Source organism: Alligator mississippiensis, chromosome 2 (assembly GCF_030867095.1).
Source record: "Alligator mississippiensis isolate rAllMis1 chromosome 2, rAllMis1, whole genome shotgun sequence".
In the NCBI taxonomy this organism is placed as follows: Eukaryota; Metazoa; Chordata; order Crocodylia; family Alligatoridae; genus Alligator; species Alligator mississippiensis.
The window spans coordinates 208,420,371-208,997,086 of record NC_081825.1 but is presented as its reverse complement, the minus strand read 5'-3'; the positions used below and the strand labels follow the sequence as shown (position 1 = coordinate 208,997,086).

The 576,716-nt window shown below is 42.2% G+C and overlaps 2 protein-coding genes and 1 long non-coding RNA gene across 7 annotated transcripts; 2 read left to right on the top strand and 1 right to left on the bottom strand.

Moving 5' to 3' along the window:
* Positions 1-127,537: 127,537 nt before the first annotated feature.
* KIF18A (kinesin family member 18A) lies at positions 127,538-225,050 on the bottom strand. Of its 2 annotated transcripts, none has more exons than XM_019477090.2 (17): positions 224,986-225,050; positions 218,149-218,501; positions 217,197-217,354; positions 215,251-215,355; positions 211,955-212,065; positions 204,867-205,064; positions 182,105-182,281; positions 181,162-181,236; positions 180,751-180,857; positions 172,969-173,131; positions 168,801-168,965; positions 161,822-161,943; positions 159,004-159,242; positions 136,728-137,205; positions 135,815-135,919; positions 133,481-133,590; positions 127,538-128,569 (listed from the first exon to the last, which is right to left on the bottom strand). In XM_019477090.2, the coding sequence occupies exons 2-17, from the start codon at positions 218,480-218,482 to the stop codon at positions 128,430-128,432; spliced, it is 2,787 nt and encodes a 928-aa protein (XP_019332635.1). In that variant the 5' UTR covers positions 218,483-218,501; positions 224,986-225,050; the 3' UTR covers positions 127,538-128,429. The 2 variants fall into 2 exon arrangements, with proteins under 2 accessions (XP_019332635.1, XP_006260732.1); XM_006260670.4 differs by lacking the exon at positions 224,986-225,050 and adding an exon at positions 224,824-224,979.
* A 37-nt stretch (positions 225,051-225,087) lies between these two features.
* Positions 225,088-459,956, top strand: METTL15 (methyltransferase 15, mitochondrial 12S rRNA N4-cytidine). Of its 4 annotated transcripts, none has more exons than XM_014602159.3 (6): positions 225,088-225,176; positions 228,035-228,315; positions 336,919-337,055; positions 438,584-438,775; positions 440,733-440,911; positions 459,406-459,956. In XM_014602159.3, the coding sequence occupies exons 2-6, from the start codon at positions 228,052-228,054 to the stop codon at positions 459,849-459,851; spliced, it is 1,218 nt and encodes a 405-aa protein (XP_014457645.1). In that variant the 5' UTR covers positions 225,088-225,176; positions 228,035-228,051; the 3' UTR covers positions 459,852-459,956. The 4 variants fall into 4 exon arrangements, with proteins under 4 accessions (XP_014457645.1, XP_019332636.1, XP_014457647.1 ...); XM_014602161.3 differs by lacking the exon at positions 225,088-225,176 and adding an exon at positions 225,231-225,271; XM_059722721.1 differs by lacking the exon at positions 225,088-225,176 and adding an exon at positions 225,386-225,508.
* Positions 459,957-477,682: 17,726 nt separating this feature from the next.
* Positions 477,683-508,668, top strand: LOC132248402 (uncharacterized). Its single transcript, XR_009459584.1, has 3 exons — positions 477,683-477,834; positions 482,079-482,142; positions 507,667-508,668. It is a non-coding gene; the product is annotated as an uncharacterized LOC132248402 (long non-coding RNA).
* Positions 508,669-576,716: the final 68,048 nt, after the last annotated feature.

Here is a 576,716-nt window from a genome sequence, read left to right as displayed (position 1 = left end):
ACATGGGGCAACAAAGTTCAGAATTGTTTTCAGCTGATAATATGGCTAATGCAGTCCTGCATTAGAGAAAGGTAAAGAAAGGTAGGGAGCCCAGGGTCCCTTATGTTATCCAATGAAACAGATGAGGCACTTGAGGTACTTCTTAAATAGGATTCTTTTCTCTCTCTCACTCACACTATTGCTTAAAGTTGCTGATCAGTCGTCTCCCAGGCTGTAACCAGAATGGTGTATGTCCGAGTTCCAAGGATGTTCTTACAAACTGAACACAGGAAAATACCATTCTTTTTGTCAGAACAATTTTAGCACATACACGCAGGCATATTTTCCTTCTTATTAATCTCTTTTCCTCTCTTCTCACTTTTCCCGAATGCTATGAGAATGGTGCTGGACCTTAAATGAAGACAGCAGTTTTTTGTGTAGTATATAAACTAAACCCGCAATTTACCTGCCTAGAATTTTAGGCAGATGTGGTTATGCAGCACTACTCAGATTCTTGTATCTCCCTCATCAACATGACATCTGATGAGATAATTTTGTGGGTAACTGAGCAAAGCATGGATATTTTTTCCAACATGGGGGCACAAGCGTATATAACCCATAATCCAGCACACAACAGCATTCCAGTTAATTTAACAATGTAAAAGCCAAACATTTTTCATGGAGGATCCGGCACCATAATTTCCAAGTGTCAAAGGTCACATGAAATACCTCTTATGTTGTCTCAGTCTATTTCCTGGCATAGACTTGTAATCTCCGAGAACACATAAATGTTTCAGTATTAGTACCAAGAAGCCACATGAGGGAGCATTTGGAGAATTGAAATGCTTTCCTTGTATTAGTGTAAATAAATGAGAGAATCAAACTAGATATTTAGAATTTAAACAAATGTAGGAGTTATCACCTCATCCATTCACAACTCATGTAAGAATTCAGAGCATGTGAACCTTTCTGAAGGAAGAATTTCCAAACGAAAGTCATTTAATGGTCTGAACCATGAAATTTATTCTCTCAGCCAAATTTTGCTTTTGATTCCAAAAGGATAATAAGTACATTTTTAAAATTTCTGCTTAACGGAAAAAAAATGCATTATTGTCTTTGGATTTCCTCTGTCTGACCACAGAACTTGTACCAACTTCTGTGATTTTACCACCAAGCTCAAAATATCTTTTTTGTGTTTTTTAAAGTTCCCTCTCCCACAGTAGTGCATTTTGGAAAAAATCTCAGCTTCCTATGTTTACAAAGTAAATTTATAGTGCTCAGGCTTATGAGGTATTGCTGGAAAACACAAACTTAAAGGTACATAACCAGAAAGAAAACACAATCACCCCCAAGCTTATTCTTTTTTAAACATGATTTTTCTGAGTCTAACCCATGATTTTTTTTTTAACCTTCAAGGTTGTTAACTTTGCCAATAATCAAGTTCAGAGACTCTTAAAAAGTGTCAAGGTGCACTTCCTAGAATGAAGTATACTCTGGAAAAATACTGATTTCTGCAGTTGCATTACAAGAAGTGATCCTTTGAAGCACTAAAATTGTAGGAGAATCACTACACTGCAGCATATGGTTAACTAAAAGAAAAACCTAACAGAACACTTGGATCAACTTCACAGAACAGATCTTTCTCAGGCATCTGACTACCCTACCCTACAAAGTTTTGTTATTGTTGCAATACAGCTGTTGCATGAATAGAAGATGAACACTGTAACCACAAGAAGTGTGTATTTTATCATCACTGTTGTCAATAATAGAACTCAGAGAGATATATGAACAAAAGTAATTTATTCGAGATTCCAAATATTTCCCTACTAAGGCAATTTTGAGCCTCCAAAAAGCTGAACCAAGGAACAAACAACAATGCCAATGTTACAATTGTAATATGACAGGTTCACATGTGTTATGAAAACCTGCTATGGCATTTGTCTTAAAAATGTGCCTCCCTCAAGAAATACATAAATAGACTACCTATCCCTCTTATCTTGCATAGCCTGTCTCATAAATCAAAGCCCATGGAGCAAAATAAAAATCTAGGATTTAAAAATCAGTAATTTTTCTGTCTTTCCCATGCATGTCTAACACTTTGGTAGAGCACCAAATTCCTTCTCTTAATAAACACTGCTAATAGCACAGGAGGAATTGACATTCAATTGCTATAACTTTTCTTGAGGTTTTCCGTATTTACTGGTTTACTTTATTTTTTATTATATGAAATCATCTGATCACATTTATTAAAATGAAGCAATCCTGGAAGACTGATGTTTGCTATTATTCTCATCTCTAGAGAGCCATTCTTTGCAGCGCCAGTAAATTGTACTTAAAAGGTAAATGGTATTATAGTGTTAATTTCCAAGTGAATTATTCAAAAAGTGCTCCATATGTCAGCAAGCATCATTTTGTGGAACTATATTAATGTCTTCCTTAAATACAGTTCTCCCTTTCTAAAAGCTGTTTTATAGATCCAGGAAATATGTCTGGTATGAAGAAGTGCTTATTGTAAAGGATGTTTTAGTCGTTGTGTTCAATTAATGAGAAAGCCAGGATGGAGCCCTATATCAGAAATAGCTTAATAGCAACAATCCGTTGGGACGCCGGCAACTTCACACTTTCAGGTCCTATGCAGTTATCTACTTGTTTGTGTATCTGACCTGGTTGGTACACCACACTTCTGTTGGGTGCAAGGGATAATGATTCCTTGTGAAAGAGCTGTCAGCAAGGAGCTGATAAGCTGAAATAAACCTTTTGCTTTCAAGCAGACATGTCTGAGGACATACTGCTTACAAAGTGCCTCCCACTTTCAAAATCACCTGAAATGACAAGGACAGAAAAAACAAATGTTAGCTGATGACAGCAACTACATTTTAATAAACAAAAAGGCCAACCCCCCAAATTCCATTTTCACTCTTCAGAAACAGTGACCACTTACCCGTCATAGCTTTCCTATATTCAGGGAGTTGCAAGAAGATGCAGAGCAATTAGAAGCCTCTGCAGATTTTTCCATGTTGACAGCAGTTACTGGGCTGTGCTAAGTGACTGGATAAATGTTAGCTTTGGCTTCATGAGACAATGCAGATGCTTTGAAAGCATAGAGCAATATGTAAGCAGTTAAGTATGAGTAACAATAAAGCTCATTTTCTATTTTTCTCTTCCTCAGTTCAAAAGAATCAAATTCAAGTTCTTTTCCGTTCCACACCCCATTCAAGAATCCTGTAGAGCTGAGAGTTAAAATGCAAGGCAAAAATAAGGCAAGGATATTAAAATGCATGTGAAGTGGCTGTGCTGCTAATGACACATAAATAGTAGCTGTCTATCTTTTTATTTACACTACAGAAGTAGTCAGGATCTTCAGTCAAGACTGCGATCCTAATATATTGTGCGTTATACAACAACATGGTAAGAGGTAGAAAGGCAAGAAAGAAAGTATTATCTCTATTTACAGAAGGATAATGAAGCATGGGGAGATTATATGACTTGCTTAAAGCCTACAGAAGGTCTGTGGCAGAGGTAGGAAGTTAAGTATGAGTTTAGTACCTGCATCACAGGACTCTTCCTTCTTGATCTACAGTGGTCTTTTCTCCCATTCTCTTTTTCCCCACCTCTGCTACCATGCTAGCAGTTCCAGTATTGCAAGTGTGATGATGACCATCTCTTTGCTGACACATGGGGACTGAGCACATAACATCCAGCACTAAAAGCATCAGCTGTCACAGCTTGAACTAAAGCTACATAGCTGAGGACCGCAGTAACTCATAAACTCTATGGATTGGGCCCATGAAAAATGTGAAATTCTTAGTTGCCAGTGGGTTACACAAACTTTATTGGAGCTATTGGAAGGCAATTTAGTACTGTGTAATCTGAGCCATTGGCAATGCATAGGGGGTGCACATGCCAATCTGAGATTGGCAGTGCATCCCCTGTGAAAAGAGCTGCTGACACTACTGGCGGTGCCTGCAGGCAGTTGCTGCTTACCCTCCCTCCCACCCACCAACACTGCTGCAGCCTCCTGCAGGAGCTCCCCACTCACTGCCACCATGCCCCCACTGCCAACATTGCTGCTGCCGCCTGCAGGTGGTCACCCGGCCTCCCCTCCCCCGGCCTCTGGGGCATGCAGCGTTCATGATCTGAGCCCTCCTCATTCTTAGTATTATATTATAGGAACATCAATAGGTCCCTATGAGAATCAGGGTACCATTGTGCTAGTACTCTAAAGTTAAAGATAGTCTCAGTGTTTTCATTCCAGAATGACAGCAGCAGGAACACTAAAAGAACAGCCCAGGTCATGTCCCTCCTCTTTTTCCAGGTCCAAGATTACCACACACCCCAGCTTCTGAGAAGAACAGTTTCAGGTCAAGTCTTACTTAACTCTGCACCCCTGAGTGTAGGGCACACTCACTGCTGACAGAAACTTCAGCGAATTTAACTCCCACTCTAACAAGTCTTTACTGAGCATGTACAAAATGAGATTTTTCGGAAATGCATAACTTGGCCAAATTTCAGCAGATTTTCATGAGGGTAGCAAAAGAGGCGTCTCTACCACCAGGGCAACACTTCTGCCAAATTTCAAATCCATGCTGTAAAGCATAGAGGCACTAGATCTTCTCACTGAAAGAGCTCTATGAATTTTTTAACAGGCAAGACAATGTATTTTCCTCTACTTTCATTCCTAGCACTTGCTGAGCTAGATTTTTTTTTTACATAAATTTAAAAAAATGGAAAAATCAGCCTGATGCAGGCTGGTATGGAAGAATTTTTGTCCAAATAGTTAAAAGTTTTGCAAACTTACAAGCAGCTGAAAACAGGGCTTTATGCTGGGAATTACAGAAAAAAAGTCTGGAGAAGACTTCCAAAGGTTCTCTAGTAGTTTAACCACTCTAGCCTTGCTCCCCTCTCTGCCCCCCCACCAATTACTTAATGAGGATATTAAGTCGAGAAACTTGAGAGAGTCCAGAGGAGAGCCACGTGCATGATCAGAGAGCAAGAGAATAGGCCTTATGAAGAGAGGCTGAGAGCTATGGGACTCTTCAGCCTGGAAAATCTCAGGCTCAGAGGGGACCTGGTGACTGCTTATAAGTACATAAGGGGTGCGCAGCAGGATCTGGGGGAACGTCTATTCACCAGAGCGCCCCAAGGAAAAACAAGGACCAATGGTCATAAACTCCTCCAAGGCCGTTTTAGGCTGGACATAAGAAAAAATTTCTTTACTGCCCGAGCTCCCAAGACCTGGAATAGACTCCCTCCAGAAGTGGTGCAGGCACCTACTCTGGACTCATTCAAGAAATGTTTGGATGCTTATCTTGCTGGGATCCTTTGACCCTAGCTGACTTCCTGCCCCTGGGTCAGGGGGCTGTACTTGATGATCTTCAAGGTCCCTTCCAGCCCTAATGTCTATGAAATCTATTAAATCTATGAAGTAGTATGGGACACTGGGCAGCCTCTAGGGAGTCTTGCTTCTTCCCTCCACTGAGTTTGACACTGAGCCACTGGTGACTCCTCTTTCAGCATGTTTATCTAACCAGTTATGCACTTGAGTTTTAATAGTCTTATCAAAACCTTATTTCCTTAAGAATGTTGTTGTGATGCATTGTCAAAAGACTTCCTAAAATCAAAATATATACTGCTACCCTCCATCTGCAAAGTTCACTACCATGTCACAGAAGCAAAATAGGCTGATTAGGTATAAATAGCTTTTGACAAAGCCATGGTGGCTGTTACTCATCACTTTGATAGTTTCTAAGTGTTTACAAGTTGATAGACTGATGATAGGTTCTAATATCTTTCCAGGTATCATAGTTAGACTGTCAGATCTCTAATTCCCTGGGTCCTCTTTTTTCAAAGACAGGCACTAGATTAGCCCTTTCCCCATCTCTAGGGTCAAAAGGCAGCTGTACTCCCAGGGCAGCTGCAACACACAGCCAATGGCATCAGGGCAGGCAGTTATTTTTGGGCCCAGTCAAGGAGGTGGTACCTTGGACTACTGCCCAAGTCTATTACCCCCTTCTCCCCTATCAGTTATGCTACTACGAAGGACATCGCCCAATCACTATGAGTTCTTAAAGATAATAGCCAATGGCTGTGTAATTATTCTAGCCAATTCTTTGAGTACTCTAGGAAAATCTCAACATTATTTGAAAACATTCCTTTTACATTCAGTTGAGTACCTATACTCCTATTCTTAATGCTAATTATGGTAGTCAGCTGACAGTTAACCTTTTATGTAAATACAAAAATAAAAAGGTATTAAATACTTTAGCCATCTCTGTATCCATTATTATTAGCTTTTCTTCCTCATTCAGAAATGGACCTACACTTTCCTAGGTGTTTCTCGCACTTCTAGCATATTTATAGAATGCATCTTGCTGCCTTTTATGTCTCTTGCTAGCTGGTTTTCAATTTGTTCCTTGACCTTTCTGATTTTGTCCTTAAACGCTCTTACTATACACACCCAGAAATATGGCCATGTTTCCACTTTATGTAAGATTCTTCTTTCAAGCCATTAAAGAGGACATGTTTTAGCCAAACAGGTCTCTTGCTACATACTTCCTCTCCTTCCTTTGTGTCAGGACAACATGGGTTATCTTAATGTTGTGTCAGTAAGGAATAATCAGTCCTTCTGCAATCCTTTTTCTCAAGGGAACCAGCATACCTGTCTACTGAGTGTGGCTAAGCATCTTTTTCTGAAGTTCAAGTTGCCTTCTAACTTTAGATTTTCTACCAGTTCCTCCCCTATTATCATTGCTATCTTCTAAGGCTATCTATACATTCCATACAATCAAAAAAAGGAGGGCCGGAAAAGACTTCAGGAAGCCATCTAGCCCAACTTTGTCCTGAAGGCAGGAAAAGCTTATCTAAATTATCCTATACAAGGGTTGGTCTAAAATACATACCAAACATTTAAATAAGCAAAGAGGGAAGGATTAGTGCAAAGAAACTAAACAGTGGAAGCTTAACTGAAAAAAAATGTCTGAAGGTAGAATTTGAAGGAGAGAACATTGGCAAACAGTGAGGGAAGTGAGATGGGAGGGTGTGGAAGGTGTGAAGTGAGATGGGAGGGTTAGGTATGATGACCTTTATCTTACATATTATCCTTATATGTTCTGTTTCATGAGTTCACTTTTCTGGAATGAATCTACTTATAAGTGCAATCCTTGGATCGTGGTCTTCAATGCCAATAATTACCAGTTAACTACTATTCAAGTGTATGGACAACAATTGCATAGAACCAAGGTGAAAGTGGGTGGAAAATGGCATATACATAAACATAATATGTAATTAACATATGATGATATGTTTTAGTGTAGTGGCAGACAACATTTTTGGCAGAAGTGTCACAAATTAGCCCTGCACCCTCCCCAAAAGTGACTCTGATCTCTTTTCCCTGCCTGATCTGCTGCTCTACTTTCTGTTCTCTACACTGTGCTCCCTGCATAATCTTCTGCTCTGCTTTCTGCTTCCTTCCCTATCTGTCACTGTGCTGCCTATTGATCTGCTGTGTTCCACAGGTTGGCCACCCTTGTTTTAGTGGCATACTCAGGAATTTGAATTAATTTATACCACTGCAGGTTCATTCTATCAGATAAGATGATGCATGTACAACTCCCCCCCCCCCCCCCCCCTCCGCCCCCCGGCAGAATTTGTACCTTAATGCGGTAAATTGTTACCTAGGGATCACTAAATCCTCCATGCCTGACCTTATTGCAGTATATCCATTCAAACAAACAGGAGAAGAAAAAAAGCAAGGAATGTATTAATAAAAACAGATTTAATATAAAATAAAAGCCCACAAAAAAGCAATTATTTGCACATCAACCTCTCTCCACAAACCAAAGGCCAATAAGGATGCCTGGCCATAATACCAACACACTTTCCAAATATGACAGTAATGTAGATTGTACTTGGTCATGTATGTCAGGACCAGAACAAGGGTAGACTAATCAGAGGATAGCCAGGAGTCAAAAGCCAATCTCAACAGCCAGGGGTCAGAAGCCCTGTATAAAATACAGGGGTTTAATGGAATGACATACAAGGCAAAGGTACATTCCAGGACAGAAACAGGAAGATGAGTCTTGGAGACAAACAGAAGCCATGGATAGTGCAACATGAAGCAGCCTACTTCTGTTTCTCTGTAAGACCATTTCATAGTCAAGATGCTTTTTGTGTCTTATTTGCTGTTGGTCACTGAGGATTAATAGTCAGACAACAGAGACATGAGGATTAGTCCTCCTACCTGTGTGAGAGGAAAGTCATCACAACTAGCAGTCCAATATTACTTGCATGTATGCTACCCTTCATGGAACATGTAGAATTGATCAACAAGCGGCATAGATTGACTGTAAATTTCTGTTGAAATCAATCTGGTTAATTCTGTAGTAAACATGATCAGATCTAGGATTTTGAAAAGCGGGGTGGCAGGCAGTGTGGTGCATCATCCATCACATATAACACAACACTTTCTTCAGATAAAAAGAAACTAGAAGCTTTGCTAATATGTTAGGGACTGAGCCTATGCTATTCAGTTTAAGAACAATGCAGAAACAAATATAACTTTATTGGAATGTGCATTAATTCTATGTATAGAAACTAGGCAAATATAATCAAATGTTGTGTCTTTAGTCTTGTAGTCATAAGAATTAAATGAACATTATTTTCAGATTCATAAAACTAAATCTAGACTTCCTGAGCTTCATGGAAAGTTATTTCCACATGTAAGTTAATTGTTTCATAACTAAGTTTTTAGTTAGAGTTCAAAATAATCTGCAGGTTCGAGAAATAGGAACTACATTACCAGGAGCAGCTTTAGAAAGCAGAATTGAAGAAAAACTAGCTTAATTAGTGGAAAGTTAAGACCATTAAAAAAGGTCGTTAACACCTGTGGAACGAAGAGTTTAGTAGGCCATAAAGTCAAGGGACTCCCTCATTGCTGCCTGAATGCTGCTGCCACTGCCAGTCAATTAATTTTAAACTTTGGATGGACCAGGAATCAAAGATGAGGTCTGTATGGGGGAGGATGTGACTGCACTACTGCATCCTCTCTCCTCCCACTGCACCCCCGTGGATCCAGCACTAATAGTAAGGGTAGCATTCTCTATTCATTAAATTCTGTTAGCTATTTTAAAGATGCATGGATGGAAGATTTTCCCCTGTGTTGTGTTCCCTTAGTGAAGAGTTGGGGAGCTCTAGGGTGCTTATTACTAGTGCCTTTTTCTTAATCTACCTGACACCTGCATATGTTTGAGAAGTTAAAGGGCTAATCTATTTCCTGAATATGGTCCCTGAGTGAGTTCACGTGACTCCCAGCACACTCCTGATTCCCCTAGCATATCAGATATATGCAGAGAGTTGGGAAAAACTGGCATGGAAGTAGCTTGTATTGGCTTTCTGCCCAGCAAAGAGTTCTCTTCTGCCAGGGGAATTCTCTGCTATTAAGTTACAGCTGAAATCTGGACCTTTTGTACTGCCTGAGTTGTTCAAGGAGGCAGGTGAATAGCACCAGATTTGATTCAGTGTCCTAGACCTTAAATTCTGGAGGCTGCAAGTGAGAGAGCAAGTGGGGAGGAAAAAAACCCCTGTTCATATCCAGCTCACTCTTCCCCTCGGCAACCACTCTCTGCCACTGTATGACACAGGATAGGCAAGATGGACCTATGGTCTAATCCAGTAAATGTCAATTTTTATGTTCTTATGAACAATTTTTAATTTTCTATTAATTCTATGAATTCCGATCAAACCCTCTTCATCTCACCCCTGTTCATTTTTACAGGCTTTTTCAATAAAGGAAATGTAGTTTTATCATTATTACTTACAATTTTAGCTGGCAAATAAAAAAACGTATTGGGATTTCCCCCCAATTTTGTAATAAATATAATCCGTGCCTGGCCTTGTCTGTCAGTATCAGAGGTTCCTTCCATAGTAAACTTTTCTGAATTTAAAATAAAATGGGCAAAAACAAAGCACAGATGAGAAGAAACCTTTTGGTTTTCCCACACACTTCTTATTTTTCCCCTTCCTTCCAATAAAATAAATCAATTGCTGTGTAGGCTGTTCTGGACATAGTGCAATTTACAGCTGTGGACATTTTGTTCTAAATAGCTCTTGAGTTTGGACATATGGGACAGCATCATCTTAAGTGGAATCACCAACAGTTTCACTCACAGTGTTAAAAACACCAGCAGTAACTAACCCTCTGGCACAAGTGCCTGACTACCAGAGACAAAGACACAGCTGTTTCCCTTTCAGAATTAGTGGACATTCAATTCCCAGTGTCCCACAAGTTATGCGTTCTCTAGTAGTATCACTTCTCGGCCGTTTGGCTAAAATCACGTGTAGACCTGGGCTGGTATAAAATGGTCCATCCAAAACAGGACACGTACAGGAGAGTTCTTTGGCAAAGCCAATAGAAGCCCCAGTGACTAGACATTAACTTTTAATGGCTGGAAACAGAAGATCTGGAATAAAGAGACAGCTCTGTACAATGCTTGGCTGCAGACCAGCCATGGACAAAGAAGAGGCAGGATAGAGCTCCTCCAGATTCAAATTAACTTACAGTTCCCCTGCATCCCAGGATGCTTTGCACTACCGGGCAATCCTCTCCCCCTCTCAGGGTGGGCAGACTAGCCTTGGCCTAAGCTGTCTGCTCCAGCTGAGCAGGGAGGCATGCTCTAGCACCCCCTGGCTTCTGGCCTGAGCCACTGCAGGCATGTGGCTGCATTTCTGTATTCAAAAGTGAATGTCTGTTCACTTGCTTATCAGTTTAATCTATACAGCTGAGACTAACCTGTGAAGATTGAATTGATTCAGCCTCAGGCTTTTTGACCATCTGTACTTAGCCCTGGAGAACAAAGTATATTGTCTGGGTGCTTAGCACCTTCTTTTTTCATGTCCTTGTGTTACAAGAAATTTAGCTGAATTCACAGATTTATTGGAATCTGACAGGGGCACCCCATGAGTGCTTCTGCTATGGCCTTAAACTTGTAACCTCTGGGCTATCTGGGCTAACCATGCACCTTAGCTTCTATGAACTGTACATTAAATTAGTCTGGGCCATACTAACCTAAATGCCCTGCATAGTGAATTCCAGCTGACCATGCCATTCTGGGTTTGCTGTGGAAAAGCTTCCTGCATTGCAGTTAATTTTGGCTTCAATTACTTCCTTTTACATGTAAAGCTCCTTCAGATACAAGCCTGGTGGGATGACAAATACACTGCAACTCAAAAGTTGAGTCTTGGAGTTACAGGAGCCATGGGACTCACCCTTACAAAGAAAGAATGCCTTACCTAGGGACGATGCATAGGGGGTGTACGCGGGTGCACGTGCACCCCCTGCATGTGGCGGTGCACCCCCTGCAAAAAGGTGCCGTCGACACTGCTGGTGGTGTCTGCAGGCAGTCCCTGATCACCCCTGGCTGCTGCCGGCAGCGCCTGCGGGTGGTCGCCAACCCATGGTCGACACTTGCCACCCCTTCCCCCTGCTGCCGACAGTGTTGGTGGCATCTGTGGGAGCTCCCCGCTCACTGCCGCTGGGCTCCCACCACAGTGCTCCTGCTACTGCTGGCACAGCCATGCCCCCCCCAGCTGCCGGGGGCATGTGCCGTTCATGGCCTTACCCTAACTTAAAGGGGTTTCAGAAGAGGATGTGTCAGTACTGGGCTGTATGTCTATGGGTGTTAACCTGCTGTTAATCTTTTGTCATACTGAAAATTGTCTTCTCTTGTTCTTACCTATTATCCTGTTTGAAAATAGAAGTACTCATCTCTTATCTACCACTTGCTTAGTTTCCTTAAAAACCACTTACCATAGAATCATAGAAAATGAGGGTTGACAGGGACCTCAGGAGGTCATCTAGTCCAACCCCTTGCTCAAAGCAGGACCAGCCCCAACTAGATCATCCCAGCCAAGGCTTTGTCTACCTGACTCTTGAAAACCTCCAAGGATGGAGATTCCACAACCTCTCTGTGTAACCTGTTCCAGTTTACTACCCTTCTAGTGAGAAAGTTTTTCCTAATATCTAGCCTAAACTTCCTTTGCTGCAACTTGAGACCATTGCTCCTTGTTCTGTCATCTGCCACCACTGAGAACAGTCTAGTTCCATCCTTTTTGGAACCACCCTTCAGGTACTTAAAGGCTGCTTTTAAATCCTCTCTCAGTCTTCTCTTCTCCAGACTGAATAAGCCCAGCTTCCTCATAAAGCGTGAGCCGCAGTTCCCTAACCATTTTTGTTGCCCTCTGCTGGACTCTCTCCAATTCATGACCCCACTACATCCTTTCTGTAGTGGGGTCACAAAACTGGACACAGGACTCCAGATGTGGCCTCACCAGTGCCAAATAGAAAGGAATAGTCACTTCCCTTGATCTTCTGGCAATGCTCCTACTAAAGCAGCCCAGTATGCCATTAGCCTTCTTTGCAACAAGGGTGCACTGTTGGCTCATATTTGGCTTATTGGCCCCTGTGACCCCAAGGTCCTTTTCTTCAGAGCTGCTGCTTAGGTAATCAATTCCCAGCCTATACTGGTTTATGGAATTGTCCCATTATAAGTGCAAAACTTTGCAGTTGTCCTTGTTGAACCTCATGGGATTTCTTTTTGTCCAATCCTCCAATTTCTCTTTGTCTCTCTGAATCCTAGATCTACCCCCCACTGTAGATACTACTCTCCCCAGCTTGGTGTTATCTATAAACTTGCTGAGGGTGGACTTGACCCCATATTTCAGATTGTTGATGAAGATATTGAACAAAACTGGCCCCATACTGACCCCTGGGGCACTCCACTTGATACTGTGGCTGCAAACTAGACATTGAGCCATTGATTACTGGGGCCTGACTGATCTGTACTTTCTTAGCATGCTTGCAAGAAGGTTCTGGGAGATCATATCAAAAGCACTGTGAAAATCAAGGTATATCATAGCCTGTTCTCTCCTTGCATCCACAGAACTAGTCATCTCATTATAGGAGGCAATCATGTTGATCAGGCATGAGTTGGCTTTGGAAAGTTATACAAGGCATGGTATGACTTGCCCTTGGACTGTTCCTAATCACCTCCTTCTCGTTCCAGTGCTTAGCAATGGATTCCTTCAGGACCTGCTCCATGATTTTTCCAGGGACAGACATGTGGCTGACCAGTCTGCGGTCCCCAGATTCTCTTTCTATGCTTTCTTAAAGATGGACACTATATTTGCCCTTTTCCAATGATCCAGGACCTAGGGGTGTGCAAAACAGGTTATATTTGATTCAGATTTGGCCTGAATTGGGGGCAGTGATTTGATTAATTGATTCAGATCACTGTCTGTGATTCGATTGAGCTGAATCTGAATCTGAAGATTTGATGCAGATTCAGAAAATTAGCAATTTGGCCATAGACACAGCTTTAAATGTTTTTTTTTTTTACATACCTCGAGGTACCAGACATGGCTTGTGAATGCTGTGATGTGGGAACGTCCCACAGGAGCATGCCCCCCCCACATGCTTGGTGGTGAACACAAAAGTGGACTGAAAGTACTTGTGGTCCACATCTGGGTCCACTGCCGAGCGTGAGGGACCCCCCCCCCCCCCGTGTGCCCCTCCAGATCGGTGATCAGCCACAGGGGAATCCCAGGTGCCCCCCCAGACCCAGGAAGCACCAGTCGCTGAGCCAGGGGGGAATAGAGGGCCCCCCCCATGTGCTTCCCAGCAGACCTGGAAGTGGACTGGAAGCATTCTGGGTCTGCTGCTAAGCACACTGGGGAGCCCCCTGCACTCCCATGGGACGCTCCATCTGCCCTAGGATTGCAGCATTCACAAGCTGCCTGGTGTCTTGAGGTATGTAAAAAAAACATTTAAAGCTGTGTCTATGTCTGAATCACCAAATCTTTCCAAATCTCTCTGAATCAATTCAGAAGGTTCCAATTCGATTTGGGGAGATTAAAGGGTCTCCTGATTTGATTTGGATTTGGAGATTCAGCCACCAAATTGGGCTGAATGTCCACTGAATCAAATCAGGGACTGAAGCTTTGCACAGCCCTACCAGGACTTCCCCTGATCACCATGAGTTTTCAAAGATAATGGCCAGCAGCTCTACAATCACATCAGCCAATTCCCTCAGCACCCTCAGGTGCATTGCATCTGGCCCCATGGACTTGTACACATTCAGCTTTTCTAACTAGTCCCTAACCTGTTCTTTCACCACTGTTGGCTGCTCACCTCCTCCCCAAATTGTGTTGCCAGGTGCAGTAGTCTGGGACCTGACCTGACCTGTGAAGACTGAGGTAAAAAAGGCATCGAGTACTTCATCCTTTTCCACATCATTTCTCACTAGGTTGCCTCCCCATTGAGTAAGCGTGCCTATACACGTGCAGGAAGGCTACTCCAATGCACTGGAATTACACACACATCATAGAAGACTCAATTAATTGAGTCTGCTGGAGCATGGTAATTAAAACTGAGGTACAGTTTTCCTTCTCATAAACTGTACTGATTTGCCTCCATATTACTATAGTTGTTTAATAATTTTTCTTTTAGTAATAATTTCTGCCAGTTTTCCTAGAAATAAAATAAGAAAAAGAAATAACTAATGTGCTATTTAGAAGTTCCAGCCCTGGTCTTTTTAAAAGATACTGAAAAATACAGCTTTCAGTTCCTTATACTATATAAATGTAGTAGTTGATTACTATAAGAGAATAGGTTTTGTCCACAGTTCAGTCACTTCATGCCTAAACTCCTTCAGAACTTGTGGCTGTATAACATCCAGTTCTGCCATCTTGTTTCATGCTCTTAATAGTGTAGACCCTTTTCTTTTGGCTTCACTATTTGACTGAAACACCTTTCCAATTTGCCATTTACCCATATATATATATTTCTTTTCTTTCTTTTTTCTTTTGTGATTAAGTATATGCATCTCTTTTGAGACTATTAATGGATGCATGCTGATGTTATTCAGGTTAAATACCCAACCACTTCTGGGTGTTGCTAATCCATCTTTTCCTTTTTTCCTTTTGCCCTACTTTAGTAGCACATCATCTTTTCCCAGATTACCTCAGCTTCCTGATACAAGTTCAAATATTTCATCTTCCCCAACACTCATCATTCCCTTTCACACTGATTTCCTACCTACCTTCCAGTGATAACCCACATTCAGTGCCAGTTCTACATTTCAAAACCTTCTCTCATCTGCTGCTTTCAAGATTCCAATTTCACACATATAGATAAAAATCTTCAAAGGGAGATTAACCTTGTATAATAAACTCTGAGGAACTGGCCAGTCCAAGTCTTTGATCCCTTCCCCCACTTCCACTGTAATTAATTCTTTGAAGTGATGGTAAGCATACATCAGGGATTTTTTTTTAAAGATCATGTTGTATATGGTTATGATTGAGTGTGTTCACTAGGGAGGAGTGCTGTCAACGTAGGGGGTACATCCCATTAAATCAAAATGACTGACGCTCCCCCCTTCGATCTTCAAAATGAGACCTAACTACTAAGATCAATCAGTGGCTTGAAAATGAAAAAATTATATACTCCTTCCAAGCATAAACTACTATCCAAAACAATATTATTTCCAAAGGGAAGGGAAAAGTTCCCAAAATGTACTCCAGGCATAATGAATATCCACGTCCATTCAACATAATTCATGAATAAAAATAATTACTGTCTCAAGTTCCTGTTAGTTAAAAATGTTCTTGGTTTCATAAATGGTTTTACTGCATACAGCACAAAATTACATCATATAAAATTAATACAGTCTCATATCAAATCCAGATTACATTCAGTAACGGAGATGCAAAGATTAAGAATTATTACTACAAGAAAAGACAACCCAAAGCTGAAAAGTTTGTGTTGTAATCAGTCCAACAAGAAAAACTCTATAGAGTTGTTTAAATGCTTTGGTGGTTTTCCCCAGCATAATTTGATCCATAAGGACTTTTAACTGAATAGACTGTATGTGTAGAGTGTTTAATGATTGCATTAATTAAAAGAGACTGGACTGTGAATGGTACTGGAAGTTGTACATCTTATTGCACTATATAGTTTTAGTGACTAAAGTTACCAAAAGGTCGTGGGGAAAAAAAAGTAAAGCTCTATGTTTTAACGATGATTCCCAATACAAGCATCTCTGCAATATTCTTCCCACATCTGCATAGAATTACGAGGGGGAGGGAAATATCTGTGAAGGTGAGGGATTACTTGCTAGGATTTACTATATTTTTTAATAATTTCAACACTTTCCCTAGAGCGTGTGAAAGCCCATAGTGCAAATTATTTGATCCTTGCTATTGTTTTTAAAGCAAGCCATGAATGCCTGGAACCTATTGTGGGATTTAGTTTTCTACATGTTCTTGGGATCCAGTTCTTTCACTGTCTGTTCACAGACAACATTGCAGTATATTGACACCCTTTAATACCTTCAGAAGGTCAATTAAGCCTGTAAATTCTGAATAATTAGCTAAGGAGAACCTTTTGCAAATGGGATGAACCAATGACCAGCAAATTTCCTGAAGAGATTGATTTTTAGAGACCTTGAGAAACAGCTACAAAGTTTAAATGAAATAGGCTTTGTCTGATAATGCTTTTAAGATAAAATAAAAACATAAAGGAAGATTAGAAGCACAAATAAATAAACTGTATTAATACAAACCCCCCTACACATCAGAGTACTAGCAACTGTCAAGCTACATAAATCCAATAGAGGTAAAACCACAAAGCGATACTTCTGTCAAACAGAAAATTAATCCAAATTCTCTTCAGAATTCTACCCACTTAGATTGGCAATTGAGGTTTTTTTAAGGGATTCTGACAGGAGCCTTTACTGTTCAGAATTTGTTTCCAAATTGGAGGAAATTATATAGTGATGCTAATTAAACAACTGAAGAGGAATGTGATAAACAGGGCAATCTGGGCTTTTGGTTGTAGCCATCTTGGTCTAAGGACATAGGTAGGCAAGGCTCTTTGGGTAGATGCGATATCTTTTATTAGACCAACTGAGTAGCTGGAAAAAAGTTATTTGAAAGCTTTTGGGTGCAATCACCCTTCTTCAGGCATAGGGAGTCTCTGCTGTTCTGAGACTTCAGAGAATGAAAGAAACTAAAAGTGTGGTAGGATGTCAGCGAGAACGTAAATAGGTAGAAATAAGGAAAACAAAAGGTAGAGCAGGGAAGGGGGGGGGAATGAGGCGAGAAAAGTTCTTCTTTTAATCGGTGATGTTCTCACAAAATACAGGTACAACATTAAAGATTTTATCCAGCTAAATAATCTACTGGACCTGTACAAAAGAAGTTAAATCCACTTTATTAATAAGATAGTTTTTTTTTTTTTTCCAGGCTAAACTGTCAATGCAATACGAGTCTTTCTGCAATATCAACTCCCATCCCCAAAGGGGAAAATTCGGAAGGTACGGAGGTTACACTGAGTTCAAGTAAGCATTCAGAAGATCAGATGGAAAATGCAGATTCATTATGTAGGCTATTAATTATGTGGAACTTTAGCAACAAACCCCAGAATCTCTGGCACTGGAGATAAACAATCATCTTAAAGTAGTGGTTGAGTCTTAGACTCTATAAAATAGAGTAGCCACAAAAGGGGAAATGCAATTCACTCTGCAAGCCAAGTGGAAGTGGGGCAGGCAAGGGAGGGAAATAAAACAAAAAAGGATTTGAACATTTCAGAATTTCAAAACTGATTCAGTCATTTAAAATGGTGAAAGTCTGGCCAGGCCTTACTAACCTCCAGCCAAGAGAAGGGGCTCCCTTTTGCTTCCTGTCTGGTTGCCTAGCAGCTGACCTAGGAGAGACGGCAGCTGTTAAATGCATTCCCTTTCCACCCTGATGCTAAAACTTTAAAAGAAAACTATTTAATATAAAGAGAGCTTTTTTGCCAGGAGTATTTCTTCCAAATTTTCACTGCACTGCTACTCATATGAAAAAGAAGATAAATAGGGTGATACATAGCATCACCAAAACCATGAAGAAATAATGCCAGGAGACTTTTCCTTGCCTGTCCTCATATTAACTCAAGAACCTAAAGCCAAGGAAATGTTAGGCAGGTAGGGCTAAATTATCCCTTAGAAGCAGAGGGAATGAAAGATAGGCCAAGATCAAAAGTGATCAGTGAACATAAGGGGGGAGAAGCCCAAGAAGGCTAGCACCTCACTAGTCTCAAATATATCCATGTGAAGCACAAGATGCTTTATGAGAGGAAGACAAATATGGAGCAGAATCACCATGCACAGCCTCATCCCTTGTAAAACAATAGGCTAAGTGGATGAAGATCAAAATTCAGATGAAAATGAACAATCAAATTTGCCACTGCTCTCTCCATTCTAAAATACTAAATTTTGAGTATCAAACCAGGATTGTTTTGAGAGGGTGCTATCACAAAGAGATTTCTAAAACAGAAATCTATATTGGATAAAAATAAACTGGTTCATTTTTTTAGCAGAATGAATAGTCTTTGTAGTGGATTATCATTTTAAATAACAAGGTTAAAGCTGCCACAAAATACAATGACAGGAGCTGAAACCAGGTAATCTCTGCTGCTTGATAAGATAACATTATACCTTGAGGAAGGACATTCATCTATTGTTAGTGACTTTTTCGCATTTCCGAACTTCTCCCCCACAGCTCCTGATGTTCTCATTTAATTTCCAAGTCATCCTCCTCAGGCCTTAAGATCCTTTTACAAGGCCTAGTGTCAGACCTTCTGTCTGCAGAGAAAAGATGTATAAAACAAATCATACCCCTATCCGAAATTACTGTACCAGCAAAAGCTGTGCTAAGTATTTCAATTCATTCATGTGTGACATGCGTTCATTGGCACCTAAGTGCGTATACAGATTGATAGAATCGTTACATGACTTAAAATAAAAAATATATGTCTGCCAATTACAGCAAAGAGCATTATTCATTCTACAGTTTGTTCACAGAATACTTTTTTCCCTAGGATGGCCAAAAACAGTGGAAACAAATGAACAGTTTGTATGTTAGCAAGGATGCAGGATGATATATGCAAGAAACCTTCAAATTCAGCTTCTTCCACCCTTTTCTGTAAATATTCTCAACAATAGGTAGCTTAAAACATAAATATTTTATATGCTCTTTTATGCAAATAAGGACTTTATCACTGAAACAGATACAAATATCATCACGCTGACCTGATGCCAAATATTTGCTAGCAAGTCCTAGGGCCCTCTAAGAAGATTTGCTCTTGATTTGCTAAATTCTGAAAGAGTTCTGTGGTATTTTAATTTTGTCCTTCTCCTCTTGTCATCCTTCAGTCCCATCTGATTTACTACTGATGACATGCAATTGATTATTTAAAATCTTGCATGATGATGTGCGGTCTGTTAGCCAGCATCTACAATTAAATATACTGGACTTTTGTCCAGATAGATCTATGATCTATCCAGGCTTGACAAAGGGGTTATTCCTAAAGTTTTTGGTACTAAATTACTACTTTTCTCAGTCCCATGATGTACTTAAATGACTACAACCTTCACACATGATGGAATTTCTGTTTCCACAGTCTCCTTTTTTAAATAACTAGTTTAATTTACACAATGAGAAAACTACCAGCTAATTAGGTTTCATAGTAAAAAAAGCAGGCAAGTATGGTGTGAAGTACGTCAAAACGGGTATTGCACAGTTCAGTTATATGCAATATATTTTGGCCGCTTCTATTGACAGGGCTGATTGTGGGAAATCAGGCTAAGATATCTTGCCCTTCCTTTTCCTAGGTGATTAAATAAACCATCTTTGGAATATGCAAGTCAGCCAATCCTGGGAAAAAGGAGTAGGAGAGCAGATATAGCAACCAGAAGACCTTTGTAGGAGAAAATATCACAGGAAAAGATGTTTCCTATTTTTTGTAAGTTAATTAAATCCATTTAAAGCTGTTCATGTTTTAATCCAAGAAGTTTCTTTAAAAGACAAAAGACCCACCTTTAGAATGTTATTTGTGTGGTGTCAATTTGATCTGTCAAAGGAATACCCCCCACAAAAAAAAATAGCAGGTCAAAATAATTTTTTTTTCACTTGTCTACATTATCCTAGATTCTAAGACCTCCTCTGCACACCTTCCTTGAAAACATTATTATTTATCATTTATATTATGGTAGCACATAGTGGCTTCAGTCAAGTAAGAGCTTTACGTTACTAGATGTTGTCCAAACACAGAGAAAATGACTCCTTTATAACATAAAGAAGTATCAGTCGCATTTTACAGTCAGGAAATCAGACAGGAAGATCTTGTCAGAGCCAGGTATAGTATGGCTAATCTGAAGCTCACTGAATCAATGGAAGGACTTCAATGAATTGTGTCAAACCAAAAGTCTAGGTTTATGGATTCCCAGCCAACCCCAAGACCTTTCTTTGTTTTCTAGGACAGGACATTTTGCTCCTATATTCTAACATCTATGAAGTTTTAGAATATTTTTGGAATGTATGCATCTTCGTGAAAGATATGAAGAAAATAAGGAAAAGAATATATATAAATTTAATTTTCCTAATGAGAACAAGTGCTATTTTTAATTACGAATGTAGTTATGATATATTTGATTGTATCTAATGAATACATTCATGTTGCCCTTTTGGGATAGCTTTGAAATTCAGGCCGTTTGTTAATTGCATGAAATGTAAGCATGTCACACACTGTGTACGCTGCATAACACTTAATCCAACAAAATGTGTCATCCTACACCAGTCTAATAAAATATGTTTGCTACATTCATAATAGTATTCATCTCCCGTAGAGAAGCTGACTGTTTTCCAACCCAGTGGCCTCATTCTACTATCTCAACTCAGGCAAATTGGATTAAACCAGGCCCTCTTATAATATAAAACTTCTGTTCTATTCTACTGCCTTGAAGTTTTCTTGGTCATATGCTGTGTGTTCAGAGTTCATGAACCCCAACAAATTGAGGAATATCAGGATAATAAAACAAAATGAATAATATGTGGGAATAAAAATTTCAGGTTCTTTTAAGCTATTTAGCCTGATATGAGAGTTTTTTATTTTTTATTTTAATTTGATTTTAAAACAAAATTATGCCAGGATCTTTTTAAAAAAAATCTTATGTATACTGATCACATGATTAATAGATAATAGTGTTGTTTTGCTTTGTTTTACAAAGCAGATCTCATTCAGATCAGTATAAAAATAACAAGATCCCAACGTTTGGAGATTGTTTCTTCTCCACTGAACTTTGAAGGAAGCTTTGTCACTTACAAAACCAAGCCTGGGGTGTTAAGGCTATAAATACCTGGGGTTATGTGGTGGATGTACAGACATAAGGGGATAGGCCATTGGCACTCTAAGAAAGGGATCCTTGTATCACACCCTGAGCCTCAGTACCTACGCATGTAGGAAGTGTATGACTACCTGGTAAGTTCAGTACATTTCACATCACGTGCAATGAGATCAATCTGACATAACGGATATTGCTAAGGTCCTAGTTTCAGCGAACACAAAAATTCAAGCTGGGATTCACCTGTGACTGTCGGGAAAAGTGTTACCTTATGAATTATTCATAGTGAAACTGAGAAAATCCTCTACCCTCAAGCAGATTTTGTTAGTTAGCACTTTTCATCTGTAGCTGCACAACAAAATCCCAGGCTGAATTTTTATGTTTCTTGCAACATGCTTGAGGAATTCCTCTCTGTTCACCACAAAAGCATTTTTCAGAGTGATAGTATAGAGCAAAGGAGGGTAAAGGAAACACTGAAGATAATTAAAAGATGAAAAAAATGAATAAAATATCACTAGGAAAAGTCCTACTGTTGTATATCATGGAAATCAAGAGCAAAATCAATACCTCAGGGGCCTCTTTTTTTACCCCTGTATTTTTTCCTTATGCAGCAAATCCACTGTTTGAATATTTGGAAATCTCAACTGATGTAAAATCATAATAGTAATTAGATTGCATACTATCACCAACTTAAGATCTCAGAATGTTTTACTAAAATCTCTCCTCCCTTTAATTACCTATATTAACGTGTGTCAAATGCTTAAACTGATGCACACAGACTTGCCATGACAGTGGTTGCAAACTGCATATCTGCACATTGTAAACATCCAGTTATGCATTTAGCTGTCTAATTTCACTTGCAGAAGTCTGATTTTCACAGGCACTTGCAGCAAATGTCTTATGTAGTTTTACATAAATAAAGATGACTACAGAATTTCAAAAATCAGGTCCTCAGTGAATTGTTAATAGTTATATTAGTCACTGAATCAGTCTTGAAACACAGTCCACTACAGCCACTCAGTTGCACTACCATCCTGTTAATGTCCAAGGGGCCTCTGTGCAGCTCACACAAAATTCTTACTTTTCCACATATGTGCATTCTGTTAATAATCATAACTATGTGACAATATGAACAAGTTTAATTTAACTTCCTTATAGCTCCTCTTTTATGAACTTGGACAGGATTTCTTTATCATAGATGATGGTGTCAGAGCTGATTTGAATCAGTGCCTTGACACAGTGGAACTTTCTAGCACAAGGCACGGTAAGGCAGGGGAAGTCTCGGCATGGTGAAGAGTTCCGGCGTGGATAGAGTTCCCGCCGAGGAAATGCAGATTTGCATAATGTGATTGGCTGATGTTAAATTATTCCCATGTGGTGGCTGGCAATTGGCTTGCTAGCCATATAAAAGGTTAGGGGCATTTCCGCCCTAGTTGGAGGACTCCGCGATTCCTCCTGGAGTGGAACTCCGGCAGCTTGATCACCTGCCAACGACTCCCCGCTGCCGAAGCCTTGCGACGTATCCTCCGTGTTGCATGCCCGAGTTAGACCCGAGCTACCCAGTCTACAAGAGCTCCTCGAATACCGATTAAAAGAATAGAATTGTTGCAACTACAATTGCCTGCGCTGCCACAACCCCAGCTAGCGTTCCCAAGGACTCCTGATCCTCTATTCCCCCCTCGGCCCCCTCATGGCATCACAAACAGGATCAGCAGGATCAGGATTAGGATCGACAGGATCGGAAGCAGGATTTGGGGAAGATCTAATGGAGCAGGAGCTAGTGAGAAGTTGCCCCTGGCGTAGCGGGAGACGCCACGTGGCCAGCTCCGAGGAACTAGGCGCCCACATCGCGTATCACCAGGCGGGCGGAGTGGGTGAAAGGTTTATCGATGGCTACCTTTCACTGAAGGAAAAAGGAGAAGAGGTATCGGAAGTATGGGAGGCACATCTGCACCCCGAGGCGTTCGGGTGTGTGATGGGCAGCGAGAGAGTCCAGTTCAGGCCCCGGGAGAGAGGGAACACTGCACCCCTCGCCAGAAGGGAATCGGGTGACATGAATCCGGCTCTCAGCCAGGAGTTCACTCGCTGCATGCAGCTCACACGGGAGGGTGAAGAGCCGACGACGGCTGACCGGTTTAGCCCCCCGATGGCGCTCGAGTTGAGAGGCCATACGAGTGTAGCCCCAAGGGATAAAAGAGAGAGAGTATTGGATGTGTTGCTTCGCGCTGTGACAACTTTGCTGCAGAGGAATGCAGACCTAGAAGCCCGACTGCTAGCGGCTGTTCCAGCGGCATGAGAAGCGGCGGAGGAGAGAAGCCCAGAGTCAACGCCACTCCAAGATGGCGCTGATGAAAGAGCGAGTGGCCTGGAACCGGAAGAGAAGGAAGGAGCTTCGGGAGAATCATCGGGAACCTGTCCGGCGACCCCGCCCACTGACGCAACGTCGCTTCCGGCAGTTCCGCCTCCTTTCCACAGGGAGGGGGCAGTGAGCAGAGAACATCCGCCCCTCTCCACAGATGCAGCGGCAGCTTCGACAGCGGCTACATGTTCTGCAGCAGCAAGCAGCCAAGTGTGGGAGACAATCCACACTACCCATCACACTAGAACCTGGACTGAGCTACAGGAACTGTGTAAAGAGTCGAAGATTAGGCCTGATGAGACCTTAGCTGTATGGTTAGGATGTCTGGTTGTGGAGTTTGGATCCGACCTGCTTGATCTAGAAGAGGCTAATTTCTTCACTCGACAAGCCTCGTGGAGTGGAGGACACGCCACCGATATAGAGTGGCTAACGTATAACACTCACTGGCCTGTTCTGCTCCCAGCACTCGTCGTGGGTCAAGTGGATCACAAGCCCCATGTCTGGCACGAGGGTCGTCCGGCGAGGATCAGTGCAGAGCAGATCCTGCTGGTGGTGATAGGAAGCTCGTACGGTTCCTGGAACCCCAGGGAGCACGCACTGGGATTGACACCGACCCAGCAGCGGAGACCATGGCCGCATCGCCATCTGCAAAACCCTGGAACTGTTCCAGTAACTTTTGACAGCATAGAGGCTTGTGTTGAGGTGTATGGAGGGAGAAATGATGTGTGTTGGTCCACCGTCCTTCGAGCCCTCCTCAACCCGTTAGCCAGCCAACTGGCCTGCAGCCTTTTGCGACAGCTTCCGCGAGTCCAAGCGCTCATGAAGTCAGACACAGGGACTTCGAATGACCCAAAGCGAGTGTGGCAACCACCGCAGAGGACGAAAGAGGAGAGGATTATGTTTGGTTTCCTATTGCACCACTCCAGACTCACAAAGCGACAGCTTCGGATCCTGGGAGATGAGGGTCAATGGCAGTTGGCCCATGAGTTGGGTTTCCAGTGTCCGAAGGATCTAGACGGCGACTCCGGAGCGTCCTCATCATGTTAGGCGTTATTCGTGACGGTGCATTTGGGGGCGTGCGAGAGCCATCCGGAGCTGAGTCAAGTTCAAGCACCTGTATCATGTGCTTGAAGGAGAGTGGGGAACCAAGAAAAGAGATCTGATTACCTCTCCATATGCATAGTGTTATATAAGTTGATTAACAGTGTCTAAGAATTCCTTTTTCTACGGTTGTTTACCCAAGGTTCGAGATACGTGTCAGAAGCGGATCCAGAGAAAGAAAGAGAGACGCAGAGGTCGTCTGACGTGTGACTCTGCCATGACACCTATTGAACTCCTCGTGATTGAACTTTTTGTGACCAATATATTGATGTGTGTGTATATGTGTGTTGGTTACTATTTGGTTCGATACGTAGAGAACAAACTATTGTCATTGTATACTTTTGTACAAAGTTGGTTATCTTTAAAAAGGAGCGATAATTTGGATGGTGTGCACATGCTTCAAGTCCCAACTGTGTCTTCAGCAAGGGGGCATGTCAGAGCTGATTTGAATCAGTGCCTCGACACAGTGGAACTTTCTAGCACAAGGCACGGTAAGGCAGGGGAAGTCTCGGCATGGTGAAGAGTTCCAGCGTGGATAGAGTTCCCGCCGAGGAAATGCAGATTTGCATAATGTGACTGGCTGATGTTAAATTATTCCCACGTGGCGGCTGGCAATTGGCTCACTAGCCGTATAAAAGTTTAGGGGCATTTCCGCCCTAGTTGGAGGACTCCGCGATTCCCCCTGGAGTGGAACTCCGGCAGCTTGATCACCTGCCAACGACTCCCCGCTGCCGAAGCCTTGTGATGTATCCTCCGTGTTGTATGCCTGAGTTAGACCCGAGCTACCCAGTCTACAAGAGCTCCTTGAATACCGATTAAAAGAATAGAATTGTTGCAACTACGATTGCCTGCACTGTATATGACTCTACAGTGTAAGTAAAGCCATCTCTGTTTTTCCAATTGATACGTGTCTCGGTTGTGCCTAATTCCGCTCCGGTGATACAGAGTACCCATCTTCCCATCGCGGGATCGCAGCCACAACCCCAGCTAGCGTTCCCAAGGACTCCTGATCCTCGATTCCCCCCTCGGCCCCCGCAGATGGCATGTATGATTGCTAGAATATAGAATTATTTTAATTAAGAGAGATGTGTAGACACTGATTTAAATTAAATCTCAGTTTTATGTAATCAAAGCTCAGAATGTTATATAACCACCCCCCACTGGCGGCATATTATGTAACCCGCTGCTGCTCAGATGGGATGCTCCATCACCCCACCAGTCTGAGTTCACCAGCTGCACCTGCTGCACAGTAAGTAGTTTTTAGACCAGCATCTACACATGCAGCCATTAAAGTGCAGTAACGCTGTGTGTGGACTGACTTGGGACTAACATTAGCCCCAAGTCAGTCCACGCACACAGTGTTACTGAACAGTAAACACGTGCGTTACTGTGCAGTAACTAATTTGATGCAGGGATCAAATTTGCACCCAAGTCAGCATAAGTTGCCATAGTTACTGTGCAATACAGGTGTTCACATGTAAATGCATGCTTGTTCTGCACAGTAATTTTCATCTACTGAGTAGTAAGCTAAATTACCACACAGTAAATGTGCACATGTAGTGTTGTCTAAATGCCTTTATTGGATCTAGCCCTTAATCTATCAGTGCCTAAGTTCCAAAGGGGATTTGCAAATACAGAAGCTTGGACGGCAGGTCGAGGTTCTAAAATTGAATGATTCTTTTTCCAACCTTGTGAAGAAAAAGAATTAAAAGCACTTCTTTCTTTTATTGTTCATCAGGCATCTTCATGAAAAAAATAACTAAATGTAAGTTCAGACATCAAGGTACAAGATCTTTGATAGCATGTTTATGTCCCCTCTAAGATGTCACCCTGCCCCGCCCTCTCCCTTATCTATATACCACCTTTGGACATCAGAAGGAAATAGAGATTTTCCATGACTGATTTGCAGTTGATTATTAGGCTATGTGGAGCTGTCAATTATTGAATGTCCCTAGCATAATTACATCAACCTCATCTGGTGAAATATGAGTGCAAATTACTTCGCTTAATAGGGAGATTTAATTGAGGTTGTTCTCCATTATTAAGTGACAAATGTTCCTAGAGACAGTTGGACACTATATATTTAAAAATGATGCTCAAGTTAAAAAAAAAAAACTATTGAAAGGGGATTTTGCATCTCAAAAGATTTTAAACATGGACCTCAAAGCATTGCAAAGCAGGCAGGGAAATCAGTATTCTCCTCTTCACTGACAGCTACAAATGGCTGAAATCCTTAACCATGGTAAATAAGCATGGGTGTACCGCTTCATGAATTAAGGTATCAGCCAGCCAATTATCCACAGAAATAACATTCTTCCCCTCTGGATGGATTCTGCTCTTTTCAGTGATAGCAACTCAAATGTCAAACATGTAGTAAATGCTGTGAGGCAAATGTTATTTGCCTCCTTTTTCCTTTCTTTTTTTTAACAAAAATGTTTAGCAACTCTGTATAGCAGCTTGGTTATTTGACAACACAGTTCAATTTCCTGCTCTCTCCACCATTAAGAGGGACACTGCTAGAAAGCATTGCTTTCTTTGCCCCTTGGACACCTTGTATACAGTATTACTGCTGACTTCATTTAATAAACCTCAAGAGAATGTGTGAGAGAGAATTATAACAGAAATTTCCCAAACTCGACCATTTTACCCCTATAGAAAATATCATCATATTTAATTTACATACATCTTGATCTTTATGGATGCATTCTAGCTTTTTTGAAAGAAATTTAATTTACATTTTGCTGATATTGTTTATCAAAACCATTTTAAAATTCTTAATGAGATTTTTAACTGAAATTCATAGTCTCTTTTTTACAAACAGAACTTTTAGTAAAAGGAAAAATAAAAAAAAATTTTGTTGAGAATTCTGAAAAGTTATCATAGAAAATTTCACCCAGTATGGAAGAGGTCCATTTCAAACCCTGGAAACACCATACAAATTTCTTCATAAAACCAAAACATTTTTAAAAAGCGAGAAATTTAAAACAACATCCACAGTAGCTAATATAAGCAGTCCCCTCATATAATTCAAGTCCAAACTCTCCCAAGAGATGAGCCATAAATTATTAGCACACCGACCTGGCTGTATACTATGCTCTGAAAGTCAATTAACTCAGGTTCTGGTAGATCAACAAGGGAGCATTTTCCAGAGGCAGGTATTCTATATTGAAAACACCCAGTACCTCCAGTCTCCAGGAATGCACAGGTATGAACTGTTAAATGGAAGAGTCTTGCTCATCTCCAAGAGCCGCTCTAATTAAAGTGCCCACAGAGTCTCGTGTATTCAGCGTCCCATGCTTCAAAAAGGCAGCGGGGGTGCTTTCACTAATTCTCATTCTATATACAAGACATGGAGGCTGCTGGAGTATGCTAATTAGCACGCTTTAGCAGACTCAATAAATCGAGAGACCATATTTGCACACTAGGGGTGCCTGTAGACATGCAGGGATGCTGCTCTGATGTGCCATAATTATAGCACATCAGAGCAGGCTTGATAAATTGAGTCTGCTCTGATGTGCTATAATTACGGCACATCAGAGCAGCATCCCTGCATGTCTACAGGCACCCCTAGTGTGTAAATATAACTGGAAAGGCTCAAACCTCTTAAATAGCTTTAGATTAAGTGAAGTGGCACATGCTACTTTTAGCATGAGGGTCAAAACAATGAGGTAGTAGAAAATAATAAAGATGACTGGTCACAGAGTAATCTGGACTGCTTGGTAAACTGGGTGTAATTAAGCTATGTACATCTCAGTATAGCCAAATGCAAATATATAGATATTTTTATGTATCTAGATGGAAAAGCAGGAAGCAACTGTGACCACCTGAAACCTGAGATACTGCACCTGCCTTGGTTCAAGGTAATTTGCATCATAACAGAGCCTCACAAGAGAGCTGAGACTCCTTACCACAGAGGTGGGCAAAATGCAGCCCGTAGGCTGGATGCGGCCCACCAGGGCATTCTATCTGGCCTGTGGGGCCCCTAAAATATTTAGAAAATTAATAGTTATCTGCCCCTGGCTGCCTGTCATGCGGCCCTCAAAGGCTTGCCAAAACTCAGTAAGTGGCCCTCCACCCGAAATAATTGCCCGCCCCTGCCTTACTAGCAAATAACAGCTTGCCCAGGGGAGCTTTCCATCTATTGACTCCTCTGTGAAATCCTGTGAAATATGAACTTTCATTTCTACCCAAGAGAACTTTTACAATCTTTTCTCCAATGCCTGATGAAGGGTGTTTGTGCCTGAAAGCTTGCAACTATTTTGCATTTTTTTGTGCAAAAATCTTGCTGGTCTAATGAAAGATATCACCTCTACCATGAGCCCTGATTGCTCTAGATATTTTTATGGAATTTAACATCAGAAAGAACTGAGGATTGAAAGAGACCTTTTGGGTCACTGAGTCCATTTTCATGCTATTATAGGAACCATGTCATTTAATCCCATATATAATATCCCACGCTCTATTTTAAAATGAGTTGGGGGTTTTGCCTCCTCTACTATGGGAGAGTTGTTCTAGAATCTAATTCTTCTCTTGGATCTTTTTCTAATTCCCAGCCTAAGTGGATACCTAGCAGAGGACAGCCAGTAGAGCATCTCTTCTAAGTTCCTGTTTACAGACATTTAGAAAAAAAAAAACCTTAGGCCATAGATAAGAGTGGGGGATTTTATTATCCTCAGAAGCAATGACTCTGAAAAATAGCTGAATATTATGGTGGATAAACAGGTGACCGTGAGGTCCCAGTGCAATGCTATGACTGAAAGGACTAATGAAATCTTTGGATGTATAAAAAGAAATACAGTGTAGGTAGATTATATTACTTCTCTATGTATTTGGTGCAGTGCAATCACTACTGGAATATGGTGTCAATTTCTAGTGTTCGCAATTCAAAAAGGATATTAAAAACATAGCAAAAGTTCGGAGAGAAGTTGTGAGAATGACTAACAGTGACAGTATCAAGGAGTGAGACTTATCTTCCCATATTTACTTGCATACCACACTCAACTTTTCCTGAAAAAATAGCCTTCCAAAATTGGAGTGTATAATGTAATTGAGAAGTTGATTTTGTGCCCCAAACAGAAGCATGCAGGTTCTAGAAGATGGATGCTACTGCTTTTCCCTTTCTTCTCTCCAGGAGCTACAGGGAGGGGCAAAGTCTAACAGGAGCAGATCCAAGGGAAGGGTGTAGTGTTATGGTTCCAGTCCACTTTAATTCCTGTTCCACCCACAGTATGAAGCCAACAGCCCAGCAGGAGCAGCGGCAACATTTCTGATAGGGGTTTTATAGTTAATTGGCTCATTATAATCTACCTGATTCCTGCTAATTGCTCTTCCATCCACATGAGTTAATGGCCCTTACTCCTTTTGAATGGTCTCAATATTCTACTAATTAAAGTATCCTTTCTTCAGCAATTTTGCTGTGTGGTATCTATGCCTGGACTCTCTCTTCCTGTTTCACGGCACTGCTTTAGCTCTTTCCAAAATCTTAAATCTGCCCCTGAAGTCCAGTCTTCAGCAGCAGCTACAGTTTCAGCTTTTGACTGAGTACTCGAGACCTGTTGATAATTCAGCTGTGGAAGGGTTAAAACTATACTCCTCCGCCCCCCCCCCCCAAGCAAGAGGCATAACTCTGGAAAAACCTTTTTATCCTTCATTCTTTCCAAAACAAGGCATGTATGTCTATTTGAGGGCATGGGATAAGTGAAAAAATATGGTACCTATCCAGGAGAAGGTTAAGGAGTGAATGGATCATAATCTATATCTATATGGGGAACAGAAATGTGATAATAAAGAGATCTTCAACCTATCAAAATATTACAAGATCCAATGATCCAAAGCTGAAATAAAGAAAATCAGCCTCAAAATAAAGTGCAGATTAGTCATCAGAATTTTCCTTTTCTAGCCTTAGAAATATGTAAACTGGAGAGCAGATGGAAGTCAAAAAGTACTTCCCAATTGATGAAATTCTTTGTCAAAGCATGGACAAGTTTTGTTACTAGATTAGGACAGTGGTACTCAACCTTTTTGGCCCATGGGCTGGATAGGCAGTGCTCGGTCCCTTGATGGTGGCCTGATCTGATGGCCTGAGGGGAGAATGGGGCTGTGACCCAGTCCTGATCTTCCCCCCAGGCCTTGGGGGGGGGGGAGGGGTGTGGCCTGGCTGCGATCCAGCTGTGTTGGGGAGAAAGGGGCCTGATCCTGGCCCTGATCCAGCCCTGTGGGGCTTGGGAATTTGACAGCAGGGGAGGGGTGGTAGTATTAATTGCCACTGCTCCCCCACCACCAAATTTCCCAACCCATGGGGAGCCCTATGGACCAGATGCCATGTCTCCACAGGCTGCATATGGCCCACAGGCTGGGCATTGAGCACGCCTGGATTAGGAAGACATAGCTGTCATTAGGACCCATTAGTGGTTAGGCCTGTGCCATCCCACTATACTTCCATCTTATCCAAATTAAGGTTGAGCCAGTTTGCTCTTGTGTGTCTCTACTTTACTGTGACATTTGGAAAGCAAGAAAACTGCATCACCTGAATTTAATAACACAAATATCATCATATGGTTTGCACTGCACCCCAAATACTTCACATTCTCTTGTGACTTTACATACACATTGGTGATAGAATAAGACTGTTGGATGCCCTATGAAAACTCAGTCAAAATGGATGAGCAGTTACCAAATACTAACCTCTGAGATCTAGCTGAAAGGGAAAAACAGAGCCACTGGATCAGTGACAGCTTATAGCCAAAAATATGAATTAAACCCACTTACAGTTCTATAAACTACAGCAAGGCATTTACCTGTTGTTTGTTGCCTTAAAACAAGTGATAAGGACCTGGGAACTGAAAGGAATCCAGCTGAAGTCAAGACTGAATCATAACTACCATCTCAATAAATGTTATCAAATGGAAATGTTAAAAAACAAAGGGTAGCTGTCAAGATTATTAATGTCAAATGATAACTATATTAGCAAGTGCTAAATCTCCTCTTATGTAGTGAGTAGGTGGCTTCTTGTCCTTCTAGAATGAATCATTAATGACAAAATACCTCCTCTATATATTTTACTACTACACAATAATAGGCAAATTGTATTTTGGGCCATTAATGTATGTTTCCCCACCCCCTGCCCCCCACCTTTTCTTAAAAAAACAAAAAGGAGGGGAAGGAGGCCAGAGACAGAGACATTATGAATGAAACCGTAAAAAATAAAACAAACAAACAAACAGAATTGGCTTTCTAGAAGTAGCCATCATTTACAACAGACAGGTAGTCACATTATGTCACTCTTCCATCTTTTATTGTAGCATCTTGGGACAGACTTTAATAACCCAGTGGGGCAGCTAAATGATTTTAAAAGGTTACAAAGGTACAATATCACAGGAGGTATTGATTCAAAGAAAAACATACTAACAACTTTTAAATATACAATCTATTACTAACCCTTAGATGTCACTATAGAAGGTCTCATGAGACTTATTGTCCAATCATATCATATAATAACTAGTAGAATTATTGTACTCAACAAGTAATCATCAATGGTTCAATGTCTATTTGGAAATAGGTATTAAGTGCTGCTCCCCAGGAGTCTGTCCTGGGTCAGGTATTGTTCAACATTTTCATTTATCAACTTGGTGCACTGTAACCAGTGGCATCCCCAGGGCTCCATTCTCAGACCTGTACTCTTCCATGTGTTTATAAATGATCTGGACTTGGATGTTATAAGTGGACTGGCTAAGTTTGCTGATAACACCAAACTATGGGGAAGTGCAGCCACCCTAGAGGATAGGCTGGCAATCCAGGCTGACCTCAACAAGCTTACAAGGTGGGTGGATCAAAACCTGATGGCATTCAGTGCTGAGAAATGCAAGGTGCTCCACCTTGGGAGAAAACTCACACTACACTTATAGGTTCAGGAGTGCTACGCTAGCTAGCACCAAGTCTGAAAGAGACTTGGGGGTCATGATTGACCACAAGATGAGCATTAGCCACCAGTCCAATGTTGCAGCCAGCAAAGCAAACAAAATTCTCGTCTGCATTTTCTGATGCATCTCAAAAAGACCTAGGAAGTCATCCTCCCACTCTACTCAGCCTTGGTGAGACCACAGCTGAAATACTGTGTCCAGTTCTGGGCTCCAAAATTCAGAAAGGATGTGGAGAAGCTTGAGAGAGTACAAAGGAAAGCCATGTGAATAATTAGAGGACAAGAGAGCAGGCCTTATGAGGAGAGGCTGAGAAACATGAGACTCTTCAGCCTGGAAAAGCATAGGCTCAGGGGTGACTTGGTGGCAGGGGGTGTGCATGAGGAACTAGGAGAACATCTGTTCACCAGGGCACCTCATGGGAAGACTAGGTCCAACAGTCTCAAACTCTTGGAAGACTGTTTTAGGCTGGACATAAGGAAATACTCTTTACTGTCTGATTCCCCAGGGCCTGGAATAGACTCCCCGCAGGTGGTACAGGCACCTAGTCTGGATTTCTTTAAGAAATATTTGGATGCCTATCTTGCTGGGATCATTTGATGATTTTGCGAGGTCTCTTCCAGCCCTAATGTCTATGAAATCTATGATTTGGAGGATGGGATTGAGCTCACACTTAGCAAACTTATGGATGGCACCAAGTTAGGTGGAATTGCAGGCACTCTGGTAGGCAGTGCTAGGATTCAGAATGACCAGGATAGACTGAAAAAATGGTCCTTAATCTATCAGATGAGATTAAACAAGAACAACTCTAAAATCATGCACTTAAGGTGGAATAATTGCATGCACAGATACAGACTGGGAAATAATTGTCTAGGCCGCAGTACTGCAGAGAAAGTCCTGTTACAGTAGACTATAGAATGAATATGAGCCAACATAAATCACTAGGGACCTGGGAAGCAAGCCTTATGAGGAACGGCTGAAAGAACTAGGGTTATTTAGTTTAGAGAAGAGAAGACTACAAGGGGTCTAACAGTCTAACAGTCTTCAAACATGCGAAGAGCAATTTTTGAGAGAATGGAGATAGGCTTCTCTGTATGGCAGTTGGGGACAGGACTGGAAGCAATAATTTCAAGCTGTAGCAGAGGAATTGTAGCTGGAGATGAGGAGGAACTTTCCGACTATAGGTAGTCAAGTGTTGGAACAGGCTGCCTAGGAAGTTGTGGAATCTGTGGCCCTGGGAATTTTTCAGTTTTTTCAAGGTTTTGCAGACACTTGGCTGGGGTGGTTTAGTCAGGGTCATCCTACCTTGAGCAGAGGGCTGAACTAGATGATCTTGTGAGGTCCCTTCCAGGCCTACTGTCTTATATTCCTACGATCATAAGAGTATCAGTGGCGGTGGCTGATAGCACTGGAAAAGCATTTCCATAAAAGCACACTGAGATCATTGGGGGAAAACATTATGAGGTTGCCATGTACAGATGATTCTTCGGAAGAATTTCAGAGATTTAAAATTTATGGTTACAGAGTTATTGCCTTTCATATCTCAATATCCACCACTATGCGGGTTGACTTTGCTAAGTAGAAAGTTGCAAACTCTTCCCTAGTCAGTACAGCCATTGAAATGTCTTTTAAATGTTACAGAATTAAGTGAGAAACAAGGCAGCTAGACATTTGGAATGAGAAGCCCATGCAATTTGGGTGCGTTTTTAACTATAGTTTTAAAAGTATTGCACCATCCAATTTGCATTATGTGAGTGAGCAATATATTGAAAAGGCTGTGACCTTAGACACAAGCAGCATGCATTTCATTACAATGAAATCAGTAAGACGTAATTATAAATATTCAAATTTATCATAGCAGAGTAAATACAATACGCATAGATTATACCCAGCCTGGAGTGGTTATAGAGTAGGGCAGGGCCAAGGAATGAGTGAAAGCAGTCTATACCCCTGCTCACGGGATGCATACTTGTGCTCCCAAACATGCAATGCCTGTAGATTTAAGCATCACCGGTAAAGCTACTTGTACTGACTTAGTCTGAATCCCCACAGGGGCAAAGGGGCCAGTTCAAAGCCATGATCCTATCTCATGAATTTGCTAGCCAGTACAGTTTGATTTGCAGTAGAGAACAGCACATTATTTTAAAGGGTGCAACAACAACTACTACATCCACAGTCCTTGTGGCACTGAGCCTACCAATATGCAATTCTGATAGGTACAGCTGTGTGTGCGCTTCCCCTCTCTCACACTCCTTCTTTAATCCAAAGCCACAGTTTTCTCTGTGCCATTGTAAGGGAATGGCTTGTCCAGGATACCATGGTAGAGCCAGCATTCTGGACACTGAGCTGTGATAGTTCAGCTGAGACAGGAGCTGCCTTTTCAGAATTCACTCTTGCTGCCAACCTGCTGGGTGCTTTATCTGTTTGAATACATAACATTCCATTAATTGGTATCATTCTGTGTTATATTTCATTGTATTTCCAGATACAGGTACTCCCTTTGCTCACTCTAAGTGAGATCTGATGTGGAAGTATCAATCACAGAGTATTGCTTTGTTAGTATGTATGATATGTTCATACACAAAAACTGACACACTGCAGTATTAGCATAAAACTCACTTTATTTACAGCATTATCTCCATAGAATTATTTTCATTAGGCTAGTATAAATGCAGTACATGTAAATACATTAGCAATATTGTTCTATTGGGAATAAAATGACCTGTGCCACCCTATGATTTAGACTCCAGGAGCAATATTGATATCCCCACTCTTGTTATCAAGATTAGTGGGTTCTGACTCTAGCAATATACCTAACTAAATACCATTACGTTTGTCATTTCTGATATTGTTGAAGAGTGTCTGACTTCTCTTCAGGAACAGGCTTATAACTTTTATCCACTTTATTTCATTACCTGTAATGGAGGATAAACAGAAACAAAGAATAGATTGTAATCCTTTTTAAAAATATGTCTTTATCGCAACCGTCATTTTATTTTAACATCATCTCTTGACATGAGATCATAGTGCTGAACATTGCTGAAAAATGCCTTGGGAAGGGGCAACTGCCCAGAGTAAATGGGTTTCTAAGCAGATTCAAAGAGAAAGATAACCAGCAGCGAGACGTACATTAGCGGAATAAAGCTAAAATCAAATAAGGATTAGAGGCAGCTGAATGGTCCTCAAACAATTCAACATTTTAACTGCTTAATTAAAAAATGGTTTTCATACCCAAGAGATTGTGTTGTATTGTAGCTTATCTGTAGCAGGCACAAGATAGCATAGCACAATGGGGCCCTAGTCTGCTAGAGGCCCCTAGGTGCTACTATAGTACAAATAATAGCAGTAATAACAACATTGACAGATAGTCATTGTGTTACGAATTCAAAGCTTTGAAAATGTATACACCATGTCTGGGCAAGAGACCCTGGTCTTGCAATAAACTCTGCAGAAGGAGGTCTTTCAATAACAATGAGGCTCCATCCATGGACAGAGCTTTTAGCATACTGTGCTCATTGCAGGATGGCAGTAGGGTGGGGGGAAGAGTCTAGGATATGACCATGAAACAACAGGGATCAGATGTCAATTAGCCACAAAGAAGAGCTTGTTTAAGCTTGAGACACCGATTTTTTTCAAGGCAGAATGCTACGTATTCTCAGCTTAATTAAATCACAAAACTCAAAAGACTTACTTCATAAAACATAGAAGATATTTATTACAATTTTATAGATTTAAAGCTCATTAAGATTTGGAAAGTTCATTTTAAGTTGTCTAGGTCCAGCCCTTGCAATGCACAGGATATTCCATTAATTTCACCAGAAATTTGTCCCACTCTAATAATGAAACCTTGATTATGGCCCTATGCAGTTTATGAATACACACGCACACACGCACGCACGCATGCACACACACACACACACACACACACATAAAATAGCCATTTGATTAAAAAAAGAAAAAGGAAAAGTAATGCTGTGTATATATAAAGAACTCTAATTCCTTTTAATTAGTTTTCATTAGACTAGCCTGCAGTGCATAATCCATTTTCAATGAGCTTGGAATTAAGACCAAATCCTGTTCACTTTACCCACATGAGCAGTTTCATTGACTGAAATGAGGCTAATTCAGATACTACATGTACTGGCTTAGTTTGAATGAGCGAATGATGTACTTGCACTTTAATGGCTTCCATACAGAAAGGATAAAAGACTTAATAGTACAGTTAATAAAAGGAGTTCTTTAGTTGGATAAATGATGGATGTCTAGTTTCAGCCTCCTCACTGTCTCAAGTGTGTGCATGTGCCCAAGGGAGGCAGTGGGCGGGGACTGTCATACAGGACACTTAGTAAATACTAAACATCTAAAAAGTGAGCATCCATGTATTCAAGCAGCAAAATGTGCAAAGTGCATTCATATCATAGCAAACGTATGACTTTCTAGGCACAGAGTACCTCCAGATTTTATTATTCATGGATTCATAGATGTTAGGGTTGGAAGGGACCTCAATAGATCATCGAGTCCGACCCCCTGCATAAGCAGGAAAGACTGCTGGGTCTAGATGACCCCAGCTAGATACTCAGCTAACCTCCTCTTGAAGACCCCCAGGGTAGGGGAGAGCACCACCTCCCTTGGGAGCCCGTTCCAGACCTTGGCCACTCAAACTGTGAAGAAGTTCTTCCTAATGTCCAGTCTAAATCTGCTCTCTGCTAGCTTGTGGCCATTGTTTCTTGTAACCCCCGGGGGCGCCTTGGTGAATAAATACTCACCAATTCCCTTCTGTGCCCCCATGATGAACTTATAGGCAGCCACAAGGTCACCTCTCAACCTTCTCTTGCGGAGGCTGAAAAGGTCCAGTTTCTCTAGTCTCTCCTCATAGGGCTTGGTCTGCAGGCCCTTGACCATACGAGTTGCCCTTCTCTGGACCCTCTCCAGGTTATCTGCATCCTTCTTGAATTGTGGCGCCCAGAATTGCACGCAGTACTCCAACTGCGGTCTGACCAGCGCCCTATAGAGGGGAAGTATCACCTCCCTGGACCTATTCGTCATGCATCTGCTGATGCACGATAAAGTGCCATTGGCTTTTCTGATGGCTTCGTCACACTGCCGGCTCATGTTCATCTTAGAGTCCACTAGGACTCCAAGATCCCTTTCCACCTCTGTGCCACCCAGCAGGTCATTCCCTAGGCTGTAGGTGTGCTGGACATTTTTCCTCCCTAGGTGCAGCACTTTGCATTTCTCCTTGTTGAACTGCATCCTGTTGTTTTCTGCCCACTTGTCCAACCTATCCAGGTCTGCCTGCAGCTGTTCCCTGCCCTCCGGCGTGTCCACTTCTCCCCATAGCTTTGTGTCATCTGCAAACTTGGACAGAGTACATTTGACTCCCTCGTCCAAGTTGCTGATGAAGACATTAAAGACTATTGGTCCAAGGACCGAGCCCTGCGGGACCCCACTGCCCACACCTTTCCAGGTCAAGACCGACCCATCTACCACGACTCTTTGGGTGCGACCCTCTAGCCAATTCGCCACCCACCGGACTGTGCAGTCATCCACATCACAGCCTCTTAACTTGTTCACCAGTATGGGGTGGGATACCGTATCGAAGGCCTTCCTGAAGTCTAAGTATACGACATCCACCCCTCCTCCTGTGTCCAGGCGTTTCGTAACCTGGTCATAGAAAGAGACTAGATTGGTCAGGCACGATCTGCCCGCCACAAACCCGTGCTGGTTTCCCCTCAGCATAATTTGCCCTGCCGGGCTCTCACAAATGTGAGCCTTGATAATTTTTTCAAAGACTTTACCAAGGATGGAGGTGAGACTGACTGGCCTATAGTTGCCTGGGTCCTCCTTCCTCCCCTTTTTGAAAATGGGGACCACGTTAGCCCTTTTCCAGTCCTCCGGGACTTGGCCCGTGCGCCACGAGCGTTCGAATATTCCCGCCAGTGGCTCTGCAATGAATTATGTAACATGTTCAGCTACCATTGGCCTTCCCTGTAGAGTAATTTGTTGTCCTCCAGCATCCCAGGATGCACCACTCCCTGTCCTCCCCCCGCCCCTGCCCTCCACTCCCACTCCAAGGAGTAATCTATCTACTTGCCTAACTCTGTTGCTCAGGGAGGTAGTACTGACTCCAAGGCGACACCCCACATTCTCCCCAGAGTGGGTATGACTCTGGCCCATGTGGCACCCCTGAGAAGTTTTCCCTTTGCAGCTCCTATTGTAGGACCTCAAGCTTTGGTTTCCGTGGCCCTCAAAAACTCCCTACAATGGACCCCAGTTCCCCCATGAATCTTCCAGCACTCTTGTTCCTTGGTCTCCCCACTCCATTTCCCCCACCCCAATCCCTCATGATAGGGGGCATTAAGCCTAACAGTTATTATGAAAAATATATATTGATGTTTTGGAAAAGCACATTAAAGGTACTGTGTAGAAAATGAAGGGCCCAAGATCTCTCAGAGGTCCCCTGCACCCCCTCTTACCTGGAAGAATGTTGTCCCAGAAAGTAGTCTGCCAGAGCTTACATGATCTGAATGGCTTGGTGGTGACCTGGAGGGCCACTTTGGCCTGGGCACCGTTCAAAGCATCAGGGACTTCCCCCACTATGAGTCCTTCTAGAGCTGGACCAGTTTCCAGGAAGGCTTCCCCTATCACCTCACATATATTGTGAAGATACAAGCAAAAGCCACAAAGCTGGGAATGTTCTTTCAGTCTGAGTTAGAAGCAGAACCCCAGGGACTTCCAGCATACCTTTATGTGCCCAAAGGTGCATTCCACCACCATCTGATAGATGCTCATCCCATAGCTGAGGAATTCCTTCCTAGGATCCAGCTGGCCAGTGTATGGCTTCATGAGGTACAGGGACAGGAGGTAGGCTTGGTCCTCAGTGATCAATGGGGGAATGGTCAGCCTGCCCAAACCCATGGTGGGAGGACCAAGGGTAAACTCTCCCTCCCACCTTGCCCCCAACTCGACCATCCCTGAGAAACTGGACTTCCTTATTATGCAGCTGTCACGTACCTGGCCTGATCATCCAACACAGATGTTAGTGAAGTGACCCCAGTGATCCAGATGAACCAAGGCCCCAACTACTCAAATATGTTGTCATATACTTTGTACATGGCCATCATTGCCATTGTCCACCCCATGCCTAACTGGCTGGTGATGGAACAGAGTCTGTCAGTGTTCACCATCTTCTAAATCACCAAGGCAATGCATCTTTTGATGGACATGGGATGCTAAAATTCAGTGTCCTGGACCTGGAGCACAGGGACAAGCTCAGCACAAAGGTCCATGGATGGGCCACTGAGCATCGTGATTCAGATGACACCAAGCTGGACGGAGTAGTAGATAACCTGGAGGGTAGTGCTAGGATTCAGAGAAACCTAAACAAATTGGAGGATTGGAGGACTGGACCAAAGGAAATCTCATGAAGTTCAGTAAGGAGAAGTACAAAGTTTGGCACTTAGGACTGAACAATCCCATGTACCAGTACAGGCTGGGGGTTGACTGGCTGGGCAGCAGCTCTGCAGAAAAGGACCTGGGGGTTACAGTGGACATTAAGTTGAACATGAGCCAACAGTGTACTCTTGTTGCCAAGAAGGGTAACAGCATACTGGGCTGCATTAGTAGGAGTGTTACCAGCAGATTGGGGGAAGTGTTTATTCCCCTCTATTCAGCAGTGGTGAAGCCACATCTGGAGTTCTGCATCCAGTTTGGGGCCCCCAACTACAGAAAGGATGTAGACAAATTAGAGAGAGTCCAGCAGAGGGCAAACAAAGTGGTTAGGGGTCTGGGGCACATGACTTATGAGGAGAAGCGGAGGGAGCTTGAAATTACTTAGTTTGCAGAAGAGAAGACTGACGGGGGGCTTTGACTTTAACTACCTGAAGGGTGGTTCCAAGAGGATGGAGCTGGACTTTTCTCAGTGGTGGCAGATGACAGAAAGGGAGCAATGGTCTCAAGCTGCAACAAGGGAAGTTTAGTTTAGATATTAGGGAAAACTTTCTCACCAGGAGGGTAGCAAAGAGCTGGAATGGGTTCCCAAGAGGGGCTGTGGAATCTCTATCTTTGGAGGGTTTTCAATATCTCGGGAAAACAAAGCTTTGACTGGGATGCTATAGTTGGGGCTGGTCCTGCTTTAAGCAGGGGTTGGACTAGATGACCTTCTGACGTCCCTCCTAACCTTAATTTTCTATGATTCTATGAAAGTTTTGTCCCACTGCTTATCATCCCAGGTTCTGAGCAAGAGCTGCTCCCACCAAACCAATGTCACTAGAAGTGACCAGCAGTGATGGGCTGGCATCTGATCCCAGGCCCTCAATGACCCAATTTCCATGACATTGTATAGTAAATCCTGCAAGTGGGCCAGCATGATGCCCATGGCAGCATTGCAGTCCTCAAAGGAGCACCTCACCAGGGCCAGGAGCTCAAGCACTCTGGAGTGCCTCTGGATTACAGCAGTCAGGGCAAAGATTTCTGCCATCTGTCAGCTCTAGAAAGCCCCTGCATATCCATGACAGATGGAATGGTCAGTCAAGGAAGGATTGAAATTCACATCCTCACCTTACCTCACCCAGTCAGTGCTTTTGTCTGTGCTCAGCTGTTTTTGGCTGCTGTAGGAAAAATGGGACAAAATTGACCCAACACAGCATGCTGGGATGCTTGCTTGCTGACCTTCTAGTGGTGGAGTGTGAGCTATGCATGTAGAGTTTGTAGTAAACCTTGCCATGCGACTGCTTAGAACACATTCTAGCTTTAATGCCACATAACATTCCATAGATTTAATACTTCCACAGTATCCTGAGTAACAAGGCAAGGAGAAATTTAAATACAGAATGTGCCTGGTGGTATCCATAGGGGATAGTAAATAAAACCCTCCAGCAACAGAGCAAACAATCCAGAGGACAAAGGACTAGAAGAAACAGCTCAGTTCTGGGAAAGGATGAATTTCAATAAAGGACAAATGGAAGTTTGAAATGAAAGCATGGAAAGCTGGGATGGAGCTGGAGTTAACAGGCTGAAGTTCAATGCTGGCAAATGCAAGATGCTACACCGCAGGAAGAATAATCACAAACACAAATACAAAATGCTGGATGGATGGCAGCACTGCAGAGAAAGATCTAGGAGTCTTAGGAGATCACAGACTCAGTATGAGTCTTCAGTGTGGTGCAGCTGCACAAAAAGTGAACGCAGTTTTGGGCCACATCAATAGGAGCATACGGTGCAAGAAAGACACTGGAGGCAATTGTACCTCTTAGCATTGGTTAGGCCGTGCTCTTGTGTTCTTTAGAAGCTGGTTAACAGTGACAGACTCTCTTCCATCACCAGCCAGTTAGGCATAGGATGGACAATGGCTATGACAGCCATGTACAAAATGTATGATGACATATTTGAGACATTACAGCCTTGGTTCATCTGGCTTGAGGACCCAGAAGAGGTCAGTATTGTGTGCAGTTTTTGGCTTCACATTCTAAAAAGATTATGGGTAAGTTAGAGAGGGTCCAGAGGAAAGCTGCAAAAATGATCAAGGACTTGGAAGGCAAGTAAGTTATACAATGAGAGGGTGAAGGAAATAGGCATGCTCAGTTTGCAGAATAGTTGCTCAAGAGAAGATATGAAAGAAAGGCTGCCATAAAGAAAAGGAAAAATACCTTTTCTCTCTTGCTACAGAGAGCAGATGCAGTCTGTTGGCTTGAAGCTGAAGCAAAGGAGGTTTAAATGGAATATCAGGAAAAAAACATCTTCACTGTTAGAACAGCGAGGCAGTAGAAGTTGTTAACTTCCGTCACTGGAGGTGTTCAAGAAGAAGCTGGACAACCACTGGGCAGGAATGATCTAGGAATAGCTATACCTATGGTACATTATGCCCCATTCTTCTGGGCTTTACTGGTCCAACATGGGTTCAAGAAGGATTTTTTCCCCTTTTTTGTTACTACACATATTGGGGGAAGGGAGTTGTTTGTTTTACCTTCTTCAGAAGCATTGGGTGTTGCTTCCACAAAGGCTAGGGATTTTGACTATCATGTATCAATACTCCTGCTGAAATGAGGGCCTTGCTCCTCTGCTCACGATCAGACTGATCACCATATTTGGGGTCAGGAAGAAGTTGAACCCCATGGTCAGTTTGGTATGGACTGTGAGGGATTTTGCCTTCCTCTATAGTGGGGAGTATGACCCTCTGTTTTGGATCTCTCAAGTGTATTTTAATAATCCTCACAGCAGCAGAACATTGGCCACCATTGTCTCCCTGATTTTTCTGTGGATGGTTAGGGTGTGATGCTTTGTGGTTGCATCATGCCTGACAGTGTAGTTTTCCTAATAGGTTAGACCAGTCCACAGGTGAAATCTGGCCTGTGGAGCCATGGCATCCAGCCTGTGGGGCTCCCCACTGGTTGGAAAATTTGGTGGCAGAGTAGTGATGGCAATTAATACTCCCACTCTTCACCCCTTGCCAAATTCCCAAGTCCCAAGCTGGAATGGAGCCAGGCCATGCCAATTTGGGGCCAAACTATGCCCTATTTTTCTCATGGAGGTGGGCCACACCATCTTCCACCCCCTGTAAATGGATAGGGATAAGCCATGCCTGCTACCCTCCACACAGCTGGGAAGGGGCCAGGCCAGGCCCCCATATTCCCACAGAGCCATGCCATGTCCTCTCCCCCTGCATGGCTGGATTGGAGCTTGGTCATGCTTTCTTCCCCCCATGGGAATGAGCTGCTCCACCATGTGGGTGGATTGGGGTTGGACTGCATCCCACCCTCTGCCAAGCCATTGGAAGGGGCCCTGCTGTACGCTCCACTCCAGGTGCCAGATCAGGACCATGGCCAGATCCAGCCCATAGACAGACTGGGCACTGCCCATCTGGCCCACTGGGAAAAAAAGTTGTGTCTCACTGGATGAGACAATAGATTTGTTTGGATAGGGATGGTTTGGATAGGGATGATCCTGCCTTTGGTGGGGTGTGGTATTAGATGACCTCTGAAGATCCCTTGAAGCCTTCCTTTTCTATGACTGTAAAAAATAAGGGAGACAGTAGCTGGGGCCCTAGCCTGATTCTGCTGAAGTCAGAATTTGTCACTGACTTTTGCCAAGACTAAGGCTGATTCTTTGGCACAGTGTGTTACAGCTTACAGCAGAGGTTACCAACTTGTGGCTCACAGGCCAGATCTGTCCCATGGAGTTTTTGGATCCAGCCTGTGGAGCAATGGCTTTGGTGGGACATGGTGGCAGGGGCTCTGCCTGCAATGTGCTGCAGACTGGTGTTAGGGGCTGCAATGGATTCTGGCTTAGATCATAAAAGAACTCACCTTAATGGCCTTTCAACCATGGCTGATCTTACTGAAGTAAGAAGGCTTCACTGCATAAGCAGTGGTCTTGAACTAAAAGTCCAAACTTAAGGAGAGAAATAAACCGTAACTGTTTTAATCTGTCTTGGCTAGCAAACTGCTATACAAGACAGAAGCAAGCACTTCTCCAGCCAGCTGAGTTACAATCCTTAACATGAGCTGCAATTAGAAACCTCTTTGAAAGACTGTTGGATTTTACTATCGTTACAACGTAGTGGCAGTTGGCAGATTTCAATAGATTTGGGTTTGTAGAAGTCCATGGAGGAGGATTCCTGTGTTAACATGGGGTTTATTGCAGCATCAAGGCCTTAATTGGTTATTGTAATATATCAGAGCACCCTGCAGGTTCAGGTATAAGATCCAAGGCCCATTTAAGTTCACAACATTTCTGCCATTAATTTCAATGAGGCTAAAACTTTACCCTGATCCTTAATTCAGTGTCTTCCTTTGGAAATAAATGTCATTATTTTAAACTTGGTGATGTCCTAATCAGAAAGTATCCACATACATTGCCATCTTTGTCAAGATGGCGGGCAACACAATGAACAAACCATTTTTAAACAGGTGTCTCAAAGTAAGTTGTACTTCTTCAGGGATGATTACTTAACGTGGCCATTATTCAAACACCATGAAATCATAGCAACCACCCACCGAGATCACTGTGTATGGGATACACCAGCTCAAGGCCTCCAAATGCTTGCATACGTTAACCCTCATGGAATCACATACGAGTAACTTATTACAGATTAGCTAGAAATAGGAACGCATTGTTCAAAAAGGAATTTGTCACAACACAAAGCTGAGCTGTGTTGACTGGCTGTCCTTGAGTTTAACGATTGATGGGAAGAGAAGAGAATAAAAACACTTATTTCTTCTCTCAGGAGAAAATTCTCCAAGGGATTTCTAAGCAGAGACATGAGAAAGTACTGTAAAACTTAAAGTAGTACCATAAGTCTACATCATGTTATCACTGGGAAAGCCAAACAAAAATTTTAACTGAAGTAGCTCCTTTTTTTTTTCATTTGTATTATAATAGTCTCTGGACATTCCAACCAGCAAGGCAATGTGTAGACACAATCTTGCATTTCAGGAAAGGAGTCTGATTGGGAACTAACATCTGGACTTGTGTTAATGAGATTTTTGGACAGATAAAATGAGCTTAAGTTGCAGGTCTAGCCTTTAGGTCCTGATCAGACTTCTCTCCTAAAATACAAGATTATGTGCTACAGTGCCTTTCTGGTTGGAATGTCCAAATTTAACCCTATTTGCTTATCTCATTTTTTCAACCACTGTTGTTGGTTTTTTTCAATTTTTTGATCAACTATCATAAAATTAGGCTTCCAAATAAAAAATTGTATTATTAGTATTAGCTAGGTCAAAATTGATTGTAACTCATTAAAGAAATATTTTCAAATTTGTCAGCAGTGCAAGAGAAAGGGTGCACATGGGGACAAGAACAGAATTGTATTTACTACTATCTAGTGCCATTACTGCCCTCCTAAATACATCTCCCAATCTAAACCTCTGGTCTCTTGAGACACAGAGGTGACTCATTTTATCCTGTAACATGGTTTAAATCAGGGGTGTCAAACTTGTCTGTCCTCACAGGCCAGATGAGTGGTGTGGGATAAGTCCACAGGCCAGATGAATGGTGTACAGTCAGCTCCACAGGCTGGATAAGGCCTACAGATCCCACCCCGCTTCTGGTCCAGGACCCAGCAGAAAGAAGCCCAGCATTCTGGGTACTTAGCTGCTACCATGGGTACAAATCACTGTCTCCAGTTCCTTCCCACAGTGCTGTGGAGCTCCAGTACCACAGCTCTCAGCCAGGTGCTTAGCTACAGCCAAGGGAAGGCCACCCCCCTTATCAAGGTTGCAGGACAGATGACCCAACTCTGTGGGCTGGATCTGGCACCCAGGCTGTGTGTTTGACACCCCTGCTTTAAATGGATGTCTGAAACCATCAGGACTTTCCTGAGATTTTGGGAATGTAAAGATTAAAACCAACTTTCCCAGGTTTTAATGAAAGTATAGCATGAATACAATAGTTTCTAATCTACCCATTTCAAATTTAGCAAAATTTCCAACCTACAAAAGGACCTTCCCTGATTTTCAGCGTTTGATTCCCATACATAAAACTTTTCCCATCCAACTTTCTACAAACCTCCTCAAATTAAACCCTAAAACTTTTGTTTCAAATCTGCCATCATATCCCTTTAATTAAGGGTTCTTTCCTAGTGAAACAAGAATCTCTCTCAGGATTAGTAAATATACCCCTGCCTTTATTTCTGCTGTTTCACTCTCCAAACATGGCCATGATATCTAGAAATAATTCATCTGGGTGGGGAGGGAGGGGGGGATTGCTGGGTCCACAGGTGACTGAGGGGCTAAAAATAGCCCAGTTAGGATTGGGGTGTGGGGATGGGGAAGGGGTAGGAACAGTGCAGCCCTAGGGCTGTGGCAAGCAGCTGAGCTTTCCTAGCCCCAGGGCTGTGCTGTGAATGTGTACAGGTATTCATTGGCCCAGGTTAACCCATTTGAGATTGGGTTAATCCAGGACAATCTAAAATTAGTTAATCTCTGAGGTGAAATACCTTTAGACTGGGTGCACCACTCCTAGGGTGACCTAAGCCCTGTGAAGGCCTGCATGCCCAGCCACTTATATCCACCTAAGAGTGGTTAGAGCGACCTAAATGTAATGCCTGTACAAACCCAAACTAGCTTTTTTAACAAGCTTGTAAGCACCATACCCAGTGTCAAATGCTTTCAGGATCAGGTCCAAGACAATATAAACATAAGGGAACAGTTCATGCAAGAAAAACTGTAATAAAGTTATTAATGAGGAGGAGGAAAAGATGTCTGGATGAAGAATGTTTTAAGAAACAGTTTAAAGAAAGAGACAGAGCACTAAGGCAAAAAGAAGTGTATAAGAATTACAAATAGAGGAAGCTATATAATAAGAAAAAATCACATAACTTCAGGTGATTGATTAGGAGAGTGAAAAATATGGTAAGTAAGTAGAAATTAGGCCAAAATCAAATTTCACATAGGTGAGAATGAGGTGCTTAGGAAAAGAGAGGCAGTGAGGGGAGTGGTTAGAGCATAGATTTGTGAGAAGTAGCCAGTGGTGTTTGGCGAGAAGTGGCCAGTAGTGTCCCTCAGAGGGTGGTGCTTAGTTCAGTGATTTTCAACATCTTTATCAATGATTTTGATGTAGGGGTGAAGAGCTCATTGGCCAACTTTGCAACACCAAGTTATAGGGAAGAGTGGTTACACTTGAAGATAGGCTACAGATACAGGTGGACCTAGACAGGCTAGCAAGTTGGGCAGATTGGAATCAAATGAAGTTCAACATCAGGAAATGTAAAGTGCTCCATCTGGGTTCAAAAAAGCCCCTATACAACTACAGGCTTGGCAATACCAAACTGACTAGCTCCACAAATGAAAAGGACCTAGGGGTAATAATACAACACAGTATGAATATGAGCCAGCAGTGTGACACCATAGCCAACAGGGCAAATAATAGCCTGGTATGAATCAATCAATGCATCTCCAGCAAAACTAGGAAAGTGATTCTTCTACTCTACTCTGCATTGGTGAGACCACAGCTAGAGTACTGTATCCAGTGCTGGGCGCCGCACTTCAACAAGGACATGGTAAAGTTCAAGACAGTACAGAGCAGGGCCACCTGTATGATCAGAGGAGCGCACAACAAACCATATGAGGAAAGGCTGAGGGACCTGGGACACTTCAGCCTGAAAAAGAGAAGCCTGAGAAGGGATTTGATAGTGGCTTACTGCTACATCAGGGGTGTCCCAGGGGGACAATGAGAAAGGGGCAGGATACCCATCCCATGGCAAGGGTCACAGCAGAGACAGCCCACCATGACACCAAGAAGAGAAGCCCTAAGAACAGGGCAAATTTACCCGTAACAGGTACAGCTGGGCCAGATGAGCTGCAGGGGGGCGGAACACCCGCGTGGTTCATCAGCCGCTTTTCTCTGCAGCTGAGGCCGGCGCGGCCAGTGACATCATCTTAGAACACCACTCAGCTGGGATAAAAGCCAGTGGTGGGGAAACAGTTGGGGAGACAGCAGGGGAAGAGCTGCAAGCCATCCCCACCCCCCCGAGCTGACCAGAAGCCTTCTGACCACTGTGGGAAAAGGCCAAAGAGGGATCTGGCAGAGGGATCCAGGATCCATTTGAAGGGGTATATCACTCTGGACAATGAGGGAGCTGGACCTGAAGTATATGCCAAGGGATGATGAAGGCATCGGATGCAAGATGCATGAGTGGGGATCGAGCTGAGGCCTCTCCCTGAAGTTTCTGTTATTTTCCTGTCTTTCTTTTTCATTTAAATTCCAGAGGCTAGGAGGAAGGCCACAGGACACATGTCTTGGACTGAGCGGGCTGGGACCACTCGGGGACCCTTGATGCCAATAGGCCTGACCCCCCACAGGAGTTGCCTCACCATCCAAGTAAACCCATGTGGTAGAGAGGAGAACTGTTGCAAGCACTGAGGGCCAGATGGAATGAGAGGGATCAGGACATAACATCCTAGTGTGGTCAGACTGTCCGTTGCTCGGCTGACCCAACAGGCTGGAACATGGATGGAGTATAGGGGAGATGGAGCCCCAGGAACACCTGCTGGTAAACCCCCCCAGTGTGTCCTCTCCCCTAGAAGGGAATCCCACAACTGAACATAATATCCAAGACGTGGCAGGAGAGCATCAAGGCATCCCTTGGGAAGAACTTGACCAGACATTGTGGCAACAAGAGCAGCCTCCACGGCAAATGCTGGGCACTTACTCCAGGGCCACACAGGAAAGGCTCCACAGGAAGCCAGGTATGTACAAGCGGGGTACATCAAGGGCTCGGTGAACAACTATTCACCAGGGTGGCCTTGGGGAAAACCAGGAGTAATGGCTATAAACTCCTGGAAGACTGTTTCAGGCTCAACATTAGGAAAAACTTCTTCACAGTTAGGGTGTCCAGACTGTGGAATAAGCTCCCTCCAGAGGTGGTGCAGTCACCTACCCTGGAAATCTTCAAGAAGAGACTGGATGGTCACCTCACTGGGGTCACCTGACCCCAGTTGTCTTTTCTGCCTGGTGCAGGGGGCTGAACCCAATGATCTTCTGAGGTCTCTTCCAGACTTGCAATTTATGAATCTATGAATACGATGACTTCAGTAGTATGATTTTGATTTTAAACAGAATTATAAGAAGATCTGAAATGGGAGCATTTTATGACATCATAACAGCTATTTGGAAATGTCTAACTGAGAAAGGTGCTGTTTGCCTACTTATGTCATGAGGCAAAGGAAATAACAGCAAACCAAATTCACTTCCATCAAATTAACTCCATGGGTAGATTGATTCTGGCATTTGTGGAACTTGCTTTCTTCATCACCATGAATCCTATTCCAGAATTATACCTTCTAAACAATACCCTGTTGAAAGTAATATAATTTACTACATCACAGAACTTGTTAAAAACTGCGATTTCTGTTCCATAGAAAATTAAAATATTTATAGAAGAGTGCACAAATGGCAAACAAAATGCTAAAATACATGAAAATTACAAAAAAAAGCTTTTAATTGAGATACTGGAATAATGTTGAAACATTTCATTTTTATGTCAAAACATAAAATATGAAAATATACTTATTTTATACTATGTACTAATGAAATTAATAGTTCAGTAGCAATGTCAAGAATAATCAGAATGATAAAGTTTAAATAATTTGCTTCAACTGTTTTCGAGCAAAGATTTCATTGAAACTGACATATTTATTAATCCTCAGATTTTCACAAAACTGCATTTCCTAACAGAAAATTTCTCCGTTAACATTTTTTCAATTGTCCCTATGTGTCACTGGTAGGTGTTGTAAGGTCTTGGCCCCTTTCTGGTTGGTGCCTTCCTCCCTAGTGAAGTCAGGGTGAGACTGCACCCCGAGGCCACCTAGATGGTTCCAAGTGCTGCCTCTATTCGCTTGCCACAACTTTGATGTTGATTGATGGGGGAGGCAGTTCACTGTCGGTGGTCTCAGAGGGGTTGTGACCTTGGTCTTTCTTCGTGAGACTCTGAACATCCCCTTAACCCCACCCTTACCACATCCATGGCCTGGGAGGACTCCACTCCCTGTAACCTCCTCTGGGAAGATATCTTCTCACCCATGAGGCCCGCCTTGACTGAGGTCGGGTCTGTTCGGCTGTTAATCTCTCCCAAGTGGATCCTTTGTCTTTGGGCCAACCTTCAGGTAGCTAAATATGCCCCAGCCTGGGGTGAATGATACCCTAGAAGACACTAAACTCAAAGAGATGTTCAGCATCTACTGATAGGGTACCAGGGACTCAGACCGCAGGACCCCTCTGCCTTTCTGGGACGGGAAAAGGACATTATGTCTGTTTCTCCGAGTACTCTTCCCAGGGACCAACAGATTAGGAGTCAATTACTCCTGAACCCACCACCTGGTGGAACTTGCCCCTTCTCCGCCAGGCTCTGGGCCAGTCGCTGCCTATCCTCCCTCTTCACCAGGCTGCCCACAGTGTTTTGCCATCTTTTGCTGGCCTTCCCCACTGTGGTACCTGTACTCTCTGGAGCAGCCTTGTCTTCACTCTGGCCCATGAGGACAATCTTCTTCTCTCTGCTGGGACCTTCCGGTGAACTTTGGCTCCCTGAGCCCGGACTTGTGGGCTTTCCAGCTAGGCTTCTCTGGTCGGCACTGGGGCTTCTCACCCCATGCCCTGCTTCACCATTCTTACCGGGCTCTACCGCCCATGTCTCTCTGCCAGCGTTTCACCTCTCCCCAATGGCGTCCCACTCCTTGTCGCCCGGCTCCACCATTCACCTCCCTCTGCCAGCGTCCGGTCTCTCCCCTCCAGCGTTCTGTCCATCCCTGCCCAGCTCTACTGTGTGCTGTTCCCTGCCAGCATCGGTCATTCCTCTCCTGGGCAGCTGCATCTCTCCCCAGCTGCCTTTTGATTATCCCATGCTGCCGCCAGGCCCTGCTCACAGGGCTCACCGATCCACAGGCTCAGGCAGCTGTGGAACTGCCAAGCCGACATTGGCATTTCTCCGCAGCTGCCACTCATCCCGGCCCCTGCTGTGAGTATGGGTGCTCATTGGGTGGGGTCCTGGGACATATTGGGAGGTGGGCTTCTACCTCCCTTCCCATACTATGACATATGAAGATGCAGCTCTTTTATTTCATTAAAGGGGGGATTCAGAGATTCAGAAGAGTTAGGTGCTAGTAACAGTTATGTGTCAGCTTTTCCTTGGGTAACTTTAACTTACTCAGCTTTGGCAAATCAAAGTTTATCACTCTATAACATGTGTACATTATTTACTGAAGCCATTGAAAGGGTTATTTTTTCTGTGTCCTGGACCAACTTATTTCATAGTTGCACTGACTAACTTTATACATATTCCCGGAGCATTTTAAGAGTTCTAAATTAAATTTAAAAAGTATAGAACCAAGCTGTAATGATAATTTCATATAGATTTACAGCTCATGTAGGGGTGTGCAAAATGGACCCCATTCGATTGGGATTCAGATTCGGCTTGAATCAGGGACAGTGATTTGATTAATTGATTTGGATCACTGTCCCCGATTCGATTCAGCTGAATCCAAATCCGAAGATTCAGTGCTGATTCAGACAATCAATGATTCAGACATAGACACAGCTATAAATGTTTTTTCTACATACCTCGAGTTACCAGCAAGGCTTGTGAACGCTGCAATGCTGGGGCAGATGGAGTGTCCCACAGGAGTGCAGGGGGGCTCTCCATGTGCTCAGCAGCCCACCTGGAAGTGGACTGGAAGTACTTCTGGTCCACTTCTGGATCTGCTACCAAGCACACTGGGGGGGCCCTCTTGTACTTCTGTGGGATGCTCCATCCACCCCAGCATTGCAGCATTCATGAGCCACCTGCTACCTGGAGGTATGTAGGAAAAACATTTAAAGCTGTGTCTATGTCCAAATTGCCAAATCTTTCTGAAGCAATTTGGAGGGTTCCGATTTGATTCAGAGAGATTCAAGCGTCCTCTGATTTGATTCAGATTCAGAGATTTGGCCACCAAATTGGGCCAAATCTCCACCAAATCGAATCAGGGTCCAAAGCTTCGCACAGCCCTAGTTGCATGCACTGTATGTGTCAAAAGATATATAGTGTTTCAGTTACCCACATTTCTTGAGCACTCTCTTAAACATGCATGGACTCTTGAAGCATTTTCTAGTCACTAGAATTTGCAAAGCAACGTGAACTTAATAGATTAATCATTTGATAGATTATGTGAGAAAATTGTGCACTTGAGGTAAACAAAAATTAACTTCAAGAGCAATAATAAAGACAGTACAATTTCTTCAATGAATCCCACATGGGTAGTATCTCCTCCCACCAGAGACTCATCGATTTCACAGGAGCACTGAATGCCCTTCACCTTACAAGTCCATTTTAAAGTTCCTACCTATGCAATCAGTGGGACAACAAAGGTCAGAATCAGAGCAGTCTTAATTCAAATCTCAAATGCTAAGGTTAGCACTGGATTAGACTATCTTTTCTTAAGCACAATATTATGTAACTGGAAGGAGGATCTATATCATTCATCTGAAAGATCTGGTATTAGTCTGTATTGGAAGCCAGGCTACTCGGCTGATGTCAACTCTTGGTCCAATCAGAAATTAAGACTTCTCATTATTATAACAAAGTCTGATTTAATGTGCAGAAAATATATAAAGGCCACAAGGGAAAATGAGACAACTATAGACTATGTATTATTTATGGGTATAGAAAGGAATAAATATGCATAATTCAAGAAAATAGGTAATGTATGGGGGTGGGTTATTGAGAGTTCTGTACTTAAAAAAAAAAAAAAAAATCCTTTTAAATGAAGAGAGATTATTTCTTCCTCTATGTGTGTAAAGACAAGTTTAAAAAGTGTGATTTGTTTGACTATGAGTCATCTCTTCAACATTTGACGGATATGAATCAGATGACCTTCCCCTGGGAGCATATGTTGAAAACAGACTAAAGTTTCTGATTGTTTAGAAATCTTCAAAGGCAGTTCTTACAGGCAGCAAGATCATCTTCATTTATTGTACTGCTTTGTCTTCTCCTTTAACCATAGTCAAAAAGTTACACTGATTTATTCCTCTAGGCTGGGGCAAGTTAAGTACTTTGGAGATGCTGTGCTGGATCATGGGATCAGAAACTATGGAAAGAGAAGGATTCCTGCTGAGTGTGTTAATGGTCAACATGACACTGGTGTGCTAAGATAGAACATCTTGGAACACAAAACCAAGAACACAAAGCCTGGGAACATGTGAGCAAGCAACTGAACTGCCCAGTGAAAAGTTTTGATTTTCAATTCATGGACAGTTCCCAAGGACATCCTCATTCATTTAAAAAAAAAAAAAAAAAAAAAAAAAAAAAAAAAAAAAATTCTCCATGCACCTCACAGATGATAAAGTTAATTTCTAACCTCTCCTGTTTCTCTTGGGCATTTTATTGACCTCAGAGCAATCTCAATAAAGACACAGTAAGGAGTTGTTTTAATGGGGAAAAAGAAGTACCTTAAAGGGTCAGATTCTATTTTACCTGTTGAGTATCAGAGGGTGGAAACAGACATCACCTCTGTGCCACCATAAAATTTTTTATGGTGGCACAAAGTGAAAGCAAGCAGACATTCATACATTGGCAACAAAAGATTGGAGGGTATCATTTTGCTAAAAGATGGGAGGGTATGGTGGGACATGTGCTACCCCCAGATTTCTGTGCCAACAATGAGTTGTGGAGCACAGGGCTGCAGCCTGGCTGGAGCCAGGGCCTGGCAGTAGTGGTGCGATTTCTGCACTAATGCTGGGACGTGGGGTTGCAGCTCAACTGGACTCAATGCCCAGTAGCAGTGGGGGCAGCAGTGGCACAGAATTCTGCCTCCCCTGCCCCACTACAGAAGTGGGGCAGTTGTGCCTGTCACGGCGGGGTCCTCGCGGAGGGCCGTGATCTCCTTGAGGCCCTCTCACCGCGCTACTCCGGCCCGAGGGCACCCTCCATTCTCGCCCGCCACATCTTGATGGAATATATGCAATAGGGAGGCTGCCTTGTGTTTCCTTGGGCCTGTCAGCTCCTGGGCCCCTCGTGGGTCTCCCCGTACAATGGGCGCTACCCAAGCGCCCTAGCCTTATGGGCTATGCGTGGCTCCTACCAGCCCATAATACCATGCCTCAAGCCTCGCAGATGTAATGGACGTTGTTCGGTCTATACGCCCGCTTCCCGGGCCTCCTCTCTCATGCCCAGCCTCTTGCTGGGACTCTCGCCTGGCCCACTCTGGGCCTCCCCTGCCGGTGTGGTTCCGCTCCGGGACTCTCCAGTGGGCCTCCGGTCCTATGGGCCAACCGCACGGACACCCTCCCTGACTCTGGCTCCCTGCGCTGCTACTCCCTGTCTTCTCAGGGGCAACCGCAGCGCCCTGCCTTGGTCTGAGGGGTATTACTGCACTAGCCTGGGCCGGGCTCGCTATGCCCGTGCGCCCACACTAGGCTACCCAATAATACACAAGGGCGTTCCCCCTCTCTGGGGGCTCGCCGTGCCCACACTGGGCTACTCAATAATACACAATGGCGTTCCCCCCCTCTGGGGGCTCACCGTGCCCACACTGGGCTACTCAGTATGGCCCCGCTCTCTAGGGCTGCTCAGTATGGCGCTCCCCCCTTCTCTGGGGCTCGCCGTGCCCACACTGGGCTACTCAGTAATACCACCCCTTTCCTGGGGCCGGGGGCTATGTTCCCCCCCACACGCAATCCGGGGTCTCGGTCCCCGTCCGCAACCTACGTGTTGCGCCCGCGACCCACTGGCCGCGCTCCTCGCCGCCAGCTGCTTGCACAGTGGCGTGCAAGCTGCGCCTTTGGGGTCTATGTTCCCCCACGCGCAATCCGGGGTCTAGGTCCCCGTCTGCAACCCACGGGTTGCGCCTGCGACCCACTGGCCGCGCTCCTTGCCGCCAGTTGCTCATACACTGGCGTGCGAGCTGCGCCTTCCCTGGCGCTAGGGCACCCCACACTCTCTGGGGTCCCTGTGATTGAGGCCTCCTCCAACCCCTACAGCCTCGCCCAAGCCTCCGGGAGTAATAACACAAACACAAAGCAAAACCACAAGCCCCTAGGCTGTAACACAAACGCAAGCCGCCTGGCCATAACTCATCATCATAGCTCAAGCCTCCAGGGCTATCATGAGCTGTACTTGCCACATCCTCACTCTCAGAGCTCCTGCCTCCCAGGCTGCTGGCAGAGAACTGCCAGCCTGGCCTCAGCCCTGAGCTTTATAAGGGCCAGGCCCTGCCCCCTACAGGCAGCTGGCTCCGCTTGGTTGCTCAGGCAACCTGCAGCTGCGCTCATTACCTGGGCCAGCCTCAGCTGGGCTCGCCATGTCAGGCCAGGGCGCGCTCACTTGCTCCCTGGCAGTTCCTCCTTTCTAGGAGCAGGGGTACCAAGGTGCCCTGCGACAGTGCCTCTCCACTATCAGTACTTATGTGTCTCCTATGCATTCATATCTTCTGTTGCACCACTAGTAGTAGTAACAAATTGGGCCATTTTACTACCCTCTATGTCAATTCTTTTTTAGTACAGAACTCTCATGAAGGAAGAGTTTGGGCAGTGTGAAGCTGCCCAAGTTCTCCAGCCTACCCAGGGCTCCATGGCCTTGAGGGACCCAATCCTGCATACCCTGGGAATTCCCAGACAGGATTGGTCTCCTCAAGCCTTGGAAATGCCTGCCTTCCTTTCCTCACTTAGCAGACATGTCCCTCCAGGGTAAGAGGGGAAAGTCAAGGCTTTGACATTGGCATTAGCGATGTGTAGTGGGTGCACGTGGATGCATGTGCACCCCCTGAGCGTGGCAGTGCACCCTCTATGAAAAGTTGCCACTGACACTACTGGTGGCGGCCCACGATTGCTGCTAGCTGCTGCTGACATTGTCAGCGGTGTCTGCAGCTGGTCTCTGATCACTAGTCAGTGCTCACCACCTCCCCCCACCACCGCTGACAGCACCGCAGCTGTCTGTGGCAGCTCCACACTTACCGCTGCCATGCTTCCACCACTATTAGTGTTGCCGCCGCCTGCCAGAGCTTGCCGTACCCACCAGCCACCAGGGGCACTCAGCATTCATGGGCTTTGGGATACCTGTCTACAAGTGGAGGTTCCCCACTTGCAAACACACACCCTGTACAGTGTTCAGGGAAGTACTTCAGTGGGGGATTTCCCTGCATGCCCTAAAAGCAAGGAGAGAAGGGAACTTCCATAGGGCATTTGCAGTCCATGCCTTGTGCTGCTGCCAGAAACACACAGAGACCTGGCACACATTCCTGGCAGCAGTATAGAGCACAGGCTGCAAATGTGGAGGGGTGGGACACACCCCCTAGGGGAACATCCCCCTCCTGTCTATTCTTGCAGACACATGCAGGGAAATCTCTTGCAAAGGACACATGTGTCCTCAAGTGCAAAGGAGAAAACTCTCACAGGGGTTCCCTTCAGAACACAGGGGATGTATCTGCAAGTGGAGGTCTTCCCCTCTTGCAGATGTTCCCCAAGTCCAAGTGCAGCACGTGGGGATGTTTGTAGACATTCATGGAGCACAACCAATTGTGCCATGACACATTGTGGTACAGGTAGTTGTGCTCCACGGATGATGTCTTTTTCTAGCCTAAGTGGCATTTGGGCATCTTAATGTGATCCTACCCTACCCTGACAGATCCCCAGAAAAAAATGCCAAAGGTGGTGACTCCTCCTGTTCCTAACATTTTTCTATGACATATTCTTAAGGGTAAGAAACATAGTTTAATGATTTTTAGGCTCAGGCAAAGAAACTTTGACTTAGATGCCTAATAGGAGCTGAATTTGTCCCTGCTATTTTTTGCTGCCTACCACCCCTCCCTGCCCCACATCAAATTTTTACTTTTATGCTTTGCTAAAAGTTAATGCATCGCAGTCAATAATCTGAGTAAAGGTCAGAAGATCAAAGCTTTGGACTGACCTGGTTAAAATCACTCTTCAGACAAGCACAGCCTAGAGTGTGCAAAGGTCTTTAGCTTCATGAGGGTCTCACAGAAGTAAGAAAGCAATTTTTACTTAAAAAACCACCAGTCCCAGACCTTTTCATACAGCTGCATCTTCTCACTGTAGAAAGACAGATGCAGTTAGTAACCAAAGAAGAATTAAATTCTCAGCTATTCTGAGATCCACAATGGACCCTTCTAGCTCTGCTGCTGCACATCTGGCATCTCTGTGGCCAAATCATATAAGTTCTCTTGTACCTCATCTGTGAAATAGACAAATCCATTCCTTAATATGTATATTGATAACTTAATATACATGTGTGTGTGTGTGTTTGTGTGTGTGTATAAGAGAGAGAGAGATGATCTCTCTCTCTCTCTCTCTCTCTCTCTCTGGGAGAACCTAAAAATATCTAATTTGAAAAAATAAATAAATGGTCAAAGCAAAGTAAAGCATTGTCTCATAAAATGAAGGAAAAAAACCTAGAAAATAGTAATAGTAAAATATACTTACAGAAAACAAGAGGGAGATGATGAAGTATGCATTTATAATATGAGGTTACAGAGGATAAAAAGACAAATACAATTTTGAATTGTATGTCACAGCAAAATGCATTACATAAAGGAGCAGAGCGAGACTCCAGTACAGTTTCAGTGAAACACCTTATTTCTCCAAATGTATTAACAAGATGGAGAGGTCAAAGAAGAGTAACAGACATGGTTAGGAAGCTAGATAGGAGGGGCTAAACATATTGGCTAACTACAAATGGTCAAAAAGCCCAAGGCTAAATCAATTCAATCTTCTCAGGTAGTCTAAGCTGCACAGAATGAACTAATAAATAAATGAGCAGACATTCACTTTTAATTCTGAAAACACAGCCACATGCCTGCAGTGGCTCATGCCAGAAGCTGCGGGGCACTAGAGCATGCCTCCTGCTCAGCAAGAGCAGGCAGCTTGGGCCAAGGCTAGCCTGCCCACCTTGTGTGTGGGGGAAGAGGGGCTGTGGGAGAGATGCAAAGCATCCTGGGATGTTGGGGGACCATGAGTTAACTTGCATCTGGAAGGGATCTGGGACAGAAGTTCAATAAACCAATTTAACATAAATCAGTTAAGTCTGATACTACATCCATCCAGGTTTATTTTAAACCAGTTTTAGCCATTTTGAAAGCAGTTTATGTGCACTGAATTTCTGTTGTGTTACAGATTTGAACTGGTTTCTGATCACTTATACCAGCTTGTGCATAACTTTTGTCCCTAGCCATTAGGAAATATTGAAGTCCAGATGGTGAAATTCTTACTCATGTTCATCATCACCAAGGCAAATCCCAATCCCAGTCCCAGAAAGACATAACCTTCTTGCAGATCAAACAGCATTTGCATTAAACAAACACCATCTCATCTAAGCAGTGTTTCTGAAGATTAGCTGAACAATGAAACTGCTTGTATGAGTACAAGTTCAGAGTGAATGCAAGGGTTGCATGATCTAGCATTGTGTTCAGTTTAGCAAAGAACAGCAATGGAGGCCACATAATGTTTAAAACTTGTAACCACTGTGGAGGGGAAGTAGTACAAGAAGACGTAACTAGCAATAATAGGATGCAATTAAGAAAAGGGAAATTTTGGCTGAATCTTACAGAGGAAACTTCCTAATGGCAATGATCTCCTAGTCTGTGTCAAACTCTCAAAGGAAATGGAAGCAGCTACATACATAAGAATTGTAAAAATAAACTAGACAATGCTCTGGTGATAATTCTCTCTGAAACAGCTTTTGGCAAAGAGATGTTCTGAGTAAAAGGCTTTTCCTACCTTAGAGGTCACTGCAGACAAAGGAGGGAAACACTGAGTTTACCTTTAATGATGAGGGGTGAAAAATATTGGTTAATGAATTATTGTAAAGGAATTATCAGAGATTTTCCACTGACTCGCTGACACGACAGCAAACACTATTAATTATTCAGCTCTGACAATTAATGCTGCAGTCGGTCCCAGCTTGTCCCTTTGTTACCTTCTCTCCCCTCCTTCTTGACAGTTCCTAGCAGTGTCCCAGCATGTTGCTGATAACCAATGAGGTCTAACAGGAAGCCAAGGAACTGAGCACTATAACAAAAAGGGGAAATGTATATAAATATTTTACAACTAACAAAGAGATTTCTTGGCTAAAGATTCAGGAAATCCAAAATAAACAATTTAGACCATAAAGATCAGATAACAGACTTTACCCATATTCCAGACCCTTGATACCATTTTTCACATTATTATCTCCCCTCCACACCCTGCATGGCTTGTTGCCCTGTGGGGTCAGGCCAACTCTCAGAATCTTAATATTGCACTGCTAGACAGGAGTGTGTGACACAATTGCACATATACAAACACACAAATCATTTAGGTGCATACACACACACACTACCAGCTCAGGCACATACACATCCAAACCAGCCTAGGCACATGCATACCTATCAGCAGTTCAAGCACATACACACTACACACTAAAAATAAGACAAAAATCAATTCCTGCACACTCAGTACACATACAGATCACTAATTCATATATCATGCATACAATTATATATATATACACACATACACACACTCACAACCCACCTACACATACGTAAGTTCCTAACTTGGATGGTACAGTATGTATGTGTGTGCTTGGGGTACCTAGGATACTTGGGGGAAGGTTAAGGTGAGAGAGAGAGAGTTGAAGTGTAGGGAGTGAAAGTTGCCAGAACCGGGATTAGAACCAGTGGACTAGAGAGAAGCTGACTGAGGAACTGAGGCTTGGGTTTACTTAAGATCAAGTGGCCCCAGGGTTACTCGAGGTCACTGGTGCATGGGAGGGGGGGAAAAAAAAAAAAGAGAAGCCTGGTGGCATAGAGGAGTCAGTCAGGAAAGAGAGATGGAAACCTGGGAGTTTGGGGCTGTAAACTGAGGCAAACAGCTGAGAGGTTTGGGGGGGGGGGCAGCTAAGTGGTGGCAAAGAGGAGACAGCCAGGAAATAAACTGAGGCTGCTCAGGGGAAAAGGCAGTGGGGATAAGAGAGTGGCAAAGAAACAGAGGGTTTAGAGGCAGAGAGGAGCTCAGGACACGTGTTAGAGGTGGCAGTGAACCAGAAGAAGGAGAGAGAGAAATGAAACAGAAGTTAGAGGGGCGAGGAGCAGAAATTGAAGCAGGGCTGAACCATAGTAAAGCAAAACCCAACTCAGGGGTCCAAATAACAGGCTTATTAAAAACAGACAACACGCCACACAGCCCCATGAAGTTATTGGTTCCCACACGTGCACGCACACACACAAGCACTTACAATGGCAGCAGGAGAAAGAGACTCAGTGGAAGGGTTGGAGTCCAGGTAGGGAAGAGAGACAGAGTCCAAGTCCTTGGTTGAAGAAAGGGTGGGGGGTGATAGCTACCTATCCAGGCTGGAAAGGGGTCTTTGTCCAGTAGGTATTGTCCAGAGGGGGATCACTGGCAGGGGATAGGTGGTGTGGCACAGTGCTGGTCCAGATGGAGAGGGCATCCCAAAGAGTCAGTCTTCACTAACCCTTTTTATGGGGCAGACTACCTCTGATCTCCTATGGGGAGGGCCTGTCCAGGCAATGTCAGTCCTGTTCCAGAGGGCTCCAGGTGTTCTTACTGAGCATGTGCAGTCTTGGCACAATGGTGGGTTGCCTCATCTTTTGTTTCTTGAATGCTGAGGTGGTTCCAAGGGCTGGGTCGTTGGTTCAGGTATTGGTGTTGATGGTTTGGTCATTCAGAGGGAGCTATTTTTAGACCTACTGCCATTGTCTCTCAAGCACCCTCATTCATCCCCATTCATTCAGGAACCAAGTTACATAGGAGGGGTAGGTGTGAGTCATGGGTTACACAACCGGGCCTGGAGACAGGATGGAGACTTTACAAACAAAATGGAAACTTGACATGACTTATGCTAACTTACATATGTAGGCCTAAATCATATAATACCAGTAAAACAGTAATATAGAACAGTAAAAATCAATATAAACATAATAATTATACATAATTAAAATATGTAAAATTAAAATTTGTTTTTTCTCCTTATAAATATGAGAGAAAAATATAAATAAGGAGAAAAAACAAAACAAATACAACTCACTACCAAAATAAAATGCTGAAGCTTATCCTATGTCTTAGCTCACTTATACTTATCTATAGGGAATACAGAGGGAAAGAAAAAGTAAAAAATGGTTGGGGAAGGGGAGGGAATGCATTTTAGAAGAAAAAATAAATAAAAACTGGGGGTTTTGCTACAGATTCCCCCTCTTGACATCAACCTTACACAAGGGTGATGTCACTATATTGTTTGAACACCATTGTCCAGCTATATAGAAAGGAGGTGTGTCATCTTCAGCTGGTTCGAAGTTAAAACAAAACTTAAGCAGTTAAAAGATATTGAAAGAGAAAAACCTTGGGGGGTGGAAGAGAAAGAAAATAACATAACGAGGTTGATTTGAACAGTTACAATGGTATAGTTGTCTCTTTGCTTATTAAAATATGACTTCGAATGCAGTTTTTACACGCATCTTGTTATACTGATATTCTAAATAGCATTTAAATCCTTAAGAGAAGTACAGAAAACAAAACAAAACAAAACAACCCCCCCCAAAACAAAACATTTTGACATCTTATCAGATAATTTAGAGTGGGGGGGCAAAGAAAAAAAAACAAAACAAAATACACATAACCTTTGATAAATATAATTTTGCTAATCAAATAGAATTTAAAACTGTATATGAATTGCTGTCCTTGTTTCAAATATCAGAACAAATTTCTAGTCCAACCAGACGGAAGTGTTCTGGACTGGGATCCACAGACAGATTCGATTTTTAGAGGGGGTATTGCCAATGGCAATAAACCTTTATGATACCTTTATGATACTCATATGTATTTAAACTGTGACAACTTAAACCAAACCCAACAAACAAACACAAAACATAACAAGACAACACAAACAGACAAGACAATTTTTTTGTAATTTTTGCCATGGCTTAGATAAGGAAGATGCTGCTAGTGGTAATGAGGCCTCATGGTTTATCAGTCACCTTTGATTACAACGTGGTTTCTGCAAAAGAAAACAAACACACACAAACCTGCCAAGGAAAACTCCTTGCAGTGGCTGATTATTCATATTTACAAATGTACAATTCTGACATGTGCAGTGGCAGTGCACACATCATTTTCCATTCTTGGGGTGCTTTTCTTTTATACTGAGAAAGTGGAGCAGCTACCTGCAGGAGGGTGGCCATTCTAAGTTAAGGACTTTTCTGGCCTTTTCCTGCCTCAACATTGGGGTGGGCACTGATCAGCCTGTCCGATGCATATTTTCCAATGGCTCAGAGCCGTTCCTTCCTGCTGGCCAAGAAGGGTGGCCAGAAGGAAAGAGAAGACTGTTCACCCTATTCCTTGAGGGTCAGGTGATTTATTGAACAAGGGGGATCCCAAAATTAATTGCTCAGTGAGATTTTTTTTCTGGACTTCCAACATCCCAAGTAGGTATCATCAAGAAGATAAAGGCTACCTGGATAAGGGCCAGTTGTGATACAAAGCCCTGCTTTGCAGAGCAGAGCTCTATTGAAATAAAGAATCCATAAGGATTCACTGTGCACAAGAACATAGTACTCACTCTCCCTTCACACCTCACATCTGGCTGATGGAGAAAGGAATGAGACAATGGCCAATGCCCTCCCTTGTGATTCTGCTTCTGCTCCAGATGGTGTTTAGCAGGAAGTAATCCCTAAACTCAAGATGAACACATCCATACCTGATCCCTAATATGTGGAATACCAAGGCAAGCAATACTTGAACTTCCCCAGTGATCCATAAGAACAAGTGCTAGGTATAATATGGGTTTTTATGTACCCTGCTGCATTAATTATACCTACTAAGTAGGCTTAGAACAACTTTCACTTTATCCTGATGATCATTTTTGGAAACAATTTTATGCTTGTTAGAATTTATTTTTTGCATATATGTCCTTGGAAAATGGCTTTTCAAGCTGATATCCATTCTTAGGCCTCTCTTTGGCATGAAACTCTGGAACCAATTGAAGGGTACGCTTTCAAAGCTTTGTGGCTGGTGGCAGGGCAGGGGGGAGCTGCATGTCCCTTTGCACTGAAGGAATCATGCAAATAAAGCACAGTGCAAGGCTTTGCAGACCTGCTAAATGTACATTACACATGGAATGTGTAAAGTGTACTGCACATCCATCTTGTGAAAACAGGACCCCTTTCAGGTGACAGCTCAATGAGGAGTCATTCTGAATAGAAAGGCCAACAGGATTTATCTGAGAAAAGAAAAAAAATCAGGCTGGATATCAGAAAAAAAATTCCTAATAGTAAGAACTCAACAGTGATGGAGTAATCACAGCCAAAGGGAAATGGCACAGTCATTTAAAAGGGTCATTTAAAGTCAGCATGACAAACATCTCTACCAACTCTCAGTTAGCATTCAAGAAGCACAGCTAAAAAGTACCTGCCAAAGCCTTTTGCCACTCATTTTGCTTCTCTGTTCCTCCTCTCATGACTAAGACTGGCAGAGAAATTCTTTCCTCTTCAGCACCTTTCCTTAGAAGTTACAAAGTCCTTTTCTCTTCAGGGACATCTGTGTGAATTTGTCCATACAATAATCACCAAAACAGGGTTGATTAAGAACACAGAGAAAAATTGGATTGACATCACTGGATTTAGACCTCCCATAAGATAACATAATGAGACATGTTCCACTTAATTGCAAAGAAGAAAACAGATAGCTGACACCTTGTGAAAGCAAATGCTCTCTTTTGCCACTGGGTATGGACACACGTACATTTGAAGCAATTTTGAAAGGGGAACATTTCAAAAGGGCACCAGTTGTTACATTCTAAATGTTATGTGAGGACAAGCTGGGAATGATAAAACTGTAGCAAAACTTATCCAACCTTAATTCTGCTTCATTCAGTATGTTCCAAATGTCCATGTGTCCTTAACCTCTCTAGTCAGTCTGTCATCCAAGCTTTCTATATCTATATATACTCTAACTGCCTGATACAGTGAGAGAGATGTCTCTCGTCAATCCACTCCATCCAAGCCAGCTTGCATATCTAGACCACCCTTTTTTTTCCTTTATCTAAGGCAGCCATCTTGTTCTCCAAAACCAGATTCCCCCACTTACTTTGGTAAGGTGACCTCAGAGATCCCGGGGATTCAGCTTCATAAGTGGGGAAACCTCAACTTTCCCCAATTACCAAGATGCACCCTGGAGATCCTGGGAGCTCATCTTGTTAAGCAGTGAAAGTTAGTCAGGTACTTCCAAGGCTTTAGGGGCCAAATGCTGCACAAGAATTCCCTTAGGGTGCAGGATTGGGTCCCTCAATCCCCAAGGGAATGTAGTCATCTGTTGTCCCAGAGCATCAAAAGATGATGTGCGTTTTGCCCAATGAAGTGGAGCAGCTGTGCCAGGACACACCTCCAGTGGAGTTTTGAGCTCTTCTTTAATACATGATTTATTGAAAACATGAATAAGGGCTATGCAAAGCTTCAGGTACTGATTTGATTTGGAGGAGATTCGGCCCAATTCTGCAGGTGAATCTCTGAATCCAAAGCAAATCAGGGGACCAGTTAAAAGGTCCCCGAAATTCTCTGAATCAATTTGGAAAAGATTTGGAGAGCTTCAGTGATTCAGGCAGTCCTTGCCCGCTGTAGCAGGGAGCTGGACACGGACTCCATGCTGGTAAGTAGGGGATGGGGAAGGGAGAGAGGAGCTGAAGGAGGGGGCAGGGGACCCCTGCCAGGCCCCATCCCCCACCGGCTGCCCCAGCCCCGACATGACTGCCCCACCTGGCCCCAGCTCTCGACTCTTTAAAAAAAAAGCCCTCATTCACCAGCTGGTACCTGGTGGGGGGGCAATCCCCACTGCCCCCAACTGCCTCGTGCTGTGGGGGGGGATTCTGCCATGAGCTTCCCAACCCTCACCCACTCTCCCAGCCCCCCCCATGACTTCCCCACCTGCCCCAGCCCTTTAAAAAATAAACAAACAACCCCCCCCTGAACTCACCAGATGCTGCAACCTCCTTGGGGCTTCTGGCAGCTTGTGGCAAACCCCCCAACACAGCGCAGGGCAGTGGGGAGCCATGGGGATTGCCCCCCCACCTGGCAGGAGCTGGTGAGTCCAGGATTTTTTTTTTAAAGGGCTAAGAGCTGGGGCAGACAGGCCAGCCAGGGGGGGTGCAGGTCAGGGGGCTCATAACAGAGCCTCCTATGTGGTGTGGGGCAGCGGGGGGCAGCAGGAATCCTCCTCTGCCTGACAGCACCTGGTGACTCTAGGCTTTTTGTTTTCAAAGAGCCAGGAGCTGGGCCGGGCAGGGTGGATGTAATTCGGAGATTCGGTTGATTTGGCAGCAGCCAAATCTCCGAATCATCTTTGGCTGAATCAATTCAGAACAGTGATTCGAATCACCAAATCAAATCACTGTCCCCCGAATCAGCCAAATCTGAATCCAAAGCGAATACTAGCTGCTTCACATATGCCTAACACCAATGTTTTTACTGATGGCTAATGGCTGCCTTTCATCCTGTATTGTCCTTTCAGCTGTGCAGATTGGTATTTCCCTCCATTCAAACTAACACTTTTTTTTCCAATTATAAGAGCCTCTGTGGAGTGGGAGGAATATAGGAAACCATAGAGTAGCAAGGAGATGGACAAGATTCATTCATAGGGGTTTTCCATTACCATCTTCAGGTGTTATTTTTAATTCTGTATATATAAATGTTTGCTGCTTAAAAACCATAATAAGTACTATAATGTCAAGCATCACATGTTTGTCTTCTGAGGGGGATATAATAGGAGAAGTCTACTAGAATTCCTACCCTAGGTCTTGGAGTCAGCTTGGATCAGGGATAGATTTGGATCTAGCACATGTGAGCAAAGTTTTCACAGAAAGATAAAACAGATGACTTTCTTTTGCCATCTTTGCAAGCAGATTAAAGATTTTCACATGCAACTTTATGGGTTTTACAATCAACAAAGAGAAGCCAGTGTCTGACAGTCAAGGGAGGACTTTTTATTTAGTCTTTTCAGCTCTGTAGAATGTTAGATTCAGCCCTCTAGGGCTGTAGCAGCCATTCACTCTCAAATCAGGGGAACTTAATAAATGGGGTGGAGGTGTCAAAAAGGAAATCTATCTGTCTATGAAATGATTGCATTTGGAGCTGTACTTAGCACCTGTACATTATATTCCATCTTCAAAAGCATGTTTACTGACAGAGTCGATTAGTTCTCAAAAACTCTCCTGTGAAGTAAGTAGGTAAGTGTTCCTATCCCTATATAACAGTTGGGGATACAGACAGAAGTAAGGTAACCTGCAATAGTGAAAACACTCATGGGTGTTTTTTGGTTGTTTTTCATGATGTAAAAATACATTTTTTTAGTTCTCTGCTTCTGTTTCACTGGAAGACAGTGTGGCAATAGTAGAACTAGCACAATTTCTAGATAGTAAAAGAAAATGAGGGACCAACATAACATAAAAAAATGTGGCTGGCCCAAATAAAAAAGTGATCTGGTCAAAAGTGAAACATCTGTGTCTGGCACTGGCACTGACACTATCTAAATTTGGGAGGCTATCAGAAAACAAATATATGCCATTGAGGGACATATGTAGACGAAATGGGGGCCCTAAATTGAAGTGGTAGGTTTAAAAAACCCTGCTTCAATGTAGGGCTGATTAAACCCCCATGTCATGCACACACCGCGCTGACTTACCTGTTTCTCTGGCAGGGAGGGGAGGGTGAGCTGCTGGCAGGCAAAGTGGTCCTTGGGCTGTGTGGGGGTTGGTGCTTCCCTCTGCGGCAGCAGTAGCACCCCGCCCCCACAACCCAGGCAGCACCTGCCCACAGGCATCCAGCTTGGGCAGTCCCAGGGGGTACCACAACCACAGAGGGAAGCACCAGGCCACCAAGCAGCTCAGGCAGGCAGGCAGGCTCCAGGGATGTGGGGTGGAGAATAAGGCTTGCCATTTTTCTTGGGTGGAGCTGCTTTCCCGGGCTGCTGCCAGGCTGCCCGCAGGGCTTCCTGCAGAGCCACTGAGCTGCACAGAGCCTGATGCTTCGCTCCACGGCTATAGGGGCGTTATTTAAGGCACGTTATGCCGCCGAATTTTCTGCAGTGGCTGGAATTAACACGCAATACGCCACCAAGGTGTGCAAACACTGACACCATGAAAGTGTTGCAAAAGCATTTAGCCCTCTTTAAAATGTCATGCAGACACACCTCTTGTTTTGCCTACAGACAGCTAAGATTTCTATTGCTGTTCATCACTGTAGTATCTGATGGTTTCTATATAAAAGTCACATATTCTAGATTTAAAATGATAAAGAAAGAAGTAAGAATTTTACTGAATATTACTCACGCTAACTGATTTTGTTTCCCAAATGGAAATTCAACAGATTTCTTAAATAGTGAGGACCACCTCCTCCACTGCCGTTAACCAGTCAGGATAGCTGATTAAATTCTCATATATACCAGATGAGGGGCTGGTCTTGTATCCTTTCAAAATAACTTTCTCATTCTCCTTAACAATTTCAGGCTTGAATGTCTAAACTGCAATGCTCCCATTCTCACAAAAATGCCATGAATATTTCAGAACAACAATCCTGCAAAACCAAATAAAACACTGCCACTTGTGACCATCTCTGAGTCACAGGAGCTGACTGTGTTTCTTATACTGCTAAATTAAAAAGGAATACTGTTTACTTTGGCCAAGCAAGGGCGAAATGGAGAGAGAAAAGTTTTCAAAAAGTGTGCTTAATTTTCCTTTATTTGCAAGAAAATGGTATGATGCTGCCTTTTCAGATTTCTCACTAGCAAATAATTTTTATTGTGTGAGGACTATAAATTATATTGTCTTCATCATCAGTGTTTGTCCAATGGTCTGTGCTTTGGAAAGTTTTAGAGATATTTTTTAATTCCCAAAGATTAGCAAAAGGAGCCACGCTATAATAGCATGTAGCTCAACTGAATGAAACAGTAGGTATTTCCCAGTTCTAAATTATATGACTCTATGAACCTCAGACCTTTACTTCCTTTTCCCTGAGGTGTAACTGTCTTGATACCAATTAAAGAGACCATAGCTTCAATTGCTTATAAAATTCTATTTGGAAGTCAGCAACAGTTTTATTTTAATGGTAAATCCAAAGTTAAATTTCATTATTGCTTTTCCTCAGTGAAAGAGAAATTACTCAAATCAAAATTTATCTTCAAAAGAGGGCAGAGTTGTTCCCACTGTGTTGAATGTCTATTAATAAATTCTTTATTCTTCAGTCATACCACTTGTCATTTGTCTTCCTTATCAAAAGATAAGGTCTAAACAGCTACACTACAAACTTCTGGAAGGCATATGCCTAAAGGATTTCATGCATTCTCACCAATTAAAATATTTTCTACCAACAATCTATGCGGAAAGCATCAGAGAATAGTTAGATCAGGGACTTGGAATGAAGTCTTAGAGTACTCTTCATGGATTTACTGACTTACTCTGTTGCTTTGAGCAACTTCACCTGTCTTCCTTAGAGTATATTATGAAATGGTGAAAACTAAGACATACTGCATCTACCTCAGGGGGCGATTGTGAAGTTTAAAAAATGCATGTTTGTAAACTTTATTGAGTCCTTTGATTGAAATTCAACATTCTATGAATTAAATCTTTGAACAACACATTTAGTTAAGGAGATTTAGTTCAGCAAAACCCTTTAACTCCCATTGGTAACAGCTGCAGAAACTTCACAGAGCTCACTGCACAGCAGCACATATGCTGCACAGCTGTAGTGGATGCAAACACCCCCTAGCACCACTTCTGGATCCACCCGTGGTTAAAATTGACATATTTTTTTAAAGAGTCTTAGTTTTCTTGGAGTGGCATTTTCTGTTGTGAAATTCCCAGCCAGGTCTAGTTTTCAGTCTCCAAATAATGCAGCTATTGAAGGGTACAAAATCTGCACTTCGAAGGCAGTCTGATCAAAGGTCAGAAGACTGGGAGCTGATGCCAGGAGCAAATCATACTTTTTTGAGTCACTTGATCAAGTCATTCAGCCCCTTTGGCTGCCTCCATTTCCACATCTGAAAAAAAAATTAAAGGGACCAGTAATCCTTCACCAGCCCTACAATATCTATTTTTAACATTTTCTGTATATGCGTTAGGCAATGTCATAAGTCATTCCCTTCCTGATTGATCTCCTTGCCAGACTCCTGCTCAATATGAGATAAGGGCAAGATTTCATAACCAGCAACTTTTTCTTTTTGCTGAACATAACAATAGAAACGATATAATAAGTATAATGAAATTAATTGAAAACCCAATGCCCTTTAAAACTCCACCACTGGAGATTGGAAAAAAACCAGAGAGAATTGAAAAAAATGAATTGATATTTGTCCAAGCAGGCCTTGGAACCTGTCTGGAAACTGATCATAGGTCACGACAGCAAACTAGTTCAAGGATGAAGTGACTATTTTTAAATTTAATTTTCTGAACACAGGTGGAGACACTTCCATTTTAGCTTCATGTATATAAAGCTGTAACCCCCTTCAACTCCCTACAGCTCCAGCCCGCTTACTAGAATAGGAAAAAGCTTCAGGCAGTCTGGCTGTATTTCTTACCAACTTATTTGGCTAGTGCAAAAACCAGCCCCCTTGATCCATAAATGGCTACTAATTGGAGCAACAATTACCACTTCCTTCAGCGTGGACCTTTGGCTTCTTTTTACAAAAATACTGGCATGCTGTGCTTCTTTGTGGAAGAAGATATTTCCTAAAAGCTGCATGTTACACAAGGTGCAAAGGGATTTAATTCTGTATTGATTTGTTTCTGAAGCTAAAGAAACGATACAAGATGTATTGTGTTTCTTCCTTTGTAGCATGATGCCCTTTTAAATACTTCTATTGTTCTCAGCACAACAACATTTACAAAAAAGAAGTACCCTTTTCTCACCAAATTATTCCATGTGTCAACATAATGCAGCATATTTCAAGGAGCCCTGCTGTCCAGTTTGTACTGAAACCCCCTTCTTCCCCATCACTGATACAGGTTAACTTAGACTGTAAAACAGATATAGTAGTAATGCATTACCACATAGGATTTACATATTTTCACAGGATAAGAATAGTGAATCCAATCCTTACTATTTTACTTGAATAAAAGCCCTGCTGACTGGTAGGGTTGTATTTGCATAGTAGGCTAACAGTTTGGAGAACCATAGAAAACTGACATAATCATTGAGCCCAAGCCAATGGCATCTCCTTTAAAAGAAACGTTTCTAGTAGTGAACCTAGTAGTGGTCCCTGCTCCAGTACTTCCATGTTTGGATGGGGAAGTAATGTGAACAAATCCCTACTTTCTAACAAAAACCAAAAGGAATAGTTTTTCAGAGTTCCCCAGAGCATCTCTTTAAAAGGTATAGCAAGAACTGCTGTGCAGTCTCTTCTTACTCTCAGAAGACATTATTCTCTGCCTTATTCTTTGCTCCTTTGCATTATTATAGCACAGAACTTTTACCCCTAGCTTTCAACTGCCATAATTTAGCTCATTATGTATTGGTGTGTCACTCCCTAAACAGCTGTCTCTTTGTGGGTCATCTGAAGAAGGGCTAGGGAATCAAGTTTAGTTCTGGCCTGTGAATAAAGAAACGAATTAACCTCCTATTTTAATGAGCAGTTATAAAACTTGGAACTTCGCCTTTGAACAGCGCTAGACTATTACAACAGCTTTATTGCCTATATACCGAATCTGGCTTAGTACAGGGGTATTTTCAATTGGCATTAGGGTTAAAAGTTGAATTAATTTCCATTACCTTCCAGGATAAATCACTACTACCAACACGTGAGAAATTCCATTCAGACAACCAAACTCATATCTCTGCCGCAGACTTGACTTTACACGTAGTCAATTTTCCAGCTTAGTGTTGAACTGATAGGTCCACAAATAATTATGTACAAGGTTGGCTGTTGAAAACTGAAGCAAGGCCAAGAAGGAGAAGCAGGAAATTTGCATGAGTCCCACTGAGTCCCTTGGGAAGGTCAGAAGTTTCCTGCTCTCTTTTCAATAATCAGCATAATGGATGCTTAAGTAAGTTATCTAAGTAAACAGAGTTTTACACGGGTTGCAGGAGACTTGCTTTCTGAACTAATAAACATATTTTTATGATTTAGAAGCTTTTCTTACACAACTTGGACTTTGTCTGATATTGTGAAGTAGCTGGAGTCATGTGATTCTTGGTGCTCTGAAGTGTCTGGCATTCTGAGTGCAATGGTAAATGTATCAGCTCAGAGCAATGTAGAAATGACCTCTCAGTCCCTGTAGCAGACTGATGGGGCTCAAGTATGGCAACAGAATGCATAAGGCATTAGCAAGTAGGGAGCAAATGCCGATGCCACAGTCAGAAAGAAACTTAATATCGAATACAGACAAGGAAATGATACTGAAGCAGGATTGTATCGAATTTACTTAGGAGAAGGTTAGAGCCGGGGACTTGGAGCGTACCAAAGTGTTTAAAGTTTAATAAAGTGAACCTGTAACTTTGAAGACATGAAGCAATCACAGCAAGCTGCCTCCAGAGGTCATGAGGTTGATGTATGAAGTTCAGGCCTAATCTTCAATGGAAAACAAGACCTACTTAATGGTAGGTACACCTAAGTCAAGTCATCTAGAAAAGATGAGGCAATTTACAGTTTTTATGTGAATTAGCAGGTCTAGTTAAAGTCTTTAGGGAAGCCTAATCACTGCTTGGACTAGCTAACGCAAATAAAAATTATGAAGTGCCTTATCTTGGTTAGTATTTTACTTTAAGTTAACTAACATGAGTTAAGAAAATGACTCCTCTCATAGGCTGCATTCAGGGAGGTTAGGGGGAGGTTAGATTGGGTTAAAATGGCCACCCAATCTAACTTAGTTTGCCCAGGTGTGGACCTTGCACTAGTTAGGTGGATCTAAGTGCAAACTGTACAGAAGTTGAGGACAGCTAAATCAATTTAAAAATGGCTAACCCAACCTAAGTTAGCCCTGCCTTTAAGGTGCACTCAATTTAGATTTGGTCAGCCATTTTTAAACCAATCTAACTGGCCTAAACTTCTGTAAAGTAGTCAGCAAAGCCCAAGGGCTAGAAAAGTCCAGCTGCTGGCCCCAGCCCTGGGTCAGTGCTTTTCCTACCCCCCGCACCCCCCCCTCCCCACACCTCCAGATAGACATTCCCACCCCCAGCCCACCAAACTCCCCATTCTGCAAGCTACTTCTGATGCTGCTTTTACCAGCATTTGCCAGTGTTGCGAACCAAGCAAGTAAGTCAGGCTAGGGAGACATGGAAGGGTTGTTTTTCTGGGGTACAGGGAGCTAAAAATATCCCCTGGTCCTGGGGGTAGGGGAGAGAGCCCCCAAGACTTCCCACAGACCCCATGAGCCCCTATGATTCTGCCATACCCTCCCACACACCCTGCTAGACTCCAAATACCCCTGATCCCTCACACAGACTCTGCCTTCCCCCTCAAACATCCTGTGGAGCCTGCTTACACCCATAATACCCCTGCTAGCTCCCCCATCCTTTCTTACTTTAGATTGGGTGGCTATTTTTAACTTGATTTAACCTCCCCCAAATCTCTCCAAATGTCTGAGTGTAGCCATAGTGAAGATTACAGTGGCTCAGTTAGCTATAGCAAAGCTTTATATGGATAATACTGGCCATTACTTGTCACCTGGTCAAGGTAGAGATCTCATCTTCTTACCCATCTGTTTGGCCCTAAACAAATACATGAGAATAATATAGAGGCTAATATTAGGGAGACCTAGTATACATTTAGAGCTCTGGTCCTGTATGGGTAAATTACTGTAGTCAATTTTTTCAAAGGTGGCAGGTGCCTAAAGCTTCCAGCCATTAACTTCAGCTGTGAATAGGAAAACATAACTGCTTTTAAAGTGCTTTCAGCTTCTTGGATGAATAGGGATATAAGCACAGATTGTTCTTACTACCACCTCCAATAGGTTTGGCACAGCTATAAACATACCAAACACATGCTTGTGAATTCATACCTACAGGAATACAGAAGTGGTTGGTGAAAACTAATCATATTGAGGTTGCTGATATTGGAGTATCAAGCAATCAGGGACATGTAGGCTGCATCCAGATGAGCAGGGTTGTGCACTTGCAGTGGCACCAAGAGTAGTGTCACAAATTTGTGCCACTACTATGTGCCACAGCACATGCCCCTGAATGTGTGCTTTGTTGTGGGACACATTGTCCTGCTGTAGGCAAATTGCCTTTGCTGAGCTCCTCCTGACTCCCAGTGTGCTGGAGCAGCCAGGGCACAAATGGAGCATAGAGATGGTCTGGCTGCTGGCCAGAGCATCTCACTGATGGACCAAGCCTCTGTTTGTTCTGGTGCACACTATTGTAGCATGCACTGTGCCACTTTTTCTCCAGTGCTTGTTTTTGCTACTGGGAAACCTTGGTAGCAAATTTTGCCTCTGTGCTGCAAATTTGCAGTGCAGTACATGTTTTAATGCTCCATGTGTGCAGTTTGTGGCACTACAAAGAGTTTTGTGGTGCCACAAACTGCATACCCCCGGTCATCTGGATGGGGCCCTATGGTACAATTTAAGGCATGGCGCAAATATGCAGAGGGAAATGAGGCAACAGCTACAATAGCTATGCAAAAACAGCCTGGAAAATGGCAACACTGGGTCAGTTTTAATTTCAAGCATTCAATAATCATGAGTCTGCTACCCAAAAGCTATGAGATTACCTTAAAATCATGACAGTTCTATAACATAATAAATGCCGTCTTCTTCCTTCTTGTTTCTGAGCCTCCAGGGTACACCTGAGTCTAATTTTCACTTTTTAAAAAATTATTCTTATTTTTTGCAACCAGGATAACTAAAAACTTGTTCCTTTTAAAGAGAGCAAGCAAACAGATTGTCATGTAGTCTCTTGACTTCAAAAGCTGGAGCTTTAAGAAACACTAAAGAAAGTATTCAGAAAATTGGTGAATGTAATTGCAGAGCCAGTAGGTATTAAGTTTGAGAACTCATGGAGGTCAAATGAGGTCACAGATGAATGGAAAAGGGCAAATGTAGTGTTCATCTTTAAAAAAGGGAGGAGGAAGAGGATTCTGGGAATTACAGACCAGGATCATTTGACCTTGATACCTGGAAACACTATGGAGCATATAATCAAAGAATCTATTTCTAAGTACCTAGAGAAGAACAAGGTAATTGGAAACAGCCAACATGGTTTTGTCAGGAGCAAGTCATGTTTTACTAACTTGATTTTCTTTTATGACAAGTGGCAGGCTTTGTGGAGGGACAGAAAAGTGACTATGATATATCTTGCAAGGTTTTTGATGTTGTCTCCTATGATATTCTCATTAGCAAGCTAAAGAAATATAGTTTAAATGAAAGTGTTGTAAGGTGGATATAAGACTGGCTGAATCTTTGCACTGAAAGCATAGTTCATCAATGGCACAGTGTCTAATTGGGAGGAGGTACCAAGCAGGGTACAAATATTGACTGGAGAATGCCTGGATAGGTTATAGTACTGCAGCAAAGGACCTGTGGATTATATTGGACTGCAGGGTGAATCTGAGTCAAGAGTGTGTTCTTATTGCAAATAAAATAAAATAAAATTTTAAAAGCCAATATTGTACTAGACTGTACTGTCTGAAAGTCAAGGGAAGTGGTTCTTTTCACTCTGTTTAGCACTGATGAGGCCTTACCTGGAGTACTGTGTCCTATTTTGGGCACCACACTTCAGGAAAGATGTGGAGAATTAGAGAATCTAGGAGGGAGCAACAAAAATTAATAGAAATCCAGGAAACATGAATTACGAGGAAAGGTTGGATAAACTGGGGTTATTTAGACTGGACATTAGAAGAATGAGAGATTTGAAAAGTCTTCAAATAAAATGAAGTTTTGTTCTAAAGAGGACAGTTGTAGACTTATCTGTGGCCAAAGGGGACAGATCAAGTAGTAACACTCTTACATTGCAATAAGGGAAACTTAAGTTAATATTAGGAAGACATTTCTAACTGGGGTGGTTAAGCATTGAAACAACGTCCTTGGATATTTTAAGAGCAATTTAAACCAACACTTTTCTGGAATGATTTAGACATGGCTGATCCTGCCTTGAACAGGAAATTGGACTAGATCACCTCCTGAGGTCTCTGCCAGCACCTATTCTATGAAATTACACAAGATTTGCAATTAAACTAATGAGTGTTGTCAGCATCACTGCAAGTTAATATCACAGGGTCAGGTGGCAAAATTGGCCACTGGAAGGCCAAGAGTTAGAGCCAGGTAGTGGCAAAGACAAAGATGTAATGAAAAAAGAGGAAACTGTTAACACATCTGTCTAGATCCTCACATCCATGCTATATCTAAATATATCATGGCAATCGCCTCAGCATAAATTCAATAAACATTTCCCATCCATATCCATAAAACTCTTGTCCAAATGCTCATAACTTGTTACTGCAACATCCTTCTCTCTCTTAACAAACACAAGCTTGTTCCATTGTTATCCATCCAGAATGCAGCAAAAGTAATTCTCCTAGCCTGTCAGGGGCCACTCCGCCCTCCTTACATTCATCACATCTAGTATATCAGATATAAGCCACTGGCCTTTCCAGGGCTATCCAATGCCTATCACCTCTCATTCATGATCTACAAGTTCACTCCCAACTGCTAACTACCTCCGGAGCCATGTTCCACTGTTGGCTTACTAAATTTACAAACAAGCAGCTTTGTACCTTTGTCTATGTTTTTCCTGAATGTGAAGGGCCATAAGTATCTGAAAAATCTTATTATTTCCTTCAAAACACATTTTAAAACTCTTATTTTATTTGATACCTAGAAAAAAAAGGACTAAATATAGCATAAAACCTTAAAAACTCTATCTGCAACCTTCCATTTTCTTTTGTTTTATGCTTAGATTATGAGCTCTTTGGGGCAGGTCCACAGTAATATAAATATTAAATAAGTAAAGACACATGCTGCAAAGCAACTGGAGGGCTGCAGAATAAGATTATGTCTTAGTGATATAATACATAGTGTTCTATGATTTACTATAGCAGACAGACACGAAGAACAAGGCCTTGGCATCATAGTAAGCTGAATATAGTGTAAGTGTGTGTGTATGTGTTATGTGGCTTTAAGTCCTGAGATAGTTGGATGGAAGTCACTACAACATTATAATAGATACCAAAAGAAAATGACAATATTTATATTTTATTTGTTTGGATATGAACCTTTTCTCGAATGCTGGATCACAAACAATGGAAAACAAATAAGTGCCAAATGTAGCAAAAGAGTCAATATTTGTAGTATCTGGTCACTATTAATTTCTCTGTCTCTAATTAGGAAGTTAACTTACTTAGTCATCACAATGGCCATTAAACCAGTGGAGATCAATCTTTTTGGCAGGCATGCCACAAATAAGTACCACACTTTCACCAAGCGTCACTCTGATTCTCTTTGCCTACCCAATCTACTGCTCCACTTTCTGCTTTCTGCCACACACTCTCTGACTGGTCTGATGTTTTTCTTTCTGCTTCCTGCCCTGTCTGGCACTGTCCCCTCCCTGAGCCACACACATGAGTTTCCTGTGCCACTTGTGGCACACATACCTCAGGTTAGCCACTTCCTGCCTAAAACCATAAAGGTTGTTACAAATCCTCAACTTAAAAATGACTTTAAGTATTATTCAAAAAGTGATGGAAGCTATCATACTATTTATTTACTGATGCCTTAAATATCTCTGCGGTGTCCCAAAAGTGTTTTTCATATTGAACACACTGTTGAATATTTTGCACTGTCATAAAGTTGGGTAACAATGATATTACCAGTAAATGTCACTAGCTCAGGTGTGCATTTAAATATATATTCTATATTGACATGTATGAATTTGGAACCTACTAACAGTAGATTTCAGTCATGTAACTTAGCTTCCATCAGACAACACCCTACAGCTCGTTTAGTTCAATTGCCAGACATTCCCCTTAACCTTCCTCCCCATTTCCATGCTCTAGCTCTTGCAAAGCTCAGATAGGCATGAACAAGAAACATGGGAAATAAAACATGATGGAAGCAGAGATAAGTTTTTGATGAAACGTCAGACTCTGATTTTCAGTATGCCCAGAACATCATTGTTGTTTGGATTTAAGGGTCACTTTGGCTTGGTTTTTGAATGTGTGTTTCACATGTGTGTTAGGCACGTTTCACACTCTCTAAAGTTCTAAGGTATTTGAATTTATGTTTCTATGGTTTGAGGCCATGATTCTGCTGGGGTCTATGATATGAAACAAATGAATGATATGAAACAAACAAATGTCTGGAAAAAATATTCCTGCTGCTCTGGCCAAACCAAAGAACTCTGTTATCTCAGCCGACTGTGCTGTTACGCACCAAATAAGGATTTACGCATGCCTTGGTGGAAATGAAGATTAGGAGACAGCAGTGCTGAGCAAGGCAATGAGCATGCTGCTTTGTTACTCATAACCAGTGAGAGTGAAATACACTGAGACAAGTGAGAGCTGCAGGCTACTAAAATGTCAAGAATACCATGCCTTGAGTATGTTCTGGGGAAACTGAAGACCTGGATGGGAGAGTAGTTGGGCCCTGGTAGAAGTAAGTGTGTATCTGTCCGTCACTGGCTTTGATGGATATCCCACTTTCAGTCCTAAGGTTGGATTCTCTGCATACTTAAGTATAGTAGCATTCTAGGTAACTGTAAGGGTGGGTCATGGAAAATTGATATCAGCTGCTGTGGCATTTCACAGTACAGGATTGCCACTATGTTTGGTCTGTTCCTCATTGTCTTGTCAAACCCATTTTCCCCTCTCCTCTAGAAGGCTCAAGGCTTAACCATTTTCAAAGCTCTGTGTAATGGTTTGCACCACATGGGGAACCTCTCTGTAGGCACGTTTACACATGCAATTAATTTGAAGCAATCAAATCCAGTGCTTATCGCATCAGAGTTTATTGCTCCTGGGTGCCCCATTTGAACGTGCACCCAGGACCACAACACACTGAGCCAGGTGGGAGCAGCTCTAGATGGCAGAGGGTCCTGAGGTGTAATGCTGCCAGCCTATGGCTGTTCCTGCAGTACACTGCAGAGGGGCTGGGTGGGGCATGAGAGTACTTCAGCATGGGGATTGGTGGTGGGCAGCCCCCATACTGAATCACTCTCGTGCCCCAGACAGCCACGTCAGCATCTATGTGGGTGTTGCTGTGGAGTAAAAAACATTGCAGCAGGATAGTATTTGTATTTACAAGTACTATCCTGCTGTGGAGTTTATTAGTTTACTGCAGCCTAATAGGGCTGCAAGTGTAAATGCCAAGACATTTACTGCGGAGTTAATTAGGCAGCTCCACAGCAAATGTCTCATGTAGATGAACCCTGTTAGTGATAAACAAAATAGATCTGGTCATTTTGTCTTCCAGCACCCCCTTTTGCCAGGATGCAGAAACCTGAAACATCAGGCACATGAAGACCCGGACCTGTGGCTTGAGACTACTGAAAAGGCAGGATATAGACATCACAATGAGTTCAATGACTGAATGGGGAAACCCTGCAAATTAGTTAAAGAATGCTCTAAAGTCTGGCTATTATTTGGCAGGCACAACACAATCCTTACAAACAGCTTCAAGCTCCATCAGGCATGTGTTAGGCAGAGTGCCAGCTAAGACCACAGATCCTGATAAACAAAAGTCTGTCAGTCATGTTGCAGACAAAAGAAGCCAGCAAGCAGGCACACTTCTCGACAACTAAGGAACAAAAATTAATCCCATGCCTGAAAATAGACTACAGTAGCTTCTGAGACATTACCCGATCCACAGAATACAGACCAGCCTAACCACAGTAACACACACCAAGGTCCTTAATATCTTAATTTTAGATCCATAACACAAACTGGGTCAGATCTCTTCAGTTAGGGAAGGGAGCTGAATTTGATTATCTTCATTAACATAATGCTCTTTTTAAAAATAAATGCACAAGAAACTGAGGTAAAGCCCAGGCTTTTAGCAGTAATTTAAAATTCTCTTTTACTTACGTGCCTCTCCGTCCTCAGTGTATTACTATTTGCATACAAACACACATGTGCCTACATAACATTGTATCAATCAGATTTTATAGCTAGAAGACAATAGCATTGGTATTAGACCAAAGTTTTCTTTTATTTAAATCCAAGGGTGGCTCTGGTCTCATGGAATACTGGGGACTAGGGCTGTGTGAAATTTCACTGAGTGTTTCATTTCGAAGCTGTTTCAATGTGTTTCGAGCTCAAAATAGTAAAATCGAAACAAAACAAAAAGCATCGAAACAGATTCAAAACAAAATGAGGGCACTCAAAACATTTTGAAAGTTTTGAAATGTTTTGAGTTTCGAAGCAGCCTGGTGGTGGGAGGTAGGGGAGAGCTCTGACAGAGCTGATCAGAGTGCAGCCCTGGCTCTGCCTACCTCCCACCACTCAGCTGCGCTCCAATCAGCTCTGCCAGCCCCACCGAGCACAGCCTGGTAGCAAGAGGCGGGGAGAACCAGGAGGGTGCTTCACATCCCATCACTGGGCTGTGCTCCATGAGGCTGGCGTTGCCAATCAGAGCGCAACCCAGTGGTGGGAGTCGGGCAGAGCTGGGGCTGTGGTCCAATCTGCTCCGCCAGCCCCACGGAGCACAGCCTAGTGGCAGGAGGCAGGGAGAGCCTGGGGCTGTGGTCCACCTCCCATCGCTGAGCTCCATAGGGCTGGCAGAGCCAATCAGAGTGCAGCCTGGCAGCGGGAGGTGGGCAGAGCTGAAGTTGCGCTCTAATCGGCTCCGCCAGCCCCACCACCAGGCTGAGCTCCATGGGGCTGCAGAGCCACTCAGAGTACAGCCCGGCAGCGGGAGGTGGGCAGAGCTGGGGCTGTGCTCCACCTCCTGCTGCTGGGTTGAGCTCCATGGAGTCCAGGACTGCGCATGGGCTGTGCCCAGTGCTGGTTCCAGGTGGCAGGGGCAGCTTCCTGTCATCTGGCACAGATCTGAGGACCCACACCCCTGGGAAGAGTCTGGCACAGTCCCACAGCCCTCCCAAGGGTGTCAGCCCCCAGATCTGCGTGCTGGATGACAGGAGACTGCCGCTGCTGGCAAGTGTCATGAATTTGGCTTTCAAGACTTTGAGGTGTAGTTTTTAAGAAACCTCTGCACCTATCTCCTTGAAACTTGGCAGGATTCATGCCCTTAGAAGGGGCTACCATCTCTGCAATTTGCATCTGAACCAGGCAACAAATGACATTTTAGGGATTTTCATGATTCCCCATTATAGGCTATAGGCAAAACGTCAAAACGAGTCCAAACAGCAAAACAGTTTCGACAAAACGAAATGGAACAGCGTTTCAAAATGAAATGAAACAACAGAATGAAACACTGTCCCTTCAAAATGGTGAAACAGATGTCAAAATTATGGTGTTTCACACAGCCCTATTGGGGACCTTCCACATAATTTAGCATTTTTTTCCTATTATCTTCTCTTTCTTCACCCTTTTCCCTCTGTCACAATGACTATCCTTAACACATAAAAGGTCAGCAATTCCAGAGGCCATCAATGCTAATCTGACAACAAAGAGAGGTATTCTCTTGCCTCTTCAACATCCTAGACCAGTGATTCTCAACCATGGTACCCCAAGTTGCTGTGAGTTCCTTTGAATGGTGCCACAAGGTGCTGGACTATATTAGCACTTATAGGTATGCAATCTTATACATTATTCACAAAATAAGCCTAGAAATTTCAAATAGGAATCCATAGAGTCAAAAATATTCTGCTCTATGGTGGTCTTCTGAGTTTTTTGAAACAGAAGAATTGGTCTATTATGTTTCTGTAGTCAAAACATGAGTGAAATCTAAAGCTGGCATTTTCCAAGGGGTGCCTTGAATCTAAAAAGGCTGAGAAGCACAGCCTTAGACTATAGTGTTACCTTGCAAAATACTTATGTTATTAGATGCCTGGTTCCAACTGCCAGCATAGAACAAAAGCACACTTCCATGCAAGCTCTTTCTGGGAAGTTTGACCCTCAAAGGTCCAGTCCCCCATTCCACATAGACCAGAAAGCCTGCATGATTTGGAACTCCCTGAAGCACAGAAACCTGCTTTGAAATAGGATCTCAGAAAATGGTCCAAACTCCATTGTGGTCCCAAGAGTACATCTAATATTTGAGCAATACAAAGTTTCTGAACTTCTCTCCTATCTCATTTCCTTCATGATAAAACTATTAAATCAGTTAACATGCAAAATAGTTTTTTCTCTACTCCGTAAGTTACAAAGCTCAATAAACAGAAATAAGATATTGCTACACAGCAATCTTGAGTAGTAATAAACCTACTGTTATAATCCACAGTATCTTAAGGGCTGGTCTACTTGGGGATATTGACTGATGGACATATACCGTATAATTGTACTGCCATAGCTCTGCTGATATACCTTATTATGCAAATGCTGTAGTCTAGAATAAGGGTGCCTTTACTCTGTCATGTAATTATACTACCAAAAAGTCTCTTCTATTCCAGCTACAACAATATAGTTAAACCACTACAGCTCTGCCAGTCTGCTTCCCATAGGAGTCCAAAGGAGAATGAAAAGAGATTGTTTAGGGGATTTCAAGAAAATCCAAGATCCACCACTGTTTTAGTGCCCCATGCAGGTCAATCCATGTAGTGCTCAATCTAGCATCTATCTTGCTGCAAAGGGAATGAAAGCAACAAGATGAACAACTTTTGTAGATATACACCAGGCTGTAATAAAGTGACCTGTGCCAAATGCCACTTACCAGGAACCCCTTTTTCATAGAGCTTACAGTCTAAAGGCATAAGGAGCTTCCCTGTGGGCAGGACTCTTGATGGCTACAAGGATTTTTATTCTTATACTAACAGAGCTTCCTGATGCCCCATTCAAAATAGTTCTAGGTACAATATCAGCTCCAAAACAGAAAAACAACTGCTCTGACAAACTTAAGTCAGAATGCAGTGCTTAGAAGATGAATTATAGTGCCTACTTGGGTAGAACCGTGTCTGAGCCAAAAAATATTCCTGTTTGCTGTTTGGAAACAATACACCTTGCAGTGTATTTATAATCAGAATCTCTTCCAAGTAATGTAGATCTTGTCTCACTTTCTCAGCACTAGAGACTGGTGACATCTGAAAGCTGGTAAGCAAAGCTATCGCACACCAGAACGTGCAGGTTCTACTCACTGCCAAGGTCAACCCAGATAGCTCTAAGGGCTAGAAATGCTTGTGTCCTGGTGGCTACTCAAATTACAGGCACATCTGATCTCAAAAAAGAAAAGGGGATTTTCAATGTGCTAAGTAGAGGGACAGACTAGAGGTCACCTGCGAGTATTTCACACACTAAATATCTCAAATTAACAAGTTTCTAAAGTTTACATATGTTATTTTGCTACATCTTCCAAAGAGCTATTTTGCCAGCAGACTCCTACACAGTAACTCTCCACAATCTTAGATCAGTGCTGGAGAGAAAAAGTCTGCTTATAGGGGTCAGGTATGTCATTATGAAAGCAAGACAAACTTACTTTTGGAGAGGAGTGTGTCATTTATGTAACTATAAAACCACAATGCTTTCGTTGTCTGTGCACTGCGCTCCTAAGAGCTTTGCCTGTCAGAAACAGAACCCATTTTGTTCTCAGAAATTCTGCAGTCTGTTAGAGAAGAACGCCACACAGAGCTCCTCAGCGAGATGCTCCTTATGTTCAATTCTGTCATATTTTTTAATGAAAAACAAAAATAATTCAGATTGAAAATGTATGATATTAACTAATATACAGAAAATACAGCTGGAGAAAGAGAACTTACCTTAAAACTTTAGACAGACAATGGTCTCTGGTACTAACCAGATAGCAGGCGTTTATCACAAGCAGAGTGCATTCTGGGAATGTGACACTAGCTAGAAGTCAGTCCATTATCATATGGAGCTACTCTTCTCATATAAATATGTGTGTATGTTGGGGATAAGGCTCAAAACAAGAAATGGACTAAAATGTCCCCATTTTTTCCTCCTGTTTATTTGGGGCACTGAGTGCATATAGCTTTTATGTTAACATTGTCCTAGTATTATTTGCAGATCACCTTTTAAAGAATTAGTCTCGGCTCCAGTATCTTATTAAATGTTGCAAAAGGGGTTAGAACACTCTCTGTCTGGTTTGCAATGAGGTAGAAAATAAATTTGCTATGGAATGTTAGCCCCCAAAGAAATGAGATAGTGCCTATTTAGCCATCCTGAGAGTATCAGATGCTAAGGTGTTGTAACTGGCAACCAATACCTGTAATCTGATGAGTCTGAAACTATATCCATGAGCTTGCATCTGATCAATTATTTTTCAATGTAGATTAAAGATTAAAAAAAGTAAACTTTTAAGGTCTGAACAAACACTGTGTGAACCAGCTATAAACATGGCACATGTACTGATTCTGTAGTACAAATATGTTTTAGGAATAAAGAGACTGCGCTTTGGCAACATTTCTGTAACAACTGAGCCTCCATAGAAATGTCTTTTCTTTGCTGGTTCTAGTAAGTGTTTTACTCTGGTTCTCATCTGCCCAGAGGATATGCTCCTCATTCATGTTATGACATTTGAAAACTACAAGGAGGGAAATTTTAAGATGGATGACCTTGTAAGTGATTTTGGTCCTGTTCTTAGTACAAGGAAAATTTAGCCACGTCATTTAACCTCATTATACCTCTGTTTCCTCACCCAGGGATATTCTGAGGCTTCGTTCATTGTAATTTGTGAATTTCTTTGAGATCATCAAATGGAGTGTTGATAGAAAGCGTTCTTCTAGTTGGGGAAAAAAGTAACCTTTGAAATCTATTGAGAGGATTTTTCTTTCTGGGGAAGGGGAGGAAAAACCAAGCCTGCCCCTTCTAAAGATAGGTAGACGGGGCAGTGTGTGTGTGCGCACGCGCGTGTGTGCATGTGTGCATGCGCATGCCAAACCCACTTTCACCTGTGTAGCACATGTACAGTAGGGCTGTGCAAAATGGCTATGTTTTGTTTCCATTTCAGATTTGGCCAGTTCGACGGGACAGTGATTCGTTTTGGTGTTTCGGATCACTGTTCCATTTTGATTTGGCCGAATCTGTTTTGGAGTTGGGAGCTGGGGCTGAGCGATGCTGGGCTCTGGCTGACAGGTTGAGCCACCCCAGTGATGCAACAGCTGCCACGTGGATGCCAAGCAGAGGGGGGCAATCCCTGCTGCCCCCCCACTGACCTGTGCTGCACAGGGGGGCTCTACCACAAGTCTCCAGGTGCCCTGATCACCACTGTTACAGCTGGTGCTACAGCTGGCTTTTTTTTCCCCCCCTCCAAGTGTCAGGAGGCTGGGGCCAAGCGGAGGATGGGACCAGGCAGGGCAGCCATGGGGGCTTCTCCCGCAACTCTTCTTCTGCTCTTCCACGTGCCTGCTTCTGCTCTGGTGGGAGGAGCCATGGGAGAAGCCCCCATGGCTGCCCCGCCTGGTCTCATCCCCTGCTCGACTCCAGCCTCCCAGCAATTTAAAAGGAGGGCTCAGGGGCTGTGCCGGACTATTCCCAGGGGGCACCTCCAAAACAACCAAAACATTTCTGAAATGTTTCGGATGGTTTTGTTTCATATCAGAGATGTTTCTGAGCCTTCCATTTCATTCTGGGTTTGGTGTTTTGAGTGCCGAAATGGGCCAAAACACCTCCAAAATGAAATGACTACTGAAGTTTCACACAGCCCTATTCCACAGTGGGCTGTCTGCCACAGAGCTCAGGTCTCCACTACCATTCTGCATCATTGATCTCAACCATTGGTGGATCTAGGATTTTGAAGAAGGGTGCAGATGGTGTGGCACATCATAGTATATAACACAACACATTTATTTTTTTTTTAGTTAAAGAGAAATTAGATGCTTTATTAATATGCTAGGGAGCTAGCATATTATTTTGTTTAAGATGAATGTAAAAACAAAAATAGTAATTAAAGTGTGTGCTAATTTGCTAAATTATACAAAGTTTTAAAAAACACAGCAAAGTAGGCAAAAATTGGTCAAAAGCCATTATATGTTATTAGTCCTTTAGTCATAATTAAATGTATGTTTCTTTTTTGGACTCATAACACAATTTAGCCTCCTTGAGTGTCTTGCCAGTGCCTCCAATAATTCACTGTCAGTCCCTCTCAGTCATTTCTACATATGAGCTAACATTATCACATCTGAGTTAAGGTTTTTAGCTAGCGTTTGCCAGCAACTTTTTGTTCTATACTTGGCCACTAAGGCTAGGGAAAGACATTCAAAAAGCCTGAATTGATTCAATCTTTGCAGGTTAGTCTAACCTGGCTAGGTTAAATCACTTTGTAAATGCACAGACATCCCAGACTTGCAGGCACATGCCTGCAGTGGCTTAGACTAGAAGCTGGTGGGCACTAGAACAGCTCTCCCTTCCCTTGCACAGCACTGAACTGAGAGGGGTATGGCCAGGCCCCAGCAGGACACTCTGATTAGTCCAGCAGGGAGTTGATAATAGTGTTTAACATTCCTAACTCGGTGTTTATCACCCCATTAGGAAAACAGAGAGACATTACCAGCTACCTGTTGATTCTGCCTGTTGATTCTACCTGTTGATTCAGCATAGACCATAGCCAGCATGTGGCCTGCTAGCTAATACACAACACCTATCTGCAAGGCAGAGGGGAGGGGAGAATTCCTGCTTAGCTGGGAGTGGTGAGGGAGTGGGAGCAAACAGCTCTTCTTAAACAGCTTTTCTAAGGAAGGACATTAAGCTATTTGTTGATTAGCTCCAAAAAGCCTGTCTGCCTTGGTCGTCTCCCACATCATGGACTGTAGCCAGAATGTGGTCTGAGGTATCTGTGTAGGGCAGAGGGGAGGGGGGAATAATCCCTGCTTAGCAGGGAGAAGCCAGGCAGACACTGCTGTGCCTGCAAGTCTCTGCCAAGCTGCAGCCAGGGAGCAGGGGGGAGGGGACCTGCCCTGCTGTAGAGTAGAAAGCCCCACCCAGCCCAGAGAGCATACTGGGATGCTAGGGATGTCTGGTTTATCTTAACCAGAAAGGGGTCTGGGACAAACATTGCATATACCGGTTTGAGCCTGTAACAGGTGTCCGCTCTGGGCCGATCTAAACATGACCTGAACACCTGTCCCTGGGTCAACCGCCCGCCGTCTCTCCTGTCATGCCTTGTTAATTAGTTAATTGATGTTAATTAGTGGGAGGCTGCCCTTTCACTGCCCCGATGCCAGGTGGCACTATCTGCAGCTCCGTTTCCTCCCCTATACCGCAGCCCATGCCTCGCTGATGGAATTGACTCTGTTCGGTCTGGGCCTTGTTATAATCAGGCCCCCTTTTTCCCTCTCTGGGCCCTGCACAACCCTGTCTTGGTCTGTCCCCTCTCCTGGGGCTCCTCAACTTGCTGCCCCCTCTCCTGGGGCTTCTCAATAAAGCTGTGCACTGGGGTCCCCACACGGCTGTGTGCCCCCTATGAGGCCTCCTCCAACCCCTAATAGCCTCACCCAAACCACCGGTATTTAAATAACAACAAAACACAAGCCCCTGGGCTGTAACATAAATTAAAGCTGCCCAGCTAAAACATCATTCAAGCCTACCGGGGAATGCTCCATCCCTCCGCAGTGTCAAACACTGCTCCTGCAGTCAGGCTTCCCCTTTCTTCCCTGAGAGAGCTCCTTCCCCCTTGGCCACTGGCAGGGAACTGCCCCACCTGGCCTCAGCCCCTGGGCTTTATATGGGAGCCAGGTCCTGCCCCTTCTGGTCAGCTAACCTCTGGTTGCCCTGGCAACCAGCAGCTGGACTCATTACTCACTGCTAGGGCTCTTCCCCTAGCAGTTTTCTCCCTTCTTAGGAGCAGGACACCTAAGTGCTTTGTGGCAGAACCAAATCAGTTAAGTCTGATACTACATTCAACCTGGTTTATCTCAAACCAATTTAGGCCATTTTCAAACTGGTTTATGTGCACTGAATATCTGTTCTGTTACAGGTTTAAACCAGTTTCTGATCACTTAAACCAGTTTGTGTGTAATGTCTGTTCCTAGCTTAAAGGACCAGCAGGCCTTTTCATCTCCACTATAGAACAGCCATTGTTTAAAAACAATATTCAGTCTCTATTGATATAAATTGGTGCAAGTCTGTGACCTAGAAGTGCAAGTCTCATGTGTATATTTTAGTATGATTGCTCTGAAAAGCAAACAGGGGATGTAAATAATGAGCAAGGTTTTCAGATGTTATTACTGAGCATTTATATATGTGCTCTAGGAGTGGTGTGGGGGTATGCTTTAATTAGAGCAGTTCCAAGAGCCGCTCTAATTAAAGTGCAGAGAGTGTCTCATGTATCAGTGTTCCCATGCTTAAAAATGGCAGCAGGACTGCTTTAACTAAAGCTTATTCAATGAGCTTTAGTTAAAGCATCCCTACCACCATCTTTAAGCATGGGGACACTGATACATGTGATGCTGGAGTCTGCTGGAGTGCAGTAATTATCATGCTCCAGCAGACTCAATCAATCAAGTCTGCTCCAAAGCACTGTAAAGCAGTGTTGGAGCAGCCTTGCTGTTCATGTAAAGGCACCCATTGATTTGGGGTGTACAACCTGAGGAGGTTTGACAGAGGGGGATTTGATAATAGTCTTTGAATATGGTTGCAGAAATGAGCTTCCCTGTTTAAGGCCCGCAACTCACTTTTGGAGGGTTCATTTTTGGTATGCAACTAAATGTGCATACACGCACACATGTGCACGCGTGCACACACACACACATATATATATGTGCACTCTCAAACATGTACTAGCCACACAGTTAAATCAAAAGGGATACAGGAGATTTTATGAAGAGAACCAAGAGAAGGATGGGAATAATTTTTCCTGCCCCAGATTTCATTTTCTGAGCATGACTGTATTCTGTATTTCAACATGAGCCCTGTTCTGAGCTTTCCTGTACACATGCCAACAACAAAAACACATTTTAATTCAGAAGACAAAGTGGCTGCAGTATGAGATACAGCCCAGCTTTTTTCTTTCACTGGCATCCATGGCACTATTTGGAATAATAGAAATTCTTACTGCAATCTTTAGTTATTACCACCGAGTAAGTAGTTTCCCCTAATGTATCAACATATCCCCACTGGTTATTTTCCTATACAAACAGCAATAAAGTAAAAAGGATTTCTATAAAAGTATGCTTGTTTGCTAATCTGTAAATATAGTTCCCTGTTCCAAAGCTTTTTAAGCCCAGGCTACTTAGATATCTACTACAGGGAGATATCAAGCACTTACTGCTGCAGGTATTTCTCATTTGTTCTGCATGATAACATTAAGTAAAATCTAGTACTATAGGTCTTCCTACTGTGTTACAGCAGCACTCTAACTAGGAAGTTCAGACAGAGTCCAAAATCTATTCATAACGCATAGCTGTTTCCTTCATGATTAAGGCTACAAAACACAAGAGCATCCATTAAAATTAGTTCCACTTTTTCAAAATCAAACATAACACTAAAAGGCTCAATTTCCCATAGAGCCCATAAAAGTTTATAGAGGCTTTGTTTGCCTGCAAAAACTTGGGTAACTAAATGCACAAATGCTGATCTGCATGCATGGTTTTGCTTATATAAAAAATGAGTTTTAAATTAGAAAAATACAGATGTATTATTTATTTTTATTTAAACAGTTCCAAGAGGGCACCATGGGGTTTTTGTTCCTTTTTTTGTTCCCCACCTCCCCCACACTGCTTTGGGCTGGGTCTAGGGCCTGGGCCATTCCCCAGCTCTTCCCTGCTGCTTTGGGAGTGGCCCTGGGGGGAGCAGCCCTGGCCTCAAGACAGCCAATCAGAGCATGAATACAGCATTACAGACAGACAGACAGACTTAGGCTTTTATAATATTAGAATTTCCAGCTCTCCCTTTCATGGTTTCCTACGCAAGCTATATACATTTGCTGTGGACTGCTATTTGGCAGTTGGTCTTAGTCCATAAATTACACATCCCACTTATCTAATACTTCTCCACCCACCACAAGTGAGCACATGCTTTTAATTTATTCAATACACATTTGCGCACGCACACACACACAGACATACATCAGGATTTCTGGACTTTCTTAAACTTTTTACCTTCCAAAAATTTTCATTAAAATCAAATTTTGCAGTTAACCCACAAAATAGACTAAATGAAATAAACTGCTCACTTTTATGTTTTCATTAGCTAGAGATAACAAGCATTAAAAACTGAGCATGTCCCACTGTCTAATTTTATAGCCTTGTTAGGTCTTTGAATTGTTTGATTACACATTGAGGACACCTAATTATATATAATTAAATGGATTATATAAGTGTGCTAGGATTACATAAAATAGCCAAACAAATGATACATTAAAAGAACATAATGATTACCACCAACATAACAAAAGGCTAGGGAAATTTGCAGTTAAGGATTAAATCACTATTTACACATATCCCTATTGGTCTTTCTACATGCTTCTTTAAGAACAACCATTTTCAGTTTAACTATTTTCTTGCCTCTCCAGGTTTATATGTCTTTCATGTAGGAAAACTAATGCAACTAAAATCACACTGGAAAGATCGTTCAGTTTCTGAAACTGCAGGCTAGATGTTTCTGGTATAAATTGCCATAACTCCAACAACTGCAGTGGTGCTTATAACAGTTGAAGATCTGGTTATGCGTCTCTACACCTTCACAAGTTTGTCTTAAATACTGTGTACTCTTTTCTGCATATATATAAAACATACTATAAAATATGTGTTGATCAAAAACAAAAACTAGTTTTAAATAATTTCAGATTTCTGAAGTCATTTTCATGTCAAATTGTTTGAAATGGCCATGTTTTAATTTTAAACATTTAAAAATCACAAAAATAAAAATTAAAAATATAAGAGGAAAAATATTGAAAATGTTATTAAAAAGCTTTTGAACCTGGGTTCTTGGCATATTAAGCATTTTAAAAACAATTTCAACTGTTTTTGTAATTTTCTAAATGAAAAATGGAAACATTGAAAAACACAGTATTTGCATGAAAAACTGCAATGGGAATTTCTCCAAAAATATCAGAAAAGGCAACAAAAAAAGGAACAAAAAATAAATAAAAGTTGGCTATTTTTTTTACAGCCTTGTGCAAGGTTTAATGAGTTTAGCAGGGATATATAACTTATTTACATGAGTCATAGATCACCTTACAACTCATGAATGTCATACAAGTATGTTATGGAAGGTCATCAGTAACAAGTGAATAATGTTTATTGAATGAACAGAATAAAGTACTTCATGCTCATTCAGAGTCAGTGACTTCATAAGATTGAACAATCAGCACCTAGTCATATAGACAGATGCATATGGTCTATAGATTAGTAGCAAACAGAATACATATTCAACCTTTGGTGGGGGGAAGCATGCAGGGCGCCTGTATTGGCTGAGGCCAGAAGGTTGGGGACACTCCTGCACGCCTCCCGGAATTCCCCACAGGCTTCTCCGGCTGCCGGAGACTACCAAGCACAGCAGAGCAGTTGGTCCACTCTGATTGGCTGCTGGGCCCAGGCAAGTGTACTCCCAACCCTTTGCCATGTCACCATAGACTGCCTCCTGCACCCAGACCTACACATCCAGAAGAGCCACAGGGTGAGTATTCTCCATCACAAGTTGCACATGCCTTCATTTCCTGGTCTGCCTGCACCCTGCCATGGCATTCCACCATTCATGCCCAAGCAAGGAGACTCAGGAGCTGTAGCATGTCCTGCTTGTTGCCCTGTGTAACTCGCTGGAGGCTGTGGGACTTCATGCACACCCACCTGGACTTGAGGTAGCAGGTTACCATGGTACATGCCTTCATGCCTTCAAGCCAGCAGCTGGCCATCCGACTGCACCCCATACCTGTCAAATGTCCTGGACTGGGCCACTGATTTTCATGTGGTCACTGTGGACAAGATCACCCAGTACACCATGGATGTTGGGGTGCTCTGGCACCACATTCAGATGGTTAAGCATCAGTTCTGGGCCAACGCCACCATCACTGACTGCTGAGAATGGATCATCCTCAGCACCTGGGATGATGAACAGTGGTTCCAGGCCTTCTGCATGAACCAGGCCACCTTCATGTACATCATCGCCCAGCTGGCCCAGCGGGGATGGCCTGTAGCGGCTGCACTACAAAGGGTGAATGGTTTTAGGTCCCCCTGCCCCTGCTTTCCACTTTTCCTTTCCCCCAGGGGCTCCACATTATCCCTGGGGCCTGGATCCTTATCATGGCTGCATGCGGTAGGAGTAAACCATACTTTCCCAGACTGCACAACATCCTCACTTGGGACATGAATCATCAGAAGTGGGAGGAAGCATGGCTGCGAGTCATGTGGGTTGTGCTTCTGCAGCGGCTACTGCACTGGTAGTGGAGGGACCAGGGGGCACTTTGCATGTCTGGGAGAGGGGAGTGAGGTGTCAGAGGATTGAGTCTGGAACACTCATGGCAGCAGTGTGGGGATAGTGTTCTGTGACCCACATGTTTGGCCATGGTCCTCAAGGTCATGGACTAGCATGGAGCAGGGGGGTACTCCTGCAAGATACAGGGCATGGGCTCAAACTCCAGGTCCTGGGTCCCAATTTCCATGATGCCAGAGCTTTCTTCTGCTCCTGTACACTGGCGCTCCCTGCTCTTGGCCATACCTGAAGAAATGTCAAGGGAACTCAGGTTCAGCTGCAGGTGCACCTCAGCTCCCACATCCTATGATAATGTGGGAACTAGCACCAACTGGGCAGAATCCTCATGGACCAGCTCCAGCAACTGTTGTCTTGCCCTGTGGCCCCTGCAAATCTGCTCTTGAGCATCAGATTGTCCTGTCATTTCAGGGTGTCCCTGTGCCTCATCCTTGTGGTGGGGTCCCTGCTGATGACTCCCAACTCTTCCTACCTATCCACTGGTGCCATAGGCAAGTGGGATCTTGACATCCCTATCCTTGGTGAGGAAGTGGGACAACTCCTTATAGAAGGGCATGGTCTGCCTCTCAGCCCTGAACTTCTTTTTGGCATCATGCATGAATGCCACATGTCCCCGGAGGCTGAGGGGAGCATGGTAAGCTCCCACAGGCGGCAGCAGCGCTGCTGGTGGGGGAGGTATGGTCAGCACTGACCGGTGATGAGTGACCACCCACAACTGCTGCCAGCAGTGTCAGCAGTGGGCAGATGCAGTCATGGACTGCCTGCAGATACCGCTGGTGGTATTGGCAGTGGGAGGGAGGATGGTGAGCAGTGACTGTTCACAGGCACCACCATCAGTGCTGGCAGTGTCTTTTTGCAGGGGGAGTACTGCCACACTCAGGGGGTGCACATGCACCTGCATGCACCAGCTACGCATCGCCAATGGCATCATGGACATGCCTATACTGCCATTTGCTCCCATGGCCCAGCATTGCTCCCAGTCCTTTTTGCGGCCCCATGCCTGCATATTCTGGGAAATGAGCTTGAAGACATCCCTGTTTCAGTGTCCTTTCTGGAGCTGGTTCTGGGTCTCCTCCTCACCCCAGGAGGTGATGAGTTCCCCCATCACCTCATAGTCCCAGTTGTGTGATCAGGGTTGGGTAGTGGAGAAGGGCAGGACAGGGTTGTCTATGGTGGTGCCCATGGGGTCTCAGTGTCCATGGGTGGATGAGCGTCTGGCTGTGATAAGGTGGATAAAATGATGGAAGAAAGGCTGGAAGGATGGAGGAAGAAGAGAATAAACAAAGGTGCAGGTTCCAGCACATGGCTGTCCCTCACAGTGCACTTGGGCACAGTCCCTTCTCCAATGTGATTGGGGCTCCACTGGTCAGGTCACCCTCACAACCTCAAACTTTCTATGTGCACCAAAATTCTGTTCTATTACAGGTATAGATTAATTCCTGATCACTTGGACCAGTTTATGTGCAATATTTGCACTTGGCCATTGGGAGATTAGAGGCTGCTTCAGCCAGTAATAGAACCCAGAACTCCTGTTCCTCAGACTCTATTAACCACTTCTGGAATGATTTTGGATTTAAACAGCACTTTTCTAATAGCACTTTTCTTCTCCTAACGATCTGGGTTTCATTAAAATATAATGAACAATATATACACACAGCATTTAAACCAGAATTGAACGTATGTTATTGTACATAGTATGCTGACATCACAGATGAACTCTCACATTTTAATACCAGTATATTTTGTGCAATTTTCTTTGTAATTCCAATGTGAGACAGTAACATTTAATTAGGATGTGAAATAATCATAAGAAATAAACTTAAAATGTCTAGTTTCATTCAGAAGGTTTTTCTATTGTTCTGCTTCCTGAAGTTCAAAATGGAAATCAAAGCATTAAGAAATATGAGCCTATAAGGGTACTCAAGTCACTACAACTTTTGTTGAAATCTATTTCCACATGCCAGCAAGCACTAAGGTGTTTCAGTAAAGACATGCCCCATCCTTGATTAAAAAAAAAAAATCACAAAAGGTGCAGAGAAGTTCAAGACTGAAATCTGACTCTAAAAAATCTTTAATCCCTGGAGATGTTTGGATCAGAATTTGTGTGGGTTAATCCCATCTATACTGTTGCAGTCAACATTCTTGTGCAGTGCCCCACAAAAACAGTGCATGTCAGGTCAAGTGGCTTAACAAACCAGGCTGAGCATGCAGGGGAGGAGGTGGGGTTATAAAGCTAAACCAGTCTGACTGCTTGTGTGCATTTTACCTGTGAATGTTAGTGGCCTTAAAGGGTACAATGTAAGTCACTCTTGTTTTGGCCTTTGTAAACTCAAATCCCCAAGGTCTGTGAAAGTCTACTTCATTATCCAAATGTCTATTTCATAATGACTATCTGTCTAGACAGAAGAGATCAGAATACAGCAACACTTATGGTCCAACACACACCATGACAATAGTAAGCATAAATAACATGGCTTTTTCAATCCTGTATTCACAGGGGAAATTAAAAAAAAAAAATTATAGTATTTGTTTCTATATAGTTAAATAACTACATTTTGTTTTCAAATTATCAGTGGATTTTATTATTTTTAGAGGTGGAAAAAGTCTGACAGCTTATAACAGTCAACAGATATTTCATCCTGATATGTTACAAAGAAAAAAAATCACAGGCTAATGGTTTATCATAAGTTGGAAAGCATTACCACTTTCTTGGAATGATAACAGTAGTCACATTCATGCTTTTAGTATACATTATATAGATATAAACATAATTCTAAAAGAATTACATTGCAATTTACTGGTGTTACCTGCTCATATGCCATCATGCTGACATACTTTATAGGATTTTTATGTATTTAAACTCTATTTTTTTCATTTAGCGCGCACATAAAAATTACATATTTTTAACATTCTTAATGAGAATATGTCAACAATGCAATTTTTGATAAATCCTGCTACAGTATCTTGTTACAAACACATGTTTATTAAATAACTTTACATACATGTTTTTTTCTGTACATTTCAAAGGCAAGTTAGTACAAATTCAAGTGTATATTTATTGTTATATAGTTACAAATTTTAAAAGCACTGGTACTGTGGATAAGGATCCTAACTTGGTTCAGAAAATTAAATGTTAAAACATTACCAGATCATTCTTTCTTATTAGAAATGTGATTTAAATTTTTTTGAATTTATTGGGTCAAGTTTTGCAGACAGGGTGTTCAGTATGGCATTTCATAGACTCTCATATACAAGTCTACCTTAAAAGGAGAGTCTGCAGGTAACTAAGAAATCATGTGTCAAGAAAAAAGCAGACATTGATACACACTTTATTACTATGATGACAAAGGGAGAAACTGTGCAAGTTCTTTAACTACAGAAACCAAAGTGACTATTTGTATGAGTGAACTTTTCAGAATCAGAGTCAAGATATTATTGTGTAAAATATATAAATATAGTGATTAGAATTATCCTCTTTTATACTATGTTTTGCCTTTAGTTTAATGGTTGTGAATAAAGTTATTTCACTCTTGCTTGCTTTTATCAATTACCTTCCTTAAAGTTAACCTTTACAACTGTCCCTGCAAGGTTTCAAAGTTAAATGTCAATTGTGGTTCATCCTTTTGCTGCTTTTATCTTCTATTCAAAGAAAATGGTCTGAAGTGCTGCTTTAACACATTCTACCTTGTCTTACATTAGAAAAGCTATCTGTAACATTTCATCTTCATAGATGAAAGCTTTGAATACAAGAAAACAAATACTGCCAAAATCTCTACTTAAGATTTTCTTCTTCTTCACATAGCATGTTGGTTAAAGAAGGTTTGCAGCTATAGGTGTCCATCCAGAGCAGCACTCAGTAAATCTCTTTGTGGATGAATAATCCTATTGTTCTGCCTAGGATATTGTATCATCCATCAAACATCTTCTCTTTCTATTTTATCCTACTTGTTGTTCTTTTTACATCAACTTTGTCTTCCATTACCCATAAACATGCATCATCAGCTGAACCTCATGAACCATGCCAGGAAAAATGTATTCTTCTTTTCATAAAGTCTCCATTTAATACTCACTAAATTCCACTCATTTCTGTCACTTAGTCATTGATTACAAGTTCCATCTATGATAGGTTTAGTATTCTTCAATAACACTGTTACTTTAAGGACTTCAAAAGGCTGTCCTGTTATGATAACAAAACATGCATTATCTTCTTAGAGGGCACATACATTTTCAGGAGCTGGATCCTACTTTTCAAATGCATCTCCCTTGCAAACAGATGTTTATTTTCCAAAATTTCTCCATATTCTTGCAATGCAAACATGAATTGTGGGGTCATTTCCCACCATCCATAATGATGCTTCTTAGTTAATATTATTTTACTTGCTATATCATGGTTTACCATTCACTGGATATTGCATACCATTTGGTTTTCATCTTGCCCATAGCCACTTATACATTGTAAATCTTAATCATATTTGTATATAAATGTAACTAAATTCATCTGACCCTTTTCCTCAATCAAACATGCATGGACTTTGTTTACAAGTTATCAAGCTGCCAGCTATTCCATCCACTGCATTTAATAGCTGAGAAAGGGTGCGATTTTAAAAAACTTGTGCTGACTGCCTAATATCTTTTGTCAAATGACCCTTTTCCTCAGTCAAACCTGGTGAATATCAATTTTCCATAGTCCGCTTGTATTGATAAATTCTGTTTGGTTGAACAATTTTGTTAAACCTTTACAGTGGGTTTTGAATAAAGTGAACAATATTAAACAACCTTGTCTCATCCTTCCTTTGTTTTTTATTAGGCTTCCACTTTCACCTCCCACTGTAACAGCCTTCTGCTTCCAATGCAGTGGTGTTGTTAATTAGAGGTTTGGTCTTGAATTCCTATGGGTTTCAAATTGTTATGATAGATACTGTCAAATGATTTTTGAAGTCAAAGAAACATGAGTATCCAGCTTTTTACATGATGGATCTTTTTAGTATGAACTTCAGGTTCATGATGGTATTTTATTCATGCCCTTGCTCCGGTCTGAAGGTATATTGTATGTCAAGTTCCTTATTACTCCTTCCAATATTCAGCTACAAAAGTAATCTGGAAACATGCAGTACAACATTCATTGTTCTATACTCCTCACAGTCCATTGCATTATTTTTGGGAGGGTTTAGGATAGGTGGTGAAATCTTCTGGAAGTTCATCCATCACAAAATGCCTTTCACTACTTCAGACAGAGTTTTCAAATCTTCCCTTTCTAAACATTCTCTCTCTGTATACCACCTTTCTGTTCATTTGTCTTCTGACTGGAGTCATAACTTCTTTTTTAATAACAATGGTTAACTTCAAATAGAGGATTTTCAGGCCAGTTTTTATATAGTTCTCTTGATATATTCTTGCTCTCTTTCATTCTTATCTTTGGGCTTCACAAAGCATTAACCATTTTTGTCCTTTAGTATCATATGTATTTTGATGCCTCTCTGTTTTTCTTAGAGTATTGTTGCACATTATGATTAGTATGTGCCAAAACTAGATGGCATTAAAGTAAGAATGTTGATTGAGCAGTCACACATTAAGGGTTAATACCCTCTGAGACCTGCAGTGGTCAGACTTAGAGCAAGAGGGGTGTTAAGAGCAAGCATGTGGATAAGAGGTGGCAAGTTTAGCTCATTTTTACCTGCCTTAACACATGGACACTCCCATCTTAAGAGCTCTTAATGTGGAAAAGGTAACATGTAACCACACGCATTGCTTTTAAACAAATGATGAGAAAGTGTTAAATATTCCAGAAAGTAAAGATACAAAACTCAGGTTTTATTTACATTTCTAAATTGAGAAGAAACTAGGCACAAAGAAAGACCAAGAAAAGTGCCTGACCATACCACTGGTGCATATTGGGATTAAAGTACAAATCTAACAGAATTTATCATTTTAAAAGTTAATAGAAAGCGTGCTAATGATACAATGTGATAAGATGAACTGTAGTGTAGGAGTAGAAATTTTCACAGCAACACTTTCTGCCTTAAAAGGAGGAAGTTATTTTATTTAAGGTAGTAATAATATGATTATAGCATTGAAAAAAAGACCCAGGAGTGCTATAAAATCAAATATAGCTCAACATCTCCAAATTTTGTGTCACCCAATCAAATATACGTTTCTGTCACATAATGCTGATTCAAGAACTCAGGAATTCTAAAAAGTTTGTGGGACTTAGGCTTAGACGCTGGAGTTAAATGAATCCATTAATTCCCATTGCCTTCAGCAAACTTCAGGCTTTTTGCCCCATTTTTTCTGAATATAAGAAGTGGAGACTGTGGGACAAAAGTACTGCTGGTAAAATTCCACCAGCTTCAGTTAAAGCAACCAGCTTTCGAGAGCCAAAATCTGGGGCATTCTGCAAAGCCAGGACTCAAGACAGACTTATGGAACCAGGAGTTCTCTCAGCATAGCCATCTTAGTGCTGCTTATCAAGCTCTGCAGTGAACTGCCTTCGGATGTGAAAGTAGCATAACCATGTTCATACAGCATCAAGCCTGAGCTAATTATTTTGGCCTTACAGCTAACACACAGTACAAGACAGTCTGGTACCATAGGAACAGTGGGTGGGAGGAAAAGAGAGGTGGCTCATTCAGGACCTAGTTTCCAAACTAAGGCCAAAATTACATTTCAGGAACCCTTTGGGGACCAAAGAAAGAAAACCAAGATTGTACCAGAAAATTCAGCATACCTGGTCCCTTTGGTTTCAGTAGACCCATACAGAGATATTTTAGTCCCATATTCAGCTGGTTCTGGGTGCTAACACATGAGTTAATTTGTGCTGATAAAGTACCACATAAATGTTAATATTTTTTTTCTCTTTCACATGTCTTCCTTTGTTACAATATAACCATGCTTTAAACTAAAGATTAAAGACAAGTGATGACTGAAAGTCTCTGATTTCTAAATGGCCCAAGTATGTAAAATAATTACATATTCTCTACCAATAATTTGAGTCAGTTGTTTTCCAGTAGAGTTATTTTAATGCCTGAGCGTGACTGCTTTTGGCAAGTTTGTGATGGAAGAAAAATGGGAAATGAATTTAAGTCATTAACATGGGAAAATAATAAATGTTAAGGTATTTGATACTTAATAGAACCTGACTGCTATAAATGACGTAGTGGAAATATACCGCACCAACAAGGGGGAGGGAAAAAGGGATATATTAACAATGCATTCACTTGACGATAGGGCAAAAATAATGTGATATATTACTGGGGACCTTATTATAGTGTGTGCTGAAGATAGAATTCCAGAGAGGGCACATGACTAGTACTGCTTATGTTTACCGTGAATCATAGAAAGCGAGGGCTGGAAGGGACAAATGTTTGTCTAACTTTCACTTGAAAACTTCCACGCTTTACCACTGTCTTAGAGAGTTCTTCCTAACAACTAACGAAAATCTCTGTTGTTGCAATGTAAGAACAGCATTTCTTACCCTGCCCCTATGGAAAATAATTGATCATCAATCATAACCTTTTCTGAAGATTGCCATCAAATCCCCCTGCAGTCTTCCCTTCTGTTCATTAAATAATCCAAATCCTTTCAATCTTTATTCATTTGCCATGTTTTCCAGATCTCGATAATAATTTCAGTTACTCTTCTGGATGCCTTCCAATTTGTCAACATTTTTTTTTAGATGTGTGCTATGCAAAACTGGACACAGCAGGTGAAATTTTACAAGTGCTGAATAAAGTAGAAGAATTACTTCCTGTGACTTGCATACAACACATCTGTTAATACATCCCACTATGCTTTTAGCATCTTTTTTAAAAAAACAATATACCATTGACTCATATTCAGCTAATGATCCACCAGAGGCTGAACTTAAAATTTTGGCTCTCTGGATGATACAAGGGGAGCAGAGGAGCAAGCACTTACCTTCTTGTGCAGGGGCTACTGTGTCAATGATGCAGACTGCTACTGCTTTAACATAGGCTCTTTGAACACAGGCTGGTGCTCTGGCTGCGGCACCAGTGTAGGCCACTTGGGGGCTCTCACTGAATCATCACTTTGGGATAAGTGCCTCATTCCCCCCACGAAATTTTTACTACAATCAACTATAGCCTCCAAGTCCTTTTCTGCAGGGCTTCAGTCAAGCCAGTCATTTCTCATTTTGTATTTGTGCATTTCATAAATCAAAGAATCACAGAAAAGTAGAGTTGGAAGGGAGCTCTAAGCCAACCCCCTGACTAAGGCAGGATCATTCCAATGCAAACTGTGCTATACACATCTTTGCCTTACCTATTACTAACAATACAGTTAATCTATCACATGACCATAAGACACAGCACCCTAACCTATCAGAGGTAAGACAGGAAGACAACAGTGGCCAGTGTCCTGCCATTTTCAAGGGTTTATAAAATACATTTGCATGACCCAAGGAAAATGACCCCAGCCCCTCCCACTGCAAAGGAATGCAAAAATTCCCGCAGTCCGTACCATTCTGACCATGGGGTAAAATTCCTTCTTGACCCCAATATGGTGATCAGTCTGATCCAGTCTGTTGGCTGAAGCCAACACCCAATGCTTCTGCAGAAGTCAAACCCCTCCCCCCCACACACACACCTCCATATATGTAGCAAGAAGAAGAAAGAAAAAATGTGTTTGTGGTTCTATGTGGCAGTCAGCAAGTCTGGGGCATGCCTGGAGCATACCTGAGGCATAGCTGCTCCTAGATGCCAGACTAATTCTTGTCCAAGCTCTTTCTGAACATCTCCAGTGTTGGAGATTCCACAACTTCCCCAGGTAGTCTGTTCCACTGCCTGGCTGGTCTAACAGTGAAGATGTTTTTCCTGATATCCAGTCTAAACTTACTTTGCTGCAATTCCAAGCCAGTGGTCTGCCTTCTCCGTTCTACAGCAAGAGAGAAAAGGGTGTTTTTCTTCCTCTTTATGCTATCCCTTCAAGTACCTGGAGGCTGCTTTCATGTCTCCCCTAAGCACCTATTCCACAAGTTGAACATGCCTATATCCTTCAACCTCGTCTTGTATGACTTGCCTTGATCATTTCTGTTGCATGCCTTTGGAACCCCCCTAACTCCTCTATGTCCTTTTTAAAATGTGGAACACAAAACTGCACACTGCTCAAGATGAAGCCTAACCAGTGTTGAGTAAGATAGGCATTATCACCCCCCCATGTCTTGCACTTAGTGCTCCTATTTATGCAGTCTAAAACTTAATTCACTTTTTGTCCAGTTGCGCCACACTGAACACTCATACTCAGTCTATGATCTACCAAAACTCCTAGATCTTTCCTTGTAGTACTGCCATCCAACCAGCATTTTGTATTTGTTTTTGATTATTCTCCCTGAGGTGTAGTACCTTGCATTTGTCAGTGTTGAACTTCACTCTGTTAGCTTTAGCTCTATCCCAGCTTTCCATGTTTTCATTCCCAGCTTTCATTTGTGCTCTATTGGTCTTCATCCTACTTTCGTATTTTTCCAATGTACCAAGGTCATTTTGAATCTTAATTCTGTCCCCTAAAATGTCTGCTACCCTGTCTAGTTTGGTGTCATCTGGAAGTGTACTTGGTGTACATATTTCCATCCTCTAGCTCATTAATGAAGATTCATAGATGCTAGGGTTGGAAGGGACCTCAACAGGTCATCAAGTTCGACCCCCTGCCTAGGCAGGAAAGAGTGCTGGGGTCAGATGAACCCAGACAGATGCCTATCCAGCCTTCTCTTGAAGACACCCAAGGTAGGGGAAAGCACCGCCTTCATTTGGAAGCCCATTCCAAATTTTGGCCACCCTTACCACGAAGAAGTTTTTCCTGATATCTAGTCTAAATCTGCTCTCTGTCAGTTTGTGACCATTGTTTCTTGTTACCCCAAGAGGCGCCCTGGTGAACAGAGCATCTCCGATCCCTTGCTGTGTCCCCCTAATGAATTTGTAGGTGGCCACAAGATCACCACAGCCTTCTCTTGCAGAGGCTGAAGAGGTCCAGGTCCCTCAGTCTCTCCTCATAGGGCTTGTCCTATAAGCCCCTAAACATATGAGTGGCCCTCCTCTGGACTCTCCGGAGTCTATCAACATCCTTCTTGAAGTATGGCGTCCAAAACTGGATACAGTACTCCAGTTGCAGTCTGACCAATGCCGCATAGAGGGGAAGTATCACCTTCTTGGTTCATGCATCTGCTGATGCATGATAAAGTGAAGGTAGCTTTGTTGATGATTTCATCACACTGACGACTCACGTCCATCTTGAAGTCCACTATGACTCCAAGATCTCTTTCCACTTCTGTGCTGCTGAAAGGGTCACTTCCCAGCCAGTAGGTGCACTGGATATTTTTGCATCCTAGGTACAGCACTCTGCACTTGTCCTTGTTGTCTTGCATCCTATTGTATACTGCCCATTTTTCTAATCTGTCCAGGTCTGCCTGCAATCATTCCCTACCCTCTGGAGTGTGCACTTTGCCCCACAATTTAGTATCATCTGCAAACTTGGACACAGTACACTTCACACCCACATCCAAGTCACTGATGAAGATATTGAAGAGTACAGGTCCAAGGACCGAACCCTGCGGGACCCCACTACCCACATCCTTCCAGGTCAATACCGACCCATCTACTACAAGTCTGGGTGCAACTACTAAGCCAATTTGCCACCCACTGGACCGCGTAAATATCTATGTCACAGCTTCTTAATTTATTTATGAGAATGGGATAAAATACCAGATCAAAGGCCTTGCTAAAATCCAAGAAAACGACATCCACCTCTACTCCTGCATCTAAGCATTTTGTGACCCTGTCATAAAATGAAACTAGATTGGTCAGGCATGATCTACCTGCTACGTATCCATGCTGGTTTCCCTGCTGCATTATTTTTCCCGCTGGACTCCCACAAATATGATCCTTACTAATCTTTTCAAAGACCTTTCCAAGGATGGAGGTGAGACTGACTGGCCTATAATTACTCGATATTGAACTGCACCCAGAACACACCTGTGGGAAATCCCGTTGGGTAGCTTCTCCCAGTTGAACGTAAAACTGTTGAGGACTGCTCTTAAAGCATGATTATTCCACCATGAATAGACAGTTTAACTCCTGAAAGCTTGATATGCCATTCCACTGTCAAGAGTAGATCTCAGTATTCAGTTTGTTGTAGAAACAAGTGAGGAGTTTCATTTCTCATTTCAGAAAAAAAGAAACACCTCCCACTATAACAGTTCTGTGCTTTGATATTTTCAGGAAAATTGTTTTATATGTTGTAGACATAATTTCAAATTTAAGCACTTACTTTGCTTCATGTCCAGAACTATTTGTTTTACAACACATAATGTGAATACGTATTAATATTCCAGCAGAAAATGATGTAAGCTATCATTACTCATTGCTATTTTATAACAAATAATGCACTTTTCCTTGGTTCAGAGAGCTTCCAAAAAAGGACAGTTTGGCTCATAAATAAAACTGACTCAAATTATTGCTCCTTCTGATAGCATCCACATGTGGACAGCAGTAGAAAGTTTCCCTATATTTAATGCTGCTGGGTTTCTTCCTGTCCATAGTATCGGGTATTTATATACCTGCTCTGGGAGTGTGTGTGTGGGAGGGAGGGGGGCACACTTAGAGCATCTCCAAGAGATGGTTTAGTTCAATGAGATTTAGCTAAAGTACCCCTGCTGCTTTTTTCAGCATGAGGATGCTGATACACATGACACTGGAGTCTGCTGGAGCATGGTAATTACTACACTACAGGTGTATAGGTGCCCATTATTTTCCCAGAGGAGGAGGGAAGGTGGTAGGAAGAGGGATCCTTTTACCTGTCACTTTCTCAGAAGAAAATTAAAATGATCATTTAATGATTTTGGTCAGGTGTTGATGTCTCATCAAGAGACAAGAGATATTAGGCAGTCAGTACAAGTTTTTAAAATGGTACCTTTTCTCAGCTATCATATGCAGCAGATGGAATAGCTGAAACAGTGAGAAAGAAATAACTGGTAATTGCAGTGGATGGTCGGCTTGATAACTTGTAAACAAAATCCATGCATCTGTCTCACAAAAGGTCAGATTGTTGAAAACCTAAACTACTGCAAACCTGTTTAGGACATTGAGGTATTTTTCTTGGTGTAATATAAAATAAATACCTTGCGATTAGTTTTGTAAATATTACACATTTCTATCAATGAGCCAGGTCCAAGGGATTAGGGCCTGCTCTAAAAATCATTAAGTCATTGAGGATCTCTCACCAGATCATTTTTTTTAATAGTGTGACTAACTCTGGCTCCATGCTGCTCTTGAGCCTGCTGTTGAAAAAATGAGACCTGCCCATTTACTCTCACACTGTGCGTGCAGCTAGATGAGACACTCAATGCACAGTAGCCCAATTGAACTACACAGCAGCATGCAGGGTAAAAACCATGTTAATATGCTACTGCAAGAAGCAGATAAACAATAAATTAATATATTTTTACAAGAAATCTTTGGAGAGTCAATATATTATAAATGTATATTATATATTTACTGTCCAACAGGTCAACAGACTTAAGTTATAGTAAATGGTTTCACCCTAAAATTTTAGGTTGGGTTTAGATTTTGTCAATCAACTTAGTACTTTGTTTCACATTATGTTTCCACATCCTGAAAAAGGAAACTAGTACATGACTTTAAGGGGAAGTGAAAAATGATACCATAAGTTTCTCATTGCTATAACACACACACACACACACACCTGCCAGAGTCAAGAATAACAGTTCTTTTGGCAGAGTTCGCAAGCAAGGTTTCCCACAGTTGATCATAGTAATCAATGACAGGTAATACAGAGGTTTGAAAGGGTGTGGAAATAAATCATCACTGTCAAAGAAAAAAATAGGCATTTAAACATTAAGAATGAAAAATCTCAGCCCCTTTGAAGTCAGGAGTCTTTGTTTTGAAAGCCTAAGTGAACTGAAGTCAACTGAGGTATATATTACAATGACAGTGACAACTAGAAAAAGCTGGTCTAAATAAAAATGAATTTTGCCAGAAAATTGTAACAGCACAAATTGTTGCTGTTACAAATAATTGGCTTCATAGATTCAGAATTTATGACCAGCATTAGGACCATTAGATCATCCACTCTGAACTCCAGTACAAGAGAGGATCTTAAATGTTGCTCAGTTGCCTCTATCTTCAAACCAGTCATTTGTATTTAACTAAAGTGGATCTTCCAGAAAGATCTTCCAGATTAAATGAGCCTGCTGCGAGTCTGATGAAGCATGCTAATTAGCACACTCGAGCAGCCCCCCTGCCATGTATATTCAGCGTCCCGGCATTTCAAAATTTAACTTAATTTTGAACTAAACTAAATTTTTTTAAATTTAACTGAAGTGCACCAAACAAGTTTTAGTTAAAGCACAACTGCCACTATTTTGAAGTGTGGGACGCTGAATACACATGATGCTGTGAGTGCTGTAATTAGGGTGGCGCTCAGAGCCACTTCAATTACAGCACTTCCCACTTTCACCCCGGAGTACGTGTATAGACCGCCTTACCTCTTGGTAGGTTGTTCCAATGGTTAGTCACCCTCCTTGTTAGAAACGTGTATTTGAACTCTAATTTGAATTTATCTGGTTGTGCTTCAAGCCATTGGTTCTTGTTCACCACTGGACAAAAAGCCTTTCAGTACCTGACTCTTTTTTCTTAAGAAGATACTTGTAACTATTCTAGTATCAGTCTTACTGCTTCTCTGTTTCTATATCCAGAATTGCAATAGCCCCTTTTCCCACAGCATCATGTGGTGCTATTATTGAGTTGCTGGTTCACTCTTATCTCTAAATTATTTTCAGATCCTTTTACTGCTTTCTAAGATATAGTTTTCCATCCTCCAGGGATATTTTGCACGCTGTTTTCCTTGGAAGTATAACTGCAGTTGGCTGTATGAAGCACTTTTGTTAAAGAGGTCCAGGTTACCAAGCAAGTCATCAAGTCTGTAGGACAGTCAGGTTCTCCTCACTATTTACCACTCCTGTCACATCTGCAAAGATTACCAGATTATTATTTACTTCCAAATCACTGGTGAAAGATTTGAATAGTGCTGGACTTCATACTGATCACTGAAGAACTCTGCTAGAAATACTGCTATTTAGTGATGGCTTCCTACTGACCATTACTTTTTATCTGCCAATTTTTAATCCATTTAGGATACATCTTATTGATGTATTTTATTGTATAGAACTAATTTTAGATCAGAATATGCTATATTAAATCAAGTGTCCTACACAGAGTAAGCATGTTATACATACATAATTATCTTTATCATGGAACTCATCTCAAACAAATCAGGCTTGTTTGACAAGACCTTTTTTCCCCCTAAAATCATGTTGACAAGCATTCATTGTATTGCTCTAATTTTTTGTCAGTTAAGTACTCTATCAACTTTCAAGTATTTTGCCTGAGATTCATATCAAGCTAAAAAGCGAATACTTCCTTGGTTACCCATCTAAATATCCATCCTTTCTGAATTTTAGCATAACATTAGCATTCCTTCTGTCTTCTGGAATTTCACCAGCATTCAAAGATTTGCTGAAAGTTAAACTTCTTAAAGACAGGAATTTCCTCAGTTGCCTCTTTTAGGACTCTTGGGTACAAATGTTAGAGAACTTTATGAACAAATTATTTTTTCACTGGGAAAAAACCTATTTATTGAAATAAACCTCTGTATGGAAATGTATTATTACATTGCAGTTTGTCTGAAATTTTTGGGGGCTCCAGGATGGTGAAAACAGCAGAAAAGGAGAGATAAAATAGCCCAAACCCTAGTGGTGAATATACTCTCTTGGGGATGTAAGGGATTCAGAGTCCCTGTTCTGTCCAATTTAGATTGTTATTTGAAACTGGTTCTCCTGTATCCCTGTACATTTAAAAAAAGATATAAAAGAACTAGAAGGTCCAGAGAAGGGCAATAAGGATGATCAGTGGTCTGGAGGGGTTACCATATAAGGAGAGACTAAAGAGGCCTGGCCTATTCAGTTAAGAACAGAGATGCTTGGCTGGGGGTGGGGGGATGATAAGGATTTACAACATACTAAATGATGAAGAGAAAGTAAATAGGGATTTATTTACTTTCCCTTACAATACAAGAAATAGAGATCATAAAATTAAACTAGCAGATAGAACTTCCTTTTTTAGTTTTAAACTTACTTTCTCACACAGCGTATAATTAAAGTGTTAATTAAAATTTAAAGGAACTCATTGCCACCAGATGTTTTGGATGTTGACAGTTTAGCTAGATTCAAAAAGGGATTGGACAGATTCTGGAGAAAAGGGGTATCAGTAGCAATTGAGCACAGGAGTTAGTGCTACAACCTCGTCAGATCTTCCTAGAGCTTAAATGTTGGAGGCTGCAAGTGAGAGAGGACCGGTGGAAAAAAACAACCCTGGTCATACTCAGTTTACTCTCCATTTCAGCATTCATTCTCTGCCACTGTGTGATACAGGATATTTGACAAGAGGGACTTATGGTCTAACCGCATAAATGGCAATTATTAAACATCCTCCTTAGTTACTGATAGGCTGGGAAATACATTATCAACCTTACACAAGAATAGTCTGCGTCATCCTGCTTTTTTCCAGATAAAACCAAAAATACTTATTCAATACTTCTCTCTCTTGTGTATCACCATTAAGTTTTAATACTTCCATATAATAATGGTACAGTAATGGGCCTAAACCTTTGCTAGGATTTCTTTTGTACGTGATGTACCTAAATAACTCCTTGCTGTCCTTATTTCTGCCAGTCATGGATGTTTTCCCTTAAGTCTTTACCTTCCCATATCAACTACCTATACTTCATGTAAGCAATAAGGGGCGCTTTGGGAATTGGAGCTGGGGGGCAAAAAAGGCACCAGTCACAAGGCTCAAGTGCCTATATACTAATGCTAGGAGAATGGGGAACAAGCAGGATGAACTAGCACTCCTGCTTGCAGAGAACACCTACGACTTAGTAGGGCTATCTGAAACCTGGTGGAATTCTTCCCACGACTGGGCGGTACATATTGAGGGTTATAGGCTGTACAGAAAGGACAGGGTGGGGAAGAAAGGGGGAGGGTTTGCGCTCTATGTCAATGAGCAATATACTTCGACCCTCATCAAGACGGAATCGAAGGAGGAGACAGTAGAAGGATTGTGGGTTGTTACATGGGGGGCAAGAAGAAAGGGATTTGATGGTAGGGGTCTGCTATAGACCCCAACATCAAGGGGAAGAACTAGATTCAGGGTTCCTGAGGCAGCTCTCAGAGACCATAAAAACTAAGGAGGCGGTAGTCATGGGGGACCTAAACTACCCAGACATCTGCTGGGAGACACAGACAGCAAAGTCCCACTGTTCACACAAGTTCCTATCCTGCGTATAGGACCTCCACCTGACGCAGGAGGTACACAGTCCCACTAGGGGGAATGCCTTACTGGTCCTGGTATTGGCCATGAGGGATGATATGGTAGGGGACCTACAGATTGGTAGTCACCTGGGGGACAGTGATCACCAAATAATAGAATTCACCATAAGACGTCGAGTGGGTAAGGTAAGTAAGTAGGGTGAAAGTGCTAGACTTTAGGAAAGCTGATTTCAATGAACTCAGGCGATTAGTCAAGGACGCACTGCAGAGTAGGAGTTTTGAAGAGATGGGAGTCCAGGAAGGGTGACTGTGCCTTAAGGAAATGATCCTTTGGGCACAGAGGGAGACGATCCCGATGCGAGGATAAAGAGGGAAAGGGGCCAGGAGGCTTCCTTGCTTGACCAGAGAAACCCAGGGCAGCCTGCAGACTAAAAGGGGAGCATATAAAAAGTGCAAGCGGGGAGAGATTACCAAAGAGAAGTATACCTCCTCTGCTCGCACTTGTAGGGAGGCAGTTAGACAGGCCAAAGCTACCATGGAGCTGAGGATGGCATCCCAAGTAAAGGATAACAAAAAATTGTTTTTTAGATATATAGGGAGTAAAAGGAAGGCCCAGGGTGGAATAGGATCCCTACTAAATGGGCAGAAGCAATTGGTGACAGACAGGGGGGACAAGGCTGAACTCCTCAACGAGTTCTTTGCCTCAGGTGTTCCTAAGTGAGAGGCAGGACAAGGCTCGCACTGGGATTGTAGAGAGGCAGCAGGAAGACGCCAGACTGCCATGTGTAGGCCCTGAGATGGTGCAGTCACTTGGAGGAACTGGATGCCTTTAAAGTCAGCAGGCCCGGATGAGCTCCATCCGAGGGTACTGAAGGCACTGGCTGATGTCATTGCACAGCCACTGGCGGTAATATTTGAACACTCATGGTGCACAGGCCAGGTCCCGGAGGACTGGAAAAGGGCCAATGTGGTCCCCATTTTCAAGAAAGGGAGGAAGGAGGACCCAGGCAACTATAGGCCAGTCAGTCTCACCTTCATCCTTGGCAAAGTCTTCAAAAAAATTATCAAGGCTCACATTTGCGAGAGCCCAGCAGGACAAATTATGCTGAGGGGAAACCAGCACGGGTTCGTAGCAGGTAGATCATGCCTGACTAATCTAGTCTCTTTTTATGACCAGGTTACAAAACGCCTGGACGCAGGAGTAGGGGTTGATGTCGTATACTTAGACTTCAGGAAGGCCTTCGATACGGTATCCCACACCATACTGGTAAACAACTTAAGAGGCTGTGACTTGGGTGACTACACAGTCCGGTGGGTGGCAAATTGGCTAGAGGGTCACACCCAGACAGTTGCAGTGGATAGGTCGGTATCGACCTGGAAGGGTGTGGGCAGTGGGGTCCCACAGGGCTAGGTCCTTGGACCGATACTCTTCAATGTCTTCATTAGCAACTTGGATGAGGGAGTGAAGTGTACTCTGTCCAAGTTTGCAGATGACACAAAACTGTGGGGAGAAGTGGACACACCGGAGGGCAGGGAACAACTACAAGCAGACCTAGACAGGTGGGACATATGGGCAGACAACAGAATGCAATTCAACAAGGAGAAATGCAAAGTGCTGCACCTAGGGAGGAAAAATGTCCAGCATACCTACTGCCTAGGGAATGACCTGCTTGGTGGAACGGAAGCGGAAAGGGATCTTGGAGTCCTAGTGGACTCCAAGATGAACATGAGTCAGCAGTGTGATGAAGCCATCAGAAAAGCTAATGGCACTTTATCGTGCATCAGCAGATGCATGACGAACAGATCCAAGGAGGTGATACTTCCCCTCTATCGGGTGCTGGTCAGACCGCAGTTGGAGTACTGCGTGCAATTTTGGGCACCGCACTTCAAGAGGGATGTGGATAACCGGGAGAGGGTCCAGAGAAGGGCCACTCGTATGGTTAAGGGCCTGCAGACCAAGCCCTACGAGGAGAGACTAGAGAACCTGGATCTTTTCAGCCTCCGCAAGAGAAGGTTGAGAGGTGACCTTGTGGCTGCCTATAAGTTCATCACGGGGGCACAGAAGGGAATTGGTGAGATTTTATTCACCAAGGCGCCCCCAGGGGTTACAAGAAATAATGGCCACAAGCTAGCAGAGAGCAGATTTAGACTGGACATTAGGAAGAACTTCTTCACAGTTAGAGTGGCCAAGGCCTGGAACAGGCTCCCAAGGGAGGTGGTGCTCTCCCCTACCCTGGGGGTCTTCAAGAGGAGGTTAGATAAGCATCTATCTGGGGTCATCTGAACCCAGCACTCTTTCCTGCATATGCAGGGGGTCGGACTCAATGATCTATTGAGGTCCCTTCCGACCCTAGCATCTATGAATCTATGAATAACTTTGAACCTTTATTGATTGCTCTTTATCTTCCTTTTTTCCTTTCCACTTTTTACTTTTATAAAATATATTAAACTTAAAATATAATCTTCACATCATGTCTGTACCAGAATGGGCATTTAGACAAATTTGTTGTATATAAATAGAATTCTGGATTTTCTTCCTCCAAAACCCCTCTATAAAAACTTAATTTTTCACTCAAATTTCTGTCTAAATTTTTCCTCCTAATCAATTTCACTCAAAACTCTGCAGCTTTTCAAAATTACCCCTTTTGAACCACCCAATAATTATTATTGGTTGGGATGTCCTCTGTTTACCCAAATTAACTGTAGTCAAATTATAATCACTGGTTCCTAGGAAACCACCAGCTTCCTGCTCAGTAATTAAGTCATCTTTATTTATCACAAGAGGTGCAAAGTAGCACCTTTAGCTAAGTGCAATCTCTTTGGGTTCGAAATCATTTATTTGTTTTAGAAATTTTAGAATGGCTGCCTGTGATTTCCATCATAGGTATTCCCCACTGAAACCTTGCACAGACTTTTGATTCTATACCTTACAGACAGGGTTTACATAAAAGAATAACTCACTGTGTTCCTAGTTTGAGGTGGTGATCTGGAAACCCCCCCCCCCCAAATCAGTACCTCTTCTCTGCTGATTGTCAGTTAATATATTTATTCAAATGCATTTAAAGTCCTGTGGCTTTGAGTTGTCAGATGTCAAAACAAGTGAACATTTCTAATGTAGAATGCTGCCAGTCTACCATTCACACCCGGTACTCTTCCTGAACAAGTGATCTTCACATTGTGATGAGCACAGGTTCTGTAGGCAGATGCATGCAGGGGTGGATTCATGGCTCTGCCCCAGCCCTGCACTGTCACTGTCTCAAGATCCTGGCCCCGGAGCAACTCCCCACCCAGCCATGCTCCCTGCCCAGCAGTCTCCATGGAGACACCAGGAAACATGTGGGCAGGGGCTGCTGAAAATAAGAGTCTGGCCATTTTGCCCACCCCTGGATTAGAGCTGCAAGGAATCTACTGTATTTTATGGTGTATAGGTCAACACATTGTATAAATTGACCCCATATTTCTGGAAAAAAAGTTAAGATTTTTGTATGGCCAGTGTATGTCAACCCCGCCTTGGTGTGTGAGGTGTTGGAAGCCTGGGTGGGCTTGTGGGAGAGGCGATGTGCTGGCAGGCTTCCAGGAAGTTGGATTGGGCCCCTGCGAGCTTGGGCAGCACACTGCCCACTGACAGCCCAGTTGGCTGGCCCAGGGGAGCTCTGCTACTGCAGAGGGAAGGACAGGGGCCCCCAGAGCTCAGGGGCTGCCCAGCCTGGTGGCAGCTCACCCCCCAGCCACAGGGCAGGCAAGGAGGCTCTGCCTTCAGCAGATGCCTGCAGCTGCCAGGACACCTAATGCCACCTGAGAAGGGCCTGGGGCTTGCCCTTGGGGCAGCGCGGGGTGTTGGGTGGGGATGGTGGCCCTGCCCAACACCTTGCACTGCCCCAGGGGCAAGCCAGCCCCTTCCCAGGCAGCACCAAGTGTTCTGCTGAAGACATAATCAGTGGCCAAGGGGTCAAGCTGTCGCCCGGCCAGGCAGCCCTTAAGCTGTGTGTGCGCGTGTGGGGGGAGAAGTCCTTCCCTCCAGTGGCAGCAGCCCCTGGGGCCAGCACCCAGCTGACAACAGGCTGTGTGCTGCCCAAGCTCCTAGGGAGCTCCCATTGGATGGGAGGATCCAGGCAGCACCAATTGCAGGGAATGGTATATAAGACAAGGTTGAACTTTAAGAGTTAAAAATTTGACTTCAAAACTAAGCTTATACACCATGAAATATGGCAACTGTGAAGCACCAAGATGATTAGGAACAGCCAGCATGGCTCGCCAAGAGCAACTCATACCTGATCAACCTCATCTCCTTCTATAATCTGTGAATGGCAGGGAAAAGCAGTGGATGTGATATACCTGGACTTTAAGCAAGGCTTTTGACACAATCTCCTTTGACATTCTCATCAAGCTAAGGAAATACAAACTAGATGAAAGTATTGTAAAGATGCATAACTGGTTGGATCATGATGCTCAATGAGTAGTTGTCAATAGCTTAATGTCTAGGCTGGGAGAAGGTATCAAATGGGTCTGTCCTAGGACTGGTATTGTTCAACATCTTCATTTATAATTTGGAGAGTGGAGTGAGTGTATGCTTAGCAGATTTGCTTATGATGATACCACATTGGGTGGAGTTGCAGACATTATGGAGGGTAGGGCTAGGATTGCCCAAAAGCAATTCAAAGTAAATGTGCCTCCAACCTAGCTTTGAGCACACTGAAACCATGTCTTCCTGGGGAAATGCATTTGGAGTCACCCATGTCACCATTAACTGACAATGCTGGATCCCCATGAGCAGCCTAATGATTGATGCTGGGGGGAGGAGGAAGGGGGTTGTCTCTTTGTAGGGGTGGGTTGGGAAAACACCAGTACTGTCACTGTTTTGGAGGGCTGAAACTTACCAGGGGGTTGGGTGGCTGTCTGCGTCATCTGGCAACAACTTGGTCTCAGGCTTGAGAGGAAGAGTCCTGGCTTGCTGTGAGTGGCTATTGGGGAATGCTTGTTGTTAGTGGCAGGAGTGTGGAGAGGATAGTTGGCTGTGAGGATGAGGGAACAAGGAGGCATTGATGGGTTGGTCAGATGGCCTTGGCTGGTTGTCAGTAGTATTGGAAATGCCATGTCTGGATGACTAGCAAATCTCCTGATTGGTACTCTTAAACAAGAGGAGAGACCTCCCAAACTCATCCTCATCTTTCTGTTCCTATATTTTGGCCATAGCTGGGATAGGGTCCTCCTGATCTTTCTAGTCAGAGCCCTCCAAGTTGTTGGTGGCATAAGCGGTGATCCAGGATTTGGAAATGAAGTGGATCTTTAATGAACCATCTGTGGCAAAAATCCACAACAGGTCCTTATAATGGGCACAAAACACCCTCCAAGCTCCTAGGACTGAATTGGCCTTGTGGGCCTTCTTGTGCTGCCCTTTTAGTACTTTGGTTTTGGTGCAGCACTGGTACTGGTTGCAGTTGTGCCTCTGAGCAGTGATTTCACAGGTGATGTACACATAGAAGGCCCGATTGTGGTGACTTCTCTTTATTGAGTTCTGGGTGTTTTCATTGCCCCGAGGTCCTAACCTCTGCCTGCCTCCAATTAATTGTATGTGGCAGAGTTGATGGTGGTGCTGACATTCTCAGGCAGGCTGCAGTTGACATGCTCCAAACTGTCCTCAAAATTAGTCGGTTACAATGGAGGCCGGGACATCAGGATGGATATCCAGCCAAAAGAGGGCCCAGTGCTCCTTTTGCCTGGCCGTAGATAGCAGATGTAATGTGCCAGGCAAGTTCTGTGGCCCCAGAGTTATGAGGGGAGGAGTCAATGACAGTCACAGAGATGGCTCCTCTGAGAAGTAGAGGGTGGCAGTGAGAAGCAGAGCAGTATGAGATGCCAGAGGACAGACCAACTCCTTTTCATGCTTTCTGGGTATAAATATAAGACAAAGTACTTCCCAGGGAAGTGCTTCAAAGTTGCTCCTGGTGTTTGAGTCATTTTTAAAGTGGAGTAACACTTTTGAAAGCCCTTCATTGGCTGAGTACATCTGTACTCTAATCTTTTGGAGTGCTTTAAAGGCACTTAGAGCACTTCAAATGTTATATCTGTGGACATTCAAGCCTCCTGTGGACATTCTGAATTTACCAGCTGGATTCCCTAAGGAGCATTATATAAGATTCCTCTATGCCGTGTGAGCCAAAGATAAGGTCCATGGGCTGGATGTGACCTGCAGAGCTGCATCCTTTGGCCCACAGTGCTGCCTGTCGATCATGGACCAGCACTCACATGCTTGCCTGTGGAGCCCCTCTGGTGCAGGCTGCACATGGTGGTGGGTCTGCAGCCAACATGCACTACATTAGACAGGTGGGGCAAATCTGGGGCATATGCTACATGTGACACTTGTGCTAGAATGGCCGTGCATGATGGAACTGGGGCAAATATATATTGGGCCCACAGACCAGCTAGATGGATCAGATCCCATGGGCAGGGGTGGTCTAGTGCAGGTAGCACATGTAGCACATTCCCTGGAGCAGCCCTGTGTTGCATGCAGCGCATGAGGCTGGTCTAGGGTACATACTACATGTGGGGGCTGTGCCAGACCAGTCATGTGCACTGGATCCAGAGCCAGTTAGTAGGGTTGGACGAGTTTGACACCCCCGTCATATGCATATGGGGAACCATAAGATGATGCATCAAATGTGCCATGAAATGATGCCTAGTGAATATGGAATTGCATGGAATTCAGGAAATTCATTCTAATCTTTGTTCTGGCACAAACTCTTCATTACATTTTGAGTATGGTTTCATTTTTCCGGGTTTCTGTTTTTTCATCTCTAAATTGGGAACAATAATGCTTTCCCTCTTTATAGTTCTTTATGATTTACATCAATTTAGGATGGACAACTTAGGCAGGATGCTAGAATGGGCAAATAATTGATTTTTCCCCTCAAGGGCTAAACTAAATAAATTATAAAAGCTCACAAAAGTGTTTGTTTTTTATCCAAAACTGAAATTATTTTGTTTTTTGCAAGAGTAAAAAAGAGCTGAAAAAAATAATGTTGGGCTATAAAAAAAATAATTCATTCAACATGAAATGCGTCACAGAGCCCACAATTAACTATTTCATTGTCTTGCCCCCCCTCCTTTTTTTAATCCCAGTTTTATATTCAAACTGGATATTGAAAGGTTATGAACTTTTTTCCTCTCATTTTTTAGCCAAAACTATTTGCCAAATTAGACCCCCTAATTCTGGAGAGTTTTAGTTAACTTGAAACTCCATATTTCATTGATTAAAATATAGTTTTAAATCAACACCGAACAATGGCTGCCCAGCTTTAGTCTCATCACATGACTCTTATCATCCACATTTAAGCAAATGTATGATAGCAGATACTCTGCTGCTGTTGAGTTTGTCAGTAGAAGAAACAGGAAATAGAAAACAGAAAATCTGATTGGACAACAAAGCAGAGACTGTATTTGTAATGTTCATAGACACATTATGAGCAAGCAAAAGGGGACCATATGGATTATCACTAAGCAACACAAAATTCATGCAAGCTAAGTGTTGTATATAATAAATGCAGACAAGTTTTGCTATATGTAGTGATAGCAACCAGATCTGGTTTTTGTTTTTATTGTCTCTGACTCCTCTACCTACACCCACTTTCTTTTTCCTGTTATTTATTCCATCTCAGCCCCTAAGCCAAACTCAGAATTTTAGTCATACTACCCATTAGAGCACAGGCTTGAGGGTCAGGGACTGAAGGTTACTCTGTTATTTCCCCATGTCATTCATTTCCTGCATGACTTTCAAAGGGACACTGTTCCTGTCCATCAGTTTACCCATATGCAAATGAAGATAAATTCTATGAGACCTAAGTTTTTTTGTGGTATTTTTTATTGGGCGAACAGTGTAGTTGGGAAGACGAACCTGTTTCCTAACTATATAATTGGACCAATAAAAGGTCAGAAGGCTTTGCCTCTCATACATTTCCTGGACCACATGATGCATTCTACCGATTTTATAAAACATGTTGCAATTTTTAGATGAAATGTGCCATCCCAGAGCAAAGTGGCATAAATATTGCATTTGGTAATAAGTACCAAGTACTAAAAAGCATAATAGCAAATACTAATATACTTCCAAATTATATGCTTTTTTGGAAGCATGCACTAATTTTGTTAAAGAACACACACACTCATGCAATGTTTTAAATATCATTTTAATCACTTTGAAAACTTGGGGAAAGTGGCATTGATTTATCTACCTTTGAAGAGTATGTTATTGAAAAGTAGTGAGTCAGTCTGCACAGTAGAGCTGTATTCAGTACATATCTCAAGCTGGTATACCATAGGATGAGGAAGAGTTAAAGGAACACAAAGGATTATTTTGTATTTAAACAAAGTGAATGTGCTCTATTCAAAGGCCACATTACTTTGGGCTGAGGCAGGAGGCCGATGTGCAAGCTTTAAGCAAATCACAATAACATGTTATTCTCCCAGACACCCACCCTAACTGTTTACCTTTAACAGGTTTGGATAAAGCATTTTGCTCATTGCACAATTGATAGCAATACTGTATTGAGTTGAAATGACAAAGCATACCTTTTTACATTAATTTGGTAGTCCTTGCCAATCCAGATGAAGAACTGAGTGGGTCAGGGAGGAGTAGAAAAAATTGCACTGATAAAGAGAATTTATATAAAGGGCTAGCAAGTTTGCAACATAGAAAATCAGTACAAAAATAGTCCTGTACTTCCTTCTAAAATTATAGCAAAAATATCCCTTAAAAAATGTTTTGGTGGTTTGGCAAGCAAGCACAAGTTCAAATAAAGACAATCCCCTTGGATATCTGAAAAAAGAAAAGGGAAAACAGAAGACCAAGCAAAATGGTGGGGATAAATTCAGATGAAATATCTCTGAACATGTTCAGGTGAATGTAAAAATAATCACAATTTCCTATACAGAAAAAGGCCAGAGGTTCCCAATATACAACCATGGATTACAGATCATATACATAAAAAGAATGGAGAATATATTTGTCCAGCTGTTAGTCTTCTGAGATTTTTGTTATGCCTCCCACAGTAGAGCTGCCAGCTCACATAGCCAGTTACATAAGTGTAGGAGAATGTAGATACCATCTATTTCTGTAGCACCATCTTTTTACTGGAGATGGGTGTTAAGTGGAAAACCAAATCCACTCTCAAACACTTAAAAAAAAGCCCTCCAAGCACAGAGACTGTTCAATTGGAGTGCCAACTCCTTAACTGAGGTCCTGCTTTACTTTTTAGCTACTCAGGAAGCAGCAAGAAGAAAACTGGTATTTTGTAGTTGTCTGGGTAAAACATGTTCAGCAAGTGACACTCTTCTCCTGGACCCCAACCTTTTAGGACTCTAGGACTTAGAGCAGTGAGGTACCTTGAAATGTTAGCACTGTTAGGCAGTGTATGCAAACATGATTCACAAAATAAACTCAGAGTTCAACTAGGAATTCAGTGTTAAAAACATTGACTTCCTGTGGTCTTTCTGAACTATTTGCAACAGGATAACTGCTTTATTATATTTCTGTAGTCCAAAACCAAGTGAAAACTAAGAGCTGGCATTTTCTGAGGGGTGCCTCGAGCCTGAAAAGGTTGATAACCACTGGTTTGGAGCCTTATAATGAATAAGAAAGCAGCACTGAAACTATCTAGATTTTTTCTCAGTATGGTGGAAAATCCTGAGTAACTTCACTCTTTTCTTCAGCTGATGTCCCTTGTACTGCATGAAGGGTTTGCCAGAGGGAGGGCTCTTTTATAGTTAACAACAGCTATTAAAATATGCTTGGATCTTATTTAAATAAAATAAAATGCTACAGTTTTAATTGTTCTTTTTTCCTTTAGATCAAAGTATACCAATAGATTTGTAGCAGCATGTGTGGTGAGCGCATATTTATAGAAAAGGAACAACTTGACATAAAAGGCCCATCCTTTTAGTAAAAGAAATGTCACAATATTTGCAGTCCCTTTTACTGTCCCTTAGAGAAGTAACCAAGTGGTCAACCAGCGCTACAATCACTTAAACCCCTTCTCTTTCATATTGTTAGGCAAAGCATTCATAAGGCAAACAATGAAAGGAAATAGTAACCATAACTGAAGCCATTTTTCAGCACATCACCTATACCTGTGTTTAAGCTCATCTTTGTCCAGCAAAACACTTGAGCAAGTGCTAATGCCCCATTAAAATCAATACCTAGATTAACACATGAACACAGTTGGGAAAGCACAAATACATGAACTCTATCTTAGGGACTTGCACAGGCCCATCATTATCTGAACACCTCTCAGTCTTTAATGTGTTTACTAAAGGGGGTGAGGGGTGGGAAGTGCTATTATTTACATCTTACAAATGAGTCTAAGGCCTTGAACACATTCATTTGAAGCACTGAGATGCTGAGAAACTCCTTGCAGTGCTACATTTAACTGTGCACACATTACATGTAATGCTACAAAAGGTAGTTTCAAACAGAAACTTTTTTTTATGGCAGATTCACCATTATTGTGTTACATATGCAATCTTTGTAGTGCTACCAACAACCTGAATGTATGGACATGTAGCCCACAAGGACTGTAGTACAGCAGGGAACTGAAGTTTCACATTTAGGAAAGACTTGCACATAAGCTTAGTGAAAATGTTGGGAAACTACATTATCCCTGACTTTTCTTTAATGTAGTCACCTTTTAATCAAGGTCACTTGGCTTGCATTGCAGAAATGGATGTCAGTTAAGTTTATTTACCTTTCACATTTTTATTTTAAAGCAGAGTAAAAATCTGCTTCAAGGAAATACACTATATTAATCTGCATAAACACATTTAGAAGGAAGCTCAATGGTGCATTAGCACTACTGACTTTGTCCTAAACCCTTCATAATACAATTATGCATCTATACAATGATGACAGTAACCAGATTGCTGAAGTTCAAACACAAAATGAAAATTACTTAATCCCATACATGTTTAAGAGCTTTGATTTGTGCTACTGTGAATTCTGTACCACTGCAATAATACCAGGCTGATTCAATCACTAGAGGAGAACTTAAATGTACACTATTCACGCTACATAAAACCTTAAGCCCTAGTAAGTATAGGGAAATTAAACTGGAAGCCATGACCATTGTAGACATTTTCACTCAGCTAAGAAATAAAATGGGCCATTACCATTCATTCTCTATTAGATAGCACTTTAGAATTTCCTGAAAAAAGTAGCTTTCCAGGAACATTCTATATTAGTTAAACCTATACTTTTTGCTTTTGTTTTTAGACATTTTAAAGACTTTTAAAAACCCCTAGAAGCTACACTAATGTGGCTCACTATGTCAATTCCCTGATGGAATTTATTCTAGTTTAAGTTGTTAGTACTTATGTTCATTATACATGATCATGACCTCCCATCATCCGTGATTCTCGCAATTATGGTATCAATTCTAAAAGTAAGACTGCAAGAATGCAAGACAGCTGCTAATGAAGTTCAGTCTCAGAATTCCATACACATGGATCCTTTTCCTGAATGAGCACAAGTCTGCATTTAGATTGAAATGTATTTATTTTCTCAAATGCAAGACAACTTTGAATCTAAGATGACCCTCCAATAATTATTCTTGTCCCCTGCCCTCAGCTATGGTGGAAAAAGCAGCAGCAGGGGCATGGGGATAGATCTCCACCTCTTGTCTTTTATGCCTGAGCCTGCACCCACTACTCCCCCCCCCGCCAATGCCTGTGCCTGCCCCCATCTGCTGCTCCTTCAGCCACCTGCATTCCCCTGCTGCTAAGCTTCTGGGTGTCACTAGTGAGTGGGCTGCGTGGTATCCCCTGAACTTCCCCAAAGCTGCTCACCATGGGTCTCCTCTGTGTATATCTCCCCCCCCCCCCCCCCCAATCTCAGGTCTTTCCCACTGTGAGAGCCACCCAGCTTGGGGCAGATGGCAGCTTAGCTCTGCCTTTGGCTTCGAGCCTGGGACCAAGCTGGAGCTTAGTTGTTGCTTGCCTCAGGCCCATACTTGAATATAAGACTAGGCTTTTTCTTCCCTCATGGTGACTGGGGAAACCCCCCCCCCCCCAAAAAAAAAACACCTCATCTTCCATTTGAGTAAATATGGTAATATCCATGTTTTAAACATACCTTTCCTGCATCATCATCAACATATTCACTGGGGACTGAACACATTGCTTGCAGACTGTTGGCAATAAAGCATACTTGGTTACTTACTGCTTCCGTTCACAAATGTGACTTTTCCTTGCTAGTAACTCAAAATACATGAATTCAATAAATTGGATACATAGAAAAAAAGTATCACATGAATCTTTATGAACTTGTGAATCTTTATGAACTCAGTATTTCATTTTTATATCTATTTATCTGTCTATCTATCTATAAAAAACAAATTCTGTAATCATTATTAGATGGTATATATATGTTGCCAATTTATAATTCTGCACAGCAAATGGTTTGCTATTGATCCTTGACACTTGAAGGAAGCGATACATACTGAAATGGTACAGGCATCACTGGAATTGATAGGCTTGAATCAACAAAGAAAAAAGAAATAAGTCGAGATTCAACTTCAGAGCTGTAGGACAACCGAAAAAAGACAGTTTCAGGTGACAAAGGCTCACTGGATAGAAGGTTCATTTACAGTCTAGCAATAGTTTCAGGAACTAATTTGGGGGCCATGCTCACTTTAGCTTATTTGTTTCGAGTGCTCTTGATTAGTTTCTAATTGATGAGGTTTTTAATTAAAGGCATATTGAGCATGATTGTGGTGCCTACAAGGCACTGTCAAATAGCAGAAAGAGAGGGGAACTTCATTTCAGCATGTGGATCCTTCCATATGGAAATATTTTATACAAGATAAGGAAATGAAGTTGGCCAAAGAAAAGAACTGTCAAGTTGAGGATCCAAACAGGTAGGGGATATGTGCACAGTGGAAAACATTGTTTAGTGAGGCTTTGGGGATAGCCATAAAATCAGGTGGGGTCTAGACAGGGAGAAAAAAGCAAGACTATCTGTCTACAGAACGAACAGTATCAAAGTGTAAAACTTCTCAGGCAATACAAAATAGCCTCGTAGGTATATAAGAGTATAGGTGGACTCAGAAAACTGTAATTTTAATATACTTAAAAGTCCTAGCAAGATCATAACATTATATCTGGCATATGCATTCTGTTGCAGTAGCGTAACTAGAAGTGGACGAGCAGGGTAAAGGTTCCAGGTGCAAATTTACAGGTGGCAAAAGAATGACAGCACCCTCTCTCTCCCTCCCCCCCCCCCCGACCTGGGAAACGCACACCAAACACAGCAACAGCCCATGTTCAGGGAGCTTGCATGAAGAGAAAAGCGACTGGCACTGCTTCCGCCATGCAGGGCACCAAATTCTGAGTTATGCCTTTTTTCTGTGGTGCCATGTAAGTGAATACATTTATGGTCCCTTTCCTGTCCCTTTAATTTTTTTGCCTAATATTTTGGGAAAAAATGAAATGAAAAGCATAATTTGCTGCTACAGGGGTGTAGGTTGTAGCCGTGTTGGTCTAAGGACATAGGCAGACAAGGTTCCTTGGGTGAATTTGATATATTTTATTAGACCAACGCAAATAGTTGGAGAATAGTTATTAAGCAAGCTTTTGAGTTCATAAACCCTTCGTCAGGCTGAGGAAGTTTCAGCAGTTGGTGTGTGCTCTTCCTGGATGGAATGAAAAGTAAAGAAGCCAGGGGCTGGGCTGGGGAGTCAGTTGCCAGGCAGATTATAATGTATCAAAAATCCAATGTCTATATTTAGTCCATGATCTCTAGTATCCAGGAGGTTCATGAAATGGAGCTCATAGGCTCGTCTTTGGGAAGTGTTGTGTAAGTTTCCCTTGAGGATCAGGACTGAGAGATTGGAGAGAGTGGCCCTCCTGTGAGAAATGTGCCCCCACTGGTAATTGGGTATTTCTGTCTTTGATAGATTTCTGGTGTGCGTTCATTCTGGTACGCAGTTGTTGTTTGGTCTCTCCTACATATTTTCCATCAGGGCATTTGGTGCATTGGATGAGATATATTACATTTCTGGAGGTGCAGCTGTAAGATCCTGGGATGCTGATGGCTCTGTTGTGGGGTGTAGTAATAGTGGGGGTGGTGGAGATGTCCAGAGAGATAGATCGCACATTTGAAAGAGCCACCCGGATACCACGTGAAGAACTGCTGCAGTACAGAAGAACCCCCCCCACAAATCGCACGCTGCTGGTTATGACATATCACCCCTCCCTTGAACCTGTACAGAAAATCCTCAAAAAATTGCAACCCATACTAGAAAGAGACCCTATTCTTAAAAAGATCTTCCCAGAGCCACCCATCCTAGCCTTCAAACAAGCATCAAACCTTCCCAACCTCATCACCAGAAGCAAAATTCCTCAAGCCCAGAACACACCAAAAGGATCCAGACCGTGCCATGACAAGAAATGCAAAACCTGCCAACACATCTCCACCACCCCCACATATCACTACACCCCACAACAGAGCCATCAGCATCCCAGGATCTTACAGCTGCACCTCCAGAAATGTAATATATCTCATCCAATGCACCAAATGCCCTGATGGAATATACATAGGAGAGACCAAACAACAACTGCGCACCAGAATGAACGCACACCAGAAATCCATCAAAGACAGAAATACCCAATTACCGGTGGGGGCACATTTCTCACAGGAGGGCCACTCTCTCTCCAATCTCTCAGTCCTGATCCTCAAGGGAAACTTGCACAACACTTCCCAGAGACGAGCCTATGAGCTCCATTTCATTAACCTTCTGGATTGTTTTAAACAATGATGTTTTAGCGTGAAGTTTATTAAAAATGTCACTATTTGGCTCCCAATACTGAAAACAAAGATTCTTGATATAAAGGGACGTTCTTGTCTGTACATATACTTCAAAGGCAGTTGGCACTCCTTTTGTTAAGACAAGAAATCTCATGAATCCTGCAGCTGTTCACTTACATTTAAAAAAAAAAAAATCAGCATAAACAGGAATGGATAGAAATAAACATCCAGGAACAGACTTCTAACTATGATCACAAGGGCTGTGTGAAATTTTGACAGGTGTTTTGTTTCAAAGCTGTTTTGACATGTTTTGAGCTCAAAACAGTGAAATCAAAATGAAACAAAAGGCTTCGAAACAGCTTCAAAACGAAACGAGGGCACTCAAAGCTGGGCTTGCTTCCAGCTAAACAGAAACTAAGGAGAGGGAGGTGGAAGAGGTCAGAAGGACTGCACCAATACTGACATCTAGCTTCCGGTTCAATTCCCCAGCTATCTGGTCATTTCCTCAGCTCTTCCTGGGGGGTGCAAGACCCCAATTTGCATGCAGGGTTTCAGCCGGCTGCTGCTGCAGGCTGGGGCCAGGAGGACTGAGGAGCACTGGGAAGACTGCGGAGCTGCCTCTGGCCCCAGCCTATAGCAGTAGCCTGCTGAAACCCAGCGTCCAGATCTGGGGGCTTGCACCCCCCCGGAAGAGCTGGAGGAATGATCAGAGAGCTGGGTAATCGAACCGGAGGCTGGGAAATCTAACAGGGAGGTGGGAAAGTGAGTAGAGTCTGGGGGAATGTTCAGGTCCCTGAACATTCCCCCAGCTTCTGGTTCAATTCCCCAGCTCCCCGATCTTTCCCCCAGCTCTCCCCGGGGGCACAGGCCCCTGGATGATGTAGGATGACAGCAGGCTGCCGCTGCCAGCTGGGGATGGTGGTGGCTCTGGGCTATTTCCCCAGCCTCCAGCAGCCTGGTGTAACTCTGCATGCAGATCTGGGGGTCACGCCCACCCTGGGAAGAGCTGGGGGAATGATCACAGAACCAGGAGGTCCGGCTGACAGGTGGAGCCGCCGCAGCTTCCAGACAGCACATGGTGCCCTGCCGAACTGCCCTGCATCTGCATGATGGTGCAGCTGCTAGGTGGTTGCAAGGTGGCGGGGGAGGCGGGGGAGGGTGATCCCCACTGCCCTGCGCTACATGGGGGGGAGGGGCTCTGCCAAGAGCACCCAAAGGTCCTAGTCGCCACTGCCAGAGCCGGTGAGTGTGGGGCTTTAAAAAAAAAAATTTTTTTTTTAAAGCTCCACACACGGGCTGCGGAGCATGAAGATGACAGCAGGCTGCTGCTGCCAGCTGGGGACAGTGCCAGCACCCGAGTCTGCCTGACGCAGCCTGCACCGAGTGCCGGGAAGAACCCAGTGCTGACGCTGGCTCTAGTTGGCAGCAGCAGCCTGATGTCATTCCACACGCAGATCTGAGGACCCGTTTCCTGGGAGGGCTATAGGGCTGTGCCAGACTCCTGGAGGGAACGGGCCCCTGGATCTGCGTGCGGGATGAGAGTATGCTGCTGCTACCGGCAAGTAATACTAGTTTTGCTTTGAACAATTTGAGGTGACGTTTCACAAAAACCCCTGCACCTATCTCTTTGAAACTTGTCAGGCTTCATGGCCTCAAAAGGGGCTACCAATCCAGCAAGTTTCATCTGAATCAGACAAGAAATGGCAAAGTTATAGGCATTTTCATGATTCCCTATTTTAGCCTATGGGCAAAACGGAACGGAACAGTGCTTCGAAACAGTGAAGTGAAACACTCCCTTTGAAATGGTGAAATGCAAGTCGAAACGAAACAGTGCTGTTTTGCACAGCCCTGATCACCCCATCACAAGTAACTAGTTGCTAGGAAGAAGTATTATTTTTGTCAACCAAAAGTACTGCGCAATGTATATATGACCTAAGACCTTTCCTATTCTTTGACTTCACTAAAATCTCCGATGAGCTAAATATTATAGGGGTTTTACCGTCACTTGTGTGGTTCTGCTTTATAAGAATGTAGCTCATACTCTATATGAAATTCTCTATAAAACATTTTTTTATCGACTTTGAATGACATCCTTTCACCTCAGCATGGGTTTGTTACAGAACTCATTATCACCCTGTTTAATAGAGCCACAAAGCCTAGATCTGAACTTATGGTTCAGGCCTTTTATTTTAAATGAACACGACATCTCAATTAAATGAGCATGCAGACTGAGCCAAGATCAGCGTTAATGCATGCCAAACTACCCAGACATAAGAAAATATTGCCACACATCTACCATGGGAAGTAAAATGACTCACTCATTACCTGTGAAGCTTCAGGTATCCAAGACATTACATTATTTTTTTTTTAAAGGAACACAACATTTTTCAAGATTTATTTCAAACTAGTGTTATTTTTAAACTAAACAAGATTGATTGATCAAAACCTTTTGAATCCTTGATTCAGCCTGACTTCTCACTCCAAACCTTGCTTTTCAAGAAACAAGAGCCTCTTCCATTACCAGAGATCCTTTAGAAATGAATTCCATCCAACACCCATGCTTCCCTCCAGTCAGTTAAAAAAGAACAAAAGATTCCCCATGTACTTAATAGTGAAACGTTTGCACATACACAAAGACACATATTTAAATGCATAGTCATGAAGGGCCTGATCCAAAGCCAACTGAAGCCAGTAAAAGTCATCTAATTGACTTAAATGGACTCTGGAACAGGCTCGAATAGTATACATTATTGACGGAGAGACTGGGATTTTCTAGGGCAGTGTTTCCCAAACCTGGGGGGAGGAGGGGGGGAAAGCAAGTCCAAGCAAATCATGGCAGCAACTGGTGGATCCCTCTATTTCAGCCCCAATCCTTTCCTCCTGATTGCTGAGGGGAATTGGCAGCCATCTGTGGCAGAGGAAATTGGCTGCAATGGGAAGAAAAGGCAGAGGCATAAGTAGGAGGGGTATCAGTGCCTTACTTTATTATGGTAGGGCAACAACCTATTAGGTTTGGGAAACAGTGTTTTAGAGCATTAACATTTTATCTTCAAAAGAGAAGCTTGAGCCACCCAAATATATTTCCTAGTAATATTCAAAAAATCGTTTCCTTTGCAAACACCAAATTAAGTTTACAAATGAAACTAGACAGCAGTTAGGTCCTATAAATGTTTACAAGTTTCAGCCCATCTTATGTGGAGTAGTAATGAGAAGTAGAAAAGCTGGAATGTGTGAATGTGGCATAGCTAGGGATGTGGGAACTCTTACCTTGTTGGGGTGGGGAAGGAGTGTAAGTACAAGGATGACTCAGAAAGGAGGTAAGGTCATTTTAGATAGAGGGGGCTTTAAAAAAAAGTGCAGGAAGTAAGTAGGTACAAAAATCCAATTATCTAAAAGCTAACTAGATCTCTGCCTGGTGGAGACGGATCTTCTACTTGGAGGGATAAGCTGTGAGTGCAAAATGCACCTCACTGAAGGGAAGGCAGGTCAATTGGCATACAGTTATTGAAGTTCATCATTTAAAAGGGTGGATTGATTAGCAGCTCAGGAAAGCCAATGACACAGAAAATATGGTCCATCCCAGAAACACATTCCTTAGAGTGCTTCAATGATTACCAAATATATTTAGTTTATGTCCAGTTGAATGATTAGCTAGCAGCTTCACACATTTGGACACACTTTGTTATTCTGTATTTTGCTTTCAATCTTATTTTAAACATAAAATTAAAGTCACTGCTATTATTTTATCTAAAAATATGCTACTTTTATCAACACACCTTCCTTCTTTGTTATTTGTAAGCATTTTGCAAGCTGATCAAAATAATTCATACAAGTACAAACCAACTAAAAAATAACGAGTTCTAGCCTTGTCTAGGATGATTTAGTTGGGGCTGATGCTGCTTGGAGCAGGGGGTTGCACTAGATAACCTCCTAAGGTCCCTTCCAATCCTCATTTTCTATGATTCTATGACTGGGAGGGACTTTCTGGGTTGTCAGATATAGCCTGCTAATATCACAATCGCCACATAATCCTTTTCATAAGGCAATCAAGCTCTATTTTGAAAGTATTTGAATTTAATTGTTCCTTTTGCCATCTTTGAAAGACTATTACTACTCTTTTTTGTTGCTTGACTTTATCATATTAAGGCAAAGAACATAAGTAAAATCCTGAGGCCCAGTGGCATAATTTCATCTGACATAAATTAGGTCAAGGACACCACATCCCTACTTTTATGTTTGCAGTGACCTTGATTGGTGTTCCTAGGCATTTTAAAAAATAAATTTATCAAATTACATTTAGCATCTAAAACTAAACTGATTACTGAAGACGCATGCCAAAATGGTCAGGAAAACCAGAAAATACCATATTTACTCAAAGCCAGGACAAGGTTTTTTGCTTCATTTAACATGGGGAAAAAAGCCCCTTGTCTTGGATTTGAGCATGATGCTACAGGGGGAGGGAAGGGGCAGGAGCTGCTGCCTGCCTCCTTGAGTCCCCTATGGTCTTGTTTTCCTTGCAACACCCACCCAACCCTGCCGTTCACCCTTGTTCCATTCTAGCCCTGCCTGTTCCAGCGTGGGATATGGAACTCAGCCCCAGCCAAAGCTGGTAATTGTGGCAGCTCCAGCAAGGCCCCAAAGCTGTCACATAATTGCCACTGCTACCAGCCAGAGGATGGTGCTTTCCAGACCAAGTTTAAGGGAGGGATGGGGGGTAAGAAGTGAATGGAAGAAGAGGTGGTGCTCCAAAGATTAGATTCTGTACATGGGAAATAGAAATTAAATTAAAATGAATTATTGGGGGTCATCTTAAATTCAGGATTGACTGAGATTCAGGTAAATATAATAGAAAAACTGTTAAACCCAAAGTTAATTCTGATATTGGAATAGACAGACACATCAGAAGTATATTTTTTCTAAATTTAAGTTCACCGCATAATACTATTGGTTTTCACCCACATTAAAAAAGAAAACTTTATTCATCACCATCAACATAATTCTCATATTTACAATAAAATTAGAGTTTTCAAACTTATCTAACATACCAACATACAAAAGAATATTTACATTTAGGTTGTTCAAGCAATTAGAGCAAACATACTAAAAATGGACTGACTAAAAGTTGTAGGTATATTTTGAGCTGAATTTTTAAAAATGTCTAGTGCTATTGTTTTCTTATCTCCTAGTACCATGTCAGTGTGATTTCTCTAGACTGACACTGATATTTTAGAACAAGTTGACATACCGGCCATCACAAATATACTAATCTGAAAGGGCTGTTTCATTTACTTGTAAATGAAAATATAAAAAAAAAAAACGTTTAAAACAATACACCTATTTCTCTAATTGCTTTATTTACAATACACCAGAAATTTAAAACTGAAAATTTAAGTGACATAAAAAGGAACTGCTTAAAGACCAGACATCACTTGTTCCTAAAAGGTTTAAAGCAATGCAAGACATTAATCCATTGCCTATATACCAGGACAGGAAAAAACGTAATTTAAAAATAAATATACTATACTATGCATTTTTTCTAAAGCCCAGTTACATGTTTTGTTCATTTAACACATGGTTAGTGTCTGAAAACTTTGTCAGGAAGCCAAAATGCATCTTTTAAAAAGTTTTTTAAAATGTATAAGAGAAAGTAAAATATTTTAATGTCCTCACTGGAGAGGTAAGTGGTTATTCTAAAACAAATGCATTGCAGGGACAGAAATGACTTGATAAGTCTTTCTTTTTTAAAAAAACCCAAGAAATCCTGCAGGAGAGGATAGTGAAAGTCACCCTGTTCTCTCATGCTCCAAGCTTGCTTGAAATAAGGACAAGTTAAACCTTATTTTTTCTTACAAACTTGAATTAAAAGTTTTTTTGATGTCCTTGATTTCACACCCAATGCAACATTTCCTTCAGAAAGACTTCTAACAAGGTTTCTTTGTACATCTTGTTCTTGTTTCTGGCTTTTCTTCCTAAGAGCTGATGAAAAAAGATGTAACATTAAAAAAAGGATACTCAATTTACAAAACATAAATATTATTTATTTAATTTGTTACATATTAAGGAAGGAAACAGGTTCTACTGTTCTTTCTGTGCATCAGAATCTAGCATTTCATTTTATATGTGTGTGTGTGTACATGCATGCACACACACCCCCCCTCCCAAATGAAAAGGGATTTACTCTGCTGAGTAAGTAATGAAAAGTACAAAACTAGTTGCAGAGGCAGAGTGGTTATTAAAAGGAAAAAGTAATGTACACATATTTACACACACGTTGCTCTATTCTTTACTAAATTTGAAAACATTACAAATACAATAATTAAAGAAATATGATTTACTCAATTAAAAAAAAGAAGAGCTGCAGGTCCTAGGTACTAGTCATCACCTGATTCTTTCCTGCAAATATGGCTTTTTGAAAACATTTTTTTTTGTTCAAAGCTGAACTCTTTTTTGTGCCAACAATGATGTACTGTTCATTAAGTACATGATACACCTGGAATGTGTATTCTTTAGCTGCTTGAAAGGTGGTTACTTAAGCTTATTTGGGATTACACTCTCTCTCTCTCTTTTAAGCTTTTCAGGATGTTTAATCATTTGTGGTGACTAAACTGAATAGTTATTTACATGATTCCTTAATATTGCAATTATAGTAATTGATGTTGATAACCCTTATTACCCAACATTTAATAGTTGCAATTAACATGGAGAGACACTGTACACAGTACTAATTATACAGAAGTGTTTTCACCATACTATAAAATTGCAGGAGAAATTGTAAATTACAAAATACTCCTCTGGTAAATTGTATTTAGGCGAATGGTTTTCTCTAGTCTCAGATTTACATTTCCCCAAAAGTAGTAAAATTGCCTTGCTTTTTCATGAATAGACGCTAACATCAGTTTTGACTGCTCCCAGCAAGCTCCCCTTGCATAAAGGGAATCCCTGGGTAATGAGAGCTTACATACTATGCTCTGCCTGTGGGAAAAGGCATATGACTAAAGCATGCCATAAACCCGGAGAGAATAGAGTGAATCTGGTCTAAACTACTAAGAGAACCATCCCACTGCTAGAAGGAACTAGGGAATTGGGGTGTGGCTGGATGGAGGGGAGTACCTGTGGTGGAAAACATAGCTGGCTTAAAGATATGTTCATTTCCCCACCCTGCTCCTGAGCTTTGCTTGAGATCAGCTCCTACAGAATCTAGCCCAGAGTTTTCATAGTTGGTAGGGTCAGAAGCGACCTAAGCCGATCATCAAGTCTGACCCCCTGCCACGGGCAGAAAAGGATGCTGGGATCAAATGACCCTGGCTAGCTGATTGTCTAGACTCCTTTTGAAGACCCCAAGGGTAGGGGCGAGCACCATGTCATATTGAATGTAATAGTTTGAATGCTTGTAATAGTTGCCCATTAGCCAGTTTAGACAAAAGGGCGAGGTTCATCTTCTTATCTAGGTTCATTGTTTTACCTGGCCTTACAACAAACGTGCTTAAAGTCTTGGCTCCTCGATCTTATCTCTAAAGGCCTTTAACAAGTTAACCTAAGGACCAGAAAAACGATGCTTAAGCAAATATTCCGAGAGATCAAAACCCTAGAAGCCTTTTGAAAGGGGGTTGTAAAAGAAAGGTCACTGCAGTGGTATGGAAAATCTTCCAAAGCAAAATTTAAGATAAACTAAATAGTCAGCGGACAAATTCTGTTGCGGAAGACAAACTGACCGCCTACCAAAAAATCTGTTAAGTAAGATCCGAGCCCAAATTTGGGAGTAGTGACAGGTTTGTGTAGGAGGGGTCCAAGATGGCAACTCACCCAATAAAAACTGTAACCTACAGTCCCAATTTGGAGGTAACCTCACTTGCAGAACAACGAAGGAAGAATTGCAAGTGTAGGCTGGATCAGACTGATCACCTGAACCACCCTCTCCGTGAACACAAATTTTTTAGTTCACACTGAAGCCACGGAGCGCCCGAGTGGGACCGAAGGAAGGAGACTTGTTCCTATCACTGCTAAGGCCAGCCCATTAAACTGTACTACTGAGGAATGAAACCATACTTAGGTGTTTGGCTTCTCAGAATTCTAGGATTGTAAGTATAATATAGTAATAACTTTTCTGGGTCAAATTATATAGTTAGTTGTAATTGTAATTGTTTGAAAGACGTGCATTTAGAGTATTGTTCCTTATATATAGTTATCGTGTTTTTGATGTTTATGGTATTTCTTAAAATAAAATGGTGTTGTATAAATTAAGTGTGAAATCGTGCAATTAGCTGAAAATTTCCCCAGCCAGTGCATCAAATGAATCAGTAAGTTGTGTGGGATCTTCTCTATTCCATAACCCACTAGAGACACACCACTTCCCTTGGAAGTTGGTTCCAGCTCCTAGTCGCTCTGACTGTGAAGTAGTGCCTCCTGATGTCTAGCCTGAATCTACTCTCAGTCAGTTTATGGCTGTTATTCCTGGTTATTCCTGGTAGTGCACGGAGGAACAAGGACTCTCCCATTGCCTGCTGGTCCCCCTTGGCAAGTTCGTATGCGGCCACCAGATCCCCTTCTCAGCCTTCTTTTGTGGAGGCTGAACAGGTTCAGGTCCCGTAGCCTGTCCTCAAAGGGCCTACTGTGTTGGCCCCTGATCATGCGAATGGCTCTCCTCTGGACCCTCTTGATGCTATCCACATCCCTCCTGAAGTGCGGCGCCCAGAACTGGACGCAGTACTCCAACTGTGGCCTGACCAATGTCACATAGAAGGGGAGGATCACCTCCTTGGACCTGCTTGTGATACATCTGTGGATGCATGACAAGGTATGGTTAGCCTTTCTGACTGCGTCCCCACATTGGTGGCCCATGTTCATCTTGGAATCAAGTGACTCCAAGATCCTTTTCTGCCTCTGGGCTGACAAGAAGGGAGTTCCCCAGCCTGTAGGTATGCTGTTGGTTCTTCCTCCCCAGGAGCAGTATCTTGCACTTGTCCATATGGGAGTTTGGTGGACCAGCAGCTGGGCTTTCCCTAGGGCTGTGCTGGGAACTGTATAGAAGATCATTTAGGGCCAGAAGGATCTGGTTTTGTTGGACCTGAGTTAAGTTAGACTACCTCAGAGGTACACACTCAACTTAGATTGGGTTGGCTATTTTTAGACAGATCTAACTGTCTTGAACTTTTGTATAGTCCACACACAGCTCCACCTAAGTAGCATAAGGTCTGCACCTGGGCAAACTAAGTTAGATTGGGTGGCCATTTTTAATGTGAACTAACCTCTCCCTAATCTCTCTGAATGTCTGTATGCAGCCATACTGGTTGCTTTGTTTTAGTTCTGTATGCACTGTTAAAACAAATGTATGATAAAACTTAATTTCTGATTCCATTTCCAAGTAAAAGGACAGCTTTGCAAACACACGGTTGTTCTCTACAGATAAACATAAAGCTGAAGTCCAGACAACAATGTGCCACACTGTATAAGATGTTATAGGATTGACAGAGTATCAAAAAGTCCAGTTTTTGATTGAAAAAGTCATGATGGTTTATTTATTTAAAGATCTCTTTTTTTGAAAGTTAGAGTAGGGTCCAATGTAGAGCTCAGAAACTTGAACATTAATAAAATCATGTTGACCTCAAAATTCCTTGACTTCAAAGAAGTATTTTTTTTTGATGAAACCTTTTACAAAATGTCTGAATCTGTTCTAGTTATGGCTGCTATGGGTGAAATTCTTCATAGAATAACTGGTCTTCACAAATTTGGAAAAAATGAAGAATGATGACTATGTACAAAGAAGAGGAATACTCAAATATTTGAAGACTGCCCCAGGAGCAAATATTAGTATAAAAAGGGCATAAAATCAAGAACGAACTATGGAGACAAGGGGGAGAGCCAAAACAGAAACATGGGGAGGTCGGGATGGGGCACTTGGGTAGGAAAGAGTAAAAATCTGCAGAAAGCAATTTAGTATTAAAGTTAAGATTTTTGTAATTTTACTTTTAAATCTTGCTTTCAGCATGTGTTCAAGGCAAAAACATTAAGGAGATAATTAACAAGGAAGAAATAGTCAACTGCAAAAAGGACATTTAAAATATACAACTGTGAGCTGTTCCTCTCAATACCAAACAAACGCAATTAAGCAAAAACAGAAAGAAATACCGATGTAGAAAATAGATGTATTAATAGAAAAAAGCCATACATTTGAGCATGATTTGTCATAGATTTCTTTAAGCAAAAAATTAGTCTTACACAAAGGGTGAATTGAATAAGTGGATTTGCAGTTAACAGTAATCTAAAAAATATGTTACTTGCTATACTGTGCACTCACTGAAACTATTACTGATAACTAATAATGCCACACTTTTTGAAAGGATGTGGGCAAATGGTTTTCATGCATTTTTACTTCAGTTGTGGAATTTGTTAAAATAAAAGTTTTCTGCTTCTTGGAGGTAAATTTCTTAAAACCACATAATTATGACCTTTTAGGGAACCTACTGGAAACACTAGCCACAAAATTGTAAGTATATGTCAGGAGCAGAAGAATCCCTACATACTGCTTGCAAATTTTATTTTCTCAGCTCCATTGCTATATTCTCCCAAATGATGTACAATTTAATCTAATAAATCTCTATTAGAAATATAATCAGTGTTACATTTTAAGGTGAAGGAGACATTGTGTGATTAAAGTATTTAAACATGGATCAAATCTAACTGAAACAAACAGCTAACTCGACCCATTCAGAATTTTTTTTAAAAAGATTGGACATGCCATTTTTAGCAAACAGTTTAGCTGACAGATCACAGCAACACACCATGAAACTGACAAATTGTAAGCGTCAGACCTTAATCTTGGACCTCCTACACAACCACCCAGTCACAAATTCCAGTTCCAACATGATACGTTGTAGTTTTAGCGCTTACCTGCTGTTTTGAGCACTCGTAGAGGTTTATGACTTAACAAGATGTCCTGTCGAATACGTTTTGCGGATACAGGCTCTTGCTGGCTACTTAATCCAGTGTTTGATGTAGAACTTGGGGAGGAGGAGGGAGGAAGGCAGAGAGTTTGTTTTTAGTCTACTCACTGTATTTTGGTAGTTCAGAATTTACATTCTAAAAATGCATTACATGGCATTATCTAGTATTAGCTGGTTCATAAAAAAGAAAGCAAATAAACTCAGTACTCTTTCTGGTGACCCCAAATATTAATTTCAACTTTCTTTTTTTTTTTCTTTTGCATAATTAGTGGGGGTGGATAGAGGGAGTGGCAATCACTTCACAGCTAAACTGCAGAAACAGCTAAATGGTTAGAAAGTGATGATAGATATGAATTTACTAGAAGAAAACCTATGTATTTTTATAACATTTTAACAGAGATTTAAAGAATAAAAATGAGCTGCAGTGAACATGATTATGTTATCGGTGATCTCACACTCCCACCACTTATCTTGTTCGTCCTTCACTATTCCATTTTACAAGATAGCCATCCTATCAAAAGGGAATAAAAATAAAATAAAAATCCCACAAATCAAAATGTCCTTATATTTCTTGTTTTTCTAACATAATTTTGTAGCACTCCAGTTTAAACATACTGCTCTTACTAAAAAACGTCTACTCCACAGGTCAATAACATGTGGCTTGTGGTTTGGATCTGGCCCACAGAGCTGGGGGTCCCCATGGAATTGGGTGTTGGCAGCAGGAATGAACAAGTGCCAGGACTAGTTGGTGAGAATCTGCATTGGGTTTGGGGGCCAGGAGAATGGGAGCTATACCCATGTTGCAGCTAGAAGGGCAGGTATAAGGGTGTATGGAGCTGGGTTGCTCTTACTCATGTCTCTGAAAACTTGCGGACCACTGGTCTACTCGCATGAACTAGGAAAAATGACTAAAGCTCTGACCTCTTTTTCTATCATTACCAAGGCCTTTTCCCCACTGCAGCTACACTGGAGTGGGAGAGCAACAGATTTTTCAGTAGGACAGTGTTCCCTGGTACTAGGAATAACTAGTGACCAAGCTTAGGTAGGGAGAGTGAAGGGGAGCTATGGCTAAGGTTTAGATTTTGTGGTTTGAAGTTGGAATGAAGAGAGGGTAAACTGGCTGAAAAATAAGAAGCATTACTTATTCCATACACATAAACTGAGGTCTTGGTTTCTTTTCTCCCTGTAGGCCCTACAGAGAGAGAAAAAAGAGTGGTGAGGGAAGAGGATGTCTGATTTGATTTCAGGAATGAGAGCAACCATTGTGGTCAGAGAGAACAAGGGTCTAGGGATTTCTTTAGTGTTATCCTGGCATAGGAGATGTGGAAAAGGGTGAGTATTTTTGGGTGTGGATGAGTAGTGTTTAGAGCAGAAGACACTGGAGCACTTCTGTTTCACTGTAGCTTTTATTGCTATAGTACTTATGTCTAAGTTAAGGAAATAATGATTTGGAAACAAGAAAGGGTTATTCTGTACATTGCTAGCATTAGCCTCTTAACCATAGGATTTAGTGAGCAATTCTGTAGAGAACAGAGCCATATTTGTACTCTGAGAAATCCAGTTATTTTTCCTTAAGAATGCCATATGGTTTTGATGAAATGCCAGTGGTTGGTTGATTTGTTTGGCTTAACCAAAGCTGGACTTATGGGTGGTTGACTACCCAGGATTCTGTGGTCAGGGGGGCACCATATGCACACACAGGTGCCACCACTCATACCTACGTGAGCAGCCTGTGCATATAGCAGCACTCTCAACCCGCCCAAGGCAGGAGGAGCAATACCCAAGACCTCCTCTTACAGGAATCCATGAGTTTGAATATATGATAACTATTATATAATAAGTTGAATATATGATAACTATTAGATAATAGGAGTGCTGTCAAATACACATCTTGTAGGTAACAGTAGTTTTCAGTGTTTTCTGGAACAGCAGGTACAAACTTCTCAGAGAAAGTTGATTTTCAAATTAATGATTTAATTGCTCCTTTTAAATCAGAAGTCATCTTCCCACATACAGGACAAAGGAGTCATAGACAATAAAACTTTAGTTTGTATTTTCTGGTTCTACTGAAACTAAACAAAAAAGCACATAAAATGTCTTAGAAAATATTCCATGTAAACCGGTAAGGGTAATATTTAATCGGTTATAAAATCTTTTTGGATCATACTAATCCCTCTGGATACAGATAACTGGATAACAACTTTTTTACAATTGGAAAAATGTAACATCAGAATTGAGGTGAAAGCCAGGAGATAGTACAAGAGACCATTTTACACAATACCTTAATAACTTCCTTTTTCTTTCTGCGGCAGAAGTCATTGCCATGTATGATGGCTTTTCATGTATTGGACCAGGATTTCTATTTAGCAATGAAGGGAGACCAAGTCTGAAATTAAAATAAGATATATTATGAAAAATATACCATAGGTAAAATAAATGCTGCTCCCCCCACAGTTGAAAAATCACCTGGGTAGCACAATAGACAAATCTATATAGTCTGTTTTTTATTAGAAAAATATATATATTAAATATAAAGACTAAATCTTTTCTTTTGAAAGCCCAAATACTGTATTCTAATACTAGCAGTCAATATTTAGTTGGAAGTTTTCATTCGGATATAATGAAACGTTTTAGAGGAAGAAAAATATTGTTTGCCTTTTACAGATTGGAGACCTTAGGCTCAGAGAAATTGAGAATCTTGATTGTCTACACAAAAGAACAAGGAATAGAATTCAGTAATTATTTTCTCTCTCTTGAACTATACCATCTGTTGATACTAAATGGCACAATAAACTTATTTTGCATTTTGTTTTAATGTCTTGCCAATATAGGTGGAGATTTTAAGAAGCATCAAGTATTGCCTGGCTCTGCTTCCACTGAAGTGCTGTTTGACTGCAAGAACAGCAGAATTAAGATTAATATAATACTGAGAATTCTTAACTATCAACATCCTTCGTTTACTGTTAGAAATAAAATCAACATAACTAAAATGGACTAACTGCATTAAAAGAAAATTTAAAATGGCTAGAAAAAGAGGAAAAGGTAAAAAGAAGGTCATAGAATCACAGAAAAGGAGGGCTGGAAGGGACCTCATGAGATCATCTAGTCCAGCCCTCTGCTCAAGGCAGGATCAACCCAAATAAACCTTCCCAGCCACATATCTGTCCAGCCTTGTGCCCATGAACAGAATATACCTTTGCAAAACACTGCTATTACTGCATGACTGTGACTCCTTTTCAGACAGCATAGTAGAAGCATCATTTATTTCAGTTGTGCCTCTATAGAGAGTTACTGTTGAGTTCATGTCCACTTCTTCACATTCGGATACGTGAAATGTAGAATTCATGTTACATACTCTTTTCAAAGGAACACTAACGTCTTCAGCATTACATGTGGTTTTTTTCCTGGCACCTGGTACCTGTAATGACTGCTTTACTATAGTCCACGTGCAGGGGTTTTGCTCAAGTTTTCTGCAAGCTTCTGGTGTATACACAATAGGACGAACCTCCTTGCTGAGAGAATCCTCCAGCTGATTAAGGCTAGACTGTTGGGATGCTTTAGGGCTTTGAGATGTGGTAGGAGAATCCATTAGCTTCCGCCTTGTTCTTTTTTGTAGAGGGCCTACACATTCTGTTGCAAGTTGCACGTTATTCTTTACTTCTGGAGATGTACCTGTTTAACACAATTAATGCTGGTTAGGTTTATCTAAAAACTGTTCATCGAAGAATAACTTTCCCCCCCACTACTTTTCACTATTTTTTTTTAAGTAGTGAAATCAATATCATTTTGTTCCCTCTGCCTGCTCTACCAAAAATATATTCTCAAGCAGGGAAAAAGTTGTTAGAAATAAGGTGTTACATGAACAAATTGGCATGTAAAGTAAATTATTTCTATTGCATCAGTATTTGTATAAACATTGGAATAATAGTAAAATACATAAATAGATAAGACAACTCCCCAATCCTAAATGTCTACTAAAAAGCCTTTAAAATGCCAAAGAAAGTATATAGCACCATGGAGGACATTGTTGATTACATCCACACTGAAATACATATTACTTGTATGCAATTTTATGACAATTATTGCATTGTTAAAAAAACACCAATGAGTGAAGAGAAGGTAGAAGAATCTATCCAAGAGCATTTAAAGTACCTGGATAATTTATAACGCAAGTCATACAATTCTCTCATTACAAGCTGAAGCTAATTCTTATAGAGATGAAACAAAATTATTTAAAATTAGACCTATAATGGGACTGGCTTCACTTTAATTTGCAGTCTTGCTTGGCATTTCCTTTCTGTTCTACCTACTTATTTCTAATTAACAAATGGATATTGAGTTGTAAAAGGAACACAGGTTTACAAGTTGTTGCGAGAAGACTGTTCAGAAGTAAATTTGGGATGTTAAACTGCTGTATTCATTTAGATGCAAATAAACTTGCATCAGCAAGTAAGAGAAAAATTGCATGGAAAATTTAGAAAAAAGTTAATGTTGAATATATATATTGAAGCATTCCTCAACTTTAGTTCTCTCAAACACATACATACAAAGCTATGACTTCCAGCAGCACCAAAAGTGTGATGGTACAATAATTTTTAACAAGTTTAACAAAAATAACTTTTGTTAGAGAATTACACAGTACACAATCAATAAACACAAGCCCAAAGAGTACAGTTTTTGTTTACTCATTTTAGTTTAACACTATTGCTTAGCCATAATTAAAGTTATTCACACTACTTTTTGGGGGGTATCACTGGGAGGGCAATGGTGGCAATCATTGTTATGTTTTGCTTCACAGTTGTGGGATTTTTGTTTTTAAACATACAGAATTAATCAGAATCACCTTTGAAAAAAATACATTTCCCCATTTATCTTTTATAGTCGGACTGTGGCAAAGAGCAATTTTTCCTCAAAGGTCATTGATAGAAAATAGGGAAGGGACTCAGTTCATTTGTTTATAAACTGCTTTCAATAGATGCTCCTGCAAACATCACCTACCATGCTAATTACTGGTATTGTTTGCTGCCAAGTCTAGTTTCTCATTTTATGTAAGATGCAGTTAAATAACACCAATTATTTTTTTTTATTCCAACTATTTTCTCTCTGCCCATCACAACTAAGCACTAGGATTAGCACTGCCATTTAAAGGTTTTTGGACAGTTTATATTCTGAACTCCAAAAATAAGCTTTATTCAGTTAATCCAGTTTTAGTCTTGGAAACAACTGTCCACTAAACATTTTAGGACACATTTTTAAATATTAATTTAGAAAGCTTTTCTGCAGCTTATATGCATCTGAAAATTTTTGTTTCAGGAAAAAGCTGAGAGTGTTTAGTGTTCTGTCTGTTGATATATTACAACAAGGAGGTTCCGGTTTCAGAAAGTTTGTTTACTGTAAGACATTGGGATTTTGCTAATGTCCTGAGTGACTAAAAATGAAGTCTGGATAGATAAACATTTTGTTGAGAGAGTCAAATTTTAGAAGCACTGAAACCACTTTTAAATTAACCATAAATACAAACATTTAAACCATAAACTAGATAGGTAGAGAACACAGAAGTATTGACAACATTAATAATTTTTGAATTTCATCGCAATAAGTAATGTTTAATATGCAGTACATTAATAATAAGCAGATTTCAGGAATTTTATGTAGTGCAACTATAAACCACTAGTAAAAACCCTAGGCCTTTAAAATTAAGTCTACTTAGCAGTAGAATACAATTCATCTCAACGAACTAGTTAAAATAAAATTAGTGTATCCTTTTACTAAGATGTGGTTAGTGAGATGACTTTTATTTCTGGTATCTCCACAAAGACAGTTATAAAAGCATCAGTTAAACAGGCAAAGTTTTAAATTCTCTCAGAATCCCTGTTTGCAGATTCTTTCCAAAGAACTTCTCTTACAATGTTGGTTTTCTTATCCATCTACACAGATAAAGCTCCTGTCCAAGACGTGAGTGGTATGGGTACTGATTAATAGGTACTGGTTAACGATACTGAGAAGCCTCTTAGGTACCTCCACAGGTAGGTTTTCAAGGTCAATAAGATGGCCATATTTAGGGTCAAGAAGAAATTTTCTGCCAGGTTAGTTTGGCCACTGGGTTTTCTTGCCTTTCACTGTAGTATGGGTAGGTTTGGCAGGATGAAATTTTTATTGATAAGCAATGATAAATTATTTCACCTGATGCTCACAGACTGAAAGAAAATCATTTCTGTTGGTAGTCGCCAAAAACTATAGAAAGGGGACATTAAAAAAAAATCTGGGAAAGGGATAAGGAAATGTGAGGCAGAGAGTACCACACACACACGGAAGCCACTGCAGGCAGCATGCAAGGAGTCCTGGCTGTGCTGCCTGCACGCTGCTCCTATGGCAGTGGCTTGTGCAGTCACTGGGAGTTGTGCTGGTAGGCAGGATTTGAGGGGCAGGGCTTTTGGCAGCCAGGAACCTGGCTGCCACCTGCTCTCTCTGCCCATGTCCCAGCTGGGGATCAGGCACTAAAATCCTGCCATACCTGGCTTGGCCCTTGCATGATTGGGGCAGGGGTCAACTCCTGCCAAGCCTGGACGAGCCCCTGTGTTATCAGGTATGCAAGATATTTACTTTTTATATTTTAACATGTGATTTTATAATGATTTTAACAGTACACTGTTACTACTAAGTTGTCTGGCCCCCACATCTCTAATTTCATGCAATCCTGAACATTTAAACTGATAAAAATTGATTAAAAAAAAAAAAAAAAAAGAAATGCTTAAAAGCAAACAAACAAGATTCTTTGGGTGAATCCAATGTCTTCAGGGGGCCGGACCTGATGATCTGTTTAGGTCCCTTCCAACTGTAAGTACTATGATACTATGATCTTTTATTAGACCAACTTAAATAGTTGGAAAAAAAATTACTTAGCAACCTTTCAGGTATAAAAACCCTTTGTCAGGCTGAGGAAGCCTCTGCAGTTGGTGTGTGCTCTTCCTGGATGGAATGAATACTAAGGAAGCCAGAGGCTGGGCTGGTATGCAGGCAAGACAGGCAGAACTAAGAATTTTTTTTCCAACTATTTCAGTTGGTCTAATAAAATATATCAGATTCACCCAAAGAACCTTGTCTGCCTATGTCCTTAGACGAACATGGCTACAACCTACACCCCGTAAAAATAAACATTGATTTTAGCAATCAAAATTAAAAAAAAAAAAAAAACCAAAACAAAAATTCTGCCAAGGCTGAGTATGGGGGGGGGGGGGGGGGGGAGGGCGGGCAATGATCTACTTCCTGGGATCACATGGGTACATTTTATTTAGTATATTCTAAATTGGTAAATTTCCTAAACTCCCTGTGGCACACAGTAGATTCTCTTTTACTGGTGGCTTTCTAACTGTGGTGTGCAAGAAGGACTATAATGGACTTTTCTGTGGACAAATGGTATCTGGAAAACAAAGCAACTGGGATTCATAGACAGGGAGATCCTTCAAATCCTATTGCAATTTAGCTCAAGGGAAACATGCCTCTTATAGCAACTGTTGCTACAAAGAACATCATGTTCCCCATAGTGTTCAACTGAATAGAAACCATCTCAGCAATGCAGGGCATATACCTTGACTTATATGCAGTCTTTCAGGGAGTGTACCCTTTTTAGGGATAAGCCCTAGTTCTTTACTTCGTTTTCAGAATTTCAGGGTCTGCTAGTCCAAGACTCTTTGTTTTTTTCTCCTTAACTAAGACTCCCCCAACATACAGGTGCATTTCCACTTCATCTCATCTCAAGTCTAGTAAGTTTTCCTTGAAATTGACAGGCATGCAACACCAGGGAGATTCTCTGGTTACTTGTTTACTCTTGGCAATCTAGATAAAACGGGAGTTTTGCTGTTTTAGAGAAGCCCATGAAGACTGTCATTGTATTTGTAAAGTGCTATCAACTTGTCTTTGGGTTGGGCATAGCATGGGATGCTTCAAGGTAAGAACTTTGATGTTCTCTGCAACACTATCTCATGGAGAACTTTTCTCCTGCGGATTAAGATCAAGCACTACTGGAAGGTATTTGGTTGTGTTCTGGAAATATAAGTACAGTGACAGCTTGCCCGTTTGGGAAAATATATAGGGACATTAATTTGAATAAAGAACAATTTACTGCAAAGATTTTCAAAGGAGACATTTCTGCACACAGTACTCTGTATTAGCATTAGCATGGCTAGAAAATGAGAATCTTAGAATATCATTAACTAAAAAACAGAAAGTTCACAAATGAGAAAACTGCAGTTGAAACCTAAGTACCAAAGTAAAAAAAAGTATAACAATGAATGCAGGTCTTTTCTTTGGAAAGACTCAGTTACATGGCTCTCAGCAACCCCAGAGGTTACCACATGTCTTCATTAAACATTTTTTACAGTTATGATACTTTATAGTGCACGTCTTATTTTGGTACAGCTGGCTGATAATGGGAGTATTGTGTTGCTAAGACTGAAGCCTGTTTGCTCATTTTTAAATAGCAGTTCACTCAGTTCAATGCAAGTTGTTGATGAATATTTCAATATGTAATTGTGACAATTTGAAGAATATATCTACTTCTAATTCATTTACTCTAGCTCATGCTATAGAAAATGTTACATCATGAAATGCCTCAGTGTGTATAGAACCCACCACATAGTGAGCATGGTATCTCCAATATGCTCAACTGGGACACTGGTGATTTTTAAGCCTTAATGAGTAGTTGCCTATTCAGGTGCAAACAGCTTGGAACAATTAGTTGGCCAAAGATTGTATATGTTGTTCTTCTAAATTCTTTTAAAGCAAAAATATTTCCAACAAAAGAGATAGGTATTGCTCAGTGCAAATATAAACTTGAGGGATTCAGAACAGGAGAGGAAGCTTTTGACAGAAAATAAGAGAAACAAATGTAGTATTGAGAAGACTCAACTTTAATGTAGAAAATGAAGGGCTAGGGCAAAGGAAATGGACTAGGATAGAGAGAGGTCCCACAGAAAAAGAAAGAGCCAGAAAGAGGCAAAGGGGATCTTGGATTCCTCAGAAGATTCTGCACTAAATCTAAAAATATTCTAGTACTATCCAATTGCCCATCAAGAATGACTGGGGAAAGGGAGGGGATGGGGGAGAGTAGGTAGGGACACAGCCCTGTGTCCCCCCTCTGGGCCTGCTCTCCCTTCCCTGCTGTGGTAGTGGGGGGAGGGGAAGAGTGGGCCCTGGCCCGATGTGGGGGAGGACAGGGCCCAAGGGAGGGGAGAAGCCAGCCTGCCACGGTGCTGGGACAGGAAGAGTGGGCTCGGGGCCAATGTGGGGGTGAAGTAGACCCAGGCCCAAGGGGAGTGGGGGGAGGAAGCCTGCTCCTCCCCTTTCCCCCCCATCATCACAGTTGGCTGTCTTCTCCCCCCACTCTTGGACCTGCTTCTCCCCTCCTGCATTGGGCCCAGGCACACTCCTCCCGTCCTCCAATGCCGCTGCGTCGGGCCGGGTCCATTCCCCCCCCCCGCCACTGTGGCGGGCCCACTCCTCCCCCCCCACATCAGGACTGCTTCTCCCCCCAGTGCCATGGTGTTGGCCCTGCAGGCGGCAACAATAGAAGGAGGGAGGGGCAGGCTGAGGCCAGCACTGGTGACCTCCCCCCGCCCCTTAGCGTCCTGACCCTGCATCCCCTCCCCTTGCCACCACCTCCAAGGAGCAAGGGGGGGGGGGCTTCAGTGGCCTCCCCCCCTCCGTTCCCCGTGTCCTCGCCCTCATGGTGGCACTCCACCATGCCTCTAACTCCTGTCCCAACGCTGTATTCACACTCTGATTGGTTGTTTCAGTCAGCCAATCAGCGTGCGAATAAAGCATTATGGACAGACAGACAGACAGATTAAAGCTTTTATAATATTAAAATTCTGGTAGAGGAAACTGAGAGGGAATCTGGTTTATTACTTTTTATGCACATCACATATCCTCATTTAAATTGACATGATAAATTAGTTAGCATTTCTCATGTTAATGGAAGACAATTTTGTTTAGATATGTTCATGAAGCTGTGTCCCTGAAGATGGGGCCAATATGACACGTGCTGCATGCAGGACCAGGTGCAGTGCACTCAGTGTCCACCATGAGGGCTGTGTGTGGGACCAATCCAAGGTGAGTGTGCTGCATTGTGACGCATGCTGCATGCAGTGCATGGGACACGTCTGCAGGTCCAATCCAGCCCTGTACCAATCATCTGGCCTGTGGGACCAGGTGAGTTTTACACTCCTGGCCTAGGGTAACTATATCAGAGGGACCCTTTTTGCATGAAGAAATTCTGCATCAAAAAAGTGTGGTAAAAAGGGTGGTAAACAGAAGGCAAAGGTAAACAGTGTTGTAATTCTGTTGAGAGCAGGGAAGTTTAGAGCACATGGATCCAGTGTACCGGAGCCCAATCCAGCAACAGGAGCTTGACCAGCAGAACATGTGGCAGTGTATACATGTTAAAAACAAGGTTTCCGAAGAATCATATATTGAAATGACAGAGTTTGAATTTTTAAACACACCGTTTGAACATGTTCATTCAAAATGAAAACTACTTTTCCCTAGTGGTTCTGAACTAGCATATTTTCTATAAACATTCTACCTGGAATCTCTACTCCAACTACACTTGTGAAAGTCTGCTCTATGGCACAAGGCTATTTTTATATCCTTACTTTTTATACTAATATCTGTTCAGGGAGAGATATAACTTCAGACTTAGAGTACAGGGATGAAAGTCATTCTGTAATCTATTTCATTAACTGCAATATTTTTATGATGCAACTTCAGGCAACATTTTCCCTTAATATACTCACTATTTACCTGTGACTTGAGTGGTGTGTGGGTGGACACACACTTTTTACCATGTACATATTCTTCTAATTTCTCCATACGTACTTCAGCAAGTGAGAGAATGAAAAAGGTTATTTTCTTGTACCACAACCACAATTATAAAATATTTTATGAAGCAAAACCTTCTTCTGTTGGAAGTAACATGGTGCTAATAGCAGAAAGCCACTTAACAATCATTCCTTAAAATGGTTCTATTATATTTCCTCTTGGACAGTATTCAAGTTGAACAGCAGCAAGAGGAAGCATCTTCTAAGAGTTATAAGGACACTTAATACGTAAATATTTCTTAATATCAGCTATCAAGTTACTGTTGTTTGGTACACTACATTTTTTTGTATAAAATATATCATGGGAAATACAAGTCTAAATGATAGTGGTTCTGAACAATTACAATGGCTAAATACAGTCAGATTAGGGTTAGGTACTCGATCAATCAAATAAAGTTTGGTCACTTGACTGGTTAAATAATATATATTTGTTTTAAATTAAAAAGCAATAATTTCTTATATAATGTTGAAAAAATGCATTTCACAATTAAGCCTTTTACAGAAAATTAAAACACAAAGCAGTTTTTTTATTAAGAATTGTATCAAAAACATTAAAAAATTATGTAAAAAAAATCTATAAAAATTAACTCCCCATAAATTAAACACATACTTTTTGTCAAAATACAAGTATAAAGAACTATTTAATAAATGTCATTATTATACAATTAAAAAATATATTTTCACTCAGTCTGTTCTTTTGTTAGTCTATCACCTTCCTCTTGACCTCCTCTCAATTCTTTTCACTGTATTTTTCTTCTAAGAATCCAAAGCCACACTTGATGTTAACGAGCTATCAGAAACAGTCACTAATGAACAAGGAGGACAAAGGCCTTTCCACCAATTTGACGACGTAATTTAACCTTTTTCTATGGGTATGACTTCATTCCACATCACTTTACTGTTGAATATATCACTTCTTGCTTTGAAATGAATTATTTCAGCCAAAATAGACTGGTCATCAGAAAATTTCTTAAAACTTGGCCAAGTTCATTATTAGTTCACATGCTGCATTAAACTCTTTACTTGTTAGCCTCTCTCCTTGATATCGGGGATCCAACAGGTAAGCTGAATTGTTTACATCAGCGATCAACTGGCATTTTCTTTTCTCCATCATTTCTTTTATTTGTTTTTTCTCAGATGTTTAAAGGGAGCTTCTTTATCAGTGTTGGTGATATGATGCTGAGCGTCTGTGCAGTCATATCTGACATCTGCAAGTGCACATTTGTTGTCTTTCAAATTCTGTACAGCTTGGGCAGCAGGTTGTAGAACTGAGAAAAGTGTGGACATCCTCGTCCTAGAAAACATTCTCATCAACAACGTCAATTTGAATGTCTTGTGGACAAATGCTAGAAACACTTTCTTCTGCAACAGCTGACTGCAAAGCTTTCTTCCAAACTTGAAGTTGTGGCAAACATTTGCTTGTTGAAGCACACCATGTAGGACAGGTTGTGCTCAATGTTGAAAGTATGCAGTGTTGTTTTTAGCAATGTAAGAACGCAGCAGTTGGTATATGTTCATTTTTGAAAAACTTGATAGTTTTTCTCTTGTGTGTGATGAGAACGGCATGTTTATAAACCTTCAAAATAATGAACAAAAAGTTGCAAGGGCACAACTGTAGAACTGAATATGAGGATATTTCTCTTTCACAGTACTCCAAATGGACTTCATATTTGTGGTGTTGTCACTTACAACTGAAAATACTCTCTCAGCACTGAGTTGTTCAATATCATTTTCAAACTGTAATGCTATGCGTGTTGATGTTTTGCAGTACTTACAAATTTACATAATAATGGTTGTGGAGTTGTTACCATGAACTTAATTATACTTTCATTCTGAATTTAGCTTGAACCATCTGATATAATGGACACATGAGATGTCTCTTTAATAATACCAGTTATTCCCCTTTGCGTTTTGCCAAAAGCTTCATCAAGATGTTCAGCCAGCTGTTTTCTGCCTGGTACACTTGATGTAGCGTGGCAAAAAATGTAGGGATTCACATAAGGATTTTCGATGTGAAAAGGCAAGTTTGCTTGCTTATACAGCTTTAGCTAACATCCAACCAAGCTTACATTTTTTCTTGTGTATTACTACTGTCCAAAAATCCTAAAATATTTGATTGTGATTTTGATCCACTTCGTGCTTCCTGTGAAGCTGGAGATTCCACAGAATTTGACTCCCAAGAACTGGCTGAAGGCGGCTTGGAAACAGAAGGCTGCTGAGATGAAGCTATGAAGTCAAAATTGCTTATACAAGTTGAGTTTGAAGGCAAAAGAAATAGAATATAGCCAGTCTGCGTGTCAGTATTTTCTTCCATTGCTGTCACCATACTATCTCCATTAGAGGAATCTTCTGTGTTCAAAGCACAATCAGAGGAAGCATCTGATGTACAAGTAGAAGAAAACAGCTTCTTCTTGGAATCATTATTAAGGAGTCTCTCTCTCACTACAGCTGGGCACATTTCACAAGACTTTAAGAGATGTTTTATTTTGTCTATGTGAATTACATATGCACAATTTCAGAATTTACATCTGCTTTTCCTCCTTGCACCCCTTTATAAAATTTCCATACAAAAGCTTTAGATTTTGTGTTGTCAAACACTTCTTTATAATTAAAATTAACTCCTCTTTAAAAAAAAAAAAGTTTCAATTTTAAACTTTCAAACTACTTTTAATAAACAAATTCAAAGAAGCCAACACACTGAAATGGTCAGTGGAAATAATATACACATACACACACATGTTTCTTCTAAATTATTTTAGAAAGAAAAATAGTCAAGAAATGTCTGTGTTATCTGGAAGATTCCAGTTAATCAGATAAATATTCAAAACGGAGGATTTAAAAGCTATTGGGCTGGCATGACTTGCACTCATCCCCCTTCAGCTCCAGTAGCTCTACCTGCTTGTCCTTGCTGCTATTAGGGATGTGAAAGGTTAAACAATAGTTATACTTACACTTTTAATGCATTACAGTTAATGTTTGAATTAGCTCGCCTTTGCATGCTGCCTGTCCCTTCCACCAGAAGTTTGCACTGTGTAAATCGAGGTGCTAGTGTTGGGTGGGGAGAGGAGGCAGTGGAGACAAGCTGAGCCAGCCTTCTCCCTGGCGGAGGAGAGATGGGGAAGGGGAAGCAGGGAAGGGTGCAATGGCTGGCAGGAATGCCATGTGTTCCTGCATGGGTCTTGGTCTGTGGCAAGCAGAGCGGGTGCTGGCTACTGGGAGTCTCCCTGCCTCCATCCCTCCCTCTCTGGCTCACTAACTGCTCTTGATCTTGTTGCCTTGCTTGACGGTGGCAGTGTTCCCCATGGCTGGGCGGACAGGTAGGGGATGCTCCAGCAGGAGGGGCTACAAGGTGGTATGGCCCACGGGTTGGATTGGTGGTGGCAAACTCCCTTTACTCTGTGCTGGGGCACTGTGCCTCCAGCCACTGTGGAGAAGGAAGTGCTCTGCCCCCCTCCCCAACTCTCACATGGCAGAAATCATGGCCGGGGATGTGCCTCCCCCATGCTGCACCACCCACCTGCCCAGTGCCCAGCTGCAGGCTGCCTGGGGCCACTCTGCAGCAAAATGCTGGGCCCTGGGCACCAGCCACAGCAGTGTGGGGAGCTGCCTCACAGCGGTGAGCCCCAGGCTTCCACAGCACCCTCTCCCCCCAGTCCTCCACTCTTAGCCCTCCATTGGTCAAACAGTTAACTGATATAATTTAAAAGGCTAATTTTTAAAATGGTATTTATACACCTCATTGCTACAATCACAGAAAGCCTTCCTATAATATTTGACCAATCTTTGACCAGTTAGAAATACAGTCAACTGACAATATTTAACTGGTCAATTGACCGGCTTGCCAATTCTAATTCAGATTAGAGAATTTCATTTTATTGACTGGAACTCTGGTACTAGAAAGAGGTAGTAAGGTAGTATCTAAATATATTTTTCAGATAAAAAATGCTAACTTCTAAAACAAGTTAAACTTGATTTCTACATTTGCTTATTCTGCAATTTGCCTTTTGTTTTCAGTTCTGTAAAAGAATTTTAATATTCCCAGTTAGAATACTATAGATCATAAATATCAAGTTGTTCTTTTTAGCTTAATGTATGAAAATGGAGCATTGAGGTCTACAACAGAAATATTTACTCTGAACTTAAGGAAACAGAGTAAAATGCATTTGCTACTGTAAACTATGGTAGATCTCCAAAAGAAAATGTTTAAGACAGAATTTATCATAGATAACCATGATGAAAAGACACTTATAGCAGTTGGCTGATTAATTTCAAGTTTATAATTGCCAACATTGTTTTTGGTAAATGCTTGCTTGGCTTACCAGATAGTTCTTGAACACAATTTAAGTGAATTAATAATGTATCATGAAAGAGTTAAGCATTACAATCCCCACCCCCCCTCAAAACCCTCCAAAAACCTGAGCTTTTTGTCTGCTATATCACCTGTCCCTAAAATACTTTACCCAGAGGAACTAATTTATTAAGAAATGAACATATAAATATAGGAGATTTACAGAGATATATGATAATGTGAAAAGCAGGATGCAAGAACTTAGAAAACATGAGTCACAGCACACAAGTCGGGTTCATGACAAAATGACATTGATGAATGGGATTAGTTTTAATTGAGGTTTGGGACAAAATAATAACCTGAGTACTAGAGGAAAAAAAATCTTGGCTAATACATGCATAAGAAGATATTTCTGGAAACTATGCTAAATTAAGTCTGCCAGGTTGTTCTGCTAAAGTGAAATCAAATATTAATGTATGCATTTCAATAAACATTTCTGAGCTACCAATGATTGATCTAATTACTATACTAATCATAAATTTTGATTCTTCTAACAACTGACTCATGGAATTCCGAATTGCAAATGATTTCTAGTGAATGAATTTATAGTATTAAATATTAATGTGACCTAAAGGCGTCATCATGATGGGCCATTTAATGACATTCTCATAACAATAGTATGAAGTGAAAAGGCAAAGAAAACAGTTTGCATTCATAGGAATGGCACAGTTATCATTAGTACAATTTACTCAATGTGCAAGCTGTATAAGGCAACCATGAAAAAATTGTTTAGGATATGATAAATCTTAGAAATAAGATTGTAAGATTGATTAAAAACAGGAAAAAAAAATACAACTACATCCCAACTTTCCCTGCCATATGTAGTAATAAATTGACTTAACTTTTGGATATTTGTCACTAGGGCAGGTAATGGATGACTTTTTTTTTTCCCCCCTGTAAATCAATTTTGTTCTCTCACTACTAATGCACAATAAGGCTTCAGGAAATGGGATGGCTGAAATCATGCCAAGAACTTCCTCATTCACAGAAATTTACTCGCAAATACCAGTCATAGCCCTTCTTCTAGTCTTTGACATTTTCCCACACTACACACCGTGCAGACTATGGAATACTCCACTAACCAAGACCTAGGACCCAAAACATTTTCATAATTTTTTCCATAGCTTTTATTTTATGATGGCGAAATTTATGTTGTATTCAGTAAGAAGTTAAATATAATTGCATATTTTAGACTCCACTCAACATATACAACCTGCAGACAAGTAAAAATCTACACTGAATATAGAAACAAGAAAAGGTTTCCCTATGAGCTAGAGAAACGTTTGTAATTTCAGTCATTTCAAAGCAAAGAATTCACACTTAGGCAGCTTCTGAAATGAACATGTATTCTGATTTTCAAATCTGATTTTACACTTTACAGGAAGTACAAAGTATAGATCTATTAAATGTAAAACAAAACTAACCCTTATAGTACCAAACTCAAGGGATGCAAAAGTTCCAGTTTGGAAAACACTATAATTTTAGTCATGTTGTACAACCTATATAATATTTATACTTAAAAAAAAGCTGTTATAAAGACCAAGTTTTATATTTCTTAATTTTTTAATAAATTTTTAATTATATCATCTTTAGATTAAAAAAAAATACAAACCATCACTTGACATAAAGCAAGTCATTTATAGCACAAAAAGGAAAATGTAAAAAAAATAGTATGAATTCTTTATAAATGCAACAGAAAAAATGAATAAGCAAATACAAACCACAATAAACAGGGACCTAGCAAATTTGCAGCAGAACTGGGCTGTGCGGCAGCTCCTTTAATCTTGCAGGCTTCCCCGCATGCCGCACCCTCCACACCACTCCCGCTGCTGATTGGCAGAGGACACTTACTGTTCGCTCTTGATTGGTGGGGATACAAAAACTGTGGTTTTAAATATGGCACCGTTTTGCTTCCTGCTGCCAATTGGCTCCGGTGGCCCCTCTGCTTGCCTGAATTGCAAAAACTGCACCACATTTAAAGCTGTGGTTTTCGCCTTCATGCTGATCAGGAGTGAGTGGCGAGACTCCTCGGCCAATCAGCAGCAGGGGGAGGGGGTGGGGGGCTGCAAAATTAAAAGAGCCACTGTGCAGTCCACTTCTGCCATGAATGCAGTAGCTCCCTAACAATAAAGCCATCAAGAATTTCTTGTCAACTGTCTATACAGGAAATTTAAGGAAGGTTTCAAGCATGTGTGCATGTCCATGTCCATGTGTTTTAAGGAGCTATTTTAGTAGTATGGTGAAAAATGATTCTTTTAATTTTGTTACATAACAAATGGAAAAACCCCACTACATTTGGTAGGCATCCCTGTCAGGACAAATAAGCTCTTTCCAGTACCACATAGGGCTCTCTCCAATTTAAGGCTAGGTACAGACATTCAAAAAGCCCAAGCTGAAATTGATCCATGTCACACTGTTTTCTGTAAGCGGTGTAGTTTAGGTTGGTAGCGAACAGAACACATATTTGCCTTTTGGTTGGGGGTGCGGGGGGGGGGGGAAGGAGGGAATGCAAATCTTAGACTGGGTTCTATCATTTTTCCAACTAGTTTATGTGCATGAACTTGTGTTCTGTTACAGGTATAGACAAGTCTCTGATCACTTGTACCGGTAAAAGTGTAATGTCTGTTCCTGGCTTAAACCACCAAGAGATATAGCTTTCCCCATCTATACTGTTAATAAACATGTGCTTTTTTTTTTTTTTTTTTTATATATATAGGACTACTAATACTAGTAATGTGTAAGGGGATACTGAAAAACATCCCTTTGTAAAAATAGCTGACTTGCATCCGATCTGGTTTTGAAGGCGACGAACAATTACAAAAGGTATAAGGGAGAACAAGAAAGGAAAATGGAGGGTTTGTTGTGGGAGGTGGGGTGGAATCTACACCTGCTTTGGCAAAATCATGAGAAACTTGGACGAAGAATTTTTTAAACACTACTGAGCCCTGAAAACAAGAATTCTCTTGGTTATCTGACCAAGAACACACACATCTTCTTAAGTGAGGTGATAAGGTGTTACTTTTATAATGCTAAATATAAATGCTTTTATAATGCTAAATATGCTTTGTAGCACTACAGAAAGTAACAGCTGTTCAAGCTGTGTGTAGTGATAGAAAACGTTACCTCTTTCAAAGAGAAACTTCTTTGTAAGGCTACATTTTGAAGTGCTACACAACTTATATATAGCATTATGCTAAGGGGATATCTAGGCTTTTAAGCATCTCATAGGCCTCAGCTAGTCCTCCCATGCACCAAGGAGGTCAGAAGGGAAGGAAACCTGCTGGTTCCCTAACAGCTCCTGGCCGTGAGCTCTCAGGGAGCCCTGCTGGGACCATGCTATTCTTGTTGCTTCAAATCCCCTTCAAGAGCTGAGGTGCTTAAAGTGGCAGTGGCTATTCCCATTGCTGCTGGGTTGCAGAGCCTGCTGGGCTGCCCAGCTCCATTGATAAACAGAGCTGGGCAGTTAGGCATTGTCAGTTATCAGCTGGCAGATACCCCCTTTCCCAGCTGGGGAGAAGGCACGTTATTGACTGGGCTCCTCTGGAGGCAAGGTGGGCTCAAGGAGCAGTCCCCCATCATGCCCTGGTTGAGAGCTCATATTTGAGGCGATGTTGCAGTTCTCCAGCAAGGGGCCTGTGTGCCCTCATACTGCTACATTTTTGTAGAACTATAAGGGCTAGAAAAAGTTGCCAAATAGAGCAATTCAGCTGTGCTGCATGCAGCACAGCCAATTCATTTCACTGGCTGAAATGCATGTTGCCCCTTGCCACATGCTTGATAGTGCGGGACAAGGGGCGATGTGAATTCCTTGCTTTCCCCACTGCCCCGGACCCAGGCCACGGATCTGAGGCAGCAAAGAAAAGTGCTTCTTTACTCAGTCAGCCCCATAGAGCTGGCTAACACCTGACATTCCCTGCTGCCCGAGACCTAGAGTGGTCTGGGGCAGCAAGGAAAGCCAGGATTTCACTTGCCCAAGCCAGCTCAACTGGGCTGGCTGAGCAGGGAAGCACTTTTGTTCCACATTTGGAACAATTTGGAGTAGCTCCACATTTGTGCTGACTTACAAATATCCTCCTTTGTGAACAGTATGAAAGGCTTATTGAGAGTAGCCAGCATGGATTTATAAAAAACAACTCACATCAAACTTGATCTCCCTTCTTGATAAAGTAACTACTTGGGCAGATGAAGGGAATGCTGTGGATATACGGCACCTGGAATTTGGCAAGGCTTTTAACAAGGTCCCACACGAATGTCTCAAACAAATTGGAGATATGTGGGAAAGATAAAATTACTACAAGGTGGATAGATAACTGGTTCAATAGCCACAAGCAAAGGGTAAGACTAGATATCTGGAAAAATGTTTTCCCTGTTAGAACGAGGTAGTGAAAAAGACTGCCTAGGGAAGTTGTAGATTCTTCATCATTGAAGGTGTTCATGAAGTTGGACAGTCATTGGTCGGGGAAGATCTGGGCATAGCTAATGCCTATTTTCTACCATGGGTATTTTCCGTGCTTCTGGGCTTTACCGGTTGCTCCTGCCCTCCACTCCACTCTTTTCTTTTATGCGTGTCAGGGTATTTTTAAGCCTCCCCAGAGGTTTTGGGTGTTGGCTACAGCTATGGCTGGGGACTTCAATTGGTGTGTGCCAGTGTGCCGATTCTCCTACTAGGAACAAAGCCAGCGGTTCCTGGCTACAGGGTCTCGTCTCTCTTCTAAAGGTCAGACCTATCACTATATTTGGGATCAGGAAGGAATTTTACCGCATGGTCAGATTGGTATGGACTGTGGGGGGTTTTACCTCTCTCTGTAGCAGGGGGCATGGCCTCCTACTTGGGATCTCTGAATGTATATTAACAACTTTGCATAGTAACAGGATGTTGGCTGCCATGGTTATTCTCCTTTACCTGTGGCAGTTTAAGGTGTTAGGTCCGTGTTGTGTCAGGGTTTACTGTAGTCTTATGTAGAGTTTAGATTATGGATTATATAGGATGGTTTGGGGTGATACTGCCTCAGGCAGGTGGTTGGACCAGGTGACCTCTGGAGGTCCCTTTCAGCCCTACTTCTTTACAATTCTATGAAATGAGAAGTCAGACGATGTCTGTTTTCACCCAAAGTGCAGAGACATTTTGTAGCACTACAAACAAATGCCAGCCCATACCATGAATGGCCTTGATAAATAAGTCTTTGAGGCAACTATCAAAAGGCTTCCTCTTAAGCAGAGGCCCACTATAAGAACTGATTCAAATCCTTTGGTACTCATGTTTCAGTACAAACAGGAATTTCGCTACATCATCCATTGAAGAGACACTAAGAGAAATGAGAAATCAAAGGAAGTGATACACAAAGACATGTATGCATCAGAACATGTTCAGTTGACATCAATTTGGCAAAATCAGTTTCTGGAGGATGACCCACAACTAAAACTGGGATTCAGAAACCCAGTTTCCTTCCTTGACACTTGTTCAGTTTTCTTCATTCTTTTCAAAAACTGTAAAGCCCACTTTGAATCTCTCCTTAAAGATTTACTGGAGAACCAAGTTAAAATCCCATGGCAGCCCAAGGAAAAGTAGTGGGATCTGCTGATGTAATTCTTTCCCTGTTCACTTACAGAAACCCTCCAAATACCTCAGATTTCAAGGGACTGTGCTTACAATGTAGAACGTATTGCAGGAGAGGCTAGTTATTTAATTTTAACCATGCTCTACAGCAGAGATATTTTATAATCTAATGATGCTGCTGAATCAGTTAACAATTACCAATCTTCTTATAAATAATACATTGGGCAATAAGCTATTTATTTAGCTTAAATTAATTTGAAAGTTTCACATTATACATCCTAAAGAGACTGTCATCAACAGAACAGCATTATACAAAAAATAAATACTTCTGCACTGCAGTGACTAGTGCCTGGTGTTTTATGATGTGCAAAAGCCAGCAGTTTCCGTTGCGTGCAGATGTTTTATCCTATGCTATTACCATTTTACTTCTAAAATGACTATAATTGCTTATAGAACGCTAGTGGGACACTATGAATTTTCATTAAACAGCCAACTCATGAAGATTACATCTTTAGCGTCCTTTTTACTCAGTGAAACAAGTGTAATTACTAACAACTTCACAGATATATACCAAAAGGATAAAAAAAATATTTCCCTGGTGAATCTTAATATGTAGCGTATTAGTACTTAGGACAATGCAATTATCATACTGTCATTTCTATAGAAAATTGCTTTTATCTTTTAATTTCCTCGTTCTTTGAATTCCATCCATATTTACAAAAAAAGTAATACGTTATATTTGCTAGCAAACTGACCTAATGCACAGCCTTCCTGTTAGACTTCCAAGACTCATAATACTTTATTAAATTATGCTATATATATAATTCAATTTAGTGTGAATGAAACACTATATTACTACCAATGAATTTCTCCAAAACCCAAAGTATTTAAAAACAAACTTCTGAAACATTCCCTTGAGGAAATATTTATGTAATATTGTGGATTTTAAAATTAAATTTATTCAACCTATCAAGTAAAAAATAAGGACCAAGAGCCAAGAAATGAACTGCATTACTTAACTGTTGACAAGTAAAGTCCATGCAATTATGTTGTATGTGAAATGTAGATTTCTGAATAAGGAATAATAACCTCTGTGTAACAGGTGTCCAGTGTTTTGCAGTCTTGGTGCAAAACCCATTTCCTTTCCAACATCTTGAGTAGATTATGAACTGAAAAGCAATGCACTAAAAGGTGAAGGAGGATCTGTATAAATCTTCCCTTGTATTTGTTTGCTAAAGATCTTAGTCATTATGTTTGCTAAAGATCTTAGGTCAGGTGAGGTCTTGCTAACAATTGCTGAGCATTCTTTTAGAATGACTTGCGGAAAAAGAACTGGTTCCTAATCATTACTCTTTTTCTTTCTTTAAAATTAAAGACCCCCCCCCCCAAACAACCAACCAACCAAAGCCGAAGACTCCTCCAAACACACGCTGCATCCTCATTATGCCTGATCAAAAATTTTAAAGATCCCACCTCAAAACAAAAATCCCAACCACCTTCCCAACACATATTGTTATTAGGCTGAAGCAGGACAGATACAATGTTGTCCCTTTAATATCAAAAAGAAACATTTTTCATGCTTTTGTTTCTTCAAAGCTTAAGTATGTTTTGTCCATTACAAGAAGAGCTCCAATGATTCCTAATCATTTTAGCCTTCTGTATTTTGGTCTAAACCAAAATAATTAACATAAATGGGAACAGTTATCCTAGCGAATTTTGGAGTGCAGGTTGGACTAACCACTTCTTGGCCAGAAGGTAATTCAACTTGTTTGTGTAGTCAATTCTGAAAGCAGTCCACTACCGTCCAAACATTCTGCTCCAATATTTATCTTGAACTTTTTAAAGTACTTAGAATACTATTTTTCAGTGTCAGAAGGAAACAGACTGCATAGGCGCACCAGGTCTAGTCATATGGACACGTTCTAATTACAGGTTTCCCTTGCTTTATGAGGGTTCTGCACAGGCAGTCCTCACCTTACAACCTTTTGAGTTAAAACGTTTCTAAATTGACACCCCGTTTCAGCTTTCTGACATTAATTTTGACTTTACAACACTTGATCCGACACGATGCCGTGCCACTGAGCAAGTTCGTTGCATCACCTATCTCGCTGGAGAACATCTGTCCAAATTTCCTTGGACACTTTAGGAAAGCAGACACAACTTCAGAAAAACCTGTAGCCAAGACTCCTGAGAAGACTCCAGCCAAGAATGCTTCAAAAAATCCAAAGTCACCTCAAAGAAGTCCTTCCAAATCAATATGATTGTTATTTACAATATAAATACATTAATGTAGCTGTATTACTCATCTATAATTGATTGAGTACAAAATTCAGGGTTATTTTTGGTGAAAATAGGGTATCAGGCCTTGGTTCAGGAACCAATCTGCCATTTATAACATTGTTTCCTACGGGAAAATCAGTTCTGAGTTGCAACATTTTGACTTAAGATGAAGTTTTCAGGAACCAATTGTGTTGTAAGACTGAGGATTGGCTGTAAGTGCGAATTCACTCTTATGCAATGACCCTTTTTATACCAAAAATGTGTTATATGCGAGGTAAATTCACTCATGAGACTGGTGTAGTGGAAGCTCACAGTCAGCTGCTTTGTGCAGTGTATTGTGGAAGTGATGCACACCAAAATAGTCTTCTGTGTGGATCTGTGCTCCTCACTCGTCTGTGACATGCGTTTCTGTAGTTGCCATCCCCATTATGGCTTCTAAGCATCCAGCTGTTGCTATTGGCGAGTACCAAAATGGTCTTGTAAAAGTAGTAGAAATGGGTCTGGGGGTCAGTACAGTCAAGGTCTTGGAACATATCCTTATCTGTTACATTGTAAAGTGGGTTCTCTTTATGCAAATTCAACTCATGTGCCATTTTCCAGGAACACATGTACAGTACAAAGCATGGGAAACTTGTATTAGTAAACTAGCTACAATAAAAATACTGTTCATAGAGTTTCTCTTTACCCGGGTTGTTAGCACCCCTTCCAAAAAAAAAAAAAGTAAAAATACATATACAAAATGTCATGAAGTATTTTACTTAGATTTCTTCAGCATGGCCAATAAAAATCTGTGAAGTCACTCTTGTTTATGGTCAATCTGATTCAAGTTCGTAGAACTGAACTCCTAGGTAGTTCATAATATTTTGTAGGTCAATTTTTAAAGCCCTTGTAGAATAGTACCTAGTTCCCAATGATTTATGTAGTGCCTAAGTATTAAGAATGAAAGATGAAAATTTCCATTAAAACATGGGGACCTTTCCAAGAGGAAGAACATTTATTTTAAATTAGGTTGACAACTTAGTTGGCTAATGGGAGATAAGTTGGTTCTTTGTGAAGAATTAAAACCTTCAGGAGTCTGGAAAGAAAATTGGGGGCAACCCACATGGGAAATGCAACATATTTACACAGTTAATCAACCCTGAAGAAGAGAAGAATATATTCCTCATCAGCCAAACAGCGCAAAAAATGTATTTTACTAGAAGTTCTTTCCAGGAAAATGTTAAGATAGGCCTTCCAGAAAGAGAAAGCTATTTCTTCTATGCTTTGTGAAGCGGCTAAAGAAAAAAGACATTAAGCAGGACCTAACAGGAATGGCCTAATATCTGTGAGGCACATAGATGAAAAAAATTAAGACTGGTATTAAAGCAAAACCCATCTTACCTTAGCCAAAACAGATGGTGTCTCTTTTCCAACATACAGAGAATATTTGGAAGACTTAAATAAATAGATAACTTGAGTGTTGGGGGAAAAGCATGTTTTGAAAACACTATACAAAGAGTGTAAAGGAGAGTAGAATGGCTATCTGAATGTCCTCATAATTTTGGTTCATGTACACATATTATTTATGAGCTAAAGGACCTGACACTAGCATTCAGGTTGATTTACTTGACCAGAATCAAATTCTAAAAGTGTAGGACTTTAAGAAAACAAAAATAGGTATATTTTGTTATATATTTATAATCGGGGAGGGGGGGGGGGAGAGAGAGTATTGAAAAAGTACATGCTGACCAGCATCAGGAAACGGAATTACAAAAACGACATCCAAAATTTAACAGAACTAATTGGCTGTAACAAACACCCTAAACATTTCTGTTTTTAAAAGAGGACATTAAAGTCAATTGGACACACATTTGTTCACAATGATTTTTTTCGTAATGAACAAATTTACCAATTTTTAACCCCTGCAACCCCCCCCTGCTATTTTTCTAAATATTTAAATATTTTTCATATATTTTATATGCATTTGAAATAAGAATGCAGACAATTTGTAAAACTAAAAACTTGACATGATCAGTAAAAATGAATAGTTTGGAAAAATGCACTCCGAGATAAATTATTTTAGTAAAGCTTAAAGAAACTTCGCCAGACAGTATGGTTAACAGAAACAAACAAGTAGATTAAAAAAAAAAAAAAATGTTGACAGGGAATTACCTGCCCCACCTCTAAATTTAGCTATGCATTTGGAGGTGGAAGGATAAGAAAGTAAGTTATGCCTCACACCCCTCCACCAAAAAAAAGTAAAAATGACATCTGGTAGGAATGGGTCATTCTTCAAGTCTGAACATATGGACTTCAAATTTTGAAAAGATTTAAATTGAATAAATACAAGTAAAAATCATCTATCCAGACCAATAACATTTTGAGCATCATTTTAAAATATGTTCAATAGAAAACAATTATATACTTACGGCAAGGAGTATTTGAATTGTTCGTGAGTTGTGGAAATGCGATGATGACAGACATTGTTGGCTGATCATTTTGTTTGGGTTCTTTTTCCATTGTCTGGTCAGCCCACACTACTGTTTTTGGCCTTTGAATCACTTGTTCAACCTCCTTGAAGTTAGCCTCAATTATATCATTTGCTAATCCTGCTTCTTTTAAAACCAAGTACTGTCGTCTTAGGACTGGAAGCAAAGTATTTAGTACTCTACAAACAACAACAAAAAAATTCTTAAAATCTCTTCAATGGAAGTTATTTTAGTAAATGTCAGCCTCCATTGCTAACTAGCAATCATCATTGCTAGTCATGTAAACAACCATTTTGATTTATTGTCCAGTTTAATTTGAGGAACATATTCAACTTTTGAGACTAGTGTAGCCTCGTGCAGAATTATTTACTATTGATTTTAATAGATGCCTCCTTTCCTAAAAATTTAGATGTATACGATAATTCTTGTTTATTGTTCAGATTTAGTCAGTTCTGGTCAGTTTGGTATATAATAAAAGATTACACAGTAATAGGGTTGATCTTTTCTCCATTTAATGCATGATTGAAAATAACTATGTGCTGTAATTACGTTTTAGATGTTATGTATAAAGTGAGCAAGCACTTCATTTATATTGCAAGAACCCTGTTACTAAACAGTTATCATCTAGGACCCCAGCACTCCATTTGTATGCACACAAACCAACTCCTGGGCCCAAGTGGAGATCAACAAACTCACAGATGTTTACAGATTGAATATGGGTACAAGAAATGACTAGTATAACCAGATGCAAGATTAGAAACCATGGAAAGAAAATTAAAGAACTAGGGGGAAGGGATGCAACAAAAGACTGACTCACAGTAACAGAATGCACTAATTCCATGGCTTTTGCAGTCACTTTGCTCTTAGAGTGTTAGAACCGTGTATTAGTGTGTTAGAATTGTGCATTTGTCCAATTATGCACTCTTCTCCTCCACTAACCACTCATTTTTCTTTCCTAGTGTATCCCTGATGTGTCAGGAATGGTTTTATTATCCAAGGTGAGAAATTATGTTATCAAACATGCATAGTGATCTGACTTAATGAAAAAGCCAGAAGCTGATGTAGTTGGGTGGAGCTCTATAGAAGTTAATTTTGCTATACTGATTTAGGCCAAATGAGAATCTGACCTCACCTAAATATTATCCTTTTCTTTTCTGGAAGGGGCAAATGCCTCACAGTGACAACCAAGTTTATCAAAAGCCATTTTAGCTCTATTATACTTTGGCTAACAGTACTAGTTTAGCTTCAAACTACCAGGTTTACTATGAAGGCAGAGGATTTTTTTCCTGAAAAAAATCAAAGGTGGTCATCAAGTTGTGTGTGTTGCAGGTCACTGATTTACCCTCATTTAAACCTTGACTATAGCTAATCTCATAGCACTCTAACTTGGAATACTCTTCACACTACTAGCTTCAAGCTTTCCAATGAAACCTCTTAAGATTTATGCATAGACTGTATCTCAAGAATGGAGAAGATAAACAAACAGAATTATTGCTGCTATCCAAGGGTAACTCTTATAGTGCATATGAACAGTTTGCCCTCTAATGGCTGTATGAAGCCAAGAGAGATCAGAACAGATCTAAACTTTACCTCTGTTAGAGCAGTTAAACTTTACTCAGAGTAGTGAATAAATACAGTTTGAAGCTAATGAAAAAGGTTCTGGTCTCAGCTTTGCATTGCTTTGTTTTCAGTCGTTGTGCCATTTATAGTCATTTGCTATATAACATAAGCACAAGTTTGCAATTGCACAGGTCTTCCATCACAACATCCTCTGAAAGCTATTGTTTCAATATCCAAGATGCTGAAAACTGAAAAGTTTTTGAAAAAACTGCTAGAACATTCATCTTTCTTGAAACCCACCAGCTATAAGAGATTTAGTAACAATTTAGATTTTATCTAAAAACCCCCCCAAAAACAAACAGTTAAAAGTCTAAGGCACTGGAATAATAGTTAGTAAAAAGGTTTACAATAAATATTTGATGTACAAACTAAGTTGGCAAGGCCCACGCACCCTTTGTAGAATCTATGTGGGGCAAGAAAGAGTAAAATAGCAAAGATAAATTCTGTAGAATATTCCTAAGTGCTACTTAACAGTGGCAGCTGGGGACTGAAAAATCAAAGCTTTGCAGGTTATATAGAAGGAGAGCTAGAAAATTTCCAGAATCAATTGCAATAAGGTCTAGGAGTAATAGGGATGATATGAATGGTGAATGTAAAAGTTGTATCCCTATACTCTGCCTCTTTTATAAAAGGCTTATGCTCTTTACTACTAGGAAACAAGCTGAACTTTTAACTGGGATTTTCATATACTTTACTCAACGCCTTTGTTTTCAATATGATCAAGTCTGCTATCACGTATTAGTGTGATAAAGCAAAACAATAGATAAACTTGGGAAACTACATATACATGAATTAACCCTAAACATCTCAGTTCTGGATTTACAGTAATAGGTTGGCTTAAATTAAATGACAACTTAGGTCTAAAACTCCAAGTGTCAGAAGTGCTCAATTTTTAAAAAGTGTTATATTCTAGTAATACCAAGTAAATTTATTGATGAGAAAACGTTTATAAGTTAATTTAGATGTGCAGAATTGTGAATGTACTTAGTTATATTTTCCCTATTATTTTGATCCATAAAGGAGCACATGAACCTGCAGAAAAATGGTATTATTTTCATGTGAAACTCTCTGAATTGGGTACAAAAGTGGCAATCTTAAGGGAGGAAACACATCAAGCACAATACAAACACAAACTTACTTTTCAGTCTGCTTATGATGCTGTTCTTGAAGGGATACTAAAGTCAGCATGTGGTTAATCTGTGTTTTCAGGTCCTTGACCTCTAGCTTTAAATGGCAGTAGTGAAGATCTTTACGAAGTTCCTTGAGAAAATGTTGCATAAGAAATCAGTTAAATTAAATTTAGACATGAAATGTACAAATATGCAATAAAATGATAAAATGAACATGAAACTGATTAAAATGCAAGGATACATATAATCTACAATTATAGAAACAATAATTTTTAATTACAATAAAATCTTAAAGATAAATTTAAGTGTTAGTATTTCACTGACATTTTCCTGTTCAGTAATTTTCCATTGAGAAAGATACGCATAGCAACTAGTTTTTAAATGGGAGTAACTTTGTGTCTTTTAAGGATAGAAACCATATTATATATTTCTATATGCCTTCTTCATATAATGAATCATTACAATGGTCTTAGCTGTGATTTTATTAATATTAATTTTATTGTTATTCATAAAAATCAAGGGAAATGAGATTTTAAAATGAAACCTACATAGCAAGTTAGTGACTCACTATGCAAAGAAATCCCACTCTGGTATGCCTGCACATTGCTCAAATACCTCAAAAATCACTTCCTATAAGTAGCTAACAAATCCTAGCCATGTTCACTATTGTATTAAAAATATGATCAAATGATGCTGTCCGGTCCCCGACACAGGCACAGGATACCCTGTTGTCAAATCAAGACAAGCCACTTCTTAAGAACCTCTAACAAAGGAAATTCAGAAGCTTGGCTAGCAAGGGACACCTGGGTAGTGTGGGGGCAGCAGGGAGCAGGTGCAAGAAGAAACTTGCTCACAGCTGTTGCTGTGCCCAGCTGAGCCTGGGACCCCTTCTGATGCAGCTTGTAGTTGGGGGGGGGGGGGGGGGCAGGAACAGCTTTGGGACACTCCCTGAACCTGGGTCAGCCAGGGGCAGCAGTGGATGGGGGCTGTGTCTGCCATGCTCCACCTCCCCTTAGAAACTTCCATATTAGCAATTAATTAATGCTAATTGACAATTAATTTTATTGTCATCCTAAAGTTCAGTTTTTCCTGAGATTTGATTTAAATTTGTTTTGCTTTAGTTTAAACGAAACTGCCTTGCATCCTGCTATTTGTGGCAAAGGAGAACAATTTATTTATGACATCCCTTCATGTTTTTGAAAACTACTATCATGCCTGCAACTTTATTCTTCTAGACAGTATTTTGCACATAAGAAGACTGTTAAGGGCTGTGGCTGTTTTATTCCCACACTGAATATTTGCAATACTTTCCCTGCTCATCTCATTACCATCAGACAACAATAATCCAAGGTAATTGGATTCTAGGACCCTCTAGAACCTATTGTTTTCCCCAAAAGATCTTGTTTTGCTCTTCCAGTTTTATTCTTGTGAGTGACCTCTATATCTTTGGTAATATAAGCCCTACTCTCTTAGGTGTAAATTCTAAAGTTTTATATATCCTACAGAGTCTTTTAGTATTATTGCACTTGATGTCCAAGAAGAAAGAAATTGTGCCTGTACAGAACCATTACAGTAAAAGCTTTGTTATCCGGCACCCACGGGGAATGGAGGGTGCCAGATAACAAAATATGCTGGTTAACTGAGCGGCCCGAACAGGCATCTCTGCCTGTTTGGGCCGCTGCTGTCCCGCTGATTCTGGGACGCTGCCCCTCCCGCCGCATCGCCACCCCTTCAGTGGGCCTTGTGGGCCCGGAGGGCGGGACCTGTGCAGGCTGCTTTCCCCCAGGCCATGGGGGCTCCGCAAAACCGCAAGTACCACGGCAGGTGCTTCCGGTTTCACTTTTCCCTTACAAGCCCTTACAAGTTGGCATGCCGGTTAACAGAGTTTGCCGGCTTGTAAGGTGCCGGATAACTCAGCTTTTACTGTATTAGATCTATGGTGATGCATGGGTGTAAGACTTGGTGCATGATAGATAAATATATGGATAGATATCTGGCTGGGGTATTATGATCCCAGCAGTTGTTCCTGCCCCAGGCAGGGGGGTGGATTTGATAATCTGTTCAGGTCCCTTCTGACCCTAAAAGCTATGATGGTAAAAGACAAACTGACTCATTTTGAAAACGATATTCTTAGGAAAATATTTGGACTAGTGATAGACCCAGTGAGGGGAAAATAGAAGCGAAGCAACAGCAAATTACTACGAAATATCACAGAACTGCCCCTCATTACAAGTGTGGTATGTGCATAGTGGTTAGTGTGCATCAGCCATGTGGTGAGAACAGAAGAATCAAGAAACATCAAAACCATCTATAAGCATCAACCAACAGGATAATGTTGTTGAGGTAGGCCACACCAATGCTTAATGGACAATGTAAGAAGAGACCTGAAAGTACTTAATGTAGGACAGGATTAGGAGGAGATAGCTCATGATAGATGAGAAAGGAAGTGCTCATCAAGCAGGCTAAAACACTAAGTTGCTGGCTGGTCATCAGAAGTAAAAGTTTTTATCCCCATAAACACTGGGGGAAAAAAAGCACTCATCTAGGGATGAGTACAGGCTGTGGATCAGGGTTGACTCATGCAGCCCAGTAGAGGGTATGTCATGGAGGAAAGGAAGTGGGGGGAGGGAAAGGGAGGATAGGGGAAACAGGCACACTGAACTGCAGCAACTCCCCTGCCTCTCCATGTTCTTCCTTGATCTATGCACCCCTTCCTCTATACTCCCCCTTGCACTCCCCCTTATACCATGCACTCCTTCTCTGCACTTCTTACCACACTGCACTCCCTCTCGCACTATGTGCCTCTTCCCCTGTGTTTCCTCCACACACCATGTACTCCCTCACCTTCTCTCTCCCCATTCTCAGGTGTTAATTACTGTGGCCAGTGCTTGCTATGGTTTGGCTGGACTGGGTGCTCTGGTTCCTGGGGGAAGTCAAAGCAGCTGCACAGGGTAAGTGCTGGGGGGAGAGGTACACAAAAGGAGGTGCAAGTAGCAGGTGGGGACAGATACCAGAGAGGGGTCAAGTGGCTGGGAGGAAGCACTGGTGGGGGGGGTGGAGGTGCCACGGGATGGGCACAGAGAAGAAGGGCAGGCACTAGAAAGTGGGCAAATGGCAGGAGGAACAGGTGGTAGAGCCAGTTACTAAAGGTTGGGACAAGGGAAAAGCCATCTGCCCCTCAGCTCTTGCTTTCCCTGCCACTTGCCCCCCTGATTCCTTCCCTGCTGCAATCGTGGGAATGGGGGGATAAATTTAAGATGACCTTTCAATAATTAGGATCTAGACATGGAAAATTAAAAACAAACAAAAAAATGTCCACATCTAGAAGTTAATGATTGGCAGCTCATCTTAAATTCAGAGTCATCTTCCATTTGGGTGAACACGGTTAAGTAAAATACCATCATGCCCACTCTCTTTTTCTCCAAACTAAACATCCCTAGTTCCTTCAAACTTTTCTCATATCTCAGTACATCTGTAAATCTTGCATTCCTCCTGCTTTATCTTCTTTACCAACTACCTCTGGATCCTTTCCAGATTTTCTGTATTTATCTTATAGATAAGGAGTTCAGAACTGGACACAGTGCTCCAGACATCGGTGACTGGGAGGGGGCACATGTGCCCCCCCCGAAGAGATTGATGCCCCCCCCCCCGATAGGGCTGCCGGTGGGGGCGGATTCTGCGGGTGCCCCCCCAGATTCAGGAGGCACCAGTCACTCATGGCTCCAGATAAAGCTCTTTGAGTAGTACTATCATGTCCCATGTCTTGAATACAATGCTTTTTGGTTGTGTTGACAAAACTACATTTTTTTTTTTTTAAAGCAAAAGCATCATATTGCTAACTTTCAAATACCTGCCGGCAACATAACTGCCAGACAGACAGATCTTCAGCCATTTTGTATTTATGCTTTTGGTTTTTCTTCCTTTACATTTGTCTTTATTGAATTTCATTTTTCTATAGCCCAAAGCTCCAATTTATTAAGATTATTTTGGATTTTAATCCCATCCTCAAAGCTATGTGCCACCATTTCCAGTTTTGCATCCTCTGCACATGTGGCCAGTATACTTTCTGTCCCTGCATCCAAATCATTAATTAAATGTTAAACAACACTGAAGCCAACATAAACTCCTCTGGAACTCCTTTTGAGACCCCCTGACGATCTAACATGAATCCATTAATAGTTACTATTGGCTTGTGATTATACATCCACGAGAATTCTATTTACCACACACTTCACCAGCAGAGGGCATTACAAAAGCATGTGGGATTGTGTCAAAAGTATACTGTGTCCATTACACCCCTATTGCCTACCAAACCCACTGCTCTCTTTTATCCTTCATAAATCTATGCTGGCTAACAGTGAGCATGCCATCATCTTCCAGATATATACAAACTAAATATTCTACAACTTGTTCTACTAACATCCAAGGTACTCAAGTCAGCCAGTTTATAATTCCCCTAGATTGGCTCTATTTTAGCTCTTTTCCTGTCCTCTGAGACCTTGCCTGTCATCCACAGGTTTGCATATACTACTGCCAGTAGCTCCAAGATTATTTGCAAATAATCTAGAAATATTAATGCCAGCTAGCTCTTTCAGTACCATAGATACATTCCATCAGGTGCCCCTCACTTATTCATTAATGTTTGTCAAAATTCTCCATCACATTCTCTAATTTATAAACAGATGCCCTTCTTCTTAGTGTTAATTTTTCTAGTTTGTGGCTGTCATTTCTTTCCTTCCTCTTTCACTTGCTTCTTCGTTTTCTTTTGCGTTGAAATAACTGGATCAATATCAAGTCTCAAATATTACGTTTTTATTTTTAAGGACTGCTAGTCTCCTTCAATACTTTTTCTTATGATTGTATACCTAAGGAAGCTTACCTGTTATTTCTCAGGGTTAGCTGAAACATGCCTTTAGAATTCTATCATACCATATTATTACTTTTTACCAAATTTCCAGCCACCTTCCCATCTGCAAGCAGTTTGCCCCTATAGGCCACAACCAGAATCAAAATAGATGGCTCCCCTAGTAGTCTTCTCAACAGAGCAATAATAAGAATTTGTTGAACATTTTGTGTTGTTATACATTTCTTCCAAACAGATCAAGGAAGTTAATGCTATTACTGGCTCATACTTTAGAAATCTCTCTCATCTACTTGGGGAATGTTACAAATTCAGGAAAGGGAGATGGATGTGGTCTAAAGCAGCAGGGCTGTTCCTGGGGGCAGAGGGCAAATTGGGGCAATTGCCCTGGGCCCCGTGCTTTGGGGGGCCCCGAGTTGCCATGGCCACTCCGCCCAGCTCCTCTGCACAGCTGCCAGCTTCCTGTCCAGCAGCTTGCCACCCCACTCCCCCACACCAGAATCTGCTGCCGGCTTCCTCATGTCTGGGGGCAGGGCCCCACATAGGCTAATTTGCTTTGGGCCCCACACCCTACTCGAGTCATCTCTGTAAAGCAGACTCCCACCATAACATTATTGCTGCTTCCATCACCCCACGCAAGCTGTTATTCAATTTACATTGTACAAAATCCTATTGGGGGGTGGGGGAGGAAATCAAATAGTTTGTCTAGTGAAAGTATTCGAACACCACTTTCTCAAGCAAACTTGGAAACAGATGAGCCTTTAAGTTTGCTTATTATTTCAATTGTTGCTTCACTTGTTAAATTTGTTTCTCTGCCTTGGATTCAGGAAAGGAATGTTTTGGATAAGTTGTATTCAAATAGACACACTATTGAAATGTTGCAGATTATTTTTCCTTTTAGTCTTACACATTTTATAGCCATATTACGGTTTCCTGCAACTTCTTCAAAATTAAACCCTTTACTCAGTCTTAATTTCTTGATCCTAATTTTGGCTTCTGTTACAATTCCCATTAAAAAGCCTTCCCCACCAACTTAACTATGAAAGTGTCCATATTCTTCTCACTCTCCATTAGATGGGTCTCACGCCTGCACAGCTATTATCTTTTGTGGGACATCAACCCACTGACAAAGAGGGCAAATCTATTAAGCTAACACTTCCTTCACAACACCATGTTTACTTCCAAAATCAGAAGGTTCTTGCCTAACCTTTTACCTTCAGCAGGGAAGATAAACAAGACTGACATCCATATCCCTAACTCCTTTAATCTCCTGTTCAGGGCCATTAATCTCCTCTGATTTGCTCAGGATTGCACCTGGCAGTATCACTGGTACACACATGGATGAGCAGTCCAAATTCCTGTTGTCAGTAATTTTTGTCATGTTCTAAATTTAGGCTCTTAGGATCCCAGGTCCAGATGGAGGTGCTTTCACCAGCCTAAAAAAGAGAAGCCCCCCCCCTAGACGTCATCATTTTCCTCTTTTCTCCTCTGTTGGTTATGGAATCCTGTCTATCCTTTGGGGTATGCAATTTCTGCCTTCTGACTAATGGGGTCAGCTTCTAATTTCCTTCAGTTGAATATGAGACACTTTAACCAGTTATAGCTGTACTAAGAGGCTACAAGTGATTTCCTAGCTTCTATCTGAATGTTTAACTGGTTCTCCATATTCTGGAGGTCATACATGGCCAAAATTTTTTCCTGTACTTTAGTTACTCCTGCACCATCATCTGTGATTCTTAGGCATGCTGCATCTGCAATTAACTATTCAAGACTCCTGTCCAAGAAGTCTTCATTTTTTGATGCCACACAGGGTTGTTACCAGGGCCTCCAAATCCTCAAAGCTTTTCTGTCAATATGGCCACCAGTTTACACTTAGTACAAGATGAAGTCACCTCCATCCTCCTTAGAGGACAAGGAACATGGCACATTCCCTATAGGCTCAACAGTTCCATCACTTGTGTAACTGAGCCAGTTGATACTAAAGGTACCTCGTCCAGAGCTGAAAAGTTTTACAAAAGGATTATTTATAGGAGTAGCCATAACTAAAGAGAAAGATTGATTGGAACATACAGATACATTTGTGGCTACAGTGTCTGAAAATTATCTTTCAAAGCAAAGTTTTTTACCTGTGGGATATGACCATCTTGACTGAGAAGACGCATTTCATTTTCCACACGATGAAGCCAATTGTTATTTTCCTCAAACTGTTTCATCATGTTTTCTTTTTTCTTCTGTACGTGCAAACAACGGGTCTTCAGCATTGACAGCCTGTGATCCCGTTTGCAAGTGGCCTGAAATACAACATAATTGAGTAGGAAACTGCCAGTGACGTTAACTGACTTCTTTTATATAAATAGGAACTTTGCTGGTTTCCATAATTGGTTAGATAAAAATCAAAACAGTCTTTGATCTATGTCTAAGCATTCAGGGGCCACCTGTGGGACCAGTGGGGGCCACATGCTTCACAACCTGCCCCAATGCAGACCACAGTGCTCCAAGCTTTGCCCTGTGTGGGTGCACCAGCCTCACCATCAGCTCCCAAGCTGTGGTTACCCCAACTGCACTGCACTGTGCTGCGGTCCCAGGCTGTGATCTGTACCATGATGCACACCTCACTTTCCCCTGGGGCAGGGGCAGGAAGTGGAGCTGGACAAGTGATGGGGGGAAACCAGGAAACCCTGGCTGCTGCAGACAGAACAACAGGGAGCAGCAGCCAGATGGGAGCCTGGAAACCACAAATTAACCCCTGGGGGGACAGGACATTAGGTGGACATTACTGATGTACATAATATTAGTAAAGCAGCACTTTTTCCAAACGCACTACTGAAGTCTGGTTTACACTCTCTCTTATTCATATCCTCTCCTGAAACTTTTTTAATGGGACTTGAAGATGTTGAATTGATCCTAAAATTGTTGTATTTATTTTTTTAAACATAACAAAACATTCAAACTATAGACTGGAAAAGTTACAGCATACACATTCTACCTGTAACATCGCCAATCTATGAGAAACTTAAATCAATCAAACCAGGAGATAGGAATTTCAATCCTGACTTCTAGCCATAACAATGCAACCCCATTTATAAAACTTAAAAAAAAGACCCGAGAGAAGTAGGAGTCCATCTGAATCTTGGGTCCAATTCCTCCATCACTATTCCTACTCTGGAGATAGGAGAAAGATCCATTAAAGCAGACATCTGGGCAGAAACAGCAGCTAGAGTAGTGACTGAAAACTGCAATATCTAGCTTAAAAATGTTGGAAAGAATTCCTTCCCACTATGCATTTATGTGAAGTCACTACACTCTGAGCCAGAAAAGGTACACTGATAACTTCAAGTCAGGATGAATGGGACAGATCTTGATGCCCGCTAAAAGCTACAACAGGGAGGCCTAGGTAGGCACTAGGCAGGAGCATACAACAAGTAGGTTTAAACGGGCCACTCCAGTCTTTGGAGGACTGAGTTTTATTTCTGCTTTATTCCTGAGACTAGAGGGAAAGAGACCAAATACAACAGTGGGAGATATCGCATAAAAAGGCTGTTGAAGGGATAATGGCAACAGCTGCAAAACAACTTTTGACTCTTAAAAGGAGACAAAAGTCAAGCAGCAGTAGTAAATAAGGCAGAGGAGATGAAAATTAAAAAAGATGGAGAGAGAGCTATTAGCTATGGGGACAGAAAACAAACTCTTTTCAAGGAGTAATGTGTATAAGCCAAGAAAAGAAGCTAGAGCAAGAAGCAGTAGTGTGCAAGAGGGTCATATCCTAGTATGTGTTTTAGGATTTACTATAAATTGTTAATCTCAGAGAGAAGAAATTAGCTGTGCTAACCTGAAGTCAATCAGAAGGCACGGTAGTTTTGCAATTTATCTTAAATAAGACATATCTAGAGAACAAGCTTTTATGAACCCAAGTTCACTTCATCAGATACCTTATATTTTGTTAATCTCAGCCATCACAACACAACCCTTGCAAGAAATTAACATATATGACGTCAAGTACCAAAGGAAGGGCAACCCAAATTTACTTAAGAGTTAATTTTCAATTCACTATTTTCTCAAAAATCTCCTTTCAAATTGAGACTTCCTATATTTGTTTTCAAACCATAGTCAGGTTCCACACCTCCAAAAATGAGGTTTGCCTAGGATTGGCATGGAGGCTGAAGAGGCAAACTTGCATAATAAATTAACACATATAACACTCTAAGCATTCAATATTAGTAAAATTGGTAAACATTCCTTATTTGTTTTACGTGAAACATTTCTAAGATATTCTGATGATGCATTAGTACATTTTACAGAAATAAATCAAATGGAGACACCTGAAAGAACACATCTGCAACAATATATTTAACAGAAGCATTATAGAGCACAAGGGAATGATGAACCATCACTCTGACATGAAACAACTGGAATCCAAATGAAAATCCCATTTGTTCAGCCCAGGCAGCCTCAGGACATTCCATTTAAGTTGCAGTGACTTATTTTTGTTAACAGAGTATTGCACTTATCCCAGCTAACCTTAACTGAATTATGACAATAAGTTAAACTGTAGTCATAAAACTACATTTAAGTGCAGCAGCACAAAAGCTTAATGTAAAAACCACATAAGTTTTATACAAAGTGCTTGTACCAATATACAAATATCCATTGCAATATATGCTTGAGAAAAAAGTGCAAGGATAAAATATTTTAACGTAGTGCTTTAGAGATCCATGCAATGAAAATTGTGACATGAGAGATCATAGAATAAGTTAGTTACTTAAATCACCAGTTATGACAAGCAAGAGATGCCTGAAACAGTGAGTTTATCTTGACATTTAAAAAACATCAATTCTGAACTGTAACTTATTCAAGAAAAACAAAGTATAAAGCAAAGTAAATTGTGATTCCTGTTAAATTGTGTCATTATGACTAACTGCAAATAAGGATAACTTTTACAAATATATGTAGTTTAAAACCCAAGTTCATATTTAGAACCTAAATTAAGACAGGGTTGTAATCAGATTTTATTACTTGCACTTTTGTTCTTCTAGAATAAGGGTATAAAACCTTTTCTAGCTGCGAGACCTGCCTGCTGTTGGTGCTTGTCCCTGAAGTGGCACAGGGAAAGCACCCACTGCCAACACCTGCCCTACAGCAGCACTGAGAAAGAGCCTAACCCTGAAGCCCCATGTCTGCAGGTGTAGTTCAAAGGTTCCATGGGTCAGATCTAGCCTGTGGGCCATAGGTTGCTGACTCCTGTTTTAAAAAGATCAGGGTATGTATACTGTAGAAAGGCAATTACTTAAAAAAAAAAAAAGTATGAATTTTATCCATCTTAAAATGCAAGGCTACTGATGAAATTTTAGGAAGAGGTAATTCTCTTTTTCCTCTGTTCTTAAGCATCTCCTAAAAGTTCCCCAGATCCAAGTTGCAAGATGAAAATTCAGCTCAATACTCCCTTTTTGGTGACAGTACTATGAATGCACTTCTTAGTTCCGGTGGAACTAAACAAACCACCATCGGGTGTGCTACCATGCTGGTAAGTTTACTGTTGGACAAAAATCAGCATGGGTCTGCTGAATTTCATCAGCTCTTAAAGTAGCAACTGTGAAGCTTAAATTAGAAAAAAAAACTTGAGATGCTGTGAGATTTTCATGGTTAGCTGCAAAATAATTGTCAAAACATTCCTTTATTGTGTGAAAAAATAGTGTACCCCACATCAACAGCACATTTTATGTAGTAACATCAACTGTTAAAATGTTATCCCATTGTCAATACAGTGTATGCCATACTGTTTTGTTAAAGATATATGTTTGAACCAATGAAAATTAAGACAATTTTCATTAAAAAAATGTCAAGCACATATTTATTGGAACGATGGTTAGACACATTATTTCCTCATTTCTGATGTAACAGAGTAAAGTTAATATACCATAGTTAAATAAAATCACACTGAAGTAGAAAATATTTTATTGCAATTTACAATTTATATTGTTTTAAGATTTAAAAAGTTATATTATGTTTGCATCTTAAAGCATATACATCAGCTCAGGACCACATGGGTATTAAGAAAAATTGGCAGTTCAGAGTTAAGAACCTAAAATACTTTTTGATAAAAGATTTTGACAAGATTTGTGCTTCTAAAGGTCTACATCACTTTTGAAAATGAGATTCTGAAATTGGAGTTTTTCGGATACTTTCAAAAGCCTAAATTCAATTATTTAATACATGTGTAAATTTACATACTGCTTTCACCCGGTAACATAGGAAAATGATGAGGCAACACATTATGGTACATTACAAATCACTCACCTTTTCAATTCTCTCTTCAGAACACATCAGCTGAATTTGTTCATGGCATTGTTTCTGGTAGTATGTCTTAACAGCATTTTCTTTCAGTTGCATTTCCAGCTTGAGATGCTCTTTTCTGATTTCCTCACGGTTGACAAATAAACTTTTTAGAATTTCTTGAAATCTATTAAGAAAAAAGCAGGATGTTAAAAATATTGATTGTATATATTTTCATAAATCTTTGTACTTCAGTAAAGCATACCAATCTTTCCCTTCACATGACATTTCCCAGAAGTAATACAAAGACTCTATATTACTAAGATTAGATCCAAATAAAACAAGGCGACACACTGAACTTTCAGATGGGAGTAAAATATCTTTGATCTAGTTTAGAAAATTGTTTAAAGGAGTCCAGTTCTCCTCGCCCACACAGAAATAGCAGTCACACAATCACATAGTTCTTCAGATTTCTCTGGACTTAGAAGGGGGTTTAATTTCAGGAGTCAGGATCTACTAAGTAACATTTCATATACAAGTTATTAAGAGCTTTCCAGAAACTAAAAACAAGTGGTGCATCATTAGTTTCAATTAAAGTATTTCATTTAGAGATGGATTCTTAAAGTTGCACCCCTAACAAGCCATTTCAAAAGGCAGTCTTGGGTGGCAGGCCACACACCGACAGTTTTTAAAAACATTTCATTTCAATTTCAGGTAAAAATGGAAAGCACAGAATAACAATTTTCTTATACTATCACACAGGTTTATAGATTTACCAGATAACACGTGAAGTGTTAAGCTCAATAACTATAATCATTTTGCCATTTATTAATTAAAAATTAAATCAATTAAAAATTATAGAAATTATAGACAAACACATACTGCAAAAAATTGACAAAGCTCCAAAGAGTAAGTTCTATTCAGTTTGCTTTTCTCAGATACCTTGTTGGTATTGGTTCAATACCTGATGTTGCAATATGGAGAACCATTTGAAAATGATCTTCAGTGTGGATCATATGAATCTTAAATTTAGACTTGTTTGTATTCATTGTAGAGAAGGCTCTCTCACATACCTACACGCTTCTGAATAGAGAAGCCATGCATTGTCTATGTCTACATAGTACAGAGTAGGTTTTGGGGGATAGCTTTTTTTATAAACCTCAGCCAGATTAAGTTTATAGTATGATGCTTTTGCTTTGCAGTCTTGCAAGCTGCTCAATTCTAACTGCATGGCTGTTGGAGTACTTTCTGGGCCACATGTAAAAGGATTTTTAAATATAGCCAGAGCTTGCTTGTGAGATTTAAAATCTAAGAAGTGCCAGCTGAATTCTTTCAACAAATGCTGAATGATCTGGAAATACTTTTATAACATGGAACTTTGGATGCACTGGGTTCTTCATCCAGAAATATTTAGCACGATGAAAAATGAACAACATAGATTTTTTTTGGCTACTTCTACAGTAGTTTTAATTTTTTTCCAGAAGACTTAACACTGTCAAAAAGAGTTGAAGCAAACTTCTCCTGGCCTTGAAGCTTCCAAGTCAATTAACTGAGAAGACCAGAAAAGGAGAAATCCTACAGTCACTTAGTATTAGTCAGATGAAGTAAGTCTAGTCCTTTTTCATTCAGAAATTCAAAACAAAAAAAAAAATTTCCTCAAAAGAAAAGGGCATTGGCAGGGTCTCCTGCACTTAGCTATTAAAGTGCCTTGAAATGCACATTTCCAAATTCCACTCCAGAGTCTTCTAAAAAGGTCTTGAACTGCTGGGGATTGAGGCCTGAATCAAGTTCACACAATGACATGCATGACTGATCTCTAGAATAGCACACTGACCTTGCCATTGACAATGGCTCCCAGGCGTCTGCTCTTACCACTGCAGCAGCACAGATACCCCTACTATACAGCTTAAGCGGGAAAGTAGGTGGTTAGAGTGCAGATGGCCCTTAAACCATACTAAAAGTCAACCAACTGCAACATAGATCTTTCTTAAAGAATGAAGGCATGGTAGTGGTGGCAGAGCTATTCTTTTCCACTGCCATTGTATCTGTTGTTACATCTGACATGGCTTGGGAACCATCACTTTTGCTGCAGAGCTGAGTCTGGAGTTGAAGAAACTTGGTCTTGTCCCAGTTACGTGGATTTAAAAAAAAAACAAAAACTGCTCTTCTCCACTGATGCAGAGGATATATTTGGGAGAATGAGGATGAGTGGCTGTTAAATGGACCTGTGCCCAATCTAGCTTGCAAAAACAGTGAAGGAAAACTACAGGCACTGCAGCCAGGGGATGCCAATGCCTCCATTGGGGCAGGGGTTCTTAAAGTTTCTCTCCTGAAGGGTCATTTCGAAGGGGCAATCTTGGGTATAACTACTTTCATTATAAATTCCAACACATTTTTGCATGCTTCATAATACTACACAGACAATGGCATGGCCATGGCCTGATGAGGAAATGATTAAAAAAATTACTACTGTACCACAACAAAAGCACTTGTGGGCCACACTTTGGGAACCCCTGCTCAAGAGTCTAATTACTACGTTTTCCTAACTAATGTTGCAAATGATTCCATTACTCAAGGTAACTGAAAATATTTATCTGAATTAATTCATCCAATATATTTGTCATGTCCTGTAAACTTGTACAAAAATGGCATCAGAGAATGGTCACCATTTCTGAATGTGGAGATATTTCAAATAGTGGGGTTTCACCCATGCTTAAAAAATAATTGGGATAGAGCAGTGGTTTTCATATTTTTTCTAGGACCCCTTTACCTGAAAAATACTGCAGTTTGTACCTCTGTATTTGACATGTCTCTGTTGATACTGATGCATAGCAAAACCATTACTCACTGCACACTGACCAATCAGAAGCTCCACTGTCATTAGTAAAATATAGGCAATTAATCCTTGGTAGTGCTGTGTACCCCTAGGGATACATTTACCACAGTTGGAGGATCACTGGGGTAGGAGAAAATGACAGCTTCAGGATGGGACTTTTGTATTGTTTGGCTGGATTTGGTTTTCAATTAAACTTGTTCCAGCAGCAATTTCTTTTCATAACATAAATTTGAATCACTTTCCTTGTGTGTTACACTACAATGTTTTACCAGTTATTATAAAGCCAAGCAGAATTAAAGAGATACCGTTTCTCTATATTGGCAGAAATTGAACTACTTTATCCAGAATTTCCAGGATATATATTATATTTATGCAGTTCCCCCCCAAAAAAGATTATTATGTTTGCTATACAAACAAAAGTACATTAAGATGAAAAATAATGTCTTAAAGGATAAAGTGTACAGCCTTGGAATATCAGGAGAGAGCCACATACCACAGTAACAGGACAACTGAGCTCAACTGTCCTATCAGCTATTTTCTTGTTCTAACCCTCTACATTTGTTGAAGATTAGATCACAGTAAACACCGCAAAATTTTCAAAAGCACAAACATCATTAATCAGCTTTCTGAACACAGGATTGGAAGGTTTTCAGAATGTTTCCAAGTACAATGTTGGTTGCCATGAGTGTTGTCACTATAACCAGTTATACACACTTTACTCAGAAGCAAGTTTTTGAAAAATCAGTCCCAAAGTGTCTTGAAGGTTGCAACATAACTGATTTGTGGCTTAAAACAACAATAACCTAAACAATAAAAAAGCTAAAATCTAGAAGCTTGAATAAAACAGTTAGCAATAAAAACATCTTCTGCAAGCATGATTACATCTTCAAGAACAGGGGCTGGCAATCTACAGTCTGTGGGCTAGATCTGGCCCACAAAACTATTGGATCTGATGGTTGTGGGTGGTTCTGCCTGTGCCATACTGCAGCTAGGTGTCCTGGGTTTCCATGGATGGAGAACTCTCCTGGCACTGTGCTGCAGCCAGGCAGAAGGGAGAAGTGGTCGAGACAGCCAGGTCTTAGTGCCTAGGCACCTCAGACCCGAGCTGGATCATTCCATGCTTCCTACTAAAAACCATTGCTGACCTTGTTCTATCAGATAACAAATACTTCTGCGTATGCTTATTCTAAATCTCTAAAAACAGCTTTTCTCCATATTTAAAATAATGGACATGTGCATTTTTTGTTTCGTTTTTGTCTTTTTTAAATGCTTATCTTTTGTTTCTGTTAGATTTTTTTTATATTTAAAAAGTTTCTTTTCTTAGATGAACAAAAATATGAACTGTGTCAAGTATAAAATAATGTACTGATCTTTTCACTTCTTATTGTCATTCAACTAAATTTTTATTTTCAGAAAACTGTGAATAGCATAATTAAATTAGCCATGTAAACAGGAACCGATTACCCACATTTTTGTTGATTTTGATCCAAACATTTGATAGGAATTATATATTCCTGATGATGAAACATTTTTACTTCTCCAAATATTAAGTTCTACTTATAATTAGGAACTTCAGCATTAGGTTATTCAGCTAAATTAGCATGCAGATTATCTTTTCTCAAAGTTCTCCAAGATTCTAGTCTCTTGTTAAAAGAATGAAAATGTGTTTACAGAAGGGACAGATTTGATAGTTACCTATTCATTTTGAGTGGAATCTCGTCATGCATTACTAATTTGTCACTTTTCCTCTGAGAAGTTACAATCTTAAGCAACAACATGTAATCTGGTAACACATGCTTCTAATTTTGCCTGTTTTTAAAGCTGGAAGAACTAGGCTAGTATACTGGATCATTTGGAGTAAATCCAGCAGATATTTCTCAGAAACCAATGACTGTAGTATGAAGAGATGAATTCAGTAAAAGAAAAAATCATTCTATAGTTCCTTCTTTCTTAGTATGAAGGTCCATAGCTTGGAACACTAATTTTTCTGGTTTTTCTGCACAGGGGTGCAGTGATAAAGATTTTTTGGGCCAATACTGATGGCCGATTATTGACCAGTCATATCAACCGATACTGATCTGTTTCCTGATATGCAGCCTAGTAGCTTGGAGAGCAGCGTCTGGCTGGTAAGCCTACTTGGGGACAATGGGTGTGGGGTAGGGAGATCAAGGCCCCCGCTGTGAGGGAGGGACTGGGGCAGGGGCTGCCCAACCAAGGTGGGGTGCAAGATGGAGCTGGTAGCTTGTCCGGGGGGGGGTGGGAAGGGAGGTGGCTCCTGCCGCTGTGCACACGTGCCCCCCCCGGCCGATCTGCGGATGGGGCAAGGGTGGGATGCCCACTGAGTGCTCGGGGCTGCTCCAGCCTCTCCCTGGTGGCTGTACTTGGGCCAGGTGGGGTGGACAATGGTGGCACTGGGAGGGGGGTGGGGGCTACAGTAAATTTTGGGGTGGCTCTAGCTCCCCCCCCCCGTAGCTCCCTTCCCAGTGCCACTGCTGCCTGCCCTGCTGAAGCGCAGCCATGGGGAAGAGGCTGGAGCAGCTGCAAGCGTGCAGCCTTCCCTTATCCCATGAACATATCCAGGGGAGCACACCCCCCCCCCATGTCTCCCTTGGGGTGTGTGCAGTGGCAGGAGCCCCACCCCCTGCTCCCGGATGAGCTGTAGGCTCTGTCCCGTGCCCCGCCCAGGCAACACCTGCCCCTGCCCCAGCCCCACTCCCTCCCTCACTACGGGGGCCTTATCTGCACCCCCATGCACCCCTTCCCCTGTCAACAGACTTACTGGCTAGACACTGCTCTCCAAGCTGCTGGCTGCACTCCTAGCCAGATGCATGCTGAGGCTGTACACAGGCACGCGCCATTTATCAGTGACATTAATTGGTCACATCAGCCAAAAAAGTGCCAATTGCCAATAATATAAATTTTCCTTTTATTGGTGCTGAGACGATATGGACTGATGTATCAGTGCACGTCTAAAGAAAATTAAACTAAAAAGCTACAGTATAAGCAAGCAAAGTCAACATGTTCAAAGTCATATAGCCCTCTTACAGTCTTAGTTCATAACGTAAAAAAAGAAAACAAAAAGGACACTACCAGAGAAGCACCTGGCATCAGTAGCAGCAACTGATGTACGAAAGAGACTGTAGTTAAATTATCTATAGTAGTAGCTATGATAAAGCTAGTAATTACTAAGACCGCCAATATAGTTTTTCTGGTCTCCTCATAATTGAGACCACCAAAAGTGCAGCAAGGTTGAACAAAATGCAGAAACAATACCAACAGAAGCTACACTTGTTTAACTTCACATAACTCCAATAATGGAAGAATTAAGTTCAGTTTGGTAGTATGTCCACAGAGCACCCAAAATACAGCACCTTATGATATGCTCCCTCCAGGGTCTCTGCAGCGGTAAAAAATAAGAATCTAGATAGTTTTATTGTGGGTAGCTAGATATGCAATGGAATAAAGTGTGCATTCATCTACTTTTGGGATGTGACAATAAAAAGTCAGACTGTAGATCTGTGTCTCATCTGTTTTCTTACATGGGTGGTGATAATTAAAGGAATTATAACTGTATCTAAACTTTGTGTCTGAAGAGTAATTATTAATAAAAGGGAATTGTAGCTGTGCCTTAATTCTGGTGTCTAAACTTCCAAAAGTGGGCTGTCACCTTTTCTCTCAAGGACAAACAGTCCCACGGTTTTGGTAACAATATATATACACCAGACTCATAAGGCAGGAAAAACTAACTATGGAATCTACATCACATTTTGGACTTGAATGTGATGAAATTAAAATTTCAAAAACACACAAACTACTATAATTATATTCAAGAGATTTATTTCTATGCATTTTATGCAAGGATTATTTTAAGCAGTTTTCAAGGACTTTTAATTAACGCTTATTGCACTTAGAATCTTTGACACATTTTACAAGTTTGTTAATCTAAACACAGTTGAAGAGAGTCTTCATTTTAGAGGTTTAGTAAAATGATTTCAGTAATCTTTAATTTGCTACAAAGCATGCATTTTTGAGCTTTTAAATTAGAAAACTCAATAGCAAATGATATTGTGCTTTCTTTGGAGCACAGACTCCAGTCCAGCCCTTATGTTTTCTCAAGTGCAACTACATTTCTATTCTGTAGAAGCGGTCTCCTTTTATGTTTTTCAATCACAATATTCTAATGAGAAGACACTTGTAAAATTCTCCTAACATGCAACTAGAATTTTACTTCCTTACATTCAGTATGTACAAATTCGCTCAAAACACAGGACCATATACTATCTACAGACTTTTTACTACTAAACAGCAAATCAAGCTAGAAAAAGGTTTCATTTCATTAAGTTTACTAACTCATATAATTTGTCAGGTCTCCATAAGACTGCCCCCATTATGTTTTATTTTAAATCCCACCAGGTGTGTCCACAAGAAACTTTACTGTGCAGTTGACTAATTAACTGTGTAGATGCTGAGACATTTGTTGCACATGTGCCCCTATAAGGGGACATGAAATGAAAAAAACTCTGCAGCACGATAGTACTTTTATTTACAAGTACTACTCTGCTTCAGAGTTTTTTCATGCACACAGGGTGCTTCAGTGCAGGACTAGCCAGCGTGCAGTCCCCTGTGCTGAAACACCCTCATGCCCCAACCAGCCACCCTGTAGCACATGTTGCCCGATTGGAGCAGCATGCTCCTGAATTTTTTGCTCCTGGACACGCTTTGAAACCGTGTGCCAAAAGCATAAAACTCCAGACCAAAAGCTCCAGGGCTTATTTGTGCACATTAATTGCATGTGTTGATGCTCCTACCATCAAGTAGCCTTGGAAAAGAACTGTAACTAGAAAAGCAATATTAACCAAACTGAAACCTAATTTTAAGAGAAAGCAAAGAAATGATTTAAAAACATTATGGTAATATTTTATACAAAGATAAATTTGTTAATATAAGAGCTTAATATGTAATATTTTTACCTTTGTATTTCCACTTGTTGTTGGTTTGAAAGACTGCTTGAACCACAATTTTCAGGAACAGCTGCTCTCTCTTCAAAAGCTCTTAATTTCTCTTTCAACATTAAAATCTAAAACAAAAATAGATATTATATTTGGTTGAAGTATCAAACCTGCTTTGTGTGAACCATTTTTACCTTCTCATGTATGTGTCTTGAAAAGAAGATTTTTTTTCATTCAAAAAGTTGAGGAAAGTCCCTTAACTAGAATATGGAAACATCTCTTTCTTAAAAACGAAGATAGAAAAAACCATACAGAAGAGTAGAATTTTCCTAGAACTTTCCTAATAGTTTCTATTATTATAAAAAAAAGCTTTTGCTTATAGATACTTCAGCAGCATCAGAATGGTAACCATAACAATGAAGACTGACGTACCTCTTTCTTTTGTTCATCACAAATCTTAGCATACTGACTCATATGACTGTCCAAACTAACAACGTTGCTCTTCAACTGTTAAGGGAAAAAAAAAAGTTAAATTTTAAATTAAATGTTTTGATCCCTCTTGCATAAGTGCATTAGACAGAATATCATATAATTACATTTGTACTATATTGCACTAAGAGATAAATATGTTGTTCTGTTCCTACTACTTTTAGTAAGTTGCTCAGAGCCATGATTCAAGTGAACTTTCCTTATTTTTATAACAAGGGAAAAATCAACTTAAGTACGTACTCTAAAGTCTTTTGATATTTAGAGTTTCTCAGGGAAACAAGTGTCCTTTCCTATAGGCTGCCTTTGGTTGAAGTGCACCGATACATTGGTCCCATATCAGATTGGCACCGACGTAAGAAAAATTGACAGCATTGGCAATTGGCCTTTTTTGGCCGATGAGGCTGATAATGTCTCCAATAAATGCCCTGTGCATGCACGCAGGTGCAGCACAGCATGCAGGCGGCCAGGAGTGCAGCCCTGAGAGCAGCTGGGTCTGGCTGGTAAGTCTGTTGTGACCCCCTTCATCCCTTCCCCCGCAACAGACTTACCAGCTGGACACTGCTCTCCAAGCTGCCTGGCTGTATATTGGGCGATATGGCTCATTAAAAATTGGCCATCAGTATCAGCCCAAAAAATCTCTATCAGTGCACCCCTAGTCTTTGGCATTTAATTTCTAATGTACACATCTTAAAAGTACATAAGAAATAAAATTTAGAAAATAAGAAAAAGACATGACTAGATCATTCAACTGAATTTTGATGCAAAAAGCTATATAAATTGTAAGTTATATCTTACCATAGTAAACAATTATATGTTTATTCTTTTAATACTATGCTGTCTAAATTTTGTAAACTCCAATATTTGCCAAGAAGATAAATTTACTTACAGAAGATTTGATATCCTTTGATCTGTTTGCATATTTAAGAGTGTTATACGTGTCATCATAGAACATAGAAGAAGGACTAACAGCAGCTATCATTATTGTCCTACAATTCCCTCCTAGAGAATCCTTCAATAAACGGGTAAGTTTGCTGTTCCGATAAGGAATATGCTGTTTCTTGCTCTGGAAAACAAAGTGTTTTTTATAATGTATTTTGCAGATATATTTTAAACTGATGCATCTTAAATGATGCCACAAACACAGTAATCATCCCACAAACACAGTAGTATATTTGTGACAGCTGGAATCTTTCATTTCCATTAGTAATTTCTTGAATTACACATATAGCAGAGTAGGCAGTCCATTTTAAAAGCATCCACCAGTAAATTTGTTTAGTACCTTCATTGTTCATTTTCATATTTGCTCTCTATACCTTAGCTAGCTCCCAATGGAATTTTTTTTATGATCTGAACAATCCTGTACTAACAGAGAAAATTGGTTCTGCTAACTTTCAATTTTTACTATTGACTTTTTTTTTATATTTTCATTGTGGCCATTAATTGTTCATGAGATGATGGACTTAGCTACTCAACATTAAGTTTCCCATTCAATTCAATAGCACCAAAGTTGAATACATGCAGTACTGGAAGGGAGACTTGGTTTAGGACAGCAGTAGAAAGAAAACTCTTGGAAGGGACAGAGAGAAGGGAACAAAACAAGATTTTCCATTTAGTTTGACAGTTGTCTCTTTTTATATGAGCAGACATATAGTCATGCATCAGCTAATGACATTGCCCATCTTTGCCTTAATGTTTTGCTAGGGAAGCATAAACATTTCCAGGTCTATATTTCACCTGGAATTTTTACCTAAGCTAATTGCACAAGATGCAAGTAAATTTCTTTTTGCCCCGTACCTTGTTCTAAGAGTGAAGGGGATATGTTATTTTGCGCCAAGAACATAAAAAGCTTCTGCTGCTTCATATTTCCCATCAGTCTAGGTTTATTTTTCCATTCTGCACAAGTTTCTTTATTGTGCAGTTTGCTGAGGCTTGACAGTTACTTTCCACAATTTAGTTGTACGGTTTTCTGGTGCTGTGGTGTTGCAATAAATTTTCTGGCAGATGAAATTTACAGGCACATTACACGGTTTGACAGAAACAGTGAGCTACAAGGATTTCCTGAAGAGAAACTCCCACATAGTTTGTGTGATGTTTCTCCTTTCTTTTGACTGGAATAGCATTATATCAATTATAATAGCCAGCCATACACAAGGGTCCAAAAACCCCCATGGAATGTTTAATGAAACACTGCCTTGAATCAAGAAGATAAATTACCTAAGTCCCCCCCCCACCCTTAAATAATTAAAAAAAAATTTTTAAGCTTAGCAACCTAATACCTCTCAGTTATCTTGTCATATTGTAAGATTTGTCCTCATAGATAGCACTTGAGACTATGATAACCAGGGTACATTCTTATGGTTCCAAATTAAAGGAATACACAAAAAAAGTGGGTGCAAGGCTCCTCTGTTTAATTGCTGAAAACTTTTCATGGGATAGTATGAAATGAAGCATTAAAGGGAACCATGGAGCCTCTATTAATATTTTCCAGCATCAAACTTCTTGAAAGAGTCAGAAAGGAGAAGCTAGCATCCAGAGTAGAGTTACAGTTTCATAGCTGTTTGGGGCTGGAAGGGACCTTACAGATCATCGGGTCCAGTCCCCACCCCTGTACTTGGGGAGGAAAGACTGCTGGGATCTTTTCTAATTCAGCCAATTTGCCACATTTGAGTTTCATCAAACTTCAAATTTTTTTAGCATTGTAATAAGGAGGAAACATTAACCATTAAAAGTACAACAAAGTGGAAATCAGGAAACCTAGATTTTCTCTGGTTTGTTTCACTTGTGACTTAAGCTAGCTCACGACCTGTTTACACAGTTGTAAGTAGGGTAAATATTTTGGTACTTTGGTCAACTAGCCATAACAAATGGATGATAAGCAATCATTTGATTAACATACTGATTATTGCAGATAATCCACTAATTTCATATAATGAAATCACTTTATATAACAAAAGTGAAGGGATTTTTTTTTTTCCCCAAAGTGCGAGTACTTTCTTATTCTAGATGCTCAGTTCATCCTTCTGCCAGTCAAATGCTGAATGATCTACAATGAAATGCAAGGCAAAAATCTAGGAGTCGCATCTGTGGAAAATCTACAGGTTTAAAAAAGAAATCCGTGATACCAATTTCCCTGCTACAAACAAATGTCCTAAAATCCACTTTCCTGCCTAACTTTTCTGGATAAGCACTTTGGAACGTACCTGCACAGCAGCTAACATGAATGCTGAGCCTTGAGAAGACTGAGTAGCCTATGCTTTAAAACCTGGCCTTGTAGTCATCAGAAAAGCTCTTGTTTTGACTGCTCTGTCCCACTCCTGTGCCATTCCAGACATAACATTGAGAAACTATCTACAAAGTCTGTGTAAGTGATATTTTACATTTCAGAAGCAAGATGGAAGGGGTCATGCCAGCAGATGGAGAGTCATAGTTTGTTCCTACACTTCCCTCCGCGCAACCTCATGGTTAACGAATGTATTGGAGGCAGGGAGCAAGAAAAAGTTAGAATACACTGTTTTCAAATTACTGTCCCCTCCTGCCCAACTAGACTAGGGCCTGGAAATCTACCCTACCATCTACTAGAAAAGAAAATCAGCTCTAAGTCTGGTTTTCAGCTATTTATTTTTGTCTGCTCCTAGGCTGTCCATTAGGGGGCTCTCTTTAAGACATCCCCTTAGACTCATATAATCAGAAAGAAAGGGACAGTACCAATAGAGTGTCTAGACTTCAGGGAAAGAGACTGAGGATGTAACCCTATTAAAGTATCAGTGTTCTGTATGACAACCTCTCTGTGATGCTTATCTTAATGTCACCATAGACATATGTGGTCAGACAGTTGGAAACTGTGAACCTTATTTACATTAGTACGCATGGTTGACAGAGGGGGAACTCTCTGTGCCCACTTTAACTGTAACATTATTAGGGTGCAAGAGAAAAATCAGGCAAAAGTTCTGAGTAGTCAGCACTCACTAATACTTGTGCGGAGGTCTAAGATGGAGGGATGATCAGCTCATGAGTGAAAGGCAAAATTTGAGGACCCTCTCTTCAAGAGTTATCCCAGGGATGGCATTACATTTGATCAAGCCTCACAGGGAAGAGTATTCATGATATGCAGATCTCTGCAATGGTTCCTATTGAGGCCAGTTACCTATTTTTGGAGTATATATAGAGGGCCACACTGAGACCTCTACTATTATCCGGTAGATAATAAAAGAGCTAAAATCCCTGAACTTGCTCAAGGCATCAGCGAGCTGGCTTGTATGAGCAACTGGGAGTGGTGCTTCCCAGTTACAGTGAGGAGCAGCAATGGTAGAGCAGCACTCCCTAGTGGTGGTGAAGAGTGGCAACAGCAGTAGCATTAGTAGTGGAGCAGCACCTCCAGCAGATTTGAGGAATGGTAGTAGATCAGCACTCCCTAGTGGAAGCAAGGCATGGGGAAATTTGGGGTGAACAGTTAGCTCCAAACTGGCCTCACTAGTTACCAAATATACTCTGCATTGAAGTAGGAGAGAACTCTGACCGTGGTGACCTGTGCCAAACTTAACAGTTGGTTGGCCTGGGCTACTACTGTCCAGGTTTCCCTCCTAATTGTCATTTGTTCCATTTTTACCCTTTAATAAATTCTGTTTTAGTATAATACTGACTGCAAATGGGGAAGTTTGTTCAAACTGGAATACCCATGGATCACTTATTTTGCCAAGTTTCTGGGTGGAAGCTCAAGCCAGGATAGAAAATTCATGTATAAATCCTAAATTGAACTCAGTCTTTGTTACTTCCATCCAGTGCCTAGCAGAAAGGAAAGATACCAATTACTTGCTTTCTATGTAACAGGAGTGATTCAGACATGTCAGTTTAAAAGCTGTCAGGATGTGGCTCTGGAACACAAAGTTTGCTTTACACAATGTAGTATCTCAAAGAATATAAGTAGTTCCAAAGGCACTGTAACAATGACATTTGGGGAAAATTACATGCCATGCTTGAACAATCCTAGAATTATTCTAAGGCAGTTCAACAGGAGTTGGACTATATCTGTTGTTTCACAAGTCATGGGAATACATACAAACCCCTCAGTTGCGAATCCAGAGTTCCAAATGTACCTATAAAATAGACAAGTCCATAACTGTTCTCTGCACTTATCTACATAAGCAATGAGGTAAGAAGTCTGTGAAAGTCAGGAAGAACATGCAGTGGGGCACTATATTCAGACTACCCTGTCTTTATGAAAATACTACTACAGGTACCAGTTTGTGTTCTCACACCCTGAAATAAGCTCTCTCTTGGTTATGTGGTTGGAAAAATATTGGGTAATAAATGAAAATTGGTGGCAAGTTTATAAAATCACAATGCATCTATTATGGAGGCAATCAATAGAAATAACTGGACCCTTGGTGGAATGGGTTTTAAATTTGCTTTACTGCTCCAACTCCAAGCAGGCATTGGGAAGCAATATCTGCCAAAGATAAACCCTTTAATATTTTCCCCAAAGACAATGAAAGACTACAATTTCTGGACCAGCTTGATCCTTTACAGTAATATCTCTACGCTCTTTTCATATTCAACTTGTAGAGGTGCACCGATACCGTGGTTCGATATTGGATCAGCGTCGATATAAAGAAAATTGACTGGATCGGAAATCGGCTTGATGTGGCTGATAATTTGGCCAATAAATACCCGAGCACACGCGCAGCCGCAGCACAGCATGTAGGTGGCGAGGAGCACAGCCCAGCAGCTTGGAGAGCTGTGTGCAGCTGGTAAGTCTGTTGTGGTAGAAGGGGCGTGAGGAGGGAGATCAAGGCCCCTGTGGTGAGGGAGAGAGTGGGGCTGTGGCAGGTGCTGCCCAGCCGGGGTGGGATGGGGTGCTGGATGGAGCTGCGGCTCATCCGGTGGGCATGGGGAGTGGGATGCGGCTCCTACCACTGCATGCACCCTGGGAGAGCACCAGGGGCGGGGGCATGTGCTCCTAGATCTGCACGGGGCATGGGCAGGATGGGCAGCAGCTGTGGGCTGGGGTTAGGGCTGTGCCAGGCTCTTCGGGGTGCATGGGGGGGGCAGCCTGCAGTCACCCCAAAATTCACTGTAGCTCCCCCAGTGCTGCTGCCACCTGCCCCAAGTGCAGCCCCAGCCCAACCCTCCCCAACCCGTGCAACGCACTGGGAAGAGCCTGGCCTAGCCCCAGCCCACTGCTGCAGTCCATCCTGCCTGCACTCCACAGAGATGGGGGGGGGGGGGCACATACTGTCCTGGGGTGCACGCAGCGGTGGGATCTGCCCCACTCGGACAAGCCACAGCTCTATCTGGCACCCCGCCTGGGCAGCTCCTGCCCCAGCCCCGCTCCCTCCCCACTGCAGGGGCCTTGATTTGCCCCCCCAACCCCTTACCTCCTCTTCCACCACAACAGACTTATCAGCTGCATGCAGCTCTCCAAGCTGCAGGGCTGCATATTGGAAATCGGATTGGTATCAGCTGATACACCTCCTTAAAAATTGGCTATTGGCATCAGCCCCCAAAATCTCTATTGGTGCACCCATATCAATTTGTCTATTTAAACCTCTTCAGGTTTGATGTAAAGCTTTGGAGAAAAGATGTGTAAAAACGCAAAATTTGGTTGATCTACGGTGTAAATTTTGAATGGAGATATAGGACTTTATCTTTAGACAACATTGTACTAGAGAACCTTCATTTAACCTTCCTAGATGAACTAATGGCTAGAAAAAGTTATGAGGGAAAACACTGGAGAAATAAATAGGTGAAAAAACAATGAAGTTTACTAGATGAGACAGTAACACACTGATGTAAGCACATAAATATTCAAATTTAAATTCTGTTACTGAATGTACTGTTATTGAAAAGGTACCAATACAAGCCCCGCGATTCTTAGTCGTACTGTTTACCTAGGTAGTATTACAAACATCACTTCAGGTCTCTAAAATCTGAAAGTGTCCATTTTAAAATGGCTGAAAGCAAAAGCAAAATAGCCACTAAGGAACTTTGAGAAACAATCTCCCTGGGCAAAACCCCTTTCATTTACAAGCATATATACCCCAGGTTTAAGATTTGCAGGGCAAGAACAAAACTTATTCATGCTTATGAATGCCTTTCTCCTGTGTATTTAAAATATTTAACATTTGGATCACACAGCAACACTTTATTCTCACAAGTACAGTGTTCAAAGGCCAAGCATTTTTCTTTAGAGCATAATGAACTAAAACTGAATGCAAAATAGTTTTTTCCATTTTCAAAACTGCAAGAACTACAAATAATTAAGCAAAATAATAAAACAGATTTTTACTATAACTGGCCAGTTAATGACAAAGGGATACCAGTAGAGAGACTGCTGCCAGCAGATACAAGACATTATTCTTTCTAAAAGGCTCTAATCCTTGCAAGTGCCATTGAAATGTTATGGCAGAACTCAATGTGAATTCCTCACAGAATCACAGAAAACTGGGTTGGAAGGAACCTCTGGAGGTCATCTAGTTCAACCCTCTGCCTGAGGCAGGATCATCCCTATCAAACCACCCCATAACAATGTATTACTAAAACTATACTATTAACCCTGCCACATAACTACAAGACATAGCACCCTAAAAAGCAACAGGTAAAATCAGGAAGACAACTGTTGCTACAAAATATAATTAGATTCATATATTGTAAGTCTGGAAGGGACCTCAGAAGATCATCGGGTCCAGCCCCCTGCACCAGGCAGGAAAATCAGGTGGGGTCAGGTGACCCCAGCTAGATGACTATCCAGTCTCCCCTTGAAGATTTCCAGGGTAGGTGACTGCAGCACCTCTGGAGGGAGCTTATTCCACAGTCTGGACACCCTAACTGTGAAGAAATTTTTCACAAAGTTGAGCCTGAAACAGTCTTCCAGGAACTTGAGGGCACTGCTCCTGGTTCTCCCAAAGGGTGCCCTGGTGAACAGTTGTTCACCAAGCCCCTGATGTAGCGGTAAACTGCTACCAAATCCCCTCTTTTTCTTCTCTTTTTCAGGCTGAAGAGTCCCAGGTCCCTCTTTCCTCATACGGCTTTCTGTTCAAGCCTCTAATCATATGGGTGGCCCTTCTTTGGATTCTCTCAAGCTGTACCACATCATTGTTAAAGTGTGGCACTCAGAGCTGGATGCAGTACTCCAGTTGGGGTCTCAGCAGTGCCAAGCAGAGTGGGAGAATCACTTCCTTGGTCTTGCTGGGCATGCATCAATTGATGCATGCTGGAGTATTATTTGCCCTGCTGGCAGCAGAGTCTCATTGCCAGCTCATATTCATGCTGTGGTCCATTATTACCACCAAGTCTCTTTCATTCATAGTGCTGGTCAGGTTGGTGTTGCCAAGCCTGTAGGTGTGCAGGGGACTGTTCGTCCCCAGGTGGAGCACTTTACATTTCTCAACATTGAATTTCATCTGGTTCTGACTCGCCCAACTTGCTGGCCTGGCTAAATCTGCTTGTATCTGTAGCCTATCTTCAAGTGTGACCAAACTTGCCCATACCTTGGTGTTGTCTGCAAACTTGGCCAGTGAGCTCTTCACCCCTATTTGAGAGATCCAAGGAAGATGGCCATGTCCCCTGCTACAGAGGAAGACAAAAAACACCCACTGGCAAAGCCAACATAAATGTGGTAAAATTTCTTCCTCACCCCACATATGGCAATCAACAGTTAAGGCTTGCCATATCCTTGCTTAATGCGTTATATCATTCAGCAGCTGCAAACTATCAGGTAACAGCTATAAACCCTGCAGAGGCATTTCAAGGGAGAACCATTGCTCATACATTTTCTAACTCACTGTATTTACCCAAATCCAAGGTGACTGTGAATTTATGATATCCCTTCCCACCCAAATGAGAGTCTAGACATAAAAAAAATTATAAACGTTATAATTTTCCATGTCTAGAATCTAATTTTGGAGGGTTGTCTTAAAATTTGTCTCCACAACCACTGCAGTACAAAGAGAAGTGGGGGGGGAGGGGGGGAAGAAAGGTGGGAGGGGGCAGGCAGCATGGGCATCACGTGGCCTCATTCCTGTCCCTTGCTGCTTATCCCTCCCACCATTCCCCCACCCAATACCTACATGTCCGTCCCCCACCCCTGCTGCCTGCCCAACCCCCACTTGTCCCCCCTCCCACATACCCCACCTTCTGCCTGCACACCACTGGCACCTGCCTCGCCTTCCTGCCTGTCTCTCCCTGCAGTGCCTGTACCCCCTGGCACCTGTCCCACACACCCAGCATTTGCTCTACCCTGACCCCTGTGCTATCCTCGCTCTGCTGCTGGTTGCTTACTTTCTTCATAACTCTGGCTCTGGCCCTGCTCCAACCCAGGTTAGGAAGCACAGAGCATGTCCTGTCTCTGGCCCCAGCCCAGGCATGTAGCAGCTGTTGGGGTGGTGGCAGCTCCAGCCCTGGCACTGGAGATGGGTCCGGAGTTGGTGCCACCTTTGTGTGGCTAGTCTGGGGCTACAGGCACTATCTTCTTTGTGCTCCTTGGCCCTGACCAGGCCCAGAGTGCAAGGGAAAGGCAAGCAGCAGCTCATGGAGGAGGAGGCTGCAGGGGCAGCCACTGTCCTCCCACCCCCATATTTGTACTCAAAACCAAGGCAAGAGTTTTTCCTCCCATGTTGACTGGGTCAAGAAAATCTTGTCTTTGATTTAAGTAAATAGGATAATTCACAATAATGCAAAGCAATGCATGTACAAAGAACAACAGTGAACAAGGAGAGCAAACAGGAATGTTTGTGCCCCACTCTGAAGGGGAGCCTTCAAGGTAAGTTCTTTCTTTAAGTAAGAGTAACTAACCTAGATATCTAGGTAAAGTAGCTAAAGCTCAGCAGTTAGATCAATACTTAAGTCCCTTGTTTAATATTTAGGTTCAATTAGGGCAGAATAAGGCTAAACAGAAGGTCAATTACTAAGTTCAAAGTTTTTAGTCTAAAGGAACCCATAAATCAAAACCTTCTTAAGAGAGAAAGGCAAGTATAAAACATGCAGGCAAAAGTCCAACAGCAGCAAGGGAGCTGCTGTGAAATCAGAAAAAATATATGCCTTAAACTTTGATTATTTTAGTTATAAGATGACATAACCGCTTTATATAAAATTGCTGGCTCGGTATAATAAAACAGATAAGGGCAAGTGTTTGTTTTTTATAACTCTTTTATAAATGTTTCGCTCACCGCGGCCTTAAAGATAAAAAAAAAAAAAAAGTATGTACAAAGTAGATTTCCAGGTACAAGAAGGAGGTTTGTAAACTAACCCTATCTCCCCCATAATTCCCATCCTGATAACAGCAAAAAAATAATAAAGTAATATTATAGCCGCTTTTCATGCTAATTTCACTATATGATCACGTGAGTTATAAGCGACTGTTAAAAAATATATAAGCCTCCTGATTTTGCTCTTGGGGGGAGACCCCTTCCAAGTGCTTGGGAAATCCATGTCACTTTGAAACTCCCCCTACAGCTATAGTTTCTTTTAAATAAAAGCTTCTGCTGACCTGACCCAAAAGTACTCTGTGTGTGTTTCCACGACAATTCCTGGTGCCGTGACTCGGATCCAGAACACAGGCTGAGAAAGGAGGACCGCAGGCTACCCCCCCCCGAACCCTGAGGCGCCAAACTTGAGAGATAAGAGACCTAATTCAAAATCTCTATTGGGGTTTCGGAGGAAGACTGCCTATAGGCTCCCAACTTGGCCGTGGTAACTGGATCTGAACCTTGTTAAAACAGGTCAGTCTGAACCTTACTGCCGGCTAAAATTTTCTGTCTGGTAAAGGATCCCATTTTGTGTCTGGTAACGTACGTTTTAGGGAAAAACTGTTTGAGGCACCTTCATCCAACAGCACATCGGGCTTGTAGTTAATTAACTAAGGCGGTGTGGGGTAGGAGGTCTGGCTGACTGAATAAATGTGCATGTGTGTGTATATTTAGAAATATGAGCCACTGACCAGGACTGAGACTACGGTTGGGCTCAGCCGCCCCAATTCTGCCTAACAGGGCAGTTTTAAAAGCAAGGGGGCCCAACTGGAACCTCGTGACCCAGTGGACAGGGCTTATTGAATGAATGTGTGTGTGTATTTAGAAATATGAGCCACTGACCAGGACTGAGACTACGGTTGGGTTCAGCCGCCCCAATTCTGCCTAACAGGGCAGTTTTAAAAGCAAGGGGACCCAACTGGAACCTCGTGACCCAGTGGACAGGGCGTCTGAGTGATTTTGTCTTTTCCAAACCCCTCGTCCCAGTAGCTTCTGCCAAAAGCAGGAGTGAAAGGATCCCTCTAGTGTTTCCCTCCCCATTTCCATTTTATGAGCCGGTGTCGGGTCAGAAGCCTTTTGTCTGGACAGTAAAAAACTGCGAGGCAAGACACTGAGCGGCCCGGACATCCTAAATAAGCCTCTCCTACGTCTCCCTGTGTGACTGAAAATGGGAACAAGTCAGTCTAAACAGGTTCCTGTCCCCCCTAAGGGGACTCCGGCGTACTTTATATACACACACTATTCTCCCGAGACTTGCAAGTACCTGGATAAGTGGAACTGGTATACTAGGGATGATCCTGTGAAACATTTTCCACAGAAAGGAACATTTGATCAGGATAAAATAGTGCACTTAAGAGGGGCGTTAGAGTCCCGTAGATCCAAAACACCACAAAACCAGTGGGACGCGTTCTTTTATTGGTATGATAAAATGTCCAAAAGGCGGACAAAATCTCAAACTAGGAGCCTAAAAGACTCTCAAGAAAAATTAAAACAGCAGTTAAAAGCTGTTCGGGAGAAATTGGCTGCTCCCCCAAATTACACGCTGGCCACCGCTCCAATGTATCCAGCATTGCCCGGGGCGCCCCCACCACCGGAGCCAGCAGAGGATATCCTTGACCTTTGTTCGAACCCGGCTCTCCTGGAACTCCCACATCAACAACAACCGGTTCAACATCAGGCTGCAGCCCAGGCTAGTGACCCATTAGCTAAAGCTCCTTCAGTAAATCCATCCACGGAGCTTAATAGTCCGGACTCATCCACCATATCTGCCACTCAATCATCACCAGTGTGACAATTTACTCCTGGGTCACAACCCACCACAGGTGTATTTAAAAGAATGAAAATAGGCATGAAAAGATCTCCCATCAATCTGAGATCCCAAACTGCACAAGTTTACCCCCTAAGACAAATGCCAGGCATTGGCAACGATGGACAAAATATAATAACTGTGCATACACCCTGGACTCCAGGTGATCTCTACAATTTAACTCAAAAGTTCCCAAAAATCAGAGAAGACCCAAAAAAATTTCAGAAAGAATTGCAGACTGTTATAAATTGTTATAATCCAACATGGGCTGACATTAATCAGCTCATGCGATCCATTTTGCCCAAGGAGACTATGCTACGTCTGTACGCTGCCTGTACTTGGCCAGATCAAAACCCAGGGATTGGCCAAGACTTTATTGACAAGAAAAATGCTTTGGTTCAGGCAGTTCTCACAATTTGCCCAAAAAAGGCAGACTGGACCAAAATAAATACCTGTAAACAAAACAAAAATAAACACCCCAGTGACTATTTAGAACGCCTCAAACAGGCATTTAAACGATACTCAGGAATGGATAACCCAGTCAGAAATGCTAAACAAGCAATAGTGGCAGCATTCGTCCAGGGACTTAACCCTAAAATTGCTAAAAAAATTCAAACAGTAATTATTGGCTAAAAAACTAAAGATTTGACCGAAGTCCTTGCTGCGGCTAACCATTTTCATAACAAATTGGAACGGTCTAAAGACAGTGCCGAGTTTAAGTTAATGGCCTTACAGATTTCTCAGTTGCAGGGTCCAGGTAGAGAAAGGGGACGAGGACGGGGAAGGGGAGGCCCGGGTAGATTCAGGGAAAGAGATAGATCCTTGAGCCCACAAAACCCAGGCTATGGAAACCAATGTCATTATTGCAAGCAAGAAGGACATTGGAAATCAGAATGCCCCAACCGCCCCGGCCAAGGACCCAGACCCCAGCCCCCACCTCCACTTCCTGTCAATTTTCCCAGTGTTAAATAGGACAGCCTGAGGGACAGTGACATCATTGCTCCTTTGCTTGCTACTGACCAATCTGGTCCGTTTGTTAAATGCCTTATTTCTGGTAAACCTGTCTCCTGTCTGGTCGACACCGGAGCGTCCCGCTCCACACTAAAGGCTGCTGAGTTTCCTTTTCTACCTTATTCTCCTGAAACTGTAAATGCTGTCGGTATAGGCGGACAACCTATCCCACATCCCGTCTCTGAACCTGTCTCCATCTCTATTGGCCCTTTGTCTAAAAATCATGCCTTTCTTCTTAGCCCCTGTGCACCTGTCAACCTTCTTGATAAGGACTTGCTGTATAAACTGGGATGCGTGATTTATTGTAGCCCAGATGGTGTTTACCTTGAGATACCGGAACATAAAAAAACCGAGCTTGTGGCTTTGCTAACCCAGGAGTACTCTGATTCTGACACTTCCTTCTTGCAAGAAGAACTGTTGGCACGAGTACCTCCACAGCTGTGGTCCACCCATGCGAATGAAGTGGGGCACATGCTGAGTGCTGAACCAGTGCGTATCATCCTGAACCCTGCCAAGCCACTTCCTCGTGTCCCGCAGTACCCCATCTCAAAGAAAGCTGAGGAAGGGATCAAGCCTGTCGTTTCCTCACTCCTTGAGCAAGGGATTATTGTCCCAATACGCTCCCCTTACAACACACCTATCCTACCTGTCAAAAAACCTGGTAAAGATACGTATCGCTTTGTGCAAGATCTTCGAGCTATAAATGCCGCTGTGTTACCCGCTTTCCCCGTGGTCCCTAACCCTGCCACTATTCTTTCCTGTATCCCTTCAGATGCTACATATTTCACAATAGTGGATCTTTGTTCTGCTTTTTTCTCTATCCCCGTTCATAAGGATAGCCAATATCTGTTTGCATTTACTTATCAGAGATTTCAATATACCTGGACAAGACTCCCTCAGAGATATACAGAGTCCCCAACCCTGTTTTCCCAGATCCTAAAAAAAGATTTGGATCCTATCACGTTCAAAGGGGGGTCCACCCTTGTTCAGTACGTTGATAATCTATTGTTAGCCTCGCCCACTTTAGAGGCCTGTGAGCAAGATACTTTAACACTCCTCACAGCTTTAGCTCAGAAAGGCCACAAGGCCTCAAAATCTAAATTGCAGCTCTGCAAGTCTAAGATACATTATTTAGGGCATGATATCTCAGCAGGAGAACGACACCTTTCCCCTAGTAGAGTTAAAGCTATCCTCAACATTCCCAAACCTATGACTAGAAAACAGATGAGGGGATTCTTAGGTGCAACGGGTTATTGTAGACAGTGGATCCTGGGTTATGCTGCTTTCGCAAAACCCTTACAAGCATTCACTCATGATACCACCCCGGAACCCCTCCCTTGGACTCCTAAAGCCGAACAAGCATTTGTGGTCCTTAAGCAAGCCCTCACTCTTGCTCCTGCTCTTGGACTTCCTAATTATAAAAAACCCTTTACCTTGTTTTGTCATAAACGGAAAGGAATCGCTTTAAAAATACTCACTCAGCTACATGGTGAAAAGCATCGCCCAATTGCATATTACAGCTCTGCCCTTGATCCCGTAGCTGCGGGACTTCCTCCTTGCCTCCATTCAGTTGCAGCTGCTGCCTTGTTGGTTAAAAAGGCAGATTCTCTAGTTTTGGGACACTCTTTAACCGTTGCAGTTCCACATGCTGTGATGGCCCTTCTGCTCAAGGGCAAAACTCAACACATTTCCAATTCCCGTCTTACTAAATATGAGAAACTTCTACTGTCAGCTACAAATGTAACCTTAAATCGCTGTTCAATTCTGAATCCTGCGTCACTTCTGCCTATTGCCTCTGATGGTGAGCCTCATGATTGCCTGTCTATCACAACTCAATTATTAACCCCTCAAACTGACCTCAAGGACATTCCTATCCCGAACTCTGACCTTGTTTTGTTTGTTGATGGTTCCTGTCTTAAAAATGATACAGGCAAATTAGTTGCGGGATATGCAGTATACACTCAATATGCTGTTTTAAAAGCCTATTCTTTACCCCAAGCTCGTTCTGCTCAAGTTGCTAAACTCATTGCTTTAACACGTGCTTGCATTCTTGCAAAAAATCAAACCACAACCATTTATACTGACTCTAAATATGCTTTTGGTGTTGTTCATGATTTTGGACAAATCTGGAAACAAAGAGGGTTCCTCACTTCATCAGGGACCCAAATCAGTCATGGTTGTTATATAAAAGCGCTCTTAAAAGCTGTTCAATTGCCTCTTGCTATTGCTATTGTTAAATGTAAAGCTCATGAGAAACCGTTTGATGATGTCACACGAAGAAATGATCTGGCAGACCGTTCTGCCAGAAATGCGGCCCTTTCTGGCCCACAGGCTCCTAACTCTGTTTTTGTTTGTTTTTCAACAGACCAGTCTCCTTTGGCTAGCCTTTCAAGTCTGGCCCTTCTTCAAAATCAGGCCCCAAAAAAGAAAATAAATGACTGGCTGCGTGCAAGATGTTCACTGCACCCCGACTCTCTCTGGCGCTCCCCGGATGGCCGCCTGGTGGCGCCTAGAGAGCTTTTGCCACATCTTGCTCGTTTAACCCACTCTGTGGCCCATACGAGCAAAGGAGGAATGATTGCTACAATACAAAGAAATTGGTTTGCCCCAAATTTTCCTTCCATGGCACAACAGTACTGTAGCTCCTGTCCCATCTGCTTAGCTCACAACATTGGGCAACGGGTAAAAACGACACCCGCAGCCCATCCCCCTCCATGGGGACCGTTTGTAAATCTGCAAATTGATTTTGTGCAGCTACCTAAGTGCTGTTCTTATAAATACATTCTTGTTATTATTGATGTGTTCTCTGGATGGGTGAAAGCCTACCCATGCGTACGTGCTGATTCCATCACTGTAGCAAAAAAATTGCTCAAAAAATTCATCCCTAGATTTAGATTGCCTCTCACAATAGATAGTGACCGTGACACCCATTTCACAGGACAGATAATAAAAAACATCTGCCAAGCACTCAACATACAGCAACACCTACACTGTAGTTATCATCCACAGTCAAGTGGTGCTATAAAACATAAAAACTCTGATTTAAAAACGCGCATTTCGAAGATTTGTGCTAAAACAGGCCTCAAATGGCCTGATGCACTGCCCATTGCTCTTATGCACATTAGAAACACTGTTAACAAAAAACATGGCCTAACCCCTTATAAAATACTCATGACACGACCCATGAGGATGCCAGCTACACCACCTGTTGCCCCTCACCAAACAGACCTACAATTAACTGATAAAACTATACTAAATTATTACAAGGCATTAATAAAATATGCCAGGTCTGTTCATTCACAGGTCCAAGAAGCCTTACCTCAACCACCGGATGTTCCCTGTCACAACCTCAAACCAGGGGATTGGATCTACATAAAGGTCTATCAACAGAAAAACGCACTTCAACCCAGATAAAAAGAACCTTTCCAGGTACTTCTGACCACTAATTCTGCTGTTCGTTGCCAAGGTCACCAAACGTGAACTCACGCCTCGCACTGCAAAAAGATATCACCTCCATTGGACCCCGAAGCAGCTGTATTCCAACCAAGGTTGGGATCTTTCCCTGAGGCCAAGGACAAAGACCCTCAGGACCTCACTCAGGCAAGTGAGAAACATCAGGGTGCAAGTGCTAATAACCTCTCCCCTGCACCCAACACCTCAGCCCAGCCGGATTCATCAGTTAAAAAACAAAGATATCATCTTCGGCCTCGAAAAAAGTAAATGCTCCCATTCAAAAGATCACCACCTCGATCAAGACCAAGAGCCGACATTATCAGTCCTTTAGGTAACTTGAGCCCAGAGGACAAAAAAAGACTTTGGCTGCCATCCTGGGTTTGGCTAGTAGTGTTCTTTTTCTTACTGGTGCTGGTTATGTTTGTTGTTAAGATTCTTTGTCCCTCCTGTATCTAAAAATGACACTGATATCCTTATATATCACACTTGGGTATCTCAATATCACCCAAGGGGGGTGAAAAAAAAATTTATATTTGCAGATCTCCCATGCGGTGGCTCAAGCTGAAAATAAAAGTGACTGCTGGATATGCTCTCACAGCCCAGCACACCTACACCAAAAAATCCCAATGATCGGAATACCAATATCCCTCCAGCAATGGGAAACAATAAACGGCAGCTTCGTTAGACACTACTCGTTAGCTGCCCATCGATCCGCTCCTAAAGAATGGAGGGCCGCCCCTGCTAACTGGATAATCTCCCCAAGAATAGAGGCGCCTTTCTGTTACAGATCCAACAACACCGGAGCTTATAATAAAGCCACACCTGTAGGACACTACCCTCATTGCCTAACTACTCTAGATTATAGCCCTAGTAACACCAGTAAAATCCTGTTGGGTAACGTACCCTCTCTCAATTATACAGGATTCATGGTCTACAACTTTTCTAAGAAACCTCATGTTGCTCTCATTACAAACAGATCAAAATTTTACATTCACTCCAATTTTACTTCTTATAATATATCTCGGTCCAGCAGAATAACAGCTAAACGTGGACCGTCCTATACGATGCATATCAATCAAAAGTGCCGGATAGGGCACAACAACTGCCGAGATTTAAATACCCTTTCTGCCCCAGGCCTTTACTGGCTCTGCGGAAACAGGGCTCATAAAATCTTGCCCTGAAATTGGGTGGGGGCATGCACTCTTGGACGTGTTATCCCTGGTTTCGAAATACATAGTGCAATATATCTAGAACAAATAAAAAATTTCAACCATCACATAAAAAGGGCGGTTAACCCCTTAGCTACCAGAAACACAGAGTTCCATCGATTTGTGAGAACCTTCATACCGTGGCTTAGAGTAAGAGAATTAAAACTAGCCATAATTAACATTTCAGCCACAATAAAAGCTATAAAAAATGCCACTGCGGATGCAATTCAGGCTCTACAAAAAGAGATCTCCCAGATCTCACAAGTAACTATACAACACCGCATAGCCCTAGATTACCTATTGGTATCCCAGGAAAGAGTATGTGCCTTAATAAACTCCACCTGTTGTGTCTATGTCAATCAGGACATGCGAATCAAAACTGACATTCGCAAAATCCAAAATCAGTTAAGGGTCCTACATCAAGTGGCCTCAGAAAATACTGACTGGGGTCTAAAAAAAATGTGGTCTTGGCTAACCTCCTGGCTCCCAGATTTCGGGGCCCTTGACAAAAAAATCCTGTATAAAATATTGTTTGTCTTGATAGTTCTGATAATGTTCTATGTCTTAATGCAACTGATCCTCTGCTGCGTAAAAGCCAGCAGGAAAAGCTTTAGCAAGACAAAAAAACCCACAGCAGAGTCTAGAATAATGGTGTTACAAAAGTGTGAACAGATTAAAAAAAAACATAAAAGGCTACATGATAAAATAGAGGGGCTCATGAGAATAAAAATTTAAGGCTAAAGTGAGACTAAATAGTCTCAAAGGGGGGGCTGTGAAATCAGAAAAAATATATGCCTTAAACTTTGATTATTTTAGTTATAAGATGACATAACCGCTTTATATAAAATTGCTGGCTCGGTACAATAAAACAGATAAGGGCAAGTGTTTGTTCTTTATAACTCTTCTACAAATGCTTCGCTCACCGCGGCCTTAAAGATAAAAAAAAAAAAAAGTATGTACAAAGTAGATTTCCAGGTACAAGAAGGAGGTTTGTAAACTAACCCTATCTCCCCCATAATTCCCATCCTGATAACAGCAAAAAAATAATAAAGTAATATTATAGCCGCTTTTCATGCTAATTTCACTATATGATCACGTGAGTTATAAGCGACTGTTAAAAAATATATAAGCCTCCTGATTTTGCTCTTGGGGGGAGACCCCTTCCAAGTGCTTGGGAAATCCATGTCACTTTAAAACTCCCCCTACAGCTATAGTTTCTTTTAAATAAAAGCTTCTGCTGACCTGACCCAAAAATACTCTGTGTGTGTTTCCACGACACTACCCAACTGATTGAACTGAGTGCCGCATGTATGATAACCTGCCCTAGAGGCAGGTTTTGTACGTGTGCACCCTATGCAAGAAACTCTTGGCTCTGAGAGAACAAGTACATTCTCTCAGGGCCAGGGTAACAGAACTGGAGCAGCCAGGAAGACAAAGAGGTTTATAGATGAGGTTTTGAGGGACATTGTACAGGAGTCTCAACTCCACTGCTGCAGCTCGTTCTGTTCAGGAGGCCTTGGGGATAGAGAACATCAAGTTGGGAAGGAGGGAAATGATTCCTTAGACAGGACCCACCTGCCAGCTGATGTTATAATGTCCTCTTGCACCGAGGAAGAGGTGCAAGAGGCCATTAAATTATTAGGCATATAGCTTTGTTTGTGATGTTCAAGAGGACCACAAGGTTACTTGCTTCTGGGGTGCAAAGGTAGCAGACATCACGAGACGTGCAGAAATGCTGTTAGGGAGGGCTGGGGAGGAGCAGGTGGTCATGGTCTCTGTAAGTACCAACAATGTGGTTAAGGGCAGCAAATAGGTCCTAAAAGCTAAATTTAGGCTACTAGATAGGAAGATGAAGTCTAGGGTCTCCATGATAGCATTCTCTAAAACGCTTCCAGTGCTATGTGCAGGGCCAGCTGGACAGACCGAGCTCCAGTCTCAATGAATGGCTGAGATGATGGTGTAGGGAGAAAGAGTTCAGGTTTATTAGGAACTCGGGGACCTTTTGGAACAGGGGGAGTCTATGGAGATGGATGGTCTCCACCTGAGCCAAAATGGTACCAAACTGCTGACATGTAATATTTAAAAGGTGGCAGAGCAGTTTTTAAACTAAAATGGGGGAAAGCTGACAAGTGCAGAACAACACACAGTTCAGACTGACACACCCTATAGGGGTGAAACCATAAAAATGGAGTAAGAAATAGGGAAAGGACAAGCATAAGCCTTTAATGATTAAAAAGTCATACAGAAACCAACTAGGCAACAATAAAAAGGATACGCGTTTTTATACTACTGCTACAAGTCTAAGATCAAATGTGGGGGAATGTGAATGCTTAGCAGTAAAGAATAACATCAACATAATAGGTATCTATTATAGGTATCTATGAAACATGGAGGAGTGAGGGATGCTGTAATACCATGTCAAATGATACAGGACTGAATTGTATTGATGGGGTAGTGGTACTCTACATCAAAAGACTCCATCAAATCAAATAGGGTAGATATTTCAGCTGATAAGAGAGGTACCATAGGATCTCTGTGGATAGAAACTCCAGGTTTCATTAGAAAAAGAAATATGCCTGGGGATATACTATTGACCCACAGACAAAGACAGCAGCAGCAAATTAGAAATGCTAAGGGCAACGAGAGAGGCTGCAACAGCAGAGAACATAGTAATAATGGGTGAATTCAACTATCCACAATAGACTGGGTCAATCTAACAACAGGCTACGATGCAGAGATCAAATTTATTGAAATTGTAAAAGATGGCTCTCTAGGGCAGTTATTCCTGGAACCTACAAGAGGAAGGGCCTAGTTCTTGACCAAGTCCTAAGTAGTGTATAGGACAGAGGCAGGCAATTATTTTGGGCAGAGGGCCGCTTATGGAGTTTTGGCAAGTCATTGAGGGCTGCATAGGTAGCCCTGCCCCTTGATAGGTCACCCACACTCTGGCCAGCATCTTGGGTCCAGAGTCCCACCCCCTAACCCCTGACCTTTGCCACCAGAAGTCCCCTCCCTTTCACCAGAAGTACTCCTTTCAGCAAGGGGGTTTGCCATCCTGGAACCATAAAAATACCAAATTATATTCTAAAAATTAAACATGTACTACAACTATTAATTTCATTTCAAAAAATATTTTGAACTGATTTACATGCATTTGTGTAGTATACATAGAGGTGGTAGTATAATACCTTAAAATGAAGTCTTATTCTTATGTACTGTGGGAATGTGGGGTTGGGGTAGGGTGTGGTGGTATGGGTGTGTGTGGATTTTGTAGGGGCCTGTTAGTATGTGGAGGGAGGGTGGCTGGGGAGGGCTGTGGATTGCATGGAAGGGGAGGGTTTGCCAACAGCACACCCCTCCGCGGCAGGAAGAGCACCCACCAGTGCTCCTGCAAGCCTGGGCTCCGCGCTCCTGTTGCTCCTGGCTCTGGGGCACCAGCACAGGTCCCATGCTCCCACTGCCCCCCACCCCCAACACCACTGTCCTTCTCCTGCCACTTCCGCATCCTGCTCCCATCCCAGCACCGCGTCCCAGCTGCTCCTGCAGTCCTGGCAAAGCAGCAGGGAACCAGGTGGTGCCCAAGCCACTGGTGGGCAAGCAGTGGGGGGAGTAGGGAAATGGCTGCGGCAGGTGGGCAGCAAGGGGCAGAGAGCGGGCACGTGGAACACAGCAACAGCTGAGTGGGAGTGCAGGACCCATTGCTTGGTGCGCAGGAAAGCGGCTCCCTTCCTCTCACTGCCGTCAAGCAGTTTTAGCTGCATCTGCCTGGAGCCCGTGCCATGCTAGGCTGTGGTGCAGCTCCGTCACCGCCACCTGTGCTGCCCAGAGTGGCAGCAGTGGCTGCGTTGAGCAGCTGCATGGCCGCTCACAAGCAGCGAAGGAGCTGCACCACAGCCCCAGTGCAGTGGGAGCTCCCTGCAGCCTCAGCAAAAGCTGCCTGGCAGTGGTGAGGGGGAGGGGCCACTTCCTCCCACACTGAGCAGCAGTTTCTGCCCAGCCGCTGCTGCTGCTGCTCAGTCTTGACGGGTGAGCCTGGAGCTGGCGCAGGGCCCAGGCTGAGTAGTGGCAGCACGGGACAAACTGCTGCTCAGTGTGGGGGAAAAGCAGTCTCTCCCCCTACCGCTGCCAGCACTGGTACAAAGGGTAAGTATTACTGAGCCATGGTGCAATAGTGACCACAATGCAGTTGGGTTTGACATCCACACAGGACGGAGATGAGAAGAAAGTCTGTCACTATTGTTTTTAACTTTAAAAGGGAGACTACACCAAAATGAGGAAGCTATTTAGACAGAAGTTAAAAGGGTCCCCCATAAGGAGGCAAAGAGTGTGCAAATTGCAAGGGGCTGCTTAAGAATACCATACTGTAGGCACAGAGCAAATGCACATCGCAATTGAAAAAAAAAAAAAAAGAAAATTAAACTAAAAGAAAACAAGCATGATTTAATGGCAGAGTTGCAAAGGTAAGAAGAAAAAAAAAAAGCCTCTTTTAAAAAATGGAAGTCAAATCCTAATGAGAGGAAGAAAAAAAAAAAAAGCAAACTTTGGCAAATCAAATGTAAAACTGTAATAAGACAAGCTAAGAAAGAACTCGAGGAGAAACTTACTGGAAATGCAAAAGGTAACAATAAAAATGTCTTTAAGTACATAGAAGCCAAAGATCTGGCAGGAAGTTAGTTGGGCCTTTGGATGATCAGGATGTAAAATATGCGCTAAAGAATGATAGAGACATTGCCAAGAAATGAAATGCATTCTTTGCATCGGTCTTCACTATAGACATTAGGGAGATTCCCTCACCAGATCCACTCCTCTCTAGGCACAAGTCAGTGGAGGTGACCCAAACTGTGGTTTCAACGGATGAGGTTGTAGAGGAAATTAATAAACTAAATAGTAGCCAGTCGCTGGGACCTGATTGCATTCACCCTATGGTCCTGAAGGAGCTCAGATTGGAAACTGCTGAGCTCTTAACTGTAGTATGCAAGCTATCACTAAAAACAGGCTCAGTACCAGAAGACTGGAGGGTTGTCAATGGGATTTTAATATGTAAAAAAAGGCTCTAGAGGGGATGCAGGAAACTACAGGCTAGAACTACAGGCTATCTCTTGTTCCTGGAAAGTTGGCAGAAACAACAATAAAGGAGACTTATTCAGCGCTTGGATAAATACGACTTGCTGGGGAGGAATCATGGCTTTGTTAAAGGGAAATCATGTCTCACCAACCTACTAGAGTTCTTTGAGGGTGTCAATAAGCAGATAGATCAGGGTGATCCAACTGACATAGTATATCTGGACTTCCAAAAAGCCTTTGACAAGGTCCCACATCAGAGACTATTAAGTAAGGTAGGTAATCATGGAATGGACAGGGAATGTCCATTTGTGGATTAGAAATTGGCTTAAAATGAGATGAGTGGGTAGTAAGTTTAAAACTAACACAATGAAGTTCTTTTTCACACAGCATATAATTAAAAGTGTGGAACTCATTGCCAACAGATGTTGTAGAAGCTGATGGTTTAGCCAGATTCAAAAAGGGAGTGGGCAAATTATTGGAGGAAAAGGGGCATCAGTAGCTATTAAGCATGGGAGTTAGGGATACAGCTTCTAAATTAGAACGTCCTAGACCTTAAACGCTGGAGGCTGCAAGTGAGAGAGGAAAAGTTGAAAAAACCCCTGGTCAAATCCACCCAGTTCACTCTGCCTCTTAGCATCCACTCTTTGCCGCTGTGATGCGGGATAATGGGCAAGATGGACCTACGGCTGACCCAGTAAATGGCAATTCTTATGTTACGAATACAATTTGATACTGTAATCAAATGTGGTATAATACTGAACAGTATACAAAGAAAAGATGACACCAACTCACACCAAATAGTATTTGAAATAAAAAACTTGCATGAGGTATAGGTGTTGGGGGGGAAAAGGAAAGAGTACCTACCTTTGGATCTGCCAAAGCATTAATGACATTTCCAAGAGCCAGCAGGGAACGGTTAATGTTTGCTCCTTCTCTAAAACGGGCTCCTTTGGCGTTTGTGGTACTGGCACGCTCAGACCCTGCTAAGTCGATGAGGGACATTTTGGCAATATGAACATTTTGACTGATACTTGCAGTTTTATCTTGCTGCCTTAAATAAATCTATAAAGAAAAAAAAAGTGAAGGATAAAACAAAACAAAAATCAACAAGACCTTCTCTCAAAACATGCAACCCAGCAAGTCCCTCCTTATTTCCAAGCAATAGTTCTTATTTAGAGGTTGAAGTTTCTAGGGTTTGATAGCTGTTCACAGTCCTCTTCCTGGACTTGCTTATCTCTCTATACATACAAAAGTTATTTGGAAGAGTGGGAAGGAGCACTTAAATTTTCAAAAAAATTCTTTGCTATACTTTAGGAGACAAGTCAAGCTTATCCTGCTAAAGAAACAATGTACTTTCAAATCAGTTTTGTAGCTTTGTGACTAAAAAGGCTTCTTGTCTGCCTTCAAGATGTGTGTTACATACTAAGTCTCTTCCAAAAAAGACTGTACATCTTTTAGTCCATGGGTATGGACTGCCTTCTCATTCTTCCATAAAGAGAAATTACTTGCCAGTAACTGTAGTTCAGGAGTATTGCCTCTGCATTCATACTTGTGTAATCAAGGCACCACTGCCACAAAACTTTGGGAATCTTCTAGAGAACCATGTCCATTAGGGCCACTAGCTCCTCCTTACCCCTTTCCCTTATACAGGACTCTGAAGGTACAAGAGGGGGAGGGACCTAAATGCCTTCAGTTTCTCCCATTAACTCAGGAATTCTTCTCCCAGGTTTCTGAGAAAAGTAGGGAGCAGGAATATACCGAGTCAATACTGAGAATTACAGTTACTGGTCCGTACCTTCTCTTCCTTTTTGAGGTACCCCTGCATATTTCCATTTGAGAGAGTTCAATGAGTACTAAATGCCCTGCCCTTCTTTGGAAAGCTAGGAGCCTGGAGGGAAAAACATGCAAGAGACTACTTCAGACAGAAAATTTAAAATTAAAATACCACATTTGCTCTACAATGCCCAGTACACATACACGATCAATTAAAAGGATAGTGTCTCATCAAGTAAGTCTAGGCTTAAGTTATGGCTACAAGGAATGCTGTTTTTACACCAGGTTTATTTTACAGAATAATCTGACAGATATTTGAACAGATGCATCACACATTGCTGAAGAAAGAACTGAAGGAAGGGAATACTCTAATCTACCATCTGAGATTTCTGATAACTAAGGAGAGGAGAAAGGATCAATGAGTAGCTTACTCTTCTTTCAGTGAAGCTTCTTACACAACCAGAAACACTGACTCAGATGTTCTATAGTACTGGAGATGTGTGTATATCTAGAACCAGCCCAACAGAGACTGGGTGAAAGATGTCACTTGAATAGGAAAGCTTTCTAGAAACAATATTTTTTAAGCATGACAACTTCAAGGACCATACATTACTGGGAAAGTATATGCATCATATTTTTTTCACACACTACTCCAAGAACTAGAACAATGCACACCTTCCTGAGTGCCAAACTTCAGACATTGCCAAGGGTACTAAAATATTTGTCATAGCTGTTTTTCTAAGACAGACATTTACTGAAAAGCTCTTTGTATCTGGATTTCTTGGGCACTCTATCTAGTTGTTTTAATATAAATTTGAAAACTTCTTTATTATTTTTGCAGTACAGAGTTACTGGTGTTGACTCATCAACACAAAAAATTCATGTACCACATTAATTTACAGAATAGGAATCCCCCAAAGTCATTACAAATGTGCACCTTGGCTCTGAAATCTCCTGATCTAGACATTTTTGCAAGTGGTTCCTCTGTCAGTGGTGCTGGATCTTTGGTATCAGACTCATTTGATCTGGACAGGTTGGAGGACTTTAGTGTAGCTTATTCAGAGCATTAAAATGACTTGATACATTCACTTCCAAGGCTGATACTGGAGTTAAATAATGTTGGACTTTTCTTACTAGTGTCAAAGAGCCTTCCCTATCAACAAGATTGAGGCAGTCCTCCTACTCCAGGTTTAAATGATTTTTATGACTTAGAAATACCATCCCAATCACATCCTACACCCTCAATAAGATCTGACTACTGCCTATAAATCAGAACAGCCCTTGAAAACACAGAAAATTAAAAATGAGAAAGAGAAGGAATTGAAAAGTGGTATGGTCACTTCCTCATTTCCCAACTTTAATTCAGGAGAGAGTAGCAGATGAGTGATATCTAAATCTGATTCTAGGTTTGTTTGTAATATGCAGATCTGAATGATTATAAAAATGCGTTTGAGATAGCAAAATACTGATGACAGGCTGAGAGCCCTGGGGCTCTTTAGCCTGGAAAAGCGCAGGCTCAGGGGTGATCTGATGGCCACCTACAAGTTTATCAGGGGTGATCACCAGTATCTGGGGGAACGTTTGTTCACCAGAGCGCCCCAAGGGATGACGAGGACGAATGGTCACAAACTACTACAAGATCGTTTCAGGCTGGACATAAGGAAGAATTTCTTTACTGTCCGAGCCCCCAAGGTCTGGAACAGCCTGCCGCCGGAAGTTGTTCAAGCGCCTTCATTGAACACCTTCAAGATGAAACTGGATGCTTATCTTGCTGGGATCCTATGACCCCAGCTGACGTCCTGCCCTTTGGGCGGGGGGCTGGACTCGATGATCTTCCGAGGTCCCTTCCAGCCCTAATGTCTATGAAATCTATGAAATCTATGAAATGATAAGGATAGATATGGCACGGAGATAACCAATTTCTTGTGGTGCAAAATGGGTCATTTTTGTGAGAATTTCCCACGAGACCAGCAACCTTCAAACATAAGCAGACAAGACTCCTTGTCTATGCTAGCTCTACCAGCGTTACTAACTCTGTGGGAGCTCAACTAGTGTTAGCAACAGCAGAAAAAAACAATTATCAGTGAATTCTTAGTACAAATAAAGCTTAAACTAGCCCATTTAGGTAAAAAGTAAGTGCAGAATCCCCTCCCCGCAAACATGCAAATATGTTTAGTTCATGTGGCATATCTTTACCAATAAAATCAACATTGCAAAACTGACAGTGGAGAGGCATTCTCAACTATAGGCAACCCTAGCCACTTGCGGGGGATACGAGAACACATCCCCCACGAATGGTGAAGTCCATGAATAAGGCACTGTGTTCATGAACTCAGTGCCCCCGGCAAGTGGGGCGGGGGACATGGCTGGTCTGGCGATGGCGGCAGGAGCCCAGTGGCAGCAAGTGCGGAGCTCCCAAGGAGCTCCTTTAAACGTATTTAAGAAGCAGGTTAGGCATTTGCAAATACTTGAAACTGTTAATGCCAAACCTGCAAATAGTGAGGGTTTCCTATACTGTAAGTTCTCACACACACACACACACACACACACACACACACACACACACACACACACCCCTATAGCAATTAGATTGAGGGTCCAGAATCTACCTACTCAAATAAAATGAACCAATAAATTACAGCTTATAATGATCATACTTGTTGGTCTAAAAAGGGTAATGAATACTCATACTATTATATATATATATATAAGTGTATGAGATAAGAAATATAGGCACAATTAAGAACTTCTGAACCAGGATGCTTATACACAACCACCCATTTAGGTATAGTCCCAAGCATGCAATTAGTTTGGCTTATTTTTGCTATGAATGCACTCTATGAAAAGATGCTTAAATAGCCATGGCCCTAAAATGAATAAGATGGAATTAATCTCCCCCACATTCTTTTTAAAAATAGTTCATGTAACTAATAAAATTCAGAACAAAAAGCCAATGAACTGGTGAATATATTGAAAAGATCTTCTAAAAAGACAAAGTAAACCTGAACAAATTTTTAAGCTCTCTCATATGCAAGGGATAATTGGATGAGGGTGGTTGTAATAAAAGTGGAAAAAAGTTTTTGATAAGTATAGAAATATGTTGACGCCATCTTTAGACAATCAGATGAGTCGCTCTGTTACCATATCTCAGTAAACTATAAATTATGATAGAGTCCTGGGTACTTAACAAACATGCTTCTTTGAAGCTGATACAACATTTATTCTTTGTTTAAAGGTCACTTCCCTCATAAGAAATTCTGACATCCAATCTAATGTTCATGGATCTCAAAGGCTCGGTACAGAAGTTCACTTATGTGTTAAGCATGCAGAAAGCATGCTACAGCCCTAACCAAACAGCCATTCATGACACACAGAGTACTTTACAAGTGGTGGATCCAGCTCTAAGTTAGCCCTGGATGGATGTGGTATCAGACTAAAGCGCTTTAAGTTAGAGCACTTCATCTAACGTCCCTTTGTGAGTCACGGTAGGTTGTACTCTGCCAGCATCCCATGCAGCATTATGATACCCTGCTCATCCCTTCTCACAAGGCAGTGCTCTAGCTTCTGCCAAAGCTCTTCTGCTCTGCATGAGACCTGGACTAGGCCTCAACCCTTGGGTTGTTACTGCAGCAAAAAGCAGCACAGCCCTGAGCTGCAGCTGTGGGAAAGGAGCCCCTCTGCTGCGCTCTCTCCCATAAGCTTGCTGGCTTCCTGCACTAGGAACTGTGGCCAAGGGATGGTGCAGGGGTCTGCACAGCAGCAGGGTTGCCTTCCCTTTGGCAGGGGGAGCAGGGTTCTGAAGAGGAGCCACACTGGGAAATCAGGGAGGCCAACTGCTTAGGTGGGCTTGGCATTCTCCTGCAGCCTCCTGGAAGGCATGTTGGAGCACCTCCATGCTGCTGGCCTCATAGGCTCCAACCCCCACTCCTCTCCCCCAAACAGTACATTTGTTCTGTTCGGTCTCAGCCTAATCTAGTGCACTTTGAGTAAAGCACAATACTTAGAGTGCTTCTGCCTTTGGCTTTTCAAACGTTTGTACTTAGCCAAATTCAGCAAAGCGTGCTATCTGACTGTATCACTTTTGTATAGAAATGCAAAGTGGTTAAGGTACACAGTGTGTTTTGTATGCTCCAGTGCTACATTGCACAACAGGGACATGAGAAGAACTCCAAAAACATTTCTCAGAAAGGAAAAGAAATATACATTATAAAGATTTGCTTTGCTATTTATCTCAAAGACAAATGTGTATTCTACTTCTGGCAATTTTAAACATAAAACATTTAATGCCCAAAGTGTTGCTAAACGGCGTCAATCATACATAGGTTCTACTGAGTAGCTTGATTACACTCTATCCTGCATAATTTGGAGGTTGCCTAGGTGAAAGATGGCATGTCAGCTTTTCTGATCAGCTGTATGCAATGAATATTGTTCTTTAGCTCAGTGAAGACGCAACACTTTTGGAGTTAACAGCTAGAGCAAATAGCTAGATCACCTCAAGAGTCCCCTGTGGATGTTTGCTGCAGCTCTATACACTGCCCCCCAAGTTATCTTGAAACTCGTCATCTTTGCAGGGATGTAAACAACCTAGCCCTTCAAAGTAACCAGGTTCTACTGCACGTGTGAAGTTTTAATCAGGGTTGTAAGAATTATTCAAATGCAGTAACTTACTCTTATTTCCCTTGCTTCAATAAAACAAATGTATAAATTATTCATATTTTATAGGGTTCTGGAGTTTCTATTGGTATTGATATCTATTTTGTCACACATCAGCTTCTGAAAGCATCATGCCAATTTTAAGAGTGCATACCTTGGAACATAAATCAGTCCATGGCAGGACATATGTTGAAGAATATTCGGGAATATTAGCAATGCAACTGTATTTTTTAAAACGTATTTCAAGCAAACTTTAAAAATGTTGAAAGCGAGGCAAGAAACAAAATTAAAATAGATCCTCTTAGCTGAGATTGGGATGATATTAAGATAATAAGAGAGAAAGACTGATAGGATGCTATTTTAAGTGGTAATAATTGACTAAACAAATTCTCACAGAAGTAGAGAAAGACAATAAATTACCAAAGAGACAATAACCCTAAATAATCAAAAAGCAGTGGAAAGAGAAGATTAGTATTTAGATCCAAAATAAAAACAAAAGTTTGCTTGACATACTTAGTGATCACATAACATCTAGATTTCTCTGAATTAGGGATGTGAACAGTTAAACAATGATTATACCATTTACTGCTCACTGTTTACAGTTCAGTGACCAAAGATGTGGGGTGGAAAATTTTCCAGTGCTTTATTTTTCTGTGGGAAATGTTCCATTTCTAAAAATGCATTGTTTCATACAATTCATTAGTAACAATGAATGAATGCCAATACAATATTAGGCAAGCTTGGTAGTTTCAAAGTTATAATTAATGTTTTTTAGGCGATTATCCTTAGAAGGGTGTGAAAGATTACATATACGTTTTAGTAATTTATAAACAGAAAGGTAAATACACACACATAATAACGCTTGGATGTGTTGTAATTAGTTTTGAGTCAGATTAATTGAGTCTGCTGGAGTGTGACAATTACTGCACTCCAGCATCACATGTATGAGCATCCCAATGCTGAAAAATGGCAGTGGGGCGCTTTAAACTAAAGCTTGTTCGATGAGCTTTAGTTCAAAATGCCCCATCACCATTTTCCAAGATGGGGATGTTGATACATGTGATACTCCAGGCGCTTTTAATTAGCGTGGCTCTCAGATCTGCACTAATTAAAGCACCTCCCCATGCCTCCCAGAGCATGTCTGTAAATACCCCTAGAGAGCAATGGTATTTTCAAGACCTTACAAAAAAGCAATAGATTTGTTGAGTTATACAGTGCAGCTAGGACCCGAAATATCTTTTCTGCAAAGATCTTCCTTTGAGGATTAATGATAGCATGCAGTATTGAAAGTGGACTGTCATTTTTGATGCTTGACTTGAGCTCTTCCCCTAGATAGCTACTTTTGAACATTTATACAGGCAAGAGATTAGAGGATGACAATAGTAAAAATGGACGGGATTTCTTTCCTCCCACTTAAGTTATTAAGACCAAAATGGCTACGGGACTGTGGCAATTTAAAGCTTAGTTAAAAAAGATGGGAGTTTATCTAAAATTCATATCAGCCTGTAAATGCTATATCATCTTACCTGAAAGACAGCATGGGACCGAGAAGAGTTGGCATTTACATCAGTGGGGTGCTGTGTTCTGTTTTGGTTTCCATGATCCAACAGTTGAAGGATTTCCCCTGCAGATTTAGGCTACAAAGTATTGAAAGAACATGCAAGAAATTCATAATATGAGATTTATGCATAGTTGATATGCAATGTTTATGTTAGAGAATCATCTGAAAAATAAAAAAAGCTATTAAAAATAGAAAACACAATCAGAACTCAGTAAGCAAGGTACGAGTTTCTTGTTTTGAAACTTTTTTTTAAAACTAAAAATTAAAGCGCATACAGAGTATGTATTTGGATTTCTGCAGTAAAATAATTTCTAAGTGAATAGAAAACAAGATATAAAAAATATTAGAGCTACAAAACCAAGTTCTTGGAAGTTCGAGGCATCTAAATGAAGACTTGTGCAACAATAGTTCAGCCCCATGTATGTATGCATATGATACACTGTAATTCAGGGTTGGGCAAAATATGGTCTGTGGTCCGAATCCAGTCATCCAAGAGATTTTGTTGGGCCTGTGGTGGGTCCCTCAGTAGGGGCGGCCCAGGCAGTGGTATATTCCACTCCCCTTGGGCCAGTCCTGCCACCCCCGGGCGCACAGCAGGGTTGGGACGGCATTGCGGCTGGACTCTATGTCCCAGTAGCCTTAGTGGTGGTGGCTCCTTCTAGCTGCTGTTGCTGGACTCAGCCCCACTGCCTGGGCACCCCAGCCTGGCCATCCTACACCCACTGCTGGGGACAGGACCCACAAAGGCAAGACACTCAGCCAGGTGGCTAGGATGGGGCCGTAGGGCAGCAGGGAGCAGCATCCAGGAGCAAGACAGGTGGGCAGGGCTGGGGAGACCCTGGGATCTTGGACTAGTGACAGAGAGGGGCTGGGGCTGAAACAAGGCAGAGACCTAGTTCTGTGGGCAAAGACATACAGAGAGCAGATCATTGCTCTGCCCCAGACCCTGGCCCTGCGCTATCACCACACCAAGATCCTTGGCTGGGACCCTTGTGGACAGGGCCCAAGCCCCAGGCTGAGTGCCCACTCTAGACCTACCTGCCCCAACCACGGTAAGTTGCAGTGGCAGGTGGGCGGCTATGAAGATGGAGGTATTTTCTACCCTGAAGAGGGGCTGGAGCTGCTGCTCAACTTCATGTTGCTGCCCAGCTTCATCGGGATTGCTCAGGTGCAGAGACAGTAAGGCTCTGCACCTGACAGCCAGCAAGGCTCCCTCCCCTTCACTGCTGCCAGAGCCCTTCTCGCTGAGGCCGCCCAGAGCCCACAGCAGGGCTGCCCAGCGGCTCCTCCCCACTGCCACCTCCCTGCTGGGTACTGGGCCTTGGGGTGGCCTGGAGGAGGTGCTGGTGGCAGCAGGGGCACCAGCCGAGCTGCCCCTACTGCCCACTGCTCATCTGGAGTAGCTGCTGATCCAAGGCACCAGCTCCCTGCCCACCCACAGCCCCATCCCACTTAGGGAGTTCTGGTAACTGTTGTGCAGAGGAGGGGGGATGCTGACTCAACCTGTGACAGCTCTGTAAAAATCCTGTGGCCTGTGGGCCCAAATAATTGTCCACCCCTGCACCAGTTAAATGATCACATACAATTTTTTTTCCACAGGGCCCAGGCCTCATTCATTGCACAGGACAGACGATACGCAGGAAATGAAATAAACGAGGCTACTCACTGTAGGACCATTGCCTAATTTGTTGCTGAAGTAGTTTGCAATGAATGAAACAGAGATGGGGTTGCGAGAAGAGAGGGTATGGTTTGTAGAGTACACAGTTATCACCCCTGGAGAACTGAACTATTTTGGCCTCAGCCACAAAATTTGTATGTGAAGCCAGGGAAGTCATTTAAAGCAGGGGTGTCAATATATGGCCTGTGGGCCAGATACAGCTCATGGAACTGTCCTGTCTGGTGGGATACTTGAAACTGGGGGGAAAAGGCCTGCCACAGAACTCAGAATCCAGGAACTGTGATCGACATGGTCATTGGCAGTAGACCTGCACTGCTGTGCCAATGTGGATCTACTGCAGTTGTTGCTGGATCTGTAGATCTGACCCATGAAGTTACTTCTATTCCAGCGTTTTATCTCAGTATGAGAGGAAGAAGCAAATTCAGGATACAGAGACAAAACTTATTTCTGACATTTACTAATTTTTAAGAAACTGACATGGCATACATACTTTTCTATTTTTTAAAGCTTTTTTGGGTGTAATTTTCTATCTTCTATGTGAGAATCAGTATGGCTCCACATGGTGAAAAAGTAGAGACACTGTCTAGACCTTCCGTTAACAGAGCAACAATTAGTTGTCATTTTCTGTCAGGTTCACCCCAAAAGAAAAATCTGAAACGCACACTTTGTCTGAGAGTTTTACAGATATAAACAGCAAACGCATGCTATAATAGGAACAATCTTGGCCATATTCAAGACTACATTTTTTAGGAGGTCCCTGTATACTGGGATCGGTAAAAACCACATGTGCAGCCCCGTTGGGCATCACACAGTTTTTACTCATCTCGGCACTGGCCCCGGCCTGATCCCAGGCTCCCATGCTCCAGGACCTACAAAACCAGGTAATGCCACCCAGCTGGGCAGCAGATTTTTTTTTTTTTTTTTTAAACACTCATCCCAGTGAAGAGGGACTTCAGGATAGACAGCTGCAGCCTGAAGCATGGTCCCCATGCTTCAGAGCCTATAAAACTGTGTGCTAGGGGTTTTGACAATCAGCCAGTTCCAGATCCCAGTACAGTCCTGGTTCCCAGCTGACAATCAGTTGTCACAGGTATCTGCTTTTAACTTGCTGGTGCAGAGGAGTCTGGGATCATGATCCTGGGCTCCCCTTGCATTAACAAGTAAGGCATGAGTGAGATCTAATCCTCAGTCTCAGAATTGCACATCCTGCTATGCATGCATGGTATGGCAACAGGCAAGATCACTGGGATTGCAGATAAGATCTCATCACACCTTTAAGTGTTTTTTTTTTGGATCCACTCCCTGACTCACTTCACTGTCTCTATGCATCATGTAGGGACCCCAAGCCCAAATTTGGAATTCAGATACTATTCTGAGGGCCATGCATCTAAAAGTTAGGAGCTATAGACTCCAAATTTTAGGCACCTAAACTCTGTGCTGGATCTAGCTTTTAGTCTCTATTTTATTTTCCAAGTTTGTAGAAAGAGATGTTCCTTCACTGCTATCGTAAGGGTTTTGTGAAGTTAGAGTTGGAAGATCTTCAGATGACAGGTGTAAGGAAAGCAAACGTGTTATCTACATACCTGATGTAATGTTAATCCTTGAACTAATACCCCTCTTTGAGCATCTTCACGGACAGCCAGAGGTCCTGAATTTACTAGCAAGTCATGGATCTGTTCATTGTAGACCTTCAAAAGACATTTAAATCACCCTTAAAAATCAAATATCCCCTATTTAGCAAGATTAAACCTGATTAGACAAAATAATTTTGTACCGTTTTCACGCGAGTGCTTATGTGTTAGCTTAACATACCTTAAAATCTAATTAAATTTGGCAAAGTTGCAGCCAAAGACCATTTTCCTCTGGAATTTAACATTCAGTTCATCCAGTCTTTAATACTTATCAATTTACATAGGTATTAGGATTATCTCACAAGTGTTAGTTGCATATATGTGCTCCTACAACTGGATCCGAATCTTACAACAGGCTTCAGAATCTGTAGTTCAAACATATTGATAACTGCAATCCATATGCGCTAGCACTTTGGAAAAAAGTGCCAAGAAATCAAAAGTGACAATATTGTAATGGCTTTGTGAAAGGATGGAGGCTGTTGGAAAGAATAAAAGCTTCTGCAGTGCAGAATAAGTGCAGTTCTTTTTCTTCAGTGAATAACTTTAAGTAGAATGCAACAACACATAACTACACAGAATAAAGATCCTACTTAGAGGAGCTGGAAGTTCACACATTCATTTCACTTGGATACTGTTGCTCCTCCTGCTGCTCACAGTGATACGTAGGGACCTACTTAAGTCATGATTTTGCAGAAACTACAAAATTGGGCATTGTTCACAAAAATCCATGAAAAAACCCCAAAACAAAACCAAACAAACCACACAAAACCTGACTAAAAGTAAAAAATACTGGCTCCCCAGTGGGAGATAGCAGTCCTCTTGCTCGCTGAGGTCCAGCCTTGCAGCCCGCAAGGCGTGGGTGGGGAGGCGGCCTGAAGGGAAGCAGCCAAGATGATTTCCCCCCCTCAATCGACTGGCTGAGATGGCTGCCGGTTGCCATTCAGCAGTGAGGGGCAGGACAGTACAACAGACAGCCCTCTCAGCCAATCAGCAGCATGGCTGTCAGGGCCCCTTGGCCAATCAGCAGCAAGTGGCAGGCTCACCACAAAATTGCGGGCGTTGAGAGTGGCCCACATTCAGCAAAAGTCCCTTTTGCTTGCTGTAAATTAGGCAAATCCCTAGATAGGCATAGGTAAGAGATAGGCATAGGTAAATTCAGGATTTTGAAAGCAGGAGTACAGGAAGTGCAACTCTGTCTCAGGTGACTGCAAACCCTGTCCCCAACGCTGATTCATGCCATGGCTACCTCCAGGTCAAAGGGCTCAGGCTGAAGTTGGAAGTTCCTGCATTCTCTGCTGGTCTAAGCCCTAGGCCCAGGAGGGCAGTGGAAAGGAAGGTGTCCTGGCCCTAGCACACTCCACTTGAGGCCAGTCTCTTAACAGGTCTACTGTGTGCAAATACAGACAGACAGACTCATTTTCTAATCCACAGGCAGAGCAGTTTCAGTTGAAATGCTCCCATATTTTTTCAAATAGCTGTTTTAAGGCCTACTGCAAAAACCCCAAACAAAACAGGAAAATCTCATAGGTGACAGAGCGAAAAAAGTAGAATCAGTCTCAGTCAGGCAATTTCAAACCATTTATAGACTTTTGTGTACTGTGCAACACTGAAATATACCAGCTGCTTGAAGGATATTTTGTACACACGAGCTGTGTGTTTTACAGGGCAATGTAATTAATTTGAAAAGGTTTAAAGCAGACTCCTGTAAGCGTTAACTTATAAACAGCACCAGCTTTTTAAAGTATAGTTCTACTCCATTCCTATTACAACATTTTCCCTCAAGCATCCACATTCTCTCAGACCTGTGAATGGCTGCCCAAGAAAGGCTTCACTAGTTTCCAAATATAGGGAAACACCCTTTATTAAGTCCAATACGCACAATATAAGTGTAAGCTCACCTCAAAGTATGAAACAGCAAGAGTGCACAACTTGTCTTCTTTTATTTGATCCATGCAATTATAAAGCTCCATCAGAGTTAAATACATCACTCCAGGATCTTTAGGTGAACCCAGCATTGTGTAGGTTTTTCCTGCTCCAGTTGCACCATATGCAAGCACTGAATTGTAAAAACATTTTAGTACCATATTACTCCACCAGTTAGGACTGAAAATGACTCGCTGGATCCTCAAGTCTAGTCCCTTGCTACAAGATATGACTGCATTATATATGCATCTTTAAAAAATGATCAAGCACAATCTTAAAATTAGAGTATTTTTTGTCTATGCTAGTCAATGTGGAAGGCTGTTCCAGAACTCTAGTACACTGATAGTGAAAAATCTACTTCTAATTTTTATCCTAAATTTATTTATAGATAATTTATAATAATTTGTTCTTGTGTCATCATGTCATTCAGAATAAACAGCCCTTTTCCCTTTCTGTGGTACTAAGATAGATCAATCGTATCTCCTCTCAACATTTGTTCTGCTATACTAAATAAGGCAACCTCTTTCAGTCGCATCTCATGAGGTAGGCACTCTGATCCCCAACCAGCCAAATTTCTTCTTTGTACCCATTCCAATTTGAATTCATCTTTCTTGAACACAGGTATCAATATTTTTACCTAGTGCTCTAGATGAAATTCTGAAATCTTTTATAATTCCAATATTCATTCTTTTACAGAAAAGGGGCTGTATGCACAAAGAAAAAAATACAAATAAAAACAAGCATCTCGCTTGTAACAACTAACAATAAAGTTTTAATGTTAAAAAAAAAAAAAATCACTCTCTCTCAGCACCTGCCAACAGTTACTTCGTAACAGTTACTTTGCCAACAGTTACAACAGGGGGATCTTACATGAGACACTTAGAGGAATTGGTTTTGTGAACTGAAGGAGTAAAACTGAAAAGTTACCTGTACAGTTATATCCATTTAAAAAACCATCCAACACAGTTTTGGTAGTATGCTCAAAGACTTCCATTTGAGATGAATTTTCACGAAAAACAGCATCAAACACAAATTTGAGATCCTTATTTTTCCTCTTGTTAATATCTCTATGAAGTATTTTCTTCCCATGAAAGAAGCTGACGACTTCTTCTTTTGGATCAAAGACCAATATATGCTGGTCTACAACATGGACCACTTTGCTAAACTTGCCATCTTTCTCTTTTTCATTTTCTGGACGGACACGAACCACCACTTTCACATGATTGCAAACATTCTCCTCGGTAGTGGCAGAAGCAGACATGGTGGTTTCCTAAATCTTACTGCCAAGAGTGCAGATAAAGTAATGCAATTGTAAAGAAAGAAAGAAAGAAAGAAAGAAAGAAAGAAAGAGAGAGAGAGAGAAAGCACACAAAAACTTTAACATTTGGAACAAACCATTTTACAACTGGCTCACATTTGAGACGGTAGCATTTATAAAATGCATGAGCTTATTTTTCAAACTGAGTTTCCTTACTTAGGAAATTTGGGAAAATTCACAAACCATCTATTTCTCATACTTTTAATACGAGATGTTAGATTTTTGCCATGGAATACAAGGCAAAATCCTCTCTCATTTGCAGACTGTATTGTTCAATTGTTTAAGTATAGTACATAAAATGTATTATCATATTTACTCAAATCCAAGATGATGTTCTTTTGCCCAGTCAACATGGGGAAAGAAAATACCTTGTCTTAGTCAGACCTTGGGTTGAAACCAGAGTAAATCTGCTGCTTGCCCCAGGCCAGGGTGGCTCATGAGGCAGGATTCAGTGTGTGGGAAGATTGCTCCCCTCCACACTTATCTTCAGCTACAATTCTAGCTATGACAAACCCAGACCTGGAGCTGATGCTTCTATCTGAGCTGGGCCCACCACCACTGACAGCCAAGAGCCAGAGCTGCTGCTGCAGCAGGTAAATGGTAGGAAGTATAGGCAGTAGGAGAATCAGGTGGTGAGTGGGCATGGGGCAGGCAAGTGGTGGTGCGGGGACACAGATAGTAGGCACAGGCATGGTGGGGGAAGGAGCCAGGGGGACACGTGGCAGGCAAGGGTCTGGCCCCTCATCCTTTGCTGCTGCTTTCGCAGTGTGGGAGAATAAATTTAAGGCAATCTTCCAATAACTAAATTCTATACATGGAAAACTAACCAATTTATAACTTTCCATGTACAGAATTTAATTATTGCAAGGCTGTCTTAAATTCAAAGCCAGAGTGGATAAAAATAAATGATTAAAAAAAGATAATAAAAATGGATTTTTTTTAAAAAACAGATTTTTTTAAGTTTAATTATTTTTAATTTTTTTGTTACATGCTTTAAAAAAAAAAGAATAAACCTATATAAAAATAGTTTTAATTTAAGATATGTTAAAGCTCAAAGATATCATCATGCAATAAGGATTATGACTTCTAATTATATACTATTTGAGACAACATATTTACATAACATTTTTAGAAAAGTTTTATAAATAGGTCACAACAGGCCATGGATTATATTAGGGGCCCAATCTAATGGGGTTTACAGAGGCTCCTCTATAAATTAATAAAGATTAAAGAAAATCATTCACCCAATGGGACTCAGTGTTCAGTCTAGAAAATCCCATTAAACATCTCCGTGATTCTTAGTTTCAGTTCTCAAACTGTGGATTTGTGTCTCCAGAAAACATCCTTGTTAACAGCAGTATATGGAGATGAGATGATTACCTACCCATCAGCCCTAATGTCTCTGCAAGTTTGTGTACAGTCAAGCTCTTACCTCTCTCTAAAAGTGCAAAGTTTCAAGTTAAATGAGTACAGGATATTAAACAACAAGACTGCACCTTTTGTAGAAAACAATGATTACATTGAAGCCTCTGACCAGCGAGTTAAATTGATTTGATTTAAGTCAAATCCACCCTATTCAAATTCATCTTTGATTTGGGTAAATACCATATTAAAGAACATATAATATAAGTACACAGTGTGTTAACTGCTTTAGCTGCATCGCTAATTTGCAGGTCACGAAAGTATTTGATTTCCTAAAAAAATATTCATGTTACTGTACATTTAATCCCCAAAAGTACAGTGATTTTAATTCTCAAACTCTCCCATTTATTTATGTAGCTTTATTTGTATTTTAACCTAACTAAACACTGTAAGACACCTCCAATTTAAGCTTCATTGAAGGTTCTTCTGCTTCATTACCCAACATTGTGTTATGCGAATTATGCCTATATACAAAGGCAACACATCCTAATGTATCACTGCTGACCGACTGGTACATATGCAACATTTTCTGTGAAGAACTGGTCAGTTACTTAAAAGCTGAGATTTAAAGCTAATGATTAATAAACCTGGGGGTGAATCAATTTCTGGAGGTATTCTTTTTGATAATCAGTTACTAGTTGGTGATTTTTTTCCCCATTTTTTTAAATTTAATGCTTAGATTTTCTCTCAATATGGGACTAAAAGCATTAAGAACCTTTTGTTTATGACACTACTATCAGGGTAGGTTTGCTGTTGTGTATTTGTTCTGTCTTCTCTTCTTTTTCCCCCCTCTCAGGTACCTCTTCTTCCCTACTTGCCAGAAACTAGACCCTGCTTGAGGAGAAGCTAAATTGACTGTTATTCATGCTAGGATTGAATGCAGCAGGCAACAACCTGGGCTGTCAGTTTGCTAACTTACACTGAGTCTCCCAATGCCTGAAGTAGAGGTGCTTCGACAGAGATTTTGGGGGCTGATACCAATAGCCAATTTTTAAGAAGGCATATTGGCTGATAGCAATCTGATTTCCAATACAGCTGTGTGCCACTGGTAAGTCTGTTGTGGTGGATGGGGAAGGAGGAGGGAATGGGTGTGGGGAGGCAGATCAAGGTCCCTGCGGTGATGAAGGGAGTGGGGCAGGGGCTGGAGCAGGCGTTGCCTAGCTGGGGCGGGGTGAGAGACAGAGGGAGGGGGCAGCTCCTGCCACTTGCACACACCCTGGGAGGGCATGGGGTGGGGGTGTCCCCAGATCTGCAGGGGGGGGAAAGGAGGGCTGTAAGCAGGGCAAAAACTGGGCAGATACTCCCAGGGCCTGATCTTGCATTGGAATTACCAGGGTATGCAGGAGTTGGGCCCTCCAGGCCTGGCAGAACATATCACTCATTGACCCATAGCATCAACAGGCAGGACAACAGGTGACATGTTTCACCCAATCAAGCAGATCAGCTGTGCTGACGCATCCCAGCACAGCTGATCCATTTCATTTGACAACATCCATTTCTACCCTAAGATAACATGAAGTTAACATGAAAAGAGAGAAGGCAACTTTCACAAACTCACAGAAGAATGTGCAGCAATCAGGTAAAACTACGACAAGCAGTTCTCTCACTTGCACTACACCTCCTCTTAGTCCTATGCTCTCTAGTCCTGTTAAAGTTCCAGGCTACGCCAAACATAAGGTGACAGTTGTCTATTGCTAACAACTCATTGGCTGAATTACAGTAAAGAAAACTTAATATAATTTATTGTACTTATTACTTAAGCAAGTACCAACCAGGGACATGTTTCATTGACAGAGATAAAGGTTGCATTGGTCTAAGCTACAGAGTGGGCTTATTTGACAAAAATCTGTTTTCCCCAATAAGTACAGCAGGCAGTTAAACCTAGTAGTTGATTTCAACTACCAGGGCTAGAAAGTGAAAACACACTGAAAAATACTGCTACTTAAGAGTTATCAATTTTAAGTCTACTAATATAAATAAAATTGACCAAAAGCTCTCAATTTCAGGGCTGCTATGGAGAGTGGTGAAACTGACTTTCAGTTGAACAGTTAACAGGGCCTACCAGCATTCTGAGTATCATGTTAAATTTTCCATAAAAATATAAGGAGCTATGAAGAACTGAGCGTGTTCTGCACTTATATGAATTAGCCAGCATGCTTAATGATGCCTTTAATATTAAGAATAAAGAGAAATGCACTAGCGGGTCAAGATATACTCTAGAGCTGACCACAGATTTCAACAGTTTATTGTTGATGTTAGAAACTGTAAAAAATTAGCTGGAATGGGCTTATAAGGAAGATTGAAAGCTGAGATTTTGAAGATGCTATTTCACCCCTTGATGCTCTCAGAGGATACCTGGCCCTGCTATGAATCTCTCACATGCAGGCACATGCTGGAAGACCCCCATACCTCTAAAGTTCCTTGTAGAGCCCCTTCAAAATAAGGGCATTTTATTTTTGTTCATGCAGGTCTTTCCTTAAAGGAACAAATACATTGGTTGGGGAACAGGGTGGTTACAGATGTTGTCAAATAAACTAATCGTGGAAATTTGGAAAAACATTTTTTTTTTACTAACTTTTAAGTTGTATGCAATAAGAACTGGTAAATATCCACCTAATAGTGTCCCTTCTGTTCCGATAAAGCTTTAATGATTGCTCCGCTGCTGACCAAGGTAAATATTTTTATTGTTTCTCTTTACAATGTACAGTCCCCATCTATTATAAAGCAGGGGTGTCAAGCATATGGCCTGTAGGCCAGATCCAGCCTGTGGAGCCTGATGATCTAGTCTCGGGGTATTGGACCAGCATGCAGATCTGGTCTGGTGCATGGGCTGGACCTGGTGCCATGAGCACTGCATGTGGCACAGGGAGTAGGTCTGGGCTGTGTTTAATGTGGCGCCCACACTGGTCTGGTCTTTAGGGGTGCACTGATAAGAGATTTTTTGGGCCAATACCGATGGCCAATTTTTAATAACCCATATCGGTTGATACTGATCTGATTCCCGATATGCAGCCAGGCAGCTTGGAGAGCAGTGCCTGGCTGATAAGTCTGTTATGGGGTAAGGGAGGAGGAAAAGGGCATGGTGGGGAAGCAGATCAAAGCCCTGCGTCAAGGGATGAAGCAGGACTGGTGCTGCACAGCCGGAACAGAGTGCGGGGACCATGGGTAGGGTGAGGTGGCTCCTGCTGCTTCAGGCACCCTGGGGCTTGGGGGGGCATGTGCTCCCGGATCTGCATGGGCGAGGGTGGGTTGCAGCTGCAGGCTGGGACTGGGCAGCAGTGGCACTGGGAGCAAGGCTATGTGGAGGGCTGCAACCACCCCAAAATTAGCTGTAGCCCGCCTCCCAGCACTGCTGCCCCCTGCCCCAGCCCCCACCAGGAGGAGCCCAGTGTAGACCCCGGCAGCAGGCCGCTGTCCCCCAGGGCACAGATCTGGGGGCGCATGCCCCCTATGCCTTCCTAGGCAACATTGTTGGCTACATCAGCCAAAAAAAGCCAATTGCCATTACTGTCAATTTTCCTTATATTGGTACCAATGTATCGGTATAGGGCCTCTATTGGTCCTGTATGCTGGGGCCTGGTCCAATGCATGTGTCCAGTGCAGTCTTGCGCACAGCAAATGCATTCCTGCACTGGGGCTTGTTCTGCATGTAGTCTATGAGGTGCATGCTGCATGGGGCGCGTCACTGGACCAGCCATGCACGCTGGCGCCAGCGTACACGGACAGCCTGGAGTTCAATTCGGACCATTCCTCAGGGTCAGTGCACAGCACTGATCTGGTGGTGGGGCACCCCAAGCAGCCTGTGCAGAGCATCTTGCATATGTTGCACGTGGCACAGGGGGCTGGGGGATACTGCATGTATCCCCCAACTGGGCTAGCCCTGCACGGTAGCTGCAGCATGACCTGATCCAGCAAAACTATGCTCATCCATCCGACCTGCACATGCCTCTACCATATAGAGCAACCTGCATACGCTCCGACCACAAGGGTATTATAACATATGACACCTATAGGGGTACACAACTCAAACTCTAAAGTGGGGCACTTACAAGCTGCATTTTCCAGTGGGAAGGCAGAGGAGGAGAGTATCCCACTGGCCCTAGTCAAACCCCTACTCTCCTAAGAGCCTCAGGCCCAGACAGAAAAGCTCTCTTAGGATCTCCAGGCCTAGCAACCAACCAACCTGTCATTCCTTGCTCCCAACACGTACAGTCCACCCTCATCCTCCCTTTCCCCTTGCAGGAGTCAGTGCCAGCATTGCAGTCATGTTTCTGGGTCTCACTCCTGCCCGCGTGGCGCTCAATCTCCATGGGGCTGGCTCGTCTACATGTGGGAATACTGGGTGTTTTTAAACGTGCTCCAGGGTGGGGGTGCTTTAATTAAAGTGGCTCCATCAGCAGTGTCTTGAGTACTCAGCTTTAGTCAAAGCACTAGACGAGCTTTAAAGCACCTCTGCCACCACGGTGAAGCACGGGGATGCTGAATACACGCGACACCCAGGCTGCTGGAGAGCGCTAATTAGAGCGCTCCAGATGACTTGATTAAGCCGAACTGGTGCACTAATTAGCACACATCAAAGCAAGCGCCTGGCAGCTGTGCAGGTGCCCACCAGTGACAGCTGCCACCCTAGCTGACGTTTTTCGCACGTCCCTCACTTACCTGTAGCAGCCCAGCGGTCCCTTTGCCACCTCACACCCTGAGTGATAATAACCAGGTTAAGAACAGGAGGGATTTTTAACCCGTCCTATCCCAAAGGGCCCCGGGGGAAGGGGGTCAGCGCCAGCTGCAACCCGTACAACGCCAAGAACAAACAAACAAACAAAAAACCTCAAGGCAAAACCTAGCCGCGGCCTCGCACTTACCAGCCCCGCCCCGAGCGTGAACCCCGGGGGCCAGCCCCACCCCGTAACAAAGCCCGTCCCGCGAAGCTGGAGAAGCTCCCAAGGAGGCTCTAAGCGAGCGGGGAGGGATAGGGCGAGGGCGGCCCGGAGCCGGCGGGCGCTGGGGGTAGGATCCCCGCTCACCTCAGCGCCCGGACGCCGCCGCCGCCGCCCCCCAGCCAAATTCAAACGCAAGCGGCTCGCGCAGCCGCGCCCCCTCATTGGCTGGCGCCGCTGTGACGTTTCCGGCGCGACGGCGGTTGCTGCCGGGGTTCTTCTCGCCTTGCCTCGGCGCGCGGGTGCTGTGGGGGAGGGGCAGGTGCCTCCGGCCCGGGGTGGGTACTACTACTCCGCCGAGTCGAGGAGGGTAGCGGGGGGAGGCGTGCGTGTGCGTAGGGGGCGGGCGGCGCTGGCGGCGGCTTGGTGTGCAGTGAGTAGCGGCACCTCGGTGCAGCTGTGGGCTTGGGGTGGCAGGACTGCGCAGCCCCTTAGACCCCGGCCGATAAGGAGCTCCCCCCATCTTCCCATGTGCGTTGCAGCCACGAGTCCCGCAGGGCTCCCAGTCTCGGCGCTGGTGTGCTCCTTCCCCACGGGGCCTACCAGCGCTCCCTGCTGCTGCTGCTGCTGTGGCGCCCGCTCTCCCTCCTCCTCCTCTGCTGCTCCCGAGGTGCCTCTCCTACCCCCACAACGTGTACAGTACAGGGGCCCGCAGCTTTGTGCTGCCCCCCTTTTAAGACACAAGCCACCAAAATGGGGCGCTGCCTTGGAGCTCATGATAAGGCCCCCTCCCCCTTCCACCGGAGGGACCAGCAGGCGGCCTCAGCAGGGACAGTGGTAATGGGTACCAGGTGCATATGCAGCCCCTGAGAGTGCTGGAGCACCCCCTGACAGGTTGCGCTCCCCGCTTAGGTGACAGGCACCAGCGAGTGGGAGTGCTGGATAAAGTGCTGTTGGCCACTTCCGGGGCGATGGGCTGTGAAGGGACTCCCCTCCCGGTTGGTAAGATTGGCTGGGGGGGGCACATGCCCCCGCTAAGGTGGCACCAGTTGCCCATGAGCTGGGACGTACTGCCCTGCTTCCCTCCAAACCAGGTTGCTTCCAAGGAGGCCACCTCCTGCTGCTGATTTGTAGCCTGTGTGGACACTACGTGTGTCCTATATAGGCCTATGCAGCTTGCCACAGATCCTGTGATGCCACGTGCTGAAGCGTGTAGTCGCTGTTGTCAGCCCCTATCTCTTCGTGGTGGCAGTGGCCTGGTTGCAGAGCTGGTTAGTTCAGGACCCTCATCTGCTGCAGGCTTTCAAATTGTATTTGGAAGAAAGGGCTCTTCACCCCATCATTTGAGGCCCAGTGCTGTACCTTGTGCTCACCTGGTCTGCCATTACAGGTGGCAGAAGGAGGCGCAGTTGAGAGAGTTGTTGGTCATCTTTAATATGAGTAATGTTTGCATTTATTTTTACCATCCATATTATAAATGGTTTCTGGAGATGAGGAAAATACCTGGCCTAAAAGAACATGCCTCATGCATTTGTCTTTAAAGCTTGGAATGTTTTTTTTAAACTTAGGGCCTCAATTATTATGAGGGGAATCCCACCTAAAATGATGATTGAGTATTATTGTGACAGGTGCAGGCAACACAGGAACCTATCTGAACAAATTTAGGTAAACTAAGTAGATAAATTGGCTTATGAAGGCATATAGTCCTAATGCTAAGAGCAGAAATCAGGACAGCATTGCGTCATGCATCTTCATGTCTGGGTTTTCATTTTTCTTGTATGGCTTATGAAATATGGGAGCAGAAGTGGTATTTACCTAGAAAATAAAGGTAAAATTAAGCCCTCGTTTTCTAAACTTCAATTCATGCTTTTATGAAAGGAATGGATTAGCGCAAAAATACAGTATTCCAATACAAGGTTACAGAAGTCATGCAAGCATGTAGTGGCTGCCTAGTCTGAGAATCAGTTCATCCCATTTTTAAGCAGTAAGCAAAGATATACCAGAGCAGATAAACTATATGATTTTTCAGAGGACTATAGTATTGCATCAGGCCAACTATGAAATACTTTTCATGAGTCATAGTTTTCATTCCTGACCCCTGGTATAATCAGCTTATGTCTCGAAGCAAGCGATTTGATGATGTGATTTTTATCATGCGCTGGTACAAATATGTTTATTGATTTGTAACATTATCTTATTCTAGCACCATTTCAAATCCAATCACAATATTTCAATCATTGCTTTTCTGCTTTAGCTGGTCAAAGGAAAAACAACATTCATTGTGTTATGGTATGATATTAACATGTTTGCCATCGTCTATGACAAAACGAGGGCACTGCGCTGAAAATAAATGTAACCTTTTTTCACTGGTGTACTTTATGCTCACATCTGATTATACTGTTATTTGTACTACATATATTTTCATTTTAAAGTTGAGGTCTTTGGTTCATTATAATACAGTTGGAGTTTGGGGTAAAGGGGAAAAAAAGCTCTTCCTGGATTTGCATAAGAGTTAGGGCATTGGAGAAATACTGAAAGGAGATCAACACTGAAGTTGTTTATGGCAACTTTGTAAATAAATTTCTGCTAGGGAAATGTTTACGTGGAGCCTTGTATCCTTGGATACAAAGATTTCGTATTTCTCATTTCTTTGCAAACCTCGGGTGCCTATAGATGTGCTACAAGTCTGCTCCGACTTGCTGTAATTACAGCGCGTTGGAGCAGATTCAGTCGAGTCTGCACGAGCGTGGTAATTGTATGCTCACTACATGACATCAGCCTCCTCACGCCCATGATGTGTTAGTACATGACAATTAACTTCTTTAACCTAGTATTGGAATACTGTATTTTTGCGCTAATCTGTTCCTTTAAAAAAAGAATGAATTGAAATTTAGAAAATGAGGGCTTCATTTTTCATTTATTTTCTAGGTAAATACCTCCTCTGCTCCCAGCCTTCACATCTTGTGTATCAGTATTCCTGCACTTCAAAATGGTGCCAGGGGTGCTTGAGCTAAAGTTAGTTGAACAAGCTTTACTTCAAGCGCCCCTGCTGCCATTTTGAAGTGCGGGGATGCTGATGCATGAGATGCTGTTGCACTTGAATTAAAGTACCCCACTCCCGGAGCATGTGTAAAAGTGCCCCTTATTCTTAGAATACTCATTCTAAAATATTTTCTAATACTTATTATTTGTTTAGGTTGACCTGTCTACAATATGCTGTTGCCTCAGTACTTGCGCCATGGCTACAGACAACTGTTTCTGTGCAGCTTAAAATCAGGCTCAATAAACAAGTGTGTTTGGGCCAGAAATGCAGAGTCTTCAACCGTTGTGCCTAATGGACTTACAGATCAAACCGCACATAAGAATGAAGTTCATGCTAATATAAATGAAAGTGCAGAAGATGAGGACTACAGAAGATTGCACATCCCAGTGATGGTGAAGGAAGTTATTGACTGTTTTTCACCTCAACCAGGGCAGGTGAGTTAAAATGGTTGTTTACTGTAGGATCATTTTTCCCAAATTTGCATTTTTGCTTAGTACCATTTTGTGAAAACTGTTTATTTTGTAGTTTAAAATAATTAGACTTTTTATTTTACAGTAAATATTTTGGAGGTGGCGAACCCATGCCACTTTTGTCACAAGTGGTATGGGCTGTCTGTGTGTGGCATGGTGTGGGCAACCCCTGTATGTAGCACGCAGCATATCGTGATACTTGAACAAGCAGTATGTTTCAAATAAGAAACTTTTACATTTTCTCATTTGTGTATGTTTAAGACTGACCATAAACAATAGGCTGAGAGACTCAGAGACATGGATACATATACTGCAGAACAGAGTTTAATGCAGTGATGTGGAATTAGAAGTGTGAAGTAAATGTTTCCCTGGCACAGTATAGTTAAGTTTATCTCAGCATATTATTTTATAGCATAGAAGTAGCTTCTACTTTTGGTTCCTGGAAAATATCTTCACCTTTATTATAGCTTCTGTGATGGTGCTTGCATATAAATTGGGTAAAAATTAACCCAATAAATACTACTGTATATTGCTTTTGATTTGTGTGATTTTAAAATATTATTAAGTTCTTTGTGAAACCTGGTATACTCTCTGATTTGCTGATAGCATCCTACAGGTGCTTAAGTATGTGAGATATTGCTAATATCAGAAATTCGTAGATGTTTCAGAATGGTACAGCTGGGGTATTTTTATCAAACAAATGGAAATTTTTCAGGAGGGTGGGAAGTCTTTTTGGAGGATCAAAAAACAAAAGCCAAGAAATATATATCATGTTTTTGTTTGGGAGGACATTTAAAGTCTGATTAGTCAGGGGTATTCCATACCTAAACCCAGGCTTAACTGAAATTTCTTTTTTGCTTTGTTGTTCTGTGTTTCAAAATATCATAGTAAAATACAAAGGAAATCCTTCAAAAAGATTTGTTGGGTCATTAAAGTAAGCTGTTACTGCTGCTGGTCTGAATTCAATAGAAGAGCCACAAAATCCCACCTGCTTCACCTTGGGCTTTACCCTTAACTGATAACTATGAACAGCACTTATGTCATTTTTTAAAGCAGTGGCAAATACACCATTGATTGGGAGTATCAAAGAATACTGCATGTTTTAAATTGCTTGGGGCTTGTAGTTTTAGTTTGTTTGCAAATAAATGTGATGGGCACAGTGAATCAGATGGGTTGAGCTAGTATAAGGATCAACTATGACGTTAAATTTAAATTAAGATTTAGGCTTTGTGTCTCGTTGAAATGTTGGAACTATGTTTAGTCCTATGATTTCAGTTGCCTTGGCTATAAAATGGGGACAGAGTCACTATTATTTAAATTCTTAAGATTATCTTTGTAACCAGAAAGTTAATATTTATGTCTTCCCCAGGAAACTTTAAAAATAATTCAAAATTCCATAATCTTTAGAATGTATGCCCCTGGGGGATTACTCTTGAGCATAGTTACAGTCTTCCTAAGACGAAAGTTGATGTCAACCTTGTATTTCCTTAAGTACCACAAATATAAGAAGTTGAGTAACATGCAGAAAATTCAGATGGAAAGGCATAACTTTTTAGTTAGCAGATCTTTTAGGTTTTTTTATATTGCTTTCAAACAACACATTTTTAATCCAATAATTCAGATACAAGTGAAAATCACAATAGAAGATTCAAGTAGTAAAACCAAAGAAATGAAAAGGAAGTTCCAGGGTGTTAATCCTGATGAGAGAAAAAAAGATGCATTTACCCTCTCATTATACTTTTATTGGTTTTCTCATATCCGGAATCTTTTTATTATAGATTTCAGTGACAGTACTTTCCAGTAACCTTCATGAGTTGTATTTTAGTGCTTTAGATCCTGTTTTTAACAAGTCCCAATGGCGGTACTTTCATGGAAGTACATAGTTCAAATGAGTTTCTACGTATCTAGCTCATTTTCCCTTGAGTGAAAAGTCTGTTGCAGTAAATACACATACAAGTAATTTTCTCTTTTAAATTCACTATGTTGACTGAACTGCATTGTAGGATTTTTTTCAGTCCACTAATGTTCTGTATGCATACTTCTGCAATTGCTTGGACAACTTCAGTGTTCTCAGTTCTTTAATCTTCAGTAGTAATAAAGAATCAAATGTAACTGCTCAGACTGAATGCCTCTATTTCACCCACAAGCTATTTTTAAATCTTTCTAGTTTTCATTCTGTTTTTTCCTGACTTAAGCTGTGTATTGGCCATTTAAAAATTATTCTCTTTAGAACATTGTAATGTTTCAAAGATGTTGCATATCTATAAGAAGCTAAGATTTATACTGTATGAGTACAAACAATATTTGTGATGTGCAATATCAAGAAGAGAAGAGGAGATGAACATACCTGGTCCAGATGTACTAAGAAACAATAAATTATGGCTTGATGACACCCATACATTCTCTTAAATATGATAGGAAAACAGATTATTTTGGTGATATCTTATTAGACAAATTGTATAGTTGGGAGAGATGTTAGACAAGCGTGTGCTTGTCCTATTGTAGGTCTGGGGAAAGAGCAGGTATGGTCTAAGTTGGGGAGTAAGCAAACTTTGGCTGCAGGCCAGAATTACCCACTGGGTTGGTGGGCTTTAGGACCCAGCCACTGCTTGCCTCCCTGGCCACATGGGGAAAGTGCTTGCAGCCAGCTTTTGTCCTTGTGGTAGAGCTGGAAGAGCACCAGTGGAAAGCGCCTTGTGCTGCCGACTGCCTCTGAAGTCCAAGGGCCATATCCAACCCATGGTCCATAGGTTGCCCACCCGTAGTAAGTTAAAAATCAATTAAAGCAATAGCTTGTTTTTTAACTCCATATGTAAAAGAAAACAGGTGCTTAGAGGGTGGAGAGCTACAAACTAAGATCAAACAATTCTCCAACCCTCTTAACTGTGATGGGACTCTGATATAGAATGCAGATCTGTAACATGTTTTTTAAAATGTTTGTTTGATCTATGATAATGGAGTATATTGTTGGGTTTTTAGAACAGCTCTGTGTAAGTCATGAACCAGATTTAGGTGAAGGAGAAAAGCTCCCTGTTCCCCTTCCCATTTGTGAACGATAGAATTAATATCAGATACCAATTTCATCTCATTAAGCGTACTTTATATTAAATAACTTAACCCTGCAACCTTCACCTCCTCCCAACAGAACCTACTCTGAAAACTCCCCCAACAATTTGGATCATTTTGTCTGTCTATTTTTATAATTCTGTTACTGTTTCCACTTCCACTTCCAAGCCCTCAGTGAAAGGGCAGATGTTGTATGAAGCACAGCAAACAACCATGGTATGGGGGAGAATCTACCTGGTAGATAATTCTGGGATATATCCAGTTTTGTCATGATGCATCTCCACCCTTCCTTCACTCTTCTGTCATTCTGCGGCTCTTAAGTATATAGTTATTCAGCTCATTTCTTGAATCCACATCTTTGTTTGGGGAAAAAAAAAGTATGCCAAGGAAACTAATGGTTTCAGGGCCACAGGACTGAATGGAATGGTTGGACCCGGCTGGGAGTGGGGGAAGGACCCTGCTGCACACAGCGGGGAGGAGTGGCTTCTCTGGCCCCTGCCAGGCTCTGCCCCTAGTGGTCAGGGCACAGACCCCTGGGCACTGTGGGTTGAGTTATGCTGGGCTGGGCCAGACAGCTCAGCTCTGCCTACCCTGCCCTGACCCAATCATGTCTGCGGCATTCAGTGCCGCGCGACACTGCAGCAGCTGCTTCACTCCAGCCTATCCTGGCCTGACGGTTAGGGGATGGGGGTAGAGATGTGAAAGCCTGGAAAAAAAAACAGAGCAATTTGGGAAAAAAAAAAGTTTTTTTTTCCATTTTTTGCGAGGACTTTTTTTTTTCCCCTGAAAAATTGGAAAAATTGAAAATTTTTGGAAAAATTAAAAAACCCTCTTATGAAATATTTTCTTTTAGATGATGAATAGAATGTTTAAGACAAGGTGTTCATATATTGCTACCCTTTACTTGCCCAAAATGTTTTCTAATAACTATGGAATAGAAAGACTTTTATGTATGACTGTCTACAGCATGCTTGTCCAACATACAGGCTGCCATGCTGTCCACCAGGCCGTTTTCTGTGGTCCACGGTGCTGAGACGGGAAACAAAGGTAAATACGTTTTACTTTAGTTCCCACCCCTTGTCCCTCCCCCAGCCCCTCAGCAGCTTCCTAATGGCTGCTGAAGGGCTGGGGAAGGGACAAGGTTCCCACACGTACCGCATCAGCTTGACGTTGCCGACGCGGTGTGTGTGGGAAGAGGAGTAGCCATGTGCCGCTCAGGACAGGATGAGCGCAGCCGGAGCAGCAGGGGCTCAGCTGCACTTTTCCCCTACCTGCGCCGGTCAGTCCCGAGTGGCGTACGGCTCCGCCGCCGCTTCTGCTGGCTGGTGCCAACCCAGGCAGGTCTGTCCCATCCAGAGTAGTGTGCAGCTGAAGCTGGATTCCCATGTGCTGCTGGGGACGGGAGGAGCCCGGCCAGGTTGGCACTAGCCAGTAGAAGCGGCAGTGGAGCCGTATGCTGCTCGGGACTCACCGGCGCAGGCAGGGGGAAAATGCAGCTCAGCCCCTGGTGCTCTGTCCGGGCTCGTCCCATCCCCAGCAGCACATGGTTCCGCCGCTGCTTCTGCTGGCCAGTGCAAACCCGGCCAGGCTCCTCCTGTCCCCAGCAGCACGTGGGAAGCTGGCTTCAGCCTCATGCTGCTCCGGACGGGACAGACCCAGCCGGGTCAGCACCGGCCAGGAAAAGCAGCATGCAGCTGAAGCTGGCTTCCCATGTGCTGCTGGGGATGGGAGGAGCCCAGCTGGGTCTGCACCGGCCAGCAGATTGGTATAACCTGACAAGCCTATGGGTGGGGAAGGGTCAGGCTCCCTAGATCTGAGACCTGATGTAGGCTATGGCACAGATACTCTGGAACAACGTGCTAATAAACTTGTGTCTATACCTGCCAGGAACCCAAGTAGCAGGTGGTTGATACCTGGTAAGCTCATGTGAATAAAGACTGCTTATTGCTTTCTGTGTGGCCTTCAGAATGTTTTTATCCTACTAAAATATGCCATACTTAGAGTCATTGCTTCTGTATGAGAAAGCAGAATCATAGCCACTGGACTAAATTCATGCCCTGTGGGAATAATCACAATTCAGTAAAATGAGTGGGAAGGAAAAGCCAGAGTTTTAAGTGTGCACCCTAAAAGAGGCCACGAAAGAGTCAGAAGCACAACCTTAGAACCAGGACAGCTATCCGGTGATGGCATTCCAGGAGGCATGATGGGAATCCTCTACTCTCATGTCCTCTTGCTTTCCTAAATCTCATGAGAACAACATGTAGGCAGAGACAATGTAGGGCCTTGGAGCCATGTTAATTAGTGAGGACAACTGTGTTCCCACTCTGGTCAGTGACTAGTTGTGGGTTCATCTTCACTAGCTTCAAGCCACCTGCTGCCAAAAAATAAGCCCTTCCTACCCACTTACACTTTACCTGCTCTGAACTGGAAATTTGGCAGCAAGGGCCCTTCTAGGGTGGTCCAAGGACAGTAGAAGCAGATCACACACAGAGAGCGAGAGATGTTCCCAGAATGTTCTCACCACCACATTTCTTCTGAAAAGCAGGGATGTCCTGAGGTTCATTTAATGTTTGTAAATGCTTGGCGAGCCCCACATAGATGCACTGCATAGAAATACAAAATATATTTTTACTTATTTGGTTGGCACCTTGGGCTGAGATTTTCAAAGCTGAGTCGAAAGGCCAACTTCTATTAAAATGAATGGGATTTAGAGGGTTCCAAATCTTTTACGACAACTTTGTAACATGCCTGTCTAGCCCTTTTTGCAAATCTCAGCCACAGTTTGGAAGCTCAGCCAAAGAACATAAGAGCATAAAAAGTGCCATGCTTGGTCAGCCCGATGGTCCATCTAGCTCAGTATCCTGTCCTGAACAGTGGCAGAGGTGGATGCTATAGAGGGAGAGTTTTGAATTGGTTAGACCCATTTCATTGTCACTTCCTGCAACTTCATTGGTGTCAAAGGTCACGTGACATCGCTTCCTGATGTGATACCCTTCCTGTGAGGTCTTTAGATGTAGCTCGCCAGCCCACTGGGTAATAAAAAGTTCATGATCCGGCCCCACATTCAAAAAGGTTGGACACCCCTGGTCTACAGTATCAGATCATTACAATACCTGTACACCGAGGACAAGCAGTACAGTACAACTCTCAAATGCAAGAGCAAGATGCATTTCTGTCCCCAGGGGGCACTGCCATTTTCACAAGAGAGGGAAGAAGGATTCAGTGATGCCTTTGCTTGTGGACTTCATCTATTGTTGACTTTAGATCTAGAGCTCGGTGGATCTGCTCCTGTCCTCCTAAGTAGGCCACAAAGGATTGGGAGTGGACACTGGCAGCTGCATCCATTTGTTTCTGTAGAGATTAGAAACAAGGAGCTTATTGCCCTGATTGCTCAAAAGCCTCAGGAGAGGAGACGGAGCAAGTCTAAAGGTTTTGGCATTGGAAGGAACCTGCCTCCTCCTGGCCCTGTGAATTTGAGATCCACAGAAGTACAGAAGCAGCACAAAGGAGCTGAAAGGAAGTATACTTCTTTATTGAAAGGTAAGAGTTTAAATTTCTCTGAATTCAGTATATTAAACTGTATTTTGGCTGCATTAGTATATTTTCATAACCTATATAATTCATAATTGAATTCCTACTAATCTGATGTTTTGTCACAAATCATCTAATCTTAGCAGTGAGTTGAGGCCTGCAGGACAGGGAAGTTGTTCACAGTTAACTCTGAGGAGGCTTCTCCTCCATCCATTACTAAATTTGCACATGCTGTAGCTTAGTGTTTATATATGCAAGCTAGCCACTAAATTACATTTTTCTTTTTTCTCCCTCAGCAAAATGGTATGACTGACTTCTAGCATATGGAAGCATTTCCACACTGCAAGTTATTCTAAGAAAAAAATGTGATTTGCAAATATCGTCAAATGAAGGATGTATTTCCAAATGCTGGTAGGGTGACCAAACACATCCTTGTATATAAGAAGTGTCTTGCAGACCTTAAAATATTCTTCATGGGTATAAGTGAGGAGGAGGTAGATCATGATGATGAAAGTGCAAGTAGCTCTTTTCAGTGTTCTCAATCCTGAAGTCCTCCTACTGCTGTTGCTGCTGCGTCTATAACATCAGCATCACAAATGGTTGCCCATCAACCTCCTCAAGCAACCAACTTGTATACAAAAGACTCTTAATAGCTTAATTTGTAAACAAGATGACACCTGAAGATCAGGAAAAAAATTGACCAACTTCTTGCAAGAGCAATATGTTCTTCTGGGATGCCATTGTCAATAACTGAAAATGCATACTGGCAGGAAGCTTTTAAATTACTAAGACCATCATACCGTTTGCCCAGCAGACATTCTTTGAGCAAGTTTCTTTTAGAGACAGAATATGAACGTGTTAATCTGTGCAAGGAAAAATCAACAAAGCACTGTGTCTTTCAGTACTTAGAGATGGATGGACAAATGTGTGGGAGAAGGAATCATAAACTTTGTGATAACACCAGGTCAACCAGTTTTTTTTACAGAAGCATTGAAACAGGAGAGAACAGGAATACTGCAGAGTAGTAGTAGTAGTAAAATATGTGAAGTCCTACAGAAGATTAGGAATGGTAAATTATTTGCTTTGCTGACTGACAATGCAAGTAATATGAAAGCAGCATGGAAGATTATAATAGATAAATATCCACATATTACTGCACTAGGATGTGAATCTCATGGGCTAAACTTGCTTCTTTATGACATCATGAAGTTGGGCCTGCAAAAGAGCTATAGAAGAGCAAAATAAGTTATAAAACATGTAAAAGCTACTCATATCGTAGCTGCAGTCTTTAAGAAGAAGCAGGAAGAAAAGAATGCAAAGAATAAAATAGTGACACTCAAACTCTAGTAAAAGTAGATGGGATGGAGTGGTGATCATTTGATAGTTTACTAAAAAACAAAGAAGCTCCTCAAGAAACGGTAATAATTGAGGATCTTAAAGTACCCAAAAGTGTAAGGAACACTGTACCTGATGAGGATGTCTTCTGGGTTCAGCTGCAGAACTCCCTGAAGATGCTAAAGCCAATTTCTTCAGCAATCACTGACTCCGAATCAGATGGTGCACTTTTGTCAGACATTTCTTACCAAATGGCCCAGATAAAATCAACTGTTTTTGAGAATCTAAGTATATCTCCTCTTACAAGTACAGAAGAAAGAAAAGTGAAAGACTTATATTAACAGCTGGGAAGAATTTTGTTGCCAATCAATTCATGCTGCTGCAGATCTATTGGATCCAAGATTCAAAGGCAGAAATGTTAGTGATGATAGCACTGCTACTGTATTTGACTGGATTACTAAACAAGCAACAGTTGTCAGTCTTACCTGGTGGGGATGTGGACAACATTGAGAGGGTCCAGAGGAGGGCCACCGGCATGATCCGGAGACAGCAGGGCAGACCCTGCAATGAGAGGCTATGGGACCTGAACCTGTTCAGCCTTCACAAGAGAAGGCTGAGGGGGGACCTGGTGACTGTCTATAAACTCACGAGGGGGGACCAGAAGGGTTTGGGGGAGACCTTGTTTCCCCTAGCACCCCCCGGGATAACAAGGAATAACGGCCACAAGTTGTTGGAGAGTAGGTTTAGATTAGACATCTGTAGGAACTACTTCACAGTTAGGGCGACTAGGATCTTGAACCAGCTTCCAAGGGAAGTGGTGCTGGCTCCTAGCCTGGGAGTCTTTAAGAAGTGGCTTGATAACTACCTGGCTGAGGTCATTTGAGCCCAGTTTTCTTCCTGCCCAGGCAGGGGCTCGGACTTGAAGATCTACAAGGTCCCTTCCAACCCCACTTCTATGATTCTATGAACGCACTTAAGACTTGATGTTGGAAAGTTACTTTCAAATGTTGCAGAATACATAACATCTTCAGGTATTTGGTCCAGAAATGTAGTCTGGGACTCGGCTGAGCATATCCTTCCTGCAACATGGTGGCAAGGCCTTTGCATGACACAGCCTCTGAGTCCTCTTACTTCTCACCTGCTTCAGATTCCTGCATCTTCTGTAGCATGTGAAAGAAACTGGTCTGTGTTTGGAAATACTCGCACCAAATCAAGAAATAAACTAACATGTGAAAGAGTAGAGAAGCTTGTCTCAATCTGGGCAGACCTTCAGTTTTCAGAAGTCCATGAAGATGATAAAAATGAAGAATCAGAAGAAGCATCAACTGCTGATAGTGATAGCTCAGAAATGAGACTTATTAGACAAAGTGTCGTGTAGCAAAATTTGTATTCAATGAGTCTTGTTTTTTTTCTCCCCTTTTTTCCTCAGCTCTTTTTCTAGAAATGAGTGCTTTCTGTATCTGCTTGACACGGTGGAGTACACTAAGTCCAGAATACATAATAACTTTCTTTGTTTTACTATAATGTTGATGGTTTCTTCTATTTTAAACTTTTTGCCTGCTTCTCATAAAATGGTGAAAACTAAGAGATGCTAGGTTCCTTAGAGTTCAGCAGCTTGTAGCTCCATTTGTAACAAAAATGAAAAACATTTTAAAGTAAATTCAATTAGTAAATTTGTAATTATTGTCTAAATAAACTATATTTTTTAAATTTAATAAATATACCAAACATAATTTTATGAGCAAACCAAGTTATACACAATACATTTTATGTTCTTAAAGTAGCAAAGTGAATTTATACTTGTAAAGGGTGCTAAGAAAATAAGTATTGTATATACTTCAGTTTCCACCCACATTTCCATTTTTTTTCTGGAAACAAAAAACAGAAAAAGAAGGGTTTTTTTTTTTTCCCATGGCTTCAAAATTTCTGGAAATTTTACATAGCTAGATTGGAGTGTATCCAGGATCACCCCAGCTCACAGGAGGGAACCCAGGCATCTGGGGCTCTGGCCAGAAGGCATAAGTATGGGAGAACATCATTGGCTACAACAGCCAAAAAAGCAGATAGCTGATAAAGTAAATTTCCCTTTTATCGGTTCCGATCTGATAGGCAACTGATATATTGGTGCACCTCTAATTGGGATGGATACTTTCAGAATGACAGGAGCTACATATTTTTGTATGCTTTCACGTTGGTATTCTATGCTGCAAGGCAAGAGTGGCAGCAGTGGACTTTTGCACAGGTCTTGAGGAAAATAGCTGCCTTCATCATGAAGTTGTGCTGCCATTGCTGGACATCCCAGCTATATGGCACTATCCAATCCACTCTGTTAACTGGTCAATCCCAGAAACAAAGATGAAGCTGAAGTAAAGTTACTGGATTGGCTGGATGGCATTCTCCTCCTCTGGCAGTTTCCACTTAGCTTACAAAAACTTAACAGCAGATTTGGGTGGCTTGATACTTTACGCTGCTAAAGGTCAGCGTTTCATGCTGCCAGTATTATTTCCCTCTACTTCACTGTCCAGTTGTCCTTGTTTTGGAAAGGCAGAATGAAGGAAAAAAGCTCTTTATAGAGTCTTCCCTGCTGCAGCTTGGGCTCATCATGGCTGCGGTCTCCCAAACTCCAACTTCAACTCTGTCAGAGATGCTGCCAGTTTGCCAGCAACTGTGACAGAGTTAAAGCATGAATTTTGGAGCTGGAAGGAGTGATGGTAAACTGGACTCTACCCATCCTGCATGTCACTGAGAAGACATGAGCCCAAGAACGCCTCCAACAGCCTCCTCAGCTTATAATACACTCCAAAGTTGGAGGGCTAATTTTTGAGGAAAAGATGCATGTGGTGTGAGAGAAATACGGTAAATAGTAATATGAGTATGGAAGTGGTTGTCTTCCTGTGTATCCAGTGTCACCCATGTTTCACAGCCAATACCTTTGTAGCAACCCATCTGTAGTAAAGATCAGGATCTGTACTTAAGTGTTTGTTTCCTCCAATTTGTTTTATGACAGTTTGAAAGTAGTTTGCCTGGTTTTAGCAATCCAGCTCCATGTGATACCATCTAAAAAAAAAACTGACTCCCATTCCAAACTTCCAGTAAGTATTCTGTGATAAGCCTCAAGGCAGATCTCAGGATGCATAGGATCTAGTAGTGGAATACTTCACTATTACTGGGGAAAAGCATTGCAATAATATTGTAGAATAGAGGAAAATGCATTTGTTTTTGATCTTGTGTGTGTGAAAATTGGATGAGTGGAATTTAAAAAAAATATTTACCTGAAGTGCATTTTTGGCAAATACTAAGTATAGAAACCTTCATCTCAGAAGATTTGTTCTGGCAAGTTATGAACATTTGAAAACACAGTATCAAAATGGAAACTGTTATGTAACTTAGACTCTAGCAAGCTATACTGAGTTATCTTTTGAATAGAAATTATGGTTAATATCCATGTTTGTTCCAGTAGTGCCTCCAAGAATGGGGGCCCTATTATTTTAGGCCCTGAACAAACACACTGGTAGACAGTCCCTGCTCCAAATAGCTAAGTAGAGAAGATAGACACAAGGTAGAAAGGTATAATATTTAAACAGAATGAACTGGTAACAGAAGCAGATATCTTATGAGTAGGGCCTGGTTTAAATTGTGGGCCCAGCTTACTAATATCGTGGCCTGATTGTGGTGGGGGCCACTGTTTTTGCACCCACATCGTGGCACTCCTGATTGGCTGAGGGGGCAGCTTTAGGGCCACGTCAGTCTCCAATGGTTGTGCTGCTGCTGGTACTACTGTTGCTATCCATTCATGGTAAGAGGCTTTTTCCTGGGCTTGGGAGCTGCTTGTTATCTTGGGCAGAAAGTCCTGGTGCTGAGTAGGGGAGGGGCTGTTTTCTTCTCTGGGCTGGAAAACGGGTTGGGGGTTGAGAGCTCCTGGGAGCTGCCTTGGCACACTGCCTTGGCACCCAGTAGGGAAGGGGCCATTTGCTCCTCCATGCAGTGTGTTCTCTTCCTCTGCCCCTAACCCCCTGGCCACCCCAGTTTTCCCATGTGGAAGAGCAAACAGCTTCTCCCCTATCCAGTGCTATCCAGTGCCAATGCCATTTGCCAAGGCAGTCCTCAGGCACCCCCAACCTCCCATGTCCCAGTTTTCCCACCTGGAGGAGCAAACGGCCCCATTCACTACCCATTCCCAAGCTCTCTTCTCCCCTTATCTGTTTTGTAAGCCCTTTCCCCTTTCCCTGCCCTGCTAGGCTTTTGTTGCTGACTGGATAACTCGCCAGCAAGTGTCTGTATCATAGCAATTAATTGAAAATTGCTTTTTTATGAAAATCACTAATTTTGTGATTTTCACAAAAAATGTGAAATCACAATTTAAACCAGGCCCTGCTTATGAGGCCTACTGTGTGTGTGTTGTGGGGGAGTTAGGAGGTGATAAATTAAATAGGCCAAGGGGGGCAGGGCATGGAAGAGGAAGGATGGTAAGTGTGGAATGGAGCCTGCAGGAAGTGCGTGTGAAGGTGGAGGAAAGCTGGAGTGAAGAGCCAATCAGAGCAGAGAAATTCCAAGGAAAGCTGAAAAAGTTCGGAGAGGTGTCTGAAGATCCCTGCTGGGGCTGTTCCTGCAGTTGCTGCTATGGGCAGGATACAGAGTTGTGGGGACAGACGTTTAAAATGTCTAATTTTGATTTGAGGCCATTCACATATAATCTGTGTTTCTACCTCCTGCTTCGAAGATGGTGTTGCTCTGATATAACATCAGGCATTAGGAGAGAGTTTAAATATTCAGATAGAAATTCTGTGAAAGGCCAGAATTCTCCAAGGAGCACAGAGGGGGGATCCCTTCAGTGCGTGTATGTTGTGTAGGACTCTAAGCTCCTTTCTGATGTAGTTCTTGGCTGTCTGCCAGAAGCCGCCTCCTCTTCCCACCTGCAGCCTGGCTCTCAGCAGGCAGATCTGGCTCCTGTCCTCCACAACGGCAACAAAACAGCTCACACCAGCTCCTCTCCTATTGTGTTTCTGCTGTAGGAGAGGAAAGAAGCCTGCAGCTGCTACTGCCCAAGAGACCAGCAAAAGGACTTGGTCTTCCTACTGAGAGTTGCATTACAGATGCACTAGGTTTCATTTCCCTGTAATACTAAGTTACCTTGTTGCTATCACTGTATCACAGAACAAATGATAGTGCTTCAGGAGCCTATTTAGTGTACTATGTTATAATAAAGCAAGATGCTGTGCTTCTGCATGAGTCAGCTTGTAATGACGCTGTATATGCTCTCCTTCTCTGTTGTGACAGCCTTAGTCTTTGCACCTCTTGGGTAAAACTAATAAAATTCACCAGAAAGTAAACTAAGGCCTTTAAATTTTAACTTGAGTGAGACACCGATCCCAGAAAGGGTGATAATTAATATATGTAGCTACTCATTTCCTCCCCTTCTAGTCCTGTGTACCTTATTTAGTCAGCCTTTTGGCTAAGCTTGCTTATTAAATATTTGAAGTCTAGTTTGCAAACAATCATTCTGACTTTTTTACCATACAAAGTAGAATCAGGGCTCTAAGTTTATAACTTGAGTTCAGGATATATTCTTCTTGCTCTCTTCCACTTCCATATGAGAATTCCACTTCGTTTAGGGTTGAGTTACCCAAGTTATGCTCCTGCACATAGTCGTGTATCCCAGTTGTAGGTTTAGAGGATGTGAGGAAACCAAATTGGATCTTTGTTAGTTCTTTTTGGCTTCTCTCAAAAATCCTACTTTGCATGAATGTGCAAAAATACCTACTTTTAAAAAAATAGGTTATACCTAAAACACTTCATAGTAAACAGCCCTCGGAATAAGAACAAGAACTCAGGGTTCCTGTCTCCCAGAGGAGTACCCTAATCACTGGGATGCACAGTTGTGTTCCTTGATCAAATCTTAATTTCTTTTTTGCAAAGCAGCCCAGCTTCAACAATAGGGATGGAGAGTGCCCCTACCTTAAAAAAAAAAAAAAAAAAAAAAAAAAAAAAAAAAAAAAAAGCAAGCCTGTGACCAGACTATTAAGGCTGTCTGATACCCTGAATTTTAGGCAAGTGTTGTAACCATAAAGCTATTATAAAAAGGGGGCATCATCTCCTGCCCTGATGTTTCTTTAAACTAAAGTGGCCACGGCTACTGTATTTTGTGCAGAGGTCAGTACTGTTGTTATGTTGGAGATATGCTAGGAACACACCTAGCAGGTCAAAGCCTCTCAGGAGAGAGAAGCAGAAAAATGTCTAGATTGAAGATTCTGGTCTGGCTTATATAGCGCTGGTTCTGGGAAGGTGTTGAAGCAGAAATATAGATGCCTAGGGAATTTTACTGGCAAGAGTGTATGCACTTAAGAGCTTAGGCAGGGGTTTTGAGGACTGTATTCTTAGGCCCAGATCCACAAAAGGACTTAGGCACTTATGTCTTAAGCGCTCAAGGTTGCACAGCAAAGACTGAACCTGAGTCACGCTCATCAGTAGATCATCGTTTCTATTTTACTCAACTATCCCTTTTCTTCTTTAAAAAAGCAACAACAAAAAAAAAAGCAAAACAAACCCCCCCCGGCTATAATATTGTACGTTGGCATTCTATTATGGGACAGTGGCATCTTTTTTCTCAAGATATTTCTCCTTATTTGTCTCTAGTTTTTAAGACCATTCAGAATGTAAATGCATTTCACTCTAATGTTCGTAAAGGGGGTCTTAGAATTACAATGCATTATCCCCCTACCCCCATTTGCAATATATCCCTCCCTGTCTGCTGCTTCACTAAAGTTGGAGGTTAGCTGAAATCATTTAGAGATTATAATTTTAACAAAACTAATTTCATTTTGGAAATTTTAACAATGGCCTGTTTGAATCCTTCTGAACTGCTAAAAACTTTATGGAATTAGATTTAGTAACTTGGTGGAAAAATATTGTTTGACTGAGTAGAGCTGCTGAATCTAATACATAAGAAAATGAAGCTTCTGTCCAAAGCAGGAGTGTCGAAGGAAAGTATGCCTCATTTTTATACCTTTATTTTCTTCCTAAACCTGTGTTATTGGAGCTCTACTCTCGCCTTTTTGTGGCTTTTTTTTCCCTTTCATGTGTGCTTCATTTCATTTTCTTTCTGTGGCTTTGGCTTTTAAAACATTTTTATTTAAGTCTTTTGTTGGCTGCCTTCAATTGACCTTTCTTTTTGGTAGCTTCATTCAATTAAAGGAACTGACTGTTGCATTTGGAAGACAGATTTCATACTCTGCAGGAAGTGACACGTGATAGCCAGTAAAGGGTCGAGATCAGTGGTTTTCAACCTTTTTTCATTTGTGGACCCCTAAAACATTTCAAAAGGAGGTGTGGACCCTTTTGAATTTTAAGTGTGAGTAATCGCATACCTTTGATTGATCATAGTCATCTTTTGCAGACCCCTTAGACATAGTCTGTGGACCCCTAGGCATCTGTGGATCACAGGTTGATATCCACTGGTCTAGATCATAGTCTAACTTTCCTGCCTTTGCTTTCAAGGGTCAGAATATCTTAAGAGTTACTGGAGTTCTGCCAGCCTTGTATGGAGAAGCTAAGACTGAGGAGTGAGAAACTTTCAAGAGGAGAATAATTTTTGGCTAAGTATTTTCAGATTGGGGATATGCAACTTGTTTTGATCTAGCATGTGTGCAGGTAGCGCACAGCAACCCATCTCATGCCAGGGCCTGGCACTCTCTCGGCTGCCACTGCAAATCCTGGTACATTTAAGATCCTAATCTTTGTGTGTTGAGAGCGCTAAGGCTAAGTACAGACAGTAAAAAAGCCAGAGGGTGAATCAGTTCAGTCTTCACAGGTTTCTCTAAGATGCATAGATTGAACTGATAATGAAGTAAACTGATGTTAACTACATCGGTTAAGTTTGATATACTACATTTCTCCAGATGTATCTTAAACTTGTTTGGGCCATTTTGAAACCATTTTATGCGCACTGAACTTCTGTTAGTGTTTTAAACCCGTTTCTGATCACTGAAACTGGTTTGTGTGTAATGTCTGTCCCTAGTCTAAATTGGCTTTGACTAAGCCACCTTAACGACTGTCTGTCCCTTTGTTTTCTTTTTGGCAGTTTCTGTATGTAAGGCTACAGCACTGATAGTGAGTATTGATTACTGTGCTGTCATTAGTGTGATATTACCAGCCCTCAAACTGACTAGGTCATCTTATTTTCAAGGTTTCTATTAAAACCCTTGAAAATGATGCAAGCTAGTAACTTCCACAGGCTATTAGAAGCCTTAAGAATGAAGGGAGCTAGGAACACTGAAACTGAATAGTAGGGCTGTGCGAAATTTTGGCAGCTGTTTCATTACGGAGATGTTTCGGGGCATTTCTGCATCTGAAACACAGAATCCAAATTGAAATAGAAGGCTCAGAAACATCTCTGAAACTAAATGAGGCATCCAAAACGTTTTGGAAATGTTTCGGAAAATTTTGGCGTTTTGGAGCCAGGCTTGCAGGGAAACAACTGTATGCTGCTGCACTGTCACATGACTCAGCTCTGCAGGGAGTGGAGATCTGTGCCAGGGGTCTGCTCACCACTGCTGCCCGCCCTGCGCTGCCCCGGCGACTTGGGGTTGCACAGGGCAGGCAGCAGTGGTGAGGAAACCCCTGGTGCGGATCTGTGCTCCCTGCGGAGCCAGGTCGCACAGCAGGGCTGGGGCAGTGCCGGGCAGGCAGCAGCAGTGAGGAGACCCCGGCGTGGATCTCTGCTCCATGCGGAGCTGTGTTGTGGCAGGGACCAGCAGGCTCGCTCGCCGTTGTGCGCTGCTTCCCTGCCTCGCAACCTGGCGTGACAGGGATCAGAGATCTATGCCAGAGGTCTCCTTGCCTGCGCGGAGGGCAGCAGCCCTCCCTCCCCCCGGATGAGCCGTCCATGGCCCTGTCCTGCTCCCTGCTGGAACCCTGCTGTCCCTGACCCCAAGCCCCGCCTGGCTGGGTAGGGCTGTGCAAAGCTTCCCTTGCAGCTTGTTCAAAACAGATTTGGAGGAGACTTGGAAGAGCCAAATCTTGAAACAGATTTGGCCGAAATGAAACAGGACAGTAATCCGAAACACCAAATCAAAAAATGAATCACTGTCCTCTGAATCTGAAAAACGAATTACTGTCCTTCGAAATGGCTGAATCTGAAATTAAATTGAAAAACAGCCGTTTTGTAAGTCCTACTGAATAGTTCTCATGGTTTGCAAGACTCCTGATATCAACCCATTGAGGGGTGCTTTCAATTTGCTGTTTCTCATGTAGCCAAAAGGAGCACAATTACAAATAAGACATCTACAATTACAGTTAGCTAATCAGAGTACAGTTAAGTTGCAAAGACCTAGTAGGATTAAAATGTGCTACACATGAGTAGTTTTTGCATTCAATATGTAGATAACTGTAGGCAATAACTTGGGACTGGCATTGTGTTATATGGTTATCTGGTGTGCACACTGGTTGAGTACACTCTGTTTCAGCGTATTATAGCTTTTCTCTCTTTGTAAAGCTTGACCTACATGTCTTGATGACATCAAACTACTCTTTTGCCAGTATAAGCTGCTTTTCTGTGTGGTAGGTTTTCAAGTACAGTTTACAAGGAAATCCTTCCTAGCGTAGACAAGGCCTAAAGAGTCAGTGAAGCCAAGATCCAAAAGAAAGTTCTTTAGACTTAAAGTAAGAAAGTATCAAGTGGGCCACCTTCATCTTCATGTTTTAATATAGGGAAACAATGTTCATAATAAAAGAAAGGAGTATATTACCCTTTTCAAATGATATATTCTGTATTTAGCCAAGTTCTTATGTGAAAGGAATTTTACTATGAATGGGAGGAAAATCTCTTAGTTCGCTTCATTGCATAGGTAAAATTGGCTGTCTTGTACTTTCAGAACTTCATCTTACACCAGTAATGCTTAACCTTTGACTTGCAGGGCTGTCTCATCCAGCCTGTGGTACTCCTTGGTGCAAAATTTTTAGACCTGATGAGAGCTCTGTGGGTTGGATGACTTGGCCTTGTGGACACAAATTGGGCCAGAATGCAGGGTTGAGCCCTGGCTGGGTTTAGTGTGTGGGGCTGGGCTGGAATACCACATTGCACCTGTGGGCTGACCCCACACACTGATCCCATGCTGGATTTAGCTTGTGGACCATCTGGCCCGAAGAGCCAGAAGGTTGAGCACCACTGTCTTAGTAATAAATACAGTAATATGTGTCTTTGAAGTAAGAAAAGATCAAAGTGATTGATACAAAAATGCACAATTAGTTCAGTATATACACACATTTGGGACTTGATCTGCAGCCTTACTGTCCCAGGGTTTGATTTATGTAATTAAGTTCTGTCTTGTGTAAAATACTATGAATATGTAAAAATACTGGTTTACAAATAGGATCTTTTTTAAAGGATAAATTGTAACTGCTTCATAGAATCATAAGAACGTAGGGCTGGAAGGGACCTCAGAAAATCATTTAGTCCAATCCCCTGCCCAAGGCAGGGTCATCCCTTTGTCATCCTAGACAAGTGATTGTCAAACCTATTCTTGAAAACTTTATAAATAGATTTTTTTATATGACTAGAAGGTATCACAAACACTAACTTGCCACAGGCAAACCAAGAGGACAGTGGCACTGTCAATGCTCTGCCACTGCAAAGACTGGAAGTAGTTGTTAAAATACGTTTAAGAGATCCAAGGGAGAGGGCAATGCCCCCCGTATAGAGGAAGGCCAGATTCCCAGCAGTTCATGCCAACCTAAACTTTGAGGTAAAATTCCTTCCTCATCCCAAATGGGTTGACTGGTCCAGGTTTGAGCAGACGAGCAAGACCCTCCAGTTAGGAGTCTCTAGTGTTTTTGGTTTGTTTTTTTTTTTTAATCTCAACAGGAACACAACACATCCCCATCAAAATTCCCATGTGGTAATCAGCAAAGGTCAGTGTAACAGGGAGACACTGATCCTGTTACGGGAATGCCCTGGCAAGAGTCTGCTGGTTTGGACTGGTGGTTTGGCAAGGGCGCTGGGGCATAAACTGACTAATAACCAAGCCAGGACTCTCACTTCCCAGTGGTGAACCGTTGGGAAATTTTAATTGCTTGTTAGAATTGTGGCATGTCTGAGGAACCCTGAGACAGATTGGTTAATTGCCAATCAAGGACTATCCCTCCCCGGCGGCAAACCGTCGGGAAGTGTTAATAGCTTCTTGGAAACATTGTATAAAAGACTGATAGCCTAATCCAAGTGATCCCCCAGAAGGGGAACCAGAGCATAGATGTGAGACGCTTGAGTGATGAGCAGACCTTGCATGGAGGCACAGGTAGCAAGAGAAGAGAGTTGGGAGAGGAAGCTTTCCCTGGAACAGTGAGTGGCGGAATTGCTGGCTTATCAGGAGCAGAGATTTAAAGGGGCCGGTTGAACGTGGCAGCGGCAAGACAACGGAGAGACCCTTTTGATATTGAGGTTTGCAAGTAGTGGGTAATCAGAGGCAACACTTGAATAAGTAAGGCTTACCGGACTGTTAAACTAGCTTGGGAACAGAAGAAGCCAGGGTTGCGACAACCTGGCAGCGAGAAGTAGGTAACTGACGGTCGGTTGCAGTAGGATATAGGTGAGCGGGCGAATGTGATAATATTAAAATCTGTAAGCCTTCCTCTAGTTTGGTGTCACCTGCATTTACTCCCATCAAGTCATGGCAGGCGAGAGAGACACCATTACGAGGGAAGGCGGGACTTAACATCTCATTTGTGCCCCAGACAAGGGCATGCTTTCAGTCAGAAGCCAAAGTTTACTCTTACTATCTAATCTGGGGCTGCAAACTCGCAAAATTACTCACGTCTCACACCACTACTGGAGAGACAGAACTCCCATTTCAAACATACTGTCTTCTCTATAAACTTATCTCAGCTCCTTTATCCTTGTTTCAGAACAAAGCTAGTTGTAGAGCTCTACTTCTTGTCCAGGTGATGAGCATGGTCCTCCTTAATTTCTACCTGTTCTGGGCTACAGAGCTCTTTTCATGATCTCTGAGGGATGAATGTGTGTGAAAGGTCTCTTGCGCTTTCAGTCATTGCTCTTCACAGCACACTCCAGGCATTGTTACATCATCCCCAACTGTCGCTTATCCAACCTCCTCTTGAAAACCTCTGATGAAGGAGATTCTTTCTTAGGCAGTCTTCCCTACGCAGTCTGTTCCACTGCCTCATGTTGTAACAATGAAGATGTTTCTTTTTTTCCTGATAGGTAGTCTAAACCTGCTTTGCTATAATTTCAAGTCATTGCTATCCATCCTACCTTCTGCAGCAAGGGGAAAAAGTTATTCTTTATGATAGCCGTTCAGATTTTTGAAGACCGATATCATGTCCCCCTTAATTGCCATTTCTGCAAGCTTAAATAACCTTTGCAAGTTCCTTGAATGGTTTGCCTTCCAAACCTTTTCCACCTCTCGAACCCCTTTAGCTTCTCCATGTTTTTAGAATGTGGAGCCTAAAAGTGGGGACAGTATTCTAGAGAGACCTAATCAGTGCTGAGTAGTATGGCACTATCACCTCCCATGTCTTAACACCTAATATTCTTGTTGATGTAGCTCAAAATTGTATTTGCCTTCTTTGTAGCTAACATTGCTAACTCCTGTTGAGTCTGATCCACCACAACCCCAAGAACCTTCTTTATAGTACTGCCACCCAGCTAGTTATCACCCATTCTGTTCTTGTGCTTTTGATTTATTTTTATGTAGAACAGGGAACACCTCCCCTTGCATCTGTTAACATTGAACTTCATCCTGGTGCTCCTAGCCCACTTTCCAATTAATCAAGATGCTTTTGAATGTAATTCTCCAGTGTGTTTGCAGTCATTCCCAGTTTTGTGCTATCCACAGATTTGCTCAGGAAACATTCTGTTCTGACATCCAAATAATTCATGAACTTGTTGAACAGCACTGGACCCAGGTCAGACCCATGCAGGACTCCAGTAATGCCTCTTGCCATTCTGAAATTGACCTACCTGTAGTTATTCTTTGTTGGTGACTATTAAGCTTGCATTTTTTCCAATTTGTTTATGAGAAAGTAACGTGGGACATTGTCAAAAGCCTTACTGAAGTCCACATACATTATGTCCACTGTATTTCCTATATCCATTCAACTAGTTACTTGGTCCAAGGAGGAGATAAGATTTATTTGGCATGATTTGTTCTTAGCAAGTCCATGCTGGTTGCTCACTAGCAGCCTTTCTTCCTCCAGATGCTTACAAATAGATTTAGTAATTTGCTTCAAAATCTTTCTAGGTATTGAAGTCAGACCAACTGGTCTGTAATTCCCTGGGTGTTCTTTTTGCTTTTTTAAAAAGGGGCATTACATTGGCCCTTTTACAGTCCTGTGGTACATCACCTGCCTCTTACATCTTGGTAAATATAAGTAAATTTCCTTCTTCCAGTTCTTTTAGTGTTTTGGGATGAAGTTCATCAGGCTCTGATGATCTTCTGATGAAGTTCTGCTGACTTGAATTGGTTCAAACTGATGAAAACTGTCTGGGTTCTTTTTGTATCCTGATTCTGTGGCCTTTCCCTTGACTATATATAATTTTCATTACCTGTCTGGTTGCAGCTTTAAATTTTTTTGTGAAGACTAAGGATCAGTAGCTGTTGGGCAGCTGCTCCTTTTCTGCATCTTCAGTTAGGAACTCACCCTGGCTATTGAGCAGTGGCCCAGAGCTTCATTAGTTTTCCTTTTCTGCTCAATATAATTATAAAATCCTTTCTTGTTGTTAACCGTCCTTGTCACATGTAACTCATTTTTTATCTTTGCCTCTGATTTTATCCCTGGTAGTTCTGGCTCTTTTATTCTTCCAGGAGATATCCAGCAAAATTAAAATTTCCCATCAGTTACCTTGCATAATTTCAGGATAATTTTGTCATCTCCTTGAAGTGTGCCTCATTTCATCTGTAGGGTGACCATACATCCCAGGTTGGCTAGGACACTCTAGGATTTTGTAGTCTGGTCCCGGCTGTGTCCTGGGCCGGAGTCCCCCAGGAAGGCAGTGCGGTATGATGTGTGCCAAGCAGGTGGCTGGGCAGGCACTACTGCTCCTATTTGGGAGCAAGGATGTGCCACGTGCAGGTGAAGTGGTGCCTGCTCTGGTCCACTGCCTTGCTCTTGCATAGGAGCAGTGATGCCTGCCCAGCCGCCTGCCTGCTCACTTTGTCTTCCCACAGGACTGTGGCCCAGGACTTTTGACCAACTGGCCAGGACCAGGCTACAGAATCCTGGAGTGTCCTGGCCAAACCGGGACATATGGTCATCCTACTCATCCACTTCTTCCTGAGCTGGTGGTTGGTGATCTTTAACAACCCCCACCGTAATATCTTCAGTGTACTTTCCCTCCTTTATCTTCACCTATGTACATGCATATCAGATCTGTAGATCAGTGATTCATAAACAGAATGCTGTGACATCCTTTGGTGCCTTGAGATCTTTTTAAGGGTGCTTGAGATCCTTTCAAGGGTGTCCTAGGGTGCTACACAGTGTTAGCACTGTTAGATGTGCAAACATGATGCACAAGATAAATCTAAAGATTTCAAATAGGAATAGCAGAGACAGCCAAGAACACAGGAGAGTACTCATTGATTGGATGCCCTCTCAGCCTCCCCTCCTTCCCTACTGCTGGGGTGTGGGAGAGTGAAACATTGAGAAAAGCTGATCAACTTTCTGTTGCACTTCGTGTAGATGGCTAAAAGTCCTTCAAAAGGAAGTGCTTCAAAGATGCTCCTTTTTAGTGAGGATAAATTTTAACTGCTTCTTCAGCTCTGCCTATCTATACACACTCTGAGTATTTTAAATGTTACATCTAGCTAGGGTCCCTCAAAGTTTTACTTATACTGTCTGATAAACCACCATTAAAAATATAGATTTTTTTTCCCTTTCTATTTTCTATCTGATGTTATCTTAAAAAAATAGCACCTTATCTCACCTTTTGGAATATTTCTCTTGGTTAAATTCAGCAGTACTTTAAATGGACGCAGTTCTGTAAACTCAAGTGGGAATTGTGCTTGCGGCCACCAGGAATTTATTCTGCAGGGTGTAGTTCATTCTGCATATCTTACTTTTGTCACCATCCTGCAAGGAAAAATCTTCAAAATTCTAGTTTTGTTTGGGTATATGTTAAAAAATGTGGTTCTATCCAAATCCTAGAAGAACCATTTTGATTTGGAATCTGAACTAGAAATCATGTGATTATAGACATTTTTCTCCTATATGATTTGCATAATTTTTTTGCCACGTAGAAGTTTTTATAACAAGATTTTGGTATTTTGGTTTCTAGTTGAAACAAGAAACAACAGGCACAGGACAAAAAAGTTCTGTTTATCTTCATAAGAGTTTAACTGTAGGGCTAACTGTTAAATTGTACTAATTGCTCCTTTATGCCATTATAGAACTTGTCTTGCATGTTTACAAAATACAGCTTTTCTTGGCTTTTTTTAAAAACTTTTTAATAGTGTGTGTGTGTGTTAAAGTAAACCTGGTCTAGATCAGTCCTAAGTTCTTGTAAAAGTCCTAAGAAGTTACTAAAATGTGAAAGCAGTAGATTGAAACTATAAGGTAAGTTAGGGCCTTTCTATTTCATTCAACAGTATAAAATACTGTAGATTTGTATGAGTAGTGGGGGAGAGGGGTTTGCAGGCATAGAAGGCAAGTTATGAAGAAACCATTTAAAACCAAAACGTTTTTAATTAGGGAATGTCTAACGTAAAGTACTGTGAAAGATAAAAATCTGTAAAATAATCAATCTGAGCATTTAATAAGGCAGAACAAGTTATTGACACATTTAATAAGATTAAGTAATAATATTGATTAAACCTAAGCAGTACAAAATTATACTTGTGTATCTTTATACCATCTCTTTTATAGGAAAATATTTATTAGGATAATAGACAATATTTGATTTCTCATTATGCTTGTTAGGTTAATTCTCTTGTGTATTTACAGAGGAATGACAACAATATATTTGTGCTGTAAATTGTTTAAAAGTATGTGCAACTTGATGGGAATTGTACAACAAACAAAAAACCCAGCACATTTATTTTATAATAAGGATTTTTTTTCACTAACAACCTTTTATTATTCTCCTAGTAGAACTGTCTTTTTTCTAACACCTTTCACTAGAGATGTGGGATGGAAAATTTTCCAGTTCTTTATTTTTCCGTGGGAAATTTTCCATTTTTAAAATATAATTGTTTCATAAAATTCATTAGTGACAGTGAATGGATGCCAATTCAATATTAGACAAGCTTGGCAGTTTCAACGTTGTAATTAATGTTTTTCAGGTGATTTATCCCTAGGAAGGGTGTGAGAGAGTACATATATGGTTTATTGATTTGTAAATAGAAGGGTAAATACACTCGCACAGGAATCCATACCAAGAATCAAGTTATGAATTCCGGAAAACCCATATCTCTGTCTTTCACTTAACACATTCCAAAACCTTGTAACAGTCCTCTTAATTTAGAAGTTATTAAAAACAAGCAAACACCATGTAGCTGTAAGAAGCAAGTATTATTATTATTTACATTATTAGCAAGGATTGAAGATCTACTGCCTTCAGGCTGCAGATTGAGTTTGCTGGAGTGTGGTAATTACTGTGCTCCAGTAGCCTCCCACATCTCATGTATCAGTGTTCCTACACTTAAAAATGGTGGTGAGGGCATTTGAACCTAAAGCTCATCAAATGCTGGTGGAGCTGCTTTAACTAAAGTGCTGCTCCCCCCCTCCCCCCGCACGTGTAATAGTGCTTAGATAGTAAATGCAAGGTAAAGTTAATTCTTCCAAAAGATAATACCTCATTCAGTGGTGGTAAGTGCTGTGTGTGAACGTGACTAGTGGGGTAGAAGAGGTTTACAAGAGTCTTTTCTGTGAGTAATGCTATTATCCACAGTTTATTTTCATACTTTTGTGCCGTGTACAGTTTGTAGTCATTTAGTGAATGAAGTGCCAATGTCATGTAGAATAGTTGGTAAAACCCTGAATTGATACCAGATCTTTGTGTACTAATATTCACTACAGCTATTTTATGAAAGCTAGCTCTCTGGGCATGTCCCCTTCACATATAGTGAGTTATTACTCATTGGCCATTAAAGCTCTCTTATTCTAAAGCAAGTTTTAATGTTATAAAAGCTTAAACAAATTTGTAAAAAAGATGTGTACTTTATTTTCAAAATGTAACTTTCTATCAAGAACTATCAAAATCGTATGTATTTAGGAGGAATGAATGAAATCATCTTTGCTGGACTTGAGTTGTAAGAAGAAGCAAAACCCTATCTGAGGAAAGAAAACATCAGAGGGCATATATGATCAAGTGATCTTAAATGTGTGAGAGATTACTAGTGAGTGTAAACTGAATGAAATATCTAAAGTGATTTTAGATTTTAGGGGGAAAAAGAGCATACAGCTATGGAAATATCAATGATTATGGTTAGAAGCCTCTGAAGCAGAACATATCAGGCAAGGCTGAAAGAACTAGGACTATTTAGTCTAGAGAAGAGAAGACAGGGGAGTTTTGATAAGTCTTCAAATACCTGAGGGGCGATTATAAAGAAGATGGAGATTAGACTTCTCTGTGGCTGTAGGGAACAGGAGTAGGATCAGTTGCCTCACACTGCAGCAGAGGAAATCTAGGTTGGAGATTGGGAAGAACTTTCTAAATGTCTAACTTGGTCAAGCATTGGAACAGGCTACCAAGAGGTTATGTAATCTACATCCCTGGAAATTTTCAAGAGCAGTTTAGATGGGGATGGGATGCTTGACTAGAATGGTTTAGTGAAGAATGATCCTGCCTTGAGCAGGGAGCTGAACTAGAAGACCTCTTAAGTAGGGATCTACTGAAATTGCAGCAGAACTATACTGTGCAATGGTTCCTTTATTCTTGCTCGTTATGCCATGCGTGCCCCTTGACCCCCGGACCCTGATTGGTGGAGGGGCCCTGGCAGCCCCAGCATTTGCTGCTGATTGGCAGGGAGGCAAAAACCATGTTTTAAAATATGCTGTGGTTTTTGCCTCCCGCTGCTGATTGGCCAGGAGGCAAAAACCGCAGCATAATTTAAAACTGCAGGTTTTGCCTCTCAGTCAATCAGCAGCAGGGATGCCAGGGCCCCTCTGCCAATCAGGGGCTGGTGGTGCAGTGAAGTAATCAGTATTAAAGGAGCCACAGGTGCAGTACATTTCCACTGCAATTTTGGTATGTCTCTACCTATAAGGTCCCTTCTAGCTCCATTTAACTGTGACCCTATTTGGATGAACAGAGTTACGTCCCATAACACTTCTGTATCACTCAAAATCTCCCATATTTTTCACATACATACATCCCCAAATAAAGGAATCACCTTGTTTTTTAGAAGGCAGAATGTAACAAAAAAAAGAATTTTCCAGAGTTATGGTAGGCTCTGACAGAGTAAGTCCTTCTGTGCACATAGCGTGTCCAGGAAGTCTGGCATGAGGAACTTCCTGATGTGGCAGACTTATCTCCTGTGATGCCTGGACACCTTTTTTACCAGGACGACTTACTCTGTTGCACATGGTTAGACCCCAGACCCTTGCAAAGGGCAGTACCAAGACTGTTACATCTTTAATATAAGTAGTTCTTAACATAAGTTCTTGCGAATAAAGTGTTGTTTCAATATCATGTACCTCATCAAGGTACTACCAAGAGCTCATGGTGCTTTGACTAAAAGCTATCATATTGGGTCAGCCAATAGCTATGGCTCTGAGCGTGTTAACATAAGACTCTTGTTCCTTCAGTTTGTCAAGCAGATACCAGTGGTAGCAATCTTGGCAGCTGCTTGGCATGCTCAGTGTTTGTGGGAGTGTTCCGCAACAAAAATAACTTTTCCACTTAAAATGCATATCCCCAGTTTTTGGGGGCTGGTTTCTGTGGAAGAGGTGTGCTGTAAGTGAAAAAATATGGTAACAGTGGAAGACTTGTTTATAACTTTTGAAGCACTAAATTTTTATTTAGACTATAAGTAGCAATTCACTAATTCTCTGACTACTAAACCACCCAGATGCCACGTGAAGAATTGCTGCAATACAAAAGAAACCCTCCCATGAATCGCACACCACTGGTTATGATATATCATCCCTCCTTGGAACCTATACAGAAAATCCTCAAACAATTGCAACCCATACTAGAAGGAGACCCAATTCTCAAAGAGATTTTCCCGGATCCACCCATCCTAGCCTTTAAACAAGCACCGAACCTCACAAACCTCATCACCAGAAGTGCTCAAAACGCACCAAATGGATCTGGACCATGTTGGGACAAGAAATGTAAAACCTGCGAACACATTACCACCCCCACAATTACTACCCCCACAACAGAACCATCACCATTCCTGGATCTTACACTTGCACCTCCAGTAATGTAATACATCTCATCCAGTGCACCAAATGCACTGATGGAAAATATGTAGGAGAAACCAAACAACAGCTGCATACCAGAATGAACACACACTGTAAATCTATCACAAACAAGAATACCCAATTATCTGTGGGGGCACATTTCTCACAAGAAAACCACTGTCTCTCAAATCTCTCAGTTCTAATCCTCAAAGGGAATTTACAAAGTCGCTTTCACAGATGAGCCTATGAACTGCACTTCATCAATCTACTGGATTAAAAAAATAATGGACTAAATATAGACAGTGGTTTTATGATACATAACTGACCTAACATCTGACTCCCTAGTACAACCCTCCACTTTTTACCAGCCATTCTCATTCCCTTCCCCACCATCCTCTTGTCTCCGATCTTTTGACTATACCTACGGTCATTTCTGCCCCACCCCCTAGCCCAACCTGTCTCTCACCTACTGACCACCTCAATCTACATTTTAACTGACTGGCTTTCTTGCATACCTACTGGCTTCTGGGTGCTTTACCACTCCTTCCAGTAAGAGCACAGACCATCTGAAGATACTTCCTTAGTCTGACAAAGGGTGCTTGTGCCCAAAAGCTAGTTAAGAAGAATTTTTCCATCTATTTGAGTTGGTCTAATAAAAGATACCGGATTTACCCAAAGAACTGTCTGCCTGACTACCAAACTGCATTTAAAAGAAAAAGATATTCTTAGATAAGTTATTTTATTTTTAAAACCAGAACAGGTCTTTCCTCTGCTACACAGGAAATATAAAATAGTGGCCAATCTCCTATCATCAGCTCTTAAAAGTTTTGGAATATTTACCTGGATTCTTTTCTCTCATAGAGGGAATCTGAAATGCTGACAGTACTGCTATAAAGTGATACTGTCTTTGGGGACGTTGTATGCTTTGTAAAATATGGAAATCAGTTTTATTTCTGAAGCGTTTCCTGATTGTTTACTGGCAGTAAATATTTTAAGAGCTTTTCTCCAACCTTTTATGAGTAAGCTGGGGAATTACAAGCAACTTTTCAACTTGCCTATTGACCAATAACGTGTTTGAATTGCTTTGATAGACTTTTGTGGAAATACTACTCAGTATATTAGGTTAATACAGAAAACATGTATTTCTTAACATCCTGTTTAGAAAACCTGGATGTGTACAAGTCCATCGGGCCAGATGAAATGCAACTGAGAGAGTTGGTTGTTGTGATTTCAGAGCCACTGGCCATCATCTTTGAAAACTCATGATGATCAGGAGAGGTCCCAGATGACTGGAAAAGGGCAAACATAGTGCCCATATTTAAGAAAGGGGAAAAGGAGGATCCAGGGAACTACAGACCAGTCAGCCTCACCTCAGTCCCTGGAAAAATCATAGAGCAGATCCTCAAGGAATCAATTTCTAAGCACTTGGAGAAGAAGGTGATTAGGAACAATCAGCATGGGTTCACCAAGGGCAAGTCATGCCTGACCAACCTGGTTGCCTTCTATGATGAGATGACTAGCTCTGTGGATGCGGGGTGACTGGTGGACATGTGTGTGCCGGCCGGGAGCGGTCCGAGGCTTTCGGGGGTGCGCGGCGGGCTGTGGCCGGGAGCCCACAACGGTAGGGCGGGTACTTTTGCATGATGGACTAGAATTAGGCACGGACTCGTAGCGGTTAATTAAAGATTATTTTACTTACACCGTAGGTGGTCGCAGTGGAGGCAGGAAAACTTTCTTGAGTTGCAGTTACAGACAAACATGAGTGGAGTTTGCTAGGCTGCACCGAAGACACATGAGCGGAGTTTGCTAGGCTCCGCAAAACAAACACGACAGAGCTCTGGATACCCTTGACGAGCACGCAAAACTGTAGATACGTCTTAAGAAGAATTTAACAAACGAGACGGGAAGAGGTTGGTGGTTGATCAGGCCGCCGAACTCCTCTGAGATGCACACAAAGTTTCTGTTACTCTGCCGTGTGCTCAGAGTCCCCACGAGATGGTTGTGGAGTCCTCTACAACTTGGGCGGAAACTGCTCAAACCTTTTATACGGCTAGCGAGCCAATTGCTAGCCGCCACGTAGGAATAATTTAGAAACAGCCTATAATAGGGTACGAATTGGCATACGGGTGGCGGGAACTCCTTTGCACCGGGGTTTTCTCTCTGCAGCTGAGAATTGCACCGTGCAAAGAAAGCTCCATGTGGCGGGAAATAATTCTGCAGTGCCGAAGCGTACACACAATCATTGGGTCATGACAATGTGGTGTACCTTGATTTTAGCAAGGCTTTTGATATCGTCTCCCACAACATTATTGCAGGCAAGCTAAGGAAGTATGGGCTGGATGAATAGACTGTATGCATAGAAAACTGGCTGGAGCATCGGGCTCAGAGAGTAGCAATCAATGGCTCGATGTCTAGTTGGCAGCCACTATCAAATGGAACGCCCCAAGGGTCAGTCCTGGGGCTGTTTTTGTTCAATGTCTTCATCGATAACCTAGAAGATGGCATAGAGTGCACCCTCAGCAAATTTGCAGATGACTTGAAGCTGGGGGGGAGTAGTAGATATGGTGGAGGGCAGGGCTAGGATTCAGAGTGACCTAGACAAATTGGCCGATTGGGCCAAAAGGAATCTCATGAGATTCAACAAGGGCAAGTGCAAAGTCCTGCACTTAGGATGGAACAATCCCATGCATCAGTACAGGCTAGGGGCTGACTGGCTGGGCAGCAACTCTGCAGAAAAGTACCTGGGGGTTCCAGTGGACAATAAGCTGAATATGAGCCAGCAGTGTGCCCTTGTTGCCAAGAAGGCTAATGGCATACAGGGCTGCATTGGTAGGTGTGTTACCATTAGGTCAAGGGAAGTGATTATTTCCCTCTATTCAGTACTAGTGAGGGCCACATCTGGAGTACTGTGTTCAGTTTTGGGCCCCTCACTACAGAAAGGATTTGGGCAAACTGGAGAGAGCCTGGCAGAGGGTGACAAAAATGGTTAGGGAACCTAGGCACATGGCTTATGAGGAAAGACTGAGGGAACTGGGTTTATTTAGTCTGGAGAAGAGAAGACTGAGAAGGAACTTAACTTCAATTACCTGAAGTGGGGAGATAAAGCTAGACTGTTCTCAGTGGTGGCAGATGACAGAAAAAGGAGTAATGGTCTCAAGTTGCAGCAAGGGAAGTTTAAGTTAGATATTAGGAAGAATTTTCTCACTCGGACGGTGGTAAAACATGGAAACAGGTTACCCAGAGATGTGGAAGCTTCATCCTTAGAGGTTTTCAAAGCCTGGCTAGACAAACCTTTAGCTGGAATGATGTAGTTGGGGCTGGTATTGCTTTGAGCAGGAGGTTTGATTAGATCACCTCCTGAGGTCCCTAACCCTAACTTCCTATGATTCTGTGACCTGATATCATGCTGTTGTTCCTCGCTAGCTTCAGAGTAAGAAGAAAAGGTTAGTATGGATGACTGTTTTCCATGGTTATGAGGTCTCGTTAAAAGTTCCATATTAGGAGCACTGCAAAAGACCCTCAAAGCTTTGAGCCTCTTTTCTGATCTTGCATGTTTATTGTCAATGTTCTGAAATGTTCGAGGAAGTGTTGAGATCCAGAATGCCGTTTTTTTTCTGCTCGGTTTATAACTGGTATACATTCTAAAGTTCCTTCTCTAAGGGTCAAAAAGGCATTACTATTACAGCTGCTTTACTACACCTGACATCTTATCTTTAAATGTATCATACTCTATCAAAAGACAGCATGTTTTTTACCACATTATCCTGTCAATTAAAAAGTCATTTGAAATTTTGTAAGTGCATGTTTAACTCTATAGCATGATGGAGAAAATTGGTGGCAGAATGGAAAGATTCCTTTATGCGATCTCTGTCATAGAATAATTTAAAATTAGGGTTGGAAGGACCTTCAAGAGGTCATTTAATCTAACCCCCTGCCCAAGCCAGGATCATTCCTATCAAACCCATCCTGGAGAAGTGATGTCTAATCCAGTAGTTGGCATTGTTTTTGGCTGGAGTGCCAAAAACACCCTGACCTCAACCCTCACCTCAACTTGGCCTGTCAGAGGCCGATGGCAGGAGAGTCACAAGGTGCCCAGTCTTTGTTGCTGGTGGTGGGTGCATGTGCATCTCTGGGTGGATGGCAGGGAAGGGGCCATGGTTCTGCTGCCCCAGCCGTTCCCCACAGTGTGTCCTGAGGTGCGTGTGCACCAACTGCCACCATGGATTTGGTGCTGGGGCTTCAGAGCCCTGCTTCAGCTGCCCAGAGCCTGGCCCAGCTGCAACAGGCAGCTGGCAGGCTATAAACAGCTGCACCAGGCTCCATGACAGCAACGGGTGCATGCGTGCCTTGGGGCACATGGCTGGGAAAAGCCTGGGGCAATGCAACCCTGTCCCCTCCCCCACTGTCTGCCCCAAGGCACTGCCATGGAGCCCTGCTGGGGCTCTGGAGCCCAGCTAGAGCCCCATGCAGCTGTTTGCAGACTCCCAGCTGCCTGCCACAGCCAGCCCATGCTCTGGGCATCTACAGCAGGCTGCCGGGAGGCTGCAAACAATTGTAGCGGGGTCCAATTGGGCTCTGGAGCCATGGCACTGGCTCTTCGTTGGTGAGAGCTACACGTGTGCCTCAGGTACACAGGGGCAAGGGGCTGGGGTGTGCTCCAGCCCCATGCAGCTGTTTGCAGACTCTCAATTGCCTGCCACATCTGGCCTGGGTTCAGGGCAGCTGGTACTTGCCCTCGCAGCAGGGCTTGCAGCCTCCTTTTTGTCTACTGTGAGCAGGCTGGGCTCCGTGGCCTGGGCTGGCTGTAGTGTGCCGAGCAAAATGGCCTCACGTGCCATGCTGTGGCATGCATGCTGGGGGTTGCTGACCCCTGCTGTAATCTGTTCTTAAAAAGCTTTGTGAACAAATTTCTTATACAACTACCAGGTGCAATGCCTGAAATATCACAAGCACCCTAACTTGCAACAAGTAAAGAGGTGGAACAAGGGCACTTTCAGTGTCCTGCCACTGCAAGGACTGGGAGTAGTTAAAATATTCTCAAGTGGTCCAAGGAAGAGAGAGACACCCTTCACTGCAGAAGAAGGCAACCCCTGCATAGTCTATACTAGTCTAATCATGGGGTAAAAGTTAGGGTTGTACGAAGCTTCGGTCGCTGATTCGATTTGGAGAGATTTGATGATTCAGACATAAACACAGCTTTAAATGTTTTTTCTACATACCTCAATGTACCAGGCGGATCGTGAATGCTGAGATGGTGGGGCGGATGGAGCATCCTACGGGATCGTGGGGGGTCCCCAGCACATTTGGCAGTGGACCCGGAAGTAGACCAAAGGCATGGGGGACCCCCCCCCAGCTCGGTGACTAGTGCCTCCTGGGTCTGGGGGGCACCTGGGGTCCCCCTGCGGCCGATTGCTGAGCTGGGAGGGGGTGCAGGGGGGTCCCCCACATGCTTGGCAGTAGACTGGAAGTGCTTCTGGTTCCACTGCCGAGCACACAAGGGCCACCTCTGCATTCCTGTGAGACACTCCATCTGTCCCAGCATCACAGCATTCATGAGCCGCACCTGGTACCTCTAGGTATATAGAAAAAACATACAAAGCGGTGTCTATGGCTGAATCGATGATTCTCCGAATCAGAATCAAATCTTTAGATTTGGATTCGGCCGAGTTAAATTGGGATAGTGATCCAAATCAACAAATCGAATCACTGTCCCCCAAATCGGGCCGAATTCAAATCAGATATGGCTTGCTTTGCACAACCCTGGTAAAAGTCCTTCCTGATTCCCCATGTGGTTATCAGTCTCACCCTGAACAGAAAAGCAAGATCTTCTCATCAGGAAACTCTCTCTGTCAAGTTCTAGCATTGGCATACCCCCCATCAAAAATCCCTAAACTTTGCTGCAGCCAACATTCAATATTTCTATGGAAAGCAGGAAAAAAAACCTCTGTGACAACCATAGCAAAGGAAGGGAAATATTCCTTCCCAGCCCCCCATGGTAACCAGTGAAGTCCAAGAGCATGGGAAATCCAGACACTCTCCACCCTGCACTACAGCCTGGGGACTGTGAACAATAATACATCATGTATTACATACCCTGACTGGAGAGCTAAACTCCCTTTTTCATCCTCTCTATAAAGTTATCCCAGTTACTCTAATCTTTTTTTCATAATAAAGCCAGTTATGGAGCTCTACTTTGTTGGCTTGATGTAGCCCATGGTCCTTTCCAAGTTCCACATATTTGGGCTGCAGAGGTCTTCACATACCCATGCAGAGCTCATATTATTAGAGTGGAGGGGAGGGCTTTTTTGTTTTCTAGTTGTTCTTCACAGCACACTCCAGGCATTGGTACTCCTAGATCATTCTTGACCATTGGTTATCCAGTCTCTTGAAAACCTTTAATGAAGGATATTCCACAACTTCCCTAGGCAGTCTGTTCCACTGCCTTGTGGTTCTAACAATGAAGAAGTATTTCCTGATATCCCATCTAGACCTCCTTGGCTGCAATTTCAAGTCATTGCTATGCATCTTACTCTCTTCAGGGAGGGGAAGTTGTTCTTTATGGCAGCTCTACAGATATTGAAGGCTGATATCAAGTCTCCTTAATCACCTTTTCTGCAAGTTAAATGCATTTAGTTTTCTCAACCTCTCAATGTGGTTGCCTTTATCTTTTTAACCATTCACCTTTGGACCATTTCTAACTTCTCTATGTCCTTTTTAAAATATAGAGCCCAGAACTGTAGACATTACTTCAGAGGAGACCTAACCAGTGTTGAGTAAAGTGGCGCTATCACCTCTCATATTTTACACCTACTGTTCTTGTTACTGCAGCCCAAAACTGTATTTGCCTTTTTTGCAGCTCCCTCGGATTACTGACTCATGTTCTTCCCTAGGTGTAATACCTTGCACCTGTTAGTGCTGAATTTCATCCTGTTGTTTCTAGCTGAGGTTTCCAGTCTATCAAGATCCTTCTAAATTCTACTTCTGTCCTCCGGCAGTCCTACCCTGTTTCATGTCATCTGCAGATTTGCTCAGAAAGCCTTCTCTTCTGGCATCAGAATCATTAATGAACATATTAAACATCACTAGAACCTTTAAAGGTCTCCGGTTGTTCTGATATTGATCCATTTCTAGTTATCTTTTGCTTGCAGTTATTAAGCCAGTTTACTATCCAACTTGTAGGTTACATTTCCTCAATTTGGTTTTGAGAAAGGCATAGGAACTTTGTCACAAGCCTTTCTAAAGTCCATATATACTATATACTATATCTAATATATTCCCTTTATCCACCCACCTATTTACTTTGCCAAAGAAGATCAGATTTGTTTGGCATGATTTTGTTCTTAGCAAATCCATGGTGGCTGTTCATGATCAACCTTTCCTCCTCCAGGTGTTACCAATGAACTTTATAATTTGCTCCAGTAACTTTCCAGGTATAGAAGTCAGGCTAACTGGTCTATAATTCCCTGGGCCCTCTTTTTTTTTTTGGCCTTGTCTTAATTTTTATTTTGCAACTTAACCCAAGCAGTAGAAAAAAAAGTAGATATAGTCCATAAAAGGCCCAGCCCAATTTGAGATGGATTGACAGTTGCATATCCTAATAATCATGCCCAAGAAGACTGCAGATCAGCTGAGATAAATTAGTTTCTAGACTACGTGAAATTTTTTCGTCATGTTTTAATTTCCTTTAGCCCTGAAGTTTTAATTCAAAAGATCCTTTTTAAATGGCTCTAAATTCATTTAGTTATGTATTTAATTGTGATGAATGAATTTAAACTTCAGAATTCTGGTTCACTTGGAATTAATCTCTCCCACTGTGTATTTGTCACTTGTAGCTTATTTTGATTGTGTAATCATCTTGTGTCTGTGAAAGTTGGAGGTGAATCTCTCAAGAACAGACTTACTTTTGAAAGAGCTGATTGTTTTGCTCTTGTTCTGGTCAGGAAATAACATGGAAGAGTTGGCCTCACACTTTCTCTAGTAGTATTTCATTAGTTCAGCTCAGGTGAGCTATAGAGAGCTGAAATTAGTAAGATAAATAAATATTTAAATATTTCAGAATATCTGACAAACTTGGGTTTGAATTGCTATATTTTAAAAACTGATAAGGGTCAGTTTGGAATAGTATTGCTTTTTCATATGGGTTTATTTGTCATGTATCTGTTGGTTTAAAAGTCAATAAATTGTAGAATTTCTGTCCTTTAAAGTGGTGACACTGAAAAGTTTTACAGTTTTATCCAGGGTAATTCTTATTTCATTTAAGCTTTCTTGTGCTTTCTTTGTACTATGAAAATACTTGCAGTTACCTACTCTCAGCATCCATAGTCTTCAGCTCTTCTTTATGGTTATGTAAAAAAATGACATTAAAATGTTTTGGTTGCACACGTAAGCACTCCTAAAAGCAGTTACCTACTCTCAGCATCCATAGTCTTCAGCTCTTTTTTATGGTTATGTAAAAAAATGACATTAAAATGTTTTGGTTGCACAAGTAAGCACTCCTAAAAGTTACAAAATATTAGCAAAATATTACGTTTTGTATATGCTTTATGATATAGCCTTGTAACAGGTTAGACAGTCGAGAACCTTTGTGATACCCCTGCAGGCCACCTCATCCTTGCTAGGCTCTCTCTCAGGCCTGTCTGTTAAGGTCTTGGTTCATTTCTCGCCCACAACATCTTGTTGGAAACTTCATAGATTTCATAGATTTCTAGAGTTGGAAGGGACTTGGTAGATCATCGGGTCCAACCCTCTGCTCCAGGCAGGAAAGAGCGCTGGGGTTAAGTAACCCCAGCCAGATGCCTGTCTAATCTCCTCTTGAACACCTCCAGGATAGGGGAAAGCACTACCTCCCTTGGAAGCCCATTACGTATTTTGGCAACCCTTACTGTAAAGAATTTCTTTATGTCCAATCTAAATCTATTCTCCTTTAGTTTGTGGCCATTGTTTCTGGTAACCCCAAGGGGTGCTCTGGTAAACAGAGTGTCCCCTATTTCCTGCTGGCCCCCCATGATGAGTTTATAGGCAGCCACAAGATAGCCTCTCAGCCTTCTCTTGCAGAGGCTGAAGAGATCCAGATCTCTCAGTCTGTCTTTATAGGGTCTTACCTACAGGCCCTCAACCATATGAGTAGCCCTTCTCTGAACCCTCTCAAGATTATCCACATCCCTCCTGAAGTGTGGCGCCCAAAACTGGACGCAGTACTCCATCTGCAGCCTCACCAATGCTGCATAGAGTGGAATTATCACTTCCCTAGACCTGCTTGTGATGCACCTGCTGATGCAAGAAAGAGTGCGGTTAGCCTTGCTTATTACCTTGTCACACTGGCAACTCATGTTTATTTTTGCGTCAACCAGGACTCCGAGATCTCTTTCCACTGTTGTGGTACTCAGAGTGGTACCCCCCAGTCTATAGGTGTGGTGGAGATTCTTTCTCCCCAGGTGCAACACCTTGCATTTATCTTTGTTGAATTGCATCCTATTCTGATCTGGCCACTTCCCCAGTCTGTGCAAATCTGCCTAAATTCGCTCCCTGTCCTCCAGTGTGTTTACTGTGCCCTATAGTTTAGTGTCATCTGTGAATTTTGACAAGGTGCTTTAAACACCTTCCTCCAAATTGCTGAGGAAGAAATTCAACAGTGCTGGTCCAAGGACAGAGCTTTGGGGGACACCACTGCCCACATCCCTCCAGGGAGAAACCGCCCCATCCACCATCAATCTCTGAGTGCATCCCATAAACCAGTTTCTCACCCGCCTTACTATGAAAAAATCCACATCACAGCTACTCAGTTTATGCATAAGAATTGGGTGCGACACTGTGTCAAAAGCGTTCTCTTTTTCATCAAACAAACAAAAACAAAAAAACAAACAAAAACAAAAAAAGGGAGGCTGCCTTCAGAGACTGATGCCTGTGCTGCTTGCTGTCTTCTCCCATGGTCAACTCTCCCAACCTGGCTTGCCTTTAAGGCTTAATTTGTGACCTACAGCTGCCCCCAGTCACACCCAGGTCTCGCAGATGGTATGCAGCATCACATCCAGTGGGACCCTTGTCCCCAAAGCCACCAGACCACTTCAGGCTTTTACTCCCTTGTTGGGGCCTCAGCCTTCTGGGCTTCTGCCCCTCTGCTTTATCTGGTCCCTTAGCCAAGGATCACTGTTCCGGGCCTGGCTTTAGGCCCCTGGCCTGATCTTCACCTTTATCTGGGCACTGGGCCCTTGGCCCCTGTCTCCGCCCTTAGGCACTGCTGCCCCTATTCAGAATCTGGGCCCTTTGGCCCTAAGCTCTGCCCTTCTCTGGGCTTCCTGCCCTCTCAGACTCCAGGCCTTCTGGCCCCAGGCTCTGCCCTTTCCTGGGGAATGGGCCGTCTGACCACACCTTGAACCTGACCCCTAGCAGGGCTCAAGGCAGTCATGTGCCCCTAGGGTACTAATGGGACCTCCAAACCACCCTGTAGTCCCTTCCACAAATCACCAATTAGCAAGCTGACTATAACGAGTCTTATTCCTTCGGGCTGTGTAACTAATGTAAATTAACAGTTGTTCATTTAGCAAGCATGTTCTATTTTGTGCTATGAATAGTGTCTTCTAAACAAAACTATGCAATTATCTTATTAAAGGCTTGAAACAAGGAACCCTTTAAGGGCAGGTGTTTTGCAGCAACCAGCAAAATGGAGGTTAAGGAAGGACCCTGTGGTCAAGTCAGCTGGCAAGGGAGTACCTTGACCTGCAGGGCAGGGCTTAGGAAGTAAAGGGGTGTATTTTCTTTGCAGGCTGCCAGAGAAGAAGCTCTGCCCCAAAGAGGACTTTGTCGGAGAGACTGGTGGGAAGCTGTTCATCCTGAAGGTTATAAAGCTACCAGGGATGGAGCCTGGTACTTAAAAGTAGCAGAGCCGAGCACTTCTTCGGTGATATCCAGGTGGCTCTTTTAAAAGTGCAATCTGTCTCTCTGGAGGAGTGTTCTTGTTGAGTGAAATCCCTTTTGAGATTTGTGAGGTGACAATTACGGGTGTTCTCAGTGCAGATTTGGTGGCATCAAAAAGTTTGGCTGTATATTGCAGCTTTCTTGGTGTGTTTAGGGTGATTGCTGGTTCTGTGTAAATATGTATGTTGGTCCGTGGGTTTCTTGTATGAGGTGGTTTGTATTTTACCATTCTGGATAGTGATCGTAGTGTCTAACAGGGTGCTGGAGTATTCAAGAGCTAGTCTGATGGAGGGGTGATGATTGTTTAATTTCTGAAGGAAATCAATCAGAGATTGCAGGTTTTCAGTCCAAATGATGATGTCATCAATATATCTTAAGTATAACAAGGATTTGATGTTGCAGTCCTTGAGGAATTCTTCTTCCAGGTGGCCCATAAAAAGGTTGGAATACTGTGGGGCCATTTTGGTGCCCATTGCTGTGCCCATGGTCTGGAGGAAGTATTGGTTATTGAAAGTGAAGTTGTTGTGTCTGAGGATGAAGTGTGTATGGTCAGTAATATCTTTAGATCTTTACTCTGAGTTGTAATCTTGCTCTTGTAGATATGTAAGGCAGGCATGGATGCCATCCTGGTGTGGGATGTTGGTATATACGCTGGTAACGTCCATGGTGACTAGGAGGGTGTTGCTAGGAAGGTTGTCTATGTTTTTAAGTTGTCATAGAAAGTCTGTTGTGTCTTGGACAAAAGTTGCTCTTTGAGTGACAAGAGGTTTTAGGATTGATTAGATGAAACCTGATATTTCCTCAGTTGGGGTTCCATGGTTGGATATGATAGGTCTGCCAGAGTTTCCTTGTTTGTTGATTTTAGGGAGCATGTAAAAAGTCCATGGGTTAGCTAGTGGGGGGATCAAGTTCTGTAGTTTTTCTTGTAGTTCAGATGGAAAAGATTTGATGGTAGTTTTGAAGCCTCTGGCTTCTGTTATATTCTATTCCATCCAGAAAGAGCACAGAACAACTGCCTAAAGAAGGGCGTTTATACTTGAAAGCTTGCAAAGATGAATTTTTCCAACTCTTTTAGTTCATCTAATAAGATATTGGATTTACCTAAAGAACCTTGTATACCTGGCATGGAAAATGTTGGTCCAAATGGTTAAATATTGGTGAAACTACAAGCTGAAAACAGAATCTTTCAATGAAAAGTGCCAAGCAGTTTTTTTTAAGAAAGGCAAGTTGTAAAGACTGCCAGTTAACGTTCAGTTTGTATACCTAAAGTTGGATTTTTTTGAGATGATGTTTATCCAATATTGAATTATTCTATTTTACCTTTTAAAGGGTAAGGAAGAAAATACAATTACATTTTTCAAGTAGCTTCTGCCTATTAAACTTTATTCGAAGGTCATGTTAAATACTTCTGTTCATCTAAATTTAACACTAGGCTTTTGCTAAAAAGGTTGGTGAACTTGCTTTCCTTTTGATCTTGCATCCTTGTGGGAGCTTGGATATTTCTTCTGTAAGAAAAGTTTTACTGGATGAGTCAGTGCACTGAGTCATAGGCAGCATGAAGCCTGTAGTGCTCTAGACTACCTAATTGGTAACAGTCTCAAATTTAATTAAAGCACAGTTGTCAGTGCAGCATTACTGATTGACATCCCACTGAAGTATTTTGTTTCTTGGCAACTTATTTTAATTGTTCTCTGGTATTACATTTTTTGTTTTTGTTTTAAGATCTTGTTTCTGTTGAATAGACCTGTAGTTGGTATTATGCTTTTTATCCTTTTTATGAACCTCATGCCATTTGTTTTTAATTTTTCCCTCGTTTGGTGACGTTGTCAGTAATTATATTCTTTCTGAGCTTGTAAGTTTATAGACTTTCAGAAGCCTTTGAAGAAACCCTTTTTAATTTTTCCTCATTGAGAATAATCTTGTTAGCAGTGATTAGTATTTTTGATTTATCTCTCCCTTCTCTTCCCTCATCTTTGTAAACAATTCCTTAGAAGTAAAATAAATAATTCGGTATTTGACTTGAACAATATTATGCACAATTCGTTAGAAGTAAAATAAATAATTCGGTATTTGACTTCAGGATAAATTTCTAAGGCACTTTTAATTCTGAATTAGGTTGATCATTTTACTTTTTTGGTGTTCATCTCTGCGCCCCTAACACATAAGTTTAGTGCGTGGCTTCTCTATCCCAGTGGCAGCTTGTGGCCCCAGTTAGTGTCTCTGCTTTCTGATGTCAGCCTGCTTCTGCTCTCTGTTTTCTACAGCCTCTTCCTATGTTTCTTTCTCTGCCTCCCAAAGGAGCACTGCAGAGAGAGCTTCCTTTCATACTTTTCCCTATACCACTTCGTCTTGTATCAAATACCTCAAAATCTGGCAAGATAGAAAAGCAGAATTTGTTGTTATCCTTTGCAGCACATAACACAAAAAATGTCTTCAGGTTTTGCTAAGGGACTTGCAGCAAGTGGGAAGGTAAAAGAAAAAAATGCCCCATTTAGCTGTGATATGTTTTGTTAGTATCTTAGTTACATATTTTTAAGGTTCAATAAGAAATTGAAGGTGGACAATCCCAAAGCGACCTGTTTCTCTTTCCTGCCTCATTTATCGTAATAGTTGAGACTGGTAAGATGAGAGAGAAGCTTAACGTGGAGCCATAAGAAGAAATATAAAATGTGATGATTTCATTCTAGTTCCTTTCATGTTTCCTATATTTTATACTTGATCTTGTTTAGATACAGAGGTTTTGCCAAGACCATATTTTGCACAGAAAATTCTTAGGGTACGTTATAAGAGAATCTTTGAAATTTAGTTTAGATTGCAGGGGTATGTAGAAAGGTGCTTCCTGCTTCCCCATTCTTGGGCATCTCAAGAAGACCTACCTAAGGCTCTGACTACCAACTCTCTATATGGGAATAATATAGCAACTTGAACATATCTCTGCTTCCTTCTGGTAGTGTTGAATTATGTTGTAGCCATGATGGTCCAGGAAATGTGTGGGAGGCAAGGATTTTTGTAGGTAATATCTTTATTGGACAAACTGCATGATTAGGATAGACTTAGACAGCTTTCAAATGAAGGATCCATTGCATCAAAAGCTTGTCTAAGTCTGTCTTACATGCAGTTTGTCTAATAAAAGATATCACCCACAGAAATCCTTGCCTCTGCTTTCTTCTGACAAATCATTCTTGCAATTCTGATCTTGGATTCTATATCTGTCGTTGTTTACTGTATTGTGTTTTAGTTTTTCGACCTTTAATCATCTTTTCCCCATGTCTTACCACATTTACATTTTTCATCCTCACTATATTGTCCTTTCTCTTTCCTGTCTCCTTTACTCTCATCTCTTTCCACTCCCTACTTAAACCCTGAGTCTTTTTCAGACCTTCACTTAATATTTTGTAATATTATCAGACATATAAATATTTCTTTAGTAAAAAAAAATGTACATGGGACTAGCATAACATGTTGATCACTTGTTTTGTGAGAAGGCCTAGATTCTCTTCACGGCTTGATTTGAGGCAGTCTGGATGACCTTTGACAAATCAATTAATTTATGTATGCTTCAGTTTTCCATCTCTAAATATTACCTAGATCACATGCACCTCTATTCTTAATTAATTATCTGTGAATATACTTGGATACTATGGTGACCAACTGCATGGCAATACCTATAATAGAAATATATAGATCCATAAATGTCAGGGGCTGGAAGGGACCTTAGAGATCACTTGGTCCAGCTCCCCTGCACTTGGGCAAGAAAGACTGCTGGGGTCAGATGACCCCAGCAAGGTGGCTGTCAAGACACTTTTTGAAGATCGCCAGGATGGGTGACTGTATCACCTCTGGGGGGAGTCTGTTCCAAGCAGGAAGCAGGAAATGCTGGAGGACTATGTTCTCTTTTGAGAGAAGCTTCCACAGCATGTGCACATGCCATGTGTTCCAGATTTTCTCTCCCAATCCTGGAAGTGATTTAACCTTGGTTGTTCCTAGTTTTTTTTTTTTTCTCTTGGAACTGGATTGTGACTGGAAGAGAAAACATGAAGATCTGCACGCTCATGGTTTCTTCTAGGAGAGTAACAAGTCTCTCAGGAAAAACTAAATGTCTATATGAGGCTTTGGTCATTACATAGAAGAAAACATTACTGGGAGTCTCCAGCTTTGTCAGGACTACATTTTCCAATTGCATGGAGAAAGGGGAAGTTTCAGTTGGAAAGCCTTTTTGGTAAATCCATATCTTTTATTAGACCAACTCAAATAGTTGGAAAAATTCTTCTTAGCAAGCTTTCAGGCACAAACAAGAGTTCTAAGGTTTTGCGGGTTTTGTTTTTGTTTTAGACCAATGTGGCTACTAAATATATCCCTGGAACATGGAAGATACCAGATTTTAGCTGTTTTTGGAATTATAAACTTCTTTGCTAAACAAGAAAGCAAGATTTCTACACCTCCCTGGCTTTCTGCCATCTGACAGCACCAGGGAAGAGAAACTGCCTTATCTGGACATCAAAGGGCAACTCACACAAAAGGACTCTTGTGTACCTAGAGGAACATACATCCACCTTCAGCTTTCTCCGTGCAAAATGAACTTTATTTTCTACCTAAGGGGACTTTTACCTTCTTTAATTTTCCCTCAGGCTGAAGAAGGGTGTGTATGCCCAAAACCTTGCAAAGGAAGATGAGTTTTTGGTGATTGCTTAGTTGGTCTAATAAAAGATATCATCTCTGAACCAAAAGTTCTATAGTTTTGCATTTCTTTTTTAGAACTTCAGATTTCTTTGTGCTAAGGTATTGCTAGACCGGACATATCTATTCTAAACTGGTATGCTGAAGATGAGCAAATGAGTTTTTTTACTTGTTAATGGGATTTCTGCATCTTAGTACACCAATTTGGAGCATCACACTGATAGTGGGGTTTTCATTTACTTTAGTTAGAGAACATAGTCATGAATCTTTCTATGTGCTATTAATGTCATGTGTTTTTTAAATATTTATACAACACAATATATACCCTGCAGCTTGTTAGATATAGTTAACCATGATAACCTCTTCTGTATTTTTATAAACCATGAATTTAGGTAACTAAAATGTTTGTGTATTCACCACCTACTATTACATATGGAAAATTAACCTTTTCCAGTTTACTTTAAGTCAATGACTTAAAAAAATAGCCTAGAAAAGTTCTTTTGATGCTGCTTTCCTCTTCTAGGTGAACTATGCATAAAACAGGAGCTAAAGCAGTAGTCTTGAAGTCATTGTTAGTCTCTTGGCTGCCAGTAGAAGAGAAAATAATTTGAGAATTAAAACTTCATTTCAGCACATTATACAAAATTCTGTTTTGGTGACCTGGGTGGGTTGAGTGGGCAAGAATAAATGTTTAGAATCTGATGGAGCTGGCATTTAGAAAATCCAGTAGATAAAATTTAACACCCACTGAGGCATGAAACAAACAATTAAGGTACCAATTTTAGAGTAACTTCAGACGGAGGCTATAATAGTTAGGTTAGTTTAACAAATAGTTCATGAGATAAACTTGGAAAATATTCTAAGTTCAATTAGCCTTTTGGTTTTGCAGAAAGCTTTCCTAGTTTAGGAATTCCTCTCTCTCTCAGTAATAGCTTTTTTGCATTGTTGTGCTTAGTTAAATAACATATCAATACATACATTTTACATGAAAAATTCTTCTAGTCAGGTGGTACATTTTAAAATTACTTGATCACTTGAATTTTTTAAGAACAATTTCTGACTTAATATATACTTAAGTACATTAAATGTGATGTATATATGATTGTTATCACTCAAATATGTCAGTGACCTTCCTAGTTAAGGAAAGAACAAAATATATCTTGCAAATCATCCTCAGAAATCTACTTAACTATTTTTATTTGCTGTAGTTTTTAGGGATAGCTGATAGAGGAGTGTTTTCTAAAGCAATTAGATTTTAAGTGAGTGAGCATGATTGATGCATATGAAAATCACATCAGGTTAGAGATCTCAGCTTTGGACACAGTGGGCCAAGTGTTACTTTCCCTTACACTCATGGAACTCCATTAAAGTTCATGGGATATTGTGTTTTGCAACTTTGTTGCCTCTTTCAGTTCTATTTTTGCTTCTCTCCACTTTCAACTTTGTTTCCCACTTGCCGTAGGTGACTCACAGCACTCTATTTTCCGTAGCTTTGAATGCTTCCAAACAAATTAGCAGAAATAGCATAGACTTTTGATCTCTGTCTGTCTGCTGCAATATTAACCATGTTGCTTCTATGCTACGTAGCTTCTACATCTAGCCCTGAAATTTGATTAGAAAGATTCCGAAGTGAAGGTAGCCATATGTAGTTTTTCCATAGTAACATTTTTCAATAAGTTTTGAGACTTAATAGAGTTTACGGGTTTTGGTGTTGAGTTCAAGTTGTATCGCTCCATTTTGTTTTTCACTTGAAAATATTGGCCATCTCCAATAAGGTGGATTTATATTCTTAAGCCTTCACTAGTGAAGATAGGAACATTTTCTTGTTAGTTGGCACCCATATCTTCCTTCATCCGTTGAAAGGCTGAGAGTATGTCCAATATTCAGCTATAAAGCTGTATTTTATTCTTTGGTCTTGGAGTTTAATTTGGACATAAGTTGTGAAATCCACTGAGTCTTTTGATATGTGATTATCCCAGAATGGAGGACTAATGTACTGGCAAGGCAAAAGAGATGTAGAACAGCTAAAAATACCATGTTTTCTCATATATCACATACACCGTATCTTGGCAAGGCAGAATGAAAAGAGAGGTGGTTGGGGTTTTTTTAGGGGGGGGGGGAGGGAGGGGAGGGAGGGTTACAGAATCTTCCTTGCTACAGCCTGGGATAACCATAGCTGGATGCCCGTTTGTGCATCTGTCACTCATCCTCTGCTTCCAACTTGGGTAGGTCTTGCCTGACCAATCTCATCTTCTACGAGCAGGTGACATAACACCTGGATAAGGGAGAAGAGATTAACGTCATATACCTTGATTTTAAAAAAGCCTTTGATCTGGGATCCCATAGAAAAACTGGCCAACTGTGGCCTCGGCTACGTTACAGTCCACTGGTTGGGGAATTGGCTCCAAGAGTGGGCCCAGAGAGTGGTAGTTAACAGAAGTCAATCATTGTGGTGCGCCGTGGCCAGTGGGGTCCCCCATGGCTCCGTCCTTGGGCCTGTATTCTTTAACATCTTCATTAATGATGTGGACAGTGGTATCAGAAGTGGACTGGCCAAGTTCGCCTATGGCATCAAACTTTGGGGTAAAGCGTCCACACCCGAGGCCAGGATGGTGATCCAGGCTGACCTTGACATGGTCAGTAAATGGGCGGACAAAAATCTGATGGAGTTTAATACTGGAAAACGCAAGGTACTCTACCTTGGGAAGAAAAACCCGCAGCATGCTTATAGGCTCAGCAGTGCTACGCTTGCTAGCATCATGGCTGAAAGGGACTTGGGAGTCGTGACTGACCACAAGATGAATATGAGCCACCAATGTGATGTTGCAGCTTGTAAAGTGAGCAAAACTCTGGCTTGCATCCATAGATGCTTCTCTAGCAAATTACAGGATGTTATCCTCCCACTGTACTTGGCCTTGGTGAGGCCGCAGCTGGAGTACATCCAATTCTGGGCTCCACAATTTAAAAAGGATGTGGAGAAGCTTGAGAAAGTCCCGAGTAGAGCCACGCATATGATCAGAGGGTAGGAAAACAGGCCTTATGATAAGAGGCTGAGAGCTATGGGACTCTTCGGCCTGGAAAACCGCAGGCTCAGGGGGGGACCTGGTGGGTGCCTATAAGTATATAAGGGGTGTACATCAGGATCTGGGGGAACACCTGTTCACCAGAGCGCTCCAGGGGATGACAAGGTCAAATGGTCACAAACTCCTCTGAGACCATTTCAGGCTGATCATAAGGAAGAACTTCTTTACTGTCCAAGCCCCCAAGGCCTGGAACAGACTGCCGCCAGAGGTGGTGCAAGCACCTACTCTGGACTCCTTTAAGAGACATTTGGATATTTATCTTGCTGGGATCCTGTGACCCCAGCTGACTTCCTGCCTCTGGGGCAGGGGGCTGGACTCGATGATCTTTACAGGTCCCTTCCAGCCCTAATGTAGATGAAATCTATGAAACTCCAAAGCTCAAACTTTTACTCTGTCACAGCTGCTACTGAATTAAACTTTCTGCTCAGCCCAAAGCTGTTTCAAATTCAACAGAAACTGTGACACTGTTGAGCTTGAGCTCTGGAGATGGAAGGAAAGGGTGGGTGAGATTGACCCTGACTTTGGCCCTACTGCATGATCCCAGGAAAGCAGCACAGCTCCTAGCAGCCCTCCTGCTTCTATTCCATTATGAAAATCAGCTTCCTTGGTTAAAACACACACCCCAATTTTAATTTTGGAGGTAAAGTTGCATGTGGTATCTCAGAAAACATGGTGAATGTTTTACGAAGCCACTTACAAATATTTGTTTTCCTGAGTTCTCTCTTTCTTAATTATATTCACCACATTTCTGTAGTTAGCTCATCTGTGAATTCATCTTTACACTTCCCCATTTAATGCTCTTTTAAATATTTGATTTGAATGTATATGGTTTCATTCAAATGAAGATATTTGCAGATAATGAAGAAACACTGATATTTATCTGTTGATAGAATTGTGCTACATGCAGTGAGACTTCAGTGGCCAGATAGGCTAGTGCTGGCTTTTTTTTATTAGTGATTCTAGCTCCATGTAATTCTTACCATGAGAGATGTGTGGAGAGGATCTTGAGCAGAATACTGGTTCTCATATGGCTAGTAAGATGGCCCACCTACCTGCTAACCCATGAACAATAATCAGTTTCTGGTTTTTCCTCACTAGAGGTGATTAGATTCAGTAACTGACTTTCTCTACTTAAAGGAGTTGAGCTCTCCATTATTAGTTTGTAGTTAAATAGATTAGTTAATAGCAGCAGCTTATAGGTAATGAATTAGATCTATGGCAACAGCTGTACAAGCTGTCCCAAATTTGCTGGGATTTCAGGTAGGTCTTCCTTGCCCATGACTGATAAGTCAGGTCAGTCTGCCTCCTGTGGACAAGGTGAAGACCTAGGCAGTAAAAACAAAACAAAACAAAACAAAAAACCTGTAATCTTTTATAGGCAAATTTAAACTTTCCTTTCTTTAGGCTAGAGCCTCTCTCTAATTAGGATATTGGGGGGATGACACCAGGGGGCTGGGGCCCAGGGCAGAGCCATGATCTGCTTCCCGTATAGCTTTGTGACAGTCACATGCTCTGTGGGCAGGGTTATGTGGGGAGTGGATCATGGCCCTGCCTGGCCCTGGCTCCATGCCATCATGGTTCCAAGATCCCAATCCTGGCTCTGGACGCAGCTCCCTGCCTACCCATGGCGCCATCCCGTCTGCTCAGCTGCAAGCCGTGCCCGTAGGGCTCCTGGATGGTTTCCATGTAGAGTCCCTCTACTTTGTCCCCATTGTCGAGAAAGGGGACAAAGGTGTCACTGTGCAAGGCACAAGAGACAGTGGCAGGATTTGAGATGGTGGGGCAATCTGCAGATTAAATGTAAGTTGCAAAAAGGTTATATGAGATAATTTACTGCACAAAGGGACTATAAATTGGTACTAGGAGGGTGAGCCTCTGCTCTCCTTTGTCAGAATGCTAATGGCTCTTTCTTGTTCGATTCATATTTTCAAAATTGTCCCTTCTAGAATCCACGGACTTATCCATCATAAATGCAGTCATAAGGCCCAAAAACAGGGACAGGCAATTATTTTGGGCGGAGAGCCGCTTACCAAGTTCTGGCAAGCTTTTGAGGGCTGCATGAGTAGCTCTGTCCCTTGACAGGTGCCCTTTCCCCTGGTCACCATTTTGGGACCAGAAGTCCCACCCCCCCAATCTCCAACCTTTGCCACCAGAAGTCCCTCCCTTTGCCCTCAAAATACTCCTTTCAGCAAGGGGTTTAGCCATCTCAGAACCAGGAAAATACCAAATTATATTCTAAAAATCAAACATCTACAACATTCATTAATTTGATCTCAAAAAATATTTTTGTCCTGATTTACATGCGTTAGTGTAGTATATACAGAGGTGGTCATACAATAGCTTAAAATGAAGTCTTACTCTTCTATGCTATGCGGTGGTGGAAGGCGTGGGGGTATGTAGGGTGTGGGGGAGGGTGTGGGTGTGTAATTATGCGGGGTGTGGGTTGGTATGGGGTTTGCGGGGCACTGTGTGGGAGGGAGGGTAGCTGGCGTGTGTGTGGGGGTGGGGGTTTGCATGTATGGCAGTGCAAGGGAGGGTGTGAGTGCATTTGTATGGTGCAGTGTGCGTGTGGGACTCAGCCTATGAACACACACCCACACCTACACACCGTGCCTCCTTCATATATTCTGTCTCTTTCTCTTTTCCCCTCCCTCGTTGTGTGTGCGCACACACACTCCTCCCGCTCCTGGCCCTGGGGTACCAGCGTGGCCCTGTGCTCTTGCAGTCCAGCGATGCAGCCTAGGGCCACATGGTGCTGGAGCAGGCATGCAGGGAAGCACTGAAAGCCAGGGCAAGCAGAGGCTTCTGGTTGGGGGGCGGGGGTAAGAGGGGGTTGGGGGGCAGGGTCAGGCTAGCCTTGCTTCTGAGTCCTGCCAGCTTCCCCTGGGTCCTACTGCCCCTGGCTCCTGTCATCTTTGACAGGCAGCCAGAAGCAGATGAATATTACATTTTCTAAAGCTTCATAAAACAGTTACTGTCAAAATAGATTCAGTGAACAAGAACTCTTACAGGATCTTATACATATACACCTGTACTCAGTCTGTTTCTCATTTAGATACTTTTAAAGCAACCATTCAGCATAAAAGAATATTTAAAACTCAGTTCCTCTCTGAGAAGTAACTATGTAAATTTAGGTCCTTCTTACTGAAAAACTGTGTTCCCTGTTTTTATTTGGGTCATAACTACTTGCTTCAGTAACAAAAATAAATAATAACTGTGCCCTCTTCCCCCCCCCATTTCCTTTTTAGCCCTGCAGTCAACATATTTACTCAAATCCAAGATGAGATTCCCCCCAGCTTTAAAAAAGCTTCGTCTTCAATTTGAGTACTGACCCAGGACAGGGGCATTTCAGTTCTGGTTTTGAAGCTAGGCTCTAGGTTGATACCCTAGCTAAGTTACTACCTCTCCTGGACCAGAATGGGGAGGGAGCACATGACAGAAGGAGTGCTGGGGAGACTGCAAGATAAGAGGGAGGAACCTGCAGCCTGCCCCTCCCTGTGCTTCCTCCCCCTCCCCCCACCTTCTTCTCTGGGGCCAGTCTCTCCAGCCCCAACCTAACCAAGCTGGGAGCTGCTGCTGCTGCTTTTCCATGGCTGGACTGAGTTAACACCCTGCAGATGACTGCCCTGGAGGAGCAGAAAAAGAGAAGTGTGGGTGGTGAAAGGTGCAGGCAAGGAAGAGGCTGAAAAGGGGAATGAGGTGTGGGGGATGCAGGGGTGGTGGAGTCAGAGGGGCAGACAAAGGTATGGAGGGGGTGGCTAGGCATTGTTGTGGGGCATGGGTGTAGGTACCAGGGGACAGTGGAGCAAGGGGCTTGTCTCTTGCCCCCTGCCACTTCTTTCCCTGCCACATCAGTGAGGGGCAGGGATAGGAGGGTATGAATTTAAGATGACCTTTCACTAATTAGATTTTCTACATGAAAAAATTATAACATAATTTTTCATGTATATAACCTAATTACCATATTTACTTGAATATAAGACAATGAGACATCACCATGGCAAGTAAGTCAGGGAACTTCTTGAGGGACTGTATGTATTTAAATCAGCAGGTCCTGATAATCTCCACCCCAGAGTGCTGAGGGAATTAGCAGAGGTCATTGTGGGACCCCTGACATGGCTTTACGAGCACTCGTGGTGCTCTGGCGATGTGCCAGAGGACTGGAAAAGGGCCATGTTGGTTGCCCCTAAGCATAATCTCCCCTGCTGGCCCCTCGCGGACATGTGCCAGGATAATTCTCTCAAAGAGCTTACCCAGGGCCAAGGTAAGACCAACAGGCCTATAGTTTCCTGGGTCTTCCTTCCTCCCTTTTTTGAAAATGGGAACAACAGTACCCTGCACTTGGCAGTGTTGAAACCCATCCTGTTCTCATCTGCCCACCCCTGTAACCTGTCCAGGTCTGATTGCAGCCTATTCCTCCCTTCTAGCATGCCCACTTCCCCCCACATCTTAGTGTCATCTGCGAATTTGAACAGGGTACTTTTTACCCCCTCGTGCAAGTCGCTGATGAAGATGTTGAACATTGCGGGCCCAAGGACCGAGCCCTGCAGAACCCCACTGCCCACGTCCCTCCAGGTCGAATAAGACCCGTCCACCACCACTCTCTGGGTGCCGCCCTCCAGCCAATTAGTGACCCATTTGACTGCATAGGTATCGATGCCACAGTCTCCTAGTTTTTTATGAGAATGGGGTGAGAGACAGTGTTGAAGGCCTTCCTAAAGTCCAGAAAGACTATGTCCACCATGACACCTGCGTCCAAAGATTTTATGACCTGGTCATAAAAGGCCACCAGGTTGGTCTGACAGGACCTCCCTCTAATGAACCCATGTTGTACTATATAGAAGTAGGTACAAAAGTTCTGTTTAAAAGTGTGTTTATAGAATACCTACACTAAAACTTGCAGCACTTTAAAAAAGATAAAGCTGTTGACGGCTGCAAGGGTGGCCCTGCCCCTTGACAAGTGCCCCACCCTGGTCTCCATCTTGGGACTGGGAGTCCCGACCCTGCATGCACCACACCTTTTGTGGGCTCGCCTGTCAGGGCTCAGGAGCAACAATGGCACCAGGCAGAAACTGTTGCTTGGCATTGGGGGAAAATGGCCCCTCCCCTTCGCCGCCAGCGGGAAGTTATTAGTGCAGCCGCCCGGAGCCTGCACCGTGCCAGGCTGCCTTATATGTCCTTCACTGCTGCCTCTGGGCTTCCCAGGGCAACAGTAGTGACAGTGCAGAGCAGCCGCGGGGGCTGGGACCAGCAACTACAGCAGGTGGAAGGAGCTGCCGCCTGGGCTGCCTAGAAAGGCAGTCCAGCCATGGAGCTAGACTGCCTTTGTTCAGCCTAGCTGCATGCCCTGGGAGTGGCAGGACGTGCCATGACTGGGTGGTGTCTCAGCCAGGTGGGACCTCTTCAGGCTGGTCTAGTGATTTTGCCCACCCCTGCTCTATGGCTATCCATAGTCATCTGCATATATGTAAATTACAGGCATGTTTATTTCAAAGTCATTGTGTTAAAATTTGGCCTCCAGTTCCATTTCCTCGGGGAGAACAGGTTCTGACTGTAAGGCAGGGGAGAGAGGCTGCCATGGGAAGACTGCTTCAACTACCCAGACATCTCAGGTGATGAGCACTCAGCCAAATCTGATTGGTCACAAAGCTTCCTTACATGCATGGATGAGCTCTACCTGTCCCAAGAAGTTTATGGGCTGACAAGAGGCAAGGTGCTGCTGGACTTGGTGCTGGCCAAAAGGGATGATCTTATCAGCTACATAAGAATTGAAGGAAAGCTGTGTGACAGTGACCACAAGTTGATCACTTTCACTATCCATTGAAAAGCTGGCATATCAGCCAGCAATGCAGTAGTCCTTGACTTTAGGAAAGCTAACTTTCATAAGCTCAGGAGGCTTGTTCTTGAGGCCCTGAGAGGCTGCAATTTCACAGGGAGGGGAGTTCATGGTTGCTCCTTGAGGAAGCAATCCTAGAAGCAGAAGGGAGTCCATCTGCACCCATAGAAAAGGTAATAAAAGGGCTCAACAACCCCATGACTCAACAGGGAACTCATGGACCTCCTGTGTCTAAAAAGAGAGGTGTATAGTGGATGTAAGATGGGAAACAGCACTAAGGAGGAGTATGCTGCACTGGTCCGCACCTGCAGGGAGGGAACTAGAAAAGCCAAGGCTGCAACTGAACTCCATCTGGCTACACAAATCAAGGAAATACCTTCTTCAGGTATGTGGACAGTCTAAAGAAAAACAAGGGGAACATTGGACCCCTGCTAAACCAACTGGGGCAGCTGACTACTGGCACCCAGGTAAAAGCCAGTCTGCTTAATGATTACCTTGTGTTGGTTTTTCACCAGCCCAAAGGGACCACCCTGCTGAACATGATGCAGGATGACTAGGGTGAAGATGAATATATGCCCACCATTGGCATGGATCTTGTGAGGGGGCATCTTGAAAGCTGGACCCCCATAAGTCAGCTGGTCCAGATAGGTTGCACCTAAGAATGCTAAAGGAACTGGCAGACATCATAGCACAGCCACTGGTGAGTATATTCGAGAATTCATGGTGCTCAGGCAAAGTACCTGAAGATTGGAAGAAGGGCAATGTGGTGCCCATTTTCAAGAAAGAGAGGAAAGAAGACCCTGGAAACTACAGACCAATCAGTTTGACCTCAATCCCTGAGAAGATTTTGGAAAAAAATACCAAAGAAATCGTTCTTGACAAGATAACAAAAGGCAACATTCTGAGGGCTAGACAGCGTGGGTTCGTTGTGGGTAGGTCTTGCTTGACCAATCTCATGTCTTTCTGTGATCAGGTGATGTATCACCTGGACAAAAGGGAAGAGGTTTGATGTCATATATGTGGAATTAAAAAAGCCTTTGACCCGGTGTTCATGATGTCCTCATGGAAAAACTGGACAACTGCGGCCTTGACTACTCCACAGGCTGTGGAACTGGCTCTGAAGTCAGACCCAGAGAGTGGTAGTTGATGGAACTGAATTCAAGGCTCCGTTCTCAGACCTGTACTTTTTAAAGTCTTCATAAACGATCTGGATGCTGGTGTCAAAAGTGGACTGGCCAAGTTTGCTGATGATACCAACCTTTGGGGAAGACTGTCTACACTTGAGGATAGGCTGGTGATCCAGGCTGACCTCGATAGGCTTGCAAGGTGGGCGAATGAAAACCTTAAGACAGACAACACAGAGAAATTCGAGGTACTCCACCTCGGGAATAAAAACCCGAATCACACTTATAGCCTCGGCAATGCTACACTCACTAGCACTATGACTGAAAGAGACTTGGGGGTCATGATTGACCACAAGATGAATATGAGCCACCAGTGTGATACTGCAGCTGGCAAAGCGAACAAAACTCCGGCTTGCATCTACCAATGCATCTCGAGCAAGACCCAGGATGTCATCCTCCTGCTGTACTCAGCCTTGGTGAGGCCTCAACTGGACTACTGCATCCAATTCTGGGCTCCACAATTTAGGAAGAATGTGGATAAGCTTGAAAGAGTCCAGAGGAGAGCCACGCACATAATCAGAGGTCAAGAGAACAGGCTTTATGAAGAGAGGCTGTGAGCTATGGGAGTCTTCAGCCTGGAGAAGCGCAGGTTCAGGGGTGACTTGGTTGTAGCCTATAAGTACATAAGGGGTGTGCATCAGGATCTGGGGGAACACATGTTCACCAGAGCACTTCAGGGGATGACAAGATCCAGCGGTCACAAACTCCTGCAAGACCATATTAGGCTGGACATAAGGAAATGCTTCTTTACTGTCTGAGCCCCCAAGGCCTGGATCAGGGTCCCCCCAGAGGTGGTGCAAGCACCTGCTCTGGACACTTTCAAGAAACATTTGGACGTTTATCTTGCTGGGATCCTTTGACCCCAGCTGACTTCTTGCCCCTTGGGCAGGGGGCTGGACCCCATGATCTTACGAGGTCCCTTCCAGCCCTAATGTCTATGAAGAGCAAGGAGGCCACCTGACCCCTCCCCTAGATTTATTTTGCCTGTTGTAGCAGTGTGTGGGAGACAGATTCAAGGCAAACCTCCAATAATTAGATTCTATACCTGGAAAATTATAATAAATTTTATAAATTTTCCACATATATAATCTAATTATTGGGAGGGCATCTTATATTCAGTGTTGTATAATATTTGAGCGAACATGGTATTTTGTGGGGTCATCTTAAATTTGAAGTAGTCTTGAGTTCAGGTAAATATGGCAGTTATGGGAGAAAGAAGTAGGCTTACTTCCTTGAATATCAACATAATTGATAATGAATTTCTATTTGCAGGGCCAAATTAAGCACTTAGTTTTGCCTGTAAACTTTACAGAGCTATGGAGCCTTAGATGTAGTTGGGCATAATTTGAGTATGGTAGACTTTTCCTTGGCTGACAGAATTTGTATTGCAAATTTTTTTTCTGTTGAGAGAATGACTAGGTTCCCCAGGCACTGACCAGGACCCCACTTTGTAGTGACAGTGTTGAAAAACACGTGGACCTTGAGACTTTGTGCTTGTGTGCGCAGCTGATTGTTCGGATAAAGGGATCTTCTAAATAAATGATTGGAGATCAGCTTTGTCAGTTTGTAAATTATAGCAAACTTGGTTTCATACTGTTTTCACAATATCAGTCGTCAAAGCAAATCTCCATTTTAAAAGTGTTATTTTATCATGTACAGTTGATGTCAATCTGGTATTTCACGGCAGAAGACAAGAACAGCATGGCAGATATGGCTTTTTTTTCCCATACAGGACGTAGGAGGGGGTTATGGATGCCCCAGTATGTGCACTATGGTACATGCTGGAGGAAATTTTTTCCAGATTGAAGAAGCAATTTTTGTCCTGTGGGCAACACATTTCCATTTGTGTGCAGTTCTCTTTGTATCTTTTCCTTCTGAGTATTCCAAACAGAAAATCTGTAAGGGTTTCTTTCATGTTGAACATAGCATTTCTCTATTATAACAGCAAAAATTATTAAAATTACACTGCTATTTGAATGCTTTTTATGCATAATTTAAGAGTAGACTCCTCCCTGTCTTCATAATATCACTTCCATTTAATGGAAGTGTTAGGCATTTCATTGGGTGGAAGAAGGGAGAATCTAAAGAAAGGCTTACTATTTATTGGATAACAATATCTCCTGAATTTCCCTTTAATTTAATAGACCAGTAGATAATACTACTTTGTTTCAAGAGTCTTTGATGGGACTAGGGTTTCAGCGATATGTTGGTTGGCTATTGGATTGGCACTGATAAAAGAAGGAATGAGATTATTGGCTATCATCTTTTTTTTTGGTTTTTGTAGCCAATAATTACAGCCGTGTGCGCGGAGCACCCTGGCAAGCATAGTTTGGTCCCCATGCCCTGTTGCTGGCCCAAACCCATAGCAGACTACAGGTCTGGCGAGTCAGTCTTCTTCATTGAGGGTCAGAGCAGTCAGGAGGTGTGTGTGTGTGTTTAAAAATGCAAAACAAACAAAAAGGTTTATGTCAGTACCTTGTACTCTTACTAAATATCAATTATTGGATTGGTGTCAGTTATTGGATTGGTATTGGCCAATATGGTTGGTTAATCATCGGTTGGTTATTAGTTTTGGCCAAGAAAATCTTTATTGGTGCACTCCTATATGGGACCTTTAACATGTATTTTTAATATTGAATTGCTAGGATATCAATATTTTAAAATAAAATACTTTGAACAAAAGAAAAGAATCATTTTATAAATTTACAAAAACCTTCAAATATACTGAATAAGCGAAATGGGGTTTATGGGTTTTTTTTTTCTGGAATAATACATTTTAAGATCGCACAGGGAGGTGAGCTTACATACAGTTTGTTGTCATGACTAATTGTAAGGATGAGTGATGTGCATCTAAAAAGGTACTACTATTAATGTATAATGTTAAAGACAGAGCTACTGACATACTGGATCAGTCCAAAGATCTAGTAGCCTGTCTCTGATAAAAGCAAGTGGTGCATTCCTTAAAGAAAGAGTAGATCCATTCCTTGTCATTCTCTCAGTTAACAGTAGCTATGGGTTTGGGGGTCTAGCTAGAGGTTATAAATATGACTATTGTGTTTTAAAAGCTTCTGATGATCTTTTTCTCCATGTATTTTTTTTCTAATCCATGTTGAACATGGGCATATTATTGGCTTGCAGAACAATTTATGGCAGAGTTCCACAAATTAATGTTGTGTTTTAAAATTAAAAAACAAGCACACAAACATTTCTTTCCTTCTCTAAAATCTTAGTTTTTAATGAGGTGGGAAAAAGGGTTGTAGATTGACTCTCTACTCTGACCTCTGAGCTGCCCCTGTAGCTACAAGCCATGTCTTCAATCAAATAAAGCTAAAACAAAACATAGATAAAGGCTCACAGGTCTATAATCTCTAACTTAAACTCCACATTGGTTCTCTACATAGATGTGAACCCCTTCCCCTATCTGCTGGCTTTTCCCTAGACCAGGGCCAGGCAAAATATGGCCCACGGGCTGGATCTGGCCTGCCAGGTACTTTCATCTGGCCCGTGGCAGTCCCCATATCCCCCCCCCCCCCCAACCTCCCTCACACCCCACAAACCTCACACCTTGCCCTCCACACCACCCACCGACTTATACACACACCCCAATATAACCTGTGCCACCCCCCCACACAGCCACACCCCCTCAGCCTCTCCCCAGACACTCCCACCCCACCATACACCCCCCAAACACACCCCATACAAGACTTTATTTTTGAGTTGTTATGTAATCACTTCTATATACACTACACAAACACAGATCATGACAAAATATTTTTGAAACAATTAAAATATGTTATAGTAGGTGTTTGACTTTTAGTGTGTGATTTGGTTTTTTTCTGGTTCTAAGATGGCAACCCCCCCTTCCAAAAGGAGTATTTAGGGCGGAGGGGTAAGGGAAGGGACTTACAATGGCAAAGGGATTAGGGGGCGGGACTTCTGGCCTCAATATGGCAACCAAGGGGCTGGGCAACTGTCGAGGGGCGGGTCTACCCATGTGGTCCTCCACAGCTCACCAGAACTTGTTAAGCAGCCCTCTAGCTGAAATAATTGCCTACCCCTGCCCTAACTTCTAGGGTGCTTTTCTGTGTCTGCAGCTTTCATGCCACCTACCCGTGCTTTCTGAAGTTCCCTGCCCCATGAGGGTCAGGACCAGACTGTTTTCTCTGGCTCAGAAACTAGAGTTTATACTCCCTGAACCCCACTCTTTCCAGTCAGATGCCTCCAAGACTAGCTGCAGGTGTATGTCCCCGTCTCAATGGGCAGTTTGCTCTTGCTGCTGCTGCCTGTCTACCAGCTCTGCTTTCTTCCCTTTGACTTCTTTCTGGGCTCTGTCTAATGTGTATTGCAGAGCCACTTGCTCCTCAGTAGTTACCTCTGGGCTGCCTACTGTAAGGATTGACCTCTGCTCAAATGCCTGCTTACTGCAGCCCTTTCATGCTGCTCCTTCACCCTCTGTAAGCATGAAAACTCAGACCTCTATGAACCAGTTAGCCTCTAAAGTGCCACCTTGCCCTTCCAGCTGTAGAAGTGAATCCATAACTGTGGTACTATGCTGCCCCAGATTTAAGGAGGACAGTCTGAGCCTCCTTAGAGTTTTTCCACTGCCTTTGTGCCATCAGGATTCTGGGATGGCAGGATTGGTTCCACAGCCATTTGAATTGGAACTGCCTTTAGATTATTGCAAATTAGGCATAAATTAGATCAGCAATATTGAACTAAACTAGTTCACTTATTAGGATGTTTTGAGTTTGACACATTGTCCTATGCCATATGTTTATGCTTTTGTGTTGACTTTATATAAACATTTTATTGATCTGAATCTTGGTGATACCAGTATTTGCAGAAAGCACGTTTCAGGGTTGCATGCATGAATATCTGACAACACTGAATTTTAAGTGTAAGAGTTTAGACTACTACTGTGTTCATGCTAATCAGAAAAAATAGTGTGATTTAACTAAGTATTTTTGAATATTAAATACTAACAGTGAGCAATTTGCAGTTAGTCTAGAAAAGGCCTGTCTAACTTCCAGGTGTCTGGGAGCCACATGCCTCATGGGCTGCACCAGTGGAGGCCTCACACCACAGGGCAACATCAGTTAGGGCCATGGCCCCCCAGGTTGCATGTTCTACCATGGACATATACAGGCAGGACCTATGACCCAGCTGCACTGGTCACAGGTTTGTGCACCCCCACCCTGTAGCACCCTGCATGTGTGGGTGGGCACTCCCTGTGTAGTGGAGCACTGCCTCACCTTCAGTGCCCTGCTTTGGGCTGCTGGCTTCCCCAACACTGCGGGCTGTACTGCAGTGCCCTGCTCCCTGTGGTGGGGAGATGTAGCAGAAGCAGGGGACGGGGGGAAGCCTGAGACCCTGGTTGCAGCCAGTGTACTAGTGGCTGGGTTGGTCAGGTGTTAACTGCATGCGCCTAATAAAATAAGTCTAAAGTGTGTGTGTGTGTGTGTGTGTGTGAACTCTTTTTCTGGGAAGAAAATGTAACTAAATATATGAGAAAATAATTGCTAATGTCTTTGCTCAGTTCAAGCTGTGAATAAATGAAAAGTGAAATTTTTGGTTTTGAAATGAAAGCAAGAAAAATTATTTATTTCATTTTCCAGGTTAAAAAGAGGAAAGGTCCAACTTTTAAGTCAAGTGAAAAATAAACCATCATTTGTGGGGTTGCTTTTTAATGGATTCCAGTGTCTCCTTTATTTAATTGCTCATTAGTCTATTACCTTGAGGATTTTATCTTAGCTTAGTAGTCTAAAAATAATACTTTTCTATGTGGAACTTTCTATTACATAATTTTACTGTACATAGAAAATAACACACAATAAATATTTAAGTTTTAGTGGTATCTACAGGCATCAGATATGTAAATCATAGGCAAAGATGCAGTGTCAGGATTAGATTTGTTTATGGAACTTTCATTGTGATTTTTTTTGTATTTTAGACATTTTTAATTATCTCAGCTTTAAATAGGAAGTTGTGCTATATTGTTTAAACAACTTTATCTACTAATTTACATTTTTTTAACCTTTTGTTATTTTAATGTTAATGTACCGTAGCTTTTATTGGCTGACTTAACAGTCTTGACTACAAGTTAATGCTTTTTTTTTTTAAATTCCCTGGGAATAACTGTTCATTGTGAACCAAATGATTATTTAAGCAATAAAACTCAATAGGGGTTAGTGTTACCAATGTGAGATAATCATTTTCCTGTGGTGTCATAAGATAAAGTACAACTTTTTTCTTAGTCTTCAAGGCTGTGATTATTTTCTAACCATAGTCAATTAAATTCCCTTACTGCTACTATAGTAAGCATTTATTTCTCTGTGTTTAAAATGAGATGCCATATTTTCTTGCATACAAACATACCCCAGATATAATATGCACCTTGTATTTGAAATGCAGAATAAAGAAAAAAAGATTTTCCAGAGTTATGCCTGCATAGAGCAGGAATAGAGCCTAATTTTCAGCTGACTCGCACTCTTTCTTGGTTAAGCTGAATTCCTAGCTGTAGCTATAGACTGGACTCTGTGGGTGGATCTGTGATTTTGAAAAGAGCTAAAAAGAGTCTGTGCTAAAGAGGTTGTTGAAACAAAGGAAGAGAGACCAGGACTAGTGAGCAGACAGCAGAATTGCCCTTAGAAAGGTTAGTTTGATTAGTGGATATCAAGACCATTAAACAAATTGTTTACAGCTATGGAGTAGAGAACCAATGAGCCAGTAAGTCAGCTGACTTCCTTAGCTGCTTGAATAGTAATGCCACAGCTGCTGCACTGTGGAGCAGGAATCGAAGCACAGTACTTTTTCCCTGGGCTGAAATAATCTTCTCTGCTTAATATTCACACCATAATTTGAAGCAGAGGGGGGCTGATTTTTATTTTTTAGGGGAAAGGTGCATGTTGTGTGTATGAAAATATGGCATTTGCATTTATTTGAATGCTGAATACCTGAGTTTTATCTTTCACACATTAACACCTCCATTAAATACAAATGTGTGAAGGAATCTATAAGTGGTTTGAATAAATTTCTGACCTCTTGGAACTGAATTGAAAAAAACTCACATTGACTTCTGTGAGGCATGGTTATTGCTGTTTGTGCATAACTTTACTAAACAGGGCTATAAACAGTAAATACATTCCTACTTTTAACTGACTAATTTATTTTAAGTAATTGTCATGATACAACCTCCCCAGGCATGGCCGTAATGTGCTTAGGGTGCCATGATCGTGCTGTCTCTGTCCTGTGGGCATCTACTAATGTCACGTCTTGGTGGTTTAAATAATGAATCAGAATCAGGAGGCTGCCCTCATGTTGCTGCTCCGTCACAGCCCTGATAGACTTCTCTAAACTCTGTGAGTTATTGGACCCCTTACTGGGTCCCACACTCAGGAAGTGCCTTATGATACCCCCACGCCTTATTGGCTAAATGTGTGGCTTCTAAAACCTTCCCTTTACCATGCCCCATGCCTCTCAGGTGGTAATTAAATGTTGTCACTTTTTATGAGGTCTTCTTGTAGCTTGGCCTCCTGTTGTCACTAGGCCCTGGGCCCTTGTTGTTGCACCCTCACTGGTGCTGAGCGCTTTGCATCCCTGTCTGTTGGGAGTTGTGATGGCTCTGCTGCATGTTTGTATCTTGAAGTAGAGGGTACCCTGTTCATCAGTTGGAAATGCAGGGCAGTGTTCAGTTATGGTTGGGATACCCCCAGGTTTAGGGATTTAGGAAGGGGAAGGGAACTGGAGGGGAGTGTTTGTCTGAAAGCAGCTGCCCTGGGGAAAGGATGAAAGCGTCAGTGCTGGAGAGGGTGATAGCCTCCAACTGTGGGCAGAGAACACTGAGACATGGCTGTCTCGCCACCCTGAAACGGGGAGATGGGGCATGTTATCTTTCACATATTTTCAGTCTAACTCATTAAGAGTGGTAGGTGTGAACTGTTTATGATTAGGCTTTCCATAGGGCCTAAGAAGATTAGCAGGGAAGTATGCTTATAGTGTCCTCAGTAGGCCAATGACACCTAGTTTATAGTGTGACTGAGAACAATTGAATGCCTTTTTTCCTGTCTAACTTAAATTGAAGCAGAGATTGGCTGAGGCTCAGTGTAGATTAAGGCTCTGATGATGATGATAAGAGAAAACAATTAGAAGATATAAAAATAATCATCTGTTCCAGCAACCAAAATTATATTCCCACTTACTGTTGCTTTTGTTTACGGCCTATGTGTTGGGCTAGGTTCCTGATTAGTGCCAGAAGAGCATCTTTTGCTAACTGTTAAGTTTGCTATGCTGCTTTTTATAAACTGAACCTGGGTTTTCTTTCCAATGTGAACTTCATTTTCATGATCTAGGCCTTTGTCATTTTGGGAATAAATTACTAGAGTGTAGTTTTAAGGCTATTCCTTTAATCCATTTGGAAGTTAAAGATGCAGCAGTCAAATGCAGCAGTACTGTGTCTGGTCAAGAATGCGTTTACTGCGTGCTCTATGATGTACACAGGTTACTTATATGTAGGGCTGGTTTAAATTGCAGGCTTAGCTCACTAATATTGTGGTCCAGTCGTGGCAGTGGCCACCATTTTCATATCCAGACTGGGAGGCTGTTTGCTCTGATGGCTCTTGCAGGCTGGGGAAGGCATTCCCAAGTTAGCAGCAAAATCCTAGCAGCCCAGGGGAGGCCTAGCAGCCCAGGGGGGGAAAGGGTTGTAGAAGAGACAGGGGGAGGAGAGAGGTTGGGGATGGGGAGGGGAGAGGAGCTATTTGTTCCTCCTGGTGGGAAAACTGGGGGATTGGGGGTGCCCGGGAGCCACTTTGGCAGATGGCCCTGGCACCAGGTAGGGAAGAGCTGTTTGCTCCTCCACACGTGTCCTTTTTCCCCGTCCCCAACCCCAGCGCCCGTTTTTTGGCCTGGAGGAGCAAATAACTCTTTCCCTTCCCTCCTCCCCTGGGCTGCTAGGCTTTTGCTTCTGGCTGGGAAATGCTTTCTGCAACCTGCAGCAGCCCTCTCATTGCAACAAATGCCATGACATATGGTGGCTTGTTAGGGAACTCCCTGGCAAGTGACCATATCATGGGATTTCATTGCAAATTGCATTTTTTGTGAAAATCACTTAATTTAATGATTTTCATTAAAATGTAAAATCTCAATTTAAACGAGGCTCTACTTATACTTTTCTGGGTTGGGTTTAGGATGCATGTGTTTACTGCCTCCTATTTCGGATGTGTCACGGTTCTAGTATGAATGCTTTCGCAAACCTGAACTTCTTCAATATGAAATGGAAGGGGCTATAGATGCAGTTTTCTCTAAGTGGAGGACCCTTTCCTTTGGAGTGTACTTACTGCCTTGACTCTGTCTTGTTTTCCAGTATGCTAAAAAAAAAAAAAAAGTCCTTTTTCAGAGGGCTGACGAAAAATTTATTTTTAAGGGTGTTTAATAGGGGAATTGTGGACTTTGTTTATGTTCTAGCTCCTGCCCACCTCCAATCCCCTCCCGTTCTAGTGCTGCGTGGTCATTTAGTAGTTCTAGATTTGTGTAATATGTGGAGCTCCTGATGCATTTTTGTTTTAATTTGCAGTGAGTGTGGTTTTTTAATGCTTGAATTTATTGGGCTGAATAAAGAGCTCTGTAAGCACCTGTTTTGTTTGGTTATTTAGATTTTATAAACAGGTGCTTGGATGGGGAGACAGGAAACTAAGAAAACCCATTACTTCCAAATGATTTGGAACAATCAGTCCTGTACTCATTGATTCAGCTGAGCATTAGGCATTCACACATTTTTAAGTCCATGAATAGTCCCATTGAGTTCACAGGCTTAAAGTTACATACATGCCTAAGTGTTCTGCTGGGTGTTAATCTTTGTACAGGAAACTATTACTGTTCTTTTTCCTCTTCCATTCACACTCATATATTTGATCTTGTATTAAATGAGACAATAGGAAATAAATTCAGGAAATAACTCTATCTTACATGTCTGTGCAGTGCCTGATGCAAAGAGACTTTGACACTGAGCGTTGGGTGCTACTGTAAGAGAATAAAGATATTTGTCATATTTTGCATCATCCTTATAGAAAACTAAAATGAGGCAGAGCTTTAAAAAAAAGGAATTAAAATTTGTATAAAGTATGCCTTTATCTTTGACTGAAACTTTTTCTTATTTCCCATGTATTATTATTTTTTAGAATATATATCAAATATGCTATCTGAAGATATTTTCTAACTGATCTTTTCCCAAAAATAATAGCAAGTTAAATAACATTGCTTCTGTTTAAGTGCATGTGTATGTGTATTTTATTTCCTCTATATTTAAACTGAAGCACATTAAAATAAAGTTAAATGTGGTGCCAAGGAATTTTCAAGATAAAGATACGGTGTCTGTTGAATTTGTTTAATAAGTTAGATGTAGTTGCAATAGACTTGCTTTAACCAGTAAGGAAGAAAAAGGTAAGCCAAATCATCTCATCCTTTGGCAACATGATATCACTGATGGTACTTACCTCATACACAAAGAGTGCTGTCAGAATGTGACAGGTTAGGGATGCTGCCTTCTGTTCTTTCCAGCTGTTGGAGAAGGGCAGTAAGAGTATATATATTATCAAGGTAAAACAATTAGGTTAAAAGAAAATACATGTTGTACATTAATTTATGGAAGTGTGCTTTCATGGAAATATATTTTCTAATTATCAACTAAAGGTTTCCTTTTAAAAGTATTGTTTTAAAAAATCCAAAATCAATTTACTTGGCTTATGATGCTATCTTAGCGTGCAAGGGACTTTACAACTTTGTATAGATTGGTAAATATCCAATTATTAAGCCTACCTTAAAGATGAATTAAGCAACTTCTCAACTGTTAAAATGAGAGATTAACGTTGTACGTTCATCCCGTAAGAATTAATGCCACCATCAAGTGGTAGGGGAGAAGATGCAAGAGAATCAGCAGTGAGTGTGACTGAAGTATGTGTTAGGGGAGGGGCAACTGCCGGTTGCTACTGTGATTTGCACATCTCCTTGCCTTGTAACCTTTTGGAGAGAGGTGCATCCCACAATTTGGGAAAAGCTGACATAAATCATTGCAAGAGAAGGTCTCTTCTACTATTGTTGCTCTTTTTTTAAGCAGCTCATTTGTACAGATATAGCGACCTGGGGAGAGAGTTAGGAGTAGAATTTGGCAGTTCTTGATTTAGTGTTGCATATTATGCAGTGGACTGTGCTTCTATATTTCATGCATTGTACGAAAACAATACAGTAATATACAATTTTTACACTTGTTTAATTTTTTTGCACATTACAGTTGATTGGATTTTTTTTCCAAAGATCTGTATTGCATTATTATTGCTATCAAAACACAATAATGAATATTAAAGTGAGTGGTAAGTCGTATTATTGTTGCTCAGAATTTGAACTCCATATTTGTGGTAAGAAATTAATCTGGTTTTAATTGCCCCATGAGTCTGAAATAAGTTCCTTTTGTAAAACTGATCTCACATAAACATAAATCACTATAAGTGTCTGTTCTTTAATTATGTAGTAGTGTATTGTACCTGCATACCAGATGAGAATATGAGTATCTCAAGTTACAGTGTATTAGAGGTCATTTAAAAACTCTCTGTTCTATGATGTTTAGTAGCACTACATTTCTAATTACTGAAAAATGTACCGTATTTGTGCTGCTTGCTTTACAGCACCTATGTTTAGCTACAATAACAAGATCACCTCATAAGAAACTGAAGAGGGATGTTTGCTAGTCCAGAAAATAAATGGTTCAGGTTACTAAATCACAATGAAATACTTACTGAGAGTCATTGTGATTAATTTCAAAATGCTTTATTTAAGAATTTAATTTTTGTATTAACACACAAATGATTATTTGAGAATAGTTTGGTGGTTTACAAATAAAAGGTTACATCTATCCCAGAGCATTTTTGTCCTCCAAAAGCTGGGTTTATTTTGCCAATGACTATTAGATTTCTCATTAGCAGTATCCACTCCCTTCCTTCTTGTCCTCCCTCCTTCCTTTAAGCCATATTATCCCTGTGACGAATAAAAGAACAGGCAAACAGACTGCTGAAGTATGAAAGGGCTGCTCTAGGAATCACTTTGAGCCAGGGCAGTTTATTAATTATGCCAATTAAGAATATCATCACCATACAGTTGCTTCGATCAGTGGGGGCCAACCTTTTCCGCAGGCCTGGCCACAAATTATCCCTGCACCATTCTCAAGTGCCACTCCAATGTCCCCCCTTGCCTGATACACTGCTCTGCTTTCTGCTCCCAGTGCTGTGCTCCCTGCCTTATCTACTGCTCTGCTTCTTGCCCTATCTGCTGTGGTGCTATCTGGCCCTTCTCCATTCTGCTGCTTGCTATGCATAGAGGCTGCCTATGCCACTTGTGGCACCCATGCCACAGGTTGGCCACTCCTGATTTAGGTAATGTTCTTTTATTTTGTGTCTGTTGCAGTGCCTTCAGCAACTCAAATTGGGGCAAGTGATGTTTCCACTCTGGTGAGGCCTCATCTGGTGTCTTGTGTGCAGTTTTGGGCTGCATACTTCAAGAGAGATGCGGACAAATTGGGAAGAGTCCAGTGGAAAGTGACGAAAATGATTAGAGGCCTGGGAAACAATTTATATAACGAAAGGCTGAAAGAACTAGGAGTATTTAATCTAAGGTAGAGAAAACTGAATGGAGGCTTCATAACAGTCTTCAAATACCTGAAGGGCAGTTATGAAGAAAATGGAAATTAGACTTTTCTATCTGGCTGTAGGGGACAGGACTAGGATTAGTGGCCTCATGTGGTAGCGGAAATTTAGGTTAGAGATTTGGGAAGAAGTTTCTAACTATGAGGTTTGTTGAGTGTTGGAACAGTCTGCTTAGGTTATATAATCTATAATCTAGAAAGGTTAGACGGGGATGGTTGATACTTGACTGGGATGGGTTAGTCAGGGATGATCTGCCTCCAAGCCAGGGGGCTGAACTAAATAATCTCATAAAGTTGCTTCCAGCCCTACTTTCCTTTGTTTTTATATTCTGTCTCTGCCAGTTCCTGTTAAGAGGATATGCTTGCTGGGCATCAACAAAATCATTCATTAAATTCTCTCTGTTTGGGTACATATTTTTTCCTGGCTCCAAAGAGTGTTATAGTTTGTGCCAACTGAGCATAAGTAAAAGTATGATGTCAGTTCTGTTTACAATTCAGTATAGGCTCGTAGATATAAATAGAAAACTTGTTAATCCATAGATGCATATGTTGATTAAAACAAAAGCCCATGAGGATAAAGCTTATCTAAAATGATAATTTCATATGGATGTAAATTCTTATTTTTTGTTTAGACATTGCTCAACATCTCGTTATTCTTTCTGTGGAGCTGGTATTACATTTTAAGGGCTTTTCTTCACTGTTATATGTGTAAACCCACAGGTAGATCACAGTTATTAGGGTAAATTGCCCTCTTTCAAGTAGTGTCACATTGGCCTAAATCATTTAATGCAGGTTGAACCTGTGCTGCTTCAATGTGGCTGAAAACCCTGTAAAAACAAGACTGAAGGTCTGACTGTGGCTTCATTGAAAGACAGGTGAATTTTTGTGGTGGTTTGAATTAGACAAATATTTTTAGATTATGGAATTTTGCAGTTCATTTACAAGGCATTTGAACTTCAAAGCCCTGGGGACTGATACACAACTAAATATTTTTTTCAGTCCCACTCTTTTTTTCATTTCTTTTTAAAGCAAACAACATTTTTTTTTCTAAGCGTTGTAAGGTTGCACAATTTAGATGTTCAGAAGTTGGAAAATAGAAAACAGATTTTCAAAAGTCTTATTCCTCTTTTTTGTGAATATGTATGATCACAGAATTTAATTATATGATCACATTTTTCAAATAATACACTCTAACCTTACAGCTTCTTTATGCAGCTCTAAGTACATCTGTCATCATAATATATTATTCAGAAAATCATATTATGAATTTATATTCATCCTTCAAAAGAAACAAGACTTCTGTGACATAACATCACTGAAGATAAGCAGAGTACTCTGGTTATTTTGAGTATTATGACACCAACTGGGGATTCTGTAGCACAGAAGTCAGGGATGCTATACTGGTTTTTGCTTTCCTCTTGTATAACTTCAGATCTCTGGATACTAAGTTTCAGAAGCTTGTTCATCTCTGTTTTAATGTGATGTTCAAATATGAATTGTGAAGTTTGAAGTTGAACAAATACATTTTCACTACAAGAGTTTGTTGCTAGGAAGAACAATGATGGCATTATATGAATGATAGTAAGAAAAGTTAGTAAATTATGTTCAGATCACTGTTCTTCATTTCCTTTTCTATAACGAACTCATACGTTTCTAGAAATACTAATTGCATAGACCATGAATGGTGCAAAATAATTTTACATTGTCATCAAAACAGCATTGTACATGAGACTTCCAAGTGTATAGAAAATTCTGCTCAAGAGCCCAGGCTGTTTTAAGATAAAAGTTACTATGTTCACTGAATTGTTTAATTTTACATCATAGCACTGTTGAATCAATAGCTTGTCTACAAACTGATGATCTCAGGCTTTCACTTCCACCAAAGAACCTTTGTGAATATTTTTAAAGGATAATCTCTGTTTTCATCAATGGATCAAACTATCACCTTTATTATCAGTTTTAAAATGGTGGAGTAATATTTAGTTGACTGTAACAATAGGCTTTAACAACAGATTAATGGTGAACATATATTTGAATTAATATATTTTCCTTAAATTATACTTACCATTCAACTGAAAGGCTATTATTTGTAATCATGATTTAAGTGGGTGTTAGAAGGCAGTACATTATTATCTAATGATAAGTGAACACCTGTGAGATTTATATCCTGTAAGTTTTATGTATGTTACACTGAACAGAATTGTAAACTGAGTCCAACCATGAACTTCAGTTGACAGGAAAAAGACTCCATATGTCTCTCAGACGAAAAGTGATCCTGCTTCCATTAGTCTCTTGTAAATAGATTGTTTGTTACCATAATAAGGTATTCCAAAGTCAACAGCGACATTTTGGATTGTTCATTGTAACTGAGCTGGTATAAGTGTCTTTACCAGTTTGACTGTGGAGTAGTAATACAAAGTAGTAGTATTTTTACCTGTACCTGAATTAAATTTATATTACAATAAAAAAATCCACTGCCTTCTTTAAATTTATTATTTTTTAAATAAATCTGTTCAGTTTGCTTACACTGTCAAATGTGTAATCATAAGGAGGCTGTCATCTCTCTTCCTTGTTTGTATGGTATTTTGAGAACCATTTAAATTCATTTAGAATTAATGAGATAACTAAAGAAGAATAAGGATTTACAGCAAATCTGTTAATGGCAAGGGGATTTGAGATGACTTCTTGTTTGACTTTTGCATGTTTACACTTTTATAATACCTTTTCAATTATTTAAACATAAAGTTTATCTTACAGGTATTTGTTACCTTTTTCTGGACTGAGCTGTGGCTTGGAACAAATTATTAGTAGAAGACTTTCCTCTTTCCTAATTTAATTTTTTTTCCCTTCTATTGAATAATAAATTTGATCAATCACATTTTTCAGTGAGGTGGTGTAATGACTTCAATGTAGAAACAAGCAATCAATTGCAAAAGAGATTTTTGCATATATTTCAAAATATACTTTAGAGAGAGAGAACTCAGTGACAAAAAGGTGGATTTGTGTTGTGACTTTTTGTTTTAGTTAAAAAAAAAAAAAAATGCCCAGTTGCTTTTCACATTTTAACCATAAATACCTGGTCAAAAGAGTATCTCACAGTCAGAAAATAGAGTAAAAAAAAGTCTGCCTCACCATTATGTATTTCATGATTTGACCATGGTGAGTTAAATGACACTACGAAAAGAAAACTACAAAATAAATAAGTGGTAACTGAGGAAAAAATCTGATACTTATACTTAAATCTGATTCATATACTTAAATGGCATGTAGGTAGGCATGTAACTGTACTTTTTGGCACTTATATACAGTTTGGGATTATATTTCTGTCTGCTGGGGAACAGAATTGTCCAGCACATGTACCTGTTAGAGGAGGGCATGACAGTGGTTACCTTTTAGCCACAGATTAAGGCACTTTCTCAGAAAAATGAAGGCTCATTTTCTAGCCCTCCTTCCCTCCCCTAATCCGCTTTTACCTTTTGAACCTGGATCTCCTGCTTCCCAATGAAATGCTTTAACACAAATTCATGGTCTAGGCCGGGGTAGACAACCCCCAGCATGCATGCCATGGCATGGCACATGAAGGCATTTTGTGTGGCACATTTTGTGCCTTGGGGAAGGGTCTGGAGTTGTGCTGCCACAACAAGGATCACGCCCCTTGTGGCTCCCCTACCATCTGTCCCTGGCATGCCTACATCTTACAAGTTGAGGTTGCAGGTGTTTTTGGCACTCTGCCCAAAACTGTTGCCAACCCCTTATCTAGGCACTGTTCAGATACTTTCCAGCTCTCTATGAAGCAAGCTTACTGGTCAGTAAAGAGAGGGAGATTCATGGAATGAAGTGGAAGAATACAGGAAAGAGGATGTATGGTTCCATGAGATGGATGCTGTTTTGGGATCTAAGCTAGCCTTCTGCTCCTAACAGGACAAAAGATTTTTTCTGTTGCCATTTATCTACTGAATATAAAGCGTGAGGTGTAGTGAGTCAGCTTCGTGAACAGGGCTAGGCCTGTGGCTTGGTGTTTAGAGCAGTGTGCTTAGAAGTTAGAGATGTGGATTTGAACCCCCTCTAGATGAGAAGGAGCCTAGATCCTTTGTGTCTCACTTCCTGCATGAGTGTCCTAAGAACTATGCTATTAGTCAAGAAGGTGGAGCAGGTCGGGGAGGGGGGGGGAGAGGGGGAGAAACTTTTCTTCCTCTGATGTCTAATACCTGTTAGTTACAATTTTCTTCTGGAGAACAGATATGGAGCCCTAGCAACAGAGGAGTATGCTCAGGAGGATTGAGACCACTTCTACCAAGTGGAAGCAATGGGTGGTGGTAGTGATTGGAGACTACCTTCTGCAGGGGACAGAGACATCCATCTGCCAGTCTGATCTATTGTTTTGGGAGGTCTGCTGCTTGCCTGGTGCCCAGATCCGAGATGTCACAGAAGGATTATCGAGACTCATGCAGTCTTCTGACTACTACCCCATGCTGCTCATCCATGTGGGCACCAATGATACTGCCAGGGGTGACCCTGAGTAGATCAAAAGTAACTACTGGACTCTGGGTGCAAGGATGAAATGACCATGGGTTCAGGTAGTGTTTTCCTCGATCCTTCTGGTCAAGGAGAAATGATCAATCTGTGATCCTGCAGATCAATGTGTGGCTATGCAGACGTTGTCGCCAGCAGGGCTTTGGCTTTTTAGACCATGGGATGTTGTTCCAAGAGAAGGATAGCCAGGAAGAGATGGGATCTGCCTGACAAAAACAAGGAAGAACATCTTTGCAGATGTGCTTACTAACCTGGGAGGGCTTAAAACTAGGTTTGCTGGGGGATGAAGACCAAAACCCTGAGGTAAGTGGGAAAGTGGGGACCTGGAGGAAGCACAAGCATGAGGGGCAACAAAGGATGTCTTCTCATTCTTCCTGACAAAGTAGAGCCTTCGGCTAGTTACCTCGTGTCGGTACATGAATGCATGGAGCCTGGGATACAAGCGGGAGGAACTGGAAGTCCTCGCACAATCCCAGAACTATGATACAATTGGAATAACAGAGACTTGGTGGGATAGCTCACATAACTGGAGCACTATCATGGATTCAGGAATGATAGGTAAGGGAGAAGAGGAAGAGGAGAAGCTTTATGTAAAAGAGCTATATGATAATTCAGAATTCTAGTATGAAACTGGAGACAGGCCTGTTGAAAGTCTCTGGGTTCACATCAGAGGGAAGAGCAACAAGGGTGACATGGTGGTGGGTGTATGTTACAGACCACCAAACCAAGAGTATGAGTTGGATAAGACTTTCTTCAAACAGCCAGTGGAAGCTTCTGGATAACAGGTCCTGGTTCTCAAGAGGGACTTCAGTTAGCCTGACATCTGCTGGGAGGGCAGTACAGTGCACAGGCAATCCAGAGTGAGAGTGTTGAAGACAACTTCCGGGTGCAAGTGTTGGAGAGGCCAATTAGGGGCTGTGCTCTTCTTAACCTCCTGCTCATGAATAGAACTGGTAGGGAAGAATTGGTGGGGAATGTAGTATAGTGGATGGCAACTTGGGCAGCAGCAACTGGGAGATGACTTGAGTTCAGGATCCTGAGGAAAGGAAGGAAGGAGAGCAGCAGAGTAAGCACCCTGGACTTCAGAAAAGCAGACTTTGACTCACTCGGGGAACTGATAGGTAGGATTCACTGGGATGCCAGTCTGAGAGGGAAAATAGTTCAGGAGAGTTGATCATATTTTAAAGAAACCTTAGTGAGGCCGCAGGAATGAACCATCCCGATACACTGGAAGAGTAGCAAGTATGGCAGAAGACCAGCTTGGCTTATCAGGGAACTCTCCAGGGAGCTAAAACACAAAAAGGAAGCTTACAAGAAGTGGAAACATGGGCAAATGACTAGGGAGGACTATAAAAGTATTGCTTGGGCATGCAGGGATGAAATCAGGAAGACCACAGTACACTTGGAGTTGCAGCTAGCAAGGGATGTGAAAGGTAACAAGAAGGGTTTTCTACAAGTATGTTAGCAACTAGAGGAAGATCAGAGAAAGTGTGGGTTGTTAACTGAATGGGAGAGGCAACCTAGTGACAGATCATGTAGAAGCGGCTGAAGTACTCAGTGCCTTTTTTTTTTTTCCTCAGTCTTCACAGGCAATGTCAGCTTCCAGAATACTGCACCTGGCAGCATAGTTTGGAATGGAGGTAAGCAACCAACAGTGGCAAAAGAGCAGGTTAGGGACTATTTAGAAAAGTTGGATATGTACAAGTTCATGGGGCCAGATACAATGCACCCAAGGGTGCTGAGGAAGTTGACCAATATGATTTCAGAGTCTATGGTCATTATCTTTGAAAACTCATGGCAATCAGGAGAGGTACTGGGTGATTAGAAAAGGGCAAATATAGTGTCCATCCTTAAGAAAGGTAAGAAGGAATATCTGGAGAACTATAGACTGGTTGGCTTCACCTCAGCCCCTGGAAAAATCATGGAGCAAGTCCTCAAGGAGTCCAATTCTAAATGCTTGGAGAAGGAGGTGATTAGGAATAGTTAGCATGGATTCACCAAGGGCAAGTCATGCCTGACCAACCAGATTGCCTTCTATGATGAAGTGATGGTGCTCTGTGGATGTGGGAAGAGCAGTCGATGGTGGTATACCTTGATTTTAGAAAGATTTCTGATACAGTCTCCCACAACACTTTCTCAAGCAAGCTAAATGAATTAATTGAATGTAAGGAGGATAGGAAACAGCTTGAATGAATGGACTGTAAGGAGGATAGGAAACTGGCTGGATCGTTGGGCTCAGAGGGCTCCGTGTCAAGTTGGCAGTCAGTCTCAAGTGAAATGCCTCAGGGGTCAGTCCTTGGACCTGTTTTGTTCAATATCTTCATCAACAACCTGGAAGATGGGATGGAATGCACCCTCAACAAGTTTGCAGATGACACTAAAGTAGGGGGAGTAGTAGATACACGGGAGGTATGGCTAGAATTCAGAGAGACCTCGACAAATTGGAGGTTTGGACCAAAAGAAAGCTTATGAGGTTCAATAAGGACAAGTGCAAAATTTTGCACTTAGGACAGAACAGTCCCATGCACTGATATTGTCTTGTGACCAACTTGCCAAGCAGCAGCTCTGCAGAAAAGGACCTGGGGGTTACAGTAGACAATAAGCTGAATATGAGCCAACAGTGTGCCCTTGTTGCCAAGAAGGCCAGACAGCATACTGGGCTGTATTAGTAGGAGTCTTGCAGACAGATCAAGGGAAGTGATTATTCTCTATTCAGCATGGCTGACGCCACATCTGGCATACTGTGTCCAGTTTTGGGTCCCCCACTACAGAAAGGATGTGAACAAATTGGAGAGAGTCCAATGGAGGGCAGGCAAAATGATTATGGGGCTAGGGCACATGTCTTATGGGAAGAGGCTGAGGGAAGTGGACTTATTTCGTCTGGAGGAGAGAAGACCGAGAGGAGATTTAATAACCAGCCTGAAGGTTGGTTCCAAAGAGGATGGGGCTAGATTGTTCTCAATGGTGGCAGATGGCAGAACAAGGACCAGTGTTCTCAGGTTTCAGCAAGAGAAGTTTAGGTTGGATAGTAGGAAAAACTTTCTCATGAGAAGGGTAGTAAAGTACTGGATCAGGTTACCCAGAGAGGCCGTGGAATCTCTATCCTTGGAGGTTTTTAAGACCTGGCTGGACAAAGCCTTGGGTGGGGATAATACTGTATTGAGCAGGGGTTGGACTAGATGACCTCCTGAGGTCCCTTCCAGTCCTAATTTTCTGTGATTGTGTGAGTTGGAGTATGGATCTTTATTAGATTTTTCTGAATCTCACTCCACAGTTTAAAAATATAGTTGGAGGTATTTGGACACGTGTGTTTGGTTTTGGGCTTGTATCTAAACGTAATCATGTATTCATCAAAGCAGGTGAATTAATGCTATAAAAGAAGAATTTAAAAAATCTGGTGATTTGATTCTCAGAACAGCTTGTTGTCTTAAAAGAGACTGATTTTTAGAAAGTGCTGAAAATTGGAAACTTCAAAAGAACCCAATATTAAACATCTGTAATGGGGTTTGAAACGCTTACATGCAGTAAAGGGAAATGGGACTGCAAGGGCAGTCAAGGCAGAGGCCCTTTTAAACAACAGTTGCCTAACCAATTCCCGTTCTGCCCACTTCAGAGGTTGTGACTGAGAGTCAGTTAAGGCTGGGAAATCTCAGGTGAATATATCAAGTATATGGGCTTGGCTAAATAGCTCCAAGCGTGGATCTGTGCAAGGCCTTGGTGGTAGTGACTGCAGAGAATCTGTATGATGCTATTATTATGCCATGTTAGCATCTCTATCTTGTTGGTCAGGGCATAGGTCTTGGTGGAGAGGCTCAATTTAAATGAAAGCAAAACCAAATCTCATGTATATTTCCTGAGCAGGTGGCTGATTTAATACCCAATACCTAGAGTGAAGTCTTTATAGTGCAGAACTAGAATAGCTGAATGGACTGTGAACTTTATGGGTATTGTACAGAGGTAGGAAGTGGTCCACACATTGAGTTAAAAAATTGTCTGTAAAGTTTCAGAGATGAGCAGGGACTAGATGGATCATGGGTCCCTACCTTTGTTTATTTGCCTCCTTGTAGGTATTTGCATAATTATTCCCACCCCAGCAATACAAATTCACTGACTGGACCAAGAGTCCAAGTCACTGAGGGTAGTAAATGCAGTTGATCAAGTTATCTAGCAAAGGAGTACAGAAACAACTAGAGATCTAAGGGGGAGAGAGACCCTATAGTCCTCCTTCATGCACCAAAACCTGAGAAACCCAAATTCATTAGTTACCTTTCAAAATGTTGACCACAATTTGAAGATAATTTAAATCCTGCTAACAGATTTGACTTGGAAAATATGTCAGCTGTTTACATATGTTAAGTTCTGTGTAACCCTTCTATGCATGCACCTGTATGACTTACTGGGCTTTGTTTTCAATTGCCCATTTTCCCCATATTTTTATATTTCTAAATATACTCCCTGAATTTCAACATGGGTGGCTAGAATATGAAGCAAAGACACATTTCTAGATGGTGAAGACCCATTTGTATCTCAAAAGTTTTAGGATAATGAATGAATCAGAAACAACTGATACATTAGTTGACTTATGCAAGTCGGTGAAATTTATGGTCCTTGGTGCTGCTACCTGCTTCTTTCCCAGGCACACCTCTTGCGCTACTAACTTTGCCATTGACTTGTTAATGCCAAACTGGTTGGTAAAGGCCTGGAGGCTACTGGGGGTAGCAAAATTCCATGCTATGATGATGCATGTTTCCCAACACTCAGGGTTGCCCTCAGCTCAGTGGCTTGCTAATCAAGGCTGCGAGGGTGTGAGGGGAATGGGTGCTGGGGAGGGGGAAGCAGCTTGGTACAGGTATCCAAGTATATGGCTTGAGGCAGGTGAAAGTTCATTTGCCACTACTCATCATTCCAGATGACCAGAATGATACACTTCCACAAGTTGCTGGTCTTTTCCCTGGATCAGAAACACCACTCCACAGTTTAGAGATGTTCCTATAACAGTGGGTAGGGATTGTAATGTGCCATAGTCAATACCTCTTTGGGGGATAATGCTGGAAATGTTTCAGTTGTTACATTTGTCTGCACATATAGGAACTTGGAGAGACTTTCTGGTCTACTTTATACTTTGTATACAACAGCTCTTTTTTGAAAGGGAAGAGGAAGCGCAAAGACTTTTATTTTATTACATTTACATTGGTGTGTAATTACATTGGTGTGTAATAAACTCTGCTGCTTCAAGGAATTTGGGCAAGTTGAATTTTTTTAAAGGGTCATCCTCAACTAGAAACAGCAAGATTTCAAATTTGAGTTGCATTTAGCTTCTGTCAGTTCCCCATTGCTAATTCCCCAGCCTAGGGTGCTCTCTCTCTCAGTACTCACTCCCTTAGGCCCTACTTGCTAAATTTGTGGCTTCCTTCTGCCCCTGCTGTCACAGACATGCTTCTCAGGTGTTACTCAGTTGCTATTTACTGCATTGTATAGGTTTCCACTTTCCTCGCCTTGGGCAACAGGTTACTTTGGCTATAGAGGGTTAGCCTCAGCCCAATGGCTCTGGCCTGGCCTTTTTGTCTGAGCCTACCAGTGGCCCCTGGCTGCTCCTGTTGCCCCCTCTGGGCTCAGGCTCTGGCACTCTCAGCTTTGGGCCCAACCATAGGGGGCGGGGGGAGGGGAAGGTGCTGCCCAGCCGGAGGTATGGGACTGAGCCACGAGTGGCTACATGCACCCCAGGAAGTATGGGGGGCGCGTGCCCTGAATCTGCATGGGGCAGGGCAGACTGCTGCTGTGGGCTAGGGCTGCACCTGACTCTTCCCAGTTGGAGGGGGTGTGCTATGTTGGGGGCAGGCGGCGGTGGTGCTGGGAGGGAGGCTATAGGTGGCGGGGGTGCAGCCACCCCACAATTTGCCATATCCCACCCAACCCCCCCTCAGTGCCACCACTGCCCCCCCCCCCGCATGGTATAGCCCCCCCCACTGGAAAGAGCCAACACTGACCTCGCCCCAGCCTGCAGCAGCTGTTCACCCTGCCCGGCACAGATCAAGTGCATGCGCCTGCCATGCCTCCTGGGACAAGTGCAGTGGCGGAAGCTGCCACTCTTTCCCTGCGCCCCCCAGATTTCCCTGCGCCCCTCAGCTCCATCCAGCATCCTTCCCAACACCCCCCCCCCAGCTGTGCAAGGACTGACATGGTGGGCATAGGGGTTTTGGGGGCTCTGTCCCCTCTGGCCTGGTGGCGCAGCCGAAGCTGGGCCCACTCCAGCCTCCTGTTCTGGGCACTCCCCCCTCTCCTCCCCACCTCAGGTGATGCAGGTCTGGTGCTGAGCTAAGGGAGGGCGGGTTTGTTGGCACTGGCGCTGGGAAACAACCCCAGGCACAGGGGAAGGGACAGCCGCATGGGCACAGTGGGCCCCATCCCCGACTCAGTTCTGCTCCCTCTTGGTCCCAGCCCCAGCCCCATTCTCTCTACCTCTCTCTTCCCCAACACAGACTTTCTGGCGGGTGGTGGGGGGTGCGCATGCTCAGCCCCCCCCCCCTTTTTTTCTTCCTCCGCCTATGGGCCCACCTGTGACTGGTACCCATGCTCCTGGCAGGACTCAATAGTGTGCCCTTCAGGCACCACTGTAGCCTCTTTCACTCCTTACAGCCAGACTCAGTTCTCCAGCTTAACTAGAACACAAATCCAAGCCACTACTTCATGCTTAAGGTTAAATCACAACATAAATATAAGTCTCAGTTTCCCAAATTAAAGGAAAAAAAAACTACCTAGCCCTTGGTCGTTACCACTACAGGTGCTCAGGTCTCTAGGCAATTCCAGGGAGCAGCTTAGGTGCTTGCCAGCCTATCTGCTACCAACATCTCACTCAGAAGGTCCTCTCCTTGCAGCCTACAGGGGCTTACTGTTCCCTCTGGCTCAGGCCCTAGACTTATGTGCCTGGAAGCCAAGCCCCCTTCCTGCCATATGCTTTCTGCAGCTCTGCACAGGGTGGGTTTCCTGTTAATTAAGGCCCAGCCCATTTAGCCACAGCTGTCTTAGCCTGCTGCATCCTCTTAAAGAGACAGGAGCTCCCTGGCTTTCTGTTGCAGTTCCCTCTCCTCCCCTTACATTGTACCCAAGTAGCAGGGCTGGGGTCTTCTGTTACAGTGTCAAACTTACTTTCTCAGATATTACTCCTCTTCTGTGGACACACTGAGGACTTTTGAACTTTGTGATCTGTTTTTAATATAGTGTTTTAGAGAGCAGTCAAAAAGCCTGAATCCATTTTCTTGCTTTATTTTATTATCAGATATGAAACTTCTTAGCTGTAATAGTAATCCACATTTATCCCACTAGAAATACTCTGAATGAGAGTCATAAGGACCCTTAAAGTGATATATGATTGATACAGTGTCTGTATTTTATCAATATATGTCCACTATAGCAAAAAGAGTTCAAAAAGTATAACAAAGCAGAGTTTACCCCAAGTGCCAATTCTATTTGCTATGCCAGTGCTCTGGAACACCTTTATAATAAAGCAAAACAAAACAAACAAAAAACCCACCACCACAAACACTTATGTAAAAAAGAGGACTTGGCAAACTGATTACATTGATGTAATGTGGTCCCATTTGACCAGTACAAAAACGTATTCTGAACTGGTTTCAGAATAAAAACTACTTGTGATAGGGTCAGGTAATCTCATATCCAGAGTCTGGAACCTCTAGTAGCCATGCTGGCCTGTCCATGCTCCCAAACTTCATAGTTTCATAGTGCTTAAGGTCGGAAGGGATGTAAACAGATCATCAGGTCCAACCCCCTGCCTTGGACAGGAACGAGTACCGGGGTCATAACACCCCAGCCAAATATCTGTCCAGCCTCCTCTCGAAAACCCCCAAGGTAGGAGAGAACACCACCTCCCTTGGGAGCCCATTCCAGAGCCTGGCAGCCTTAACTGTAAAGTAATGCCTCCTGATGTCCAGCCTGATCCTTCTCTCTAACAATTTGTGGCCATTATTTCTAGTAACCCATGGTGGTGTCTGGGGGAACAGAGCCTCACCCAATTCCCACCGGTCCCGCCTGGTGAGTTTGTAAATGGCCACCAGATCCCCTCTCAGCCTTCTCTTGTGGAGGCTGAATAGATTCAGGCCCTTCAGACTTTCTTTGTAGGGCCTGGCCTGCTGTTCTCTGACCATGTGAGCGGCCCTCCTCTGGGTCCTCTCAATGCTAGCCACATCCCTCTTGAAGTGCATTGCCCGGAACTGGATGCCCAGAACTGTGGCCTGACCAACACTGCATAGAGGGGGAGGATCACCTCCCTGGACCTGCTTGTGATGCATCTGTAGATGCACAACGAAGTGCAGTTAGCCATACCGACTGCTTCCTCGCATTGGCGTTGAATTCCATCCTATTCTCATCTGCCCACCTCTGTAACCTGTCCAGATCTAGCTGGATTGTGTCCCTCCCCTCCAACGTGCCCACTTCGCCCCACATCTTGGTGTCATTAGTGAATTTGGACAGCGTCTTTTCCACACCCACATCCAGATCACTGATAAAAATGTTGAATAGTACAGGCCCCAGGACTGAGCCCTGGGGGACTCCACTGCCCATATCCCTCTAGGTTGAAAATGACCTGTTCACCACCACTCTCTGGGTGTGACCATTTAGCGAATTTGCCACCCATCTGACTGTGTAGGCATCAATGCCGCAGTCACCTAGTTTTTTTTTAAGAGAATATGGTGGAAAAGTGTCAAAGGCCTTCTTAAAGTCCAGGAAGATGACATCTACCTTGACGCCCTCATCCAGGGACTTTGTGGCCTGATCATAAAAAGAAACCAGGTTAGTCAGTGTCCTCAATGAACCCACGTTGGTTGCCCCTGAGCATTACCTTCCCTGCTGGGACCTTGCAGATGTGCTCCTTGATGATTTTCTCAAAGGTCTTCCCGAGGACTGAGGTAAGACTGACTGCCTTATAATTGCCGGGGTCCTCCTTTCTCCCCTTCTTGTAAATGGGGACCACATTGGCCCTTTTCCAGTCTTCTGGTACGTGGCCAGAGCCCCATGAGCGTTCATACAGCCGTGCCAGGGGCCCCGCTAATTCTCCTTCTCCTCCAACTCCTGTCTCTTGCCTGCCATTACTTGATGTTAAATATATAAGAGGGAGAATGCCTAAGGAAGCTGGGGTGGCCTACTCCTTGGTGCCTGTTGTGACCTCCTCTCACCTGCCTACCTAGCTTCAGCCCTTTTTATTTGACTGAGACTCTTCAGTCCATGTCCACTGCCTCAGACCCTAGCTTCCTGGGTCTCAACCCTAGTAGCGGAGAGTGCCCCTCGCGCACCCCACTCTCTCACCCCGCCACTCTGTGGCCTCATCTGCCACTGCAGGTGCAGGTGCAACCCAGGTGTCTGGTATTAAGGACTGTCAAAACACGAACACAAGTAAAACGCTTTCCAAAATGTTACCCTAATTTTGGCTTCTCACCTCACTCCATGCCCTAAGCTCCACTTAGCTTGCACTTTCAAATCCTGGGGGACCAGTTGGGTATTGTCCAGTCTGTCTCCTGAAACCCTTCCCTTCAGGAGATCCACTGCCTGCAAGCTCCAACCACCCTGCCAGGCCCTGGTTTTATGTGCCCCAGAGCTGTACCCCTTCTTGCCAGCTGGCTTTCCAGCTACACACAGGGGTTTGTGCGCATGCTTGATAGTTAGCCTGCCCCTGCCTGCTGCAGCTTAGCTCAGCCGCCTCTACTTGGTCTAACAAGCTTTGGCTGTTTCTGCCCTGTGCACTCTCAGGGTCCCTAACAGACCCCAGCCTCATTGTTTATTTTCTTGTTTGGGCTGGCTGCAGTCGCCAGTGGCCTCTGCAGGATACAAAAGTCCTGTTCCCCTCAGATTGCAGCTAATAGGGTTGAGGTTCCCTGTTATACAGTATTTTTAACTTGCACCTCTGCAGGGATAAAATGCTCTTAACCGCCAACCAGTTTCTGGCTGGTAAATGGGTGCACATGGTATTTAGAACCAGTCATGCTAGTAACTTATTTTAATTTTGTTTGAGTGATAATATGGACACAGCTCTAGAGCGGTAAAAACTATTTATAGTAAATAGTTGTAATAAACATATTTTAACAGTATGGGGGAGAAGGCCAGTTCTTGGAGGGAAATATTTTCTGTTTAATGTAGCAATTTTCAGTAAAAGAAAGTACAGGATGCTTTTAAAAGAACTGTTTGTTTGCTGCTATAGAAATATAAAAAAAATTTTGATAAAACAAAAAGACCCACAAATTGGCATTTTGTGTGCAGGAGATTCCCTTGGTAGATCAGTTTTGGTGACCACCCGACCAATACTGCCTCTTGTAATTTGTGCTAAAATTGTTCTTGTGCCTACAAGCATATTAAATAGCCATTTATGCTGACATTTTATTATAATGATAAACTATAGCAATTCATAATTATATGAGAAGAGTCATGATAGGTTGAATTTGTTGATGCTATAATTTAATACATTTAGAGTTAATATTTTAAAAATTAAATAGAATGGAAAAACAAGTTGTGTTAGTTGAGACATACTATTTCTGTTGAGAATAGATGAGAAATGTAGACAGCAAGATTACGTGTTTGCAGAATTTTGGCAGAGTGACTCAGACTTACGCTACTGCTCAGATTAAAATGAATGAAAAAATAAATTGCAATGCATTGATTGTTTTGTTTGTGCTGAAGCTTTTCTGTTCTTGGGGATATTTTCAAATTGGTACAAATAAAACAAGAAGTAGTACTAAGTAGGCAGCTATCAACAGTTCCTGGCAGTGAGTTGATTAATTGAGTAATTTGGTTAACCCTAACAGGTATTTGGTTCTCTTATTCAAGCAATGTGGTGAACACAGAAGGTCATAATGCAGGCATATACTATAATTTATTTCAAATGTATAAAATGCATTATTGTGACAAATGTCTGTCTGTCATCTTATTAGATAAAAAAAAATGATTAAACTTGAGAGAATCATGTGATTTCACTTTGATTTGGAACACACTAGTGGAATAATCGCTTGTTTTAGTAGCGTGCAGGTATATTCTTTTTCTAAAATAGATAAACATTTCTTCTAGAGAATTTTTGTTTTATTAGAATAATGAATATTAATAATAATTTATCCTGACATCTTGACGCCTGCTGTGTTAATTACATCTAATAAACCTTTTTTTATTTGCTTTGGGGAATAGATGTTATATATTTGCTTTATTTTTCATAAGATACTTGAAAGGTTATACCAGGGTGGGCCATTTTTTTGGCTGGAGGGCCACATAATCAGTTTTGGTGAGCTGTTGAAGGTCACACACAAAATCTTTTAGAAGGCATAATTTTAATAAATTATAGATAAGAAAAATCATATACTAAAAATCAAATGTCTACTAGAACATCTATTTTTATTTCCAAAAAAATTTTTGTCTTGATATATATATATTTTTTTTTTTGAGTCGTGTATATAGAGGTGACTGCATGGGAGTTCTAAATAAAGTCTTACTCATATTACGTGAAGGGGGTGTGTGGGCAGGGCTGTATGGGGGGGTAGCTGTGCACGTGTGTGTGGGGGGCTGCCTGTGTGCTAGGTCCCGGGAGCTGGCTGGGGATAGGGATGATGGGGCATGTAGCAGAGCTTGCCTGGGAGGGGCAGGTGTAGTCTGTCTCCCCCATCCAGCCCACAGGTGCCCCTCTGGCATTGTGCATGAGGCCCCAGCCCTGCCCAGGGTAGCTCGTGTTGCTCTCTCACCTGTGCCTGCCAGGCCTGGCCCCATTTAGTGCACGCAGCTTCCTTTCAGGGCTGCTCCCAGTGTGGCTGCAGCTGCCCGGTTACTGCTTGGGTCCCCACACCTCCAGTGTCTCCTCCTCCTTCTGCTCCTATTGCATTGCTCTAGGCTGGGGGGAAGCTGCAGGCAGGAGGCTTCTGCCCAAAACATGGGGCTCCAGCTCCAGTTCCAGATCCCAGCCTCCTTCTACCTGCTTAGCTGCCCACAGGTGGCTGCCCATTGCATTGGGGAAGAGCAGTTGGTTTGAAGGTAGTTTGCAGCTGGAGCTGGAGCCCTCTGTGTTGGGGCAGCAGCTGCCCGGCTGTAACTTACCCCCTGCCTGGAGAAGCACAGCAGGGGCAAGAGGAGGAGGAAGCAGGGGAAGCTGAGCAGTAACTGGGCAGCTGCAGCCACACCAGGAACAGCGCCACTGAGAAACATGTTGGTTGGAGCCCATGGGAACAAGTGGGAGCAAAGCATGGACTGCCCTGGGTGGAAGTGGGCAGGGCTCAGCCCTATGCAGAGTGCCACGCGGGCAGCCACAGGCCCAATCCAGTCAATGGGCCAGATCTAACTTGCGGGCTGTATTTTGCCTACCCCTGGGTTATACACTATACCTTGAATACTGAATAACTACAAATTTCTCTTATCTGTGTTCCAATAATAGTTTTTTATTATTGATTTTGGTTTCTGTTTCCTCTTAAATAGTATTAAAGGTGGAAAATGCACTAATTGCCATGCGCTTCCAAAATGTTGGCATAGATTAGAAGATAGTTAATACAGTAACTGTCAGTGGCCTTTTATAAATGATATTAATTGTTATTAGAGGTGCACCAATACATTAGTCTGATATCGGATCAGTACCGATATAAAGAAAATTGGCTGTATTGGATATCAGCCCAGTGGAGCCAATAAATGCCCATGCTGTGCGCAGCTGCAGTGCAGCACTCAGGCAGCAAGGAGCAGAGCCAACAGCGTGGAGAGAGAGATTCCTTCAGCTGGAAGTCTGGTGTGGTGGAAGGGGAGGGGGGAGGGAAGGGGAATGGTGGGGCAGATCAGTGCCCCCTGTGGTGAGGGAGGGGGCAGGGGCTGGCACTCCTCAGGCAGGGAATGGGGGCAGAACCACGGCTTGTGGTGGGGGTGTGGCTCCCACTGCTTGTTCCCCAGGAGGGCACAGAGGGAGGGCGGTGTGTTCCCAGATCTGTGTGGAGCAGGGTGGGCTGCAGCCATGGCTGTGTGGGGCTTTTCTCAGTGGGGGCTGGGCTCGGAGCAGGCACTGGTGGTGCTGGGAGGATGCTGCATCCACCCCAGATTTTGCTGCCACCCTGCTCCCAGCGCCACCGCTGCCAGCCACCTGGCATAGCCCTGGCTCTTCCTGGCGCATGGGTGGAGGCAGGATGTTGAGCTGGGGCTGTGCCAGGCAGGTAGTGGTGGCAGGACTGGGCGCAGAATGGCAGTAAAATTAGGGGTGGCTGCAGCCCCCTCCCATAGCCACTGGTGCCTGCTCCTAGCCCAGCCCCCACTAAGAAGAGCCCCGCGCAGCCTCAGCTACAGCCCACCCCACCCCGCGTAGATCCAGGGGGAACATGCCCCTTCCGCCCTCCCGGGGTGCAAGGAGTGGCGGGAGCCCCCTCCCCATGAGCCGCAGCTCTGTCCCTTCCCCCTTCCCCTCCCTCACCACAGGGGGCATTGATCTGCTCCCCCACACCCCTTCCCTCTCACTCCCTTTCCACCATACCGGACTTACCAGCTGGAGTCAGCTGTACTGGAAATAGGATCGGTATTTAAGGAGGCATATCAGTATCAGCCTCAAAAATCTCTATCAGTGCTCCACTAATCCTTATGTTTGGAATGAAGATGATATGACTGATTCCTGATCCACTCAGGAAGAATGTTTTTTGTTGATGTGTAGGACTTAGGAGTGAAGGCCAATCATATATTCAGACCAAAGGGTCTTTATGAATTTGAGTAAGTTACATAACTTTTTTGCATGGTCATCATTAAGTAATGTTTGAGAGACTTAGAGACTCCTTTTTTCTTTTTTGCTCATCAAAGAAGTGTCTCCTTTTCTGTTATCTTCCCCCCCCCCCCTTTTCTCTTTCTGTCTTTACTGGTTGCAACAACCTTTTAGATGTTAAAAGTAGTAAAGAGACATTTGCTAGATGAAAATGAAGTTCCATATGCATTCTAACTCTGAGAATTTTAGCTGAGTATCTACAATTGTTTTAAGATGAAAGCCCTGTATCACTTCATCGGTTGTATGCCTGCTTGACGATTCCCATTAAAGCTCTTGGGAACAGTACTTAAATGCGGGTTAGAATTCATAATTTAATGTTATGGAATATTGTAATTTTTATTATTGGATTTGTTTTTTTGACTGTGCATCTACATATAGTGAATTCTTGTTTCTGTATAATCATGAAGTTTGTGGAGAGTCCTCATACACTCTCCCACAAGCCAGGATGATAGAAGAATTTGACTTTACCAAACAGAACCTGAGCAGTGTTCCCTTTATTCATTATTTTACTCTTGTTTAAATGACTTGCCCAGTGTTATATTAGAAGCATATAGCAGATCAAGAGAACCCAATTTGTATAATTTTACTCGTAAACTACAGTCATAAAATAATCCTCTGTACACAATTATTTACTTTTGAAAACAGCTTTAAGATGGTTTAGGTTTGTACAGGATCATGATACACTTAATATTTGTGAGTTTCCTTTTATCTGGGTTTTATTTTGACTAATGTTTTCTTTTTAAAACAAAACACTTGATTGTTTATGTTGCAATATTATTTATGTTGTCCATTGCCATTTTTATTATGGCAGCATGTACTTGCAAGATTGGCCTGTTCTTTTATTAGATCAACTTTGTTGGTCCCTTGGTGATTACCTTTATTCTTTGCTTCATTTTATATTCGCCTCATAAAGAATGTAAATACTTGTCGTTAATTAACATTCTAGTATCATATAGTTGAATGTTTGCATCTGATTTAGATTGATTAAAAACTCACAGAATATACAAGCACATGTGTGCATGCACACACACACACACACACACACACACACACACACACACACACACACACACCCCCCCCCCCCCCCATAGCATCAGATTCTTCACTCTTATACCAGGGTAAATTGGAAAAACTCCACTGACAGCAGTCATGTTGTTTCCCATAGTGTATACCTAAAGGCGTAAATTAGCATCTAATTTATCATTTATGTGTGTAACTAAATTCCTGTTTAATTTTGACAGTTAAAATTTACCGCTGGTCTGGATTTGTTGTAGTTAGAGGAATGGCATAGTTCCTTTTTTTATCCTGTCTTGACATTTCTTCATGATTGTATGTTAACTCAATAAGAAAGCAAAACATTTATCATCAATGTTCATATTTTTCATTATGAAATATGTTTAAAATTATAACACTTTGAAAAACATATCAGATTTTAATCAAGCAATTGCTATTTATTTTGATAGATGGATGACTGAAAGTCAATGTTATTAATTGGAAATATCCCTTTTGCTCTTTATAGATGAGGTACAATGCAAGGTTTTTTGAAAGGATGGAAATTACAACACTCTTATTTCTGTTTATTTTCAGTTTCATATCCTAAGATGTTATAACTTCAGCAAGTAATATGACTTTTCTCTTTGATGGGCCTTATTAGAGTTTTGACCTGTGATAAAACAATACAAACCACCTGAAATTTCTCTGTTTAAAAAAAAAATATTTTTTATGCTAGTGTGCTTATCTGTTGTCAGAAATTGCTGGTTGTATATTAGCACTGGCTATCTGTTTCACTTGTACTGGTTACCTCAGTAGTTTGACATGAATGACCCCATGGGTTGTTTTAGGTCCTGTTCCAGCAAAATGCCTGTGCTTAATTGCTTTATTCAAGAATGAGTACTCTCATTGACCTCACATGCTTACATTGGCCATTTGCTGAAGAGTTTTGCTAAATAACAGCTGTAAAAACTAAGAAAGCTTTTGTCTGGAGCCAGTTTCTGTGGTTCATTTCATATTTAAATAGCAGGAAAACAGTGGTAGGTAATTATAGCATCTTTCAAATATGTATTAGTCCATTAAACTCAAAATATTATTAGTATACTGGACTTAGATGTCTGTGTATCTCTTGCCCAGTAGATTGTGTAGATTTGTTTTTATCATTGTAGAAACACTGGATGATACAAATTTATGCTGTACATAACAAATTTATGATGGATGGATGATGTCGTTATAGTGTAATTAAAAGAGTGGATGATGATGTGATGAGTAAAGGTCTTCATTATCAGGATGCTTTTGGCTTTGTTTTGGGGTTTTTTTTTTCCATGCCCCCACTTACTGAAGGATTTTATTCAAAGTTTGCACACAAATACAAGGATATGGTCATGGTTTGTGTCAAAAGGGAAAGTATCAGTAAAGGAAAGTTACTAGTGGAGTTCCTCAAAGATAAATTTTCAGACCAGTCATATTTAATATTTTAATTAATGGACTTGGCATAAAAAGTGGAAGTGTGCTGATAAAATTTGGGAGCCTTTCACTTCAGAAAAAGATTCGGATATCATATAGTACTGAATGACTCAAGAGCATGGGAGGAGAGACTGAAGGATAAAAGTGCCCAGGAGTGCTGGAAGCTTGTAAAGGTCACAATATCGGAAACCAACAAAAGGCTCTTCCGACCTGGTAGAAGCACAGGAGGGAATGGTAAGAGATCAATGTGGCTGCACAAGAAGCTTCTCAGATGCCTAAAAGCTTTCAGGCAATGGAAAGATGGGTAGGTCACCAAGGAACCATACTAAGAGATAGCAAGCTTTTGCAGGGACAAAATCAGGAAGGCAAAGGTTTTTGTTTTTTTTTTTTAAAAAAAGCAGCTGTACCTGGCAGGGGAAGGTAACAACAATGTTTTATAAATGTTGGCCAGAAAAGAAAGACCAAGGAGGCTGTGTGTCCTCTTAAATAGCAAGGACTAACTCTTAACAGAAGGTACAAAGAAGATGAAGCTGTCCAACAGCTACTTTGCCTCAGTCTTCACCAAAAAATTAAGCTGTAGACAGCTATTAAGTGTTATTTAGATAAGGAGAGTGACAAGCTGAGGGATGAGATAACAAAATAAGTCATCAGAAAGCTTTTGATGGTCCTGGATGAATTCAAATCAGCAGAGCTTGATAAACTTCATTCCAGGGGGGTGAAAGATTTGGCAGAGCCCTTGGCAATATTTATGAAGTCATGGGAGGTACCAGAGGACTGGAAAAAGGCCAAAGTATTGCCCCTTTTTTAAAAAGGCAAAAAGAAAGGTCTAGGGAACTGCTGACTTATTAGCCCAGGGATGGGCAAAATACTGCCCGTGGGCTGGATCCAGCCTGTGGTAGGTTCCTCAGTTCCCTGGCCCAGGCATAGTCTAGTTGTTGCACATCCTGCCACCCCCTGGGCACACAGCGGGGCTGGGCAGCTCTGTGGCTGGATTATCTTTCTAGGTTAGGTGGCAGGTGGCTCCGTCTGACTGCTGCTGCTGGTGGCCCCAGCTCTGTACTGGCGGGGACCCATGCTGCAGAGCCCCAACCCCATGCCCCCTGCATCCACTCCAGGCTCAGCAGTGGCAATGCAGCACCTCTCCCTCTCACTGCAGCCCGGTGACAGCAGCGATGTGACATAGATGCAGGATGCTCCATGGATGGGCAGTGTGATGCAGGCTGGGTCGGGATTGTGCCCAGGTTTCAGCTGATCCGCTCTAGTGGGGATGAGTTGAGTGGCCATGGGGCATTCTGGGGCTGTGCACTGCTGGCAGTGGTGGCGAGGCACCGCAGAGCACAGAGGCCCTGGGCTGTTGTGGGGAAGGGGCAGGTGCTGGTGCTGACCAGCTTGGGGAGGAAGGGGGCATGCAGGAGCTCCCATGCATGCCCCACCATACCCACAAACCCTCCCCCACAAGCCACACAACCACACCCTCCCTCATACACAATCGCACACCCCACAAACACCACACTCCCCCCTGCCCCACAAACCCCACGTGCACCCTCCCTCACATGCATACACCCATGCGCCTCTGTGGGGAGCCCTGCTCACTGCTTTCTGCACAAACCCGGCCCCACACACACACACCCACCCACCCACCCCATGCACACCCTGCATCCAGCTACTATCCCCTTCCACACACCCCACAAACCCCATACCCACACACACATACCCCCATAAACCCCGTACCCATCCCTACGTACTACCCCACCTCTCCGTATTCCCCTACAATAAAGAAGAGTAAGATCTTATTTTGAGCTAATATGCAATCACCTCCATATACACTATACAAATGCATGCAATTCAGGAAAAAATATTTAAAAAATAAAATTAAAATATGCTATTGTCAACGTTTGCTTTATAGTATATAATTTGTTTTTTTCTGGCTCCAAGATGGCAAACCCCCTTCCCAAAGGGAGTACTTCTGGGGGCAAGGAGAGGGACTTCTGGTGGCAAAGTTCAGGAATTAGGGGGGTAGGGCACCTGTCAAGGGATGGGGCTACCCTTGCAGCCCTTGACAGCTTGTCAAAACTTATTAAGCGGCCCTCCAGCCGAAATAATTGCCTGCCCCTGGGTCAGCCTCTCCTTGATACCTGAGAAGTTACTGGAGCATATAAGGAAGTATATTTACAAGCATCTGCATGAGGAAAGGCTGATCATGAGCGGCCAGCCAAGGATTTGCTAAGAATCAAATTGTGCCAAACAAACTTGATCTTCTTCCTTGGCAATTTAACTGGTTGGTTGGATGAAGGGAATTCAGTGGATATAGCATGTCTCGACTGCAGCAAGGCTTTTGACAAAGTTCTGCATAACCTTCTCATAAACAAATTGCGGCCCTGACAAAACTACTATATTGTGGGTAGTTAAGTGGCTAGATAACTGTAAGCAAAGGGTAATTATTACCGGGGCCATGTCAGAATGGCAGGAGGTTTTGAGTGGAGTTTCACAGGGATTTGTCCTGGGCCCAGTGCTATTCAAAATGATTACTAATTATTTGAATACTGGAATAGAGAGCTTCATGAACAAATGTGCGGATGAGAAGAAACCATGAAGGATTGCAAACAGCCTGGAAGATGGGAGTGCAATTCAGGATCTTGGCAGATTGGATAGCTGGGCTGGAGCTAACAGAATGAATATCAGTTCTAACAAATGGAAGGTGCTGCCTGTCAGGAGGAATAATCAAAAACTCAAATATAAAATGGGGGTACCTGGCTGGATGGCAGCACTATGGCGGAAGATCTAGGAGTCATGTTGGACTCAGTCTGCAGTGCGACAAAGCTGCACAAAAGGCTATTGCGATTTTAGTCGTCTTAAATAGAAGCATTAACTGCAAGAAATGAGTGATAGTGCCTCTTTGTTTGGGCCCTGGTTAGGCCTCATCTAGAGTATTATGTTCAATCTTGGGTTTCACATTTTAAAAAGGTTGTTTAGAAGCTAGAGAGGGTCCGCAGGTGGTGACAAAAATGATAAAAGGCTTGAAAAGCAAGCCATACAAGGACAGCTTGATGGAAATAGGCATCTCCAGCTTGTGGAAGAGGCACTTAAGAGGCGACATGATAGCAGTGAAGGACTGCCATAAAGAAGGAAAACGCTTTTTCTCTCTTGCTGCAGAAGTAGGACGTGGACCAGTGACTTGAAGTTGCAGCAAAGTAGGTTCAGGAAAAACTTCTTCACTGTTAGTCTATTCCACTGCCTTATTGTTCTACCTAGGGAATTTGTGAAATCTTCATCATGAAAGGTTTTCAAGAAGAAATTTGATAATCATTGGTCAGGGTTGATTTAGAAGTAGCTATGCCTATGCTATACCATGAGTATTTCTTGTGCTTCTAGACTTTGCTAGTTTCTACATGTGGCTGGGAAGGAAGTTTTCCCCCTTATATTGACATGTCTAATTTTCTTCCACTCCCCCCCCCCCGCCTTTTCTTCAGAGGTATTGGGTGTTGGTTGCAGTTAAGCCAGTGTTCCTGCCAGGATTAAAACCTGGATTTCCAGGCTAAAGGGTCTTGCCCCTCTGCACAGAGTTAGACCAGTTGCCACAGTTGGGGTCAGGAAGGAATTCTGCCCCATGCTCAGATTGGTATGGACTGGGGGAGTTTTTGCCTTCCTCTGTAGTGGGACGGGGAAGTAGGGTTGGGAGGGTGGGGGAGGTCTGGCCTTCTTCTTTGGATCTCTTAAGCATATTTTGTCAACCCTCGCAGCAGCAGCAGGATACTGATCTTCTTTGTCCTGCTTTACTGTGGTAGTTAGATTGTGTGACAGGATTGATAGTGATTGTGTAGTTTTAGTAATATGTTAGACAAGGATTTGTATGGGATGTTTGTATAGAAATAATCCTGCCTCCGGCAGGGCGTTGTATTAGATGAACTGGAGAGGTACCTTCCAGCCCTACTTTTCTATGATTCTATAATTCTATGACTATGAAAACTGAAGTTATAAAATGGAATGAAATGTAACAGTAAAATTCAAGTTCATATACCTAAGAAATACTAAGAATAACTTGTTACCACATTTATTTACATACCATATGTACATTTTCTTCCTGCAAATCAGTCCTCAGAGAGTGGGGTTCATGTCTTAAGCAGGGAAATTGATTTTTCTTTACTGAAATAGAAACAGGGGAGAATAGAGCACATGCATGTATGCTTCTAACAGCTGTCAAGATGGTTGCCACTTGCCTCTGGTCCCAGCAAGTAGAAGGTACAAAGTTGCATGTTAACCCTTTATTAGCTGTAGGTATTAGCTGAGCACTATAGCTTTCCCCCAGAAGAGCAATTAAGCTGAGAGCAAGGGAGTTTCTTCCTGCAGTCTGTAGTATCTTGATGAGCCTTGTTGTGTGCAAATGCTTTGCTATTTACAGGAACTTATATAAAGAACTATTTACAATAAAAAGTAATAATGTTGCTATGGCTTTTCCAAGGGTTTGGGAGGATGCCTTACTCACTGTCCCCTGAGACACTGTTTCCAGGAGGACTTTCTCTTTGTGGCAAAGTCAGCTATGGAAAAATCTTTTTTTTGTACAGCCTGTATTCCGAAAACAAGGTGCGTGTGTTGGGGGAAGGGCAGGGGAAGGCTGATAAGTGAGAAAATACGATATAAAACTTTTAAGCTCAGCAGCTGGAAATGGATGGTGAAGAATGAATGACCTTGATGTCTTGTTTGATCTTAGATGACTAGGAGCAAAGGTTGTGTTGCAAGTGTAAAAAAGGCAAATACAATTTTGAATGCATTGGTTGAGAGATTTCTTGTAGATATAGGAAGGATTTATGCCATTGGATAAGGTGTTTGCAAGACCTCACCTGGAATACATACATGATTCTGGGTAAGTGAGTTAAAGACAAATGAACTCAGACTGAAAGAGATGAAGAGAAGGCCTATTAAGATAACCTAGGAAATGGAAAATTTATTATATTATCAGAATAAGCCTAGGTCTATACCAAGGGTGTTCAGTCCTTGGCCCATAGACCACATCCAGTCCGTCGGGCTCCCCATGGGTCTGAAAATTTGGCAGCAAGTGAGTGGTGGCAGCAATTTGTGCTCCCCTGCTGCCAAACTTCTGGGCTCAGGGAGAGCCACGCAGGCCAGATAACGTGGTCCTGTGCACTATATTGGGCTTGCAGGGCTGGGTGGAAGCAGCATAGGCCTGATCCCAGTGTGCTTTGCTGGGCCAGGCTGGGCAGAGGTGGTGCAGGGCTGGGTGGAGGCAGCTCAGGGATGATTAAGGCACACAGGCCAAGTGGAGCGACTGGCCCTGTGCTATTTACCCAGCCCAGGAGGCCAAAAGGTAGAGCACCACTGGTTTACCTTGTAGACTTAATGTCTACAGTGGGAGCAACATTAAGCATGCTGTATTATTTTGTGTAGCTGCTTCTGTGCAGTGCGTGGGGCATGTTAATTGTCATTGTTGAATGACAGTCCCAGTTAGCTTGCATAGTCTACTAATTAGCTCTCCCATGCTGCCCAGTGCACTGCTACGTGGCTTCCTGTTTAGGAGGCAGCTTAATAAGAGCAGTGCAATGATGGCTGTTTATAAGTAGATCAGGGAACAGTCACCAGGGAAGAAGAGCTGTTTAAGCCAAACAACAATGTTTGCACAAAAACAAAGGGCCATGAATAAATAAATTTGGGCTGGAAATTAGGTTTCTAACCATTAAAATAATCAGGTCTGGAAAAGCTTCATAAGAGTATAGGGACAAAATCCTAATTGTTTTTAAGATGGGATACAATCAGTTTGTATAAAAGATTATACAGTGTGAAGACCAGGGGACTGCACTAGATTACCCAAGAGGTACCTTTCTGTCAGCTTTCAGGTTGTCCAGGTGTTGCCAAAGGAAAATAGTAAATATAATAGGACAGATTCTTAGTGACTCTGATACCCCTTTATGCCATTCTAGCAGATGGGTCTTAATATTCGACCCAATTTTTATGTCCCTCTGTGTTGCTCCATAGTGTAAAAGGTTGTAGGGTCTAGACAAAGAAAGGCCTGGAACCCTTTCAAAAGGGCAGCAGCTGGTATCTTCTAATTGTTGTGTGAACGAGCTGAGAACAATTCAGATGCAGCAAACTTGCTTCAACTTTAGCACTCCTTCATCCAGGGTTTAAGTTGGAGAGGGTTTGATGCATTTGAATCTTTCTTAGCTCATTCACACATAACAATTAGAAGATACCAGCTGCTGCCCTTTTGAAAGGGCTCCAAGTGTTTCATACCCTTAGCTTTTTTGTCTTGGAACTCATACTAAGCTTCTATGCCTTAAATTACTGCCATGAAAGTGCAAATATATATGAGCATTTATGAATAATAAAGAAAATAAAACACTTGGAGTTACTTTAGTCCAAAATTTTAGTTACTGGTGTATATTATCTAGTGAATGATGGATTTTTTAAGGCTAGGGACAGACATTCAAAAAGCCTGAGCCTAATTGATTCAATCTTTGCAGGTCTGTCTAACCTGGCTAGGTTGAACCAGTTTGTAACTACACAGACATCCCCTCTGGACTGAGAAAATGCAGGCACATGCCTGCAGTGTCTCAGGCTAGAAGTTTGGGGGTGCTAGAGCAGCCCTCCCTTCCCTTCTACAGGGCTGAGCTGAGGGGTTGCATGGCCAGACCTCGGCAGGACACTGATTAGGGAGGGATTCCCCTCACCCCCGTCTCACTGCTCTTGACCAGCCCAGCAGGGAGTTGATATCAGAGCATTTAGCACCCCATCAAGAAAACAAAAGCCCTCTCTCATTAGTTCAAGCTCCCTTAAACAGATTTTTCCAAGGAAGGTACAAGGGACATTACCAGCTGCCCTGTTGATTAGCACCAAAAAGCCCTAAACAGACACTGTCCTATCTGCCTGTCCCAGTGAAATTGGAGACACACACATACTTCTCACATTAGCTAGCATGGGGGTGGCGTGACCCTGACCTGATACCAGCTAGGGTCTCTGCTGTGGGAGAGGGAAGGAAGGGAGGGGGGAAATCCCTGCTTGAGTAGCAGGGGGGGAGGGGGCAGGGGGAAGCTAGGCAGATACTGCTGTGCCTGCAGTCTCCATCTCTTTCTCAGCCAGCCCTCACTGCTCCAGCTAGGGAGGAGTGGGGCGGGGCCAGCCTTGCTCTCTGGAGCAGACAGCCCAGCCCAGGGCTGCAAAGCAGCTGGGATGCTGGGGAACTGTGATTTAAGTTAAACCAGGAAGGGGGGTCTGGGGCAGAAGCTCTTTAAACAGGTTTGACCTAAATCAATTATGTCTGATACTACATTCAGTCGGTTTGAATCTTAAACCAGTTTCATCCATTTTGAAACTAGTTTACGTGCACTGAACTTCTGTTCTGTTACAGGTTTAAGACAGTTTCTGATGACTGACACTGGTTTATATGTAACTTCTGTCCCTAGCCAAAAAGATCATCCTAACTGACAAACAAATTGTCAGTGTGGAAGACCTGGGTTTCTATAATGTGTAACATAACACCTTCTATCTCTGCATTATTTCTCTGCTTCAGAGTCATTCTGGTGAAGTTTGGTTGTCCTTTGAGAATATCATAAGATTACAGTCTGGGAATAAAATTTTATAATATGAAAAGTATAAGCATTGTCATGTTTGTTCAAAAGAGATTAATACCAGAAAATATATAAGATGAAGATCTAACTATATTTCACAAACCAGAAAAGTGTTTTCTGTTTTTTAAAAAACTTAGACACTAAACTTTAAATGATGGAAATGATTTACAAGTATTAGCAAGAGTGGAAGCTTGCATATTGTGCACAGTTTTTGAGATCAGTGTTTGTTTCAGTTTCAGTGTCTGACTTTCAGATTTTCTGAATACCTGAGGGATGACAAGAATTCAATATTTCGTTATCCCATAGTTTTTCAAATCTCATTTTGTTACAAATTAGAAGAAAATTAATTATGAAAGGTTTGAAAGGGATAGAGGAATAAATCCTGCTGAAGATGGAACATAGTATAGTGCTGAGGAGAATTACAAAGTGGTTTAAAACATGATAAAATATGTTATGTCAAAAAGTATTTATCGCAAGCTTATATTTTTTATAACAATTAACAGTCTTGTTTACAAAATTAAGAAGATGAAGCTTTTGTAGTCATATAACTATATATGAGAGAGTGTTGCTATGTTTCTATTTGTTGTTATCTGTGTATCATGAAGAGCTGTATATTTTCTACAATGTATAATCAGAAACTGATGACAAAATTCCAAAGGGAAAGGCTTTTGGGCTATCATAACTTAACTATAGAAGTGTGACTCATTGTAGAAGGAATTGATATAATAATCTTTCCTGGTATTTACAGGACCATGGAGATAAAATGTCATTTAGCTCTATTTGATTAAAAAGTACCAGGGTGAGAGAGTGGAGGAAAAAAATTGGCAACATCTTTCCTCGTTCCATATATAAATTTTTTTTAAATGAAGTAATTTTGTATTGTAATGAATTTTAAACTCTGATTAAGGCTCCAAAGCACTTGGGTTAATAATTATTTTATTTTAATTAATACATTTAGGTGGAAGTCTTTTTCAGGAGCTATATTTTCAACCTATGTTTCTAAATTGTATAACATGCATTCAGCTATATATGCATGGGCATTTTAGGAGTAGTGTGAGAGAATCCTGCACTTGTAATACAAAATGTAGGCCAAATTATACTTACATTTTAAATGGCCCACTAGACCATTATTTGAAGATCATGGTAATAGTTTTATAGACTGTTAGTAATTTTTTTGGAGCAGGGACCATTTTATAGGGCTGCACATCTTTTTGTGCTCACCGTGCTTCTGCAGTGAGTACTTAGTTTGGGCCTTTAGATGCTATTACAGTATATACGAGTGTTTTTTGAGCTACTGATTCTGATTTTCTATTAGATGTAAGATTTTAATATAGTTCATTAATAAGCAACCTCTCTAGAGGTCAAATGTTGTTGTTTTAATTCTTCAACCTGTTTGAACTCTTCCATTACATTGGGACAGCCACATTCAGCATGAGTTCAAAAAACAATGGAAGTTGGGATATGGTGAGGTTTGACACCCCTTTTCAAGCCAAATTAATTTAATAGAGACCTCCTTGATGAAACACCAGACCTACAACATTTAATTTTGTTTTATTGTCTGAATGTATGATAGTGTGTCGTAACATTTTAGCAACTGAACTTTCCAGTGTTTCTCTCATTAACACCTTACTGAAATGAAACACTTAGGCACTAATGAGTTTGTGTTAATGGAAGAAAGAGAAAGGACACAAATCTGTGTAACAAGTTTCAAAAATCAAAATTTTCTTGAGAGGGAGGCGCTAGCGGAGATTACAGCTGAAGACAGACAAAAAGATGGGGAAGCCTTTTATTAGACATTCAGGTTTCTTGTGAATTTAAGTAGGATAAGCAAACATATTTCTTTCTATAAAGGAGATGTGATTTGCTGTTTTTGATTTAGTTAAAGAATTACCTGTGCCTTTTTTGGACTGTCCCTACCAATATCATTACATTGAACATTGACCTACCTAAAACATTCGTACTATCATAGCAGCTAGGGTCAGGAGGGACCTGATCAGATCATCTAGCCTGACCCCCTGCCACAGGCAGCAATGAATGCTGGGTTCACAAGACCCCAGACAGGTGATCATCTAACCTCTTTTTAAATTTTACCAAGGTAGGAGTGAGGACCACTTCCCTAGGAAGTTGGTTCCAGATTCTGGCCACCCTAACTGTAAAATTTTCCCTTCTGATCTCTAACCTAAACCTATTCTCCATCAGCTGATTACCATTGTTCCTTGTCACCCCAGGTGGTGCTGGGGAGAATAGGGCTCTTCCTGTTTGCTGATGATCTCCCCTGATGAGTTTGTAGGAAGCTACCAGGTCCCCCCTCAGCCTCCTCTTGCCAAGGCTGAATAGGTTCAGGTTCCTCAGTCTCTCCTCATAGGGCCTGTCCTGCCCTTTCACCAAACAGGTGGCCCTCCTCTGAACTCTCTCCCTCCTCTGAACTCTCATCCTTTTTAAAGTGCAGCGCCCAGTACTGGATGCAGTACTCCAATTGCAGCCTGACCGATGTCGCATAGAGTATCTCCTCTCTGGACCGGCTTGAGATGCATCTTTGGATGCATGACAAGGTATGGCTGGCCTTGCTGGCTGAGGTCTGGCATTGGGGGCTCATATTCATCTTGGAGTCGATAATGACTCCAAGATCCCTTTCCGCATCTATGCTTTCAAGAGGGAAACTTCCCAGCCTGTATGTATGCTGTGGATTCCTTCTCCCAAGGTGCAGCACCATGCATTTGTCTATGTTGAACCCCATCCTATTTTCATCAGCCCACTTTTGTAGTCTGTCTAAATCCAGTTGCAGCCTCTCTCTCCCTTCAAGTGTGTCCACCTCGCCCCACATCTTAGTGTCATCAGCAAACTTGGACAGTGTGCTTTCTACCCCCTCGTCAAAGTCGGTGATGAAAATGTTAAACAGTGTGGGCCCAAGGACCGAGCCCTGGGGGACCCCACTGCCCACATCTCACCAAGTTGAGTATGACCTGTCCACCACTACTCTCTGGGTGCGCCCCATCAGCCAATTTTTTTACCTATCCAACTATGTAGGCATCAATGCCACAGTTGCTTAATTTATTGACGAGAATGGGGTGAGAGAGTGTCAAAGGCCTTCTTAAAGTCTAGAAAATCTACGTCCATGGCGACACCATCATCCAAGGATTTAGTTACTTGGTCATAAAAGGCAATCAGGTTGGTCAGGCAGGACCTGCCTTTGATGAATCCATGTTGGTTGCCGCTGAGCATGTTCTCCCCTGCAGGCCCCCCACAGATGTGCTCCTTGATGATTCTCTCCAAGATCTTCCCAAGCACCAAGGTGAGGCTTATGGGCCTATAGTTACTTGGGTCCTCCTTCCTCCCTTTCTTCAAATTTGGGACCACATTAGCTAGTTTCCAATCCTTCGGCACCTGGTAAGATGACCATGGATGCTCATACAGCCGGGCCAAGGACTCTGTGATGACCCCTGCCAGCTAATCACTTTATCAGGAAGGTCAAGGTAATTATGAAATGCTCAGGATGATTAGAGAAGCTGCTAAAATGGGACAAGCAATAATAATGTGCGACTTCAGTTGAAGTCTTCCAATATTACTGCTTCTGATAGACTGGGTAAGCACCTCATCAGCGCAAGATATGGAAATAACATTTCTGAATGTGATAAATGACTGCTTTCTATAACAACTTACCTTGGAATGGACAAGAGGAAAATTCTAGACCTAATCTTGAGTAACACACAAGACTTGGTTCAAGAGATATCTGTTGGTAAGCAACTCTATAATTGTGCCATAATCACATTCAGCATTTGAGCAGGAGGGAGTGAGTCAAAAAAATCCACCACATTAATATACAACTTCAGGAAGGGAAATTACACAAAAATGAGAAAGGAAGTTAGTTACAAAGAAGTTTAACAGGGAAGGCCAAAATGTAAAAAGTCTGCAGGCAGCTTGGAAGCTGTTTAAAGTACCATATTAGAGGCTCGGCAAAAGTGTATACCACAAATCAAAAAGGGTACCAAGCAGTCCAGTAAAATCCCTGAATGGTTTAAGAGCAGAATTAAAGAGGCCATTCAAGGCAAAAAGTCATCCTTCAAAAACTGCAAAGTGTGTGCCCAAATGATGAGAGCAGCAAAGCTTACAAACTGACAGGTCAAGTGTAAAAGTGAAATAAGGCAGGCCAAAAAAGATTCTGAGGAGCATTTAACAAAAAATGCTAAAGTTAATAATAAAAACTTTAAAAAATACACCAGACAGAAGAAGGAAGTCAGCTGGAGAGTCTGCAGAATGATTAGATGACTAGGGTATAAAAGGTGCACTGAGGGATGATAAGGCCATAGCAGGGAAGTTAAACAAATTATTTGCATTGGTGTTCACTGAAGAAGATACTGGAGAAATTCCCATGCTAGATCAGTCCTTTCATGTAAATGGATCTGAAGAGTTGGACCACATTGAAGTAACAGTAAAAGAAGTTTTGGAACAAATTGCAAAACTTAATACGAATAGGACACCAGGACTGGCATTTACCTAAGAGTCCTGCAGAAACTCAAAGGTGAAGTTGCAGAGTTGCTAGCAATAATATGTAACCTCCAATTAGAAATGGCCTCTGTGCCAAAGGACTGGAGGGTTGCCAACATAACACCCATCTTCCAAAAAGGATCCAGAGGTGATCCTGGGAACTAGACTGGTGAGTTTTACTTCCATCCCTGGCAAGTTGGTAGAAACTGTAATAAAAAATAAAATCATCAGTGAGATGGACAAATATGATCTGTTGAGGAAGAGTCAACCTGCTTTTTGTAAAGAGAAATCCTGCCTCACCAATCTGCTTGAGGTTTTTTTAGGGTATCAGGAAGGAAGGGAATTGAAAACATGCTATTGTACAAAGCCATGGTGCGCCAACATTTTGAATGTGATGTGCAGTTCTTTTCCCCACGTTTGAAAAAGGATGTGGTAGAATTAGAAAAGGTATAGAGAAAGGCAGTCAGAATGATCAGGATCCTGCAGCTGCTGCCAGACCAAGAATAAAATCTTCGGCTTGGAAAGGAAAAGGCTTTAAATATTGACCATTTAATGATTATCAGTTTAAAGTAACATTTACTGAGGAAGTGATTCAGATACTAATAAGAACTTCTTTAAAAATTGCAAAGCATGTGTGATTTTAATTATAAAGTGACCTCTTGGTTGATTTTGAGTATTTCCCAGTCAAGTTTATTCTACACAGGTGAGAGCAAAAAAGTGAATTTGTTTTCACATTTTCCTTCACACATTTCTGTGGAAAGTTGAGTGTACAGAGCCAAAAGATGCAAATTAAGACCATATATCTCAATTTATATGAGCAAGACAGAGAAAAATCCTTTACCTTTGGTCCAGATCCTGATGTCCTAACTGTTTCTTATTTATGCAGAATTGTAGTGAGGACTGTAGGGAATTCATTTGGGTCAGACTCAGGTAAAAACTGCATAGGGATGTCATGTGTCTTTCTGGTTATCAGTTGATCAGCAGACGGTTGATATCCTGCCAAGCTTGTTCTATTGTCAAACAGTACATTAAATGGGAAAGAGGATGTTTAGACAATGCGAATTGATTTTAATTAGCATAGCACAATAATTCAGCATATTAACAGAAGAAAAGGAGTACCATATTCTGACCAAGGCACACATTTCTTACCAAGCATTTTTTCTCTACTTTTCCTACACTGGTTCTAGGGCACAGTAATGGTAGATCATGTAGTTTCCAAAGTGAGAGTTTCAGCTTGTGGACAAATGCACTTTCTTAACTGCTTTAGAAGGGGAGGGTAGTAGGGTGGGCATGTATAGTCTGTTGCAATGTAACTGTTCTGTCTGCATGATCCTGTAGCAATACTAGCTTGTTAAATCACTGTAACTTTAACCCCAATGAAACAGGTTTAGTTGTAAGTGGTTTCCTACACTTGCATCTCTACAGAAGCATGCAGGTAACATTAGTTACATTACTACAACATACGTTGCTAAAATTGGATATTTGTAACAGGGGCCCTTAAACACTATTACTCATAGGTAGGGTGACTATATGTGACAGTATGAAATCCAGGATGCTTCTGCTGCCACCTCCCCCACCCCACCCCACCCAGCTCCAAGAAGTCAATGGCCCATTAATGTCCCAGTGTTCTTTACTTCACAAGGGCTAACAAGCATGTGTGAAGTAACACTTAGTATTAATAGGGGTTCCTGCTTCACAGCTCCTGCTGCTCTGCCTCTGTGCCCTAGGCACAGGACAAAACATACATTTTAATTTTCACTGGCTGGCTGGATCCAGCCTCCAAAATGTGGGGCTGTCCCAACCAGTCTGGGACATATGGGCCACGTCCAGACAAGCACGGCCTTGTGGTATGTGGCGCTGCAGACATGTCTCCACACTGCATACCATACATTCAGCTCTACGCTGCAAGGTAGCAGTGTGCAGGGTGGGGGTTGACCCCGGTATATCCTAGGGTAAAAAAAAAAAACCTGCACAAAAGAAAAAGAAGTGGAGCGGTGCATGTGGCAGGGTAACAAACGCCCATGCTGTGTAGACACAGCCATAGTCCGCCCTACTTATAGGGAAAGTCCAGTGCTGCAGAAAAGTGCAGAGTTCAGGCTGCAGAGAGAGTTGGGTTGCAGAGTACTAAGCCTGCTAATGGCTAATGAAGGGGTACCCTGTTAAGGAAGACGACAGGAAGGGTGTGGAGCCAGGGAGCTCTATAAACTTGGCCCCTGGGTCTATGAGTTAGTCTGGCTACATCATAAAAGGAAGGAAAGCTTCTTAAGCGAGGCTGCAGGCTGCTGACTGGGAACTGCCAAGTACAGACAGCAAGGTTGCCCTGAGGTGCTGGAGCTGGATAGCCAGCTAGCGCTGGGGGATTTATTTATGTTTATATGTATCTGGTGGGGGGGGGGTAGTAATTTTAATTTGCAAGTTAACAGCTTTATCTGTGTTTATCCACAAAGCTAAAGCCCAGGGTGGCTTTAATGGGGAGTAGGGAGGCAACTGTGGGTGCCTGGGGAAGGATTTGCATGTTTGGTTTAATTGATTTAGGGTGGAGACTGCAAGCCAGAGAGGACTGAGTAAAGGTTGTGGGCATTAGAGGAGAGCTGAGATGAGCGCAGAGCTCAGAGGTGAGGTGAAGTGCACTGCAAGCGTTAAAGACAGGGCTAGACCAAGATGGTCCAGTGGTCAGCATGGAGTGAAGCACCTACTGTGTCATTTACTCTCAGGGCTCCTTCTCAAGTCTACATCAGTTGCATAAAGGTGTAGCAGACAAGGACATGGGAGTATCCTGGAGAGTAGGGTGGCCATCATAGAGGACATTCCGGTTTTCTGCTACTCTGTCCTCTATTGATATGAAACTGGACACCTTTATGTCCTCAGTTTTTCTTTTCAAGAGAAAAATAAAGAACATAAAGGCGTCTAGTTTTGTATCAATAAAGGACAGAGGACAACCGGACTTTTCTCTATGATGACCACCCTACTGGGGAGCCAAAGTAAGAGGGCCTTAGAATGGCCACTAGAGGGCACCATAGCCACCCACTATGGGAGCCTGTTATATACTGATAAAATATTTACATGTGTCTGTACCCTTAATGTCTAACTCTTCCTGTCTTGAATGAAAGCTGGAAATTTGGAGAGGATTCTTTGTACTGGGAGCCTCAAAAATCCAGTGAAACAGTTCCTCACAGTTTCTTGAAAGGTGCCAGCCAAGACTTAACTTGCTGAGAACGAGCTGGTTTCTAACCAAGGAGTCTCTTTTACCTTCTTTTATGCATCTACTTGGTTATCAGTTGGTGCTTTCTAGACTGGATAGTGTCCACTGGCCCACAAATTAATTCCCTCTCCTTCTGTATTTAATATGTTTCACACTAACAAGGGTTAACATGTCATTAGCTACTTCTTTTTGCCTGCTTCAGAGGCTTCTGAGAAGTTTGGGCAGGGCCTCAAGATAAACATATAGCTACAGTATAGTAATAGAAGCTAAATATTGATTCATTATTAAATGTTGGTAAGATATCCTCCAGTATCTTGTTTACTTACCAGTGCTGACAATGGTACAAGAAAAACAGTGGCAGAAAATTAGGATCTGAATAGTCCATATAGAATAACTTGTTCTTAGGAGAATATTTTTCTTAACCCCAATTGGTTAGTGAATGGTATACATACATATAAAAATATGGCAGGGCAATATGGCAGCTTTATAAGGGGCAACACAGTCTTATTTTCTGCTAGTATCTGACTAACATGGCTAACTCATGCAATATCTATCTAAAAATATGCATTCTTTTTCTGACTTAACTATGGATCATCTTTTACATGTAAGAGTGTGTGTTTAAATCTAGCTAAGCTCTTGGATTTATTTATATCTTGCACTGAGATTCACACTATATATTATGTATACAAAGTTTTCTTTTCAATTTTACATTTACAGATTTCACTTTCATTGAATATCCCCTCATTGTGTTAGGGCAAAGCATTACCTTCTCTGTACCTTCAGTATTAGTGTACTGACTTCTAATATTGTTTAGATCACCAGTACAGTACTAGTATTGGCACCAGCGTACACAATGCAAACAGCAACACTTGCTCTGGGGTATAGTTTTAATAGGACCCGCTTCAAGCCCTGGGCATCTGTGGTGCATGGGGCAGTGTTAGTCAGCCAGATGCTAGTTGCAGCGATTGCAGGTTTGTGTACATCCTTTCCTTTCCCCACTGGGAAAGGTAGTGCCTGGGGCTGCTCTTCAGTTGTGTCCCCCCCAACCCTTTCTTGGTTACACTACTCCTGTGCTGTGTTTATCTATAGAGTGTTGTACTCTTATTTTGTTATAGTAACATCCTTACAAAGAGTTTGGCTGTGCATCTCAATCCTTCAGAGTTCAGCGTAAGTATGTTCCTTAAATTAATACCTGTTGACTGACTACTAACAATGTCCCATGTAGCACTACTTTATATTTAGAAAGATGCACAATTGCACCATGTCTACAGATACGTTATAGCTATAACTAATCAGCTATAACCAGACTGCCAGAAACCACCAAAAGTTCATCTGAAGTTCCAAAAACTGGTCTGGGGTCAAGTGCATGCTCTCAAAGAGCCTTTGTTATGTTCCTGTGGTACAGTGGAGAGTACCATGGGACAGTGATAATATCCCAAACAAGCATCTTATTGATGACTCTGAAGGAGTCACTCTTATATTTAATCTAGCCTCAAAAATATGGTCTTCAATGAACCAAATTAGAATGGCACAGGGCCAAAAATAGCCTGAGACAGCTCAAAAAGATGTTCGGCCTCAACAGACTTGTCACTGCTGATCATTTGCCCTAATAAAGTAGAATGTATCTGTAGTTTTTCTTTTCCTTTTTATTACAGTTCATTGTAATACTTTCTGTATATCACTTCCTCAGAATTATTAATATTTTTGTGGACTTAAGTCCCTATCTTATTACAATGCTATTTATGTTAATTCAAAATGTAGATTCTCTCAAAGTTTAAAAACAGGTTAGGTAAGGGTCCAGTTCCTGAGGTGAAATCACTGGAAGCTTTTGGCTTTATAGCATTTAACACTTTGTACATTAAAGCATTAAGTTTTATACCCTGTCATGGGTTGATCTAGGGTTTTGAAAAGTGACTACTATGGTGCATCATCCCATAACACAATGCATATTTTCTTTGATTAAAAATAAACTAGAAGATTTGCTAATATGATAGGGCTATATTATTCAGTTTATGAACTGAGCAAAAACAAGTATAACTGAATCTAAGTGGGGCTGACTGCCAGCTCCACAATGGGCAGACACTTAGTGCTGGGAGGATATAGTTGTTAGCCCCCAGCCCAGCTAAAGACAGAACTCCCATACAAACACCCCCATACAAGGCTCCCAGATACCATGGCCCCAAAATGCCCCTCACTGGCCTTTATGCATTGCCCTTGCCACTGGAAATGCCCCTTGACTCGACTCTGTGTCCTGTTATCCCACATACTCCCATGCTCAGCACCTCCCTATCATGCTCTAAACTCATCAGACCACACCATCTCCTTCATGCTCCATTGAGTCTGCCCTGCCCTCTCACTGCTTCCCTGAATTCATTATATCTTGCACAGACTCATTCTCATCACATCCCAACCCTGCTGACTCTTCACCATCCCCCATCACAACCTACAGAGTTTTTCCTTATTCGTCTGAGCACTGAACCCTCATGGCAACTCCTTACACCCTCTTGAGCCCTCTTACCCACAGTCCCTTTTGCTCACAACCCATTTCACCCCCACAGGCATCTCTGCTCCAAGCCCCATGGGTCCTTCAGACCTTCCCAACTCCATGATGTCTTAGCCCCTCCTCACCCCATACCCTTCTACCCCAAGGATCTCCCTTCCCCACAAAAGCCCTTTGATATGTGTGCCCCCCTCCATCTAGTCCCTCATGACCCCCATGGAGCAAGTGGGGGCACAGTTGTATCTGTGCCTCCTGCTTTTCCCCACTTCTTCAGCAAGCCCATAGCTGGCCTCTACTTCCTTCCACCCTCATCATATAGAAGTAAAGAGTTAGAGCTGGAGGAAAGACTTGCTTCAGCCACTGGCAGCACCTCTACCGTTGGAAAACCAACAGCTTTATGCTGTCCTGTGTGTGCTGCTGGTTCAGCCTCCATCATTTGCTGCAATGTGTAATCCAAGAAAGGGTGACTGCAATAATTTATCTATTTGCCTCACATTTACAACTCTCTCCTGCGTCTGACTGCTATACCACAGCACAGCTCAACTTACTTTTAGCCCTGCCCCTCCCTCCTCTCGCTATCTCTGATTTGTTGTGCGTTGGAATCCCCCTAGAAACAAAGCCATCCAGTAGAGGTGCCTAGGCAGCAGCCCAACTTTATTGAACATGCTGTGGGGGTGAGCAGAGAAACATTACCAGGAGTAGGGTACAGACAGGATAATTGTTGATGAAAGGCTAGCTTGATTAAAGGAAGATGAAAGGTTGTTAACATCTATGGAATGAAGAGATTAGCAGAAATGAACATGTGGCTATCTTTAAAAGGCGTTTGGTTTCAGAGGAGGAAGAATCATGGTGCGGGAGGGGAGAGATGCAGCCACACCCCTAAAACTGCCTCTGCCTCTGTACCCTGTAATCGTGTTTTATTGTTTTCTATTTTATTCCTGTATAATGCTATTTACTAATATATTATTAATGGTATGATATCAAATAAAGTGTATGTTCTTTTGTTTTTGAGTGCCTCTACTCTCTTAACTCTACTGGTCATTTATAGGATTAAAGAAGCAAGATTAAAAACTATAGTTACAGTTCATGTCAGGATTCTTACTATGAGCCTGTGTAAAACATTTTGAATACCATAACTTTGTCTAGCTGCAAAAACTGATTTGGTATCCTAATTTTTCTAGTTTTCTTCAGTGGAAGATAAATGCAATACTGGTAATTAACTGGTATTTTTTCTGGGAATTGTGTTGGTGTCATAGCATAATTCTATTCCTACAGCGCCAGACGTTTCAGCTTGTAAAATGAAGAGATGATAACAGGTCCTTCTATATGTGCTGGTAAAGGCACAATGAGATTTAATGCTCGGTTTACACAATTGTGCCTCCTGGTATGCTACACATGCATTAAATCTCATTGCACCTTATTGCCTGTGCACAGGGAGCCTAACTTTGGACTCCTGTGCACTGGCAAGAAGCAAGCTCCTATGGCTGGGAGCTCCCTCAGCTCAGGGGTTCCCAGCCACAGGGGTGCCCCACGTACCTCTGTGGCTTGGAAATGCAGCTGTTGCGATTTCCGCACCTCTGGATATGTGAAATCCCAGAGCTGCTGGGATTTCCGCTCCTCTGGATATGTGAAATCCCAGAGCTGCTGCAGTCTTCCCACCTTAGGGGTGCGTGATGCTGGGACCCAGAGTCAGCATCTGCTTGGGCTGAGAGTCCCCTCAGTTGTGGGATTCTTGGACCTGGCTGGGCATGGTGCACCCCTGCAGCTGGGAGCCCCATCAGCTAACAGGGCTCCTAGCTGTAGGGGAGACTCTGCTATATGTGCAAATTAAGGCTCGATATCAACCAGGTATAAAGTTAGTACACATTTTGAGGTCTAATTATATGGCCAGTTGGAGCTTTTTATGGTATGATAGGTACTTTGTAGCTGGTCTTAAGGAAATTGCATAATTAACCAGTTAATTGCACAATACCTGTAGCACATAGTGGGAGCCAGTGAAACATCAAGAGCCTGACAGTTTTCAGTTTCTGTTAGTCACAGTAGAGTCCAATTAGTTCCATAAATATTTAGGTTTCTATTTTTATTATTATAGTGTTTCCTAAGATGAAGTCTCAGTTTTTACTATTTTATGGCTTCTGAAAATTGTTAAGAAAAATTCCTTTGATTTCCTTATTCTGGCCTTAATTGGCTCCTGATTTTTTTTGGAACCATATGGATTCTGCAGTTAAAACTTTTTTTTCATTATAGTTAAGTGTTGTTGTTTTTCTGTTAGTAATATATTCTGAATAGGAAATTAGTAAATGATTTTGTGAGGTGGCAAACGTGTGGCAGCTTGTGAAGTACATCAAATATTTCTAATAGTTCTAACTGTTATAGTCATTTGAACTTTTTTTCTATATGAAGGTATTTACCTTAGACCTACACTTTGTATGCTTAGGTGTTATAACTTTGATTATTAGGGTGGAAATACTACATTTTGTGTTTTATGCATTCTTTAGTGTACAGTTTAGCAAGGTGTTATTTGGTGTAAAGGAGTCTTTATGCTGTTTACATCTGTTACGCTTTATATGTGGTCTTCAAAATTTTTACATTCTGATACGACAAAAAACTTTGGGAAAAGGAAAAATCAAACATTCATAGTGGGTGCATCTACATGTGCAATTAATGTGACATGATAAACTCTGGTGCAGTTTGCCCTAGAGTACACTGCTGTCAGGCTCAGCGTCTACACATGCGCCTGGGACAGCAGCAGTATGAGCTGGGGTGGAGCAGTCCTGAGCTGGCAGAGGGCACGAGGGATCAGCCCCAGGCTCTGGGTAGCAGCACCAGGTAACAGAAGGCCTGGATGGGGCAGGAGGGTGCTAAAGTACAGGGGTAGGTGGCAGTCAGCCCCTGCACTTTAGCACCCTCATGCCCCAGTCAGCTCCTGTTTCAGTGCAATTAAGTAATCCGCGGTACTATCCTACAGTATAGTTAGTTAATTTACTGCACCCTAATACTGGTGCACGTGTAGACTGACGCTTTACTATGACTAACCCTAATTAGCAGCCAGTGGGTGCATCTACATGTGCCCCTGTGGTGCTGTTGCTACTGCACTGTCATTTAGTATTTCCTCTAGGAAGTACTAAATGATGGCACAGTAACAGCCATTACTGCACTGTGCCAGGAGCGCATGATTATTTTTAGCCGCTGTGTTGCTATAGCAATGCACTGTAGTGAGGGAGCCCGTTGCTATGGCAATGTAGCTGTGGCATCATAGTTTGTGCCCACTGCACCCATGAGCAGTAAATAATACATTTTTCTAGATTAAGTGTAGCTTGTATGGTGGAAGATTGACCCATCACTAGAAGTTAACATAGTCAAGTGTGAGGTAAGAAAGAGCGTTTCATGGATGTAAAGATGATATAGGGTCCTTGAAATTGAAAGTGTTATACATTGCTGGATTTCATACTGGCCAATTGGGGTCTTTCTATTAAAGGCCAGTGAGACTTTGTACATGAAACAATGAACTACAGCAGGGGTTGGCAGGCTGTGTCCCGTTGGCTGACTCTGACCCACAGGGTCATTTGATCTGGCCTATGGAGCTGGCAGGCTTTGCTCAGGGACAGAACCGTGCTAGGTGGGCAGGAGTTTAGCAGTGAAGGGGAATTTGCTTGTGCTGCAACTGGCTTGTGTGGAGCGTTGCCTATACTGTGGGGAGAAGTGACAGTGGTACTGTGGGCAGCAGCCAGATCCTAGTGCTGGCTGCCTCCAAATCAAGCCAGACCTTTGTGGCATACTACTGCAAAAAGGTGCTGACTTCAAACTATTGCGTATGTACAAAAGCAGTCGATGATTTACAAAGATTTATAGAAACATGCATTGTTTGAGAGAGTGTGGTGTAGACCTGAGAATATTTCTGTACAGTAATACTGAGTTGTAGTTGTAGCTCAGCATGCTACTTTAACTTTGATCCAGTTGACAAAAATAACAATTTTGTCAAATTGGCAAATGCAGCAGGATGGACTAGCATGAGTTTGAAGCCTCTGAATATTCATTCAGATTGCTGTCAGTTTGAATAGCAGCTTTGAAGTCCATGCCACCATCTTTTAACTACTACTTGTAGCTGTTATGACTAAACTGAAGCTAATGCAGATGTGCCCACACATGCTGCATACCTTCATGAGCAGTATAGATGCACATATCTTCATAAGCAGTATAGACATACTCTGTTAGAGCATTGTCTGTATATGTTTCATCCCCAACAACCCACCAAGATCATTTCCATTAGAATCCTGCATGTGATGTGAAAGCTTGTCAAACCCAGATGTTTCCTCAAAAAAATGTGGATTTTACAAATCACTATTTTATATAACAGTACTGTCTCCTTTGTGTTCAACAGTGTTTTCTAGATATGACGTTCGGAGCAGGAGGTCACACTGTTGCCCTTCTTCAGAAAGCAAGTGACATTAAAGTATATGCCCTAGACAGAGACCCAGCAGCTTATCAAATAGCTCAGCAACTTTCAGACTCATATCCGTAAGTAGAATTCTTCTGTCTTATCTGTAGTGTTTACGGGGTGTCATATATTTCTGAGTTACTTTGATGGATGATCAGTTAACACTAGTGCTCTCCTGCCTCCAAATTTCCAGACTTGTGTGGAGACCTGCAGGTCACATGACATGTTCCTGTGTGCTCCAGGTGGAGTACTACCAAATTATGCTTCAGAATTTACTTTAACTTAGAAAATATGCTTTAACTTGATTTTGACTAACTACATACAAATCTTAGTTGAGCCTGCTTAAGTGCATTTCCTCCACTGTCTGTAGTCACTGTTTAAAATTCTATTTAAAATTAGTTTTTTTAAAGAATCTATGCAAGAAGATTAATTTGGAATTACTCTAGTTATAGATTTGTTTTTAAAAATATTACATAGTTTGCTAAATCATTTTTGCCACAATCATCTTTCACAACAAACAAGAAATGGATGTAATAATAGTTTTTAATTAAATAATGAGGAAATTTAGCTGTGACTCACTTAGATTAGACAGTTTCATAAAAAACCAAAGGTAATTTACTGAGGTTCAGTATTACATTTCCTGTAATACTGTGTGACTTGCACTGCTGGATTCAATATTTACTCATTAAGTAAATAAGGCTGTGCTCTTACATCAGGATTTGCTACCACAGACAACTTTTGTTCAGGTAAAGGTGATATTTTAATTTGATAGGTGAAATGAGTCAGTAATATAGAAGTATTCTTAAGTAGTGCATTATTACTAGTTTTCTCATAAATAATACTTTTTTTTATTCCTTGATTTCTCTTGTCTTTTCTTTTTTTCTTTAATGATGTATGTTATTCAACAATGATGTATTGTTGAATTAATGATGTATGGCCTCAGATCTCTAGCTGACGTTTTCAAATTAATTTTGCAATTTTGAAATTCCTTTCTTTATTGCATGTATTTGTCTTAAATGTTTAATTCTGTACATATTTGTAATGTATCTCACTTGTAAAACACCACCACCTTTTTGTTCTGAATCCTAATGTTGATGAAAAAATTGTGATAATTGCATCTATGCAAGGGACTGGCTTGGAATTAATAACATTTATATTTTATGTAAAAATAAAATACAACAAAAATAATAAAATCACCAGTTGTGTATTAACAAGGACAATATTTATGTTTTATAATGTGAAATCATATGTAGAAGCATGAGCAGTATTTTGTATGCAGCCAGTTTTACATCATACGTGTATGTAGATCCTGAAACAGTACCATGTACTTTTTGGAGTTCCATGAAAACAATTGCTCTTTTTCATAGAAGATATAGATAACTATTTGTAAACTCAGGAAATGACATGGAAGGTTACCTTCAGAAAGGAGGCAAATATTTGAACTTACCTTTTAAATAGTGAGTGACTAGATGTATGAAAGCAGCCAAAATAGTGCTTCTCCAGTTCTGTCTATATTGTGGAAAGGTGTTTGTGGGAGTTAATAAATTGGGTTCATGGCACATGGGATAGAACAGAGACAAGAGAAAATAAAGTACAGAAGTGAGAGGCAAGGGATAAAATACAAATGGGGAGAAGAGGTCTAAGCTCAGATAGCTCATTGTTAATGGAAGATTCTGAAACGTATCTTAGAAGCCAAGTCCAGTGACAGTTAAAATATCACTATTGTTAAAGAGACTTTATGCCCAGACTTCCTGTATACAGACAGTCCTTGACTTAAGACGTTTTGAGTTACAACGGATGGCACTTACAGTGTTTATAAATTGATGCCCTGTTTTGACTTTCTGACGTCAGTTTCGACTTTATGGTGCTAGATCTGACATGATGCCATGCCAGCGACCAAGTTCGTTGTGTTGCCTGTCTCCCTGGAGAACATCTGTCCAAACTTCCTTGGCCACTTTATTTAAGAAAGCAGACAAGACTCCAGAAAAACTTGCAGCCAAGACTTCTGAGAAGACTCCAGCCAAGAGCAATTTATAACATTGTTCCTATGGGAAAATGGGTTCCGAGTTATGACGTTTCAACTTAAGTCATGGTTTTCAGGAACCAGTTGTCATAAGTCTGAGAACTTCCTGTACTAGAAACAATTACCTTTGCTCCAAAGAAAAGATAAAACTAGATATGGCAGGTAGGAAACACCTGGATAGGAGATCTGTTCTTCATATATTTTCCTCTCCACTATCCCTAAAGATGTTACTCCTTTACTGTTGAAAGGCTTGGGAACCTCTGAAATTCCTCTGAGGCACTACCTCACGTGTTGCTTCTATTTCTACGCATTGCTGAGTTGTCATTTCTCAGACAGTCAGGAGAAGGCTCTTGGAAGAGTAATATTCTTCAAATTCTTCCAGGCAGACGAAGGTCATTCTTCAAAACAAGTATTTTCTCTTTGGTAATACCAGACAAAAAAATTGACAATGCCTTCCCTTACTTTATCCCAAAAAGTAATATCGCAGATTTGGCATTCCTCTGCAGCCATTGTATCAAAGGTGAGAGCAAACTGTAGAGACAAACCTTTAAGAATTTATCTTGTTCCCTTGATACAACAGCAGCAAAGTGACGGTCTCAGTGCATCTGCTTTTTAATTGCTATGAGAGGCCAGGACAGTTATATATACAAGTAGTTTTTAAATGTAGCTACTGTGTATTTACTTACTGTTTACAGTGTTTATATATAGATCTACACACACGTACTATATATATAAATACAGACATATACATGTGTATGAGTGTCTATATATAGATACACACACATAACATTTACACACATGCTATTTACAGTGCTGATATATATGTAGATATCTATAGATCTATATATATCTATATCTATATCTAATATAAATACAGGTATCTATATTCACTGATATATAAACAAACATACATACATGCATACATATATACACACACATATACATATATAGAGAGATCTATATAGATCTATAGATATCTATAGATCTATATATATAGATCTATAGATATCTATATATGTATATGTATGCATGTATGTATGTTTGTTTATATATCAGCGAATATAGATACCTATATTTATAATATTAACACCGTATATAGTATGTGTGTATATATGTATTTATATGTGTGTATACACACATGTATATAGGATGTATGTATATACTTATACTATATAATACATGTGTTTGTGAGTGTATTAATACTATAAACCGTAATTAAATACAGAGTAACTACATTAAAATGATTGCCTTGGTAACCTGGATAAAGTTAGGAAATGTCAAATTTATGGTTAGGGGGCTGGGGCTCATAACATATGAAGTGAGTCTGGGGGAACTGGTCTTATTTAGTCTGCAGAAGAGAAGACTGGGGGTGGATTCGATAGCAGCTTAACCACCTGAAGGGTGGTTACAGAGAGGATGGAACAGACTGTTCTCAGTGGTGGCAGATGACAGAACAAGGAACAATAGTCTGAAGTTGCAGCAAGGGAAGTTTAGGCAGGATATTAGGGAAACTTTCTCATTAGGGTGGTAAAGAACTAGAATGGGCACTAGGGAGGTGGTGGAACCTCCATCCTTGGAGATGTTTAAGGCCTGGCTTGACAAAGTCCTGGCTGGAATGATTTAGTTGGGGATGATCCTGCTTTGAGCAGGGGGTTGGACTAGATCAGTGTTTCTCAACCTGTGGGCCACTACCCAAAAGTGGGTCATGGACAAATCACAAAAAAAAGTGGGAAAGCATAGGTCTCCCCTTGCAAGTTAGCAGCATTCCAACCTGCAAGGGGGTACTTGTGGCGATTGGCGCTGGAGAACAAGGGGGAAGAGATTGAGGGGAAGAGTCATATATCTTGACTTTAAAAAAGCCTTCGATCTGGTATCCCATGATCACCTCTTGGCAAAACTGGCTAACTGTGGCCTCGACCTCACCACGATCTGCTGGCTGGGGAATTGACTCCACAACAGGACCCAGAGGGTGGTGGCTGACGGAAGTCATTTGTCATGGTGTCCTGTGACCAGTGGGGTCCCTCAGGGCTCTGTCCTAGGGCCCTTACTTTTTAACATCTTCATCAGTGATGTAGACCATGGTGTCAGAAGTGGGCTGGCCAAGTTCTCTGACAACACCAAACCCTGAGGACAGGAGGATGATCCAGGCAGATATTGACAGACTCATGAAATGGGCAGATAAGAACCTGATGGTGTTTAACACCGAAAAATGCAAGGTTCTCCACCTTGGGAGGAAAAACCTGCAGCATGCTTATAGGCTCGGCAGTGTTATGCTGGTTAGCACTACGGATGACAGGGACTTGGGGGTCATGATTGACCACAGGATGAACATGAGCCTTCAATGGATGCTTTGGCTAGCAAAGCGAGCAAAATGCTGGCTTGCATCCATAGATGCTTCTCGAGCAAATCCCGGGACATCATTCTCCTGTTGTACTTAGCCTTGGTGAGGCTGCAGCTGGAGTACTGTGTCCAGTTTTGGGCTCCACAATTTAAAAACAATGTGGAGAAGTTTGAGAGAGTGCAGAGGAGAGCCACGTGCGTGATCAGAGGTCAGGATAACAGACCTTATAACAAGAGGCTGAGAGTCACAGGACTCTTCAGCCTGGCAAAGCGCAGGCTCAGGAGCGATCTGGGGCTACCTATAAGTTTATTAGGGGTGTTCATCAGGATCTGGGGGAACCTCTGTTCACCGGAGCGCCCCAAGGGATGATAAGGTTGAATGGTCACAAACTCCTCTGCGACCGTTTCAGGCTGGTCATAAGGAAGAAGTTTTTTACTGTCGGAGCCCCCAAGGTTTGGAATAGGCTGCCGCTGAAGGTGGTTCATGCACCCACTTTGAATGCCTTCAAGACACTTTTGGATGTTTATCTTGCTGGGATCCTATGATCCCTGCTGACTTCCTCCCCCTGGGGCTAGGGGCTGGACTGGATGTTCCTCCAGGGTCCCTTCCAGCCCGAATGTCTATGAAATCTATGAATGTGGCCAGGTGCTGAGACTGCGGCAGGGCAGAGGGGCGGCTGGAAGGTGCCTGCTCCTTCCAGTGGGAGAAGGGGCAGGGGAGAGAGCTGCATGGCTGGGCTGGTCAAAGTGGAGCCATTGCCTATGCTCGTGGGGGCAGGGTAGCCAGGAGATGCTGCTCAGGGGGTGGGAGAGGCTGTGACCAAACTGCCTTACATGGCACAAGAGCCCCACTCCTCCTTCTTTCAGCCTGTGCTGGGCCAGACTCACTCTGCTGCTGCCCATATGAGCCAAAGTACCTTGGCCCAAGTGGGACAGGGCAGCTGGGGGCCCCTCTGGCAAGGTTGGGGGGGGCAAGAAGGGGGCTGCAGGTTGGGAGCAAGGAGTCCCAGCATGGCCTGTGGGGCAGGGGACTGTGGGTTGTGCATTGGCAGGGTCAGGGGGTGTGGGTTGGGACAGGCCATGGACCTTTGCCATTGGGTCCTGGTCGGAAAAAGGTTGAGAACCACTGGACTAGATGACCTCCTGAGGTCCCTTCCAACCCTAATTTTCTATGATTCTACAGGTGCATTATTTTCTGCCTTCTTATGCATCCTTTCTATGCGTTGACAAAGGTCTTAGAAAACCCCCCCAACTTGGTTCTTGTACTTAAAAACTAACACAATCCAGATGTATGTACAAACTTAATTCCTGCTTTTTTACCAAAATACTTCTTAACCAAAACAATTGTGCGTGTCTTTTTGTAACATAGCTTTGTAAAACATAACTTTCAAATGTTTTTCAAAGGAAAAAAGTTAATGTGTGCTTCCTAGTATGGAATTATACTACAGGTGACCATACAAAAAATTATGTCACATTTAAGAATAACCCTTAGCCATGAAAAATATGGACTAGCAATGTCAGTTTGCCAACTGCCATAGGACATCTGGTTCCTAGATTTGAATGTCGTAAGACCATATGCCATCATAACAAGAGCTGGAAAGCTTATGATCACCAATGTTTAATACCACCAGATGTCATGTGGCTTACACCAGTTATACTAAATAATAGCCACCTTTTAATATAGGTTGGAGATTGATAACCTGGGGAAATGATGATATACTATAGGTAAACGATGGTCAAAAGCAGCTAGAAACCTTCCATTCCATAAGATGGAGGATAAACTACTCTCTATCTCTGTTCTTTGTTACTAAAGTGCATATCCCCTTGCGGTGGGATGGACTGTGCTCAGTGACTTTCTGCCTGGTCTACACTGTCCTTTTATCATATACATGTCTCCCAGTTCTTTTTATTGCATCACTATAAAAACTCTATTGGAACTTTGGGAAAGCCAATTAGAACAGTTAAATAGAAATCATAGTAAAAGCAGTTCTTCAGATAAACATAGTCAACTGTGATAAGTTTATCAACCTCTTAAAGCATCAGCTATATGAAATATCCCTGTGGTTGCCAGAAATATTTTTGGCTAGCTGGCAAGTAATGAGGAACTTAAGGGTATAGAACAACAAATAAGTCTTGCTGCAACCACATTCATGGAATCACTTAAGTTTACCAGATGAGATCAGTGGGCAAAGTATCCATACTATGGATTTTGTCCACTGTCAAAATGTTTCTGAGACAAATCACTCTTGGTGTATCCTCAAGACCTCAAGTTTCTCCTCAGAATTCTGCTGCATGTCTACAAGGAGTAGATTTATGATTTGCCCCTGGAACAATTTTTCTTCCCAGCAACTCTTAATTCCACCTACCTGCATCCCAGATTTTGCATCTCCAACAGAGGAAATTTTGCCACCTCCAGGGATCTCACCCATAGTCTAGCAGGTCTGAAATTATCAGTTGTGCTGAACAACGCATTCACCCACAACAATCAGTAAAGTGTGTAAAATAAAAATTAGGTTTATTGCATAAGAAAGATAAACTGTATTAGAAAAAATAGCCATATAATTTAAAGATGAGATGCATAAAATGGAATAATCTCATCCTCTTTTCTGGCTATAACATGGTCTCTCAAAGAGTCTTACCAGTGCTTCCAGAGACCAGCTTCTCTGATGAAGGATCCTTTCTTGTAGTTCCCTGGGTCCTCTTTTTTCTCTTTCTTAAATATGGACATTATGTTTGCCCTTTTCCAATCATCTGGGACCTCTCCTGATAGCCTTGAGTTTTCAAAGATGATGCCCAATGCCTCTGCACTTTCATCAGCCAACTCCCTCAGCACCCTTGGTTGCAGCCTGTCTGGCCCCATGGATTTATATATGTCCAGCTTTTCTGAGTAGTCCTTAACCTGTTCTTTCACCACTGTTGGCTTCTCTCTTCCTCTCCAGACTGTGCTGCCTGGTGCAGTAGTTTGGGCGCTGACCTTACCTGTACAGACTGAGGGAAAGAAGGCATTGAGCACTTCAGCTTTTTCTGCAACCTCTGTTACAAGGTTGCCTCCCTCATTCAGTAAGGGACCCACAGTTTCCCTGATCCTCCTCTTGCTATCAACATACTTATAGAAAACCTTCTTGTCCTCCTTTGTGTCCCTTGCTAGCTGCAACTCCAATTGAGCTTTGGCCTTCCTGACTTCATTCCTGCATGCCTGAGCAATGCTTTTATACTCCTCCCTAGTTATTTGTCCAAGTTCCCACTTCTTATAAGCTTCCCTTATAAGTTTACTGAAGAGTTCCTCGCTAAGCCAAAATAACCTTCTGCCATACTTGCTAGTCTTCCTGTGCATTGGGCTGGTTTCTTCCTGCACTTTCAGTAAGGCTTCTTTAAAGTATAGCTAGCTATCCTGGATGCTTCTCTTCCTCAGACTGGCTTCCCAGTGGATCCTGCCTGTCAGCTCCGTGAGTGAGTTGAAGTATACTTTTCCAAAGTCCAGGCTCCTTACTCTGCTGCTTTCCTTGTTTCCTTTCCTCAGGTTCCTGAACTCAGTCATCTGATAATCACTGCTGCCCAAGTTCCCATTGACTACTACATTCCCCACCAATTCTTCCCTGTTTGTGAGCAGCAGGTCAAGAAGAGCTCAGCCCCTAGTTGGCTGCTTCAGCACTTGCACCAGGAAGTTGTCCTCTGTGCGGGCCGGGCCCTGAGCCCGCCCTCGTCGCCATGCGCGGCGGTGATTCCAATCCCATTCTGGCTGCCATGGGCAAGCCGGGGGCGAACTGGGGTCGTACCGGACCCCTCTCCGGTGCATGCGGGCTGTGGCCGTCAGCCCGGACACCTGGGGTGGGAGAAACCGCGGGATGGTCTTGTGCACGCGAGTTAGAATTAGTCACGGAGGCGTAACGGTTGATTGAAAAGATTGTTTACTTACACCCAAAGATGGTATCGGTGTAGGCTGGACAAGTTTCCAGGCACATCTCCCGCTTGAACCCTCGTTGGAGGACTCTGACAAAATGATTGCTCCCATGGAGTTTGCTAGGCTCCATGGGTCTGGTTAAGTTGAATTCAAAAAGTTTCCCCGGAGCTGTTCAGGCTCCGCGGGTCCGATACGTTTTCCCCAGAGTTTGCTAGGCTCCGCGGGGTCCGAAATTATAGGAAAGGGATATGTCTAGGATTGCGCTCGGTGATGGGAAGAGGCGAGAAGCTAAAGCTCCGTAGGCTCGGTTCTATTGCCTCTCTCTGCCTGCTTAGGGGAGGCGCGCCGGATCCGCGAGGGTCCACAGCGCTTGGAGATCTTCACACAGAATATCTCTCTCTCCTCCCTCCTCCAGCTTGGGCGGAAACTACCCAAGCCTTAAGTACGGCTAGCAAGCCAATCGCTAGCCTCCATGTGTGCCTAAATTAGGAGTCGGCCAATAACATGGCATGGACCCTAATACAAATGGCGGGAACTTCTTTACAGCGTGTATCACTATGATGCAAAAGAGATGCACCCTGCAAAGAAGCTGTAATTTGGCGGGAAATCCCCATTGCACCAGAGCTCTCTCTAGCAGCAGAGAACTCTACCGTGCAAAGAAAGCGACAAAAATGGCGGGAAATAATTTAGCGGTGCCGAAGCATACACACAAACAAAAAATCACAACTTTGGGTTGTGACATCCTCAACACTTTCCAAAAACTTCCTGGTTTGTCTGTGTACTGCTGTATAGATGTCAGGATAATTGAAGCCCCCCATGAAAACCAGGGCTTGTGACTGGGAAACTTCTGCTAGCTGTTTGAAGAAAGCCTCATCCACCACTTCCTCCTGGTCTGGTGGTCTATAGCAGACACCCACCACAACATCACTCTTGTTCTCCCCTCTAACCTTAACCCAGAGACTTTCAACAGGCCTATCTCCAGTTTCATATTGGAGCTCTGAGCAATTCTATAGCTCTTTTACATGAAGTGCAACTCTTCCTCCTCTTCCTTGTCTGTCCTTCCTGAACAGTTTGTACCCATCCATGACAGTGCTCCAGTCATGGGAGTTCCCACCAAGTCTCTGTTATTCCAATCACATCATATTTCTCTGACTGTGCAAGAACTTCCAGTTCTTCCTGCTTGTTTCCCAGGCTCCATGCATTCATGTACAGGCACCTGAAGTAACTAGTCAATTGCCCTGATTTCTTAGGAAGTATGAAACACCTTCCCTGTTGTCTCCTCCTGCTTGCTCTTTCTCCAGGTCTCCCACTTCCCCACTTACCTCAGGGCTGTGGTCTCCATCCCCCAGTGAACCTAGTTTAAAGATCTCCTCACTAGGTTAGCGAGCCTATCTGCAAAGATGTTCTTCCCTCTCTTTGTCAGGTGGATCCCATCTTTTTCCAGTGATCCTTCTTCTTGGAAGAACATTCCATGGTTGAAGAAGCTAAAGTCCTGCTGGCAACACCACCAGAAATCAGAGCACGAGATCAGGCAGGGAGCACAGGCCTAGGAGCAGAAAGTAGAGCAGCAGATAGGGCAGAAGGGGTTTGGAGTGGCTCAAGGGGAGGTCCCTGGAAAGTCTAGAGACATAACGTCCATTTCGCTTACGTATAAATATTTTAGTCAGATTGTTGTGAGAGAGGTTTGTTAAATGAAAAAAAAACATTTTTAAAGTTCCAGGTATCAGTCTCCCAATAGAAAAGGTATTGGAGGTTTTTTAAAGTTACATTCTTTGCCCATCACTTCTCTGCCTTCATTTACAATAAAATCTACATTGAGTAATACCAAATTACAGATAAGTTATGCATGATTGTTTATGATAAAGGTAAGTTATTTAACAATTAAGATAAGTTATTTATGATTTATTATGACATTTTAAAATTGAGAAGGGTTTTCTGACATCTTTTATTATTAATATGATGATGTGAAGCTGTTCATCTGAGTGCTGGAGTTGGGGTTATCAACCATATAAACCCATGTTCATCACAAGAATCCTTAATATTCTTTCTGAAGTCATATTTTCAACCACTGTTTGAGAAAGGTCTTGACTCATAACCCACACTTTAATTTCCTGCATGTTACAGATACATTTTTGCTTTTCTTTCCTGCAACTCTCCTGTTTATATAGCAATGGAGTGACCAAGTTGATGGATCCTTTTCCAGAAGATAAGAAATGTAACTTTGTTGTACAGTACTTTATATTTATAATTCAGTGTGGCATCCTAAAATAGAAAAAGGGTTCCTTCACTAACTATATAGTGGTTATTTATCCCACTAGCCTTGGGATGTCAGTTCTCCAGTACAGTTACAAATGAAAGAACATTTATTTGGTAAGTGTGTAAATTAAAATTTCTATTGACTGGAATATTTTTGGACAGCTGTGAGCCATTTTAATTTATTTATAATTTTAATTAACTATAAACCTCTTTGGGGGCAAGAACATGAAGTGGCGTGCAGTCAGTTTCTTCTGATTTGTCAAGCTTTCAATTGGCTAGACATGAATAATACAGGCAGATTAAATTTGTTTTAAGTGATGAAGGCTAGTTATGTCAAATATTTAATCATAAAGAAATGTGTTGGTCATAAACAACTTTTTTTTCACTTTCTTGAGTAGCCAGGATTTGGCCCATATGATTCAGTAAACCTTTTTCATCTCTGGTTTCTAGTTTGGTGAAAATGACATCTAGTTGTGTAGAAAGCATAACTTCTCTCAAATTTCCTGTCTGTACCTCCTACTTCTCATGTTTAACTAGACTGTCTGTTTCAGTGAAGACTGTTCTATCTTTTACCATTTGGTTCACATTGCAAGGGGTCATGTTCAGAAACAGGAGAGGACCATATGCAACTATAGCCAATGAAATCAGTGACTGAGTATGTTTGTGAACTTGTGAACGCAACAGACAAATCAAGTGCATCTGAAGTGGGTTTTTTTGCCTGCCATTTTGTTATTGCTGGAGGAAAACAAACACTGTAACTATTAATAATTTGAGGTACTGGAAAAATCCCATGATTTAGACCAGGGGTGGGCAATTATTTTGGGTGGAGGGCCGCTCACCAAGTTTTGGCAAACTGTTGAGGGCCGCATGGGTAGCTTGACCCCTTGACAGGTACCCTGCCCCCTGCTCACCTTGTTGGGACCAGTGTCCCAATGTCTTGGGACCCATGTCCCAGGGCCAGGGCCTATAGGGCCCAGAGTGGGGTGCAGGCTGGCAGGGGTCTGTGGAGCTGGGCTGGGTTGCACCAGCAGGAAGAGGGGGGAGCTGGCCTGGCTCCATAGAACCCCTGCCGGCTGGGACCCTGTACTCTTGCTGCCCTGCTCTGGGCCCCCCCGGTGCTGGCTCTGGGACACCGGTGCGGGCACTACACTCTCACTGGCTCCCATGCCTGCTCACTCCCGGTGCTCCCCTGAGCTCCATGGTACAGGCAGGGGTCAGTGCGCAACCCCGACCCCGCGCTTGCTGGTAGGGAACACACTGGTGCTGAGTGCGGGGGAAGAGTGGCTCCTGCCCCGCCCTGTGGCCGGTGCTCCCTACTGCAGCCTCTCGTAGCCCACACGGGGATGCCTGTGCCTGCTCAGGACAGCCCCACATGGGCTGCAAGCAGCTGCAGCAGGGAGCGCTGGCCATGGAGCAGGGGAGGGGCTGCTTTTCCCCTGTGCTCAGCACCAGTTCGTCCCCTGCCCTTTCTCCCGGTTTACCTGAGTTTTCTGCACTGGAGGAGCCACATGGTGCCAGGCCAGAAGCCCCTACTGGGGCTTCCGGCTGGGGGGCAGGCCCTGCTATTGCAGGAGCACGCCAGGGCTACCCCTGGGTCCTATTGCCCCTGGTTCCTGTCATCTTTGACAGGAACCAAGGACAGATACATGTGAATTTTCTAAATTTTTTAGAGGCCCTGCAGGCCAGATAGAATGGCTTAGCAGGCTGGATGTGGCCCATGGACTGTATTTTGCCCACCCCTGATTTAGACTATATTTCAGATTCTAAGGCATGTAATTTGCATAGTAGTCACATTGTTATCCTGACATTGGGGCCTTTAAAGTTAACTATGACAGAATATTTGTTGTTCTAGTTAGACACATTTTAACAATCTTGTCTCTAGTGGGTTATAGAATAGAGAAAATCCCACACAATTTACTGATTCGTTTTGATGCACTGGCTGGGGGAGTAGTTAGCTGATTGCACGATTTCATAATGATTACACACTTAATTCATACAACACAATTTTATTTTAAAACTCTTTGCTACGCATATAACACTGCTTAGCTTTAAGAAACACCACAAACATTAAGAACACAATAATTACATATATCAGAAACAATGCTCCAAATGCACTTCCTTCCCAAACAATGCTATAAGAATTAGTATTACAAAAACAACTACAATTACAACTAAAAGTTAAATTTGAATCAATACTATTATTTTTCATAATATACTTACAATCCTAGAATTCTGAGAAGCCAAATACCAAAATATGGTTTCATTCCTCAGTAGTACAATTTAATGGGTTGGCTTCAGTAGTATGGTTCAATGGGCTCACCTCAGCAATACAATTCAATAGGCTGGCCTCAGCAGTGATAGGACTAAGTCCCCTTCCTTCAGTCCCTTTTGGGCACTCTGCAGCTTCAGCGTGAACTAAGAGATTCGTGTTCACGGAGAGGGTGGTTCAGGTGATCAGTCTGATCCGGGCTACACTTGCGATTCTTCCTTCGTTGTTCTGCAAGTGAAGTCACCTCCAAATTGGGACAGTAAGTTACAGTTTTTATTGAGAGAGCTGCCGTCAATGGGCTCCTCCTACTCAAGCCTGTCACTACTCCCAAATTTGGGCTCGGATCTTACTCAACAGATTCTTTTGCCTTTGTTGAGCATTTTAAATTACCTTTGGGAAACTTCCATATCACTGCAAATGCCCTTTTCTTACCAATCTGGTCAAAAGGCCTTAGGGTTTGATCTCTCGGAACTCAGGATATTTGCTCTCTTTGTAAAAGACTTCTAAAGATAACATTTAAATTAAGACTTTAAACAAAGTCAGGACCTTTTGCACATAATCCAAAAACAATGACTTAGATAAGGAGATAAATCTTATCTTCTTCCTGAAACTGGCTAATGGGCAACCTTTACAAACATTCAAACTATTTCATTCAATAAGACAAATCTGAGTAAAAACTGTTTTAACGGTGGTTCTTTACTTTCTTGCTTACTTTTTGCATTATACCCTAATTTCATGAAATGGAGTTAAGAAGTCATTAATGCCCAAACTTCAGTAAAACACACAATGACACAGAAGAGGAGGTAAATGTATGCAAGAACTGCAGCAGGAACTTTACCCTGTTGGATTTTATTTCTTACTAAACCATTATCAAGAAGATAGGACATCTATTTAAAATGCAAACTTCAAATTTATTTTTCCTTTACTGGTCTCACGTAGAGATTTACAGCTCTAGCTGTCTTGCCTAGGTTTAAGGAAGACTAAAATTATTGGGGCTGAATATGGAAAAATACCATGATTCACCTTTGCTTATACTTTCTGACTGTTTCATGCATAGACAAGTTCTCTCTCTCACTCCCTCTCTCTGTTTCTCTATTTAATGTGTACTGCTGCTTTAATAAGGAAAAAAATGGGTCAGGGCTTGTTAGATATTCAGTGTGTGGGTGGGAATCCTTTGACGCTTTCTGGGGAAGCCTATAACTTGGGAATTGCTGCTGAGATTCCAGGAGAACAAGATAAAATTCTGTCAGTAGCAATATATATTACAAGTAAACCCTTTCACACCCACTGAAAGAAAGAGGTTAGAAAGGTGCCCAAAATCTAGCAATTAACCAATATCATTGCAAGCTTTTAAGGATAAGAAACCTACGCAGAGCCTACACAGGGATGACAATATGTTCTTTTTAATGCATAGAACTGAATAAGAAATCATGCCCCAGAAGAAAGAATAAGTAAAGGCAGCAATATAAAATTATATGCTTAACTGCCAATAAATATATATTATAATTCAATTTAAAGTGTTTGTAAGGTGCCGTGTTTGTGGGTATTATTTGCAGGATGGAATTAAGTTTATATGTATTATAGAGGGATAGAACATTTTGTTCTGTAACTTTCAAGATCTGGGGAAAAATTAGAAAACATTTTCCTAGAGGGAAAACAAAACAATGTTTCTACATTTAACTAAAATGCTTTTTAGTTAAACTTTTAGCTGTTTTTTTATTTTTAGCTATGTATGCAATGTGCTATTTTGATATTTTACTTTGTTGTGTTTGTGATTGTAGGATGGAGGTCAGTATGTTTATACTCAATAGTCAACCATCTGGAAAGTAATCATGATCCTCCATACTATATAATATTAACACTACCTCTGATTTCAACCTTTTATAAATAAGTGTGTTGCTTTTTATATAAGTTAACATTTGTCTGTCTCTGAGTTAAGATAATAGGTTGAATACTTTATCTTAATTGTTTTTAGATTGGAAACTGCTATTGAGGTCCAAGAGTCACCTTAAATTATGACCATTATTTTTACGTTGTTTGGTTTTTTTTGTTTCCTGAAAAGTTAAGTAAGGTTTCTTGGGTTGATCTCCCTCTACTGATGTCTTCAGCTCTTCACGCTCCAGAATGCATAGAATCCTGCTGTCTACCTACATGCTTAATTTCCCAACTCCTCTAATACTGGTACTTCTTCTGATTCTTCATGGATCTCAAGATTCAGTTCAAGACAATCCTCACTTTAATTCTGACTTCCACCAACCTACTTTTTAGAAGAACTGGCTTCTCTGTTCTCCCCTTCTACTCTTTGCACTCCTTTTCTCCTCCCAACTCTTGCTACTATTTGAGTGACAGCCTACTCTTCTGCAGCTTCACCGTATGTTTTGTCAGCCCAATAGCCTTGATAACTCAATACTTTTATTTTTCTTTGTAGTCTTTGTGACATGTATATAACATTAGGCTACTGTCTAATACGTCTCTAAAGAGTTTGGGAAGAATTCCTGTAAATAATTATGTATACAGTAAGGTATATTGACATATAATCTGTTCTCAATCCCACATACTGGTTTTGTAGCCCAGAACGTGCTAGTGAGTGGCCAATACCTACTTTTAATATTTGTCAGGCTATGCCCACCAAATCAAAGTAACACTTAAGGCCAAGTTGGTCACAAGGCTCCTATTTTACTGCAAGGAAAAAGACTATCTTCTTAGTCCCTGATGACCAATCTGTCTGAATCCTCCATCTTGTTCATTAAAAGCTTTCCAATTTCCACTACCATTAATTCGGGGACCTTGGGTGCTCATTGAATTTTCTATCTTAAAATGTTATTACTTGGTGAACAAGAATTCGGATGGTGGTGAAGTGACCCCTATCTACAGGTTGTATAGTGCTTTGGAGATGCATTTGGAGATGTTATACAGGAATGTTAAAACATAATGATTATTATCTTTAAAGTATCTCAAAGTACCAGTATTCAATCTACACTCAAATTCATTGATATACTAATGCAAAGGGAACTTCTAGTTTAGAAAATTGATTATTAAATCAAGGCTTCAGGTTATCCCCAATGTTTTATGTATAATTGAGAGACAGACAAGAGCTTTTATGCAATGCACAGTTTATAAAGAGTTTATCCCTCTCCTTCTCTCTACACATCATTTGGGCAAGGAGAACAAGGGAACTATATGCACTTAAGATCTGTTCAATTTGTCCTCCACTAAAGTTGTTGGGTAGGGCAGGGGGTAGAATTATGTAGTAGCATATTAAAAAAAATGGAGAGTGTAATAGTAGTCCAGTTGTATATATAAAGTCCACATGGTTTTTTAGGGGCTCTCTTATGGCCCTTTTAGAAATCATTTTTGAGTTGCTTGGGATAAAATTTAGTCTAGGGGTCACTTCTAATTTTAATGTTGGCTGCCATCTTTAAAAATGGTGGCCAAGACTAAGGAGATTAATAAATGTCGATTTTGATTTTTCTAAACAGCTAAAACTAAGTATTGCAATAACCCACAAACTTCCTTTTCCTTCCTTGTCTTTACCTTTTGCCTTTACCTTTTGATGAGTAAAGTCCCGTTGTTTGGCAGCTCTAAGCCTTTAAATGAAATATTGACCACTTTTTTGGCAACATAATAAAAGTACTTGTTTCAAGTGGAAAGTTTTACCATTTATTTCTTCAAAGTTGCATTTAATTTTATTAATATCAAAGTTACAAATGATTGTGGAACAATTAAGTAAAATAAAATGCTTCAACTCAAATTTGAAGTCAAGTCTGACATGGCATACACTAGGTATTCTTAATCTAGTGTAATTCTTCAGATCACTCTAGGATAGTAGCTTTAATTGGCTCATCTGAATATCCATATTCATTGTTTAAAGGCAAGTTCATTCCATCTGGCAGTGTACTTCTAATATGTGTTGCAGATTCCAATACCTTCCAATATATCCATCACTGACGTCCACCCAAAATTTGTTGGATCAAGAGTTTGTGCATGTGAATTTCTCCATTTATGGGCTTGCAAGTGTGCTCAAAGGCAGTGCTGTTTGAAGGAGCCATGATCCAGAAGAAGTCCTGCAGAATTGTAGTGTACCATTTGCTGCCACAGTCTCCATGTACATCAAATGTTTTGATTGTAAGATTCGCTTCATTGATGTCACTTTACCACAGCCAAAGAAACCTCGCACTGTGTCTACTCCATTGAATCCTTAAACTGCGAGAGCAGTGGATGCTACATCAAGCTATGGAAATAATGAATGGCTGTAGTAATATGATGGTGTGTCTCCTGGTTTCTTCCTGTACATCTAGATATCTTGCTCAGTCTTGTGACTGATGTAGGAAGCAACAACCCAAACATCAGTATCTTTGAAATCAAAACAGTGGTGCAGGAATTATCCTTTTGAGCTGCATGGAAGAACGCCCTTGTAACAGCTTCACATGGAGATTTCAATACAAAGCATGTATCATGTTCTCTGGATTTTAAGTCATAGCAGACAAGATTCATTGTGAAGTACAGGTCAGTGTGGTGGAAGTAAGAATGCCATTCATTCAAGAGGAAATGTTGTAGTTTCATTTTGTTAGAGTGCTTTGATAGAATTGAGCGCCAGGATGCTCCAGTAGGCATTTGCTGGTCAGAAACAGGGTAAACATTAGGAACAAACCCAAATTACTTTCAGCAATGCTGCTGCTCGCACTGTTTTGTACTAGTCTTCAGCAATTTTTCATCGTAAACATCATTAATGAAGTGAAATGCCAGTGCTTGTGGGTGTCAGCCAGTGACATATTTGAAGAGATTGAGGGTGTATTCAGACAGCGTCTTACATCATGGGACTTTATTCCACATCATTCCAATATCAATTAATGCATGATAATGTGATGGTGGTGAGATCAACTGGAGGTTCATCGATGTTATGAACTTTGATTTGACAGGTTTGTGGAATGTCCCATCTGCTGTGAAGAGTGAAAAGCTCATAGAAGTAATTCTGTATTGCATGATTTCTTCTAAAGTCCTGATAGTCTCTTTTCAGCTGGTTAGGAGGTCAATGACTTGTTCCAGTACAGTAATGTCAACCATTTTCCTGTACGCTTGCTTGTTCTTGGTTGCAGTTGTCTTTGTCGCAAAGGTCTTACTTTTCTTTTTGGTGGTTGTGTCATGTGTTGACTAAGTTCTGGAAGAAAGCGTCTCCAGAATGTTTTTCACCATCACATTACCCTTATCATGGGCTTTGTGGAGACTCTTTCTTAACTCTTCTGTTGTTGGCTCTCCAGAGCAAAGGAAGCAAAAAGTTGGTCAATTCAGATTCCATGGGTCCATGTCCCATCCTTCCAGAACTGTCTTCACTGCAACAACTTTGCAGTCCGTTTCTGTTCTTGATGGTCACAGTTCTGGATGGCGATACAAGGGTTGCTTGAAATAAGCCACCTGTTTTAGTTGTTCCCTTAAGTGCACAACTGGTGTACTGAATATGTTGATTGCAACTATGGATACATTCTTGGTGAATCCAATCCAACCCCCACTTCTTTTGTTCTTGGATTTTTTGTTCATGGTCATTTCAATTACTTGGTCTGGAGGCAGTTTGCTGTAAGTCTTTCCAGTCAACGAAAATGAAAACGTTGTAACCATGTGCATCTTTTTGTCTTCTCTCAATGTTGTCATTTGCCAGTAATACAGGGACAGATTTCTTAGATACTTGACATTTCCATAAGCTGCTAACAGTGGAAGCATTCTATGGCAAGTTGATAAGTACTCTTTGAAATTCATTCCACTCCTCAGACACAGGTAATGTCGAAAGAGGTTTTAACATCAATGATATAAGACAGAAAATATGTGGTCATATCTGATTCACAGCTGAGCACTTCTGCAAACATTCCTGAAAGCCAGTTGAACTGAGGAATTCACCATGTCCATTTTTTGTAATACTATCTACCAACTGTTTCAAGCTGTCAGTTTCATAGATTTCATAGGCATTAGGGCTGGAAGGGACCTCGGAAGATCATTGAGTCCAGCCCCACACCCGAAGGGCAGGAAGTCAGCTGGGGTCATAGAATCCCAGTAAGATAAGCATCCAATTTACTTTTGAAGGTGTTCAATATAGGTGCTTGAACCACCTCTGGTGGCAGGCTGTTCCAGACCTTGGGGGCTTGGACAGTAAAGAAATTCTTCCTTATGTCCAGCCTGAAACGGTCTTGCAATAGTTTATAACAGTTTGACCTCGTCATCCCTTGGGGCTCTCTGGTGAACAAATGTTCCCCTAGATACTGGTGGTCACCTCTGATAAACTTATAGGTGGCCATCAGATCACCCCTGAGCCTGTGCTTTGCCACTCTAAAGAGCCCCATGGCTCTTAGCCTGTGGTCATAAGGTCTGTTTTCCTGACCTCTGATCATGCGTGTGGCTCTTCTCTAGACTCTCTCAAGCTTCTCCAAATCCTTTTTGAATTGTGGAGCCCAAAACTGGATGCAGTACTCCAGCTGCGGCCTCACTAAGACCGAGTACAGGGGGAGAATGACGTCCCGGGATTTGCTTGAGAAGCATCTATGGATGCAAGCCAGTATTTTGGTCACTTTACTAGCCGCAGCATCGCATTGCAGGCTCATGTTCATCTTGTGGTCAATGATGACCCCCAAGTCTCTTTCTTCCGTAGTGCTAGCCAGTGTAGCACTGCCGAGCCTATAAGGATGCTGCAGGTTTTTCCTCCCAAGGTGGAGAACCTTGTATTTTTTAGTGTTAAACACCATCAGGTTCTCATCCGCCGATTTGCTGAGGCTGTCAAGGTCAGCCTGGATCGCCCCCCTGTCTTCTGATGTGGATGTTTTGCCCCAAAGTTTGGTGTCATCGGCGAACTTGGCCAGTCCGCTTCTGACTCCAGTGTCCACATCATTAATGAAGTTATTGAACAATATGGGTCCAAGGACAGAGCCCTGGGGGACCCCACTGGTCACAGGACACCACGATGAGTGACTTCCATCAATTACTATCCTCTGGGTCCGACCCCGGAGCCAATTTTCCAGCCAGTGGATCGTGGGGGACCCAAGGCGACAATTGGCCAGTTTCTCCAAGAGACGATCATGGGACACCAGATCGAAGGCTTTTTTGAAGTCAAGATACATGACATCAATCTCTTCTCCCTTGTCCAGGTGATAGGTCACCTGGTTGTAGAAGGAATTGAGATTGGTCAAGCAAGACCTACCCGCGACAAACCCATACTGGCTATCCCTCAGGATGTTGGCATCAGCCAGTCCATTAAGGATGGCCTCCTTAATAAACTTTTCTAAGATCTTCCCCGGGATAGAAGTCAGGCTGATGGGCCTATAGTTTGCCGGATCCACTTTCCTCCCTTTCTTGAAGATAGGCACCACATTGGCCTTCTTCCAGTCTTTGGGCACTGCACCAGAGCGCCAGGAGTTTTCAAAGATCCATGCCAGAGGCTGGGCTATGATGCTCGCCAGCTCCTTGAGTACCCTGGGGTGTAGATTGTCAGGGCCGGCTGACTTGAAGGTATCCAGCTTCTCAAGGTGTTCCTTCACGAGGTCAGCATTGATGGACGACAGGGGATCTCCCTCACCCGGACCTCCCTGTCCTGTAGTGGGCATGGGTGTCCCATGGGACTGATGAAAGACCGATGCAAAGTACCCATTTAATAGTTTGGCATTTTCCTGGGCGTCCGTTGTCAGTTGTCCCATCTGGTTCAGCAGGGGTCCAATGTTGCCCCTGCTTTTCCTCCGGCTCCCCACGTATCTAAAAAGGACTTTTTATTGTCCTTGATGCTCAAAGCTAGTTGGAGTTCAGTTGCAGCCTTGGCTTTCCTGGTTCGCTCCCTGCAGGACCAGACCAGTGCAGAATATTCCTCCTTGGAGGTGAATCCTGTCCTCCATCCTTCGTTGGCCTTTCTTTTTAGCCTCAGGAGGTCTGCTAGATCCCTGGAGAGCCAGGGGGGCTGCTGTGCCCTCTTGCTGCCTTTCCTCCGAGATGGAATAGAATTAGCTTGTGCATTGAGGATCACTCCCTTGAGGAGCAATCACTCTCAGTTGCTTGAGGAGTCTCCTGGAAGTAGAAACCTTCTGTTTCTAGTTTGTGGAGGTGCATTCCTCTGTTGTAATGTTTACCCAAAAAACTTCTATGTGCACACCTGCAGCCACAGCCCTTGCAGCAACAGCTAATTCTTCAAGATCATTACCTGCATATCTTTTTCCTAAAGCATTGAGATAAGACTTTTCTCTGTGAAACCCACCAAGTATCCCTTTCACATGAGGCTATCCTCATCTTCACAGAGGGCTTCTTCAGTATACCTATACATTGCTTGATCTGCAACCAACTGAATCACTGGCATCTTCCTCAGGTCAGCAACTTTTCAGCACTAATCCATCATATCTATAACAGCTTTTTTGCTTGAAGGCTGTTCGTAACGTTTAACCTATGTTTCCCACTTCATGACATTGCTTTCAAGACAGCAGTGATATCCAGGAAATGCTGGGACCCTTCCATGTGGTTGAATCACTTGGAGGAATGCATGGGCAGTTAACCAGTGCACCAGTATTCCCTCTGAATTAACCTCCAATCTTCATGGTTGCGGTCAAGCTCATAATTTGCCACTCCTATAACTTTTGGCAATAAATGGGCAGACTAAACTTTTCTGAACTTCAGGTTTTGGTATAACCAAGGTTGTTATATCTGAAATAGTTCATTCTTTGCAAAATTAAATTGGTTGTGCCATAATTATGTTTGTATAATTGCTTATTTTGAAATTATGTTTGTATAATTGGTTGTTTTGGAGCTTATTAACCCATCTTCACTGAAATCATTGTTATCCATGACAACAGTACAAGGCCGACCTAGAGTAATTTCACTTGGTCACAGCTGACCATGCTGAATTGGTTGTGAAGTATCCACTGAAAGTATTGAACTATGGTCAGATTTGTAGCGTTCCTACAGTGCCCATGCTGGAAGTTCATCAAGAACATTTTCATGAGAAATGCTAAGTTTAATTTCCTTCAGGATTTGGATGAGTTTCTTATTACCCATTATGTTGTGAACATACATAGATAACGTGACTTGCACTGGTTGTTACTTTCCTGTGATTAGGTGCAACAGTCCTTCAGACAGAAAGAAAATGTACAGCTGGTTGCAGTCATTCTGCAACCAGTGCCTACCCTTCTTCAAGCGTAGAATGAGGATTAGCAAGTACTGTAATGCCACAAGATTGAGTATGTCATTGGGCATGTTGTCCTCTTTCAGTTCGTTGATCCCACATGGCCATGGGATTCTAGCCTCTGTCTGGTGCTTGAATTAGAGAAGCTTGGCTACATTTCATGTCAGTTCTGGAGTGTCTATAACCCAAATATTCACTGCACTTTCAACATATGCTCCTCCATGCTTGGGGGAATAAACCATGGATGATTAATTTCTGCAATACCTGCACTGAAACCCAGTCTTTTCCAAAATGATCTTCAAACTTCTTGTGCAGAGTATAGAGCATGCCTGTCATCACAAGTATTTCAGATTTCTTCATTGGTGATCATCAAATCTTTCTACCTGCTCATTCTCGAAGAGTACGTCTCAAAGTGTATATATCTCTTTGCAGATTTCTAGACTGTCAACAAGAGAAGCACAGATCTCCTGGAAAGCTTTGTTCTGTTTCTCTGCTACCCATTTTTTGCCTTTGTCGGTAATTTACTTAAGTTTCTCTCACATGCTTGTTATAGATGGTTCTACAAAATGATTTCCAGCCATCTTTCTGATAACATATATCAAACACTACCACTTTCAGTAGTCCACCATTGCTGGTACAGTAAGTAACTATGGCTTGCAAACTATTCCTTTTTTCTCATCTTGAACATATTGGACTGAACCTACAAAAGTTTTCCAAGAACCATCTGTTTGAATTTGGTGAAATTTTACAGATAGCCTGTTGCCTAGGGAGTCTCTAGTGCTCTTCCCTTTCAAGGGCTTCTCACAAATTACACATGAATAAACTAACGAGGAATATCCTTGACTACTTCTTACTCATGATTCAGTTGGTTCATCAGTAACTTCAGTATCAGTCACTTTTGCAACACTTAACAAATTGTGCACTTGTTGTGCACACTTCAGGTTAACACCTACAACATTTAGCTTAGTTTTTTTATACTCTTTCTTTGGCTTATTGTCAACCTGTATTTGCTCATAAAGAGTATCAAAATTTGTGCCCAAGTCCTTCGATTCTTGAGCCTTTTTGTGCAAGTTTATTCCTTATATCCTGGTAAAGATGCTGTAATGGGTTCTTTTTGGATGTTGAAGTTTTTTCATATATGAGATGCACTTCATTATTAAATTTTTAGGTTTTTTCTTGTTTGATTCTGGCAGTGCTGCAACTGAAAGTGCTGGCTGCTTGGTTTGTTGGGAAGCTCCAGCCCCTGTTCTATCATCCATTGTTCTTAACTATTTGTTTTCTCTTCATTCACTGAAAAAGAAGAAGTAAAAAATTAATGTAGATAAGAAATAACAGCAAAAGGATAGGATTACCAAAACATTAAGAGTGGATACCATTACATGCTCTATGTAGTGCCTTAAAAAGCAGTCATTAATGTTGTTGTTTTGCATTTAAAGGCTTAGAGCTGACAAACATGGGCCATTACTCAACAAAAGACAAAAGAAGTTTCTAAGTTTATTGCAGTGTCTATTTAAAGTAATTTAGAAAATCAAAATCAGTCTCATAGGTACTGAGATACCAATATTTATTCATCTTGTTAGTCATGGTCACCATTTTTAAAGATGGCAGCTAAATGCCAAGATTAGAAAAGTGACCCCCCGGCGAAATTTCTTCCTTAGCACCTTAGTTATGAATTTAAAAAATATAAAAGTTCCCTCCCCAAAAACATATAGGCTTTATATATATGACTGGACTATAGTGGTCTTCTGAAATATTTGTTGGGGTTTCTACGTGCTGCACCTAATGCAGAATCTAATCTTCATTGGCTACCCATTGCATAAAAGTTTTCATCTCTCTCAAGAAAAAACTATTTTTTGTCAGGTGGGTGAAAGGAATTATGCATTCTCAGAAACAAGCCCTATATTTAATCATGTACAAACATTTTTGACTGTCTAAAGTCCATAGTTGCTGAATAAAAGCTGACATTTTTTTACTCAAAAACAACTTTCCTTGAAGAATCATTTGAAGTTAATTAAAACTTAAGAAGGCTAAGTAATTACCAGAATTGTAACTCTTCATAACACACATTCGTTATTCTCAAATTTTGTGCTGTTTTTAGGGAAGATGTACTATTTTTTAAAAATCAAGCAGGAGTTGAAATCCTGCTTTAAATGAAAACTAAACTCAGCCCTGAGTGTAGAACTTCCAGCTACTGAAATACAAACACATCTAAGACAGAAACAGAGCGACTATTTGGCAAAGTACACAATACGGTAGAATTTATAATCTAGAATTTATTGATACTTTATAGACATAGAAGGTATGGTACTAGAGATGCACTGATACATCAGTCCGATATCAGATCAGCACTGATATAAAGAAAATTGAGTGTATCAGAAAATGGCTTTTTTCGCCTTATGTGGCCAATAAATGCCCCATGCATGCACGCAGCACAGTATGTAGGTGGCAAGGAGCACAGCCCAGCAGCTTGGAGAGCTGCATCCAGCTGGTAAGTCTTTTGTGGTGGAAGGGGCATAGGGGAGGCCAGATCAAGGCCGCCGCAGTGAGGGAGGGAGTGGGGCTGGGGCAGGTGCTGTCCAGCTGGGGCAGGGCACGGGATGGAGCCGTGGCTTGTCCAAGGGGCAGCCCACTGCATGCACCCTGGGAGGCATGAGGGGGCATGTGCCCCCAAATTTGCGCGGGGCAAGGGTGGGCTGTTGCTGTGGGCTGGGGCAGGGGGAGTTGCGGGGGGGCTACAGCAAATTTTGCGGTGGTTGCAGCCCCCTACCCCCCTCCCAGTGCCACCAAGCACAGTCTGGCCCAGCCCCCACTGGGAAGAGCCCAGCAGAGCCCCGGCCACAGCCCCAGCCCACATTAACAGCCCACCCCATGCAAATCTGAGGGGTACATGCCCTCCCGAGGTGTGCGCAGCAGTGGGAGCCACCCCCCCCCGACGAGCTGTGGCTGTGTCCTGTGCCCCGCCCTGGCTGGGCAGCACCTGCCTTTGCTCCAGCCTCACTCCCTCCCTCACCTTCCCCCGCCCCTTCCACCACAGCAGACTTACCAGCTGAACACTGCTCTTTGAGCTGCTGGGCTGGATATCAGAAATCAGATTGGTATCAGCTGATTTGCCTCCTTAAAAATTAGCTATCAGCATGAGCTCAAAAAATCTGTATCGGTACGCCCCTAAATGGTACTTGTATCTTGCACCTCTATATGGTACTTGTAACAGAAGTGTCCCTTGCAAATCGGAAGAAGTGATTCTTCTGCTCTGTTAAGCACTCGTGAGACTGTCCAGTTTCGGGCTCCACACTTCAAGAAAGATGTGGACAAATTGGAAAGAGCCAGTGGAAAGAGACAGAAATTTTTAGAGGCCTTGGAAACATGACTTATGATGAAAGACTGAAAGAGCTGGGTTTTCTTAGTGTGGAAAAGAAAAGAGTGAGGTAGGGGAGATTTGATAACAGTTTTTAAACACCTGAAGTACAACTGTAAAGTAGATGAAGGTAGCTGTGGCTACTGGGACAGACTAGGAACAGTGGCCTCAAACTGCAGCAGAGGAAATTTTGTTGAAGATTAGGAAGACCTTTCTAACTATGAGGGTGGTCAGGCATGGGAACAGGCTAAATTTTCAAGAGCAGGTTAGACTGATCTTTGGCTGGGGATGGTTCAGTGAGAGATGATCATCCCTGGAGCAGGGGGAACTGAACTAGATGACCTTATGAGTCCTCTTATAAGTCTACTTTCTAATGAACCTGTGATCCTTATCCTGGAGAGTTAATATTCAACATGAAATATAGACAAAGAACAGGGTAAAGCCAAAGTGAGTTACATGTTGAAGTTCGTAAGTTGAACAAGTAGGTATTTTCTATACAACCTATCCTTTCTCTGTTTGTTTCCCTTTGAGGATTAGTGCTTCTTTTTACAAATGTAGAAAAATGACTTGATTTACTAAAAATGCTTCTATAGAACTCATTCTTTAAGAGGGGCTTAATTTTGAATAAGCATTAAAAAGTTGTGTAAAAAATATGTACAAAAGTTATATAGATAATTATGTGAAAAGATGACAGGCAAGGTTTGGAGAACTAATGAAGTGGAGAAGGCGGGGGGGAGGTGTCAATGTGAAGCTTGACAAAAGATAATGGATAGGAACTGGTAAAGTTTAGTTAGATAGCTAAAGTTAATTTAGCTAAAATATCAGATACTCATCATATCCTCTCTCTCCTCTCTTATCCTAACACATTTCAATAGTATCTGAGTGTTTCACAGTTGACTGACTTTTATTTATCGTTGTAATGTTCCTGTGAAGCGTTATCCTCATTTGACAGATGGTAAAATAAGGTGCACAGAAATTATGTGACTTATCCAAGGTTAAACAAATGGTGGGGGGTCCCGTATCCAGGTTTAGCACTCTGACTATTACATCACCCTTCCTGCCTTCCTGAATTAATATACAGTCAAACCCTGGTTATGTTACATATCAGGGACTGACAAAACTCAATCCTATTAGGGGGAGTTGACGATAACCAGAGTTGCATAATCAGGTAGCATTCACTCATGCTGTGATCACTTCACAAAGTATGGCACTGCAAGTCTAAATTGGAAGGGAACAGAGTTTATATCCTAGTCCTTTTATGCATCTTTGTAAGTTTGTGTAATAGCCAACTGTGACATTTATTTAATATTTTGCATAAAATTGAAGTTAAAACCATCAATATAATGCTATGTTAAAAAATCTAAAACAACAAACGGAAGGAAGGAAAACCTGTATTTCTACACAGTCTTTTAGACTTAAGCCCCTCTAGCCTCCATCCCAGTGGCACTACCTTTTGCCTTTTCTGCAGGAGTGTCACAAGACAGAGTTTCACCCTAAAAGTTACAGTACACAGTAAAAATGCATGTATCTTATACAATTTAACTGCAAGCTAAACCACATGAACGGCACTAGCGAGCTGAAGGTAAGCTGTTTTCAGGTCCAGCACTACATTAAACTCCCAGACGCTTAACAAGCACCCAGCAAACCTATCTTAACATTGATAAAAAACACATAAAAACATTGTTGCTGTTGTATATCTTTCAAAATATTTCTTCAGGAAGGTATGTCACTTCTCCAGCAATCATTTGCTGATTCAACTTCAGAACATCCTTTAATAATTGTGACATTAAGCAGTAAATTTACCCACTGGAAATCACTTGACCTGTAGATATTAAGTGGTTTGTGACAGTGTTCGGGATTGTTTGCATTCTTATATATGTAAGACAGCCACTGACGATAGAAGTTGTGATAATAGGCAGGGTAATAGAGAAGTGATATTATCTTGGTTTAACTGTATTGTTTGAGGTTGTAATAGGAAGCTTGAAGAGATGCCAATAAAGGAATTGTGTAATGTGAGTTGATTACCCTGGACAAAGAAACAAACACCCAGGCCACTTCGATTGGTTGCCAGGTACAGGCAAACACACCTGCAACCCCCTGCCACTTCACCACAGACCCTCTCCCGAATTCTACCCAGTGGCTTTCAGAAGAGCCCCAGAACAAGTACCCTCCCTTGTTAATGGCACGTGCCTCTTTGTCCAGCCTGCCCACACCCTGCTGTGGTGCCCTACTGCCTGTGGCCAGGCCCTTAGACAGAGGAGCCATTGTGTGTCGTACATGTCATCCTACACAACCCTTGCTAGAGGCTGTGGGACATCACACGTAGCCATCTGGGCATGATCCAGGGATGTGATTGCCAGGGACATGAATTCTGCTCCCAAGTGAGCAGCCACCTGTCCTGCACAGGGCTGTCTACCACACCCTGCACCCATCAACTGTCCTGGACTGGGCCAATGACTTACATGTGGCCAATGAAGACAAGGCCATTCAGGCACCATGGATACCAGGGTGCTTTGGCACCACCTCCAAACCATCAAGTGCTGGTTTGGGGCCTGCATCACCAGCAATGACTAGTGGGAGTGGATCACCCTGGACACTTGGGATAACAGATAGTGGATCGAGACTTCACTTTGCCACCTTCGTGGAGAGTGTCACCCAGGTGGCTCCCCACATTGCATGCCAGGACATCAGCAGGAAGTCACCCCTCACTCTAGAGAAACAGGTGGCCATCACCATCATGAAGGTGGCCACCCCCAGCAGACTCCATTACATCAACCAGTTCAGCATGGGCAAGTCCATGGCTTCTTAGGCTATCTGGGAGGTGTGTCTGATCAACCAGAAAGTCCTGGCCACCTGTGTCATTTGCCTCATTAACTCGTGTTGGGACCCAGGGCAGCTGGCCAGCAGCTCTCCCTGACTCCCACCCGGGCAGATAAGGTTCCGGGGCCTTAGAAGGCCGTCAGGCGGGTACTTGTGATGCGTGGAGTGGAATTAATTAGGCGGACGCTTATCGGTTGCAAAGCAAGATTGTTTACTCACGTCAAGGTGGTGTAAGACGGAGGTCAGAGATAGTTAGTTACAGCTTAGAGATCGTCGTTCAGTCGTTCTGCAGATATATATATATATATACGGGCCGGCGGTCGGCTTATCGGGCATGCGGGGCAAGGGTACGCCAGGGAGGTCGCGGCGGGAAGACGCTGACAACTGATCAAATTGTCAGATTTACTCCAAGGTGTGGGCAGAGTTGTCTTCGACTTTGCGAAAAATGTAAGCGGGTTTTGTTTGTATGATAGCCAATTGTTTTTCGCCACGTCATAAATCTAATTAGAATCGCCAATTATCTAGCGGTCTTTGCTAGGGTGTTATTTTCACAGGGTTACTCCTTGTTTTCTTTGATCAATTATAATGATTTATATAAAGCAAAGAAGGCAAAAGTTTTTATCTCTGTTAGTGGTGCAGCAATAAATTTCTTTTTGACATGCGCAGAAAAAAGTGGTTACTATCATTATTGTTAACCTAGTGCAGAAAAAACTGTTTTAAATGGTTATTACTTGTTTGTGACATGGGCACTACTTAATTTGGTTGTGACATGCCCCCTTGCCCATGGCACAGCAAGTCACATCATGTTTACATACAGACCATTTTGTTCATCATTGTTAGTGTTTGGCAAGCGGGTATATACAAAAGTAAAAAGCATGGTTAACTTTGTTTTGAGATATTGTAAAATCCAACAGCTAAAACACACAAATATAGCAATTGATAACAAAAGCATAATGAAGGGTATTAACAAGTTGAGGAACCATGATTACGTGTCCCACCCAAACCAACGGAAGAGGTCTGATAGCCAACCTTGGCCTATACCCGAGAGTCGGTTTGGCGTTTTCCGCAATTTTCTTCATTTCTTTGTTTAAGACTGTCGAAACGCATCAACCTTGTCATGCATCACTACTTGCTTTTTCTCTCAACGATTTGACACTTCCTGTCCTCCATCCACCTACGACATACAATAAGCCTTCACATTTGTTTCTTGTGCTCTCTCGTGTTCCAGTTAAGAAACCAAACTAAAAAGGCAAAATTTTCTCTCTTTTCTCTCTCTCATCAATGCTTTTGTCTACACTCGACCTTTTTGCGACATCCCCCAAACCTTCAGATTATCATGTTGTTCTCTTTTAATAATTTAGAGCTTTCCACTCAAAACATTATGACTTGGCTTCGCTGCGTAAAGTCTCGAACAGGCTTTAAAACAAAACAAAACAAATATGTACAAGATCATTAACAGGAAAAGAAAACCATAAAATGAATCGTTAGTTGTGTCTTTGGCCTATAATGACAGATGGTTTAGGACCGAGTTGGAGGTTTCGAAGTCAGCTCTGTTCGCCGAGAAATCTGTTGGTAACTGCAGGAATAGAGCGACGACCCTGCTTGCGACATATGAGCAGGCAGCCATTGTGGCGTCGACCCGGGTGTGTTGCAGGTTGGTGCTTGGTGATTCTCGCGATCGGGCAGTTACAGATTGCTGCTTCGTCTTCGCTGGGCCTGTAAGGGGACAGAACAGACAAACAAAGAAAAGGGTGGCCATACTCGGTGAACAGCATGGCGGCGAGTTAGCCAGTTGTGATGAGCTATGATGAGTGACCAGGTTTGATCGCCTTCTAGGAGCACGGAGTAGGAGCCAGGATACTGGTCGGGTTCGCAGATGACTTCCTTGTGCACTCGCGGATGTGGTTGACGATGGTGTGGTGTTTACGGGTGAGCTTTGGCTTTCATGGTTGGGGCTTTTGAAGCACTAGTTCATAGATGCCCCCTTCAAGTAGTTGTTTGTTGGGGCAGGCTGCGGTGTTATCCGGAGTGCACTGTTAGGCGTGGGTGCCTCCGGGGCCCGGACCGGTTGGTGGGATCGGTCGAGATTGGTACCCTAGTATATGTGCCAGTTGTCGTCCCGCATCTTCTAGGATGTGCAGCCGTTGTTTGGTAAGTGTGAAGTAGTTTAGGAGGAACCCAAACATGGCTCTTTCCTCCGGTGTCCTCTGGGGTGGCAGTTTTGATTCCTTTCGTAAGTTGAATTGGGAATGTTTTGGCTTTTGATGTTCGACTGGATATGCAGTAAGATAGCTTAGGGCAACGGCTGAGTTTGCGGTTGCTGACTTTATAAGGGCTTGCAGTCGTGGAAGTTGACTTAAAAGATTTTCTGCTGGCTGAGTAACGAGCAGGTTGAGGAGAAGGCGAAGGTTGATGGTATCCTCTTCTCCATAAATCTTCATGCCTGCTTTGATGACGTCAAGGGTGGTGGTGGTGGTTGCACCCTCTGGGCTGGTTACTTGCTTGGTTATTGTTACAGGATGAGCGGCAGCTATAGTTGTTACTGTGTCTGATGGGAGGATGGGATTCTCGCTCGTTGCCCCCTCCCTGTGGGATGGAGGTGGGGCTTTTGGGAGCGACGTCATGTCCTGGGGCGGGGTAACTGGGTGGAGTTCCGCCTGTTCTTCTGTGGCTCCGCCCTTCTTTTCCGGGTTCTCCGGGCAGCTCATATTTTTCTCGGTGCCATTTTTTGGTGGCAACGGAGGGTTTTGGCATGCTACCATCTCTGCAGCAGCTTTGCTGATTGTAGCTAGCTGGGTTTTTAAGTTTGCATTTTCACGCAGTAGGAGTGACACTACATTAATCATCTTTTCTTTGTCCCACTTGGAGCTTGCCCACTCCTTTCCAACTCCCTCCTCTCCTCTCAGTGAGAAGTAGCCACTGACGCACCCTGTCTCCGCTCCGCTCGCTTGGTGATAAGTGATGAGGGCCCGTAATTCATCCGCGTTATCTGTACGGCGCCCCCCACTACACCAGGGGCAGTTCTTAATTCCTACTCCATCACATTTCCCCTTGATCCTGTTCGTGACGCCATGTCGGGACCCAGGGCAGCCGGCCAGCAGCTCTCCCTGACTCCCACCCGGGCAGATAAGGGTCCGGGGCCTTAGAAGGCCGTCAGGCGGGTACTTGTGATGCGTGGAGTGGAATTAATTAGGCGGACGCTTATCGGTTGCAAAGCAAAATTGTTTACTCACGTCAAGGTGGTGTAAGACGGAGGTCAGAGATACTTAGTTAGTTACAGCTTAGAGATCGTCGTTCAGTCGTTCTGCAGATATATATCTATGCGGGCCGGCGGTCGGCTTATCGGGCATGCGGGGCAAGGGTACGCCAGAGAGGTTGCGGCGGGAAGACGCTGACAACTGATCAAATTGTCAGATTTACTCCAAGGTGTGGGCAGAGTTGTCTTCGACTTTGCGAAAAATGTAAGCGGGTTTTGTTTGTATGATAGCCAATTGTTTTTCGCCACGTCATAAATCTAATTAGAATTGCCAATTATCTAGCGGTCTTTGCTAGGGTGTTATTTTCACAGGGTTACTCCTTGTTTTCTTTGACCAATTATAATGATTTATATAAAGCAAAGAAGGCAAAAGTTTTTATTTCTGTTAGTGGTGCAGCAATAAATTTCTTTTTGACATGCGCAGAAAAAAGTGGTTACTATCATTATTGTTAACCCTTAGTTAACCTAGTGCAGAAAAAACTGTTTTAAATGGTTATTACTTGTTTGTGACATGGGCACTACTTAATTTGGTTGTGACAACTTGCAGGCGGTGGTCTCTGGATTCTGCCTCACTAACTGCATGGGGGCCATGGATGGCACCTGCATCCCCATCCTTTGTTGCCTGGGTGTTCAACCAAAAGGACTACTCTTCTATCTTCTGTCAGGGTGTTGTTAACTACCCCCTCCATCAGCTTGAAGGCCACTCCCCTGACCTCAGAGTTTCCCTGGGCTTCCAGCAGATGCACCCAATGCTCCATGGCCTGGAAATTTCCCCCGCAGCCTGGATGTTTCCAGTAACCTCCACCTGCAACACTGAGGCAGCTGGCTACAACCCACCTGCTCCTGAAGTTTCCATGGGCATCTGCCTGCTTCCCTTAGCTTTGCTTAGTGCTCCCCGCCCCCACCCAGCCCCAATATTCCAAAACCCTGTAACTATGGGCCAGAAAACACACCCCAGGTGTACATGGCTCAGCTACTTGCCAACAGTAGTCAAGCTATGGAAGTCATAGCTTGCCTCTGTGCATGCCCAGTCCTGATGTTCTACCACCTCCTCCCACACCAGCTCCTGTTCAGGGTTGGGGTGGGGATGTCTATGGTGGTGTCCAGGTTGCAAAGTGCCTGGATCTGGCCTCTGAGATGTAGTATGTGGGTGCCAGGGTTGCAGTTAATGGAACAGTACCTAAGCATGGGGGTATGGATGTTCCTCCTTGCTGGGTGCAGGATCTGTGGGACTGTGCCTGGGCATGGGGATCCCTGGCTGGGTGTGCAGGTGCTAGGGTTGGGGTCCATGGGGCTGTGCCTGTGTGTGGGGGTTCTGGGCCTAATTTGGGGGTTTGTGTGTACATCATGAGAAGTTTTGTGACAAGGTGTTGGAGGTGCAGGGAAATAGCCCATTGACTTGGATGCCCAGGTCCCAGGGCTTGTGTGGGAGATACCTTGCTTGACCCCACTGTCTGCCTGTCGTTGACAGTTAACTGAAGGCTAGAGGTAGGGCTGGGGATAGGGGCTGTACTTGCTCAGTGCCGGGACAGCCTGGGGTTGGGGTCTGCTGAGTTCTCAGCAGAAGCACTCAAGTGTGGGCTGAATAATAGCGCACCTCCCTCCAAGGGAGAAGTAGAGGGGGGCGCAAAGTAGGCTGGGATGCCAGAGGACACCGATTTAACTTGAATCAATAGGGGAGCAGTAAGCAAGTCCGATACATTGGTCTAACCTGAATCATTTTCAGTTAAGTATAACTTGGACTAGACCTAATGTAGGTTTCTTGCACCATTTTAGACTTGCCTATTTGAGCCAAATTTCTGTATGGCTACAAGCTTAGATTGATCTACATTTACTTAGACTTGTCTAAGTGTAATGTCTGTACATGCCCTTAAGACAGGGGTGGGTAATTATTTTAGCTGGAGGGCCACTTAACAAGTTTTGGTGAGCTATTGAGGCCACACTCATAAAATTGTTCAGGAGGTATCATTTTAACAAATTATAGGTAAAAACAAATTATAACTAAAAATCAAACATCTATTATAACATATTTTAATTTTATTTAAAAAATATTTGTTGTCCTGATTTATGTTTTTATGAGTAGTGGATATAGAGGCCATTCCATAATAGCTCAAAATAAAGCCTTACTCTTGTATATTGTGTGTGGGAGGTGGGTGTGGAGGGTGGTGTGCATGTGTGGGGGTGGATATAAGGTGGGGGTGAGTGTATGTGTGCTTGTGGGGTGGGGGAAAGGCTGTGCCCGCACACTAGGCCCCAGTAGCTAGCTGGGGGTGGATTTTACAGAACCCTGGCCAAGTCTTCAAGAAGAATAATTAAAAAAAAAAAAGTGTCTTTTAACAACTCTGTAGCTGTACAGAAATTTAGTATTTGTCTGTGTTTACTGCCTGTGATACTGTGGTATCATATGTTATACAGTTCTGATGAAATCATAGTTAAGGTTGTAAAATGTGGGGTATAAGTAAATGCTATCTAGGCTGTCAAGCCACATTCCTTTTATTTGCATTTAGGCTGTCAAGACGCATTCCATTCATCCTTATACTCTATGTTTATTCTTTGAATAATACTCTTGAATTGGTTTCTTGTAGTGATGTTGCTTGATAGCTATTTCAGTCATTGAAATCTTGATATCCATCCTAAACTTGTTTTTTTTTCATTATCGTTCTTGATGTCTATTGTATCAGTGCCAGCCTTACAATTGTCTTTAGTCAGATGAGTCTGTTACTGATTTGGTAATAGATAAGTTACTGCCATACTGGTGTGAGGAAAATTTTGAGAGAGCATTTCAACTGAAAATCTCATAAGAATGTTGTTCTTATTAGGTGTAGGCAATATTAGGTGTAGGCATTTTTAGGTGTAGGCAATATAGACCTACAGAATCTGATGTGAGGTTGGCTAATTTAAACAAGTGAAAGAATATTATTTATCATTTAATTGATTTTTCTGCATTTACAAGTTTTATGCAAGGTCCTTAAAGCTATCTGTGTTGTATCCTTTATAAGATCTTAAAACTGGCTCTTGAATTTCCTTTATTACCACCTTTTTCTGTAGTATTCTTTTAATGAATCATTCACATTTAAAAATCTTCAACAAAAAATTGGGTGGTGTGAATAATTGAATAATAATTGAATAATTCAGAAATTATTGAAAAATAAATTCAATCTGAAATTGAAAGTTATCTACTTTTTCTCACTTAGGCAGAAAGTTGAAAAATCTTCCTTCTGGTCAGAACAAAATATTTCATGTGTATTTCAGGATTTTAGAACAAAAGCAAAGGTCTAGATTTTAGCAGTGTTTCCAAAAAATGTAAAAAGGTGGAGGGTACCCATTCTTTCTAAATAGTCTGGAGGGTAGGGTACTTATAACATGGAAACTCTTTTCCTCCTCTGCCCAAGGAGGCTTAATCTTGCATCTCCCACCTCCTAGGATAGAGCACCATCACCAGTTTGCTATGTATGGTTATGACAGGCTCATGCCTGACGCTGCTGTCCTGTACTTCTGGGCCATGTCACACCTGATCCACTTGCCTGCCATGACTTGATGTTCCAAGATGACCGTGTACTCGCCTGAAGGTGATCCAGTGGTTCTCTGAGGGCTGGATGTGACTCTAGTGGTGCATCTTCTGTGGTGCTCCTCCTCCCCTACACCCCACCCCTTTCTGTTCAGGTGTTATTGTCGTTTGTTGGGCAGTTGTAGGTTTTTGCCACATGGGCTACCCCACAGTGCTAGGCCGTGGCTTGGCTCCTTATGGGTCTGTCTCCCGTTCGTGTTAATGTAGGAACATAAAAGAATTCCAACTAAACAGATAAGATAAATTGTAATGGCTCGGCTTGGTGGCCAGGCAGGGCATGGGTGCCTCACTGCCCTGAGCTTTTCCCCCTTTTTGGGGGTGCAAATTACTTCGTGCCTTATGGCTCCTCCCTTCTTATTGGGCCCCTTGGGAATGTGCCCTCTCTGGGCATACACTTCCTGGCCAGTTCTGACTTCGCCTTGTGGTGGCCACTCTCATACTCCCACAAGGCCTGTGCTCCTCCCAGCCTCCTGCTGGCATGTCTCCAGTCCACGGGCATCACCGGTGGATCCGTGTGGTTGGGGCACTGCTTCGGGGAGTTCTTCCCCGGTAAATGCCTGTGGGCAGCCCCTGGGTACCTGTTGCCAGCTTCACTGGGCTAGGGTCCTCAGGCGGGGGTCACTGGGCGCATGCTCAGCTCATGCTGTGCTATGGGTACGATGCTACGATGCCTCCTGCCAAGGGGCTTACTGGCAGCGTCTCTCTGCTGTTCCCAGCAGTCACCATACTCACCACTACCCCCTGCGTCTCCTCTGGGTAAGATGCAGCTGGTTCCCCAGCTGCCACATGAGGCACAGCCAGCTGTCTAGCCCCTGTGGGACCCACAGCCCATGCCTTCTCAGCTTCCCCTCAGCAGGGAGAGTGCTGGTGTTCTGCTGGGGATGAGAACAGATGAACCGGTTTTCAGTCCCTTGGCTTCTGTTTCCCCTTGCCCCTGCCTCCAGTGTGCTTTTGGCCTGTTGCCCCAGGGCTCTGGGCCTATTTGGAGCACACTTCTAGCCAGTGCAGTACTGGCTCGCCCATGCACGCTCTATTCATCCATGCTACCATGGGCAGGTGAGCTGGGTAGAGTGGCTGTCAGAATGGTATTTTGGGGTAGATCTCAAACTCTGGTTGATGCTGTTCCTCTTTGCATCAACTATTTAAATATTCACTTGGAGTAGAGCATAGAATTCTGACGTCCTACCTCCTAGGTCAGGGGTTGGCAACTTTTTCAGAGCTGTGAGCCAAAATAAAACAGCTGGGTCTGAAGAGGGCCAGCAATTGCAACCTGGTTGTTATTTATGCTTCTCCCACTTCTTCTCACTGTCCTGCTGCTGGAATGGCACTGAATTGTCCCACTAGTCAAATACCACCAATGTGCAGGCTTTATGGGTCATATGAAATCACATGTTGGGTCAGAGATGTAGCCCATGGTTTGTACAGCTGCCAAACCCAGTCCTAGATTAATACTTCAGCCACAAGGCTACATAATCCTTTTTAGCTGCTCTCTGGCCCAATGAATATTTAAAAAATTATATAACATTGATCGGCTTCAGCAGAGAGGAGCCCACCCTAAAGCGTTCTTACAGCATGGTCACTACGGTGCTCTTCTTGGCAATGGAATATGTGGGTGCAAGAGACCTGAGGCAAAGGAGGCAGTCTCTGGCTGAGTCTCCTACTGAGTTATTAATTAAAAAGGTAGTGGCATTGACACCACCCCTTCCTTATTGGTTTTGTGAATCAACCCTGAAAACTTCTTTAGCAGAAACTACTCAACACATTAATAGTTCAGCCAGCTCTCCCTCTCTATTTTAAGCTAAGTTTTCCTTTATTTTCTTGCACTTTAAAGCTCCTTTTGCATTATTATAACTAAACCATTTTGAGTTTGTTAACATATCTTCTGAAGTGTAAACATTTATTCCAGTAATGGTCTTAATGCTATCTGCAGAGGTAATCCAACCTCCTAAATTCTAAGCATTATTGATTTTTTTGATTTTTTTTTTTTTTAGTTTGCCTAAATAAATTAGGGTTATGTCACCTAGTGCTGGAACAAAAGGTATCTCAGGTATTTTTAAAGTGTATTGAAGAAGAGATGTTGGAAGACTTTCCATTCTGTCGTTTGCTTGGAGTAGCTCTGGATAATTTTTCCATACAATGGGGTAATTCTGAAACACCCAGACACTTTTTCTTTTCATTTTATTTGATGCCATATCAGATCCATCCACACCATATGGTAGTATTAGAGTGATGTAGCCATGATGGTCCAGGAATTATGTATGAGACAAGAATTTTTTGGGCGATATCTTTTATTTGACCAACTGTATAGTTGGCATAAAGTTAGACAAGCTTTTGAATCGTTTTCAGGTCTCAGGAGGAAAGCAAGCACAGTGATTTTGTTTTTCTTGTCAGACCTGAAGAAAAATGCTTTACACTCAGAAATTTGTCTAACTGTATCCCAACTATACAGTTGGTCCAATTAAAGACATTGCCCCTCCCCACCAAATCCACATTATTCCTAAAGCAACCAGTTAACCTTTAAATAGTTAAACTGAAGAACAGCCTGAGAAAAATCAAAGGTTCTATATATAAATATTGAAAAAGTGAATATATATATTCACAGCTGAAATTATTTTGCAGCTGAAATTATTTTGATTTAAAAAAACCACACACTTTTTCTGGTGTAACCGAAATAATTCTACTGGTAATGTATTAAGTATTATCCTGCAAAGATAAACAACATATGAAGGACAGGGAAGCCAACCAAATACATTAATATTTTTTTACATACATTCATACATATACACACACATATACATATATATGTATGTATGTATGCATCTGGTTGACTCCCCTGTCCTTCACATGTTGTTTACTTTCGCAGGTTACCACTAAAATTATTTCAATTATACCAGAAAATGTGTGTGACTTTTTTAATCAAATAATTTCAGCCATAAAATAACAGCCCTTCTGCTGATACAGTTATACTAAGGTTGTCAAACATAAGGCCTGCAGGCTGGATCCAGCAAGAGTGGCATTAACTCTCTGGGTTCCAGAGCTACGCTGAAACTGTATCTCCAGAAGCTGCAGGTTTTTTAATGTGGCCACTATTTTTTATGGATTTGTCACCCGTGTGTTTGTCCCCCACCACTACTTGTGTTATTCGAATAAAAGATCATTTGCTAGTTTCATTTTTCTCATCCCTGTATGTGAATAATGGAATAAACATATTTATCAGTGTAACTACATCCCCAGTTGGAAAAGTGTGTTTTAAATAGTTGAGGGCAAAGGCATTTTATTTTTAAAATTGTTTAAATTTCTAGTCTAGAAAAGAGTAAGAAATCTGCCAAATCTTAATTATTTTTCTCAATACCCATTGAGCAATGTGAATGACACCACTTTAGTCGCATAAGGTACTTTTCCATGCCTTAATGAAAGACATGACTAAAGACAAGTGAGTGATATTAACTATGAATATTTGTTAATGCCAAGGGAAAAAACGGGAGAGTGGACACAAGCAGACAATAAATAATGGTTTCTTCAGTTCTCTCTTACATGTCCTTTAAGAAATTATATGTTTAAAAGTGGTGAAAATGATAACTTTCAGACTTTTTGCCTGGTGATAATGGGATAAATTAAATAAGTCAATACCAAAGTATATAATTTTCAGAAATAATAGTGAGTCCCACTTTAGTGTATTATAAGAACTGAAGTAGCTTAGATGGTCAAAATAATTCTGTTTTGTGGATAGGTGTGTTCATTTTGGTTAAAGTTAAGATATGGGGGTAGTATTTATGGGTTTTGTTTAGGAAAATTTAATCATCTTCTTCCATATTTTAGATTAAGATGGCTAAATTCCTGCTACTGTTGTCACTAGAGGTGCAAGACACTGTTAAGGTTTGTCTGAATTTAAATATTAGCTACCATCACTCTTTTGTTGGCGCAGCACTTTTCTTGGATGGTCCTGATAGCATCTTTAGGTCAGAACATGTGTTTTGTTAATTTAATATGCAACAGAGTGATAATTCCTTTTTTACTTATGTGGAAGGAACTCTCAAAACTTAAGGTTTTTATATTTGTTTTATTTTCTAGCATACTTGTTTAGTTCTATAGTTAATATTTAGTTGAAATTTTGTTCTGGTTGAGACTAAACATGTTTACTTTTATAGAAGAGTCATTTAGTTTATAAACTGTCCTTGAACTGATATGATTTGTAAAGAGACCCTTCAGTTAAGCCAGTCCTGAAGGAAAGCCTTCACTTTTCTCTCTTTTGGTGATTCCTGGAGAAAAGTGACTCTTTTTGATCTACGTTTGGTAGGGAAGTTGCTCAAGCACTGCCAAGTAAATTAATTACTGAATAATTATGTTTACATCTATTCAATATTTAAATGACTTATTTTTAGCCAAGTCCATTATTTAAAAATTATTACTATATTTATGCATAAAACGCACTTTTTATATAAACTTGTATTTAAATACAAAGCATTTTTCAATAAACACCTCAAAGAAGCTTATGCCATTGCTAAACATTTAGGAAAAAGCAAGGCTTTTGCATAAACTTTTCCCTAGTTGTGTGCATTTGCCTTATGATTATATGCATTTACTGTATTTATGAGTAATTTTTAATAATATTCATAGACTTTTTGTGTGAATCTGGGGAGGGAATGGAGAAAGCTATGAATGTGAAGAAATCTCAGATAATACACTTTCTGTGACCATAAAAAAGATGCACTACAAACCACTTTTCACTTTGAGATTCTGGAAGAAAAATATCTTTGCCTTTTTTAAAAACATGGAGATGCCTGACTTTGTGGCTAGGGACAGACATTACACATAAACCGGTTTAAGTAATCAGTAAAACGTTTAAACCTGTAAAAGAACAGACGTTCAGTACACATAAACCAGTTTGAAAATGGCTGAAACCGGTTTGAGATAAATCTGGTTGAATGTAGTATCGGACTTAAATGATTTGGGTCAAACTGGTTTATGCAATGTCTGTCCCAGAACCCTTCCTGGTTTAACTTAAACCAGTGGCCCCCAGCACCCCAAATGCTTTGCAGCCCTGGGTGGGGCTCTCTGCTCCAAAACAGGGCTGGCTCCACCCTGCGGCTATTTCACTGGAACTCCAGCAGAGACTGCAGGCACAGCAGGGTCTACCTGGCTTCCTTGTCTTCCCCCCCCCCCCCTTCCCCCCCTTCAGGTAGGGATTCCTCCCTTCCCTCTCCCACAGCACAGACTGTAGCCAGGATGTGGTATGCTAGCTAATTCTGAGAGGTGTCTGTGTAAGGCATTGACTTAGGGCTTTTTGGAGTTTATCAGCATGTCAGCTGGTAATGTCCCTCTGTTCCTTCTTTTGAAAAAGTTGTTTAAGAAGAGCTTGAACTAATGAGAGAGGCTTTTATTTTCTTGATGGGGTGCTAAATGCTCTGTTATCAACTTCCTGCTGGTCTGGTCAGGAGCGGTGGGGTGGGGTCGGGGGAGGGAAGGGAACCCCTCCCTAATCAGAGCATCCTGCTGGAGGCTGGACACACCCCCCTCCCGCCCCAGCTCAGGCCTGTGGAAGGGAAGGGAGGGCTGCTTTAGTGCCCTCCAGCTTCTAGCCTGAGCCACTGCAGGCATGTACCTGCATTTTCTCAGTCCAGAGCGGATGTCTCTGTGGTTACAAATCGGTTCAGCCTACCCAGGTTAGACTAACCTGCAAAGATTGACTCAATTCAGGTGCAGCCTTTTTGAATGTCTGTCCCTAGCCTTTGAGAAAACAATTCGGTCTAGTCTGGCCTTTTAATTAAAAATATTTCATAAATATAATCTATAGTAGCATGACTTGTGATTTATAATAAGAAGCTTCTTATACAAACTATACAAAACTAAAAGTTATAATAGGTAAATATTTTACTGTGTATTTCTAATATCATGTAACATAAACAAAATATATTAGGGTAACAAAGGAAAAATTCTAAAACTGCATTCCAAAGTCTGCATTTGGGCTTAGAGATGCTAATTACAGATTTGTTGACAAAGAAGTGGTTTGAAAGCTGCTTGTGCAGTTGTTAGGAGAAGGCTGGGATTCTGTGCAAGTTTTTTTCAATTAGCTGAACACTTCATTTAATAACATTTAATAACAAAAAAGCAACTAAAACAAAAAAATAGACTTCAAGAACCATGTCTATTAAGTAATTATGATAATTATCTCCAAATTCATGGATGATTATGTAATAGCTTATTAATTATGTTAATGATCATTTTTGGTTCTGTATTGAGTTTTGCAACCCAGAGAAACTAAATAGGTAGTGTACATGCACATGGTCTTGTTTCTTATTGTTTGGACTATTTTGTTCTGCTTTAGACATTCTTGTACTACAAATGATGCTGTTCTTATAAATGGATAATATGTATAAATTACACAGACCATGAAAATGGATTACCTCGAATTTATGAACAGGTAATTGTATTTTCTCTTAGTCTTAACGATAAACATTATTTGCATTTAATTTGCTCTTGGCCTCTGTGACTCAGCAATGTCAGGTGTAATACAGAATATTCAAAAGACTAAAAGTAAAATCTGTCACTGAATTACTGACTTTGTATTCTGTTGTCTTCCAAATTCAATAATGCATACTCATTGGATAATAGAGGCTCAGGTGAAAAGGGTTTTGTATAACTTATTTTTATGCTCTTAATAGAGAAAATGTGCAAGACATACCTAATAGATAAAAACTAAAATAGCTGTGGCCCTGATGCCATTGTATAGTAAAAAGGATTAAGTCAGTATTACTTATGAATAGGGATCGTAGTTTTCTCTGTTTAAATACCTCAAATTCTCTGATAAAAAGAACCACACATTCTTTGATTCTTAGATTCTTTGATTTAAAAACCCCAAATCTGCATTTTTCCATGATTAAAATGAAATGCTACTATATGCAGAGGTATCAGTTGAACACAATGATTTATTGATATATTTTCAATTCTAAGCAATTTGGAAGCTTACCAGTGCCTGAATCACTATAAAAAATACATTCTAAATTTCTGTACATTTTGGTGTTTGATCTTGGGTTTTTTATCATGGAAAATCAGAACTCCTCCTGCCCCTTTCACTCATCAAGATGTGGGTCCATCTGTGGCTGTTGCCTTCCACTGCTTTGTGGTGCTGAGCTGCCCTGATATGCTGGTGCCCTGCCCATGCCATTTCCCCTCACTCCCAAGCCACAGCCCACCAGTTCTGCTGGTGCCCCTGCTTCTGACCCACATCCTACCAGCCCTGCCACTGCCCCTCACTCCGCCCCACAGCCCCCTGGCCCTGCCGATGCCCTTCACTCCACACCTACTGCCCCCCCCCCCCCCAGTCCTGCTGGTGCCCCTCACTTCTGACCCACAGCCCTCTGGCCCTGCCAGTGCCCTTCACTCCTGACCCACATCCCCCTGGCTCTGTTGGTGTCCTTTACTCCTGCCCCACAACCCTGCCAGTGCCCCTTCCGACCCACAACCCTGTGGTCCTACTAGTGCCTCTTACTACTGACTCACAGCCTCCCCATCCTGATGGTGCCCCTCACTCCTGCCCTGCAGCTCTCCACCCTATCAGCCCTGCCAGAGGGCTCCCCCAGTTGCCAGGGCTGCAGGACCAGAGACCCAGGTCCGCAGCTCTCTTCTCCTCCCCTTGCCCCTCCCCATCAGTGTCCAAGCCCCAGCTGCCATCTGTGGGTGGCAGGAGCTGCTCCAGATTAAGCAGAGCACGGAGCCCAGCTCTCCCACCCCTGCAGGTGGCAAGGCTGGAGCAGAGCCTATGGGAGGGTGTTGGATACAGGCTGTCCGCTGTGGGCTTGGAGCTCCTCACCATACTACCGTCCCCCTAGGGCCACTGTGACCATCCGGTTGGACCCAGTGCAGCAAAGCAGAGCAGGGCAGGAGGCTCAGTGTTGCCACCAGGAACTCTGTGCTGCCACTGGCGAGGCACCCCCCTGTCTGCCTGGCAGCAGTGGGGGGCACAACTTCCCGCTGCTGCCCCTGCTGCTGCCAGATGGACAGGGGATGCGTTGCCATGGCAGTGCAGGGCTCCCAGTGGCAGCACCGAGCCTCTGTCCTGGCACTCTGCCCTGCCATACCGGGTCCTGCCTGTCCGCACAGAGGCTCCAGGGGAAGGGCAGCAGGGCAGGGAGCCCTGAGCCTGCAGTGGGCAGCCAGCATCCGCCCCTGCCTTGCGCACAAATCTGAGGGGCACATGCCCCGCCATGCCTTCCCAAGAAAATGAACGCAGTGGCCAGCCTCCACCACCTCCCCTGTGCATCCCCCAGACATGCCACCCACAGCTCCATTCTGCTTCTCAGCCAGGCCCTGAGGCTGTGCATTCCCATCCCAGCCCCATGCCCTGGGCCTCAAGCCCTCTATGCACCACCCCAGCTGGGCAGCATCAGCTCTGCCCAACTCCCTCTCTCACTGTGAGAGCCACAATACTGCCCCTCCAGACCTGCCTGCAGGGAGCTGCGGGAGCTGCTTGCTTAACACTGCCTTTCTGCCACCTGCATGTGTGCAGGCTGGAACTCTGCCAGCCTGCAAGGGGAAATCAACCATTTCCCATGTTTTTCTCCTTTAAAGGATAAGAAAATCTGCGTTTTTCTCCTTCAAAAGAGAAAATCCAGGTTTTTCTCCTTAAAATGAGAAAACCCTTCTTTTACTGTGCTTTTCAGTGGCAAATGGAAAACCTGGATCCCTGCTTATGAAGTGTCTCAACATACTCAATTCTAGAGCATGAGGATTTAGAAAACTTTATATTGGTGTCTGTGGTGTTATCTAAGCTCCCTTCTGTGATATAGGAGTCAGTGGGTGCATCTACACATTTGCTTAACTGTGCAGCAAACTAATTTGCTGCAGTGTAAAACATCAGTCTACATGTGCGATGCTATTAGACCACTGAAAAGTAATTTTTGCCTCCGTAAGATAGTATTGTGTTATCTTATGGCGGCAAAAATAACTGCACCTAAATACCTAAATGCACGTGTAAATGCTGACCCCGGTGTACATTGTGCCTTGTCAGCCCAGGCAGCTGTGGGCCAGACCCCTGCCTGTCACCTAACCACAGGACTCTGCATGCTGGGCACTTCTTTGCTTCAGCCAACCTCTCTGCCACCCGACGCCAGCTCTGAGAGCCTGAGGCTGATCCCCTGGGCCCACCCCAGCTCAAATGCTGTGGTCCCAGGCTCAGTATCTACACATGCATCCTGGACTGCAGCAGTTTGAACATCTACACATGCCATTAAGGTGCTATGATAAGCTCCAGCACAAATGTGTAAATGGTACATGTAGATGCACTCAGTATCTTCAAGATGCTAATTGCTTCTTCTTGTTTACCTCCTGATTACCTGCAGTCACTCCTTCCAACTAAGGTGAAAGTGACTTCAGCTGTTCATGAGTTCAAGTAGGTCTTGACTGTGCTTTTTGGAAAAGTAGTAGGTGAAGTCATAATGCAGCTTTCTAAATATAGAGCAGAGGAACACACTTAAGGAATTCAATTTTTGCCACAGTGCACTTGCACCAACTGATATGAGCCATAGTTATGATGAGACTAGCGTGAATGGTATGTTTACCAGAAATTTTAAATAGTGTTTCACCCCAAACTGCTTATGACAAAACTATACAGGGAGACCTTTCATTCTAATTTATTTCAATTTGCCCTAATAAATAAAGCAATCGAGAGACTTTGCTTTAGAGAACAAAATGTGTGTGCATTTGGTCATTTCCCTTTATCACTCTAGTATGGGAGAAGCATTCCATTATGACCAAAAAGAGGACTTAAAAAAGATAACATGAACTCCTTAGAATACCATCTCATTTTAATGTGAAGTAAAAGTAATCAACTCTAATTGGAACATTTGTTAATATTTAGAGGGTTTAGAACCTGGGCTATGAAGGAAGGCCACTGAATGATTTAGTATAATGGTGTGTCCGATTTACTATGTGTAGAATACTTTGATTATTTGTAATATACTTTGTATAATTTGTATAATCCCTGAGTGGAGAGACTTCATCTGAGTCTGTTGGTTTGACACTGTAGTAAAGATAATTTATAAGTGTAGGCTGCTAATGCTGGGCATTCAAAGATCAGTTTTATTTACAAGCTAGTTGTTGTTAAATATAATTTTATTTTAAATTCATTAAATTTATGGTGAATAAAGATCAGGTAGGTCGAATTAGTAATTATTTCTTATAGTACAAGGTTAAAAAATTACTCCACTATTTGTCCTATACACATTCTCACGGTGCATAGTATTACAAAGGCATGCATTTTAACACAACTTTTGATCTAGTAGGACCAAAGACCCATTCATAAATGTGAATTGTCTAGAAGCCCTAGGTCCTGTCAGCTGACATTTACTACTGCAGTGCAGTAATGAATTTCACATTAATACATATTATGAGGGCATCATATTGTAAGAAAGTTAGAAACATCTTTGTCCTTGGTTCAAAGTGGCAAAAATTCTCATGCATAGCCTACAGATTTTTCCACAAAAAGGAGTTTTTTGAATCAGTAATAAATGTCAGCAAAGCCAGTAGTTAAGACAATGAAAAAAATACTGAACAAGGAAAAGAACTGAATAATTAGACTAAAACAAAGCAATCAACAGTATTACTTACATATGTTAATTTGGTGCCTTAATTTGTGTTACTACTTCTCGTGTTTCTACTACACCACATTTGACCATTTTGTTACACATGCTTGTGCTCACTTGTGTTCCTGGTGAGGTCTTTCATTGTACATGTGCCTTCAAGCAGCAGGCATTGCAGTAGGTGTTGCATAGTCTGAGGCTCTGTGTTGCAGTCACAGATGGTTGAACCAATAATACAGCCCCACTTCTTCATTAGCGCCTTGGAGTGTCCAACTTTAGTGTGTAGGTGGCGGAGACATTGCCACCTTTGCCATGGTTCATAAGCCTCTAGTGGTAAAGACTCAGGTACTGGAATGTCCATTTTTTCACTGTCCAGTACTTTCTTCATATTCCACATCTGTAATTGCATCTCCTTGGGTGTGGCATCAGGAGTTTGGATGCTGGTAAGGAAGCTCCTATGTGATTTCAGGCATTTCTGTGCTGTGGGATTGTTGTATAGCAGGTGTCTCACATCTTCAGTTTGTCTCAATCATTCTCCCCTTCTGGCCACTGCTCTTCAGATATCAGAGTGATGCCAGCCAGCAGGTACATACTATTTATGCTGGTAGGCTTCAGACATCCTGTGATGCATGGGCAGATATCATTGGATGGTGTCAAGATATCAGGATGGTGTCAAGATGCTTAGCATGTACAGATCTCTTCCATACAGGGCATTCATACTTAGCAGAGGAGAAAGTGAGAGGCAGAGCAGTCATTCAGATGGTTGAGGGACTAGCTCCCCATTTCAAGTTGGTGAGCTTATCTAAAATGTTGTTATAAGTGTTCACCTTTGCTTTTGTCATCGTGATGTGTTCTTTGTATGAGAGGGTGACTCCAAGGTAAACTGGGTTTGGACATTGGGATAGTGGGGTCCCAGACCATATAATGTTGAGCTGGTGGTTGGCCTCATGATTTTTCAGATGGAGACCACATACATGTGTTTTTGGTGGGTTGGCAATTTAAGGAATTGGTTTTCAATGTACAATAAAAGCTCTGTTATCCAGCATCCCCTGGGAACAGGGGATGCCGGATAACAAAATATGCTGTTTAATTGAGTGGCCCCAGCTGCCGCTTCTCACGCTGTGTCTGGGGTGTCCCTCCACCCCTCCCATGGCATCAGGACGGGGAGGCGGGTACCGCACAGCCTGTTATGCCCTCGGGCTGTTGGGGCTCAGCAGCGCAGGCTGCTTTGCCCCGAGCCATGGGGACTTGGAGAAACCAGAAGTGCCACGATGGGCACTTCTGGTTTCACTTTATCTTACAAGCCGGCATGCCGGTTAGTGGAGCCTGCCAGTTTGTAAGATGCCAGGTAACAGAACTTCTACTGTAGTATGAGGGTAGGCCAATTAGTGCCTTGCTTAGGGATTTTTCAATATGGTCAAAGCCACTGTTTTGGGCAGTGATGCAAGTACGCTTCCTGGGGGAGGTCATTAATTTGTGACTTCTTTCTGCTTCGCTTCCCATCCAGTTTGATACAAAAAAAAAAAGTCTGTTTTTGAGCAGGGTCTGTATCAGCTCTGTAAGATATAGATCTTGTATCATTTCCAGGGTCTTATGGAAGAGTCGCCAGTGGTTAACTGTACTGTAGGTGGCTGCTAGGTTAATGAACAGAGCTCCAGTGATTTGGTGTCTTTCAAAACCGTTCTCAATATGTTGAGCTAGATTGAGCAGCTGGCTCATTGTTGATTTTCCAGGGCAAAAGCCTCCCTGTTCAGAGATTAGGTGTTTATCCATGTATAGGGCAAGCCAGTTCAATATCAGTCATTTGTACAATTTGTATGTGTGGCATAGCAGGGAGATAGGTCTGAAGCAATTTGGGTCGGATGGATCTTTGCCTGGTTGTGTTAGTAAGGGAGCCATAGGAAGAGAGTGATCTTGCAGTGCTTATTTTAAAACAAAATAATTGTTTTCAGGTTTGTATTTTGTCTAGTAGTAGTAATCTTATTCCTGCAGTGGTGTAGAAAACTTAAGAAGCATTGTATCAGGAAACCATTTTTATATTTTTCATAGGAAAGTACTGGGATACAATTCTTTTTACCCCTCCTTTCCCTCCCCCTCTTAAAAAAGGGCTTATCAAAATGTGAACAGATTAATGTTTTTATTAAATAAAAGTGTTGCAGCTGATGTATAATGGTCAATTATAATGACTAAAGTAGCTGTTTTATCCAGCCTTTTTATGGTAGTAATATTTTTATCTTCCCGTCAATAGCATTCAGGGAACAAGATTTGCCAGTTCTCCTAACTTCCTTATATGCTGTTTCCAGTGCAAATGAAAGAGAGTTCTGTAGATTAATGAGCAGTTAGCGATTGTAGGAAGTAAGACTGGAAAGGGACCTTCTGGCTTATTGAGCCTAGTTCCCTTCTCTGTCAAGGAGCCACATCATAACATCCCTTTCATAATACTGTCAAGCTTCATTTTAAAACTGCTTGGTTTTCTTGTTCCTATTGGGAAACTGTTCCAGAAACTGTTTTCACTCCCCTGATGCTTAGAAACCTTTTTCTAATTTTCAGCTTAAAATTTATTCATGGCTAGTTTATACCCATTTGTTCTTGTGACAATATTGTTCTTTAGCTTTAATAGCCCTTCTTCCTCCCTAGTGTTTACTCTTCTGATGTATTTGTGCACAGTAATCGTTCCTTCTCAGCCCTCATTTTACTAGGGTAAACAATTCATGTTCTTCTAGTCTCTTCATGCAAGATAGGCTCTCCATACCCCAGTCATCCTAGTAGCTTTCCCAGCACTTGTTCCAGTATGAGTTCATCTTTTTTTAAACAGGAATATGAAGTATGTGTGCTAGAAGTGGCTTTACGGCTTGTCAGGAGCACGTGCTTAGGACCTTGTCTAATCTCTCTGAATACATCCCAAATACATGCCAAGCCAGGCATGGCTTTTAGATTGGGATGAGCCATTGCTTCTTTTTATCTCTGAAACCCCAGCTTTTCATTCCCTGACCATCTCTGGTTGCCTATTATCCTCCCTCAGGAAGCTGCAGTCCAGTTCAGCTCATGAGAGTGCACTTCCCCTCTTTAAAGAGGAAAGGAGTGCACCACAAAATGCCAAGCAGCAAAGCAGACCACTCCTCTTCAACAAAGATATATATTGGGAAATAGTAGTTCAGCAAACAGAATCCTTCCTCCCCTCCAGCAGACTTATAAGCAGTCCCTTTGTCCCCAGTCTAGCCTATATAACCCTGAGCATCCCAAAGTTAGCTCAGCTGTTCAATTTCTTCTGCTCTTAGGTCAACACCCTCCTTTTCAAACTCTTTTCTCTATTGCTTTCCTAATTTTACGAGATGTCGACTATTTGGTTTTCTGGCCTGTCTGTCTGAGATATGTCCATGTCAGAGTTGTGAACAGAATCAAAGAATCCTGATTTTTCATTCCTTCACAGTGGTGTCTTCCTCCTATGATTAAAAAACAGTTTATTAATAAAAACCAAACTCATGTTTTTGAATACTACAGAATAATATGCATTTCCTTTTAGTACTCAGCATTATATATTAGGTAAGTTTGGGTTTTTAAGGCCCCCCCTACACATGCAGGTAAAGGTATAGTTGGTTATAATGCATGATCCACACAACTGTGCATTAGATCCAATCATACCTTATCCTGGGTTCCCCTTCCATTGGCAAGAAACAGACACCCATGGCTATGAGCTCCCTTTGCTAAAGGGGCTCCCAGCTGCAGAGGCCACATGCAGCCAGGAGCCAGAGTGCCACAGGTGAAGGGGGTCTGGGTCCCTACTGCATCTCACATGCAGCCGGGACTTAGAGTCCCGGATGGGCCCAGGGGTTTCACACACCCTGAGCCTTTGGCAGCCAGGCTTCAGGGTTGCCCCCCTGGGTCTGGAAGCCCTGTCAACTGAGAGGGCTGCCAGCCACAGGGGAGACTGCTACACATGCAAATTAAAGTTCAATAGCAACAACTTATAAGGTTAGTACACATTTTTGAGGTCTAACTTTATAGTTGTTTAGAGCTTTTTATCATGTGATAGCTACTTTGTACAAGTAGCCGGTCTCCAGGTAATTGAGCAATTAACCAGTTAATTGCACAAGACCTGTAATTTGTACAGGGGACCTTAGACTATAATATAAATGGAAGTGGAAAATAATTTGGTGGGAGACCAATTAAAACACACTGAATAATGCCAAAGCATACATAGGAACTACTTATCTCTGTCATTTCTTCTTAAATGTTTGAGAATAAGTATGGAAGAAAAATTAGTGATTAGTAACCTACTTAAAGATTCCAACATTCATCTATAGATATAACAACCTCTAATCCACAGGACAGATAACATAAACTGACATTTCAACTATTTTTCAGAAGAGAAGATGCATGCATCTACATGGGCCATTAAGGTGACATGATGAACTCTGGCACAATTTGCACTAAAGTCAGCTACTCCCTCCTGGGTGCAGGGTCTACACATGCACCCAGGACTACAGCAGTTTGAGTCAGAGTGGAACAGTTCTAGGAGACAGCGGGTGGCAGAGGGACTGGCTGGGGCATGAGGGTGCTACAGTGTGAAGCTAGGCAGCCAGCCCCTGTCATGCCCCAGGCAGCCTGTCACCATTTACATGTGAATTTCAGTGGAGTTAAGTACTTTGCTGTAAAATAGTACTGTTGACAGCACTATCTTATAGCACAGTTAATAAATTTACTGTATCCTAATACCGGCACATGTGTATATGGTAACACTTTACTGTGGAGCTAATTAGTCAATGCTGCAGTAAAGCACACATGTAGATGCATCCAGAGAGAAATGTTTGGAGATTTGTCATTTTCGTATGATCATAGAATAATTTGTATAATCCTCATCTGAAATAATACAGAAATAGTCCTGATAGTATGAGCAGAGTATAAAGTTTATGAATAATTATACAATTTTTTTTTTTCAAAAATGAACTGCAGGGCTTGGCCATTATTTATTAGAAATTTCTAGTTTTAAAGGGTTTGTAACAGATACTTCTTGCTGGATTGAATCAGATTTTGGTAATTTATTTAATATTAAATGTTTAACAAAATGTTCAAATACTTTATATTCCAAGCAAAGTATTTTCATTAATAAGCAGTTCATAATGCAAAGAAATTATTTTATGCATTTTGTAAACATTAATACAGTGGAGTGAAACTTGGAAATTACCTGATGTGTACACGTGGTAACTTGAAGAATTTTAGAACAGTTTTTCATACCTTAGTACACATTCTAAATGCTTTTCATGTAAATCCTTGATCAAACCAGCCCCAAAGATTGATTGTTAATATATTGTATGCAACCTTTTTAATGAAATTACCTTCATTCTTTTTCCTTGGCTTTGAAGGTCCATTTAATTAAACATAAATTAATTTAAGTATTTTACTGATTTTAGGTAAGGGCAGAGAGTAAGCACCCTGCTATTCCTAGGTAGACCTTAAGGTTTTGTTATGTTGGTAGGATGGACTAGTTTGAGGGTTAACGAAGAGTAATCTCTCTTTAATGAGGGAAAGTGATAGAGGATTTCCTGAACTGTCGATCACTACCATAAGTGTGACTGTTAACTCATGAATCTATGGACTTTGTACATGTATACACCTTCTCTGTTGATCAAAGTGAATTTGGACTTGATGGCACCACTACTGAACAATACAGGCAGAATGACTTATGCAGTCAGCATAATTAATTGTTTTGATTTCTCAGAACCAAATTTTTCAAATGCTTCTTAGATCCTTGAAGGGGAACCAGGTTCAGTGGTGAGATGTACACTGTACAGAGGAACGTGAAATAGGTATCTTTCTCATTATATCATTCCATGTTGTTTTGTATTTGTTTTTAAAAGTATATGTTGCCATGAATTTAGAAAGGAATTTTTACTCATGAGTCATGAAAGCAACCAGTCCCAGATAAGCCTCAATAAAACTTTTAATACAGCACAATCAGGCGCTTTGCATATTCTATATAATTTCAAAAAGATATGTTTTAGAAGGGGTTTGTTTGTTTTTTAACTTGTTGTTATTTTTATATTCTTACGTCTTGCTTTTAATGCCAGGAGTATAGTAGCATGAAGTAAAAACAAAATAAACTAATGGAAGTTTTAGAAATTACTAAAACCAATCTAAATGACTTTTCCTTTTATAAGAATGTCACAGCTCTAATAGTGTGTGCTTTTGAAATGTGGAAGCAAGTGCTGTTTATCCCACTCTAAGTGAATCTCTCGTTTCCAATGGTAAAAGTGTCTATTTCTCAGTCTAATAGACTGTGAGATAGTGGACCTTAAATATGTCACTAATGCAGAGCTGTGAAAATTTCCTATCGTTCACTGTATTCCAGTCTAGTTCTGGCTAAGGGGAAAAAATATTGTAGCTAGCATGGTGATGTGAAGCTACTCAGAGGTTTAAAATATTAGAAATGTTCCCAAAGATTGACTAGTAAGTAAAGTGCAGGTAGAGTCAAGAGTGCATGATAAATTCATTTCTTCCATAATATGCTACCAAGTAGATGGTGTATACATTTTAATCACTAGCCTTAGTCAAAATAACATTCATTCCCACTAAGTGCAGGGGTAATGGGGATCTTATATGCACACTGCTATATGCAGGGATATTTGAGGGAACATTCAGCTGTTCTGTTGATGTAAATAATTGAAGTTAATTGGAGTGAATACATGAGTTGAATTTCAGGCTCCCATCTGCTGTTTACAGATGGAATAGCAGGGACCTCTATCTCAGACAACCTATTTTAAATGGCAGTAGAAAATGGAATACAATTATCTTTTGTATCAAAATGCATGTGGGGTCTGAGCTAACTCCCACTGGAGTCAGTATCTCTTGTTTCAGGAGGATTTGACTCAGGCCCTTAAAAGAGCAAGTCGAGTACTGAACTCATCTGATGGAAAATTAAACTGACAGTCTTTGTAAGCCACTTTCCTCCTTCTGCAGGACAGACTGTGCAGGCCCTTAGCACCTCCAGTCAGGATTCCCCCCCTCTAAATCTTTAGAGGATCTATTGTAATCAGAGATACAACTGGACCCTGGGCAGTAGTGGTGCATAGGGCAGCAGCTGCAGCTGGATTGCTGGCAACATCTGTTATTTTTATGCCCTCCCCCCATCAAGTAGGCTTCCTGGGCTCGTGCCCCAGTTGCCCCCTCTTAGTTACACTACTGGTTGTAATTACATTCTCAAACCAGTATTAGAAAGTCTTTTTCAGTTTTCTTTGGGATTGATTCATTTTAAGATCAGGTCATGAGACCCACCTGTGTCTATCCACAACACAAAAATAGGTGAGGAGGAGCCTGATCTTGCTAGGAATTGAGTATTCTCATCTCCATATACAACAATGGTGCTTGAAACACTGATCCAATTCTACAGGAGTTTTTAGAACTTAATTCCCATTGAAATCAATTATAGTTAGGTGCCTAAATATTTTTGTGGATCTGGGCCTTGATACCTTGCAAAATTGCTCTATAATTTTAAAAACACAATTTGGCTTCTAATTTTCTTTTATTTCTCACTTCTGGCTTAATGCTTTATTCATTTTCTATGGAAAAAATTAAAATAATGAAGTAACCAAAATCTAATAACATTTGTTAATACAGTGATATAGATCATATTTTAATAAATATATGGAACACCATTGTGTAGAAATTTCAGGTAACAAGCTCAATTTGAATTGCATCTTTTAGTTATATAATATATACATGTAAGATATAAGTTATATAATGAATGCAGTCTTTAAATCTTACTAAAATTAAACAATTTAAACTGCCTTTGAGAAAATTAATTTTTGTTTTTTCCAAAACTTCAAAAGAACTATTAGAAAAAAATCATCATAATCGACAGACTATACATATTTTTTAAAATATCTTTAAATGAATTAAAATTTATAGCATGAACTTAATAAATGAGGTTAAACATAGTAACTGTTGGAATCATACTTGAATTATTTGGCTCTAAAGCAGGTTAGATTTGTAACAGTAAGATGTGGTATACTAGCAAATCTACATAACACTGTAACCAATTGGATGTAAGTGTACATGCTTTAAAAAATCCACTACTACTCTTGTTACACTTGTTTGATTCTTTTGCTTATCATAAAATTATAGGGTTATTGGGATCTTTTTAGAGACCTTGTATAAGGGTGATGATAGGATAATGATAGTCCAATTTTTGTAGATGGCATAACTGCTCTTCTTACCACTTGTCATTTGGAAAAAAGCAATCCCATCTTAGATCTTAAACAGTTTCTTCATGACTAAATCTCTGCTGATATCACAAAAAGCAACAATGGGTAACAGGCAGCAAAACCTATGGATCGAGGAAGGGCTCAGAGTTTGAAGGGTTTTTCTTTCTTTTAAACTATACCTTGTATTTTTTTTCTAAACCATATATTTTTTTAAAACAAATAGACTTTGCTTGATCTTTTCATCATGAGTGTTTCAATTTTTATACAGACTGAACTAGACAGTCCCAAGAGCTCTTTTTAAAGAATGTATAATAATTAGAAGAAGAAAAAAACAGTAGAAGATATTTTTGTCCGTATTCTTCTGCTGGAAATGATCAATCCAGTGACAACCTTTTACTGGTCTTGACTCATATCTGAAGCTTTAAGGTCAGACCTTCTGAACATTTTAAGTTTGAGTAGCAGTTTGAACGTATCTTATTGGGGAAAAAATATTCACCATGTATCTGGAAATAAAACATTCTCAGTGTTTTGGCTGTGACGTCTTTTTTGCCCCATAATCAACTTTCAGAGTTACTGTGAGTGGCTTGAAGGTAGAGGAAGTTAACAATTAATAAGGCTTTACACTGGTTTTGCGTCACTTTTTATTTCCAAATCATTTGCTAGCAAGTCACCCAAGGGCTTGAGATCGAATAGGAAAATAACCAACAGGAACCTGTGGTGCAATTGATACTGATGAATAGAGAATAGAAAGCAGAGCAGTCGGAATAAGAACAATTTATTTTTTTTAGCTGTATTATGTGCAGTATGAATTTTTCTGCAAAGAATAAATCCTCAGTGGTAATTCCTTGTTATAAGACTTTTGCCTTATATATGATTCAATGATTGTATAAAGAGACAATATTAAGGATGCAAGAGTAGGCTATTTTGAGGTGCAGGAAGGGCAGCAATTACAGCAAGATTGCTTGGCTAAACTGTAAGCAATTGAAACTCAGAAAGATGTCATATGAAAAGTGGAGATTTGGCCATGTTACTAGGGATGACTAGAAGAGTATAGCACAGGCATGCAGGGAGAAGTTCAGGAAGGCCAACACACGCATTGAGATGTAGCTAGCTAAGGACATAAAAACGCATTCTACAAGTGTGATGGAAGAGGCTAAGTGGACTGAGTTCTAGTCTGCAGTTTTGGTGGGGAAGACCTTGGGGGCTGAGTATAAGCATGTGTTGATATAAATAGTTTTTGTCAGTAGTTTCACATGTGGGACATCTAGAGGCCCTTTCTACCCTTTTCCATCAGGCCTCTTACGATGCCCAAAAGCCTGTGTCTGTGCCAGTCTTACAGTTAGTCCCTGCCTCAGTTCAGCTTTGAAAGGGTTAAAACTAACTACTGCTGATAAATTCCTTCCATGGGGTAGCTGAAGGGAGAGAAGGAAAAGCAGCAGCAGTCATCTTAGAGCATCTCCACTTCTGTGCAGGGCAGAAAATCAGCTGCCCTGTTTAAGCTGTGGACCCAAATTTTGGAAGACTAATTTTTGGGTGAAAACGCATATGGTATGCAAGTAAATATGATACTTTTTGGAGGATAGGATTAAGGTTCAGAATGACTCTGATAAACTGGGAAAATGGTCTGAAATTAATTGAATGAAATTAAATAAGGCACGTGCAAAGCCATATACTTAAATGAAATAAATGCCTGCACAAATACAGACTGGGGAATGACTGGCTAGATTTTGGTACTGACGAAAGGACTTGGGGGTGGGAGGGGGGTATCGTAGTGGACCATAAGCTGAATTTGAGTCAACAATGTGCTCTTTCTGCAAAAAAACCCAGCGTCATACTGAGTTAACGGAAGTGCCACTTGCAAATCATGTCATTCATTGTCCTGCCCACTGATGCTGTGGGATAATGGACAACATGTTCACCCAGGACTTGAGAGGCCCAGTCCTGGGCACACGATTGAGCCCCTCAAGCTTCAGAAGCACCTGCCCATCATTCCTTCCTTACAGAGATTTCCCACTTGCAGGGCACGTCTACATGAGACTCTACATTGTTGTAGTGACTGTAGTACCAAATGCACGGGCATGTGTAGACATGCCCACAATAATGTATCCTGAGATTCCTCAGGATGCGTCTTTGCAAGTTGTAAAGCTGAGGTTTCCCTGCTTACAGCGAGGTACCCTTGGAGATCTCCAGGTCATATGTCTGCAAGTGGGAAAGCTGAGGTTTCCCTGCTGACTGAGATGCAGCCCCAGGATCTCTGGAGGAGCTTCTCTTAAGTGGGGTAACCTCAGCTTTCCCCATTTCAGAGTTGCACCCCAAGATTCCCTGGGACAAGTCTTTGTAAAAGAGGAAAGCTGGGCAGGTACTTCCAGGGGTTAAGGGACCCAGTTTTGCATGGGAATTCTCAGATTACTCAGGATCGGCCCCTCTAGTCGCTAATGCATCTGTCTGGGGAGGCTGCCGAGTTTGGGCTCTACCACCACAAATCAAATAGATGTCTGCCACTAAATAGCAGCACAAATTAATACCACCTTTGTTACAGCCACAAATGTTGGGCATTTATGGCACAACAAGGGGCATGGATGTCTGTTTGCTTGGCCTTTGTGCCGCCATAAAAATGTCTCTTTCCAACGTAAGTGGGGGCTTGATATGTGTTCAAATACCAAGAGGGTGGTTATAAAGAGGATGGTAATAAACTACTCTTTTTCGCTGCGGGGACATGAGAAGGAGTAATGGCTTTAAAATACAGAAAAGGAAATGTAGGTTAGATATTAGGAAGGACTTTCTCATTATGGGGATGGTTAAAACAGATTACCTAGATAGGCTGTGGAATCCCCATCCTTGAAGGTTTTTTAAGAGCAGGTTAGAGAAACACCTGTCTGGAAAGGTTTAGACAGGGATTATCCTGCCTTGAGCAGCCCTGTGTTTTCTGTGATTCTATGGTGATTTGGTATATTCATTGTTAAATGTATTTTTTTGTAACAGAGTACTCCCTGAAGTAATATAAGACTGATTTTTTTTTTTTACTAGAACCATTGAGTTTCTGCTTCACACAAATCTTTTTGGAATTAATTTTTTTTGGACAGTAAGGAAGATTGTCTTCACATTATACAGAACTAGGTAAGCATCAAAAGTAACTTAGTATTGTTGCCAGTTCTGTTGGTACCTTTCTGATTCCTGCAGGAAGGAGTGTTGCTCTATATTTTTTTACTCAGTCCTTTTAACCACATTATATCTGAGAATAAGGTTGGATTTCTGCAAACTTTGGACTAAAAATAGGGTCTTCTGAGTATTTAAATCAAGTTTTAAATATATTTTCATTTTTTACTTTTTATTCTCTCTAGGATGCTATGAGCCTCTATTTTTAGATGGGTTACTCTCATTTCTCTGATCATAGGTAAGGGCTAATTTTCCTTTCATCAACATTGTCCTTATACATTTACTTCAGTTCTTACATAGCTTACAGCTGATGTACACTCAGCAAATTGAATTTCCTCCTGCAGGTTGTAGGGCTATTGCTCTTTTGTTGTCCTCTTTTGAGTATTTAGGTGGGATTTAAGTGATGTATAGGGCTGTTGCTGACTCATATATATTTAATGAATTTTGCTTCTTGATAGGTAGACCCACAAAATATGTTTGTAGGTATGTCTGTTTCCAGAAAGTGTGCTTAATATCCCATTTTTTTATGATATGTTGGATATTGAATGAGTTAGACCATGAGTAAACCACAGGTGAACGTGAACATGGGTTGTAGGGGAGGAATGGTGAGCGCTGTTTCAGTGAAATAACTGTGTTTAGTATTTGGTATACAAGGAATAACTGGATATAAGCTGATCATGAATAAATTCAGGCCAAAAAGTAAAAAGTAGGTTTTAATCATGCTGGTAAAATTCTGGAACAGACTTCCAATAGGAATTGAGGAGATACCCAACCTCACTGGTTTTAAAATGGAATTTGGAAAGTTTATGAATAGAGTTATATGACATATTTCCTGTGATAGCAGGCAACTAAACTTAGGCTGCTTGCAGATGTGGGAAAAAGTAAAACCAACACTTCACTTTAAACTTGGCACACTCCCGCACCAAGCCGAGCACATGCCCAGAAGAGGCATTGTGTTAGTTGTACCCAGCTTTCCCAATGACTGTAGAAGAGGTCCTAGATGATTAGAAAAGGGCAATACCCATCTTTAAGAAAGGGAAGAAGGAAGATCCAAGAATTACAGACTGGTCAGCCTCACCTCAATCCCTGGAAAAATCATGGAGCAAGTCTTCAAGGAATCCATTTCCAAGTACTTGGAGGAGAAGGTGATTCTGAAGTGTGAATTCACCCAGGGCAAGTCATGCCTGACCAACCTGATTGCTTGAGATGACTGGCTCTGCGAATGTGGGAAGAGCAGTGGATGTGATATACATTGACTTTAGCAAGGCTTTTGATATGGTGTCCCACAACACTCTTGCCAGCAAGCTAAGGAAGCCCAAGGTGGATGAATGGACTGTAAGGTGAATAAAAAACTGATTAGAATTCTTAAAGGCTAGTAATCAATGGCTTCATGTCTAGTTTGGCAACCAGTATCAAGTGGAGTGCTTCAGGGGTCAATCCTGGGGCTGGTTTTGTTCAGTATCTTCATCAACAGCCTGAAAGATGGGATGGAGTACATCCTCAGCAAGTTTGCAGATGACACCAAGCTATGGAGAGTAGTAGATAGGCTGAAGGGTAGGTTTAGGATTCAGAGAGACCTTGACAAATTGAAGGATTGGACCAAAAGAAATCTTATGAGGTTCAATAAAGACAAGTGCAAAGTTCTGCACTGAGAGTGGAACACATCCATGCACTGGTACAGGCTGGAGACCAATATGCTAAGCAGCAGCTCTGCAGAAAAGGACCTGGGGGTTACAGTAAACAAAAGCTGAATATGAGCCAGGAGTGTGCCCTTGCTGTGAAGAAGGCTGTTGCTGCACAGTGTGGCAATGGGGACAAGTGCCCCACAAGAGGGGCAGAATCCATCCCACTGGCCTCAGCGCATAGGGGACACTAGCCTGGGAAGGGCTAGTGACAGGCTCTACTTATCTGCAGTTACCAGAGCCATAACGATGGAGCATAAAACCACGTACTCACTGCGCATAGGCGGCTGCTCAGGGAGTGACGTAGAAACAGTGCACCCAGAGCTCGCAGGCAGTTCAGCTGAGCGGATATGACAGGGGAGGTTATCTGACCCCACCTCACCAGAGGACAGGTGCATGTTGGAGGTCTGCAGAACTGAGCAGGGGCCATCAGGAGAACACGGCCCCTTGCACAAGCCTGAAGACACAGGTAGCAGAACCAAGCTGGGATGGTAAAGAGAGCACCCTAGCTCTGGTCTGGCAGAGGACACAGGATGCCAGCAATAGATACATGAGCCCACGAATAGGGGGCCCAGAGGGGTTCTTTCCCTAGACGCTTGGCACTACAAGGAGCCATGAGTGGAGCGCCTCACACTCTGGCAGTGCCATTGAAAGAGGACACATGAGTGTGGAATCCTTCAAGTTGCTTGACAAAGAGCGCTGCAGGGCTACATTTCTTTTTTGATTTTTTGTTTTTCTTTTGTTCTGTTGAAGCCAGTGAGATCAGCCAAGCCAGTATCCGGCAGGGATCTTAAGAAAGACTGGGTATCAGTCCCGACACAGATAAGGGATAGAGATCCTTTGAGTTATATTTGTTCTCAAGGTACAGTTAAAAAAAGGCTTCAGTGACCCATGGGGAGGATCACTGAAAAATATGTGACCAGGACAGACTTGGTTCACTCCAAAGTGACCACTAGAACCACAATTTTTGGAAGTCAGTCATGTTGAAAATATATGTGAAGTAATAGGACTAAGAATGATTCTGTACCTAAACTGACTTTGAGGGCACGCACGATTGTAACAATGCAGTTTTAATGCACCCGCTCTGAGTAACAACGTGGCTGGTGCACGGATGGGGTATAGGGGAAGCGGAGTCTTGTGGAGCATGCTTAAGTGAGCCTTCCTAGGGAAAGGGTACATCCTGTTATTAGAGCCTCCTTTCTTCAAATTCTCTTTAGTCCATCAAGTTATGGCGGGTGAGTAAGGGGGGAATTCCCCTTTACAGGATATACTCCTGAGACCCAGAAGAGAGTAAATGTGGAACATCACACATGTATTAGATAACCATGATTCATAGATGCTAGGGTCGGAAGGGACCTCAATAGATCATTGAATCTGACTCCCTGCATAGGCAGGAAAGAGTGCTGGGTTCAGATGACCCCAGCTAGATGGTTATCTAACCTCCTCTTGAAGACCCCCAGGGTAGGGGAGAGCACCACCTCCCTTGGGAGCCCGTTCCAGACCTTGGCCACTCTAACTGTGAAGAAGTTCTTCCTAATGTCTAGTCTAAATCTGCTCTCTGTTAGCTTGTGGCCATTATTTCTTGTAACCCCCCGGGGTGCCTTGGTGAATAAAACCTCACCAATTCCCTTCTTTGCCCCCATGATGAACTTATAGGCAGCCACAAGGTTGCCTCTCAACCTTCTCTTGCAGAGGCTGAAGAGGTCCAGGTGCCCCAGTCTCTCCTCATAGGGCTTAGCCTGCAAGCCCTTAACCAATACAACTGCCATGGTATTTTCTACCTAGCCCCCAGATATTGGTTACAAAGGCTAATGGTATACTGGGCTGCATTAGTAAGGGTGTTACCAGCAGATTGAGAGAAGTGATTCTTTCCCTGTATTCAGCACTGGTGTGGCCGTGCCTGGAGTACTGTATCCAATTTTGGGAACCCCTGCTACAGAAGGGATGTATACAAATTGAAGAAAGGCTGAGCAAACTGCCCTTATTTATTCTGGAGAAGAGAAGACTGAGAGGGGATTTAATAGCAGCCTTCAACTACCTGAAGGGTGGTTCCAAACAGGATGGATCTAGACTGTTCTCAGTGGTGGCAGATGACAGAATAAGCAGCAATGGTTTCACTTTGCAGCAAGGGAAGTTGAGGTTAGATATTAGGAAAAACTTTCTCACGATGATGGTAGTAAAGCACTGGAACAGGATACCTAGAGAGGTTATGGAATCTCTATCCATGGAGGTTTATAACCCGGGTAGATGAAACCTTGGCTGGGATTGTCTGTTTGGGGATAGTCCTGCTTTGAGCCTGGGTTTGGAGTAGATGACCTCCTGAGGTCCCTTCCAACCTTAATTTTCTATGATTCTATGACTAGCTCATAAATGAATTGAATGACTTCCACTCATCTTCATGGAGATAGATTTATTACAAATAAGAACTCATCATAATAACAACAACATCAGCTTTTTAAAACCTTTTATCCATTAGGTTACATTTCCCCTGTTTAGCAGGGTGATTTCAGTGTGAACTAGGCACCAATGTCTCTGGGCTGTAGGAGACAGAATTAGGTCAGAACTCCTCCTATAGGGAGCCTAGCCAGAAAACAGAGCCTCATGCCCCACAGGAGCTAGGAGAGAGAAAATGAGAACTGCACAGTACATGAGATAAAAAGTTATGAAATGCTGTTCTCTGGGCCTATGCTCCAACAACCAATTGTGTTACAAGCTTACCACTTCTGGCCCTAAAATTTTTAGCCCGCTAGTCAGTGGAACTCCTCATGTTGTGATAATTGTAATATAACATCCTATTGAAAGTGGTCATCTAGGAGACTGGATTCCAGAAGATGAAAAACCTTGCACAGCAGTGTGTGACAGTTTTATTGTCCAGATTGTAAAGTTTGGCAATCTGCATAGTCCCCAACATTGTTGGAGATGCAGTTTAATGAATGAAGATAGGGAATATCAGAGCTGTAACAGTCCTGAAGCAACAGACAGTTCAAAATGGCTCCTCCCAGCTGTAAGAACAAGTAGAAATCACCCTGTTGCTATACCTTAGCAGGCTCTACTGTACAATGTTTCCGGAATAGGTAGGACAGCCTCTACTGCTTACTGTGGAGTAGGAGAATGACACAGGACCAATAACATCCTCCAGACACAAACACAAGGGAAAAGGCATGGAGTTGGTGTAAGACTGCTGTGGAGTGGGAGGTCCTTTATTGCCAATGGATCTATCAAGTCAAGCCCCAGCTAGCAAGAGATATTGCTTAGGCCTGCAGGGTGGCTTCTTAAGTGGCTACAGTGACTACCAGGAGAAAAAACGATAATTAGAAACATACCAGTCTGTAATTTTTTTACTTCCTAAATTCTAAGACTAGATCAAAAACACAGTCCAACAGATATAGTATCTGTTGGCAAACATCAGTAGAGATAATCAAATCACATGTAATATTCTACCTCAAAAGTGAGTGCATTACTCCAATAGTGAGTGTGATTTATATGATAACTTTCACAATAAGTATTACTGATTGTGATAACGAATACTATAAGTTATACCAGTGGGCCCCCAAAAAATCATTTTCATAGAAATTATCAATGAAAAGAATTTTTAGGCCACCTTGTCCATCATCCTTCCAAACTAGTAATGTTCCCTGCTTTATAGTTGTCTATACTCTAGAGCTTTGTCAAGTATGATTGAGATATAAGTTGGTGCAAGTTCACCTACTGAAAACTACTGCTTGCCATGTTTCAAACCAGTTGCATTTTTAAATTTAGACTGGAATTCCTGAATTTATGGTGTAGCATTTTGAGCTGTGAATATTCCACTGCTGGAGGTGGTGAGAGCTCTGTCAGCTCTTTCGTTGCTACTAAGGTTATGGACGTTTGGCCAGGTCAGACTTTTTGATTCGATGGCTGGCTGAGAGCCAGTACTGAAAGCCTAAGCTACTGGCCTTCTCAGTCATAGCTGGCATAATGTCACTGATTGTCAAACAGTTCAGGTGCATGGAAAATATCTGGTAATTTCTTGTGGATGGTAACATTACTTTTAAATACATAGGGTGTAAAAGTAAGAGGTGTTGTTCAGATTTTAAGAGATATTTGAAGTTTTTCCTGGAAGAAAAAAATGTTATGTTTATTTTAATTAAATGTTGACATACAAAATAACTGAAAACTAAGTTAATGTTGTATTTAAAGGGCAGTGAGCCTTGGTATTGTTTGCATGCAGTATCAATATTTTTATATGATATTTAAAAATATATGGTTTTCCTCTTAAAGCAAACATTTTAAATAGGAGGTGAAGAAGATTAGCCTGGTATAGGCATATTTTAAATTAGACAATTGTATGTACAACATGATTACAAAAATCCCTCACAGTAGCCCCAAATCAACAAGCTATTTCTGGCTTGAATTAATGGGACTTAATTCAAGTCCTGCACTTAAGCACTGTGATTTAGCAGTGTGCTAAATTAATGTCCAAAACTAACCTTGTCACCGGTTTTCAGTTTATATTTGTAATAATACTGATATATGAGATAACATTTCAGTTCACCTGTACCTTTCCTCCCAAAACCAGATGGGGAAAATTGGGGTGTGCATTATATGCGAGGAAGAGGGATCCTTATGGGTCCAGAAATTTGGTGAGGAAATAGCAATGGGGAGAGCATAGCAATGGCAGTATAAACTGCTGAGGTTCTTGAAGCCACGGCAATTAACACTGCCACTTATCCCTCCCCCACACCGCCAAATGTCTGGACCCATGGGGTACCCTCCATCCCATCCATGCACAGGATCAGGCCAGCACACTGAGTTTGACCCAACACATGGCCATTGGCCTGGTGTGCTGAGTCCAACCGTGTGTGCTGGCTCTGGAGCCATATATTGGGTTAGACGCAGCATATTGAGTCCAGGACCGTGTTGCTGGTCCTGGGACCATGAGTTGGGTTGGATTAGGTGTGCCGAGTCCAGGACTGCATGCCAGGTCAGATCAGCATGCTGTCTAAGGCTGCGGTCAGACATGGACTTTGGGGCCTGGTCAGACCCAATAAGTTGGGTTGGACCCAGCATGCAGCCCTGGACCCAACACATGGCTCCAGAGCCAGTGGGTGGTCCTGGACTTAGCACACTGGATCAGACCCAGTGTGTGGCTTCGAAGCTACGCACAGGGTCCGACCCAACACAACAGGCTGGTCTGTGGGCCCCATCTGGTACACAGGGCTGGCAGCAGGTTTGGCTCCCTAGCTGCTGCCACTTGCTTACCTAAGTCAGAGATCTATTATTTTCTTGGGGCTCTTCTTCAAAATCAAGGTGCTTACTATATGTGGGGGCATTGTATATGTGAGAAAATACAGTATGAAGTCATTATGTACTTTCAGTCCCTAGAAAAATCTGATGCATCTCTTTCAGCCGTCCTCTAAGAGGAATTAGCATACAGCTAGGAGAACTTCTTCAGGAAGTGCATTTTATTGTAGTAGACATTCCTACTCTTACCTGAAGGGGCTTCCTTTCTGATTAAAAAAATCTTCCTGTGTAATAAATGCATGTGTGTGTTCAAACAGTAGTTTTAAGAGCAAAACAAAGCTTTGTTCCAAACTGTTTACTGCCTTTCTTTCTCATTTAAAAAAAAAAATCAAAGTTGACACCTGCAGTGTATGTATGGTTTGACCTCCTTTGGGACACTGCAGCCAAAAGGAGAAAAAAATTTTTTTTCTTTAATCTTTTATACCACTAACTATACTGAATAAGTATTTTTAGACTTTTTTGTACTTTTAACAATTGACTACGTTTTTTAATACTAATCAGCAAGTAACTTTCTAGCAGCACAACTAGCTGAAAGAGTCTATTTCTAGTCTCTTTGGAAAATGATATCATCTACCTGCTAAACTGGGTTATGTCTTATAGGGAAGCCTACATCCATGGCAATGAGCAAAGTCCTAATTATAGTTACTAAAAGAGCAGTTACATATCTAGAACAACCTTCTTTCTTTCGTAAGGAGGACTGTTACAATTTTATCAGAAGGGTATAATGAATACCATATAGAAGGAAGGACAAGTGATTCAGCCAAAGCAGATGTATAGGAATTTGGAATGTGAAGCCTGTTAAAAGATGTTAACAATAGCATTTTACTTGTGTATTAAACTGCTCAAATTGTAAAAATTTGCACTGAGACCAGAGTAAGAAATCTATACTTCTGTATGAGGCCTACCTCCTGCAACCTCTTCCAGGTTTTTCTAATTAATATATTAAAATAATTAGTTTTAAAATATGGGATGTGTTTTTATGTAAAGACTATAACAAGGACTTGTTGCAAAGCTTGACCTATTTACTCAAGCTTTTTTTTTTTCCCCCTGAGTGGAGTGGAACAGGGGGACATTCATGTTTTTATGAGCTGGAAATGGTGACACTGTCAACTTGTCTATTATTTGTATGTGGCTTTAGTTTGAATAGTTTAGGCGCTTAGAGTTTAGGACAACACATTTTACAGCCATAAATAAATGCCTTATCTGTTACTAATGGATCCAGGTTTCTCTAGGTAGCATCTTAGTTGATTTCTCTTGGATCTCTAGGGGTGGAAGGATGGTTGTGGGGGACAGGAGTTGAAATATTAACAAGTGGAAGCATCCTGCCCTTCACCAAATTAGTAATAGTCCACTGTAGCCCCCAAAAGTGAGTGATACTGACTGGGAAGAGGGGATATGGCAAGGGAAGTCAGGAACACATGACTTCAATGCTGGCCCCTTCTCCTGCAATCTGCACCAGCAGCATTCCATGATCCTCTCCTTCCTATCACATCCATAGCTGTTTTCTCTTGGTGGAACTCTCCAAGGGGAGACTGGTTGGTGCAGTGATGTGCATCCGTAATCAACACTTTGTTTCACCAGATTAATCATAGAATCATAGACAATTAGGGTTGGAAGGGACCTTAGGAGGTCATCTAATCTAAGCCCCTGCTTAAAGCAGGACTATCCCCAGCGAGACCATACCAGCCAAGGCTTTGTCTACCTGGGTCTTAAAAACCTTTAAGGATGAAGATTCCACAGCCTTTCTGGGTAGCCTGGTCCCATGCTTTACTGCCCACTTAATGAGAAAGTTTTTCTTAATATATAACCTAAACTTCCCTTGCTGCAACCTGAATGTACTTGATGGAGAGATACACTTGTATTTTTGAACAACAGTATATATATATATATATATATATATATATATTATATATTTGTGGGATGTTCAGCACTACATAAAAATATTTTAAATTAGTTTTTATGTGTTGGGCAACATAAATTGATCAAGCAAGTAATGTTTTTTTTTTTTATTAATTAAATACTACCTAATTGTAAAATAAACATTTCAAACATTTATTATTCATAACCTCTTGGTGCCTTGAAAGAGTAATTCCTATTTGTAAAAATATTTAACAATCAGAACATGTTTTAGAGGGGAAAGCTATATCTTATATATGCAGTGTTTAGAGTTGTTCTGCAGCTATAAAATCATGTTTGTAAAATATAATTATGGTACAATTCACTATACAACAAGCTCCTTACAGGAAGATTCTTTTTCTGTAAATCAGAAATCAAGGCGTTAAAAAGGTTTAGACAAGTCAGTGGTTAAGTTTAAAATAAGAACGTAGGAGTTAAGGGAGTATATAGATTCATAATTTCAAAAATGTTAGGGGCTGGAAGGGACCTTACAAGATCATCGGGTCCAACCCCTCTGCACTTGGGAGGTGAAACCTGTGGTTTTAAATATGGTGTTGTTTTTGCCTCCCAGACAGTCAGCAACAGACAGCAGGACTGCCGAGGCCCCTTGGCCAATCAGCAGGGAGCAGCAGAAATGGTGCCATATTTAAAACTGCGGTTTTTTTGCCTCCACACTGATCAGGAGTGAGCAGAGGGGCCCTTCTACCAGTCAGCGGTCAGGCAGCGCACAAATCTTCAAGATTAAAGGAGCCACTGCGCAGCCCGCTCCCGCTGTGAATTTGGTAGGTCCCTAGTCATGATGTATATACACAAAAGGATTAAGAGCATGCGTATTTCTTAACTTTTGAGAACTTAACTTGCAACCATAATCTTTTAGCAGAGCTTTTTAAATGTAAATTCTTACATTTCTTTTTAAAAAGAGCAGCTCCAAAATTGGGCATTTCATCCCATAGAGACTTGTACCTCTCCACCTGTGGCATCAGGAGGGTTGTGACCTTTAGGTCCACAGCACAGACCTCTACTATGTTTGATCTATGCAGTAATATGTAGGCTGCTATCTTTTTATGGACCAGCCACTAGTGGGGGGATGAGATGCACACTTTGTGATAGGTTTCACAGTAGTTTGCTGGCAGGCATGGGATGCTGAGTTTCAGAAATCCTGAATTCTGTTCCAGGATGAAAGCTGAGCAGGATTTTGTGATTACAGAACTTTTTATTCATATCCACTCAACCAACTTTCTTCTGCACCAGATTTCTCCCCCAGCCTGCTGTAACAATATACAATTATATATTGTTCCACTCTGCTTGTCTTCTTTTCCAGTTTACTTCCCCTTTCCATGACTCTTTCATATTCAAGTTAGTCCGCTTCCTTTTTTTTCTTTTCATTCTCATGCATACTCTTAGTTTTGGTGAAATAGTAGACCTAAGGAGCTTGAAGAAGCCATTACAGAGAAGGTCCTGCTCAGCTCTGACTTCAGAAAGTCTTCCACAGGAATCTATTAACCAACCATTTCCAGGACATGTAAACTGCAGTTTTCAGAGGTTTATAATTTGGGTAGATTTTCATAGGGACATCTCTGACCATGATGGCAGCCTCCATGCCAAATATCAAGTGCTTGTTCCAAAACTGGGAGACAGTACATCAGTGGTTCTCAAACTTTTAGACCCGAGACACCCCTCAGTAGGCTTGAGGCATCTTTCAGAAAATTCAGGCTCTTTGTTTTCACTCATTTTTTTACTATGGGAAAATAACAAAGCAAATTCCTTTGATTCAAAGACCTTGGAAAAACCACAGCAGGTCTGAATGTTTTTCACATTATAGATTCCTATTTGAAATCTTTGGGTTTAACTTGTGAATGATATCTGTACAGTCAATACAGCTCACATCACATTACCTGGCAAACTGCAGCACCCTTGAAAGGTTCTGCAACACCGTGGTTGAGAATCATTGTGTCATAGCCACTTAATAAAGTGGTTGCAATGACTTACATTGCAAAACAATATACTTTATTTGATCTTTTTTGGTGAAGCTTTCCAAATATCAGCATGAGGTACATACCTGGAATGGAGATTTTCAGCCCAAATGTTTAAAACTGGGCAAAAATCTAAGGAGCTGAAAACAAGCGTTAGAAAGCATTAGGTCACCCTAACAATAGGTATCTATAAAATAAATAATGGGCTTATTTCCAATTTACAGGTGTTCAGAACACTTTATTAAAGAATTATTCCTTTAGTTGCTGTTCCAGGAAAACTCATTCACAAGTTAAAATGTTTGCTAGGGAAGTCATCAAGAATACACTATAGTATGTCCCACTAACAACAAATTGTACAAAATTGCATTTTCTTGACTCCCTTCTGGATTACAAAATGTTTTAAAAATGTCTCTCTCACTAAAATTGCTCGCCTTGCTTTTAGCTGTGCTTCTGAAGAATGAAAGTGAAATAATTTATACCTTGTTTTGCTATCCATATAAAACCCAAGGAATAGGGTACTATGAGCCAGAAAATACTATTTTTATATCATCTATCACCTTTGTTAACATTTTATTGGACATAAATCATATAGTGTCAGGTTGCATAGTGACAATATGGTTCACCATGCTTTCTATTTTTATAACTTTATTTAAAACTGACATGTAACTTGCTGTACCTGAAACCCCAAGTGAGCCAGTTATTGGAGTGTAACAAAGTTTTGACGTCAGAACTGCTATTTATTCCACTGGCAACCATTAGCGATGCATTACCCTTTGGCACTTATGTTTTCAGAAACATGGTTAAATTTTTATGACTGGTTTTGGCCAATTAGGATTCTTTCTAAATTTAGAAATAAGAAGGGGGTGGGAGGGGGCTTTCTATAATTTAAATGTGGCTTCTCAAAAACAGCAGTGTAAAAAAACCTGGAATTATTACAGTCAGAATTCACAACACATACAGTAACCATACTTTATATTGACCACCGCGTGTGTGTATTTCAGTCAGGGTTTATACCAAAGATGATGTGTCAGATGCTTGAATCCTGCATTAAGATTAAAGGTAATTGTTTCTTAGTTATAATAGCAGGTGATTCTGTTAGCTTTAACTACTATGGGGTGACTCTGGATGCAGAGGTCATACAGTGTAAGCCTGAGATAAAAGCCAAGCTTGGGGAGGGAAGGTTGAGGCTAAGTTTATTTTTAGTCGTTTTTCCTTAAATCCAAACTCCAACAAAGAGGTAATACTGAACTTTAGACCATGTGTCTGTTTCCATTCAAAACAAGGCAGGACAATCCCTGCTTAGAAGAATATTAGAGGATATGATATTGTTCCTCAGTGTGTTTGTTTATCATCACTAGTCTTTCTGTGTTTTGGAATTAAAAAAAAAGACATGCCATTGTGTACAAATGTAACATACTCTGTAACTCTTCCCCCTCAGTTTTCATTGAACTACTCCAGAGGGTATTGTAATATATATTGTACATCCATTCGAGAAGCAGGAGTCCCCTATCTGCCTGACTGAAGAAACACCATTTTACATATATTGCTAGTGTATTGTAAACATGTTTTAAAGGACACACTTATACTAAAGGTGATATTTTAGCATCTGTGCTGATTTGAGAATTATAATTCCTTTAAGCAGTGGAGAAAACCTTACCCACATTTTGTTGTACTGTGGTAGCATCTCTTGTAGAGTACCTGCATAGAAATTAAGGGCTGGAAGGGACCTTGAAAGATCATTGAGTCCAACCCCCACTGATCTGGGCAGGAATACTGCTAAGATCAAATTATCTCAGAAATGTATCTGTCCAGTCTTCTCTTGAAGACTTGCAAGGCTGGGGACTGCACCACCTAGTTGGGAAGTCTATTCCAGATTCTGGTCACCCTTAAAGAAATTCTTCCTTACATCCAACCTGAAACCATTCTCTAACAGTTTATGGCCATTGCACCTCATCCTCCCCTGGGGTGCCTTAATGAACATTTTTTCTCCCAGCTTCCAATATTTGCCCCTTACATACTTATAGGCAGCCACCACGTCCCCCACTCAGTCTTCTCTTCCCCAGGTTGAACAGTCCCACATCCCTTAGTCTTTCCTCATAAGGCCTTAATCATTCTTGTAGCCCTTCTATGGACCATTTCAAGATTCTCCACATCTTTTTTGAAATGCAACTCCCAGAATTGAGCACAGTACCTCAGCTGGGGTCTCACCAGCGTCAGGTACAGAGGAACTATCACTTCCTTAGCCCTGCTCAGGACACATTGGCTAATGCATCCCAGTATGCTATTAGTTCTGTTGACTATGGCATCGCACTGATGGCTCATGTTCAATCTGTGGTCAACCATAACCCCAAGGTCCCCTTCAACTATCATGCTGGCCAGGACATCTTCTAACTTTTATATTCATGTTGCTGGTTACTTCTCCCCAGTTGAAGCACTCTGCATTTATCTTATTGAACTGCATCTAGTTCTGGTCTGCCCACCTTTCCAGCTTGTCCAGGTATGCTTGGATCTGCATTCTATACCCTAATGTGACCACTTTTCCCTTAGTATCGTCCACAAACTTGGCCAGCATGCTTTCTGTAGCCTCATCTAAATTGTTGATAAAGCTGTTGAATATCATGGGGCCAAGAACTGAACCCTGTAGGACACCACTGGGCACCACACCTCCCCCCAGGTTTTTTTTATAAGAGCGTCTTGGGAGACCATATCGAAGGCCTTTTTAAAATCCAAGTATATGACATCAACCGGGTCTCCCACATTTAAGGGGTTTGTTACTTGATTATAGAAGGAGACAAGGTTGGTCAGACATGACCTATCTGCAACAAAGCTATGTTGGCTAACCTTCAGCATCATGCCTTCTGCCAGTCTCTCACTAATGGACTTGTTGATCATTTTTTCCAAAATTTTACCCCGTATCAAGGTCAAATTGATCGACCTATAGTTTCCAGATCCTCTTTCCTTCCCTTCTTAAAGATTGGCTCCGCATTGGCCCTTTTCCAGTCTTCAGGGACCTCTCCTGAGCACCACAAATCTTCAAATACCTTTGGCAGTGCTCCTGCAGTGACTCCAGCCACTTTTGTCAGCAATCTTGGGTATAGTCCATCTGGTCCTGCTGACTAGAAGACATTCTGCCGCTGTAAGTACTCCCTCACCAGTTCAACACTGACCATTGATTGGCAGTCGCATTGCAACACCCCCCCAACATCTGTCCAGTATCCGACCAGGCAGGCGACCATAATTTGTATGCAGGAATACCAATGCAAAGTATTCATTAAAGAGTTCAGCTCTCTCCTGACTGTCTGTTATTAGCTGTCCTGTCCCATTCTGCAAGGGCCCCAAATTTCCCGTGGTCTTCCTCCTGCTCCCTCTGTACCTAAAGAAGGACTTCCTATTGTCCTTGATTTCAGTTGCCAACATGATCTCAGTCACTGCCCTTGCCTTCCTTATCCTCTCCCTACACATACAGGCTATACTTGTGTATTCCTTCTTGGTGACTACCCCTTGTTTCTACTGTCTGTAAGCTTCCCTTTTCTTTTTTGAGATCCTTGAATTTGTCTCCTACTTTAATAGGTCAATTTCTGAATTTAATGCTTAATTGTTAACAATTGCAGTCCTGCTCAGGTCTAACGCTGATCTTTCCATAGAGTATCCTTCATAATCAGTAATATTTAAAGTCGAAACCAAAAATTTTAAAATTAAGCACTTAACTTGGACACCCAGGTCTGTATTAGAGCATTTAAATAAAGAGCCGGAAGGTGCCAAGCATCTGCAACATTCATGTTCAGTATTGTTAGAATGTGATAAGCAGCTAATTTTCAGGGACATTGCATGAAGAAGCATAGAAAAGTATGAGTTTTGCTTGTGATGTATGCTGTAGTTGGTTTCCTAATTTCTTGGTTGCTGGCTTGGCCACTTGTACAAGTGGCTGGCATCATAGCTACCTACAGCCACATCCAGATGAGTGTGGCCATGCAATATGTGCTTCTGCAGACACGTCACAGAAGCGCAGGGGCTTTTTTTGGCCCCTAGATATCCAGGGGTCAAAAAAACCTACGGGATGAAAAAAAAAGTGGAGTGGCACATGCAGGGGCAGTGCACGCCACTCAAAACTGGAGCCAGGCCAGCTGGAGCCGCACTCTGCTGCTGGCCAGGCTCTGCATGGCAGGATCACTGCTGCTGCAGCCCCAGGAGGCCCCCAGGACACCAGGTAAGGCTGGGCTGGCCCCAGCCTCCCTATACCCCACCAGGAGTAACCTACTGCACACCAGAGGATGCATGGCACAGGTGTTCCCTGGGGACAACTAGCAGCAGCACAAGGTGCATCGCTGATAGTTGTCCCTAGGAACCAAACGTCCACACACATGTGGACATGGCCTACGTGTCCCAGATGCGCCTTGTATATTTGGAGTAAGCTAATTTTGAGCTCAAAATATACAGAACCTCCCCCTATGACCCCTCTTCCTGCTCCATTGCATTATAGAGGAAGGGAGCTTATGGAGGTAGTCCCCTCCCCTGCAAGGTGGAGACAAGGGATAGAGTGAGAAAGGTGGAGGTGCTGGAACTTGCTAAGATGGTGAAAAATGTTTTTGCGGGTTTTGACATAAGGTCAAAAAAGATTGCCCCAAAGTGTGAGGGATCTTGCGGGCTATCAGAGCCGTATAGTAGTGTCTGGGGATTGCATTTTACTCATGGGAAGGGGATCAAAACTGGAAGAAGCTGCAGAGTTGTATTTGGGGAAGATGGCCAAAAGGTTAGAAGGAGAAAAAGTATGCTACCCAAGAGGTTGTGTCAAGTACCTAGAGAGCCAGTGTCTTTAGGAAAAAAGAGTAGCTCCTTCCTCCATTAAAGTGTGCCCATTTTATGATTGCTTCAGGGTAAATGTTTATCTGGATGTATGTGCATTAAGTTGAGGGATAATATACTTTCTGTGAGATGTTTAGCAGTGCAGTTTGGACCAGGAAGTATGTTTGTTGCATCTATTTTAATTTTTTTACTTTTAGGCAAGTTCCATGTTTTTCTGTGTGCGTGTGTGCAGGCTCAGGGGCAGTGTGTGTGTGTGTGTGGGGGGGGTGAGTTCCACATGCACACCCCACCATACACATGCACCCACAGCCCGCCTCATACTGCCATACACAAACTCCAGCCATTCTTCTCCCACACAGAGCCCCCCACAAACCTCATACCCACCCACATATCCACACACACCTACATGCTCCCTCACCCTACATAGCCACACACCCACAAACCTATACCCATCCTCCACACACCCACAGCCACCCACAAAACTATACCCACCCTCCACAACATACAAGAGTAAGACTTCATTTTAAGCTATTGTGCAATCATCTCTATGTACGCTACACAAACATGTAAATCAGGACAAAAATATTTTTTAAAATCAAATTAATGAATATTTTAGATGTTCGCTTTTTAAAATATAATTTGGTATTTTTCTGGTTCTGAGATGGCAAACTCCCTTGCTGAAAGGAGTACTTTCAGGAGCAAGGGTGGGGACTTCTGTTGGGAAAGGTCAGGGGTTGGGTGGCAGGACTTCCAGTCACAAGATGGCGACCAGGGGGCAGGGCACCTGTCAAGGGGCAGGGCTAACTATGTGGCCCTCAACAGCTTGCCAAAACTCGGTAAGCAGCCCTTCGCCAGAAATAAGTGCCCACCCCTGGATTTGATTATCTTTGCTGGGCCATGTACGTTCTAAAGATATATGCAAATAGGACCACATATCTGTATATTAGTGGATTTTTCAAGTATACCTTAATCTAGCCCCTAAATCACCCTGGAATTATTGTGCTGGCAGTTTTGTGAATGCTGATTTTCTTATATTTCTTTCAAATACTAGAATTTAGACATATATTTGGGAGTGATCAGTTATTTGGATAGCTCAGCTGTTTGTATTCACAAAAATACCAGTCCCATTGCTTCAGATGCAGTTTCTGGATGCAGCTTTAGATACATTTTTTTGGAAAAATGTTATCATTGCTATGAATTTTTTGCTTTGAAAAAAATATTTAATTTGAGGGCAATATTTCAAAAATAGTTAAGCAACATAGAAGTCTGTGTATTTAGGCATTTGGGGGCCAATGTCTCTCTGAAAAGCAATAAGACTTAGAATCATAAAAAACATAGGTGTTTTTTGAAAATATTAACCTAGATCTATATGTTTGGTACTTAGATATGAGAGTGATGGTTATCTTAGAAATACTAAATGTATAGAAGCTTATATCATTCTATTTCCAGTTAAAAATATGATACAATTTTTTTTCCTAATTGCTGGATGAATTTTTCATCTGACTGGCTCTGGAAGGCAAGGGTTGTATACATCTGTACAGTGCCTAATACAATGAGGCCTTGACCACAGGTCAGGCCTCTAGGCATTACTGTAATGTTGACAATAATTTTGTTTAATAAATGACAGGACACTATCATTCCAAAATAAAACATGCCTTATACATTTACAGTCACAAATGATAGTTTCCAAGATGAGAAGTTGCTATAGCTGTTTTTATGTATGTTAATGTATATTAACCTACATAGTTAACCTCTTGTGGCTGTGAGATGTCATAAGCAATGTTCGTTTTCAGTATTGTTACACATTTGATAAACTCCAGCAGGCAGAAATGCTTATTTTCCAAATATTCATTCCAGATATTCAGTCTGTTTTATTTCTCCAGCGTATACACCGCTTCATTGTGAACTCAATTGACTGCAGTAGTAAACTACACAAGTGATTATTTATTTAAGGTCTTGTTGACGAATCATCATAACAAAAAGCTTTTCTGTAAAGCACTAAATCAGAAGCTACAATTCACTCTTTTAGCCAACTAATCTAAATACACTTTGTGAGAACATCTATGTTATAACTGTAATTCCTCTCAGCTGATGCATCACATAATTGATAATTTTCTGTTTCTATTGAATAGCAAAATTTCAGTCATTCCATATCATTGCAGGCAGAATTTATTGTTTCAGTGAATATGAATGTACTTAATTTGGATCCTAGCTATTCTTTGATTAAAAAAAACAAAAGCAGAAAATCAATAATTGGGTTATAAAAGGGGTACTCAACCTCTGGCCTGCAGCCCAGATGCAGCCCATGGAGTAATAGGTATTTGGCCTACAGGACTCCCCATGGATCAGGAAATTTGGTGGCAGGGGAGCAGTGGGAAAAAATACAGTCACCCACCCCCACTGCCAAATACCCAAACCCCAAGCCCCACACAGCAGGTTGGAACCAGGTCACACCCCCTCCTTCCACCTCCATGGCTGGATGAGTTGGGGCTGGCTTAAGCCCCAATTCCCCACCCGTGCAGGGCAAGCTCAAGTCTTCTTCCCTCCCAGTGGAGCTGGGTTGTATCTGGGCCACATCCCTTTTCCCCCCTAGGGCTAGGACACATACCCTCTCCCCCACAGGGCTGGGTTGCGATTGGGCCATGTCTCTTTCCCTCACAGGGCTGGGTCACACCCACTCCTCACCCCCATGGGGCCAGGTTGGAGCTGGGTTGCCCCTGCCCCCTTCCGTGCAGCTGGATGGGGCCTTGCTATGACCACCCCATGCCAGATGGGGACTGTCAGCCAGATCCAACCTGTAGACAGCCTGGGTACTACCTGTCCAGCCCGCTGGCCAGAAAGGTTGAGCACTACTGAGTTAAGCCACTGCAGACCAGAAAATGAAAGGAAGGAATAAAAGCAAAATAACTGAGAAGAGGAGAGACTTTCTGCCCATAGGGAACAAGGGAGGTCATTAAAGTCAATTTTCATATAATTGTGTCCAGCTTTTGGTCAGCTGGTGGCCACATGGCATGCAGATTGCAGACCCAACTCCCACCCAGCCCCCGCAAATACAGGAAGCCTGACTCCCCTCAGCCACAAACACAGCACCCCTACCCCTACCCTCCTGGACCCATGACCACGCAACTGCAGTGCAGACAGCCCAGCTTCCTTCTTTGCCATGCAGCCCCCTTGTAGCTGCTGGTGCAGGAGTAACTTAGGGGGAGAGGAGGAAGTGGCAGTCAGGTGGACCCCTTTGAGGTCCAGATGTGGCCCATAATCTACCAGTTGGACAGCCTGATATAATGGATAAATGTTTATTGGGAGTGTCACAGCGGGGTCCTCACGGAGGGCCGTGATCTCCTTGAGGTCCCTCGCTCCGTGTACAGGCCAGCCCAAGGCACCCTCTAATTCTCTCCTGCCACGTCTTTGATGGTAAATATAATGATGGGAGGCTGCCTTGTGTTTTCCCTGGGCACGGCTACTCGGGACCTCTGTCCCCGCGGTTCTTCCGGACCCCCTGGGGGTCTCCTGATATGGTGGGTGTTCCCCAGACACCCTAGCCTTGTGGGCTATGCGTGGCTCCTCCCAACCCCTAATACCATGCCCCAAGCCTCGCAGATGTAATGGACATTGTCCGGTCTGTACGCCCGCTTCTCGGGCCTCCTCTTTTAAACCGCGCAGTTTAAAAGGGCCCGCCGACCGGGAAAAAGCCCAGTTAGACGCGGGAGCGGCGAGAGACGCGCGGGTGAAAGCTCGCTGTGCCCCCGCTCCCCCGAAGCCCCCCAGAAACCCTCCAGCAGCCGCGGAGCTCCCCGCTGACCCCCAGCGCAGCCGGGGTAAGCGGGGCCCGTGGAGAGAAGGGGCTAACCCCCTTAGTGTGTGTGTGGGAGGCGGCAGCTGAGTGGAGCCGGGCCGGGTCAAGCCCCGCCCAGGCCCCTACTTCGCCCAGCCCCCCAGGGAGCCACGCGACCGGAGCCGCACGAACAGGCTGCACAAACAGGCGCGCTTCTCTGCCGGCGCATGAGTTAGCGCGAGAGGGCGTGCGGGAGGGCGCCAGACCCTGCCTGTGCACCCCCCAGGGTAGACAGTCCCAGCCGTAGCTAGCCTACCTGAGGCATGACACGGATGGGCATGCGCTGCACCCCGAGGGTCCCCTCGGGCTCCGCGGCCCCCCCCTCTGGCACCTCAGAGATGGCCACCCAGATGGAGCCCCTGGTTCCGGGCTCCACGCAGACGGAGCCCCTGGCTCTCGGCTGCGGGGGCTGCCTGTCCCTTTTTCAGTCTCTGGGGCCTGGGAGCATGGCGACCTCCCCTTGCGGGGTCTGCTCCCTTTTGGGGTCTCTGGCACGCCAGCTGGAGGAGCTCCAGGCCACATTCCACAGACTGCGTGCCATCAGGGACTGCGAGCAGGAGATAGACTCCTACTGCCAGGCCCTTCTCCCCCGGGAGGCAGAGGGTAGATCACAGTCTCCCTCCAGGCCAGAGGAGGACTCTGGGACCTCCTGCTGTGTCCAGTCAGGGGCATGGACCAAGGTGGTCAAGGGCCCTAAGGCCCGCCGCACCAAGGCCCCTCCCCCGCCAGAACTGAGCAACAGGTATGCACCTCTTGCTGCCCCAGCAGAGCCTGCTGAGTTGCCGGCCCCCACAGGCAACATGGGCCTAACTGCAGATCCCGCCCCTGCTCTCCCCAAGACAAAACGTAAGGTGTTTGTTGTGGGAGACTCCCTCCTGAGGGGGACAGAGGGGCCAATCTGCCACCCTGACCCCTTAGCCCGGCAAGTCTGCTGCTTCCCAGGGGCCCACATCCGGGACATTGCAGAGAGGATCCCCAAGCTCCTCAAACCCACAGACCACTATCCCATGCTCCTTATTCATGTGGGCACCAATGACACGGCTCGGAGCACTCCCAGCCAGGTCATGAGGCGCTACAGGGATTTGGGAGCGGGGCTTAAGGGTCTGGGGGTGCAGGTGGTGTTCTCGTCGATCCTCCCAGTCTCAGGCTATGGGCTGAGAAGGGACAGGAGGATCTATGTGGTCAACCAAAGACTGCGGCGCTGGTGTCGTCAGGAAGGCTTTGGCTTTCATGACCACAGCCCGGTCTTTGGCGAGAGAGGCAGCGAGCTGCTGGGAAGAGATGGTCTCCACCTCTCTCCCCTAGGGAGGAGGCTCTTCTCAGCCAGACTGGCTGACCTGCTCCACCGGGCTTTAAACTAAGCCTGCTGGGGGACGGGGGGACTACCGCCACTGCTGGCCCGCTGAACAATCCTTGCAAAGCCAGTGGATCACGGCACTCAAGGGAGCCCACCCCAGCCCCAGCCCTGGTAAAATCTGTGGGCAAGGAAGGAGCCCCCCAGGGGGCACTTGCCTGCCTGTACACTAATGCCAGGAGCCTGGGGAATAAGCAGGAGAAGCTCATCCTCCTGCTCAGTGCAAACAATTACGATGTCATAGGGATCACGGAGACCTGGTGGGACTCCACCCATGACTGAACCACGGGGATAGATGGCTATCCCCTGTACAGGAGGGATCGTGTAGAGAAAAGGGGCGGGGGTGTAGCTCTATGTTAAGGAAAGCTACGCGTCCCTGCAAGCCGATATTGGCGACCAGGGTGGACGGCTGGAGACCCTCTGGGTTAAAATCTGTGGGGAACACGGCACAGGGGACACAATGGTGGGAGTCTATTACAGACCTCCCACCCAAAGTCCTGAGCTAGACCAGGAGTTTGCCCAGGAAGTGGCTGAGGCAGCTTGCTCCAGGACCATGGTTGTCATGGGTGACTTCAATTACCCAGACATCTCGTGGGAGGATCGCTCAGCAAAATCTGAGCAGTCACAGAGCTTCCTCTCGTGCGTGGATGACCTCTACCTGACTCAAGAAGTCTATGGGCCAACGAGAGGCAAAGCGCTGCTCGACCTGGTGCTTGCTACTGGGGAGGACCTAGTTGGCGACCTAGTGATCGATGGGAAGCTGGGTGACAGCAACCACGAGCTGATCACCTTCACCATCCGCCGAAAAGCTGGCAAGTCGGTCAGCAACACGCAAGTCCTTGACTTCAGGAAAGCCGACTTTGACAAGCTCAGGAGGCTTGTCAGTGAGGCCCTAAGGGACTGTGACCACAGGGAGAGGGGAGTTCAAGAAGAGTGGTTGCTCCTCAAGGGAGCGATCCTCAATGCACAAACTAAGTCTATTCCATCTCGGAGGAAAGGCAGCAAGAGGGCACAGCAGCCCCCCTGGCTCTCCAGGGACCTAGCAGACCTCCTGAGGCTAAAAAGAATGGCCTACAAAGGATGGAGGATGGGAGTCACCTCCAAGGAGGATTATTCTGCACTGGTCCGGTCCTGTAGGGAGCAGACCAGGAAAGCCAAGGCTGCAACTGAACGCCAGCTAGCTTTGAGCATCAAGGACAATAAAAAGTCCTTTTTCAGATATGTGGGGAGCCGGGGGAAAAGCAGGGGCAACGTTGGACCCCTGCTGAACCAGATGGGGCAACTGACAACTGACGCCCAGGAAAAAGCCAACCTATTAAATAGGTACTTTGCGTCGGTCTTTCATCAGCCCCATGGGACGCCTGTGCCTGCTACGGGGCCGGGAAGTCCGGGTGAGGGTGATCCCCTGCCCTCCATTGATGCTGACTTTGTGAAGGAACATCTTGAGAAGCTGGATACCTTCAAGTCAGCCGGCCCTGACAATCTTCACCCCAGTGTACTCAAGGAGCTGGTGAGCATCATAGCCCAGCCTCTAGCGCAGATCTTTGAAAACTCTTGGCGCTCTGGTGTAGTGCCCGAAGACTGGAGGAAGGCCAACGTGGTGCCTATCTTCAAGAAAGGGAGGAAAGTGGATCCGGCTAACTATAGGCCCATCAGCCTGACTTCTATCCCGGGGAAGATCTTAGAAAAGTTTATTAAGGAGGCCATCCTTAATGGACTGGCCGACGCCAACATCTTAAGGGATAGCCAGCACGGGTTTGTTGCGGGTAGGTCTTGCTTGACCAATCTCATTTCCTTCTACGACCAGGTGACCTATCACGTGGACAAGGGAGATGAGATTGATGTCATATATCTTGACTTCAAAAAAGCCTTCGATCTGGTGTCCCATGATCGTCTCTTGGAGAAACTGGCCAATTGTCGCCTTGGGTCCCCCACGATCCACTGGCTGGAAAATTGGCTCCGGGGTCGGACCCAGAGGGTAGTAATTGATGGAAGTCACTCATCGTGGTGTCCTATGACCAGTGGGGTCCCCCAGGGCTCTGTCCTTGGACCCATACTGTTCAACATCTTCATTAACGATGTGGACACTGGAGTCAGAAGCGGACTGGCCAAGTTCGCCGATGACACCAAACTTTGGGGCAAAGCATCCACGCCAGAAGACAGGCGGGTGATCCAGGCTGACCTGGACAGGCTCAGCAAGTGGGCGGATGAGAATCTGATGGTGTTCAACGCCGATAAATGCAAGGTTCTCCACCTTGGGAAGAAAAACCCACAGCATCCTTATAGGCTCGGCAGTGCTATGTTGGTTAGCACTATGGAAGAAAGAGACTTGGGGGTCATCATTGACCACAAGATGAACATGAGCCTGCAATGCGATGCTGCGGCTAGTAAAGCGACCAAAACGCTGGCTTGCATCCATAGATGCTTCTCAAGCAAATCCCGGGACGTCATTCTCCCCCTGTACTCGGTCTTAGTGAGGCTGCAGCTGGAGTACTGCGTCCAGTTTTGGGCTCCACAATTCAAAAAGGATGTGGAAAAGCTTGAGAGAGTCCAGAGAAGAGCCACGCGCATGATCAGAGGTCAGGGAAGCAGACCCTACAATGACAGGCTGAGAGCCCTGGGGCTCTTTAGCCTGGAAAAGCGCAGGCTCAGGGGTGATCTGATGGCCACCTACAAGTTTATCAGGGGTGACCACCAGTATCTGGGGGAACGTTTGTTCACCAGAGCGCCCCAAGGGATGACAAGGACGAATGGTCACAAACTACTACAAGATCGTTTCAGGCTGGACATAAGGAAGAATTTCTTTACTGTCCGAGCCCCCAAGGTCTGGAACAGCCTGCCACCGGAGGTTGTTCAAGCGCCTTCATTGAACACCTTCAAGATGAAACTGGATGCTTATCTTGCTGGGATCCTATGACCCCAGCTGACGTCCTGCCCTTTGGGCAGGGGGCTGGACTCGATGATCTTCCGAGGTCCCTTCCAGCCCTAATGTCTATGAAATCTATGAAATCTTTACTGTGGCCCACTCTGGGCTCCCTCTCTCGTGCCCAGCCTCTTGCTGGGACTCTCGTGTGGCCCACTCTGGGCCTCCCCTGCCGGTATGGTTCCGCTCAGGGACTCTGTAGAGGGCCTCCGGTCCTATGGGCCAACCGCACGGGCACCCTCTCTGACCCTGGCTCACTGCGCTGCTACTCCCTGTCTTCTCGGGGCAACCGCAGCGCCCTGCTTCAGTCTGAGGGGTGTTACCGCACTAGCCTGCAGCCGGGCTCGCTATGCCCGTCTCGGGCTCCTCGATATGGCCCCGCTCTCTAGGGCTGCTCAGTATGGTGCTCCCCTTCTCTGGGGCTCGCCGTGCCCACACTGGGCTACTCAATAACGTACAATGGCGCTCCCCCTCTTTGGGGCTCGCCGTGCCCACTCTGGGCTACTCAATAATACCACCCCTTTCCTGGGGCCGGGGTCTTTGTTCCCCCACACGCAATCCGGGGTCTAGGTCCCCTTCCGCAACCTACGGGTTGCGCCCGCGACCCACTGGCCGCGCTCCTCGCCGCCAGTTGCTCATGCACTGGCGTGCGAGCTGCGCCTTCCCTGGCGCTATGCAAATAATGCGCCCTCTTGGCGCTAGGGCACCCCACACTCTCTGGGGTCCCTATAATTGAGGCCTCCTCCAACCCCTACAGCCTCACCCAAGCCTCCGGGTGTAATAATAGAGCCAAGCAAACACAAGCCTCCTGGCTGTAACACAAACATAAAGCCCCCTGGCTAAACCTTTAGTGCCCAATCCTCTCAGGGCTATCATGAGCTGTACTTGCCCCTCAGACTTCTCCCCATATCTTGGCTGAGTGAGCTCCTGCCTCTCCGGCTGCTGGTAGAGAACTGCTAGCCTGGCCTCAGTCCTGAGCTTTATAAGGCTCAGGCCCTGCCCCCTACAGGCAGCTGGCTCCGCTTGGTTGCTCCGGCAACCCGCAGCTGCGCTCATTACCTGAGCAAGCCTCAGCTGGGCTCGTTATGTCAGGCCAGGGCGCGCTCACTCGCTCCCTGGCAGTTTCTCCTCTATAGGAGCAGGGGCACCGAGGTGCCCTGCGACAGGGAGAAACACCAGAAGTAGTTAGAAGTGGCCTTAAGGAACCCAAGAGTGACTGATGTATACCAGATGCAGAAAGCTTGATGAACAATATAAAGGACCAAAGGGAAGGGAAAATTTAACAGAACATATTGAGTCAAAAGATTATGGCAGTGGTTCAAATATGAAACAGAGTCAGGAAATCAGTAGGGAGTATCTAAATGTTGATTGACTTTGCAACATTATATAGGGAAGATTTCTAAGTTATTTGGGGAAATTAAAGAAGGAGCTATAAAAAAGGGTCAAAAGGGGGATATTAGAGGTGGATTTTTCAATGTATACTGCTAAAGTAAGACAGTATTTTTTTTAAAAAACAGAACTGCTAGAATGACTGTGACTTTCATTATCATTTCATTTGTTACTCCACTACAAATTTAATATATTTGCCAGCTTTTGCAGTTGCCATGGAAAGTAGAGTAGCTTCACACCTGTTTGTCTGCTTCAGCAAGAAATCAGTCAATGGAGCCATTTTTAAACATATGTTATTCCTTTTATACCATGTCCTTCTGCAGAAAAGGCTGGGATCTCTTGGAAATGAGCCACCCTGTTCTGTAGAGTACAATAACTAATTCATATAGATTTTTTTAAAATTCTGCATATGGCTCTGAGCTGAATTTTGTAAATTGGGACTAGAAGTAGAACCTGTTGCCTGAATCAGAAGAATGTCCCCCATACCTATTGATTATATTTTTAATAAAATCTTTTTTACCTGAATCTTCATGTATATAAAATAATCTAAAATTTAGCACGCTGACATCTAATGTTTCTCTAAATAATCTTATGATAAATTATGTAGCATTTAGAACATGTAAAGTGCAATAAAACTACCACATATTATTTTTATAATTTCTTGAAAGGAATTATCCTTGCACATAATATACAAATACCTGTTTTTTTGGTTTTATGGGAACCCATAAATAAACTAAAAATTTCCATTACTAGGTACCTATCTGAGACACAAGGATTTGTTGTGATTTTTTTTTTTTTAGTGTCTGTACACTTGACAGCCCCTTAACACACCCAATTCGCAGCCTCTGTGTGTGGGCTTATCTGCTTAGCACTTGGGGTTGGAAGTAATTAGGAGGCAATAATAAGCCTATTTAAGCACTGCTACATTGTTGCAAACCTACTGATCGTTATCTAAAGTGCAATTGCAGAAGCCATAATGGGTGCAGTTGGCCTGAGCATTGATGATGATCAGTGCAGGCAAACTGTGCTTGGGCAGGGCTAGGGGCTAAGTGAGGATACTGATACTTAGTCACAGTGAGGTGTTGTTGGCACTTTTAACTTTGTAAGGGTGTTACTTTGTGGTTGACAGACTCTGTTGTGTTGCAGGAACCCAACTGATATGATATGAAGGGCATTTTTAATAAGAAACTGGTAAAGTCCTTATGGTTTTCATTTGAGTATTTTAACTGAAGTCATAAATTATAGTAGCTGATGCCTATAAAGAAGTCAAAGAGATGTTAGCTCAGGACCATCCAGCTTCCAAGCAGCTGGGGGCCACACAAGTTGCAGGCCACAGATCAAGGGCTGCTCAGGCAACCCCCACACTACAGGCTTTCCTGAAGCATCCACAGCCCCCCTCCTCCCAATTGTGCGTACAGCATGGGCGGCCTGGCTACCCCTCCCCTTCTGGCCATGAGGACAACCTAGCTTCATCTCCCCTCTCCCGTCCCCCACACTCCAGCCATGTGAGCAGTTCAGCTTCCCTCTCCTGGCTGCATTTGTCGTGCAGGAGCCTGTTCTCTTGAAGCATAGGCAGCCCAGCTTCCCTTCCCCTTCCCTTCCTGGCCTTGCACCTACCACATGTGCAGTACCCCTTCCTCTCCTGGTTATGCATCCAGCTGCATTGCAGGCAGTCTGGGTCCAGGTCATTTGCACATTTAACTAAAAATGATTTATACAATTTCTGGATGTTAATTGTGTAGGAAGGAAGTCCATTTATCTTGAATGACTCATGCAGTGAAGACATGAATATCTTGAACAGTGAATGTCAGAAAAGCGTGCATTGTGAACAGCCTGAACCCCATCCCACTGAATGTGCAGCATAAGCACCCTGGCACCCTGCTGCATGCACAGATCAAGCACTCCAGTATACTTCTACCCCACTCCCCCTCTCCAGGAGTAGGGGCAGGATGGGAAGAGTGGAGGAGCCTGAAGAACCTGGCTGGCACACCAAGGCCAAATGAGGGGCAGGGGACAGTAGTAGCCATCCCAGGAACACAGGGCTTACATCCTAACCTTTTGAAGGGCTGCATGTGGTCTGTGACCTACCAGTTGGACAACCCTGTCCGAGACCAAAGAGGCTAAAACAGGCTAGTGAAGAATGTGGGGTTCAGGATGGAAACTTTCATTTCAACTGTAACTATGTCTTTCTCTAGCTAGTGGCTGATGTTAGAGATGGAAGCTTATTCCCTTTATGCTCTGGTAATCATCAGGTTCTCCTTTTCATATACAGAAATAATTTCTACCAGTACAAAATATATTTGTTTGGTCTGTCCTCAGCTCCTAAGGCATTCACAAAAGGGTTAGTAAAGATGATAATTAGACTGAAGAGTTAAACAAAAAAAAAAATCATTAAAAAAAATATGGAAGAGAACCTGATGGTGTTTAACACCAAAAAATGCAAGGTTCTCCAACTTGGGAAGAAAAACCTGCAGAATCCTTATAAGCTTGGCAGTGTTACACTGGCTAGCACCACAGATGAAAGGGAATTGAGGGTCATGATTGAGCACAAGATGATCATGAGCCTTCAATGTGATGCTGCAGGTAGTAAAGTGAGCAAAACCCTGGCTTGCATCTATAGATGCTTCTCAAGCAAATCCTGGGACGTCATTCTCCTGTTGTACTCGGCCTTGGTGAGGCTGCAGCTGGAGTACTGCATCCAGTTTTGGGCTCCACTATTCAAAAAGGATGTGGAGAAGCTTGAGAGAGTGCAGAGGAGAGCTACGTGCATGATCAGAGGTTAGGATAACAGACCTTATGACAAGAGGCTGAGAGTCATGGGACTGTTCAGCTTGGAAAAGTGCAGGCTCAGGGGCGATCTGGTGGCCACCTATAAGCATATCAGTGGTGTTCACCAGGATCTGGGGGAACGATTGTTCACCAGAGTACCCCAAGGGATGACAAGGTCGAACCATTATAAACTCCTGCAAGACCGTTTTAGGCTGGACATAAGGAAGAATTTCTTCACTGACCGAGCCCCCAAGGTCTGGAATAGCCTGCCGTCGGAGGTGGTTCAAGCACCTTCTCTGAACGCCTTCAAGAAAAAATTGGATGTTTATCTTGCTGGGATCCTGTGATCCCAGCTGACCCCCTGCCCCCGGAGCAGGGGACTGGATTTGATGATCTTCCGAGGTCCCTTCCAGCCCTAATGTCTGTGAAATCTGTGAATTTTTGCCATTACTCAGGGTTACCATATTTCCAGCAGCAAAAAAGAAAGAGAGTCCTGCCCTCCCCCAGACCTGCTGCCTGAGCAGCACCCACGTGCATACTCTCTCTCTCTCTCTCTCTCTCTCTCTCTCTCTCTCTCTCTCTGTTTACCTGACTTGCCGGGGCCTGCAAAGGGAGCATGTGACCCCCAACAGCCAATCACTTTACCTGCTGCTCCCAGTCCCAAGCAAGCAGCCCAGGAGAGCAGAGGGAACCAGAAAAAAAACCAGACATTTGATCTTATTTTAAATACTTGCCTGGACACAGCAGAGGGGACCAAAAAAGAGGCCATACCCAGGAAAACCCGGACATATGGTAACCCTACTCTAAAAGGGATACTGAGACCATTATTCCAAGGGAGGAGCAGCAACTGAAGGACCCTCACTGCTAGTGTTTTGGGATAAATCTAAGGAAGAATCCTCCCGTGAGAAGGTTATCCACCTCGGAAGTAAGACCAGCAGAAAACAAGTTGACTTTTCTTTCTTGTGATGCAAGAAACACTTCACAGTTTTGAAATGCTAAATTCCATAGTAGTATAGAAAAGTGTCAACCATCTATCTTTATGTGCAGTTTACAGATCTAGGTTCAGACTAGCATAAATGAAATAGCTTTAGTCCTGGGACCATTCCCAGTAAAAGAGATGCAAACAAAAGTAAAACATAAAAATATGACTGGAAAAGAAGTCACCTAGTCCATCCCTTTGTTCCAGGGCAGGATCAAGTGTACTCACAAATGTCTATCTCCTGTTCTTAAAAATGTTGATGTTGGGGATTCCCTAGAATGGCTTTAAAGATGCAAAACTTTAAAGCATGTGAGAGCAATATATTTTCTGATTCAAAATGTTAGAAACGGACTTCCCCTGTTTAGTTGGATAGTTTCAAATACTGCTTTATTGCTTTGAAGAGACATGAAGTCTTCCCAGTGTCACTGTTAAATTTGCTAATCAATTTCAATAAGGTTTGGATACTTAGCCCCTTTAGGGTCCTTTGTAAATATGGGTCATAAGTGTATTTATATAGACTTATATTTATATTATACATAAGTGTATGCCCATATATATACATGGGTTTAGAATTTTAGTATGCAGATACTATCCTTTATTTTAAAGTTTCTTGCTCTCCTTAGTTCTTGTTCCATTGACACAGAGTGCTATCTTATTTCCTTTCAGGATTCCCATTTTACAAGTGTAGCATGCCACTGGCTCACAGTCATTCTGGCTGCTGATATATGTAAAAAGAAAACAATAAACCCCCAGTGTTTTACTGGAAGAGAAAGTGCATTAGTTAGACCCAGTTCCCCAGCATCTGTATAGAACCGGTGTTTCAGTGGGGCTTTTGGGGGCTTTTATCTAATAGCACGACCCAGTTGTAACCCAGCCCTGTGGGGGAGAGGGGATGTGGCCCAGTCTCATGGGGGACAAGGGGTGTAGTCCAGCCGCAACCCAGCAGCAGATTGAATCAGCTACTAGATAAAAGCTCCAAAAATCCTCACTGAAGTGCCCATTCTATACAGCTGTTGGGTGAGTTGGGTCAAATTAACATGATGCTTCTTCTGGGCATGCACTGTGCTTGGTGTGGGGGCACACTGAGCTGAAAGTAAAGTACTGGGTTGTTTTTTTTTTCATGTCTGTAAGCAGCCCTTATGAGCAAATCTTTTTCTTCCTGGGTATTTCTAACTCATGAGTTTCCAGCTCATAGCAGAACATCTTGGCTAGGGACAAGCATTCAAAAAGCCTGAGCCTGAATTGATTCAATCTTTGCAGGTTAGTCTAACCTGGCTAGGCTGAATCAGTTTGTAAATGCACAGACATCCCCTCTGGACTGAAAAAATGGAGGCACATGCCTGCAATGGCTCAGGCGAGAAGCCAGGATGTGCTAGAACAGCCCTTCCTTCCCTTCCACAGTGTTGAGCTGAGGGGGGAGTGGCCAGGCCCCACAGGATGCTGTGATGAGGGAGTGGTTCCCCACCTCACTGGTCAGCCAGGGAGTCAGGAGGGGTTTACACAGCATTTATCACCCTCAGCATCAAAACAAAAGGATCTCTCATTAGTTCAAGCTCTTCTTAAAACAACTTTTTCCAAGGAAGAAACAGAGGGACATTACCAGTGACCTGTTGATTAGCTCCAAACAGTACTAAGCTATGGTCCTTTGTCCCGTCTCCCACAGCATGGACTATAGCCAATATGTGGTATGCTAGCTAATGCTGAGAGGTGTCTGTGTAAGGCAGAGGGGAGGAGGGAATCCCTGTTTGAGCACGGAGTGGGGAGGGGGAGGGGGAGGGGGCGGGAGCAGGGGAAAGCCAGGCAGACCCTGCTGTACATGCAGTCTCTGACAGAGCTGCAGCCAGGGAGCAAAGGGCTGGAGCAAGACGTGCTGGGCTGAAGCAGAGAGCAGAGCATTGCCCAGGAAACGATCCCATGTCTATTATCCAGTCCTTTTTATATGAGATCCACTCCTCCTTGGCATTCGTTGGAAAGATTAGTCCTGTTGGGCAACATAGTTTATTGGAGCCGATACCGCTTGGCAATTTTGAGACCCTCATAAGATACTTTAGCTTTTGCTTTTGGTAGCCATGGGCCCATCTTTTAACTTTGTTTCACTTTTTTTTTATATTGCATCTTCATCCTCAAACCTATAGCCATTAGTTCTTGCTGCTGCTGAAATTAGAGTTTGGATAGATTTCTTTTAGGTCTTAATTCTATAATAAAGAATATTTAGATACGGCTCATGAAATCAATAAAAAGTGTATAAAATGTATTCTTTTAATCCTACTAAAGAAGTTGCTAGATTGAGGACTATGGAGTGTGTTTTTGGTTTATGTGTACATACTTCTTTCTTTTTTTTCTTGTGTCTTATATTCCTCTAGTGGATATTTAAGAAGTTAGATAGTAATGGTTGAGACGATTCAAATAGGAAGGATTTTAAGTTTTTGTTTGTTGTTTTGTTTTAGCGAAATACTGTGTTCACTGCTACAAAACACAATACTGTGTTCGCACAATCTCAGCAGGATATATTTAACTGAATACCATGCATACTTATATAAATACATATGCCTGTAAAACTTTTGCTGAATAGCTTGTTACTCATGGCATTCTGGTTTTTCCCCAGGGGGCAACATGTTTTTTTGTCCCAGGGGTAGTCTGGCAGGGAACATTAATTCCCAAAGTCATAATCTCTCTCATCTCACTGGTACTGCATGAGGAGCAACATCCTGTGACTGGCTTGTACTTAGGCCTGCTTATGTTCCTAATCAAGTCAGCTAAATGTAAGTTAAATGTATTAGAGAAGCAGTCAAGGTTCTACCTTTCCCACCAACATGCTTGATCTCTTTATGCAACAGAAATATTAAGGTTCAGGACCAGCATCTGAACCAAGTTGATTTTAAACATGGTTTCTTTGGCCACACTCCTTCCCCAGTCAGTGCAACCTTGATTTGTAGCAACATCATGCCCTGAAAGAAGTTGTGATTACAAATGTGCCCTTTTGTGAGTTTGTGTTGGGACCTCCACCATTGTATGGATCTGCCCTAGCGTTTAAGTTTCCTGAATATAAAAGCTTATAGATAGTTGCTACTTAGCTATTTTACCAAAAAAAAAAAAAAAAAGTTCTCATTTGCACATTTAACTAAAAATGGTTTGTACAATTTCTGGATATTCATTGTGTAGGAAGGAAGCCCATTTAGTTGTTGTATCTTGAATGACTCATGCACAGTGAAAATGCGAATACCTTAAACAGTGAATGTCAGAAGAGCCTATCACTGATAAAACAAATATAGCACAATTTGCCAAGCTTGCTTACAATGTTATATTGCTTGTGAAATACATTCCAATTGAGATTTGATGCAGGATTGCCATTAGAATCTGTATGAACACTAAAGTAGAGCTAACTGTGAAATGGAAGAGATACTTCCACAGTTCCTATATTCATTATAGAAAGCATGGCAGACCAAATTTGTAACCTATGTTAAAACGTATTGAAGAGTCAATTTAAAGTGTAAATGGTAGTTCTTTTCACCGTATAAGCATGCGTCTTTTGTTTTATAAGCAATCTTTAATCACTCATTTATAAAATGCACTTTTTGTTTCTAGACACACAATTGTAGCTTTTCATGGGAGAGAATGGGAAAGAGGGAACAAATATGGTTTTGTTTATCTTTTCTGTATTGGTGTGTTCTGTAATTAATATTGTTAAATTAGGAAAAAACTCAGGAGCATAATGTGTATGAACTGTTGCCAGCTTTTATTTTAAGACATTGATTTATATCAAAGGGGTTTCTGTGGAAGCAGATAATCCATTTTCTCTGTATAACTCACATTTTATCGGAATTTAACATTTATTGGCATGTGTCTATAGGCATTTTGAATGTTGGTTATACAAGCCATAATTAATTGAAATTCTGTTTATCTAAAAGTTGGATTCATCCCCTGAGATGTGACTGCAGTTTGAAAGTGCAGTTTAACAGAAACGTTCTTTATCCACAAAATGCATGCTTCATTTTAAACTTATGCTTACGTCTCATTGACTTTAATGGAATTAAACAGATGGTTTTCTTAGAGTATGCACTTAAGTATGTTGATAAATAGGGAACAAAACGTAAGGGTCTGTTCTTAAATGCTTTGCTGAGTTTAGCTTAAGTGTTTAAACATCCAGAAGATTTATAAATAGGGAACTATCAAAATCGCAATTTCATGAATTTTGCAGAAATTGCAGAATCTGGCATTGACCGCAAAATCCATAAAAAAAAAAAAAAAAAATGCTAGGTCCCCAAAGGGATTCAGGAGTCCTCATGACACTGTTGCCCAGCTATGCAGCCTGCTGGGAAAGGAAGGAGGGGCTGCCTATAAGAAGGGCAGCCCAAGAGGGCTGTGGTACCCACCCCTTACTGCTGAGGGGGCTGACTGCCATGTGGCTCCACCCCTCTCCACCAATGGTGGTGAGGGGCAGGGCCATATGATGGACAGCCCTGAGCCAATCAGCAGTAAGGGGCGGGGCCACCTGGTCCCCTCAGCCAGAGGTGTGGGGGGCCCCACTATTATCAGCCCATGAATATGACAGCTGGCCCTAATATCTCCTTGCAAAATAAGCTAGCCACCTCCTCCAGCTAGGTAGACTTCTGCTTATAAATTCATCAGTGGAAAATATAATCTTAAAAAAAGGCCATCAACTAGAGCACACACCAAGAGAAGAACTCTTGAATAGCTTAATCTGCTATACGTATATCTTCCAATTTTATTCCATAGTCATCACCCTAACACTACCATTTGATACTCAAGGCACTCAGTAGTATTAGTCCATCACATTCTTATGCATGTGAATGTGGTTGGCATCAGCCATATGGATTCTGTGATGTTTGCTGCAGTTTAGCCTATCTATATGTTGATTGGTTGCTACCTTTTTTTTTTGTTCACTACAGTGTTTTATTTTTTATCTTTAAGTTTTGAAGTTAGATTGTAAACATGTGAAATAGAGAGTTCCTTTTCTCTTGTCAAGTTTTATGAACATTGTTGGTTGTTTATATTCAATGGTTATATAAAATGCCCTGTAGCAGGTTTGGGGTTCACCCCATTTCTCTCAAATTTCTCCCAATCTTTAGTCTATACACAGTCTTTATCTCCTGGGCCTACCAGTCCCTCTGGAGTTTTCTTAACAACAATTAGTCCTTAATATAAGTCTTACCATAGTCCTTAAGGCTAGTGACAGACATTCAGAAAGCCTGACCCTGAATTGATTCAATCTTTGCAGGTTAGTCTAACCTGCAGATTGAAATGATATGCAAGTGAATAGATGTTCACTTTTGATTCTGGAAATGCAGGCACATGCCTGCAGTGGTTCAGGCTAGAAGCTGGGAGGCGCTAGAGTTAGCCTTCCTGTTCCTTCCACAGTGCTGAGCTGAGGGGGGTGCGGCCAGGTCCCAGCCAGATGCTATGATTAGGGAGGGGTTTAAACCCCCACCCTGGCCTGCATTGTACCCAGCCAGGGTGTGCCTGGAGGGGGAGAATGGAGGGACGTTACCAACTGACCTGCTGATTAATTTCAAAAAGCCCTAAACACCACTGTTCTGTCTGCCTTTGTTTCAGTGAAACTGGAGACACACACACATAGATACCTCAGCATTAGCTAGCACGGGGGTGGTGTGACCATAACCAGATGCTAGCGGGGGTCCATGCCACTTGGGCCCATGCTGTAGGAGGGAGGAAAGGAGGGGTGATACCTGCTTGATCAGCAAGCGGTGAGGTGGGGGTGGGAGCGGAGCCAGGGCCAGGGGAAGCCAGCCAGGTGCTGTTGTGTCTGCAGTCTCCACCTCCTCAGCCACCTGGAGCTATAGCTAGGGAGAGGGGTGGGGCCAGCCCTGTTTTTTGGAGCAGACAGCCCAGCCCGGAGCTGAAAAGAATGCTGGGATGCTGGGGGATTCTGATTTAACTTAAACTAGGAAAGGGTCTGGGACACAAGTTTTATAAACCGGTTTGACCCAAATCAGTTAAGTTTGATACTACATTCAACCAGGTTTATTTTAAACCAGTTTTGGCCATTTTGAAACTGGTTTATGTGGACTGAGATTATGTTGTGTTACAGGTTTAAACCAGTTTCTGGTCGCTTAAACCAGTTTGTGTAACTTGTGTCCCTAGCCTAAAGGGTTAACCCACCCCTGTGGTCTCTTAGACCTGGAGAGATCCTTGGCTGGTGATGCTACCACCAGCCTCTCTCTCCCTCTTCCTCTTCCTGCCAGCTTTTAATGTCTTTTGGACAGCTAATTATTCTAATCAGGTGGTCCAGTCCTTCTTAGGCAGGCCTGTAATCATCCTCCACTGCCTGCAGCTGTGCTGCTGTCCCATGGGCATGCAGCCTGTTACATACCTACAAAAAGAATCCACCCATGTCATCTGGGAGAAAGATTAATTAGACAGTTGGGGCTAAACCCATTACTCTTAAAGGTTCCCCTCCTGCCCTGTGATACCTACCTACTTGTGTTTAGTTATCTCAGTATATATTGAACTAAGTCTGAGCCTTCATTTTATCTGCTTTCCCTAAACTTTGTGCTCCACCCCACCAGTGCTCTTCAGTTTTTTTAGAACAGCCTAAATGCATCCCTGGTGTATGAACTCAAGCCTGTTCTGAGCCATATTTTGTTAGCCTTATTTTGTTCATGCTGCTCTTAGATTCAGGAGGGAAGCCATAGAAACATGCCTTTTAAGGATTTATGATTCAGTCTTTGACTAATTGGTTCCTTTGTTAGATGCACTGAGCTGAGGGGTGGCCCAGAGATCTTATGAGTGTTCTACCCCTAGATAGTAGGTCACTGAGTTATTTTGCTTCTTCACTTGTCTCTGCTTTGTATTGTAACTTGTGTAATAGTGGGGTCAGGAGTAGAGTTAAAGAGCTTGTGTAAAATGATAACAGTTTTAATCTGGTGATGTCCTTTTTAACCATTAGGATTCATGCCAAGTCTGATTCCTGAGTTGAATAAGTGTTACTCAGGGATAGTATTCAACAAAGGTCATGTGATTGCTGTCTATGAGTCCTAGATGAGCAGTGCATCCAACGTATTTCCTTCTTTTTTTCAATTTTGTTGTGTTTCCCATAACTGTTCCAACCACTCCTACTGGGAGGATATGGAAGAAGAGGTTGATGTACTCTGTCTACATGGGTGCAGGTTAAGTGATAGTTTAACTAGGGAAGAATTAGGAATGTGAAAGTGGCCTTACATGAGACAGGTTGGGATGAACAGAAGGAAGATGAGAGCTAAGTAACATGTACTTCATAGTAAATACTCAAGGCCAAAAATAGTTATCCTTTCTATTCTGAGGTTTAGGTGGAGTAGTATTAAACAAAGTAGTTGTTGTTACAGGAAGTAAAAAGCCTCTAGGGCTTTATCAGATAATTCATACCCTCAGCAGTCACTGAATAAAAAGAACAAATCTAAAGCTCAGATTTATTTTCCCCTCATTGTGTCATAGTGTTACAGCTAAGTCTCAGGGCTCTGACTCGCATTTGATTAGCAAGGCAAAGGTTATGCAAATATATTCTAAGTATCAGTAGCTGCAGATCTGTCAAACCAGGAATTATGCACCATTTTGAGCAAGCGCTCTCCATGAATAGAGCACTTTAGAATGTCAACCTCTATGATGTGGAAAAAATATTGTATAAATTTGGTTTGTTAGCTAAAGAACATTTAGCTAAAGAAAATTTAGCAAGAGCTACATTTATTAGCCAGTTCTATAGATTGAATAAAAGCAGTTTTTACATACTATATGTCTGAATGTTTATAACAACCTTACAAAATGTAAATCAAATCATAATATGAGTCAGATACTAAAACACAATGGAATGTGGAGGTGTAGGAAGGAATATCCTGTTTCAACAGTCCAGTTTCTGCTGTTTTCTACATCATAAATGTATGCTTCGTGAATGCCAAATTAATGTTTTACACATCCATGAGTGCATAGAGGAATATTAAACAAACACAAACATTAAAATAATTTGAAGTAGTGAAGTAAACTGATGCTGTTCATATATTTTCTTCAGCAAAGCATTTATGTTCACATTGTATTATGTCTTGTAAATTGACTGTACAATTGATATGATCAATTTGCTCTCTTGTAATAAATTTAGTGTTTGTGAAAAATGTCTACAAATAGAGGTGTGAGTCTTGTTAAGAGAACAAGCAAAGAACATATTTAATATTTTGGGTTTAATCTGATTTTCTTTTATGGACAAAATAATTGTATAACTTTGCACTGGCCAACATTATATACATTATTTTCTAACATAAATATGTTTATATTCATGCTGTTCAGAGAGATAATTATTTTTATCTATATTGTGGGACCAAAGTCAGTATGTCAGCACAAAGCAGGATGGGTAAAGATAGGTAGAGAAACCAAGTGGTGGAATGTACCATGTAACTTATAGCAGCAGATATTGAAAGCAAGCACATCCACTACTTTGCACAGGTTCAGGGACTCTGAGCCAGGCCTCAAGCTGGAAATACTGTGCTCTTGGGAGGATGATAAAGGTGATCACTTGTGAGCGGACCCGTCTACTCCCTACTTTTTCCTGATAACATAATTTTCAACACAAATTCAGGGTGTTTGCATGTCAGATGTGATAAATTGATAAACTCAGCATGTGGTATTTAATTTTATTGTGTGCATCTGCTGATGATTAAATTACATGCATGCTAATTATTCTTTTAGGAATGGATGCAAACTCTTCCATTTGTATGTTTATTTGTTCTGGAAAAGTGAGTAATAGTTGCTGTATTTCTTATATGATTCTGTAGTTGTCTGTTCATTTGTGAATTCCAAAATTGCATTTTACCTTCTGGATTAAGACCTTACTATTGTGCTGAAGTTTCACTTTAAGTGGCAAATATGGTATAATGCAAGTATTTAGACTTTAAAAGTTGATAATTTAAAACTCATTCCCCCTTCTATCATTAGCAAAGTTCCTATCAACTTATATGGGAGTAGTACTGTACCATTAGTATATGTGGTTGTTTTTAAAAAAAATCTTGTTCCATAGAAACAATAAGGCAATGATACATAAAGTTTATCAACTCAGAGGGAAATTGCTTATTTCTGAACCAATGAAAATAATACAGGAAATTGAATAATGTAATAAACAGTCACTTTCTAAAAAAACCCCAAAAATCTGATTGTATAACAGTCAGTAAAAGGGGAAACCCTTGAAAGCATGAATCAAGTATATTCTATAATCCAGATTGCCAGGCATGAGAAAAAGATTAGGTGCCATTTCGTGTTTGAATGAGGCAGCCCATGTGAGACAAGAAATGTCTACTTTTCTTATTGTGAGAAAAGAAGATAGTATGGGTGGGGATGAAGGCAGGTCACAAATAAAGGCAGGCAAAGAAAAAATGGTCTTCAAGGCAAGTATAGTTGCCTTCTAGTATGATGGTTTTGACAATGGAAGATGTACAGTGTTCTAAAAGTTAACATATGAAGCTGGTTTATTTTTTTTAGTATAGTGTCTGCTACTGAAAGAGAGTGGACTTGAAGGCACCCCAACTGCTGCCAACATTCTCCCAGTGCTGTTGATTGCCAGTCTTTGGAAAAAGTCTCTGTTGATCATGCCCTTGCGTTCTTTGATGTTGATCTTCTGTTGGCAGTGCTTCTGTTGCACCCATCATTTGGAAACGAGTTTGAATGACATAACTGAGTGGATGAGTTGGTGACTGGTCCAGCAGTTCTCAGCTCCTAGCATAGCTCAGATGATGTGGACATCTTGGACACAAACAATGACATAGTCAAGTGCCTGTGCTTGGATCATAGGTGTTGCCATGATGTCCTGTTCCTGTTTTTCTGGTGGAAGAGGGTGGTGATGGTGAACCTATGTTCTGCACAGTTAGTCAAGTGGAGGATGCCATTGGAGTTGACCTTTCCCACTCCTTCCTGGCTGATGGTTCCATTCCAGAAGTTCAAGGCCCTTCTGACTCTGGCATTCAAATTGTTGAGAAGAATAAGTCTGTCTCCTTCCAAAATGCCAGACAAGACTTGGTCAAGGTTAGCATAGAATTCTTCCTTGGTTTTGTCAGTGGGGTCAAGAGTTGGGGCATACATGCTAATGACAGTGGTCTGTTAGTTCCCTGCCAGTGTAAGATAAAGAGTCACAAGGTGCTAATTAATTACAATAGGGAACTAATTGAGTTCAGTTATAAGTTAATTCTTGGTGGTAAAACCAAGTCTGTGAAGCCAGGGTTCAGCGCCTGTGGAGAGACACTTGGATTCTCTACAACGAAACATCAAGGCTGTTTTTATGAGAGTGACCAGGAGATCCAAGAGTTGAATGACCACAAACACAAGGTGTTTTGTGCTTGGCAGAATGACAATGACTCCAAGCAAAAGAAATTGAGTCATCAACAAGCTAAAACAGATGTCCAAAGGAGGACCTGTAATATGAAGAACAGATAGCAGAAAGACGAGGCAAAGTAGTTTCAACATCTTGCTGACATCCACAGTATGCACAGTTTTTTCAGTACCACCAAAGCCATCCACGGTTCAAGCACTCAAAGTCCAATCTCTTTGAGACTTAAGAAGAGAGGAGACCTGATCAAGGAAAGGAGAACCATCAACACCCATTGGAAGGAGCATTTTGAAAACCTTTTCAGTCAAGACTGTGTTGTTGATGAGTGCTCTCAACTGCATCCTGCAACAACCAGTCAAAGATGATCTCAGAATCTCTCCAACCCTTCATGACATGAGGAAAGCCATCAAGCAGATCTTCATCTGTCATCTTCAATGACAAGGCACCTGGAGCTGATGGAATCCCTGCCAAAATCTTCAAGCAGGAGGAAAAGGAGCTCATATCACAGCTGCATTCCCTCATTTTAAAGAACTGGTAAAGCATGAGGAAATCCCAGACAACCTCAGGGATGCTATGACTGTGACAGTCTTCAAGAAAGGAGATAAATCCAACTGTGGAAATTACAGAGGGATCACACCTTGCGGTCCACCACAGGAAAAAATTGCGAGAACCATTCTGAACCATCTCCTTCCACTTGCTGAAGAGTTCCTTCCAAAATCTCAGTGTTATTTAAGGCATCAAGAAGCACAACTGACATGATCTTCACTGCTCACCAACTGCAGGAAAAATGCCAGGAACAACATAACTTCTATATATGGCCTTCTTTGACCTCATGAAAACCTTTGACCCTGTCAACTGAGAAGCATTGTGGAGGATCCTTCTAAAGTTTCATAGTTTTATAGTTGGTAGGGTCGGAAGGGACCTAAACAGATCATCAGGTCCGACCCCCTGCCCTGGGAAGCAACGAGTGCAGGGTCATAACACTACAGTCAAATATCTGTCCAACCTATGCTTGAAGACCCCCAAGGTAGGAGAAAGCACCACCTCCCTTGGGAGTGCTTTCCAAAGCCTGGTAGCCCTAACTGTAAAGTAATGTTTCCTGATGTCCAGCCTGAACCTTCTGTGGCAGGGCACTGTTGTTGCCTGCCACTTTAAGGGCCAAGCCAAGCAGCCAGCAGGTGCTTAATTGTGGCAGCCATTTTAGATCCTTGGCTGCCTATATAAACAGTTCACTTCAGTTCACTGCTAGAAGGCCAGGCAGTAACATCACCTGGCTGCAAGGCTGCATACAACATCCTGGAGGTAAGGGCAGGAGCTGTAGGGGATGGTTTGGAGGATCTTGGTTCTGGGCATGACCTAAAACTGCACTCTGCCAGGATTGGTTGGCCTGGTGGGGCTCTCAGTGGCATGGGAGCCCCAGGAAATGCCAGGCCAGTTATCACCCCGGTGAAAGGCAAGTAGGGGTGCCTTAACCCCAGCCATCACCTTTGGGTGGGGTATATTACATCAGAGCAAGGTATGCCAGGTAACCTTCTGGAGGCGCCTGAGCCTGCTGAGGGAGTGACTCTGCAGGGCCAGGCATGCTTCCAGGAGCACCTGAGCTAGGAATGAAGGACCCCGATCCCTAAGTGCAGGCAGGAGGCAAAAAGCCAACTGAGGCACTTGCCTGGTCAATGCTGGGGCCATGACTGGAAGGGTCAAAAGGGCCAGGGGCCCACCGTGAGAGACGCCCATGATAAGCAAAGAAGCTCGGGCTCCTGACTGGCCTGAGATAGGGCTAGGGCTTAGGGAAGCCAAAGGTCCCATGATTGACAGCTAATGGGCGAAGGGAACGGTTGAGCCAACTGCCTGAGATGCCATCTGCGAGGCTTGAGCCACAGTGTAGGGGTGGAACGGAGCCGCGGATAGCCCCGCCTCCCAATATCAGGGTGCAAAAATGGGAACCTCCGCCTTAATTAACAACATAATTAATCAACAAGGCATGGCAGGAGAGACAGGTGGGCAGCGTGCCCAGAAGCAGGTGGGGAAACTGGCCCTGTGGCTAGTCAGGGACCCCCACCTTGCCACACTTCTTTCTAACAATTTGTGGCCATTATTCCTAGTAACCCCCAGTGGTGCCCAAGGAAATAGAGCCTCACCCAATTCCCACTGGTCCCCCCTGGTGGGTTTGTAAATGGCCACCAGATCCCCTCTCAACCTTCTCTTGTGGAGGCTGAATAGATTCAGGCCCTTCAGCCTGTCTTCGTAGGGCCTGGCCTGCTGCCCCCTGACCATGTGAGTGGCTGTCCTCTGGATCCTCTCAATGCTAGCCACATCCCTCTTGAAGTGCAGTGCCCAGAACTGGATGCAGTACTCCAACTGCGGCCTGACCAACGCCACATAGAGAGGAAGGATCATCTCTGTGGACCTGCTTGTGATGCATCTGTAGATGCACAAAAAGGTGCAGTTAGCCTTACTGACTGCTTCCTCGCATTGGTGGCTCATGTTTATCCTGGAGTCAGCAATGACTCCAAGATCCCTTTATGCCACTGTTTTGACAAGAGGGGTGTTCCCTAGCCCATAGGTTTGTTGCTGGTTCCCTCTCCCTAGATGCAGCACCTTGCACTTGTCTGCGTTGAATTCCATCCTGTTCTCATCTGTGAACCTCTGTAACCTGTCTAGATCTAGCTAGATTCTGTCCCTCCCCTCCAGTGTGCCCACCTCGTCCCACATCTTGGAGTCGTCAGTGAATTTGGATATCGTGCTTTCCATGCCTGCATCTAGATAGCTGATAAAGATGTTCAACAGTACAGGCCCCAGAACCACTGCCCACATCCCTCCAGGTCAAAAATGACCAATCCACCTCCACTCTCTGGGTGCGACCATCCAGCCAATTTGATGACTATCCAGCCAAGTATGGATGCCCACCCAAACTCATCACCATTCTTTACCTGCTTCAGAATGGTATGCAAGCAGTTTTCAATAACTGATCTATCATAGATCCCTTTGAGGTTAAGACTGGAGTTAAGCAAGGCTGCATCATCACTCCAGTACTCTTCTCATTATTCCTTACTGTAATGCTACCTCTGACCACCAACAGCTACTAGCTGGACTGGAGCTAAACTCCCTAGTGGATGGTAAGCTGTTGAATTTTAGATGACTCTGAGCGAAGACCAAGATCACCCTGACCTCAATTAGGCTTCAGTAAGCTGATGATGTTGTGGTGTGCTCACTCAGAAGCAGACCTTCAGGCAATCGATGACATCTTTACTGAGGCATACAAAAATGGGACTGGTGCTTAACATTCAGAAAGCTAATCTCCATCAATAAGTTCTTAATGAGCAGTCCCCAGCTCTGGTAATTCAGATTCTTGGTGAGACTCTTGGAGAACGTCAAGTATTTCCTGTATCTTGGAAGCCATCTTTCACAGAAGGCTGTCATCAATGAAGAAATCCAACACTGCCATAAGTGCAGCCTTCAGATGCCTGAGGAAACAAGTGTTTGAAGATCACAACATCAAATCTGAAACCAAGCTCATGGTTTATCAAGCAGTTGTGATCCCCACCCTACTGCGTGGATCTGAGATGTGGACAATGTACAGGAGACATTTCAAGTTACTGGAGAAGTACCATCAAGGCAAAAAACCCTTCAAATCTGGTGGGAAGACAGATACACCAATGTTAGCATCCTCTCGCAAGTAAACACCATGAGCATTGCAGCAATCATCATTCGTTATCAACTTCACTGGGTCAGCCATGTCATCCAGATGTCCAGCCCCAGTTTCCTGATTCTCCCAGATCAGCTGATCCATACACTTTGGTCAGTTTTTGACAGGGAGACACTAAATTCTGTCTGTCTGTCTGTAATGTGAGTGTATACGTCTGTGATGTCTCCTCCTCTTATAAATCCATGCCACCATGTCTGGGTTTAAGGTCACACCTTTTTGTGATTCTAAATTTTGTTGATTTATTTCGCTTCTTATCTAGAACATTATTTTACCTATTGTACTTGTTCCTTTAACTATCTGTGGAACCCATCATAAAGGAAGCACAGAGCTGCATCTACTGCATTAATAAAACTTAGTACATATATTCTCATTATAAATGTCTAAATGCTCCTTGAAATATATGGAGGGTATTCTGGAACCATTTTTCACACTGTAGTCAAGTGATTAGGGTCTGGAAACAGTTTTCTATTTTCCAGATTAACACACTGGAAAAAATGTGCTATATTCAAGAAAAAAATACATGTATGTAAAGAGGCAAATCCACTCACAGGGGACAACAAAATATGTATATGGTCTGTACATAACAGGAAAAAGAAATGCTGAAGGGTGTGGGTAGATTTATACGGCATTCATAGTGTTTTATTTATATGGCTGACATAGATGCTTTTCTGGAAATAAAAGACTTCTAGATGATGTGAACAGGAATAGCTGAAGGAAAAGAAGTTGAGTCTAAATTAAACATTCAGAGCATATAGCCTAAAGGCCATTTGGTCCTGACAGAGAAGTGTGTGCTTAATAGGATGTTGATATTTAAACATACATGCCAACTGTAATGGTAAAGTGGGGGTAGAAGAGGGAAATATTTTTTAATAACTTTGCAATAAGCCTGGCTTGTTTAATAAAAAATAGTGAATTTAAAAAAAAAAGAATTGTACTTTTATTTTAGAAACACAGCATTTTCATGTGTTATTCATGCCATCACAGTTATCACCGGTATCACCACCGTGATGCAAAATGCAGGGTAACAATCCTGTAAAAGATAATCAAGTCCTACTATTCCCTTTATCTTAGTAAAGGAATGAATGCTCATTTATAACTCGATATGTAGTGTAAAAAAACCTAAATGTCTTAAAATACTGTCCTTAAAATGGTCTGCACACAGGTGGATTTGAAGAAAATCAGAATTCAAAAGGCTGACTATAAAAGAAATGTGATCTTCTAGAACAGAATTCTTTGTTTTTTTAATGATGTCAGATGTAAATAGTAACAGTATCGGATTACCAAACTTCAGTGTGGTGTGTGAAGATGCATATATAAAAAGTCATGTAGATCCACTCATGATACAAATAAATATATGCTGTATTAGGAAAATCTCCATGTCAGAATAGCAACTTTCTAATCTAATCAGTTTGGCACCCTGCTTATATGTCACCGTATTTAAAGAAAGCTGATCAGGCCTGTGGACAATTCATATGGTTGTAGTTTAAATTAATTTTTGAAAGATCACTGGGTTGGGACCTACAAAAGAGCACGAGAGGACTTCATGGGTTTTTTTATTATGTTTTTCCTACTCATTTATTTTAATCACCAGTGGGATTACAGCCAGTCGAACTACATTGGTGTAAAACTGATTCAAGAGGAAAATTAGATCTAAGGTAAAATATTGAAAAATTTCTACAGCAACTTTCAAAGAAAGTTCTATTGAAAATTTCTGAGACTCTTATGCGCTTAAATCACTTAAATACTGTAAATTTTACTCCTTTGCTCATTTCTTTTGTAGGAAAGAAATGCTACCTTGGATTAAGACTGAGTCTTTTTGTCTATGATTCTCTCACAGGAATCAGATTCGGGCTCTTCTAGGAAAATTTACCGAAGCAGAAACCTTGTTAGTCTCATCTGGAGTAGAGCCAAGGACTCTAGATGGAGTTCTTTTGGATGCTGGGTGTTCCTCTATGCAACTTGATACTCCAGAAAGAGGTTTTTCCCTGAGAAAGGATGGCCCTTTGGACATGAGGATGGATAATGGCAGGTGCATATTAATAAAACATTTCTTCTCACAACAAAAAATCAATTTCTCAACACCACTCTGAATTTAATTTCCTTTTTAGGTTGCAGAGTTCCCATCAAACTCCCACATCCAGCTTTACACATACATAATAAATCAGCCTTGTTTGGTCTCCTTAACATTTTTTTTCTCTGTATTCAGGGCCAGAATCTCATCTAATTTACTCTTTTAAAACCACAGGAAAGTTATTCTGGGTTTCAATGTTGGAAGAACACAACCTGATCTGTAGGATTTATAACTAAGAATACAAGCAACAGATTACCACAGCACTTAGAACAGCCATCTTCAATTTTGTTAAATAGATCCTTTAAAAAGTTGTTTCCATGGGATGGTAGAATATGTGATAAGAGAGTGCTTAAGTAAAATTCTACAATATTTCTTTTATCTTTAATGTAGTTACTAAGATTGGTGATGCATTACCTTGTAGAGTGAATTTGCAGCTGTTGATTGAATTCAAATACAGAGTTGTTTTTAAGGCATTAAAAAGAATAGTACTATTTGCTCATTGACATGTTGTAAGCAAGACGTTTGTATGAATTGCTTTAGCTTCCTCCTGCTTTTTGTAGGAAACATGCTAGAATAACTAAATATGCAACTGAACTATTTAAATGATCAGTCATTGCTGAGTGTAATCTAGAAAGTGAGATCAATGGTAATAATAACCTATTTATTCAATTTATGTAGTGTCTTCTGACCTCCAAAAATGAGTAACGCCCTTGTATGTAACCAAGAATGCAGTTACGTTGTTGTATAAGGGTTGGTAATGAATTGTCATGTAGCATGTTGTATACTAGTAACTACGGGAAATACTGGCCAAAGATGTTGACAGCTTGTAATCTTGCAAAATTTACCAAAAGGCCTTTTAATGTTCATGCATAGCCAATAGGAGTCCTCAGTTTCTAAACTGACACACAATAAATTGCATGATATTCAATTTATCCAGCTTAACATAAACAGCTGAGATCATCCTACTGGGATTCAACCCTATAGTTTTTTGGAATCTAAATGTGAGGCTTGTGCCAGTAAACTCTATGAAATTGCTTGGTAAGAATAGGAATAAGAACACCTATGGTATAACTAACACCTACATCACAGTTGCCTTTTATATTTAAGTTTTCTTATCTCCTGCTAGATGCTGTGGAGAATTAATAAAATGCTGAAAAATATTCTGCTTGTCATTCTTTTTCTACAAGAAGAGAGTCTGTGAAATAATTTCAAGAGATTTAGCATTCTCTTCACATTAGTGAACTCTCATTCTGTGTATCTTACAAGACCTTGAACCATTTTAGTAGTGAAGTTGTTAAGGTGAAAGGGATGTGGAATAGTTTATTTGTGTTCTAACAGGTTATAACATATATTTTTTCTTTTAAAATATGTTTTGTTTTTAAAATGTAATAGCTTTAAGTGATAATTCAAGACAAGAGTTACCTTCATAAATGTTCATAAAGGTTTCCTAGCCCTAGATATAAGAGAAGAGATTATTGAGACCAGCCCCTCCATATTCTAAATAGAAAACAGAACAGATAATGCAGAATGACTAAAATCAACATAAGAAAAATGAGTTCATGTTTTGAAATTCTCTAAATAAAGGCTGCTTTGCAGCATTTAAATTTTTAAATAATACTTGAAATGCAGCTATTCTTTGTCAACTTATTAATGTTAAACTTTATGGTAATGCTTGAAGTTTCAGCTATTCTTTTATTACTAATTAACATTAAGGAAGAAACTCCATCTAATGTAATAAGAGAATTTAAAAGGTAGAAGCTATTTCCATTTTCATGGATTTGCTGTCTTATTTTAAAACCTCGAGGGCACTTGTATGCAGTGTGTGTGTTTGACTTTATGTCTCAATGCTATGAAGCTTCACCTTTTGTCAATGAAAACTGACGTCAGTGAACTAATTGGCTCTTCTTGTGCGTAGGTACCCTGACATGCCCACCGCTGCTGATGTTGTGAATGCTTTAGATCAACAGGCACTTACGTCCATCCTGAGAACATACGGGGAGGAAAGGCACGCCAGGAAAATAGCTTCAGCAATCGTTCAGGCACGCAGCATCTACCCCATCACCAGAACTCAGCAGTTTGCCAGCATTGTTGCAGGTACCCTCATTAATTCTGAACAGTGTCTGAGAGAGAAAAAAATATTAATCCCCAAAGTCCCAAAGGGATCTATTTGCACTTGAAATCATGCAAGATTGAATCCTGCCTATCTTTCTCTGATGTCAGCTTTTTGTTTTGTTTTTGTTTTGTTTTGTTTTGTTTTGTTTTGTAAGCTCCCATTCTTTATGCTGCAGTTTGCCGATTAGTTTAATAGCAGATTTTACATGAAGTGATTTATCATTTGTGCCTACCAATGTAAAACATGGAATGACAACAGCACAGGGAAATCTTAATCACTACTGTTGATAATCCCTCAAATATCATATATGTAATCTATTCTCTTAGTTTTAAGTTTGTACATTTTAATATTGTGGGGGTGGGGAAGTACCAGGGCAGTTCTCAACCACTAAAATAAATTAGCTCATCTCTTTATTTTAAATAACCAGCTAAAAAGAATAAAGTGATATTATAAATTATTTCACTTTGTGCATGCTAACTAGATCAGCCTGAAGGGCTTTTTGAAACGCTTCTTCTTAGCTGCTGTTCACCATAAACTTCCTGAACTAAATGGAGCTTGGAAGGCTTGTGTTCCAGGCAGGAAATAATTGCACAGTTTTGCCCTATGATGAAAGTTTTCCAAGGCAAAATACACCTTCAGTAGCTGTCTAACATGATTCCATTGGAGAATAACCAGGTCTTGTCACAAATTAATCTAAAGCACTGAAATACTTATTTCCAGAGCTAGGAAAATTAGCTTTTAATACAGTTCATTATGGTTTATGGTGATTCTTTTCTTTTCTTTTTCTTTTTTTTTTTTTAAAGTTCTCCAATAGATTTAAGAAAACCCAATGGGGTATTTATAGATTCTTCAAACTGTAACACTTCACATTAAGGCGCTACTTCACAGTCAGGGCGGCTAGGATCTGGAACCAACTTCCAAGGGAAGTAGTGATGACTCCTACCCGAGGGGTCTTTAAGAGGAGGCTTGATGTCTACCTGGCTGGGGTCATTTGAGCCCAGTTTTCTCTCCTGCCCAGGGCAGGGGGTTGGACTTGATGATCTATAAGGTCCCTTCTGACCCTACCTCTATGAATCTATAAGGTTAATGTTAAATTTAATCATTTTTGGCTTATCATCATACTTTTATGACTTAATAAGTAAATAATCAAAACTGATTATTTGTTCTTAGATACATTAATAAACAAAGGCTTATCCTTGTATTCAAACCATAAAGTGTTCAAGTAAGTTATAGGGTAAACCCAAATAGGCTTGAAATGTACCTGTGAGACCTGAAATAATTAGTGCTCTAGAATAATAAGAAGGCTCCATTTGCTATAAAAATATCATATTTAGGCACAGTGTACGGAAGGGAAATATTTTTTAATGGAGAAGAGCTAGATCAGTATATATAACTTAAATAAAATATGGCTATTATATATTTTAAAAGTAGCCATTTCTATTAACTTTAAATGGCAGTAACTTTACTTGTTTGTCACATGTATGCTTCTTGCAGAACTGCTATTTTAAAATATCATTGTTTTTAATCTTAAAGCAACTAAACAGGTATGTTAATAGCATAATAAGCTACGTATCTTTAAAAAAAAAAAATCATTTTCACCTATCATGAACTAACTTACTGGTTTCTTGTAAGAGACAGTGGTCAAATATGCCACAGAGTTGGATGGGTTGCCTGTGAGTCATCACCTTAATTGGCACTTCCTGTGACAATGCACATTTTCTGACACTTTAAAACCCTTGCTGTACTCTGTGTACTTACTGACTTGTGAATCAGTACAGTAGCATGCATGCCAGAGAACCTTAGAACAGTCCGTGTTTGAGACTTTTTGTCCATCTCTCTATGTAGATTATGCAAAAAGTTAAAACAATTTTAACCCCTCTTTTAGTCCTTGATTGGGGAGAGCTCCTTTTCATTTCACTTTGAGCTGTCTTAGAGTAAGGGCCACAAGACCACTACTCTAAGGACTCTGTTCATTATATTATTAAATATTAGTTAGTTACACACAGGCAGATTTATTAAAGTATAATGTGTTGTTATCCACATGAGAGAGGAAACATAACATCAGCTAATTAGAACTGGCATCTATGGTCAACAAAATGTACAATATCACTCTTCATGTAACATCCAGACCTGCCCTTCTACAAAATCATTGCTGTGTAGTGGCTAGGAGCTGGGATAGGGAGCATAGTTGCAGGGTTTTCCCCTGGGCAGAACTGGAGCGGGACCCTGAGTAGTATGATGTATATCTGTAGAGCAATCTGAATGCCCAAACCAATGGATTAAGCATCATATTATCTATTTAGAGGAGCGAGAATTCATTCGCATAATTAAATACTTGATCATTAGGCCATATGAGACTTAATATGCAGACCTCTTCACCTTCAAAAGCAAAAGACTGGATCAGTTTTTGTAAGAATTTAGGGGAGGAGAAAAGATGTATGAAATAGTTATTCTCATTTAAGTAATCTGGCCAGTGGATGCACGTCTTCCATCACTTTCCCTGCTGCATGGAGTGGACATGCAAATGAAGGCAAACAGTGTAATCATACTGCTTGTAGCTTCCTATTCCTTTTACAGGCCATTGGATTTGCTAAATCCCCTAAGACTGTATACATTAAAGCCCTGCCTTTCACCAGACTCTGGAGAAGCCCAGGCTAATAGCCTGAAACTTGATGAGCTAAACCTATTGGAATATGGATATTCTTACCACTCTAGAAAAAAGAAGGTTGAGAAGGAGACATGATTGTTCTCTATAAATACATCAAGGGGATAGCTACCAAGGAGGGGAAATAACTATTTAAGTTAAAAAGCAGTGCTCACACAAAAATAAATTCCTATAAACTGGTCATAAATAAGTTTAGGCTGAAATCAGAAGAAAGTTTCTAATAATAGAGTCTTTCCACAGGAGTAGTGGGGACAAGAGCCTAATAAATACACATACGTTTATGGGTAGGGCTCTATGACATGACTGCTTCCAATGCCAAATGACTTGAATTTGATTACCCAAAAGGTTTATTCCAGCCCTGCATTCTCACTTTGTTCCAATTCAAGAAACTACTTACTTCTAATACTTAATGCAGGACCTTCATCAGGTGGTGTTCCTACAGATGCAGGGCTACAAAGAGGCTGTCAGAAATGACTATGTTCTGGTTGTTAAGTAGGCATGTGTCAGTGCAAGGGTTGCGTAGCTTACGCAAGGGAGAAGGAAAGCTGGTAGGGAGAGTTAGAAAATGTTTTACCTTGTTTATAATTTGTTGTCTTGAAATACCCTCAACATCCACTAACTTCCTGAAGTGATAGGAACTCTATAAATAGTTTATATCAGGGGTTCTCAAGTGAACAACTTTGACCAGGTCCTGAGAAATCAACTGAGAAAAACAGTTTTACATAGATTTGTGCTGAAGCTTGCAGCCACTTATATTATATTGGGCAATCCTAACGTTAATGAATATATGTTAAAACTTACTGGAAAAAATAAACGCTGCGCTTCTTAAAATGTAGTATTAATGTAGTTTGTCTATATTCCTGATCACTAATTCTTTTTTCTTTTCAGTCTGTGATATTCCTTAGAAAGCAAGCTATTCCTCCTTACCCATTTGCTTAAGCTAGTTCAGGGGTGGGCAAAATGCGGCCCGGGGGCCGGATGTAGCCCACCAGGCCATTGTATCTGGCCTGCGGGGCCCCTAAAAATTTTAGAAAATTAGTATTCATGTGCCCCTGGCTGCCCTCAATGAGTTGCCAAAACTCAGTAAGCGGCCCTCCACCCAGAATAATTGCCTGCCCCTGAGCTAGTTACTTAATTTTACTTGATTTCATTTAACTTTGTAACTCATTGATAGATCAGTGTAAGATCATGTAGTCATCTGGATTTTACTTGACAGAAGTTGAAGATTAAATGCTAAAGAAATTTAAAGGACACTTTTTTTTGTTAAAGCCAGTTTTATCCCAATTTATCCAAGTTTGTAGACTTTAATTAACAGTTTTAAATTTGTAATATTACTTGAATTTCATATGGGTGTGAATTAACACTGATTAAGGGAGCCTAGACAAAAGGACATGAATTGCGTCACAGAAACTTATTAAATGTGATGCAAATTCAACAGATGAATTCCCGCAAACAGGTGCACGATCTGAATTAATTTTTAAACTCTACCACTCTCTCTTGCTCTGGGGACTTTAATGTCTCACATTGATAGGCACAGCACGTTGCTAATTTCATTCACAAGCTTAAAAATTTCATTATATTTTAACATGCGAATCTATTAGATTTTTAAAATGTAAGTAGCACCAGGGTATCCCAAAAGTGAAAATGATAATTTATCTCACTGGGATTTCAAATCCACCAGCTAGCCAGAAGCATGCTGTTTTTGTGAATGAAATTAATTTTACTAGCTTCCCATACACATTTAGTTATATTATTGTACATAGTAAAGCATGTTAGCAAGAAAGATTTTCCAGTGTTAGTATGATTTAGTTTTGTGACTTTATCAGAAAGCACAAAGTCACTGTTTTTTCCTATATCTTCAGATGTTGCTGGGTGAGCTGACTGAGAATAAGATAGTATAGGCCTACAGCCCTAGGCTGATGGTTTAAATCCACCAACTCTTTCAAGAAGATAGGTGTTCGTGTGACAAAAAAATTCACTATAAATTATATTAATTAGTTACTGTTTCCACAGGTACCTGATGTATTAATAATAAAATATATTGGTCTTTTCGCTTGATAGTCACTTATCTTTCACTTTACAATCATCATCATTGGCATTATTTATACCATACCCAATGATTTTACAGAAAGGCAGATCTTTTTCCTGCACTATTTGCAATCAAGGTAAGGCATGACATAAAATGGGACATCCAATAAAGCAGATTTCTAACAAGCTCAACGGGCTCCTATAGATGTGCAACTAGGCTGCTCCGAAATGGAATTTCCATCGTGGAAATTAACACGCTCCATCAGCCTCCAAGCATCACGTGTATCAGCATCCCCGCACTGAAAAATGGCAGCAAGGAGTTTTAAACTAAAGCTCGTTTGAGCTTTAGTTCAAAGTGACCCACTGCCATTTTTCAGCCTGGGGATGCTGATGCACATGATGCTCAGGCACTGTTAATTAGCACAGCTCGCTAATTAAAGGACTCCCATCCTCCTCAGCCTCCCATAGCAGGTCTATAAATACCCAAATCCTCAAAGGCACTTCAGGCTGCTTGCAGATGTAAAAAAAAAAAGCAAAAAGCAGTACTTTAATTCAAACTTGGCACGTTCCCTCACGTAGCCCAGCGCATGCCCAGAGGAGGCAGCGCCTTAGTTGGACCTGGCTCTGCAGTATCTGTATAGATCGGGCACTTTTATCTAATAGGTGATTGAATCAGATTTTAGCCAAAAGCTTCGAAAAGCCCCACTGAAGTACCTGATCTTTACAGATACTGCAGAGCCAAGTCGAAGTAATACGCTGCTTCTTCTGGTAAACTAATGCGCTGCTTCTTCTGGTAAAGTGTGGTGTTTTGTTTTGTTTCATTTTGTTTTTAACATCTGGAAGTAATGGCGCCTAACTCCTGTTGATTTCAAGAGTCAAGTGCCCAAATGCCTTTTAAGAAATGTTCTTAAGTGACCCTGAAAACCACCTTTAACTATTAGAACGAACAATTAAAGAAAAAAGGCACAGTTTGATATTTTTTTTAAATTGTTCAATTGTGAAGAATAATGTTTTGATCAAATAATATGACCTTCTATGCTAACATATACAACATATACAAAATATCTCTATTAGTTGCCATCTATTATACTTAGAATAGTTCTAAATGTTTATATTAGGCAGTTAGATGTTGTAGATATTGCCACAATCTGATAAGTTGGATATCTAACTCATATGCCTGAGCAGTATTACAGGTCCAAAATCAAAGCCTGTTGTCAAAGATCACACTCTAAAAAGTAATCTAACAGCAGAAACAAGCACAAACTGGTACAAGTGGATTAATATTGCACCTTTTTCCCATGTAACCCTAAGTTTTTAAAGCTCAAGCTTCCTATTCTGCTCCCTTCCTCCTTTTCTTTACCTCCCAGGGGATATAAATGTATGAAATGTATTTTGGTTTAAAAATACTTTTGAAATAGTATAAGCATTTGTGTGAGCCTTATTAGTTCAAGTAAGCAAACAAATGAAAGATTTGTGAAATATTTTGCTGATTTAGAAAATAAAACTATATATTTTTTCACTTGATTACTGTATTTGATGTTAAGAAGAAAGCTCTCTTAGATTAATAACATGGTAGAGAATGTAAGGCTAGTTATGATTATGGTCTATCCATTTTATCTTAACTCGCAGTGTGACAATATCAGAGAAAAACCAGAAGGCTTTGGCTTCTTACAAATGTTAGGGCTCGTATTTTGCTTTGGGTAGTTCTAACACTGAATTGAGTCCTCAGCTTCCTAGTTTGTGTGGTGGTGGGTGGATCCTTATAGAGAAATTCAGATTTGCATCCAGCTTCTGACTAGAATTCTAGAACTTGATTTTGTCTTAATCCTTATAGGTAGCCTTTTCTGGGAAAGAAATTAACAATTTCTAGCAGATCATTTGCAAGTTTAGAAAATATTTTAGTGCTTGATTCATACTGTGTGGTACTTAGGACATATATTTTTGTTCTGAGAAGTGGGAATCAGCTCTGGGGTATTGAATCTAAAAGCAGTATTCTAATATTATAAAAGCCTAAGTCTGTCTGTCCGTCCATCCATAACACTTTTTTGCTTGGCGTGTTCCAAGCATGGGGGAGCACAGCCATGATTCCAAAGCTGCGCCAAGGACCAGACAGAGGGTGGGGCTGCTGGCCTCACCTCCCCTACCTTACTTCCTGCAAGTGATGCCAAGCAGTGCTGGCCTCGGCTCCCCCACCCCACTCCCTTCAAGAGGCAGAGCAGCAGCAGCATGGGGCATTAGGTGGTGGCGCTCCATCCCAGCCCCCCCCCTCCTCTGCCCCCCCCCCGCCCGTCATTCTTGACAGGCAGTTGACTAATAATATATATAAAACATAATCCTAGAATTCACAACTGGCAAAAATTTGTTAATAAATATCATGAAAAGGAAAGTCCAGTATAGGACTAGCAGGATACTGGAAACTATAGCCAAAACCCCCCTGATTTTATTGTGTCTTATCAGTGTATTTTTTATCTATCATATTTTTCACTTACAGTTTTGAAAGTTTCAAGTAATTGAATGGTATGGTAATCGAAATCAGGGCAGAAAGGAAATTAGCTTTTCTGTATTAGATCCATTTACTGAATGGTAGATCCTTATTTCAAGAAACTTTGTTTTTTATTTAAAATTATTTTGTAACCAAATTCAAAAAGAGACCCAGAGGTATGATTTAAGAGCCTTCAGGTATGTTGAAGAAAAAGCTTATCTGTAAATGGAAACTAGGTCAACTATTATGGGGGAGCATAGAGCTGTGTATATCTAGTGACTTAGTGAATGTATACGTTTCAAAAAGGAGTATCTTTGTGTTCCTGTGAACATTGCTATAGTAACCTCTGTCTCCTATGATATTTTAGATGTACTCCATCTTTACTTTTAAATTATTTGGTTCAATCTAATAATACTCAGTATTTTAACCAAACTATTAGTGTTTATAACTGTTAGTTGCTCCTTTAAAAGAAAGCTATTCATTTTCCTTATGACAAGTCTGTTGTATATTAAGAAGCAGGGTTTTTTTTAAATTTTAAACTACCATCAATTTTAAGCTCAGGGATTCTATTTTCAAAACAAAATTTATTTTTAGATTCATTCTGTGACAGAACACCTTTGGGTGCCTGTCATTTTAAGGACCAAAGCAGGGCAGCCGACAGGTGTGAACTGGAGTAATGAGGCAGTCACATGACCACAGAAGAGCCCTGGGGTTGGAGGAGGGAGTAGATCAGCCTCCATTTTAGATCTAGGCTCTCAAGGCTGAAGTAGCAATCTGCTGCTGGCAGCCAGAAAGACACCACGCAGGTGAGCGGCTACTCAGGAACATCTTGGAGGTAAGGGTGGGAGCTATGGGGATGGCAGGTAGCTCTCAGTCCTGGGTATAACTTGACACTGCACCCTGCTGGGGAAGGATGGCCTGGTGGGGCTACCTGTGGTGGGGTAGCTCCCCAGAAATGCTAGGCCAGTTGCCTCCCAAGTGGAAGGTGGGTAGGGATGCCTTCTAACCCCAGCCTCCACTACCAAGTGGGAAGTAGAGTAGAGCTGATATTTGGACCAGGTATGCAGAGAGAGAGGCACCTGAATCTGTGGGATGTAAGACCCCAAGACCCCAGCGGGAGGGGACAGAAGTATGTATGGCTTGGGGAGGAACTAGTGGCGAAGTTCAGCCCAGGGTGGGGCATAAGGCCGGTGGCCGTGTAAAGTAGGGTACACAGTGGCGCCCAACGGGCTGCGTGTGGACTGGACGGAGAGCAAGTAGGCAAGCCTGAAGGTCACAAAGTCACAGAGTAGGGCGGGTTGAGAGTGGCCCAGTGAGGGGCAGTACAAAAGAGAACCTATGAGAGGGGGTGGAGTGAGTAAGGCCCTGTGAGAGGGGGCAGAGTGCAAGAGTAGAGTGATAGAGGCCCAACAAGGGGAGGAGTTTGACCCAGCTCTCACCAGGTACTATAATCAATGTACGATGCCATCTGCGAGGTATGGGACACAGTAAAGGAAGGTCGGAGCCATGTGTAAACCCCTTGACAGCGGAGTCTTAAAATGGGCAGCCTCCTGCTTACTACATCAGGTTTATCCCAACAAATCGTGGCAGGTAAGACAGGGCAGACTGCCCTAGACAGGTGGGCAGGCCAGTATTGTGACCAGGCCTAGGAGTTGCCCCCTGTCCCAAATACATTTAATGAAATAAGGATGCTTTGCTTTCAAAAATCAGTGTCAGTTTCCTTCTTGTGAGATCCTATCCTAACACTTCTCTGAATCTAGTCCCTTCCTTTCAGTAGGCATTTGTTTTGAAAAATGACCAGAGATTTTACAGCATGCAGAACTTGGAAGTTGAATGTTAGATGCTAAAGGAGCATGGGATTCTTAGAGGCATAGATGACAGGTGCCTAAGATAAATTTTTCTAAAGCATCTAAGTGACTTAGGCATCTAAGGCCATGGACAGGTGTTCTTTTCTACCACTAACAATCTAGAGAACTAACTATAGGTACAAATCTTCCTGAGAGAGGGAATGTACAGGTATTCCAGTCTGCAGATACCCTCTCTCCCTTGCTCTCCACGCTTTACCCAGGCTGGGTTACCCCTGGTGTAGAGAAGGCACTAGGAAGCAGTTGCTCCTCCACTTCTTCCAGTCCCTGGTCTGGGGGACTGCAGTCTGGGAAAGACTGAGAGAACTGTGGCAGCTCACCTTTTCCCTATCATGGGAGGAGTCAAACGTTAGTGTAATGCTCCCACACCTTCCCCAGCCAAGATTTCCCCTGGTCTGGGGAAGACACAGGGGAAGTTACTGCTTGACTCCTCCCATGATAAGAAGAGTCAAGCGGAAATGTACAGGCGCTCAGCCTAGCAAGAGAAACTCTGGTGCAGGGAAGATCTTTCAAGCGTCAAAGTGGAACATCTTTCTCTTGGATGTTCTTTCTCTTTTTTTTCCTCATTTTCTCCACAAAAAAATTTAATGAACACCTATCTGCTGGAATTTCTCCTGGAAGAGAAGTGACTTTTCCCAGTAGAAACATAACACCTTTCCATGGCCTAAATCTCATTGAATTTCAGGGGGAGTCACTCCTTGTAGCTTTGAAAATCATAAAAATGTAATACAAATATTACTTATATGATACTTTTGGTATATTTAAACTTGCCCCATTAAATGGAAATGCAGTACATGCAGCTTTATCTAAAATTGGTCATGTGTGATGATAATAATAGAGTCAGTAAATAATGTTACCTCAGTAGTGTAATGTAATACGGGTAAGTAGAGCACATGTCCTGGATGCTGCATAAGGGAAGGGGTGCCAGAAGAATGGGACACAGGGTCCTTACCCTCCTGTCCTTTGTTCTGCCTGTACTTGCTGGTTGCAAGAAGCACCTGGCACAGACAGTGTGTGTTATGAATCGCATGGCATTCTGAGAATCATAGTTTTGTAGAGTGGCAGCCAAGTTTGCTGCTGCTGAGGGGAGAATTGATGCCAATTTTTGCTGCCAAAGTCAGGAATTTATTTTTGTTTGCCCTTTTGACATGGGCTTTAGTGGTAAAAAATGGAGTGAAATCTTTTCCCTCAGCATCAGCAAAAGCTACTACCACACTAGAGAACTGCAGTTCCCAGAAACCTTGCACTTCATGACACATTCCCTGCCCCTTATGCTGTCTCATGCTGAAGGCAAAAGGTAAGAGGGGAAAAAGGGTGAGAGAGAGGACTGCCAAATTAAGCTTGTTTATTACCTTCTCACACTTACCATGTAATTGTAATTTTTCATTCTTTGAACACAGCTTCTAACTCCTTCAAACTGTCTTCTGTTAATGGAACACTATTTTCTTCATCCAGCAAATGCTTTTCTCTTTTTCTTCAAATTTTTCTCTCTCCCTCCTGGATTATTATCATGTATCTTGTATTTGTATAGATTGTAAACTCCTTAGGCAGAGAATATGTCCCTTTTAGGGCTGTGCAACGCTTTGGTCGCTAATTCGATTCGGAGGAGATGCGGCCCGATTTGGCAGCCAAATCTCTGAATCTGAGTCAAATCAGGAGACCCATTAATCTCTCCAAATTGAATCAGAAGCCTCTGAATCAATTCAGAGAGATTAGGAGAGATTCAACGATTTGGCTATAGACACAGCTTTATATGTTTTTTCTACGTACCTCAAGATACCAGGCAAGGCTCACGAATGCTGAGATGGTGGAGCGGATGGAACGTCTCACGACCAGAAGTACTTCTGGTCCACCTCTGGGTCCGCTGCCAAGTGCATGGGGACCCCCTCCCCCTGCCCTCCTGTGGGATGCTTCATCCGTCTCACCATCTCGCGTTCACGAGCCATGCGTGGTACCTCGAGGTACGTAGAAAAAACATATAAAGCTGTGTCTATGGCTGTATCTCTGATTCTCTAAATCAGAATCAAATCTTCAGATTCAGATTTGGCCGAATCAAATTGGGACAGTGATCCGAATCAGTGAATCGAATCATTGTCCCCCGAATCAGGCCGAATCCAAATTGAATGCTGCCTGCTTCGCACACCCCTAGTCCCTTTCTGTGGTTGAAGTTCTCGATGCAGAAAAGATACAGAACTTGTGTTTTTTCTTGTGCTTTTGCTTAAAATTTTTCTCATGTCCTAGACTCAGTCCTGTACTCTTGCAGTATTTGGGCAAGCATACTTTAAGTGCCCAGGGTCTGGGGTGCCCTCTTGCTCATGTTAACTGTGTTGTATGGTTTTGTGATGTCTGGAGGAGCTCTGAGTTGTTTTAATTGAAATTTACTCAGGTCTGGGTATATTGTCAACAAGCATGGTCACAGGTGTTAGGATTCTTGCAAGTCAATTGTTGGTTCTGATATTTGTTCCTACTATTATATTTTTTACTGTTATATTTTTTGCCACTGTGTTGCTCTTCTTCCTTAGCAGAGATGATCAAATGCTCCTTCATAGAGGAAGAATTCTGCTTATTCAGTTCATGCCAAGTTTATGCTCCTGCTGAGTGTTTGGGAGTGGGTAAAATGTTACTTTAACATTTACATTAAGCTAGACAATGCAAATTACACCAGTAGCTAGTGGCCATATTAGTCCAGAGACCGCACCATTCCACCTCAATTTCTCAGGTATGCAGCTCAGCAGAACTTTTATTTGCTTACATCCAAATTTTATAAGCGATATACAACGGAGTCATAACAACCTGAAATGTCGTATCAGCTTAATTGTCCTGTTCAATAGAATCTATATGCTTCACAAAGTGTTTCTGACATTGCTGGCAAACACAGCCATCTTAACTGGGGTGTTATTTTTTAAACCCAAAGTGCACATCTTAAATGATGGAACATCAAGCCTTGGTGTATCAAATGTCATGGTTTTCTACAGTGCTAAATACATTATAACTGTTGATATAAAAACAATAAAAAATGGCATGTGCTTTTGTATACATTTCTCTTTATCTAGGGTCTGGACAGGTGAATAAAGCCTTAGGTCCAAACCGATTTTCTGATACTTGATGCAACTACATTTATGGCCATTCAACTGTTTTTGGAAGGTCTGATTCATCACAAAATTCAGAAAAGGACTTCATATGATTTCCTACTAGAAGCTATTTTATGTGTGTATTAGCTGTATCCATCTACTTTCTCCACCTCAGTTTTGTGGACTAATTCCTTCTCTTATATGAATTTTGGCTTAGTATCTAGTTGCTTCAAGAATGTCTTTGCCTCCAATCCCAGAAGATCTATTGTTTGTCTCCAGTCCCAGATTGGCCAGAAGATCTGTTGTTTCTCTTAATTAAGTGCTAGCTCCACAAAGGCACTCGACTTCCCACTGATTTCATTGGTGCCCAAATACCTTTGGGGATCTGAATCTAACTGCAATTACTGTGGACACCTTGCCTTATTCTGTTGTCAGTTTAATTGAAATAGAGATTGTTCAGCTCTATTGGGCAGAAGATTCAGTGCATCCATATATAAATACCTATATAGCAGTTGTACTGATGCTGTTGCCAGGAATATGTTAATCATTCTTTTTTTATAATAATTTACTGACCAACCTTGTTGCAAAGAACAGTTCCTTCCCTTTATGCATTAATATTATAACTTGCACTTTTCTGAACCAGGCTTTTTTATTCATGCCAAATTCAAAAATCCTGTAACACTTTTTGGTAACTCATTTCCCCTTGTTTCTTTATCTCTGGTTTCTCCAGCCCTTTTCTCTATGCTCATTAATGAGAATATAAGAATGACTTGTATAAAATGAATAATACCTTAAAAAACTCTCTGAAAAAAACCTATCTTAGTCACCTTTCTCTTCACGGTAGTAAGGGGAATGGTATAAATCCTTAGGGAATAAGTGAGAAATGTCTGTACAGATGATATAAATTAGTTGGTCTTGGAGATTTTTCCAACAGTCACACACTGACATAGTCACGTTAACTTGACATTATGTAGCTACCTGAGATGGCAACGGTATCAACTGCTCTCTCTTAACTTTCTTTAAACAAAAAAGACAGAGAAAGTGAGAGAGCAGAAATTTAGGAGCAGATGCTTAGAATCCAGCAAAACATTATCTTCACTCCTGAACAAGAATGATTCTTGCAAGCTGTGGGCAACTAGTACAAGAGGAGTTCATCATGAACCAGGTAATGTCAGACTGAATGCTTCCTCGCCCACATACTGCTTAATCATATAATTTCCACTGCTATTTTCATATCTTCAAATGATTTAATTCAATCCGAAATCCTAGTTAACATCAAGCAAACTGGTTAGGATATATTTTTATTGAATGCATTTTTGTTTTAACATGACCTCTTCATAGAGACCCTCTTTCCAGATTTCTTATCCACAAAAATCTTAAATATAATCCAGAAACAGTAGAAGTCACATAAACAACACTTTTACTCCTACACATGCTGACAACCCAACACTAGACATTAGAATTGCTTTCATACAGATACTGTTTGTCCTAATCCGAATAGAGTGTCACTATTCTGAAAAGTGGGAACATGGAAAACAGCTAAACAAGAAATAAATCAATTTTTCATAATTTCTATTCCATCTACAATGTATCATCTTATGTAGAGAAGTTACTACATGGTGGGAAGTGAGTGATCTGCCATAAAAAAGTACATCTGCATTTTTATATTCTTAAGATACATAATAGGATCAAGATTGGTCCCATAGAAATTTACAATAAATCTGTATTCTTGATTCACTGTACATGCTAATTTAGAGATAACCAATGCTAATTAACATCTGATATTTTTATATAAATGATTTGCCCTGAAAAATGTGTTCCATTGATGCAAACAGGGAATAATAGGAGTGTGGTAATATGTAACTTTATATTGTAAAGGCAACACTGATTGCATTATTCAAATGGAAATATTATAGCTAGGGACCTATTTAATTCACAATTTCATGGATTTTGCAGAAACCACAAAATCCGCAATTGTCCATGAAATCAACTTTTTAAAAAACTTAATAAAAATAAAATGCTGACTCCCCAGCGAGAGCCAGTGGTCCTCACTGCCTCACAGCCTGCCCAGGAGGGGAAGGCACTAGCTGGTAGGGCAGCATGAAGGGTAGCAGCAGTCAGGAAATGCCTACAAAATCAGCCTTATGCCATGACCAAGCTGTGAAAATGTCTTTTGTCTGCAAGTGAATTAAGTAGGTCCCTAATTATAGCTTATCCAATAGCTACAATTTAACTATATTCATATGTAATATAATTACCAGTATGTCAAATATCTAAAAAGGATTTATGACTGATAGAGAGCCAACTCTTTTTTATCATTTGTTTATTAAAAAGTTGTTATGTGAATATTAATCTGAACTGCAAGTACTATAAGGAAATACTACTTCCTTTAATGTTTTATTGAAGGGATAAAATAGTTTTACAGTATTGTCACAATTAGGTTACTAAGCTTTGAATATATGCTTTGTACATGTGATCAGCATGAAAGGCTTTTCATTAAGAATGATGATGCTGTTATTATTGTCTTGTTTCTTTAAATTAGAAATAGTGTTTAATTAAAATAAAAATAGTGTAATTAATTAAATCCTATCACTTCTCTGAATTTCACAGTAATCTAGATGGCAAAACATTGTTTCTGTTGCACCATGCTTTATGTATATTATCTGTTTCAGTAATACAAGAGAAGCAATTAAGCCTGCATATATATTGACATCTACATATGAATGTAATTGGTGCCATTGCTAATGAAGATGCACAATCTTTGCTGCCCTGAATTTTAAGTCATTGACTCTCTCTGATTCAGCTCTCATTTTGTATTTTATCTTCAGGAACATAGGATTGGCATGGTCTTGGTGGTTCATCTTGTCCATCCTGTCCTATCCCCTGTTACTGCAGGCAGCCATGTTTTATAATCTCTTTCCTGTATTTACTGAGTTCTGGGTTATAAACAGTTAGGTTTTTTGCCTTTTCTGCCACATTGACAAGCTGCTAGATTTGACTGTCCTGATGGTTGGAACCTTCTTCTAATTTAAAACATAAATTAATTCATGGTCAGTTTACCCCCTTGTTTTAGTTCCAGCATTGTCTTTTAGCATACATACTTCTGATGTTTACTCTTTATGCCTTTTCTAACTTATTTCTACAAAGTAATGCTTTTTTGGTAGACTGAACAAGCCAAGCTTTTTTCATCTCTTCTTTTAAGATAGGCTTTCCATATGCCTGATGGTTCTAATAATCCTTTTCCACATCTATTAAGGTTTCAGTTATTTTTTTTTTAACTTGAGTGACCAGAATTTTATACAGTGCTCCAAATTTAATCTCACCTAGTGCCTTGTACAATGCCACTATTACTTCTCTATCTGTCCTGAAAATGCCTAGATTAATCTCATTTGTTTCTGGCTTGTCTTTGTCTTTTTTCAGACATATCATATTGCCAACTCGAGTCATCCTACTGTTGACCCAGGTCCTTTTCTAAATGATGAGCTCCCAGCTAACTGCAGAAGTTTTTAGCAGCATTAAAGTACACAGCCTTGCATTTTACACTACTGAATGCCATTTGATTCTATTGCCCCAGTCCCAAAAGTCATCCTGTTCTTCCCACATAATATTCTGATTTACTTCTGTATTGATAGTGCCCTCCAACATTGTGTCCTTAAAACTTTTCTCACTCTGCTCCTGATATTTGTGCTTAGTCAGGGGTGGGCAGTTATTTGAGCCCATGGGCTACATAGGGAGTTTTGCAGAGCTGTCATGGGCCAAGTCAGCATTCCGCCTCACCTCCTCCCCCACACCATGCAATGTCACCAAAACTCCCTATGTGGGATGTGGCAACGGGTGAGCAGAGAGTTGGTGCAGGGCTGGGACCTTGGATCAGCAGCTACCCCTACCAGGTTGGTAGTGGGCAGCAGCTTCAGCAGGGGCAGCTCAGCTGGGGCCCTTGCCACAACAAGGTCACCTCAGGCCCCCATGCCTGGTGAGGTGGTGGCAGCAGGGTGAAGCCACAGGCTATCCCTGGCTTGGGCTCCAAGCAACCATAGCAAGAAGGGCCCCAGCAGCAGCAGCAGCAAGGGAGGGGTGGCTTTGCCTGCCACCAGGGCCCTCTTTTTCCTGATGCTCAGCATCAGCTTCTGCTTGGCGATAGCTGCCTCCACACTCAGACCACTGCCACCAAAGCTGGGCAGTGTCATGAAGTTGGCCAGCATCTCTAGCCCCTCCTTGGGGTAGAAGGCAACCTTTATCTTCACTGATACTGGCCTGCTGCTGCCACTCATCATGGCTGGCATGGGCAAGGCTGGAGTGGGTGCTCAGCCTAGGCTTGGGCCCTGCCCATGTGGGTCCCAGCTGGTGTCCACGGAGATCCCGGGATCTTAGGGTGGTGACAGTGTTTGGCCAGCCCTGCAGCAGAGCAGCAATCTGCTCCCTGAGCATCCCTGCCCACAGAACTGGGGCTCTGCCCCTGGCCCCATGCTGTTACCACTCCAAGATCCCAGGGTCTCCCAGGCCCCACCCTCCTGTCTCGCTCCCAGACACTGCTACTGGCTGGCCCCAGCCAAGCACCCTGCCAAACAGTGGGTGTGGGTGGACAGGCCTGGGTGTTCAGGCAGTGGAGCTGAGTCTAGTGGCAGCAGCCAGAAGGAACCGCCACCACTGGGGCTAGTGGGAAATGGAGTCTGGCCATGCTAGCCCTGCTTTGGACCTAGGGGTGGCAGGACTAGCCGCATGTGCAATGGCCCAGCCTGCCTCCCACATCTGGGCCAGGTGGAACTGAGGGACCCACTGCAAGCCAGACAAAATCCCTCAGAGGGCCGGATCTGACCTATGGGCCATATTTTGCCCACCCCTATGGTAAGGTCATCAATAAAAATGTTAAATTACACTGGTCCCAAGAATAATCTTTTAGGCCCTCTCTACACTTTACAGTTCAACTGGCAAATTGTCCAGTTACCTCAAGACCAGCTACATGCAAAATACCTATCACACCATAACAAGTTCCAACCAGCTATAAAGTTATACCTCGTAAATGTGTACTAACTTTATAGCTTCTTGCTATTGAGCTTTAGCACATTTTGTACATCAGCTCAATTTTCACATTAGCTGCAGGGTGCACCATGCCTAGTGTGAAACCTCCAGATCCTAAGGATCGAGGCAGCTGCGATCGACACCTACACAGTCAAATAGGTCACTAACTGGCTGGAGGGCCGCACCCAGAGAGTGGTGGTGGATGGGTCATTTTCAACCTGGAGGGATGTTAGCAGTAGGGTTCTGCAGGGTTTTTTCCTTGGGCCTGCACTGTTCAACATCTTAATCAGAGACTTGGATGAGGGGGTAAAAAGCACCCTGTTCAAATTCACAGATGACACCAAGATGTGGGGGGAAGCGGGAACACTAGAAGGGAGAAATAGGCTGCAATCGGACCTAGACAGGGTACAGGGGTGAGCGGATGAAAACAGGATGGGTTTCAACACTGACAAGTGCAAGGTACTGCACCTGGGGAAGAAGAACCAGAAGCATACCTACAGGCTGGGGAACTACCTTCTCATCAGTGCAGAGGCAGAAAAGGATCTTGGAGTCATTATTGATGCCAAAATGAACATGGGCTGACAGTGTGGGGACGCGGTCAGGAAGGCCAACCGCACCTTGTCATGTATCCACAGATTCATCTCAAGCAGGTCCAAGGAGGTGATCCTCCCCCTCTCTGCAGCACTGGTCAGGCCACAGTTGGAGTACTGCATCCGGTTCTGGGTGCCGCACTTCAGGAGGGATGTGGACAACATAGAGATGGTCCAGAGGAGGACCACTCGCATGATCGGGGGCAGCAGGGCAGACCCTACGAGGAGAGGCTAAGGGACCTGAACCTGAGGCTAAGTGAACACCTTGCTGGGGTCATTTGACCCCAGTACTTTTTCCTGCCATGACAGGGGGTCAGACTTGATGATCTACTCAGGTCCCTTCTGACCCTAGCAACTATGAAACCTCTAAGACATAGCTGTATTTGCTGACTCATCTCTTTTCCCATTCCTTATTTTTAATATACTACTTTAGTGTTTGTTAATTCAGTTAGGTCTGAAGCCTCTGCCTACTATTTTTCCCTCTTGCTTGGGAATCATTGTAGCATGTATAAGAGAGTTTGGGGATGCAGTTTCTGTGAAAGTTCCTCCAGGAAAAAGGGTCCAATCAACCAGTATATTTTGCTCTTGAGTCAGCATATGTCATTAGATTAACATCCAAGGTGGGTGCCGGTACACATGGAGAGCTTGTGAAAATATCAGACTCTTTCTGGAATATTACAAGTTCCATTGCAGGAAAGCAGCATAGAAATGACACAACATTAATTTGAGCTTCTCTTATTTTTAATTCATAACAGGTGCTTTTCCAGCAGCCGCTTTGTATGCACGAAAAGACTTACTTCAGAGACCCACTCATGTTGCTACCAAAACTTTCCAAGCTTTGCGCATATTTGTGAATGATGAGCTCCATGAACTCTATAACGGGCTGAGGACAGTGGAGAAGTTTCTAAAGCCTGGAGGTCTACTTGTTGCCCTTTCTTTTCATTCACTAGAGGATCGCACAATCAAACGTTTTCTTTATGGAATAGACATTTCAGAAAAGTCTAACCTCAGTGTACAACAGAAAATAAGACTGCATAAAAAAAATCACTTTGAACCTGAAAATAATGAAGAATTCTCTAGTAGAACATCCAATTCAAAATGGACATTTATAAAGAAAAAAGTAATTACTCCTCGGGCCATGGATATTAAAGAAAACCCAAGAGCACGGTCTGCCAAACTAAGAGCTGCTATTAAGTTGTAAAATTGTCTTTTCTTTAATATTTCAGCTTTTAAAATTTTGATTCATGAGAAAGATGAATGTGTAGAGATAGGCAAATTGAAAATAAAATGGAAAAAGTAAAAATAAGTGGAAAACTTATACAAGCATGTCTTCTATGTTCAGTCTTTAGTTTTGATTATTGTATATCACATGGTATTATTATATATTACTCTAAATTAACGAAGCCAGTTCTAATTGTTTTAAAAGGGTCCTTTCAATGCAAGATTCTTATGGCTCTATGACCGCTACAAAGCCACAACTGTTTTGTATAGTTTCAACGTGCAGATCTTGAACATTAGGAAGAACTTTCTGACTATGAGGGTAATTAGACACTGGAACAGATTACCTCGAGAGGTTGTGGATCTCCATCCCTGGAAGGTTTGAATACAAACACATCTCTGAAATGATTTAGATTCGGATGATCCTACCTCAAAGTGGGGGTTGGACTAGATGACCACCTAACGTCCCTTCCACCCCTACTTTTCTATGATTTTGTGGTAATGGTAAACCCATGAACCTATCTGCATAATGGATATAGCATACCCACAAATATGTATACCCATTATAAAGAGCTGTATCCATGACAGTTCCTGAGGCACAAAGGTGAAAGAAAGTAGAAATTGATAAGTGGGGTTTGTGGAAGACAAAGAAAAGGCCCTCTGGACCCTAAGGATGAGTCTCCTGCTCCATATCAAATGCTGCAGATAAAGATGATTGTGATTCCTAAATATTTACCAAGAATATTTTATAAGTGGTTGCACTAGATAATATCCTGCAGTCCCTTCCAACTCTTCTTTTCTAAGATCTGGGGGTGGGAATTATATGCAGACTTTGTTTACAAGAAATGCAGTAATGCTGAAAAGGATTTGTGTCTTGCTATAGATATCCACTTGAACATGACATCCCAGTGCAGTGGTGTATGTAAAAGGCTTAACAGGTCCTCAGATGTATAATAAAAAAGAGTTGAAAGAGGGATTTTAACTAGGGCTCTGCGAGTTGGCAGCTATCTGATCCAGCTTCAGATCCGGCCGCTTCAGATGGCAGCAATCCAATCCAGAGCCCCGGACCATGTTTCCACCTCAATCCGGCCGAAGTGGCTTCAAAGTTTCGGAGCCACCTCGGAGATCTGGCCATATGATATAATGGGGAATCAATGGAAGATCTATAACTCTGTTGTTTTTTGTATGATTTGGATGAAAGTTGCAGGGTTGGTAGCCTCTGCTAAGAGCACAATGCCTGCCAAGTTTCAAGAAGATCGGTGCAGAGGTTTGGGGGAAACTGTACCTCAAGCTGCTGACAGGGAAAACTCATGACACAAATGACCCTGTGTGTGTTAAGGCACAGCGAGCTGAAAACTTCAGGGGTGATAGCTCTTACTGAGGCCACAAAGCCTGCCAGCTGTGTGTGTGTCCTAGAGCAGGCCTGAGTGAGTGCTGGGCCCTGCCAGGCCATGAAGCCTGCCAGCTGTGTGTGTCTTGCTGGGGGAGTCTGTCATTTGGGGCCCTGCACCCCAAGCTGCTGACAGGCAAAACTCATGATGTGGGTGGGTGACACTGTGTGTGTGTGTGTGTGTGTGTGTGTGTGTGTGTTAAAGTGCGCCCTTCCTGGCACTGGGGCCTCTGCACAATACGGCAGTGTGTCCCACTGAGGCCTTCTCCTCCCCTACAGCCTCACGCCCAGTCCTCTGCTTTATGTGACAACAGGTACAATAACTTAGCTGGCTCAACACCAGTAGCAGCAGCAGCAAAGGTACTCAAATGGAACTGTCACAGAGCCTGTCATTTTATAAAGGAATTGACAGCAAGAAGTATAGATGTTGTGTTATGTTGGACATATGATGTTATTCATGGTGTGTGATGGCATATCTTGTGTTTTTATGTCTATATGTGTATTATGAAAAAAATGGAGTATTTAAAAAAATGTATCTTCGGGAGCTTTAGAGTTGAAAACCCCTTTGTCACGCTGAGAAAGTACCTGCAGTTGGTCCTGGATGGAAGGAATAGTAAAGAAGTCAGAGGCTGGCCTGGCCCGCAATGCAGGCAAGAAAGCCAGTTAGTGCAAATGGAAATGGAGATGTCAGGGGGGAGGGACAGGCTGGGGTGGGGAGTAGGGGGAAAAAGGTGATGTAGCAGCTCAGGTAAAAGTTCAGAGGTGGCTGGGGTGTCAGATGTCCGGCAGGTTGCAGTGTACCAGAACTCCACTGTCAGTGTCTATATTGAGTCCGTGAGTTTCTGTACCTACTACCTAGGAGGCTGATGAAGTGCCGTTCATAGGCCCAGCTCTGAAAAGTGGTTTGTACATTCAAACAAGCACCTAACCTCATCACCAGAACTGAAGCCAACTTCCTACAGCTCAAAACACAAAACCTGCCAACTATCTCCAGTACCCCCACAAACTGCACACTAGAATCTATCAAAGACAACACAACCCAACTACCTGAGGGGGCACATTCCTCACCAAAAACACACTCTGACTCCAGTCTCTCAGGCCTGATCCTGAGAGGGAACAAATTACAGTGCAAACCACTTTTCAGAGCTGGGCCTATGAACTGCACTTCAGCAGCCTCCTAGGTAGTAGGTACAGAAACTCACGGACTCAATATAGACACTGACAGTGGAGTTCTGGTACACTGCAACCTGCCGGACATCTGACACCCCAGACACCTCTGCACTTTTACCTGAGCTACTACATCCCCTTTCCCCCTACCCCTCACCCCAGTCTGTCCCCCCACCGATGCCTCCATTTCCATTTTCACTGACTGGCTTTCTTGCCTGCATTGCGGGCCAGGCCAGCCTCTGGCTTCTTTACTATTCCTTCCATCCAGGACCAACTGCAGGTACTTCCTCAGCCTGACAAAGGGGTTTTCAACCCTAAAGCTGGCATCCTGGGCAGCTAAGCTGAGCTCACCAGGAGCCTCACAACTGCACTGCAACCAGCAAGAATCAGGCCTGTCAAAGACATGACAGGTCTGGGCATTCCCCAACCAGGACTTTGTGCGTGCGTGAGTTAGCTGGAGGTTAAGGTGTCTCCTACCCGCCTTTCACCAGGGGATCGTTGGTCCTGGCATTTATGGGACTGCCACACTGCCAGCAGTCCCACCAGACCTCCCTACCCTGGCAGGGTGCAGTTTTAGTGGTCATGCCCAGGACCTGGGGCTTCCTCCTTCCCCATAGCCCCAATCCCATACCTCCAAGTTCGTCCTGGCAGGGGAATGAGCTCAGCAGGGACATGTTCTTCCCCTGCTGGCTGGTGATGCAGTTAGTGCCCCCAGCTGTGAACGGGGCATTACTCAGCTTTTCAAAACCTGAAAAAAGGAAATTGGTGCAGATGGAGTGAGGAGGGTGGCACTCAGTCCATCTGCAGGTGGAGCTTGGGGAACCCCAGTAGCAGGAGGTTCACCTTTAGGAACACGAGCTGCTCCACCAACATAGGATCCAAGCAGATGTGGTGGGGTGTGACAACTTCCCCAGCAATGCTGAACACCCTCTTGCTTGGAACACTAGTTGGTGCACAGGACAGGTGGACAGGACAGGTGTTGCCGGGCAACCATGGCCAGATCCTGCCACATCTGGCTGCGGCTTGCCTAGTAGGCCAAGGGGTTGCAGTCCAGTGGCTCCACATTCTCAGTGAGATAGGTAGCCACTGAAGCTTTGGCACTACCTGCCCGAGGCTGGGGCCTGGTGCGTTTGGACCCCAGAATTGAAGCCATGCCCATGGCCCACATTGGCAGTGGCTGGTGTGGAGGAGACTGGCTGGTGCCAGCGCCGGTGCTGATGCTGGGAGTGCTGGCATAGGAAAGTGGATCCCCCTCTTCCACATCTCCTCGCCTCTGCACTTTGGCCTCCCTGGCTTTGTTCACCAGCACCTGCATTCAGTGATCAAGGGTTTTGGGGCTGCCAGGGCACATGCTCCCCTTCACCCTCGGGTCACACATGCCCGCCATCATGTGGACTGTACTGAACTGCAAGGGATCCAACCATCTCCTGATGCCTTCCTTTAGCCGCCTCACCAGTGCCTGCACGTCTGGTGACAGAGGCCTGCCCCAGCCAGGAACATTGATCCCCTGGAACTTCTCCATTTGGTTCTCCAGTTCCCTCACTACAGGATCACCTGGCTGAGGAGGGCATCGCCAGTGCTAAGGGTCTCGGTGGCCTCGAGGAAGGACTTGAGGACAACCAACATCTGGGAGATGGTACCCCACTCAGCTCTGTTCAGGGGGGCACTGATCCCAATCTCCCCAAACAAGGCCATCTCATGGATGGCCTGTTGCTCCACCAGCCTCTCGAGCATCAGGTATGTGTAGTGCCACCAAGTTTCCACACCCTGTATGATTCTGTGCTGCAGGATGCTCAGCTCTGCCTGTTTCTCCTGCAGCATCTTGCCCCCCTTGATGCTATGGTCTGCATTTCAAAATCAGCTGGCTTATAGCAGTACTGGTGGTGGTGCTGTCACCAGCAGCCCTGTCCCCCTCCAAGGCATCCTTCACTATTAGGTGCAGCCTGGGTGCCACACAGCAGATGCCAACAAAGATGCCATCACGGACAGCCTTCACTATATTAGCCCCATTGTCGGTGACCATGAACCCGTGGGTGAGCTCAGCCTGCCGAACTAGCCACCCCTGCACCATGTGGTTCATGGCCCCCATGATCTTCCTTGCTGTGTGGGACTCATCCAGCACCTCGGCTTGCAGTAGAGCCCACCAATGGCTTGACTGAGCACACCAGTGCCCTGTGAGGGAGAGGTAGGCATGATTGGCACCCTTGCTGCTCCAGATGTCAGAGGTAAAGTGCAAGGCTACCTGCGGCCCTGCCTTGCGCAGCTCCTCCCTCAAGTCTCCCTGCATGCCTGATACAGGGAGGGCACCACCACCCTGCTAAAGGTGGTGTGTGCAGGCACTTTGTAAAATGGGGCCAGAAATGCTACGAACCACCTGAACCCTGGTCACTCAACTAGGGAGAAGGGCTGGCTATCCAGAGCAAGCATCTCCCAATGCTCTGGTTGATCTCGCGTGCCTTGGGAATGCACCCCGCTTTCTGTCCACCTGTCCCCCACTGGTCCAGGGTGGCCTGCCTCTGCTTTGGGGGTAAGGAGGCTTTGGAGTGAGTGGGGGACTTCCCTTTCGGAGCTGCTGCAGGAAGAAGGGCAAGGGGGTGATACCTCCTCAGATGCAGCAGCATGGCCTTGGTGGAGAAGTGTCTCACGTCCTTGCCATGGCTCATATGCCTTCGGCAGTGCTGTCAGATGGCAAACCTGCGATCATCTGCCACCTCAAAATGATCCCACACTACACTACTCCCCCGCTTCTGGGTTGCGGGTGAGGATCCTGCCTTTTCCCTCTTCTCAGCAGGCTGAGGCTGAACAGCAGGAGGAGCTGCCTCAGCTGACCCACTTGCCTCCACAACCTCAGCCTTCTCTGAGGTGCTGCTTTCCAGAGGAGACCTGGGTCTAGGGGAAACTTGAGGGGTGTGGAGCACAAACTCTGATTCCCCCTCAGTCTGCAGAATTGCTTGACCCTGGTTCCAGCTCCTGCTCCTCCTCTGGTAGTGGGAGGCTCATGCTGAGAGCTGAAATTGGGGTGGAGGAGACAGTGATTCCACTGCTGGTGCACACTTCTGGACTGAGTGGAGGTGGTGCAGGTGCAGGGACGTTAGGTGCAGACACTGCTCCCACTGCCTGGCTTGCACTGGCAGCACTGATGTCATGGCTGCTTGGGAATAGAATGCGTATGTGTTTGGGACGGGGGGCTTGCAGCTCTAGCTGTCCCCGTACCCACTCTCCCTTCCCTGCCAGAAGACCTGGCACCTGTCTTTCCAGCTTGCTTCATATTGATCTTTCCTGTGCTGGAAAAGGTCTCTGTGTGTATGAATCCTTTTGTATATCTGTCTGTCTTGTTCTCCTGTGAATATTTGTGTCTATCTTGTGCTGTGAATGAAATTATTTGTGTGTCTTCTTTGTGGCTCTCACAATATTGTTTATCTTGTGCTGTGAATGAAATTATTTGTGTGTCTTCCTGTGTCTCAATATATTATCTGTGTCTTGCTCTTCTGTAAATATCTCTGTCTTCTTCAGATGTGATTTCTTCCTATATTCTGGGTCTCTGTGTATGTGTGTGCATGCATGCATGTGTGCAAGCAATCTGTGTCTCCCTGCGCAGCGATAGATAATACTGGTTGGGAAAAAACAACTTTCTTTTTTGCAGAGTTTCCAAACCAAGTTTCCAAAAAAATAATTCAAAGAAATAAATTGAATTGTAATACTATTAATAATTGAATAGAATAGTTAAGCTAAACTAAACTAAGCTAAGCTAAATCCTAACCACTCCTTTATAACACGAAAAAGTAGCATTCCTCTCTCTCACAGTCACTGACAGGGAACGAGCTGCAAAAGGCAGAGAAGGGCTGGAAACAGGGGCTTTTATACTTTTTTTTTAGTTCCACCCCACAGACACTACCATTGGAAAGGTAGCCAGGGAGAAATCCTTCTCACTTGCTATTATACAGACATCACTCCACCCCACCCCGCTCTCTCTCCCCCACTCCCACTCTCCGCCCTGCCTCTGCCCCGCCTCCCTCTTCTAATTGCCACAAAATGGTCAAAGCAGGTCCGAAGCATCTGAAGCGGAACTGAAGTGCTTTGGATGCCCCCAACCCGCTCCGGACACCATTGCTGGGATCCAGCTTCGATCCAGAAGTGCCACTTCAGATGCCGAAGCATCTGAAGCGGCTCCAGATCCAAAGCAGGATCCGAAGAGACTCACAGCCCTAATATTAACCGTGCATATGAAAATAGTGAAACTATTATTAGAGTACCATACATATCTTGTCTGGTCCCCTCTCAAAAAATGATGTAAAATTTAAAGGGGCTTAAGACACAGCTATCCTAATTATTTAAAATCTAGAAATCTGCCTTAGAGTGATTTGATCAGGGTTTGCAACTATATACAGAAGATGTTTCTGATGGGAGATCATTCCTTATTGAAAAAATGCATAACAAGATCTAATGTTCTGAAATTGAAGCTAAATAAATTCAGACTAGAAATAAAGTACAAAATCATGTAGTTAATCCCAGGAAGTGATAGATTCTCCTTCATTTCATGTTTTTAAATCAATACAAGAAATATTTCTAGAGTTCTGCTATAGCTCGAACAGAAGTCACAACTTCACTAAAAAATTTAGTGGAAAAGGTTCTACCGTCTTTGCTGCAGATACCAAACTTGGATGATCTTAAATATTCCTTCTTGCCAGAAAAATCTATGACTTTATAAATTTATTTTAGCTATCCCTATTGAGAGAACCCCTAACCCAGGGGTGGGCAAAATGTGGCCCGGGGGCCAGATGCAGCCCGCCAGACTATTCTATCTGGCCCGTGGGGCCGCTAAAAAATTTAGAAAATTAGTATTTATCTGCCCTGGGCTGCCTGTCATGTGGCCCTCGATGGCTTGCCAAAAATCAATAAGCGGCCCTCTGCCCAAAATAATTGCCCACCCCTGCCCTAACCCATATAAAGTCAGTGGTGATTTTACCATTGTTTGCTAAGCAAAACCACCGCTTTTGCTATTTAAAAATTAAAGGTATGATCCTGTGGTCCATACTCAAGCAATCTAATGACAAGTTTTTGTCCATGTTTGTATTTACCACCTATACATTTGAGCAAGTGAGTCATTTACAACTGTATTTACAGATACTGCTGTTAGCTTGGGAAAATAGTAGCTCATATTTCAACATTAACTTGTAATCATGCTGGCACATCTGAAATACTGTTCTGTTTTTCCTATACATTAGAGAAATAAGTGAAAGTGATGTTATTTAAAAAATTCTATTGAGGCTTTCTGTACTTCATTCTATCTTGTTTGGCACTGTTAAAATTTATTGGCGATCATTTTAAATACAGTAATGCCCAAAATATTCCTGGGTAGGGATATTGAAAGACACATTATCCTGCTCAAGGAGTTTATGTTCTAAAAAGACAAAAATGGGGAAATAAGCAGACAAACTGTGGGCAAAGCATGGAGAAAGGTGACTACATAAGCAGGATAATTGGCACCTGTCATGTTACATGTTGGTGGTAGTGTTGTAAGTATTGTTTAAAGTAGAACCCCCCCCCCCCCCCCCCCGAATATCATTGTTGACTCATTTCTTGTAGGTGTCACAGTAGATAGAACTGTCTTAGGGGAAGATTTGAATGAGGAGAGGTCAATTAGTTGTAATTCATCTATTTAATATGTTTACCTCTGGGGATGGTAGTCAAAGGTTTTCGTCCATTTTTTTTCTTTTTTCTGGGGGAATGTTCCCAAACTTACCAGGACAGGTCAACAGGTCAACAGAACTGTGACAGTATACACCAGAATATACACCAAATGCAAATCAGGGAACTATGGGAATCTGTTCTTTCATTCATATGTGTGTGTTTTTATACAAAGTTTTTATTTAAAACTAATCTTCCACAATGTGAGAAAATATGCTTCTATGTGCATAATTACATCAGGAGGATAGTCTGATCTCAGTATACAGGTATTTGTATATGTAAATGAATACTTAAATGGAGATTAATTAAAAGACCACAAGGACTATGTTAATGTCTTGCAAATTACTTAAGTGACTGTAGATCAATATGGTTTTTCCTCAAAGATAAAATAAAAATGTCTTTTTAATTAAATTATAATTTTAAAATCAAGTAATAAAAATGATCAGCACCTGTTAGTAGATTGGTTTTAGAGTACAGGTAAGTTTGGTAAAAATAAATTTTATCAAAATATCACACATTTTTATTTGAATAATTTAATAATTTAAGAAAATAGATCCAGATGAATATTTTCTGCTAGTCCTAAATACTGAAAATTGTTATAATACTTTCATTTAATGTGGTTACATTTCAGTTCGTTTAAGATAATCACAAAGTAAATGAAAAAAAACCAAAATATTTTCTTGGTCAGCTTGCTCTAATAATAACTAGTCTGTCAGTTATTAAGCATCTTGGTATGTATTATTTTTTAGTAAAATATTCTGCTTTATAACATTTGCTTACCACTCTTTTAAATGTTGTCAAAATATCATTGAAAAATAGCACAGAATGAATTTTTACTTAATCTAAATGTCTTATGTAAAATAATTTGACTGCCTAGCAATTTATTACTTTAGTAGCCTAACCAAACTAAGAAGAAAGTTTAATTTCCATTTCATTGTACCTTGATCTATAGGCAAAATACAATTTAGTTGAAGCTTTTAAAACTAATTTTTTCATTTTGCATTACATGTAATCAAAAACAACTGGAGAGGGGTTTTTTTTAATGCTATTTTGCAGATTGATAAACCTGATGACAAATTGTTTACAGATGTCTCATCAGCAAGTAGAACTGGAGATACTCTTCCCTGGTCTTTCTTGAAAGTATGCAAGCTTTGAGGGTCATTTATGTTTTCAATTCACCTGGAAATTTTCACAAATATTATTTTTACTTTAAAAAATGTGAGGTTAGTTACTGATTATTCCATAGGAAGAAACAAGACAAAATCATCTTGAATATTGTGTGCAGTTCTGGTTTCTGTATCTCAAACATGATACAGTGGAATTAGAAAACATATAGAGAATGGCAATAAGGGTGATGAGGTTCAGATGTCTTTTCATACCAGAAAGGACTAGAAATGTTAGGACTCTTCAATTTGGAAAAAGAATGGGGTGGGAGGGGGGGGGCAGAATGTTATAGAGGCCTATAAAATCATAAAGGACAAAGTGTGTGGAACTGTGTGTACAAAGTGAATAGGGAACTGGTATTCACCAAGTACCAAATTCTAGAATTAGGGGATGCCCACTGAAATGGGCAGGGGGCAGGTTTAAAACTAACAAGAGAAAGTACTTTTTACTACAATGTATAATTAACTTGTGGATGTGAGGGAAGTGTAAATCACTTTTGGATTTCACAGAGAAAAAGTCATTGAGGCTGTGCTGCCTATTCAGCCTTTTATCAGTTTCTGTCATGTTTGTAAATGGCACACACTCGAAGTATTCCAGATTAGGCTGGCATGCAGATTTCATACAGGAACTGGAAGGATAGGGTACTTAATAAGAAAATTGGCTGAATTAGCTGTTTGATTGTTCCTTCCAACACAGATTTACTACTACTTACTAAAAATCACTTGTTTTTATTTTTAAACTCTTTTGACCTAACCTCTTACCTTGAACTGTAAAGTGTTCTTTGGTTTTTGCAAAGGATGCTATTAGCTTACCTGTTGTTCAAATGAGCCTTCTTTGCAAAGAATGCAGTTGGACCAGCAGTTACTATACCAGGATGGTCTAGCCTCTTTAAGTAGTAGTGGGTTCAAGGCTAGCTCTTTCACTGGGCCTTCTTTTAGGAAATATTGGTATGAAGGAGTAGTACATAAGCTTGAGAACTGGGGCCAAATATAGATCAGTATAAAAACAAACAGTTGTCAGGAGACTCTGTGAGGCTCCAGGTAAGCAGCACTGGGAATTACTGCTTAAGAGAAAGGAAGAGGGGAATGTCTGAGCTGCTCCACCCAAAGTCTCCTTACCTCGGACAGATGGACAAGTGGGATAAGTCTGCAGGGAACAGGAGGCGAAGAAGGCAGAGACAACTTTTCTGCCTGGCAACAGCTTCAGCTAGCATATGCCTAAGGGTATAAGACAGCAGTGAAAAATGAGGTAGGTGTATCTTGGGAACATTGTTAAAAAACCCATACCCCGGGAAAGAGAATGCAACCTTATATACTCTGGAATTTGTCCAAATCATTAGAAGGGTCTGGAGGGAACTGGGAGGTGGAATGGCTGCAGGGCTGTGCTGTGTTATCAGGAATAATGCTTTGAGATAGCACCCTGTTATACTGTGGAAGTCCCCATTACTGGTGTAGCAATGGTGCAGTTCTAGTAGTGCTAAAAGTAAATGAACTCTCCCACTTTTCTCAATATTCCTGAATGTGACACTACATCTGACCACCAACAAGCTTCCAGCCAGAGTGGAGCTGAACTTCTGAATGGATGGTAAACCGTTTAATCTCAGCCAACTCTGAGCCAAAACCAAGATCACCCCGACTTCAATCATCAAGCTCCAGTATGCTGATGATGTTGTGGTCTGTGCTCACTTGAAAACATACTTTCAGTTTTATTCTCCCACCTCAGTCAGGTTGCACACTCAAGAAGAGGGAAGAGAAAGAGCTTCAAGGACAACCTAAAGGTCAACTTGAAAAAAATTCAACATTGACATCAACTCATGGGAGGCTATCACCCAGGACCGCCCAAAACGGAAGAAGAGTCTGCTGCAAGGATCTCAGTACTTTGAAACCTTACAACAGGAGACAGAAAAGCGGAAGCAGCAGAAACAGCAAGTAATGGACTGAATCAAGAATCCAGAGCCACCCACCCCACACAGAAACATGTTCCGGAGTTGCAGCAGAGCCTGTTGATCCCGGAATGACCTTGGCAGCCATCTTCGGACCCACAGATAAGACAGTCATGGAAGACAATAATCCTTGACTGTGAGGGATGGCCGAAGGAAGAAGAAACTATCTCTTTGGGTCTCCCTGCTATGCAGCTTGTCTGCAACATAGTAGTCATTGCTGGGCTAGCCTGGCAGGGAAGAACCAGCGCAAACTTCAGCACCCAGAGAGAGGTAGTTGATGGAACCGAATCAACATGGCACTTAGTGACTAGTGATGCCCCCCAACACTCTGTTCTCAGACCTGTACTCTTTAATGTTTTCATAAATGATCTGGACACTGGTGTCAGAAGCGGACTGGCCAAGTTCACTGATGACACCAAACTTTGGGGAAGAGTGTTCACTCTGGAGGATAGGCTGGTGATCCAGGCCAACGTTGATAGGCTTCCAAGATGGGCGGATGAAAACCTGATGGCATTCAATGTGGATAAATGCGGGTTTCCCCCCCTGAGGTGGAACACTTTGCATCACACTTACAGGCTCGGCAATGCTACACTTGCTAGCACCATGACCAAAAGAGACTTGGGGGTCATAATTAACCACAAGATGAACATGAGCCACCAATGCAATACCGCAGCTGGCAAAGCGAACAGAACTCCAGCTTGCATCTACTGATGCATCTTGAGCAAGACCCAGGATGTCATCCTCCTGCTGTACTCGGTGAGGCTGCAGCTGGAGTACTGCATCCAATTCTGAGCTCCACAATTTAGGAAGGACATGGAAAAGCTTGAAAGAGTCCAGAGGAGAGCCATGCACACGATCAGAGGACAAGAGAACAGGCCTTATGAAGAGAGGCTGCGAGCTCTGGGACTTATCAGCCTGGAGAAGCGTAGGCTCAGAGGTGACTTGGTAGCAGCCTGTAAGTACATAAGGGTTGTGCATCAGGATCTGGGGGAACACCGGTTCAGAGCACCCCAGGGGATGACAAGGTCCAGTGGTCACAAACTCATGCAAGACCGTTTAAGGCTGGACATAAGAAAAAACTTCCTTACTGTCTGAGCCCCAAGGCCTGGAACAGATTCCCCCCAGAGGTGGTGCAAGCACCTACTCTGGACACTTTCAAGAAACATTTGGATGCTTATCTTGCTGGGATCCTTTGACCCCAGCTGACTTCCTGCTCCTTGGGCGGGGGGCTGGATCCAATGATCTTACGAAGTCCCTTCCAGCCCTAATGTCTATGAAATCTATGTCTTCCTTAATAGGACAGTAGATTTTTAATTTATTCTATTTGCAATTAATAAAAAGATGAATGTTATTAATAAGTAAGAGTCTGTTTGCCACCATTAAATCTTTCAATTGAGCCATTTTACTCAAAAGAAAAAATTGCACATCAATATCCAGAAGTACAAAAGTAATGACTACACCAAAATCATGAGTAAAAATTTCCAGCTACTTTTTAGTATCTATGCTGTTGGCATACATTTTCTACTATTAGTTTTATCTTTTTTAATGACCAGTGGCACAGACAAACTCTTTTTTGTTTTTGTTACTGCTGGAAGAATCCTCATACATAATAGGATTTTAGAGCATATGACAGATTTTGGAATGAAAATAAATGGCTCTTGATTAAGCATATTTCAAAACCCACATTTAATGCCAAAATACCTGTTCAAGGACTCATATTTCACTGTATTCCCATGTCATTTGTTTCATGTCAGGAGAGAGACATTTTGGGTAACTCAGTTGCATACTCTATAGAGACATGGTTGTAGCAAAAGAAATATGAACAGTTTCTATTACACTTCAGTTTCTGCATCTCTGCAATTCATATTTGCAATAAACATAGTGGAACTGAGAATACTTAACAAGTCTTGCAATTAAGTTAACTTATTTTGAACCAGTCACAGGAAAAAAAAACCCTCTTAAATTAATAGTGTCAAGAAGTTTAGGCTCAAAATATGTGAAAGCTTAACAATATTGTTTTACGTCACAAAAAATGTATCTCCACTATTGATGCTTCATCTACCTTACTATATTAAACTGTTCTACACTTCAAAATCTACCTTCCATCTGAGTTCTGATTTTCTTAATTTTTCTTTATTATGTTCTTGGTGTGCTGAATACTAACTAAGGATACCCAGATATTCCTAACTGGTGAGTATCTGTAAATAGGAATGTGATAGAAACCCTTTTGCAACATAGTACAGTACACAAGATTAGATCTCTATCTACAGCATTTACTTATGAGAGTAGCTTCAGTACAAATTAACATTATTTCCAGGTGACTATCTCAGGGCTCTGATTATAGATTAACAGTCATTTGCTACTATATTCTTATGGAAAACAAATTATCCTCATGGTCCATCTGCTGCTCTACATGTACTTTCTTAAATTGTAATTTCAATTTTCAGCACATCAGGTATCAGAAAGCAACCTGAGTGATGATGAGGCAAATGTAAAGTTTTGCATAAACATATGTTTTGCCCAGTGAAATAGTAGATTACTGTTTACCATATTAAATAGTCTATAGTTCTTAATACTGAGTAATGCAAAAATGAAGCTACTAATAATTTGATAGGTACCATCTCATTAATAAATGAAAAATTCTGTCAACTAGAACATCTTGATGGATGTTATTTTTGGAACTAGACAAAATGCACGTGTAACAGGGAACCTCTAGTACAGAGAGGAGAAGGCCAGGACATGGAAAGCAGCAGGACCCCCTTAAGGCTAGAACTTTTGTAGTCTAAGGGAGAGGTTTAGTAGCCTGTTAGTAGGGGGGAGAACACTGACAACCCAGCCAGAGGAGCCAAGACACCAGTGGCCAAAGAACATACCAAGCAGTGAGCAGGGCAAGCAAGCTGCAGGCAAGGGCAGGAACCCCTCAAAAGGCACAACAATCTTAGAGCAGAGCTCAAATCTTACATCCACCTTCCTTCTTTATCCTTGTTTTATAAGTCCCACATGCAGATAGCTAGCTACTGACACAACAGCAGGAAAGGGCGGCAAGGGATTGGTAGCACCTGAACCAAGTAAGCAGGCGGCCTGATCAGGTGACTGAGGGGGAGGAGTTAATTGGGATTTAAACCCTTCCTCATGGCAGAGGCCCCAGTAACAGAGAGAGATGGAGCCCTCCAGGGAAGCAAGGACAAAAACAAGGCCAGTGAGAGGGGCTGAGGCCCAAGAAGAGGAGCCTCTGATGATAAAAAAGGAGTGAGTGAACCCAGAAGACTGGGGACTGTATATGTTAACCCTGGAGGAGTCCTGGGGATTGAGTGTACCCAGAGAATTGGGGACTGCTTATGCTGGCCCAGGGGAGGTCCAGGGGAGTGGGTGCACACTGAGGGCTGTTTATGTTGGCCTGAGAGGGGGTTGCTTTCTTTTTTCTGCTCATTTGTTGGTAACTCCTGGTGGACTGGATCAGCTGTGAGGGGAGGTACAGAATTTCATATAGATTTCATAGACATTAGGGCTGGAAGGGACCTCGGAAGATCATCGAGTCCAGCCCCCTGGCCAAAGGGCAGGAAGTCAGCTGGGGTCATAGGATCCCAGCAAGATAAGCATCCAGTTTGCTCTTGAAGGTGTTCAATATAGGTGCTTGAACCACCTCCGGTGGCAGGCTGTTCCAGACCTTGGGGGCCAGAAGTCATAGAGCAGAGTGCCCAGCTCCTTGTGATTTTTTTGCCTTGTGTTCTTTTTCTTTACCCTTTACTTTTTTCTTTTTTGGATGGGGGGACAGTCTTAGAGAGGGAGGGAGGTGGCTGCCGTCACCAGACAGAGGCCCAGGAGGGAGTTGAAGCCCCAGAGGAGCTAGAGGCCCTGACTGACATTAGGTGGGCTGGAACTCAACAGAGCTGGAGCCCCAGCCAAGGCCAGAGGGATAAAGGAAGGGAGAAAAGGGCATCCTCGCACTACTCAGGCAGGTTGGTAGCTGGGGAAGGGAGAGGGGAAGCGAGAAAACAAGGAAGAAAAGGGCATCTTTGACTAGACTCTGGTCACCTAGAGGCAGCCTCCTAAATAACATACTAATCGCAACATCAAAGCATGGCAGGTGAGAGAAAAGATGGATAAGGGGGCCAGGGTAGACAGATGGATGCCATACAGCCACCAGGGGGCAAGACAAGCATGTCTGGAGGATGTACCCTGTTACAGGAGGAACCACTATTTGTGAAAGTTGAAGGAAATGTGGTTTTGATTTTGCCTTCAAAATAAGGAACGGTTGCCGTGAATTAGATTTCTTGTAAACCTTTGCTTATGCGAGTGATCAAAATTGATTTCAGACTTTATCCTATTTGTCAAAAAAAATCAGTTATTCAGTTTTGCAACCAGGCTATTTCAATAAAGCTGTTCTGTCTGGCATCTTACATAGCACCTGAAGGCAGATCCCTCCAACCAACCCCATTCTCCCACAATTACTACAATTACTACATTTTTTACTAACCCAATTCTTTTGGGTGCTGATTAGGGCTGTGTGATAGACTGTGGTTTTATTGCTTCAGGGCCTTGTCACACATTATACTTAAGATGTATTAACTACACTTAAAGCAGGAGCCAGAGTCTGTGAATTCAAGCAGGAAAACAAGTACTAAGTGGTATTGCATGCTAGTAAAGTTATGACTTTTTGGGCAAGGAGCCTCTCCAGATCGTGTTAAGTAATATGTGGGATTGGTCTATGGAGATAATACAGCAATCCTCACTGGCTCCATTGCAGTGCTAGAGCTGGAATTGACAAATAACTGAACCAGTTGTTTTTGGTCCTAGCTCTAGCAACAGTCTTGACGCAGCCCCAGCACCATTGTCTTGAACAAATTCCAGTGTGGTGTGGGGGCTGAGATCAACTATCAACTGTTTGTCAGTCCCAGCCCCTGTACTACATCAGAGTCTTGAACTGGGTCTGGGACAGTGGGGTGGCTGGATCCAGCAAACAGAGGTTGTTGACCACACAGTTGCTTCCTGCCCAGTCCAGAGGGCTGAGCTCATACTAAGTATTACCGTGTGACTGCTCAGAAAACATTCTAACTCATAGGATGTACTTTATTTAGTATTACTTAGTGTAATGTATGACAAGGCCATCAGTTTCCCAAACTAGCTTGGAGATAGGGAAAGGAAGGTTAATAGCATTGAGCTGGCTATGTAAGGGAATAGCCTTGTTGACAATTCAACAAGGTGGGATTGTTTCAGTTTCTTTGGGTGTAACACCCAGAAGTCACCAGGGGAGGCAGACAGAAATAAGCATTCAAAGAATGGACAGAGCAACCTGCATAAGAGAGTGCCAGCTGAAGAGCTGCAGAGACTGTAAAGGGACAGACCAGCTGCTTTGAAGTGGTTGGGGCTACATGGACTGGTGAGAAAGTAGCGTTGCTAATTTTGGGGTATTCAGGTTTGCACAGGTTGGTTTGGAGACAGAGGGACTGCTTAACCCTTTGGAGAGGGCAAGGTCTTCCTACTATGTGTTCTGACACAACTGATATGCTTTATTGGGCAAAACAGATGTCATCTGTTGCCCGGCATTGTGAGGCCCCTGACACTCATGGCACTTTAGGGGCTTGTGATGGCTGTATGTGTTGTAGGGCTTGCTACCACTGCCCTGACCTTGTCTGCCTACAGGCAGCGACAGGGTGGACCTCAGCTTTGGATTGCCTGGTCTGTCAGGAAGTTGGTCTTATGTTTTCTCGCCTGCTGCAACTTTGATGAAATATATTCCCAGGAGGCACTGCCCGCGGTGATCCTGCCTGGTCTCGATCCCTGTTTCTTCTTTGCACCTCCAAACCTCCCCTTTACCCCAGCCTAGCCTCTCCAGATGGTACTCACAAAATCCTTCTGCAGCCAGGTCGCAGTGCTACCTGTTGTGGAATTATTTGGCCTTCTACCCCAGGCTGACCTTTGGTCTTGATTAGGTACACCCTTCCAGGGCTGGTTTTGGCCTGTGCTCAAATATCAAAAGAAAAAGGGAAAAAAATAAAAAAAACAAGGAAAACCCCAGCTGTTCTCAGCCTCCTTGTCGGGCTTAGTCCATGTCCCCTTTTACCCGGGATCAGGTTCTCAAAATCCCAATTGCAACGATCAAGAAAATCCCTTAGTCCAGTCTTTGTTTTGCACCGGCCTGCCCTGCACCCCTATGAACGTTCAGTCTCCTTGGGGTCTCCCCCATGTGTAGAAAGGCTCTACCTGTAACTGTAGTTTCCCTCACGCCCCTCCTCCAGATCCTCTGTTGAAAACTCTTCTCCGGAGGATATCACAGGCCTTGTGGACTCCCTCTCTCCGGATCCTCAGCTGCAGGTCCACTCCAGAGAGTATCACCAGCCATGTATGTGCAGGCCTCCGCCTGCCTCCTGCTCAGAGTCACTCCCAGAGCATTCCTCTGGCAAGTTCCACAGCCCTTTCCTGCTGGGACACTCAGCCGCTCCTCTCTCCGTGTGGCCTGCAGGGAACTAACCCCTCTCTGTTCCTCTCCAGGGCCAGAAATACCTTTGGGCAGCCTCCCTCCTCCAATCCTGAGCGATATGCTGCTCCAGAAGTGGGATGGGTATTTTCCTTCCCTTCCGGTCTCCAGCTGCAGCCCTGCCGGCCATCCATGCTGTGAGTTTTGTCTTACTCCTTCATAGGGCCCAATCCTAAAATACAACACTCAGAGCATGTCGCTGCAAGTGAGGAAACCCTAGGGCTCCCTGCTTGCAGAAGCATTCCCTGGAAGTCCGTGGGCACGCCTGTGCAAACCCAAAGTTCCTTGGTTTGCAGAGGCACACCTGAGTCAGAATGGCCAGGAGCATCTCAGCAAGAGGGAAAACCCAAGCATATGGCCCCAGGCTTCAGATCATCTGCACCCCAGGAATTCAGATCCCTCAAACCCTAGAAGTACCTGTCCAGTAGGCCTATGTAAAGCAGCTAGTATTTGCTTCAGATTTGGATTGGCTGGTTTGGGGGACAGTGATTCAATTCGGTGATTCCAATCACTGTCCTGAATTGATTCAGCAGAATCTGACTCAGAGATTTGGCTGCTGCTGAATTGGCCAAATCTCTAAATCGGCCCCATCCTCCGCCCACTCTCCCAACCCCATCAGTGGCTGCCCTGCCTGGCCCCAGCTCTCGGCTCTTTGAAAAAAAAAGCCCAGCACTCACTGGCTCCTGCCAGGTGGGGCAGTGATCCCAGCTGCCCCTCACTGTCCTGCTCTGCATGGGGTGCTCTGCCATGAGCCCCCAGAAACCCTAATGCTGCTGCAGCAGCCAGTGAGTGGGGTCTTTTTTGTTTGTTTGTTTGTTTGTTTGTTTTTTTAAGAGCTGGGAACTGAGGCAGGCAGGGCAGCCATTGACGGGGCCAGGAGAGTGGGTGGGGATTGGCGGGCTCCTGGCTTCCTACACTCTCCTGCTTTTAAATAAACAGACATCCACCACAGAATAGTGGTACATTTATACTACTTTGCATACAGACAAATGAGGAAGTGCAAGGAAACAAGGTAGTACTGCTCAACATGGTAGGAAGTGGTTTCAATGGCAGGTTAGCTATTGGCAGTTTTTGTGCAGTTTTTGTAGGCATCATGGGCAAAAGGGATTTAATTTGTTAGTTTTTCAAATATTTATAGGGATCTCTTCCAAAGCTAGAGATAAAGTACAGTGGTGTGTTTTGTGAAAATTAACAGGTTGACAATGAAAGCCAACATCATGGACTGGTTGAAATATGGCTTTACACCTTGACAGTCCTTTATCCAACCACAGCTTCACCTCTACGTACATACTTTAGAATAGAATCACACACATACTTTAATGCCACAATGATTGTGTATCAGTAATAAGGTGATAGGTTTATGGAAAGTTGGAGACCAGTAAATTAATGAACAAAACCTTGCCATATAGTCTATGGATGAATCCTGCTGTTTAAACCACACAGGATCTTGGAATCCTGGGAATTCTCTCCCAGATTTACACTCAGCAGAAGTTTATTGCCCTTTTCCACTAGGTATCTGTTCCTGTTTCTACTGAAGGTAATGGCAAACTCCCATTGCTTTTAACAGTGCAGGTTGAGACCTAGATTTGCATGTACAGATATCCAGTTTTTAATTTCTTTATGGTAATGAACTGATTAACAGCGACAAGAGACTGAAAATTAGAGACCAGCCAATTCATTAAATGCAGTTGGAAGATACATGATATATAGTGGTACAGTGCTTAACTGTATTCTCAAAGCACCAGCCTGGTGCCATGAGACTAAAGTCATTAAACAAAATAGACAGCAGTGTATTACTCCATCTTTCATACTGGGGCCCTGCAAAAGTAGTATGTATGACCTAAAAAGAAACATGTCAAAGGCTTGTATAGCAGGGCATTCTCTACCTATTGTTTCTCTTTCTTAATTCTTTTCTAGGTTCGGGCTAGATGTTCAGTGTTTTATTATGTGATTCCATTTTTAAAGTCAAGTGAACCCCTCCTCCCCACCTTCCCAATGAGGAGACTGGATCCAATGGGTTCTTGGAGTGGGAATGGCACTATGCCTTTTTTTTTTTTTTTTTTTTTGTCATATTGTACATTCTCAATAAAAGCTAGCACCAGGCTATGGCATACATGTTCAGCAAGAAGTTCACCTCTTGGGAGGTCCATTGGGGATGCATGGGTCACATCTGCTGTGTTCATATGATGCTACTTCACCCTGTTACTGGCCCTGTTATATAACTAACACTCTCCCTATTATGTAACCACTCAGGCATGCGCATATTTTCTGTCACGTTAATTGTCATGGGCTTTTGCCTAGAAACATTAACTTTAAAAACATTTTTAAAAGATGCAGTAACGGCTCACAGCTAGGGTGAGGAATCTTTCTGGTAACGTCTTTCCAGCATGCTGGTAATTTTTCTTTAGCTACCTTTCCAAGGACACCTAACCATGGTGCTACAGAAACATCTCTGGTGCAGCCAGTTCAGGGACCTCTGATAGTAGTTTTTATTCATTCAGTTGTGAGAGGTAAAGAATTAAAATGCAAAGTTTTAAATTATTCTTTAATAATCCAGCCCCTTTCCTCAGTTATTAGCCAGTTTGGCTACCTAAGTCTTTGACTAATATGCCAGATCCTGTTACTTTTGAAAGGACTTCTTAGAAAAATGCTATAAAGCATTAAGGACTTTTTTTCCTTTTTTTTTTTTTTTCTTAGATGAGAGAACAATGTCCTTTAAGTACAATCTTAATTTGAGGGATATGGTACTTTTTCACAGTTTTGGCTTTGGTCAGGAAATATAGATTTAGTTTAAGCTGAGCAGAGAGGTAAGTGCAGACTGATTTCCCACCCAAGGAACCCTCCTATACAGGAGTGAAGAGCCACAGCACATCTGGTTGGTTTCCAATTTGAAAGGTTCCTCATCAATTATGCACAGAAGCCTTACTGGGATCTTTACTGCCCACACAGCCTAGCGTACCTGGGCAGTACAGCTCCTGTTCTGGGCATGCAGGAGGAAATTTGAGGTTTGCTACAGTGTGCTCAGCCTCCTCCTCCTAAAGCTTTTCTGACAGATGGCATGCAGCACCATGTATGTCCTTGGAGTGATGACCTAGGCCTTGGAAATGCATTTCCCTGAGCTTGGCTCCCTGATCATCTCTATCAGTGCATTCATGGCCAATAAGGATAATGCCATAAGGCACATGATGGAGGCCTGGCTGCTCTGGGGCTATTTGTAGAGCATGATTTGGCTATACTGTAGAGCATCATTTGTAGAGCATGATTTGGCACTTCAGGGCATGGGAAACAGGCAGGCTGGTGGGAGCATATTGTTCTGGGAACATGGTATGATGACAGTGACAACACAACTTCAAGGTGTCAAGCAACCTTACTGGTGATCTGTGCTGAGCTGGCCCCCCACCCTTGAGTGGCAGAACATGGGTATATGGAGACCCTTCCATATCAAAAAGCAGGTGGAAGCTGCTTGCCATTTGGAAGCTTGTGAACCGTGATAACCTCCTCTCTGTTGCCAACCTATTTGGCATGGGCCAGACTACAACTGGAGTTACTGCACAGGAAGTGTGCCTAACCATCCAGCAGGTGCTGGCACCATACTTAACTTTTCCTTATCAACTCATGAGAGGGAACAGGGTGGATTCCTGAACTGCACTGAAGTTATTGATGGAACCAACATCACCATCCTGTGCACTGACCACTGCACATCAAACTATATTAACTACAAAGGATTATTTTCTGTCATGCTGCAGGTCATCATGGACTACTGGGATTGGTTCACACCCATCTATGTTAGCTGGTGGGTCAAGGCAAATAATATCAGAGTATTCTGCAACTCCAGCCTATGGGGCCTCTTGGAGTGGGGAGTGTTTACCCACAGGGGCCTCCAGTCTCAAGATGAGGGGGAATAATAAGGTTGGAGGTCCCCTGACAATCAGATTATCTGTTCTTCTCCTGACTCATGAAGCAGTTTACAGATGTGAGGAAGGACTTCAAATACCACTGCAACATGACTATGTATTATACATTTGGGCATCAGGAATTTGCCTAGATATTGATGAGTGCTACTTGCTAGGCTTTGTTGCAACCATTTGTGTCCTGCTCAATATTTTGAGGTCCAAGGAAAGATCTATAATCCTTGGATGGAGGAATTAATTGGTGCATCAGCACCTGACTGCTAGTTCCCAGAGCAAAGCAATTACCAGTGAGTTATTGTCCAGGAATCCCTGGCATCACTTCCAAACTCTTTGGGATATGGGAAGGGTAGGTAATACAGGATAGGCAGGCACAAAGAAGTCTCAGTACTCAGTTTCATTGTTGCCATAACAAAAAAAAACTTTTATTAAACATTTTAAAACTTTAAAATAACTGTGCTTAAATTTCCTAGGGTGCAAAATGTGTTTGCAGGGAGGAGGAGGGAAGGCAAGGAGGAAGAGAATGAGGAGAACCAGGTGAGTAGGATCAAGATTTTTTTGGCAGATCCACCATTTCTGAGGTGCTAAAAAAGGTGGGAATGTACAGTGTTATTTCTCAAAGTGCTGAAAAGGCAGATATCCAACTGTACACCATCATGAAAAATGTAACATGTCCACGTAGCTTAAGGCTGTCTATGCTGTTAACCAAGCTCAACTATGGCATCCTAAAGCTGACTGCACTGCTTTTTGGGCCTTGGAATTCAGAAGCAGTATAGCCAAATCAATGCAAAACCTTGTGCAGACTAATTAACAAGTGGGGGAGGCTATATGGCACTGGCACTCACAAGTGCTAATTAGCCCACCTGAAATACCAAGTAGCTGTGGCTACACTAGGATTTGGAAAAGTGGGGTGAAGATGGTGTGGTGCATCATCAGAAATAACATCTTTCTCCAGTTAAAAAGAAACTGGAAGCTCCGCTAATAAGTAGGGGTCTAGAGCTATATTATTTAATTTAAGATTAAAGCAAAAAATACTTTATTGGAATGTGCAGTCATTTACTATATCATATATATAAAAACACTTCAAACTAGACAAAAATAATCCAAAGATGTTGTTTCACTAGTCCTGAAGTCATTATAGTTAAATATATCTTTTTCAGATTTATAAAACAAAATCAGACCTTCTGAGTATCTTGACAGTGCCTCCAATGCTTCATTGGAACCGATTTCTACACCTGAGTTAATATTTCCATACCTGAGTTTAATGGTTTTAGCTAGAATTAAAAAATAGTCTGCAAGGCTGTGAAATAGGAGCTACATTTCTAGGAGCAGGTAACAGGCAGCAGCATTCGAGAAGTAAGGCTAACTGGAGTAGTGGAACCATTAAACCATTTAAAAAGAGAGTAATTAAAACCTGTGGAATTAAAAGTTTAGACAGAATCAAGGAAAATATAATGAGCCATTAAGTTAAATGATCCATTAGAAAATTAATATTTATCTGCCCCAGCCTGCCTGTCATGTGGCCCTCGATGGCTTGCCAAAACACAGTAAGCAGCCCTCTGCCCAAAATAATTGCCCGCTCCTGGTTTAAAGTGTAGAAGACAGTCTGCCTGGAGAAGCACAGTGTACTTAAGAATGCCACAGCTAAGTACAGTAAGTTTACCATAGCCAAGATTTCAGAAGAAGACTGCACAGTATCTTCACTTAACCCAGCACATCCTTTTCTGCCAAGTAAAATTCATGCTAATAATTTTGTTATAACATTTCTGTATTTTAAAATGTGAAGCTTCTTCATGCTGCCTAGTTGAACAAATCAGAGACGCCATTGACAATGCTCATGATGTTATCATAAATTCTCATGGTAACTGGTAATTTCGTTATCCTGTAGTCGTGTGAAAAAATGGGAATCCCAGATTGCTGAAACCATTAAAATAAGACTAGTACTTGTGGTTGATTAAAAAGAAACATGAACCCGTGATTCCAGTGTAACAAAGTCTTGCAATCAAAAAGATAAATAAAAAGAACCCTACTTTTTTTAAAATGTCAAGACTTTTAAGCCATAATGCTGACTCATGGTTCTTTTAATGTTTGGAGTTGGCAATGGTACTGATTATAATTAAGGGAGAAAAATGTTATGTAGACAGCTGGGAGGTTGCCTGCTTTGCCATTTTTCCTTTGCCTATTGTATGGTATTTATGTGTTAGAAAAGTGTAAAAGACAGTTGGGGGAAATGCAAAAAATGTCAGTGATTTACCAGTTCTGTGTACTCTCTTGTTTCCTTCATGTTATTGTACCGTGTCAGTTATTAAGGACACCAGCATCAATTAATTAACAGTTTAAGTGGAATTGTTACAGAATCATGTAATTAGGAAAATGCATGGATCAAATCAGTGTTTGCAATTAAGCACCTAATTATGTTGAAAATGGTTGTGCACTTACATAGATTACTGGCCCTAGGCCATCCCAGATGTTTTTCTTTGTCATTTGTTTGCTCAATTAGCTATCAAGCTTCATCCAATGACAGTTTTCAAGAACTTGCAGTTGCTGTCTTGGATACAGAAGTGACAACAGCTTTTTGTGTTTTAAAATTAGCTTTAAAAGTACATTTTTTAAATTAGTCCATAGAATGTGTAAAAACAAAATCCACTATTTAGAAACTGCTTCCCATTGTTTTCCTGTGAAAGCCGGTCCTACACCAGCATATTATATAATAATACTAATGGTATTGGGAATATTAGTGGTTTTATTAATAGAATTAACATTTGGGCTCTTAGATACTGTCAGGGACCAGGATTTCATTATAACCAATCAACCAGCATGGAACAAAAACCCTGTCCCTATCCAAAAAATACAATTTAAATATAAGAAGAGGTAAATTATAGTTGAGAAGCAACATGGAATAATCCATTGGTATTGGTCAGCATTATAGGCAGTGACAATCAGCATGGTTTTAATGACATTGCTTTTGAAGATGAAGTACAGCAATTTAAATCCAAGCTCCAATGTATGTAAGGTAATTAAGTGCTTTTCAAAATGTGATTTTTTTACAGTACCTATAATGCTTTAAAAAAAGGAAAAAAGGTGTGTGGTAAATAGCAGCTCTGAAGTATGAAATCTAGGATCTTTATAACAAATCAATAAGGACGTTTTCTGTGCACAACAGAAACCCAAATGTGTAGCTTTTTTAATAATAAAAAATGCCTGTGTACCACTTGGTATCACACCGGATAGTTGCATTTTCCTTTGATTTTTAGGAAACTTTATGAATCTTACCTAAATTTTGGACACCTCTGTAAAGGCTTGGTAGCATCTGTCTTTCCCAGTGAGCAACCTCAACAGTTTTAAGAAGAGTTGAGATTTTTCAAAAGTTCCCATGTTATATAGTACTTGAAAATACAAGAAAATTGTAGGTCTATAAACTAGATTGAATTTACACCACACTATTTATTTTACATTGAGTGCACATGTGAACAGATTGGTGTTCACTAAATGTAAAGGGGATTCCTCCATTTTCAAAGCAAGATAACTCAATGAAAATTATCCCATGATGTAGTAAGGCAGAAAAAATGTGATTGAAAAGGAGTATTTGATATAATTATGAAGTGTACCAACCACACATTCTTCCATTAGAATATACCAATTCATTGAAGTGATGGAAAAGCAACAACATCCCTATTGGAAATCAGTCCAGTTTGTGGGCTGCTGGGAGCCTGGGTATCCTGACATTATCTAGATTCCATGTTTTGGGCTCTAGGACATCTACTTGGTTGAGTGTCTGGAGGAAAGTTCCCAGAATCCCCAAGTCTGGCTACCAGGACTTTTAACAGCTCTGGTAGCCTCTGAAATATTTGAAAATGGTGAAAGTCATTTTGATGTTTTCCAAATGGAATGTTGGAATTCCTGTTGCAAAGGAATGTTTCTTTTTTTTAAATTTTTGAATGTTTTGTCTTAACTTGAGAAATTCCTGATATTCAGTTCCAAGTCCCAGACTTGCAACTGACTCCACTGAGGTAGCCCCCTTTGATTTATTCAGAAAGAAGTGATATCAGGGCCTAAAACTACATGCTTTTTATCATTCATTTCACATCTACGTGCACAGTGTTGTTAAAACAAAGCCAGCATTTCAACCAAGAAATGTAATACTGAAAGCCTGCTATGGATCATAGGTGCTGACATTAGTATTTTACTTTAAACTCAGTGCGTTCCTGTGCCAAGGCCGACACGCACCCAGAAGAGACAGCATGTTACTTCAACCTGGTGCTGCAGCATCTATAAAGATAAGGTACTTTAATGGAGCATTTGGAGACTTTTATCTAATAGCTGATTGAACAGGCTTTAGCTAAAAGTGCCTGATTTTTTAGCTGATCTTTAGCTGAAGTGCCTGATCTTTACAGATGCTGCAGAGCTGGGTTGAAGTAATGTGCTGCTTATTCTGTTAAAGCATGAGTTTGGTTGTTTTTTGTTTTTTAACATCTGCAAGCAATAGCTGTGGCTAGTGGGTGTTTAGCACCTGCAAATTTTTTTCTGTGGGTGCTTAAGCCCCAGAGCACCCATGGAGTCAGCGCCTATGCTATGGATTACCCACAATTCCCCTGCCCAAATTCAGACTCATAGGGTGTGTCTACACATCGCCCTACAGTGACATTGTTACTGTGCCGTGCTTTAGTATTTCCTTTTAGAAGTGCTAGAGCACAGTGCAGTAATTGCCCATACTACACCGCACTTGTGGTACACGGTTAGTTTTAGTTGCTACTTTGCCATAGCAGCAGGCTAAAACAAGGGAGTGTGCTGCTCCAGCAAAGTAGCTGCCGATCACGTGTAAACTCGTGTGATGGCTACATTGCCATAGCGTCTCATATGGTGATGTAGTGTGTCTCTACGGTGACGTAGGGTGATGTGTAGACACACCCTTACTGCCAGAGTCTGGGAGACAGCAAGAGTTCCCTTATGCGAGAAAATAGGTGGGAGGAAAGTAGATTGTCTGCCTTTCCATAATCCAAGTCAAAGTTCACAAGCTAGTTTTCTAAATTCCTATTAATTATCTGAGCTGCTCCTGAAGCACAGCTGTTACACATCCCCCTTGACTCAGGATAACGTCACAATATAGTTAGAATTACTCATAGAAAAGTCTTATGAGAGAAATAATATGAAATGGATTGTCTAACTAAAATGTCTGTAAATTATGAACATGTATTATACACTTTTTGCAGCAGACAATTCAATATGAAATATTTTTCTATTAAAAATAAATAAGAACTCAAAGACCATCATAATAATACTATATTATCACAATCTGTCAGTTGTAGAATGTCATCATACCTTTTGTTTTAATAGTAGCTGTGTGGTTGAGCACAGGGATATGTGTATGCGATTGAGTCTGACTGCTGACTGAAGTCTATAGGGATTGTTCAGTGATATTAAGACTGAGGAATACCTCTAGCAATATACGCTATAAATGGTGATTGTATAATTTAAAGTTGCCTTGGGTAATGATAAAGGTTGAGAGTGAGGGGTTACTATTGGGGTGAAGGTGGAATCATTGTTTTAAATCTCTTGAAAAAGAATAGTACTTGTATTTTTTTTCTGGGCAGATTTTTTTTGTTTTTTTGGCTTTTCTCTATCAGTGAGAAAAGTGTTAACTTCAAATGCAATCCTTCAAAAACCTATTTTCACTGATTAAGATCTAAATATCAACTTATCATTTAAATTACAAGGGGCATGTTTCCAATTTCTTTCCTAAATTAGATGAAATCAGTGGGCAATTTACTAGTACATGGTGCCTGACCAGATTTTAAATTGTTATTCTTGAAATGCTAAATAAATATGCCCCCCAAACACAGCCCAAATTCTGTGTGGCTCTTGTTGAGCCAGTTTTATGAAAATTATTAAATAAGCTATTCTACATATTTATGGTCAATATAGCCTGTTCCAAACAGTGGGTCCAAGTGAGTTGGACATGGAGTTACAGAAAACAGGGCTACTATGCTTTTTGGGAGCCTCAGATAAATAGGTGGGTGCTTAAGCATGCCTGATGTGCTGAGTTTCTGAATTTGTAGGGGCATGTCTATGTCCTGGGTAGCTGCAACTAATTATTTATCAAGTGCACAAGGATTTTGATTGGGTCTACTAGGTAGATGGATGACTGCTGAGATTGAAGAGGAGAGGAGATGAGGTTTTTGATCATTGAAGCTGGTGAAACTTTCTGGAAAGGAATAAGAATGAGAAACCCAGGGCCAGATTAATGCATAGGCAAACTAGGCACATGCCTAAGGTCCTGAGCTGCAGGGGGGCCCAGTCCTTCCCTTTGCAGTGGTGGCGCAAATGGCCCCATCCACCTCCCTTCTCTCCCTTTCCCTCCCCTCCACTGGCCTAGTTGCCACTTCCTAGCAGTGGCTTTGAGCCCTGCTGCCTGCAGGCGGCAGCACCGGGGTGGGGTGGGGAGGGTTACCATACATCCTGGTTTTCCCAGACATGTCCTCTTTTTAGATCCTCCGATCTCAGTCTGGGCAGTTTTTTAAAATATGATCAAATGTCCGGGATTTTGCTTTGCCTCCAGCTTGCCCCAGCAAAGAGCTGCTTGGGGCTGGAGACAGGGAATTAGAGGTAGGGCAATTGGAAGCAGGGCACACACACACATGGTCAGCATGTAGCCAGGCAGGGGGTGGGAGCAGCCCAGCAGTTGGATGCAGGTAAGCCTCTGGGGGGTGGCAGGGGCTCTGTGTGTGTGTGTGTGTGTGTGTGTGTGTGCGCGCGCGCACACGTAGTTGGGGGGGGTGGCGCATGTCCTGGACGCATGCCCCTCCAGCAGGGAAAAGGGAAGGGGGTGGGGAAGGAGCAGCAGGGAGCTGTATGGCTGGCCCAGTGGCACTGGGGCTGCTGCCTGCGCTCACAGGGTAAAGGAACCTTGCCAGTAAAGGAACTTGCAGGTGATGGACCTGGGAGGGACAGGGCTGGGGGGAGCAGGGTACTACGGGTCAGGAGTGAGGGACAGCACCAGGATGGGGACGAGGGGGGCTGTGGCTTGGGAGTGAGGGGCAACAGAATGGGCAAGGGCAGGGCACTGCCATATCACTGCCCCCCCACTGTCATAAGCCCCCCCTCCCCCACCATGCCACAGGTGTCCTCTTTTTTGGAACCAGAAACACGGTAACCTGAGGGGAGAGGGTTTTTGACCCCACAAGTTTGTTTGCCTTGGGCCCACTAAAGGGTTAATCTGGCCCTGGAGAAACCAGTAGTCTTTGCCTTCTGCTGAGGTGACATTTCTGCCAGCTACTCCTTCCTACCTGGAATCCAGTGAGGGAGGAGTGAAAAAAGAGAAGAGCTTTTGGCTACCTTATCAAAGTGTGCTATATTGGCCTTGTGTGTCAAGAAGATTCACGTGCAGACAGATGTGCATGGCCTTCCTGCAGGATGCCTGAAACTGAAGTGCAGCCAGGTGTGATAGATCCTTAGATGCAGGAGTATTACTTGAGATGATTGTCACCTACTATCAGATTAACAGGGAATTAGGCTTGCCCTGTGGTTTTATCTTAAAACACAAGGCTGGTCTTGCATACACATGAATTTCAGTGGTTTAACCTAAATCAGTTTATAAATCGATTTACATACACCTGTTTAAAACTGAGTAAACATTCTGATGGAGGCACCCTTTAAAATTTGGAGCTCAAGGGACCATAATGATTATTTAGTCTGGTCTGCCTAACACAGGCCAAAGCTTTCATTTATGGATTTCAAAACTTCAAGGAACTAAGAATCCACCATATCCTTAAGTCAGTTATTTTAATGGTTAATTACTTTAAGTGTTAGACCAATTTGTTCAGCTTGTACTTTTAAATTATAAATGTGAGCCATATTGATATAGACCAAGTTAAAACTGATATGAGAGTATCCATACTCAACGCTGCACTGATTTAACTAATTCAGTTTAAAAAGTCACACCTTTCTTTAAGCCAGTGCAACTGCATGTAGGGACCAAGCCACGGATGCTCTGAATTCCTCTGTGGTACCTTGACTTTCTATTTTCCCCACTTTTTCTCTCCATCCATCAACCTGTGCATCTTGTGGTTTCCATTATATTGGAGAAGCCTCTACAATTGGTACTTTTTAATTTTGTTACAGTGGCTTGTATCATGTTTCTAATGATTATCAGTAAAACTCCTACTATCTTCAATAACAGTGAACAGCAGCGAATGTTAAGCCAGCAGTGACCATTCTTGACAGAAAAGTCACACTAAGGAAATCTGATTAATTCTTATCCCAGTTCTCAAGGCAAATTACTGGTCTTGCGGCTAATGTACTAGACTGGTTTTCAGTTTTACACAGACTTCTTTTTAAAGCTAGTCACTCAAACTATTTCCTTACCTTTTTTCTAAAGGTAGTAATACTTGGATAATACACTCCTTGGTGATATTGTCAGGCTGATTCTAATTACTTCAACATCTTTGGAAGGAGGCAAAACATTGATAATTACTTATTCTATGACAATAAGTCATTGTAAGGAATAGGGTTGCTAGGAAATAGCAAGCAATATTTATTTTTATTCTTTATGACCTATAAATAGAAAAACTTAAATCTAAAAGAATTTAAAGCTCCCAAGGCATGTTGTCTACTTAATTACTTTCTTGTTGTGCTTTGTCCGTGAATTGCTTTCTGAAAAATCTAGAACTGGGCCCTGTAGCATTATATAAAATATTTTTTGCTGAGTGACAGTAAAAAGCCCTGTAAAATCAATCTCATAACAAGTTGACAGATGCAGTATTGCAAATACTAGACTCTTGTCCCATGTGATTTAAAATGCTAGAAACTGATTAATCTATGGAAAATGGTAAGGCCAATCTTCAACAGTATGGCAGTGTCTATTTATCAGCTCATGTGGGAATAATCTACTGGAGAAATTATTTAATATCTGTAGCAGATATTAACATAGGGTACAAAGAGTTTGGGGGGTAAGAAACCATCCTTCTTTCTTTGTTTCCCCTGCCGTGTCCCACATCTCACCTCTAATAAATTAATTAATTAAAAAGCCATTTTTAGGTGGATAAGTGCAAATTCTTTAGATAGATCAAAGCCTTTATAGAAAAGGCTTTGCTTTTGACTTAGAAGACAGTAACAACAAACCCAATCTTCAGCTTTGGTATGTAAATATACAGGTGTCCATTTTAACAATTATTTGTAGGGGCTACAAATACTGCATCTTCCCTTCAGGTTTCACTTGGCCAGTGAAAGGACTCAACAGAGTACCATACTAGGATTCGCTTATCAGAGCTTTGCCTTCCAAACAGAAATGGTAAAAATAATCTAGGGCAAAAATAGAGACTAGAGCTGAGCAAAAATATCCATAAATGCTTAATCAGATATGAATATTTTTTTATTAGGCTTGGTCAAAAATGTTTTATTTCCCATGGAAAAATGTGGGTTATTTCTAGGAAAATGCACATGCCAAAATAGTTTGGCATCATTTGCCTTAAGTTTCCTTTCACTTCTGTGTGTTTATATGCTATCTTCCATGATGGTCTGTGGTCTCTGAGTATAATGTGTTCTGGATGTCCTTGGCCACAGTCCATTACAGAAGATGTAGACCAAGTAGAGCAATATTCACATAGATGTTAATAAGGGAATGAGGCGTAGTGGTGCCATATTCAGTTATCAAAATATTTCTAGTTTTGTCTGAAATATTTTGGTTCTCAAGTGTTTGGTTTTCTAATGAAAAAATTAAATCTGCTACAGGGAGTAGATGCGATTAATGAGAAACTTTACTTGAAAATCCAATTATCAGTTTAGGAGAAGTTTCAACTTCTGCCTTCACAATTCAGGGGTTTTTTTGGTTTGCTTCCACACACACATTCTTCATTTACATGATGGTTTGGGTGGGGAGGTAGGGGGTGATATTAATTTGTTTGGGAGTATTATTTGTGCTTAAATGGCTATCTGACTATGAAAATATGGATCGTCTTGGTGGGTTTCTAGAATTAGGCTGGTCAGAAAAGCAGAGAGATTAATAATGCAAAAGATGCTTTATGTTCTGATTTTCTGAGGTGTTGGGCACTTGAAACTCCCCTTGAAGTCAATATTAGCTGTGGGTGCTCAGCAGTTCTGAGAATCAGACCAAAAACAAGCAGACAGATCAAATGGATCAGCATGAGCAGCAGCAGATACTGTCAGATATAAAAGGAGGAGGATGACTTTAGTAAATAAACTGAAAATATTTGTTCCTAATGTTATAATTAATGCTGAAGCTTTGTTTACAAAGCATAAATCAAGTTCCTTTTGGTATTTGACTTTTCTGCTAAAGAAATAGAAATCTTTGTCATGATGGTACTGGCATAGTTGAAATATGATTTATAGGTAGAACCCACATCCTTCTCTGCCTCCCCCCTGGTCTCAGCAGAGGGTTCTAAGGTTAAATATTTTGCGACATTTCTGTGAGCATTTTCATTATATACAATGCTCTTTAGAACGAGAAGTGTTTATACTATACAGATTAGTATGCAATAAAATAAAAGTGCCCTCTACCACAGTGGGTGGGCTTGGTGGAATAAACTTAGTTGGCTATATTTAGTTGGGTAGAGCAGCTCTCACTAACCACAAAAATGTGTTTTCAGAGCAATGCATTTAAAAAAGCAGGAATGTTTATTTCTTAGCAAACTTCACTCACCAAAGAATTGAAAAATTTGAGAGCTGTAATTTGTCTGAAGTCTTTTTGCTGTAATGTTTTCATTGGACCAGGACATTTATGTCTATGCAGTGAATGAAAATGAGTTCATGTGAACAGCTGTCAAAAGGAAATCACTGTCCTTTTTTTAAAAAATGCCAACACATTTTCATTAATGAATGGATTGATTCTTTTTTTTTTTGTTTGCCTGCACAGTCTCCATTAAGGTGTGTGTGTGCGGGAGGGGACCCAACCAAAAACAAAAAGCTGATTAGTGGTATGTTTTATTTCACTTTTAATCTTAACATCAACATCCAGGTTTTCTGATTCAGTTTCATAATTCCTTTTTATTTACCTTAAGTCACTACTTTGAGAGTTTCTCCTCTTTTTTCTTATTATCTCAACAGAGAATATAACATAACTATACTTTATCAATTATATATTCCCTTCTTTATTTACAATAACTTACCCAAGTCCTTGAAAATAACAATCTGTTAACGCTTGCATCCACAGACTGCTTTCTGTAATGTTCAAGATCTCAATTTACAAATATGCTGTGGTTCCTCTGACTACATAAATACCCTCTGACTATATACGTATCTCATTCAAAATAATACATGTGTCTTATCTATGTTCAATTTATCATTCACAGTAGTAGTGGGGCACCACATGCTCTTGAAAGAGAAGTTCTGTCCTTGCAGTATGTATAGTTCAAAAAGAATAGCCCATAGGACATAAACAGTTTTTTAAAAGAAATATAATTTAATCTAGGGACAGAAATTATATGCAAACTGGCATACGTGACTGCAGATGAAGCTAAATCTGTAAAAGAACAGAAGTTCAGTGCATGTAGACCAGTTTCAAAATGGTGGAATCCAGTTTAAGATAGATCTAGCTGGATGTAGTGTTAGATATAATCACTTCAGTTTAGACCTGTCTGTCGAGCTTCTGATACAGGTCACAGTCCCCTGACATCCCAGGATGCTTTGTGTTGTCGTTCCTCCCCACTCCACTAACCCCACTTCACTGGACAGGCAGGCTAGCCTCTACCCCAGTTCGTCAGCTCCTGCCAAGCCAGGCAGCCTGGCACCAGAGCTGAGGTAGCAAAGCCTCTGCTCCCCAGCCCATCTGGCAGTGGCACAGGGGCTAGGCAACAGAGAGATAAGACTCCCCTGCCCTGGCCAGGGGGGCTGGGGAGGGGCATGTATCCCTCCCCCCCCCCACTCCTCTGTGGCTGAGAAGTGGGGGGCTGGCAAAGGGGCAGGGCTGTGGTAATTGCAACCTGGCATAGCTAGGCTGTGAGGGAGAAAGCCTTCGTAGTGGAGGATATGCAGCTATGCAAACTTCAGCTGGAGGGTTGGGGATCTGTTCCCCCCCAGCCCATTCTCCCATGGCTGAGGTGCATCTGCCTGCCTTGGCCAACTGAAAAGTGAATGTGAGTCTGTTTGTCAATGGTCCAATCTATGCAGTTTAGAGAAACCTGCATAGATTAGATTGATTCCGCCTCAGGCTTTTTGACTGTCTATATGTAGCCTGAGGTTAACATTAGCAGTAACATTGTGCACCTCATATATTCCATACAGTTGAGTATGCTCATTATCAGAAACTTATACTGAACCCATAGGAAATACAGTATTGTAGACTGTTTTAGAACAACTATGACACTGAACACATATTAACAATGAAATAAATGTTTACAATTGCATGTTGATTTTACTCTAGGCAGAATATTGATTAGAGTAGGGACTGGCAACGTTTGGCCCATGGGCTAGATCCAGTCTGTGAAGTGACTTGATCTGGCCTGCAGTGGCATGAAGGACCAGCAGCACACAGCTTAGCATGGTACATCCCCCTTCTCCATCCTCCACTGTGTTGCTCATCTTTTCCAAAGCTCCCACCTCCACAGTCCTCCCTATTAATTCTTCTTGCCTTATACGGCATGTGCTTTCCATAGCCACCAAATTTCCCCTTCCCACTGTCATTCGGGACAGGAATTGGTAGCATAAGAGATGATAAGAAAAAAGAGGAGAAACTCTCAAAGTAGTGACTTAAGGTAAATAAAAAGGAATTATGGAACTGAATCATAAAACCTGGTAGGTTAGTATAAGGGGTGTGCAAAGCTTTGGTTGCTGATTTGATTTGGAGGAGATTCAGCCCGATTCGGTGGCCGAATCCAAATCAAATTGGGAGACCAATAAAAAGGTTCAAACCAATTCAAAGCCTCCAAATCAATTCAGAAAAGATACAGAGAGATTTGGAGATTCAGTGATTCGGGCAGTCTCTGCTTGCTGCCACAGGGAGCTGGACCCAGACCCCGTGCCAGTAAGTAGGGAGGGGGGACTGGAGGAGGGGGGAAGGGACCATGGGGGGGGACCCCTGCCTGCTCCCCCAGCCCCCCTGTGAGCCCCTTGACCCCTACCCATTCTCCCAAACATGTCAATGGCTTGCCTGCCTGGCCCCAGCATCCCGGTACTTAAAAAAAAAAAAAAAAAAAAAAAAAAGGCCCCGCACTCACTGGCTGCTGCAGCGGCTGCCAGGGCCTCTGAGGGCTCATGGCAAAGCCTCCCCACTCAGTGGGGGGCAGCAGGGATTGCCTCCCCACCTGGCAGGAGCTGGTGAGTGCAGGGCTTTTTTTTCTTTTTTAAGTGCTGGGACACTGGGGCCTGGTGGTGCCACCATTGATGAGACTGGGGGAGAGGGCAGGGGATGGAGCCCGTTTGATTTGGCAGCAGCCAAATCTCTGAATTAGATTCTGTGGAACTGATTTGGCACAGTGATTCAAATCACCGAATCAAATCACTGTCCCCTGAATTGGCCGAATCCGAAGCGAATACTAGCCGCTTCACACGGGCCTAGTTAGTATCCTTAGCTCTCACTGAAGTCAGGTAGAAAGATAATGTTTTACTTTCCAAAATTTTCACTCTTAATAATTTTTCTTTTCAATGACACTTTAACCTGCTCCAACGTTATTTTTTTTTCTTAGTCATGTTTGTTGGGGAGGGCAAAGTGGTTAAGAAATATTTTACAACAAATACTAAACATGGGTCTCATTTCATGGTATAGATCAAATTATCTGAAAACAAATGCTTCATTAGTATAATTGGATGACAGCTCCCTTCTGCAAAGGTGACATTATAACAACAACATTGTCCTCGGGGTATCCTTTCTCCAATTCGGTTTCTATTAGTGTGAAATTTTACCTAAGAATGAATATAATATCTATTATATTTGATCATTTTTGTTTTATATGAGTCTTGATATATTAATATGTGTTTATATGAGTGTAGTACTGTGAGTGAAACAACAAATTAAGGACTGAATTGTGAATTAAAGGAATTAATTCAAGGGATCTATTTAAAAGGCTACAAATGGTTAGGTGTTTTTTATGATTTTGATATTAGGTTCCTTGCATATGTATTGAAATTATCTCTTTTCACAAAGGTCACCAGACAGCCATCATATAATAATACCTTTCAATCATTGCTGCCCTATAGCTGAAGTGCTGTTTCTCCCTACTGCTAATCTCCAGTGCTTTCTAATCTCCCTATTATAAATATCTAGTAGAACAATATAAGACTGAATGTCTATAGCCTTGTGCATGGTGTAGATTCAATTTTAGAAAGAAGTGCTGATTGGAAAAAGGCACGCTTTTTCCACCAAGAATTTGGAAGGAAATCTCACAATTTTCAGAAATGTTTCTGTTATTTATATCAACGTGAAGATTTTCATTTCCAAAGAGTATTATTTTTAATTAAAATTTGTACTGAAAAATTTTGACCCACGCTACTACAAGTTACGGGCAAAAAAAAAAAGGATTAAATACTAGAACCATGAACAGGTTCCCCCTGGAAGACATTTTCTCCTTAGTCAAAGTATGATCATTCAGATGTACATATCTGTTGTCCTGGGAAAAATATAAAAAATTCACATGATAAGACGTGCTAACTTTTTGTCCTGGGACATAACAAAGTGCATCTGAACAGTTCTCTCCAGATTACTTTGTATACACATTACCCTTCCAGCGGATCTTACCTCGATCCTGGATAAGCTTTTTGAGAGAATTATCCTGGCGCACGTCCACGAGGGGCCAGCAGCGGAGGTTATGCTTAGGGGCAACCAACACGGGTTCATTAGAGGCAGGTCCTGTCAGACCAACCTGGTGGCCTTCTATGACCAGGTCACAAAATCCTTAGATGCAGGGGTAGCAGTGGACGTAGTCTTTCTGGACTTCAGGAAGGCCTTCGACACTGTCTCTCACCCCATTCTCGTTAAAAAACTAGGGGACTGTGGCATTGACACCTACACAGTCAAATGGGTCGCTAACTGGCTGGAGGGCCGCACTCAGAGAGTGGTGGTGAATGGGTCATTTTCGACATGGAGGGATGTGGGCAGTGGGGTCCCCCAGGGCTCGGTCCTCAGACTCGCGCTGTTCAACATCTTCATCAGTGACTAGGACAAGGGGGTAAAAAGCACCCTATTCAAATTTGCTGATGACACTAAGATGTGGGGGGATGTGGGCACGCTAGAAGGGAGGAATAGGCTGCAATTGGACCTAGTCAGGTTACAGGGGTGGGCAGATGAGAACAGGATGGGTTTCAACACTGACAAGTGCAAGGTGCTGCACCTGGGGAGGAAGAACCAGCAGCATACCTACAGGCTGGGGAACTCCCTTCTTGTCAGTGCAGAGGGAGAAAAGGATCTTAGAGTCATTAATGATGCCAAAATGAACATGGGCTGACAGTGTCAGGACGCGGTCAGGAAGGCCAACCGCATCTTGTCATGCATCCACAGATGCATCTCAAGCAGGTCCAAGGAGGTGAACCTCCCCCTCTACATGGCAGTGGTCAGGCAGCAGTTGGAGTACTGCATCCGGTTCTGAGCGCCGCACTTCAGGAGGGATGTGGACAGCATTGAGAGGGTTCAGAGGAGGGCCACCCGCATGATCAGGGGGTAGCAGGTCAGGCAGGCTAAGGGACCTGAACCTGTTCAGCCTCCACAAGAGAAGGCTGAGGGGGGATCTAGTGGCCATTTACAAACTAGTCAGAGGGGACCAGCAGGCATTGGGGGTGTCCCTGTTGCCCTTAGCACTACCAGCAGTGAGTAGAAATAATGGTCACAATCTGGCAGAAGGTAGATTTAGACTAGACATCAGGAGGCGCTACTTCACAGTCAGGGTGGCTAGGATCTGGAACCACTTCCAAAATAAGTGGTGCTGGTTCCTACCCTGGGGGTCTTTAAGAGGAGGCTAGATGAATACCTTGCCAGGGTCGTTTGACCCCAGTGATCTTTCCTGCCATGGCAGGGGGTCGTACTTGATAATCTGACAAGGTCCCTTCCGACCCTACAAACTATGAAACTGTGGAGGTTTAGTGAACAACTGAATGCACTGACACTTTTCTGCCATTTATTTAATGATGCAATCATAGTTTCATAGTTGGTAGGGTCGGAAGGGACCTGAGGAGATCATCTAGTCCGACCCCCTGCTGTGGCAGGAAAGAGTACTGGGGTCAAATGACCCTGGCCAGATGTTCATCCAGCCTTTTTTTAAAGACCCCCAGGGTAGGCACCGGCAACACTTCTTTTGGAAGTTGATTCCAGGTCCTAGCCACCCTGAAAGTGAAATAGCGCCTCCTGATGTCTAACCTGAGACTACCCTCCGCTAGCTTGTGTCCATTGTTTCTTGTAACTCCTGGGAGTGCTCGGGGGAACAGGGACTCTCCCAATGCCTGCTGGTCCCCCTTGACTAGTTTGTAGACTGCCACTAGATCCCCTCTCAGCCTTCTTTTGTGGAAGCTGAACAGGTTCAGGTCCCTTAGCCTCTCCTCGTAGGGCCTGCCCTGCTGACCCCTAATCATGTGGGTGGCCGTCCTTTGGACCCTATCAATATTGGCCACATCCCTCCTGAAGTGCGGCGCCCAGAACTGGACCTGGTCATAGAAGGCCACCAGGTTGGTTTGACAAGACCTGCCCCTAATGAACCCATGCTGGTTGCCCCTGAGCATAACCTCCCCTGCTGGCCCTTCCTGGACATGTGCCAGGATAATTCTTTCGAAAAGCTTCCCCAGGACTGAGGTAAGACTCCTGGGCCTATAGTTTCCTGGGTCCTCCTTCCTCCTTTTTTTGAAGATGGAGACCACTTTGGCCCTTTTTCAGTCCTCTGGCACATCGCCCAAGGGCCATGAGTGCTCGTAGAGCTGTGCCAGAGGTCCCGCAATGACCCCTGCTAGTTCCTTCAGCACTCTGGGGTGGAGATCATCAGGACCTGCTGATTTAAATACCTCTAGTCCCTCCAGAAGTTCCCTGACAAGGTCCTCATTAACCCTAGACCTGGATGTGCCACCCACAGGACTCTTGCGGGTGCCAGTGGGGGAGATATCCGGGTCCCTCCTCAGAAATACGGAGGCAAAGAAATTGTTGAATATGTCAGCTTTACTGTCAGGTGAGATGACTAGATTTCCTAGCGTGTCCTGCAGAGGCCCCATGTTACCCGGCACCTTCTTTTGCCCTCCTATGTATTTGAAAAAGGACTTCTTGTTGTCCTTGATCTGGGTCGCTAGTCCCAGCTCCATTTCCACCTTGGCCTTCCTGACCGCCCGCTACATTCCTGAGCTACTGAGGTATAGCCCTCTCTTGTGATGGCCCCTCCCTTTCAACGGGTGTACACCTCCTTTTTTGTTTGGAGACATTCCCGGATGCTTTTGGTGAGCCATGGGGGCCTTTGCACCCTCTTGCCCCCTTTGATTCATGTAGGGATTACTTCTTGTGATACTTTTTTGTTCTGGTACAAATTCAGGCACAACTTGTCAGGCTAAATGCAATATCTGTTCCTGGAAGCCCAATATGAAAGATTCCCCACACTTTTCATAGGTTTAATGTTATGGGGGATGATACAATGCAAAGTGAAGCCCCATACTAGTAAAGTGTGCTTACATCATACATACTGTAGGATCTAGTATTCCTTTCATTGACATACATCAGTTCATTACCATATATCCCCACTGTCTTCAGTGAGATCACTCCTGCTTTACGCTGTAATCGATGAGAGCAGCCAGGTTCTGTGAAGTAGCATGCCCATCGCCATGGTGTTTAGATGTATTTAGTCACAATTCATACCTGACGTAAATCCTGACACCTGGAGAAGAAAGAGATTTGATGAAGGGAGGGATGCAAACATGTAATTAACATTGCATAGGACCACTTCTTACATTATGTGCATAATTCACCAAATCAGTAGCATAAAATACAACATACTCTAATCTCTACAATTTGTCACATATAATCTTTATTTTCTTGTTCCATATCTCACCAAAAATGTGTCTTCCCATCCTACTGCCTCAGGCAAGGAGTGTTACACAACATTCTCAATTGAAAACATAATCTGAAAGAGGGAAAACCTGAGATTTCCCCAACTGAAATATGTGTTGGCAACAGCCATTTCTATGGATACAATGAGGCAGATTTCAGAGGAACTAGTCTGTCAAAGGAATTTTATCCAGCTGCTTAGTCAAATTTTATTGGAATACTTACCAGAAAGTGACCGCATCCTAGACTAAAGTATATGACTGGTAAGATACTACTACAAAAGACTGATAAGTATGTGAATGAGGTAAAGAGAAGCAAGAGGGTTTGTTTTTTTTTAGAACGATAGAAGGAATACAATTGAAGTAAATAAGTAAAATAAAATAAAGGTTCATTTAGGCTGAATTAAATGGAAAGGTCCCCAGGGTAGACATCTATTAAACTACAGAAGAGTTTCTTAAAGAAAATGGTGAAAGCTACTTGGGACAGTCTAAACTTGATTGGACAAAGGAACACTAATTATAATAAAGAAAGGCATGTTGTATTTACAGGGGGATACTGTAAAAGAGTTCTCTTATCTCTTATTTTTGATTCGTTGATTGTGTGAGTACATTGTCAGTACATGCCACTTAACTAAGCACCCTGAGAAACTAGATTCTTGCTGTTTGTTGGAAGCAAAGTGGAGACAACCTCATAATCATGTTCTACCTATTTTGCCCCTGCTGTCTTCTCTCTATCCTATTTTGTGAATAAGGAGAAAAAAATACAACCCTCCACCTTCCAAAGAAGACAAACCATTGTTTCCCTCCAGATGTTGTTCTTCTGTTAATAAAAATGTGTACTGTAGTTAAAATCTATATTTCAAGTATTGTGTCACTGATTCCTGTTTGAAAAAGTGATGCATAGATGTGAGTTTGGGGGATGAGGGTGAGCCTGCATGAATAACTACCTTCTGAAGATGATTAATGTACTCCACTCTCTTCTCTTCATGGAAAAATGCATTATCACTATGAAGGGGGCTTTGCTTCACATGACTTAGTTTTTACAATTCACATAGCTTTTTCAAAGTTACAAAGAGGTGTTCCACTCCTTTCTCTGTTTTCCCCTAAATTATATAGCAGAGTGGCACTCTATTTGCATGTGACTGATACTGTGGAGGAAGACTCTGAGTTGTGACAAATCACCAAAAAGTATGAACCAAAGGTTAGAAAATGTTCTGTACTTTGCCCATATAAAGAACACACTCTTCCTTTAATAATGGTCCATTATATACAGGCTTCATATTTTAATAGATCTTCAGAGAGCTGTTTGCCTGAGATGCTCACTACTGAACAATCCATTTGAGTCACACATGAAAAATGCAGGCTTTGCCTTCTGTTCATGGACTAGGCTCATTTCCTTTGTTCTTTCCCCTTGTTGTTGCTTAACAGTACACCAACTCTTTCTACAAAGGGGCCTCTGACTCAAAACTTAAACCCCACCCATAACTGTAGTCTATTCTCTAATTCTTGATTTGGAGACTTGGAAAAGTTTATTAATAAATGTGTTTAGGAAGATCGGCTGCAAGGTAATTTTGATATTAGATTCAGCCTTCCAAATAGCTATTTCATTTAGAACAATCTCTAGATTTCTTATTGATAATGAATTGAACCTCTGTAATTGGTGATTCAACTCAGATAAGAACCTAAAAATTTAAAGATTTAACAAAACTTCTTGGATATATAATATTTGTCTGGGAATCATATGGGAATATAACGTGATATTTTCATGAATTTGTGCTTTAATTAAGACATGAAAAAGCTGTGAACTCAGCCTTTCAGTCCAGCTATTTCAACATACCTGTTCTTAGCTGAATCCTAGAAGCTGAAGTAACATACAGTGAGAGCCCAATCTCAAAAGGTGCTGAAATCAATGGAGGCCTCTGTTTCTTAAAATCCCACTAAATGCTTGTCTGCATCTTGAAGCACCTTTGTAAATTTGGTTTTTACAGCTTCTGGTGAGGGAATGTAGAGTATCTTAAAGGTGTTTTTTGAACGTAGTGTCTTGATGTTTAAAACTTAGTAAAAAGATTATTTATTCTATTCCAATCCTGTAAATGATAAATTTAACCCTAATCCTAACCCCACCCCTACTTACCTCCCTGGGCTTAAGAATTGAAAGAAGTGCATTATTTCTTTTTAGTAACTTAAAGGAACAAAAATTAATATATCTAACAATTTTTCTGTTTTAAGTTCTGTATCCAAAATTCCCTTTTAATGATTGTAGTAATGTCAAAAGTCTTCCTGATCCTAATGCTCCATCAGGGTAGCAAGGGTAAGGCACACTTGACCGTAACTCATGGGAATGATGTGGATATGTCCAGCTATCCTTGACTCTCCACTGTGAATGACTAGGCGCCCATTTACAGCTGAGTTGACAGGTGGAAGCCTTCAGCATGAATCCAGAGTAGGGCTTACACTTTCATATCTGAAGGTACAGCAGGCCACCCTTACTACTCTGACACCATGTCCTACTATACTAATGAGATTGCCAATACTATTCTGTGGAAAGTGACAAGCAGAATTCTGCTGATTTTTCAGAACATTTAAATTTGTCTCCGTGCATATAGTTTCACAAGGGAAGCACTGAAGTATATGTTGTTGGGTTTTTTTTTTTTTATTATTACATACCCAAATAAAGCCTATACTTGTTTAAATGAAGGGGGAAAATGTTATCTATTCTTGTTCTAGGAGACACTAGTAATTGTTAACTACTACATGCTGGCAGGTTGTATATGAGGTACTGTAACATGCTACTAGAACACCACTGTTGTAGAAAGAACCATATTTTTGCATAAGTATCATGCACTTTCTCCCAAAAAATGGCTGTTGGAAATTTGAGTGTACATTATGTGAGGAAATATAATAAGAACAGTTTCTATCACTTGGGCTAGGGACAGACATTTCACATATACTGGTTTAAGTGATCAGAAACTGGTTTAAACCTGCAACAGAACAGATGTTCAGTGCGCGTAAACCAGTTTAAGAATGGCTGAAACCAGTCTGAGAGAAACCTGGTTGAATGTAGTGTCAGACTTAACTGATTTGGCTCAAACTGGTTTATCCTATGTCTGTCCCAGGCTCCTTGCTGGTTTAAGATAAATCAGACTTCCCCAACATCCCGGCATGTTCTCTACTCCACAGCAGGGCTGGCCCCTCCCCTCTGCTTTGTGGTTGGAGCTCCAGAGACTGTAGACTGCTTCCCCGCTCCCCTCACCATTCCCCACTAAGCAGGAATCCCCCCTTCCCCTCTGCCTTGCTGAGGAGGTGTCTATGTATTAGCTAGCAGACTGCATGCTAGCTACCCTCCCTGCTGATGAATCAACAGGCAGAATCAACAAGTAGCAGGTAATGTTCCTCTGTTGTTTTCTAAATTTGGTGATAAATACTATTATCAATTCCCTGCTGGGCTAATCACAGCTTGCTGATGGAGCCTGACCCACTCAGCTACATGCCTTAGAAGGAAGAGAGGGCCGCTCTAGTGCCCCCGTGGCTTTTAGCCTGAGCCACTGCAAGCATGTGCCTGCATTTCTGGTATGTCTGTCTGGTTACAAAACTGATTTAGCCTAGTCAGGTTAGACTAGCCTGCAAAGATTGAATCAATTCAGGCTCAGGCTTTTTTAATGTCTCTCCCTAGCCTTACTGGCCAAAAGCAAAAGTAAAGTCTGCAAGTGATCCACAGGGAGCAGAACAATGGGCAATCTCGGGAACCTAGTTGCTACTATTCAGTTATTTACTACAAGGAAAGTTTTTAGTTTTGTGTTTTTTCTTCCTCCTTTATTCTGCTTTCCAAAACAAGGTGCATATCTTATTCTGTGGCATATTGCATGTAAGAAGATAAGGTATATTATCAACTGCAGTTTGTTTGCATTATAAAATAGCACACAGATGCTGTTTTCTAACTTACAGTGGTTTTTATTTATTTATTTTTTTTGTCCCTTTCTGCTTGTCTTGTGCTGTAACTATATAAATACATTAAAGGTAAAAACAAATGAAAGTACACAATAAATCCAATACACTTCACAGTCTTCCTAAAAGGAACCAACAAACCAAAAATAAAAACAAAATAAATGCAACTTATTTGTGGTATAACCTCACTGGTTACATACTGTAAAAGTTAACAGCTACCAACATATCAGGTACTATTTACAATTATAATATTAGGGTCCTTCTTTTAGAGTAGGCAGTCAGGTTTCAAAGGATATTGAAGGATATCCAAACTGGAATATCAATGTTTCCACTGTGAGGGAAGGCCATGCCTCCTACCTGTCAGTTAAAAAAAACCCCAAAAAACTGTTGCTTGGCAGAAGTTCTTGGAAGTGCACTTTAATTATCCAATGCTTATTCTGATCCTTGGTTTTTTTAGCTTCAGCAGTAGTAATACAATAAGTATTCCTCATTTGCTTTCCCAATTTTGCATTATAGTGACTGATAAGCCAAAACCTAAGTCTATGAACAATTCTAGATCCTTGTAAAAATGTAAACAGATATGACTAAAAAAACCCAAACAACCAAATAATGAGCCCTCTATGCAGCATCAGTGTTGCCATATGTGGCTACCAAAAAAATCACTCTTCATTCATGATGTCATGAAAAGTTACATTTAATGCCTGGAAACTAGGGAAGAAAATGACTAGATCATCAGTTGTAAGAAAGTTCCTTGGAGCTACTGTCATTTTCAGAGGCTGGATGGCAGGCCTTTTAATTACAAGGTAGTTTTGATGTTTCTGGTTATGTCTCTGTTTTCTACAGTGGGAATGTTGCTACTAGGAAGCCCAAACTTTCAAAGTTTGAACTTAAACTTCAATTTTCAGAGTACTGTCCTGAGCTAACTGGGTGAAGCATCCTTAATTTAGTTTCTATTTTTAATGAAAACATTCACTTGTCATTTAGAATGGGTTTCTTTTGATCATTGAAATCTGCTGGAACCATAGATCTCGGACACCACATGCTGAATTGCAGCTGATATATGTTCCTGATATAACTGCAAAGATGGCTTAAAGCTCAGCTTTATGATTCCTGATTCTGCATGCAGTATGCGCTGATTAGTTCCTCCATGTTATTTAGAGCAATGTTTCTCAACCTTTTGGGACTCAAGGTCCCCCTCACTCCTGATGTGTACCTTCTGGCCCTGCTGTTAATCCTCACTCCCAACTCACTGCCTCCCACCCCCAGGTCCCAGCTTCCCACTGTGTGGGCCAGAGGATGGGGCAGGAGGAGGTGGGGGCAGTGCACCCTGTGCCCCGCCCCCGCCTGTTACTCTTCATGATGCTGGCAGCATGGCTGGCTTGAGGGTCCTAGCAGCAGTGGCAGTAAGAAGTCTTGCCACCCCGCTCTGCCCTCTCATGCTGGGTCCCAGCTGCTGGACCACAGAGGCAGCTCCTGCCAGACTGCATCCCCATTCCCGTTGTGGGTGCAGAAATTGTGGGGAGGCACATGTTCCCCCCCCCCGCCAAGATGTTGCCTATGCTCTTCTCCCCTCCCCCTGAATTACCTGCTTTGAGCTGCGGGAGCTGCTCCCCACTGCTTCCTGGCTGCAAGTGTGCACATGGCACCCCCTGCTGGCCTCTTCCTGCTCCCCCCCCCAGACCAAGCATTTTTAAAATTTGTTTGTGACCTTTTAATATGTTCATGCAACCCACTTTTAGGCCATGACCTAGAAGCTAAGAAACGCTGATACAGAAGCTGTTCAAAGTGACTGTTTGGATAGGGAACATAAGTATATACTGGCAACAAAGAAGGGGGCTAATCTTTAAGAACCAGTGGACACATCTACACGTTCATTATTGTGCAGTAGTTACTGTGCATTTAGTTTATTACATGCTTAAGTACTCACTAAATGCACAGTAACTCGCTCTACTGTGCAGTAGCACTGATGCACAAATTTTTGTGATGCTTACTGCAAAATAGTTTAATGACACTGTGCAGTAAAGTAGCATATTAACACGGTATTTTATTGGCATGCTACTGTGCAGTGTTATTAGGTTGCTGTGCAGTAAGTGTCTCATGTAGATACACCCAGTATGTTGTCTGTATCTCTGGATTCTCTTCTGACCAGTTAAAAGGACTTCACAGGCAGCCTCTAGCAGTGACATAAAATGTTGCACGTGCACCAGATCCAGTATCTGGTCTATTATACAAATATATCTGGATCTGATGCTGACAAAATGAACAATTTAAGGCTAAATCCTGCTTATATTCCTCTCATGAACAAATCTCCTTGATGCCAAAAGGACCTATTCACATGAGTAATTAGGTTCTAGCCCCCTAGTTTATAGACATTAAGGTAATTGTTAGTCCTCACTAAAAGGCACATATCATCTGTTGAGAAGGCTAAGGGTAAAATAGCCAGCAATGCAGCGACTGAAATCCACTAAGAAACTAAAGAGAACAAGTCTGTATTTGACAAGGAGAAGAAACCCAAAAGCGAATGAATATTGGGAGAGGATGAGAAGGATGGCAAGAGTCTGTGTTATTTGTATTTACTTTTCTGTGTGTAGTTACTTGGCTCATCATTTTGGCTCTTACTCCATGGTACTCCCTGCAGAGATGTTAAAATATCAAGAAAGCAGTAGCACTCAATCTCTACACACCCGGGAGGCTGAGAACACTTGGTTGATTTGTGTTGCTCATTTTCAGTAGAGTAAATTCCATGCTACATAATACGATAATGATATTTTGGACCATTGTATCCCCCTGGATTTTAGGAACTTTGAATTACCTTAAACAACTGGGGCACAGATACTCCCAAGTTACTCTGGGGACCAACCAGCTGAGTAGAAATTAATTCAGATATATAAGTAAGATGCAATTAATTTTAATCTAAACTGGTACCAAATTATTTACATTTACTTTTAGAATGAAAGAGTTCTCTCATGTAAAAAAATATGGGACAAAGTATGGGACAAAAATCAATTTAACAATATGATCCTAACTCTATGAAAGGAGAGATGCTGGACAAGGCAAGCGAGCATTCCTTTTCCTTTGGAGGCAAAAAAGAAAAGAATGTTTTCATTGGTTGATGAGGGTTTGTGCTTTCTAGCAATTTTATTATTCTGTTTTATTCTCTTTTGTTGGTAGTCTGCTATTTCTAAGAAATTTCCACCAGTAGAAATCTTTCTAGGAAAGGGAGTGTACAGGTGTTCATCGTCCAGCTGCTCCATGTCCTCTGTGTCTTCATGAGGCTGGGATGCTCCTGTGCTGTGCTCTGCCATCACTAGGAGGAGAGTGAGGAAGCAGCAGGCAGTCTCCCCTCCTCACCCCCACTCCCAGTCTAGGGAATGGGCAGGGGCAAGAAGCAGCTGTGCTAGTCCCTTCTTAGATTATTCTGTCCACTCCTCAGACTGGGGTCCCTGGTCTGGGGAATGGGTGGGAGGACTTTGACCCTGCTGCTCCCCTCAGACTAGACCTGGAGGGGACCACACATTAATTTTTTTCTTGCAAGAGTTTTTCTTTCACAAGTAAGATTTTCCAGGTTAACACCTGGGAGATCTTTCTCCTGGATGGTACACGTTTTCCTCAGGAGGAATTGAATGGATTTTGGTACACTGTGACTCTCCCAGTAGAAACATAACATCTGTACATGGCTACAACCTACAACTAGTGAGTCTTACAGAAGCTGCCCACAGTCTGTAATATATTTTAAGCTAGATATTTTGGAAGTCTCTTGCTTCAGGCCTCTCAGGTATTTTCTTCCTAAAAGAATGTATTGAACCAATGTACAACCTCAGTCTCAAATACTGAGAAATACAGCTCTTTCATGGTACTTGTGTCGAGTCACACTAAGGTAAAGAAGTACTACATGAAATAGTTACCCTGAAACCCCAAAAGGCTGATAAGCAGTAAGTTCCTTTTTCCGTCCCTGGATTGGTTTTACTCGCTATAGTTTGTTCAAAGGCCCACATTCTTTGTCATCTTCATATGTCTACAATTTATTTATCACCAAGACAGACCTAATTTTTATAGAAGTATTGTTTTAATAACATTGTAAACCCCCCCCCCCCAACCTATTGTTAATTGTTCTGACAACTCATTATTAAGACTGAAATAATTTCACTCCATTCATTTAACCAGGCTTTGTGGAAGAAGCACAGGGAAGTAGCCCTGGAGAACTGGGTTCCATTCTTGATTCTGCAACACGGTGCCCTGTGTGGCTTTGGGAATGTCATTTGATCTCCCCGTGCATGAGTTGCCTATCTGTAATACATGGATTGTAATCATTCCTCATTCCTTTTCTTCTTGGGCCAAAACTATTTTTTTATTACCTATATATGTATATATAATGCTTGGTGCAATGGAACCCTGATTTTGGTTGGGCCTCTTAGATGCTACCATTATACAGCTCTGGATATTCCTGGGAATTAAAGGTATACAAAGGCAAAGCATTTCCCCCTGTTGGATACCTAATGCATTTCTAGCTTAAGGACAAGAAGTGCCCCAGGCCATTAACTAGAACAGCTGTATCCTTCCCAAAGTATGCAGGAGGGAACAGGTACACTACTCCTGTTCCACGTGACAGTTGTAATTTTTATGCAGTTGAAGAACACATTGATCCAAAAAGATTTAGGGTGGAATCAGTTGAGTGGCAGTACACGTGGACCTTCCCAATGCCATGAGTATATATTCAATTTTCTGAACAGAACTGAGTTATAACATATCTCTCTAGAGAGCATAAGTCTTCACTTTATTTTGCAGTTGCCCTCATTTGAATAGCTACCATGTGGTTGCCTATTAAATTAATTTTAGTTCTGGCATGTAAGACTTAAGAGAAAATGTAGAATTCCCGCCAAGAGCAATGTTAGCAATATGCAAGTGTTTTTTTCTGAATGTGAACATGCTGGAGGTGCCGGTGTTCCTCAGAAATATATTGCTGGGGCACAAAATATGTCCTCATGTAGGTAATCTCTAAAAATATACACATTTTACCCTTTCACTTCTTTTCCTGTTTGCTCTTGATAATAAACTATGAAACAAGTAATACTAAAGTGTGTGGTCTCCTTGCAAGAGTTTATTTTGTCCAATGTGACATTTCCATTATACAGGTTCTGGCAAGCAAGCATGTCCCATTTCAATAGAATTCATTAGATAGGAACACGATAGTTTACAGGTTTAACCCATCTGATATTTATTGGCTGTTATTCAGAGAATGACAGGCAGCCAACACACTATTCAGTGGACTTTTCTACCCATCTGCTTATCCATCTGTGGCTTGAAAAATAGATTGCTTTTTCCAAAAACCATTGTTCTCACAGGTCTGCGGGATGAATTTGCATTGGAATACACTGGTGGATATTGTTAACTGCAACAGGATCATCTGAAATATCTATTTTGATTATGATTTTTTCTATTGTGTATTAATAAATTCTTGCTATCAATAACATTATACCTCCACTGCATCACTAGCATGAGTGCTTAATGGGTGAGTTTTACACCTGATATTTCTGTTATTTTTGCTTTCTTATGCATGACTCTGGTATCTGAGTGTCTTCCAGTGATTGCCACCAGTAACTTGGCTCACCTCTGTCATGTGTAGTGAAGGAAATATGGATTTTTTTTTAATATGTTTTATTTATGTACCTGATTTTGAAGGCTGAAACACAACCTTAGCTGTGAAACGGAAAATAAAGAGGTCTATGGCGGTTTCTGGAACCTGAAAGATGGAATTTCCCAGTCTCGAACTAGCCTTGAGGAAGCTGTGTCCTGGTAGTGTATGATGCAAGGTACCCGGCACTGGACTTGTATACCATGGTCTTTGTCTGTATGTCCAAGTATCTTGGAAGAAGATTCTTAGAGGCTTAAACTAATAGCCAAGATACCAACTCTTCATAGAAAGTTGTATAGAGAGAACAGAATTGGTTTAAGGTACTTGCACTTAGTTATTTAGTCCCTTTAACTTTAAAGGATTGATATTGAGGACAGACAGTACTGTTTTTTAACCTCAAATAAGTATTAATCTAACTAGTGTACTGAAACAAGTAGTGTAACTAAACAAGTCAACTAGGGCCAGCAGCCCCAGGCACCCACTTGGGTGCAAAAGTACCAGCCACTGCAGCTGCCAACCAGGCAGTTTGGCAGCCACTGAAGCTGAGGGCACAGAATACCCTATTATGTCTCTGACTTTCATGTGGATGCATAAAAGGGTACTGCTTCTCAGGTGAATGAATGCATGCCTGGGCCCCGTCTCTGTCCTTTAAAGGTTAAAGGGACTAAATTCCAGAAGAAAATGACAGGACTCGGAGGACTGCAGAGTTGCAAGTGGCACTTATCTCACAACTAAGACTCGAGCTCTAAGCAGATCTTAGGCGGGCTCTCCATAACACCTAGGAACAGATACTTTGGTGGGGAAGAAATTGTTCTGTCCCTATCCACTGGCCAAGAGCAGAAAGAGTCTATTCCTGCTTTATTCATACTACTATGAGCCTTTTATTTTAACCCCTGTTTATTATAACCCCTGTTATTTAATAAACTTTCAATAAAGAGCTGTGGAACTTGACTCAAGTTTAAGACTGCCCTGATTGGAAACCATACTGGAAACCACAGAAAACAATCGGGTATCAAATTATAGTGACAGAGAGCTCTGTTACCTGGGCATGTCATATACATCCCAATATGCTGGTAGAAGGAGTTTCCTTGTAGCAGAATCAATTTACTAGATTTACGATTTTTTTAAAATCCCTTAATCTAGCATGTGGTACTATTATTCTGTTTTTTATAATATCTCTGTATGAAGGTGAGATGGTTTGATATGTACAGGCACTAATATTACACTAAGGTGACACTGGTATGTCTCATTAAAAGATGAAAAAGTGATTATGAGGTTTTTGATGGGCATCTGTTGTTTAATGAGTATTTTTCTCATGATAGCAAGTGGGTGTTATAATTAAAAGACCAAGATTATGAGTGAAACTGAAATACATCTATGGAAATGGCTTGTCTATGCTGATGAGTAGTAGTAAAGTAGTAAGAATTCTAGCTATTAGGGACCCAGTTCTGCAAAAACACTTAAATGCATGCTTAAATGTTATATATTCTGCAGCCCTGGTGTTGGTCTCTTACTAGTGCCAATGGAGACTAGGGGCATGCAGGTTTAATTTTTATATGACTGTTACAATGCAGGTGTATTGTAAAATGTTGAACCTCTGTCAGGCACAGTTTTTCAAAACATTATGTTGAGGAATATACTATCATTTCTTTTGCACAATAGCATTTTTGAGTCCCCAAATAGAAAGAAATATAACATCTCAATTTGTCTTGATAAGTACATACCAAAATATAGTATCTTGGTCCTTTTAGCTAGATCTTCCATTGATTTCCAAGAGATTTTTACTTGCAGATGAATAGCAGAAGGTATAAAAACAGAATGTTCATTTAGATCATAATACCTAAAATTTTCACGATCTAAATTCTCTTCTTCAGCATTATTGTGCTGTCTATATAAAAGAGGGGAAGGAACATATTGTCTCATCAGTTAAAGAATGCTTATCCTACTTAGACAATACAAAGTAATGCGTTCAGGTGGAGAATAATTACTGGGAGTAGGAGCAAGGCAGGGATCTAGGGAGAACTAATTTATATTTTTCCTCTGATTTTTACCATATGTCATTTTTCCATTTAGAGTTGAGTGGTTTAAGCAATTGAAAAATGGAGGCTATAGCAAAGTAAAGAGTTTTTATTAGTCTTATTCCCCCTTCAGGCAGGCAACATACCAGCAAACCTTTTTTTTTTTTAATTTAATTTAATTTAATTTTTTTTGAAGGCATTAGTAGTGATTTACCAAAAGGTACCAAATCAGATACATTTTTTAAATTTCCTAAGGGAGCTCATCAAAAAATTACACAAGTATTAAGTAATCTTGTTAGGGGACTGAAGTACTATATACATCAGGATTGTTTTTCTGGTCCTGTCTCATGGGACATCAGGAAGGCTGCTTAGTGTACAATGTAACTCACTGAACAGTAGGACAGTCTACAAAGCAAGAGCTTTAAAAATAATATTTAATCTAGAAAATATGCCCTATCCTGTGCAAAATCTACTGGCAATATTGTGGTGGCAATTGTATAGAGGACAAGGAAAAAAGAAGGGCAAAGTACTTTGCTTATTTGTCCAAATACTGGTTGGGGAGTAGTCATTAAGTTATCAAAACAAACATAAGACTCGATTCACCAAAGGTGACATTGAGCAGGTATTGTTCATTTTGCCATTGAGAAAAAAGTAAACACAAAGATCTGAAATACGTTCACCTTCACAAGCTTGCTTCAAGAGGATGGAGAGTCGTGTTTAAGAAACTGGTGCACCTAACAAATCTGTAAATGTGCTAGCATGTATCACAAGGAAAAACACTTTTTGAAAAGAGCATGAGAACTAATGAAAAGAGAGAAAATTGTAAAGTATTGCAAAGAGAAAAGTACACAAACCAAGGGCTTGCCTACATGTGGAAGTTATTGCAAACTAAGCTTGGGAGTGAATTTATATTACTTGTGTTACACTGTACTGTTGCTTCTGCCTGGAGGCAGAAAAACGACAGAAATGGAAGGAAAAGAAACAGGATCGAGAAATCTGTGGTCCAATCCTCCCTTTAACCACCACTTGTGGTGTTTGTCAGAGAGTTTTTGGCTCTAGGATCAGCCTTCTTAGCTATCAGTAGACTCATTTACTACCCTTTACTTGACCTGTCAGAGTGATCACCCTCGACCGTGAGGGATTGCCGACAACGATTCAATACACAAGAAGTCTGAGGCGCGTACCTTAAAAGCTCACTAGACATAGCACCTAATCTCAAGTAAAGTAAGCTGCCTGCACTGAAATTTGACTGCGTGTCCATATAAGAGAAGATGAGGAGGTCACATGCTGTACATTCACATCCTAGTTTACTTTATGGTAATTTCCCTCTTTAGACAACCTCTGATAGTTTGTGCCTCAGAAATGAAGTATGCAGAAAAAGTTGAAGCATGTTAGATTAGATGGTGCTTTTCCACTCCTGAAGAGTAGAAACCTATTCTCCAATATGGAGAATAGGTTTTGTCTAGTGCTGGGCACAGATGAACATTAGAAAATGTAATGGGAATCAAAGAGGAAATATAAAGATTATTTGTGGCACAAGACACTACTTAACATGAGTAAAAGTATGATACAGTGGCCCCACCTTTCTCCCCTCCCCCAAATTCTTTCTCCTTTTGACTCCTGCACTCATAGTCATTCCTATTTATATGTTTTTGTGATTGAATGTGGAGTTTTTGCTTATAGACTTTGCCAGTGTAGCAGATCTTGTTTCTAATACAGTATGTGTTGAATACCTCTTAGCAGCAGTTTATTTCATGTTTAATGCTTTCTTGTGGGTCTGACTGCAGAGCTCTCTACAGTCCTTTCCTTTGATTTTATTGATCAGAAGAAACTCTGAATTTTCATGACCTCTCTGTAGTCAAATTCTCTCTCTCACCCCATCCATTGTGGTCTGTGATCTTGATAGTGAATTACTGTATCAGTGTATTAATATCCATATTTTAGGATATCTTTCCTGGAAACATACCTTCTTACAGAAACAGTTACTAGGAATGTTCCTACAGAACCACAATTGCTGCACTTCCTGGAATGGTATCTGCATCTGCAATAAGTGAGCTCTACTAATGGTTGTGTAGAGAAAATGCAAAAACCTGAAAGACAGTATTCATAACTTTAACTCTGCATAAGGCCTTCCACGCTGCTAAAAGGTACTAATATGGATTTAACTACAGCTGAATCCTTCATTTGCATTCTCACTGGTTTCAGAGTTAAAGGTGACTCCTTCAGTTTGCTCAGAACCATAGGTTTTAGGATATCAATGACCATAACCATAAGAGAATGTACAGAGAAAAATATACAGGGCACTCTTTTAACTTGCATTCATATTTTAAAAATCTGTAAAAGGTAAAGACTTTATTTTCAGCATGAGAGGTAAATACCAGAATATTAAACCTGTGTTCTTCATTCTCACATGGGTGTTAATTTTCCTCCAGGTTAAATTCAGGGTGCTAATTACACACTCCGAAATTCTGTATAGCTTTGACCATTGTTACCTTAGAGAGAGACTCTCACTATAGCTTAAATCTAAGGTCCAAATACTGCCATTCACTTTACTGGGATTTGGATCAGACCTTATAGGTCAGGAATGACACCTGCATTTGACAGGCACACTTTTGCCATGCATCTGGAAGGAGTTGCTCATGTGACAGTTGAAAACAAGTTTCCAGCTGCCTGTGGAATTAATGCTTACCAGAAATGTAAACTGAAGTGGCACTAATGACTTCTAATAAAAGGCACTGTGACTTTTCATAGACTCAGTCTCCTGGCTGGTATTCTGCACTCATTCCTGTATACCCATTGATTTTAGAAGCATGTATTGGGTGTGGGCAGAGCTTTTTTTAAATGCATGTGTACCTTAAATTAGCCTGTGTAAGAGCTCTGATATTTAGAAGTGCTGAGCAACTGTAATTCCCATTGACTTCAGTAGTAACTTGGAGTTCTCAGCACCTCAGAAAATCAAGCTGCTTTTGTAGGTGCTTAAGAATAGATTCAGGTTCCTAGCTGCAATTACTAACATTAAAATGGCTAAATGTTTCTTAAAATATCAAGAAAAGAAACATTCATGACAGTTTGCATAACATTCTCTTATTTATTTGCATGCAGCATCCCAACTAAATTGCAACCAGCTAGCCTATAAAATGATAACCAGGATTACATGTATACACTGAAACAATGGAATAGAGAATGTGCCCAGGTTCCAAAGCTGATGCCATAAAGTTTGAGCATGAAAGTTTTTAAAATGTCAATAATAATCTCTTAAACAGTCTTTTTTCTTTTTCTTTTTCTTTTTCTCTTTCTTTTTTTTTTTTGCACCTACTTCTTGCTGTTCTTATCAGCCACAATCTGTGTTCGTTGTCCTTATACTTGGTGAAATTAACAATGACCCCTTCTCTAGAATAGTTTTTTTTCACCTACTGTTCAAGAGCACTGACTTCAACACTATGCACTAGCCCTAGGGGAATATAAGAATGGATCTTGACTAAACCTCAAAGAATCCACAAGAGTTTGAAAGATTTTGATAGGAAATCAGACACTACATGGGCACTGAGAGGTAAATGGTTCTCATAAAATATAAAATCAATCAGTCACTATTTAGGATATTAAAACATGTCAATCTAACTATTTTAGCAACTTTTCCAATAATGTTTATAATAACATTGGCTTTACCTTGTAGGGCTCAGAGGACAGACCATAGCAGAAATGTAATAACCTTGTGAAGAAATTCTATTTATATGCAAAATATATAGTTATTTAATGCATAAATGCAAGCATATTCCAAAATGACCAAACTGCCCCTGCTTCCCTCTGGTGAAATCTGTTTGGAGTAAAGTGAGTTAGAGAGATGTGAGGCTAGCTTCTTAACCCTTGGAGCCCCACAGTCTTAAGTACTCTTGAGGAAATGTCACACAAAATATTCCATGTATACAAGATATCAGTGAACTGAAATACATGTGATAGATCGGAGCACAAAGACAACATGGAGACTAATGAGCTATCCACCTAGGCAGAACAGATTCTCTAATTAATGATATATTTGGTTCCAGAAATTATTTAAAATGTACTTGTAACAGTGGCTTTTCCTACTACCCTCTGATTCAGCAAACTCATATTTTAATTTGCTGCATTCTGTCAATTCTAGAGCTCTTCTGGAGTTTTTCCTACCTTGATTCCAGTAGTGAAACTTAGGCATGGTGACTGGACAGTAGCCCTAGGCACCAACTTGGGCCTGGGAATAGGGTGGGGAGGAGATATCAGCTGGTGCTGCAACCACAAAACCATGCTGATGGCATAATAGCAGCCAGAAGTTGCTGTCGCCTCTATGCATTGTTCCTACCCCAGGTGCCCAGCTACCTTGTTATTCTTCTGCTTGATTCCCTCCTTTCCTATAATACAAAAGAGTTGGGGGTCATTCAATTGAATCAAGGGGCACTATAATGCTTGGGATAAGAGGAGAGGAGAGAAATAATCATAGAATCATAGAAAATTAGGGTTGGAAGGGACTTCAGGAAGGCATCTAGTCTAACCCCAGGCTCAAAGCAGGACCAGCCCCAGCTAGACCATCCCAGCCAAGACTTTGTCTAGCTGGGTTTTAAAAACCTCTGAAGATGGAGAGTCCATAACCAGTCTGGGTAACCCGTCCCAGTGTTTTACTACCCTCCTAGTGAGAAAATTCTTTCTAATATCAAACCTAAACTTCCCTTGCTGCAACTTGAGAACATTGCTCCTTGTTCTGTCATCTGCCCCTGCTGAGAACAGTCCAGCTCCATCCTCTTTGTAACACCTGCTTCAGGTAGTTGAAGGCTGCTTTTAAATCCCCTCTTGGTCTTATCTTCTATAGACTAAATAAGCCCAGTTCCCTCAAGCTCTCTTCATAAGCCATATGCCCCAAACCCCTCACCATTTTTGTCACCCTCTGCTAGACTTTCTCCAATTTGTCCACATCCTTTTTGTGCTGGGGACCCAAAACTGAACACAGTACTCCAGATATGGCCTCAACAGTGCTGAATAGAGGGGAATAATCACTTCCATTGATCCGCTAGCAACACTCCTACCAACGCAGCCCAGTGCATCAAGGGCACACTGCTGGCTCATATTCAGCTTATTGTCCACTGTAACCCCTAGGTCCTTTTCTGTATCAGTGCCTGGGATTATGCCGTTCTAAGTGCAGGACTTTGCATTTGTCCTTGTTGAACCTCATGAGATTTCTTTTGGCCCAATCATCCAATTTGCCTAGGTCACTCTGAATCCTAGGCCTACCTTCCAGCATATCTAATTTTCCTCTGCACCTTGGTGTCATCTACAAACTTGCTAAGGGTACACTCTATGCTATCTTCCAGGTCACTGATGAACATATTGGAACAAAACCAGCCCCAGGACCAATCCGTGGGACACTCTGCTTGATACTCGCTGCCAACTAGATAGCAAGCCATTGATTATTACCCTCTGAGCCTGATGCATCAGCCAGTTTTCTGTCCACCTCATAGTTCATGCATCCAGCCCATACTTCCTTAGCTTTCCGGCAAGAATGTTGTGGAAGACCGTATCAAAAGCCTTGATAAAATCAAGGTATATCACATCCACAGAGCCATTCATCTCAACATAGGAGGCAATCAGGTTTGTTAGGCATGACTTGCCCTTGGTGAATCCATGCTGACTGTTCCTAATAATCTTCTTCTCCTCCAAGTGCCTAGATGGATTCATTGAGATCTGCTCCATGATTTTTCCAGGGACTGAGGTGAGGCTGACCAGTCCATAGTTCCCTGGATCCTCCTTTTTTCCTTTCTTGAATATAAGCACTGTCTGCCTTTTTCCAACCATCCAGGATCTCTCCTGATCGCCATGAGTTTTCAAAGATGGTGGCCAGCAACTCTGCAATCACATCAGCCAACTCCCTCAGCACCCTTGGGTGCATCCCGTCTGGCCCCAAGGACTTGTATATGTCCAGCACTTCTAAATAGTCCCTAACCTTTTCTTTCACCACTGTTGGCTGCTCATCTCCTCCCCCAACCGTGCTTCCAGGTGCACTAATCTGGGAGCTGAGCTTGCCTGTGAAAACTCACGTGAAAAAAAGTATTGAGCACGTCATCTTTTTCTGCACCCTCTGTCACTAAGTTGCCTCCCCCATTCAGTAAGGGACCCACACTTTCCCTGATCTTCCTTTTGTTACTGACATATTTGTAGAAACCCTTCTTGTTACCCTTTACATCCCTTGCTAGGGATGGAGCTTTAGTTCAAGCATACCCACCACCATTTTTAAGCACAGGGACTCTGATAAGCTAGATGCAAGAGACAACTGGAGCATGGCAATTGCCACGCTCCAACAGATTCCATTAATCGAGTCTGTAATTTCAGTGCATCAGAGCAGCCTCTGGACTTGTGTATAGATGCCCTTAGAGACTAGCTCAGAGAGGCATAAGTTTTTGTAGGCAGCAGGCTACTTAGTCAGATGCTATGAATGGACTTGCAGAGAGCAGGGGTATCAAATAGAAAGGAATCCTTCCCCTTATCCTTTCCTTCCCTTTTCTCTATTCTTGGTAGTTAAATTACTTTATTCCTCTCTAATACCTCTGCTGTCTGCATGTGCATTCATATAGCATCTGATGAAGTAGGCTATTGCCTACAAAACCTGATGCCTTTCTGAATGAGTTAGTTTCTAATGTGCCACCCTGTCCTGTCTTCAACTTTAAAGGGGCTTCAGTTCTGCCACAAGAAAGCCTTTATGATTCATTGTTTGTAGAGGGACTATTTTTAGTTGGTCTGAATTATATGGAGATTAGAGAGACTCGTTAATCTAAAAGTCCCCTTGATGCTTCCCTGGTTTGTGCCGTACAAAAGACTCTGAAATAGATAACATTTCTTCAGCCAAGCTAATTTCCCAGTGAATCCCTCAGTGTATGCAGAAGGCAGATCTGTAGCCATACAAAAGCTTTTGTAAGCCAGTGATCCTTTCTTCTGAATACAATACAGAACAACTTTATTTTGTATATCACCTTTCGTACAAACCGTATGGCAAAATAATGCTTTACAGACTTCAGTAATAGCCAAAGAAAGAGATTAAGAAGTAAAAGCAAGGTAGGGAAGAGAGAAGATATTTTTGAACTGTTGTTGGAAATGAGGAGAGCCAATGCAGCACAAAGACTGAGGAGGCTCTTTTGCCGTACTAGAAATACAAGAAACTTTTGTTACATAGATAGAGAAGTAAGATTTCTTGAAAGCATGGAGGTACTGGATGAATAGCTCTTTCAATGTATCAAAGAGTATGACTCCCTTGTTTTTTCTCTACAGTGTTAGAAACCTCAAAATTGAACTAAAACAGGAACAACCCCTCATTATTTATATTCTTGTCTATTTAACATGTATAGAGCTAGGTAATAAATGCACTAAACTGATATGATTGCCATATGGTGGGTAAATGACCAATCATGTTCAATCAGAACAACTTATTGGTAGATGAGCATCCCTCTGTCTAGCATCACACTGCAGCATCCCAGCTGTTTGATGCAGTTCTTCAGAAGAGAGAAGTATGAGGTACAATGAAAGAGTCTGAATATGTACTTATTACTGAGCTTTAAAAAAATAAATAATACAATCCAAACCTGAAAATATGTATTCTTATATGGGTTGACAGCACTTTTCACCCTCATAGAAATAAATTATTTATGATGGGAAAGGTGTATTGTAAGGGAAAAGAAAATGATTGACTATTTTCACAAAGGATGTATAAAGAGAAAGGTTAGACCTCTTTATGCTCAGTTAGATTTCCTTTTGACCTATTTATCTGCACTCTATTAATGTGAAGAGGAGATAATGTAAGGAGCTCAAACATCTCATTAGATATCATCACACCTAAATTTGGCCTATTGCCTCCCTAACCAACTGTTAAATGAGAGGTAAACGATGGGCACAACAGTAATTCTTCACAGGTTTCGGTCACAACTGCTGCGTTTTCTTTGCCTTTGAAAGGACAGAGTCAATGTGAGCTGATGTAATTTCCATTTTTGTTATAGGTCTTGTTCAGTCCTCTCTAATACATGCTCACCTTTTTGCAGCTCCTGTATTGCTGCTGCTTAAATTTAATACTTTGATTCCTACAATGTCAGAATAAAAGTTAAAAAGAAGCCAGACAGAAATCAGGGAGGATATTTTTGGCAGAAATAGCTTTGTACATGTTTCACTATAGAAGGAAGCAAGTGATGGGCTAGAATCGACATGGGTGAGGAGAATACATTGATAAAGAGTAATAATTTTCCCTCCTGACCTGCAGAGTATTAATAGTTTCATTTATTTAGTCCAAAGTGAACACATTTCGGGATCAGAGTTATAAAGACAATGTTTTTCTAATTTGTTTGAGACTGAATAAGATGTTGTAAACCTTCTTTGACAGAGGCAAGTGGGCTGCTGAAACTCAGATTAATCCAAGCTGTCTTCTGGAGATTTCTATCTACCTTAGTTTATAATTTGTGCATGAATAAGATAACAAGGAAATGATGCTCACTGGTTCCACAGAAGTCAGGAAGGCCAAGATTTGGTTCAGTTTGCCAAAATACAGGGTTGACTGAAAAAAGTTCAGCTTTTGGCGATGAACAAGACTCACCGTCTGCAAAATGAAACAAAACGGGAGCAAACTTGAGCAGAGAGGTACTTAGCAATGTCAGTCTGAAGTCAGAAGAAGGCAGGGTAGAAGTATACCTTATAGACTAACTCAGGGGTGGTCAGTTTTGGCTGGAGGGCCATGTTTGAAATTTTGGTGAGCTGCTGCAAGCTGGGTGGGGATGGGGGGATGCTAAACCACTTTGGGGGGGTGGGGAAGGCAATTGATCTTATCCAGCCTGGGCCCATCCATGCCACCAGAGGTACTGGATGGAGCAGTTGGGTGGGCAGGTGGTGTCTTCATGGAGATCAGTGGGGACCCTCATAGGCAGGGTGCGTTTGGCCGGGTGGATGGGATGGGGCCATGAGTGAGTGGATAGTAGCATCCATCAGCAATCCACTCCCCATACATCCCTGTAACAGGCAACAGTTCCACAGGCAGGTGGGGAACATGGCTATGCCCCTGGCCCATCTCCATGCTGTCACTGTACCATGATCTGGGCTTTGGCCCTGGCCCTGGCCCTGGCCCTAATGCTAGCCCTATCCCCTGCCTGACTTGCCTGTTCTGCTCTTGGATGCCACTCCCCACTCATCCACAGCCCCATCCCATCTGACCAGCCAAGCATGCCCTGCCCATAGGGGTCCCAGTGGTCTTCATGGAGACCCTACCTGCTCCATCTGGTGCCTTGTGGTAGGCATGGGGTGGATGGGCTAGGGTGCCTAGGCAGTGGGTCCGGGGCCAGGTCCAGTGGTGGTGGAGACACTACAGGCAGCATCCAAAAGGAGCCACCAATGTGGGGGCTGCTAGGAAGCAGAGTCCAGCCACTGCACTGCCCCCACCCCCACCATGTGGCCAGGGTGGTAGGACCAGCTGCATGCACTATAACCTGGTCTGCTCCCTGTGCCTGTGTCTGGTGGGGCGAGGGACCCATCATGGGCCAGATAAAATCCTTTGGGTGGCCATATTTTGCCCATTCCTGGACAAACTGAATCAGAGATGCAGAAGCTTTCATGGGAAGAGCTCACTTCATCAAATGCTGTGTCAACCATGAAACCCTAGTTGACAGTTCAGTTTACAGTGAAAGAAAAGAGTTCAGACAGTTGGAAACTGATCATAAGAACATCCTTCTGACCCTTTTTAAAGGTTTTCCTTGGCCACATTGTTAACTTAGCTCTAAATAGGGAAGTCTTATTTCCAGTTATATAGGAGAATCTCTGAATGTCAAGCCTGCAAAATGTACAGTTTAAGCCAGATTCGAGCCCTTTTGATTTCAGTGTTAAAATTCCCATTGATTCCAGGAACTGGATTTTTGCTACCATTGCTCTGACTTTAAAGGAAAACCTGTTGATGGCACTGATAGAATCTCAGTCTTGGGCACTGTCATCAGCATAAAAATACCACTGTGATCCTGTCTGAGAAGTCAAGTACTGAAAGGGTCATCATGAGTCCTACTGCATGAGTCCTATATTTTTCAAGCTTCTGAGGAATATTAATGGGATAGTGTGTGAAAATTTGTACTGCTGTTATCTGTGCTGCCCCTACCTGGTGAATGCATAAAGGATGGCAGTAGCCAAACTGATCAGTTTGAATGCTTCCATGAGCTATAAACACAAAAGATTCTTTTAAAATAAGGGATTTAAAATCTTTAAAATAAGATAAAAATAAAATAATTAATGTATCAATATATTGGTGCATTCTTATAATGGGAACATGTGACAAAATGCCAGTGCTTTAGCCTGCAAAGAAGAAAGTGACGCTCCAGTGGGAATTTTGTGCAAGCAACCTAACAGTTTGAAATCAAATGCTCACTTGTCCCTTCTTGTAGTATTGTACACAGTGTATGTAGGGATACATATGTGGTTCCACTAATACCATGAATGTTACTCATGGATATAGTGATGAAATTCAATTGAGACAATTATCACTATTTTAAGATCAACATTTACCAAAATTTGCTGTACCATAATTTCTTTCTAAGCTTCATTCTTAGAGGGACAAGGAATAGACTTGTTCTGTACTCCTAAGACTTCCTTCCTTTTAGTCAGATTTGCAATTGTAAATAGTAAATTCTTTAAATGATATAAATTATCCTAGTTGACTGGCTGTAGTTACAAAATGAGCCAGCCAAGCAGTAGGCCCTGCTAAAATCTTAAATCCTGTTTCCTGAGATAGGGGTAGCTTGTGTAATTGCTTAATAGGCATCATGCATGAGAACTATAACTTTGGAGAAGGGAGTAACATAAATATTGCTCTATCACGCTGCAGTAAGGATGCACTAGGTCAGTGGGGGTCAACCTTTTTTGTGAGGCATGCCACAAATTGGCCCTATACCCCAAGTGCCACTCCAGTCTCCTTCCTCTGCCTAATCTACTACAGTGCTTTCTGCTCCCAGCCCTGTGTTTCTGTCTGATCTGCTGCTCTGCATTCTGTTCCCTGCCCTGTCTGCCACTGTGCTGCCTGTTTCCTTTCTGATCTGCTGCATGCCACACACAGAGGCTGCCCATGCTACTTGTGGCAAGTATGCTTCAGGTTGGTCACCCCTGCCCTAAAACAAATGTTATTGGTTCTTTTTTATTTCATTGAGTAGATAGAGATTAGTGAAAAATAAAAGGAAGTTTGCAAGATCTTAAAGTTAATGGCATCGAGATGGATTTTGGAAACCAAGGGTACTTTTACACAGGTGGTAGGGGAGTGGCACTTTAATTAGATTGGCTCCAGGAACTGCTCTAATTAAAGCATCCTAGTGTCTTGTGTATCAACATCCCTGTGCTTCAAAGTGGCAGTGGAGGTGCTTGAACTAAAGCTTGTTGAATGCTTCAGCAGATTCAATTAATCAAGTCTGGTCCAACGTGCTGTAATTACAACGTGTTGGAGCAGCCTCCATGCCCATTTACAGGCACCCTTAAAATCAGCTGTAAATATAAGAAAATCTCAGTACTTAAGTGACCTACCAAAGAACCAGCACAATTATTTAAGCAAGGGGAGTTTTAACTACAGATTAAACAAAGTTTACTAAAAAAAGGATATCTTTGTTGCTTAAAACTGGGACAGCCTGCTGAAGCTATCGGTAGGAAAGACTTCATATTACTTTTAATATTAAAATAATATAAGAAAATAGATTTTAAGGTCTCAACCTTTACTATTTATTTATGTAAGATGCATTTCTTAACATTTTAGAGTTTTGAATTGGGTCTTCATACTGCTCTGCAGACTCTCTGAACTGAATCAAAGTATTTTTTAATACAGCGGGGGGGGTTTAAAATTATTTTTTATTATAATGTTAGTTGCTGTTGTTTAAAGAAAATGTTTCTAGCTGGGACATTAAAATCTACTGTTACTGAAAAGTTAAAAATAAAAATGTCCTTGATTGTGAAATTTTATATATAAGAAGGAGAGAAAGAACGAGAGAAAGAAAGGAAAAGTTAGCTGGATACTATGCTAATCAGAACACAGCTCAGTCTCTGTGCAAAGGGGAAAAAAAGATTTCTCAATGAACCACTTTGAGACTGAAGTTATTTGAATGATTTTTTTCTGAATGACGCAAGGCTGAGCTCATGAGAGCCAGATCAAATCCAGCTCAAGAGACCAAGATGTTGAGAGGGAACAAGAGTCCAGCTGGGATTCCTGCTATTCACAGGCTCACAATAAAAACTTTGATAAAATATGATCCTTCTGAAGTCCAGGTTCTCTAGAGAAGATAAAGCAATTTAAATTGAGACAATGAATAAAAAAAATATTTCCTAGTATTAAAGCTTGCTGCTGGTAACAACGGAAGTCATGTAATAGAATTTGTTAGAAGCTTATATTGGATTATTTTCATCATATATTTGAAATGGAAAACTAGTTATTTCTTGTAACTCAGTGTTACAATGATTATTAATATTGCTTCTTAATGTCTGTGTTAGAAACTTAACAAAAATAGTCACCAATTGGGACTGTTATAAAGATATTATGGTCCTTATCAATTCCTACCAATATCAATGGATATCAATGGAAAACCTCTTACTGATTTCAATCAGTATGAGATCAGTTCCAAAGATGGCAAGTGATGTACAGGCTATCTAGATGTCTGTCCTATACATAGTAATCCATTCTCAATACTTTGAATATCAATTACCAAACTGAAATTCCACAGATATGGAGGGTATGCAATAGTTTTCCCTCTTTGGCTTGTAGTAGGAGATGCCTGGGAAGTTTCAGGTCAGTTTTTTAGTGGAGAAGAAGCAGTGACACAGAGTCTTGGTATGTTTTATTTAAACATATAAATCAGGAAGAGGTGGGCACAAATACAACATTTTTTAAGGAATCTCAGCTCAATGTGAATGGCTTGGTCTTGGACAACAACTCCCTCACAATAATCAACTCCTACTAGAGAACATGGTAGTGAGCATGCACTCCTGCTGCTCATACAACCCACTTTCCAAAGACCACAGCCTCAACACAGAAATGGGCACGATAACAACAAATCTTTCCAATGCATGAAGAAAATGGAATAAATAGGCTAAATAATGGCACGGCCTGGTAATACATACCATAACTGATTCATCTGATGCCTCATAGAGTCACAGGTTCTCCTGGTGTTAGCTACAAAGGACCAACTCACCGGATCATAATAAATTCTAGTTTATTGGATGGGATGTGAAATTACCAATAAAATCATCAATGCAAACTTTGACTTATGGGTGGTACTGGTCATCTTAGCGCGTGCACACACACACACACACACACACACACACACACACATGCACTCACTCATTCAAATCCACGTAGTATAGTGTGTAGTGGCTGCTGTAGTAATTGTGAGTGCTAGAGTCAGTATATCTACCTATCCAAGGCCCTGGAGTTTGCTGTTGATGGTCAGCTTCCTTCAAGGTGATGTCTTCCCCAGAAGGGGATCGCCTGCTTGTCCTTCTGTCTCGGTAGGTCAGGTACTGGATGAGAGGGTGCCCCTGAGGGTCACACTTCACTGCCTTTTATCCCTTTCTGTCAGACTTGTGGGATCCCCTGGCATCGTCTTGTCTACCCAATCCGGAGGTTGCTGTCCCACGTGGGACCTGAGTAGTACCTGACAGCTGTTAGTCACAGGGGTCTCTGCCTGAAGTTTTGGGAGTCCATGCTTGACTTATTGACTTAATGGCTGTATTGTCGTGGGTTACAGGAATAGTCCATAGGGTGAGTGCTCAGTTACAGGAATCAGTTCTTTAGCTTGATTAGCTTAAAATGGAGTTCCTTTGGCTAGGCTATTGTCTACTGATGATCATCATTCACTTGCATTCACTCAACAGATTTTATCACATTATAATTACAATTTCAATGCAGTTTTAGCAATGGTCCAGGGTGTAACTTCATTCTACAGGGAGTACATTCCTTAAGAGTTTAAAAGTATAAAATATAAAATGCCATGATAAAGACAAGACAGATGAAATATGAAAAGACACTGTGAGAAATATATAGAAATGCAATGTGAGGTAGTGAGGATCAAAGGCTACTGGGGACAATAAGTGAGTTAGGTTAGCACAGGATATATTTACAGTTTTTGCAGTGGATGTTTTAGTTCTTTTGTTTTGTTTAGTGACACTGAGCTTAATTGATATGTAGATGTAATTTCTAGGTTTCTCCTACAGAAAGGCACTTCAACATTCTGACTGGCTCCGAGTTTTGTCACACCCATGCCATGAGTGCGCTAGGTCTCTGCCGATACTGAGAAGGAAAAGAAATGCACAAAATGGGGGGGGGAAGGGGATGCAGGGGAGTTATATCCATTCCCAGAAGGGAAAAGTACAAAGGGGGCTTTCTGCTACACTGGAAGAGTTGCTGCTGTTTTTCTCCCAAAGTAAAAGTGACCAGTATTAAATCATTCCCATGGGGAGTTTCTTCTGGGACCGCAAAAGTCTGTACATGCTGTAGCTTCTCTTAGAAGAGAATATAGTCCTCCAACATTTTTCCCCCCAACCCCGCAGCAGGCGACAGTGTGTCGCTCACTGGACTCTGCAGCTCAAGCAGGGAACAGAACATGCCATTTTCACAATCCCCACATTGTACTGCAGGGAAATACAGGCTGACCATGGGCAGTCTGGGTGCTCTATGCATTTTGTCATCTGTCTCCAGGCACACTAAGGGAACCTACAGAGCACGCTGAGATGTGTGCAGAGACCTCCGCTGTCCCCCACCTGCTGAATAGTAAGCACTGCAATCTCTCCACTCTTCATGGTCTCAGCATTTGAATGTCTGTACATGGACTTCTGGGTAAATTTTTCTACCAGGAGAACAAATCTCGGAGAATTCTCTCAGATTATTTGAATGTGTGTGTATATAGCCTAATGATTTAGCAGCCTGAGTTAACTGCTCATATTCTTCCTAAATATTGGAAAGTGGCAAGATCTTCTCATTTATACCTCATCCTTAGAACAACAGTTTCAGTAACCTAGGGCCTTTGAACAGCATGCTGGAGGCATGTGATGGTTACAGGCTCAGAAATAAGAGTTCCACTTATTAAATAATTTTGGTCACATTCCATACCACCAAGCATTTTGCTTGTTTGTCACCAGTCAAAGTGATAACCAATATAAATATATCACAGGTTAAAGTAGTACATGAAGGCCATGTTTAGTATGTAACAGTTTGTATTTTTTTTTGGCTGCACGAGTAATCAATGGCCAGTACACAGCATACATTTTATTAAGGTAATGATGTCTACAAACCATTTTAGCTGCAGATAATGGAGAACTGACAGGATATCAATAGCTTTTGCTGTTCTAGCAAAAACTGATATGATAATATGCCATAATTTAGAGAGAGAGTTTAATTTATGCAATACTAACTCCTATAACATTTAAGCATTGAAAAGAAGCTACTCTTTTGTTTTATCTTACTAACAAAATGCTTTTTATGAATTATCTTGTAACTATACAATTAATTTTCTACATAAATTACTATGAATATTTTCTGTAATAATTTTCCTTGCAGGACTAGTGAAGATGATTCTCTGTGTATATATATTTGTGCATGTGCATGATCATATCAGTTTGCTGATTTGATTGTTACACAATCACGCATTTAGACAAAAATACATTTTACTGATAATTCATAATGAGTTTTTTCACAAGCAGTAGGATATTATGCAGTATGTCTGCATATCAGTTTGTTTGATATAACTTTTTAATGATGAACATTTTCTTAGGTAACCAATAATCCTTTTCCATTCTACAAGTTATATAGCTCTTTAAAAAAATTTATTTCCAGCATGAAAAACTTTGCTAGTCAACATAAAGAACTAACTGGTTAAACATTTTTAAGATCTAGTTTCTAACTGGCACATCTAAAAAAAGTATATTATGAAACTTATACATAAAAGCCACCATTTTAACTAAATTCTAGTCATAGTAAATTTATGAACCACATTTCAACCTGGAAAAATGAATTCTGGGTGGTTTTCGTAAGGTCCCTGATGCATGTTACATTTATTGTGCCATTAACTGGTTAATAGCATATAACTCTAAACATGCTATATGTGCCAAGTAATTATTGCACAATAAAAATGGCCAGCCATCCACAAAAAAATGACCAACCAACCACAGAGATGTTACTTGAAAAATGCAGAACATTTTTAATGGGTTTCTTTCAAGCTTGAATGTGAATGTGTGGCATGTCACACCTGCACCGTAGAAAGACTGTGTGACTTATGTGGAACTCTGCTGCCCCAGGTAGCTCAGCAGATGTCATGATCCACGTCTCCCCATTTCTCCAGCCAGCCTTCAAAGTTGGTTCTTTAAGGAACCATTAGCGCTTCATCCGAATGAGAAGTAATAAGTCAATGGACATGCTTTACATGGAGCCCATGACGCAGTTACATTTAGTGTGTATTAATCACAATTTAGATACAAGTGACTGCACATTCAAGCAGTAAAACATGTGCTAATTATGCTGGTATCATAGCAAAATTATGACTTTTCATGTGAGGAGTATCTCCAAATTGTATTAAGTAGAATGTATTCAGCCATTTTTAGACTACCCCACAGAGATAATATGAGCAGTGAGCTCTCTCTTCCATTACATTATCCAGGGACTCCTCTGCTGTACTAAGCCTCAGGGTAGGATAAGGAAAGCCACAAATGTCAGGAGGTAGGATCCTGGATCTTTCACTTGTCATATTCTTTCAGGATCAAGTTGAAAGCTGGGTGCGTGCAGCCCCAGAGGGTGCTGGGGTTGGGACCAACAATTAGCTGGTTCTCAGTCCCAGGCCTATCACTGCGCTGATGTTGGTGCCGTGTTGAAGCTAGGACTGGTTTAAGATTACAGTATCAATTAGTGAGCTGTGCATGTTTGAGATCATAGTAAACGTAACATGTTCCAAGCAGTCACACAGTAATAACTTTAATATGGTATAGATTTAATATGAACTAAGTATACCATGCAACAAGGCCCTGACATTATAGTGATCAGAGAAAGAGAAAGCTGTTGGTGGGGGCAAGATGGGAAGAGAGGAAAAGAACATAGACAAAACCACCTCATAATGTGTTTTAGGAGCGTTTGAGTTGTACCACTCCTGCCTTTTGCACACGTATCCCCTGATCTGCATAAGAGTTGAGAACCAGCTCCTTCACCCAGGAGGAAGCTCAGAACACACTTGTCATTAGCAATACAGTAAATGTGTGGGATTGGGGCTGGCTGCCCCTGCCAAAAGATCTCCAGATCCTAGAGGATCCCTGATTATCACAATGTAATTTCAATTTTAAAAGCAAATATATGATTTGAATCTAATTTTCAACAAGCATCTTAACATAGAGAAACCCTTAGTTTTGTTAATTCTTGTGTTACCAAAGCTTCATTTTTCAAATACATATGGAAATGAATTGCAAAGTTACAAAATCCAAGCCAAATTAAGTTCACCAGTAAATTTAAAAAATATATATTTGTAGATATTTTTCCCCACTCACATATTATAATCCAGTTATCCTTACTTGCTTCTCTAAAGGTGCATTTACATGTTGCCCTATGGCGACATTGTTTCTGTACTGTGCTTTAGTACTTCATGTGGAAGTACTAAAGCACGGCACAGTAGCTGCCCGTGCTACGCTGTATGCATGGTGCACAGTTATTTTTAGCAGCTACTTCCCTATAGCGGCATGCTATAATGGGGGAGAGTGTCGCTACGGTGAAGCAGCTGCTGGTCACATGTAGACACCCATGGATGGTACATTCCCGTAGTGCATTGCTATGACAACGTAGCGTCATGTGTAGATGCGCCTTAAGTTCCTCTTCTCAGACAAGGACTCGCATATAAAATCTTAAGGAAATATTCCTCTGTTTCTGATTTATGGGGTTCCTTTATTTTCTAGAAATAACATTTTCCTACTTTCAGCAATCAGTAGTAATAAGATTATGGCAATCACAAACACACCTTCCCCTTTTTTCTTGGCCATTTTTTCCATACAGCTACAAGAATATCAGGTTTCTTTTTCATCACCACAAAAAGAAAATATTTTATAATATTCGTCATACATAAATGAGCTTTTAAGACCTTTATTTACTACTACTAAGGCACTTGACTACAGAACAGAATAGTATATTTGAAAACCATTACATTGCTTATTAGACACAGTAGATAAGCTTCTTTGCACATGAATTCTGAGGACAAATCTGTTTTAAATTCGTCTGCCTACTCACATTCTGGCTTTTCAAATTCCCATTCCTTCAAGCCAGAAGCTAACTTACAACTTGTAGCTGCAAATGTCTATTGTATACCAATATACTGCATTCCTAATTAATCAAAAAGTCTATACGTACTGTACAACCTGCTGCTTTCTGCTCTTTATGAAATCAAAAATCCACATGCCGTTTTTAAGAGTTGCATTCCACTTCAAATTCAGTGTCTCAAAACAAAGCTTTCTATTCCAAGTTCATTTCTGTGTATCAGCTTTTATTATTATTATCATCCTCATTGTCTGTATTACAGTAACAGTTAGAAACCCCATTCACATTGGAGTGCCAAGTGCTAAGTGATGTAAATCCTCACATAGAAGGGCAGCCCCTGGCAGAAAGAACTTTTGGTTTAAAAGAAAACATTAGAATTAAAAAACTGTATGAGTGGGGGAGTGAGGATATTATAAGGATGGTAATATAATAGAGATGATTGACAAGTGGCAATTGATTTTCGCTGATCTTTTGGGTTTTGATAAAAATACAAACCAAAACTGACGAAGTCATTTGGGTGGCAGATTTTATACTTTTTAATCCCCCTTTTCATCTTTTCCCCTACTTTTTCTTTTCTATACTTCTTGTTTACAGGGACAAAATGGAACAACACTGGGGAAAGGGGCCTACAAGAAGAGAGCAAAAGGAGAAGGAAATGAAAATTTTAAAATACTTGGGGTTTTTTAATAGAAAAATGCGGAAAGTTCAAATGAAGTCCAAACTTCTAGAAAAATATCAGTTTTTGCTTAAAAAAAAAACAAAAAAAAAAAACACATTTTGGCACTAGAAACAGAACAGTATACTCATAACTTATGAGGTACTAGTGATGTGCAGAATATTTAAGTATGGAAGTGCTGTGGGGGAGAAGGGGGTGGAAAGAGTGGGGTCAGTGGAGACAACCAAATTATTAGAAGCAGCCATAGCTACCTGCCTAACCGTTGTTATTTAACTGGCCTTTGCTGACATCATGGGAGAAATGGGTTTTGAGGAGGGCTTTGAAGGCTGGGTAGTGGAGTTCCACGCATAAGGGGAAGCATGGAATAAAGTACAGAAGGGCCTGAGGATCAACAGAGTGCTGTAGATCAACAGACGACAAATTTTGCTCGTTTTCCCCCTCCCTCATGCCAGGGTAAGTTGTGTTGTGAAGAGCTTCCAGTTCTGACTTCCTAGGGCTGGTGTGGGTGAGAAACTGATGATCCTGCTCTCTGCTTAGACCTGAGGGCTTCTTTACACACCAAGTGAGAGAGAGAAATGCTGATGAACCTGCAGGAAGATTTATAGAATGACTTCTTGCCGCCCTGGGGAGAGGTTCACAGAGTGAAATGATGCTGGTGATAAGAGGAAAAGGACTGGAAGCAAGAGACAGAGACACAGCTGAGGAAGAAGTGAGAGAAGCAAATCATTAATTCTTTTTCCTCAGCAATAACCAGTTCAACAGAGGAGGGGGTTTTTTTGTTTTTCTCCATTTCTTACTTAGCAAATCTCTCTCAGGGTCCTGCCATTGGATTGCTACATCTGGATGTAAATATATGTATTTATACATTTTTTTTTAACTTTTTTATTCAGGGAACTATGAAAATACAGCTCCAGTACAGGAGGTGTATGCAGGAATTACATGAAGTTGAAGTCATTAGCACTTTAAAAAGGAAATAATATGCAAGCATTCTTATAAATTATCACCTGTACTTCAATATAATGATTACATATGTACATGTATCAATCAGGAATATACATGAATAATAATTTATATGAATTAAATATCTTATTCCAGAGGCCAGGTCTGTCAGCCTATGCACAATTCATAGTGATATAATGATGAAGGGCCATTCAGTAAATGCTTTGCTCAAGATTCAACATTGCAATGATGCATAAACCATAAAGTGAAGCTGATGATGGTGATTATGACAAAAGATTATAAAACATTAAAAAATCAAACTGATCTGCAGCAAAGCATGGGTTCACTAGTAATATCTGAATACTACTATTACTACTAATCATTAAAATCTGGCTAAAGACTGCCTTGTTGGTTGGCAATTTTTTGCTTTCTGCATAGGTCAGGAAGCAGGTGATCCCTATTTTAAATATCTATCCCTCTTTTGTCTCTTTTCTGATAAACTAACTTAATGGAGAAGTTCAGCTTTTCATTCTGCACAAAGTCAAATTCCTTTATTGAGTTATTCAGTAGACAAAACAGTGGATTCAAAGGGATGTTACCACCCACAGTAACAATTATTGCTCTGGTCATTGCCGCTCTTTTCAAACTATTTTTGTTTTATATATCTTAAAAGGTATTCTATTTGATTCCTAATGTCTTAACACCAGATGTATTGTTAAGTGATTTATCAACTAATTGCCTACACCCACAGATGTTGAGACCATCTGATTTATCAAGGTGCTATAAATACAGAACATGTCAATCTTAGAACATGTATCATATGATACAAAATAGTAAGCATAGACCCTGTGTTTAGGGGTCTTCATTCTCCAAATATCATTCCTGCCCTTTTAACAAATTTGTTAGTCTTTCAGGTATCTTCCTTTGTGCAACTCTTGACCACCTTGACCTACCAAGGGGGCTTGATTCGTGACCTCATTAAAATCCCAAACTAAGATAACTTTACCTCCCTAAATTTATTGAGAATCTTAAAAATCTATAAAAAGAAAGATAGTTGGCTGTGCTTGGAGGCATGCAGGGTAGCAATTTTTATTAATTTTCTTTTTAGATGTCCTTTGATTAGGAATGACCTTCTTCATCTACTATCCTGTCTTTTGAGACAAAAAGATTATATTTAACTAGTAAAATTATCACCCCTTTCCTTATTGACTGCTTTGGGAAGCAATGTGTGCCCTTATTCTTAGATATTTTTCATGCCCAATCTGCAAATTTGTTTCTTTCAAAAACACATACAAAGTCTATCTTTTTTTTACTGCTTGCAAGATTCTTCTTCCTTTAACATTGTCATTCAGTCCTTGAACATTATATAAATAATTTTATTGGCTTACCCATTCCTTTACAGTTTGTATCCTTTTTATACATTTGGGTTTCTGGATTAAATTCCACTCTCTTAGCTGAAGCCTTGCCAACATTTTTGTAAGCTGTTTAGCATCATTAGTGATAATCAAAACTATCTTAGCTGAAACTGCTTTCATCTCTTTACAATATAAGAAATAAAGATTATCTAGGTTGTCTTAGCCTTTTTAATATACCTATATTACTTTTTGGTCCCTGTGTGCCCTGCTATACATTCTACCTCTAAAATTAACTTTATTTATTGATGCCCTCCTTCTTGTGATCTTTCCCTTTCCATGTTTTCTTTTTATCTCCCTCATATTATTATTCAGTCCCAGTCAAATCCTCTTGAATACCCTTAGCATTTGATTCCTTTCAGTCATCTTCCTGTTCCTAGGCTTAACAATTTGCGATTCAGTATTACTGTGTTGCTTTTCACTGTCCATGTCAGGCCAAGCTTAAGGGCTTCCTTTTTGTCCTGTGCTGCTATTCTTGATGTGGGAAGTTTAAAAATAAAGCCCCACCTGTATCTTATATTTGTTGTTCTGAGAGATTATGTAACCTTGCTCAATTCCTTCCTTTTCCTTAAAACACTTTTGACTTTATACCCTCCGAAAGTAAGATCAGAAATCTCTCCAGGCTTCTTCAGAATTTGCTTCATGTATTTAACATGGTGTAAATGTAATACTATGTCTCTGGGTTTGTTTGAGGTGGGGAGGGGTTGTAGAGACCTCCATGTGCTGTTACATTTGGGTATGTACAGACATCATAATTTTAGATTGACCTAACTAAGGTTAGGTTGATCTAAATGCCAAGCTGTGGAGACATTTGGGGATTTAAATTGGTCTAAAAATGGTGGGCATGATCTAAGTTCACTTGAATAGGTGAACTAACTTAGATCAGGAATGGGTTCGTCCGATCTATCAAATATTCATTCAGAGCGCAGCTCTGGGGCTGGGAAAACCCAGTTGCTCACTTTAGTTCCAAGGGTGTGCTCTTCCCACCACCTCCCTGCACACTGCCTTAGCTACTTTTAGCTCCCTGACCCCTCTACCTCTGGACAGACAACCACCCTCTGAAGACCCACCAACCCCCAAGTTCCCCCCTGCCAAGTTACCTATGTCAGGTTCCCGACACAGCTCCTGGAACCAGTGAAAATCTTCACGTGCCACTCCCAAACTATGATCACATGGCTTAAAGTAAGCCACATGGGGCACTTTTGCACCTGCTTCAGGGGTGTGGGGCACAGTGCTTTAATTAGAGTGGCTTCAAGAATTGCTCTAATAAAAGTATCACCACATATCATGTATCAGTGTCCCCGTGCTTAAAAATGATGGTGGGGCACTTAAACGAAAGCTTGTTCTATGAACTTTAGTTCAGGTACCTCCATGGCCATTTTTAAGCGTGGGGATGCTGGTGTGTGATAATTACCACACGCTGGAATTCGAGCACGTCAGAGAAGAATCTGCACTCGCGAATGGGTGCCCATGATATAGACCAGGAGTGGTGAAAGTTTGTATGCACCCCTTGTTTTCATCTGTAGGAGGTAGGGGAGAGCTCATCTCAAATGTTCTGCTAGATTCCCTTCTCCATGCCTTTTGGGAGCCCTCTAAGTCTTATGGTATTTCTTCTTTCACAATTTCCCGTGTCTTCAGTTTTCTCTCCAAGCTCCTTTTCTTTTTTTCAAATCATCCTGATTTTATTTTCAAGATTTACTGCTGATTGCAGGTTTTCCTCCACTTTTATCTCCATGTCTCTAACCCTACCTCCATTTTCTTTTGTTTCTGTTTTAGTCTTACTAAACATGGCCTCCAGAGAGGATTTTTGAGGTCTGATTTCCTTTCAGGTCAAAGAAGTAGTTTTTATCTTTCTCTTCAGCTCTGTCTGTTCTGCTTTCCCTGGTATCTTGGATTCTGTAGATCCTGAGTAAGTATCTTCCAACAAGTTTCCTCTTGGGAAGTAGCTTTCAAATTGATCTCCTTATGTAGGGAATGGATTCCACACACAGTGGAAACACTTTGATTGGTGGAATATCAAGACCATTAAAAAGAAGAGAGGGCCATTACATCTGTGGAATGGAGAATTCAGAAAGGATCAGGTATATTGTAATGAGCCATGAAGTCAATGGATTCCCTCAACACTGCCTGACTAGAAATGCTGCTGCTACTGCTAGGCAGTTGGCTTTAAACTTTGGGTAGACCAGGAATCAAATGGGGTGCAAGTACACCAATGTACCTTCCCTGGATCTGTCCTGATATATTTTTCACTGTAGTGGTAGCAGATATATGCATTTGCTAGCTAGCATAGAAATAATGGGGCTTAAGATTTTGGGGTTCTGTTTGCAGTCAAAAGAGGGAGTCCACTTTAGTTCTCATAGACAGAAGAACCAAGTCCATGTTTGGCATGTGTTTTCCTCAAGAGCAGCATAGATGCAGCTTGCACCAGCCATATTGGGTTCTATTCCAGTTTTACGTGAATTGACATTAGGAAATCTCCATCAGGTAAAGTAGGGCTATAAAGGAATATGGCCAGTTATATGGACTGTGTGGTACATGAAGTGGAAGTGTTTGGACTGAGACTCAAGTCTCCTTTAGGATCCAAGCCCTTGCAGTCCTTCCCATGTGCCAAAAAACTAGCTGCTGCTGTTATGACTCATGTGGAGTGCAGATTTCACAGAGATGGTGCTCTGTGCAAGTGAGTTGTTCAGTTTTTTAATCCACAACCTCTGAAATATATCACTGAGCATATACAAGTGGGCAGGAGAGATCAAAGTCTCTCTGATCCTAATGTAACCCTCAAACCCAACTTCAAGTTCCTGTTCCAAACCAGAGAGAGCCTTCAAGATGCCTTGACACATTTACCTGGTTTTGGTAGTCTTCAAATACCCATCTCTCCCCCCCTCCCCCCACCCCATCTTCTTCAAGGGTTCTAAAACATTTTTACTATTTTTGCTGCCATTTTGTTTGTTTCTTTGTTTTTAATTGTCTGAGGCAGAGTCAAGTATATTAAAATTCAGCGTAAGCTTTTAAAGTTGTATGCAACTGAAAATGGAAATAATGAAAAGTTTGGGCAATTTTAACCATTGATATTTCCTCTATAATATGTCTAATTCAGTTGTACTCAACCTTTTTAGACTGAAGGCACGCGTCATCAGGCACCCCTCAGGAAAAACCAGAAAAGTTTTGGTTTTCAAAGAATTCAGCAAGATCACAACAGGTCAGAATCTTTTTGACACTATGAATTCCTTTTAAAAAATCTCTGGATTTATCTTGTAAATCATCTTGTGAATACTGCTTGCACACTTAGCGCTAATATTGTGTGGCACTCTTAAAAGGGTCTCAAGGCACCCCAGGGTGTGATGGCACCCTGATTCAGAATCCTTGGTCTAATTGAGCATAGCATTTGTCTACCTCATCTCACTCTACTAGACCACATAGACAAGAATGAGGCAAGAAAAATCTGGGACTATTAACTGAATTACATGTACATGCTAATTACATGTAGCAATTGCTGGAATAGCCTCTGGATGGATTTATGTCTTTAGGGTATTTCCTATATCCTTGCATAGTTCTGTATCATCAAGGAAGTTAAGATCATCACTGATCAGATGTCTTCCAACGCTACATCTCATTGACTTTTTAGAACTGAAAATTGTCTTTTGCTTCCAAAATTCTCTACGTATATTGTTACCTTAGCAATTTTTAAAGGCATAGCTTAAGGTTAAAATAATATTTTCACATAATAATGTTTCTTATTTGTGTTACTCTTAGGTTTTAACCCTCCTATATAGCTTTTTACTATCTCAGTGTTAGGCTTTTAGTATTAAGCACCATGACAATTCCATTGAGAGAGAAGCTCAGGGATAATTCTGATCAAACTGCATGAAACCAGTGCTAAGCAAAGGAAATTGGCTGGTGTATTTTATGAATCAAAGCAAATTTTCCAATGACACAGATGCAGTTGAATAGCTGCATCTGTGTGACAGCTAAATTATAGGAGTACTTTACACACACATTATCTTGTCACAACATAAGAACACCCAACTGTTCTAAAATACCACTTTCAGAAGTAACATGTAATTTTCCTTTATTGGTGAGGAGGGCCACGAGGCAGTTTCTCTGTTCTGTATATATTTATTTCTAGTGCTCTTTGCAGTCATGAGACAAAATCAAAACATTAAAAAAAGTATTTTCTGAAGAACAGTTCATTTTACTCTCTGGTCTTTTAAGGAAATCTCTTCATCACCTTTGCCTCAACAGCAACTGCTAAAGGAAACTAGTAATTTTCTTTTAACAGTGATAAATGTATGTATTTAACTCCTGATTATTTAAATGACCTAATCTGGAAGGATTTCTTTTTCTTAAAGTACTCTGGAAAGCAGTTACCCTTCAATATTTGTAACAGCATGTCTGTGGCACCTTTCCACAAAGGGATGAGGTATTATAGTTTTCATCTTCAGTTTCTGTTGCTGGGGTGGGAGATGCCATTTGTGTATATGGAAAATATTCCTAGGAGTATTTATGGTGACAGCTTTAGGGTGGGGTTTTCAAAAGCATGTAGGGTTAGTAAATAGTAATACTACTGACTGTAATGGGAGCAGTGTTCAACCAACACACAGTACTACTGAAAACCAGTGCTAGTTTTTAATAGGCCAAGACATTTTTCTTAGCTATGTGTTGAGCTCAGTTTTGTCAGGTGCCTATGGGCAATTTGGTACAGGTGACCTGTAATTAACCCCGTAGTATTGTTAGTAGATGGCCAGGGCTAGAAATTTGATCAGGATATGTATTTTGAGTCTTTCCAAACATTGGGATTTTTGTATCCTTGTTTTTTGCTTCAGGCCATTATAGAGATAAGGGGCAGCAGTAAATTCAGATCCAGTTTCTTGTTTATTTTCAGATTCTCTTATTTCTGTGTTCAGATACCTTTTACCTAATACTAAAAAGGTAAATGGTTAAAAGTAGGGTTTGCTATACATGGCCACAGAGAGCTCTACCTGTAGTGGAACCAAGGTTGTTCTTCTGAGCAAAGGAAAAGGTAGCAAATTATAGGGATTCAGCCTAAATGCTTACCAGACTGGCCACCTCAACAGGAGTCTTCTGCATCTGATTTGTCTGCATCTCTGCACAACGTGTCATAAGGATTGAACTTGGGAATCCCTTGCTTCCATGCGAGTATATGTAGCAATGAGATTGCTGAAGAAAAGTCGTTGAAAAGTTCTTGAAAGGAATATGACTATTTGTTTGATATACAGTATAGGTCAAAACCTCTAATCCATTCTTAAGGTTGATCCTTAAGCATTGGGACTGCTAATTTAACAGTTCAGGAAGTGAACCAAATACTTTTTGACATTGTGAGTTGGAGTACTATAATGCAATGGACGATGATGAATTCAGCTATGGCATTTATTGATGCATTTTCTGGGCTTTTTCTTTCTTTATAGGATTTTACAGGTGCTGATGATATCCAGTTTTAGACTAAGTTCAAGGCATGATGTTTAAATGGTTTGAGGTTGGTACAGCAGATGATTGGTGTGGACAGGGAGTTGGTGTTACCTATTTTGTGTGAGGGAGGCATGCAGCTGACTGTTAATGGATTGTGTGATGGGTCATCAGCCTCAGAGCAGAGGGATGAGAGTGTGAGAAACTAAAATAAACAGAATTAGGTGACAGTAGAAGAAAAATGAAGAAATGAGGATGACGTAAGTGTAGAAATATAATTTCAGCATTGCTAACTCATGATTTTAAATATCATCATACGTAGTACTTGGAGTCCTACCTTCTACAGCTTTCACTGGGAAAAGAAAAACGGACTTTTTAACTACTTTATTTCATGAAAGATAAGATACAGAAAGCAAAAAACCCATCAAACCACATCAAAGAGAAACCATTCCAGGACATTCAGAACATCACACCGTGACAAACACCTTCACAGTAGTACACATCGTGCCTAACATGCCATATAGCCCTCGAGAGATGAACAGTTCCACCCTTCCCTGTCCCATAGTACACGTGCAAAAACCTTCAGCATCTCACCCCAAGAAAAACAAAAGCAGCCTGGTGAGGGCCCAGGGCATGGCACAAGCCAGAAGCCACAGTCCGCCACCGTGCCCGCTTGGTCGCCCAGACCGGTCAAGACATCAGATTGCGTATTTGAGACAGCTGTCCTCCACATGGCACAGTGCTCCCTCAAGGGCCCAGAGTGCCTCAAAGGCGGGCACCCCCCACTGGAGCACAGCGTGCTCAAACTCCAGCGAGAGGCGCACCCGCACTAGAAGGCTGAAAAGTCGCGGGGCATCATCTGAGCCGGTGCCGGCAAGCCGGTTACGGCGGCTCTTGAGGACAGCCACCTTGGCCTGGCCCAGTAAGAAGTTGGCCAGGCAGATGGCGCCCCGCTCAGCCGCCTGGTATGGGTAGGAGCACATGTAAGTGGTCTCCGAGAGGCTCCTGCCCAGCGCCCACAGCGGCGGCTCGAGGGTGGCAAAGAGCGACTACAGGCGGGGACAGTCCAGGAAGGTGTGGAAGAGATCCTTCTCCACGCCCCGAGGGCAGAAGGGACAGGCCGTCGAAGCGGCTGGGTCAAAGTGGGACGCAAACATGCCAGTGGCTAGGATGCTGTGCAGCAACCGCCACTGCAGGTCGCCAGTCTTCTTGGCGGTCGGCGGCTTATACAATGTGCGCCACAGAAAAATGGAAGGCTATAGCTCTCAAAGAAAAGCCTGAAAGTATAACCCAGGTGGATTCCAAAGCTTCATAATAAGCAAAAGGCAAATAAGAACAACTCATATATGATGAAATCTCATGATTTTTAAGCCACTCTTTGAAAAGTTGGGAGACTACTTTATAATTTTAAAAGCCTGTATTAGACTGCATTGATTCTTCTTAACTGTTGTTTAGCCTGCTTGGTATATCTCTCTCATCTCATTCTAAAGAAATATTTCTGTCACATAATAAAAAGTGAAGGGCTAAATAAAAAGTGAAGGGCTATCCTATACATAACATATGCACATAGCAGCTTCTGCTATCATCTTCCATAAATAAATTCTGAAATACTTCTGTCTTGTATTGAGGTTTTTTGCTGCGCATAATTTTGGCTAAAAGCATATAAAATATATGTAGTATATGTGCTATTAATCTGTTAATTTCCAATCAGTTTGTGTACGTGTTATTCCTTTTAATATATGTGCATATGCCATTTCCCTCTCCTTCAGAATTGTTCTTCAGAATATTTCTATCAGAAATCTTACTTGGAAAGTAACAAGGATCTAGTCAGGGAACTGAATGCTACCATGTGACCTTTGTGTCTAAGCAAAACAGTTTAAAGATGCAGCATCAGCTATTCAAAGCATTACTTGCAGTGAACAATTTATAAGCAATCCATAGGTGGAAATTCATTAGCATAAAACATTTATCAAATAATTTTATCTAGTGAATGATTGTGAAGAGACCATGATCTGTTTGCAGATGGGGAAAAAAAAGGGTTGAGCCAGATGATAAATTGTTGCTGTAAATAGTTTGCCTGGCTAGTGTTTAAGAAGTAGAGGTCTAAATCGTTGAAGTTATGGAAATCCTGGTTTTAGTCCTGCTGTGACTGAATCTTCCAGACTCTGTTTAATCCATTCAAAATGAGTTTCTACATATGTGGAAATAAAATTAGCATAATAAATGTGAGTAGAAATTAGAGATATACCAACTGTTCAATTAATTCCTGATAAAGTTACATTATTTTACCCATTGTTTCAGGTGAAATTATCATATATTTATCTTACATACCTTCATAATTGGGCTTTGCTAGAATGATTGAGAATAAACTAAATTCTCCAGTCTGTTAATATCTTGATTCCTTCCTCAAAAATTAATAGCAATCGCCTGTATCTCTCTACTTGTTAAGGGTGCTAATTTTGTTTCTTCATTACATACATTGATTTTTTTTGTAGTTCAAGGAATTACCCACTGAAAATGAGTTCTAAATGTGTTCAAATAAGAATCCAGCATAGATTGGGATTTTGCTCTTCTGTCCTTCAAAATGTTACAGATTAGTGTAGACATGTGATTTACACTGGGATTCTGGACTACAGAGACAGTCATCAGAGCAGTAAACCCATTTCAACTTTGTATCAGAAGGTCCACCATAATTTCATAGCATGGGCCACTCTAATATGTTGAGGCCTTCCTTCACGGGCTATGAGCTCATTCTTTTCATTAACAATTGCATGAGATACTTAGCTGCTTGTTTAATTTAATTCTGGCCACTCCTAAAATACGTGTACAGATTCTTCTTTTTTTTTTTGTGTGGAACCGTTACCAAAATAGACTGTACATCTTTAAAGAAGTAAGGCAGTTAAGACTTTTTGCTGGAAGGGTGCATATTATGTATTACCACCTTGTAATTTTGAGAGCCATGCAGTTATTTTAGTTTTCATATTCTCCGCTTTGGACGAACATTAACTTATTAACTCATAAAAGAACTAAGTAAAACTTTTTATGATAAAATAAAAAGTACGCACACACACACACACACACACACACATATATACTTGGTATCTATCTATCTATGGTATTATTCTGTATATCACTTCACTATTATAAATTAGACAGCTAGATAGATGTTGGAGGGTGATCTTTTCCCCCAGCTCCCGGTCACCTGTTATCAATTGCATACATCTTGAATCTGCAATATGAAGATTGGTTGCCATAGAAAAAAATTGTGATACCTTAAATGAATGCATTTTGTGATCAGAAAAATTCAACCAAAATGCTGATGCTGATTCTAATGAGGCACACACAAAGATATTTGAGACAAAGACAATGAATAATGAAAATATATGTATGTTACATTCACAGCAATACTTATTAAATTGTACTGTTATGTTATATCCTATGTATAGAGCACAACACATTATATGGTGCTATACAGTACAATGTAAATACTTCATTTTTATACAGCATTTTTTATGACTAAAAATCCATAAAAGCTGGAGTTGTTTGTTCTTGTTGAAACAAGTCTATGATAAAAAAATCCCCTCTATCACAAGAATGTTGCAAGGGTGAAATATGTGTGCAAATGTAGTATAAATGCATATTTATACACTCCTTTCCAGCTGGTCTCAGTACGGTTATGAATCATGTGAGTCATTACATTGTACCATAGAAGTATATATTTGCTTTTTTTAAAAGCAGGGAATTTGAATGCTATTTTAAAAAATTAGTCTATTAGTTATTTGAATAACAAATATGTGATTATAGGATAAGGATATTGACAGACATGAACCTGCACAATGTCCTGCTGATTTGAAGCAATGCAGATTTATTGTTATTGTCACTTTCGTATATTAATGGGTCCATGTAATCCATATTGTAATATTGAATTTTTAGGTGACTAGTAAATATGCCATTTGAATTAAGCATGTTGTTCACTTAATGGCCCTACAATACATAGATATTTTGATGCTGTTTGGAAAAATGTAGTTGTTCCTTTTGGGATTTCAGTACTTTGCTTTTTTATTAGAATATTATCTGTTCAGATTAATATTTTTAATGGTCCATTGTACCAGATGCTTTTTATGCTGCCCTATAAGCATAGGTTGCTGGTTTCCCTAGGAGGTGTGGCTATCCTTGTGTACCTGGACTACCGCTTACATGCTGGCAATCCACAGCCAACTCTAAGCTTGTAACAGAGAAGCAGCTCGCACAAAACTATCTTTTATAGTCTGCTTTCATTCTGCCTGTCCCAAGTAGAGATGTTTTGTCCAGTGAGAAGTAGGACTAGGGGTTCAACTAAATAAATTAAGTCAGACTATGGGCAGCTCCTCCAGGATCACCCCAAGACTCCAGGGCAGCCTCCCAGTATAATATGATATATAGAATAGTACCATCAAGGCATGGCAGACAAGGCAGAGAGGGGGAACACAGAGGAACTGGAGTGTGGCAGGATTAGCGGTTACCAAGGGGTACCATAGCCACCCACAGGGGCTGATCCTGTCACAGATGAGTAATAGCAAAATCCGCAATGTACTGGGAGCCCCTAGCAAGATCTATATGAAGTAGAGGGCCTTCTTTGTAAAGGAGAGATGGATGATGGATTTAGGTGAAAAAGGCAGACATGTTTGGTTGACGATATAATGAGTTCTTTGGATATGGTACAAAATCTTTATCAAAAAGGACAGAAAATGTTATTATCTAGGGCCAAGGTAGACTATATTATCAGGTTTAAAAATATTGACATGTAGCTAGCCTGTTTTAACTTCAGTATTGCTATTTAAATTATTCTCTACAGTTTACTCCCACTCAAGTTTATAGTCAGAAGTACTCAAAAAAACACTTTGATGGCAGAATTGGGAAATCATGCATGTTCTTATCTGTTTATAACTTTGTAAGAGGCATACCAGGAAACAAACAAATACTTTGACTCTAAGGTTTTTAATTTTAAACACATCAGTTTAAGAGTGTTCTGGATGGAACACTGTCCTAATGCAGCCATGCCATTCCAGTACTTTATCTATTGTTAAAGCTGCTTTCCATCATGGTTTATTTTTTGCTGTTAGCTTTGAAAAGTAAGAACCATGCATCAATAATTAAAGGAACAATTGCAGCTGAAGCTTCAGTTAGTTATTTTTCTCCCATCTTGACATTTTTTGAGTCAACAGAACCAACAACATCAATATGAAGCAGATTATTTTTAGCCGTTTTTCAGCTATAGTGCTGTAACTTTAAATTAAACATTGACTTAGGCTATTATGAAATGCCTGATTTCTCTGAAATTTCAGTGATGTAGAGGATCCATATGCATGACCTCAACATTTTCATTATTATCAACTATTATATTAAAAAATAACTGCTCCTTGAGAATATTCAGTGGTACGAAGCAATGACTTTAATACCTATGTGCTTGGTTTGGAGTATTGTTAGGTCCATTAAAGGCAACCTAGTGGATAGAGTATGCTGCTGGGACAGGTTATTTGTTGCTAGCCTGCTGGGTGATCTCAGTATCCTGTGCCTCAGTTTTAATATACATAAAGTCAGGATTGTGATATAGACTTCGTTTTATAAGGGACTTTCAGACCAGTGATGAAATGTACTCTAGAAAGGAGAAGCCAGAGTCTTATTAGGCCCTGGCACAGTTTACATTTAAGGCACTATTAAAATGTTAATTTTGCTAAACCTGGCCATACCTTAAAGCGAAGTTTAAGGTGTAATAATATAGCAAGTGAATCACTAGGATATTCCACATATAATGTGTAATTTATTTTTGGCTCATTTATATCATGCTTTAAACTGAACTAATGCCATATCAGGACTGACCCATTGACAGACACCAATGTTCAGCTGAGCATAGAGATCCAACATTAGGCAGTCTCAGGGTTTGGGACACAGCTGTCCCCTACCTGATCAGTGGGATTGGGTTTAGGAGTAGCATTAGGTTCTGGACCTGGTAATCCTGTCTGATCCCCAGAGGTAGATGGAGGGTGGCATTGTGAAGCTAACTTCAGGGAGCCCTGAACCTTTAAAAGGTCTTGGGCTGGGCTAACAGTCATCTGATTATCAACGCAGGCCAAGACATCACCAAGGCCAGCTGACAATTGGGTTATTGCTGGCTCAGATGGACCTATGTGCACTTCTTTTTCAATTTGCCAGTGCATGGGGAGCCTGGGATTATGTTCAAGTAGTACAGCAAGTAGCAATGTCATGATTGGGATCTGATCTCTGATCCCAACAATTGTGCTTCCTGTCATGTATGTGTGGTATGGTAGGAGGTATGATTGTTGGGGCTGGGGAACAGAACTCATTGTGCCATTAAATGAACATGTGCTGGGGCAGAGGGTTAAGCTCTGTACGTACAGTGTAAGCTGTGTCCTAAAGAGCCTTGTTGTAAAAGGATAGGATAGACAAAAAATTGGCAAAATGAAGTGATAATACCTGATGGTGAGAGAAGCTCCAGGTAGATTAAGAATCAGATCCAACACCCATTGTAGTCAAAGTACCTTATTAAGGTTACAAAAGAATCCATCACACAGCTGGGAAATAGACCAAAAGTTTCTGAGTCCTAGTTCAGTGATTTAATTTCCAGTCAATGTTCACTTTTCAAGGCATGTTTACTTTGTAAAGTGCAAAATACAAAAACTGTAGCAAGTACATTTGTTAGCTGTGGGCAGGTGATGCTCCATCCTGTTGTTTATCTTTCCCATCTCTGCAGAAGTTCCTTTAAAAATATTGAGTGAGATTTGACCCAAGACCCATTTTTCCCCCAAACTAAAAACCCAGAGAAAGCAGTGCCACCCAGTGCCTGCATTCTGGATATTTTGCATCAGAAGGAAGTTGATTGCTGCCAGAACCGACACTCTTGAACCTATTTTTTCCTCTTAAATGAATAATAATATAAGGTCTCTATTTAACCACTGTACTGGAGTCCTGTTTGAAGACCAAATGCATGCAGCCTGAGGGCTCTTGCCTTTGTATTTACCTGGCTCACTTAAGCACCAGACTTTTATATCATAAGGCTTATTTTTTAATTCTCTAAGTAGTTCATTTTTTTTTCTCACTTGAACATTAGGACTACTTCATTTTACTGCTGCTGGTTAGCTTCATTTATAGCTGTTTCAGGCTCCCTGTTGGGGAACATTTACATTTGAAAGTTTTTTTTCCTAGGCCTAGCCATGAATGGTGAAGTGTGGGTGTGAGGAGGGTGTCACTGAATATAAATTTCTCTTTCCTATTGCAGTTTAGAATATACAAAATATTACAGAGCTGATAGACAGCGCTGTGATTTGGTTAAAGTTCTGCATGACAAAGACCACAGTGACTTTAAATCACAAGAGCCCAGCCATGGTTTAAAAAAGCATTTCTTAAAATACTGCACTGAAGCTTGACTCTTCCAAACTCCAAGATCTAATATCCAACTTAAAAAAATTTAGAAAAGTAGATTTAAAGATACCCATTGGATCTGATTCTCCTCTCACTTCCAGTTTGCTTTACATTTATATCTCTGTTGACCTCAGTTATTTTTCTTACTCCAAACTTACACCACTGTGAGTGAGTATAAATTCAGCCAAGTAATAAGTGCACTCTGCAATCCAGCACTGTGGTAAACCCTGCCATCACACTGACACTCCATCTGAAAATCTTAAACTGTCATTCAATAAAAGTATCATTTTACAATACCTTCTGAATGACTCCTTTATCTGTTTTAACCAGCCAGGAAATGCTCAGTACTATGGTATTTGACAGACCCAGGAGAGAGAAGCCATATCATTCATGCAGCCTGCTCTGCAGGCATAATGAGTTTTGGAGTGGGCTTGACGTATCTTTTGAATGCCTACCAGTTTGAAGGCTTTCATATCAGGCAAGAAAGATCTACAGAAGCTGTAGTTGTGCAACTTTATCTAGTTTGGTGGTGTTCATGATACAGAGACAGAAACCAGTACGTGGAATGGGGATCAGGGAGGTAAAGGTCCACAGGCATTGTGGTTATCCCGCCCTCTAACACCTTTTCTCCTTTGTCTTCTGTAGCTAAAATTTGTTTAGATAATCAGGCTGATTTAGGAGTGAAAGAAAAAAAGATTACTATGGTAGAAAAGCAGGCTTTCTCACCTTTTCTTACCTTTTCCAGTATGAATACTAGGAAGAGGATTGGAAAAAAGCTGCAAAGTTTCAGACATGTAATGATGCAGCATGTCTGGAAAAGGAAAAATACCTTCTTGCCTTTTTGTTTGCTAATAAACTCTATTACCAGTTAATCAGGGGAATTTCATTTTTGCCATAGAGGGCACATTCACACATGCATTTACTCCAGCCTAAGTTTACTCTGGTGTAAGCTATTCTGGTGTAAGAGTTTTCAGGTAGGTGTCTGCACATGCAGAGATTAGGGAGCAGATTTGCACCAAGTTTCCTACAGTCCTGCAATGGGCCAATATTACAACTCGGGGGAGCTCCAGATCTCTGGCTGTAGCTGTCAGCAACTGGCACCTATTTTCAAAAGGCAGCCCTGCTCCCTGCACTCTGGCCAGCCACTTACTTGCCCAGGAGCAGTGTGCCCATTATAGAGGCAGCACATGGGAGCTCTCTCCTTGCCCACTCTGCAGCTCTTGCCATGACTGCTTCAGCTCCTGCCCCTGGCAGCAATGACCAGCACCCCATGCTCCTGCTGGCCACTCTGCAAACAGAGCCCCTCCACCAACCACCCCACTCACCAACAATAAAAAGTCCTCTTTCCTGTACAAAGTATGTACAAAGAGATTTTGAGGTGTCCTAGAGTGGGGGGTTCATGGGCTGGGAGTGCCTAAGGGGCAGAGCCTGGGGGCAGGTGGCCAGCAGCCTGGCCACTTTCTGTTTCCCTGTGGGTGTGGATGCCACAGCGGTGAGTGGGAGGCTCACTCAGGGGCAATGGCAGCCGGTGCTTTCCTGGCACAGATGGATCTCCCTCTGGCACTTCTCTAAGCAGTTCTGGCTCCATGCCCACGTGGAGCTGGGGCAAGTGGCAGGGCTGGGCCCAGGTGGGGAGGCTGGGTGGTGGGACACCCAGGGTGGTGGCCAGGCCAGGGGCTTCTGGCAGCGGAGGACCTCTGCTAAGGTGGGGGTCTGCTGCAGGGCAGCAGGTGTCTGTCAAAGGGTGTGTGGGGCTAGGGGCAGCAGCTGGGGAGTGAGCAGCACAAACACGACCACCAGGGCCAGAATGGTGTCCAGCACCTGATGGTCATCGTCCATGGGCTGCACTGCCCAGCCCAGGATGACATTCTGCTTCCCAGAACCTGGAGTCACTCATACTCCAGGCCCAGGAGCTTGGCCTGGAACTCCCAGTCTGTCTGGTCCTGTGCCTCCTCATGGTGGTCCCTCGCCTCTTCATTCCAACCTTGTGCATCCTCCTGGGTGACATCTTCTGCACACCAGGTCCGTGCATCTTCCAGCCAGTCTTGTGACATCACAACCAGTTGCTGCAGGAGGCCAGTCCTGTCCTGGGTCTTCCTCTGGTGGAGCCCCTATTGTGCATGGTGTGGACAGTGCATGAGGAGCTGTTTGTGTGCACCAAGGGATGTCCAACCCACTGCACCCTGTGCACCTGGTAAGGGACCCTGAGCTATAATGGTGTGGGGAGCGGGCCTGAGCCTGCCTACATCCTCCACAACTACCTGGAGGTCTACCTGTTACTGTGCTACATGTCCCTGCCCTCTGCAGCTGAGGAGGACACTGTTGCCAGCATTGACGTGCTCCTCGCTGTCTCCCGCCTCACTGCATGGTATGGTGGGAAAACCTGGGGCCAGGGCTGTGTGGGCTGGCAGGGTTGGGGGGTAAGAGTGGGGTCTAGGGGCAGGGGCAAGGAGGGCCCTCCACGTGGACCTGGGTGGCATCTGGCTCCAAGTAGTATCCTCCAATGTCTAGGGGTATGCTGTGCAGGCACCCAGCCAGGGGTGCCCTTGGATAGGGGTTGGCACTGCTAAAAACTGATTGAGTCATGGCTGTTCATGTCTCATGGCTAATCCTGGGGCTGCAGAGCTGGTGAGGCAGGCGCTGGCCAGGGCTCCCCAAGCTGACAGTGGAAACTGCAGCTGGGGGAGCATGATGGGACAGGGTGCTGCATGCTTGAGGGGCCCTCCTCCAGTGATGTGTCACCAGAGATGCCAGGCCAGGTCAGGGACTTGCGGCGGGCTGCCCATGCTACTAAAGTTAGCACAGCTGTGGCCTGGGTCCTGGGGCACCAGGACAATCATCAGTTTTCACATAAAGGCCCTCAACTAATGGGCACAGTTGGACCAACGATTGTGGTTGGTCCTGATGACCCACTGTGCCTGCCAGGCCTTGACCTTTATGTGGCAATGCTGTGCCAACCGGTTGTGCCTGTGCTTCTGCATCTGGCCTGACAGGGCCTCATAAATGTAGGTTTTGGAACACCCACCCAATGCAAATTGGTATTGCACTTCTGCCTCACTCCACAGTGTCATGAGGTTGGCAGTCTCCTCATTCCAGTTGGAACACCAGGTGCAGGGCACAGGTGTTGGCATGGATATGGGCATGGGTCTGTGCAGCCATGTGGCAGAGATAATGCTCCACAGCACCTGCATATGCAGGGAAGGTTGCTGGGGCTGTGCTGCAGGCAGTTGGTGCTGGCCCTGCTGGCCAGAAGCTGCTTGCAGATAGCTCTGGTGACTAGCAGGCCTGGCCAGAGGCTGCAGCAGCCTGCAGCATCCTGTTGACCCGGACAGCAATCTCCTGGCAGCTATGCAGCAGTGTAGTGCCAGGCAGCAGCGCTGGGAGGCAGGTACAGCTATGCTGTGGCTTGCCCAGAGGGATCACAGGGGCCTACAGTGCCCTCAGGCTCCCTGTCTATGTGCCTCAGGGCTCAAAATGTCTGCAGGCTTTTATAGCCTGCAAATAGGGGCCGCCATAGAGGAAACCCAGCTCTGGGCCAGGAGAGGTTCCTAACTTGCAGCCCTTGGGCTGGTCTCAGGTTGACCCCCTAGTGGCTGGGCAGACCTGGGAGCAAACTTGCTCTACACATGCATTACTGCACATTAACTAATCCCACTTAAATTTGCTACTTGCATTTGCTACTTGCATTAAGATTTTATATTGTACAATAAGCATACATATATGTAGACCTATGTCCTTACCAAGCAGTAAACTATGCTAATGTGCAATAACATGTCTTGTGTAAACGTGCCCAGTGAGTCTTATACCTCTCAGCAGGCATCTCCTTACAACAGTAGTTCCCAATTGCTTCTGGCCCATTGGCAACACTATTGAACAAGCCATGGGCTGTGGGTAGCATTATACTTTGCTCTCCCTTTCCACCAGAATAAGAAAAGTAATAAGAAATTTTGTGGTGAGCAAAATTTCATGTGGCTGCAAACAATGTCTGAGAGTCTCATGGGTAATAGTATTTTAGAAGCCATGGGAGTCACTACCTTAAGGAAGCAGGGGATGGCCTGGCCATATTACTGTATTTCATAGATATTAGGGTCAGAAGGGACCTCAGCAGATCATCGAGTCCGACCCCCTGCCCCGGGCAGAAAAGAGTGCTGGGGTCAGGTGACCCCAGCCAGGTGCATGTCCAGTCTCCTCTTAAAGACCCCCAAGATGATCTGAGTCCAAGACAGCCCTGAATTTAAGACCACTCCCCCAATAATCAGATACTAGACAAGAAACATTTACAAATGTTGTTACAATTTTCCATATTTAGAATCTAATTATAGTAGGGCTGTCTTAAATTTGTCCCCTTCCTTCCCCACTACAGCAGTAAGGAAAGCAGTGGCTGATGGGTAGACAGTGGGGAGGTGGTAGGGGGACAGGTGGTTGGGGGACTGTAGGGGAGCAGATGGTGGAGGACTTATTAGGGAAAATGGCTTGATCCTGGCCCTTGCTCTCCATGCTTTGCTTCCCATCACCTGCTCCCCTTGCAGCCTCTGCCTCCTCTACATCCTGTCTTCCTCCCCCTGAAGAATCTGCTTTCCCACCTCCTCCCCTGCATCCTTAATCCCCCACCCCCCTGTCGTCTCTTCCCTAGTCTCCCTCCCCCTGCCACCTCTCCCCACTGCTAACCCGTTCTTTGGCTTTGGCAGGCTCTGGCCCTGCTCCGGGCTGCAGCATGGAGCACATTTATGTTCTAGTCCCAGCCTGGCATTGGAGCATTAAATGTGCTCCATGCTGCAGGCTAGAGTAGGGCTGGAGCTAGAGCAGGTGTAAGTAGTGGTGGGGGTAGAGAGGGGAAAATGCATTGAGGGAGAGGGGTTGATGGGGAAGAGATGGCAGTAGGTAGGGGACCCAAGGCTTCTGTGGGGAGGTCAGTTGGAGGGCGAGTGATGCAGGGGTGGGAGGGCAGAGATGGCTGAGGGCAGGTGTTAACTCCAGCCTGAACCCTGGAAAAAAGTCTAGTCTTGGAACTGAGTAAATATGGTAAAAGAGTGGATTATTCTTGCCCACAAGGGGTGCATCTACACCTTATGGCAACATACAATGTGCTATGGTTATGTAGCGATCACGTGGGTCTACACATGATTACCAGCTATGTCGCCGTAGTGGTATGCTCCCTGTTTATAGTGTGCTGCTATGACGACAAAGTGGTGAAATCTAACCAAGTACTGCACACCCAGTGCAGTAACTGCCTGTACTGTGCTGTGCTTTAGTACTTCCAAAAGGAAGTGCTAAGGCATGGCACTGTAGCACCATTGCCGTACGGCGATGTGTAGATGCATCCAGTATAAACAATACTGAATTCTGTTTCTGGCAATGATGTCTTACTCCTCAGTTCATTTTCTGCTTCAATTTCTCACTTGCCTTCGGGTGAGAAATTGAAGCAAAAAATAATCCTTAACATTACATTACATGTTTCTAACTATTGGTTCTTTTTTAATCCTGGTAGCTAGCTGTACTGAAGGTGAAATATTCCCCTATGCCAAAAAGCAACACAAGACTGACACGTCCTGTTAAGAGAACTTCAGTGGTGTATTGGCCTTGCTCTAGCCTTCTGCAGAGGAATGAGCTTCATCTGAAAAAAGCTTTTGTGACAAGTGATACATTTTCAGGATTGTGTTCCCTGGTTAGTATACGAGTCTGACTATTTATGATTATGAAAGTGTAAGAAATTATGGTGGGAATGACTAGATCTAGACACTGGTTCACTGGAAGTGTTGATTTTTTTTTTCTTATCTGCAAAATTCAAATATTTAATGGATCAAATGTTAAAGTAATACATCTTTTAGTATCAGCTAAGAAAAAACATACTAATGCAAAATTGGAAACATATTGGGAAAAATGGATGTTTAGAGCATATGTTTTTACAGATATGAACAGTAGTTTTTCACCTAATTTAAGAACTAGATTTCTAGGCATAGAGAGGGAGGAATTAAGAAGTAACCCTCACAGTAACCCTCACAATGATTATGAAAAATAAATTAATTAAATTAGACACATATTTCAGCTGAAATATTGTATATTTTAATATGTTAAAGAAAATAGGGAGTGTTTTGCAGTAGAGAGGTTTTAGTGAACTTTTTTGCAAGTTCATTCAAGCTCAGAAGAGATCTCCTGAGGACTGGGAAGCAATGAATGTAATGTTATTATTCAAGTATGGATCTGGGGACAGGTTCAGAAATGACAAACTAGTCATGCTGACGTCAGTTGTGTGTAATGTCTCAGAAACTATTTTAAGGGACGAATTGGAGAACATCTGGAATGTGATGTTTTGTTAAGGTCAGCCAGTATAACTCCAAGAAGAGGTAAATCATGCCTCCAGCTTACTCAAATTCTTTCACACAATGAAAAGTACACATGGTGGCTACAATTTATTTCGTTTTTAAGGTAATTTTATTTAACTTCACTCTAGGACTATACCATTTAGATATTTTGTAATGTTTCTGACATAGGATCACCTTTTTCATAGTCTCCCTTATGTGAATTAGCTTATAGTTGTTATCGGTGGGGGGGGTTTTGTACGAATAAATTGTGCTTTAGAAATAGTACCAGTATTAATGCTGTTTTAGTTACCTAAGTCACAATGGGATACATATTATTTCACTTTACTTGCCAAAAAGGCATATACATATCTGCAAAATTTCAGTTTCAGGCACAGTTTGAGATGCATTATCTTTTAATGGGGGGGGGAGAGGGGGAGTAATCTTAAATTGCCTTTGCAGTGCTACTGAGCATGCTCAGTAGTTCTGCACTCTGGTTAGGCAACTGTGTGATGGGGAAAACAGATTCCCCCATGTGTGCATGTGAGGCTGGGTAAGTCCACCTCCCCACAATACCCCAGACAGGGTAGCTGGGAGGGCCTCCCCACCTGGGCCTTTTGACAGCAGCAGCCTGACTGTGCAAAAATATGTAACGTGTGTAAGCTTCCATAGTATGTCCATGTACCCTACAGTCACTTTAAAACCAACGAAAGAAAAATGTCTCTTAATATCCAGATTATTTGTGGTCTCCTCATCTGATTATGGATAGACTAAACTTATCATGTACTATACTGAATTGCTATGATAAATTGTGAATCTCTAGTGAATCAATTAATAGATTCTTAATAAATACTTTCCAGTAGTCCAATTCCCCAACCCAAGTTACTCTCTTGCTGATCAAATTAGCAAGGTTAATATTTGTTAAGTTGTCTCCTGAGGCTTATTTGCCTTACTGCCTAAAACGGCTGTCCACTTTTTTCTAGTTACTCTCCAATTTTACTATGCCACCATTAGTTTTCAAGGCTGGCTGCCTATATATGTGTTCTGATGCTTTCTAATTAGAACACATTGGAGTAAACTTGACTAACTGAGTCTACACATTCTAATTAAAATGTTTTAGCAACTCTGCAGCACCATGTGTATTAAGCCCCTCCCCCCCATTTGAAAATGGCCTTGGGGGTGCTTTAACTAAAGTTAATCAAATTAGCTTTAAAGTGCACTGTGGCCATTTTTAAATGTGCAAAGCCTTAATATACGTGACACTGCGGCACCTTAATTAGAATGGCTCTCCAGGAACTACTCTAATTAAAACACCCCCTCCTCACTACCCCTGAGTGTATAGGCAGCCTATGTGCCTTTGCTTTAGCTTTAGTTTTCTTTTCTCTACCTGCCTAGCTATCTGACAAGAGCTACTGTGTAAGAGTAGTTGATTGAGAGCCAAGATTGAGCACTTTAGCATAATGGATGGGGCAGAATAAGAGTTTAAAAAAAAATTTGGGTTGATTCTGAAACATATTGATGTGTTTAATTCAGTTCTTTCTCTGTACTTCTATTCCAGTCTAGAAGCTTGAGTCAGGACTGATACAAAAGCTTTTGGAAAAAAGAAATCTAACATGTCATAGAAAAATCTCTCTTTTGCCACATTTAACATTGTGAAATTGTGTCTTGAATATTAGCTGATAACAGCTTTCAGTCCGTTGTTAAAAACCCTGGAAAATGCCCATATACAAACTATAACTATATAGAATTGTGAAAATATTCACTTCATAGTTCTGTTCTTACTTTACCACTTGCAGATTTCAGTTGAATAAGTTTTGCAGTAGCGTGTGACACGTGGGGTGGCATTCACTTCTAGAAACTTCTATTTGAAAGGTAGACAATGACACAGATTGGTTCATACAAAGTGATTAATTTATCACTGATGCTTAATTAGAATCCAGAAAAAGGACTATGCTACCTGTTTGGTTAAATAAAACTTTGTTTTGGTTTTACTAATGGGTAGATCCTAATTTACTCATTTAAAGAAAATAAATAATAATTATACTAAGTATATTAGTAGATTCACTAATGGGTAATGGCTGCTTGCAAATGTTAAAAAAAACAACCAAAATGATGCTTTAAACTTCATATGGTCCTGTGCCGAGCCCAGCACATGCCCAGAAGAGCTTTAGATAAAAGCAGCAAAGAGCCACACTGAAGTGCCCAATCTATACAGATGCTGCAGAGCCAGGTCAAAGTAACGTGCTGTTTCTTCTGGTAAAGCATTTTTTTAATGTCTTTAAGCAGCCAGTATGTCCAGTTGCTGCTATGTGCACCAGAATGGGGTAGCTGCAAGTCAGCCATTTACAGGGCACCTATACACAAGCAGCGAGGCTGCTCCAATGCATTGTAATTACAGTGCTTCAGAACAGACTCAATTAATTAAGTCTGCTGGAGCGTGGTAATTACTGTACTCCAGCAGACTCCACTGTTTCGTGTATCAGTGTCCCTGTGCTGAAAAATGGTGGCTGGGGGGATGCTTTATGTAAAGCTCATTCAACGAGCTTTAGTTAAAGTGCCCCAGCTGCCATTTTTCAGTGCAGGGATGCTGATACACAACGTGCTTTGGGCGCTTTAATTAGAGGAGCTCTTGGAGCTGCACTAATTAAAGGGCCCCTCCCCTCATTCCTGGAGCATGTATATAAACACTTATAGTTCCTTGACTCTCTGATATATCGTTTACTGAGGATATCTTCATTAGGGGATTTTAGTGATGTCAAGAGAACATACTAGAACAAAGAATCTGGCCCTAAAATGGAAAATATCAATAATATTTTGCTTATCATTCGGCAAATTGCTAATTTTAAAATGTTTTAAAAATGTTATTGATGGGAAAAACGAGATGGACACAGGGACAAAATATGAGGCTTAGAAATATGAATAGATTTACTTTTTTTCCCCCCTTTGTTGGCATTGTAGTTATTTCTGATTATAGACTGGAAAAAAGCTTTCTCTTTGTACCCTGTAAGAGCACTGAAAATTAATCTTATGAATAATGAACAAGGTATGAAAATTAATCCTATCTGGGAATATTTAAATTGATATAAAAAAGCTTGTGGGTAAGCATTCACCCTAACCATTAAACTCCAACTACAAATCTTGATGGAGATTTTTGTACTTCTCCCCTAAAAATACAAAAACACGACTAAAAATATCTTTTAGTAATGTACCGCTTGGATGTCCATACAAGAGTTTCCCTTCCAAATGAAATGCTACACTAAAAAAAAAAATTAAATATGTGACTTTAATTTAATAAGACTAAGAATCACAGAAACCATTTGAATTAAGTGCTAGTGAGGTCATTCCCTTTGCTCTTTCTCACATTTTATCAGAATGAAAAGATAATGTTTCAACTAGAGCTGGTCAGAAAATCAAGTAGTTTATGAAAATTTTTAAGATACGGAATTTGAATCTAAATAAATGCATTCAAAACTGAATCCTTTTTCATTCAAAAAATATCTGAAATAACACTGCAGTGGATCTTAATAATTTTCAATACCATAAAAAGACGTAGATTGGTAAATGACAATTTTTCATTTGTGAAGAACTAGTTTTTAATAAATGAAGTATTTTAATAACCTTTTTTAATGGCTTGACATTTACTGGTATTATGAGCCTCAAAGAGGGGGGAGGGGTTTTGATCTAGACTTTTGATTAAAAGGCTAGGAAATGTAGTTAAAATATACATATTTTGTCAACTACTTTATTCTCAAGACATTTCCCAGAAGAGATTTATGATGGTTTATTTCCATATTTATTTAACTCAAATGGCACTTTTCCCATTTTAAGCACTTCAGTACCTGTAAAAAAAAGTAATCTTCAGTGCAATCCTGTGAGATGTGTTGTTATTTATATAGTGCTAGAGATGTACACAGTGGGCTGAATGTTCAAAAGTAACTAGTGATTGTGAATAACTCAGATTGTGAGTGTTCATCTTGAGACATTTTAATGGGTTCTGATTTTCAGAAGGAGGTGCTTTCCTTGCCTCTTCAAGAATTAGGTCTGTGTATAACATCTCAGCCTGGGAGTCCAGCCATTTAGGCATCAAAAACGCTAGTACTATTTATTAGTTTCTTTTATACAGGTGGAGAAGAACATGTAGAAAAGCAAGAGACTTCTTCAAAGGCACAGAAAAGGTCTGGGATTAGATTTTAAGGATTTCCTGATTCCCCAGGGTGTGCTTAGTCTAGAACCTTATACCTTTCTGCTCAAGGGAGAAAAGATATAGGAGTAGCACATGGGTTTTCTTTATACATATAAGTGTCATTGCCAATCTTTCATTGCTTTTAACCTTCAAAATTGCCAGACTGTAATTTGAGCATTGTGTCTATAGACTTGAAAAACCAGTAGTAGTGAAAAAAGGCTCCTGGTTTACAGAGTGATATTGGCGCCAGTTGAAGCAACCTCCCCTAATCAGGACGGATACTGATTTTATAGGATTTAAGTATGTGCTTAGAGTTAAGTATATTGATGAATGGAAATGGCTTTAAGTATGTTTGTGGGCTTAAGTGTTGATCTGGGAACTTCTACAAGATATTAATGGTTGCATCTGTTTTCTTTCCTTCTTTCAGATCAGTGAACAATGAAGTTAACAGTAGTATTAATAGTAGGGGCAAGTTGGCTATGTACTGATTGCTAGCAATAAACATAAGCTTTTCTTAATGAGCATGTTTGTGCTGGCCCACAAATAAATAGATCATAAGGTCATGTAACAGTAATCAAGACTTCACATATATCTTTGTCATAACATAAAATCACAAAGGGCAAATCTTAGATTTCTAACTAGACTACTGTAACACTGTATACCCTCCTTGGAAAAGACTTCTATTTTTGCCAGCTTGTCATGATCTGTAGTGTAATTGAATGCCCATTAATAACTTGACTAGGCCTTGCAAACACTTTCCATGTTCTGATTTGCATCCAGACCTCCAGACTATACGAGACCATAAATGCACTCATCATCTAGTCCCTCTGCTTTGGAAAACTATAAGTCTGAAACTGAAGAATGGAATTGTGAATTGATGGGCCAGCTCCAAAATCCAATTCTGTAATAAAATCTCAGTGATTAATGAAATATTGTCCAAGAGCCAAGAATACTGTTCACCTGTTTTTACCTCTCTCCTGAGAAAGTGACTTTGCTATCTGAAATAATATGACAAACTGGCACAAATCAAATATTTTTGAGAGGTTAAGTTTCTCTAACTGTGTGCAAACTGAACACAGATGTGAACTGTAGGAAGTTGGCCAGTTTTTCTGTCAACCTTGGCAGGCCATTTGTGGAAAACCTTACAGTAGCTGGCAATTTTTGGAACTGTTAAAAGGTCAGCCATACTTTTATTAGATAAATGTGTATAATATTACCCATAAGAGGGTTTTCTATTTTTATCATGGGAAGAGTCCTGTGTAATTTTTTGCATTTTTTTTTTTTACTGTATAGGTTACATTTATTAAGTTACAAATAATATTTTACATTATTATAAAACAAAGAGAAACATGATTTTTCTGCAACTGACTGAGAAGAAACCTGGTAGAACTGAAATGTAAATCAGCATATCACAGTGAGAAATACTTTTAAGTGTTTAATGACATTTAAATTGCAATAAAATCAAGTGGGTTCATATGGATGTGTTAGGCAAGAAACTATTATATAGGAATTATACATGCACAATGTTGTCTCTGTATCTCTTCAATAATTAGTTTGATTTAGTAATGGTAACAGCATTAATTTAGAAATGTTTTTTTTTTCTTTAGATAAATTATTGGGAATAAAATTGGGTTGTAGATAAACATGACAAATGTCCTTTACAGAAAACAGAAAAATCTTTAAAATCAATAAACAGCACTTAGTTTAAACCACTAATGATCTACATACATGTTTCAGGAATCACAAGTTTGTTATGCTTTAGTAAGATATTGGAACAACTTGTGGCTAAGCCTGTCAGCACAGTAGACCACAGGCTTATTGATTTTTTTTTCCTCTGATTTTTTCATGGTGGAGTATATTCCAACATTTTCATGGAAAACAGATCTGTATTAAAAACCTTAGCCATTAAATGTTCTCTGCTTTAAAATGGGCTGGTGGCTCTTGAGATCTATTGAAATATCTAAAAGGGTGGGGAAAGGTTTTTATTTCAAGTGAAAAATTTCAAATACTCTGATTTGTACTATTGCTGGAGGACACATGCTCTAAGTATGCCATATACAACATCTTATATTTTAGTGGCTATATAATTCTATAGATGCAAGCAATACATGGAACTCCAAATAAAACTGTGAATGACCAATGTATAGTGAGAAATGTAATAATCTTACCTTTAGCTTCCCAATTTAATTTTGGTGTAGCTGAATGAGTTTTTTGAAGTTTCTTGTTGACAGAATCCAGTTGAGATGCAGCCTTTGGCTCTTCAAAATAGTGACGGGGTGAGGGGGGGAATCAGGGTAAAAGATGGTAGTGATATAAGAAATCTCACAAACACCTATAAGAGATATTTATTTATCATTATAAGTAGACCTACAACCAATGAGATGAAATTAGAAATAAGAAATCATAGGCTGAGGCCCTGCTACATGCTCAAATTAAAGTTGGATAGAAACCAGCTGTAGAGTTGTTACACATTTTCCAGCACTAGCTGGTTGCTTTTTTATTTATAGCTGGATAGTCACTTTTATCAGAGGATAATTACTTTGCACGTGTGACTAGTCTAAATTTATTACACAGTTAACCAGCAAATTGCACAATATATATAACATGCCCTAAGTGTCAGGGGGCCTGAATGTTAGGAAAAACTCTCTGACACTGGTATCTGCAAAACTAATAAGTACACTCCCAAAGGAGCTGGTAGAAACCTCAAAGTTTGGGACCTTTAAAACTAGACCAGACAAAATGCCAGAAGGAAGATGGATAGGATTACATAGTTCCTTTGGTTCCTGAGAACTTTGATTCTCAGCATTGTGAGAGCAGTGGCCACCTCAACTTTTCAAGGCGTTAAGCCTTTTTCACACCTGCAGAACTGTAAACCTGTAGGAATTAATACTTCTCTTTCCTAGATCAGTGACTATCATTGCTCCAGTAAGCAATTACAATTGGTATTAGTTTGATATGTATATATTATGTACAGACCCAGTGCTGAATTCTGCAACCATTACTCCTCACATGAGTAATCTGTGCTCATAGAATCATAGAAAATTAGGGTTGGAAAGGACCTCAGGAGGTCATCTAGTCTGACCCCCTGGTCAAAGCAGGACCATCCCCAATTATATCACCCCAGCCAAAGCTTTGTCTAGCTTTGTCTTAAAAACCTCCAAGGATGGAGCTTCCACCACCTCTCTGGGTGACCTGTTCCAGTGCTTTACTGCCCTCCTAGTGAAAAAATTCTTCCTAATATCGAACCTAAACTTCCCTTGCTCCAACTTGAGACTATTGCTCCTTGTTCTGTCATCTGCCACCACTGAGAACAGGCTAGATCCATAGAAACAGTCTCACTGAAATCTGTGAATTTCACTTACAGAAGTAAAAATTAGCAAGATCAGATCCAATATCTTACTCAAATCTTCATCACACAAAAGGATTTAAGGTCAAAATATAAAGTTTGTTGTCTTTCTTTTTGTTTCTTGCTTTGTATTGAAGAAACAAGTATCATAGCAAATGAAGAGTGATTTCAATAAAAATTTCAAAAACATCTTGTGAATATAAACTAGTAGCTGCACACTTCTCATTTCTATATGAAAATATTTAATATAACATTTCGTTTTAAGTCTCCATATATTGCTGTTGCATAAAAGAACGATATGAGCTCCCTCCTGTGGCCAAAATAATACCTTAATTTACCATGTTTGTGAATCCGAGTCTCTTGCAGCTGTGGATAAAGTGTCTATCTTAAATTTCAAAAGGTTTCTTGTTCAGTTGTTTAAATAATAACTTCCTGATGACTCCCAGTATTGAGAAAAGAAAAGATTTCCATAAAGCCACAGAAAAAAAGGATAAAGTGAAAACGCTGAGGGTCAAACTAACCATGAAATAAAGTTTCTCTAATTAAATCATGTTTAGAAGCCTGAACAGCCAGGCCAAATATGTATGTGGTGAGTCCACAGTTTAATGAAAAAGACATGTTTCTTGGCCACTAACATTGAGATCAGAAACATGTTTTCATTAAGAACGAAAGAATAATTAAACAACTGCTGGGCTGACAGTCATTGCAAAATATGCCCTCATTTTAGTCACTTAATAAAAGCTCTGAAAATTCTTAGAAAACTATAGAGAAAAAACAGTCTTCCTACGCAAAAATAATACTCAGGAAGTGACAACTTCATTAGTAATATACTATTTTACAGGTTGGCAGACCAGAGTCTGCATATAATTGATGATTGTTTCCTCAGATTACTTTTCTATATTCACAAAACAGGTACGTAACAGTATAATGACACTGAACTTGGGGTTTTTAATAGTCTGTACCTGCCACTGTTTAAGGAATTCATTTTATGAGAATCCTTCTCTGTGTTTACAAAATACCATAGAAAATTATAAGAAGTGCAGCCATGAAAATGATACTTCCAGTTTAGCACCAGGCTTTCCTTGCTCATATGAAATAACTATAAACAGTACCTGTATTGCCAGTTATATCTCAGCTAAGGACTTGTTGTTTATATAGAACGTAGCCCTCCTTGAATTCAACTAGCACATGAAAGTCATGCATTTATAGTCTGTATCAAATAGGCACTTGGTGTGTTAGATCTGTGATTTAAAATGAATATCTTGGCTCATCTGGAATCATGTTCCTTCTGTCATTAGTTCACATGAGTTGAACTGTTCTGCTTTAACCAGTGCAATTAATTGCTTGATAGGCAATGACCATTGTTATTGTGAGATCTTGGAATGTGCAATTTGGACAGTCTTTTCTATTAACTTCGACCATTATAATAATCAATGTTGCCTCATATTACTGAAGAAGTTGCAAAGAACCCACCTCACTTCTGGTGACTATTACTTTCCTCCCCAAACAAAGGTATCAAAGTTTTACATTTATCAGTATAATACATTCAGAAGGAAAGTGTAGCATGGAAATTAGTGTTCGTAACTGAAGAGCATTGCTGCATGCCAGAGGAACATTGCTCTGCTTGAAACAAAATAATAGAAAATCTGAAAAGGAGACAGGTTAGTATCATACTGTGCTTTGAACCAAACTTATGCATTACGTCTCTAAGAATGATCCATAAAATATTCTGATTCATGGAGAGGAATTAGGGAGCTCAGTTCATAGTACATAACTGTGGTCCTGACCAGGCTTAGGCTAAAAAAGCCTTCAAATCATTTCTGTGACCAGAATAAACAAGGACTTAATTTGATTCAAAGAATTGTTCTGGCTTTGCCTTCCAGACTCAAAGCTGTCATGAAGAGATTGAGAATGCAGTGAAGCCGATGGCACTGACAACATGGGCATTTGAAGGAGTAGTAAACACAGTATACTCTGTTTAAGTGCATAGCCTTAGGACTGAAAAGAATGCTATACACTTACCAGAACAAAGACTAAACTGGAGCATCTATTCACAAAGGCCCCCCAGGGGAGGACAAGAAATAATGGGCACAAATTGATCAAAGATTGCTTCAGGCTAAACATAAGGAAAATCTTCTTTACAAGTCAAGTGCCAAGGGTTTGGAACAGGCTTCCCCCCGAGGTGGTACAGACATCCATCCTGACGATCTTCAAAAAGCATCTTGACGCACACCTTGCTGGGGTCATCTGATCCCAGCAGTCTTTCTTGCCCAAGTGCAGGGTGGCTGGACCCGATGACCTGTAAGGTCCCTTCCAGCCCCTAACAACTATGAAACTTTATTAGCTAAGGAAAGGAACAACCTATGCTAAGCTTTTAACATCTCATTAAGGCTTCTTACTCAGTTTCTCAAAGGGCCTCATGCCTCTAATATTAGACTTGACATTGACAAGATTAGTTAATTGAAGTGGCTTTAGAAACCCAGAAATTGATAGTTTCTCATGAGTTTCACTAGTTATACAGTTAAATGGCATACTGTTCTGTTAAAGATTTCTTATTTACTAGATTGGTTTTGCATTTAATGGATATGGAGTTAATTAATATTTGTTGCAAGGTAAGCTATACGCAATTGGAACTGGCATGGTATTATGCAGTTAAATCATGTACTTACAGTGAAGTTCACCTCTGAGCACCCCCAACCCCTGCCAAGTCTCTTCCCTGCCATGGCTACCCCACTTGGCTCCACCTTCCAGTTCTTTAAGAAAAAAAAAAAGCCCCCACTTACCAACTGCTGCTAGGTGGTGGGGCTATCCCTGCTGCCCACCACTGCCCTGTGCTTTGTGGGGGGCTCTGCCATGAGCCCCCATTCTCCGTCCACTCTCCCAGTCCCATCAATAGCTGCCCTGCCCATTCCCACCTCCTGGTTCTTTAAATGTAGATGTTATTTACTTAGATTTTAAAAAGGTCTTTGACACAGTGTCACACCCAATTCTTAGAAACAAACTAAATAGTTGCAAGGTAGATTATTACACAGTAAGGTGGGTGAAAAATTGGCTTATGGGACACACTCAGAGAGTGGTGGTGGATGGGTCAATTTCTACCTGGAGAAATGTGGGCAGCAGAGTCCCACAAGGGTCTGTCCTGGGACTGGTATTGTTCAATATCTTCATTAGTGATTTGGATGAGAGAGTAGAAAGCACCCTGTCCAAGTGTGCAGGCAACACCAAACTATGGTGTGAGATAAATAAACTAGAGGGCAGGGAGTGAATCCAGGCAGATTTGGAGAGGCTGAAGAAGTGGGCGGAGCAGAATAAGATGCAGTTTAACAAAGATAAGTGCCATGTATTCCACCTAGGGAGGAAGAATCATCAACCGATGTTCCCTCTGAGGAGCAGCAGTCCATGAGCGAGCCGCCTTGGTCTGGCATGGGACACTTAGTAAAGGGGGCTGGGGGCTGGGGCCAGAGGTCAAAGGCTGGAGCTGGGGGCCGGAGGCTGGGGCCAGGGACCGGAGGCTGGAGCCAGGAGCTGGAGTTGGGAGCTGGGGCCAGAGGACAGGGGATGGAACCGGGGGCAGATGGCTGGGGCTGGGGGCCAGAGGCTGGGGCCAGGGGCCAGGGCCTGGAGCTGGGGGATGGAGCCGAAGCCTGCTGCAGGCTCCCTGGCTCTGAGGAAGCGCTCTGCTCCCCCGCATCAGGGCCAAGTAGTGGAGCACTTCCCCAGAGCCGGCGGAGCCCGTGCCAGCCCCCACACACCCCCCGGCCTCCATCCCTGCCTTGTCTCAACTTGGGAAGGAGCTGCTGCCTCCTCCAGTGAGGCTCCACCGGCTCCAAGATACTGCTTCACTCCCCTGCATCGCCTCGGGGAGCGAGGAGGCACGTAGCATCAGGGCCGGGGAGCAGAGCAGTGTCCCAGAGCTGGCGGAGCCTCACTCAGGGTAGGTAGTGGCTCCTCCCTGGGGTGAGGCAAGGCAGGGATGGAGGCTGGGGTGGGGGGCTGGCACGGGCTCCGCTGGCTCTGGGGAAGTGCTCCACTTCCCCAGCACCAATGCAGGGGAGCGGAGCACTTCCCCAGAGCCAGGGAGCCTGCACCTGGCTCCGGCCCCAGCCTCTCCTGGTGCGCGGCCTTGAAAAGGCTGTGTGCAGCCACTTAGTTGTGTGTGGCTGCGCACGCATGCACCTTAGCGAGAACCTTGTCATCAACACTCCTATAGCCTGGGAGATACCGTTATAAGTAGCACAACTGTGGAAAGGGATCTCAGAGTTGTAGTCAACTCCAAAATGAACATGAGTCACCCATGTTTCATAGTTTCATAGTTTTAGGGTCAGAAGGGACCTGAGGAGATCATCTAGTCCAACCCCCTGCTGTGGCAGGAAAGAATATTGGGGTCAAACGACCCTGGTCAGATGCTCGTCCAGCCTCCTTTTAAAGACTCCCAGGGTAGGAGCCAGTACCACTTCTTTTGGAAGTTGGTTCCAGGTCCTAGCCACCCTGAAAGGGAAATAGTGCCTCCTAATGTCTAGCCTGAAACTACCCTCCGCTAGCTTGTGTCCGTTGTTTCTTGTAACTCCTGGGATTGCTCAGGGGAACAGGGACTCTCCCAATGCCTGCTGGTCCCCCTTGACTAGTTTGTAGACTGCCACTAGATCCCCTCTCAGTCTTCTCTTTTGGAGGCTGAACAGGTTCAGGTCCTTCAGCCTCTCCTCATAGGGCCTGCCCTGTTGACCCCTGATCATGCGGGTTGCCCTCCTTTGGACCCTCTCCATATTGGCCACATCCCTCCTGCAGTGCGGCACCCAGAACAGGATGCAGTACTCCAGCTGTGGCCTGACCAGTGTCGCGTAGAGGGGGAGGATCACCTCCTTGGACCTGCTTGAGATGTGGCTGTGAATGCACAACAAAGTATGGCTGGCCTTCCTGACTGCGTCCCCACACTGTTGGCCCATGTTCATTGTGGCATCAATGATGACTCCAAGATCCTTTTCTGCCTCAACACTAGCAAGAAGGGAGTCCCAGCCTTATAGGTATGCTGCTGGTTCTTCTTCCCAAGGTGCATTACCCTGCACTTGTCAGTGTTGAACCCCATCCTGTTCTCTTCAGCCCACCCCTGTAACCTGTCTAAATCCGCTCGCAACCTGTTCCTTCCTAGTAGCGTACCCACTTCCCCCCACATCTTAGTGTCATCTGCGAACTTGAACAGGGTGCTTTCTACCCCCTCGCCAAGTCACTGATGAAGATATTGAATAGTGTGGGCCCAAGGACTGAGCCCTGGGGAACCCCACTGCCCACATCCCTCCAGGTCGAATAAGACCCGTCCACCACCACCCTCTGGGTGCGGCCCTCCAGCCAGTTAGTGACCCATCTGACCGTGTAGGCATCAACACCACTGTCTCCTAGTTTCTTACTGAGAATGGGGTGAGAGACCATGTCGAAGGCCTTCCTGAAGTCCAGAAAGACTATATCCACTTCAACACCTGCATCCAAGGACTTGGTGACCTGGTCGTAGAAGGCCACCAGGTTGGTTTGACAAGACCTGCCCCTAATGAACCCATGTGGGTTGCCCCTGAGCATAACCTCCCCTGCTGGCCCTTGACATGTGCCAGGATAATTCTTTTGAAAAGCTTCCCCAGGACTGAGGTAAGACTCACAGGCCTGTAGTTTCCTGGGTCCTCCTTCCTCCCTTTTTTGAAGATGGGGACCACATTGACCCTTTTCCAGTCCTCTGGCACATCACCCGAGTGTCATGAGTGCTTGTAGAGCTGTGCCAGAGGTCCCACAATGACCCCTGCTAGTTCCTTCAGCACTCTGGGGTGGAGATCATCAGGGCCTGCTGATTTAAATACCTCTAGTCCCTCCAGAAGTTCCCTGACAAGGTCCTCATTAACCCTAGGCCTGGGTGTGCCACCCACAGGGCCCTCAGGGGGCAGATGGCATTGGGGGAGATATCTGGGTTCCTCCTCAGAAATACGGGGGCAAAGAAATTGTTGAATATGTTAGCTTTACCGTTAGGTGAGATGACCAGATTTCCTAGTGTGTCCTGCAGAGGCCCCACGTTACTTGGCACCCTCTTTTTCCCCCCTATGTATTTGAAGAAGTACTTCTTGTTGTCCTTGATCTGGGTCACTAGTGCCAGCTCCATTTCTGCCTTGGCCTTCCTGACCGCCCCCCTACATTCCCGAGCTACTGAGGTATAGTCCTCTCTTGTGATGGCCCCTCCCTTCCAACGGGTGTACACCTCCTTTTTTGTTTGGAGACGTTCCCGAATGCTTTTGGTGAGCCATGGGGGCCTTTGTGCCCTCTTGCCCCCTTTGATTCATGTAGGGATTACTTCCCTTTGAGCTTGGAGGATCATATCCTTAAGGAGTGACCATTCCTCCTGGATACTCAGCTCCCTCCAGCTCTGGGACCTCAGTGCTTCCCCCACTAGTCTTCTTACCTCATTAAAGTCCGCCCTCCTGAAGTCGAGGGCTGCTGCCTTGCTGGAGGCTTTTGCCACCTTGCGCTGGATGGTGAAATCCAGCAGACAATAATCGCTATTGCCTAGGTGATTGAGCACCCACAGACCCCGTACCAGGTCATTGCCTGTGGCCAGGACCAAATCCAACAAGGCATCTTCCCTGGGGGAACTGTGTACCTCCTGGGTTAGATGGAGGTCCTGTATGTCAGTTAAGAACCTGCATGACCGGTCAGACCTGGCTGTCTACTCCTCCCAGCAGATGTCTGGCAAGTTTACGTCACCCATGATGACCACGTCCTTGGACCTAACTATCTCCATGAGCTGACGTAAGAATTCCTGGTCTCGATCTTCTCCTTGGTTGGGTGGTCTGTAGTAGACCCCCACCGTTAAGTCCCCCTTGTACTCTAACCCAGAGCACTTCCATTTGCTCCTCCTCTGACCCAGTGATACAGTACTCCATGTGATGAGGTAATAAGTAAAGCTAACTGCACTCTTTCTTACATAAGTAGGTGCATCACAAACAGGTCTAGGGAGGTGATACTTCCCCTCTATGCAGCATTGGTCACGCCGCAGCTGGAGTACTGCAAGTTTTGAGTGCTGCACTTCAGGAGGGATGTAGATAACCTGGAAAGGGTTCAGAGGAGGGTCACCTATCTGGTTGAAGACCTACGGAAAAAACTCTATGAAGACCAATTGAGGGACCTGAACCTCTTCAGCCTCCACAAGAGAAGGCTGAGAGGTGATCTTGTGGCCGTCTACAAAGTCATCAAGGGAGAACAGCAGGAAATAGGGGATACAATGTTTACCAGGGTGCCCATCGGGGTAACTAGAAACAATGACCACAAACTGAGGGAGAGCAAATTTAGATTGGACAACAGGAAAAAATTCTTTACAGTGAGGGTTGCCAAAATATGGAATGTGCTTCCAGGGGAGGTGGTGCTGTCTCCTTCCTTGGAGGTATTTAAGGGGAGATTAGATAAACATCTGGTGGGGTCTTCTGAAATAAATGAAATCTATGAGAAAAAAAGCCCTGCGCTCACTGGCTGCTGAAGCAGCCATTGGGGCTTCTAGGGGCTTCTGGCAAAGCCCCCCATGCAGTGCAAGGCAGTCTGGGGGCAGCAGTGATCACCCCCCCCACTACCTGGCAGCAGCCAGTGAGTGCACGGCTTTTTTTTTTTTAAAGAGCCAGGAACTGGGGGGGGGGGGCATCCATGGGATCTGGAAGAGCAGGCAGGGGATGGGGGCTCATGGCACAGCACCACCCACAGCATGGGGTAGTGGGGGGCAGCAGGGATCACCCCCCCCACACCTGGCAGCAGTGAATGTGGGGCTTTTCCCCCCCTATTTTTAAAGAGCTAGGAAACTGGGGCAGGGAGAATGGGCAGAGGATGGGGGCTTGTGACAGAGCCCCCCATGCAGCGTGGAGGAATGGGGGGCAGTGGGGAGTGCCCCCCAACCTGGCAGCATCTGGTGAGTGCAGGGCTTTTTTTTTAAACAGCTGGGAGGCTGGGACTGGGCAGGGCAGCCATTGATGTGGCTGGGAGAGTAGGTGGGGGATGGGGCCTGTTTTGTTTGAATATTCAGCCGATTCGACAGCGGTCAAACCTCCAAATCAGATTTGGCTGAATCGATTCAGGACAGTGATTCGAATCGCCAAATTGAATTGCTGTCCCCTGAATCGGCCAAATCTGAATCCAAAGTTAATACTAGCTGCTTCGCATAGGCCTACTAGAAAGACTTTAACAATGGATTTGAAATAAAGTTGTATTAGGTTTAACGTGTATTTATTTTGTTGACCCACAAGATTATGGTGGGTATTTTGATTTTCCTAGACTAGCAATTTTGATATTCTGCCACTACCTAACTTTATCCCATTTATTTTTCTTATCCTTCATTTGTTCTTTTGCTTTAGACTTTTTATTTCATTTAGTTGTTTATGTCTTTCTTTCCCTTTCTCTGACTTACTTAACCATCGCACGCTGCAAAGCCAGCACAAAACCTCTTTAACTGCATAGCGTTGCTTAGCAATGCCATGCAACTCTTGGTATCTCTTGCAGAGACAGAGTGGCCTAGTCTTTATACAAAGATTGCTACATCACTATTTCACTGTACATCCAACTTTCCCCTAACATTCATGATAGGAGATGATATGGCCAGAGAGCATACACAAGAGATTCCATTTTTATCCACTGAAACATAATTAGATCAAACCATATCTTCTTATCAAAGCCCACCAAGACTTTGTGTTTTAAAGGTCAACAGCTTTTATTTCACATTTCAAAGATAAGCACCTTACATTGTGCTTAATATGTAGAGTGCTGTGACTGAAAGAAAAGAAACTTAAAAAGATTTTCTTCTTCTATTATATCATTCAAAACAGCCATTTGACAGTAAAATATGTCCACTTTAGTGGAATGAATCATAGAAGTTAAATAGAAATAGGTCACCTTACCCCTATCAGTGCAGAATTATTCACTGAAATATGTTTTTCTTTTGCTGTATCCTAACTAGATATAACAATTTAAAGGCTGGGCACTTAGATTTCTTACTCTGGGGTACTATTTTAAGCTCTAATACACTATCATTTGTTGGTGTTATTATGATCATTGGTAATATGAGAGCTACAAGAGAACACAACAGAAAATGAGATCCCATTATACTAAAAAGTGTACAACCACATGGTAGGAGACAACCCCTGCTTTGTAGTATTTACAACCTACATAGATAAGGCAAAGAGTGAGCAAGAAAGATAGCCTGTTATTTCTAGTGTACAGATGGGGAAATGAGATACTGACATTTTCAGTGATTTGTCTAAGATCTCCCTGAAAATAATTGACAGAGGTTGGAATTAAAAATCAAGAGGTCCTGAATCCTAGTCCAGTGCATTAACTGAAAGGATGTCCATCGTCTTGATATGCCATCATACTTTTTTGTTTCCTAATCTATATTCATCCTGTTTTAATCTTTTGAACTTCATCACATTACTCTGAATCATGTCCCTTGTATCATGCTGATTATTTATGCACTCAAATACTTGAAGATACTTACCTTGTCTTCCACTTTTTTCAAAGCGTGTCACTCCTTAGTCAAGTTGAATTTATGGAGTTCTTGAATTGTTCCTCCTAGGTCAATGTTTCCAGCTTCTTACTCTTCTCTGAGTTTATTCAGTGGTCTTTATTTGCTTGATACTAGGTTGCCAGAACCGTAGCATCGATGTAGCATCCATGTAAGGGCTGTCTTACCAGAATTAAGCAGAAAAGCACATTTGGCTTTATTTTTCCATGTGATTACAGCCTAGCACATTATGATACCTGTAAAACATTTCCATATTGCACAGACCAGAAAAGCAAAGCTATGCTAAAATAGCACACCACAATTCCAAGCAGTTTAGTGGTATAAAGATGATGTGTCAATGTGTGGTGTTTTTACAGACTTAAAAAAAAAAATCACAAGAGGTGAGCAGTTTTTGACCACATATTTGAGAGAAGCTGTGTAATAGTTGAGAAACAGTGTGATGAGCTTTGTATGGCTATGTGTCCATGGCTCTTTTCTTCCCAAAAAGGTATAAATGCCCCATGATAAAATTATTGTTGTTGTTTATATAATGCAGGATTTCCCAAGGACCCTAAAATGGCCATTTTTAAATGAAATTTTATTCTGAATTCTTTTTGGCTTCTTTGAAAATCCCAGACTTCCTGGTAATGAATTGATAATTAGGATCCTTATGGAAAGAAGGTAGATGAGAAAGAGAAAGTGGGGGAGTGCACTTGTAGGGTGAGTGATTTGTACGTAAAAGATGGCACCAGGTTTTTCCTGTCCTTGAGCGATAGAAAAAATCTGGTGCCATCTTTCATGTACAAGTCACTCACCCTACAAGCACACTCCCACACTTTTAAGGCAAAGAGATCTAAAGCCAAAAGGATTAAATGGACTTCATTGCAGAGGGCTTGCTGAGACCCAGTATGTCACTGAGGCTTTGAGGTTTAACTGATTCATAGGGCCTGGAATGATGAGCATGTAACTGAGGTGAAGATCACCCTGTAAACACCTGAGTTCATCTCTCCTGTACTTAACATTGAAGATGGCAAATATTGCAGCTATGGGAATCACGGCAGTTTTGACATTAATGTGTGTCGTATAACTCTCTGTCAAATGAATAATGTTTATACTGCCAGAACTACAGACTGGCTGATATCTGGGTGCCTGGGTTCTCCTTCAGAGGTCATAATCTCAAAAATAATGTTTCGGGCAGTGGACAGGTTGTTCTGAGCACAATCTTACAAATGTGTCAGTGTTTGGGACATAACTCTTTTATATGATGTCATAACTCTTTACATAAAGCCAGGGTTCTTAAATCTCCAATTCCCTCTTTTGGAGAATCACTCCAGTATTTGCAATATATTTTCCTCAATTACTCACTATTTTAAAGCTAGCAAAAGAAGGTTTCTTCTTCCTTTAGCCTGCTAATTGAGGTTGTTTATATTCTGTGTTCCCAGGATGCTTTAATCATACTTTCATAGGTTATAGCAGGTCCTTACAGAATTGCTGGGAGATCAGAGCCAAATAGGAGCCTGCCTTATTTTTTGGTCCAGGTAAGGGCCTTACAATAGCTGCTTTTGTAACTGTTCTTTCCTGTAACTACGTGCCACCCCAGGGGTGGCCATATGTCCCTGGAACCACCCTCAGCTCCTGTCACTGTACTTTTCTTCCAGCAATCTCCCCTTCACTTTTCCTGCCACACCTTGATGTAATTATTCTTTTAGGAAAAAGGGAGGCTGCCCCAGGGCTCCACAAGTGAGATCTCATCCTCATGAACATAGGTGTCACTGCTCATCACCTTAAGGGCTAATTATGTGGCATCCCCATCTCCCCTTATAGCCATGACCAACCCTCACAGGTGTTACCAGTCATTGGGCGTTAAGCCCCATTGTCCAATCTGGACAGTCTCTCATCCATGGGCCTTCAGCCCCAGTATGAAGCTCCAGTCCATGAAGACCTCTAAACCCAGAATGGTCTCCGCTACTATTGAAAGTTCCAGCCCCAGTGCCTTTAACTGTCTCAGCCCCTTCAGGGCTCAGTCCTCTGTACCTCAAAATATCTCAACCTGTCTTTGGCTTAGACCTACATTTTCTGCTCTGCCTGGGCTCAGGCCTCATTATCTCCCACAGATTACACCCCTCCTGGGCTATGGGTCCCTGACCCTGGTCCTCGTTCTTCCTGGGCCACAGGTCCCTGACCCTGGTTCTTGCCCCTCCCAGGCTATGGCTGTGGCCCTGCTCCATGGCATTGGCCCCAATCCCTCGGACCCTGGCCCCATTTTTAGGCCAATGAGACCTCCACATCCCCTACAGTCTCAATCCCTATACCACTGGTCTTGCTTACTCAGCTCAGGTATTAGTCAGGAGCCTTGCTACAGGCTTTCTGCTTAGGAGCTCTTCCCTCAATGACCCCTAGGACTAAACTGTCTGCCCAGCTCAGGCCCTGGGCTTATACCCTGCAAGCCCAGGCCCTTTTGGGTCATGTGGCTCCCTTGATTGCCTTCTGCCTCACCTACAACCTGCTTCTCCTGCAGCCTGTCTTTCCTTAAAGTAGCAAGAGCACCAGGCTCCCTGCTGCACTTCCATGCATAACTGTGGCTCGCAAAGGAGGTATGGAGCAAGCTGGATTATGGAACTGAAGCATGAAGCTGGTTTTACACTAGACCACAGAGTAAGCTAGCTATACTATAACCCCTTGGCCGTGGTCATAGAGATTTCCATCTGAGGTACTGGGCCTTTCCTCGAGTTACATCTGAGGATGCACAAATCCACATTGCCTTCACAACGGCCCATAGCAAAATGCCACATTAACTCAATTCTTTGAGACAGTTAACTGTGAAAGGGAACCAATAAAAATGGGAACTCAAAGTGTCATTTAATACTAGTAACTTTGAGGGCGATGTTGCCATTTTGCTTCCCAGCTTTACATGTTAACCTGAAGTTAATGCGAAATGCAACCAGTTACAATGGTGACAGACTCAAGAAACTTTAATTTCAAAAGGCACATCGGGTTACTGAAGAGCTCATATTTTTTATTACTGTCTGAAGAAAACTCCTGCTGATTGGCTGTTTGCTCCACTTTATGTCCTCTGGGGGAGAGCAGCCAATAGGGGCTGCTCAGGAGGTAGGTATACTCTCTCTGTCTTTCACTCTTAGGAACTTATTTTCACAAAAGGAAAGGGAGGAGAGAGCAGAAAAAAGCCCAAGTGTGCAGGGTAGTTCTGCTCCTTCTGTCTCCTCCTCTCTTGTAAGCAAAGGGACAACTAATCTTTCCCCCTTTTCCTTCTTTCTCCCTACAATAGTTTCATGTTTGGTAGGGCTGGAAGGGACCTAAGCAGATCATCAATCCAACCCCCTGCCATGGGCAGGACAGGATGCTGGGGTCAAATGACCCCAGCTAGGTGGCTGTCTAGCCTCCTTTTGAAGACCCCCGGGGTAGGGGCGACCACCACTTCCCTTGGAAGTTGGTTCCAGCTCCTAGCCACCCTGACTATGAATAGCACCACCTGATATCTAGCCTGAATCTACTCTCAGTCAACTTATGGCCGTTGTTCCTTGTTACCCCTGGTAGTGCTTGGGGGAACAGGGACTCTCCCATTGCCTACTGGTCCCCCTTGGCAAGTTTATATATGGCCACCAGATTCCCTTGCAGCCTTTGCTTATGGAGGCTGAACAGGCTCAGGTCGCATAGCCTCTCCTCATAGGGCCTGCCCTGCTGCCCCCAATCATGCGAGTGGCCCTCCTCTGGACCCTCTCGATGGTATCCACATCCCTCCTAAAGGGCGGTGCCGAGAACTGGATGCAGTACTCCAACTGCGGACTGACCGATGTCGCATAGAGGGAGAGCAACATGGTCCCCGCCTACTTGGACCTGCTCGTGTTGCATCTGTGGATGTATGACAAGGTATGGTTAGCCTTCCTGACTGCATCCCCACATTGGCGGCCCGTGTTCATCTTGGAATCAGTAGTGACACCAAGATCCTTTTCTGCCTCTGTGCTGACAAGAAGGGAGTTCCCCAGCCTGTAGGTATGCTGCTGCTTCCTCCTCCCCAGGTGCAACACCTTGCACTTGTCCATATTGAAACCCATCCTATTCTCATCTGCCCACCTCTGTAACCTGTCCAGATCTAGTTGTAGCCTGCCCCTCTCTTCTAGCTTGCTCATTTCTCCCCACATCTTAGTGTCATCTGTGAACTTGAACAAGGTGCTTTTCACCCCTCGTCCAAATTGCAGATGAAGATATTGAACACTGTGGGCCCTAGGACTGAGCCCTGGGGAGCCCCACTGCCCACATCCCTCCAGGTCAAAAATGATAAATCCACCACCACGCTTTGGGTGCGGCCCTCCAGCCAATTTGTGACCAATCTGACTGTGTAGGCATCAACAACACAGTCACCTACTTTTTTAATGAAGATGGGGTGAGAGACAGTGTCAAAAGCCTTCCTAAAGTCCAAAAAGACTACATCCACTGCAACACCTGCGTCCAATGCTTTTGCGACCTGGTCATAGAAGGCAGTCAGGTTGGTCTGATAGGACCTGCCTCTAATGAACCCATGTTGATTGCCCCTAAGCATAAGCTCCCTGCTGGCCCCTTGCAGATGTGCTCCTGGATAATTTTCTCAAGGAGCTTCCCCAGGACCGTGGTAAGACTAACAGGCCTATAGTTTCCTGGGTTCTCTTTCCTCCCTTTTTTGAAAATGGGGACCACATTGGCCCTTTTCCAGTCCTCTGGCACCTCACTAGGGCACCATGAGTGCTTGTAAAGCTGTGCCAGAAGTCCTGCAATGACCTCTGCCAATTCCCTCAGCACTCTGGGGTGGAGATTGTCAGGACCTGCTGACTTGAACCTGTCTAGTCCCTCCAGAAGTTTCTTGACTAGGTCCTCGCTGACCCTAGGCCTGGTTGTGCCTCCCCTGGGTCCATCTGGAATCCCAGTGTGGGGGATGTCCCTGTCCCTGCTCAGAAAAATGGAAGCAAAGAATCTGTTAAATAGATTAGCTTTGTCATCTGGTGCTACCACCAGATTATCAAGCATGTCCTGCAGAGGCCCCATATTACTTGGTACCTTCTTTTTACCCCATATGTATTTAAAAAAGGACTTGTTATTATCTTTGATCCAGGTCACTAGTCCCAGTTCCATCTCTGCCTTAACCTTCCTAACAGCCCCCCTACAATCTTGAGCCAAAGAGGTATAATCCTACTTGGTGATGGCCCCTCCCTTCCATTGGGTGTATGCCTCCTTTTTGGCTTTGAGACATTTGTGGATGTTTTTGGTAAGCCATGGGGGCTTTTGAGCATTCTTGCCCCCTTTGATCTGTGTGGGGATTGTCACCCTATGGGCTTGGAGGATTGTCTCCTTCAGGAATGACCACTCTTCTTGGACTCTCAAATCCCCTCCCCTCTGGGACCTCAGTGCCTCCCTGACTAATATCCTTACCTCATTGAAATCTGCCCTTCTGAAGTCCAGGGCTGCTGCCTTGCTGCTGGCCTTTGACACCCTGTGCTGGATGGTGAATTTCAGTAGGCAAAGGTCGCTATCGCCCAGATGGTCGATCACTCGCAGTCCCCTCACCAGGTCATTGTCTGTGGCCAGAACCAGGTCCAACAAGGCATTTCCCCTGGTGGGACTGTTCACTTCCTGGGTTAGATGGAGGTCCTGTAACTTGGCTAGGGACCTACGTGAGCAGTCAGACCTGGCTGACTGCTCTTCCCAGTAGATGTCCGGGTAGTTTAGATCACCCATAATGACCACGTCTCTTGACTTAACTGCCTCCGTGAGCTGACCTGAGAATTCCCCATCCAACTCCTCTGCTCATGCTTGTAGGGAGGCAGTTAGATGGGCCAAAGCTACCATGGAGCTGAGGATGGCAACCCAAGTAAAAGACAACAAGAAATTGTTTTTTAGATATATAGGGAGTAAAAGGAAGGCCCAGGGTGGAATAGGACCCCTGCTAAATGGGCAGAAACAATTGGTGACGGACAGGGGGGACAAGGCTGAACTCCTCAATGAGTTCTTTGCCTCAGTGTTCCTAAGTGAGGGGCACGACAAATCTCTCACTGGGGTTGTAGAGAGGCAGCAGCAAGGCGCCAGACTTCCATGCGTAGTCCCTGAAATGGTGCAGAGTCATTTGGAAGAACTGGATGCCTTTAAGTCAGCAGGCCCAGATGAGCTCCATTCAAGGGTGGTGAAGGCACTGGCCGACATCACTGCAGAGCCACTGGCGGGAATATTTGAAAGCTCGTGGCACACGGGCCAAGTCCCGGAGGACTGGAAAAGGGCCAACGTGGTCCCCGTTTTCAAAAAGGGGAGGAAGGAGGACCCGGGCAACTATAGACCTGTCAGTCTCACCTCCATCCTTGGCAAAGTCTTTGAAAAAATTATCAAGGCTCACATTTGTGAGAGCCCAGCAGGACAAATTATGCTGAGGGGAAATCAGCACGGGTTCGTGGCAGGCAGATTGTGCCTGACCAATCTAGTTTCTTTTTATGACCAGGTTACGAAACACCTGGACACAGGAGGAGGGGTGGATGTCGTATACTTAGACTTCAGGAAGGCCTTCAATATGGTATCCCACCCCATACTGGTGAACAAGTTAAGAGGCTGTGACTTGGATGACTACACAGTCCGGTGGGTGGCAAATTGGCTGGAGGGTCACACCCAGAGAGTCGTGATGGATGGGTCGGTTTCAACCTGGAAGGGTGTGGGCAGTGGGGTCCCGCAGGGCTCTGTCCTTGGACCGATACTCTTTAATGTCTTCATCAGTGACTTGGACGAGGGAGTGAAATGTACTCTGTCCAAGTTTGCAGATGACAGAAAGCTATGGGGAGAAGTGGACACGCCGGAGGGCAGGGAACAGCTGCAGGCAGACCTGGACAGGTTGGACAAGTGGGCAGAAAACAACAGAATGCAGTTCAACAAGGAGAAATGCAAAGTGCTGCACCTAGGGAGGAAGAATGTCCAGCACACCTACAGCCTAGGGAATGACCTGCTGAGTAGCACGGAAGTGGAAAGGGATCTTGGAGTCCTAGTGGACTCCAAGATAAACATGAGCCGGCAGTGTGACGAAGCCATCAAAAAAGCCAATGGCACTTTATCGTGCATCAGTAGATGCATGAGGAATAGGTCCAAGGAGGTGATACTTCCCCTCTATTGGGCGCTGGTCAGACCGCAGCTGGAGTACTGCGTGCAATTCTGGGCGCCGCAATTCAAGAGGGATGCAGATAACCTGGAGAGGGTCCAGAGAAGGGCCACTCGTATGGTTAAGGGCCTGCAGACCAAGCCCTATGAGGAGAGACTAGAGAAACTGGATCTTTTCAGCCTCCGCAAGAGAAGGTTGAGAGGCGACCTTGTGGCTGCCTATAAGTTCATCACGGGGGCACAGAAGGGAATTGGTGAGTATTTGTTCACCAAGGTGCCCCCAGGGGTTACAAGAAATAATGGCCACAAGCTAGCAGAGAGCAGATTTAGACTGGACATTAGGAAGAACTTCTTCACAGTTCGAGTGGCCAGGGTCTGGAACGGGCTCCCAAGGGAGGTGGTGCTCTCCCCTACCCTGGGGGTCTTCAAGAGGAGGTTAGATGAGCATCTAGCTGGGGTCATCTAGACCCAGCACTCTTTCCTGCTTATGCAGGGGGTCGGACTCGCTGATCTATTGAGGTCCCTTCCGACCCTAACATCTATGAATCTATGTACTCTTCTCCCTGGTTAGGTGGCCTGTAGTAGACCCCCTCCTTTAGGTCCCCTTCCCCCTGACCTCCTTGTATTCTGACCCAGAGCACCTCAGTCTGCCCTACCTCAGACCCAGTGCTGTTTGCTGAGGATGTGTATTGCTCTTTGACGTAGAGCGCCACACCCCCACCTTTCCTCTCTGTTCTATCCCTCCTATACAGCCTATAGCCCTTGATGTTCACTGCCCAGTCGTGCTTTGGATCCCACCAAGTTTCAGTGAGCCCCACTATGTCTAGGTTTGTGTTAGCTTACAGGAGGGCAAGTTCCTCCTGCTTGTTCCCCATACTACGAGCATTAGTATAGAGGCATTTAAGGCCTCCTGAGAGTGTATGCACCTCCCCTCCAATCCCAGGACTGTCCGG

Coding starts and splice junctions, on each gene's coding strand:
- KIF18A (XM_019477090.2), bottom strand. CDS start 218,482: ATGTCTGCTTCTGCCACTACCGAGGAGAATGTTTGCAATCATGTGAAA. Junction 181,237..182,104: donor CAAAGGATATCAAATCTTCT/GTAAGTAAATTT, acceptor TTCCCTTAACAG/TTGAAGAGCAACGTTGTTAG. Junction 180,858..181,161: donor GTGATGAACAAAAGAAAGAG/GTACGTCAGTCT, acceptor TTTTTGTTTTAG/ATTTTAATGTTGAAAGAGAA.
- METTL15 (XM_014602159.3), top strand. CDS start 228,052: ATGCTGTTGCCTCAGTACTTGCGCCATGGCTACAGACAACTGTTTCTG. Junction 228,316..336,918: donor TTTCACCTCAACCAGGGCAG/GTGAGTTAAAAT, acceptor TGTGTTCAACAG/TGTTTTCTAGATATGACGTT. Junction 337,056..438,583: donor CAACTTTCAGACTCATATCC/GTAAGTAGAATT, acceptor ATTCTCTCACAG/GAATCAGATTCGGGCTCTTC.